This window comes from Paroedura picta, chromosome 1 (genome assembly GCF_049243985.1).
Source record: "Paroedura picta isolate Pp20150507F chromosome 1, Ppicta_v3.0, whole genome shotgun sequence".
NCBI classification, from domain to species: Eukaryota; Metazoa; Chordata; class Lepidosauria; order Squamata; family Gekkonidae; genus Paroedura; species Paroedura picta.
The window spans coordinates 183,057,167-183,489,666 of NC_135369.1; the positions used below are offsets into that span (position 1 = coordinate 183,057,167).

Consider the following 432,500-nt stretch of genomic DNA (forward strand, 5'->3'; position numbering starts at 1 on the left):
TACCCAGTGGGTCTTCATCAGTGGTCAGGGAATCATAACATGGGAAGCTCCCAACAATATGTAATAATAACTCCAGGTTTTCTTTTGGCCTCAGAATTGAACCTTGACCTTGGACACAGTGGTGGTTCTTGACTACTTTGATTTTTAATTGTGTTCTCCAGTCTCGAATTACTGTTGTATGAGCTTCACATTTTATTATCCTTATGCCCCCAACCACATTATAATATTGTATCGTTATATGTGTGCATATCTATTCTATTCTATTCTATTCTATTCTATTCTATTCTATTCTATTCTATTCTATTCTATTCTATTCTATTCTATTCTATTCTATTATTTGATCGATGATGAAGATCCTTCCATCTTCTGGTACCAAATGAACTTAGAGACTGTCGAGTAATTTGTTTAACCTAATTTAACAGCTGTGGTTGAGAAGTTCTGCAAAGATCAGGTCTCCAGAAATGGAAACAAAAGGAAGTCCAAGGCTTTCCTTCTTCAGATGTGGTGCCAAAAGATGTACGTTCCGCAAACTCACTACCAGGGTGACACGGACAGATGTTCATGAGGTCAAGAGTAATAAGAAATTTATAAGATGGGCAGATCATGTTTTTCTACTGTGTCTTGTGGGAGAATGCAAAGTTCTTGGACAGATTGCAGTCATACCTGGGGGGGAGATGCATGGATAGAAGATTTCAGGCTGTGGAAAAATGTAGAGTTTAGTTTTGCTTTTGATGACAACGGTAACTAACGGTGACCTGGTAGGGTTTCCATGGCCAGAGACATTCAGAGATGGTTTGCTATTGTCTGTATCTGTGTAATGACCCTCGTATTCCTTGCTGGTCTCCTGTCCAAATACTCAGCAGCACTGACCCTGCTTAGCTCTTCTAAGGTCTGATGGGATCAGGCAAGCCTGGGTCATCTAGGACGCCTGGGACATCTAGGACCGGTCAACATAATTTTACTGAAACTTGGGGGGGGGGGTAATCTTTTGCTGAGAGACGTCACCACCACCTGAGCCCTTGCTCCACTTGCTTTCCCCCTGGCGCCCCTGACTTCTCGCTGTCCGCTGGGGGGTGCTGCCAGCAGCAGCTGTGCAGTGCCATGCCGAGGGGAAGCCCCAGCCATGGTGGCCGCCAGAGAGAACCAAAGGTGAGCCGGCGGCAGAGTGGCAGGGCAGGCCCCCAGGCAGCAGCCAGGGAGGAGGACGAGGAGGAACTGTGGCCCGGTACCGACTAATCTACAGGCCGGTCCCGGTCTCCGGTCGGGGGGTTGGGGACCACTGATCTAGGACAGGGAAAAGGTGGTTGGCTGTTGCCTGAGCCTGTATAGCAACTCTGGACATGTTTGGTTGGTGACCTTCCAACATGAATACTATTAACACTAATAATTGTAACAATGGTAACAGTGCAAACCAGTCCGGGAGCAAAACGCATTGATGGGTTTCTGGGATTGGAGGGAGCAGAGTCCCTGCAGATGTTGGTTGTGCCTGGTCTCAACCAAATGCCTGGCGGAAGAGCTCCCTTTTGCAGGCTCTGAGGAACTGTTCTAGCTTCGTCAGGACCCTGATCACTTCCGGGAGCTCGTTCCACCAGGTGGGGGCCAGGATGGAGAAGGCTCTGGCCCTGGTTGAGGCCAGGTGGGTTTCTTTGGCTTCTGAATGCTGGCAAGACTTGGCTAGCCTGAAAATCCTTCTGATTCACTGTCTCTTTTCAAAGGAGGTACAGTATCCCAGTACCAATGTAAGGCTGGTATTTCTTCTGGAGAGCCTCCAAGGGAACAATGGCCAAACAGAGGACCATCTTCTGCTCCACTTAGATTTTTCTTGGCTGTCTCCCAGCTCAAGAGTGACCAGGCCCATTCTTGCCTAAGCAAAAGGAATGAGAAGAGGTCAGAGCTGAAAGGCCATTCTCCTTCGTCTCTGTAGGCCACCTTGGTATTCACCTGATTATCTGCCCAGTCCCCACCCTGTTGCCACAGTGGGTGTGAATTCCCCGCCGCTGCATTTTTCTCCTGCTTGCTTTCTGTCAGGGTGTCGCCCTCATCTGTCTCCTCCTGTGTGAAAAAGGTCACTGGAGCTTGAGAGAATGCCACGGAACAAGTTTTCTTAATAGCCTAACGAAAACTCCAGGGTGGTATAGACACACCTGCACATTTCTGAAACAGGCTACTTTTATAAGGGTTTTCAGGGTGGGGAAGAAAAAAATGCTGTGGGAATGTGTGGTGGGATTTGGTGGGCTTTGAAAACTGCCATGAGAAACAGAAGGGGGGAAAAATGCAGAGATGTCCGTGTTGATGAAAACCAGCCGAGGTTGTCGTTCAGTTCCACGGCCATTTTGAATCTGCAAGCACCTTTGAGATTCTGAGGCACTGATGGAAGCAGCCACAAAATGGCTGCCATAAAACAGCTGCTGCAGGAGGTGGAGCCAGACAGAAAATGGCTGCTGCAGCTGACCTTGAGTCGTCCCTCATGCTGCAGCCAAAGCAACGTCTGCATGGCCTGTCAAATCTTCAATGACCAATCAAGAGCCTGCTGGGCAAAAGTCCCACCCACTGTCCAAAAACTCTTGGTGGGATTCAGGGATTCACATCAAAATCACAAGATGTCATAGTCCCATTGTATACGGCACTGGTCAGACCACACCTGGAGTACTGTGTGCAGTTCTGGAGGCCTCACTTCAAGAAGGACGTAGATAAAATTGAAAGGGTACAGAGGAGAGCGACGAAGATTATCTGGGGCCAAGGGACCAAGCCCTATGAAGATAGGTTGAGGGACTTGGGAATGTTCAGCCTGGAGAAAAGGAGGTTGAGAGGGGACATGATAGCCCTCTTTAAGTATTTGAAAGGTTGTCACTTGGAGGAGAGCAGGATGCTGTTTCTGTTGGCTGCAGAGGAAAGGACACGCAGTAATGGGTTTAAACTTTAAACTACAAGTACAACGATATAGGCTAGATATCAGGAAATATTTTCACTGTCAGAGTAGTTCAGCAGTGGAATAGGCTGCTAAGGAGGTAGTGAGCTCCCCCTCACTGGCAGTCTTCAAGCAAAGTTTGGATACACACTTTTCTTGGATGCTTTAGGATGCTTTGGGCTGATCCTGCATTGAGCAGGGGGTTGGACTAGATGGCCTGTATGGGCCCTTCCAACTCTGTGATTCTATGAAAGGTCATGGCCCTCTCAAGCACCATGTTGGGGGTCACCTGATGTAGCTTCTTAAAAGGTCGCTAGTAGAACTGAATGCAAATAGTCTGGAGGAGAATCCACATGGTCATGCAAAGAAGAGTCCGTGTGTATACCCGAAGAAGTCTCAAAGCAACTTACAATCTCCCTCCCTTCCTCTCCCCACAACAGACACCCTGTGAGGTAGGTGAGGCTGACAGAGTTCTGACAGAACCGCTCTGTGAGAACAGCTCTAAGAGAACTGTGACGAGCCCGAGGTTACCCAGCTGGCTGCATGTGGAGGAGAAGGGTGAAATCAAACCTGCTTCTCCAAATTAGAGACCACTGCTCTTAATCACAACACTATACTGGCAGCTGCCTTGTATGTGCCATTGCCTTATATTAATCCAAACAAATGACCTCTGTAGCGAAAGTCTTTCATTCTGCCTACCAGTGGCTCCCTCAGGTCTCAGGCAGAGGGTCTGGACCCTGAGAGCCATTGAAATAGGAGATGCCAGAACTTGGGACTTTCTTGGCCTTTATAGATGCATTGACTAATTCTTGTATTATGTCCAATGTATGCCCAGCTAAAGGGAATATTTAGCCCCACATTTCTCCAGGAATGAATACCTGGGGTTGTGTGTGAAGTGAATGTGCTAGATACACACGTGATCACCATAACAAGGGAACTGGGCTTGTGTGAGTTTGGGTTTCAGGCGTAGGGGGCTTTCATGTGACAGACAGGGTTGCCAACTCTGGATCAGGACATTCTTGCAGATTTCAGGGGTGGGTGAGATGGAGTCAGGAAAAGGGGTTGGGGAGGAGGATTTCAATGGGGTATGATGCCACAGAGCTCATCCCCTCTCCAAAGCAATCATTTTCTCCAGCGGAACGGATCTCTGTCACCTGGCGATCAGTAGGAATCCCAGGAAATCTCCAGCCACCGCCTGCTGTTGGGAACTGCAATGACAGAGCCCCACTGGGTGGGTCGCTCCCATGCAGCTCTGCATCTGTTTATATGGTCAGGCAGGTGAAGAGGATTTTTCGGGGGGGGGGGGACTCCTGGAAAATTGGAGCACTGGAATGTGAGGAAGGCAGGGCAGAGTAAGGGGGGAGATCTCAGCAGAATATAAACCAGGGCAGCTTCTTCATGCTTGTTTGTTAAAAGCCTCACCTGGCCACGCCCACTTTCTAAACAGAATTCAGAAGGCACCAGGAAAAGTATCAGTGGGCTCCATACTGGGGGCCAGTGGAGCCAACCCATTAGATTGATCTTGTCCCCTACAGAAAGGACTGTCTGTTAACAGGAATTCACATTCCTTTTATATACTGAAAAAGAATTAACAGAAGTCACACAGGATTACAAAAGCAGTCCCAAGTCTCGGAATTATTAGGTTGGTTAGCTTTGCCATAAGTGCAAGTTCTGTAATTATCCCAGTCCATAAGTCCATGTTAGGCCGACACCCTGTGGGGTGGGTGAGGCTGAGAGAGCTCTGATATCACTGCTCGGTCAGAACAGCTTTATCAGTGCTGTGGCGAGCCCAAGGTCACCCAGCTGGCTGCATGTGGGGGAGTGCGGAATCAAACCATTATACAAAGACTATTATACAAAGAATACCAAAAAGAGATCTAAGGAAATGTTTTTATTGTTGCGGCAATGCAGAAGTGTAATCTTTTTAAATGTTTTATTGTTGTGGTGTGTCCATGTAGCCATGTGGAAATGTTTTTTTTTTTAATTAGTTTTGGGACTCAGGAGGAGGGGGAGAGACACAGAAGTTTGAGTCCTCAAAACAACCACTGTGAAGGGATTGGTGACTTGCATTGATTGACAACCCGAGGAGCGGGGGGGGGGAGGAGCGGGGGGGGGAGACCTGCAGCTTGTCCATGATTCCATCTTCTCTGCACCTCATCAAGAAGGGAAAAGCCTCAGCTAGACAGTGGGATAACACAGGTGAGGTCTCTTGTCAGGAAGTGTGCAAATGCACAGTTTAAAATCACACGTTTGCAAGCAGGAGGCAGTGAGCATTGTCCGCCTCCATGCGAAAATGGTCTGTATCTCAAAATGACTGCCCAGGGGGTGGAGTCACCCATACAATGGCTGCCTAAGGAGGAGGAGCCAGCTGCACAATGGCTTCCAAAGCTTATTTTCAGTCACACAGTGAACATCTTTGTGCTAGGTTCGGTATGCACATCCCATCCAGTCTCCAATAGCCAATCAGGGGCCCGGTTGGGCCAAAGCTTGACCTGGTTAGTGGGTGTCATGCTGCCCGTGGGCACCCCAATTCAGACTGAAGGCCAACAGGGAAAGGAGCTGGAAATGGTAGCAGTATCCAGATGTTTGGAGTAAGTAGACAGCCTGATTCTACAGCACAGTTTTGTTTTGTTTTTATAGCACAACTTGTTCTTGAGAGCCGGCTTCGTGTTGTGGTTAAGAGCTGCAGCCTCTGGAGAACTGGGTTTGACTCTCCCCACACCACATGCAGCCAGCTGGCTTACCTTGGGCTCTTCACAGTCCTGTTAGAGCTGCTCTCACAGAGCACTTCTGTCAGAGCTCTCAAGGCCCCATCTACCTCACAGGGCGTCTGTGGTGGGGAGAGGTGAAGAAGGCAATTGTAAGCCCTTTTTTGAGACTTCTTTGAGTAGTGAAAATGGGGGGAAAAGCGGCCGCAGCTCAGTGCGGCCGCCGTTGACGCCGCGGGGGCACCCAGCGATGACGCGCCTCCAAGGGCGTGATCAGGCCGCGCCATTGCATGGCCGGAGGGGGGCGGGGGCGCCCAGCTATATAAAGGCCGGGCGCACGCTCCAAGGCCCTCTTCGTTCCCACCCTACCGGGTTTTGTTGTTGTTAATTTTGTCGCAGCGCGGTCATGCTTGGTGGGGAGCCTGTTGGCAGGGAGGCCCGTTTGCGTACGGGACTCCCTGAGGTGGGGGTCTCATAAAGAGCGCGGCCTACTCAGCTGGGAGTCCAGGGGCCCGGGGGCCACGCGGCAAGGGGGCACCAATGGAGGCGGACGCCCTTTGGGTCCCTTGCTGCCGCTTCCCAGGAGAATCCGGGGTGAAAGGCGTCCCATCCTCCCGGCTGGGAGTGAGGCGTGGAGCCTTAGCCCCGGTTCTGTTTGTGGCAGCTGGACGGCTGAAGGGGTCAGGCTCCCTCACCAGCAGAGGGCCAACCCTCCGTTGGGGTTTGGGTGTTAATAAACGGCTGCGGCCAATTTATTCGCCAAACACGGAGTCGTGTCTTCGCTGGGTCAGTCGCCTCCTGAAAGTCAATAAAAACCAACTCTTCTGTCTTCTTCAAAACCAGCCATTTGTGTCCCCTGTCTTTTGAGAGGCAGGCATGAGAAACTGGACCCGGTTTTCAACCTCCCATTGGTCCTTATGGTTTGCAGTCCTTCCTCCAGCCACCCCCCCAAGCCCCTAACATTATCCAAGTCAAACAAGTGGATTAGGCTCATTTGCCGGCCCAACTCCTGAAATGACTAAAAATAACAAACGCCACCCTCCTCCGACGTGCAGCTTTCATTCTCATTCTAGATTAGTAGTTTTGTGAGATGATGTGGAAATGTTCCTTATTATCACAGCTTTATTGCCTAACCTCCATACATCTGTTCGAAAGTTTCTTATTGCAAGGGCCAGGCATTTCAATAGGTCTGTGTGGCTTGGAATTTTCATATTGTATCTGGTACATTAAAATCTGGATGGGAAAGCTGGTACTCTTAAATTTACAATTGCACAGACCTTCTAACATCTGGGCAGCTTGGCGCTCCTGCCTTCCCTGTTCCTTTAAATTTAGATGAACGGTTATGAAATGCATGACAGGGTAAAAGGACCTTGTGTGTGTGGCACAGGTCATGGCAAGGTGATAAAAAAAGTAATATGTTCATTTCAGTTTTGATTCACTCTTTTTCATACCTACCTCCGTAACTAGGTTCCTCAAAACAGTTGAGTTTTAGGCAAAGTTTATTACCAGTCTGTTAAGACCAGATAATTTTTTGCCTCTGTATATAAAACTGCATGTTTCTACAGAACATACCCTTTATGCCCTCTCTGTTTGCACACTAAAATGAACTTCTCTCCCGCCTTATGTTCATTTTGCTTGTCTCTGCCGACTAAAATAGCTAGTATAACAAAGGCAGAAGAATAAAGGGAATGCTTTCTATACCTACAATAATAATGTTGTGATATCTGAGACATTTAAGGGACATGGGTTTTGCAAACCGATTCCCCCAACCATACTAGTCTACTCTAAAACTTGGTGCAGTATGCCCTCTGCCACTGAGAGAGAAAAAAAATGAATATGCACACTCAAACTTCTAAAGGATTTTCAGGTTTGCCACTCTAATCTTGAAAGTGACCATTTTTTAATTCAAATGCACATCTTAAATCTCACTTCCTGTGCATCTCTTTTCTTGGGCACTGAGTCTTGTATTATAGTATACCAGGGGCAAAGCCCGTTACACCTCAGAATACAATGGGCGCTAGGATTTCCGGGGTGGTGGGGAAGGAAGGAAGGAAGGAAGGAAGGAAGGAAGGAAGGAAGGAAGGAAGGAAGGAAGGAAGGAAGGAAGGAAGGAAAAGGGGATAAGGAGAGGGGAAGGATGGAAGGAAAGGGGGTAAAAGAGGGAGAAGGAAGGAAGGTAGATAGTCAGGGGGAGGGAAAGAAGGAAAAAAGGGAGTAAAAGAGGTAGGGAACGAAGGAAAGGAGGTAAAGAAGAGAGAAGGACAGGTAGAAAGGCATGGAAAGCTCTAAGGTGGCACAAGTGAGGCCAGAGCTGTTTCCCATTTGCCAGCTGGCCAGCCTCTGCATGGCAGGTCAACAGCTGTCTGGGCTGCACAGACAGCTGAGCACATGGCATGAAGGCCAGTAGGCAGGCAGGCAGCGGGGATGGCTGGTTTCACTGCCACCCCAAGCACCCCGCCCTGTGTCTCCATGGCAGCTAAGCTACTGCATGGAGCTGAGGCTGGGGATTGGCTACCCCGAGCCACTGGCCACCACCTGGCCACCTTCCACTTGGCAGGCCACCGCCCACCCTCTCAGAGGCAGTTGCAGTGGGTGGGCAGGTTGGGGATGGGGAGGGCTGGCATTGCCGCTCCCCACAGGTCCCCCTCTCCAACTGGCTGCTCCAGCAGCCTCCTGCTCAGCCTCTGCCTATCAGGCCGCTCCCCACAGGTCCCCCTCTCCAACTGGCTGCTCCAGCAGCCTCCTGCTCAGCCTCTGCCTATCAGGCCAGGACTCTCCACAGTTGTGCAACCAGCTGAACATGGAGCTGGGAGGCAAGGTGGGGCCATGTGCTGGTGGGCGATGGTTGGTTTTGCAGCTAACCCAGACCCCCTCCCCACCTTCCCATGGCAGTGCCAAAGCTAGGGCTTGCCTCCCCTCTGTCCCCATTTGCCAGTTGGCCAGCCTCCATGCAACATGCCAGCACCTGCCTGGGGCATGCAGCCAGGCAAGCATGGGGCTTGGAGGCGGGCTGGGCCCATGGGTGGGCAGGTGGCAGTGAGCGCCCACATCACAGCCGCCCCATGCCCTCCTCCCTGGCTCTCAGCGGCGGGCGACCCCCCCCCCCCACAGAGCCAAGGCTAGGGGAGGGACATCAGCTTATCCATCGTGCAGAAGAGGCCTAGGAATCAGCTGGAGGCCAGGATCCAGCAGCCTCCGCAGACTACCACATGTTGCTTCAAGGCAAGGGCCACATCTGCTGGGACACACTGACTCCTCCATTTTCAGGCAGCTTTTCCAGTAGCCAAATGATTTTAAATGTTTTTAATTGTGTGACTGTTCTAGTGTATTTTTGTGTGTTTGTCATCTTGGGGACCCTGATTGGGTAGAAAGGTGGCATAAATATGTTTTAAATAATGGGGCTGATTTCCACTGTCAAGATTCAAAGACTGTGTATCTTCTCTTCTAGAAAAAAAGGAAAAACTTTTTTCACCCAAACCGTAGTTAACAGGTAGAATTCACTGCTGCACAAAGCAGTGGTCGCTACAAGCACGTAAAACTTCAGGAGGGGATTGAATAAACATATGGAACAGAGGTTCACCAGTTGCTATTAGCTTCAAAGTCTAGATGGACCACTCTGTTTAGGGCAGGGATGCTCTGTCTTCTTGGTGCTTGGGGAACAAGAACGGGGAGCCTTCTGGAGTTCTGGCCCTGCTGGCAGAACTCCTGGTGTCAAGGAACCCAAAATTATGCCTGGAGCAGTAATGCTCTGCCTTCCTAATATTTGGGGAGCAACGGTGGGAGGGCTCCTGGAATCCTAGCCCTGCTGGCCTTTGGCCACTATAGGAGTTTTGGACTGGGTGGGCCATAGGCCTGTTCCAACATGGCTTCTCTTATGTCCTTATGTCTAGGGTTTTAATGCTCTGTCTAGTCTTGGGGAGCAACAGTGGGAAGGCTCCTATAATCCTAGCTCTCCTGGGATCCTAGCTCTGCTGGCAGAGATCCTGGAGGTTTTTTGCCTTCCTCTGGGCATAGAGCAGGGGTCACTGGGAGAGGCAGGGGAAAATACCTGTAAATCCCCCAAGTTGTGCAGGAGGTTGGACTAAATGACTCTTGAGGTCGCTGGCAGCTCTATGTTTGAGGAAGAGGTACTTTTAAAAATCCACATGATCATGCCAGGGAAACGATATGCATTCTAAGAGCAGCTACCTCATTCCTGCAAATTTCTTTCTTTTCAGCTGCCAGTGGCTAGTCAACAAGCCCCCCTGAAGTGAGATCTGAGCAGCCCTGATATTTTTTTTTCTTTTCCGCTTCAGTTTAAGGGCTGGTCCAGTGATGGTTCACGGGGGATAGGCTGGTGCAGGCTGCATTTTCGACCTGACCTTGTAGCGACCCCTAATAACTTCCTGGTTCCTTGGTCAGAGAAGGATTTATGAACAAGAACAAAGAATAATGTGTCTACCCAAGCAGTGAGAAGGAAAGAGAGGGGGGGGGTGGAGCGGAGAGATGGGCACCGTAGTTTTTAGAGCAAAGTACTTCAGAGCCCGCTGTACTGTAATTACCTAGTCATTGAAAGAAATAAAACCTTGGGAAAATCAATTTTATAAAAAATCAATGTTTTAAACAATTTGAAGGGCTCTCGTAATTTTCAATCTCTCGACAAACATATACATTCTGAGCCCTGATCACCTTCAAAGTGGAGTGTTCCAATAATTTTAAATTGTTCGAGCCTGAAGAAGCACAAAGAAGAGGCCAGACAAGCCTTCCAAACGGAAGCGGCCTTATAAAAAAAAAAAATGATGTGAAGCACGCCAATAATTTTAAATATCGCTCTCTCCGTCTAGCTTCCTCCCCTCTTTTGCATTTTGTCCTTTTCTCCTACGCCCAGGACTAGAAAGATTTCAAACCCCCCCCCTTTTAATTAAAAACATTTTTCACTGCCAGTAAAGAATGGCTGCACAATTTTAATTCTCGGCCACAAATAACAGTTTGTTTTAAGGGCTGCAGTTTTTAAAGGAAGGAAAACCTTCGCTCTTCGGAAATGCCGGCTTTTCTACCCTTTTAGAAGCCAACCGAAGCAATTCAAATAAAGAAGAGACAACCCTGCAAACGAAGGAATATGGGCTTTGATTTTCAAAAGCTGCGTCAACGGTATGGTTTGTGTGAATCTCAGGAATGTTCACCAGTGGATTCCCAGGTTATCGGGAAGGGTTTTGAGACCTCATGTAATTAAAACGGGATGATCCTCTTTCAAATTAGAAAAGCAAATGGTTACATATCGTAAGTAGGTGCTTTGCACGCTAATGACACTCACCGCGATGACGGATGACATGTGTCATTTTATATCAAAGGACGAAGAAGCCGGCATTACCAAAGGTAATCTCCGTAATGTCTGGGAAAGGATCTAAAGCCGCGGTGTGACAAAGAAGCTGGTATTTAAAATGCAAAACCAAAAGCCATTACGATGGTTTTGATTTCTTATGCCGCTCTCTCTCTCCTGATCTCTTATATTCCTGTGGCAGCACAAAGGGTATTTGGGGGTGTATTTGGTTAAGATAACAGATGGAGGGGGGGGGCTGGAGGGATGAAAAATAAAAAGTCAGGAGTTTGATTGTTCCTTCGGTGGTAACTTCTGCCCGAAAACGGATCCTCTCAGGGTGTGCCAAAGGGAAATGTGTGGAAATCTTGGAATGTGCTTATTTCTAGCGTGTAAAAGCCTCACAGTACACAGTATATATTGTGTATATATACGACCGACCCCAAAAGACCCACTGCTCCCCCCACCCACAGACACCCTCCTTCCATGAACGGAGAATCCAACCTACCCAAGGCTGTGTCAATTTTCCTGTTACTGTTAAAATATTATTCTATTTATTTATTTGTTTGTTTGTTTGTTTGTTTGTTTATTCATTCATTCATTCATTTATTCATTTATTTATTTTTCGGTTTGTATACCTCTGGTCCTCCAATGGTCTCATGGCGGTTCACAAGAATAAAACATTAAAATACAATACAAACCCTATAAAATCCTCCCTTACAACAATATCCTCCCTTACAACAAAGGGATCAGATACCCTTCCAATTACTCTCGATCCTACCCCACCTCGTTCAGCTGGAGGCCAAGTCTTCCATTGGGATTGGGTGCCGGGTCTAATTGGACGTTGGTGGTGGATAGGTGAAATGCATGATTGTTATACTTGTTATATTTGTTACAATGTCCTATGTAGTTACCCCGTGATGTTCTATGTAAACCTGCGTTGAGCAGGGGGTTGGACTAGATGGCCTGTATGGCCTCTTCCAGCTCTATGATTCTATGATTCTATGATTCTATGATTCTATGATTCTATGATTCTATGATTCTATGATTCTATGATTCTATGATTCTATAACTGCCCAGAGCCATATGGAAGGGTGGTATAAAAAACTAAATCGACAAATGAAATATGCAATAAGATAAAATGCAAAGGTAGCCTATGAACTAATCAAAGAGTGTTTCAAGAGCCAATTATTCTTCCCCTGTCCATGTTGTGCTGGCAAGTCCGAATATCCAGACCGACCACCCCCTTTTTGCAAACCTAAGGCCACCATGCAAATTCCTAACTAACCCTCTTGGGGTTGTAAACTCCAGGTTGTGATATTCCTGGAGATTTGGGGGCATAGAGACTGGGGAGGGGAGTTGACTGTCCAAAGCCACCATTTTCTGTTTAGGAATTGACCTCTTGAGTCTGGAGGTCAAATGATACACCAGGAGACATCTAGGTCCCACCTGGAGACTGGCAACTTCACCTTCCAGCATCATACAGAAACCTGTCTATCTAGAACAGTCTTCCTCGACGTTTTTACCATTGAGAAACTCCTGAAACGTTCTTCAGGCTTTGAGAAACCCCAGCAGTGGAGCAACCTTGGAGAATATGGTTGGGAAGCATAGCTGTGGAAATGCCCACTTGGGACCCCTCACGTTTCCAGCCCATCCAGGTCCACCATTGGCCATTTTGGAAAGGGAGGTGGGTCAACATAACCATATGTGGTCATAGCACCCAATGTTTAACAAATTAATTCCCACCCATTCAGGAAACCCTTCCAGAGTAGTCAAGAAGCCCCAGGGTTTCACAATACCGAAGTTGAGAATCCTGATCTAGATAAAATACAGCGATTGCATATATCCGGTGACAGATTTGCTTCAACAGCATTCACGCATGCAAGCACTGGGAAATGGCTGGGATTGAGCATGGTATAACCCAGGGGTAGTCAAACTGCGGCCCTCCAGATGTCCATGGACTACAATTCCCATGAACCCCTGCCAGCGAACATCTGGAGGGCTGCACTTTGACTACCCCTGGTATAACCTGTGATTGGCATGCACCCTGAATCATGACTTAATGTCCATGTGTCCTATTGGCCAAGGGCTGCCACCTTTCATTGCAGCAAAACTGAACAATGCCTTGTTCTGAATGTCTTGTTTGGCATGCAGGAGGCCCCAAACATTGCTTCCTGAGCTGCAAACCAGCTCACGTTCAGCCAAATGTTGGCTCATAAGCTGGTTCGTGCCCATCTGTAGGCAAAAAACTCTATGGTGAAAAAGACAGATACCCCAGAGCTTTTGCTCAAGTACCAGGGCATGCCATGTGGCTGGCAATGCAATGCCATCACTTCTGGTGCACACCAGAAATGATGCTGCCACTTCTTTCATTCATTCATTCATTCATTCATTCATTTGCCGCCCTACACTATGATGTCTTGGGGCGATGTACATAGAATCAATAAAGTTGGAAATAGACATCCAACTGTTTTCTAACAGTGTAAAAACAGATAAAATCAAACCGTCGTAACAAATTTAGAGTCCAGCAGGGGCACCTTTATGAACAACAAAGTTTTATTCAAGGGATGAGCTTTTGGGCACCCCTACACTTCTTCAGATACAATGTCATGGAATGGCAGTAATCAGTTCATACTTATAGGCAAAGTGAGAGCGGAAATTAACATACAGCATAATGAAAATGGTTAACAGATTCCAGAGATAAGTAGCAAAAAAAGCAATTTGGATTTATTTGTATTCCCTTGAGATTGAATTGCATGGGAAACATCTTGGGTTCAATAAAAGTGTCACCATTAAGAGACTAATGGGCCACTAGAGAATCAGTTGCTGACAGCAGTTAGCTGAGACTTGGCCCTTCTGCCCCCTTCCTGTCATCTCAAATATGGAAGCATCTTGGGGCATCAACTTCTTTGAAGTAGAGCATTTGGCTGTTTCTGTTCACAGACCAGAGAAAAACATATATATATATAGTATTCCAAACTACATTGCATTATCCTAGTCAGAGTTACATACAATCTACTTGTTCAAATCAATTATTCCAATTAAGAGATGAATTAAAATACAGAGGACATTTGGCCTTTCTGAGGAATTGTTGAGAATGTAGGTTAGGATTCGTAGTGAAGTTAATAAACCAATATTTTTCTTAAGCTACAGTACAATCTACCTGTTCATATCAATTATTCCAAATAAGAGAAGTTAAAATACAGAGGCCATTAGGTCTTTCTGAGGGCCAGTTAAGAATGCAGGTTAGTATATATAGTGAGCTAAGAAACCAATGTCCCTGTTGAGTCCTGGGGATTCCATTGTTCTGAGTGTTGCAATAACTTGGATTTCAGCAATTTCCCTTTCCATTCTGTTCTTGAAGTTAGTCTGATCTCATCAGATCTCAGAAGTAGAGCAGGGTCAATGCTGCCTAGTCTTTGGATGCGGGCCCTCCAAGGAATACCAAGGTTGTGATGCAGCAGTGGTGAACCACCTCTGAACACATAAGGTGTTATGAACACATGAAACTGAATCAGACCCTCAGGCCATCAAGGTCAGTCTTGTCAATTCAGATGGGCAGTGGATCTACAGGTTTTTCACATCTCCTACTGCCAGGTGTTTTAGTGGGAGTTGCCAGGGATTGAACCTGGGATCTTCTGCATGCCAAGAAGATACTCTGCTACTGAGCCACAGACCATCCCTCTCTTGTCTTGAAAGCCCTATGTAGGTCAACTGCAACAAACATACAAAACAGGTCAATACACCATAACCTACATCAGTTCTAAATATAGCTAGATTCTGTACACTTGGATTCCACCTCCTACCCCCAGATTAAGTCTTCCTACATGCTTGAATATTCCGAGGCAATAAAAAGCATCATCAAATAAGTTAACACGTTTTCTACATCTCTGCCCTGTGTCTAAGATGGTCTCAGTGTTCCCTTGATAGGAGCTCTTCATTTTCTTTGCTCTGTTCAGAGAGTTCCAGTTTTCGCTCCTTTCCAAGGAAGGCTCATTTGGTCCAATCCACTAAGAAAGCCAAACTGCCCTCCCAGACAGTCTTCTCCATGTGCTATTTCTCCCTGAAGCTACGTATTAATCATTCTGCTAACAATTTGCAATGCTGATGTCATTCCATAGTCTGTAAACTAACATATGAAATGAAGCATGGCCAGCCCATTCACTGTGATGTGTCTCCGGTTTTAGATTTCTTTGCCTGTCCATTTCTCATTGCATGAGGCACAAGCAGGCCAGCTGTTACATACTAAATTATATTACACGTCAGCTGCAGTCAAACACCAACTGGTAACTTCACTGTTTAATATTACTGGATTTCAATGGCAATGCCCTTGACCGATCAACTTTCCACCATGCATTAAAAATTTCACCACCTTACCATATTATGTGTTATGCACCATTTGTCACTTCCAACTTAGATCCTAATGAGAGCCCTGCTGGATCAGACCATTGGTCCATCTAATCCAGCATCCCATCTCACACAGTGGCCAACCAGTTCCTTTGGAGGGCCAACAACAGGACAGAGAGGCTGAGGCCCTCATAAGAACACAAGAGCCCTGCTGGGTCAGGTCAACCTCTATGACATGTTGCAGTTGACTTATGTAGGGCTGACGAGGCAAGAGTGGGAGGGTCTGTGGCTCAGTGATGGAGTACCTACTTGCCATACAGAAAGTCCCAGTTTCAGTCCTGGGTATCTCCTCTTAAAAGATCCGGCAGTAGGAGATGTGAGGGCCAGTGACAAGGCATAGAGGCCAAGGCTTATTAAGAACATCAGAAGAATCTGACTGGATCAGACCAGTGGTCCATCTAGTCCAGCATCCTGAGGTCCAACAACGGGATAGAGAGGCCAAGGTGTTCCCTTGATGCTGCTTTCCAGCACTGGGATTCAAAGGTTGACTGCTTTGAGGCATATAGAGGTTCCCTCTAGTCACCATGGCTAGTGGTCACTGATAGACCTCCCCTCCATGAATCTGTCTAATTGCCTTTTAAAGCTTATGCCTGTGGCCACTGCTATGTCCTCTGCCCATGAATTCTACATTTTAGTCACTCACTGTGTAAAGAAGTAGTTCATTTTTAATCTACTGCCCATCACCTTCACTGAATTTCTAGTGTTTTGGTGATCCTATGAGTCAATGACCTTCAAAACTTCTCAAGGTCAAAACCTTGCTCAGGTCTTCTGCATGCAGAACAAGATGCTGGGGTCTGAACCTGGGACCTTCTATGTGCAAAGATCTAGAATGCCCCTGCATTTTCACTATTTCCACTGCCTGGTGGTTATAACCCTCCATGGAGATTAAAATCCCAAATTAGAGCTGAAATGTAAGCATTGATGACTCATGTATAATATGTGGATTACATGTATGTTTGGAGCTATAACCCCTCTAGTACGTGTAAACAGAATCAATGACCACCATGTAGACCTTAATATTCAGTCTTTATCAAATATGGATGTAGATGGTAATAATAGGATGCAATATCAGGGGGATGAGAAAATTAGGGCTGAGCCAAGGACTGAATTAATGATATTTATTTATTTTTATTTTTATTTTTCAATTTATTGCCCGCCATTCCCAGTTGCTCACTGGCTCATGGCAGGTTACAGTGCTTAAAACCCCCACAACAAAATACATAAACATCTCAATCCTTGAAAACCCCAGCAGCAGTCACTCTAAGGCCACCACCCTCCCACTTCCCATGGCTTAAGCAACCTATCCATCCCAGGCCTCAGGGGCCAAGAAAATATGGAAGGTTCAGCATGTTCTCCCAGATCAAGCAAGGAGGCAAGGATCCCATAGATCTTAGGTGATAGTCTATGTTATAGTTATTACCTCTGAACAGACCAAGAATATGGATATGGTAGCTACACATTCCAATGTTCCTCCTTAAGTAATTGACCTGAATAATATTTTGATCCAAAACCCAGTCTTCTTCAGCTGCATGCAGAGATGATGGGGATTGAAAGAGAGAGCACTGGGGGTTTGTACCTCATTTTTTACTACCTAAAGGAGTTTCAAAGCAGCTTACAATCAATCTTTCCACTCCCCACAACAGACACCCTGTGAGGGAGGTGGGTTGAGAGAGCCTTGAGAGAAAAGCTGTGCAAGGACATTCCAGAGAGAACTATGACTGGCTGAAGATCACCCAGATGCCTGCATGTGGAGGAGGAATGGGGAATCAAATCCAGGTCTCCAGATTAGAGGCCACCACTCTTAACCATGACACCAAGCTGAACCTGGGACCATCTACAGGCCAAGCAGATGCTCTTCCACTGAGCCATGACTCCTCCCTGGCCAACTTGCTGAAGAGCTCACTGCAGCTTCCAAGCTGAAGACTGATCTTGGCTGCCCACTTTTCGCCTAGCTTTCCAGGTGGAGAACAGGACAGCCCTTAAGAACTGAGGGATCTTCTCTTTGCTCTTTCGCATTGCATTCGGCATCCGGTATTAGGCATCCGGATGCTTAACATGACATAAAAATGTCTCTCCGCTTGCAACTGTCTGTTTTATTGGGTTTGCGTCGTATTAGTGTCATATAAGTACTTGATTTCAATATAATAATACAAAAGTGCACATGTAATTTCACTTCTATATCGCATTAGTACTAAACTGCTGAACATGAAAGCGATATAAAACGAATGTGACAGAGTAATACAAGGATGGGAGGATGTAAAACTTTTAGTATTCTAGAAAGTTATTCGGAGGAAAGGGAGAACACTTGGAGGCTTTGGAAACTCCTTCTTTACTTTGACTGGACTCAGGATGGCTGATCAGAGAGCAACAAATCTGGTGCATAATTGTTCCATTTGCTGGTTGACATCAACTGGTCCAGCTGCCAGGGTCCTCACAGCAACACCTAGGAGGTTCCACATCCAGCCCATCCTCCAGCAGCGGTCCTGGCTTCCAGTTGAGTTCCGGATCAGGCTTAAGGTTTTGGTTGTCACCTTTAAGGTTATCACCCAGTGTACCTAAGGAATTGCCTCTCTGCCTACCCCCCTCAAAGAACTTTATGCTCCACTAGTTCCAACTTCCTGGTGATCCCTGGCCCCGCTTGACCTCAACCAGGGTCAGAGCTTTCTCCATCCTGTCCCCCACCTGGTGGAACAAGCTCCCACAGGACCTGCAAAAGGGAGCTCCTCCACCAGGCATTTGGTTGAGGTTGACCAGTACCGCCACTTTCAATCAGCCCCCCTCAGTCTCCCACCTATAACAATCACTGCAGATTCGCCCACCCACCGGGCCATCAGTAAGTGTTGATTTATCGTTCTCCTCAATGTTCTGTTGTTCATAATGTTAAGGTTTTTATTGTATTATTAGAAACTGAGTTATGAGTTATTTGTATCATTCCTGTTTGATGTGAGCCACCCTGAGCATTCGGGGTGAGTGGCAGATAGATAGATAGATAGATAGATAGATAGATAGATAGATAGATAGATAGATAGATAGATAGACAGACAGACAGACAGACAGACAGACAGACAGACAGACAGACAGACAGACAGACAGACAGACAAGCACATTCTGCCCTGTCCAAGGTGGCCCAGACTAGCCTGCTCTTGTATCTCAGAAGCTAAGCAAGTCCAGCCCCAATTAATACTGTGATGGGAAGCCACCAAGAAAGACCATGGTTATTGCACAGAGGTAGGCAGTGGCAAACCACCTCTATTCCTCTCTTGCCCTGGCCCAGGCTAACCCAATCTTGCCAGATCTCAGAAGCTAAGCAGGACTGGTTAGTACTTGGGTGGAAGACAACCAAGGAGGCAGGCAGGGGTAAGCCATCTCTGAATGTCTCTTGCCTTGACAACTCTATGAGGTCACCATCAGTTGGCTATGACTTCATGGTGCTTTATGCCATCACCAGTTGCACGGAGCAGGCAACCTCTGCCATTTGTGACCCACTGAACTGAATGCTGTCCTCAAGTCATCCCAGGCACCTGCCGAGCACTTGGGTAACTTCCTTGTTTTTGTAGTTCCAGGTCAGGCAGACAAATCAAAAAGGCAATTATGGATAATAAATATATGCGGCTGATGGGTTGCATTCCCCATAATGCAGTGGTTCTCAACCTTCCTAATGCCACGACCCTTTAATATAGTTCCTCATGTTGTGGTGACCCCCAACCATAAAATTATGCATGAGTTCTTTCACAGAAATTAAACTGAAACTGACCAATGGCGTGAAGATCCATTGTTCATGATTGTATATAAATTGTTTTTTTCTGAGGTTTCTCAGTTCAGTTCTGCCTCTTGTCCCACCGTGCCGATCTCACTCTTTTCCGCTGCTCCAGACAGATGAACGCAATAAGCAAAGAGTTGGTTGGGGTGCAGGAGTAAAAATAATTAGTCAGATAACTTTTTCGGCACAAGGGATGGTGGATTTGGACCCAGTTCAGCTAACAGACTCAGAACCAGAGGCAGGATCTGACTTGGGAATTTGCTAAGATAGGGATCCATTTGTCACTCGGATTCCCAGGGGCAAAAGTTGTTGACATTATTGTTGGTTGGGAGGAGTTTGTCACAAACCAGTTCACAAGGTGCAGCATATGGTTCCTAAATGGAGTTTTTTTTTTTTCAGGGAGCTGCTGGCCTTAGTAAAACCATCCCTCTTCAGTCTTTGTTTTAGTCACTGCTCAAGATTTGGCTGGTAAGGTCGACCTTAAATGATTTTGAGAAGCTGAGTTGGCAGAATTATGAAGTGGTCTTTGTAGTGGCTACAGTTTTGACTAGGAAGTCCTCAGAATTGGGGACCTTATCCGTATATAAGGAACTCTGCACCTTCAATAAGGTTATGGTAGTAGTTAGCATTGACTCCAAAGGTAAATACTGTTTTGCAATTAAACCAACAGTTAGATCTTCCAGTTTTCTACCCCAGTTCCCTCTCGGCAAAGAGAAGGGTCAAGTCTGCACTTTGCTTTTTATCCTCTCCCTGTCTGAATAAACCCCTCCCCTCTGCACTGTATTCTATTTCCATTTTGATTTGGGGCACTTTAAATTTTCCCTCAATCTATGATTGATCCACAGTGACCCTACCTATCACCAGCGATATCCAGGAACAGATATAAGTTGCTATATTTGAAGACCCGGCTTTTAAAGCCCCCAGTATAAGTGTAGATGATCTGAGTTTTGTGGATTAACTTCCTGCCCGTGCCTGCAACACTAATGTAACAAAGCACTCTTCCCTGATTGGCCAGGGTGTTAGTTCAAAGACTTCCTGGTTCCCAGTTGCAAGGCATCCCTCCCAAGACTTATTTTTGCCCTGTTTTAAAGTGACTGTACTCTAGAAGCCCACACTTCTCTCAGCAGAGAATTGCCTCTTGGATTTATTTCCCCATCCTTGTTCTCTATGAGGCTGCTGTCTCCAAGCCTCTCCCCCCCCCCTTTCAGGAAAAGATAGAAAGAATGTCCTGCTGCACTTGGCTCCCCTCCCCGCTCTGAGCTTCCCCAATCAAGTGCAGAACACTTCCTGTTCCAATTTGGATGGGGGGAGGAAGGAGGAAGACCCAGATTCAAATCAATCTGAATTCAGCAGGATCACCAATGGAAAAAACAAAGTAAGTGCAGAATCAGCCAAGGAACAGATTATGTTGGTTGTTCAGAAAGTTCTCTCTATATTCATAACAGTGACTAAACATTTGGTGTAGTGGTTAGGAGTGCAGACTTCTAATCTGGCAAGCCGGGTTCGATTCTGCACTCCCTCACATGCAGCCAGCTGGGTGACCTTGAGCTCACCACAGCACTGATAAAGCTATTCTGACCGAGCAGTAATATCAAGGCTCTCTCAGCCTCACCCACCTCACAGGGTGTCTGTTGTGGGGAGAGCAAAGGGAAGGTGAATGTAAGACCCCTTTGGGTAGAGAAAAGCGGCATAGAAGAACCAACTCTTATTCTTCTTCTTCATTTAAACATCCACATTCGTTATTTGTACCACAGGGTACATTTTACTAGAGGGGTAAAGTCTCAAAGGTGACAATGGCTAGCTGGATCAGATTTTGCAGCAAGAAGGTGTATGACACTCATGTTTGTGACAACCTGTGATTGTTATAGCCCATCTTACCTGGGCAGTGACAACTTCAGCGGCATTCTGAACAAGGGAACCTGCCCTGGATATGGGTAGAGTAGCAACTTGGCAACCCTAAAGGGAAATTACTATTCTATTTTTCTTTTCTTTTTCACACCACTGCACAATAACAGTCAACTTTGGACAATCTGGTTTTCTGTTAAGCTATCACAAAGGGAGAGATGCCTCCTCTTGACTCTTGTAGCCTGTATGAAGGTTTCATCACAAGATGTCACAAGATGTCATAGTCCCATTGTATACGGCAGTGGTCAGACCACACCTGGAGTACTGTGTGCAGTTCTGGAGGCCTCACTTCAAGAAGGACATAGATAAAATTGAAAGGGTACAGAGGAGAGCGACGAAGATGATCTGGGGCCAAGGGAACAAGCCCTATGAAGATAGGTTGAGGGACTTGGGAATGTTCAGCCTGGAGAAAAGGAGGTTGAGAGGGGACATGATAGCCCTCTTTAAGTATTTGAAAGGTTGTCACTTGGAGGAGGGCAGGATGCTGTTTCTGCTGGCTGCAGAGGAGAGGACACACAGTAATGGGTTTAAACTTCAAGTACAACGATATAGGCTAGATATCAGGAAAAAGTTTTTCACTGTCAGAGTAGTTCAGCAGTGGAATAGGCTGCCTAAGGAGGTAGTGAGCTCCCCCTCACTGGCAGTCTTCAAGCAAAGGTTGGATACACACTTTTCTTGGATGCTTTAGGATGCTTAGGGCTAATCCTGCGTTGAGCAGGAGGTTGGACTAGATGGCCTGTATGGCCCCTTCCAACTCTATGATTCTAGGATTCTTTGATTCTTCTCAGGATGAAAATGCCCTGATTCTCCAAGAACAGGGGAAGAGAAGCAGAACCAGAAAGGCGTAGCCCCTTCCTCTCCAAGCATTCTCCTGTACAGTAGCGCATGTACAGAAGCTCTGGTTAACTGACTGGTAAGTAATCCTGCCTTGAATCATGTTCAGTCTCAGGAACCGAGGAAAGGAGAGAGCCTCTTAAAACTAACTAGGGAGAATATGCACAGCTTTGTTGGGGTCCTTAACGTGCCGGTGTCCTTAAAGTGTATGAAAAACTTTTGTGAATTCGGTGGTGAATGTTTAATAGTGCCCTGCTTACATACGAGAGCACAGCAAGCCTCAAACACTAGCTAAACAACCCGGCTGTGTGCCGAGTGTGAAATCACGTCCCTGTCTATCTCAGCGGTAACTGGAAGCGCCTTTCCAGTGCGTCTTCATTTGATGCTTCTGGCTCAGCGCATTTGAGAGAAGCCCGCATTGTATCGAAAAGCATCACCCTTGTTTAATCAAATCACACCCAGGCATCAACCGCGTGAGTTAGGTTGAGCTTAATGCAAAATTAATTTTTTTAAAGGCTATTAAGAGATGCTTCCATTTGGGCTTTCAGCATAACACCCCCCCCCCACCCCCCCACCCCGCGATGGCTTGATAGGGTGTAATATTATTTGCACAATTTGCAGAGAAGAAGATGATTGCTTTAAGAGAGGCAAAAATTTAAACCCTTAGAAATTACTCTCAGTCTAACGAGTTCTTTTCCACTGACTACAGACATCATTAGGGGATGGCTGTAGCCCGAGGCGGTGCATGAACTGTTTCTTCTAACTGTACACTTTATGTATAATTTAGCTTTCTTGCCTAAATTATTCAGGCAAATAGTGAGGGGAAAATAATGGAGTTCACTGAAACCTTCCTGAGTATTAGAATAAAACAGTTGGGGGGGGGGCGGAGTTGATTTGAGTCTTTAAGCTTTTTAATCATGGGTTTCAAATGGAATATGAATGGGTTTCACTCTTCATAGTTTGCTCTTCTGTGTTCTCTCTCTCTCTCTCTGTCTCTCTGTCTCCCTCCCTCCCTCCTTCCTACTAAAGACACTGAGACAGGAAACTGTCCTTAGCAAATATTTCATCAATTAACAAAAGCTGCTTAGAATTATCCAAGGTAGAAGAAGTTAAGAGGAGAGGGGCAAAGTGGAGAAACCCAAGAAGCACGCATTGGATGCTAAGGCACTATGCTCTCGGGGATTCTTAACAGTCACATAGAGTAGGGGTCGGCATTAATGGAAAAATTCTGGTTCCGTTTGGGGCGGCCCTGAACTGAACCCAACAAAAATGCCCCAGACCAAACTAGCTAGTTCACAGATTCACGTTTCTCCCAGCTGCGGATTGCCGTGGCCAGGAGAAGGGGGGGTCACTTGGCGCAGTGGTTAGGAGTGCAGATCTTGCGAGCCGGCTGTGATTCCGCACACCCCCACATGAAGCCAGCCTGGGAGGTTAATTAAGCTAGGAAAGTGTGACTGGCTCAAGATCACCCAGTGATCACCCAGCTGGCAGGGGCTCATGGGAATCGTAGTCCATGAACATCTGGAGGACCACAGGTTGACGACCCCTGATGTAACCCTTGGGGAGTTCCCACATAACTCCAGGGTTCCCCAGGAACCCTAGTTGCGAACCCCTGGGTTAGAGAGTGAGACTAAGGTGTGGGAGATCCTGATTAAAAGCCCTTCTTCAGCTCTGGGTGAGCTTGGGGCTGTCATTGTCTTTCCATTTAGACTGGTGAGTAAGATTGCAAGCTCTGGGTTGGGAAAGACCTGGAGATTTTGGGGGCGGAGTCAGGAGTGGGCAGTGTTTGGGGCAGGGAAGGACTTCCATGGAGTATAATGCTATGGAATCCAGCCTCCCAAGCAGCCATTCTCTCCAGAGAAACAGGTCTCTTTGGTCTGTAGATGAGCCATAAATCCAGGGGATCGCCAGATCCCACCTGAGTGAGGACTGGCCACCCTATGACCGTTTACGCACTGGGGGTTTCATGCTGGGCTGCAGGCTGGAGATTTCATCGTGGCAGGTTGCCCCACCTCTTCCTGCACCCACATGGGAGGGTATTTGGCTTGGTGCAACTCATCTGCCCCCGATTTGTGCTCCTGTACAGGAGCTGGGGCAGTGAAGTTCCCAGTGCATAAACGGTCTATGAGAATAAAAGGTGAAGCACAAACCCCCTCAGTTGCTTGGAATACAGGCGGGATGAAAATATACTAGATGATGCAGGGAAAAATAAGCATATTTAAATTCTGTTGAAATTAATACATTGAAATGGTTTATAGAAATTAAGGTTGCCAACTCTGGACTTGTTCCAACTCTGGACTTGGAAATTCCTGGAGATTTGGAGGGCGAAGCCTGAGGAGGGAACTGAGGTATAATGTCATAGTGTCCTCCCTTTCGAGCAGCCATTTTGTCCAGGGGAACTGATCCCTATAAACTGGAAATCAACTGTCATTCCCAAAGATCTCCAGGCCCTGCCTGGAGATTGGCAAGCCTTCTTGCCACTTGCTACGGCATTGAAACCAACCTAGGTATGCTGAACGTGTGAATCTGCTGGATGGAGTTAATTCTGCATATGCAAAATATGAGATTAGTAATCACAAAGGTGCAGAATTCAGAACACAACCCAAAACTTCCTCGTTTCCATTGATTCTGCCTCAAGACTCGGGGAGTGTTGATGGCACATAATATTGATTTCTGTTATGGGGGATTAGCAATCTGGTGTCACAAAGTCACACTCCCACAAGTAGAGGGACACTTGAAATTCTGCTGGAGGTCAGAAGAGTTTAATGGGAAGCCTAGATAGAAGATTAGATAGAGAAGAGCCAATCGTTGTGGTTTGCGAAGCACAGATGAGAAATGCTTCATGTGCATCCATGCTTAGTGCCGGGGTCTGATCCAGTACCTAGGGATGTCATGAAGAGTCTGAGTGAGTTACTGCAAGCACTGGAACCAGTCCCGTATCATTTATGCTGCTCAGACTTCCAGCTCTGACTACTAGACCTTGATGCTCTATGTCTGAACGTCAGAACTTTTCAGGGTTCCACAACAGCAGTCATCCAGACGTATGAATATTTATCTGCCGTTTGTCCATCCAAACCTTTTCAAAGTCCAGTCTTCAAGATACTGGGAAGGTGAGATTTGCTTGAAATATTTTCCCAAGTTGGATGACAGGAGCTCCTAGTTTGATAGGATGAGAAACAGCTTTGCAAGTAGACTTTTGATATATTTGGTAATAATAATATATATAAGTAAGTTTATAATATAAATAGCATGTACTATATAATATTATAATGCTATTAATATAAGCAATATAAAAGAATATATTGTCATAATATAGAATATTACATTAAATATATATTATATATAGAGATGATTTCTGTATTTATTTTTATATATTGTTAGATTTTCTGAACTTCTCAAATGAATTCTCCCCCATTAATTTCCGTTTTTGATTTGCTTCTTCCTAAATGATTTGCTTCTTCTTGTTCATTGCTGGTTGTATATGATAAATAAACCTCAGGGGGAGGCTGTAGCCATTAAAATACGTTTGTGGCACGCATATCTCCCAAGACCTTTTTTCCCCTTCCCATTTTCTTCAACCTCTTTTTCTTTTTCTTTTTTGCACTTCTCAAAGCAAAGGAAGTTAGAAAGCTTGACACCAGCAGAGCGCATGCTCTAGTGTAAATCTTCCCCCTATTAGATATTGATTAATTGCTACTCTGCCTCTCTCCTACTCCATTTGCATTTCCATCAGATTTGTATTATTGAGCAATTAATCTCACATAAGATCGGCCCAAAAGAAGATTGATGGTCTGAATCTGACTTATATGGGCCAGCCAGACAGGACTGCTACCCTTTTACAAGGACTAAACTGATCTCAGCTGCTAAGGGTGTTCTGTGTATGCCACATATTCTGGAGGAAATCGAAGCATTTGTTCTTTGCGAACTGAAGGTCAGCTTTATCAGTTGCGGGATGGAATACCTTTTTTGTTTTGTCCCCCTCTAGGAAGCCTCTACGTGGGTTTGAAATGGATTTCTTGGGGGACTGGTCAACTTTTGCCTTCTCCATACCTCTCCCCCAATTACAACTGATCTCCATTCAACAAGAGATTAGTTCCCTGGGAAAGAATTTTTGCTTTGGAAGGCGAACTCTGTTACCATTTCTGCATACAGGGTCAAATCGCGCAATGCCTCCTACCTGCAATAGTGGGATATTAAATCACACTATTTCTCCCCTCCACACTTTAAAGCCTTCGTCCCATGGCATCTCATCTTTTCCCCTTCTCACGTGCTGCGCAAAACGCAGGACAGCAATGCGCTCTTTCACTCACCACTCCTCAGTTTGTCAATCAAGCAGGTCTGCCGATGCCTCAGGGGTGGGCATGGAGGGAGTGAGCTCTGCCAGTGCTCCCCCATCCCAAGCAGGTCTGCCATGGCCTTGCCAGGCCTCAGCAGGGCTGTCCAGGTCATGGAGGGAGCCCCCGCCAGCACTCCTTCCACCCTTAGCAGCCCTGTCATGGCCTTGCCATGCCTCAGCGAGCCTACCCGGGTGTATTTTTTCTAAAACGGGCTTTTCTGCTAGTATATCATATAATATATAAAAAGCTGGGAAAGAGACAAAATTATGCAGGAATGAGGTTTATATTTAATCAAGTGAAATTTAAATCTTAATGCATTCTTGGTATTCAGTTCTAATGTTAATGCATCCAGAATGGAACAGCAGAAGGGATTCCCCAATACTTAGCATGGCAGAATGTTCTGTATTCTACCCTTCTCCCGAAGGTGACATAGATGGCTCCTTTCCTTCTCTGTGATAGCCTCGGCAGTGTCCCTGACATTGTAAATTAATCTTTTCCCATAGATAATTATGAATTCCTTCTTCGATGTCCATTGTCTCTAATTAAAATTACTTTCTTGAGGGGTGATAATCTATGCTGTTATCCCGACCAATTCTGCTGCCTTTTTATATAAAAAATATATTTGGGACTGCAAGACCTCCACATTATTTTTCATCTTGTAACATCTTGAATTTTATCCTTGGTCTTTTCACTCTTTGTCAATTTTTAATAATTGTGTCTCCAATACGTATCAGTAGCATTTGAAACAAAAAGTTCACTTTAGATAATATAATCATTTTAACTGTTGATATCCATTCTAACCAGAATATTTTTGATGTTTCCCATCTCTGTATATCTTCAGTTATATTTATCCATGTTTTCTTATAATTTTCTTTATAGTGTATCACTTTTGATAAGTTAAATTCACTTATCAAATATTTAATTGTTTTTTATTATTACACATCCTGTTGATTTTTCTATTCATTTCCCCACTTATTTTGTCATATTTAATGACAGTATCTTAGTCTTATAATGACAGTATCTTAGTCTTATAATTCTTTCCTACAAATCATTTCTAAATATGTTGAACAACACTGAATATGTTGAACAACACTGGGCACAGTTCAGATCTCTGAGACATTCCACTTGTCACTCCTCTCCAAGCAGATGATGAACCATTAACAAGTACTCCTGAGGTGTAATCTGCCAACCAGTTATCGATCCACCTAATATATCGGATCCATACTGTTTTTTACCAACTTGTCAACAGAAATATCATGTGGAATGTTATCAAAAACTTTAATGAAATCGAGATTAACCATATCCACAGCATTCCCCTGACCCAGCAAGATAGTAACTTTCTCAAAAAAAGAGATAAGGTTAACCTGACCTGACTTGTTCTTGAGAAAGCCATGCTGACTCTTTGTAATCACAGCCATCTGCTCTAGCTGCTCAAGGATTGACTGTTTGATTATTTTGCCAGCTATAGACATCAAGCTGACAGGCCAGCAGTTACCCAGATCCTCCTTTCTCCCCTTCTTTAAGATGGGGACAACATTTGCCCAACTCCAGTCTTCAGGCATTTCACAAGTTCTCCAAGAATTGTCAAAAATGATGGACAGAGGTTCAAAATTACTAAAAATGACTTAATTAATACCAAGCTACCAAATCAAGCCACAAAGAAATATAATTCAAGCTGATTCATCCAGAAACTGATCCCAAACAACAATGCAAGAATAAACCAAAGAAAAGACCAAAGACACCAACCTAGTAAAGTCTGAAAACTAAGCTTGAAACAAGAAGCAAATAAACCCACCAGCACTCTTCCCCTCAATATCGGGATCCCTGACTCCCTTGGTCCCTCATTGTGAACTCTTCCTCAGTTATACCTGATGTTGATAGGTATAACTCAACCCTTCAAAAATGAAGATCCTGTGACTGGGCAAGAAGGGTCCAAGCAAGGAAGCACACCTTCCCAACCTGGACAGATTACAGCTATAAGTGGCTCACTCCATCAGGAAACTGGGCGTGATTCTCAGTGCCTCCCTTTCAATGCAAGATCAGGTCCAAAAGTAGTGTGGCTGGCATTCTATCACCTTTGCCAAGCCAAACTACTAGCACCCTACCTGGCCCCAGATGATCTAGCCACAGTGATCCACATGATGGTCAACCCTAGACTGGACTTCTGTAACTTGCTCTACACAGGCCTCCTCTTAGCCTTGATTCAGAAACTACAGCAGGTCCAGAATGCAGTGGCTAGGGTCCTCACAGCAACACCTTGGAGGTCCCACATCTGTCCCATTCTCCAACAACTGTGCAGGCTTCCAGTTGAATTCTGGATCAAGCATAAGCTTCTGGTAATTTCCTTGCAGGTCATACATGGCCAGGGCCCAGTGTACCTGAGGAACTGCCTCCCTGCCTACACCCCTCAAATAGCTTTACGCTCTGCTGCCTCCAACTGCCTGGCAATCCCTGGCCTCAAGGAAGCTCATTTGATCTCGACCAGGGCCAGATCTTTCTTCATCCTGGCCTAACACCTGGTGGAACAAGCTTCCAGAGGAGATCAGCACCTAATGGATAGAGAACAATTCTGCGGAGCCTGCAAATGGGAGCTCTTCCACCAGGCATTCAGTTGAGGTCCATTAGCTCCAACTTCTTCCATTTGGTCTCTGAGCCTCCCTCCCATGAAACTGAAACTAATGCCTATACCGACCATTCATGGGCCCATCAACATGTTTTAGTTATAAATATTGTTCTACTGTTGAGCTTTAATTAACCCTCAATATTTTCAGAATCAGATTGAATCAGATGAGAAATCATGCAGATTGCTAGAGCTCTGTGGTAGAGAAGTCCTGATTGGCCAAAGCTGCCCAGGTGACAGGCTTGCTTTAAAAGGGAAGCCCCTAATTTCTCAGCAGAAGCCTTCTGTTGGTAGAGATTTGTGTCTTGGATTTTTTCTCCCTCCTTTGCTGTCTGCAACCCTCTTCCCCCAATCTCCCTTCAAAAAAGAAAGAAAGAGGCTTTGTCTGTGCTTGGCTCCTCCAATCCTCTCCCCCTCCCTTCAAGAAAACAAAGAAAGAAGCTCCAGCTGTGCTTGCCTCCCCTCTCCCCTTCTGAATCTCCCTAAGCATGTGCAGAACACTTTTCTGTTTCAATGGGGAGGCGGGGAAGAGGAAGACCCGAGTTCAAATCAATCTGAATTCAACAGGAATGACAATGGAATATAGTGCAGATTCAGCCCAGGTCAAGCCATCTCAAAGAAGCTTTTCCTGAAATCTCTAGAAATTTCCTTCTGACATCTCTCTAGTATTTAATTCATCCATGCCTCTGTTCCCTGATTGAGAGGGCAGGGGGAAGTTGGTCATCCTATTGTCTAAAACTATTAGTACTTATGTGAAGGTGGACTGAGGTAAGAAGGTGGAAAGAAACTGAACTGAATGTTCCCCCTTTTCTACCCAGAGAGAAAAAATATATATATTTAAAAATTGAGAGTGAAGGTCTTGCTCATTTTAAACTTCTAAAGGGAAAAAAAATGCATTTCTTCACACTTAACATAAAGTTTAAGCATTGTACTCTGTGTGTGTGTATATATAAATTCTGCATAAGTATCCAATAGTAATCATAATGAAATATTCTCAGTGTTACATCTTGTAAATGGAATTTTGATGTCACATGCACTTCCCAGTCACTTGTGCTTGGGAATGAATTAATGACAGAGCCGATGATGGACGTGCGCATTAGTAGCTCCATTTCTGGCCTATCGGATTATCATGTAGAGCCAGACAGTGGGCCTGTGCAAGAGGAGCGAGAAAGCTCTCTGGGTATGAGCACATAAAGGAACAAGTGTGCTTGTTCCATCTAGGAAGGAATGATGAAGATGTTAGCCATTCAGTGACTGACTCTTGGCAGTCCTATAGCTGAGCTTTCTCCTATCCAAATGTTTTTTGGGGGTGTCGGGGTTTCTCCGACTTCGCCGCTCCTACCCGGGGACTCACCAACAAGAGGCATATCACCTGGACCTTTATCCAACCGTGCAGAGCAGGGTCTAGGGGAGTCCTCGGCGGGGGGGAATCCCCAACGAGGAGCAGTGTTTACACTTGGGGGACCGGAGAGGAGTGAGGAGCGGTCTTGGCCGGGCAAGGAGCCGCCCAAGATTGAAACGACGGATGCAAGACGCCGGAGCTTCTCCTTTAAGGGTTCGGTGGGCGGGGGATGCGAGGGAGGAAAGCTACTTAATGGGAGAGGTCGGCATCAGTGGGGAGGTGGGGTTCGAGATAGTGCAAGAAACTATCACGAGCCCGGGAGTTTCAGCCCGGGTTTCCCGGTGGACTCCATTCTGAGACGTCAACTATCTGCCTCAAGTGCTATTCCGACCTGCCTTCCCGTCTGCCGACACCGTGGTGGAGCAAAGAAGAGGAGCGGATCCCTCGAACCCTGACAGGGGGCAATATTTGATTAGAAGACTGCAATGTTCAGCAAAGGTGTTGGAGAGAACATGCGCATGACAAAGGGTTGTCAGGCCCATCAGAACTGCTGGTGAGGGAATGGGGGAGCACTTGCCAGGAGTGGGCCCAGTGTACCCATGTGACATTGGCACTTTACATTAAAATATGGCATTCTTTTGGTTTGGAGTAAGTTGGGGGGGGTTGGGAGGCAAGTTGTGTCTGGAAAGTGTGGGGACCCCTACCCAGACCAGAAGACTCGCAACCCTAACTTGACAGCATGGCGCTGGGAGAAGAAAAATCTGCCAAATCCAAATTGGGAAGGCCCTGGGGAAGGTGAGGTTTGCAGAGAAGGGAGAGTGAGATGCAACACCATAAAGCCCACCCTATTGAGCTGTCCTCTTTGTTGGGATTTTTACTTAATATAGAAGAGTTTGCCCAATCATAAGCATGGCACTGAGTCCAGTACATAAATTGCCAAGAAGAACTCCCTGGGGAAGAGCCTAATGCTGGGAGCGATTGAAGGCAAAAGAAGAAGGGGACGACAGAGAATGAGGGGGCTGGATGGAATCACTGAAGCACTGGGTATGAGCTTAAATGGACTCTGGGGAATGGTAGAGGACAGGAAAGCCTGGAGGATGATTGTCCATGGGGTTGCGATGGGTCGGACACAACTTTGCACCTAACAACAACAACATTGCAGAACAATAAATTTCCAACATACCTTGATAAGGTGATAGCTTTTGCAACTAAATATCTGTCTCTCTGAAATATAATGGATACAGCGATAATAATTTTGGACATACAGCATGCTTGTCGCTGCAATTAGAAGATTCCAAAAATGCATAATAATAGCTCAGAGGAAAGCTCCCCAGTTAAGACAAAGAAGGGCACCCCATTCAGGGGGATAACACCTACTCACCCGTAGAATGATGTGGTGCCCGCCCCCCAATGTACAGGCATACTGCATTGTGCACTCCAACAGTTTGGTGTGTTCCTTTTTGTTCCTTGTCTACTGGGATTTCGCAGGCCAGAGACTGAACCAGTGACACCATACATGTCTGGACTGATGTGGGGGAACGTGGACGGGTGGCTGCTGGTAAATCTGGACAATATGACTGTACGGCATCTTTTGCCTCCTTTGCCTTCATCTTGTGCAGCTAATGGAGTGAAAGCAAATAAAAAGAACCAATGAGCCCTCTTAGCAGAACGAGGGTAGCAAAGGTTGGATGAAAACAATGACAACATGGTTAAGTGGCTTTTGAGGAGTCATGTTGCTTGGCGTTCCTGCTCAAAACCCTTTCATCCGCCCTGCCGTTCTGAAATTTTAAGTGCTGCCTCAGTTGACACGGTCTTGTTTGGACATTTCCTCTCCTGTTTTTTGTTTCAACAATCTTGACATTTGGGGACAGCTGTTTCAAAAGTGCAAATCGAGACTTCAAAATATTTGCTTTCGAATTTTCAAATGCAATTAGGGCCTCCCTCGGAGATGTTCCAAAGACCTTTTGGCCCTTTGGAGGCAGTGAAAGACCTTTTGTGTTTGGCCTGCCTTTTGATGGTCAAGGTTAAACGGCTGGGCAGCCACGGAGCTTCCCAGAGGTTTCCATCTGGTTTTAACTAAACACTTCAAGTACATGGTCTCCAAACAATGGGATCTATTTTTAACATTATTGACCTTAAACTCTGGAGGCTGGGCGGGTTACGAATGGAAGTCCAATAATAGCTATTAAACTGGAGCATGCAACCAAGGCATTTTCAGGGTTTCCAACTGTGTTCAAAAATAAATGGGGATCTGGGGGGTTGGGGTGGGGGGTAGGGTACAATACCATACATCTACAGTAGGCATTTTCTCCTGAAGAAGTGGAATACAATGCATTAATTAATGAATTAATCAATTAATAAACAATTTATCTAGAGAGCAGTTATGGTTCCAGGATTTATGCAGCCCCCATCTGGAGAATGGCTTCCAGGCAGTATGAGGAGGTGGGGGAGACTGAGACTCTGAAGGATTGGATGAAGAAAGATAAGAAGAAGAATAGCTGGATTTCTTGTAGCCCATTTTTCACCACCCAAGGCAATCTTAAAGTGGCTTACAGTCACCTCCCCTTCCTCTCCCCACAACAGATACCCTGTGAGGTAAATGGGCCTGAGAGAGATCAGAGAGAACTGTGACTGGCCCAAGGTCACCCAGGTGGCCACATGACAGCATGGGGGGAGTGGTGAATCCAGTTCAGCTCTCCAGATTAGGGCCATCACTCAATAAAGCATAGGTGGTGCTATTGCCTGTATTACCAGAATTCAGGGGTCCCCAGCATGGCCCCTGGGGGAACCAGGGCAATCATCCATACCATCCTTGGTGCCCTCAAGAGGTTTTAAAAAGTGGGAGGGGCCATGGGGGAATTCTGACTGCCCACTGTAGATCTGATTTGCTTTGCAAATCCAAAAGCAGAACCTGTTCAAGAAGAAGAAGAAGAAGAAGAAGAAGAAGAAGAAGAAGAAGAAGAAGAAGAAGAAGAAGAAGAAGAAGAAGAAGAAGAAGAAGAAGAAGAAGAAGAAGAAGAAGAAGAAGAAGAAGAAAGAAGAGTTGGTTCTTATATGCTGCTTTTCCCTAGCTGAAGGAGGCTCAAAGCAGCTTACAGTCGCCTTCCCTTTCCTTTCCCCACAACAGACACCCTGTGGGGTGGGTGAGGCTGAGAGAGCGCTGATATCACTGCCCGGTCAGAACAGCTATATCAGTGCTATGGCAAGCCCAAGGTCACCCAGCTGGTTGCATGTGGGGGGAGCGCAGAATCGAACCTGGCATGCCAGATTAGAAGTCCGCACTCCTAACCACTACACCAAACTGGCTTTCTCAAGGGTCTTTACCATGTGACTGAAGCTAAGAAAATATTTTGAAACAATCCGCTCAATGTCTAAAGAATCCAGTTAAACAGTTCCTGCCTGAACTCCTGAAGAATTACTATCAGAGTTATGCATGAGCTCACTCCCTGACATTGTGTGGCTGGCTCTACCTCTTCCGGCCACCATTTTGTAGTTGCACCCACCAAGCTTTGTCAGGATTCCAAAAAGATGTCTGCAGGCTCACAAAGTTTGAAGCCCTCTGGGATAAATGTTCACTTCCCAATTGTCTCTTCCACACCAGAAGATTCAAGAGGGGAATGACTAGGAGAGTTGAATGACCCGGCAACTTCCAACAATGCGTAAATCCAGCCTCCTCCCAAACCCACTCGCAGATAGATTTTTTTTAAAAGAGGAGCTTATTTTTAAGAGTCATTGTACCTCATGATAATTACAGCTAACATCCCATATTCAGCTAGGTTGTGCCCCTGTGGACAATGCTGTATAGAATCAATTGCACACGTTTTCTTCCATTGTCCATTTTATTCTTCGATCCGAGCTAAATTTCTTAACTCACTGCTGTGTAAAAGAGAACTGCATTCGGATGAACGTAAGATCCAGTTGACATCCCATGATATAATTGAACCGGTTGCAAAGTTTTTATATCTTGCCATGAGAAATCGTGAATGTATTATGTCTTACTCTAAAACATGATCTTTGCCTTTGTTCTCACTAGCAGTGGATCCTTTTGCACTTTCCCTTCTTATATTGTTCTTTTATATGCTATTAAAGGCTTGTTGTTGTTGTATGATGATTACAGCAGTATTGATAGATGTCAGCCACAAGTTCTGGAAGGCTTATCAGGACTATTTTGTAATGCAGTGTGCAGAGCCAGGGGGAAGGCTGCTTGGGAGCACCGACATGGGATAAAAAATCTGGAATGAGTGTTGCCTGTTCCCTCTCCCATGAATTAGGTGATTTCCACCCTCCTTCCTGTTGTACTGAACGTCTCAGGATGCCTAGACATTGGGGGGGGGGGATGCTACATCATTCAAGTGTGTACAGGTATCATTGACTTGAATGGGATACCTCTCTTTGACTGTTTCTGCACTGGAGGCTTCGCACCAAGCTGCAGGCTAGAATTTGAGTTGGAGCAGGTTGCCTCACCTCTTCTTTATTCCATTTTTAAAATATATATATATATTTTATACTGCCACTCTTCCAGTGGACTCACGGCGGTTTACAAGAGATAAAAACAGTAAAAATACAATAAAACCCCATAAAACACCCCTTATGGTGTTTTGGACAATATAATTCTTGGGATGTTTATTTACTGCACTAAATATCACACTTTTATGATGGAAGAAAGTGCTACTATAATAACCAAATATCCCAATAGACGTTTCTGACTCTAGGAAAGTTGATTCCTAGACACACATTAAGTAGCAGTCACATGCTGTGAGGAGGGAGAACAACTTTGTTCCTTCCTCTCTCTTCCATAAGCAAAAGTCCATTGATGGGTAAGCCAGCTGTGTGGGTGGAAGAGAGATTGCCCCTCCTTTCCCTCAGCCTTTCATGCAGTCCACTGATCCCATAATAATGTCCACACCAGTATTGCAATGCCAAGGGCCATTTCCCACGGCTTAAAAATAGCACAATGGTTGCTAATTGAAAACGCTACTAATTTGGCATTACCCACGACGTCGTAGACAATCTGCAACACTCCTGAAACCGATCAGCAATAAGCGCTTCGTTTTAGCGCTTTCAGGGGAATCCAGAAAAGTGGATTCACCCTCCGGATAGCGATACACTCCTGCAACCAATCTGCAACACTAGCGCTAAAGACCTGTGCGTTACCATTGTTGCTGGTTCTTCAAAGTCCCTCCCCCTGGCTCTCTCCTCCAAACTTCCGGCGAAGCGATCGCCATTTTTTTTTCTCAGAGCGAGCGGGGATAAACGCACCGGCGAGCCTCTTTCTGTTTAGAGGCTTCCCTGGCTTCAGTCCTTCACCTTTAGTCACTAAGCACAAACCACTTAAAAGCCCGTTTGCTGAAATAAAGTCCCTTTATTTTTTACACATAAATTCAGCCGAAAATCGAGCCCGTGAGAGGGGGGGGGGGAATTTTTTTTTATCACTCGAGGCAGCGTGCAAACGATCATACAATCAAATGACAGCTCACATTAGGCAGCTGGATGGGTCTCTCCGTAGCAACGAATCTACACAGATTCGTTGCTATGGGTCTGTTTTTTTTTTTAAAAAAACCTTTCTTAAAGGGAAAGCGGCTGTTTGGGAGCATGCTAACGGCTGCCCATTGGCTGCTTGACGGCCAGGGGCGGGACGAGCTTGGCAATAGCGCTTCCTTTCTAGCGATTTCTGCCGAGACCGGAAGCCTGTGGGAAACGCTAAAAAATGCAACTGATTCCACTACAAAGCCAGGTGTGCAAAACGACGAATTCCACTATTTTAAATGGCGATTTTTCATTCCGCAAACAATTTGCAACAAAGATCCCCGTGCGAAATGGCCCCAAGAATCTGCTTTAATGGCTGCTGCAGGGAGAAGAAAGTAGGGAAGGTCAGTGACCACCAGCACCGTCCACTGACCAATTGCTGGATTAGGCTCTGTCTCTGGACCAGCCCTGGGGAGAAAAGAGCAAATAGAAAAGCTGCTCCTGGGACTTTTTCCTTCAAGATGAGCCTAACCTGGCAATCCGAGGTGGGATGAAAGAACAGGGCAACAAAGTAATGCATAAATGCAGCCTCTACAACCACCACTATATTGATCCATTACATGAGAAGTACCCTGCTGGATCAGACCAGGGGTCCATCCAGTCTACCATCCTGTCTCATTTTGGTGCCAGTTTGGTGTAGTGGTTTGGAGTGCGGAAAGTTCTTTAATCCTGTGGCCACCACTACATCCTCTGAAAGCATGCCCCACATCTGAATCACTCTCTGGGTAAAGTAGCATTTCTTTTTTGTCCATCCACAAAATGGCGACCTCGGGCAGTGCAGCCAACTCTAAAATCTTGGGGAATTATGTAATGCTTAGAGTGCTTAAAGAATAAAACAGTTTTTAGTAACAAGAGAGAAAACAGCAGTGTATAGAAAGAAAGGGAAGAGAGAGTCCCACAGTCTAGCTGATCTGTTCTGCAGAATTCTGTCTGTTCATTATGGGGGCAAGCAGGGAGGAAGTGTCTTCACAGGAACAAGAAGTCTCCAGTGAGCCAGTCAGGACACTGGAAGAGATTATGTGACAAATTCCAGAAAGTTCTTAGTCTAACTATGCTAAATACGCATCTTCTCTGATGCCCTCTGTAGGACACTCTTCATATTCTGTTCAATCTGCAAGACACCCTGGTGGAGGTTAGAGTCCCCTGCCATCAGGCCCTGCTCCACAGCCCCTAATCAGCTGACTGGTGGTGGGGGGGACTTAGCTGGAGAAAGAGAAAGGCCCAGGCCTCCTCACTTGCATTTCACAGGAAATGACATCATCACACTGGTGATATCCAATAGATGTTCTGGTATTTAGGCAAAAACTCTGTGGTAGAAGCCAGTTTTACCACATAGGTTGTCTGGGCCTACTGTGTCCTACAGCCCTCCCAGGACTCCCGGCCAGGAGCCCAGACTGCAGCCCCCCTCTCCGCAACCAACAAGGGAGACCCCAGCCCCAACTCCAAGTCCCAGAGGCCCAACACAGCAGGACTCCTTCACCACCAGGACCAGCTCTGCTGCAGGACAGAGAAGAGATCTCCCGATGGTCTGATGAGGCTGTCAGGGAAGCAGACATCCCGGTGCAGGGGCCCCAGGAGCAGGAGGGACCGAGGTTTTGCCCAGATGCCAAAACATTGCCTGGACGTCACTGGTGTGATAGCATCACTTCCTGTGCAGCCTCAGTGAAGAGGCCTGGGCCCTTTTGTATCCAATACGTTTCCCGCATCCTCCCCCCACTGGTTGCCAAGATCAAGCCACCCTGACTACTGGGTAATGACTGAGTTTGTTCTTCTAGGGATGCCAGCCTCCAAGCAGGATCTGGGGATCTTCCAGAATTACAGCTCATCTCCAGACAACAGAGTGGATTCCCCATGGAGAAATGGATGCTCTAGAGCAGTGGTCCCCAACCTTTTTATCACTGGGGACCACTCAACGCTTGACAATTTTACTGAGGCCAGGTGAGGGGGGGTAGTTTACTCCTCTACTCTCAACGACTGCCCTAACGCTCTCTGATCGCTATGGTAATGTTTAAACATCCCTTCAAAATAAGATACAGACACACCACAACAATGAACATAAGGAACATTTTATTTTCATGGAAATTTTTAACTCATGACAATGACAAATCAATGGGAACCCTGAGCTTGTTTCTCTGCAACGAGATAGTCCCATCTGGGAGTGATGGGAGACAATGACACCCAAAGTGTGTTGTAAGGGGCCGGGGGGGGGATGAAGTAAAGGGCCGGGGGGGAGAGAAGGCGTCCTTCGCGGCCCACCTCCAATTAGTTGATGGACCACATGTGGTCCACCGCCCACAGGTTGGGGATTGCTACTCTAGAGAGTGGATTCTATGGCACTGGATCCCACTGGGGTACCTGTCCTTTCCAGGCTCCATCCTCAAATCTCCAGGAGCTTCCCAGTGACCTGAGTCAAGTTCCCCCACTCCTCAGTCTCCTGCCGGTGGTCAGTGGGGCTTTGGCAGCCCTATATTCACCAGCTTGACTCATGAAGCCTGGCATTTCAGCACCAAAGCGGTCTCCTGAGCAGGGTCACTGATGCAGTTCATTGACTGTTTATGCACTGGAGGTTTCATGCTGGGCTGCAGGCTGGAGTTTTAATCATGGCAGGTTGCCCTACCTCTTCTTGGACCCACACAGGGGACCATTTGGCCTGGTGCACCTCATCCGCCCCCGATTTGTGCTCTTGCACGGGAGCTGAGGCAGTGAAGTTCCCAGTGTATAAACGGTAATTGTGAGTCCTTGATTCAATAATCTCCCCCGAAAAAAACGGGAGCAACATAGTTAGTCGCGTGCCGCAGAAACGAATTACTAAATACACAAATCGGGGCCATGCCTGAATAGCCAATGTGCACAGCCATGACCAATTGTTCCCTTTTGTGAGCGTTCGTGAGCTGCCTCTCTTTCTTTGCCTTGATCCTATGCATTGAAATTTGCTCTTTGTTTCAGACTGATAACCCAGAGCAGTGGGGTGGGAGAGCCGACGCTTCACCGGATGACAGAACGCATTATAATTGGGGGACTGTGAAAATGGGTTGGAAATTGAAATGTGACGGCGGCACGGGCATCATCGCCCAGGTGTCATTGTCTTCTGGCACGGGGAAGGGGTGGGCAGAGGATGTTGTGAAAGCGGCAAAAGGAAACGAGCCTAGAAATGACGTTTGAATTATAATTATGAAATTCGCCTTTTGAGGTAAAGAAAGGCTCTCCTTTGTTCTCTCAACGTGTGCAGAGGTATTGGGAGAGAAGAGCCTCCTGTCTCTCAAAGCTTGAGTATCCCTTTCTCCTGCCATACTGAGGGAGGGGATCTTGACAACCGGGCAAAGACAGAGTTGCCTGTTCCCCCCTGGACAGAGGCAGAGGGGTCAGCTGGCCAGCGCCTAGAGCAGGGGTAGTCAAACTGCAGCCTCCAGATGTCCGTGGACTACAATTCCCATGAGCCCCTTCCAGAGTTTGCTGGCAGGGGCTCATGGGAATTGTAGTCTACGGACATCTGGAGGGCCGCAGTTTGACTACCCCTGGCCTAGAGTTTTGTGGTGGGGCCTGGAGAACAATGACTGCTATGGGGTACAAGGCCAAACAGTGCAACTTCTACTGTCCAGGGGAACGAAGCTCTATAGTATGGAAGATTTCACCAGGCCCAAAGTGTAAGCTGGCAACCATATTATTTATTTGATTTATTATATTTATATACTGCCCTCCTTGGGGCTTAGGGCGGCTCACATAGAGCATGGGAATCAGTATAGCACAAGTCAAGTCAAGTCTTTATTATTATGGTACTAGACCAGGAGTCAAATTACAAGATACATAAAAACATCTATCAGTATAGCACAACATGGCAACATCAAGTAAATATAACAATAGCAGTAGTGAGTGATCTTGCAACAGTTCCAACAGCATTTTCATGCAACAATTTCAACACCAAATTACGATAACGTTGACCTGTTGACTGCTGTCCCGTAGGTTGCTTGAGTCAGGTTCCATTCATGGGGAGAGGGTTTCTGGGGGGACCAGCAGAAGATGGCGGTTTGGTTGACCTCAGCCAAATGGCTGACGGAAGAGCCCCATTTTGCAGGCTTTGCAGCACTGCGATAGCTCAGGCTATTAGGGTGTACTTTACTATAGAATCATAGAATCATAGAATCATAGAGTTGGAAGGGGCCACACAGGCCATCTAGTCCAACCCCCTGCTCAACGCAGGATCAGCCCAAAGCATCCTAAAGCATCCAAGGGATCCATTACTTAAGGGAGAACGTTTGTTTGACCCTTTATTTGATCATCATTAGAATTTTCTGTGCTTGGAGGGGGCAGGTTCAGAACATAATGACAATCCTCCAACTTCAGAACCTTCCTTCCTTCCTAAGGAATCTTCTGTTGTGAGGAGGGCAAGCTGAGTGGGATGAAGGCTTCAAAACCAGCTCAGCAGAGTGGTAGGATATATACCCGTACCAAAAACAGCCAGATCCATCCATGCATACAACTCATTCAGTGTTCTGTCTTCTGGATAACCATTTAGGTTGCTGAAATATCTGGAGATCTTGGGGGTGGAGACTGGGGAGGGGAGGGAGCTGAGCAGAGTGCAGTGCCAGAAAGACTGCCCTTCAAAGCCACCATGCTCTCTAGGGGGGACCTGATCTGTCTAGTCTGGAGGTCAGCTGAAATTCCAGGAGACCTCCAGGTCCCAGATCTGCAAGCAGGCTGCCATCTTACTCCTGTGCAAGTCCATCAGAATCAGCACAATGCCTCTTTGGCTCTTCTGGGACTCATTGAAAAGAGATTGGAAACAGACAGGATTTCCTGGGGTGTCTGTCAAGCCACAGAGCCAAATGAGGATTTAATGCAGTGCTTCAGCGCTACACTGGAAACAGAAAGCCACAGAGCCAAACACAGATATATATTTAAGCAGCATTATATTTTCAAAGTGCTGCAGTGGATTTGTCTACATTGATTCTTTTTATGGGACCGTCACTATTAAGTGATAGTGTTTATTCTGTAGGTCCGCTATTTTTTTGATTTTCATTTTTGTATATTGTTCATTGTGGAGTTCATGTTTCTGATAATGTGGCAGGCCACGGGTGACCTTGGGCTAGTCACAACCTTGTTAGAGCTGTTCACACAGAGCACTTCTGTCAGAGCTCTCTCAGCCCCAACTACCTCACAGGGTGTCTGTTGTGGAGAGAGGAAGGGGGTTGCAAGCCATTTTGGGACTCCTTTGGGAACTCAAACAGTTCCGCAGGGCCTGCAAAAGGGAGCTCCTCTGCCAGGCATTTGATTGAGGTCAACCACCACCACTGCTTCCTCAGCCTCCCTCCTACAACCATCATTGTGGATGCGCCCACCCACTGGGCCATCAGTAGAAGAAGAAGAAGAAGAGTTGGTTCTTATATGCCACTTTTCCCTACCCGAAGGAGGCTCAAAGCGGCTTACAATTGCCTTCCCATTCCTCTCCCCACAACAGACACCCTGTGGGGTGGGTGAGGCTGAGAGAGCCCTGATATCACTGCCCGGTCAGAACAGTTTTATCAGTGCCATGGTGAGCCCAAGGTCACCCAGCTGGCTGCATGTGGGGGAGCACGGAATCGAACCCGGCATGCCAGATTAGAAGTCCGCACTCCTAACCACTACACCAAACTGGCTCCACACCAAACTGGCTCAGTAAGCATTGATTTATTGTTCTCCTCAATGTTCTACTGTTCATAATGTTATAGTTATTTTTGTATTATTATTTACTGAGTTTTGTATCATTTCTGTTTGATGTAAACCGCCCTGAGCCTTTGGGCAGGGCGGCATATAAATATAATAAATAAATAAATAAAAGTGGGGTATAAAACCAACTATTCTGCTGATGCTGCTTCCCTCTGTCTTGCCTTGTGTCCCACCTGGAAGCTGGCAACCCCAGCAAGCCTGCTTCTGCCCGTGGGCGCTTCCATTCCGCAGTAAGATAGGCTTCTCCTCCATATGCTTGCTTGAGAGCAGAGGCAAGGAACTCATGAATCACCCCTCCAAAAAAAGGACCTAATTTGTAGAATGTATCCCGCACAAATTCCGCAGGGAGAAAAACCTCACAAACGTCTGTTTGCAGTTCCACGTCCCTCTCCTCCTTTCGTTTCTAAAAGAGCTACAGCATTTATAGCGCAGCGCTCAACTCGCAACTTCTAGTTAAGAACCACGGCCTCTGAAATTAAAATGATATTTGAGACATAAATCGTGTGCGCTAACAACCATCATTAGCGGAGCCAGCCAGAATCAACAGACACGGCTTGTTTTCCGCGCGGTGCTTTCTTGGAGGCCGGTTTACCCGTTTTCCAGAGAACATCTGTGCAAATGCAGAAGGGGAGAGGGAAAAGGCTAGCAGGAACGCCAGCCGTCAGCGGCTCGGTGTGTTATAAATACATTATTACTTCATTGTAATGGCATTACAGGCCCTGGCTAGACTTCGCCATGACTTCACTTGCGGTGACCTGCTCTCCGTGAATGAGCATTCGAGATGTGTGCTACTTCGGCATGTGGGAAGCAAAGGGAAAGGGACAACGAGAGGAATCCGCTGTTCCATTCTGCCATCGTGTCTTCTGAAGAAGCGGGGCCAGCGTTCGGCCTACCGTGACCCCGTGAAGCTGCCTTAAACTGAATCAGACCCTCGATCCATCAAAGCCAGCCCTGCCTGTGCAAATCAGCAGCGGATCTCCAGGGACTTTTTGTCATCATCTTGGTTCTTCTAACTGAAGATGCCAGCAGAGGACTTGCTGGGGACTGAACCAGGGATCATCTGCATGTCAAGCAGATAGCCTGACAGGGGGCCCTAGCTCCTCTCAGGGAGGCAGGTCCACTGCTGAGACCCAGAGCTTCAGACCCTCCAACACCACGTATCTCTCCTGCCACCTGGTCATGTGATTTCCCCTTATTTATTTATTTTTATATTTATATACCGCCGCTCTCAAATGTCTCGCGGCGGTTTACAGAATTCATGAAAACAATAAAATCCCGTAAAAACCCATTAAAACATAATTAAAACTCAATATCACGATGGCGGATAATAAATATCTAACCCACTCCCCTCCACCCCATCCAGCAAAGGTCTATTACTCTCTATCTGGGAGCGAGGGGCGTAGTTGGTTTCCTGTCTGACCACTCATGCTTCCAGCTTCCCAGTACTGATGGGGGCCTTGGGCCAGTCACAATTGTTACTGTTACCTGCTACCATGTGTTAATTGTATCCTCCGTTTTCTGTAAACCGCCCTGAGCCCTCGGGGAGGGCGGTATATAAATTGAATGAATGAATGAATGAATGAATGAATGAATGAATGAATGAATGAATGAATGAATGAATGAATGAATGAATGAATGAATTCATTCATTCATTCATTCATTCATTCATTCATTCATTCATTCATTCTCCAAGACAGCTTGAAGTCTCGTCTGATGGCGTCAGCCAGGCCAACTGCTGTTATGCTGGTGAGGTCATTCTCCCCTATTTGCACTATTAAAAGGTTGGGGACCCCGGTGCAATGAATGGCCGTGTCCAAATCATTTAGCAGGGATGACCAACGCATTCCTCGATGGCCTGCCCAGGAGATGCGACAACGACCCTGCAGACCACGGTTATTGTTCCAACCGGATCTCACTGTGTAACGTGCAGCCCAATGGACAATACTGTGCCCGATAACCAGCACTTTCTGGGAACCCTGGTCCAGACCTGCAACGTGGAATACGGCACATCCGGCTTGTTGTACAACGGTACAACTCATCATAGCAGCAGATCTGGGCGCACATACTTCTTATATGCAACTGAACGCCACCGTCCCAGTGCCCTTATTTCATCCGGAGGCAAGCCTAAAGCAGCCGCTTCAGTTGCCGCCCCAAGGCGAAATGAATGGGTGCCAAATTGCTTTGCTGGTAAACCTAGCTGGTGGAGTGTGCACCTTAAGACCAAGGAAGGAAAGGAAGGAAATTGTAAACTGCTATGAGACAAATGAGGCCTGCTGGGTGACTTTGGAGCAGTCACCATTCTCTCAGAGCTCTCTCAGTCCCACTGATCTTATAAGGTGCTTGTTGTAGGGACAGGATGGGAAGGAGATTGTAAGCTACTTTGAGACTCCTTTGGGCGTTGTGGCCACCCCGGCTGTGATGCCCTGACACCAGAGGGTACTATGTAGGTGGCAGCTGACCCGTCTCTTCAGGGTCCAAACAACACAATCTCCTGGAGCACCCAGGAGACCCAGTCAGGGCTTTCCTGGATGGCAAGCAGACCAGCACCAGCCAGCCTGAGCAGACCAGCACACAGCCATATTATATGAAAACCGTGGACAGGACCCCCTCCAGCTCCTGACTCTGCTCCTGAATCTGGTCTGTGTTTTGACTCTCTCCCTGGCTTTCGACCTCAGCTCAACTTGACTCCGATCCCCTCCCCACTTGCTGTGAACTCTGTCCCCCTTGGATCCTGACCTCCCGGACTGGACTCTCAGCGTAGACCTCTGTCTCGGCACAATCACCCAGCCGAGTACATGCAGCCCAGTAGGGCAGCACAGTTTGTCCTTACCACACAACATGGAGCAGAGTCTTGCAGACTTGCTAGCTAGCAACCAAACACTGGTGGCACAGGTGCAACAGCTGAATGTGGCTGAAGCCGCCCTGCAGAAACAAGCCACCACGCCAGTCATTTCTCCAGTGGTACTGCCAGCTGCACCTCCACTGTGTCCTCTCCAAGGTCTGAAGAAGTTCGATGGGCAGAAAAAGGACTTTCTTACCTTCCTGGTTCAAGTGAAACTCTTTATCAGCAGCCAAGCCGGGAAGTTTCCAGATGACCAAGCCACGCTCAGTTTCCTGATAAGCCTCCTTAAAGAGCTGCTAGAGCCAGAGTTACCCAATTTCACAGGAATGTATGCTCCTTTCAGAGACGCCCAGAAGGTGACTCAAGCAGCACTCAGCATCTGACAGCTGTGGCAAGGGGATTGGTCAGTTTGGGACTACATGGCTGAGTTCCAGATCTTAGCCCAGGACCTAAATTGGAATGAGCCCACCCTGGTCAAACAATATGTGGCTGGGCTGGCAGATGAGTTCTGGATCATGTACAGGGGTCCCACAGGTTTACCAAGCTGCATTCAGAATGCGGTATGGATAGTTTGAATACCAAGTCATGCCGTTGGGCTTGTGCAATATGCCTATTATGTTCCAATGATTTTTTTTATCTATAACAAAAAGGAGATAAAATACTGACCTCAGTCAACACTTGACTGCCCCCCCAAAAGGGTCAAAATAAGGAAAATGTGTTCAAGCTTCTAAAGGGTAGAATGAGCATTAGTGCTCCCCCACATGCAGCCATCTGGGTGAACTTGGGCTCGCCACAGCACTGAGAAAGGTGTTCTGATTGAGCAGCAATATCAGGGCTCTCTCAGCCTCACCCACCTCACAGGGTGTCTGTTGTGGGGAGAGGAAGGAAATGCAATTGTAAGCCGCTTTGAGACTCCTTTGGGTAGAGAAAAGCAGCATGTAAGAACCAACCTTCTTCTTCTTCTACTGTATATTTTAGGCTCCTTTACATACATTGATATAAAATGTTTAATATTTAGGACACTACCTCTGAAAGGAAAGGAGAAGAAAAGCTATGTTATAATATAATATAAATCAATTGGGGAAAACTGTTTCAAGAAGCTTATAAGCTTATTTACTAACCAATTCTATGGACCAGAAGGCCAGATAAAATTCTGAGGCCTCTTATGTGTCTAAAGCAGGCCCTGGTCCAGATGAGTACCCAGCATATAAGCATGTGATTATTAGAAATTCCCCTGTGATATTTATAAAGTTACACAGCAATATAATGCCCAAGAATAACATCAGAGCCTGGTGAGTGTCCTACAGGAGCCAGCCCTTCTCCAAAGTATGCTGGGGAGGAATTCTCTTACTCTGAATCCAAGTTAACAGAGTGATGCAATCAGGCATTGTTCCCAATTGAGGGAGGAGAAAAATCTCAGTATGCAAGGAGGAGGGGGAAGGAAGATATATCCAGAAAGAATAAATAAATAGAATAAACAGAACACAGAAACTGTTAATAAAGTGAGAACATGTACACTATTGTACACTTTGCCAGTCTACATCTTCATTCAATCCGAATGGCTGAAGCATTTTCAATTTGTGGATCCAGAAGGCTTCTCTCATTTTTAGGCATCTGATCTGCTTGGACCTGTTCCAACACCCAGAAGTGTAGCTGGTTCTCTTGATGCCCAAGGTCAATCCAGTGTTTGACCAGAGGGGCGTTTTTTTCTTCGTAATCTGATGCAGCTGGGATGCTCACATATTCACGTTTTAATACTACTGCTAGTATAACTATCATAGAATTTTTCACATGGGCAGGAAATTCCATAAATTACTGATTTGGCGTTTCAATTTACATATGACTTGATATAAAATGTATTCTTACCCAAAGAATTCTGAAACCTATCAGTTTTAAGACTTAAAGCACAAACAGAACATCTCTGACATGCATAATTTCCAATAGGAAGGGCTGCATAATCTACTCCTCTATGTGTTAGAAGAGTTGGTTCTTATATGCTGCTTTTCTCTACCAGAGGAGTCTCAAAGCAGCTTACAATTGCCTTCCCTTCCCTCTCCCCACAACAGACACCCTGGGAGGGAGGTGGGGCTGACAGAGCCCTGATATTACTGAAGAAGAGGAGTTGGTTCTTATATGCCACTTTTCTCAAAGCAGCTTATATTTGCCTTCCCTTTCCTCTCCCCAGAACAGACACCCTGTGAAGGAGGTGAGGCTGAGAGAGAACTGATATCACTGCTCGGTCAGAACAGTTTTATCAGTGCCGTGGCGAGCCCAAGGTCACCCAGCTGGCTGCATGTGGGAGATTGCAGAATCAAACCTGGCTTGCCAGATTAGAAGTCCACATTCCTAACCACTACACCAAACTGGCTGAGAAGATGCTAGCGTTTGATTATTATATTCCTTACCTGCTTTTATCTCCCATCAAAGGCGAGTGGTACTATCTGTATTTTTTGTTTTGTTCTTGGGTATTAGCTGTGTTGATCTGTTGGTATTCCTAGCCTTATAAAATGCCTGTTTAATGATCTTATGAGAATAAACCTGTTTTAAAAACTGGATAGTGAAATCTGAAATCTGATTATAAATTACAGTTCCTTCTAATCCTCAACATTTGTAGGCATGGTAGATTTTTCTTTAGGTGTTGCGGGGTGAAAACTATCCCCCACTAAAAAGGAATTAACATCTGCAGGTTTTTTGTACAGACCTGTGTGTATGTTATTGCCAATCTTTTTAACCTCAATATCCAGAAAGTTAATTTTGTTGTTATTATATGACATCTCAAATTTAAAGGTCTCATGGATTGTATTGATATAGTTACCCAATTCCAAAAGAAGATAAATCTGGTTAATGTAGCTCAAAAAATCCATGGTGTCCTTTAAATAGGTGTCAATTTTACGGATAAAGGGTTTTCAGGAATTCATCCAAGTACATGGCCAAATGTTCTAGGATGCAGCCTTATCCTGAAATTATAGGTCTACCAATAACTGGGGTCACATTTTGTGAAATCTTAGGTAACAGATAAAACTGTAGTGTTCTATTCTCAGATGGTTGTAAGAACGCATAGGTGGATCTATTGAGAATACCCATCAGTCAATCTTCGTCTAAAAGCTAAAGGTAAAGGTATCCCCTGTGCAAGCACCAGGTCATATCAGACCCTTGGGGTGGCACCCTCTAGCGTTTTCTTAGCAGACTCAATACGGGGTGGTTTGCCAGTGCCTTCCCCAGTCATTACCCCCCTTTACCCCCCCCCCCCCCCCGCAAGCTGGGTACTCATTTTACCGACCTCGGAAGGACGGAAGGCTGAGTCAACCTTGAGCCGGCTGCTGGGATTGAACTCCCAGCCTCATGGGCAGAGCTTCAGACAACATGTCTGCTGCCTTACCACTCTGTGCCACAAAAGGCTCTCATCTAGGACAATAGTAATATCCTTGTTAATCTTGTTGATGGGGTCCTCAGTGATAGCACAGGAGTGATTCTTGTTATTCTGTTGCCTCTGTGCCTCAATTATATAATCACGTTTATCTCAAACAACCACTGTTCCCCCTTTGTCAGCAGGTTTAAAAACAAGGTTTTCCGTGGCTACCAGTGTTTTCAGGGTTTGTCTTTCATTAGTATTTAAATTGTGTCAGACAGACATATCAATCAGCTGCAATGTGTCAATATCCTCAAGCACCAATTCCTGAACTGCTAGAATCCTGGGATTCTGGGTAGGGGGATTAAAGGTTGGTTTGGGTTTGAATTTATTCTCAGCATCCTGAGTCGATTCCCCTTTGTCTATACAAAATTCAGCCAGCCTAATTTTACGAAAAAGATGTTGTATCTCTCCCATAAGCCTAAAAGAATCATGTTTTGGTGTAGGAACAAAAGAAAACCCTTTCTTCAGAACCGAAATTTCAATATCAGAAAGATGGCTGTTTGAAATATTAACTACTTGTGCGTTCTCATGAACTTGCTTATCTGATTCACCCTGAATTCTAGAATTCTGTGCCTCTCCCCTGTCCTGTCTAAGAAAGCTCTGTTATTCGAGCGGCCTGGCAAAGGACTGGTGGAGTGTTTGAAATTGTTTCGCCTAGATTCTTCAAAGGAAGTTTGCTCCCTTGAGCCATATTTATCAGTCTCTGAACTTGTGTTACACATGGTGTTAGAGGGAAGGTGGCTGTATGCCACTTTGAGCCTCCTTCGGGTAGAGAAAAGTGGCATATAAGAACCAACTCTTGTTCTTCTCTTCTAAAAGAGACTGGTTTCTTCTTAGGGGTAACCTTGGTGTGTCTGGACCATTCATACATCTTATTCTTCTCATAATCCTTTAAAACTCTCTGAAATTTTTTGAGTTTCATCTCCTTGAGTATATGAAACTCTTTCTATACTCTTATCTTGAGATGCCAACTTATCATTTAAGATTGGTTCTTTAATGGTTCTTTACATCTCACTTTTTAATATTTCCATATGTTGTTCCATTTCATTGATTTCTGTTTGTTGTTTCAATGAGGAGAGTCATTAAATCAATAGAGCACTTGTTTAAGATGGCATACTATTTGCCCTTACAATCCACATTTTGAGGAAACCTACCTGGGCTGAATCTGCACTTACTTTGTTTACTCCATTGTGGATCCTGCTGAATCCAAATTGATTTGAACTTGGGTCTTCCTCTTTCCCCCCCCTCCCCATTGAAACAGAGAAGTGTTCTGCACATGGTTAGGGGAGTTCAGAAGGAGAGGGGGGATCCAAGCACAGCCAGAGCCTCTTTCTTTGTTTTCTTGATGGGGGAGACAGCAGAGGAGGGAGAAAAAAAAAACACAAGGCCAAACTCTAACAACAGAAGTTAGGGCTTCTGGGGCTTCTGCAGAAAGAAATTAGGGGCTTCCCCTTTAAGGAAAGCTTACAGCCTTGGCCAATCAGGCCTTCTTTACCATGGAGCTCAGCAACAAACTCGAAACAGGCACTGGCTCTGCATGTTTTCTCATGCTTTCTCAATCTGATTCTTCAAATATTGAGGGTTATATCCACTCTAGGATATTGCAGGATAAGGTGGGGTTCCTCTGGATCAATCATGCTTGTTGCAGATGGAAAATTTAAATCAGACAAAATCAAAATGGAAATCGCATTCAGTGGAGATGGCAGGGACTGAATCAACCTGGGATTGGAATAAAAGCTCAGTCCAGACTCCACCCAGGTGTCTTCCTTATTCTAAGTCCCATAGGTATTATTTTGTTTCTTAAATAATCTCCTAAGGCCCCTGCATGAGTGCTAATTTTCATCTTTTTTAGATTCAGTTTTATTAACCACATATTCAGAAACTACATTGACCAGTTCATTGTCATTTTTTAGATGACATCTTGATATTCTCACAATTGCCTTCCCTTTCCTCTCCCCACAGCAGACGCCCTGTGAGGGAGGTGAGGCTGAGAGAGCCCTGATATTCCTGCTTGGTCAGAACAGCTTTATCAGTGCTGTGGCAAGCCCAAGGTCACCTAACAGGCTGCATGTGAGGGAGGAGTGGGGAATCAAACCCGGATCGCCAGATTAGAAGTCCACACTCCTAACCACTACACCAAGTTTGCTCTCATTAGCATGGCTGCATCCACAACAGCAATAGATGGTTAAAATGTTGTAGCACTACGGAGATGTTATAGCACTACAGTGATCTAGCATTTTTTTAAGTGATAAAAAGCCCTCCAGTATAGAGCTGCCAACTCTGCATTGGGCAATTCCTGCAGATTTGGGGGTGGAATCTTGGGAGGGCAGAGTTGGTGGAGGGAAGCAGCCTCAGAAGGGTATAACACTATAGAGTCCACCTATCAAAGGAGCCATTTCCTTCAGATGGACTGATTCATGTATTCTAGACATCAATTATAATACCAGTCCCCTCCCCCTGGGCCACATATATTTATTTGTTTTATATATGTACTTATCTCCCACCCCTCTCAGGGCAGTTTACACAATTTAAAACAATAAAACTAATAAATTAGTCACCGTACAACAAGGTAAAATTAAATTTAAAACAACTGCAGTGATTTCTATTGCACCAGACTTTGCTGATGACGATTCAACTGCCCTGGCCAACCTGTCTGTCTGTCTGTCTGTCTGTCTGTCTGTCTGTCTATCTATCTATCTATCTATCTATCTATCTATCTTATATTTATATACCACCGCTCTCCAAAGTCTCGTGGCGATTTATAGAAATTCATAAAAACAAAAAAAATCCCATAAAAACCCATTAAAACATAATTAAAACACAATATCATGATCGCGGATAATAACCCACTCCCCTCACCCCGGCCAGAAAGGTCTATTACTCTAATTGAGGGACTTGTTGGTTTCGGCTAGAGATCCACAGCTGACAACGCCGGGAGTCATCCTGGCCTCAACCATATGCTTGACGGAAGAGCTGCGTCTTGCAGGCTCTGCGGAAAGCTGACAAATCCTGCAGGGCCCGCAGCTCTTCGGGGAACTCGTTCCACCAGTTTGGGGCCAGGGCTGAAAAAGCCCTGGCCCTGGTCAAGGCCAGGCGTATGTCCCGGGGGTCCGGGACCACCAGTAAATTCATACCCGCAGAGCAAAGAGCCCTGCGGGGGGCATAAGCGGATTTAACCTGGGGTTAAATAGGAGAAATCAGGAGGGGACAGAGGACTGGGGGGGGGGGGCGGAGCGACCCTACATCCAGGTGGAGAAAGTGTCAGTGTAGGTGGGAACTTCAAAGTTGTTAATCTCCCCTGCCCAGTCAGCTTCCTAGTACTCCTGTGCTTTTTTCTGGAAAGATTGATCCACATTCAATTTGACAAAGCATCCTGAGTAGGGATGGGTACAAACCAGCTCTGGAACATACGTTTGTGATGAATTTTGCAGATCCCTTAAGGTTGGGCATCTGCCAGGGCCCAGAGCTTCTCTCAGGGTACACTGCCCCGGACCCCCAAGTCCCCTCTCTTACCTGCCTTGCAAGCCTTTCCCCCACTTACTGACTTGTAAAGCTCCACCTCCAGTGCTCCAGACTGCTCACCTCTGTCACAGAAGAGTGCAGTGGAGATGCAAGCAGTGCTGGTGAGGTCACAATAGGGCCACTCTCAGCTGCACATAACCCCCAGCACTGCTGAGGAAAAGGCACACAGGTGACTTGTGAGTGTGGGCTGGACTTGAGTTCAGGTGGCAGGTGGAGGAGGGGAAGGGGAAGGTACACCCCTGAAGCCCAGGGTCCTTCAACACCTGGAATCCACTGAGTTGCCCATCTCTAAGTGGCAGCAGGAGATCTGGAATTAACTGATCTCCAGACTAAAGAGATCATGTCCCCTGAAGACAATGGTTGCTTTGGAGGGTGGACTCAATGGCATTAAAACCTGCTGAGGTTCCTCCCTTCCCCTCCCAGAAGAAGAAGAAGAAGAAGAAGAGACTCCCTGAAGGAGTTTCAAAGCAGCTCATAGCCGCCTTCCCTTTCCTCTCCCCACCACAGACACCCTGTGAGGGAGGGGAGGCTGAGAGAGCCCTGATATTACTGAAAAAGAAGAAGTGTTGGTTCTTAAATGCCGCTTTTCTCTACTCGAAGGCTTAGTCCATGTTCACTGAGTCCCCCAGATACGTGGTGGTAAGAACTATTCTCTTGTTATTTGCTTCATTTAAGATTGAATCATACATTCTGCTTCAGAGAAAATGCCTTTTGGGATATGACATATGCCACAGCACTTTACAATGCTCAATTGAGCAGGTTTGTGCCACTGATGAAAAATATATTGAAAACATGCATCAACCGGTTCACATTTTGGCATCTCGAATGGACTAGAATGTCTGTAGCCCAGCTGTCAGCTTTTGCTACCTGAAAGTTGTCAGCCATACCCCAGGCAACTCATGGTTGCCAATCTTACATTCATGGACCCGTATGGGTGCCAGAGTGGGGTGGTGGATAATCTGGAGAGCCTGGTTTGATTCTCCACTCTTCCTCCCCAGGCAGCCAACCTTTGGCCAGTCACAGTTCTTTTAGAACTGTTCTTTTGGCAGTTCTGTTAGGGTTCTCTCAGCCCCACCTACAAGTTGCCTGTTCTGGGAGGGAAAGGGAAAGCTGTTTATAACCCACTTTGGGACTCCTTCAGGTAGTGAAAAGTGGGGCATAAAAATACACTTCCTCTCTTCTTCTCTTCTAATCCAGTTCACAAATCCCTTTGTGTAATAAAACCTACAAAACACAGAATAACCTGTCCATGTTAGTAATGTTCCTAGTCCTTCTTTAAAGGTGGATAAATAGAGAGGAAATCACGTCTATGTCCGTGCTTTCCCTTCGTCTCAGCATAGAGAAATCAGAACAAATGGAGTCTGCATAAGATTTTTTTTGTAAAGAGAGATTTCTGGCACTTTTCAGTGGATGGCTGTTCAAACAGGGACACTTGTAGCACTTCAGATAATTCTGCTATCAAATAACTCTCCCATGGTGAAAGCTTTGAGGTAAAAAAAATGAAATAAAAAAATTAGCACTTGTAATAACAAATTTGGGAGAGGATTATGCTGTCATAAACAGACCCAGCAGGGGTTTCAACTGCAGTCTGAAGAGAAAATTAGTCCTGAAATGTCCCTCTGGTTTCCCTTTGCCAGAGATTTGTGGCAGTTTGAGAATAGCCGTCTGGCTGATAATCCCATGCAAATTCTAGTTGTTCTGCTTGGAAAGCTTACTGATTCAGGTTACCCTATTTTGAAAAGCAAGTAATAGGACATATTTCTTGACCAACGACTTCAAACAAACGATCACTATAGCAAATCTCATTTTAAATACCCCTGCTATTATACCCCTACTGCCAGCAGACGCAAATGTGCATGTGCAACACTGCCCCGCATGTGCATTTGCGCCAGCAGGGGGCGCTAACTCGAATGTGCAGAGTTGCCACACATGCACGTTTGCACCAGCAGGGGGCGCAAACGCACGTGCTTGGCAGCTTTGTGCATGCACGTTTCCATCCGCTTCGCTCGCAGCCTGGCGAGCTTCTTGCTGCGGGGGGCGGGGAGAGGCAGGCACGGCCGCCGGCGGCCTGGTAGAGAGGCCTTTGTGGCTTGGTACCGGGCTGCAGACCAGGGGTTGATGACCCCCGGCGTAGAGGATTTGATGCTGTGCTTCCCCCTGGATTTGGCCTGGGGCTGGTTACCCCGATCCTTCCCACTACCGTACTTGGCCTGCTTCCCCCTGTCCACCCCAGATTTTTGCTCCCACATAAGTGGGAACTTCCTGATTCAAGTCATTGTCACATGGTAAAAATGCTTCTAACAGCATTTGTCACATTTGAGCAACCCCCCTTCCCACCCACTGCCCTTCCGAAGCTAAGATCGTTCTGGTTTTCCTTTTTTAAAAGTCGACTTGAATTGCGTTACAACACAATTCCACTATAATGAAATCCCGACCCAGTCCCCTTCCCCTCCTTTCCAGGGGACTTGAACGAGCCGCAGCAATGGCTTCATAGAATCATAGAATCATAGAGTTGGAAGTGGGATGCAGCTCACTGATCTTGTGCCCCTGGATGGGGCCGGTTGGCAGGGCAATCTCACAGCAGGTCAGTCCCATTTCCGACTGCCTTGGAGTCTTTAGCTTCCTTGTCACCTGAGTCTTCAGACAATGGAGATGCCAGGTGCTCTACTAAGGGGGTTAGGAGCACCCTGGCCAATTTGCAAGGGGGTTTCTTGGCTAATCTGTCAAAGTAGTTGCAGAGCTTCCACACCTCAGCGAGGACCCCCAGAGCAGGCGTAGGGGCTGCTGCTCCAACATTATCTCCACCACCCAAGGAGGCCACAGCAGCAGTTGCAGATGCTGATGCAGTCCCAGTGGCTGCAGTTGTGGCCAAAGATGTCACTGGCATTTCCCTTTCTGCCTGCTGGCCCACACCGGGCAAACTCCTTAGCCTTCTCCTCGTCATCCAGGAACATTGCTGCTAGTGCACCCAGCATGTCATCCATCTGGGACTCGAACTCCAGCCGCAGCTTGGAGATTTTCCAATGTACCATGGTCTCCTGCTCCCAGTGGCTACAATGTCCTGGCACTTCCCAATCAGCCAGATCTCGGTCATAGGTCATGGACATCCGAAGCTTTCTCTCCTCTTCTGCAGTCACAGCACTTTAAGCAAGAACACCAACCAGAATTCTTCACTGAGAGAGACCAGCTGGGATCCCAGCCTGCTTTGAGCCCATGTGGGGTCATAGCTAAGAGGGGCAGGATATAATCAGTCACAGATCTCTCAGAGCTCTTCTTACAGCACAGTACACTTACTGTTATTCTGAGCAGTCCTGCCAGAGCTTTCTCAGACCCATCTACCTCAAAGGGCGTCTGTTGTGAGGAGAGAAAGGGAAAGATGGTTGTCCGCTGCTTTGGGACTCCTTTGGGAAGTGAAAAGTGGGGTATAAAAACCAGCTTTTATCTTCTTCACTGCAGCCAGGATGCGCTGAGGAACAGAACAGGGTCAAGCAAAGATATCCATATTTGAGCCTCAGAAAAAAATAATATTTAGGTCAGTGAAGGACATTCCTTTGGCTAAGGATTCCAAAAAAAAAAAACCCTCCCTCCAAGAAGTGGTTCTTCCATTTGGGGGAGATCTGAGATTGTGGGAAGCTTTCAGGTTTCACTCAATGGAATTAGGAGTGCCACCCCCCACAGGGGAGCAGAGGATTCTCTGGAATTCTCCAGAATTACAGCTCATCTCAGGGATTCTTTGTAAAATGGTTGCTTTTGAGAGAGGACTGTATGGCATCGTACCCTGTGAAGGTCCCTGTCCACCCCAGGTTCCACCTCCAAATCCCCAGGTGTTTCCCAACCTGGAGCTGTGAGTCCATCCCCCTACCCATTCCCTGGTGACTGGGAGGAACCTGGCGACCCTGGATAGGATACAAGCCACTCTGTTTTATAGCCGGCTTCAAACATGGTTTCAGATCCTTGCTTGATGTACCCTAAATTATTATCACTAGGGATAGGGAAGTAGTCCATGTTGCCATAATCACACTAATCATGGCTTAAATTAAACCCTGATTGTACATCACTCTTGAACTGAACCCCTGGGTCCTGGATATAGCCATACGCATGGCTCCTATTTCCTGCTTATGGCCAGAGACCTCCAGCCAATCACAGCCTTTCTTCACACATAGGCAAGTGGAAAGTGGACCCAAAGGGGTGGCCTGATCATATTGAGGAGAAAAATTAAAAAGAAAAATAAGGTGCCAACTATTGACAGGAAGTTCTAACCATAGAGTTCCTGGGGATTCCTAGAGCTACCTGTAAGTGATATGGATAGCTCTAGTAATCACCAAATCTCTATGGCAAATTCGAGCTACCCTTACTAGAACTTATTCGCTTGAGCTACTCTAATTTCTGAGTAGCTCTAGGAATCCCCAGGAACTCTATGAAGCAGTCTCCCACTGGGGCCTGACAACTGTAGCCTACGTGTGCGCACACATTGTACATGATTTCCCGCACTGAAGCGCTCTGTTTGAATTGGCTGTTTCTTGGCTGTTTCAAGGAGCACAATGTTCTCTCTTCCCCACACCATTCTCCAAAGGCTGGATGGAAACCTTTTGATGGTGTACATCCATTTTTTAAAGGAGAAATACAAATAATAACTAACAGGAGGAAGTGAAACATTTTGAACTGATACAAATGTTGAACCAGCTATAAAGGACTCTGGCTTTGTTTGTGTGTTTGTTTTGATTTTAGGGCCAGTTCCCCAGCTGGTGAAATTTAGTATAACTCCTATGAACCGCATTGGAACCGGGCCAGTTGGAGCAAGCTGAAGATTGTAAAGATTGCCATGTAAAAGATTTCAAATGGAGATTTTTTTTCCTTGCAGCTGCATACATTCAGTTCATTTATCCATTACTAAAACTATAAAGTATGTATATAAAATCATGCCTGAACCTTGCAGCTTCCAGTCGTGCTAAGAGAAGGAATTCATTCCTGGTCCCGGGTGCCAGTTATTTTCTTTTCCTAGGCATTTCCGGGCTCCAGTAAAGCACAGACACATTCGATTACACAACCAATAGGGCAGGGGTCTCTGAATTTTTTGAGCCCGCAGACACATTTGGAATTTCAGACACAGAGTAGTGGGTGGACCCCCACAATGGCTGCCACAAAATGGCTGCTCAAGAAGGTTCAGCCAGTCACAAGATGGCCGCCATGGCTTACAAGATCCTTATGCTGTGACGGCAGCTGCAGCCAAAGCAGGGTTCTTAAAAAATATGCACAGCCAATCACATCTCCAAGGGCCAATCAGAAGTCCTGGTGGGCAAGAGCCCCATTTGACCCTGCCCACTCTCTAAAAACACTTGGTGTCAACAGCTGCCATGGCAGCCATGGGCACCATGCGGGGGACCCCTGCTATAGGTAATGGCTGTGAGGAAGCCTTGGGAAAGTTCTCCCCCTTCCCTGTGTAGGCAGTTCTCATGTGCTCACTCCAGAACCAATATGGGACTAGTTTTTATCTCCCCGAAATGTTTGTGCACTAGATTATTATCATGCTCATATTTTTATTCACTTGCTCCATACTTTTTCTGGACAAAAGGGCTGTCTGGCCTTTGTACTGGCTAGGCCACAGCTAGGATGGGCAGACAGAGGGTAGGTGGCTCAATGGAGAGATCCTGGAGTTCTTGTACCATGACAGGCTGTTCCTGAAGAGACCCCATCATTTATTGCATGGCAGGATGGGACAAGAGGGAATGGCCTTGGTGCTGAGCAGCAGCATTGGAACCCTTCATTGGCTGCCTGAAAAGCATGAAATTGCAAAAGCCAAGCAGTTTAAGCCCTGGGAAGAAGGAGGAGGAGGAGGAGGAGGAGGAATTGGATCTTATATGTCACTTTTCTCTACCCAAAGGAGTCTCAAGGCGGCTTACAGTCACCTTCCCTTCCTCTCCCCACAACAGACACCCTGTGAGGTGGGTGAGGCTGAGAGAGCCCTGATATAACAGAAGAAGAAGAAGAATTGGTTCTTATATGCCGCTTTTGTCTACCAGAAGGAGTCTCAAAGCGGCTTACATTTGCTGATATTCCTGCTCGGTCAGAACAGTTTTATCAGTGCCCTGGCGAGCCCAAGGTCACCCAGCTGGTTGCCTGTGGGGGAGTGCAGATTCAAACCCAACTCACCAGATTAGAAGTCTGCACTCCTAACCACTACACCAAGGTGGCTTTCTTAGGATTTGGATGGGAGATCACCATGGAAATCCAGGGCTAGCCACACAGAGGCAAGATATAGCAGACTGCCTCCTCCCTGATCTGGGTGACCCAGGCTAGCTAGATCTTGTCAGATTTTAGAAGCTAAGCAGGGCCAACCCTGGTTAGTGTATGGATGGAAGAACATCAAGAAACTCCAGGGTTGCTATGCAGAGGCAGGACATGGCAGACCACCCCTGCTCATCTCCTGCAGTTCTCCCATCACCAGTTCCATCCAAGAGTTTTGTGTTCATCTGGGGAGATACTGGGGACAATGTTGTCATATTTTTTAAAAATCATCCTGCAAAACAACCAAATTTAAAATTGATCCATGCATATCAATAGGCGACTGTTAAACTTTTCTATTTCTGATGAACAAATACTTCCCTTTAATAATCATTATTTTAAGACTAAAAGCATAACTTGCTCATTCATAAGATCAATGAACACACGGATTTCTCTTAATGTTCTGTCTCTGCCGAAACAGTGTTTACACAAATGCCATCAAAAATCGATATGCGTCTGTTATTTCAGTTGATGTTCCACTGCATGATATTCAGCAGTGAAAAGATTTGTTTCCTCCTGATTTGGTAGAATAGCTAGCATCATTAACTGTCCTCAAAATATCACCTGCATTAAAATGCTGTAATATAACTTTAATTGGGTGAATTCATAATGTATTAATCAGTTCCAAGAAAGACACTTAATTGAATGGCACCCTGGAAATGCAGATTTGCATCTGCATTTCTGCTGCAGGGTTGGATCAAGATCCAGGCAACTGGAGCCCTGCTTTGTAGCACTGCGGCAACTTTAGGATTTATTGAATTTCTTAATCTTTAGTACCCACTGACTCTTTCCCTGGTGCCTGCCAAGTGTCCCTGGGAAGTTGGCAAGGTCTAGGGCAGAGGTAGTCAAACTGCGGCCCTCCAGATGTCCGTGGACTACAATTCCCAGGAGCCCCTGCCAGCATTCGCATTCGCTGGCAGGAGCTCCTGGGAATTGTAGTCCACGGACATCTGGAGGGCCGCAGTTTGACTACCCCTGGTCTAGGGTTTCCAGAACCCTGCCAGGGATGGGGTTTCCCCCACTTTGGAGGCCCTCCCCCAGGAGCCATTCAGCCAGCTGCTGGGAGACTGAGTCTTAAACTTCTGTGGCTGGTGACACAGTGACATCACTTCTGGTGCGTACAGCAAGTGATGTCATCACATTACCGCTGATGTGTGGATTGCTCTGGTTTATGGGCAAAAACTCTATGGTAAAACCAGCTTCTGCAGTAGAGCTTCCCCTAGCATAACAGGGCTTATGTGACCTGCAATGTGATGATGAAACCTTCGGTGCACTCTGGAAGTGACATCAATACATCACTGGTGACAGAGGTCTCAGTTTGATGCTTGAAATTTTCACCCTACCCCCCTCCCAGATGGTAACTAGCAACCTTAGCAAACCAGACAGGGTTTTTTTTTTCCCTCAGGGTTTTGATTGGTCCTGGGAGATCTGATGGGGTGTGCAGATTTCAGCAGTTTCTACCACTGCACAAAGGTGGAAATGAAGGTATGCTGTGGCAACCATAAGATAACTGGCTCCACTTCCTGCACCAGCCATTTTCCTGGCAGCCATTTTATGGCTTCATCCAGCATACTATATCAGAATTCTGAGGTGCTTATGGGCTCAGAAAGGATGGGGACATACCACCCCACAGTAGCGATCCCAATTCCCTGGGTATGCAAGGAAGAGACACACGAGGCAAATACTGACACATCCCTTCCTGCCCACCCACTCACAATCTACCTGAGTTCATTAAAAAAAAAGACTTTCTGTCAGATGACTATCTAACCTCTGCTTAAAAACTTCCCAAGAAGGATAACCAACCACCTCCCGAGGAAGCATGTTTCACTGAGGAACCACTATAACTGTCAGGAACTTCTTCCGGATGTTTAGCCAAAAATTCTTGTGAATTAATTTCAACCAACTGGTTCTGGTCAGCCTTTCTGGGGTAACAGAAAACAACTCCCCTCTACCTTCAAGTATCTGAAGATGGTTATCATATCACTTCTTAGTTGTCCTCTCTCCAGGCTATAACCCAAGGCTTAAAATATAGCTTCATTAAAATCCAAGTGTACATTCATACTAATGCCACCATGGGCCAGACACTTCCTATTATGCACAACTGCTGAAACGGCGGCATGGAGAATGCGGAGGAGGAAGAAGCGAAGCAAACCACGGGACGGAATGCAACGGCGGCAAAACCGAGAGTATCCAACTATGCACGCAGCTACTCCGGAGCCGCTTCTGGTTGCGCCCTGGTCCCGGGAAGCTCCACTTTCTTCTGCATCTCACTAACGCGGCTTTTTTGGCGGCATACGTTGGCTCTGCGCCCGGTTGCCGCCTGCAGCGTGCATAATTGGTGCCATTCCACCCCAAATGCGGACCTTCCACTCCGTGCATAATGGGCCATTGAGAAAAGTGGCAACCAACTAAAAACCAACTCTTCTTGTGAGTTTCATCAGCAGCACATTTTAAATCACTTTTCAGGAGATGGTCTATCATTTTGTCTATGGCAAGGCGGTCTCTCACCTTTAAATTGTGATCACAGCCTTCATAGCTCTTAGGTAGAGAAGCAAGAATAATATTTATGATTAATTCTTAATAATTAATAATTGCTAATTATTAAGTCCATTTTCCTTAAGCTGCTCGGAATATTCCAAAAGCAGATTTCAATGCTCATGCAAATCCTGTCCTTCTAGTAGCCTCATGGTCAATAGCTTTAGATGGAGAATTCTCTGGGATGTTAAGGAATTGGTTTTATATCTTGCCTCTAGTTTTTCTCACAGTTAAGTACATTCTTGTTTCAGAATCTTTCAGGATCCCCACTATTATGTGAATAGTGCAGCATTATCAGTTTTAAACAGTTTATATCTTGGGGAATCCTCCCTTGGGAAATCATCCTTTAAGGCAGTGGTCCCCAACCTTTTTCCTGCTGGGGACCGGGGTGGAGAGGGAGACCCGGGGACTGGGATGGGGGAGAGGGAGACACAGGTACAAGTGTGCCAGCATCCGCAAACCAGCAGGCGCACCTCCCTCCCCCCCTGCGGTGCAGCACTTGCTGCGCTGGGAGTGATCAGCTGCCTCCCGGCGCATCGAGTGCTGGGCTGCGGCGGGGAGGTACCGGCGCCGACACGCCGGCGCCCACAAACACACAGGCTCGGCAGGTCTATTCCTGTGTGTATGCAGGCGCTAGCACCTGCAAAGACCCACTGGCTCATGGCACACACGCCTCCCCCCGCAGCGCGGCGCTCACTGTGCCAGGAGGCGGCGATTGCTCCTGGCACAGCAATCATGCCCCGCGGGGGGAGAGGAACGCCTGCCGGTGCACCGGCGCTCCGCCTCCCTCCCCCCTGCCGCAGCCCGGTACCAAGGCCTTCATGGCCCGGTATCGGGCCACAGCCCGGTGGTTGGGGAACACTGCTTTAAGGTATGGTCTAACTACTGCATTTCCAGTGCATTCTGGACTTTAAATTTCCAGCTTATGAAAATATCTTTACTCAGATTGGGAAGGGCATGCATTGCAGTAGGGGCTCTTCCCCTTTTTTGTCCCCTTCTAGCCACCCTAGCACAGGGAGGGGCTGGGCCTTCCAGGCTCGGCTCTTCCTGTGTACATGGGCTTGCCCTGCCCTGGCTGCTGTTGGTGGCTGCCGCAAAAAAGGGAATGCTGAAACATCAGTGTTTCCTATCTGTGGGCCATCAGAGACCCTACTGTAGGCCAGGGCCAGGAGGGGGCTGGGATGATGGCAACATCATGAGCAAGCGGGATTAGCCCCACTGCTATGCCACCGCCAGCCCTGCCTTTCCTCTGTGAGAGTCTAAAATGGATCTGCTCACAGCAGCTAAGAAACCAAGGGAGGAAGGAGAATTCCCTTCTCTTCCAGTAACAGTTGCTTACATAAGACAAGACCTGTACTCAATGGAGAAACAATAGTTTAACATACCAATAAACAAATTGCATGACCCGCTCTGCCTGTCCCAAGCAACACCAAATGTGAACAAACAGTTAACCCTTTCTTGACAGGCAGTGGCTCACGCTTGCTTTGACCAAGTCTAACAATAACCCTAGTCTTCAATTGAGTTGGGTGAAAAGGGCTAACTCTGGGACCTTTGGGAATCATTTGGCATTTTCGGGAAATCTGGAGTCGTGTGATTGTGTGATTCAAAGGCAAATCCGAGCCGTCAGCTGTGGATGGATACCTTTGAGTGTGGAGTTATTTTCATAATAACCTGGCCCTGTGTGTTTTTGAGCGCTCGCTGGCTGCTCTGAATAACAGTAATTGTCTGTTTCGCCCTTGCCTTTGTGTCGATTCCAGCTGGCAGCGCACGGAGGCTGTGACACATGACACCCCAGCTGGAGCCACATGCTAGAGGGTTCCAGTGTGCACTTAGATAATGTTCTCGTTTTTTTGATCAACGGTGGAACTATTCGAGCAAGTGGCATTTACAGCTTAGAGCACCTGGCAGCCCCTTTGCAGTCAATTCATCGGATTACAACAGGCCTCCGCGCAAGTTCCCCGGTCACTTATTTTGCCGTTTCACTTGTTTTCTTTTTTTCCCCTAAAGCGTTTTCCTTATTCCTTAGAACTGGCCATGAGCAAATAACTTCATTAAACTCAATACAGCCAAATTGAACATGCCTATCCTAATTGAACATGCCTATTGCGTTTTCTACTGAATACCCATCATTACAAGAGAATCATTGAGTATTGTAGAAGAAGAAGAAGAAGAAGAAGAAGAAGAAGAAGAAGAAGAAGAAGAAGAAGAAGAAGAAGAAGAAGAAGAAGAAGAAGAAGAAGAAAGTAAGAAGTAAGAAGAGGAAGAAGGAAGAAGGAAGAAGAAGAAGAAGAAGAAGAAGAAGAAGAAGAAGAAGAAGAAGAAGAAGAAGAAGAAGAAGAGTTGGTTCTTATATGCAACTTTTCTCTACCCGAAGGAGTCTCAAAGCGGCTTACAATGGAACATTTAAAAGGTAACTAACAGTGACCTCTGGAATAGCAATAGAATGTAGGATCATGGCTTCCATGTTACAATATCCGAGACATCAGTAGATGGCCGGGGCATTGCCAAGCAGATGTGCAGTCTCATTCTAGAGATTCTTTTGCTGTGTATGTGTGTGAAAAGAGGCACACTCAGTGCCCTGGGCTATGGTTGCCGAACCCCAGGTGGGGCACAGAGTTCTCTTTGGGATAGAACTGTTCTCCACACACTACTGCTATCATTTCTCATGGACAAAATGTCTGCTTTGGCAAGTGGGCTCTATGGAATCCAGTCCCCATCTTTCCCAGAATTCCGCCTTCTGCAAGCTCCATCCTCCCCCCCCCCAAATTCCCAGAGATTTCTCAAGCCATTGCTGGCACCCCTGCTTTGTGTAGGATTGTAACTTAATAGCTATTGAACTCAGACAGGCTTTATTGTCAAGAACATATGTTTAGGGTCCTTCGTAGAAGGGAAATATTGATGAATTTAGTCAGATTTCCCCAAACACAAGTGTAGGAACAGGCTGCAAAAAACTATGAACCTAGCCACTAAGGAAAAAGCCTTTGAAAATGAAATAAAATCTCAAGGTCAAGCTGGCTGGACTCCAAAGAAAGCACGCCTTGAGAGGGTTTTTTTTTTGCTGTTAATTAACTTGGTAGCCTCTTTACACAGGTGTTCCTTGCTTTTCAAGCAAAGGAAATAAGGGTTTGCAGTGTGACTACCAGAGCAGTTACTTAAGTGGTTTTAACATTTTTTGGTATGCTGCTTTTACTGTTTTACAGTTTGAAGGTTTTTATAAAGTACTAGCAGTAAAGCCCGTTGCACACTAAAACTGAAAATACTACAAGCTCTAGGCAGCCTGGGCTCCCTTTCATGACTCCCCCCTCCCAGCCCAGGGAAGTTAGAGGGAGAGCACGGAAAGAAAGAGAGGCTGTGCCAGGTACCTTTAAACCAGGGGTAGTCAAACTGCGGCCCTCCAGATGTCCATGGACTACAATTCCCAGGAGCCCCCTGCCAGCATTCGCTGGCATGGGGCTCTTGGGAATTGTAGTCCATGGACATCTGGAGGGCCGCAGTTTGACTACCCCTGCTTTAAACACTCCCTCCTAGCCTGGCAAGGTAGGGAGGGACTGTTTGAACAGAACGGGGGCAAAATGTCATTTGGCCAACCAAACTGGTGAAGAAGGGGAAGTGAGATGACCTTGAAGCTAACTATATTTTTGAGCCAGTGCCTGATTGACTTCCTCTTCCAATGAAATAAGGGGGGGGGGGATTCCATGAGCGAGAGAGCACAGCTGAGCTGAGATACAAGAGGAGCCTGACAGCAGAATATTGAATTCTCTTATTGGCGCTGGGTCTTGTAAGAATGTTTAGAGTTTAATCAGGAGCAAAACTTACACATCCTGGTTTTCTTTTTAGTTCTCGAGGCACTATTTGAACATTCTGTTTTTCAGTCAACAGTGATCTGACTGTCATCCAGGCCGAGAATGTAAATAATCGTGACAAATTTAACTTTAATAATGTCAAACAATAAAACAGGCAACGATTGTTCACTTGAAGAAACAGTTCTGTTTGATTGAAGTATTCCTATTAGAAACATGAAACCAAAAAAGAGCTGGCTACAGTTATTAAAATATGGGATCTGATATTTCATCCTTTGGGTTGCCAAGTTGGAAAACTCCTAGAGTTGTAGGGATAGAGACTGGGAGGGCCAAGACCTCAGTGGGGCATAATGCCATACTGTCCACCCTCCAAAGCATCCATTTTCTCCAGGGGAACTGATCTCCGTACTCTGGAGATCGGATGTAATTCCAGGTGTTCTCCAGGTCATACCTGGATGTTGGCATCCCTATCAATCGTTCATGTCTCAACAGATTTTGAAAGATTCACTTGCTGATTGAATTTTTGTTGGACTTTGTCTTTTAGCAAGAGCCAGCCACAGACGGTCAGTCAAAGGGTTAAACTGTTTGTTTACACTTGTTACTAGTGGGACAGGCAGAGTGGGTCAAATGGTCTGTTCTCCAATGTAAATTTCCTAGCTGCGGCCATGGCCTGACTCTGGTTTGTCATGTACACAAGATTAGCAGTAATAGAAAGAATTCTACTTCTTCCCATTGTTTGAGTCAGGGGTAGTCAAACTGCGGGGCTCCAGATGTCCATGGACTACAACTCCCATTGGCCCCTGCCAGCTGGCAGGGGCCAATGGGAATTGTAGTCCATGGACATCTGGAGCCCCGCAGTTTGACTACCCCTGGTTTGAGTGCTTTCTGCTTTAGGCAGAGAAGCAGATCCATCTTGAATCTCCACCGTGTAACAGCTAAGGTAGAGGGCTCCTGAATGAGCTGTAGGTAGCAATGTATTTTTCTTGTTTTTAAGTTCCAGTTCCCTTACCCTGTTTAGCTAGTAAAGTTTCTTTTTAATATATATACAGTAAATCTGCCTTGTCTGGCCTCATTATCTTTAACCGCTCCTAGCGGAGCAGATAAAGTAAAAGAGTAAGGGCTTCGCGCCTCCCGATCCGTCCACCTCCCGCTTCCCACCTCCCACCGCCCACCTCCCACCTCCCCTGGCCACCAGTCTCACCACCTCACTGGTCACCCCGTGCCCACCCTTCGGTCTGGCCCCTGGCCCCAGAGAGCTGCGCCGCTGAACTCCCCAGGCCCGCTAGGGCCCGCTGCATTTCGGGGGCAGTGGGCTTATTTACTAGTTTATACAATAACTCTGCTAACTTTTACTACAGTAACTCTGCTGAAGGAACAGATTTTCCCAACAATTATATCACAGTCAATCTCTGGAACCTTCAAAATAGGCTGGCAAACAAAAAGTGTACCTATCATCTGTTTGTTTCTTTGTTATGGTACTAACAGGCCACCTTTCTTGCTGGGACTCAGAATCAGAATCACACAGAGTTGGAAGAGACCGCAAAGGGCCAATGAGTCCAGCCCCATCTTAAGAATCGCTCACTCCTGACAGGGGTTCTTCTCCTCCTAAAAACTTCCAACAAATGCGGCACAAACTTGCCGATTCTGTCCCCTCTACACCCCATGCAATTCAGGCTGGGGAGTGATGCAGCAGTCTGCCAAGAGGAAGACTGGAACTCCTACCCTATTTCCCACACACACATACTCATTCCTGGTTTCCAGAGGTGGGATGGGGGGCAGTAGGATGCTACAGAAGCACCAGAAGGTGCAGTGGAGCCCCATGCTTCAGGGCTGAATCTGCACTTACTTTGTTTATTCCATTGTGGATCCTGCTGAATCCAGATCGATTTGAACTCGAGTCTTCCTCTCTCCCCCCCCCCATTGAAACAGGAAAGTGTTCTGCACGTGGTTAGGGAGGCTCAGAAGGGGAGGGCACAGCAGGAGCCTCTTTCTTTCTTTTCTTTTCTTTTCTTGAACAAGGGGGGGGAGGATCGGAGACAGCAGAGGAGGGGGGGAAACAGGTGGCAAACCTCTACCGACAAAAGTTAGGGCTTCTACTGAGAGAAAATTGGGGTTTCCTCTTTAAGAAAAGCTTGGCAGCCTTGGCCAATCAGGGCTTCTCTACCACAGAGTCAGCCCTGGCCAATCAGGGCCAATCTACCATGGAATCTGCTTCAAATGCATAACAGCTGGAGTTTCTCATGGCTTCTCAGTCCAATTCTTAAAATATTGGTGGTTAAAAGCACTCTAAGATATCTCAGGATAAAGGTAGGGTCACTTCGGATCAATCATGCTAGTTCCAGAAGGAAAATTTAAAACAGACAAAATCACAATGGAAATAAGATTAAGTGGAGATGGCAAGGACTGAATCGACCTGGGATTGGAATAAAAGCTCTGTGCAGCTTACACCCAGGAGAAGCTGGTCTAGACACCAGCTTCTAGTACCCCTAGGTTACCAATTCACCATAGTGCTGTGGCTCAGTGCCTAAGCCTCTGCTCTGCATGCAGGAGGTCCCAGGTTCAGTCTCCATCTTCAGTTAAAGGGATCAGGTAGCAGGCAAGGTGAAAGACCTCTGCCTGAGACAGTAAACAATTAAGGAGAAAGACCATGGCTGTGTGCCCTGCAGGGTCCGAAAGAAACATTTGCAGTCCTCAATGGCCAGGCTAGCTCAGTTGTAAGGTTTAGGAAGCTAGGCAGGATCAGCCTGGGTTAAAAGTTGGATGGGAGACCACCAAGGAATCTCAGGATCTCCATGTAGATCCAGTCATTGAGTTTTCCTCTAGTGATTCATGACATCACAAATGAGTACACATCATTGGCAGAGATTTTGCCCTGTTTGCCATGAGTACTGCATGGAAGGGCATTATTGGGATTTGATGGCACATAGAATGGTAGAGGGCAAGTCCGCTTTCTTTTCCTCCCCCATTTAATTGGCATTATATGATCACCAGCTAAGAATGTCTCCCCTTGCTTGTCCTCTGCTGCTTCCTCCCTCTCGCTCCCATTCAAATGTGAAGAGCCACTTGAGCTGATAGTGGGAGCGCATGGATGGGGCAGAATAATACTGTTTTGGATGCAGAGGTGTGACAATGAAACATAAAAAGAGAGAGAAGAAGTAGAAGGGGAAAGGTGACCGAAGCCAGGTATGCACGCCATCCATCCTCAAGGGACATGCAATATTTGGCTTAAACAAGTCAGAAAATTGGAGAGATGGCAAGCCAGGCCATTTGAACTTGTTGGAAGAGATGGGTTTAGCCATGTCAGTCTGAAGCAGCAGAACAAAGTTTGGGTCCAGTGATAGGTACAGTTGGGCCACTTCACCTTTGCCCATAAGGCAATAGAGATGGGAGAGGCTTCAGGGGCCAGGTGGGCCAAGTCCACAGCAGACAGTAGGCGCCCAGTCACTACATCAGGGTTATGAAGGCCACCAATGCTGATTTAGGGTACAGCAGGAGTTCCTGGTTCACCCTACTACTTTGTTGCTGCTGGGTCAGCTCTACTATGAGGTAAGTGCTTGGCAGCCTGGAACCTGTGGCTAAGGGCATGGGGGCAGGCTGGAATCCGCAGATGGGGCACGAAGGCAGACAACAACAAGCCTTTAATAGCATAAAAAAGTACAATAAAAGGAGGGAATGTGCAAAAGGATCCACTGCTAGAGAAAACAAAGGCAAAGATCATGCTTTAGACTAAGACATAATACATTCACGATTTCTCATGGCAAGATACAAAAACTTTGCAACCGGTTCAATTATATCAGGGTTCTGGGATGTCAACTGGATCTTACGTTCATCCGAATGCAGTTCTCTTTTACACAGCAGTGAGTTTAGAAATTTAGCTCGGATCGAGGAATAAAATGGACAATGGAAGAAAACGTGTGTAATTGATTCTATACAGCATTGTCCAAATGGGCACAACCTAGCTGAATGCGGGATCTGTTGAAATCTCCCATATAGAACAGCAGAAGGTAGAGCGTTAGTTCCAGCTAACATGAATGCTCTACGCTGTTGTGGGATGATTAGATGGTAGAAGTACGCAGCTAGGGGCTGAGAGCTTGGTGAGATCCCCAAGCTCAATGGCGAGCAAACGTTTCTAGCTTTACTGCTAAGTTCCTGCAGTTCTATGTCTAACAGTCTGCGTTTAATTGAATCAAATGCAGACTTTTCAGATACCAGATACAAGGAGTCTAAAGAGACTCCTATAGATTTGATTTTTCCCTCAATGTGTCTTAACCAAGTAGATGACTCATGTTCAGATAGCATGAGGGAAATTAGACTATTGGGGTCAGATCTAAAATGAATGCGAAGCCAGAACTTGATTGTTAACAACCATGCTCTGGTTTCCAATAGTCTTTGGCTGGTTTCTAGACATAGGACTGCGTAAGAGACACAGTTCGAATTTCTACCACATCGTTATCTATGCAATTTCAAAATGATGGAAGATGCCCTGAGGTAGGGCAGGGTGGATCCCAATATAAATAAATGATAAATCATGAGCTAGTTTGGTGCAGTGGTTAATTAAGACTTCTAATCTGGCATGCCAGGTTCGATTCTGCGCTCCCCCACATGCAACCAGCTGGGTGACCTTGGGCTCACCACGGCACTGATAAAACTGTTCTGACCGAGCAGTGATATCAGGGCTCTCTCAGCCTCACCCACCTCACAGGGTGTGTGTTGTGGGGAGAGGAAAGGGAAGGCGACTATAAGCCGCTTTGAGCCTCCTTCGGGTAGAGAAAAGCGGCATATAAGAACCAACTCTTCTTCTTCTTCTTCTTCTTCTTCTTCTTCTTCTTCTTCTTCTTCTTCTTCTTCTTCTTCTTCTAAACAAGCAAATCTGAAGTGAAGTGGAAGTTCTCTCCAGTGTTTTCACACACGGCCAATCCATTTTCAAGGTTCTGTGTGTGAAGTAAAGAAGTCACTAGTTCATGATTGCTGGAGCGGATTTAAATGGCATTCCTTAGAACAGGTGAAATTGTGACGTGTTAAATAAATGATGCAAAATTGGATTTCTTAGGTCTTCCCCTGTCGCATCTGGGCAGCCTGGACTTCCTCGCTTTTTTCGGTATTTCCACAACTTCCATTTGTATCAGGTGGTTTTCAGACGACCATGAAAAATCCATATATTATTTCTAGAAACAGAAGCTGGCGGGGGGGGCACAAAGGAGGGAGCGATGCCGGTCACGTAGCTGCCATCTGTTGTGATTGTAGTTCACATCTAGAGACATTTGTTTGCAAAACATTATGAAAAGAAAATAGATACTGCGTAACAGAAAACTGTGAGTAACTATGCCCACGGCCGTAACAGAGACTGTTCTCTTCCCGTATTTAAACTATCCTTTTCTCATTTCTTGTGTTTATCTTTCAAGGCCACAATAAGGATCATGTGTATAATGGATGGAGAACAGCATCTGGAAATCACAAGATGTCATAGTCCCATTGTATACGGCATTGGTCAGACCACTCCTGGAGTTCTGTGTGCAGTTCTGGAGGCCTCACTTCAAGAAGGACGTGGATAAAATTGAAAGGGTACAGAGGAGAGCGACGAGGATGATCTGGGGCCAAGGGACCAAGCCCTATGAAGATAGGTTGAGGGACTTGGGAATGTTCAGCCTGGAGAAAAGGAGGTTGAGAGGGGACATGATAGCCCTCTTTAAGTATTTGAAAGGTTGTCACTTGGAGGAGGGCAGGAGGCTGTTTCCATTGGCTGCAGAGGAGAGGACCAGGCCGGGAGAAGGCTCGAGAGAGCCCCGGGTGGGGGGTGGGCCGGGCAGCCTTCTCCCGCCCGGCGGAACGGCCTCCCTGGCCACGGAGCCAGCCAGAGGGGCAGGGTAGAGATCTTGGGCTTGCTTTCGAGCAGGGATCAAGGGCTGCTGAGAGATGTTGATGTTGTTGCACTAACTGGGAACAGAAAAGTAAAGCAAACCAGAAGGGAAAATCAAGACACAAATCCCTGCAGGATGCTTGGAAGCCATTTAAAATCACCTTACTTCAACCATCACTCCTATGTATTCCCCAGGTAAGAAAATGGCAGAACTCTGTCTAAAAGTCTCCCTTGCATGGTAAACAAATCAAGTTGAGGAAAGCATAAAGGACAAAAAGGCTCATTTAAGATGTTGGCGAATCTACCCCAATGAGATAAATGGAAGCAGAGAAATTGAGGAGGGGGTTATCAAAAGCAGGAGACAAACAAGGTATCTGGAGCAGCAACCTACATAGCTGGGTGATTATATTAGAAAGAATTACTGAGGGAACTGGGGGGGGGGGAGATGACAGAGAAGCCAAATGGATTATTTGCATTTGTGTTCAGTCTGGGAAGGGTGGAACACAGATCCAGCCTATTTTCACGAAGTAAGTTTGAAGACCTAAATCAAACAGGTGATATGATCACGCTCTAGGACTACAGGAGCAATTAAGTATCTAGGTCTTCCTGCCATTTACCTGACAATTCTTAGGGTAATCAAATGTGAAATTGTTGATCTCATCATCAATGAGACACTGTACCAGAAGCCTCAAGTTGCAAATATCACACCGAGGCAAAGCGGAAAATTACAGTTCCAGGCAAATAAGTAGACAAACTGTTATTAAGCACATAAAGAAACAAAGCCCCCTGAAGCAGAATCAGTAGGAAAGAGCAAAAGCCCGGTTGCACCTTACAGACCAACCAAATGCTTCTTGGTGTATGAACTTCCATGAGTCACTTCTTGAGGAAGAATCAGCAAGACTTCTGCAGAGGGCAACCCTGCACTTTTAAGTTCTTCTGTGGGCTGCGGCTGGGAGAAGGCTCCAGAGAGCCGCTGGTGGGGGGGGCGCACCACCTTCTCCCGGCCTGTCCTAGCGCCCATTTTATCCATGGGTAAAATGGGCTTTCTTTCTAGTACATATATAAAAGGTAAAGGTATCCCCTGTGCAAGCACTGAGTCATGTCTGACCCTTGGGGTGATGCCCTCTAGCGTTTTCATGGCAGACTCAATACAGGGTGGTTTGCCAGTGCCTTCCCCAGTCATTACCATTTATTTTATTATTTTATTTTATTTTATTTTATTTTATTTTATTTTATTTTATTTTATTTTATTTTATTTTATTTTATTTTATTTTATTTTATTTTATTTTATTTTATTTTATTTTATTTTATTTGGTTGTTTATTTATTTATTTACTGCCCTCCCCGAAGGTTCAGGGCAGTTTACATAAAACATCTGAACAATAAATGAAACAATACTTAGTTTACCGACCTTGGAAGGATGGAAGGCTGAATCAACCTTGAATCAGCTGCTGGGATCGAACTTCCAGCCTCATGGTCAGAGCTTCAGACAGCATGTCAGCTGCATTACCACAAGAGGCACTTATACATATATACATATATACATATATACATATATATATATATCTTTCCCCTCTGATCACGTGTCTTACTACAAACTGTTTCACAGTATTACCAAAAGCCACTTCAAATGAGCTTAAATGAAGATCCAAACTGCATATTCCTCATTTACACATTTTACAAAAAAGAACAAAAAGGAGGAAAGGGTTATAAATTTTTAGATTTTTCCCATGGTCTGTTCTCTTTTCCCGAGTCCTCTGAGATGTGGGCATTCTCGGATCATGTCATTTTGCATAGATTCACACCTGTTTCGTAGCCCTCCAAGTGGGACTAAGTTTTGGCTGAGATTCAACAGAATTCTGATCTCAAGGACTCCAATTTCCCTTCTCATATGAGGCGACGTACATGAGTCAAAAATATGAAATTATCTTGAAGCTTAAATCGTGTAATAAAAAAGAGAGCAAGCTGATGTCATGTTCGGATTCACAAAGCTATGTAAATATATGTTGGTTGAAAATATTTTACTGTCGATCTGAGCAACACCCAAGACTGAATCTCAGATGAGAGATTCAAGAGATTCAAGACTGAATCTCACATACGCTATGTTGGATCCATGGCTTCGGAGGAAGCCAGGAAACTGGGCATATGAGCAGCTCTTTATATTATGATCTCAACATGGTACACGTTTCTAATGATCTCAACAACAAGACTCCTGGACCGCCAGAAACCCCAACATATACAGAATGCACACAATGGATCTTCCCACCAATGTGCGCAATTGTTATTTACAAGTTGAAACTGATTGGATACAGCAGGTGGGTGACTTCAAATTCCCTCATACGTGCAGGGAAACAAACTGTGCCAAGTGTCATGAATCGTGCAACTTTCTGACCAACCTGGCAGACAATTTCATTCATCAAATGGTGGAAGAATCTACAAGAGACTTGGCCATCAACTTAGTACTGACCAGCAGGCAAGAGGTGATGGATGGGGTGAAGGTGGTGGGGACCCTGGGTGGGAGTGACCATGTCCTCCTAGAATTCCTTTTGAGATTTGGGGGGGGTGGTCAAGAAAGTTTGTAGCCAGATATGTATGTTAGACTTCCATAGGGCGGACTTTAATAAATTCAGAGACAAGATTAGAGTAATTCTGTGGACAACAATATTGGAAGAGAAAAGGAACAGTGACCGGTGGGCTCTCCTTACAAAAGAGCTATTGCATGCTCAAGCCATGACTATTCCAGCAAGATTGAAACTTGGTAGGAGATCCAAGAAACCTGTTTGGATGAACAGAGAACTTCAGGAGGAGCTAAGGAAGAAAAAGGAAATGTCTAAGTAATGGCAGGAAGAACAGACCTCTAAAGAAGAGTATCTGCAGGTTATTAGGGACTGTAGGGCAGCCATCAGAGAGGCCAAAGCTGGGAGTGAGGTCAGAATGGCCAGGGAAGCCCACTATAACAAGGAAAGCTTCTTCAGATAAGTGAGGAGAAAATGTAAAGTAAATGAGGCAATAGGCCTGCTGTTGGGTAAAGATGAAGAGATTCTGACAGGACAGAGAGAGAAATCAAAAAGGCTCAGTACCTATTTTGCCTCTGTTTTTTCCCCTTTTTCTGGAATAATATAATATAGACATCTCTAGGAATGGTAGTAGGCAAGGTATAATATCTGGGTGGCAGGTTTTCAGAGGGGTTGTTGAAAGGTACCTGGCTGCACTGGATGAGTTCAAATCCCCTGGGCCAGATAGAGTACAACCAACAGTATTCAAAAAAACTTTCTGGAGAGCTTGCAGAACCCTTGTCCATCATCTTTAGGACTTTTGAGAGGACTGGAGAGTTGCCAGAACACTGGAGGAGGGCAAATGCTATCCCAATCTTCAAAAAAGTGAGGAGAGATGACCTGGGAAAGTACAGGCCAGTAAGTCTGACCTCAACTGCAGGGAAGATAATGGAGCAGGTTTTAAAGAGGGTGATCTGGAATTATCTGGAGAACAGGGAAGTCAGCACGAATTTGTCTCCAGCAGAACCTGCCAGACCAACCTGGTTTCCTTCCTTGATCAAGTGATAGGTCATGAAAACTAAGTGGATGTTGTTTACCTGGATTTCAGTAAGGCTTTTGACAAGGTTTCCCATGAAGTTCTGATGAGTAAACCAGAGTACCCAGTAGCCCCATAGTAAACAACACTTGTGTGTCAACAACTCAATTTCCAAGACCACGAAACGGGCAAAGTCTGGGTTTTGCTTACCACTAGGCCACTCCCTCCACACCCACTTGAGGATGTGGGAGAGGAGGCAGTCCTTTGTGGAGTAGGCAGCAATGTCCACAGAGGGCAGCAGCATGTGTGGTAGCATAGCGAGGAGCAGGACGTCTGAGACGGGAGCAGGATCTGTGTCAACTTGGGGCAGTGGCAGGTAGCCGAGAATGTCAGCATGGCCAATGGACTTCCCTGGGCAGCGCTAGATGTGGAGGTCAGATAGACCAATGGAGCATTCAGAATGACAGGATCTTTAGTTTTTGCTGATCCATGGTGAAAAGGCCCAGCAGCAGCTTGTGGTCCATGATGACTCTAAACCAGCGGCCATAGAGGTAGTTGTGAGGGGTTTTTTTTTAATTCCAGCAAATATAGGAAGCACCTCCTTATTGATTTTCACGTAGTTGCACTTGGCTGAAGACAAAGTCCTATAACAGAAGGACACTGGAGCCTCCTGCCCATCCGCTAGGCAGTGACTCAGAACAGCACCAATTCCATGTTGAGACGTATCACAGGCAAGCACAATAGGTTGTGTCTCATCAAAGTGCACCAGCACACTGTCTGAGGTGATTCTATGACAGCCATGAAAGCAGAATACTGAGCGGGGCTCCAAAACCAGGGCATTTTCTTGTATAGGTGCCAATGCATGGACTCTGTGATGGTGACCTTGTTGGGCAGGAAAGAACAGTAGAAGTTCAAAAGGCCTCGGAAGGCTTGTAGATCATTCTTGGATGCAGGCAGAGGTATGTTCTGGATGGCCAACGTCTTGTCCTTGGTCAGGTGGACTCCAGCAGCATCTATGAGGAACCTGAGGAACTCCACTGAGGGGATGCTGAGACAACATGTCTCCCGCTTGACATTCAGGCCAACTACATTAAAATGGCATAAGCCATCATGTAAGCAGTCAGCAAGCTTGAGTACGGAGCTCTTGGCAAGCACAACATTGTCAAAGGAAAGGATGACCCCTAGGATCCCTTTAAGGAGATCTTCCATAAAGTTCTGGAAGATCCCCGGTGCCATGCTCATGCCAAATTGAGGCCATTTGACCCTGAACATACCACAGTGGGTTACAGTCACCTGGGCCTTGGCCAAGGCATTGTTGACCAGCACTTGCTGATAAGCTTGGGCAAGGTCAAGTTTGTCAAAGACCTGACCCCCTGTCAGAGACACCAAAAAGTGACGTTTATGGCACTAGATACTGTTGTAATACTTTATAGTAGTCTGTAGATGTGGACGTCCCCATTTGGCTTAATGGGAGTAACATTCGGGGTTTCCCAGAATGCATTGGGCACTGCCTTGAGGGTGCTCTGTGCCAACAGTTTGTCTAGCTCTGCATCAATACAGGACTTCAGCATGAAGACCTGGAGGTGGACAGGCTCCACCTAGGGTCAAATGTCAGGGAGACCGGCAAGCCGGTGTAGCAGCCTAGCAAGCTGTCAAAAACAGCTGGAAACTGACTGCACACATCCTCTAAAGATGGGGCCCAGAGCTGATGGATCTTGCTGATTGATCCCTAGCAGTTCTAACCTATCAAGGCCAAGGAGACTAGTGCAGTCGCCCTCAACCATGACCAATGGAAGGGTGCTAGAAAAGCTTTGAAACAACTGTGAAAACCTCCCACGCCTCATATGGGGATGAAGGCACCCTGGAAGTCCTTAACAAGACCCAGTTTGGTGTGGTGGTTAGGAGTGCGGACTTCTAATCTGGCGAGCCAGGTTCGATTCTGCATTCCCCCAAATGCAGCCAGCTTGGTGACCTTGGGCTCCCCACAGCACTGAGAAAGCTGTTCAGACCGAGCAGTGATATCAGGGCTCTCTCAGCCTCATTTCCCTCACAGGGTGTCTGTTGTGGGGAGAGGAAAGGGAAGGCGACTGTAAGCCACTTTGAGCCTCCTTCGGATAAAGAAAAACAGCATAGAAGGACCAACTCTTCTTCAATGAAGTTCAGGACCAGAACGAATGGGATGAAATTAATTCAAAAGAAATTCCCTCTAAACATCCAGAAGAAGTTCCTGATAGAGCGGTTTCTCAGTGGAACAGGCTTCCTCAGGAGGTGGTGGGTTCCCCATCCTTGGAGATTTTAAAACAGAGAATAGATAGCCGTCTGACAGAGGGACTTATTCTGTGAAGGCTCAAGGGGGTGGCAGGTTATAGTGGATGAGCGATAGGGATGTGAGTGTCCTGCATTGAGCAGGGGATTGGACTAGATGGCCCAGGAGGCAATCTATGATTCTAGGGGCCGAAGGGGAGCCTCGCCAACAGGGCGAAATTGCTTAAGGGTCATGCTAGAGATTATGGATAGTGAGGACCCCATATCTAACTCCATGGTGCAAGCCCCCCCCCCCCCCAATACTCATCGACAGACAGATCTTCTTCTTGTAACTGAACTGGGTAGAGATGACAGAGCCGGCATGGGTGTTGGGCGTCACACTATGTTGATGGCTGGAAGCGGCAGACTCATGCAGTGAAGTTGGAAGGTTTTCTTTTTCCTTGGCGAGATTTGTCCTCGCCAAGCTGGGGCCGGGCAGATGCAGCAGCTGGGTTGGAGTGGTACATTCACCCTATGTGTCCTTTCTTGTTTCAGGGCCAGCACATCACATTGTGAAGCAGGCAGAAGCTTTGGGTGGGTTGGGCCACAGCTGGCACAGGAAGCTGAACAAGATACAGATTTGCGGTGCTCTCCGGCAGTTGCGTGGCCCCCTTCAGCCTCGTCGTCCATGTTTGTCCGTAAAATTCCTTTCTCTTGTCATCATGGGACTCAGATCTCCTTTGTGATTTCTTTGAACATTTCCCCGTCCAGCAGGAAATGTGGAGGATCAGGGATACCACATAAAACTTCTTGGCTCAGATGAAGAAGAAGAGCTGGGTTTTTGCATCCCAAAGGTGTTTTAAAGAAGCTTACAGATACCTTTCCCTTTCTCAGATGAGGCTGAGAGAGTTCTGAGAGAAATCTCGAAGGTCACCCAGCTGGCTGCATATGGAAGAGAAATGGGGAATCAAACCTGGTTCTCCAGATCAGGGGCCACCGCTCTTAACCATTATACCAAGCTGGCTCCCTCTCCCTCTCTCCTCTCCCTCTCCCTCCCTCCCTCTCTGTATATATATATTATACCAAGCTGGCTCCCTCTCCCTCTCCCTCTCCCTCTCCCTCTCCCTCTCCCTCTCCCTCTCCCTCTCCCTCTCCCTCTCCCTCTCCCTCTCCCTCTCCCTCTCCCTCTCCCTCCCTCCCTCTCTCTCTCTCTCTCTCTCTCTCTCTCTCTCTCTCTCTCTGTGTGTGTGTGTGTGTGTGTATGTATATATATATATATATATATATATATATATATATATATATATATATATATATATATATATATATATATATATATATATATATATATATATCCTACCCAATAGTGTCTTCAAGAAAATACAGCACTTTAAATTCAAGCTCCTTTTAAAACAATGCCAGGGTTTTGTTGCTGAGAAACATTTGGGTACTTTTCACTGAGAAAAGAGGTTAAAAGGTTGTCTCTGCCTTCTCCAGGGGCTCGCTCTGACAGTGAACATATGTTTCCTCCCTTTAATCGGCTCGCCGGTAGCCAGAAAGCGGCTTGTTTTCCGCGGAGGTTGTCAAAAATGATTTCGGTCTGGAGACGCTGAATGATAAAAGAGGTTTTCAAGCACGGTTTTTGCACTGTAGCCTTTGTGGTCCCAGAGAGGGGAGGGATTGTATTACAGTCCTGGGGTAAAGGGCCATGTTTCTGCAACAAGGGGAACAGGGCCTCCTTCAACCTGTTTGATCATTCCACTTATCTCTCCCCCCCCCCCCCAAAAAAAAGAAAAACGGAGCAGAAAGCTGCCACTTGTGCAGCAGAAGAAAAAAGAGCTGGCTCCAAGAGATGTCCGTGAGGTCAAGCTGTTCTTGCAAGTGGCCGGCCCTTTTGGCTGGGGAAGGCGAGGCATTTTTTTGTCAGACCCAAAAACAACATTGGTGTGATACTCCAGAGCAGGGGTAGTCAAACTGTGGCCCTCCAGGTGTCCATTGACTACAATTCCCATGAGCCCCTGCTAGTGAATGCTGGCAGGGGCTCATGGTAATTGTAGTCCATGGACACCTGGAGGGCCGCAGTTTGACTACCCCTGCTCCAGAGCAATGGTTGAACTTCTAAGGAAGAGCCTGTGCGATTCTCCTAATCTCACCTTCGGTAGTAGGAATGCCCGCTTCTCTGTGGGCATTTCTCTGTAGGAATGCCCATCTCTCTGTGGGCAACGGGTTCCACTGGATTTACATCTCATCTTCCCACTACAGAGAAAATGGATGTTTAGAGGGTGGAGTCTCTGGCACTGTGCCCCATGGGGCTCCCTGTCCTCCCCAGGCTCCATCTCCTAATTTCCAGGTATTTCCCAACCTGGAGCTGACCACCCTACTCCCCCACCCCACCCACATTCCCTGACTGGTGGATATTCCTATGCTTGCAGGGTTCTCCAAGTCACCTTCTGGGGTGGGAGCAATTCGCCTTGATCCAATGTATATGAAGGCTGGTTAGGCCAGTGGACATGGTTTCCAGCCACCGTGAGATGGTAAGTGAATTTCCTCCAGGCCAGGTTGGATACTGGAGAATTTTTTTCTTGGGGGGGAGGATCAGTTGGGCATGAAATTGGGGTCCCTGTGGGTGGGCAGGTAGTTGTGAGTTCCTGTAGCCTTTCCTCATGGGGAAGGTGCTCCAACTTCCTAATTATCTTGACTACCCTGTTCTGTACATTCTTTCAGCTCTGAGATGTCAGAGCCAGCTTAGTGTAGTGGTTAGGAGTATGGATTTCTAATCTGGCGAGCCAGGTTTGATTCCCTGCTCCTCCTCCTCCACATGCAACCAGCAGGGTGACCTTGGACTCGCCACAGCACTGATAAAGTTGTTCTGACTGAGTAGTAATGTCAGGGCTCTCTCAGACTCACCTCCCTCACAGGGTGTCTGTTGTGGGGAGAGGAAAGGAAAGGCGATTGTAAGCCGCTTTGAGAATCCTTCAGGTAGAGAAAAGTGGCATATAAGAGCCAAGTTCTTCTTCTTCTTCTTCTTCTTCTTCTTCTTCTTCTTCTTCTTCTTTGTGAGCTGAAAAATTTCTGCTGAGATGCATGCCAAATTTCTCTCGGTTCCCAAATGCTCACTTCCTCCCCTCCTCTTCAGGGTTTTTCCCTATAAAAACATGGAATATGTTTTCCTTTTCATCGTATCTGATGAAGTATGATCTGACTGCTGGCAATGCATCTATGTGGCAGTCAGGACACTGAACTGATTGAACCATAACAAAAGCTTTAGTTGTGGAACTAACAAACCAGACGGGAAAGAGAAGAAATCAACGCAGCTGTCTTGCTAGCGGAGAAGTTCTAGACTGTTCTTGAGCAAAAGTCCAAGAATAGCATTCTGCTGCTATGAAGAGAAGCCATTTTAAAAAGAAGGTATTTCCCCTACTGTCCCATCCAGCTAGAGCTTACTGCCCCCTGCAGGACCTTCTCTGTATATAAGTAATTGCCATACTTCAACACCGCCAAAGTCCACAAGATTCATCTTGCATAGACATCCAATTTTTTCTTAAGGTATTGACATGGTGACTCCATGTGCCATCTTTTCTCCTGTCGCTCACCCAGCATCTCTTCTTATGTGTTTTGTGCTATGTGACACTTCCTCGTTGTTTCACAGCTACTTCTTGATTCAAGTTTTGATCCATTTCATTACTGGCCTTATCTTCATAGCATTCGATCAGATCATCCACATAAGCCAGAATACCACTTCCTTTGCTGTCTCTGTTCCTTGAATGTAAACAGAGGTCTTCCCTGCCTTGTTCAAATCTGTCCTTGATGAGCACTGAATCCAGTTTTCCTTTCCACACTCTAGTAACCTGCTTTAGCACATAGGTTCCTTTTTGAAGTTGACAAGCAAGTTGCTTGTCCTAGGATTTTTCAACTCCTGTTGCCTGTCCCATGTAGATATCATGTGTGTCATGCCTAAGTGGGTATCACGTGTCATGCCTAAATCTATGACTTTTACTTGCTGTATTTGATTTTTCTCTTTTGGTGTAGATCTTCTGGTGCTGGCTCAATCTATCTTGTTTGGTTTCTCCCTTTCATTAATGTAGACTATGTTGCTGATCTTGATTGTTTCTGTTTCTGGGTTGAGGATTCTGTATTGTTTACATTCCTGTGCACACTAAAGAGAACAAAATTGGACCACTTCAGATTTGGCACAAAGAGATTCGGACTGAATCGAATTTGTCCAAATCACCCATAGGTTTTTGGGATTTGGTTGAATCAATCTAACCGAATCTGAATTGATTTGGCACCGTTGGTTTCAATGGCACCATTGAAGCCTATGGGAATTTTGCCAGTCTCAGGAGAGTGGGGGTTTGAGGTAGAGGCACCAAACCTGCAGTGTGGCTGCAGGAGCCTCTTTTCAAAGGAACCCCCATGTTGCAAAAAGATTCGACCAAGAGGTCCAATTTTAGGGGCATTCAAAGAGGGTGCCCCATCTGGTTTCCATTATTTCCTGTAATGATGGGGGAGAGATTCTCTGTTCTGTTTGGAAATTTCCACCATAGGAAATAATGGCAATTGGATGGGGACACTCTCTTTGGGTGCCCCTAGAATTGGACCCCCTGGTCCAATCTTTTTGCAGTTTGGGAGTTCTTTTGAGGAGAGACTCCTGCTGCCATGCTGCAAGCTTGGGGTCTCTACCTTAACCCCCCCCCCAGCCTAGAAAGGACAGAAAGTGAAACTTTCCCCCCCCCCTTCTTCTTCCCCTTAACAATTTAAATGGCAGCTTGTTTGAATCACCAGGACTCAAGGTAGATTACACACAGTACAATCCCAAAAATGGGACATTCCATAACCAGAGCCTTAGTGCAGGGGTAGTCAAACTGCGGCCCTCCAGATGTCCATGGACTACAATTCCCATGAGCCCCTGCCAGCATTCACGAACGCTGGCAGGGGCTCATGGGAATTGTAGTCCATGGACATCTGGAGGGCCGCAGTTTGACTACCCCTGCTTTAGTGTGTTGGAAGTCTGGAATCACTAGAGAGCAGTTTTTTCCCTGGTCTTTTTCTGATCTACATTCATTTCCAAAAACTTTTCAAACCTTTCCAAACACCACTGTATCCATTGCTTCCCAGATATTGTCACCTCTCCATCCATAACATCCCGTCTTGTTCAGATGCAACCGAAAATGAAAGTATTTAACAGATCCCACCCCCACCCCTCGAAACAGGCAGAATTACATCAAAGGCACGGGAGGTTTTCACATCACCATTCTAAACCTGAAGTTATTTGTTCTTGGCCCAGTTTCAGGTAAAGCATGACCGGAATGGCAGTTTCACCAAGATAGTTTTCACACCTGCAAAAAATGGCGCCATGGCCATCTTAAAGCTCCGTGGAATTACAAGCATTTCACCCAAAACTCTTGTAATTCAGGTGCAGCTACAAAGGCATTCCCCGTTTACCCACAATTTGCAAATTCTGCTGAAACCAGATTCTTCCCTGTCCCCTCAGAGGGAATTCACAGTTACCCAAGATGGAAGTTCAAAAGAGTCAAGTTGGCTTTCTCCTCGGTTTCTCACCTCAAAGGATAATGTTTCAAGCCAGGGCAATGTTCTGTCTCTAATCCCACCCTCCCTTGCCCCTCCATGCTGGTTCTTTTTTTAAACATGATTATGGTACAACGTTAATCTGCAGGAGCACAAGCACCACACACACAGCCTCCCTGTCTCCCCCTCCAGCATCTAAACGCACCTTATGATGGAAGGCACAACAGGACACTTTGTAACAGCATCTGACATGCTTTGTGTGCCTGCATGCGCAGCGACTGAGCACACATCAAGGCAGGAAGGGGGGGGGAACCTTACTTGAGTGATTTGAGTGCCATGGGAATTGAGGGATCGGGTGTTGTGGTTTTTAATTCTTTTTTATTTTGACTGTGTTAAAGCATGAGCTCATTATGGAAACCGTGCTCCCTTTTCTCCCACACTTTTTGCTGCCATGGCTTGAGCCCCATGTGCCTGCCTGCTCAACATTCCCCACAGTGGTACCACCAGCAGCAGCTAGGAGATGTGAGAACAAGCTGGGGGGTGGAGGGGGCATTTTCTTGCTTTGATTGTGTTAAGACCCGATTGCGTTATTGTGAATGCTTAGTTCAAAAAAGGGTGGTAGGCAGGAGGGGGGGCAGGAATGCCCACTCTCCCAACAAAAGTCCAAAATTCAAGCTGCAAATAGACTCCCGGCTGGTGCCAGAGAAAATCACAAATGCAGAATGCCAGGTGCAAATGTGGGGTCCGCATCCAGAATTCAATGCAGTAAAAAAAAAAACTGCCAGCAAATTACACCTGCAGAAACGGTCACAGCGAATTTCCTTCCATTAATGAGTCATCCCTGAAATGCTATGGCCACTTCAAACAGAACTGCTTTCCCTCCCCCCACCCCACCCCCCACCTCCGGCTCCTTTTCCCCATGTGATCATCCTCCCAGGTTTTCATGTTTTAATGTTCTAAACTGAGCATTTGTGTGTTAGAGTGCTGGAGCAGTTCCATTGTGGGAACTCAGAAGTTGAGCTGTAGAATAAAATAATGCAAAAATGTTAATTATTTATTATAGTCCACAATTAAAAACGGAATAAAAACTACATAAAAATGATACAGAACTAACTGCACATAAGACCAAACGCGTTTTGACCCTACTGGGTCTTCCTCAGTGGTCAGAATTGTAACAATACACTCTATATAAAATGTCTAAACTCATTATAAAGTGTAGCTGAGTGGTTGAATGGGATCTGTGAATTATGGCTCCAACCAATATATGTAAATTGTATCCTATTTGGAGACCACCTCCTCTGACACATGCCCAGGCTCACCACTCTTTGCTATTATATAATTCTGTGTTGAGAGTGTATCTCATGTGTGTCAGCAAAAAAGGAAGACCCAGTAGGGTCGAAATGCATTTGGTCTTATGTGCAGTTAGTTCTGTATAACTTTTATGTAGTTTTTATTCCATTTTTAATTGTGCAATATAATAAATAATTACCATTTTTACATGACACCAAACGCGTTTCGACCAACAGGACCTACCCAGGCACAAGCCCACGGGGAGCTCCTTCCAAGCCCTGCTCCTCCCCCTCCTATGGCATCCCGGAGAGGACCGAAAATGTCCCACTAGCCCCCACGGCTCTTCACAGTGCCATGGGGACAACCTGGGCATTTTAAAAATTTTCATGAAGGTCATGCAACCCTACCTTTATTAATTATTTTTTAAACCCCTACCTCACCCACCCACCCCCGCCTCAAAGTGTGGCAGAACCTTCCTGCCCTGGCTGCCTCCGTGTGGAGGCAGGAATCTGGGATCAATCCGGTCTGTCAGGGCGAATCTTCCCCCATGACGACCCAGGAAGTGGCAGGGCTAATTCCTGTCTCATGGAACCAGCAGTAGCTCGGTGCAGCTACTGTGGTGTAAGTGAAGGCAAACCATGGCAGCCATTTTGTGGCTGGAGCTCCATCCTACAGCAGCTCTTTTGTTGCAGCCATTTTGCAGCTGCACCCACACATGCTAAATAATGCTGCTTCCACACATGCTAAATAATGCTGTTTCAGTCTACTTTGGCAGCCGTTTGCAAGTGGGTTTTTTCCATTTCACACAGTAAAGTCCAGTTGCAAAGTCCATTGAAAGTGGAAGGAAAGTGCATTATTTAGTTGGTGTGAACGTATGCCTGAATTTCAAAGGTGCCTGCAAGCTCAAAAATATCGAATCCCCCTGCCACAAGGTATCCGTCACCTTGCATGTCAATTGATTCAGAACCCAATAAGGGATATCCCAACAAGGAAAATGTTCCAGGGCATTTCCGCACATAAATAAAAATAGTTATGCCAGCTGAATGGCAAAGCACTAAAATTTATTGTCCTTCCAGGCCCCTCTTCACCTTTTTGCTGTCTTGCCTTTGCCTCCTTTTCGCACGTCTCACCCGCCACATCTGCTACTGGAAATGGCGGAAGTGAACAACGCGCCTTATATACATTGCATTTCCACCTGTCAATCAATTCAGGCAATCAATCCCCTTCCTCGATATTTTGATGCAGTTTAAAGGTCCCGCGATGCCCATTAAAAAATTCATACTTCTCTGTTGCAATACCCATGCATGGAATCATAGATGCATCATACTTTTTTAACGCCCTTTAAATCCCTTATGGGATCACGAGTCCTTTGATACATCTAAAAATTAATATCGTTCCTGATTTGGGGGAGGGAGAACTTTCAAGAGGCACGCTTTGTGTTACAACTTTGAAAAAATATTATTTTATTTCTGGCATTGCCTACACACGTGTCTGCCTATTCATTGCTCCAGGCACCTCGCCATTTCTTAAAAGAAATTTTTATCCCTGGGAACAAGGGAGTGGGAGGCAGGTGCAAGGGTAGGATGAAGCAGGCAACTCTAGCATGTTTGAGCCTTTGTACCTTCCTCTGCTGGTTGCCTGCTGGTTGCTCTCTGGTCGCTAGCACTGCTTAGGTTGGTGAATCCACTTTATGCGATTCCCCAACTCATGATTTAAAACAGAGGATGTAGCGAGCCGCTTACTGCCCAGATGCTGGACATGGGTGACATGTGGAACGGCTGGAATATAAAGCCTACACTAGGTAAGCATTTCACTATATTTATCGTGTGCGGAAAAGCCCCCAGTGTTCTAACTCTGATCCAGTATCTCCCCCCCCCACACACACACACATACAGAATTGTTTCAAAACCTTAAAAGATGACTGAACAATTCCATCGTGGGATATCTCACATGATGTTCAGTTTCCCTCTTTGCTTCATTTGTGCGTTCATTATCTTAACAAATAGGTCTGACGCTGTTGGCTTATTTTTCACGGATTTGTCTTGTCAGGCCTTGACATCTGTCAGATTTCCTCACTGCTGACTGCTGTCCCGTTGCAACTGCAAGGAGACTTTATTTCTCCTGCCAATATTTCAAAAGAGTCTGAGCGCTGCTTTCCAAAGCAAACGACGTCTGGGATCTAATAATCGAAGCCAAGGCAGAAGCGGGACACCACTTTTCCCACTCGTCTGAACATAATGACCGTTTCATCACCATACCGAGGTCCTGAGTGATCAAGGCAGGAAGGTCTTTTGGGGAGTGCCAAAAAAGGCTTTTTTTCTAAGAGGAGCAGAGAGAATGAATGAGCAGCCTTCCAACAGCTTTCCAAAGCCAATACATGGAATAAGGCATCCAGGACTTCCTCAGACTTAATAGCACTTTTCCTTAACAGTGCATTTTCATTCAAACAAATCCGCCTTCTGTAAGCTTTCTTCTCACCCACACATCGTAATTTGTAAGGAGAGATTTATTGATACCATGGAGCACTGGCAGTCTTCAAGCAAAGGTTGGATACACACTTTTCTTGGATGCTTTAGGATGCTTTGGGCTGATCCTGCGTTGAGCAGGGGGTTGGACTAGATGGCCTGCATGGCCCCTTCCAACTCTATGATTCTATGATTCTATGATTCTATGATTCTATGATTCTATGATTCTATGATTCTATGATTCTATGATTCTATGATTCTATGACCACCCCAAAAGACAGATCTATGGGTCCCAGATCAAATCAAGCTGAGATTCACCCCAGAAGCTAACCAAACTATCATACTTTGGTCACATTATTAGAACCCAAGAGTCAGTAGAAAAGACAATGATGCTAGGAAAAGTTGAAGGCAAACAGGAGAAGCAGAAGACCCAATGGGAGACAGACTGAATAACTGAGGGAGTCACCACCCTTAGTTTGTGAGGCCCGAGCTAGGCTGTTAACGACAGGACCTTTTGGAGGACTTTAAGTGATAAGGTTGCCATAAGTCAGAAGTTATTTAGTAGTATTTCACACATGCAGAGAGAGAGAGAGAGAGAGAGAGAGAGAGAGAGCAAACCAAGACTGAACTCTCCCTTAAAACTAAAATGACTGAACTGAGGCTTTCAAACTTTGATCACATCATGAGATGTATTTGAAAGGTCATCACTTGGAAGAGGGCGTGGAAATGTTCCTGTTGGCAGCAGAGGATAGGACCTACAGTAATAGCTTTCAACTCCATGTAGAACAGTGGCTAGATATCAGGAAAGCATGTTTCATAGAGTATTTCAGCAGTGGGTGAAATACTCAGGAGGTGAAGAGCTTTCCCCTCACTTCAAGCAGCTGGACAAATACTTATCCTGGGTGTTTTATGCCAGGCTTTCTCAACAGGTTTCCAGGTTTCCAGAGCCTTCTCTGTCCTGGCCCCCACCTGGTGGAATGAGCTCCCGGAGGAGATCAGGGCCCTGACGGGGCTAAAACAGTTCCGCAGGGCCTGCAACAGGGCATTTGGTTGAGACCAGGCATGACCAACAACATCAGCAGGGTCTTCGCTCACTCCCTCCCTCCCTCCCAGAAATCCATCAATGCGCTCTGCTCCTGGACCTGTTTGCACTGTTGCACTGTTTGCACTGTTACAATTATCAGTTATTAGTATTAATATTATGGTTATTTATACATTATGGATTGTTTCTTGTATTGTTTATAAGTTTTATGCAAGCCACCCTGAGCCTCCGGGAAGGGCGGTATATAAATACAATAAAATAAATAAATAAAATAAAATAAATTCCCTGCCTATCTACGTTTTCGACCTGCTGCCTGTTATCCTTCTCTTCCCTTCCTTTACGCCTCCGGCTGACACTTTAAAAGAAGAAGGAAGCCAACCCCTTTGAAATCGCGGAACTCTTGCCAGCCCCTCCCCCTCCCCCTCCTCCTCCCGCCTGACATATTTGGCGAGTGTCATAGAGATTTGGCTAAGTGGGTTCAATCAACTGTTTGCAGTCTATTATGGCTCCTAATCCCCATTCAAGAGGAAGCACGGCGCAGCCTAATGAATGTGGGTAATGGAATCTTTGTGTATGTCTCTCCTCCGCAGGGTGCAGATTAGAATAAGTGTCATGTTCGGCTGCAGTGCTGGCTACACTATCGGAGCCACCACATGATCTGGGAAATCCCCCCCCCCAAAAAAAAATCTGGATAATGTTCTAAGATGGATATGCTCCCCATGTGCCTATGGAAGGCATCCGTTTTCAGAAGCTCTCTTGAAAACCTAAGTAGGGCTCTGTGATAGATCTCACCTGGACAGGCATTAGGGTAGCCTAAAACTTCACTTGGGCTTTTAAAAGGCATTCTTGAAGGCGCACAGAGGCATAGGCAAGAACTGCCTTGCATTGCAGGCACTGTTTTAAATAACGTTGTGGCTGCAGATCGTAATGCAGAGTGACAAATAAGGACCCGTGGATCTTGGCTCTTTCGTGTATTCGTCCTTAAAACGGTTTCAGGCCCAGGTTCGGCGTTTACACTTTGTCAAAAAGACGATGGGATGCTGGCTCGGCAGGGCAACTCCTTTTTAAAGGGAATGTTTTCCAGCAGTGCAGCGTCATAGGTAAGGCTGTCCTTGGTTGCCAATGGGAAGGAGGAGGAGGAGGAGGAGGAGGAAGAAGAAGAAGAAGAGTTGGTTCTTATATACCACTTTTCTTTACCCGAAGGAGGCTCAAAGCGGCTTATAATCACCTTCCCTTTCCTCTCCCACAACAGACACCCTGTGAGGGAGGGGAGGCTGAGAGAGCCCTGATATTACTGAAGAAGAAGAGTTTATTCTCATATGCTGCTTTACTCTACCCGAAGGAGTCTCAAAGCGGCTTACAATCTTCTTCCTTTTCCTCTCCCCACAACAGACACCCTGTGAATTGGGTGAGGCTGAGAGAGCTCTGATATCACTGCTTGGTCAGAGCAGTTTTCTCAGTGCTGTGGCGAGCCCAAGGTCACCCAGCTGGCTGCATGTGGGGGAGTGCAGAATCGAACCCGGCATGCCAGATTAGAAGTCCGCACTCCTAACCACAAGTAAACCCCCCAGCCGATAATCATTCCCTTGTTATCAGAAATCACTTGGCACGAAGAGGACTCTACAAACAAGTGGAGGGAAAACTCCATTCAGATTTCCAAGTCCACATTGTGACCCAGGAATTGAGCTCCTATTGGGGTCAAAGGCATACATCTGTAATGGCCCGGGAGTTTTATTTTTAATAAGGTTGGCGCAAACACATGATGAATTCCTTTGCATGGGGCATGGGGAAGATTACACTTCTGATTATTCTTTGATTATAAAATAACGTGAGCCTGTGAAAAATGCAGACTGCTTAAGCACTGGGTTAGTGTGACTAATCAAAGAGGTTTTTCTGGCATGCGAGGAGGGAGGGCTATCTAGAGGTCTAGCCAGCGGGTGAATATCTGGAGTTTAAAAGCATGGGGGGTGGTGTAATGTCCCCAGAGTGTTAGTCAAGCTGAGGTAAGTGCTGCTTCTGAAACATAATTTTTTTCTTTCTGCTGTGTGTAGATATGTGTGTGTGCATGAATATACAGGGAGGTGCACCTGGCCTCGACCAGGGCCAGGGCCTTCTCGGTCCTGGCCCTGACCTGATGGAATGAGCTTCCTGTTGAGCTGTGGGCCCTGCAGGCTCTCTCGGTGTTCTGCAGGGCCTGCAAAATGGAGCTCTTCTGCCTGGTCTACGGTTGAAGAAGAAGAAGAGTTGGTTCTTATATGCCGCTTTTCCCTACCCGAAGGAGGCTTGAAGGGGCTTACAGTCGCCTTCCCATTCCTCTCCCCACAACAGACACCCTGTGAGGTGGGTGAGGCTGAGAGAGCCCTGATATCACTGCTCGGTCAGAACAGTTTTATCAGTGCCGTGGCGAGCCCAAGGTCACCCAGCTGGCTGCATGTGGGGGAGTGCAGAATCGAACCTGGCATGCCAGATTAGAGGTCCGTACTCTTAACCAAAACACCAAACTGGCTCTCTCTTGAGGCCAGGCGGCAAGGAAGATTGTGCCCCCCCCCTTTCAGGAGTGACGGTATCGAATTCCATCTGTGCCCTCTGTCACCCTTCCCCTCCAGGTTGTACTGTTGGGAGGTTTTGAGGACTGGAATGAGTTTTTGCCACAGCATCTTTAACCCTTCAGGGTTGATTGTATTTTGTATTTGTTCTGTTTTTATGTATGTTTTAAGGGTTTTTATTGGGGGTTTTATCCAGATTTTGTAACCAGCCTTGAGGCTTTGCAGCTATTTTAGTAGTGGGCAATAGAGGTGGGCAATAAATTGAAATAATTGTCACGGGCAAACTATAATAATAATGATCATCATCATCATGATCATCATCATGATCATCATCATGATCATCATCATGATCATTATCATGATAAGAGATAGATAGATAGATAGATAGATAGATAGATAGATAGATAGATAGATAGATAGATAGATAGATAGATAGATAGATAGATAGATAGATAGATAGATAGATAGATAGATAGATAGATAGATAGATAGATAGGCAGGCAGGCAGGCAGGCAGGCAGGCAGGCAGGCAGGCAGGCAGGCAGGCAGGGAGGCAGGGAGGGAGGCGGGCAGGCGGGCGGGCGGGCGGACAGACGGACGGACGGACGGACGGACGGACGGACGGACGGACGGACGGATGGATGGATGGATGGATGGATAGATTAAGCACTGATAAAACTGTTCTGACCAAGCAGGAGTATCAGGGCTCTCTCAGCCTCACCCACCCCACATGGTGTCTGTTGTGGGGAGAGGAATGGGAACGCGACTGTAAGCCGCTTTGAGCCTGCTTCAGGTAGGGAAAAGCGGCATATAAGAAACAACTCTTCTTCTTCTTCATCTTGCTGTCATAACTCAATTGTTTCATGTTCCCTGCGGAAGGATCTGGTAGTCCAATATCATGGAGGCTTGCTTTTGTCCCTTCAACAAGTCCAGTTCAAATGTAGGGGTCAACCACAGGGGTCCCTTTCCATCAGAGAAATTTACAGTGTGTAAGGGCTCCCATGTTGCTTGATGCAATTAGAAACCACATGGATGAAGGCCTTTTAAAATGTATTTATAACATATTTATAAATGATTTGGATCAAGGAATAGAGGAGGTCCTTATTAAATTTGCAGATGACGCTAAACTGGGATATGTAGCAAATGCACCAGAAGACAGGATCAGAATACAAGATGATCTTGACAGGCTAGAAAACTCAGGTAAAATGAATGAATTTCAATACTGATAAATGTAAGGTTCTTCCTTTAGGTAGGAAAAACCATATACATCACTATAGGATGGGTGAGACTTATTTTGGCATTAGTATATGTTAAAAGGATCTGGGGGTCTTAGTAGGCCAGACACTGAACATGAGTCAGCAGTGTGACTCAGTAGCTAAAAAGGCAAATGGGATTTGGGGGTGTATCAAAAGAAGTATAGTGTCTAGATCATGTGAGGTAATATTATCACTTTACTCTCCTCTTTTAAGACCTCACTTGGAGTATTGTGTTCAGTTTTGGGCACCACAGCTGAAGAAAGATGTAGAGAAATTGAAGCGTGTCCGGAGAAGGGCTACAAAGATGGTGAGGGGTTTAGAGACCAAGTCGTTGAGGGAGCTTGGTCAGTTTAACCTGGAGAGAATACAATAAAAAAAAAAGAAAAACCTATCCCAAAGCTACTCACAATGTTTGCAAACTTTATACAGAATAAGGAAAATAAGATTAAAAGGTCACTTTTTTCTGTGTGGCTTTATTGCGGGATCCAACCAAAACGGATTTCTAGATATCACCCGTTTTCAAGGTAAATTTTCCTCAGTGGTTGTTCCTCTTACTTGTAAATGAATTGGTACTTCAATACCTCTATGAATAGAAATTGTTTAAAGTATACCCCGACCTTTGGCTCTGCAGTGCTAGTAATCCAACTGCTCCCAAGTTATTTTTCTTTAATCTGTATAAAGTTTGCAAACATTGTTAGTAGCCTCGGATATGTTTTTTCTTTCTTTTTGGTTGTAGAGAAGACAACTAAGAGGTGATATGATAACTATCATTAAATGCTTGAAGGGCTGTCATACAGAAGATGGAGCAGGGCTATTTTCTGTTGCCCCAGAGGGTCAGACCAGAGCCGATGCGTTGAAATTAATTCAAGAGAATTTTCAGCTAAACATCAGGAAGAAGTTCCTGACAGAGTAGTGATGCTATATTGGATAGACAATAATAAAATCTAATTTTTCCATCCATCCATCCATGTCCATCTCAGATCTGATTATTTAGTAACTATTTCCATACAAAAACTTCAAATGACTTTTACCCATTTACGTATTCAAGCTATGCCATCAGCCCTACTCTCCGACCGTTTCTCTGTCGTACCTTTTGCCCTGTGCCTATGTCTTTGTGGAGAACCTGCTATTGAAGACCTCAATATTGATGTTTTAGATTGTCCACTGTACTTGGAGCCAAGAACCAAATATATTAAGAGATTTTTGTTGGGCCGGAATTTTTCTATGTAGTTAGACAAGATGGTCTTATTATCAGATACCAATCCCCTAATCAGTTATCATGTTTCATTATTTGCATTAGCAGCAAGGAAAGTTCGACCCAAATTTACCTCACCAGAGAATTAGAGAGCTGAATTCTTATTGTATTTTGTTACATATTGACTATTGCATATATTGTTTTGTTTCATTGTTCTATCTGATATCAACTGTTGTGATATTGCTGACATTGCAATGGCCTTTGGCTGGAAACAATAAAGTCTATTCATTCAACCACTATACCAAGCTGGGAGGTCATCCACCACTACCAGGAGACTCAAAAAGAGGCAAAAACCGTTTGAGGCACAAAAATATAAGAATGAATCTTTAATCCAGTTTCCAGAGAAGAAAAAAAATCTTTTTGAACATATAAGTCATGAAATATATAGCTTTCTCTTTAATTCGGAGGAAATTCTCTCATTGTTTGTAAGCACAAAAAAGCACATGATGAATAAATTTCTTTGTCGTGAGCAAGTAGATAAGGAAACAAGAAGCAGTAAATGAAGTCTCTCTAGCAACCTGCAGTCAAGTCATCTTCAACTTTAAAGTCTTCTTCTGGATTTGTATCTATGGAATAGATTATTATTTCCTTATCTACTTGCTCCTGGAATCAAACCTAACAGTTCTTAGTCATTTTATTCAGCCATAAACCACCCCAAAAATGAATGGCGCTGATGTGAATGACCTGATCTCATTGGATATTGTCATGGTGCTGGTGGTGGTGGTGGTGGTGGTGGTGGTGGTGGTGATGGTGGTTAATCGCCACTCCTAGGCCATCCAGCTCACAGCAGTGTACAAGTTATTAATAAAACACAGTAAAATGATAAAACAACCCCATTTCATCTTAGACTAATCCCCAATAAAGTGAGGGGGCCAGGCACATCTCCCTGGAGAGGGCATTCCCTAATTGTGAGGCCACCACTGAAACAGGCCTCTCCCATGTACTCACCAAACTAACTTAGTTGATAGATGGGAGAGCCAGGAGGGCCTCTCCCGGTGGTCTTAATTCCTGCTCAGGCTTAATTCCTGCCCCTCACTTTTGACATGTAGCTGGGTCAGCCCTGGTTTGTCCTTGGATGGGAGACCACCAAGGAATTCTAGGCTTGATATGCAGAGGCAGGAAATGGCAAACCACCTTGGAATGCCTCTTGTAATGAAAACCTCACAAGGAATCACCGTAATTCAGCTGTGACTTGACCACATTGTCTATCACTAGCACCATAAATGTGACCTGAAATGGGCAGGCCATATATGAGTATTTTATACTGATTTCTCTCATCTGGCTTTACAATTAACTACTGGCCTGCTCATGGGTTGTAGGATATAATCTTTCATTTCCCTGGCTTCCCTTTCAAGCAGCTCTGTAACACACAGGGAAAGTGGACGGGTCAAAATGGTGATGACGTTCTCGTGACATTTTGCAATCAGGAAAGAAAACCCTGGATTTCAGATTGACGTCGTAGGCCTTCCCACTGAAATAGCATTCGACGTATTTATTCAGAATGTTGTATCATCGTAATTCCACGGCATCAGTAGAATTTTCAAGGGGAAAAAATATATTTAAGAATCAAGTTACGGATCTTAGATCTTAGTGGAAGCAAGATTTCAAATCACTCTGTGTGGCTTGTTAAAACAATTCCACATCTCTGGAAAAAGAATGCATCGGGAGTCCCCCATCCCCGGCTTTTTTGGAATCCGGTGGGTGGCAAATATGCTTTAGACTCAGAGGAAAAGGTCTGTTAAGGCGACCTTGGTAACTTAACTGAAATAGTATATGTGTAAATCCATCACAAATCCCTGGCCTTTTACAGCCTTCGTCCCTCTGGAAATCAGATCACAAGACTGTTTACAAGAGACGGCGATTCATTTGGCTAAAAAGCCATGACAGAAGGGCCCTTGGCGTTATTGGGAAGGGCGGTAACCTGATCTTACCCAAATAGCCTGAAAGCAAAACAATAAGGATTACGTAATGATTGCTAACTAATCACTTTTGATAGTTCATGTTTCAAAAAGAGGACATAATTTCACTGTAAATGTCAAGATTTGGCACTTGGGCATTCTTTCTCATGTGCTCGTTCTCGTTGATTGAGAAAACGTTGACTTTTTTTTACGGTTCTTTGACCCTTTGTGTGATTCTGAATTGCAGTCTTCTATACTGTCAGAGCTAACAGTGTAAACATATTTTAACACGTGGTTTCATGGATGATGCTCTTATCATAAGTAAATTCAAGTTTGCATGTTATTTTTGAGCAGGGGGGGAGAGAGATCTGTTCCGGGATAAGTCAGCTTCTTCCATTTGTAGAGGATTCTTAAACATTCCTGTAATTAAAGCCACATTCTTGGCATTGGAAAGAAATCCGGCTTGATCAACAATTTGATTAATCTTCCCAGATAATCATTTATTACCATTTGCTTGGGAACAGCATTGACATGAGGCACATGATATATTTCTTTCTCTTTTTCCCCCCACCACAAGTCTTAGAAATATTTACTGCAAACAGATGGGACTCACAAAACGGCTTGAAGAATTGGTCTTAAAAAATTTTCTGGAAGGATCACAGCAGTTCTAGCGACTGGCCAATTTGTATGGGTTTGTGTGTGTATGTGTGTATAAAGGCAATCCCATCTTTGTGAAAATAAAACACTCCACCCCCACCTCACCGTGAAGCACAGTGGACCCTTCCTGCCTCAGCTGCCTCTGTGTGGAGGCAGAAATCCAGGGCAGACCGGGTCTGTCAGGGGAAATCCTCCCCCATGAGGGCCCAAGAAATGGTAGGGCTAATTTCCCTATTGCATGGAACCGGCGACAGCCCAGCACGGCCTCTGCAGTGCGGAAAAGCTCTTATAACTCCATGCCATCCAAATCCTATGTGTTTGAATTGTATTGGCTGGTAGTTTACTATTCTGATTTTCTTTCCATAGTGGGACTTGCATCTTGCTTCATCAGAGTGTATTGGCGTTATATGAACATTACACTGAGCTGGAGAATTTTTGGGGTAGATTTACTGGAAATTTTACCCACCTCCCATTCAAGCTTAAGATTTCTAACAGGATAAATCAAAGAGCAGACTAGCCTTATCTCTTTGTTTCAGGAAGTTACTACCTTGCTAGATCAGGGGAATCCTGTGGACATAGTTTACTTTGATTTCAGTAAGTCTTTTGATAAGGTTCCACATGGTATTCTCATTGACAATTTGGCAAAATGTGGCATGGATCCTATTACTATTGGGTGGATCAAGAACTGGTTGACAGACCGAACCCAAAGGATGTAAATGGCTTGTCATCTTCTTGGAGAGGAGTGGATACTGGTGGGCCTCACAGATCTGTCCTGGGCCCTGTGTTGTTCAACATATTTATAAATTATTTGGATGAAGGAATGGAGGGGGTCCTTATTAAATCTGCAGATGCCACTAAACTGGGAGGGGTAGCAAACACACCTGAAGACAGAATCAGAATACAAGATGATCTTGACAGGCTAGAAATCTGGACTAAAATGAATTTGAATAGTGATAAATGTATAGGTCTTAATTTAGGCAGGAAATATCATTTGCATCACTATTGGATGGGCAAGACTTGTCTTGCATACCCAGGGAATTGCATTGGGATAGTAGGTGATTTTCTTCTAGGCCAGACTGAATTCTGGAAATGTTTTTTTTTTTGGGGGGGGATCATTTGGGCATGAATTGTGAGTTCCTGCATAGCGCAGGGGGTTGGACTAGATGACCCTAGAGGTCCCTTCCAACTCTATGATTCTATGATTCTATTCTATGATATAAAGTGAAACATACATACATACATACATACATACATACATACATACATACATACATACATACATACATACATACATACATACATACATACATACATGATAAACTATTATATAGACAGGATATTTGGAAATGTAGAAAGGAAATAAATTTCTTTAGTGACAATTAGAATAAAGAAGTGGAAATGAATATATTTTGAGAAGCAAGGTAATAGTAATGAGACTACAGTCCTCACCTGGTTTTGTCTATGTACATCACATGCCCTCCAGATGTGTCTATGATCCCCAGCCTTGTTGGATGAGCAGAAGTGACCCCACCCCTTCACCTATTGTTACATATGGAAGTTCTGTGAAGTCACAACTGACATGTGACACCAGCAAGGGGCTTTCAAGGCAAATGAGAAACAGAGGAGGTTTTCCATTGTATTCCTCTATAGAGCCTTTCTTAGTGATCTCTCATCCAAATACAGGCATATGGAGACCCCAGCAAGGGGCGTTCAAGGCAAGCAGAGGTGGTTTTTCATCGTGTTCCTCTATAAAGTCTTCCTTAGTGGCCTCCCATCCAAATACAGACTTATGGAAACCCCAGCAAGGGGGCATTCAAGGCAACTGAGAAGGTGGTTTTCCATTGTGTTCTTCTGCAGAGCTTTCCTTGGTGGTCTCCCATATAAGAACAGACTTACAGAGACTGCCAGCAAGGGGCGTTCAAGGCAAGTGAGAAGCAGACATAATTTGCCATTGCTTTCCTCTGCAGAGCCTTCCTTGGTGGTCTCCCATCCAAGTACTGATCCTGCTTAGTTTCCTGGTGAGATCAGGTTATATACTGTGCTACCTTCTCTCCCAAGAGGATGGCACTATATGGATTCTCCAAAAGAAAGCATTCCAGTTTGGAGGAGGTAGTGGACAAAGTTCTGCAAGGATTGGGGTGTTGTGCAAGTCTGTGTGAACTGGCGTAGCTCTAGAGCAGGAGCTGGTGAAACACCATCCTGGGCAATAACAGGAGCTACTGGGACACTGGGTGCTGGCACCACCACCAGTGGAGCAGGCAGGTCCAGTGCTGTGACAGGCTGCAGAGGTGAACTGTCAGAGGTGGCTGTGGCTGCAGCAGCTGGTCTTAGTGGTTCCTTGGTTGTGCATGGATGGGTCTCTTTGTGGCATACCTTATTGATATGCTGGCAAAGTATGCAGCTATCTGAGGCCTGGACACTGTAGGACAAGGGTAGTCAACCAGTGGTCCTCCAGATGTCCATGGACTACAATTCCCATGAGCCCCTGCCAGTGTTTGCTGGCTGGGGCTCATGGGAGTTGTAGTCCATGGACATCTGGAGGACCACAGGTTGACTACCCCTGCTGTAGGAGACTGGACACACTGCCTGGGTAATTGTGGATAGGACCTAGTCTGGGCCATCACTGAAGTTCCGGATGAGGACAGGGTTGTCTAGGACAAAGGTATGGGGGGCAGTGGAGTCCTCTTGCCACAGTGACCAGGTTGCATTGTGGTCTGGGTGTAGGCAGTTGAGCAGAGTGTGGACTCTCTCCAACCCATTAACAATTCTGTTGGGATCTTCCCAGTTGCTGACAATCGTGTTGCATGTTGGCAAACCAAGAACTTAGTCAAGCATTGTTGCTAGTCTCCCTGGGTAAGCTTGGAGAGCACATCCTGGGTCATGTGGACCATGCACTCCACTTGCCCATAGGTAGAGGGATGAAAAGGCCAGATCAGACACACCTCCAGGAATGCCCTGAATTCTGCCAAAGTGAATTGAGCCCCATTGTCTGAGACAATTGTTTCCGGCAGAACATTGGTAGCGATGTTAAAGTGCCCTACTAACTATGGTGGATGGGTACCACCTCCAGCCATTTGGAAACTGAGTCAACAATGACCAGGAACATGTGTCCTTGGAAGGGGCCAGCAAAGTCAATGTGTAACCAAGACCAGGGATCCTTAGCTGATTCCCATAGTTGCACTGGTGCTTGCGGCATCTCTGGGGGACATTCTTGGCAGGTTGGACAGGATGCAATGACCCAGGACTCAATGTCCCTGTCAATCCCAGGCCACCAAAGTTAGCTGCGTGCCAGTGCTTTCATGTGCACAATGACAGGGTGGCCATTGTGCAGCGCTTCCAGGGTTGGCAGTCACAGCTTGAGGGGTATCACGACTTGGCCACCCCCTCAACACCACTATGCCACCCCCTCAACACCCAGTTGAGAACGCTGGAGAAGAGATGGTCCTTTGTGGAGTATATGGCAATGTCTGCGGTGCACAGCAGGGATTGCAGGAGCGAATTGAGCATCAGGACCAAGCTTCTCTTTACAGAACAATAAGTAAGAAAAAATTATTTCACCCCTTACTCCATCAAAAACACCATCAAAATTGGGAATCGCCCCTGGAATTCTCTTAAAGAGATCTTCCATTAAGTTTTGGAAGATTCTTGGTGCAATGATGATACCGAATTGTAAGCGCTTGACCCTGAATGCCTCCTGGTGGTTGACGATCCTTTGGGCTTCAGCCGAGGCATTGTCAACCAGCAGGGGCTGTTATGCTTGGGCAAGGTTGAGTCTGAAAAAGGCCAGAGACTTCAAAAGGTGGCTGATAACATGCACTGGATAGGAGTGCTGTTGCAGCACCTTCTGTAGCATGCGCTTGTAGTCCATGCAGATGCAGACATCCCTATTTGGCTTAATGGGGGTAGCAGTTGGTGTCTCCCAACACACATTAGGCACAGGCTTGAGGACACTCTTTGCGAGAAGCTTGTCTGGCTCCACAACAAAGCGGGGCTTTAGTGCAAAGGTGATGGAAAGTCCTCAGCCTGAGAGCAGCTGCCAGAATGAGATCATAGAATCATAGAATCATAGAATCATAGAGTTGGAAGGGACCTCCTGGGTCATCTAGTCCAACCCCCTGCACTATGCAGGACACTCATATTCCAATCGCTCATCCACTGTAACCTGCCTCCCCCTTGAGCCTTCACAGAATCAGCCTCTCTGTCAGATGCCTATCCAGCCTCTGTTTAAAAATCTCCAAAGATGGAGAACTACCACCTCCCGAGGAAGCCTGTTCCCCTGAGGAACTGCTCTAACTGTCAGGAACTTCTTCCGGATGTTTAGATGGAATTTCTTTTGAATTAATTTCATCCCATTCGTTTTGGTCTGTCCTTCTGGGGCAAGAGAGAACAATTCTGCTCCATCCTCCATATGGCGGCCTTTTAAATACTTGAAGATGGTTACCAGATCCCCTCTCAGTCGTCTCCTCTCCAGGCTAAACAGACCAAGCTCCCCCAACCTTTCTTCATACGTCTTGGTCTCCAAACCCCTCACCATCTTTGTAGTCCTCCTCTGGACACGCTCCAGTTGATCTACATCCCTCTGATTCAGACAGTCAGAGGCTCTGATTCAGTATAAGGCCACTTCGCATGTTCAGTGCATGTCCAGGAATGCATTTTTACTGACTGTCTAATGCCGTCCAGCTGCTGGACCAACCTTGAGTCTCTGCAGGGCAGCAAAGGAAGACAAGAATTCATCATCACTGTGTTATGGCTTCCCTCAAGCCTGCTTTGTTCAGCCAGCCAAGGGGCAGTTTATATCAGTGGCAACTGGATCGGCAAGGTCTTAACATGATCCGTGAAAAGATCTGGAGGATTAGTTTACAGGGCCGTATGTTGAACACATGTGAGCTGGTTTCCCTCCAGCCAGTGCTGTGCAATGAAAGGCCCGTTAACTAACTAGTCCATGTCAGAATTCCTCGCACCCGCCAGCTTTCATGTAAGACTCCTGGGTACCCAAATCCAGGACATTTATTTACCCTTTTTAACAGAGCTCTTTTATTCACCTTTGTTTCTGGCTGTCCCGGACTGCATTGCAATAATATTTCCGACGTAGTGTGAAATAAAAGTTGTACGCCAGTTTCTTGTTCTCAGCCAACGCTGATCTAGCCTCTAAGTCGTTTCGGAAATATTAGTACCACATTGGGCTGCTGATTCTGGATTGGGAAATTCGGGGAGATTTGGGAGGGGTGGAGCAGGGAGAGGGCTGGCTTTGGGAAGGGAAGTCATTTCAGTTGGGTAGACAGCCATAGAGTCTGCCCTAGAGTTGCCAGACTCCAGGTGGTGGCTGGGGGTCTTCTGTGATTTCTCCAGGTGATAGATATCTGTTCCCCTAGAGGAAATGGCCATTTTGGCCACTCTCTGATATTATACTCTATGATATGGCCTCTCTATGATATTATACCACACTGAAGTCCCTGCCTCCCCTATACCCCACCCTCCTCAGTCTTCTTTTTCAAAACCCAAAGCTGGCAACCCTAATCTATCTACCAAAACAACCAGTTTTCTCCAGGGAAATTGAACTTTGTTGTCTGGAGATCAGTAGTAAATCTGGGGGGTCTCCAGGCCCCACCTGGAGGTTGACAAGCCCCGTAACATGGAAGACCAACAACTGTTGTCACAATTCTATTGCTATTCTGTGTGACTGCTGTTCCCCTTTATTTTTGTGCAGGTGAACCTCCTGAAAAACAGAAGGGTAGGTTTTTATACCCTTTTTTCCTCTACTTTAAGGAGTCTTTAAAAAGGTTACAGTCTCCTTTCCCTTCCTCTCCCCACAACAGGCACCTTGTGAGGCAGGTGGGGCTGTGGGAGGTCTGAGAGAACTGGGATCACCCAGCATGTGGAGGAGTTGGAGTGGGGAATCAAACTCAGTTCTCCAGAGGAGAGGCTGCCACTCTTAGCCACGACACCTTGATGGTTCTGGGAGGATTCCATTGCTGATGGGAGGCAGGGAGGCATCAAAACTCAGGGCTCAGAAGTTAGTCGTCAGGGGAAGGCACAAGTCACTGGCGATGTGGGTGTTGTGACTGCACGCCTGCCGCACAGCACCCCCAGCTCAAAAGAGCTCTGCCCGAGATCATGGAGATCTGCTGTCAATCAAAGTTGACACAGATAGCACTGGGCAACACGGGCTGCAATCTGATTCAGGATAATGTATCTTTATACGTGCCTAGTCCAATCCATTGTCCTGACCTGATCCACCCAGCCTCAGAAGGTGAGCAAGGTCAGCTGTGCTCAGGACTTGGGTAGGAGACTACCACGGAAGTCACTCTGCAGGGGCAGGTGACAACACAACAAGCCTCTGATCAGATTGTGCCTTGACCTGGATGACACAGGCTGGCCTGATCTTGTCAGATCTCAGAAGCTAAATTGGGTCAGTGTTTGGATTGGAGACCCCCCCCCCCCCACACACACACACACACAAGGAAGTCCAGGGTCACTATGCAGAGGCAGGCCATGGCAAAGCCCCTGTGTTCATCTCTTGCCTTGAAAATCCTATTTTGGCTCTCCAGATCTCCATGGACTACAAGCCTGCTGGCAGGGGCTCATGGTAATTTTAGTCTATGGACATCACCATTTGGCCACCCCTGCCAACGGGGCTGCCAGAAGTCAGCTGTGGCTTGACCGTACTTTCTACCACCAGCCCAAGCCATGAGGGAAGGCTGATCTGAATTCTTCTCCATGTGCATCTGTGGCCAGCTGGCTTCGGGGGCAATCAAAACCAAATTCTTCTTTCACCGCTGAAAAGTACCTGTTTAATGAATATTTGTTTCAGCTTGAGGAGAATGCAGTGGGTTGACAAAGCCTTTTGGCGGAGTTCCTCTCCACCAGCCCTTGTCAAAATCTGTAACTGCATTATAGTTTACTATTGCATTGTATACAGTGGTGGGTTTACAGTGCCCTTCAGCAGGAGCAGGGGTGGCCAATGTTTTCAATTACGGCAACAGCGAAGGGCCATGCCTCTTTGTTCCAGGAACACACAAGCCCTTACCAATCAGGGACTTGGCCTTAAAATGGACCGCAGACCTGGGAATTGTAGTCCTTGGACATCTGGAGAACCACTGTTTGGCCACCCCTGGCCTAGAGCCAGCCATCTGACCTCTTCCTTTTTAAAGAGAGCACAGCAAGCCAGCTGAACTACTCTCCTGCTATTGGGACACTACACCTCAACTTGGACGAGGAGTCTTCTCAATACTCATTATAGTAATGGAAATTGGGAAGAACTCTGGGAGGGGAATCTGAGATCACTGCCCCGTGGGTCCTCGGATCAGGATTTAAGATACTCTTGAGAAATTCCTGATGGTCAGGAACGCCCTCCATGGCCCAAACAGCTCTCCATTTAGAAGCAGCAAGTGGGTCCTCACTGGGCGTGTTGTACCAAGACCTGCCATAAAGCTTTCTGGGTGACCTTGGACCAGTTGTCCACTCTCAGGCAAACCTACCTCCCAGGGCCGTTCTGGAAATAAACCATGGAAATGAGAACCATCTCCGCCATCTTGAGCTTCCCAGAAGAAGAGGGGAAAAGAACTCGCTTTCTCTGGTTTGACACAGGCTACTTAGAGCGTTCAAATGGTACCATTTCAGTAGGACAAGCTAAATGTAAGGGGCTTCTAGATCACATCAAACCGGAAGTGTTCCTAAATGCTAAAAGGACCAAACTGATGCCACCATATCAAGCAGACGAGACTCACTGGGAAAGATGATAATGCTAGGACAATTAGAAGGCAGGGAGAAAAGAAGAAGATCCAGCATGTGATGGATTCATTCAAGCTTCCTCCAAGAATGCCAGGAGCTGGTCCACCGCTACCCTTTCAAATATCTTACCCAGGAGCACAAGATGCGAAACTGGGCGGTAGCAGGCTGGGTGAACTTTTTTTTCCCCAAAGGGCAAACCACTGCCTCCTTCAGCACCTCCAGGACACACCCCAATAGTTAGGGAAAGATTAACAATCTCCCCTAGAGGGCCTCCTATCCACTGGCCCCTCCATTTGAGCAACCAAGATGGACAGGGATCAAGAGGACAGGTGGTCACCCTCACCAATCCCAGCAACTTGTCCATTTTGGTTTCAGAGAGCCGCCCGAAGCCATCAGATGAATCCCCCTGAGTTGGCCAATGGGTCTCCAGTTCCCTTTCTGTAGCAAGGGTGGCAGGAAGGTCATGGCAGAGCAATAGGACCTTACCCACAAGAAAGCTCACTAATGCCTCACAGCCAAGGGTCAATTGACTACTGTTTTGATGCCCCTTTTCGAGTCAAGGATTAAACTGCCCTAAATAATTGGGCCAGGCAAAAGCTTGTAGATAGAAGCAGCATAAAACTTAAAAGTGAGTGAGTGAGTGAGTGAGTGAGTGAGTGAGGGAGGGAGGGAGGGAGGGAGGGAGGGAGGGAGGGAGGGAGGGAGAGAATCACTGACCACTCACCTTTCAGATTTCTCTGATGCTGCCCCTTTAGGTGAAACTGACTCTTTTAGGGACAACTTCCTGTTTCCTCTTTTCTTCCATCTTGCCTGCCTACAGCATGGTGGCTTTCTAGATCACGGTCCACAATGAATGCGACATCACAAAAATTACCCTCCCTTTCTCTGCACAATATTGGGAGATTTCCATTCAGTAATATACTCCTAGATGCACAGAGGTTATAGAGGGGCTTTAAGCCGAGCGATTATGCAATACTAAGCTTAGCTCAGCTGTACTCTTTAGAAGTTGGAGGGGAGCTTGTGAAAGAACTCTCTTTTTTTTCACCAATAAAGCCAAGCCCTTTTACTACTCTGCCTTCTGCTTCTTTTTCAAGCCCAAACCAATTAGCCCAGTGGAGAACTTTATTTTCAGAGTTGATTAAGCCTTGAGCAGTAAATCCAGTTCTCACATCCCAGATGTTGTGGTTTCTTTTGGCCTTAGTTTATATTTCCCTTCAACGTGAATTGTTTCCTCTGGCCTTGGTCTTTTGGTTTTTTGGGGTTTTTTTCTGACAAGGACTAGTCCAGGGGTAGTCAAACTGCGGCCCTCCAGATGTCCATGGACTACAATTCCCATGAGCCCCTGCCAGCAGTTGCTGGCAGGGGCTCATGGGAATTGTAGTCCATGGACATCTGGAGGGCCGCAGTTTGACTACCCCTGGACTAGGCAAAACTAGACATTGCTCAACAACAAGGCATTATTTGGGCTCTGCAGCTTGAAACAAAGGGTTTTTTTAAAATAGAGCTGATAACATTCTCAATGCATGGCGTGGAGCATCTCCCTGTGTGTGGATATTGGGCGTGACATCACATCACACACCAGCTGTGCATGCCAACAACGACATTCATAGTCAGGAATCTTTTTCAGAGTGTTGGATGGAATTGGAAATTTCAGATATGACCCCCAAGCACATAAACTAGTCTTGTGCCCAGGTACACATGACATCATCTTTGCAAGGTAGACTCAAGGCCAGCCTCACCCATTACTTCCAAGTTCCCCTCCCACACAGTCCCGTCAACCATGGAGGAAATTGGCAATTTGACTACACAAGTGAGAAAACCAGACAAAGCCTTCCCAGGCCCACTCTCCACCGACAGGTGACCATCTACAGAATGACAAGGGGAAGTGACAGGTGATATTGACAGGTGACCTCTCATTGACAAATGACCATACCAAAAGATCCTGGCTGGAGGCTGGTAGCCGGGCAGATCTTGAGACCTTGTATGGTATTCGAAGTCATGAGATCATAGAATCATAGAATAACAGAGTTGGAAGGGACCTCCTGGGTCATGCAGGACACTCACAACCCTATCACTCATCCACTGTAACCTGCCACCCCCTTGAACCTTCACAATATCAGACTGTCCATCAGATGGCTGTCTAGCCTCTGTCTAAAAATTTCCAAAGATGAAGAACCCACCACCTAATGAGTTATCCAAGTTGGGCAGTTAGCTATGGTTAGGAGATGACTTGGAAATATTATAAGTAGGGGAAGTAGTATTGATCAAGAACCTTCTCAGAAGGGGCTCCTTGCCTGAGACTGGCTTACTTTTGGGGAGATAAATTCTTATGGACTCTCCTTTAATTATCTATGTTACCATCATGGATGGATGCTCTAATGCAGAGATAGTCAAACTGCGGCCCTCCAGATGTCCATGGACTACAATTCGAATGAGCCCCTGCCAGCAAACGCTGGCAGGGGCTCATGGGAATTGTAGTCCATGGACATCTGGAGGACCACAGTTGGAACAAGCCGAAAATGGAATAGCCCTGACCTGGATAGCCAAGGTCAGCCTCTTCTCACCAGATCTTGGGGGATAAGCAGGGTCAGCCTTGGATGGGAGACCGTCAAGGAATCCCAGGTTGATGACACCGAGGTAGGCAAGGGCAAGCCACATCTGAACATCTCTTGACTTATGAGGTTGCCATACTTCACTCTATTATCATTTATTTGTATGCTGTTGAGGAATGTTATACAAAACATGATAGTTACACTGTCGTGTGAGCCCGAAGTGGCCAGCACCGTGGTAGGAGGGGAGCGGCAGTGCCGGTGGTGCACGACCTGGCACCCACACAAAGGTGCAGAGCTCTGAACCTTCATGCATACGCTGACTGGCAGCTTGTAAGACATCAACAGTTTGACTGAGGGACTCTGATCTTTTTGTTCCCTTTTGCCTTCACTTCTTCCTCTTCTTAATCACGTCTTCCAAACTATTCTTTTGGTTTCTGTGGGTGAAAAGCAGGGTACAAAAACCAGCAGCTGTTCATCCTCTTGACTTCTCTGTATTTGTTGGGTGGAGGGAGGCTGGACGGTAGAGCCTGTGATGATGGAGCATTTCCCAGCCTCAGCTTATATGCAAGCCAATAAGTTTCCCAGATTTTTTTGGTAAAATTAGGTGCCTCAGTTTATATGCGGGTCGGCTTATATGCGAGTATATACGGTATAAAAGTTTTCCCCCTCCAACATTTCCAGTGGTTGGCAACAGTAGATATATGTGACCAAAGACGGTAGACAGGGAAGATGTAACTGAATAATGCTTAACTAAACGAAACCAGGACCCTGTGGCATCTTTAAGACGAACAAAGATTTATTCAAGGTGTGAGCTTTCGAGTGCAAGCACTTAGTCTGTGGAAGAGTGCTTGCCCTCGAAAGCTCACGCCTTGACTAAATCCTTGTTGGTTTTAAAGGTGCTACTAGACTCTGATTTTGTTTTATTGTGCTGCTTCAGACCAACACGGCTACCCATTTGAATAGATAATACTTAACTGATTAATACTTAATCTTTATATTTCAGGAAAAAGTGAGGAAAGTCTGGTTTCCTTACATCCCTCTTAGGAATGTAGGATGTATTCTAAACAGAGAGTAGAGTGGGTTATGTTTCAGAACAGAACTGAGGAACTCTCTTTGAACCCTGACTTCTTCATTTTGCCTTATCCTATAAGAGAAGAAGCAGGCATCTGTCCTTTACGCCAGTTTGCGTGTGAACCTTGGTCACTCTCCTGGGCTTGCATCAGAATGAGCCTTCTTAATAAAACTGCCTGCTTTGCTAGCAAGAAGCCATGAATGAATCTCGAGAAAGGGGGAATTATTCTAGAGTTTGGAAAACACCCCTGACATTTCCTATACACATTATGGACCTGTAGCATCACTGAGATATACCTCTGGCTACGAGTGAAACGATCTGGTATAGGGAAGCAAACTTCAGGCCTAGGGTTTCTTAAGTGCATGCCTATATCTGAATCAGGTCTGACCAAAGCAATCCAGAACACTGTTTTACTTATATATTTTTCATCCCCTTCTCATTTCTCCCGGAGTACTTAAAAGTCTCTCAGGTAGTGCTCTCCTCAGCGGCAGCATGTTTTAAATGTAGCCCTTGAATAAATAAAGCATGTTATTTAGAGAGTGTCTCCAAGTCTGCACAGTCCGTTGCTTTCCGGCGGTAACCCTAGATGTCCATGCACGGGTTTAACTTGATTCATGTGAGAAGTCATTTCAGAGGGCCCTTTCAGGATGCGTCCAGCTAGAGAGACTTGATGGGCATGGATCTACTATACTTAAACGCAACTGATCATTGCGACACAAAGACCATTTCCGCATGAGCGGAAAAGGCTGGGTTGGCATTCATCTGGCAACAGGGCTAGTCCCTGCTTCCAGATGATGTTGGCACCTGCCCAGCCATGGCTCAGGCCTTGCCCAAATCAGACCCTTGGTTGCCCTGTGGCAAGGGAACAAGGATTCTTCCAGCATTCCCTTCCCTGCTGTGAGCGCCTTCAGGGCCTGTGTTGGCCCAGGGAAGCAGGGTCAACACAGGCCCTGTTGTCTAGTAGGGAAGAGTTGGGCCTTCCATTCTGGGCTGATTACGGTATCCTTTTTTTTTTTTAATGTTTAGGATCACGGTATTGCTACTGCATTCCTAAACAGAAAAATAAATGACCTGCACCCCCAGCACCCTGCGTGGTGGAACCTTTCCACTCCAGCTGCCTTGTTGGAAGGCAGAAATCCAGGGGGGACAGGGTGCGCCGGCAAAAACAGCCCCCCATGGGGACACAGGAAGCAGAGGGACAAACAGTCCCATTACAAAGAACTGGAATAGCTGCTGCCATGTAGAATGGGTCAAACACACACACCCTTTGAGTGGTGGCACATGACCTTGTCACTAGAGAAGATGAGGACATTATCAGTTCCAGAGCAGTCATCTCTGTAAGGTTCATACTCCATACTCCATTAAAAGGAGAAGAAAAACATCACTCACAGTACAGCTGTTCTGGGATTCTACCACATCAGAAAGGGGGTCAGAGCAACTAGGCTTGGGAGTTCCCTCAGATCAAAAACTTCCACCCTGGAGAGCTGCCTTGCCTCTCGGAGCAAGCTGCCGTCTCTGAAGGACGGTTCGGCATGCCGAAAGTAAATAAAGCATGAAGTGATGTGGGGTCTCGGCAATGGGAAGTGGCAGGCTCAGGATATGTCTTCAATTAAGGAAGAAAGACAGCTGCAAACCAGCAGAGGCCTTGCCAACCCCCAAAGAGAACGGCATGCTTGGTCTTCCGTCAGCCACACCTGTCTCCAAGTCCCTTGCCCCATTTCCCGCCAGGACTCGACTTACCTATTGGGCTGCAGCCAAAATCCACTGGACTCAAGCAGTTCCGGCTGGGGAAAGCTCTTTATTCCGAAGCAAGCCAGGAATGCCCGCCTGCCCCCCACTGCCTGTGGGCACCCTGGACACTTGGGCTCCCTCTTGGTGTGGTTCCACCACCCTGTGTCAAGGTTCCAAAGTTGCCCAGAGTTTTAAAATATTTGGGAACTCCTAACAGAAGCATTTCTGTGAATGGCCTGCATTCCTCCCAGAATTTTTCCCCTTTGCTTCAGCTTTAGCATCAGGATAAGAGCAAGAGTCTGTATGGAGGTAAAGGTAAAGGTATCCCCCATGCAAGCACCAAGTCATGTCTGACCCTTGGGGTGACGCCCTCTAGCGTTTTCATGGCAGACTCAATACGGGGTGGTTTGCCAGTGCCTTCCCCAGTCATTACCGTTTACCCCCCAGCAAGCTGGGTACTCATTTTACCGACCTCAGAAGGATGGAAGGCTGAGTCAACCTTGAGCCGGCTGCTGGGATCGAACTCCCAGCCTCACGGGCAGAGCTTTCAGACTGCATGTCTGCTGCCTTACCACTCTGTGCCACAAGAGGCTCTTAATGGAGAGGAAGCCTGAAAGTATGGAGAGGAGGCCTGAAAGTATGCTGAGACCAGGGGGCAGGAATCAACGCACAGCATATTAGGCATTGTCTTTGAGCAGACACCTCTCCAGACTCTTCATTCCGCACCTCCGGCCTTTCTTGGTGCTCCTGAAGCACTTCCCTGTCTCTGAAATACCCTCTTCCTCTCTGGGCCTGGGTCCTTCCTAGAACATCTTTCAGCACCACAGTGGTTCTTTTTCCCACTTGATTTCAGTATCATGGTTAAGAGCGGTGGACTCTAAGCTGGAGAGCTGGGGTTGATTCCCCGCTCCTCCACATTCAGCCAGATGGGTGACTTTGGGCCAGCTACAATCCTGTCAGAGGTGTTCTCACAGAGCCGTTCTGTCAGAGCTCTCTGAGCCCCACCTACCTCACGGGGTGTCTGTTGTGGGGAGAGGACGGGAGGGCAATTGTAAGAGCCAGTTTGGTGTAGTGGTTAGGAGTGCGGACTTCTAATCTGGCATACCAGGTTCGATTCTGCGCTCCCCCACATGCAACCAGCTGGGTGACCTTGGAATATCAGCGCTCTCTCAGCCTCACCCACCCCACAGGGTGTCTGTTGTGGGGAGAGGAATGGGAAGGCGACTGTAAGCCGCTTTGAGCCTCCTTCGGTTAGGGAAAAGCGGCATATAAAAACCAACTCTTCTTCTTCTTCAAAGCAGGGCCGGATTTACATGAAAACAGGCCCTGAGCTATTCCACTTATGTGGCCCTTTCACCTCCCATCTTTAAGTTTGTAAATTACATGAGAGATAATAAAATACATCATGACTGGGATATATATCAATATGTTAAATGAAACATGTTGTGATTGGTACTAACCTTTATAAAAAAAATGTGGAATATAGGCCCCTCTTGATCTTGAGGCCCCAGGCTGAAGCCTAGTTAGCCTATAGGAAAATCTGGCCCTGATTGTAAGCTGCTTTAGGATTCCTTTGGGTAGTGAAAAGCAGGGCACTATAATTAGCTCTTATTTTTAATTTGCTTAGTTATTTTCACAAGATGGGTATCTCCATGAGGTCTTCTTTTCCCGGCTGCCTTCCGTTTTTCCTAGCATCGTTGTCTTTTCCTATGAGTCTTGTCTTCTAATAATGTGGCCAAATTACAATAGCCTCGGTTTACTCATTTGACCTTCTCAGAAGAAATCTTGCTTGGCTTGTTCTGGAATTCACTCCTTTATCTTTTTGGTGGCCCACAGCATCTGTAAGACTCTTCCAACTCCACGTCCCAGGGCACTGTGACCTAATGGGAATCACAGAAACTTGGTGGGATAATACTCACAATTGGAATATAGAATTGAGGGGTACAATCTATTCAAAAGGGACAGACAAGTAAAGAAGGAGGGAGGTGTAGCAATATATGTTAAGAATCTGTATACTTGTGAAGCAATACAGGTACCTGAGCATGAAAGTTCAGTGGAGTGTATTTGGGTACATATAAAAGGAGTAAGAAAGGAGAATGGTATTATGGGCGGAGTCTGCTATAGACCACCAAGCCAATCAGAGGACTTGAATGAGGTACTCCTAGACCAAATTACACAATTCTCAAAGTGACGGCAGTCATGGGTGACTTCAATTACCCGGATGTCTGTTGGAAGACCAGCTCTGCTAAAAATACAAGCTCCATTAATTTCTTAACTTGTCCTGCCGACAAGTGATACCAGCCCTGCTTAGCTCCTGAGATCTGATTAATCTGGGCTGTACGATTCTGCCTTCCTTACAGTAACAAAGTGCTCTCAAGTCACTTCTTTGCACTGCACTGCATTTCCCGCAGGGAGTCTGGAGAACAAACACTTGCCAGACCTTTTAACCCCTGTTGCTCTTTAATAATAGTACAAACAAATGTCCCTTTCCAAACTGTCTCGGGTCAGTGCTTACCTCACTGAAAAATAGCCTATTATTTGGATTTAGGGCTTGCTGCCCATCCGTGACCTTCCAAACGGCCAGTGATCCAGTCTGGCATTCATCATTAAGTTGTTCTTTGAGATTGCAATAAATATCAGATTGCTTATAAATATTGTGCAAACATTCACCCAAACTTGCACAAAGGCCACATGAGTCAAGGGTGCCGGTCCCTTAAGCTGCTTTTCTCCCTTATGAGCAGAAAGAGGCCACCCTCGCATGGGCTAAGACAGGGGTAGTCAAACTGCAGCCCTCCAGATGTCCGTGGACTACAATTCCCAGGAGCCCCTGCCAGCATTCGCTGGCAGGGGCTCCTGGGAATTGTAGTCCACGGACATCTGGAGGGCTGCAGTTTAACTACCCCTGGGCTAAGATATCGAGTTGGATCCAGCCGTCTTTCTCAGATAGCCGTGCCCGATTCTCCTGGCTGCAGTCCTTATCTCACTTGGATTTGTTAAATCCCTTGGTCCCCAACAGAGCTTGACTGAGACCGATTATGCACGGGGCAGGGAATCTGGGGTAGTGGCAGCAGGGCAGCCCTGACAGTGCACGGCGCTGCCACCTTTCCAGCCCTAGCCCGGCACAGAGTCCCGGAAGACCTTTGGCAGGGGAACAGAGAATCTTCTGCGTTCCCTGGGGTGCCAGCGGGGGTTAGGTTGGGCCGGCACTGTGCATAATTGGCACCTGCAGGGACACTTCACACCCCTGTTAGCTACGCAGAGCCACAAAGCTGGCCGGGGAGTCCCCCCACCCCCATCTTGGTCTGAGAGCTGCATGCTGCTCCCTGCCAAAGTGCTACGGGGTCCCCATGCCTCCTGCTCCCCCACACACACTGCTGCCACCTCCAGGCAGCATACTGGGCTTTCCAGCCCCGGTGATTTGCACGCACATGCACTACTCTGGGGCAGCTCGCATACACTGGGGTATTCCGTCCCCCATGCATATGCGGGAAGCCCCGACGCAATGCCTGGCAGTCGCCCAGCATGGCTGCTGATGTGCATAATGGGTCTGAGTGGTCACAGGAGATTCCCTCCACCTAATCTTACATCTGAGTGCCAACGTGGTGAGTGGTTAAGAGTGGCAGCCTCTAATCTGAAGAACCAGGTTTGATTCCCCATTCCTCCTCCACAGTGACCTTGGGCCACTCACAGTTCTCTCTCTCAGCCCCACCTACCCTACAATTTTGCCAATTGCTGCCCGGATCCAGTTCAAGGTTTTGGTTTTAACCTTCAAGGCTTTACGCGAGTTGGGACCCACATACCTGAGGGACCGCTTATCGCCCTATGCCCCCCATAGAGCTTTACGTTCTGCGGGAGAAAATCTATTGGTCGTCCCCGGCCCTAGGGAAGCACGCCTGGCCTCGACCAGGGCCAGGGCCTTCTCAGTCCTGGCCCCTGCCTGGTGGAATGAGCTCCCGGGAGAGCTGCGGGCCCTGCGGGACCTTCCATCGTTCCGCAGGGCCTGCAAGACGGAGCTCTTCCGCCAGGTTTACGGTTGAGACCAGGCTTAACATCTACGCCCCCCCGGGACCTGAGGATTGGGATTAGACACGAGTACCATCAGTATCCCCTCTCCACTTGCTAGGGGGGGAATGGGTAGTTGATTAGCCACTCTTGCCAGGTAGTCATTAACTATTGACATGTTAATTGGTTTTAATGTATTTTATGGGGTTTTATACTGTTGTAACCCACCACGAGCCGCAAGGGAGTGGCGGGAAATAAATTCAATAATAATAATAATAATAATAATAATAATAATAATAATAATAATAATAATATGCCTATCATGGGTGAGGATGGGGAAGGTTTTTGCAAGCCATTTGAGACTCCTTCAGGGAGTAGGAAGCAGGGAACAAAAAAAAAAGGCTCATCTAATTTGACATATATATGTACCATTCAGTTGTAACCCACTTATGGCAAACCTAGAAAAGAGACACGCTCCTCCTTTAAGGCCTTCCCAGAAATATTAAATGGAACAGATAAGTAGTCATTTATTAACTTCACTTATACTGCAGCTTTCTCCCTAATGGGGAACCAAACCTGTTTACACCATTCTCCATTTTATCTGCACAACAACCCTGTGAGGTGGGTTAGCCTGAGAGTGCAGGACTGGCTCCAGGTCACTCAGCGAGCTTCCAAGGCAGAACAGCTATTCCAAGCTGGGACTCTGAGGCTGGCTTCTGTAAGTAATGCAGGAATGACGCCACTCTCTCCAACCTAATCCGCATCGTCTTCCCAGTCCCCATTTCCCCACTACTAAACAGCTCAATCTACATGAATGTAACATGCTTAAGGAAGACCCTCTGGGTTCGGTGGTTGCTCGTTGACATGGCAAAGAGACCCCTGAGTGAAAAGTGCCAGAGAATCCAGCAATGGACAGATGTTAAGCATGGCCCTTGTGGCTCCCAGGAGGCAAATTTCCAAAGAAGAGACAGAGGGCAGATGTGTGGGGTATAAACAGAATTATGAGCTGTCCTGTTGGGAAGGAGTCAAATCAGAGGTCACGAGGGGACAGTGTCACATTTTGCTCAGAAGGAAATGTCTCCTGCGTTTCCAAGAACCAGCTCAGTTATCAACCCCTTAAACCTGATTCTGTTTCTGCCAGTCAAATAAACCTTTGCAGAAATGGGGCATTCCCTTCACCCTTTCTGCATCTCCCACCATTCTTCATCCCTAATCCGTAGCAGAGCCAGCCTATAGCTCAGGGGACAAAAGTGGGACTGAAGCACAGTCTTCCTAGCCCTCCCCCGACCCCCTTGGCAGCCATTCAAGGCATCTCATTGAGGTTCCTGGAGGTCAAGTTCCTAGTGCCCTGCGAGCAAGCTCACTGGGGACTCCGGAGAGATGGTCTCATGTTTCTCTGATGGGTTTTGCATCAGATTCACACCACTGAAGGGAACGTTCACAGGCAACTTCTAAACGTACGTTCCCAATAAGTGGATTATACATCCGCACTCCTGATAAGGGTGATGTACAGCGAGATGATCAGCTTCGTTTCATTTGGAAGCAGCCAGGAGATAATGTCACCACTGGGGCCTGCCCAGACCCTCTCTGGGGAGGCCACAGTGTCCGGTGGCGTGCCTGAGAACAAGTCTTGCGGTGGCAACTGGAGGAAGCAGTCAAACGTTCGTGGAGTGTCAGATAATCCATTGTGACATACGATCCCAAAACATACGGCTGACTAATATTCTTGGCACCAAATTCCCGGGCTGAGAACAGCTCATGCATTTGAGAAATGCTTGATCTCCTTTCAACAGTTAAAAAGCCACTGCAGATAGACCGGGGAGAATGAAGACAATGCACAGATTTATCACTTTCCCGGCTTGAGATCACTGTCCGGTGATTTATCACTTTCCCGGCTTGAGATCACTGTCCGGAGAGATCTGAGAGGGCCATGAATCATACTCATGAACTTGCAAGGGGCCATATTCTCATTTGATACTTCCAAGCAAGGTGTCCAGCTCTGGACTGGGAAATTCCTACCCACTTGCAATCTCCCTAAGTTCATAAAATCAGCCTTTCTGTCAGATGACTATCCAGCCTCTGCTTAAAAACTTCTAAAGAATAAGAACCCACCACCTCCCAAGGAAGCTTGTTCCACTGAGAAACCGCTCTATGGACAAATATGAGCAACAAAAGGAAGTTGATTTGCCTCTCAAGTGGAAAGGGGGCACTTTAAGAAGGACTGCAAAGCTTCCAAGCAAAAGGGTATCTTTTCTAAAGCAATAAGAACAGAAAATTTTAAACAGCCATACTTAAAGACGTACTTTGTATTAATCCAGTGTACAATCAAAAGTAAGGCATGGTATTTGAACAGTGTGTATATAAAACAGATGCATTCACACAAGGGCTTCTTTGAAACCCTCAATGCAGGTAGAAAGGTGATGCTGTGACAGATGGAAAATCTTGTGGTTACAGAAGGGGTAAGCTCAGGATTTGTATAATGCAAGCTTCCAAATGACCAACTCACAGAGTTCTGTTTAAAGACTGCTTATGTGTGCTACAACTTGCAAACAACCTGAATACAGTAAGAATACTTGCCAAAAGAGAGCTGGTAAAATCATTTGAAGAAAAATGTTTCATCAAGCCAAGAGAGGAATTGATTGCAACTGAGAGAGTGCAGGAGGATTTGTATGTTTTAGACACATGTATAGAAAATGCAAAGCTGACTAAATGTTGCAGTCATAAGAAATGTTCCTGGCTATGGCATAGATGTCTTGGACATAGAGATATTAATACTATTGCCCAGCTTGAGAGCCAGAAACTGATCCAGGGCATACAGATAACCAAATGAAAGAGTCTGTATGCAGCACATTCAAGCTAAAGGGATATGACCTAGCTTCACTAACAGCCTTGAGACAAGCCAGGCATGGTACCCTCTAGAGCTAATATATGTGGCCCAGTAAAGCCAGATACCCCTTGTGAGAACAAATATATTCTAACATTTATTGATGATTTTCTCAAAATATACTGTTACCTAATCAAGGAGAAAAACCAAGTAGCTTGAATCATATGTTGCAGGATTAAGCAATATGATTTAGAGAAAGCCACTGGCTATTCACACAGACAATGGAGGAGAATGTGAGTTATAACATGAAGGAGCTCTTCCGCCAGGCATATGGATGAGGCTACTACGCATGGAAGAGCTAGAACATCATACTTATTTATTCATTTATTTATCTATCTATCTATCATGCCATTTCAATCTGTCAGGATGACAGACTTGAAAAACAACAACTTCTTTCTAAAGCAAGTGTTTATTTCAAAGCACTTCTATCCAGGACGATTCAAAGCCAAATCCGGCTTGCCAAGTCAAAACGCAGTTCTTATCCCCTCGACTTTCCCACCCAAAGATGTTCACACACACACACACACACACAGACAAAATAGACTTTCATCTCTAGGTGCCGTCTGGGAAAGCGCCCAACAATGATAGCATGCCCAACATTAACCTTGGAACGTCCAGTGTTACTACTTACAATGATAACGGCGCCTGTTACACTACTGAACAGTTAGCAGACAGTTCAGGGCTAAAAAACAGACAGGCAAAATGGCTACACCGAGGCTAAGGCATCTTAAATCATGGCAGTAATCAGTGGATTCAGACACAACCCAACGATGATCCAGACTGGGTCTCTCATGAAGTGTCCTTGGCATTCATAGATTAAGGTGACCAGATTGTCCCACTTGGCAAATCGTACTTATGTTGAAATTTATATATATATATATATATATATATATATATATATATATATATATATATATATATATATATATATATATATATATATATATATATTACAATACTATTTTTGCGTTCTATGCATTCTATGAAACTTTTAAAAAATCTGGTCACCTTATCATAGACTGACTTTCTAGAAGGAGCAAAAGAACATCAATTGTGTAACTACTACCCATCTTATCTTCTGTTCAGTCCTAGCTATGGCATCAAACAAAGCTATTCAAACAAAGAGGAAAGAATGAAGACCTTATAGAATCATAGAATCATAGCGTTGGAAGGGGCCACACAGGCCATCTAGTCCAACCCCCTGCTCAACGCAGGATCAGCCCAAAGCATCCTAAAGCATCCAAGAAAAGTGTGTATCCAACCTTTGCTTGAAGACTGCAAGGGGATGGGGCTGCAGTTCCCTGGTATAGCCTTTTGCTTGGCATACAGAAGATCCCAGGTTCAATCCCCGGCATCAGGTGGTAGGTGATGGGAAAGACCTCTACCTGAGACCCTGGGGAGCCACTGGCAGTCTGACAATCCTGAACATGATAGACTGATGGTCTTATACAGTAGAAGGCAGCTTCAGGTGTGTAGAAAGTAGTTAGATAGGATCGGTAATGAGACCCATTCAGGGAAACCACCTGTCTTCTCCTTCGTTCCTCCTCCCCAATAAACTGCGGTTTCATTGTGTTCCCAGTAGGATTGCTAATCCGGGGTTGGGAGATTTGAGAGCAAATTCCATAAACTGTGGACTATATTATAATACATAATACATATATTATAATGTAATTATAATATAATTATAATTACATTATAATCCGGTCGCCTTCCGGAGCAGGTTCAAGGTTTTAGTTTTGACCTTCAAGGCCATCCGTGGTTTAGGCCCAGCATATATGAGGGACCGCCTTTTGCCCTATATCCCCCGCAGGGCTTTACGCTCTGCGGGGGCTAACCTATTGGTCGTTCCCGGCCCCAAGGAAGCCCGCCTGGCCTCGACCAGGGCCAGGGCCTTCTCGGTCCTGGCCCCAACCTGGTGGAATGAGCTCCCGGAAGAGCTGAGGCCCTGCGGGAATTACCAACATTCCGCAGGGCCTGTAAGACGGAGCTCTTCCGCCAGGCTTATAACTGAGGCCGGGCGGAAAGAAGATCAGCCCCCCCCCTCACAAACTAGCGTTAGAGAGTGTCACCCCCCCCCCTCCTGTAGTTGAGGATGCGGAGACTAAATGAGTAAGATTAAACCATTGTTGTTGCCACTATTGTAAATTTATTGGATCTTATTGTTATTTTATGGTTTTTAGGGGACAGGGTTATGTAAGCCGCCTCGAGGCTTCGGGGGGAGGCGAGGTATAAATACAATAATAATATAATAATAATAATAATAATAATAATAATAATAATAATAATAATAATAATAATAATAATAATGCCATAGAAACCCCACTCCAAAGCAGCTATTCTCTGCAGGGAGACAGATCTCGATTATCTGGAGCTCAAATTAATAACTTAGATGGAAACCCTATAATTCCTGTTTCTGTGGACGGAAAGCATTTGCAGAAATTTTAGCAGGGATTTGTGTGTGTGTGTGTGTGTGTGTGTGTGCATGCGTGCCCAAGTGCATGAAGGAAATACCCCAACTTCTTTGTGTGAATTCCATTCCTTCCTTCTATCGTTAGTGTAGAAGTGCTCACAAAGGCCGGTCAAAGAGACCCGGCGAGGGAACACAGAGTGCCACAGAGGCCTGGTGCCGGTTTCAGTTGTTGGTGTCTTGCAACGGCCTCTTTATCCTCATTGCTTTTGAAAGCCGTTTCCCTAAAGGAAGAGGCTTGGCAGAGGCTGTAGCAGAGAGGAGTCGAAGCAGTGAAGCATGCGGGCAAAATTTTTGAACAATGCACGAGCGTCACCTCGCCCGCCAGCGGCAGGGCTGCCTTGGACTTTGCAAGCGCCAAATTGTGAAGTCCTCTTCCTGTTTACAAAGAAATGCCATGGTTTCGATTTAGAGAGGAGGAGCCAGCTGTGCCGATTGGAGTCTGTTTGAAAAGTGAGCCCCTTCTTTGTGTTTTCGTTGGCAAGTCGGAGGGAATTTCACTCAGGCAAGTGATCTTGGCCTGGTCCAAAGGCAGGGAAGCACGACCAGAGCATAATGCTGGACATAATGTTTTATCTTTTCAGCTCATGCTCTGTTTGTTCTGCTATGGGATGGGGTTTTTTATGATGGTTTGTGGGGAGGGGGGGTGTATATTGTACCCCGTCACGAGTCTCTAGAGTGGCAGGCAAAAAATCTAATAAATAAATAAGTAAATAAAATAAAGAAATAAATAAAATCCAGCTGGATGTTCATTTCCCATCTGTAATAACTTTTTTGTGTGTGTGTCTTAGCAACCATAATGAAGGCAAAAAGAAGTAAAATTTTAACTGGCATCGTCATCCATTGGCGACCCTCTTCTCCACAAATCCCAGCCCCCAAATCTCCAGGTATTTTCCTACCCAAAGCTGGCAACACAACAATGTCAGTCATACTGTATGTGGACTACATCAGTCAGTCTGTATGTGGCTAGTGGATTCTTCTTCCCCTAGGCAGGGCCTGGCATTCTCCTGAATTACACATGATCAGTTTCCCTGGAGGAAATGGTGGCTTTGTTAGTGCTGGGACTCGTGGACTTGTCTTGATCCCAAGTCCGTCCAGAGAAATTGAGCTGTAGAGTAACAGAGTATTTGAAAGCATGCAGTTATCAGATCAAGACTCAGCGCTTTCAGGTTTAAAAGAGAGAAATCTTTACTGGGAAAGATTATTTACAAATATATATCATATCCATCTGCTTCGGTCTCGTTACTGAAGCAGAGTACAAAAGCTTAACGCAGGCTGTCCCAACCAGGGTTTTGGGAAACCCTGGGGTTTCTTGGTGGCCCTGGAAGGGTTTCTTGAATGGGCGGAGGTTAATTAACTTTATATATTTTAATTGGTTAAACATTTATTAGGTGATATGACCTTATATGGTCACCCTCCCAAAATGGCCAGTGATGGGCCTGGAGGGATGGGAAGGGAAGAGACCCCGAGTGGGTGTTCTTCCCAACCATATTCTGCTATCATGCCACTTCTTGGGTTTCTCAAAGCCTGGAAATGTTTTGGGGGTTTCTCAAGGGTAAAAAAGCTAAGAAAGCTTGGCTTAAAGCAGTGGTTCTCAACCTTGGTGTCCCGACCCCAAGTGGGGTCACCTGGCCCCTTTCCCAGCGTCACCAGGAGAGGTTGGTGGCAGCAGCAGCAGGTGGCAACAGGTGGCAGTGGGTGGCATCAGGTGGTGGCGGCAGCTGCTGATGGCAGACCCATGGCACTGGCCACCTCCGCACCACCTCCAGATTGTTGTGTGCTTGCGCACACACCTGCACACCTGTGCGAGCTGCCCCCATACTTGCCCGCATGCCGCCGCCACCACAGTGGGGGTCGTAGCGTTATGATGGTTGAGAACCACCGCTCTAGATAGACGGACACTCTATCTTGATCTACCCCGCAAGGCTGTTGTGTGAATGAAATGGGAGGGGAGCAATGTTGGCCACTTTGGGACCCCCTTGGAGAGAAAGGCAGGGTACAAACCGAGTAATGGAAACCAATGACTTGGAAGAACAAAAATTGAGTCCAGGGGCACCTTTAAGACCGACAAAGATTTATTCAAGGCATGAGCTTTCATGTTCAGGCACCGTCCCTCAGACAAAATTGATTTGGAGACATCAGTAAAGGGATGCGGAACATTTTGGGTCCCCCTTGGAGAGAAGAGTGGGGGAGGAGCCAAGAAAACCCATGATTCGGGGGAGGCAACATAGGCAGGCCCAAGAGCAGCTGTGTGGAGAGTGGGTGTGCCTGGAGAGGCTGGGTGCACAGCTGCAGGAGCTGTGCTGCTGCCACCTGGAGCCCAAGGCTGCTGAGCTGCGCCACCACCTGGAGCGCCTGGCCGGAGAATGTGCCACACTAGAAGCACTGCTGGAGCAGCTGGCAGCTGAGTGTGGTTGCCTGCAGGAGAAGTGGCAACAGAGCCAGTTTGGTGTAGTGGTTAGGAGTGCGGACTTCTAATCTGGCATGCTGGGTTCGATTCTGCACTCCCCCACATGCAGCCAGCTGGGTGACCTTGGGCTCGCCACAGCACTGATAAAGCTGTTCTGACCGGGCAGTAATATCAGGGCTCTCTCAGCCTCACCCACCCCACAGGGTGTCTGTTGTGGGGAGAGGAATGGGAAGGCGACTGTAAGCCGCTTTGAGCCTCCTTCGGGTAGGGAAAAGCATGATATAAGAACCAACTCTTCTTCTTCTTCTTCTTCTTCTTCTTCTTCTTCTTCTTCTTCTTCTTCTTCTTCTTCTTCTTCTTCTTCTTCAGTAGCGGCAGCACCCCAGCCAAGCCGCTCACCCTGCCGTGACCCCTGTGAAAGAGTCATTCGACCCCCCCCAAAGTGGTCCCAATCCCCAGGTTGAGAACCACTGGTCTAGGGCAGCGGAAAAGAGCAAAATCAGCATGGTGGGACAAGAGGCAGAACTGAACTGAGAAGCTCCAGGGGAAAAACAACAATTTATATACAATCATGAACAATAGATCTTCATGCCATTGGTCAGTTTTGCTTTATTTTCTTTGAAAGAACACTTGCATAATTTTATGGTTGGGGGTCCCCACCACATGAGGTACTGCATTAAAGGATTGCGGCATTAGGAATTTATTTATTTTTAAATTTATATTCTGCCGCTCTCAGATTTCTTGCCGGAGTTTACAAAAGCAGTAAAAATACAGTAAAATCCCCTAAAATATCCCTTAATACAAAAATATAATAAAGCATAACAAGATGGCGAACAATAAAATACCAAACCTCTCCCCCATTCAGCATATGGGTCAATAACTTTCTCTAACTGGGAGTGAGGAACCTAGTTGACCTCAATTTAGAGATCCTCATATGGTAATACCAAGGGCCTTTCCGCACAAGGACCAATGTTGCCAATAGGTTCCACAAAGCAGAAATGCTATTTTTAATAGTGGTATCTCGGCGTTACGCATACCTACATTTGTAGTGGAATCCAGTAGCGTTTCATTCGTTCCCCACAGGTTTCCAGTCTCGCAGGAATCGCTAGAAAGGAAGTGATTTTTTCTGTGCTTGTTCCCGCCCCTGGCCATCAATCAAACGAACAGCCAATGGGCAGTTGTTATCATGCTCTGGAAAAGCCCCTTTCCCTTTAAGCACAGGTTTTAAAAAAAAACATGTAGTAATGAATATGCATTGATTCGTTGCAACAGAGAGACCCATCTAGCTGGTGTGTGAGCTGGCAATTCATCGTTACCACGCTCGCTCGAGTGAAACCCCCCCCTCCGCACAGGTGAGATTTTTGGCCGAAAATAAAAGGAACTTGCAAACAAGGGGCTGTGTTGTGCTTGGGAACTTAGGGGAGCTTTAAAGCACTTCTGTGGAAGGACTGTAGCCGGAGAAGCCTCGCTGGGTGAATGAAGCCTCGCTGGTTCATTGCTTTCCCCGCTCGTTCCGAGGGGAAAAAAATGGTGATCGCTTTGCCGGAAGTTCAGAGGAGAGAGCCAGGGGGAGGGACTTTGTTGGAACCATAACAATGAGAACGAACATGTCTTTTTCGCTAGTGTTGCAGATTGTTTGCAAGAGTGTAGCTCTTTTCGAAGGGTGAATCCACTTTCCCCGATTTCCCAGAAGTGCTACAACAAATCGCTTTTTGCAGAACTGTTGCAAGAGTCTTGCAGATTGTGTGGGACGTCATGCGGAACTGTAAATTAGTAGCGTTTACCATATGTAAGCCTTCTGCTACATTAAACTTGTGCGGAATGGCCCAAGAACCGCCCTGGCCTCAACTATATGCCTGGTGGAAGAGCTCCGTTTTGCAGGCCCTGCGGAAAGCTGACAACTCCAACAGGGCCCTTAGATCTTCTGGGAGCTCATTCCACCAGGTTATATGAAATATAGTGGTTCTAAAAAAAAACCATAGGCCATAGACAATTGAGTAAAGAGTGAAAATTAGCCCCGTTACTAGTTAGATATATAATTAACCCCATTCCTAGTTGTAAATAAAATCTAATTCTTGCTGGTGGGCGGGAGGCAAAAACCATTTCCCGCTTTGATAGGCCGCAAACGGCCCCTGCTTTCCAGCTGCCCCTCAGTTCCCCATCTGCAAAAGTGGTCTGCCTTCTTCCCAGTGAAGAATTTAATAAGCTACCTCTCTTGTCTGTCTCGCTTGGCAGCAACAACAACAACAACAAAAATTCCAAATGTGAAAGGGCCTCCTTATAGTGAGAAAGATGGCACTTATGCAACAAGCTGGAAAGAGTGTACAACATGGTCGGATGGCCGTGTTCCCCTTCTAGGATTTGTTGGGGAAACCTTCCCTTAGCTGCCCTGACTTTGTTGCCTTTTGTCAGTCACAAAAAGCAGATTTTCCATTGTAAATCCCCAGTCATTAAAGGACTACTTCAGCGGCCTGCCCTCTTCAATAGGCCTGTCTCCTAGCTTTGGCTTTTAACGGCAATCATTCCCTCCCTCCCCCCAAAAAAGAGGCTGCTAAGATGGCTACGTACCTCACCCTCTTTAGCGCTAAACCAATTGATGCCCGGCGGACACCGCACGGCGGAGGAAAAGATTCATTAAAGGGCACTTCATTAAAGAGCTGCAAAAGGAAGCCGTAATGCGGCTGAAGCGGCCCGAAATCCAGAGCAAAGCTGTCTATTAGGGGGAAGCAACAAAGACGGTTTCGGAAACTGAACGGCCTGCTCCTCTGCAGCGGATTAGGGAGAGTGATGGGATTAGGGTTGAATGACTTGGGCAAGAGACAAAGGGAATTTTCGACAAAGAGGCTTAGATATGGACGAATTAACGCTCTCGGTGCCGACCAGGTCTCTGATGGGTTCCAGCCTTCTTTTGGGGGCCCCTGAGACTGAAGTTGAGAGAAAGAGAGAGACAAAGAGAGGAAAGCAGAGGTTTGCAACTTCTTTAACCTTTTCTTTCCCCTCGTGTTGTTGTTTGTTTAGAAAGACACCGAATGAAAAGAGTTTTGAGATTCTCACTGAGTTGCATTCTGCAAGAACAGAAAAAATCTGATGCAGACCGTCCAAGGAGGGTCGCCAAAGTCCCATATGTAGAACGGCCATCAGATTTGTATACCTTTGCTGGCAAGTGTGTCGTAAGGCTGCCACCTCTGGGTTGGGAAACACCTGGAGAATTTGGGGATGGAGTCCAAGAAGGGAACGGTGAAACTTCAGTGATAATGCCATAAAATTCACCTTCCAGGTGAACTGATATCTGTAGTAGGAGTAGTAGGAGTAGGAGTGTAGTAGTAGTAGTAGGAGTAGTAGTAGTAGGAGGAGGAGGAGGAGGAGGAGGAGGAGTTGGTTATATGCGGCTGTTCTCTACATGAAGGAGTCTTGAAGCGGCTTCCCTTTCCTCTCCCCGCAACAGACCCCCTTTGAGGGAGGTGAGGCTGAGAGAGCCCTGATATCACTGAAGAAGAAGAGTTGGTTCTTCTATGCTGCTTTTCTCTATCCGAAGGAGTCTCAAAGCGGCTTATGTTCGCCTTCCCTTTCCTCTCCGCACAACAGACAGCCTGTGAGGGAGGGGAGGCTGAGAGAGCCCTGATATTACTGAAGAAGAAGAAAAGTTGGCTCTTCTATGCTGCTTTTCTCTATCCGAAGGAGTCTCAAAGCGGCTTATGTTCGCCTTCCCTTTCCTCTCCGCACAACAGACAGCCTGTGAGGGAGGGGAGGCTGAGAGAGCCCTGATATCACTGCTCGGTCAGAACAGCTTTATCAATGCTGAGGCAAGCCCAAGGTCACCCAGCTGGCTGCATGTGGGGGAGGAGCAGGGAATCAAACCCGGCTCACCAGATTAGAAGTCCGCACTCCTAACCACTACACTAAGCCATGAGAAGTCCCACATGGAGCTGGCATGTTTGTTTGCTTGTTTGCATCCCGCCCCTCACAGAGTCTCATGGCAGCTAACAAAGTAGGGCTTACAATAAAACCAATAAATTAGACCAAAGACTTATACAATAAAGAATAAAAACACTCATACAACTCCTCCATAAAATCAACAATCGAAAGCCCACCTCATTGATCCCAGTGAAAGTATAATTGGGTAACCTGGAGGAAAATGGGAAGATTTCTACTTGGAGATATAGGAGGCAATACATATACATCCATATATAGAGTGTGTGGATTTATGTAGGGGAAGGCCTGATCATAACTGTGACATGCAGTAGGTGCGCACTGGTCTCAACCAAAGGCTTGGTGGAAGAGCTCCATTTGCAGGCCCTGTGGGACTGCTGGGGTTCAGCAGAGCCCTGACCTCACTTGGGAGTTCATTCCACCAAGCCAGGGCCAGAGCCAAGAAGGCCCTTACTTGAGTCAAGGCCAGGTGCACCTCTTTAGGGCCAGGGACCACCAGCCTCTTTGCATTGGCCAAGCGTAATGCTTGTCAGGGGTCCCTTAGATAGGTGGCCCCTTAGCTACACAGAATCTATCCAGAATTCCACTGGAAGTCAATGCAGCTGCCAAAGAGTAGGTATTGTATGGGTCCTCCAAGATCATAGAATCATAGAGTTGGAAGGGGCCATACAGGCCATCTAGTCCAACCCCCTGCTCAACGCAGGATTAGCCCTAAGCATCCTAAAGCATCCAAGAAGATTTTTGAATGAGGACCGGAGAAGCTGCATTTTGCACCAGTTGTAGTTTCTGGAGAAGATTTAAGGGAAGACCTGCATAGAGCGAGTTACAGTAATCCAGCCTAGAGGTGACCGTTGCATGGGTCACAATGGTCAGGCGGTTATGGGCCAAGTAGGGCGCTAGTAGCTTAGCTTGACAAAGATGGTAAAATGCCAACTTTGGAACTGGAAGATACTCCCAAATTTTTGACTGACTGGGCAGCTGAAAGCTGCACACCGTTCAGGGTGGGAAGGCGCACTTCCCAATCTGGTCCCATCTCTTCTGGCCAGAGGACCTCCGTCTTCAAGAGATTAAGCTTCAGGCAACTTCGTTGGAACCATCCCTCCACAGCCTCCAGCCTAAGCTTCCAGGGGGGCGTCGTACCTGGCCAGCGGTCCATCAGGAGGCAGAGCTGGGTGTCGTCAGCATATTAATGACACCCACCCATAAAACCTCTCAGCAGCTGGGCAAAGGGGCACATAAAATGTTAAATAGCGTTGGAGAGAGGAATGTGCACTGGAATTGGCATTGGCACGATTGACTTTCTCCAACAGCCACCCTCTGTCCTCAGTCTTGGAGGAAGGAGATCAATCACTGTAAGGCTGTCTCCTGTATCTCCGCATCAATGAGGCAATGATCAAGAAGCTCGTGGTCGACTACCTAGAACGCTGCTGTCAGTGGTCTCAGTAGCATTGATCCATCCCAGTCCAGCTGGCATCGGAGATTGCCTGTCAGAGCAACCAGCATGGTCTGTACTCTGTGGACAGGTCGGAAGCCAAATTGGAAAAGGTCCAAGACTGAAGCTTCACCCAGGAATGCTAGCAATTGAACCACATCCAACTGCTCCACCACCTTTCCCAGAAATGCTAAACAGGAGACTGGGCAGTAATTAGCGGGCTCTCGCAGATCAAGTATGGTTTTTTCAACCATCATTGAGCACCCCCCCTCCCAAAGGTCTTTGTACTCAGGGAGAGATTTATTCTCTCCTAGAGTTGGTGGCGCAGAGTGGTAAGACAGCAGACATGCAGTCTGAAAGCTCTGCCCATGAGGCTGGGAGTTCAATCCCAGCAGCCGGCTCAAGGTTGACTCAGCCTTCCATCCTTCCGAGATCGGTCAAATGAGTACCCAGCTTGCTGGGGGGTAAACAATAATGACTGGGGAAGGCACTGGCAAACCACCCCGTATTGAGTCTGCCATGAAAACGCTAGAGGGCGTGACCCCAAGGGTCAGACATGACCCAGTGCTTGCACGGGAGATATCTTTACCTTTATCTTTAGAGTTGGCCTCCTCCCTTCTCCTGGCTCGTTTTAAGGAGCCACAAGAGGCAGAGATCCAGAGGACAACTGGTGGGCCTCATTGATTCCAGCAACCTGCCCATCCTTATCTATAAAGCACCAAAGTATTTAGGTAAGATTATCTTGCAGTACTTTAGGTGTGTGTGGGGGGAGGGGGGGAACTTACCCTACTTACCCTTCATTTTCGTAGTTAGTGGAAGGCATGCACTTAAAATGGACCTTTAAAAGAGGGAAATTCAAAGGAAATCAGGATTTTATTCAAAGGGCAATGTTCAGCCACAATCCTGACAATGACGACGGCTCTGAATAATAGTATTGCCTAAAATAAATGTCATCTTTCATGAGTGCTCAAAGAGAGTTCCCTGATTATTAATCTTTTCAAGGGGCCTTATTTAAGGAGGCTGCCATATTAACGATGGAACTCTCTGATTAGGAAACAGAGATCACCTGTCTAGGAAGTTCATGGCGAAGATGGGACCCACCGCTTTCCCACTTTGGGTCAGTTTTCCCCAAAGGCCAACATTCTGGAAACATCAGCAGTGACACGTGCCTCACCTTGTGCTGGGAGACGTTCCTTCAGTCTCAGGGGCTTCCAGCCAACTGAAGTGACCCTTCCACTGGAGGAAGAACTGGAATTTGGCCCTGTTGTATTTGACCCTACAAAGTCACAGCCATCTTACGGTAACCCATGTAGGGTTTTCTAGGTAAGAGACAATCAGAGGTGGCTTGCCAAGGCTTGCCTCTGTGTAGTGAACCTGGATAACGTCCTTGATGATCTCCAGTCCAAATACTGATCATGGATGACCCAGCTTAGCTTCTGAGATCTGATGAGCTAACACTGGGTTATCAAGGTCACAGCAGAGGTACAGTGGTGGTTTGCCATTCCCCGTCTTTACGTAGGGACCCTAGACTTCCTTGGTGGTCTCACATACTAACCAGGACCCATCCTGCTAAGCTTCCAAGATCAGAAGGTAAGCAAGTTGGCCCTGGCCAGTATATGGATGGGCGACCACCAAGGAATACCAGGGGCATGACATGGAGGCAGCCAAAGGCATATCACCTCTGAACACCTCGAGCCTAGAAAGCCCCTCCTGCCGGGACTTAACAGCATTTTCTAATATGTATCCAAAGAGGCTGTGTTGCAGTGCTCCAAAAACTTCATTGGATGAGAGCTGAGTGCAACACAAAAGAAATGCTTATAAAAGAATACATAAAGAATTGTTAACAGTGAACTCTTTAAAGACTCCCTCCATCCCTGGCAAATCTGACTTATTCTACGATGCAGAGGGTGTATAGTCAGCCCACTTTCCCCTCCTCCACCTCCTCCTGCCTTCTGAGTTCTGCAAAATGGCAGGAGGTCAGTGGACACCAGGGAGTGCATGGAGGAAGGTGGGTATCTACAGTAGAAGGGAAATTGGTGGATCTCCCTCCCTCAATGGATATGCTCTTTCATCAATGGAATTACATGGCTACTATACGCCACTATATCGAGATTATACTGTTTCTGTAACAAGTCTCTTGTTTTGTTTAACATATCTCTAACAGTGGTTCTTCACGCTCCTTCCTGGTTCTGGCGTTCTTTGCTTATATGTTCTTCTTGAATGATTTTGCAACTTCAAATGTACCCTATATACTCGCGTATATGCCTAGTTTTTCAGCACCTTTTTCCACACTGAAAAAGCCCTCCTTGGCTTATACGTGGGTATATACGGTAACTGATATAAAAGGCTGCTCCAGCCAGCCAATCGTTGCACTGCCTTTTGCAAATGTGTACTGCAAGTTGAGCTTGCTCTGGCAGCTTGTAGGACATTGTTTGACTGAGGGACTCTGATCTTTTTTTGGCAATGCTGGATGGGAGAGCCTGTGATGGTGGAGCATTTCCCAGCCTCAGCTTATATGCGAGTCAATAGGTTTTCCCAGATTTTGTGGTAAAATTAGGTGACTCGGCTTATATGTGGGTCAGCTTATATTCTATATCCGGTAATTTTAATTTCCCTGATGTTTCCATGTGGGTTTTTTCTTCCTGTTCACCACCCTGGGAACTCTGATCAGAGGGGAAATGGCATAAGAATATTTTGGATTTTAAAAAATAAATATTTCCTTCCCTACACACACACACACGCCTTGAAACTAAATTATATCTTGAGAAAAGTTCTGAGACTTTTCTTCCCAACGGCAGATACTTTCACCACACCGAAACACATCTAAATACTACACTACCTACAATTTAAAAAAAACACTATTATCTGAGTATTTTGTGTGGGGGGGAACGACTGTTCATAGAAAATTGTGCCATCTCCTTGGCTCTGTGTAAAACTCTTCTTGCGTGCTGCACGTATCTGGGTGTTTGTAGAATCATTAGTCAACAACCATCATAACAGTGGAGATATAAGGCAAAAGTTAATTATGGTAAATTAGTAAATTGTGTCACAACATCCAAGTTCTTCCATATGATGGTTGTTCATTAGGCTGAGGAAGAGTGCCTGCACTCAAAAGCTCACGCCTTGAATAAATCTTTCTTGGTCTTAACGGTGCTATTGGAATCTAATTTTGCTATTCTTCATGGGAGCCAGAGTATTCAGGGGGAAACAATTCAAGAGATTGTTTTTTACGATCCGTTTTTTGTTTCAGGGAATATTTGTGGAAGGCTGAGTCATCCAGTCAAAGTTTGACCATACCATAATGAACAGGCTCTTGTCTGTATTAGCATCTTTAGAAATGTTGTACAAGAAAATTACTTCACAAAGAAGATTGATGTTTTCTTAACAGAGCTCTCTTTCCCCACAGGTGCAAATGCTTGTCTTTTCATCCATCACTGGAGAGGGGGCGGGAAATACAGTTTGGTTGTTTTCCACATTGCTATCGCAATTTGTAGGACTCGCTCTTCTCATGATCCCCAAATGAACTGGTAAAAAGGTTTCCGAACACAAATCAACTTATCTTTAAGTGAAGGCCGATTGCTGTGATTTTCCTTGAGAACAACCCACGCAGATGACAAATGGGGCAGAATCACGCGAGGGAGAAATGCAGAAATGCATGTAAGGAAATGAAACTGTTTCTCCAAATGGTTGTAATGCTTGAGGAAAATGCTGGGAAATTCACATTCCGCGACAAAACAGTTACGGGCGAGAGGGCAATATCGAGATTCAGCAGAACTGGAGGGAAAGCCAGAATATCTACAATAGCCACGAAACCTCTTCCAGCTGAGATGAAGCAAATGCAATCTCCTCTCTGACTAGTTACAAAGTGTGCAGGATTAAAGAAGAAAAGAATAATTACCCAAATCTTCCACTCTAACATTTCATTAAAACAGTCAGGGATACCAGAACATGCAAGCGGGAGCAAAGATTGCCTCAGGAAAATCTGAACCACTGGTCGCTTTTATCAGTGATAATCCTATAGGCCATCCATTATGTAAACTCAAAGCTTATTACTACTATGCCTAGGCAAATGCTAATAAGATTCAAAACGTCATGAAAGGCCTGCGTTCTAATACTCTTGTGAGTGGCCTTCCGTTGGTTTAATGGCCATTGTTCAACTGTCATGCTCATATCCCACCCTGATCGCACATGGGCGGTTCTGTAGGGCTCTGATCCAATTGGTATATTTCTGCTGTTCTTATTAGCACCCAAAATGGGCTTCCCGGGCCTTATGCTTGGGTTGTCTGAGCCTCTGAGTATGTATTTAAGGAACGTCATGGCTCAGAGCTGGGTCTTGGAAGCAGCAGCGGTCCCAGCCCCATCTTAAAGCCCTCTATGCCACGAAGACATCAGCGAGGTGGTTTGAGAAGCAGCATTTTTAAAAATATGTATTATTAGATTTGTATACCGCTGTTTCCAACAAGCTGGCTCGCGGCGGTTCACATCATCGAAAAACATCCCATAAGATTTCTATACATCTCAATATTCTTGTGGGTTGTGGGTTGTGCGATGACGCAGAACTATCCCTCTCTTCCTTTTAATTTATTTTATTTGGGACGACGTGCCTGTAATGTGATGTTAGTCATAGGTAATGTAATTTTGAATTTAACTCTCTGGTCTCAGGACAAGATAGCTCCCAGCACAAGGGTGTTTTAGCAAAGAATTATCATATGGCATCATATGGCTGAATTTGGATGTTGTGATACAGTTTGGTAATTGACCATAATTTGCTTTTGCCTTATATCTCCACTGTTATGATGGCTGTTCATTTAATGAGGAAGAGTGCCTGCATTCGGAAGCTCATGCCTTGAATAAATCTTGGTTAGTCTTAAAGGTGCCATTGGACTATTATGGTTGCTTCCCTGCAACTGCTATGAGCCTCTTGTGGCACAGAGTGGTAAGGCAGCCATCTGAAAGCTTTGCCCATGAGGCTGGGAGTTCAATCCCAGCAGCCGGCTCAAGGTTGACTCAGCCTTCCATCCTTCCGAGGTCGGTAAAATGAGTACCCAGCATGCTGGGGGGTAAACGGTAATGACTGGGGAAGGCACTGGCAAATCACCCCATATTGAGTCTGCCATGAAAACGCTAGAGGGCATCACCCCAAGGGTCAGACATGACTCGGTGCTTGCACAGGGGACACCTTTACCTTTACCTGCAACTGCTATTGGTAGGATTGTTCCCATCAAGGAATAATCCTAAAAGGGTGCCATGTAGAGGATGGAGCAGAGTTGTTCTCTCTTGCCATGGAGGGATGGACCAGAACCAATGGGATGAAATTCATTCCAAATAAATTCTGTCTAAACCTCTGGAAGAAGTTCCTGACAGTTAGAGCGGTTTCTCAGTGGAACAGGCTTCCTCGGGAGGTGGTGGGTTCTCCATCTTTGGAAATTTTTAAGCAGAGACTGGAGATCCATCTGATGGAGAGGCTGATTCTGTGAAGGCTCAAGGGGGTGGCAGGTTACAGTGGATGAGCAATAGGATTGTGAGTGTCCTGCATAATGCAGCGGGTTGGACTAGATGACCCAGGAAGTCCCTTCCAACTCTATGATTCTGTGATTCTAATCCTTGACTCTCAAAATGCTACTCAAAATCCAGATCTCCTTCCTCTTCTGATAAGAGGAAAGATACAGCATGGGGATAAATGACGAGTTTTCAAATCTGCTTTGGTTTCCAGGGACATGCTAGACCAATAAAAAGAGAGGGTATCAAATTTCATTAGAGAGAGCCGATGCAGATGGAATGGCGCACCTTCACCCGACATGTAAGAAGAATCCAGATGTTTCCCACATACCTTATAAGTTTGCTTTGGGCACCAAGGGCCTTCTACAGGCAAACAGCTCACATTTCCCAGGGAACAGAGTTCAAATGTACTTGAAATGAAGTGTGTCGCAAGGAACCAAAGAAGCAAATTGACCAACTTACCCATTGGAAGTCCTGAAGTGGCTCAACTTCAGTTGGCTGACCTCTTTGGCCTAGACGTTGAAGTGACTAAGCTCTGGTCACATGATGAGAAGATGAGAGTCACTAGAAAAGAGGGCAACACAACCGGAGATGGACTGACACCGTCAAGGAAGGAAGCCACATGGGCCCTCCACTGGCAAGGCCTCTGTAAGGCTGTGAACGATCAAAGGTTCTGTAGGTCATTTTAATTCATCAGGTTGGAAGTTACTTGACGGCACTTAGCACCATATCAATGGGCAGTGGTGGCAAACCATAGAGTTCAGTAGAACATCTGCTGCCTTCTTTTGAAATACACACAACTGTGATTCAGGTGGGTCACCATGTTGGTCTGAAGACACTTAGCAAAGTCTGAGCCCAGGGACACCTTTAAGGACTGACAAAGCTTAATTTGGGCATAAGCTTTTGTGTGCAAGGGTGCTTCTTCAGACGCATTGAAACAAGAATTCCTCAACTATTACACAAAAAAAGTGCAGGGGGGAAGGGGAGGACAGTTAGCAGCCAGGGAAGAGATAGTGCAAGTCAAGATGCGTGAGTAACTGAGCAATAAGCATAGCTAAAATTGGATTAACTCAGTTGCCAAGACCTGTGGATATCACCATAGAAGTACTAGTACTACTAGTACTACTAGAAGAAGAAGAAGAAGAAGAAGAGTTGGTTCTTATATGCCACTTTGCTCTTCCTGAAGGAGTCTCAAAGCGGCTTACAGTCACCTTCCCTTTCCTCTCCCCACAACAGACACCCTGTGAGGGAGGTGAGGCTGAGAGAGCCCTGATATTACTGAAGATGAAGAGTTGGTTCTTATATGCCACTTTGCTCTTCCTGAAGGAGTCTCAAAGCGGCTTACAGTCACCTTCCCTTTCCTCTCCCCACAACAGACATCCTGTGATGCAGGTGAGGTTGAGAGAGCCCTGATATTACTGAAGAAGAAGAGGTGGTTCCTATATGCCGCTTTTCTCTACCCAAAGGAGTCTCAATGTGGCTTACATTCCCCTTCCCTTTCCTCTCCCCACAAAAGACACCCTATGATGGAGGAGAGGCTGAGAGATCCCTGATGTTACTACTTGTCAGAACAGCTTTCTCAGTACTGTGATGAGCCCAAGGTCACCCAGCTGACTGCACGTGGAAGAGGAGCGGGGAATCAAACCAGGCTCGCCAGAGCTGGTTCTTATATACTGCTTTTCTCTACCAGAATGTGGCTTACAGTCGCCTTCCCTTTCCTCTCCCCACAACAGACCCCCTGTGAGGTGGGTGAGGCTGAGAGAGCCCTGATATTACTGAAGAAGAAGAAGAGTTGGTTCTTCTATGCCGCTTTTCTCTACCTGAAGGAGTCTCAAAAAGGCTTACATTCGCCTTCCCTTTCCTCTCCCCACAACAGACACCCTGTGAGGTGGGTGAGCCTAAGAGAGCCCTGATATTACTGCTCAGTCAGAACAGCTTTATCAGTGCTGTGGCGAGCCCAAGGTCACCCAGCTGGCTGCATGTGGGGGAAGAGCAGGGAATCAAACCTGGCTTGCCTGACTGGAAGTCGGCACTCTTAACCACTACACCAAACTGGCTCTTACAGACATAATAAAAGTGTTAACAACAGACTGGAGAATTAAGTTTGATTCCAGTGGCACCTTTTAAGACCAACAAAATTTAATTCTGGGTATAAGTGAGTACTTAGCACGTGTAGTGAAATAAGAAAGTGGTTTCTCGATTAAGCCCTGGGGGTTCTGAGAGTTGTATTAACTTGCAACTCAGTAGTCTCCTGTTGTGAAATTCTTTGCCATAAAACAGCTCGTTTGAGCTCCCCCGCCCAGATCACATAAACAGGTTGGAACAGGAGATTTATAAACCTCGTTCATAATTTAGTGTTACCCCTAGAAATTAAATGGGTGACTTTCCTTTTTTAAAAAAAAAAAAGAATTACCCTGAATCATGTGCCCTGTTGGTGAAATTCAGAAAGAAAAATCCTAAAATTATGCAATGATTACAATAAATCAATTTGGGGTGTCACTCCTGTTTTTTTTTTTTTTTTGCCCCCGTTAATAAATTAACCGTGTAACATTGTTCAAAATTATGTCAGTTACGCATATAATAATCTTTTAAATTAATGAAGTGATGAAGCAGTTTGATGACACCCGTGATTTACGGGGCGGCTTTTAGCTAATGTTAAAAGCCTTTCGTTTAATAAATGGTCCCCTTGAGAAATTACCAAAAATGAATATTTTTCTACGTCCAATGCTTCCAGGTTTACACTTTTTTCAATATATTAACAAATGACAAGGGAGAGGCATTTTTCAAAATAGATCTTCTTTTACATATATTTAATTGAAATTAATTAGTATATTACGTGAGAAGGAAGAGGCCAGTGGGAAAGGTGCATGATCATTTATAGAAGTTTCTCCTGGTAATAAAACACAATTTAAACAGTGGAATTAATCATGTCCTTTTAAACATTTTATGATGGATTAAGAATCACTCCAAGGAGTTTGATTAAATAGAGTACACACATGCACACGCACGCACGCACCAACAGAAAAGAGCAGGCGCCCAGGACCACCGCAAAGACTATAAAAATTTGTGGCAGGAGATGTGGTTTTGTGGGGCCCCGCTCACTTCTTCAGATATTCGTGACAGTTCCTCCCCTGCCGCAAATTTTAATCATCTTCAAAGTGCTATTGGATGCTTGCTCTTTTCTGTTTTTACAAACTAACATATACATATACGTGTGTGTGATCTATCTATCTATCTATCTAATCTATCTATCTATCTATAGATAGTGATAGAGGTAGAGGTAGAGGTAGAGGTAGAGGTAGAGGTAGAGGTAGAGATAGATGATCTCTATATATGAAAGAAGTCTGATTCTCTCGTAGGTCATATTTCCATCTTTTATTTGTGCTGGATTGTTTTTATGCTGAAATCTTTACAAAACTTCCGGCAAAATTCCTCATGAGGCTAATCGTTTTGTATAAGGTGCTATTTATCTCCATTTCATTTTTGCTCTTTTTCTGCAGGCAATTTTTTGTTGGGGTTAGCAGGTCCCTCCTGGCCACTGGCAGGGAACTGGGGGTGAGGTTGCCAGCCCCAGGTTGGGAAACCCCTGGAGATATGGAGGCGGAGCCTGGAGAGGGAAGAAGAAGAAGAAGAAGAAGAAGAAGAAGAAGAAGAAGAAGAAGAAGAAGAAGAAGAAGAAGAAGAAGAAGAAGAAGAAGAAGAAGAAGAAGAAGAAGAAGAAGAAGTCTGGTAACACCAAAAGACTAGAACTAACTATAATTGATGCTGACAATGGGTATCTAACCAGGGCCTTCTCAGCCCCGGTGCCAGCCTGGTGGAATAAGCTGCCTGCAGAGATCAGTGCCCTGGTGGAACTCTCCAAGTTCTGAAGCTCCTGCCAAAGTGGCCCTCCCTCCTCTCTGCTTCTGTACCATGGGAAATGAGGAAGTGACTGGACACTAGACAATGAATTGTTGGAGCTCTTACTCTTACCTTGTAACTACTTACTGGTCTTATGTACTGTTTTTATGACTTGTGATTGTAATCTTTGTTTGAATGGGTTTTAACCACACCAAGCCTGTCCGCAGGGAGGGCCAGTCTACCAATTAAACAAATAAAATAAAGTAAAATAAAGTAAAATAAAGTAAAATAAAGTAAAATGAAATGAAATGAAATGAAATGAAATGAAATGAAATGAAATGAAATAAAATAAAATAAAATAAAATAAAATAAAATAAAATAAAATAAAATAAAATAAAATAAAATAAAATAAAATAAAATAAAATAAAATAAAATAAAATAGGAAGAAGAAGAGGTGGCTTTTGGTGCCCCATCATTCACTACCTGAAGGAGTCTCAAAGTGGCTTACAATCACCTACCCCTTCTCTCTCCACAACAGACACCCTGTAAGGTAGGTCAGGTTGAGAGAACTCTGAGAGAATTGTGACTGGCCCAAAGTCACTCAGCTGGCTGCATATGGGGGAGGCATGGGGAATCAAACCCGCTTCGCAAGATTAGAGGCTGCCACTCTTTAACCCCGACACCAGGGGTGGCCAAACTGTGGCTCTCTAGATGTCCATGGTAGAGGACCTGTGATTGGCCACAGGTGGTCATGTGATAAACTTGCCTTAAAGGAGAAGCCCCTAATTTCTCTCAACTTCTGTCGGTCCTGGAATTTTTCTCCCTTCTCTGCCTTTTTCGATCCTCTCCCACCCACCCCCTCCAAGAAAACTCCGATTTCCATTTTGATTTGGGGTGATTTAAATTTTCCCTCTGGAACAAGCAGGATTGATCCAGAGTGACCCTACCTTTCCCCTACAATATCCTGGAGTGGATTTAACCCTCAATATTTGAAAAATTGGCCTGCGTAAAGGTGCAGCTCTCTGCTTTTCCTGAACTAACTTGCTACTGAGCCTCCAACGTTGTAGAAAAGCCCTGATTGGCCAGGGCATCAGTTCAAAGACTTCCTCATTCTCAGGTTGCAAGGCTTCTATTAAAGGGGAAGCCCTAACTTCTCTCAGCTGAGGCTCCAGAAGCCCTAACTTCTCTCCGTAGAGATTTTCCTCTTGGATTTAGTCCCCCTCCTCTGCTGTCTCCTCTGCCCCCCCCCCTTCAAGAAGAGAAAGAGGCTCCTGCTGTGCTTGGCTCCCCCTCTCCCCCCTTCTGAGCTTCCCTAATCACTTGCAGAACACATTTCTGTTTCAATGGGGAGGGAGGGGATAGAGGAAGAGCCGAGTTCAAATCAATCTGAATTCAGCAGGATCCACAACAGGATAAAGGAAGTGCAGATTCAGCCCAGGAAGGTCCAGATCTCAGAAGCTAAGCAGGCTAGGTCCTGGTTAGTACTTGTAGAGGAGACAACCAAGTAAACCCAGGATCACTTTGCAAAGGCAGGCAGTGGTAAACCACCTCTGAACCTCTCTCCGTTTCCATCATGATCTATCAAGATATGATCTGTTTGATAGGAAGACAGAAAAAAGGGAACCGGCCCAGGTCAGTTTTGGGGGGAAATGAAGCTTGACTAAACCTACATGGGTAGTCAACCTGTGGTCCTCCAGATGTCCATGGACTACAATTCCCATGAGCCCCTGCCAGCAAACGCTGGCAGGGGCTCATGGGAATTGTAGTCCATGGACATCTGGAGGACCACAGGTTGACTATCCCTGCCATAGAAAACTGTCTAAAAAGCAAGATCAAGACTGGGAAGGGGAGAGTAATGCAGGGATATATTTGTCTGTAGAACTCTTTTCCGAACCTGGGCACTTGACCGTTGCAAAACAGCTGTGAAAAGCCACCTGTGTGGCATTAAATATACACCTTACCCCAGGTCTAAGAGATGGGGAAGTATCTGACATTAGAAACACTCTGTGTGGATCTACATAAGCAATTATTCTCCCTCCCACCACTTTAGAACATGCCCAGTGTAATTAAGTGCACTTTAACTCAGGGCTCTTATTATTAATATTGCAGGCAGTGGCTTTTTGCCCCAACGATAAACCTTTTTAGCAGAAAGAACTGCAATGTATCAAAAGGGAGGGGCGGGTTATACCAGGAAATCCAGGCCTGTTGGCTGTAAAGCCCAAGAAATGAAGGAGCAAATGCTTCTGTAGGCTTGCAAATGCCTGGAAGATGAGCTTCAAGGACTAGAGCTGGGGAAAGTGACCAAGCAGGGTGTCACAGGGTCCCCCAACGTAGCGGGGAATCCTACACGGCTCTCCAGTTTAGAGGCTGCTGCTCGTGACCACCACACCAACCTGGCTCTCAGATGATATGTGTGTACAAATCAGTAGAAAAGCTAATAGGTCAACAAACTCTGGGATGCTGATAGAAAATTACCATAGTATGTCCAAAGCAATCTGTTCCACATAATATATTTCTGGTAAGGCCTTCAAGGAGGAGCGTGTCTCATGTCTTCAGTGCTACTCAGCGCTTAACACCCACTCAAGGCAGCTGTCCCGCCCCTGTGTGCCTCCTCCTCCAACCGGCATGCCGGTCTGTCCAGCAGCCAGCCAATCATCTTCTATTCCCCACCCCTGACCATCCCCTCCTCCTTCCACTTCCCTCTGAGGCTCGGAGGCTGCAGATCCCTGCTGCATGAGAGCTGCCCCTGCTGGTGAGTTTCCTAACTGTTGCCTGCAGCCTTCCAAGATCCTGGAGGGAGGGGAAGGCTGTCCCCAGAGTTCTTCCAGTCCACCACCACCCCCAATCTAACACCTGTTGTATTTAGGAACACAATGGGCTCGGCCCCCAGTGTAAATATAAAAGAACCATCCAGGGTTGCACCAATAACTGCTCAGGTTATCCGGCTGATTCTTTGTTTTCTTTTATTACATACATTTACAAATAATATAACTTACTTCTTTACACGTTGCTTACAAAGAATGTGATTCGTTTGTACGTTCCCATCCCCACCCCTGTTCCCTTTGTGATAGAACATCCGAATAGAAGTTCTGGGTTCAAATCCTGCACCCTCTGAGCTGTCCAGTTGCAGCTGACATACAGCGACCCCTGGTGGAGTTTCCAAGACAAGACATGTTCAGCAGAGCTTTGCCGTTGCCTGCCTCGCCTTGTGCATAGTCAGAATCTATTTATGTTGTTATGTTACACAACTCCAGGAAGCAAGTGGCATCGCCATGAGACTAGCATGGTCTCATCAAGTCCCGGAAGCTAAGCAGGATCAGCCCTGGCTGGTATAGACTCATAGAATCCTAGAGTTGGAAGGGAACTCCAGGGTCATCTAGTCCAACCCCCTGCACTATGCAGGACACTCACAACTAAATATGGAAGGGAGACCACCAAGGAAGTCCAGGACACACAGGTGGTCAACGACAGACCACCTCTGAACATCTCCAGCCTGCCTTGAAAACAGCTTGCTGTAAGTTGGCTGAGGCTGGCTGGGTTGGGAAATACACTGGAGATGTGTGGGTGGAGACTGGGAAGAGGAGGGGGGAACTGGGGGGGAGAACCTCCACGGGTCATAATGCCACCCTTCAAAGCTGCCACTTTTTCCCTCCAGGGGAACCGATTTCTGTCATCTGGTGCTCAGCTTTATTTTATGTGCTTGTTTGTTTGTTTGATTGATTTTTATCCCAGTCCCTCTCCTCCAAACCAGACTTGGGGTGGCTAACAGCATATACGAACTGGGGTCCCGCCCAATGCGGAGTGCTGTATATCTGGCCCGAGAGATCTGTGCCGGAGTGAGTTCGGTTTTTGAAGATGCAGCGGAAAATTGTAACAGCTGGCTGGAATAGAGGGCAATTGTCGATTTTTAACACCATCGGTGGAATTTGGTTATGATAAATGTTGTCGTATGGAATTGTGGGGTTTAATGTTCGCATTGTTATAGTTTGCACCTGTGCTACAGCTTAATGTTAATATTGTTACTGCTGTATGGAAGTTGTTACGTAAACTGAGTTCTATGTACGTTTTTTATGTAAACTGCCCTGAGCCTCGGGGGGGGGGGTAAAAAGGTAAAGGTAAAGGTATCCTCTGTGCAAGCACTGAGTCATGTCTGACCCTTGGGGTGACGCCCTCTAGCGTTTTCATGGCAGGCTCAATACGGGGTGGTTTGCCAGTGCCTTCCCCAGTCATTACCGTTTACCCCCCAGCAAGCTGGGTACTCATTTTACCGACCTCGGAAGGATGGAAGGCTGAGTCAACCTTGAGCCGGCTGCTGGGATCGAACTCCCAGCCTCATGGCCAGAGCTTCAGACTGCATGTCTGCTGCCTTACCACTCTGCACCACAAGAGGCTCTAGAGGGGGGGTATATATAAATATAAATAAATTTATTAACTTTTATTCAGTTTTATGGGGGGGGTGTTGCTTTTACTGCTTGCAAGCCTCCTCGAAGCGATCTAGTCAAGAGAGGCAGTCTATAAATCAATTTATCAATAAATAAAATAAAATCAAAACACTACAAAAGAGACAATAAATAAACTTTGAAAATACAAAAGGATTAAAAATCTACACCCCCCCCCATTAAAAGCTATCCACTATTAAGCAGGGAAGGCTGTGTAGCTGGTGAAGCCCCGGCAGAAGTGGGACAGCCGCCTGCAGGATCACAGCCACCTGAAGGCCGCCCTCCAACAGGGAGAGAGGGGAGCCTCACAGGGGATGCTCCTCTTGGGGCAGCTAGTTCCATGGGACAGGGTGGGAGGTACCACTGAGAAGTTGTATTTCCAGGGGACCTCCAGGATTCACCTGGAGGTTTGCAATAGGCATTTGCATTTGAATATATCTTAATAAAAAATTTATTTTTAAAAATAACTTTAGGTACTTTCTGGACATATTCAAATCTCTGGGTGGTATCTGTGATTTTCTGGGATATTGAGAAATGGATCCCAAAAGATCCTTGAAATATTACGCCTCCCAGGACTATTTCTTTCCTCTTGAATTTTACTCTGAGTTCAGTGTGTTCCTTCCAGGACTTGATCTTGGCTTGCTAACAAGATTGGTCTTAGATTGTGTTCTTTGAAACGAGTTCCAGGAGCCTGGCAACATTGTGTTCTTTGCATAAACGGGTTGGTGTGTTGAGCTTGTGGTTTGTGGTGGATTCTCTTGTTCATTGTTGCCTCGGATTCTCAGGTTATGCATAGGGCGGATTCTCTGGTTTTACATTTCTCAGGCTTGCAACAGTGTTCTGCTGAGATTCCGTGACACTGCACTGGTTCTTTGGGCTTGCTGGTTCTGTCTGCCTTGAGCAGCCTTTGGCCAGGGGCTGTGTTGCCTGCTCTTGTGTCTCTGGCTGGTCTTTGCCCTGGAGAAAGCACTGGATTCTCCCCCCCCCCCCCCCACCCCAGGAAATAAAGGACAGTGACTGAGAACAGCTTGTTCAAGGGCCCACTTGAAATGTGCCAGTCACGGCTCTGCCCCAAAAACAGGGCCTGCCCTTCAAAAATATTCCCTCTAGGGCAGCTTGCGGCCTGGGAAGTTTTTTACTGCGGGGGGGGGGGGCGAGGAGAGGGAACCGCGGCCCGGCGCCCTGGCCTTCGCGGGCTGCGGACCGCAGGTTGGGGACCACTGCTTTAATTCATTTGCCCAGAGGTGACCCAAAGCAACTTACACAATTCTCCCCTCCTCCATTTTTATCCTCACAACAACCCTGTGAGGAGGGTTAGGGTGAGAGAAATGGGCCTGGCCCAGGGTCACCTAGCCAGCTTCCATGGCAGAAGCCAGGATTGGAATCCTGGTCCCCTGCATGCTAGTTGGACACTCTAACCCAAGGGTGGGCAGACTGTGGCTCTCCAGATGCCCATGGACTACAATTCCCATGAGTCCCTGCACCAACCACTACCCTAGGCTGGCTGGAAATAAATATCTTCTGTCCGGTCGCCAGCTACATAATCCCAGTGATTCCTGCCTGCTAGCATGGCAGACATGTGTATGCACACACAGGGACACACACGCATGCAGGAACACCCCGGAAACATAGGCATTCTAAGGCTGCTAATGCCCCCCCCCCATTCTGCCTGCCTTTCCCCTCCCTAAGAGGAGTTAGAATCCCCCCCCCCCCCAGAGCATTCAAAGGGCTCAAAATACTTTGAAAGGAAAGAAAACCAGCTGGAGTCAAGGTGGAGGCAGGAAGACAGAGCATCGTGGCTCTTGCCCCGACTAAACACCCTTACCCATGAGTAAACCCCATGGAATAAACTGGGCTTTGCTTCTGGATAGGGATGCACTCCAGAGACACAGTTTCTGTTTACTTAGAAATCTGGACTTCTTTAAGGCCCCCATACACGTGTCAGGGTCCTCTACCCCCCTCCCTCGCTATCTCTAGTGAGATCTAGGGGTGCTGGCCTCCAGGTGAGGCCTGTAGGTCTCCCGGAATTACAACTCATCTACAGACGACAGAGGGAGCCGGTGTGATGAAACCCAGGGACTCAGGTTCGAATCCCACAATGGAGCCTGGGAAGTCCTCTGAGTGATCTTGAGCCTCACCAGTTTCTCGGCCTGACCCTACCTCTCAGGGGTGTTGTGAGGATCATCTAGAGCAGGGGTAGTCAACCTGTGGTTCTCCAGATGTTCGTAGACTACAATTCCCATGAGCCCCTGCCAGCAAATGCTGGCAGGGGCTCATGGGAATTGTAGTCCATGAACAACTGGAGGACTACAGGTTAACTACCCCTGATCTAGAGGAGAGAAGCAGGCTGAAATCCCATACAGAGGAGAGAACTGGAGTACATACATACATACATACATAATACATACATACATACATACATACATAATTTTAGAGGGTGGGCGATGGTATTATGAGGTCCCTCTCCAAATTTCAAGGAATTTCCGAACTGGGAGTTGGCAAGGCCAGGTGGAGACTGAATGAGTCGAAGCCTGGGAAGGAGGAAGGACTTGGGAGAGGGAGGGGTGCGGCGACTGCGCAGAGCACCCTCTCCTCTCCCCTGTCTCTCCCGCCCGTGAAATTGACAAGCTCTCCTGCTTTCCTCTCCCATGAAATTGACACGCGCCCGCTTTTTCCCCCCTCTGGTGAAATTGACAAAAGCCTCTGCTTCCCCCCCCCCCCCCCGGTGAAATTGGCAAGAGTTTCTGTTTACCCCGCCGGGGCCGGGCTGGTCGTTGTTTCCTGGGATCGCCCTCCTTCTCTGGCCCGCCTCGAATCCGGTTCGTGCACCTGCAGTCGCAGCCTCCTTCTGCGGAAGTGGGGGGAGGAGGAGACCGACGCAGCCTCTTTGGCCCTTGATTTTTGCCCCTGCTTCATGGAGCGTTGGGGGGGGGGGCTGTGTGCCCTGCGGAAAGAGAGGATCAAAAGAGCGGCCAGGATCAAAAGGCCGCCTCTCCGGGCCCTACTGAGACATGTGTGAATCGTGCCCCCTGTTTCGCTGGGGCGCGGGAGAAATCTGGAAGCGACTGTCCTTTGGCTGAGGGCAGATTTCAACCTGCAGTGGGTCTTAACGCGTGTCGGACCTGGCTGTAAAGTTACTTAGTTCTATTTAGCCGTGTCTATGCGTTTCAAGGCCTCACCCGCCTGAAATCCCGAGTGCGACCCGCCGTTCCCTCATTAAGTTTCTTGGGAAACTCTTTTCTAACTGAGCTTGTCAACTCCGGCTTGGAAATCCTGGGAATTCGGGGATGGAGCCTGCGAAGGGCGTGGCCTAGAGAGGGGGGAGGGGGTCTTCATCGGGGCTTCATGCCATAGCAGCCCTCCGCCCTCCAAAGCAGCCCAGACAAATCCATGGATCCCTTGTAATCCCAGGAGATCTCCCGGCCCAACCTGGCGAGTGACAACATTATTTAGGGGTGGATGAAGTTTGGGGAGGAAATCTCGGGAGGGAACCCAGTAGCGATGCGATGACACAGCGTTTTCCTTCCGCGCGACCTCCAGTGAGACAGATCCTTGCCACCTGGAGATCCGCTGTCATTCCAGATCTCCAGGCCGCACCTGGAGGCTGGCAAGCCGAGTCCCTCCCTTTCTCTCGCAGCCTTGCCCGTTCTTTCATCGGGCAAAGGGAGCCTCCTTTTGTGACTCCGTGGCGGATCCCGCGGATCCACTTCTGTCCCAGCGTTTAAACGAGGCTCTAGTCCTGGTTTGGGAATCCCCGAAAATCCTGCGGGCGGCTTGCGAATTCGAGCCGCGACGAGCAGGAAGGCGGCTGGTGATAGACTGGCAGGAAACTGAACCGAGAGCTGGTTTGCACTGGGCGCGGGAGAGAACGCTTTCAACTGGCTCCAGCAACGCGGCTTTGTTGAGCAGATCCCTAAATCAGAGGGAAAGTGCTACGAGGCAGGCCGTGCCCATCGGACTGCCTCTGACTTGATCTCCCTGGTGGAAGTCCCCAAGCGGGTGGCCCCACTGAATGGAAGGATCCCCGGAGCTGCTCCTAAGAACATCTGGGAATCCAGCCAGCGGCCCTTCCTGTCCAACACTTTGGCAAAAACCGAGGAGCTATCAGGGGGTCCATCAGCAGGGCTGGAAGCCCTCCAACTGTTGAGGAAGAGCCCTATCTCCACTACCACCTCCAGAAGAAGAAGAAGAAGAAGAAGAAGAAGAAGAAGAAGAAGAAGAAGAAGAAGAAGAAGAAGCAGCAGCAGCAGCGTTGGTTCTTATAGGCTGCTTTTCTCTACCAGGAGCCACAAAAGCGGTTTACAATCGCCTTCCCTTTCTTCCCCCCACCACAGAAACCCTGTGAGGGAAGTGAGGCTGAGAGAGCCCCGTTCTTTGAAAACAGCACTATCAGGACTGTGACTCACCCAAGTGGCTGCATGTGGAAGAGAGGGGGATCAAACCCAGCTTGCCACATTAGAAGCTGCCACTCTTAACCACTATGCAGTGCTGGCTCCATGTTGCCCCCCCCCCCCAAGCAGTAGGAATAGAGAGTATCCATGTTCTGAACATAAGAGGAATCATGTCAGATCAGTCCAAACCCAGGTGCCATCAGGTGGTCTGCCAGTGGGGCCAGAACTCCAGGAGCCCGCCCACTGTGCCCCCTCTAGCACCAAAAACCCACTGATGGACTTCTGCTCCAGATAAAATCAGAGCCCAGCGGCACCTTTAAGACCAGGGGTAGTCAAACTGCGGCCCTCCAGATGTCCATGGACTACAATTCCCAGGAGCCCTTGCCAGTGAATGCTGGAGGGCCGCAGTTTGACTACCCCTGTTTAAGATCAACAAGGCGTGAGTCAAGGCGTGAGCTTTCGAGTGCAAGCACCCTTTGTCAGACTAAGAACTGGCCATCATAACTATGTTATGTTTGGATGCTGTGACACAGTTTACTAATGTAACTTTTGCTTATATATTCCCACTTGGCCTCCTGTGGGGATGGGGCGCAAAGATTGCCCGGGATCCACAATTCTCCCGGGGCATGCGCAAGTGGGAACAGATGGACAGGGGTGTCCTAAGAGGATCACCAGCGCAAGATCTGTCGCTCGGCATGAGATGCCACTGGGGCGCTGCCTGCACAGAGCCGCAAGCCCGAGAACCCCACGGGAAGCAGAAGGGCGCCGCTGCGCGTAGGACTGCCCGCCTCTTACAGCCCGGAGGGTCTGCCCCTCCAAGTGACACCCGAGCCAGTTCCCTGGGGATCCCCCTTCAGTTCTGCAGTTTCGCTATTGGGGGGGGGGAGTTCTCTTACATAGGCTAGCAGCCAAACGTACCTGTCGGTCTCGAAGGCCTGTGAATTTTTTTTTTAATGAAATACTCCCATCTATAATATTGGAAGGAAGGAAGGAAAGAAGGAAGGAAGGAAGGAACTAGTTCTTATATGCCGCTTTGTTATCACTGCTCTGTAAGAATAGAAGAGTTGGTTCTTATATGCCGCTTTTCTCTACCCGAAGGAGTCTCAAAGCGACTTACAATCCCCTTCCCTTTCCTCTCCCCTCAAGAGACACCCTGTGAGGTGGGTGAGGCTGAGAGGGCCCTGATATTACTACTCGATCAGAACAGCTTTATGTAGTGAGCCGAAGGTCACCCAGCTGGCTGCATGTGGAGGAGTGGGGAATCAAGCCGGGCTCACCAGGTCAGAAGTCCTAACCTTCACCAAGCTGGAAGGAAGGAAGGAAGGAAGGAAGGAAGGAAGGAAGGAAGGAAGGAAGGAAGGAAGGAAGGAAGGAAGGAAGGAAGGAAGGAAGGAAGGAAGGTTACAAGCATAAACTAGCAGAATAAAATACACATTAACAGAGTTAATATACATTAACAGAATTATTGTATACACACACACACACTTCCATTTATACATAAGCAAATATGCGTCTGTCATTGTAAAAACACAGACATATCGAAAACTCACTAGAACTGGTTTGGAAGGATGCCCCATCGAGCAAAACTGGACCGCCTTCGGAGTAAACTCCCTTCGCCGCCAGGCACAAAAAGTCTCTCTGCAATGAGACCCGTCGAACGAAGCGGGCCGAGCCAGACAGGGTCCGGGGAGGGAGGTGGGACTCGCATACCTTATTCTGGGAACACGAACCTTGGCGAAGAAAGACCTGGCCAGGGGTCTGCCTCCCCCTCCTTTCCACCCACTACTCTAACGATACGGTGTGTTAAAGTAGCTGGTGAAGAAGAGTGCAGGATACGGGGTAAAGCAGGGGCAGTCAACCTGTGGTCCTCCAGATGTCCATGGACTACAATTCCCATGAATCCCTGCCAGTGTTTGCTGTCAGGGGCTCATGGGAAATGTAGTCCATTAACATCTGGAGGACCACAAGTTGACAGCTCCTGGTGTAAATCATGGGTGGTCAGACTGGCCCTCCAGATGTCCATGGACTACAATTCCCATGAGACCCTGCCAGCGAGCGCTGGCAGGGGCTCATGGGGATTGTAGTCAATGGACATCTGGAGGGCCACACTTTGACCACCCCTGGTGTAAAGGAATTGTACGGAGAGGGTGCTAATCATCTCTGTCATCCGTCGACCCGTCTGTCTGCATACACACGTGTGCACACATCCCTCGGTCTACAGCTACACACATACACAGGCGCACCTCTCTCCCTCCTGCCCTCCCTCTCTTCATTCACACACGTAGCCAGGCGGACGGGCGACGGTACAGATCAAGCCAGGGATTCCCTGCGGCATTTTCTGCCTCCGAAACCGGGCCTGTTGCTTCCCTGCTGCCTTCGAACAAAGCTAAGGACCCAAATAGACCGGAGCATTTCTAAGCAGAACATTTAGGGAAAGACCCTCCACCACCACCCCCGGAATCTATTCTCTTCTAGCGCGCCAGCAAATCTTCTCCCGTCCCCCCGAGACTCCCGCGGTACCTCGGCGACTCCTGTCTGACGGTTTCTCGGCTCGCTTCGCGGAGAGAGACTGACCCCGCGGGGGAGGGGGGGGGCGGGATGAGCTATTGGGGGGGGGGGGTCTGATGTCTTTAGGAAAGACGACACTTTCCCAGGTGCGAGGCTTGCCCTTGTAGCTCGTTGCTCGCCCACCCCGACCCCCTCGAACTATCCTCGGAAGGCGGAATCGTCCGCTCCCGGAGGCGATTAGGCAGTTGAGTCCCCGCGGCGGTGGCCCGGATCCGCGGGAAGTCACGGACTTTTGATCCGAAGACCTGTCGGCTTCCGAGGCAGCCGCGAGATTCCCGTCCAGGATCTCTTTTGGGGTTCCTTGCCCAGCTCGCTCACTCTACCCCACCCCACCCCCTCCGCGCCGCTGTCCCGGCAACAGTTTATCCGCTGGCTTCCTCGGGAGAAGAGACACCCGGGTTCGAGGTGTGCATCCCAAGTTGGGGTCTCCTCGCCACCCAAAGCGCCGATCCCGCCGCTTCCCGGACCTTTCCCCCCAATACTCTCTTTTCTGACACCAAAGGTCCCCCAGCCAAGCTCGGGTTTTTCATTGACGTTCTGGCTCGGGAGAACATTTCCAAAAATATCCCCTGGCCAAATGGGGCTCGGGGGAGGGGGAGGGCCGTGAGAATGCCCCTGTCCCTTTGCATGCACACGAAAGCTGCCTCCCCCCCCCCCCGGCAGGGCGCCGGGTCGGTGTTCCAGATGCGGCCAGCCTCAAAACTTCGTGCGATCGCTCCGGATCGACACCTCAAGCTTTTCCTGGCCGCTGCCGTCGCCGGTGCCCCTGAACGGAGTTGACGCCCTTCTCAAGCCCCTTGGAAATCAGCGGCTTCGAAGGCGGGAGGTCCGTTCAGGACGGTCTGGGGCGCAAAACTCGGGGGGGAAAAACCCACAGCTCTTCGCGGGCAGGCAGGCAGGCAGGCAGGCAGGCAGGCAGGCAGGCAGAAAGAAAGAAAGAAAGAAAGAAAGAAAGAAAGAAAGAAAGAAAGAAAGAAAGAAAGAAAGAAAGAAAGAAAGAAAGAAAGAAAGAAAACCCGGTGGTTTTGGTCCCCGACGCTTTGGCGAAGAGGATTTGTTGAAATCGGTTTGGACTCGGGTCACACGAGGGCGGCTTCTCCTCGCCTCCGGAGGACCACCTCATGGGCCGCGGCCAAGGCAGCTCCTCCGGCCCGCAAGTCCGACCCGTCTGTCCGGCGCCCGGCCTCCGCCACCCCAGCAAGGGGTTCTGTCGACGGCGGCTGTAGTTTCCCCGCCGTCCAGTAGACGGCACGAACGATCAAGGCTTGGCTTTCCCAGGTGCTCGGCCGCTTTTGGTTTCCAGAATTCAGCCGACTTTTTAAATTAAATTATTATCATCATCATCATCAACATCGTTCTTGTTGTTATTCAGTCAAGGTGTGTACGTGTGTTTGTGTGTGTGTGTGTGTGTGTTTTTTAATTCACCAAGAAAGGATACTCAGCAAAATCGCGAACTTTTGGGGAGAATTCGCTCGGCTCAGGGGTAGTCAACCTGTGGTCCTCCAGATGTCCATGGACTACAATTCCCATGAGCCCCTGCCAGCATTTGCTGGCAGGGGCTCATGGGACTTGTAGTCCATGGACAGCTGGAGGACCACAGGTTGACTCCCCCCTTCTTCAAGCGCCGGACTCTCCCAGCCTCGCTGGAATGACAAAGTCAACCGAACTGGGCCCGATTCCTTCCCGCTACCTGCTTCCGAGCAGCTGGCCACGGACACACCCCGGAGAGCTGCTCGGAATGCAGAAGGCGCGCAGGTGAAATCGCTCCTACGCTGGCGTCAAAAGACGCAAGGGCTGCTGCTGCTGCTGTCCCCGAAAGTGTCAACTCTGCTCTCCTTCCGTCCCTTCTGCTGATTCTAGATTTCTAAAGCCCTCGTGCCTGGCTTACTGACATTCCACCAAACGGTCTGCACGGACTTCCGCTGCGGAAGAAAGAAAGGCGGAAGAACGCCAAGAAATGAACCCATTTCCCAGGCCGCTCAATAGTCAAATAATTTTTCGCTGCGCTCCGAAAAGTCCACGGGAAGGGGAGGGGAGAGAAAGGCGTTGGGGTCATACTTGAACACCACGGAAAGGGTCTGCCTTAAGACTTCACCTTGGGACTCTGGACAAGTTCCGCTTAGGTTCTCGGGCTCTCTTATCCAGGTAGATATTTTAAAAACAAAGCAAAAACAGGTGCGACAAAAATCGAGGCTTTCTTTCCCAAGTTATTTTGAAAGAATTTTAAAGACCGGTGCTTTCAAAGGTTTAAGGCGGCATCAATGTTACGAGGAACGTTTCTTTATTAAACCGGCCGTTTAATTAATCAAAAAGACCTCTCTAAACTTCTGAATAATGTCAGAGATGGGAATTGCCTCTTCTTCCCCCCCCCCCCGTGAGATTCAGCCCTTTTAAAGAACTTACAGGAAAGCAAATTTGCTAAGCGCCTCTGCCCCCCCTAATCCCCCCCCCCTTCTTGCAAGACGCATCTTGCAAAACGTGGTTTGTGTCGGTCTCCAGACTGTTTACCGAATACAGTTCCCCGGACAGGTTGGTCTCCGCCTCGTCCCGGCGGGACAACCTGACCTCGGGGTGACTCCTGAACTGGACCGGGCGGCCTCTGTGTTGCCAGAAATCCGGGTCCAGCAAAACCCAGCCCGCCCCGTCCAGCGCCGCCTCGCACACGGCCCGTCCGGATTCGCCTTCCCTTAATCCCCCCTCCAGCCAACCTCCTTTTATTCTGTCGACTTCTCAGGTTTGGCCCTTTAATGGACCTTTAAATAGTTTTCTTTCTCTTCCCCCCCCCTCCAATTCTCACAGACGTTCATTAAAGGGCTGCCCCCCCTCCACAGACCCCTTTCCATGTCTTGCGGCTATCACCTCGAGTTCTTCCCGACGGCATTCCTCTGCTATCTCTACGCCGCGGTCTAAAAAATCTGTTTTCTTTCTTCTTTGTGTCTCTGCACCCCCCTCCCAGCCCCGACCATGCCCCTCGCCGCGGGATCCCGATGCAGAGGCTGGAGAGCGAGAGAGGCACCAGGCTGTTTGGGCTTCTCAGCTTCGACTTCTAGCCGAAGCTAGGCCGAGAGCCGGGAAGTGGGCGCGGGGACCGGGGAAGCCGGCGGGCCGCGTCCGTTCCAAGCCAAAGGGAAGAGCTTTCCCCCTGCCGGCTTGGGCCGGAGGGACCGATCCACGGGATTCCTCTCGAGGTAAACGGCTTCCTCCCTTCGCCTGCCGCGAGAGCAGCGGGCAAACCCAACCGCGAGCGCCCTCGCCGAAGCCTTCGCGCGTCAGGAGTCGCCAGCTCGGCTTCGGGATCGGCCTTTTCCTTCCACCGGGCCATTCGGGGCCCACTAAGGCCGCAGTCGCCACTTGGCCCTAGGCGCCTGCAAGGGGCTTGACACGCGAGTAAGTCTCGGGCCTCGCAACCCCGGCCCCGATTCGCTCACCCTTTTGAATTTGCTTTTAGGACCGCTTGCTCGCAAAGTTTCCCCGGCCGCCGAAGCCGTCCCCGCTGCTCTTAAGCGCCATTCGGCTCCCCGTTCCCGCGGCGAGGCCTGAGTCCAGCCGCAGGCGCCAAGGCGACGGCCAAACGGGCCCGGCCGGGGAGACAAACCCACCCCAGGTCCCGCAGCCAGCCAGGGCAGCCCAGGGCCCGCGTCCTTGGGCCGCAGAAAGCTCCGTGGAGCTGCCGCTTCGCCTCCGCCGAAGTCCTCCGCCGGCTTTCAGCGGTACTTGGGACGGAGAGGTCCGGCGAGCAGAAGGGGAGACCGTCGGGGCAAGGAAGGGCCCGCGCGGAAGGCGACGGCTTGCACCGCCGAAAAGGCCGTCCAGCCTGAAGATGGGGCAGGCCGGTCTCCCATCGCTGCCCGTCCGTGAGGATCTAGTGGGGGGCGGCCCTGCCGTTGCACCCCCCGCCCGCCCGCGGTCGTTGACCGGCCGCATTATTGCAGGCCCGGCTGAATTGGCTCCGGACGGCCCATCGGTCAGGCGCGAACTCTTGGCGAAGGGCTGCTGGAAGAGAGAGTTGCCAAGGTGCTTGGCGCCAACTTTTGGCCCCCAGAGCAAGGGGGACGCCCCCGACTCCCTTCCCGTGGGTCTTCCCCAGGCCCGGGAACCCTTCGGCGGAGGTGCCGCGCGCCCTCCTTCTCTCGCCCCGGCAGGGTCCCGCCGCTAGCCCATTACCCCGGGTCGTTGGGGGGCGCAGACGGCTCTGGGCAGGCTGGTCGAGGCTTCCAAAGGGCGGCAGCGCAACGCCCTTACCTGACGGAGTACGGCCTGAGTTGGCACGTGGGTCGAGGCCAGGCTGAGGCGTCCCACCGCTAACATATTATATATGTATAATGATGATATACACATATTATATGATATATTAAATTATGTAGGTATATATAGCCTCGCGACTGGCCCCGATTCTCCTGGTTCAACCAGTCAGCGATCCAGCCTTTCCTTCCGTCTGCGGCCGCCTTGAACTTGCCTCCGTCGGTCCAGCGCCCGGAATGGGATCCAGGAGCCGAGCTGCGGTGGCTTGCCTTAGCGGCGCATCCTCCCGCGCCCGATCCTAGCCTGCGCTTTCTTTCCTCCCAGAAGACGCCACGGAGATCCTAAGCGGTCCCAGAGGTGTGTGTATGGGAGGGAGGGGGGAACTGTCCTAGGAAGGGCAACGCTCTTAATATTCTGTATCTTGGACTACGCCCCCCCCCCCAGCCAAAAAACACACAGATTGTGCCACCCTCTGGGTCAGGTTTTCAATCGCCTCGTGGACGGAGCCTTCCGCGGGCAAAGTCCCTGAGCCCGATCCTAAGAGCCATGCAAATCCTTCCCGGTCTATTTGGGGGGGGGGAGAATTTGCAGAACAGCACAAAGCACACTCTAGTCGTGGGTAGGCCTCCTCAGAAGTCAGGCGTTCCTCAGTTCAAAGGACCCCCTCCAATAAACGTGCATTGAATGGCAGGCAGGAGCATGATTCCCATGGGGGAGTTGGATTGCAAATTGGCGCGTTTTACTTCTGAGTAGGCCGGCTTGGGAGTGCCCCCCGCAGTAGACGGTTTTAGGATCGCCTCTGCACGCGAACCAGGAAAAAGAGCTCCGCGCCAGAGGACTGTTTGAGGGCCCGCTGGAGATTAGGGGGGGAAAAGGCTCGCCTGGCCTCCTGTGCAGGGACACGATCCCCATCCCCACCCCGGATCCCTCTTTCCGTGCAATAGGAGAAAAGGTCCTCCTTGCAGCTAAGAAACAAGGGACAAGGCGAGCCAAGGAGCTCTGCAACCCAGCAGGGCTTCCCACGTTACGCTGCTGCGCAGGGAGAAAGAGGAGAAGCAGGGAAGAAAAGGGTTTCCCTTGAGCGAGGGGCAAAGGGGCTCTGTCTCCCTTTCGCATAGGGACTTCCGAGGTGCGAGGAAGCCGTCTCCTTCTGCCCCGCCGTGCCCCGCTTCTCCGCTCCGGGGCTGCGCGAGGGAGGGGGCGGGGCGCCGCTTGGGGGAGGGGCGGGGCCCCTCGCGCCCTCCCGGCGGATCGAAGCTCCCCCGCGGATCGATTCTTTGAGAATTGATTCCGCCCTCCGCCAATGCCCGCTCGGCTTTCGAACGGCCGCTCCTGATTGGACGGCCGCTCCTCCCCGGCTGGCGACTGAGATTTGGGTGAGCCCATTCTCCGGCGGAGCGCGGGGGGAGCCGTGGGGCTCGCCAAGTTCGGGCCGCGAGGAACGGGGACGGGGCGGAGGGGCGGCGCTCGGCGGCCCGAGAGCTTCCGACGGGAGGGGGCGGCCGACGCGGCGGCAGCGGGGGAAGGAAGCCCGCTCGCCCCGAGGTGCAAACGCTTCGAGGCGGAGCCGGGGGCGCCGTCCCGGAGGGCCAAGAGCAGCCCCGACCGACGGCGCCGGGCGTGCATTTCAACACAAGCCCCCCCCCCACACACCCCCAGACACACACACACACTGCTGCCCCCCACTTGCAGAGGCAGCGATGGGGCTGCGCAAGTTCCGCGCCGCGGAGAGACGGCGGCCCCGGCTCCTCTCCGCCCGGGCTCCGCACAAAGGCTGGCGGCCACGCAGACCATTCCCACCCCCGGGATCAAGCGGGGGGGGGGCGGGGGCGCGCTCTCCCCCTGGGGCAGGGAGGGCCGGTGGGAGGAGGGGGAAGCCCGCCGTGCGCGCGCCCGAGGAGGAGCCTTTGGAGAGGGGGGGGCGGCGGGACCGGCAAGGCCCCGAGGCCTCTCTCCGGGAGGGGGCGCTCAGTCCCGAAGAAGACCCCCCCCCCCCGCCACCTCCCTCCCTCCCTCCCGGCGGCCGCTCATTGTTCGCTCCCCGCGTTCGCGCGCGCGACGGAGCACCTCCCCGCCGTGCACGCGCGCCCGCCACTTGGGCGCGTGGGCGGCGGGGGGAGGGGAGGGGGCGTGGGCGGGGCGGCGCGCGGGCCCGTCCCCCGCCCCCTGCCCGCCTCCCTGCCTGCCTCCCTCCTCCCGCTGGCGCTGGGGCTGCTTGGTGGGGCTGGCCGGCCGGGGCGGGCGCGGGGGAGGGCGGGCGGGAGGGAGGGAGGGAGGGAGGGGGCGTCGGCGGCGGAGGCACCCCTGCGCGGCGAGGCGAGTCGGGCGGCCCGCCGCATTGTGTCAGGCGCGACCTGTTATGGCCACCACTGCTTCCGGGTTCCAGCAGTCTGGCCCGGGCGCAGCGCTCGCTTGGCAGGCGCGGGGGGCGGCGGCGGCGGCGATCCGGGCGCCCTTAAGCCGCTCTTCCCCGGCCAGGCGCGCGCAGAGGGCCGGCCAGCGCCGGCGAGCGAGCGGGAGCGGGGCCGCCTTTGCCAGCGCTTCTTCTGCTGCTGCTCCTGCTGCTGCCGCTGCTTCCTCCGGGCAGGGAGGCTGAGCGCCCGCGGAGCCGAGTCCCGCCAGCGGGAAGACTCTTCGCCGAGCGCCTGGTGGCCGAGCCCTCCTCACATTCTCCTTCGGCGGCGCCTGCGGGGAGATGTTGGCCGCGGAGGGGTCCTGAGCGCGCCCGGCGGAGCCCGAAAACCCCGCCGCCGCCGCCACCCCTCCCTCCCTCCCCGTCCATCCCGCAGCACCTTTGACAAGCTCGCCTTTTGATTGACAGCGCAGGAGCGGCAGGAGGAAAAGCGGCGGAGGAAAAGTCATGCAAGTTGGGTAGCGGGGCCGGAGAGGCGCTTCTCTCCCCCCACCCCGACCCCCCACCCCAGCCCGGGCAGCCTCGCTTCCCTCCCGCCCACCCCGCGGCGCTCGGACACAAACGGTCTTGTAGGGCGACCCACGAGGATCTGGCCCCGCGGCGGCCCCTGCCTTGGAAAGCCTAAGGACGCGAGGAAAAGCGGCGCGCCACGGACAGAGGAGCCGTCGCCTCCGCCGCGTCTTCGGCCGCTTCGTCCCCTTCTCCTCCGGCCCTGCCGTCGCCTTTGGCCGCGCCGAGGGATCGCCCGGCTCCCCGAGCCCCCTCCCGCGGAGGACTCTGCCGGCGCCTTGCAAGGATTCTTGCTTCGCCCCCCGTTTTTCTTTTTTGCGGGGCGGCCGGGGGGAGGGAGGGAGGGAGGGGGGACTGTTGGGGTTATTTGGGGGAGCTTTTTTTTGTTCGTTGGCTTGTTTGTTTGTTTTTTTGGTTGGGTCTCTTTCCACGCTGGCCTTAAGGAGGATATATAGCCGAAGTTGAGCCGGGCGGAAAAAGGAGCACGGGAGGCCGATGGCGCAAAGGGTACGTGCAGACCGCGACGGTTGCTCGGCCGCTTTCGGGATCGGGGAAAGGAGCGGGCGGAGGAGAGGCTGGGGGGGGGGGGGGATGGATCCTCGGAGAAGCGCGCCGGAGGCTGCGCCTCTCGGCTTCGGAGGGCGTCCGGGGTTAGGGGCAGGTAGGAGAGAAAGCCAGACGCCCGCGCTCTTCCTCTCCGCGCTCTCTCGCTCTCTGCTGCCGGGGAGACAGAGCCCGACCGAACTAGGGGTGCGTCCCCCACGAAAACGTCTTGCCCCCTTTGGGGGGGATGCTAAGACCACCTGGCCCGGTCGCCAGGACTCCCAGCTTTTTAAAAAGCACCAATATTTTTGCACATGACCAGGAATCAAAGTCAAACTTTTAGGGCAAAAGAGGGGAGCCCACGCCGTCCACCCGTTCGGGTTTCTTGGGGGCTCGATTGCCTTATTCCGCGTGGACTTTCCGGGCGGTAAAAGGCACCCGGTGGGTCTCGAAGGGGATAAAACCCTAAACGTGTCCGGACCTTCTTCAGCTCTGTTCCGTGGGGCTGCCTGCCCTCTTCGGAGGACGCTACCGTGGGCCTGTTTCTTTTGCATTAAATGGAAGTTTAAAACAAAACAAAAAAAATTTTTTTTTAACAAGTTCGGTATTGGAAGGCTCTGGGGAACGGCTGGCCGATTCCACACCGAGGGGGCTTTTTTTAAAAAAAGGAATCGCAGCCCCCCCTTGACATGCTTCCCGCCAATGTCCCCTCCGCACACGCGAAACAAAACAACAGTCGCCACGGAGAAAAAGTTTGGCCTTTCCCTTCTTTGCGGCCGACGGCTTGCAAAGTTTCCTTCCAGCCCCGATTCTCCAAAAGAATAGCGATCGATGATGATTCATTCCTGGTTCTTAATTTGGGGGGGGGGGGAGTACGGGATTGCACTTTTCTCAGTGCTTTGCAACCCCCCCCCCCCTGGACCAAGAGCTGGGTCAACAAGTCTTTTCATTTCAAGAACCCAAACTCGCCCCAATTTCGGTAGACTCTGCGGGCGGCGGTGCTGTAGGGGGAAACGGCCCTTTCCATCGCTGCGGAGAAGCTGCCGGGGAAAGCGGGAGGGATTTCTTCCCGAGAGGCGCTTGCCCGAGAGCAGCCCCGGCTGGGATGCCTGCAGGGAGGGGGGGGGGTTGAGAGAGCGAGCGAGAAAGACACGTGTTAGGAGCCAGGATGCAGGTTATCGCCGGCGCGGGTGGGGTGGGATGGGGGGAGGTTGGATCTCCCGGGAGACAGCTTCCAAACCGCCCCGAGAGGAGCACGGGGTCGGTGGGGGAGTTTAGTGGGACGCCCCCCCCCCTCTCCATTGCCCTCCACCCAGACGTCGCCCCTTCCCGACCGCCCCGTCGGAGCCCGCTTCGCTCTGCAGCCCAGGCCTTCCCGCTGACCCCCATTCCCCCCCCCACTTCTCCCCCTCTGTTCTGCAGTACGACGATTTGCCCCATTACGGCGGGATGGATGGCGTGGGGATCCCCAGCACCATGTACGGGGACCCCCACGCCGCCCGCACCATGCAGCCGGTGCACCACCTGAACCACGGGCCGCCGCTCCACTCGCACCAGTACCCGCACACGGCGCACACCAACGCCATGCCGCCCAGCATGGGCTCCTCCGTCAACGACGCGCTCAAGAGGGACAAGGATGCCATTTACGGGTAAGGTGCCGCCCGACGGACGACGCGGCCTGGCCCTGCAGGGCCTCGGCCGCCGGAGCTCGGGGGGACGGGAGGCGAAGCTCCGTCCGCCGCTTGCCGGGAAGGGAGAAGGCGGAACGGGCGGCGTTGCCGGGGCTTGGCTGGCGGGGAGGAGGGCAGGCGGGCATCCCTTTGCCCTTTAAGGCTTGGCTCTGTGCTGCTTTCTGTGCCCTCGCAGGGGCACGCCGTGGGCCTTGTCACGCGCGGGGGCCGAAGGAACAGGTCCACCCTTGCGACTTGCAAGCACCAAGTTTGCAAGAGTAGAAATGGAAAGTGACCGGGACTGGGGGGAGATCTGGACCAGACACTTTTTTTGGAGGGGGGGAGGCAACTTTCCAAAGCTTCCAAAGGGCGGGGAAGGGCCCAAAATTGCTCGGCGGATTTGCAAAAGTCTTGGCAAACAGAGAGGGGAGATTTGGCCAGGTCGAAATCTCGTCTGGGGGGAGCGGGTCGTTCGTGTGTCGCTTGGCTTTTCTCTGACCACCGCCCCCCCCCACACCGAACACGCCTTCTGGAAAAAGGCAAAATTCTTCTTGCAAAAAAAAGGGGGAGGGGGGAGAACTTCGCGGCAGCGTCCAGAGTGCTTCGTCCAGCTGAAGGAACTTTTTGCAAAAAAGAAAAAACTAGTTTCTCTCTTTGCCGGCTTCTATTTCCCCCCCCCCTCCGGTCTTCCCCCACACCTCGGCCCCTTTTGGGGAAGGGGGGCCGGAGGCTTCCCAAAGTTTTCAGAAGGAATAGATGGTGCCCCCCCCCCCCAGCCCCTTTATTTCGGCCCCGGGAGCAGGTTAGGGGGCGAGCCGGCCGCGGCTGCCTGGACGCCGGGGGCTCCTTTAGCACGTGGGGTTGTGCTTTTTTGGGGGGTGGGGGAACCCAATTTCGCCGGCAAAGCCTTGGCCGGAGTTCGGGTGTGGATTCGGGGGAGAAAGAGACGAAGGCTCCCGCGGCCTTGGGGCCGTCCCCTCTCGGCGTTTCGCTCCTCTCCCTTTCCTTGTACGGTGAGTCTTTCGGCTCCGGCTCAAGCTGCTGGGGGAAAGCGGCGCTCCCTCGGCCTGTATCCTGCTCCTCGGGGCAAATGAACCCGGGGCTCAGCTTCCCCCTCCCCCTCGGGGTCCCGACTCTGACTCCCAGACCTAAACTGGGGCCCGGGACGGCGGAATATAGGTCTTTCTTTAAAGTTCTTCTAAAATGGCTGCTGCAGCCAGGCTGGCTCCTATTTGAAATCACTCCTTTCCCCCCCCCAGCGCCCTTCTCCGAAGAAGGCCCAGCCCGCTTCAGTGTAGAGCCTCCAGCGGCAGGCCTCTCTATCTGAGGGGTGCAGGAAGTGCTGGAACTGGGCCGGTGGAGGGGGGCAAAGTCGGCCTGTGTCTCTGCGGGGGCTGCGGCCCCTTCCTGGGCGCGGGGAGACAGATGACCGCTCTCCTTTCTCTTGCAGCCACCCTCTCTTCCCGCTCTTAGCCCTGATTTTCGAGAAGTGCGAGCTGGCCACTTGCACGCCCCGGGAGCCGGGGGTGGCCGGGGGCGACGTCTGCTCCTCCGAGTCCTTCAACGAAGACATCGCCGTCTTCGCAAAACAGGTCGGCGCCTCTGCCAGCTTTTCTCTCCCCCCCCCCCACTCCTCTTCCTACTATGTTGAATTCGCCTGGCCACAGACAGGCCTGGCCTGGGGAGGGGGGGCATCCCCTCCAGCACTCTTCCCCCCCCCCCACCCACCCACCCAGGAAATTTACTTGTAGATGTTTCCATGCTCCTCCTCCCCCTCGCCCGCCCGGGGTCTTCCGAGAGAGCTTGGGGAGATTTTGTGACTTGGAAAGAGAGGCTGGGCCGCCGTGGGCAGGGCAGAAAGAGGGCAACGAAGCGGTTGGGTGGGGGTCCCTAAGAGAGAATCCAGCTCAGCTCTGCACATTTCAAAGTTGACTTGCAAATCAAATCAGTTCTTTAAAAAAAAAAAAACGCCTCTCTTTCTCTCCCCGTTTCGCTTCGGTTTAGATCAGAGCAGAGAAGCCCTTATTTTCTTCGAATCCCGAACTGGATAACTTGGTAAGCGTTCCCACCATCGCGTCTCTGGTTGTTTTCGTTGGTGGGTTGGATGGTGTTGTGGACGGGCCGTTCATTCTCTTCCCCCGCCGCCTCTTCTAACGCAACTGCGCGTGGAAGGAAAATGGGAGGGTTCTTGGCCTTATTTATTTTTAAATCGGTGTTCTGTGTAAACGGAAAGGCAAAGATCCCCATGCGATCCGGGGTGGGTGGGATTCGCCTGGCTTTCTCCGATTGCCCGTTTAAACCCGGAAACTGCAGCTGGGACTGGACCGCTTTGGTGACCCCCGTAGGAAAGGGACATTTGGAAGGGGAGCGGGAGTCATTCGCCTAAAGGGACCTCTTTCTTAAAAGTTATTTTTTTCTTTAGTTTTTGCTTTTAATGTCGAAAAGCGGCTCCTGGGGCATTCCCCACTGCCGTTTTTTAAAGCCAGAGAGTCGACTCAAGAGAGCACTGCCTTCTGCAGTGTGGTGAAATTTGGGCCGCTGGGTTGCAAGAGCGATCAAATGTTTTAAAAAAAACAAACAAACAAAACAGAACACCGTTTGGAGAGCTCTTATAGTCAAACAGCTGACAGGGCCATTGCTATTCAGTTTGAACTGGGTTGCGAGTAAATGAAAAGAACTTTTAAAAAAGAAAGTATTATTTGTGGGGGGGGGGAAGGGACAGTTCTGCTAAGAAATTCCCCCCTTTAAGTCAGAGAGAGAGAGGGAGAAAGAGAGAGAGAGGGGGAGAGAGAGATTTATGTTGTTCTTTTATATCTTTTGCAGATGATCCAAGCCATACAAGTATTAAGGTTTCATCTGCTGGAATTAGAGAAGGTAATCACCCCCTTTCCTTCGCTGCCTCTTCTCCACCTTCCCCCCTCCATCAGTTCATAAAGTTGAAGCTTTAGGAGAATTTGCATAAATGTCTTTCTTTTTGATAATTAGTGTCAAGACCAATCAGGGCGCCCATCTCTCTTTGCAGTTTAATTACAATTTCAGCCACCAAAAGGAAAAGGGGGGCGAGGGAGAAAGAAAGGGAAAAATGGAATCCCAAAGCCGGGCCTTGTATCCCCCCCCCAAAAAAAATGCCTACTTTATTTAAAGAGAAGGCACATCCCCTTCATGGGCTGCTGAATGTCCCCCTTCCCCTCGAATAGTTAAGTGGGTCTTTAGTTTGAGTTAGTTTTGGGGAAATCCATCGGCAAGGTCACCCACAGGGCACCGATCCTCTCCCTTACAGCTGTGCAAAAGCAAAGCAGAGTTGCTGCTGTGGAACTGGACACCCACCACAACACACACAAACACAAACATACGCACACAAACACACCCTAAATCCGGTTTTATTCCATCAAATGCCTTAGATTTTAATTAGAAGAATAAAATTTCAAAATCATCCCGGGAATGCAAGAATATCCCGAAAGCCCAGCAGGAATGGGAAATCTTTCCGAAAGGGGGCCTGTGGGATTGTATAGGTGCCAGTGGCCTATTAGAGAACAGCCTCTAGACCCACAAAGAACCATCTAGGTTTATAAATACATGGGGGGGGGGCAGGATGGACTCCAGGCAGCCTTATCTCCAAGTAGCAAGCAAACTGATATTGCTGTCGGAGGAGGGGGGAGTTTACATAGGCCCATGGATGGGGGGGGGGGGAGAAGATAGAGAAAGGCTGCACAAGTTTCGTTTCCAGCGCCTGAGAAATGTTAAGGTCAGCGTCACCTTGGCTGTATTATTTCCAGTGGGCTCCTCCTGAGAGAGGAAAGCCTTTTGTGTTTTTTTGGGAGGGAGAAGACCCAACGGACCCCCCCCCCCCTCTGCTCCCAATCTGACGATATAACCGGATGAACATTCAATAAGTTTACCTTAAGCGTCATCCATGCGGGTCACTCCACTCAGGGCCTCAGCTGGGGGGGGGGAGCAGATAAATTTAACACGGGCCTTGAATACCTCGTTGGCTCGGGATCATCTTGTCAACGTCAATTTTCTGGGATATCTCTATTTTGTGGAAGGGGGGGGGATGGAGAGAGTTATTCTTAATTCCGGTGCATCTGGAAGGGGATAATTGCCCCTCCTTTCCCCCTATGTCGAATTTGGGTTGTCTGCGGGGCAGAGGGGGAGAAAAGGGCATTCATTTGTTCTTGTCAATTTCCCTCCACGCTGCCCTTTGCTTTTTATCTATCTACCCATATCTATATCTACTTTGGGTTTGTGTGTGTGTGTGTATGTGTTACTTTCCGTCCCCACGCAGGTACACGAATTATGTGACAATTTCTGCCACCGGTATATCAGCTGTTTGAAAGGGAAAATGCCTATCGATTTGGTGATAGACGACCGAGAAGGCGGATCCAAGTCGGACAGTGAAGATATAACCAGATCGGCCAACCTCACCGACCAGGTAGATGTGGATTTCTCCTCCTCCTTGTCTTTGCCCAGCAGCCGCGTCCAATCTGTATGCAGAACGCCTCCGTCTGGGGGTCAAGCCGCCCCCTTTTTTTATTATTTGCATACGATTAAGCCCCTTTTAGATAAATTTCCATCGAAATGAATTTTTTTTTTCTTTTTGGTGAATAATGTGGCTATTATGGCTTCATTAAAGGGGCCGCGGCTGGATTCGACCTGGCGAAATGAGCTTGTAAAAGCGGCGGCAGAGGCCGACTTGACCTGTTCCTTGTCGCTTTTAATTTCTTCTCTCTTATTTTATTTACTTCTCCCGTTCTTTCTTTTTTTCACCCCCTTTGTGAAAAATTGATAATAGAAGTGTTTAGCTGTGAATTGCAGGCTTCCGGGTAATAGCGCGTTGGGGAGGGGGGCGTGGGGGGGGCGGGAGAGAAGAGAAGAATTAAAAAAAGGAGGGGGGAAAAACCCCGAGATAGGTGGTCCAGGGGAAGGAAGGCAGAGGTTTTGAAATCTACCAAATGCCAGCTATTTTCTTCCTGTCTGTACGGTTCATTAGCCTGCCTTGTCAGTTTCCCTTCGCCGAGCGCTTTTGAGACCTGGCCGCGCGGTGCTTTTTGTGCGAGGCCGGCCTCTGCAGGCCAGCGCGTTTTATTTGGCTTATGGCGGGGAGTTTTTTTTGGAGGGGGGAGAGGGGGCGGGCGGGAGAAGAAATAAGAGGGAGGGGTTGGGGTAAGAGAGAGGAGAAACCACCCTGCATTTAAAAAAAGTTTATATTTTAGTCTTCTTCTTGATGGATCAGTTAGCACGTCGGGTGTGATCTGAGGTTGTGTTCGAAGCCCCCCCCCCTCCGGTTGCATGCCAGCACACGGTGGGAGTGTGTGTGTTTGTGTGTATATGTGGGTTTTTTTTTTTGAGGGAGGGAGGTCAGATATTGCCTGCCCGGCTCCCCCTGGACCGCTGGCTTCCCTGGGAGACGTCCGTGCTTTCTTTGAGGGGAAGGGAGCGGAGGGCAAGCGCCCTTAAAGCAGGCCCTGCTTCTGTGGCCACCCCCAGTTGGGTCCCCCCTCCTGCGTCCCCCACCCCCACCCCGATTGGCGTTGCCGTGAATGTGGGAACTGGAGCAAGCCGGCCTGCGTTTTGTCCGCCCTCCCCGGAGCTGGCGTGACCAAGGAGAGATTCTCGGTTTCAAAGTTGTTTTCTTGCTCTCTGATCCGGCGGCGTTGAAGAGTCTTCAGGGCCGGGCCTGTTGTGAAGGAGCCAGGCGGAGCCAATTCTGGAGTGGGGGGGGGGGAGAGATCTCTCCTAGAGCAGCTTCGTCAATGGCCGAGATCATCTTGGGGGGGGGGGGCGACGACGACGGCGGCGGCGATGTGTTCTAACCTAGCGGTCGCTCCGGCTGCAAAAGAGCCATTGGCCATTTCGGGAGTCCCCTTTTCTTTCCCTGCACCCCCCAGAGACTCGCTCCCCGTTCTAGCGGGCTTCCTCGCGAGTAGACCCGCCTGGGGTTGGCTCTCCCCCCTCCCTTCCCCTTTTCTTTTTTCCTTTCCCCTTTTCTTTGTTTGGCGTTAGGCAGGAGCGAGCGAGCGAGAGCGCCAAATGTCACCGAGGCGTTCTGAAACTTGCAAGCGGGTTCATTGATAAAAAACGGCCATTGGGGCCAAGGGGAGAGGAGGGCGGCAAAACGGGAGCTGCCAGTCTTTCTGGGACTTTTTGTGTGTCCGTTATTTATTTATTTTTAAGCCCCGCGATTCTGGTCAGCCGGCCTCTAGTTTTCCTAGGCGTGGGGCCACGCTTCGGTGGGCGCGCCCCCCCCCCCACTTCAAGGGAGGCCAGGCAAACGTTGCGGAGAGACCCCTCAGTCGAGGATCCGTACCCTGAGCGTCTAAAGCTGACCTCGGGACTTACGGGGGGGGGGGATGGGGGGGCGAGGAAACCTGAACTCTCTGGATGAGGAAAGATTCCCCTTCTTCTCATTCTGTCGAATATTTTTTTTAAAAATAAAAATAAAAAAATAAATTGTAATCCAACAAGTCTAACTAGAAAATGGGTTTCTAAGAGCTCCGGAGTGCCGGGTACATAAAGCTATTTGAGCAAATTACAAGCATCGCTGCAGGGCAGGAATGGAATCAACACTTTAATTGCCTCCAAAATGAAGATTTATTCCGCGTCCATCCCTTCCCCCCCCCCCCCCAAGAACCCTTCTTGTCATTAAAGCCAGCGCTCCAGAAGGAAAAGTTCTGGAGTTGAGGGGGGGGTGGAGGCGGGCAGTGGGGATCTTATTCGGGGGAGGGAGCTGGTTTGCTCTCCGAAAGGCGCCTCTCTCCCAGCTCCCTTCTGCAGCTGCCAGAAGGCCGAAGGCAGACAGTGAGAAAACCTGCCGGCCGGACCCGCTGCCTCAGCCCAGAAGTTCCTCCTTCAAACTTGTGCATCGCTGTGGCGCTCCGGCAGGGAGGAGGGGGCATCCGTGGCTCGTCCCCAGGCTGCGGGGCTTGAGTTAGGGTCTCTTTCCCCCCCCCCCCCCCAGCAGAGGAGCGGGAAGGGAGAGAGAGGAGGGAACTGAGCAAGAGGAAGGAGGCCGGTTAATGTGTCCACTTTCCAAGCCATACCCACTTTTCCGAGGGGAGAAGCCCGCGTGGTTCTTTTGCGGCGGGAGGGGGGGAGTGGGCGAGCTTCTAGGGCGAGCCAACAAGCCACAGGTCTCCTAGAGATCCGCGCCTTGTTTGTAGCCAGACTCGCCAAAATTCATTCATTCATTCATTCATTCATTCATTCATTCATTCATTCATTCATTCATTCATTCATTCATATTAATTACAATGAAATGCCCCCCCCCCCCCCGGTGTTTGTCCCAGAGGCGCCACCTCCCGTCTTCCCCCAGAGTCTGATCCGAAACATGCTCCGGAGACACCGGCTCAGAAGCCAAAACGGAGCGGGCCTCTCGGGCTCCACCGCCGTCTAAACGCGGCACGACCACTTGGCCACCGCGTCGCCCACGGCAGAGCCCCCTTTCCCCATGATCAGCCTGGCTCGCGCTGAGCCCATTCGTTCTCCGTGCCGCGGCGTCAGCGCGGCCTGACGTCGGGATGTCCCGTTGGAACGGGTGGGGCCTAGAGCCAGAGTGACTCCGCATAGGGCCTGGTTTCAAAAGAGGGCGAGAACCAAGCGGCCCTCTCTCCCCTTCCTCCTCCCGGGGCTGACTTTGGGGAACTTTTTTAGGGTTGCCGGAGAAAAGAATCCTGCCGTCCCTTTTATTCGAGGCGGTCTCGGATGTTCTTTCCCCGGCGCGGCTGACGAGAAGCTTGAACTCACTGCCGTTATTTCCATACGAAGTTTCTATTAAAGGGCGGGGCGGGTTTTTGTGTGTTCTCCCGGCCAGTTGGCAACCCGAGCAAGACCGAGGCGCGGCTTCCACCGTCTTTGGGTTTGGGGGTATTCAGCGGCCTCCTCCGGGCTCGCCTTCCCCAGGGGTCCGCGGGGAAGCGACCCCCCCCCCCCGGGCTGCTTCTCCCGGCACGTTGGCCGCCAGTGCCGAGATGGCCCCGGCTTGGCGGCGCGTTTCCTCCTAATCCTTCTCCGCACGGCCCGTGGCTGCCGCGGCGCCCTCCGTGCGGAAAGCCTGGCCGCCCTTCGGCTCTGGGTCCGGAGGCGGCCGCCCGGCCAGGCCGTGGCTCCCAGGCTCCGCTGCAGAGACTGCCGCGCAGGCCCTTCCTTCCCCGCTTCCCGGGGAGACACGCGTGTCGCCGCCCGCCCCGCACACACGCGTCTTCCCTCCGGCCCCGTCTCCCCACGTCTTCTCGGCCGAACACGCGTATCCGGGGCGTGGGAAGCGCCGGTTGCTCTGGGGGAAGCGCGGGCCGCCCCCACGTCGGGTCCCGGAGTTGGCCGCCGCCTTCCAGAGCCCGGCCAGGGCCAGTCTCCCGGGCGAGCGCGGCCCGAGGGGCTCTCCTGCGCGCTCCCTCCGTGCCCCGATTGGGACTCTGCGCCGTGCACTTTTTCTTCCGAGCGGCCGACCAGGCCTTCCCCCTGGCCGGGCCCTGCGGCCGAGGCGAGCCTGGAATGCCCAACCGGGCGTGGAAGGGAGGAAGAAAAGACAGGGGGCGGCCGGAGGGTCTTCCGACGGCAGCGGCCGAGGCAGCCTAGTGGGGCCTCCTGGCTTGCGCCCTCAGTCCGGGCCTCCTCTTGGGAATATGGGGGGGGGGGCAGCAGCGGCCCCGGGGGTGGAATAGCCAGAGCTCCCCCCGTCTAGGAAAAGAAGGTCGAGGAGAGGTCGGGGGGGGGGGCTTGACCTCCAGGGTCCTCTCCAGAGTTGGGAAGAGCCGCGGACCTCCTTAGGCTGAGCCCAGCGCCGCTCCTGGCTCAATAAGGGCAGACTACCCTGGGGGGGGGGGGTGTCTGTATGCCAGGCAGGCCAGCTGGCCTGCAGCTGCAGCAATGCTGGACGAGGGAACAGACCAACCCTTCTAAAAAGCCCAACATTGTAGTTCCCTCGTCTCAGGGCCTGGTCGCCCGATGCCTGCCTCTAGCTTTTGGGGGCATGGATGCGTGTCCATTGGATGCCTGTGAGCTTGCCCCAGCATTTCGCCTCGGTTCTGGCTTGCTTCTTCAGCCCTCCCGGTTGCAAGTGGTTTTTTGGAGAAGTGTCTAATTCCGGAGTCTTAGGAAAGAGGGACATGGGAGTGAGTCCAGCTGCACACGGCGGACATCACTTTGTTTAGGCTTGTGAGGAGGCTGGGAAGTGCGCAAGGACGGTGTGGATTTGTATTTGTATTTCTGCCACTTTTACCTGCCGTTAGGCGTTCCAGCTTTGGGACGGCACAGAACAAAAGGGCCCATCTTCGACTTGAGTTGCTTAGCTGCTTTGGGAGTTTTCCTGTTCCTGAGAAGCGAGGTGGGTGGGGTTTGGATTCTACCCCCTTGTCGATTACAGGGCTGCCTTTCCCTCCCTCAAAAATCAATGCATTTTAGAAGCGTCCCATTGACTTTAGCCTCACTTACTCCCCAGTAAACGCGATTTTGCCAACTGCCTGTGTTAAAATTACATCCCAGTATTGCCTTCAACAGGAGACAGAACTTTGACTTGTAGCGTTTAACTCAGGGGTAGTCAAACTGCGGCCCTCCAGATGTCCATGGACTACAATTCCCACGAGCCCCTGCCAGCTGGCAGGGGCTCGTGGGAATTGTAGTCCATGGACATCTGGAGGGCCGCAGTTTGACTACCCCTGGTTTAACTGATCACCAGCAAATTCTGCAGGGCATGCACCAGAGGAGTGCATGGAGAGCCTTGTGGCTATGCTCATGTGGCTAGGCTTTTCGCATAAACCTTACATGCTGCTTGCTTTTTTCATTGTGGGGGGTTATAAATGTTTTTTTTTCCTATAATCGATTTCAAATATTATGGACCTTGCAGGAGAAATGATCTTCCGTTTTTACTGTGTATGCTTCCCCAGAAGTGTATGGTCTCTTGATTTTCAATAGAACTTACAAAGTACTTAGCTTTAAAGTGCCTTGAATCTAAACTAAAGTTGTTAGCATTAATGCCATTTACTTATCCAACATGTTTAGGATTTCGGAAGTCTTGTAAGCCTGTAATGCCTTTTGATGTCTCTCTTTACGTATATATAAAAATCTTTTTGTTGTTGTTGTTGTCAAGAACTGCTGTTTTAATTCCATTGTTCTGTTCACACAGTCTTGTTTATTGATATACCTGGCTGGTAATTATTTGGGGGTGATCATGAAGGAAGTTTGGTGTTGCAAGCCTAATGCCGTATATCACAGTTGAATCCAATGCATATTTAATCAGCAAACTAATAGGCAAAAAAAAAATTCTTTTCAATCCGGGGGACTTTTTTCCTAACAAAAAAATATTGAAAGATTCAAAAGGGTAGCCGTGTTGGTCTGAAGTAGCACAATAAAATCAGAGTCCAGTAGCACCTTTAAGACCAACAAAGATTTATTCAAGGCGTGAATAAATCGCAACTTGAATAAATCCTTGTGGGTCTTAAAGGCCTATTGGACTCTGATCTTATAAAAATATCGAAGACAGAGATAGATATAAGTGCTCTTATTTGGCCAAAAAACAACAACGTCATTACACTAAAGTGATAGGGAGGATGAAGCCGGACAACCATTTTAACAAGTGGTAACTTGCCCTCAATACATCTTGACAGACAGGTTATCTGTACCATCCCACCAGGTGATAGGGACCATGTTATCTGTTATAAATGTGTGGTAAGTCTCCCCCCCCCCATTTCTTTGTTGGCGTGGACGGATGCCTGGCTTCTACCAAGTGAGAATCTATCTCCTTGGTTTAATGACAACAACTTAATTTTAATAGCCCGCCCTTCCCGTGGTCTTTCTAACCTGCAGGGAATTGCATTTAGGATCAGGGTGGCAAAGAGCATCCATTTCTCCCAAGTTGACCACCTATCTTGCGGCTATGCAAGGTTTTAGCAGGCTAGCTGCCGACTAACATTCTTGGGGTCCTTTAGTTGACTGTGAGAATCGTAATGTTTTGGGAGATACATCGGATTGCGCTGAGAGGGGAATGCAGAGACACACACTCCCCTGCCTGGGCAGAGATAGGTTAAAAACGATTGCGTGGTATTGATCGTAGCCACCGAAGGTGCAGGGCCAGGGGTAGAACTAGGCCGTAAAGATGATAGTCTGAAAAGTTTTGTGCAGCCGTCACATTTAGCTGGGTCGTCTAGTTCTATGCGTTGAGAAAATAAGTTCCTTTCAGTTCCGGAGCTTATTTCGGCTTAAGCATACTTCAAGCTGATGCACCTCTTAAGGCAGGGGTAGTCAAACTGCGGCCCTCCAGATGTCCGTGGACTACAATTCCCAGGAGCCCCCTGCCAGCGTTCGCTGGCAGGGGGCTCCTGGGAATTGTAGTCCATGGACATCTGGAGGGCCGCAGTTTGACTACCCCTGTCTTAAGGCGTTGTGGCCTCCACAGTCTGTGACGATGCCATTGATCAATGCATGTAGCATTCGGGACTATAATGTTTCATATAATGGGAGAAAGCAATACTGGCATTAAAACTCGCTAACATGTATCATGTAAGAAAAGTCACTCGGTGTGTGTCAAGTGAGTTATCGCTTTACGCCGAAAGCCAAAATACATTAGGCAGAAATACCGTTCGTGGATTGCAGCGCCATTTCTTTCTGTACACCCATGCTTATCATATTTATAACTGCATGATTTCCAGATTGAATTCTTTTAATTACTCTTCAAATACTTGTATTTTTATTTTGAGTGCTCGTCATAACCGGTGGCACCTTTAAAACGGGGGTCATCCCTTCTTGTTGGTAGGAAAATTTATGTAATGCTATGCCAGGCATCCTAAAAATAACAAAGCAGGCCTGTAAATCACCGAATAGCCTATCAGTTTCTTACGTCTTCCAAATATATTCAACCGCTACCATGGGACTCTTTGCTGTAAAGTTACTTAATCTTGGCTCTCGGGTGCCATGGAGTGAACTGTAAAAGATTATGGCACCTTTCAATAATTTGTATGCCAGGTAGGCCTTATAGACCAACCTTTTAAAGAACACGCAGTATAAAAATATTACGCGTGTAAATCCAAATAAAGTATGTTAGCATGTATACAGTTTATGGAGGCAATGTTATTTTTCCTTAACCTCCACTTGAACAAATCTAAAAGAGTCAGATTTGACAGAATAATAATTTAATCTTCATATGCAAGCCAATTATGTATACAGGAACATAAATGGGAGACTGGCAAACAGCCAAATTCCTATAGGGGCTAGCGAGGGAAAACAATAAAAAAAAAAAAGAGAGAGAGAAGAAGAACATGAAATAAGACTTCCTGTTAAGAGGGTCTATAATTCAACATTATTTGATTCCACTGTCAGGGAAATCGTTGAAGGGATAGTAAACTGATACTGAAGCCGGAGTCCTTTTCTGTTACAGTCTTAAATATTTGCAACGTTGATCCAGCGGATGGCCGCGGATGGGCTTTAGCATCTGACGTTGCCACGGTAGAGCAAACAGGTCGTTTCCGGAAGCTGAGAAGCGGATCTTCTGCACCTCCACCAAACGTCCCTCTCTGTGAATAGCACAGGGTTTTCTTTCAGGTGATAGGAGACCGGGGGGAAAAAAACCACTAAGAAACTTCTGTCCTGATCGTAAACACATTTGCTGCGATGGGCGTCCCATTTGAAGTAAGCGGGAGGTTTGTCGGGATGGTGTGTTTCGGGTTAAGGCCCGAATGCCCGTGAGCTCTAAGCTGCGCTCCTGGGCATGCTTATTTGGAGGCGAGTTGAAATGGAGCCAAGGTCTGTCGAAAGCGTTTCAGTTCTGTACGTTGGTCGAATTGCTGGGGATGTCTGCTTAGGGATGAGGACGTTCAGTGTTACGTTGCTAACGCTTAGGAGAGTCCTAAGAACACTTCCCTGGCGGGAAGCTTCACGGAGTAGGCCTCGGTTAAGATTATGAGAAGGCCTGTTTTGGGTTGCTCTCTAAAGGTGTTTCGGATGCTGCGTGTGGCTTGAATAGCTTAGTCCAGGGGTAGTCAAACTGCGGCCCTCCAGATGTCCATGGACTACAATTCCCATGAGCCCCTGCCAGCGTTTGCTGGCAGGGGCTCATGGGAAATGTAGTCCATGGACATCTGGAGGGCCGCAGTTTGACTACCCCTGGCTTAGTCTCACGGTTCTTCCACGGTAAAGGAGCTAGATCCTGCTGGAGCCTGTAGGCTTCCTCCTCAATATGCAGATGGTCGGGCAGGGGTAGTCAAACTGCGGCCCTCCAGATGTCCATGGACTACAATTCCCATGAGCCCCTGCCAGCGTTCGCTCATGAGCCCCTCATTCCCACGAGCCCCTGCCAGCGTTGGCAGGGGCTCATGGGAATTGTTGTCCATGGACATCTGGAGGGCCGCAGTTTGACTACCCCTGGGGTAGGGTATCACCTTGTGCTAACAGCTGTATGGTGAACACCAGTTCTTGTGGCATTTGTTCCAGCGGGGAGCTGGTTGGCCTGTAGCAGAACAGCTGGTTTGAGCCCAGTAGTCCCCGAGAGACCAACAGGACTTATGGGATATCAGATTTGGAGCGTCAAAGCTCTTGTTGAGAGTCTGACGAAGGGAGCGTTGACTCCCGGAAGCTTATACACCCGTCCCCAATCTTGTTGGTCTCCAAGGGGTTACTGGACGGAGGTCTAGGAATCCCTATGGTGTTTCTGTTCTCGTCTGTGAAAGTAGGGTCGATCTTAATCAGGGGTAGTCAAACTGCGGCCCTCCAGATGTCCATGGACTACAATTCCCAGAAGCCCCTGCCAGCATTCGCTGGCAGGGGCTCCTGGGAATTGTAGTCCATGGACATCTGGAGGGCCGCAGTTTGATTACCCCTGATCTTAAGCATAGGTTAAGTGCAAGCTTGAAACCCCTACTGAAAAGCAAGCCAGTTCCTACCCTGAAGCCTAGAAATCACATACGCTTGCATCGGTATTCATTTTCAGGTAACAATTAGGCCAGTGTGAAACAGGTACGGGATTCTGGAATGGCAGACAAGGCCGGACTAAAATGTTCTAAGAAAGAGGCGGGCTTGTTGTGGAGCAGGAACGTGGAAAAAAACGGCATGATCTAACTTTTCAGAACGATGACCACACTTGTTTTGCTTCTTGCCATGTAAAACATTTGTGGGCATATTAAGGAGGTCTGTGGGGGCAGTTTTCTAACGCTTACGACACCAAAATATTTCTGTCACTTGGAAATCTCCTGAAACATTAAGACTGCTTTCTTTTCTTCTGGCATTGTACTTGTCGTAAGTTCTGACGGGCTACTCCAGAAGGACGGCATTCCTAAAATTAAGTTATGGAAGTGGATTTGGTGTCCAGTTGTGTGAGCGTGCGTGATCAGATGGGTCTGACAACTTTGTGGTCTGCGCATCGGAGTTCTTCGGGAATTCTTGTCTGGCAGGCTTTTAAAAAAAGATAAGGATTGCGCCGATATGTAAACACTAATGCTACAAACCTACCAGTGCGTCGCTGTATATATTTTACGGTCTTCTGCGCTTTTTCTTGCTTTCTCTCTTTTTAAACAGAGCATGGCTTGGCTTTTGAGGCCTTAAAAAAAGAATAAAGCAGTTTTCTTCCTGTTGTCTTCAAGGTATAATCCTGAACTGACCCCCAAATATGCAAGTCCCTCTGAAAACTACGGAGCCTACTTATGAATAAGAAATCATGCCTTGAGTGAGGCATTACTTTGCTGAAAGAGTAGATCTGACTTCCATGTGAACAGGGTATATTTCTTTCCAAGTTCAGGCTGGCGCACATGGGTTTCTTCCCTCTTCAAAGTGAATATGCATCTATCCAGTGCTAGTTTTATTAGTTACTGTACTTAATGAAAATGATGGCAGAAGCAACTTCTATCCAAGTGGAATTAAGTGCTTAGAAGTTTGCCTTGACAAGGTATCTATGCAATCGCTAGTACAGGGGTAGTCAAACTGCGGCCCTCCAGATGTCCATGGACTACAATTCCCATGAGCCCCTGCCAGCGAAAGCTGGTTGGGGGGGTTACTCTATTTATTTGGGTTGTGGAGGGAGAAGTTTATGGAGTCAAGATCCAGAAAGTGATTCATTACTGCATGTTTTTTGTATTATCCTAAAGAGGGCTTCGGGGCTGGACAGGGGCTCATGGGAATTGTAGTCCATGGACATCTGGAGGGCCACAGTTTGACTACCCCTGGGCTAGTAGAGTTGGCAAGATTCAATCGTCACCTCCGTATAGTTAATAAAAGCACTGGGTGCTAATATTCTCTGTGTGTGCACTTAAAAAAAAAGTTTACTCTTAGTTGGGCGTGCTACTCTCTGCTTTCAGGCGAGAATCTATATATATATTTTTTTATTAAACAGATGGTGTTTGTCGGTGAGCACTATCACCCAAAATTTTAGTTTTATGTATTTTCTTAGCCCGTTTGCTCTCAACGGAATGAAATTAACGCCTGCCCTTAGTTAAGTTTGTTAATTACATGACTCTTTGCAAGTGGCGGAAAGCTAGGCAGTTCCTTAATTCCCCCTGCTTTGAGGGGAGTGCCTCTGCTTCAGGCCCATGCACACCCAGGGAAGTTTCATAAGTCGGGCCCTTGCGTTGGTTGTCCTTCCAGTTCCCAGGGCTGCCACACGTACATGTCATAGCAAGTGTCCCCGAACCCAGGGGTAGTCAACCTGTGGTCCTCCAGATGTCCATGGACTACAATTCCCATGAGCCCCTGCCAGCATTTGCTGGCAGGGGCTCATGGGATTTGTAGTCCATGGACATCTGGAGGACCACAGGTTGACTACCCCTGCCCAAACCTGTTCGGATCAGGGACCCGACTTCTCGGTTCAGCAGGCCACATGCAGAAGACTATTTCACGGCAGCAATTCAGGCTTGTCACAACGTGCCTACATTTTACATATCTCTGTCCATGTTTAGAATCCTGGGGTTTGTTTGCCCTTCTGTGCTGGAGGAAATCGGGTAATGCAGAAAATTTAGTTGAAACTCAAACTCTTTTCAGGGCTTTCTTGGGCTGCTTTTCCTAATTTAGTTGAGATCACTGGAAAATCTCATTATGATCTATCGTGTCTCGTTAGGATCTGGCATTTGTTACTTTGTAGTGTGTGAATTCTTGACATGTTAGATCTCTATCAGCTTCTTTAGACTCAACATGTCAAGTCTTGTTGGTTGGGTGGTTGGGGGGGGCTTACTTTATTTATTTGGGTTGTGGAGGGAGAAGTTTATGGAGTCAAGATCCAGAAAGTGATTCATTACTGCATGTTTTTTGTATTATCCTAAAGAGGGCTTCGGGGCTGGACATTTGAGAGTAAATCCCCAAGAAATCAGCAAACGGGGAAAAATGCGCTGAAATGCCTGTTTGTTTTTCCTTTGGCATGCTACTTTCAAACATATATCGCCTGGCATGTTAATTCTAAATGTATTAATTGGAAGTAAGCCCTGCTAATTTGCCTGGAACCTCTTTGCACTACATGCTAAATTGATCCCCCCTTAACTGGGCTATAGATCTGTTCCCCCTAGTCCCGGAGAAAGGAATTGATCTAGTCAGTTTCAGTGGACTTGGTTGATTTGGAATTTGGGGTTTTGTTGTTGTTGTTGTTGTTGAGAAAAACTGTGAATAAAGTGGTTTGGAAGTGCCTTATGTGTACAACCCTATTCTGAGGGTTAATAGACACCAACACTTACCACATGGCCAAATGCCAGTGAATTCTTCTCTACTTAGTATCAAGATTCTGGTGAAATATCCCAAAGGAGTCGCATTTTCAAGGATGGGGCTGAACGTTGGGATAAATGATCAGAACTACACGGAGATCATTTATTTATTGAGTGTTGATTTGACTTTCTGGCAAGATATATTAGGGATGTAGCCACAGCGTTCGTTGCGGGCAGCGTTCGATCACCATTTTTTTGGGACTTGGCATGCCTTTTAGGTGTAGTGCCAGTTTGGTGTAGTGGTTAGGAGTGCGGACTTCTAATCTGGCACGCCGGGTTCGATTCTGCACTCCCCCACATGCAGCCAGCTGGGTGACCTTGGGCTCGCCACGGCACTGATAAAGCTATTCTGACCGAGCAGTGATATCAAGGCTCTCTCAGCCTCCCCTCCCTCACAGGGTGTCTGTTCTGGGGAGAGGAAAGGGAAGGCGACTTTAAGCCGCTTTGAGTCTCCTTCGGGTAGAGAAAAGTGGCAAATAAGAACCAACTCTTCTTCTTCTTCTTCTTTTGAGTGACGTGCTGTTTTGTGTGAGGGTTTTCCTGAATGAGTCTGGAGATATTGGTGTTGCCCAAACGTTCAGAGGACAAATGCAATGGAAGAGGGGAAGTTCTATCTTGACTCTGGCTGCGTCTTTCGACTCTGGGGCCAGTGGCTGCAAGACGGCCGTTACCCGAATATCACCGAACGTCGCCCAAGCAGATACGTCAGCACAAACTTTTAGAACTGGGGTCTATAAGATGTTTCTCTCTAGTTTTGCTCACCCGGTGCTTTCAAAATTAACATCGCGTTTAACAGTAGCTATAAAAATTGGTCTTTACTCCGTTGTATAATGATATAGCTTGAAGACAGAATTTTATTTCCTGGAGTTGTTCTACGATGGGGGGGGGGGGAGGAATCTTACTTATTGTACATTTTAATGTCTTACTGAGTAGGAGAACCAGGGTGAATACAGTTGACTAGAATGAAAGCCCTTAGGTTTGAAATGGATGCTGTCTTGTTCTTTTTAATTTGCCAGGAAAGTCCGACACCGAAAAACCAAACTCTTTAAAATACCACCAGTATGGAACATAAAAGGTATCCCCTGTGCAAGCACTGAGTCATGTCTGACCCTTGGGGTGACGCCCTCTAGCGTTTTCATGGCAGACTCAATACGGGGTGGTTTGCCAGTGCCTTCCCCAGTCATTACCGTTTACCCCCCAGCAAGCTGGGTACTCATTTTACCAACCTCGGAAGGATGGAAGGCTGAGTCAACCTTGAGCTGGCTGCTGGATTGAACTCCCAGCCTCATGGGCGGAGCTTCAGGCTGCATGTCTGCTGCCTTACCACTCTGCGGCACAAGAGGCTCAGTATGCAATATGTATACTTATAATTAGAACAGATTCAAATGAGTAGCCATGTTGGTCTGAAGTAGCACAATGAAATCAGAGTCCAGTGGTACCTTTAAGACCAACAATGATTTATTCAAGGTGTGAGCTTTTGAGTGCAAGCACTCTTCGTCAGACTAAGAACTACCATCATGACAGTGGGAATATAAAGCAAAAGTTAATTCTGTTGGATTAGTAAACTGTTTCACAACATCCCAATATAGCCATATGATAATTCTTTGCCAAAACAGCCAGTCGGCACCCTCGAATTCAGTTGTAGTTCACAAAAACATAGGAGAAATAAAACTGTTTTTGTGAACTGTCATGATGGACTCTGATTTTGTTATAATTAGAACGGTTAGATCTATATCCGGGGCACCATAGATACCGAGAGTTGTGGTCCTTACGATTAGGCCACCCCTCTCCCCCACCCTAAAAACGCAGCACTCCTTCCAATAAAGGCTTCCCTGCCTTCTGGAGAATGCATAGATTTCGGTAAATGCACTGTGACCCCGATATACCCTTTCCCTGCATCTCTTGTGGTGGAGGTTATCCATCCAATAAGGGTGGAAGTTGTCGGATCATGGCTGCTGGACACAAGCCCCTGAGGAATTTATTGGTGAAAACACCTTGATTTGTTCAGGACCAATTCACTGAAGAGGCTGCAGCATTGATCACAGTGTGTGGGGGGTGAATCACCCTGTCAGCACAAAGGCTAGGGATCAGAACCTCCAGGTGGCACCTGGAGATCTCCTGCAATTACAGTTTCTCTCCAGATGATCAAGATCATTTCCCCTGGAGACAAATTGGCTGCTGTGGAGGGGGGACTCGGTGGCCTTGTATGCCCTGCTGAGTTGTCACCCCAGGTTCTTTTCCGCCAGATCTCTCGGTGTTCCTATTAGAGAGCCATCCTTTGAACAGCATTTTAAGACAGCGGTGTTCCAATTGAACTATAGCAGCCAAGCATGTTATGACTGTGGTGTGATCCAAAAAGTCTGATCTTGACGGCTTCTTAATGATGGAGGTGCAGGTCACGAGAGTAGCCCACTTGGCCTTTCTCAATCTGCACCAGACGAGGCTTCTAGCACCCTACCTGTCCCTGGAACACCTAGCCATGGTGATTCGTACAACTGTCACCTCCAGGATTGACTTCTGTAGCTTGCTCTATGTGGCCTTCCCTGGTCCTTGGCCCATAAATTGCAGCTGGTGCAAAATGCGGCCGCTAGGGTCCTCACTGGAACACCTTGGAGGGCCCATATCCAGCTGGTTGCCAGTTCCATCCCGGATCAAGTTCAAGGTTTTGGTGTTAACCTTCAAAGCCATCCAAGGTCTGTGCCCCACATATCTGAGAGATTCCCTATAGCCTTATGCCCCCCTCAGGTCTCTATGGGTGCTAATCTGCTCATAGTCCCCGGCCCAAGAGAAGTACATCTGGCCTCGAGCAGGGCCAGGGCCTTTTCAGTCCTGGCCCTACCTGGCGGAATGATCTCCCGGGAGAGCTGAGGGCTCTGCTGGAACTTCCTCAGTTCCACAGCGCTTGCGAGATGGAGCTCTTCCGCCCAGCCAGGCCGGGGTTGTTGAGATCAGGGACCCCTCCTTGGATTAGCCATGACAGCAGGCTCCCCCAAGAACATAATAATAATAATAATAATAATAATAATAATAATAATAATAATAATAATAATAATAATAATAATAATAGACATCTCCTCTGAGGCGCTAGGTGGGAAGCTGCTTAGCAGGGTGGGGTAGGGAATGAAGTTTAGTGTTTTGTGGCTCGGGAGGGTGGGGAACTCTTTGATTATTTTATTGTGAGGTTTCTATTATTGTAACTCACTTCGAGCCTGCTTGCTGGGAGCAGAAGCTTGAAGTCCAATCATCAATACAATACAATACAATACAATAAAATCTCAAGCGTGTCTACTTGGAAGCAAGCCCCATTTCCTTGCTTACCCAGGACTAGATAAAAGCACGGCAGAGTAAGCTACGGCATGACGTGAAATCCGAGGGTTCTCTTTCTCTTGCAGGGGGATTTAAAGACATTCCAGTGCCTCGGCCTCTTTATTTCCTCGCAGCCTTTCAGCAAGTGGGGAGAGGGCGCTGAGAGTCATTTGCGTTAGCAGGGACTAAATTAAAATTCCAAAAGTGCTAAGTGCAGCGTCCTTTGATTTACATGTCTGCAGTGAGGGGAATGAGGTTGATTTCCAGCCGTATTTTTGCTATGTCTATTAACCGCTGCTGGCGTGTATGCATGGAGGGGTTGTCATTGATTACAGACGCCGAACAGCTGCGTCCTTCAGTCCCTAAGTGAAATTCCTCCGACTAAGGTGGAAAGAGCCGAGTGATTAGCTGATACCAAATAGTATCCTTTTGTACGGTCTCAAGCCACCGTGCCGTCATGGGGGAGACGATGTGGAAACCTTAACCTTCCGCGGCGTTAGGGGCTGTGCTGTGCTGCCCCTGGATTAAAAGTACATTTGCGAGGGAGGAAGTGTGTCAAGGTGGTGTCAGCGGAACTTGAGACTGACGTGTTTACGTGTTGTTATTTAAAATATGCAAACACAGGGAATAATGGGGAACACATTTCCCACATACCTTCCGAAAGAGATCCTGGCAAATGGTTTGTTTTACTTTGCCGTTTCTCCGGAGAGCTCGGAATGGCCCCCCGGCTATGCTCAGAGACGCTAAAGGATTAGGCCAGGGGTCCCCAACAGGTTAGAGCCCATGGCCACCGTCGGGAGCTTGAACACAGCACGGCCAGCAGAGCCACAAAATGGCTGCCACAGAACAGCTGCGGCAGAAGGTGGCGCTGGCCTCAAATGCACCGGCCTCAAGATGGCTGCCACAGCTTCCCTTCAGCCACACAGCAAGGATCCTTGTGGCAGCGTGAACCCTCAGAAGCCTTGCTGGGACGAGCCCCACCCAGCCTGGCCCACTTCCTAAAAAAGCTAGAGGGGCGTCGGCGAAAGGACTGGGGGGGCAGCACCTTGGGGACCCCTGCATGAGGCATCTCTCTCTATGACGGCTGCTGTAGGCGCACACAGTGTCTCTCAGGGCGGTTAAATAGTCCAAGATGGAAAGCAGCGACGACCGGCTTAGAGCGTTCAGGCTTTTGAAGTCTAAACAGCGCGGCGACTTTTCCCGCCCGTCCTCAGGGTTAAGAGCTCAAGGTTGCCCCCAGTTCCCGTGAGCACGGCAGAGCTCATTGCCAAGAAACGAGGCAGCCTCGAGTAATCATCGCCGTTGCCGAACGCAGCCCTCAACCCATGTGTTTGTCGATGATCGTAACCATCTGTGAGGCCTGCAGTTGCTTTCCCCCCCCACCGCAGGTTGGTCTGTTGTGAGAGCCGTGACCCAGAAGTAGGACAGTGTCCTAATTGGTCTTTCCCCGTTGCGCTTGGCACGTAACGAAGGGAGAGTGGGGCTGATAAATAATGGATCCCTTTGCGTTCTGTTAGTGGCCAATACTCTCTTTCGGCCTGACTTGAGTGAGGGGATCATTTCCCGGCCTGCCTCTCAGGCTTCGCAAATCGTGCTGACTCGGTAGTTTGAGGACAGCATCCAGACGGGCACAGAGCCTCGGTGTGTTTCCAGGGTGGCCAGCCGGCCTTCTGGCATCGTGAATGAGGAATGGGGTGTGGTGGCTAAACCCGCCCCTCTTGGCATACCTTGGCATGTGTTTATGTGGGAATGAGCGTTGTCACTCTGTCCTCTAGGCCTGCTGCTCTGGTTTTAAGAGAGGTCAGTTGTGGAAGACCTGACCTGGTGAAGCTGGTCTCCTTGAAGACACTTCAGGTGGCCACCTGGGCGAGAGCATCTGCTGTGGGCCCAGTTCAGTGCAGCTAATGGTCAACCTGGCAGGCCTGGGCTCTTGTGATCGGGTGTCTGGCCGGCATGGCATTTTCCTACTTGCAAGTGCCCAGAGTTCTCCGTGGGCAAGCTTCCATGTAGGCATTAGGGTGGCCAGGTCCCTGCTTTTTTCTCTAGCAAGGAGTGGGAGGACGAGTTGGAGGAGGAATGTGTCTCATGGTTTAAGTGCCACTCAGCGCTTAACACCCACTCAGGATGGCTGTCCCGCCCCTGAGTGCCTCCTCCTCCAACCGGCTTGCCTGTCTGTCCAGCAGCCAGCCAATCGCCTTCTGTCCCCAACCCCTGACCACCCCCTCCTCCTTCCACTTCCCTCCGAGGCTCGGAGGCTGCAGATCCCTGCCGGCTGAGAGCTGCCCCTGCCAGTGAGTTCCCAGCCTGGGGGCCTCCAGCCTTTCCAAGTCCTGGGGGAGGGAGAAGCTATATGCAGACTTCTTCCACCACCCCCTCCCTCCAATCTAGCACTCGTATTCCTGAATGCAATGGGCTTTGTCACTAGTATATATATATATATATATAAAATATTTTGAGTGCCCGTATGTCCAGTCTGAGGAGGACACTCCTCTTTCTCCAAAGCAAGTAAGAAAAGCAGTTTGCATCATTCCATGCAAAGAGCACACAGGCAGGCTATGCGCCTGCCCAGACCCTGTTTGTTCCACGTGTGAGACTCTGTTCATTGCTTGTGAACCCTCTGGAAAAAAAGTTTTTATGATTTATGTAGGTGCTTGTGTCAGGCCTGCAGCACACAAAGTGTGAGTGTCTTGCCGGCTGGCCACGGAGCTTTTTCGAAGGGTTCATGTCGAAGCAATTGTGGGGTGTTAAAGCACCACAGCTGTGGGGTGGGGGAATGAAGGCTGGCTTTTGTGTTTGTGCTGGTGTTTGCTTTTTCTTTCTTTCTTAGAAGCGAAAAAGGAAAAGACAAATTGCATGTGTGCCTGGAGAAGGCTTTCTAAGGCCCAGTTATACTAGGTCAGAGGTGGGCAAACTGTAGCCCTCCAGATGTCCATATACTACATTTCCCATGAGCCCCTGCCAGCATTTGCTGGCAGGGGCTCATGGGAATTGTAGTCCATGGGCATCTGGAGGGCCACAGTTTGCCCACCCGTGTACTAGGTGATAGCCAAAGGCACTTTCGCACGCCCTGTATAAATGCACTTTCCATCCACTTTGAAGGCACTTTAGAGGTGGTTTGCTGGCGGATTTTGCCATTTCACATAGGAGAACTCAGCTGTAAAGTGCATTGGGAGTGAACTGGAAATGCATCATTCAGCACGGGTGACAGCCCTAATTTAAAATGGGAGATGTAAATGTAACGCAAGCGGATCTATTCCGTTCTAGGAATCCCATCTTGAAACTCAGGAACCTGCTGTTTTATTGCAGGGGTGGCCAAACTGGCTGGCAAGGGGCTTATGGGAATCGTAGTCCACGGACATCTGGAGAGCCACCGTTTGGCCACCCCTGCTTGATGGGAATCAGCACAAACATCTTGTTCAGAGACGAACGGAGCTGTGAAGCGCATCTGCCTGGCTTATCACCCAGCTCGAAAACCACCTAGGCAGGAAGGGTATGCAGTGGCTCGTTGCCGTTGCTATTCCGCACAAACTTGTACTAACTGTATGTTTTCTTGGGCGGTGGCCAGGAATTGTCGGGAGGGGTCCCTTGTGTTAGATTGGAGCGTCGTGCCTGCTCTGGGGTCCCAGCTCTCAAACGAGGTGCACCGCCCCCCCCTCCGTTCAGAAGGTTCTGAGAATTAGACACTTAAGCCTGTTGTTCGGATTATTAATAGGCACTTGGCTTTGACGGAATTGAATATAAAACCCCTTTTTACGAGTGGGAAAGGTGATCCTCAGCCTCCAGAAGTGGCACAGTTGGGAATGGTTAATAAGGGTTTCCTAATCGCTTCCATTATCTTAATACTGGTATTGTGTGCTTGATCTGTGCATTATCTCCCCCCCTCCTTCCCCTCTCTCCCCCCCTCCCCCGTTTTGCTGACTCAAATGTTTTAATTATTTTAATAGCAGTTATTGTCAGCCTTCTCTGACTGCAGTTGCTTCAGTGCCTGGGTATGAGGAAGAGGAGGAGAAGAGGGACATAAAATGAATAAGAAAATAACAGTGGGACTTCTCTGTACTCTGCACGGCCGTTTTCAGTTTTGCTGAGAACAGGCTGGTTTCGGAACAACGGCTGGCAGCAGCTCTGTATGAAATCAGCAGTGACGCATTCTCTCAAACTTAAAGAGTTCCTAAGAGCACTGGATCTCACTGCAGAACTGGCAGGATCACTGCCTGGAGCAGGGGTAGTCAAAGTGCGGCCCTCCAGATGTCCATGGACTACAATTCCCATGAGCCCCTGCCAACGATCTTGGTAAAGAAAGCGCAAATTAGTAGCTGTAATGTATTTTAAGTTTAGTCTGAAATCGTATTGCCTCTCAAAGTCCGGAATATATATATTTTTTCCTTCCTAATTTACAGTGTGCCTATTTGGACTGTAATCTTATTTCTGGTCCGGTCCTACATTAATAAACTCTTGTTACGATACGATAACATTTATTGTATTTAGCCAAAGGCCATTACAAAACATAATTTAAAACAATATGGTACAAATATGGATAGAACAATATTTCTCCAATATTGCGTACAGAAAATTGTAGACGAGGGCTACTGAGTTACAATTTAGAAGAAACACGGTGTATCAAGGTGGGGACACCTGTAAAACAGCTTTGGCTCTGATCTTCCTGGCGGCCAGAGTGAAAAGTGCCACCCTATATGAAATATAGAGGTCGACATCTGATAACAGATAGGCGACTTTATCAAATCAGAAGTGGGGTGTGAGTTTGGTAGTAACTTGGCAAGGAATTTGGCCCCTGGGTTCAGAGTACAGGGGACAAGCCAAAACATAGTGGGGCAGGTCCTCCACAGATGAAGTTCCACATATACACAGGCGTTGGGCTGTGGGTATTTGGAGATATCATCCAAAGAGCATGGCTGCCAGATCTCCCTTCCTCCCTTTGCTTTTAACAAGAGGCCCCGTTGAGCTTCCTCACTTCAACGGAAGAGAGTCCCTTTGGTGCTGCGATGGGGCGGCCTTCAAAAGAAGCATCCGTCTCCTTCCCAACGCAGCCAGGGCCCTGTTCTTCTGCCTGTCAGACTGCGCTTGACTTTCTCTCTGTGGCTCTTACAGATGGCCAGCAAGGGGCATGGAAGGGTGGGGACCGAGGACCCTCAAAAGGCCACATCGGTTTCAGGATGTCAAAGCTGCCTAGCTATTAGGGTCAGGTTGGCATGTGAGGAGATACTTTCTCCTATGGTTCTTTTGGAGAGTGGAACGGATGAGGAGAGTCTGCCATGATTTCAGTTAGCCTTCGGCAAACACATGCTGCAGGTCTTTTGGGGGGTTTCCGCACCCATTAAATGTAGTGAAATGCTTACCTTACGTAGTTCAGAGTCGTTATATTCCGGCCTCTCCATATGACATTGCCAACATCCAGCGTCTGGGCAGTAACCGGGTGGCTACATCCTCCATTTTAAAGTGATAGTTGGGGAATCTCATAAAGTGGATTCACCAACCTATTTAGTGCTTAGGCAACCAGCAGAGGGAAGGTAAAGGTACCCCCTGTGCAAGCACCGAGTCATGTCTGACCCTTGGGGTGACGCCCTCTAGCGTTTTCTTGGCAGACTCAATACGGGGTGGTTTGCCAGTGCCTTCCCCAGTCATTACCGTTTACCCCCAGCAAGCTGGGTACTCATTTTACCAACCTTGGAGCTGGCTGCTGGGATCGAACTCCCGGCCTTATGGTCAGAGCTTCAGACAGCATGTTGGCTGCTTTACCACCCTACGCCACAAGAGGCTCAATGTATGGAGGCTCAAATGCGCTAAAGGAACCTGCCTTGTCCCGTCCTCACACCCACATCCTTCTCCCTTGTTCCTGGGGTTGGGAATGTCTTTTTAAAAATGTCTAACACCCTGGAGCAACAAATAAGCGGACAAGCATGCAGGCAATACCAGAAATAAAAAGAATGCCACCCTGTCTGCATGGAGCCTTTCCAGAAAGTGGTGAGGCATCAGCTGTAAAGTGGGTTTGCCAGCTGCCAGGTGTCCCTGGAAGATCTTCCACAGTTACCATTGATCTTCAAGATCAGTTCCCCTGGAGGAAACCGCTGCTCTGGAGGGCAGACCCCAGGACATTCTGCCCTGATGAGGTCCCTCCCCTCCCTAGGCTCCATCCCCAAAATCTCCAGGTATTTCCTGTCTCACCAGTCCTCGGGGTAGGATTGCCAAGTCCCCCCTTGTCCCCCCGGAGGTAGTAGTGGTTAGGGGCACCAACTTCTAATCTGGCAAGTTGGGTTTGATTCCCTGCTCCTCCACATGCAGCCAGTTGGGTGACCTTGGGCTCATCACAGCACTGATAAAGCTGTTCTGACTGAGCAGGAATATCAGGGCTCTCTCAGCCTCACCTCCCTCACAGGGTGTCTGTTGTGGGGAGAGGAAAGAGAAGGTGATTGTAAGCCGCTTTGAGACTCCTTTGGGTTGAGAAAAGTGGCATATAAGAACACTTCTTCTTCTTCTTCTTCTTCTTCTTCTTCTTCTTCTTCTTCTTCTTCTTCTTCTTCTTCTTCTTCTTCTATGGGGGGGTAGGGTTGCCAATTCCAAATCAGGAAATTCCTGGAGGTTTGGGGATGGAGCCTGGAGAGAACAGAATCCTCAGAGGGGTACAGTGTCAGAGAGTCCCTCTACAAGGCACCCATTTTCTCTCAGGGAACTGATTTCTATTGTCTGGAGAGGAACTGCAATCCTGGGGGAGCAGGGCAGGCCTCACCTGGAAGCTGCCATCCCTCTTTGGGGCTGCTCGCAAGGTGCTGGCAGTGGGGTGGGATTTGGTTGCAGGGCAAAGCAATTAACTTGATCAATCAGCAACCCTCTCCCGCAATGAGCACTGAACAGCAACGTTTTTGCTCAGTGTGTTTGTTCAGGCATCACTTGCAAATTCATATGACACTAAAGGAAGAGAGAGAGAGAGAGAGAACGGCAGACAGCTGTACCATGTTCTCCCTTCGCAAATGTAATGGAGTACTAAGAGGACTTAATATCTGTTTAGGTAATGGCTACCAGGGCCCATTCTGCACACGTTGGATAATGCACTTTCAATGCACTTTAGAAGTAGATTATGCTGTTCTGCACAGGAAAATCCAGCTGCAGAAGCACTTTGAAAGTGAATTATCCAATGTGTGCAGAATAGGCCCAGGGCCTATTCCAAGGGGGTCCAGCCACACATCAGAACTGACACTTACGCTTCCAATTATTGATTTCTTTCATTAGAAAATGTTTGTGCTGCCACTCCAGCTTACAAAGGAAAATTTAAAAACCCAAAACATTATAAGGTGTGAATTGAAAATTTACCGTTTACAAACCCAATCCTCAATAGCTACCTGGATTGTAAAAACAGACTGCTGATACTTTGTAGACACACGGAACGGACTGTGACTGTCATCCAGGAGACCTAGAAGGTTGTTGGGTTTTTGGAATTGTGGTTCTTCGACAGAACTGTTCAGTCTACACGGCAGATTTCTCTTGAGTCCCACGACTCTTTCAGAAATAATCTGACACGCGCCACGTGGGTTTCCTGCTGAAAGAAAGAAAGAATCCTGGACTTTGCCCAAACTTTTTGGCTGTACTTAAAGTAATTCTTGTAGTTCTAGCTTGTATATGAAGGGTTTCTGAATTTTTTTTTTCAGTTGCAGGTCCTTCCATTCTGTATTTGTTTTAAAAAGCCATAATGTGAAGGTGTGTGCAATTTGTTATTTTTTTTCAGAACCAGCTTTAAATATTGAGGGAAACTGTGCTGAGATTAAAATGGATCCCATGACTCCGTACTGTTTGGCATCCTGAAAAGGGGCTACGTGGACAGACAGACAAGCCGGTTGGAGGAGGAGGCACTCAGGGGCGGGACAGCCGCCCTGATTGGGTGTTAAGCATTGAGTGGCACTTAAGCCATGAGGCCACGCTCCTCCTCCGAGGCTTTGCTAGAAATATCAAGTGGAACAGATTGTTTAGCGATGGAACAGTAAAACCAATTGACCTTAGCAGCACTTATACCTGTGAAATCAGAGTCAGAATAGCCGTTATCCCAACAGCAATTAGAAAAGTTTGTCATTTCACAGTATACAGCATTTCCCATATTGTGCTTCCATTAAGGGATTATCACAGCCATCAACCTGCTTTCATGTTATGAATACTGAACTCATGATCTATTGAGTATTTCGGTATTAAATGATACCCACAACATGAGCATAATTCCTGTCCTGTCAGCATTCTGATGTGCTAATTCAGGGGTAGTCATACTGCAGCCCTCCAGATGTCCTGCTGGCAGGGGCTCATGGGATTTGTAGTCCATGGAGATCTGGAGGGCCGCAGTTTGACTACCCCTGTGCTAATTGATGCACAACTGCTGTTTTTACTCAGTAACTACTTTTCGGAGGTTGGCTTTCTACTTTGTGGTTAATTGTGACCATATGCAGTACGATAACAGAACAATTTCAGTGTTAAAGTAATCGTTGTGACATCCGCTGGTATGTATCCTTTTGAACATTTCCATGAATTTTAATGGAACAAAGTTTGAGTCCAGGGGCACCTTTAGCAAACAAAGGTTTGCTCAAGATACCCTATATATTAGTGTATAAGCCTAGTTTTTCAGCACCTTTTTTCACACTAAAAAAACCCTCGTCGGCTTATATGTGGGTATATACTGTGATTGAAATAAAAGCCTGCCCCAGCCAGCCAATCATTGCTCTGGCAGCTTGTAGGACATCAATGGTTTGACTGAGGGACTCGGATCTTTTTTTCCTTTTGCCTTCACTTCTTCCTCTTCTAAATCACTTCTTCCAAACTATTGTTTTGCTTTCTGTGGGTGCAAAGCGGGGTCCAAAAACCAGCAGTTGTTCATCCTCTTGACTTTTCTGTATTTGTTGCGGGGGGGGGGGAGGCTGGATGGGAGAGCCTGTGATGATGGAGCATTTCCCACCCTCGGCTTATATGTGAGTCAATAAGTTTCCCAGATTTTTTTGGTAAAATTAGGTGCCTCAGCTTATATGCGAGTCGGCTTATATGCGAGTATATACGGTAAACCTTGCCCCATGAAAGCTCATCCCTTGAATAAAACTTTGAAAGGTGCCCCTGGACTCAAACTTGGTCCTGTTCCTTCAGGCCAACATGGCTGCCCACCTGAATCTCTGTTTTTTAAAACAGGCTTTTAAAGGATAGAACTTTTTACAAAGCATTTCTGTGCATTGGCACAATTCCATGGCGAATCATTACACTGTCCAACAGCAGTCCCCTTTGCCGTAACCTGTGTGGAAGAAAGCCGATTGTCTTCCACAAGATAGATAGGTGGTTTGGGGGTGTGAGAGGGGCGTATGCCGGAAGGAATTTTGCATTCTTTAAATGTTCAGCATTCTAGATAGCCATCTGACAGAGAGGCTGATTCTGTGAAGGCTCAAGGGAGTGGCAGGTTACAGTAGATGAGCGATTGGGATGTGAGTGTCCTGCATAGTGCAGGGGGTTGGACTAGATGACCCATGAGGTCCCTTTCAACCCTATGATTCTATCTTAGAAAAAGTGCTGAGCATTTTCGAATACTGTAATGTACATTTTCCCCCTATAGGCTGTACTTATTGTACTGGTTAAGTCTGTGTGTCTAGTGAAAGATTAGGACCGGTAATTAGTTTGGAGGGCCCTAGGCAGATAATTCTCAGCTCCCCCAATATCCAGCTGCAACAAGGACCCTGTTAACAGCTCCTCCTTCTTACTTACACTCACAGGCTGCCTGTGGGCCCTTTCCTCAGCAGCACTGGGGGTGGGGGTGGCTATTATGACCTCACAAATACCTCTTGCATCACCTGCACACTCTCACCTTGATCAAGTCCCTCCATTTCTGCCGGGTCTTCCTCTTTCCCTGCTGCTTTCCACTTTTCCCAGCATCGTTGTCTTTTCCAGGGAGGTCTTGTCTCAATGTGACCAAAGTACGACAACCTCAGGTTAGTCATTTAAGTTTCTAGGAAGAATTGAGGCTTGACTTGATCTAGGAGCCAGGCATTTGTCTTTTTGGCAGCCCATGGGATCTGTAAAACTCTCCTTCGACATGATATTCCAAAGGAATCAATTGTCTTCATGTCTACTATGGTCATCGGTTCAATTTTCACAGCCATTTATAGTAAAGGAGGCAACATTGTGGCATGAGTTAACTTGATCTTGGATCGTAGCAAGAAGAAGAAGAAGAAAAAGAGTTGGTTCTTATATGCCTCATTTCCCTACCCGGAGGAGGCTCAAAGTGGCTTATAGTCGCCTTCCCATTCCTCTCCCCACAACAGACACCCTGTGGGGTGGGTGAGGCTGAGAGAGCCCTGATATCACTGCTTGGTCAGAACAGTTTTTTCAGTGCCATGGCGAGCCCAAGGTCACCCAGCTAGTTGCATGTGGGGGAGTGCAGAATCGAACCCGGCATGCCAGATTAGAAGTCCGCACTCCTAACCACTACACCAAACTGGCAACACACCCGTGTACCTAAGGATCTTTAATAGTGACTTCCTGACTGTCCTCCCCAATCTCCATTGCCTTCCGATTTCTTGTTGTAGATTCTCCCTTTGAGTTGGAGATGGAGCCACGGAACAGGAAATCCTGAGCAATTTCAGTCTCTTCCTCATCAACCCTAAAGTTGTGCAATTCCCCCGAGGTCATTAATTTTGTCTTCAGCTGTAATCCTGCTTGGGCACTTTCTGCTTTAACCTTCAGCAGGAGTCGTTTCAAGTCAATCACATGGTATCATCGGCACATCTCAAACTGTTAATGTTCCAACAGTTTTCATTCCCCCTTCAATAGAATCCAGCTATCTTTATGGTATGTTCTGCATATAGATGGAAGAGATTGGGAGATCAAATACATCCTTGTCTTGTCTTTTTAATAAATGTTTATTGTTTTCAAGAATAGAAAGAAAAATAGGGGGAAAAAAGAATCTTACGGACAATATTACAAAACAATTATTGCAATCTTCAGTTATTTCTCCCGTCTAATACACTTACAAAGTCAATGACTCATATAGTCTAAATAAGGGCGTCAATGATCTTGGAATTCCTCAGAGGGTCTCCTTCTTTATGAGGCTTGTTAACTTGGACATCTTCACCAACCTTGTCACGTCAGTCTGTCACTTTCGGTAGTTCGTCTGGCTTCCAGTACTGAGCAATAAGCAGTCTCGCTGCCATTGTGGCGTGAAAATAGAGTTCTTTGGCGTTAGGAGGTAGTATTTCTGGGATAAAACTTAATAACATGTATTCAGAATACAAAGGGGAATTGAATAGTTAACATTTTTCCTAATATGAACATGAATCTTAATCCAAAATTTCTTAACCTTCTTACAATTCCACCACTTATGCTAAAAGGAACCCAGCTTGTCATAATGCCTCCAACATTTAAAATGATATTTCGATATTTTGCTTATAACGTTTGAAGTTAAATAGCATCTGTAAAACATTTTTAAACAATTTTCCCTCAGGGTTCGACATTTTGCAAGTTTGGCATTTTACATTCTTTCCCCAAAACGGTTCCCGTTCTTCTAAGGAAACATTATGACCAAAATTCTGCATCCATTTAATCATACTACTTTTTTATCTGTTCTTAACAAAAGCTTTTATAATTGCCCTTGCATATGAGGTTTTGCCTGATCTAGTATAATTTCAGATTCTGTAATTTCCCAGTAGGGATTGCCAGATCTTTTGATTCCAACTTAAACTTCACTGTTATATGTTGATAACAGACCTGATGGAATGAGTTCCTGGAAGAGCTGAGGGCCCTGCAGGAGGTTCCGCAGGGCCTGTAAAACGGAGCTCTTCCACCAGGTCTTTAGTTGGGGCCAGGGTGTGGGAGTTGGAGGGGGCCCTCCACAGCTAAAAATAGCATCAAGAATCATGGGAAGTTCAGTTGGCACCCCTGGGGATTTGAGCCCTGAGGCGCTGGACAAAGGGGGGGAGGGGACATGGGAAGATCTGAGGAGGTGGGTTTTTTTACTTTATGTTGCTGGAGCATGTTGATAACTATTTTTATGGTTTAATGTTATGTGTTGGGATTTTACTTTTTAATTGTAATCCGCCGTGAGATGTAGGTAGGTAGATAGGTAGATAGGTAGATAGGTAGATAGGTAGGTAGATAGATAGATAGATAGATAGATAGATAGATAGATAGATAGATAGATAGATAGATAGATAGATAGATAGATAGATAGATAGATAGATAGATAGATAGATAGAAGCTAGTCAGTGTTCTTCCCTACTTTTTATTTGGCCCGTGGTAGTTATTAAGTCTTCATATCTTAGCATATCAGTTCTCGTTTGTTGAAGTTTGTTCAAGTATGCTTCCACTGGGGACTTAAAAAAACAAGTCTTCTGCCAGGTCTATGGTTGAGGCCGGGTTGCCTGGAAAGAACAATGGACCCCCCTCCTGGAACATCTAGTTCAGGGGTGGCCAACCTGTGGTCCTCCAGATGTTCATGGACTACAATTCCCATGAGCCCCTGCCAGCGTTTGCTGGCAGGGGCTCATGGGAATTGTAGTCCATGAACATCTGGAGGACCACAGGTTGGCCACCCCTGATCTAGTTGACGGACGGGTACTATCGACCCTCCTCTTTGGCCTCCCCTGGGAGCAGGAACTGGGTTTAGTCCCCACGGTTCTTGTTCTTGTTTTATTTTTATTGCCTATTGTTATTGTATTGTGCTTTTAGGGGTTGATTTTATGGGATTTTAGCACGCACTGTACCCCGCCGCAAGCCTAGAGGTTCCTATGGGCCAGAGTAAGCTGTGCAAACCTTCTAAGTCATATTTTTCAGAGGTCAACTCTCTTGATGTAGGATTCGTAATCCAGTCAGCTATCCACGTCAAAATAGCCGCATGGTAATATAATCTGATAATCCTTGTCCTCCTCTCATCTTGGAGAACTTTGAAAGCTATTCTTGGTCTTTTGTAGTTCCAGATAAATTTGTTCAAACAGCTTTGCCAATTTTGGAGGGTTTAATCTTTTATATATCTATGGGCAATACTTGTAACAAAAAATTAAGTTTCGTCAACACATTCCTCTTTATAGTCACAGAACACGCTGCCTACGAAAAGTTCATTTTTGGTCCATCTTTGTAAGTCCTCTTGAATTTTTTCCCCATGTCATTTCATAATTATTTTCAAAATATATCCTTTTCTGACACCTTTGCCTATTGGAAACCATTCTCTTTCTCCATATTCCACCCTATTTCTTTTGAAGTGTGCATTCATATGGAAATTTCTCCCCAGAATAAAATTTTGTGGGTCTTAAAGGTGTCAGTGGATGCAAACTTTATTCTGCCAATATATATGTTCATTATACCTTTACTAGGGGCCAAGCCCGTTGCAATAGGGTGCTAAATTGGGAGGGTCGGGTGAAAGACCTCTACGGATGGCCTCCCACTCCCCCCAGGACCTAGAAAGGCTGCAGGCAGCTGTTAGGGAACTTACCAGCAGGGGCAGCTCTCAGGTGGCAGGGATCTGCAGCCTCCAAGCCTCAGGGGGAAGTGGAAGGAGGAGGGGGTGGTCAGGGGATGGTGGGGGATGGAAGGTGATTGGCTGGCTGCTGGACAGACAGGCAAGCCGGTTGGAGGAGGAGGCAGCAGGGGCGGGACAGCCACCCTGAGTGGCTGTTAAGCGCTGTGGCACTTAAGCCATGAGACACGCTCCTTCTCCAAGGCCTTAGCACAGTGGTCCCCAACCTGCGGGCCACGGCCCAGCGCGAAGGCCATGGCGCCGGGCCGCAGCTCCCTCTCCCCACCCCCCCCCGCAGTAAAAAACTTCCCAGGCCGCAAGCTTGCGGCCCGGGAAGCTACTTACTGCGGGAGGGCGGGAAGAGGGAATCAGGGTGTGCCCGTCCAGGCCGCGCCCGCGCGGCCCGATCCGCGGGCGCGGCTCGCGGGCGCGGCCGGGCGCGGCTCGATGCGCGGGCATGGCCCGCGGGCGCGGCCGGGCGCGGCCGGGCGCGGCCCGAAGCGTGGGCGTGGCCCGCGCGGGCGCGGTCCCCGCGGGCGCGGCCCGATGCCCTGCCGGTCCCCAGCCTAATAAAGGTTGGGGACCACTGCCTTAGCAGAAATATTAAGTAGAACAGATGTTTTAAGATGAAAGTTCTAGTTCTTTGCTGGGGGAGCGGAATGAGAGACTTGGGTTTTTACAAAGCCTTTCCTAAAGTTTGTTTCATCCCCATATATAACTTTTACTGAAGCGTTTGAGCATGGTTGTCTTGGAACATGTGTCCCTCCCTTTGTCATATTGCAGTTTTTATATTTACAAGAATCCTAGGCATCGTCAGGGTCTGTACAAGGGGCATAAACCCGAATTCATGTTGAGAATGTGGAACTCATTCATTCATCCATCCATCCATCCATCCATCCATCCATCCATCCATCCATCCATCCATCCATTCATTCATTCATTCATTCGCCACCCACCCTTGAGGTTCAGGGCAGTTTACATAAAATGCAGAAAAGAGTACATGGAACTCAGCTTTTCACAGCAACAATGGCATTAACATTAAACTATAACAGAAGGTGACAGAGTATAACTATGCAAACAAACTAGATCCTTGGCCTTTTGCAGAAATCTATCAAATGCAGGGTGGAGTGATGTGATAAAAGTTGGGACCATTTTATACATATAGCATCCTGGGTGAGATGAGTGGCACAACCCTATGTGAATTTATTTCAGGTCGGTTTAGGCTGGAAGAACGCTGCATAGGGTTGCCCAGGACACTTGTTTGCTGTGTTAGGTAGTCTGGGAATGGAAGACATACGGATTATCAGGCATGCTGAAGCCACTGAACCAATGGTTTGCTGCTTGTTTCCATTTTCAGGGCATTTTTTTTAAATGTCTGACATCCTGGAGCAACGAATAGGTGGACAAGCGTGCAGGCGATGCCAGAAGTAAAAGAATTTCCCCCCGAAGTTGTAACACAAAGCATGCCTCTCTAAAGTCCTCCCCCCCACCTAAAAAATGAGATTAATATTTAAAAGTACCAAAAGACTCGTGATTCCATAAGGGGTGGTGTTCAAAAAGCGCTGTGCATCTATCATTCTATGCATAGGTGTTTAAACGGAGAACTGTGAATTTTTAAAAAATCACAGGAGAAAAGGGATTGGTTGCCTGGATTGATTGACAGGCGGAAGAGAGTCACATGTAAAGAGCATTGCTCTATTCCGCCATTTGCAGCAGCCAGTGTGGAGGGTGAGCAGTGCAAAAAGGTGGCAGACGAAAACGACACAGCAGAAAGGCGAGGAGGGGCTTGGAGGTGCAATAATATTTAGCGCTACGCCATTCAACTGGAGTAACACTGTTTTTAGCGCTGTGCGGAAATGCCCTCATAGTTAGCTTCAGCATCTTCACTCAACTCACTCTCTCCTCCCAGATCCATAACCTTTCTGTTCCTTCCCCATCCCTTTTCATCCTATGCTCTCCTGCCAAGTGCGTCAGTCTCAGTCCGTTCCTGAATTTGTCCCCCTTTCAGTAATTTAGAGCAGTGGTAGTCAACCTGTGGTCCTCCAGATGTTCATGGACTACAATTCCCACGAGCCCCTGCCAGCGTTTGCTGGCAGGGGCTCATGGGAATTGTAGTCCATGAACATCTGGAGGACCACAGGTTGCCTACCCCTGCTTTAAAACATCGCTTCTTCTCTTCTATCGATAGCACTGAGGTTCTCCTCTCACCCAATGGCTGAATTTTCATCCTCTCCCCCCCCCCCGCCATAGCAGCTGCCTTGATTGCTAGCGTTCTGTGACCAGCCCCACTCCGCCAGAACATTCCTTGAAATCTTTGCCACTCAGCCAGGGGTTATGGCCCTGCTGGGACCGGCCTGAGAGCAGGGAACGGCCAACGCTGAACCTGCTAATATATCCGCTTACATTTGTATCCATTGCTGCCCACTGTCGTCTGTATTATTTCCCCCCTTGTGCTCCATGTTATTTTGTAATGACAAACAGTGTGGTTTTCTTGCTGTGAAAATTCAACATTATGGCAACATCCCTGTGCTACATGTAAGCTATGGCTTCCAGGCACGTACCTTTTAAGGAGGAGAGAACGAGAGGCTTGATTGCTTTACTAGTCTGGCACAGCAGCACCGGCTCCACTGGGAACGGGACAGCCATTCCCTTTCTCACCTCTGGCTGGGAAATGAGGGAAGGGTGGTGGCTCAATGAGAGAACCTCTTGCTTGGCATGCAGAAGGTCCCAGGTTCAATCCCTGGATTCTCCAGCAAAAAGGATCAGGTGGTTGGTAATCTCAAAGACTCAGATCTGAGATCCTAGTGAGCCACTGCCAGCCTGAGCGGACAATACTGGCTTTGAACGGCTGCCAGCCTGAGCAGACCGTACTGACTGTGATGTATCTGTAGCGTAAGGCAACTTTATATGTATTTCTTGTGCCTCTCTGTCTTTGTCCTTGGTCATCATTTAGTAAACAGCCACAGCATTTAGTGCCTACTGCCTGTTTCTTAAAGTGAGGTTCAAGAAAGGAGAACTAAGGCACTCTATACCATTGTACAAATTGTCTTAAGAGCAAGCCCATATACTGTGATTAGAGCTTGGCGCTAGAGGTGGGCATGAACCTGGAAAATGGAAGTTTGTTGGATTTGTGGGTGGTCACGGGTCCATTGGGAATGTTGAGTAGGGAAGGATACTCTTCCCATCAAAAGCTTTCTGTGGGGCATCCTGGAGTCCATGGGAGGGAGCACTGCCCCTTAACAGGGCCATGGTTCTATTCCCCATGCAAAAACAGAAGACCAAGGTACCCTGAAGGCCAGAGAACATGAGAGGCAGTCAATGGTGATGTGGGGTAGATCAGGGGTAGTCAACCTGTGGTCCTCCAGATGTTCATGGACTACAATTTGTAGTTACTGGACATCTGGAGGACCACAGGTTGACTACCCATGGGGTAGATCATGGGACAGTGTGAGAACAGACCTGTAAGGACACTCTTTGGCAGATAGCAACCAAAGACTTAATTCTAAGGAATTTATGTGTAGAGGAAGACATTGGACTTCAGCATAGAGTGGCATGGAGAAAGCCAGACATTCAGAAGTATTTGGCATGGGGCCCCGGAGAGAGGGGAAGTATGCCTGGAGAAAGGATGTAAACTTGACCCTTGGAGTGCGAGTTGTTGGGGGCCCATCTCACTAGATGGGAAATTATGGGCTAGTTGTCATCATAGTAGGGTGGATACGCTGCAGGTGCCAGTGGAGAGTGGAGGAAGAAAGATCTGTCCCATGGTGCATGTTGGCCTTGTAGATCCTGCACTCCACAACACAGGGGTCACTAGGAATTTTTTGGAAGTGGTCATAAAACTCTGGCTGAAACCTGGGACCCAATCTGGGACTGCAAGCCAGTCTAAGAGGCTGTGAATGAGGTCCACCACTAGTCCTCGAGGATATGCCCAAGGGTGTGTTTAAAAATAGAAAAATTCGACTGGTTGGCTATCAAAAAAGTAATCTGTTTTTGTTTATAATTGTTCCAAGGTATTGCAAAAAATGAATAACTTCAATAATTAATATTCAATAAATATTATCTTCATATCTGTGATGTCATGGTTCTAGGCATGAAAACATAAATCAAACCAAAATGGGCTCCAGATGAACATAACTTTTTCTCCATAGCCTGTTTTCAATGTTTCCTTCTTCCTCAGTGGTTTTATTTTTAATGAGTCGTGTCTCAATATCACCAAGTATTTCATATAAACAGTCCCTCAGGCCCAGCATTTCATGGCGGTCTCTTAACTGCTCTATGGCTATGGAAACCCCCGGTTGAATTTTTCTATTTTGGAAACTTCCATTTGATCAGCCTCTTTTGCAAGGGTCTGTTTGAGGGAGATGCTGGCACAGTGCCTTGTGATGTGGAGGGGCTAGATGTTCTCCCATCCTCATTCCCCAGTTCTGCAGACTCGGGTTCCTCCTTGAGAAAGAGCGTAATCGACTGCTGCTCTTTGGGCAACGCGTGGAATTGCTCCTCTTTGGATAAAGACGGTGAGTCTGCGATGAGGAGCACCTCTCTGCTACCTCGCCTGCCACACTTCCAAAATTGGAACTTGTTGGACTGTTGGGGGGAATATTCAACAGTGGGCGCCTCCTCTTCTGGTGGCAGGCAGGCCTCCACTTGGATGGTCTCTGCTTCACAATAGACATAGGTGATCCCTGGCCCCAAAGAAATTATGTTGGTCCTCAATGAGGGCCAGAGCTTTTTCTGTCCTGGCTCCCACCTGGTGGAACGAGCTCCCTGAAGAGATCAGGGCTCTGCCTGAACTCCCACAATTCTGCAGGGCCTGCGAAAGGGAGCTCCTCCACCAGGCATTCCCCTGAGAATGACCAACCCAATAACATCTACAGGTCCCCCCTCAGATACCTCCTCCATGGGCTATAGCAGTCTGACCTCTCTGGGGGTTTATCTAAGTTGTTGTTTGTGTCATATTATTGTTGACTTAATTCTTTGCTATTATGTTAATTTAAACCACTGTTGGATTATTGTTCATGTTATTTTGACTATGTTCCATGTAATCCCCTCAACGTTGTGTGGAAACCACCCTGAGCTGTATGGGAGGGCGGTATAAAAGTCTAATAAACAAATAAACAAAGGGATGGGCCTCCCCATTCCGCAACACCCACCCCTCATGTGTACCCTACCCCTCATTTGAGCTGGACCTTGTATTTGCGCCCTGAACCCTGCATTTGCGCCGTGAAGATTTGACCTTTTGAACTGTTTTTTGCCCTGTGGCATTGCCACAAAGGCGTGGCTCAGTGGATTTTGTGGCGTATGCTGTGGCTATTGATAGAATAGATCAGGGGTAGTCAAACTGCGGCCCTCCAGATGTCCATGGACTACAATTCCCAGAAGCCCCTGCCAGCAAATGCTGGCAGGGGCTTCTGGGAATTGTAGTTCATGGACTTCTGGAGGGCCGCAGTTTGACTACCCTTGGAATAGATGATCTTATGGTGAATTTTGGGTGACTGGATACAAAAACCCTGAGGATCTGTGAGGATCTGTGCTTTGGAACCATGTTTTTGCCCCGAGCTGTGACCAAAAAGGCACTGACATGTGATTTTTCTGGTGTATGTTGTGGCTATTGATAGAATAGACGATCTTACGTTGAGTTTGGGGTGACTGGATACAAAAACCCTGAAGATCCGTGGGGATCCAACCCTTGGAACTATATTTTTGCCCCGTGGCACCGCCACGAAGGCGTGGATCTGTGATTTTTTTTGTCATGAATACTGTGGCTATCTATAGAAGAAGTGACCTTATGGTGAGTTTGGGATGGCCCAGTGCAAAAATCATGAGGATCCATGAGGATCTGTGTACTTTAACCACGTTTCCCCCCCATTGTGACACCGCAGTGCTCTGGATGCATGACTTTTGTGGTCTAAGCCCCGGTCTACAGAATGAAGGTGGTTTTATTTCATTTCAGTATAAAAAAATCATATGAATTCACGAGGATCTGCTTGAAATCATCTAGTTCCGGCTTTTGCCCACACCCTCCCAAAGGCCCTTTGTAGAAAAGTAAAGGAGAAACCAGGATTCATTTGTGATCCTCCACTCCACTTTCAGAAAGAAAAATAGGACAGTGAACCCAGATAAGGTTTCCAGGAAATCCCCCACCCCCCGAAAGAACAATACATGTCTCTTCAAAGACAAAAAATAAGACATCTGCCTGCATAAAGCAAGGCTCTGATTGACAGGCCAGCAGCCGGGGGGGGGGGGGGGTTGAATGCCAGCCAGAAATCAGCAGCTGAAGACCCACAGGTAATGCTGAAGGTGCTCCTTCTCTCTAAACGCCACACCTGTCCTTTCCCTCCAAATAGCTATGCGTGTCTCCCTCTCTCCAAATAGCTATGTGTGACTTCCTTTCACCTTCTCCCACAGAGAGCAAAACAATGCAATGGCCTCTCACATGGGCAAGGCATCCCCACTGAGACCCAAGGAAGCACTTCTCTTGGCTAACGAGGTTGCCAATCAGGCTAAACGGGGTAGCCATGGAAACCAAAAGACAACCCTCCCAAGCTCCATCTATGCCACAAGAGAGATTTTCATGCGCTTCATATGCACACTCAAGGGAGGAAACTCTGCCACCGAAAAAGCCCACGAATGCGCACAGAGGGGTAAGACCCATATGTGGTCGTGCATGGTCATCGGGGGCATGGCCATACGAACCTGGTTCACGTCCCATGAACTAACCCATTTTGTGGGTTCGCGAGACCCATGGGTTGGCTCAGGCCCACCTCTAATTGAAGAAGAAGAAGAACAACAAGAAGAACAAGAAGAAGAGGAAGAGTTGGTTCTTATATGCCACTTTTCTCTACCCGAAGGAGGCTCAAAGCAGCTTACAGTTGTCTTCCCTTTCCCTACCCCACAACAGACACCCTGTGAGGGAGGTGAGGCTGAGAGATCCCTGATATTACTGCTCAGTGAGAACAGCTTACCAGTGCTGTGGCGAGCCCAAGGTCACCCAGCTGGCTGCATGTGGGGGAGTGCAGAATCAAACCCGGCATGCCAGATTAGAAGTCGGCACTCCTAACCACTACACCAAGCTGGAGTCTTGGAGCAAGGAGTCCTTGTGATTTCTTTCCTAACCTCTTCATCCGTCATCCGACCTTAGCTTGTCTCTGACCTGCTATTCTTTGCAGCAGTGCTAGAACTGCAGCTTAGCTGTGGAGGTGCCTCTGTGGGCCACCTCAGTTGGAGAGCTGTCATTCATTTTCGTCTCAGTGACTTGCATTCCACGCTAGCTTTGTTCGCCCCGGTGCTTTCATAGTGCTGGAAATCGGTTGTGCGGCAAATAAAATAACGTGACGGCAAATCTTCACATGAAATGGGAGGCGGGAGAACTCTCATGTCTCGTGTCATTTCTTGCATAAATAGTTTTGGACTCTCCATATTTGGGGGCCTTTTCTTCAGCTAGCCAACTGGCAGTCCTGGGTACACCTGCATGCTCCTTTGTAGTTGGTTGTCGGTGGCCCTGAAATGTCAGAATTAGAGACCTGGCCCAGGGTGGCCCAATCTTGGGGAACTGGCCGGGGTCTGCCTTGCGTAGGATTTGGATGGGAGACCATCAAGAAAAGTAAGGCTTGCTGTGTAGAAGCAGGCTTGTGTCTTCATAAATCCACTGCAACTTGATGGCACTTTCCCTCCCCGACACAAAGCAAGGGTCAGCAGTTGACTGCCTCATTGGTGCTTGGGTCCTGTGGTTCTCAACTGGTAGTACGTGAATCACCACTAGGATGCAGGGTTTTCACAACAGCTACTAAGAAACCACTTTCCATCGACCCTCGTGTCTACCCACAAGTGTGTCATGCCATCTCCTGCTAACCCAACCTGCCACGGGTTATCGCACTGTGACCTTTTGGCACGTTTGTCATAATGTAAAGCCAACATGAAGGGAAAAGTTCCTCCAAGAGAAGGCTACAGTAGAATCATAGAATCATAGAATTGGAAGAGAAATTCACCTACCATCCCACAGCAGCACTTAGGAAGGGCCACAAGAGGCAAACACTGGCATATTCCCTCCTGCCCACCCACTCAAAAACTGCCTAAATTCATCAAATCAACATTTCTGTCAGATGGCTATCTAGCCTCTGCTTAAAAACTTCCAAAGAAGGAGAACCCACCACCTCCCGAGGAAGCCTGTTCCACTGAGGAACCGCTCTAACTGTCAGGAGCTTCTTCTGGATGTTTAGCATTCTTTTGAATTAATTTCATCCCATTGGTTCTTGTTCGACCTTCTGGGACAACAGAAAATAGCTCTCTTGAAGACGGTCATCATATCACCTCTGAGTCGTCTTCTCTCCAGGTTAAACAGACCAACCGTTCCTCATACGACTTGGTCTCCAAACCCCCCACCATATTGGTAGACCTCTCTGGACACGCTCCAGTTTCTCTACGTCTTTCTTCAGTTGTAGCACCCAAAACTGAACACAGCACTCCAAGAGAGGTCTTACCAGAGTGGAGCAAAGCGGTAACATCACGGTGCAAGATCTGGACACTATCCTTCTTTTGGGCTGGTGAAGCCAATGCTTTCTGGGTGAGATAAGGGTTCTGTATTGTGAGCAGAGACAGGAAAAGGGTTCTCATCATACCTTTCCTCAAACAAGAGTCGGTTCACAGTTGGAAGAAGTAACCTCTGTGGATATTAATTACTGGCATCTACAGCGGCACTTTTGGACTTGCTGTGAAGGTTTAGTCCTGTCTTACCCAGCGCTGCCATGACTTTTGCTGCAATTATCTCTGCCTTCGTGAATTAATGAGGCGACGGAGTTTTTCAGTCTAGCAATAGGTGAATGTAGCCTGTCCTACGTCTTCTCTACATCTCTCTCCCTCATAAAAGCCCTCTTGCGGCTCTGACGATGCGCTCCTTAAAACAAGAGGCGATTGGCCCTGAGTGAGGGGGAGTCCCACCAATAGGAAAAGGGTAGTTTGTGGAAGGACTTTTCCTTGCTGGTGGAACAGCCCCCCACTGAGAGCCAGTAGTGGCTCGCCACAGCACTGATAAAGATATTCTGACCAAGCAGTGATATTAGGGCTCTCTCAGCCTCACCCACCTCACGGGGCGTCTGTTGTGGGGAGAGGAAAGGGAAGGCGAATGTAAGCTGCTTTGAGCCTCCTTTGGATAGAGAAAAGCGGCACATAAGAACCAACTTTTCTTCTTCTTCTTCTTCTTCTTCTTCTTCTTCTTCTTCTTCTTCTTCTTCTTCTTCTTCTTCTTCTTCTTCTTCTTCTTCTTGTCATGGCTTCCTGCTCAGGGCTCCAGCTTTTCTCTGTAGCCAGAGAACCTTTGGGGGCTGGAGGTTCTTATCTGGATCCTCCCCAGAGGCCAACTGAGCCACAGAACTGACAGTAAGGAAGGAAGAGGAGGATTGGTCCTGGGACTTGGAGTCTGTGATGGAATCTGTACCCAATCTTCCCTTCAGGCCTGGTATCTGTGGTGGGGTGGGATGGGGTGGGAGGTGGTACAAAGCCAACAACCCAAGCAGATGAGACCGTTCATGCAGGAAAGACTGCTTTAGGGGGGGAGGGTTGCCAGCTCTGGTTTGGGAAATGCCTGGAGACTTTGGCGGTGGAACTGGAAGTCGGTGGGTTTTGGGGTGGGGGGAGCGACCCCGGTGGAGTATAATGATATGCAGTCCCCCCCTCCCAGCAGGCAATTTTCCCCCAGAGGTCTGATCTCTGTCTCATCAAGATGAGCTGTAAAACCAGGGATCCCCAGGTCTCACCTGGAGGCTGGTGTCTGCCAAGAAGTCCCTCCCCTCCAAAGCAGCCATGTTCTCCCGGGGGATTGACCTCTTTAGGCTAGGGATGACCTGTAATATCAGGGGACCCCCAGGTCCCACCTGGGATCTGCCATTCTGACGGCACTGCCCATTCCAAGCTCCAGTCCTCCCTCCACAAAATTTGCACCAGCTCGTGACCTAGCGCCCATGGCCTTTTAGGGTGCAACGGGCTTTGTCTCTAGTAATCCAAATATGATGATGTGAGAATATAGTAGATATGAATGTGCCAGTGCTCCACTTCTCGTGAGATGCAATTTCTATAGTTCTGACTGTATTTTGTTACTTTTTTATTTCACAGTGTTCACTTTGCGTGTGAATGTGTGCGTGTATAAAGTTACCATATATACTAGAGCAGGGGTGGACAAACTGTGGCCCTCCAGATGTCCACGGACTGCAATTCCCATGAGCCCCTGCCGACAAATGTCAGCTGGGTGTCTTTTATAGCTGCATTTCTTTTATAGCTGTTCTTATAGAGCAGTTATCTTAGAGCTCTGTCCGTCCCATCTACCCCACAGGGGGTCTGTTGTGGGGAGAGGAAGGGAAGTTGATTCTAGGGTGCTTTGGGTCAAGCTGGGAATAAAAATGGCTGTTCCTCTTTTTCCTTCTCTTCTTTGGTGGTCTCCCATCTCCCCTGTCATTTGTCTTTATGATTCCAAGGTGTTATCCAGGTAATGTGCGTTTTCGGTGAAAGTATTTCCTCAGTGACAAGTCCTGAATGTTAAGTAAAAAAAATATCATTACAATATCAAAGAAATTAGTACAATGAGTCTAATGTTAAGAAAGCCCACTTCCTCTGATTCTTCAATATTTGTATCAGTTTTACAAGTAACAGAAATTTAAACCTGCAAACATAATCTAAATGGTATATTAGTCATCAGCATCCTAAATCATAAAATATTTTATCAAATTAATCCCTGTAATACTTTACCTCTTACATAGTGATAGTATAACAATTTTAACACAGACTAAATAAAGCTGTAAAGGCTTAGTGGGAGGAGTTAGGGCGGGCTCGGTCCGGGATGAGGAAGGGTGCCGATTGGCCCGCAAAGCGCCTGCCAATTGGCCCGGCCAATTCCCGCCCTGCCGACAAGGAAGCAACTGTGAGCCGTGCTCTGCGCGGCTCGCAGTTGCTCCCTTGCCGGCGGCCTGATGCGGTGAGAGGCGCTTTGCGCCTCTCGCCGCGTCAGGCCACCGCCCAAGGGAGCCGACTGCCGGGGGCTCCCTTGCCTAGCGCCCGCTGTATTTTAAGTACAGCGGGCTTGATTACTAGTAACATAATATTACCTGAATGCTGTTTTGTCAGAACTTTAGAATGCTTTGGGCTGATGCTGCATTGAGCAGGGGGCTGGACTACATGGCCTGTATGGACCCTTCCAACTCTATGATTCTAAGTTCCACAGAATAAAAAGTTAAGGAAAACAACAAAAAAGGACACTTTTTATTTTGATAATATTTTATCGTGTTGCCATTGGATGGGCCTTTTTCTCTCTGTTTTGCTAGCTGAACGTTGCCAAGCGTGGATTTATTGTGTCTGTCATAGTGGAGGCCAGGCGGTTTAACAGAACGATTGGTGTTGTGCAAGATATGGCTGCCTTGTTCTGCATGGCCCTGGCTAGCCTGGCCTCATTAGGTTTCAGGTGCTACATTGGGCCAGCCATGGTTAATACTTACGTGGGAGTCCAGGGCTGATGCTGCACTTACTTTGTTTATTCCACTTTACAGAGTGAACGACTAAACATTGGACTTTGCTGCCAGAGGAAGTAGAGATGGCCCAGGCGTAGATGGCTTTAAGAAGGGATTAGACAGAGTCACTGAGGAGAGGTTTAGTAGCCCTGTTGACTAAAGGGAATTGCCCCATTTAGAGGCAGCCAACCTCTGTATACCAGGGCCAGGAGGCAATGTCAGAAGAAGGCCCCAGCATGTGTGGCCTGCTCCTGGCCACAGACTGGCCACTGTGTGAGACAGGAGGCTGGACTAGATGGACCCATACTGGTCTGACCAAGCAGGGCTCTTCTGACATTCTTATGGTGGCCTTGGCCTCTATGCCCTCTGGAGGGACTTGGTTGGCCACGGTGTGAGATGGGATGCTGGCCTAGAATGGACCATTGGTCTGATCCAGCAGGGTTCCTCTCATGTTGCTATGAAGGCCTCGGCCTCTCTGCCCTGTCGTTGGCCCTGTTGCAAAATGGCCCACAGTTTCAGCAGGGCTCTTCTTTGTATGAAGGCCTCAGCTTCTGTGCCCTCCAGAGGAACTGGCTGGCCACTGTGGGATGCTGGACTAGGTGAACCCCTGGTCTGATCCAGCACGCTTGTTCTGATCTTCTCGTGTGGAAGAATCCAGACACACGGTCATCTTCATCTTTTGTAAGCTACCATGAAAGAAGCATACTCAAATTGTCGTGCGCTTCCCTATTGAAAACCTCATTGTGCATAACAGTTACGAGACTGTGTTGTGGTTTGAGAGGGACTTGAGTTGTCGTTTGAAATTTACCTCTGCCCCAGACTTACCGGATGATTTTGGGAAAGTCAGCTTCCTTCATTGGCAAATGGCTAAAATTTAACTAGGAGACTACCTGGATGATAATTTCACATGAAGTGTGTGTCTTTTTTGAAGGAGGGGTGGGAGTGCATATGTCACTGGGGCACCGTTTAAATGATTTTATAGGTTGTAGCAGCTTTCCAGAGTTTTATCCTGTCGAGGCCCTTCACAAACCCGCCTCCCAATACCTCCAGTTAGTGGCTGATGTCTTTGGACAGAAATATCTCGAGCAGAGTCTGGGTATTTCTTTGCTGCAGCCGTGCTGCTGTGGTTCTGCTGCATTGTCAACAGCATTAATTACCTTGTGTGATATATTCCAAAGGTACTTTTCAGCCATATAACATGGCTCCGCAATAAGCTTTGTTGGGAGAGGGAGGGAAATCTGGGATGGAAGGCCTCCAAGAGGCCTCCCTAGGCCTGGCTGCACCAGTGCGCCCTGCATGCATTGTGAAAACATAATCTGAAGCAGGAAGGCCTTGCGTGGCTTTGCAAACACAAGACTCCCTCTGGTAGTCATATTAGCAGAAAAGGGTACTGAAGAAATCTATCCTCCGGTTGTTATCGTCTGCAGACCTGCTGTGGGGAAATAAAAGTTTTTTAAATTTTAAAAAGCCTGTATTTTTCCGCAGCAGGTATGCAGTCACTGAAATTGTATTTACTTCACCTGTAAGTAAACGGCGGCTCCGCGGTCGTAAAATCTAACCCGCATCAAATGTGATGGAGGGAATAAATGTAACTGAGAATCTTTCCCCCTTTGCTCCCTTTCAATATTTGATCCCATTTTGAGCCCCTGTTCCAGAAGCTAGGAGCTTGCAAAGTATATTTGGAACTAGGGGCCAAGCCTGTTGCATTCAGGAATACAGCGGGCGCTAGAATAGGGGTGTGGGATGTAAGAACTCTGTGGACAACCTCCCCCTCCCATCAAGACCTGGAAAGGCTGCAGGCAGGGAATTCACCAGCAGGGGCAGCTCTCATGCAGCAGGGATCTGCAGCCTCCGAGCCTCGGAGGGAAGGAGGAGGAGGAGGGAGTGGTCAGGGGTGGGGGACAGAAGGCGATTGGCTGGCCGCTGGACAGACAGGCAAGCCAGTTGGAGGAGGCACTCAGGGGCGGGACAGCCACCCTGAGTGGGTGTTAAGTGCTGAGTGGCACTTAAACTATGAGACCAGCTCCTCCTCCAAGCCCTTACCAGAAATATATAGTGGAGCAGAAGATGTTACTGCCATTGCAATCACAAAGCTTGAAAAAGGGGAAGATGCACTTTCCTTATGATTGTTTAAGGATGGTGTCCAGGACTATGGCTTTTACTTGAGTGTGCATAAAGGTACTGTCAAGTCATCCATGACTTATGGCGACCCTGTAGGCTTTTCAAGGAAACGATGCAGGGCTTCACTATCATAGGGGCTTTCCCGCTGCCTTCTTCTGCATCGTGGCCTGAGACTTCCTTCGTGGTCTCCCATCCAAATACTCACCAGGGCCAGCCCTGCATAGTCCCTGAGACCTGACAAGGGGGGTGGATTTCATCTCCCCTGCCCATGTCCAATTTTCCTGAACACCTAGTTTTCCTGAACACCCCATAGTTTGCAGAAACACCTGTTTTGGGTCAGCGTGGTCCTCATCTGCAGCTTTAGGTATCTGCAGTTTTGCTGCTTGAGAAATAGCTATTTAGATATCTTGCTTAAAATTCAGGAAACAATCAGCACAGGCCCTGGATATTAAAATGAATTTGCCATAGTTGGCTAAACGAAACCTGGCTTTTCTATGTAGGACAGAGCAACTGCAGAAACCGGCCTGTTCTCATGGGCCGCAGGAGCCAGGATGATAAGCCTGATCTCAAATGGACGCTTCTTCCATTTCTTCTGCAGATGCTCTAATGTCAATTCAGTGTTGCTATCAGCTACTGAGCATGGGTCTTTTACGAGGCCCTGTCCCCAGCATTTTTTTATTGAGCCTGGGGCACCTTTGGAATTTCGGCACAAGGGGGTGAGTGCAATCAGGAAGTGGTTACCAGTGGAGGTACTCCGCCCCCGACTAGCTGATGTGCAGGGGACAAGAGTAACTTTTAAAACACAGCAGGAGAGAAAGAGTGAGGATATAAAAGCAGCCCTGTAGTGGCAGATGCCACCAAAACAACAGCATTTCAACCTGCACAGCCGGTGGCCCATCAATAGCCTTTGGGGGCAGGAGCCCCACTTTCTAAAAACACTGCCTAGGATCCAGAAGAGATATAGGTGGGCAGCAAGATGGGGGACGCTTTTGGAAGTCATTTGTGTGTCACTCGGGAGCAAGGAATCCCTTCCTACAAAATAGCGTCCCTTTACAAGACTGGCGTTGCTGTTCAACTGGTGCGCTCTTCAACTTGTAACTGATTTAAAACAAGCAGCTCTTTCCAGCGGGTGAATCACAGGTAGCATCCCTTGTTTTGTTCTTGAAAAGCACTGCTCAAACCAGTACTCCTCCAAGCACGGCCGGTTGCGAGGAATCAAAAGCGACAAGATGGGGAGGCTATTTAATTTTCCCCAGGTCATAAAAATAACCGGCCCATAAGAGCGAGGAGAGGCATAAATAGGAGCCGTCGCCTCTGAAGGCAGAGCTGGAAGCACAGGGGACGGCCCGAAACGCTCATCAACGGAGGCAGAGAGGCCGACATTCCTTGCCTGAGCGGCTGTATAATGTGAGAAAAAGGCAAGCCGGCATCGGAGGCCCAGCACAATGGAAAGGCACCGCATTGGAATGCCTCACAGATCATAGCAGAATCAGAATTTCCAGCCAGGAAAATCTTTTCATGGTGAATTAAGTGGCGGAGGAAGAAAAATGGTGATTGAAAAAAAAAAAAAGAAGAAAAGAAAGAAAGAAGGTAGGCACAGATCAAGAAAACACCGGGCTTCTCAGGGCTGAAGATTTAAGAACCTCAGCGAAAGCTGTGCGGAATAGAATGTGGAAAATTGAATTTACTAAACAATTAACCATTGAATTAATCTACATCCCGCGCAGTGGAAAAGGGGGGGGTGCTGGAGGGAGGGGGGGGGGAAGCAAACCGAATGGAGTGGAATAAATCAGTGGAGCTCATTAAAAGATGGTGAATATTTCAGAGCTGTTGTCACATCGAGGAGGGGAAGCTGCCCACTGCGTGGAGCACGGCCTGTAATTCTTTTCCTTCTCGGGCCTCCCTTTCCTTTTCCAGCACAGCCCTTCCTTCTTCCAATCAGATTAATGAACGTTTTTCTGCTGAGGTTACGGTGGTGGCGGTTCAATATTCCACCTTGTTATCTGTGGCTTTTCTATTAATTACAAGTCAGATCAGTAGTCAACAATAGTAGTCGGGAGTGACATAAAGAGCCTGAGTGGACTCTGGAGACGCCGCTGCAAGGAACGGACGCCTCCCGGAACTCCCCTGGGCCCCTCCCGCCTCCCACCCGTCTTGCTCGTCTTCTCTTCAATTACAGTTAATGCAATAGTTTGCCATTTTCTCGTTCTAATTATATTTTCAAGTGGGATTTGTAGTGCACGGGACTGGAAGAAAAGAAAAAAAAAGGAACCCCTTTAGCGTGTGTCGAGCCATCAGGGCTCCGTGCCTGGCATTGTCTGTCCCCTGAGTTGCCCTGTGCCATTCTTCCTTGCAGAGCTCTGAATAAACAAGTGTGTGTGTGTGTGTGTGTGTGTGTGTGTCCCCTCACCTTTCAAAGCTGCGTTTATACAAACTGAAAATTTATGCATAGACGGTTTGCATTCTGAGCATGTGTTCCAGATTACCTCTGACAGCATTCCTTTGGTATGCTGCAAGAAAGAAAGAAAGAAAGAAAGAAAGAAAGAAAGAAAGAAAGAAAGAAAGAAAGAAAGAAAGAAAGAAAGAAAGAAAGAAAGAAAGAAAGAGGGGGGAGGGAGGGAGGGAGGGAGGGAAGGAAGGAAGGAAGGAAGGAAGGCACATATTTGTAAGAAAGAAAGAAAGAGGGAGGGAGGGAGGGAGGGAGGGAAGGAAGGAAGGCACATATTTGAAGAAGAAAGAAAGAAAGAAAGAAAGAAAGAAAGAAAGAAAGAAAGAAAGAAAGAAAGAAAGAAAGAAAGAAAGAAAGAGGCACATATTTGTAAAAGCACATTTCTTTTTCGCAGTGGCTGCTTCAGTCTTCCAATCACAAAGTCTACCTGATCCTGGCATTACAGTAGTCATGTGCATTCTCTCCCCTACCTGCCCCCTCCCCCTGTGTCACACCTGTATTTAACTGTGGGGCTGTATACAGGAGTTTAAAAGTAGAGGGGAAACTGTGGTTAGTGGGCAGGGAAGCCCCACAGTTGAGCTGCTGGCTGTCTAGGGCTTGTAAAAATAAATAAATAAAAACTCTGAAAAGTTGTGACCTGTAGCATTTCAAGAGCTCTATAACTTTTGATCATCCCCTCGAGAGGGTCTGAGCTTCCCTATTCTTCCCCCCTCCTAGTGTTGTTGAAAATAGACTCCCCCCTCCCCATTCTTTTGTGAATGGCACAGATGGGATTAGACAAGGGGTTGGCAAACTGTGGCCCTCCAGATGTCCATGGACTACAATTCCCATAAGCCCCTGCCAGCAAATCCACTGGCAAGGGCTCATGGGAATTATAGTTTATGGACATCTGGAGGGCCACAGTTTGCCTACCCCTGGATTAGACCAACATGGCTTCCCTGTCATATCGAGTTTCGGGTTCCCAACCTTTTGGGTATGGTGACTCATGCATTAACATGGCATGGTGACCCATCTGGGGCCTACCCCAGGTTTTTTGGCTCTCCAGGTGAGCAATGACCTTGTTGCCTGTTGAATTCAGCCAGGTGTTCCCTGCAGTGGCAAGCCAGATGTTGTTGAGGACCCCACATAGAATCATAGAGTTGGAAGGGCCCATACAGGCCATTTAGTCCAACCCCCTGCTCTACGCAGGATCAGCCCTAAGCATCCAAGAAAAGTGTGTATCCAACCTTTGCTTGAAGACTGCCATCACCTGAAGACATGCATCACCTGAAGGGCACAGCTGCCCCCAAGCAAGTGGCATTGCATGTCGTCCTCTCTCCAGCTACTGCCAGGAAGTGATGAATTGCCAGACAATTTTTCCTCCTAATGGACACAAAGAGAGGTGGAAGGGGAGACTGCACAACATGAACCATGAGGATGTGAAGGAATGATGCAGAGGGCAGGAGCAGCCATTAGAGAGGGCTGGCTAGTGGTATACTTACAGACCCTTTGCAACCCCCTTTTGGGTCCTGACCCACAGGTTAGGAAACACTGGTCTTATTGACCATTTAAGATTTCACAGGACCAAGATTACTCAGGCCCAACCCATAACAAGATGGAGTGACTTTGACCGTTTCTGCACTGGGAACTTTGCTGCCCGGGCTCCCGTGTGGGAGCACAAATCCGGGGTGGACAAGGTGCACCGGGCTAAATGCTCTCCTGTTGCAGAAGCAGGAAGAGGCGGGGCAACCTGCCTCAGCTCAAACTCCAGCCTGCAGCCAAGCGTGGAACCTCCAGTGCAGAAATGATCTATTAAGACTTTGCGCCTTGAATCTCATCCAAGAATTGTTGGCTGTTATCTGTTTCGGTGTGCTTTGGACAGCTTCACCGTGGTTGGTCGGAATGTTGCTTGACATCGCCTCCCCCCCATTCCCCCTCCCACAACAATTCTCCTCAGGCCATTCCACAAGCTCTTCCGCCGGGGATGCACGCATACACATACAAGGCTGTGTAGGATGACCCGAGAGTCTCTTGTGATGTTTTTAAAAAGCTTAGTGCTAAAAGCTAATTAAAATGGCTTCTGGTGATAAAGGGAGAACATGGGAGGATTGTTGCCCTGATTTGTTTTTCGGTGGAATTTAATTTGCAGCCGGTTTTTTCTTCTTCCGCTATCTCAATGTTACTTTCAAACATATCCAGTGATAAGAAGCAACATCTGTTTTCCGTTCTGTAGTACAAGAGCTGCCCAGCATGGGGCTGAGTGTACATAGCCATGGCTGCTCTAATTTCCTTTAGAAAATGTGAAAGATTGGTCCCTTTTGCCCAGAGATGGTCCAGCTGACACCGACTGGACCCCCGAGCAAATTGTTCAGCATCCCTATAAGCGTTTTCAGGGTTCTCCTCTATAATTGCAGGGCCTTATTCCAGAGAGCTACTTGTGGTGCAGGGTGGTAAGGCAGCCAACATGCTGTCTGAAGCTCTGACCATGAGGCTGGGAGTTCAATCCCAGCAGGCGGCTCAAGGTTGACTCAGCCTTCCATCCTTCCGAGGTCGGTAAAATGAGTACCCAGCTTGCTGGGGGGTAAACAGTAATGACTGGGGAAGGCACTGGCAAACCACCCCGTATTGAGTCTGCCAAGAAAACGCTAGAGGGCTTCACCCCAAGGGTCAGACATGACTCGGTGCTTGCACAGGGGATACCTTTATCTTTACCTATTCCAGGGCAGTCTCCACCTTGGCTTCCTTACAGTGCCAGCCTAAGCGGATTTACATCCTTTTAAACCCGCTCGTTTCTGCTAGGACACTGCCAGTAGAGGAGCACGTTGGGCAGAGGGCAACTCTGAGGAATGGTTTCAAAGGAGGATGATCACGGGATGGTTTCAGAGGGTGGCCGTTTGTCCCATAGAAGAGTGACTAGATTGGAATCCAGGAGCACCAATAAGAATCTTGAGATACGAGCTTTGGAGAGTCCTGGGATAAAAGATCTCAGAGATATCCAACTTGTATCTGAGGAAGGGAGCTTTGGCTCTCCAGAGCTCATCCTGCCATAACCTTGTTGGTCTCTGCAGTTCTCCTGGACTCCAGTCTAGCTGAATTAAAGGATAGTGATTCTTTCCTCTCCTGTTTATGAATGTTCAGGCAGCATGTTCAGGATGTGCAAACCTGACCTCACTATTCTGAGGCCATCATGCATCTCTTTACCCAGAGAGTGATTAACATGTGGCGCTCACTGTCAGAAGATGCATGATGGCCACAGAGACAATCAGCTTCAAAGGAGGATGAGCTAGATTCAAGGAGGACTAGTCCATCAATGGCTACTAGTCATGGTAACTCGGGGGAACCTCCGCTTTCAGAGGCACTAATCTTCAGAATTCCAAAGGAACTGGCCAGCCACTGTGTGAGGCAGGAGGCTGAACGAGATGGACCACTGGTCTGATCTAGCGGGGCTCTTCTGATGTTATATATAAATATTGATAAATATTGATGCTTTCTACCCGTAGACTTAAAAAAGAATAGTCTTTTTAAAAATTGAGCCCATATTGTTGTTGTTAGTTGCAAAGTCATGTCCGACCCATTGCGACCCCATAGACAATGATCCTCCAGGACAATGATCCTCCAGGCCTTCCTGTCCTGTACCATTCCCTGGAGTCCACTCAATTTTGCACTGACTGCTTCAGGGACTCCATCCAGCCACCTCATCCTCCGTCGTCCCCTTCTTCTTTTGCCCTCAATCGCTCCCAGCATTAGGCTCTTCTCCAGGGAGTCCTTCCTTCTCATAAGGTGGCCAAAGTATTTGAGTTTCATCTTCAGGATCTGGCCTTTTAAGGAGCAGTCAGGGCTGAGCTCCTCTAGGACTGACCGGTTTGTTTGCCTTGCAGTCCAAGGGACTCACAAGAGTCTTCTCCAGCACCAGAGTTCAAAAGCCTCAATTCTTTGACTCTCAGCTTTCCTTATGGTCCAACTTTCACAGCCATACATTGCAACTGGGAAGACCATTACCTTGACTAGATGCACTTTTGTCGGCAGGGTGATGTCTCTGTTTTTTAGGATTGAGCCCATATAATCTTGCAATTTAACCAGCACTCAAATGTTTCTCTTTTTAAAGTGATAGTGGGTTTTGGCCATCACCCAATAATTTACAGTATCGTGTTTTGTCCTCAAGACTGTATTGGAGGTGTTTTTCTCTTGACACCTTGCTTAATTCCTATCCCTACAGCCTTCCTGGAACAGAGACCATGATGACACGGCGTCGACACGTTCAGGGGGAACGCCGGGGCCCTCCAGTGGGGGACACACATCACACAGCGGAGACAACAGCAGCGAACAAGGTAGGGCCCCTGACTTTGAATTCTGGTTTTGATCTGGATTTAAGCACCTGCCATATGGTAATTAAAAATCTCCGTAGCTTTCCTGTTGAACCCTCATAGGACGGCATGTTGTTCTCCCTGGGTTCTAGGACTCCATCCATGATGGATGGTACTGACCGCTGTTGCTAGGGAGGCAGGACCAACAGACAAAACTACTTCCTCTTCCTGTCTCCCTGGTGGAAACGCCCATCTTCTCCAGGTTTTCTCCTGCCTCACAGGGAGTGCGGTCGAGTGAGCTTTGCTCTTCACAATTATATGTGTAGCTTCTGTGTTCGCTACCATTAAACCCATGAGTTTGGCTAAGGTCATGAGTGGTGATTGCTTTGCTTTGATTGACTAGACACACCATCTCCCTGGTTTTCTTTATCTTTTTCTCTGGCAAAAAATTAACTTCTGGAAACTGAACGGACAGCCTTCTTGAAAGAGGGTTTAAGTGATTAGGTGGCTAGGACTATTCTGGCTTCTATGGGGCCCTTTACGGTTAGAATTTATAATGCTTCATTATAAATGAATGAAGCACCTTTCACGGTAAGTGCCAATGGGCATTTCTGGACACCAAGATACAGGGAAAGCCCCCTGATTTATGTCTAGTGAGTATTGACTTTCACAAGATTTCTGGAGAGTGGTTCTGTTAAGTCCTCATGACTGGAGAGGGCCATGGAACTATACACTATCGATGCTTTTTCGTCCTGCCTGTCCTCCCAGGAGCACTGATCATGCCTTCTTGCGGAGAAGGGTTACGTAAATCCTAGAACTCGGGCAGTGAAGTTGATGGGCAATAGATTCGTGAGGGACAAAGGAATTACAGTCAACACGCATGGAGTTGTGGAATTCACTGCCAGTGGATTTAGTGAGGGTGACCACTAGCACAGATGGTCTTTAAAAGGGGATGAGACTGATCATGAAGGAGATGTCCATCAGTGGCTTACTGACCATGTTGAATGAAGGGAACCTCCCCATCCAGAGGCAGTAAACCTCTGAATACCAGTACTTGGAGGGAATATTGGGGGAAAGGTTACTGACTTCTAGGTGGGGACAGGGAATTTCCTGGAATTACAACTGAACGAAACTCCAGGCTACAGAAAGATCAGTTCCCTTGGAGAAAACGGCAGCTTTGTAGGGTTGGACTGTATGAATTATACCCTGTTCAAATCCCCACCTCTCACCAGACTTCACCCCTTAATCTCCAGGAATTTCTCTGCCTGAAGCGGGCAACTCTAGGCTTCGATCTCCATGTGCTGTTTATTGCCTCTCCCGGACAACTGGTCTGCTTTTACCCTCACTGCCCTTCAGAGCACAGTGGGAAGTAGAACCAGGACCACTCCACTGATCCCACTCCCCTTTCCACTCTTCCAGATGGACTTTTATCTTATATAAGTGGAGAAACCCAAGGATCTGTCCTGGGGCCTGTGTTGTTCAACATATTTATAAATGATTTGGATGAGGGATTAGAAGGGATACTAATTAAATTTGCAGATGAGACTAAACTGGGATACACAACTAAAGACAGCAACAGAATACAGGATGAACTCGATAGGCTTGAGAAGTGGACTGAACTGAATACAATGAAGTTCAATAGGGACAAATGTAAAGTTCTGCATTTAGTCAGGAAAAACCAAATTTACCAATATAGGATGGGGGAAACTTGTCTTGGCAGTAGCATGTGTGGAAAGGATCGAGGAGTCTTAGTAGACCATACATTGAACAGGAGTCAGCAGTGTGACTCGGTGGCTAAAAAGGCAAATGGGATTTTGGGCTGTATCAAATGGAGTGTCGTGTCCAGATCATGGGAGGTGATAGTACACGATGGTAAATTCATCTGTTTGTTTGTATAATCCACTTTCTCCCCTAATATGGAACTAAAACAGTGATCAACATTGCTCTCTCCTCCATTCTCTCCTTCCAACAGCAACCTTAGAATCATAGAATCATAGAGTTGGAAGAGACCTCTAAGGTCATCTAGTCCAACCCCCTGCAGAATGCAGGAAATTCACAACTACCTTCCCACCCACAGTGACCCCAGTTTCATGCTCAGATGATGCCCCGCCCCTGAGAAACCAGAATCCCTGGCCAGTTTGGTGAGGTGGGTTTCAGTGACAGTCCAAGAGATACCTGGCAAGCTTCTGTGGCAAAATGAGGATCTGAATTTGGATGTTCCAGCTCCTAGATAAATGCCCTAAGAACAAACCCCAGCCTTTTTGAACCTGCAAGCTCATTTGGAATTCTGATATTGCATGGCGGGCATCACAAAATGGCTGTCACAGGAGGTGGAGTCACACTGTGTAATACTGCCCCAACACATTTTTTTAAAATCTCCACAACTGATCAAATATCCTTGCTGGTCAAAAGTCCCACCTGGCTCCACCCACTTTCTAAAACCATTTGGTGGGTGCCAGAAAAAGTCCCAGGAGGTGCCGTGGTATCTATAGGCACCAGGACCCCTGCTCTAAAGTAATGTGTGGCTCAAATTTCAGGGTATTAAAAACAGCTCTTCCTCGCTTCCAATTTTCACTTGGACAGGAGGGGCAACTAGATTATCTGCTATCCAAGTATTTGCTAGAGATTTACAAGAATGCTAAAGCACTTTGAGCCATACCAGTTTTGGGCACCAAAGTTGAAGAGGGATGTAGACAAACTGGAGCATGTCCAGAGGAGGGCAACAAAGATGGTGAGGGGTTTGGAGGCCAAGGCGTATGAAGAAAAGTTGGGGGAGCTTGGTCTGTTGAGCCTGGAGAGGAGACGACTGAGTGGGGATCTGATAACCATCTTTAAGTATTTAAAAGGGTGCCATATAAAGGATGGAGCAGAGTTCTCTCTGGCCCAGGAGGAACGGACCAGAACCAATGGGATGAAATTAATTCAAAATAAATTCTGTCTAAACCTCCGGAAGAAGTTCCTGACGGTTAGAGCAGTTTCTCAGTGGAACAGGCTTCCTTGGGAGGTGGCGGGTTCTCCATCTTTAGGAATTTTTAAACAGAGGCTAGATAGCCATCTGATGGAGAGGCTGAGTCTGTGAAGGCTCAAGGGGGTGGCAGGTTACAGTGGATGAGCGATATGGTTATGAGTGTCCTGCATAGTGCAGGGGGTTGGACTAGATGACCCATGAGATCCCTTCCAACTCTATGATTCTATGATTCTATGAAATGTATCACGTTCAGTACTGGAGAAAAAGCAGAGGCACAGGTTGTTGGTGGTTCATGTTTCTGTTGCATATCTTATAATGTAATTAGTATCGCTTTAAAAAAAAGAGCAGCAGCGTTTGTGGGGGGAAAAAGTAGATATTTTTTTGGTAACTTCTGAAAGAGCCAACTGCCACGGATTTCGGTTAATTAAAGACAATTAAAAATGTAAAAAGGGCCTTTAATCGAAATTTTAAAAGGACTTCTTTCATTGAACTAGGCTCTGAACTTCCAATAGGTATATACTTTTAAATGTAGTTTTATGATCCTGTTTCATTCAAGCACACTTAGACAACAAAGGAATTGTGTTTTCTAAAAAGAAAGCAAAGACAGGAAAAGGTTGAACGGGACTCATTAGAATTGCAAAGTTCTACGTTTTAACTAGATGAGTTTTTTAAACTAAAGTTGATATGCTACCTGTTCCCATACAGCAGGGGTAGTCAAACTGCGGCCCTCCAGATGTCCATGGACTACAATTCCCAGGAGCCCCTGCCAGCGAACGCTGGCAGGGGCTCCTGGGAATTGTAGTCCATGGACATCTGGAGGGCCGCAGTTTGACTACCCCTGCCATACAGAGAATCAGGCGCAAATTGCGATTAACATCTCTGCATGGAATGTTAAGTATTTGAACCGCTTTACTGTTTAAAGAAAAGTTGCTGACCTCATCACAAGTTAAGCCTAGTAAAAAAAAAATGGGCCTGCAACGGTGAACCGTTGAAGAGCCGAAGCAGGAACTGGTAGCCTTCTGACTTCCAACGTTTACCGGGGAATAATATGCAACATAAATTTAAGAGGCCCCTTTTCTTTTGCAATTCGCACTACTTAAGGTGAAGTCAACACATTTGTAGCATTCTACTGGTTTTTAACATTATTAATGAATATATATCTGTTGCATTTAATATTTCTGGTAAGGCCTAGGAGGAGGAGCGTGGTCTCATGACTTAAGTGCCACTAAGTGCTTAACAGTCACTCAGGGCGGCTGTCCCACCCCTTAGTGTCTCCAACTGGCTTGCCTGTCTATCCAGCGGCTAGCTAATCGCCTTCCATCCCCTATCCCGGACCACTCTCTCCTCCTTCCACATGCCTCCGAGGCTTAGAGGCTGCAGATCCTTGCTTTCCAGGTCCTGGGGGATGGAGAAGCCATATGCAGAGTTCTTCCCCCTCTCCCTCCAATCTAGCACCCATTGTGTTCCTGAATGCAACGGGCTTTGTCCCTAGTTTAAAATAAACCACAACAGAAACAATACAATCTGAAGGCATAAGACATTGGGAATGCCCTCTCTTTTCCTCTAAAACATTTCAAATCCCAGCGGTTGCCAGCTCTGCACTGGGAAATACCTGAGATTGTGAGGGGTCGAGCCTGAGGAGGGCGGGGTTTGGGGAGTGGAGGGGCTTCAGTGGGGTATAACACCATAAAGTCCACCTCCCACAGTAGCCCTTTTCTCCAGGGGAACTGATCTTTGTTGACTCTAGATGAGTGATAATCCCAGGAGATCTCCTGAGACCACCTGGAGGTTGGCAGCTCTAAGCATTTTTCTTTGAAGTTAACAGTGATGTATTCTAACATGGAAATTTTCCAGCCAGCAGAGCTTAAGCCTTCCGTTGGGGAAACCATGTTGGACTTTGAAACGTTAATGAAACTTTGTTGGTCTGGAAGGTGCAACTGGGCTGAAGCTTGGTTCTCACATCTTTTATTAAGTCTTTTATTATCTGTATACTAATTGGCTGCCATCCACAGGTCTTCCCAACTGCTTTAATCAAACGTTAGCTATACTTATTGCTCGGTTCTGTATCTGGGCTCTCATTAGCCCTTCCTGGGAACTAACCTTCCGCTTATATGGTTAAGGAAGTCTTTTAATGTTGCATTGTATTTATGGGGGTTTTATTGCTCTATCTGTGAGCCTCCCCGAGCCGACACTAGTTGGGAGGGGCGGGATATAAATTAAAAATAAATCAATAATTAAATAATAATAAATGTATCTGCAGGAATTCAGTTCCTCCTTTGTCTTCTTGTGTAGCCCCAATTGAGAGGCTGCACTCGTGCAGGCTGGCCATGGAGTGTTTTTCTGCTAGCTATAGCTGTAAAGGGGATGTCCCCGGGCTGAAAGAACCATGCATGTGCCAGCTTTCCCGCCAGCAAGATCCTGTTTTCTTCAGCCAAGAGGCCCCTGTCCTCAGTTCCTTTTTTCACCGCTGTGGGAGGAGCACGCTGTTGCTAGTTGCTCATTAGATTTGGTGTCCTTTACCCTTCTCGACCTGTATTCCCTTTCTGGGATCATTCAGGTTCCTTCAGGTTCCTGACAGTGTGGTGGATCCATCCTTGACGGGCTCCCTTTCAGAGGGAATTAGAGAGGTTTGCTTGCAAGCATGGAAACCTTTGGCCAGGTATTCCTGTGGTCTTAAATGGGCCTGGCTTGATGCTTGGGTCTAGAGCAGTGGTTCTCAACCTTCCTAATGCCGCAACCCTTTAATACATTTCCTCATGTTGTGGTGACCCCCAACCGTAACATTATGCAAGTGACTTCCACAGAAATTAAACCGAAACTGACCAATGGCGTGAAGATCCATTGTTCATGATTGTATATAAATTGTTGTTGTTTTTTCCGGGGTTGCTCAGTTCAGTTCTGCCTTTTGTCGCACCATGCCGATTTTGCTCTTTTCCGTTGATCCAGACAGACGAACGCTCTCTCTTGATCTACACCACAAGGCTGTTGTGTGGACGGCGGCCCCCCAGCCCAGCTGTTTGCCCTGCCGCGACTCCTGTAAAAGGGTTGTTCGACCCCCAAAGGGGTTCCAACCCCCAGGTTGAGAACCACTGGTCTAGAGGTCTGCATCCTTTTTCATGCTGTTTTCTTGCTGTGTTGGAGTACTGGCTGAGTTTAGCTACAAAGGGTTTAGTGGTGTCCTCTGTTCACACACAACTTACTGCCATTGCAGTTTCCCATTCTTAGGTTCAGGGGGGTTTTGCACACAAGCTTTTGAGGCAGTTCCTGAAATTATCTTTCCACTGAGACCCTGTCTTATTCCTCAGGGGTCTCAATCTGTGATCCTGCCAGTTTTACTAAAAAAAACCATTTGAACCATTGTCTTTCTAGAGTTTGACTTTTCTTACCATGAAAGTTGCCTTTTTTGGTAGATATTACATCTGCTAGACCAGGCTTTCTCAACAGGGTTTTCATGAAACTCTGGGGTTTCTTGATGGCTGTGAAAGGGCTTCACTGATTGGGTGGGAGTTAATTAATTTATATATATTGCTTACTTTTTAAAAAAAATCAGGTGATATGACCATATATGGTCATGTCAACCTGCCCCTCCCCCCAAAATGGCCAATGATGGGATTGGATGGCATGGAAAGAGGAGTGGCTCCAATCATAAAAATCTTTGCTAGCCATTGCTCATGGTATCAGTTGGAATCCAGAGAGGTAACTGTGTTGACAGAATGTGACAAAGTGGTGCTTTTTCCCGCTCAGCGAAGTAGGCTGCTTGGATGTTTCTGGCATTGCTTCGGGGGGCGGGGGGCAATAGAATGTGATGTCACATCCTGTGGGAGAGTCTGGGTGATGCTGTTTCTGGTGACATGTGACTTCCAGGGACATGGTGGGGAGTTTGGCCTACTGACATCACTTCCAGGGTTTCTAGAAGCCTGATGAATGTTTCAGGGGGTTCTAATAGTAAAAAGGTTGAGAAAAGTTGTGCTAGACTTATGGGAGTGTTGGTAGCCCTCAGAGTGGATCTGCCTTTTATTCAATTTTTTTCCCAAGGGAAAGTAATATTGTATCCCTGTTTGTATTTTCTTGCCCAGGGTTTTGTCTAAGATCCATTTGGCACGACAGGTTGTCTTGCTTTCAGCCACCTTGCATTGAAGAATTCTCTATAAGGGATTTGCATAGTAGCCTGGGTAACAGATGACACTTTCATTAAGCCTTATGCCAGTGATCTCCAAGCTCGAAAGGAGGCAGAGTTCAGGAAGGTTGTTCTGCATTCTCTGTTCCAGTGAGGAGCTCTTCTCACTTTCCTAGTATGCAGCTTGGAAAAGTCCCAATGTGGGACAGCACAAGAAAACAGTTACCGGTATCTGTTGTTACTGTTGTTCATTGATGCCTTCTGTGCAGACACACATTCCCTCCCTCCGACTCTACTACAAACTCTGGTGGTTGGAACGGAGCTAAGGCAACTGTTCTGTTCTGCTCTGAGGGAGGTTACAACAGCTGGTTGAGGCTGAGGGGAAGGAGAAGAATAATAATCCTGCTGGCAGGAAGGCTGGTGCATGAATGGTTCTTATGGCCTGGGCTTTCCCCTTCAAAGCTTTCGCTAGTAGAAAAACAATCTGTGGTTGGCCTGTGCAAGTGCAGTCCCCCTATGTCTGCACAGAAGACATCAATGAACAACAGTTACAGGTCAGTGCTACTCTGTTTTCTCACTTATACCCAGAATTAAACTTGGTTGCTCTTAAAAGTGCTACTGGACTGACCTTCGAATGGTTTTTATTCTACAAAGGTATAAGAATGACCTTTCTGTAGGAAGAAACAGTTATGGCAAAGCCTATTCTGATACGTTTAGCTAATTCTGTAGGTTGTTTATGCAGACATTTTCCTTGTTCTCCACTGAACAGATCAATCACATCACGAAGAACTAAAACTTTCTGCTCCCTTACAAAATCAAAAAACATGTCTTGATGAAGTTGTAGTTGGGCAACGAACAAGTCAGCTTTGAAAAGTTTAGAATGTACGTACCAAATACATCAATATAGGATGGGGGAGACTTGTCGGCAGTAGTAAGTGTGAAAAGGATCTAGGAGTCTTAGTAGACCATACATTGAACATGAGTCAACAGTGTGACTCAGTAGCTTAAAAGGCAAATGGGATTTTGGGCTGTATCAAATGGAGTATCGTGTCCAGATCACGGGAGGTGAGGGTACCACTTTACTCTGCTCTGGTTCGGCCTCACTTGGAGTACTGTGTTCAGTTTTGGATACCCCAGTTGAAGAGGGATGTAGACAAACTGGAGTGTGTCCAGAGGAGGGCAACAAAGATGGTGAGGGGTTTGGAGACCAAGACATATGAAGAAAGGTTGGGGGAGCTTGGTCTGTTTAGCTTGGAGAGGAGATGACTGAGAGGGGATTCGATAACCATCTAAGTATTTAAAAGGATGCCATATAGAGGATGGAGCAGAGTTGTTCTCTCTTGCCCCGGAGGGTCGGACCAGAACCAATGGGATGAAATTAATTCGGCACTGGTCAGACCACACCTGGAGTACTGTGTGCAGTTCTGGAAGCCTCACTTCAAGAAGGACATAGATAAAATTGAAAGGGTACAGAGGAGAGCGACGAAGATTATCTGGGGCCAAGGGACGAAGCCCTATGAAGATAGGTTGAGGGACTTGGGAATGTTCAGCCTAGAGAAAAGGAGGTTGAGAGGAGACATGATAGCCCTCTTTAAGTATTTGAAAGGTTGTCACTTGGAGGAGGGCAGGATGCTGTTTCTGTTGGCTGCAGAGGAGAGGACACTCAGTAATGGGTTTAAACTTCAAGTACAACGATATAGGCTAGATATCAGGAAAAAAATTTTCACAGTCAGAGTAATTCAGCAGTGGAATAGGCTGCCTAAGGAGGTGGTGAGCTCCCCCTCACTGGCAGTCTTCAAGCAAAGGTTGGATACACACTTTTCTTGGATGCTTTAGGATGCTTAGGGCTGATACTGCGTAGAGCAGGGGGTTGGACTAGATGGCCTGTATGGCCCCTTCCAATTCTATGATTCTATGATTCTATGATTCAAAAGAAATTCCGTCTCAACATCTGGAAGAAGTTCCTGACAGAGCTGTTTCTCAGTGGAACAGGCTTCCTCGGGAGGTGGTGGATTCTCCATCTTTGGAAAATTTTAAACAGAGGCTGGATAGCCATCTGACAGAGAGGCTGATTCTGTGACGGCTCAAGGGGGTGGCAGGTTACAGTGGATGAGCGATAGGGTTGTAAGTGTCCTGCATATTGCAGGGTTGGACTAGATGACCCATGAGATCCCTTCCAACTCTATTATTCTATGATACTATGATTCTATGATCTTCTCCTATAGCAAACTTTTCAATTCTGCACCTGTGTAGGGACACATCTGAGGAAAAGTGATTGTGAAACTGCTAGAGACATTATCAATAATTTCATAAAAGATTTTCCTGTAGAAATCCTTAGGAGATGGAAACTGATGAGGATCACACCCAGCCAGCATCAATGTGCTCTGCAGACTTTCTGCACCTAGGAAAAGCAGGACTCTCTAAAATAAATCTAATTTTTTTTTTTTTTGCTGCCATGACTATCTGGAACCAGAACTGTTCAAAGTTGTTCTGCAGTTGCTTTTTTACTCTCCTTTGCAGAAGCGAGAAGTTTTGCTTGATGGAACTGTAGATTTCTTTTTTTGTAAAGAGCTATGTGTCTGTGCTTAATGTGTCCAAATGGCCAAACAGAAGCATCAGTCACTGTAGCATGAAGTAAGAAGCAAATCTCAACAAGCTTTGTGCATATCCATCTGCTTTCGCCCCAGGATCCCCTCTCTCTTCAGAAGATACATTCTGAAAGAACTGAATCAATTCCCAATAATCTGAAACCACAAACTATAAGGAAGCTACTCTAACATTCGAGTTAATAGGCGGCAGCAACACCCAATGGGTGTGTGAGCAAGTATTAGGCCTTTCCAGGTATTAAGAAAACGCTAGAGGGCGTCACCCCAAGGGTCAGACATGACTCGGTGCTTGCACAGGGGATACCTTTAACTTTACCTTTAGGTATTAAGAACCGTGAACTCCCCCCCACCCTCCGGTCACTTTGCAGTGGCAGGTACCCTACGTCAGTGGTCCCCAACCTTTTTTTGGCTGGGGACCGGCCGCGCGCGCGCGCGCGGCCGGGCCGTGCATGCGCACATGCGTGCTGCGCAGCCGAAACCGCGCATGTGCGGCACTTTCGCGCATGCGTGATTTTGACCACGCAGCACACATGTGCGCATGTGCGATGCGCGGCACGGCCCTTATTCCCTCTCCCCCCCTCCTGCAGTAAGAAGCTTCCCGGGCCGCAGGCTTGCGGCTTGGGAAGTTTTTTACTGCGGTGGGGGGTGGGGAAAGGGAACTGCGGCCCGGCGCCCTGGCCTTCGCGGCCCGTCACCGGGCCGCGGACCGCAGGTTGGGGACCGCTGCCCTACGTGATCAGGATCCAGGTGGAAATAGAAGTTGTTGGAACTGATGCTGTGTTGTCTCAACATGGCAGCCATGCCAGTCTAAAGGCTGTAGCTGAGGAGCTCCCCAAATGACCCTTATCCACGTGGAACTTCCAGCTGGGGAAGTAAGGCCGGAATCTCTTTCAGGAATGGAGGAACAGCCTGCACAGCGCTGAGGGACTCGTCTGGGATGCATCCTTAGCTGGCGTCAACTTGCATATCGATACAGAATAGGCACTTCCCCCCCCCCCCGAAACAGAAGCCAATGCCCAGGTGCCACTGATCTGTGGTTGTTTTATACTTTTCTAAATTCAGACCCTCGTGGCAGGGCAATACCTTCAAGTTGCAGGCAGCTTGTGGTGCGTAGCCACCCTGGGCTTCCCGGCACTCTCCCCCACCAGCTGTTCTCACGTCACCTTTGACGCTCTTCTGAAAAACGAGACAGTCAAAGCTGCTCTTCCTTCAGGCCAGGGATCCACACCTGCCAGGTGTTGATCTGCAGGGCTTCCAGGCCACCGGAGATTCAGCGACCGATGCAGAGCCCGTCGTGTGCATGGAACTGATCATAAAACAAGAGCGGCGGCCTCTAATCAGGGGGAATTGGGTTTGATTCCCCACCCCTCCTCCAGATGCAGCCAACAGGGTGACCTTGGTCCAGTCACAGTTCTGCCAGAGCTCTCTCGGCCCCACCTCCCTCACAGGGGGTCTGTTGTGGGGAGAGGAAAAGGAAGGTGTTTCTAAGCCCCTTTGAGACTCCCCCTGCTTCATCCTCCTCTTCTTGCTGCTGTCGCTGCTTGGAGGTCAGGTGTAATTCTGGGAGATTTCTAGGTTCTGCCTTGAGGGGGGCAACCCTATTTGTGGGGGAAAGCTTTCCAGACTGAATTTGGAGGACTAGAGCCCTTGGCTTTGGAAAGGTCTCCCTGGAATCAGGAGTTGTGGCTGGGGATGGAGAAGAATGGGGAGGGGCTGGGGCTCAGTGGCAGAGCATTTGCTTTGGCCCCCGGAAGGTCCCAGGTTCCGTTCCCGGCATCTCCAGTTGAAACAAACAGAGGCAGGAGGTGATATGAAAGATGTCAGTTTTCACAACCTGGATGGCCACAGCCAGGCCGTGGAGGCAGAAGTGACTTGGAAGGGCCAAAGATCACCCAAAGGCAGCCTCACTTGTCCAATACAGGGAAGAAAAACAGAAAAGGATGTTGCCTTGTCCTTTCACCCCCCCCCCACGTTTCCAGAATTGTGGTGTGTCATCAAACAGTTCTGCAAAAGTGCCCCTTGTCATTTCAGCGGGATGCATGTAGCTTCTTGGACTCTGGTAGGACTTGTCTTTAACTAGCTGGATCATGCAGTTTGTTTGGACACTGTGGTTCTTTAAAAAAAAAAATATATATATATATATATATATTTGCACCCGGACAGTTTGAGTTTTTGCAACGCCTGTGCTCCCGCCGGATTGCTCCTGTTTTAAGGCAGGATGCAAAAGGGGCCAGGGTTTTCTCCCCGCAGAAACGGTATTCGGGCCCTGCCGAGCCTTCTGTCTAGCTTTTGTGTAGAAGAGTTCAGATTATTGAGGAGAATCTCAAGGCAGCTGTTACCAGCCTGCTAAAGCTAGCTGGCCAGAGCTAGAAGGGGAGGGGGGCAGTGTGTGTGTGTGTGTGTGTGTGTGTGTGTGGTGAGGTCACATTATGTTCCAGATGACCGAGCAACGATTCCTATGCAGGCTGGGCTTTTTTTACATGGCCAAGAAAAGTAATAACGCCCCCCAGACCCCGGGCTTTGCGAGGGTTGATGAGAAATGGGAGGGAGGCGGGACGGAGCGCTCCGATTGGCCGCCTTAATGAGCCCATTTTGCACTCAGTTTGGGCCACAGTTCCCCTTGACCTTTGCCCTTTATTGACCGAACTGACACTTCATTTTTCACATACTTCCAATTATGGCTTGGCTTAAGTGTCACCCTTCCCTCCTTCATTTCTTTTCCTGTGGACAACCTGAGAGTGGCGGAGGCTGCAGAAGATATTTTAATTTGAGAAACTACCGTAGCCCATTCCTCTCCCCCCACCCCACCCCTTCTTTAAAAATGTAATCTGAAACTGCTGTCATGTTGTAGGCTTTGCTGGAGAAAACAACAGTTTTCTTCTTTGCTGAAACACACCCAGATTTGGTTAGGACTCAAGTACAAAGAAGTGAAAACGTGGATTTAATGCGGTACATATCATGTCTGTGCCATCTCTCTCTCTGTCTCTCTCTGTCTCTCTTTCTCTGTCTCTGTCCCTCTGTCTCTCTCTGTCTCTGTCTCTCTTTCTCTCTGTCTCTGTCTCTTTCTCTCTGTCTCTTTCTCTCTGTCTCTCTTTCTCTCTGTCTCTGTCTCTTTCTCTCTGTCTCTCTTTCTCTTTCTCTCTGTCTCTGTCTCTGTCTCTGTCTCTGTCTCTGTCTCTCTGTCTCTCTCTCGTGCGTGTTTTTTTTCAAGTTTATGTAGCTTGAAGGATGCACATTGCTTCACACTCAGCTGTTTCTCCACAGGCTTTTTCTAGTGTGACGTCCTGTAATGGATTAAGACGAAATGCTCTTCAGAAACCAGAGAAAAGTGCAATGTCCTTGTGGGCTCCAGCCCTTATAAAGTAACAAAAGCGGCATTTTGGGGGTTGTTGTGGAAATACTTAATGTGTCCGTGGAAAATGGCAAGTGTGCCTCTGTTTAGGAGAGGGAGCCAAACAGTGGCTGAAACATGACGTCACTTCCGGGAGCGAAACTTGCCAGAACAATGTGGAGAAGGCTTCCATAGCCAGTAGGGTTGCCAGCCTCCAGGTGGTGCCCTGAGATTTCCTGCGATTATCACTGATCTCCAGCTGAGATCAGTTTGCCTGGAGAAAATGGCCTCTGAGGAAGGTGGGCTGTGAGGCATTCTGCCCCAACCAAGTTTCTCCCTTCCACAAACCCTGCCCTCTCCAGACTCTACCCTTAAACTGTCTAGGATAGGGATAGTCAAACTGCGGCCCTCCAGATGTCCATGGACTACAACAACCATGAGCCCCTGCCAGCATTTTGTTACTTTTTAATTTCACACTGTTCACGTTGCGTGTGAATGTGTGTGTGTGTAAAGTTACCATACATACTAGAGCATGGGTGGGCAAACTGTAGCCCTCCAGATGTCCATGGACTACAATTACCATGAGCCCCTGCCAGCATTTTGTTACTTTTTAATTTCACACTGCTCACGTTGCGTGTGAATGTGTACGTGTGTAAAGTTACCATATACACTAGAGCACGAGTGGGCAAACTGTGGCCCTCCAGATGTCCATGGACTACAATATCCATGAGCCCCCGCCAGCATTTTGTTACTTTTTTATTTCACACTGTTCATGTTGCGTGTGAATGTATGCGTGTGTAAAGTTACCATACATACTAGAGCATGGGTGGGCAAACTGTGGCCCTCCAGATGTCCATGGACTACAATAACCATGAGCTCCCGCCAGCATTTTGTTACTTTTTTATTTCACACTGTTCATGTTGCGTGTGAATGTTTGCGTGTGTAAAGTTACCATACATACTAGAGCATGGGTGGGCAAACTGTGGCCCTCCAGATGTCCATGGACTCCAATTCCCATGGCTCGTGGGAATTGTGGTCCATGGACATCTGGAGGGCCGCAGTTTGACCACCCCTGGTCTAGGAGCTGGCAGCCCTATTTAGGAGCAGTCATGTCACGAAGCCCCAGAGCCTGAGGAAGATCACACCCAATGGGTGGTTTTAGAGCATGGCTTTCTTTGGCAGCCTTTTAAAATGTGAATTTGCATTTCGTAATACCCAGATAACAATTAAGGCGAGTGAGTGGACCTTTAAAGACAGAATGAAACAACAAGGCCCTTACAGCTTAGCCCCCTGCCCCAATGGCTTCTTTCTAGAGGTCGCCAACGGAAGTCTACCTTTATAATAGCCGGACGTTCCTGTTTATTTGATAAAAGGGTTGCTCAATATTGCGCTGCCGGAAAATAGATAACCAATTACTTACATCCAAACAGAGGTCCTTGAGAAATAGAAGTATTTATTTCAAAATGTATGAAGTGTTGCCTCCTCCATTATGCCGCCCTCTGGCACCGTAATAGCGTGGCATATTTTTTACTATAATATGGTAATAAAAAAAAATAGATATGTAAAAGGCAGACAAAGGTACTGTCTTTTCAATAAGGTGACCCCTGTTACCAAGTAACTGCTTTACTTATGAGCTTATTAAAAACTCAAAAAGAGAGAGAGAGAGAGAGAGAGCGCTTTTCATACTTCATAGGCATTGATGTGAAAATGAGCTGTCCTACGAATAGTAGTCTTGATCATTTCTAGAACAATTGATTAGCCAAAGCGCTTCTGTCGTTAGTTGACATTGACTGATAGCAATTTGTCACAAGCTCCGAAGGTCAGCCGGGGAGGGGAAGCACTGGCTTGTCTTTGATTGACCTTTAGCAACGCCATTATCATACGACCGGCTTAGCTGGATGTGACCCACGACTGAGAGAGACAGGACATCAGTCAGGGGTGGATCGGGCTGTTCTCCTGGCGGGTTTCTACACTGCGCATCTCCAGCCGCCCCTAGGAACCTTGTTTCCGGTTTCTAAATAAATGTAGGCCCTGTCGGTCTGTAAACCCACCCTTTACAAGTAAAAAAGAGGGAGAGATTCCTGTGGATCGACACACCACAGCATATTCTCACATTGATTGGCACTAGGCACTTTAAAAAGTTTTTTTCTACGGCCAAAGTATGGTGCGGTTTCCTAATCTCTTATGTTTCGTACGCACAATTATTTTTCAAAATCACGTTTCAGGGGTATATCTAAAGCGGTTAAAGTTATCTCGGCTGCTTATCGTGTTATGGCACTCTGTGGCTGAACTTCACATTTTAAAAAATGTTTATCAGATTTGCAGATCTCTTGTCATGCGTGGCACTGTATAGACCAGGGGTAGTCAAACTGCGGCCCTCCAGATGTCCATGGACTACAATTCCCATGAGCCCCCTGCCAGCATTCGCTGGCAGGGGGCTCCTGGGAATTGTAGTCCATGGACATCTGGAGGGCCGCAGTTTGACTACCCCTGGTATAGACGATCCCCATTCTTGTCCCAGCGTCAAGACCAAGTTCTAAAACCCTTTTTTTTGTGTTTCTCAGGTTTTGCTTGCTGCAGGTACTGTTGACTTGCCATTCAGACCCAGCACTCTGAAATGACTCTGTTTGCTTTTCGAAAAGCACCTAGCAACACTAAACACTTTCGAAGTTTATTTCTTTCACTTCAGTTGTGGCTAGCCTAGTCATAAACTAATTAGTCTCCCTATAAAACCTCCCCTTTCTCCCGCCGCCCTTTTACGGCTTAACTGGATTTCAAAAATGTCGCTAATAACTTGTTTTTCAGGTCAGCCCCTGAAAGCTCCGAAGCCACCGCAGTAGTACTGTGCTCAAACCCCCCTCAAACTCAGTGGAGAATTAATTACCTTTTAGGGATAATTTCTTCTGGTTAAAATCTAGCTGTAGAGGAAGAAAACATTTGCTCAGGGAATGTGGGAATGAGGTGTACGTTTTGAATGTTGCTGCTTACATTCAACACAATCTGTGTGGGGGGGAAATGATTTCGTTTTCTTTTTAAGCAATCTAAAAGTCAAATCCTTGTGTAGATCACTGATCCCAAATCACCATTTAGGCATAATCAGTGAACAAATCCTGGATTTTAAAGCATGCATTTATATCTGTATTTTGGGGCTTTAAGCGGGAAAAATACAGTATTTGCTGACGTATAAGACTACTTTTCCCCCCTGAAAAACATGCCTCCAAGTGGGGGGGTCGTCCTATACGCCGGGTGCACATCAGTTAGGATAGACATAGTTGCCCATAGTGGCCCATAATACTGTAATGTAAAGTAACAAACTCTATATTCTGAGTGGAAATGTTGGGGGGTCGTCTTATACGCCCAGTCGTCTTATACGCCGGCAAATACAGTACTTTGAAAGCAGACTGATAAAGAGGGTTGCCGATTCTGGGCTGGGGAATACCTGGAGATGTTGTGGCCAAGAAGTGTGAGGTGTCCACCTTCCAAAGCAGTCATTTTCTCCAGGTGAACTGATCTCTGTCTCCTGGAGAGCAATTCCAGGCAGCTCTTCCCATCACTTACTATCTGGTTCTTTGAACTGAAGATGCCGGGGATTGAACCCGGGTCCTTTGGCACACAAAGCAGAGGCTCTTCCCCTAAGAAGCTAAGAAATTCACCCCAGCAACCCTCAGGACACGGTTTACTTGCCCAACATGGATATGCAGTGAAGAAAAAAATACCAGCCAATGCATGACTTGGAAGAAACTGTTTCCAGGGTCAGATCTTTTGGTTTCCAAAATGCAAAAGAGAAAACTGGAAAGGGAAGAGGTGGCCAGTAAGGAAGGCTGGCCCACGGCCCACATTCAGAAGCTTTGTGACCCACGAGCTCGGAAATATGGCCCCAGACCTGTGCTTGAGATACAAAAGATCTAGTTCTTTCTGCTTGCTTCATTTATTAGAACCACAAGATGCATTCCACGCCTAGTTTAGGTTGAGGTGTCATGAATACATAAGGAGCACTTAACTCGTTCTCCTTGTCTTCTGATCTACCATGAACCTTCTGAACAGGCCTCTGGAGTAGATAACAGGGTGAATGAAGACTCATAAACTTAAACTGGATCAACTGGACTGGGGCAATGTTGGCAGCTATTTCCACTGACCAAGGAGTTGGTGTTCAGCTTGAGAGTGCTGTTGAATATGTGTCTCCGGTGACCAAGATCAAGGCAATTCATGGCATGGTATTCCCCATTACTATGTATCTGGGAAACCTGGGCAGTGAAGAAAGCAGACAGGAAGAAAGTTTGTTTGAATGGTGGTTCTGGACACCATGGACTGCCAAAAAGATAAACAAATGGGCTCTAGATTAAATCAAACCTTTATTTCTCCCAAGGAGCTAAAATGACTACACTGAAACTATTGCACTTTGGGTCATGCAATGAGAAGACAAGTATAGTGGAGCACCCAGCTCCAGAAGAACTAAATGATGCAGAGGGCTCCTCCGAGGAAGAGGCAGCCATCCATCCATCCATCCATCCATCTATCCTGTATCTATCCATCCATCCATCCATCCATCCATCCATCCATCCATCCATCCATTTATTTTTGTATACGCCGCCTCTCTTGATAATTTCACTTCAAGGCGGCTTACAGAATAAAACAGTAAAAACAGCACAACCCCTAAAATCCCATTAAAACATTAATAACATTAACTCTAATATCAAAACCAGTTATGAAGATGGAGGTGCAAATCAGCAATATTCCCCCAAACCAACTCAGCCGATCCCAACCAAGGACCAATACTGTGATCCAAATGTAACTCTGGGTATATCTTCCGCAGACAGTATGGAATGCTTAAGAGAGGGATTGAGGGGCTGCTGGGATATAAGGCCCATTGGCTCACATCTGTGACTTGACAGCACTGTCCACCCCCTGTCATACTTTAAACTTCCAGTGATGACTTTGAAGTTTGAGTATATTGGTTGCATTTTTATTGGTTGCATTTTTGCTGGTGATTTTTTAAAACAGATTTTGTAATCTGGTATCTAAGGGCATCCTCCGTGTTCAGAGGCAATAAGCCCCTGAAAACCAGTGCCAGGAGGAAACATCAGGTCAATAATGCTCTGTTTTTGGAACTCAAGAAGCACTGGCTGACCACTCTATGATCCAGGATGCTGGATTAGACGGACCACTGGTCTGATCCAATGGTGCTTTGGTTGTATAAATAATATCAGGGGATGATCTCAGTCTCTCTGCCCCGTTGTTCTACCTCCAGAGGAACTAGTTGTCCATTGTGTGTGGCAGGATGCTTGACGAGAGGGACCACAGCTCTTATCTTATGTTCTTGTATCCTGAAAGCCATGCTTGGTGGAAGAACAGGGTTGACAGTTTTGGAAGAGAAGTGCCCTCCTTTGATTTTTTGTTATTCGTATGTGTTTTGGATTTGTATGGAAGAACAGATGTTGTTTAAGAGGTGGCCCTTGGGTTCTCTCTTATTATATGCAAAAACTCTCAAGGTGTCTTTTTTCTTATGGTTTTATTGATTTAGATTTTTATACCACTCCTCTCGGACTAGACATCTCATGTCCCACACGTTCTTGAAAGAGCTCATGATCCACTTCAATCACTCTTTAGGTAGCTTAGTTTGGGGGCCATGATTACTGGCCAAGTTCATCCACAGTGACTGTGATTGGAGTTTGTGTCTCTCTTGCTAAGAGGAGGAGCTGAAGGTCCCTGGTTCAATCCCTGACATCTTCAGTTAAAGGAGCTGTGAGTGGGTGATGTGAAAGACCTCTGTCAGACCCTGGAGACAACACTAACTATGGAACAAGGATTCAAGATAAGGCAGATTCATGATCCCCCCCCCTCCAAAAAAAGGTGACTGTTTAATTCCTGCTCCATGCTGACGCTCTTGACTTGAGTCCGATTTTCTGCCTTTTCCAAGGCAAAAATTGAAACCCTTTGGGAAGACCTTTGCCCTGTTGTCTGACCATTAACAGCAAGGTAGCCATGAAAAGTGTAGGGCTGCACTCTGGGACGCCCAGATGTGAATTCCTGTTTGTGTCCTGGGAGCTCACCTTGGGCCCGTCTCACGCCCTCAGCCTAATCTACCTCACAGGGTTGTGAGATTAAGAGGTGAGGAGAAGAACATGGACCGCTTGGAGTTGCCATTGAGGGGAGGGATAAAAGTTAAGTGGGGAAAAAAACAGCTTTGCTGTACTAATTCTTTGGGAATGCTTCCGTTCTTGTTCTAATTTAGATATAAGGCCCAGTGGCCCACTTCTGCCTTCCCTTGACAACAAGGGAATAAGGCCCCAGCGTCCCATCGCCCAAGCAGCTTTTTCTGCCAACAATCTGGAGAACTGAACTGTCACCTGGAGATCAGCTGTAATCCCTGGAATCTTCAGCTCCCACCTTGAATGGTGCCAGGATGATCTGGGAGGAAAACACAATAAGTTACCAACATGTTTGTAGCAGCAGCACTTAAATCCCAGCCCCTCCACTATATCACCTTGTTTCTAGTGTAGTCTCCATGGGGCTTTTTACCTGCTCCCAGTTAGAATGAATCCCTCCCATCTACACTACATTTGATTTCCATTTTTGATGTTGGGAGCGTTTAAATTTTCCCTCTGCAACATGCATGGTTGATCTGGAGTGATCCTACCTTCCCACCGCGATATCCAGAAGTGGATATAAGCCTTGATATTTGAAAAATCACCATCAGGAAGTGTGCAGATCTCTGCTTTTTGCTAATTAACTTGCTTCTCCATGCCTTGGAGCAAAGCAGGCCAGGGTGTCAGTTCAAAGACTTCTGGGTTCCCGGTAGCAAGGCTTGTCTTAAAGTGATTACTCTCCAGAAGCCCTACCTTCTCTCAGCAGAGATTTGCCTCTTGGTTTATTTCCCCCTCCTCTGCTGTCCCCAATCCCCCCCCCCCGTTCAAGAAAAGAGAGTGAGTCCTGCTGCACTTGGTTCCCCTCCCCACTCTGAGCTTCTCCAATCAAGTGCAGAACACTTTCTGTTTCACTTGGGGGGGGGGAATAGAGGAAGACCCGGATTCAAATCGATCTGAATTCAGCAGGATCCACAACGGAAGCACAAAGTAAGTGCAGAATCAGCCCTGCACTCCCCCATAAGTATTAACCATGGCTGGTGCCCCCGCAGAGTTTCCAAGGGAAGAGGTGCTCAGAGGTGGTTTGCTGTCACCTGCCTCTGCAGAGTGAGGCTGGACTTGGGAAGATGACTTTCCTTGTAGCTTGCAGTTTGATTCCAGTCCAGGAGCACCTTAAAGAGACTCACGGGAGTTTCAGGGTGGGTGCTTTCATGGGCCAAAGCTCCCTTCAGCAGACATGAACAGGAAATGTCAAAACCACAATCCTGCGTCCGTATTCCAGTAAGCCAGCTGGGCGTAGAGGCGAGAGCGTCCGCCTCCAGGTTTACGCTCACCGCCTTACCTCCACCACAGAGCTGGGGAGAGGAGAAAATGGAGGAGAGAAGAACAAGATTGCCCCAGGGGAGAGAAATGGGAGTATAATTGAAGCAACTAAATAACTAAAAATGCACACATTGTACAGAATCCACTAGGGCACCCATGTTTGCAGCTAGAGATGCCAGCCTCCTGGTGGGGCCTGGCGATCCCGTGAAATTGCAGCTCATCTCTGGACTGCAGAGATCAGCTCCCCTGGAGAAAAGAGGTGCTTTGGAGGCTTTAAGGGGCACTGGACCCCACTTGAAGGCCCTTTCCTCCCCAGGCTCCATTCCCTACCCTCCTGGCGTTTCCCAGCCTAGAGCTGACCCCGCCCCTCTCCCCCCCCCCTCCGCCCTTCAGTGATGTCCAGTGACCGACGCAACTTCCCTGTTCCTGCCCGCATTTTCCCAGCAGTGGGAAAGGGTTGCCGGTCCTCATTCAGATGTGACAGGTGATTTCCCCCCCCATAAACGAATGTGCCCCAGTCCTAATCGTCGCAACAGAATTGTTTGATTACCTGGCGGGCGCTTCTCTTTCTCCCGATAGCTATTTGGATCCCGTTGGCTGAGAGCATTTGACAGTTTCCATGTTTATGACCAGATTGAATGTCAGTAGCAATTGCGGCCCAAGATAAACAAAAAAAATGCAAGTTCTTGTTGACCTTGACTCTCCCGCCCCCCCCCCCCCCCCCACACACACCAATATTGAACTTGATGGTTCTATTGCTGTTGAGCTGATAAGGGTTATAAATGGTCGTTTTAAGGGAAATGTTTCATTCCCAGAGGGGGAGAAAATGCCACGTCGCTGTGGGAAACAGCAGCTGGTCGATGTCGGGAGCCTCGATTTACATAGTTTGCCTTCGTGGAGGCTGTGGGAAAATAAAATAAAGAGGGTTTCTCTTTTACGACTCCGAGATCTGCGCAAACAATGAATCCCTGCGCCCCTTTTGCAGAGTTGCCCTGGCAGGTTATATGTCATCCAAAATAAAAAAAACGGGAAGTGGGCTTTCTTTTTTTATGGGGCGCCATAATACCTTCTTGTTTTTGTTTTAAATCTTCCTCATTTCGGATTGGTTTCAATGGTGGGTTCAAAAGATGAACGCGTTTGCTTTACTTTGGGATTTACAAGGAAATAAACTACAGGATTACATTGCATGATAGTTGTTGGGTGGGTGGGTGTTTGTTTTTTGAGCTGTAGGGATGCTAGCAGCAAAAGCAGTGGTATGGGCTGGAAATCAGGCTGGACAATGATTTAGTTGTGGATAAACAGGTAAAGCAGAGGAAAATCAGTGGCTCTTGGCCCCAAGGTGGTACGCTCTGCCTGGGCTGGTGAAGTTCTGTCTTCTTGGTGCTTGGGTGGCAACAGTGGAAGGGCATCAGGCGTTCTGGCCCTGCTAGTGGACCTACCTGAGTTTTGGCCACTGCATGAAACAGAGTGATGGACTGGAGGGGCCACTGGCCTGATCTAACATGGCTTCTCTTATGTTCTCATGTCAGGGGTAGGGATGCTCTGTATCCTTGATGCCTGGGGGACAACAGTGTGTGTGGGGGGCTTCTGGAGCTCTGTCCCCACTGGTTAACTAGTGGACTGTAATATGGTAAGCTGTGATTCCCCACTCCTCCACATACAGCCAGCTGGGTGGCCTTGGGCTAGTCATGTTCTCTTAAGAGCTGTTATGTTAGAGCTTTGTCAGCCCCCCCCCCCTGCCCCAGCTCATAGGGTGCCTGTTATGGGGAGAAGAAGGGAATGGTGATTGTAAGCTGCTTTGGGACTCCTTTAGGTAGTGAAAAGTGAGATATTAAAAAATCCAGCTCTTCTCCTGATGGCCTCAGAGTTTTGGCCACTGTGTCACACAGATCGTTGGACTGGATGGACCATTGGCCTCATCCATCATGGCTTCTCTTAAGTTCTTATACTGAAATGCCTCCTTAATTGCTAACATCTCTTCCCAATCCCAAAGCGGTGATTGGTGTTACCCTGATGGCATACAAGGCGCTTTAAATAGGCTACCTAGGAAGTCTACCATCTGGATCCGTGCCTTGTTATCTTCAACCATAACTAGTGTCTTCTCCTGGGAATACATGACAGGAACTTCCAGGATAGGGTTCTTCCTGATATCCTCATGGTGAGAGGGGCCTCTCAGTGAGGAGATGAGATTTGCAAGCCTTATTGGATTGGAGAGCTTACAGAATGACTCCAAGGACGGGCTATTGCCCCAGAGGGTCGGACCAGAACAAACATCTAAGGCAAAGGCTATTGACATTTCTGGTGACAGTGAGTTCCACAAGTAAACTACCTATTATGTGAAGAAGCACTTTCCTCTGCTTTGAATCTACTGCCAACCAGTTTTGCAGACGGGCCCGAAGTTTATCATAAATTTGTGCTCATGCGAAGCAGATCTTTTAAAGTGCCCTTGCTTTGTCATTTCCTGCTAAAATGTTTTCCTGAATCCTGCCTAAACTTCGATAAATCAGTCCGGTAGGTCTGCAGATTTGATTTCAGGTAGTGCTTTTAAGACGGAAGCTGATCATATTTTTAGAACAAATTCTGCTGCGCTTTTGTTCTGGGCACAATTAAATTAAGGGGTTTCCTCTGAAAGCAGAATTGGGTCTCTCTCCTCCCCTGGCACTCATGCCCTGTGTCACGCTTGCATTCGGTGCTGAAAAATTGTATTTTGTTAAGGATAATCTATAGCTGCTGTAATGCGGCCTCTCAATAAATACCAGGCATTCTGCCATCATTGGATTCCTCTTTTGGTGGTGGATGTGGGATGAGGTATATTGTACTGTGATTAAACATCTACTTCCTTTTTCTATCGGCTCACCTTTGACAGGGAACATTGATCGAGGTGCTGAAAAGGTGGCAATGCAGAAAAGTGTCTCTTCGGATGCCCATGTTGCCTGCATGCTCCATGTACATTTTTTTCCTCCCCAAGGACCATCTTGACATGTGTGTTTGTGCACAGCTCATTTTGCTGGCACTTCAGTCCCACTTCAGAGCACAAATAGAGACCAGCAGCACCTCCAAGCCCAACTAGGACGTTCTTCACATGATAGATAATGCACTTTAGAACTATATTTTCCTGTTCTGCACAGGAACATCCAGCTGCCGAAGCACATTGAAAGTGCATTATCCTACGTGTGCGGAATGGGCCTAGGTTTCCAGAGTCAAAGCTCCCTTCCTCAGCTTTGACTCCTTGAGCTTTGACTCCTAAAAGCATATACATCTACCAAGTCTCGGTCACTAAGGGGCTGCTGGATTCGAGTCTGGCTCTTCCGTTGCAGACTGACATGGCTATCTTCTGAACGTATCTTGAGTCCCAGCGATGCCGGTTGTAGACCAAGACCTGAATCCTTGACTGTAATAGCACTTTAATACAATTATCTAGGCTAACGTATCCTCATCATTACGCAACCAGAACAGTCTGAGCATAGATTACACTGACGTCTGAATTGATCCACAATGGGCATCAAACCCCCCCCCCCTTCCTCAGGGACTGAGAAGTTTCATCAAGCCACAGAGTGACCCAAGAAGGGTTTCAAGGGAAGAGACTGAACAAATTCTGAGTCCAGCAGGGGCACCTTTAAGGCCAACAAAGTTTTATTCAAGGGATGAGCTTTCACGGCCACGCCCACTTCCTCAGATATATAGTTTCCATTGCCTGCCTCGGCCTCATGCGCCTGGATCTCCTTGGTGGTCTCCCATCCAAATACTACTAACCTGGGCTGAGCTTCTAAGATCTGATGAGCCTGGACCATCTTGGTCAGGTTTCCTAGTTAATTACTGGCTGTGAAATCTGCCAGAGGAAAAGTGACCTCTATGGCTGTGGGGCAGAAAGAGAGAGCATAAAGGCACCTGCCTGCCACCCCCCACCCCCCAGAAGCTCAGAACTGCATCCGTCCACCTTCCTTTTCCTTGTCTTCCCCTCCTGGTGATGAGGACATCAGTACACAATGGCCAATGTTAGATACGTAGAGTATCCCATTCGTTTCTCGGTGGAAAGGGCCGGACAGAGCCACACCAGTTATTAACCAACTAAGCGTTAACGGCATGCCGGTGTAGGGGCAAATAATGCCGTTCTGCTTGCACACGGTTAAATAAAAGATTACCTAAAGACTTGTGAAAAAGACTTATTCAAGGTGCATGGTTCTAGCTGGGAACCAGCATCAGACGGGGCTAGTTAAGTTTGCAGCGAAATCTTCAGCTTCCTGGGCGCAACATGTGGAAAGGGACAGAGTTATCGCGCATGACCCCTTGGGATTAAACAAGCCCGTTAACGAACATGAGAAGCCCAGTGGAATCAGGCCAACAGCCCATCCTCGTGGGTGTTTGTGCATGCACCAAAAGTGGCTGAGATCTTTTCACTTGTCTCTGGGGGGTGTAAGCTGATACCTGGAGATTCGGTTTGCTGTGGCAAGCCAGAGTTCAGGGACAGATGTTGATCAAAGCCATGCAGGGGACATTTCTAGGAGAGGTGCTGATGAATGCTTCCCACGGATCCACACATGTCCCCCACAAATGTGTTTCGTCCTCAGGACCTGAGTTTCCATCCAGCTGCTGGGAGGAAACCAGTTAGATGAAAGCAGCTGGAAACGGAAGCTGAGTGTCCTAGATAAGTCAGGCCAACCTCTCGGTGAGGACTGGTGTCCTGGAATTTCTGCTGCTCTTCAGGCAACAGAGACCAGCTCCCCTGGGGGAAATGGCCATTTTGTGGCTTTCCTGATGCAGCCCATGCATTGTCTTTTTCCCACTGTCTTCAACTTTTCCTAGCATTTCAGTCCTTTTCAGTCCTGGCCCCGACCTCGTGGAATGAGCTCCCAGAAGAGCTGAGGATTTTGTCGTATGTTTCACGGTTCCGGAGGGCCTGCAACCAGATCTTTGGGTGAGACCAGAGTTTGAGATCAGCTGGGAGCAGGTCCCCACACTTACACTAAGCAGCCCGCTTGGGGTGGCTGTGGGAGGGGTGTGTGTGAGATAATTGTTTTACACCAGGGGTTGGCAAACTGTAGCCCTCCAGATATCCATGGTGGACTACAATTCCCAGGAGCCCCTGCCAGTATTTGCTGGCAGGGGCTCATGGGAATTGTAGTTCACGGACATCTGGAGGGCCACAGTTTGCCTACCCCTGTCTTGCACCAATCTTGCTGCTGCTCTTAGGGGGTGTGTGGCTTTTAAGGAGTCAGGGGGCTTTATCATTTTATCTTGTAACCTGCTATGAGTCTTTTGGGAAGTGGTGGGATAGAAGTCCAATCATAAATAAAAATAACAATCAAATAACTTTCTGCCAGATGTTTTGGTTTTCCCGGTTTCAGAATAGCAACTAGCTCTGCTTTCTTGAGCTCTCTCGGGAGTCTTCCTGTTTTCATGATGTCAGTGAGAAATTTTGTGAGCCACCTCTTAGTGAACGTGGCGCCGTAGATCAGCAACTCATCAGGGATGCAATCAAAGCCTGGTGCGTTTCCGCTACTGATGTCCTTCAGTGCCTTGTAAATCTCATCAGCACTGAAATCCCCTGGTAGTTCACACTCTTCAGGGCAGGTGTGTTGCAAAATCTGCAGTGCTTTAGTTGCTCTGATTGTAAAATTGGTCCGTTGGGATGCTTTAGGATGCTTAGGGCTGATCCTGCGTTGAGCAGGGGGTTGGACTAGATGGCCTGTATGGCCCCTTCCCACTCTGTGATTCTATGATTCTATGATTCTATGAACAGAGGAACCAGTTGGGTAGCTAGCTGGTTTGATGTTACCTCTGGATTTCCTAGGAGCCCAGGTGGACTTGCACCTATTTGTTTTAAAACAGGATTTTGGCTTTCAGACTGGAATGCCTGAAATCCAAATTTTGTAGTTGCTTCGGTCCATTTTTGTCTGTATGCAGCATCTAGTTCGGGGGTAGTCAAACCGCGGCCCTCCAGATGTCCATGGACTACAATTCCTATGAGCCCCCGCCAGCATTTGCTGGCGGGGGCTCATGGGAATTGTAGTCCATGGACATCTGGAGGGCCGCAGTTTGACTACCCCTGACTCTAGTTCATGGAGTAGTTCATCTACTACTTTGAGGTTTTGTATTGATTATGGGAGGGAGCTTGTCGCAATATGGGAGAAATCCCTCCTCCAAATTCTCAGGGGAGCTTTTGTTCTGTTCAGGGAGCTTGAATGGGAGGGTGGGAGTGGAGCCGATTTTAACCAACTCTTTTTCCTGCTGCATTGCACATCACACGGCATGTTGTTCTGGAAGGTTCTCTGACCAAGGGTGGCTGAGAGAAGGAAAGGCATCTCCGACAGTTTCCACAAATTTACTCCATTTTTAGAAGCCTGGGTCCAAGCCAGTATGGGCCAGGTTCACGTTAAGTATGATTCGGATTTTGGAGGGATTTTGTGCCCTTTTTCTTTTTGATGTAGTGGTGAACATGGATGCAGTTGGAATTTCTCGATTTCCTTTGTTGTTTGCGCCGGAAGAGTTGCACAGCAACCTTAGGTAGGTTCATTCCGGCCATAGACCAGAGGAACCAATGGAATCACTCTGTGTAGGTGCCGAAAGTTCTTGGGGAGGGGTCACGGAGAGCAGGGGGGAAACCTGATCGGATCCAAACCAAAGTGTGAATCTTGAACTACCAGCATGAGTAGTAAACTGAGCATGTTTTATGTGCTCCTGTATTCTTGACCTTCTGCAAAAACTTCTGGCTTGTAAAGCTTGTCTTTCCCTGATAAATACTCCTTTGTGTGTCACATGCTTCTGTGTGGTAGTTCTGTCTATGGCAGATTTGTATGCCTGCACTGCCAAATTATTTAGTACTGCTTGAATGCCAGGGTTGAGTAGAAGGGAATGTCTGCAGCCAATGCTGTTTCTCAACTTTGGTGTCTGCCAGGTACTTTTCACAATGGAAAGGGCATGCAGGAATGCAGAGCACTAAGAATAGAACAATAGTACAATGCTGATATTGCGTGTCAAGTGCGGCCAAGTCACAGCTAGCTTAAGGGACTTTCAAGGCAAGTGAGAAGCAGAGGTGGTTTGATAGAGCTTGCCTCTGCAGAGCCTCCCTTGTTGGTCTCCCAACCAAATCCTTATCCATGCATCCATGGTTTATATATTTGTGAAACAGCCTGGGCGGTGGAACGTGTCTGGCTGTCCAAGTTGGAATAGGGCCAATGAGGCAAAGCTGGCTGCATCCTGATTGGCGCTGCCCCTGCAGCTCCCGCCCTCTGTCCCTGGACTCTAGCCTTTTTGCTCTCAGACATGCCTCAGTGCCTGGAGCCAGCAGCAGGTAAGGGGAGAGGGCCCTGGGCAAAGGGTCGTGGTGGAGGGCCTGCTAACGAGGGCTTCTTGGCCTGCTATTCTGGGCCTGCTAACGAGGGCCTCCCGGCCTGCTGACTGCCTGCTAAGGAGCTCTGTCCCAGCCCTGCTAATGAGCTGGCCAGCCCCCGCCCACCCCACTTGATCTGGCTGCAAGCTGCAGCCCAAAGCCACCTTATGCTGCCTGGCCGGGGTCCAGGGGAGGGGACCCTTTCAAGACCCGTTCTTACGAACCGGCTTAGAAGCTGGTACTGATATAAAGGCAATCCCAGCAAGGAGCAAGAGATAAGCAGAGGTGGTAGGATTTTGCCTTCCTCTGCAGAGTCTCCTTGGTGGTCTCCCCTTCCAAGCACCTGCCTTGCTTAGCTTCTAAAATCTGATGAGGTTGAGCTATACCATGCTGCCCACTCTCTGGTATTCACATTAGGTTCACTTTAATTTTCAGACAGTAGATGAAATCAGAATCGCGCTAAGCATGTTGTGGTGGTCCTGTTGTGGGATATGCTCTCACAACAACGCACGCTAATTTTAGTTTGTAAAGAGGGTGGAAGATAAACGTGCTATTGAAAAGTTTGCCGTATATGGTGATCATATAGGTAAAGGTAAAGGTATCCCCTGTGCAAGCACCGAGTCATGTCTGACCCTTGGGGTGACGCCCTCCAGCGTTTTCATGGCAGACTCAATACGGGGTGGTTTGCCAGTGCCTTCCCCAGTCATTACCGTTTACCCCCCCCCCCCGGCAAGCTGGGTACTCATTTTCCGACCTCGGAAGGATGAAAGGCTGAGTCAACCTTGAGCCGGCTGCTGGGATTGAACTCCCAGCCTCATGGGCAGAGCTTTCAGACTGCATGTCTGCTGCCTTACCACTCTGCGCCACAAGAGGCTCTATGATCATATACAAGTGTCTAATACTCTACAGAGTGTTGCGGTTTCAATAAGAGAAGATGGGGAAAGAGTTAACACTCTACTTGGGGCCGCTTGTGTTGAATACCGAATTGAAAAGAATGCTCCAAAGTGAGCCGATGAAATCGGCTAAATTTTATTTGGATTTCATTGAGTTCCAAGGGAGACAGCAATTGGGTTTGGTCCACAGGCGTGACCCAGTTTTATCTCTTTCTTGTATTTAAATCTCTTCAAATCCATTTGAATAGCAGCTCATCTCGCCCAGGGAGACCAGAAATATACCCCCTGCTTAAGGAGAGGCCTACAAGAACCTTTCAAGCCGGGCGGCAGCATGATGTATTGACCGTCGAAAGGTTTTAAGAGTTCACTTAAAAGGCGTTTGTGTTGAGAATTTTAAAGTGCAATCTTGAAAGAGAAACCCTCCTCCCCAAATTCTTATTCGTTGAGAACCTCTTCTCCCTTTCCTCCATTCTGTTTTTTTAAACCCTAGGGTGTGTTTGTCCGTTTGTCACTAATGCCACTTCACAGCAAAGAGGACTATGGATCTTCCCAGTCTGGGCCGAATTGTTTGAGGATGCCCCAAGCTGTGTTGCAGAGCCTTGGGGGCTGGGGCTGGTCGGGGGGGGGGGGGGATGTTGGTAGTTTTGTGTTAACAACTGGCGAAAAGCTTAGCCTTCAAGGGACTGAGGTCAAACAAACCCCCAACTGAAGAGTGCTGTTTTTGACATGGATACCTGCTTGGCAGGGGCAGCTGAGATGAAAGCAGGGAAGAAAACAAAGCAGGCCCTGTTGATCTCCAGGATGGTTTGTCTTTAGTTATTGAATTTCTTTCAAATGGCAAAGTCTACCCACAGGGTGGCAAGGTGTACATCTGTACAATGATGTTTTCCAAAACCTGGTTGTGGCACATTTCCTTAAAAGCATCCTGTTGGTTTTTCAGTCCCGGCTTGGAGGGTTTCTCTTAAAGACAGTTTGTCCTTTGGTCGTGTTACATGACACCCCTCCCAGCAGGGAAGGGGGTTGAGCAAAGGCGAAAAGGGGGCAAGAGGTGGTGAGCGAGCTCTCAGTTCTTTCCTAGGTTTGCTTCTTTGGGAGGGATTTTTTTGTTGCTTTTTTTGCACGAACAAATGCATCTAAGAAAACAGGAGCTCGGCGGCCTGTTTGGGTTGCTATCACAGGATCGCATATGCCCTCCGGAGTCATTTTCGGCAGGAAATCCACAGCCCCCCTTATCCATAGGCCTTCCATTGCCCCGTTATCTCTCCAGTTCACTGCTTGCCACCGAGAGCCTAAACTTCAGCTTTCCAAGTTGAAAGTTTCCTGTTTGCAGGCGGCTAAATTTAGCTTGGACTCTCCATTGAAACACCCGCGGTCAGATACCTACTGACAATTTAAAATGGGGAGGAAAGCTACGCGTTGGATTCCCTTCTGATACTGGTGGGATGTTCCAGAGGAGCGGGCAGCTGTGTCAGTCTGCAGTAGAAGAGCTGGATTGGAGTCCAGGAGCACCTCAGAGTCCAATAAGAGTTTCTGAGCTTTCAAAGGTCAAAGCTCCCCACGTATCCCAGCTTCCAGCCCCCCCCTCCCCCCAGCTTTGAGCCACCCAAGGCTCAGGCAATTCTCCCATTGAGAGATGAACTGTAGAAGTAGGTTTGTTCATGACGTTTATGATATTTTTGTAAATGGCAAATTATTAAATGCCTCCTTCCAGGGGGTGTGTTGCATTCCATGTGTAAGGAACACATTTCCTTGAGGGGAAGGGCAGGGGTACAAGCGCATAGAAATGTGTGTGACTTCATTGACAACCCCAGCAAGGGTTTTCAAGGCAAGTGAGAAGCAGAGGGGGTTAGCCACTGCTTTCTTTTGTAGGTTGGTCTCCCATCAAAGTTTTGCCCCTGCTTAACCTCTTGTGGCGCAGAGTGGTAAGGCAGCAGACACGCTGTCTGAAGCTCTGCCCGTGAGGCTGGGAGTTGGATCCCAGCAGCCGGCTCAAGGTTGACACAGCCTTCCATCCTTCTGAGGTCGGTAAAATGAGTACCCAGCTTGCTGGGGGTGGGGTAAACAGTAATGACTGGGGAAGGGAATGGCAAACCACCCTGTATTGAGTCTGCCATGAAAATGCTAGAGGGCGTCACCCCAAGGGTCAGACATGACTCGGTGCTTGCACAGGGGATACCTTTACCTTTTAGCTGCTGAGATCTGATCAGATCAGGGAGTACCTTGCCACCTTGCCTCCTATATGCTCCTTAGATACCTGCGGATAAATCATGCACCGCCTTACGAATAATGCCAGTATTTAATTCTGTACTTTTCTGCTAATATTTATGCAGAAACAAATGTTGGCAGGACAGGTGAGAGGCAAAATCTCACATTCACTTGGAATGTGGGTCAGAGGTAAAGTCTTGGTTCCACTCGTTTAATCTCTGCTACCTGGCAGAAAGATTTTAATTAACTCGTGTTTTTTAGAAGATGAGCCAACGTTAAAGGCATCACATCATCAAATGCCTGGAGATGCTGTTGTAAAATCTGTTTCAGTTCATTGCACTCCACAGCTTTACTTTCCTCACCACCTAGTGGTGCCCAGTTGATTTTTCTTTGAATGTTGCCGGTCATCTCTGGTTGGCTGGCCCAATCCTGCCATTTTAAGCTCTAATGACTGGGGAAGGCACTGGCAAACCACCCCGGATTGAGTCTGCCACGAAAACGCTGGAGGGCGTCACCCCAAGAGTCAGACATGACCCGGTGCTTGCACAGGATACCTTTACAGGGGATACCTTTACCTTTAAGCTCCACTTGATTCAGTGGCCTTTCAAGGATCCCAGTAACCTCTTGCCCATTTTGAATGACAGACAAATAATTTTCTATTTGATGCTTAAAACAAAACAACAAAAAAATTACATGTAAAATAATGTTTAAAACCACTCCTTTCTTTACATTTGAGTTCATGATCCATTGCATTTCAGCATCCTTCTGTGCACCAAGAAAGGGAGCCCTGGATTCTTTGTCTACGGCTGAAAGTGGAAATGCAGCTAGCAGGGATCTATCGGTCTTACTGATGACCCTAAAAGTGCTAGTGATGAAGAAACCCAAGTGTCATGTGTAGCTTTCAGACATAAGCCCCAAACCAAAACACCTGCTTTATTGCTAAGATGGAATCAATGTATTTGCATTTGGACTGACAATGAGCAGATAGATAGCACGGCTCTAGTGTGTAGGGTGTATACATACACACATACACAGCTCCTTCATGTTATAAACAAAGACCTCCTTATGTATTTTACAATCATTTAAATTCAGGACATGCCTCTCTGAGAAGCCGTGAATGTAGAATGCTTGGGAATGTGAGCCATGTACATGAGCACAGGCACCAATGCGCTCTAGCCACAAACTAGTCATTGACAGCAGGTGCAGAGTCAAGTTTGCTTATTTTTATTTAAGTACTAGCAGAAATGGACTCCGGGGAATGGTGGAGGACAGGAAGGCCTGGAGGATCATTGTCCATGAGGTTGCGATGGGTCGGACATGACTTCGCAACTAACGACGACAACAACTAGCAGAAAAGCCTGTTGTAGAAAAAATGCAATGGGCACTAGCCTTCGCCCCACCCTTCCCCGGATGCTGCTTGGGGTGGGGGTGAACACTGTCAGGAGTGGGGCTGAGCACTGGAAGGGGCTTCCGCCCTCCCGTCCTAACCGGGCCCACAGACCCACTTCCTCCCCCCTCCCTCCCAGCTCCCGCTCGCTGGCTGGCTTGTCTTTAGCAGCCAGTCCAGGGGAGCAGGCTGGCACATCTTCCATGTGGAAGAAGTTGGAGGGGGATGCAGCCAGGGGCAGGACAGCCGACCTGATTGCCTGCTTGTTGGACAGACAGCCAATCAGGTAGGCAATGAGACCCAACTCCTCCCACCACCCCAGTCGGGCTTTATTTATGTTGCAGATTTCTACCCCACCATCACCCCCCCTCCCACAGGGGACCAAAAGCAATTAACAACGAAACCTAAAGATATAATTTAGGCCAAGATATACAATACAAGTTGGCAGTGTCCTTCCTCTCTCTCTCTCTCTCTCTCTCTCTCTGAACTTCCTTTTGAAGCAACACATAGTGGGAATGACTGTTGAAGCTATGGGGGGGTGGAATTGGGGCAGAAAATTGAAATGTGTATATTTTCTTAAACCCACATTTACTGTTTGAAGATTCTGAAACGCAATGTGCATATATATGCTTATAAGCTCATAAAACAGGATTGATTGGTGATATTGCGAAACAGAAAACTGTAAATGCCTTTGGTTCAAACCTAATTGCAAATATATCCAGTATCAGAGATGGAGCGGTGACTTCACGGTCTCGTTTCCTAATGAGGAAAACAGAGTGCAAATAGAAAGCACCCCATATTGTACTAAACAAAAGGAAAACTTCATTGGATAGAGTTCAAATGGCCTTCCCTCCATAATAGAAGAAGAAGAAGAGTTGGTACTTATGTGCCACTTTTCTCTACCCGAAGGAGTCTCAAAGCGGATTACAGTTGCCTTCCCTTTCCTCTCCCCACAACAGACACCCTGTGAGGGAGGTAAGGCTGAGAGAGCCCTGATCTGACTGAAGAAGAAGAAGAGTTGGTTCTTATATGCCACTTTTTAATACCAGGAATCTGAAAGCAGCTTACAATTGCCTTCCCTTTCCTCTCCTCTCCCCACAACAGACACCCTGTGGGGTAGGTGAGGCTGAGAGAGCCCTGATATCACTGCTCGGTCAGAGCAGTTTTATCAGTGCTGTGGTAAGTCCAAGGTCACCCAGCTGGCTGCATCTGGGGGAGTGAGGAATCAAACCTTGATTGCTAGATTAGAAGTCAGAACCACTACACCAAGCGGCTTCATCCAGGGAGAGAATGCAGAATTCGACACCACCTGGTTATCCAAAGAGCTAGCAGGGAGAATGTATAAGTACAACGAATTAAATCACTTTTGAACTGCTTCTGCAAAAATAACCCAATATCTGTCTTTACCTCAGTAGATGACCGTATGAAAGACAATCAGTAAGTCTTACCTCATTAATTTTTATAACAACATTGTTGCTATCATCTCAAACATCAAATGTCACAGTCATGATGGATAAAGTTAACCACAGGAAATCCCTATTTTGTCACTTAAACAAAACATAACAGATCCTTGAGAAGACGAACCCCTTGCCTTGAGTGTGTTCCTTCTCATCAAAATCCAGGCCAGATCAGTCATTTCTGATTCTGAAATTTCATTTTTACTTCCATGAGAACTGAAGGTTTGCAAGCTTCCAATCCCCTCTCTCTTATACATCAACACTGATGGTTCTTTTGGATATTGTATTTCCAAACTTAGATCAGTTTCTTCCATAAACAGCAGAGGAGGGAGAAGGGGGATGAAGCAGAAGATATACATGGTAACAGAATGTGGGAAATGAGATTATGGAAAGGGTTGTCTTGGGCAGTTTTTAGAAGACATTTTGAGTCAGAAGGCAGCTAAAACAGCACTTTAAAGGCTTAAGGGGGTGGCAGGTGACAGTGGATGAGCGATAGGGTTGTGAGTGTCCTGCATAGTGCAGGGGGTTGGACTAGATGACCCAGGAGGTCCCTTCCAACTCTAATGTTCTATGATTCTATGATCCTTTGTGAGAGAAGATGTTTCTCAGAGATAGGGTGGAGGAATTCCCCCCCCCCACCCCCACTTCTCAGGGTCCTTCCCTCCCCCTTGAACTTGCTTATTGTTATGAAGATCCTGGTGAACTGGATTTTAACATAGAGTCTCTCTAGTACAGTATTCTGTTTTAAGATTTCCTGAGCACAAAGTTTGCACAAATCCTATTTTTACTGTCATGCCCTGGGAACAAATGTAGTATCCCCCCAATGTTTCTCTGTAGCTTTTTTCTTTGTCGTGTGCCCCTCTTGGTGCAACAGGCACACAGGGAGAAACCGGCCAATGTGGTGAACACAGTCTCCACAAGCCCACCTTCTGCATGCTTCCATAAAGGCTTGTCTCCCCACTGCCCCTGGTGTGAAGCAAGGCTCCCATCCCCTCCTCCCTGCCGTGCTCTGGTTGGAAGGCTGTAGTCAGGTGGGGGGAAGTGACGTCATCAGTACTGCCTCTCTGCCCAGAAGCTGGAGCAACGCTAGCCTGGCAAGAACTGAGATGCTTTTTCTTCCCATGTTCCTGCAATTTTTGCACATTGGGGAGCATTTCAGGAAGGAGCCAAGCTGCAGTCACCCTGGTGCTGCTAAGTGTAGCATGAACAGTGTCCTTCCATTTGTCGGCATGAAGAAGGCCTCAGGTTCAGGCTGTAGCAGCTCCAGTTAAAAGGACCAGTTGACAGGGGCCAGATCTGATAGGCATTGAAGAGGGATCCTCTGATGGAAACATCGGGACTCCATCCTGGCCTCAACCATACACCTGGCGGAAGAACTCTGACTTGCAGGCCTTGCGAAAAGTTGACAACTCCAGCTGAGCCCTTAGCTCCTCTGGGAGCTCATTCCACCAGGTTGAGGCCAGGACCAAAAAAGCCCTGGCCCGGGTTGAAGCCAGGCGGACATCCTGGGGGCCTGGGACAATCAGTAAATTCATACCCGCAGAGCAAAGAGCTTTGTGGGAGGCATAAGAAACCAAGCATTCCCGCAGGTATGTAGGACCTAGGCCGTGTGTAGCATGGAGTACCCCTGAGGACATGTGTCCTCTTCCTTTTGGAGGAGTTGTGGCTCAGAGGTGGATCCTCTACTTGGCATGCAGCAGGTCCCAGGTTCAATCTCATGCCTCTTCAGCCAATCTCCGATGATTATGTGGGGATGCCTAAAGTGCTGTCAAGGCATAGCCAATCTACTGCAGCCCCATAGGGCTGGGGTAGTCAACTTGTGGTCCTCCAGAAGTTCATGGACTACAATTCCCATGAGCCCCTGCCAGAGTTTGGTGCCAGGGGCTCATGGGAATTGTAGTCCATGTACATCTGGAGGACCACAGGTTGACTACCCTTGCCATAGGGTTTTCGAGGTGAGAGACTAACCCAGGTGGTTTGCCATGGTTACCCAGGGCTGGCCCTATTTAGCTTCTGAGATGTGATGAGGCCAGGCTCGCCTGGGGCCATGCAGGTGAGGGCCACTGATGACGGACCACCATTAGGTCATTTTCTCTCCCAGAATCCTGGTCAGCTGTAATCACATGTGGAGGAAGGACAGAAGGGGGCATAGATGATCACAACAGGCCACACTGTCTTATCCGTTTTTTGTTTTGTACGCATTGAAAGCATGGAAATTTTTTGTTAATCTGTGCTGCAAAATAAATAAATAAAAACGTGTCTGAGTTCTGAAGAGTACAGCAAATCAGCTGCCAAAGTGTAGTCCTCCCCCCCCCTCTCTTGGCATGCTTCAAGCCCAGCTTTCTGAATCCAAACTCAGTCCTTGAGAATGTGGTCTCAGGCTAGGCGGGACTGCTCACAGCAGCTGGTGCTGGTTTGGCTAGGCAGGGGAAGAGCAGAGCTGTGCCACATGACTTGAAGTGTTCATGTGTTACTGAGCAGATGTGGAGCTGGCGCATGTGAAAAAATGGCTGCTTTTCTGGTGTTCTTGTGTGGCTCTCCCTCTGCTGCTTTTACTCCTGTTTCTCCTTTTTGCCGTATAAGTTTCTTTGGCCACCTCATTTGCAAGAGAAGGGGAAGAGGTAAATTGCAGTCCTGGGCCTCCAAACTTCTCAAACCTGTGGGCACAGTTGAAATTCCAACCATTCTGACATGGTAGACACAGCAACAAAATGGCTGCCCCCAAGTGGTTGCCTCCGGGGGCAGAGGCAGAGACGTAAAATGGCTGCCATCGCTTAACTACAGCCACACGTTGTGGATCTTCGGGCTGTGGTGGCAGCCCTCTTGCGCTGCTGCCGTGGCCACTGCCGTCGCCCTTCTTCTGTGGCTGGGCCTGCACTCCTTATGGTGGGGTCAGCCATAGAAGAAGGGTGGCAGAGGTGGCTACAGTGCAGTGAGCAGGACTCAACACTGGCCCACCACCACCTCTAGTGTCCATCTTCCACAGGAGGCCCCGCCATCTGGAGTGTGGGTTCAGGCAGAATGGGCATGGCGGTGGCTGGGCAGGGCCGGTGCTGAGCCTCCTCGATCTGCAGCTGCCACCATCTCCGCCGCCCTGTTCCTCAGCTGGCCCTGCCATCAGGAGTCTTATCAGGAGGAATGGGCTTCCATCAAAGCAGCAGGTGAGAGAAATGCTTGGTCTCCGTTGCCTGTGTACCTCCCCTCACCATCAGGCCTACAGGCTTGCCACGCTCATTTTCGTCATCATTGCCTGCCTGCCTGCCTCCCCTCACCTTCTGCTGTGCTCTTTCGGGGGGGGGGGCACGCGTGGGTGGTCAGATGGATGGACATCATGTCCGTATTCATTTCCGTTTTTCTGACCGCACCAGTAGATGCATTTCCACATCAAAAAAAACCTGCACAACTGGTCACATCTCCAGTAGTCAATTAAAAGTTTTCCTGGGCTCAGCCACTTCCTAAAAACATTTAGTGGGTGTCAGAAAAGGTGTCCATGGGTTCCCGAGCACCCTCAGGCTCTGTGTTAGGGACCCCTGCCTTGGACACTATACTGTTACCTAGCAAATTAACCCTGCAGTGGTGTCTCTGTGTCCTGCAGTTCAGAAGAAATCCCTACATTGTTCATTTTAACTTTATAGGACATGAAATCTCATTAAAGAGGTTGGAGAGAACTGACCCCCCACCCCCCAATTTTTACAGCTGAAACTGGGGACAAGTCGATATTGTATTGCCCCATGGTTTTGCTTTCCTATCCCACCCCGAAACATAAATTATCGTGGCCACAAGCTCGTCATATCAATTACTGCAAATAGAAACAAACAACCTCTACATGGCACTTTGACCCCAGCTGGTGGAAGGTGATGCCTAATAAAAACAAACCAAGGCCAATGTAGAACAGCCCTGTTCTATACCCCTAGCCTAACAAAATGAGGAAAGGGGACCGATGTCGGTGGAGAGGGTGCATGTGTGGGTATTCCCTGACCCCTTCCCTTCCAAAAAACCTGTGTTTTCTGTTGGGAAGAGGTATAAGCGCCAGTCATGCATCCTTGATGTTGAATAAAAGTCTGTTTTGTGCTGAATACATTGGAGAAATTGTTTGAGATCCGTTCATCCATGTGAAAACGTGACCCCTGTGTTACCGGCAAGGTCAACCCGACGTTCAGTGTTTTGTAGGAGGAGGGCAGGTCTCTCAAGTTAAAGCTGCCTGGGGGCAGATTGGGTTTGCACACCTAATTTTGTGAGATTTAGAAAAACAAACACGCACAGCGGAGAATGTGTTAAAACTTGTTCCTTTGGAGCCAGTGTGCTTCTCTGCTTCCTACCTTCTTTTCTTCTCTCGGGCATGTTTTAAGTATCTGATCCCTAATTGTTGTACAAACCTATTTAAATACCAAGGGTGTTCTAATATATCCGTTGTCCTCCGTACCCTGTTTACGTACGTTGTGGCGATGGGAGCCTCGAGAAGAGCTATTTATATTGCCATCATTCTAATTTTCCCCCCTGGTTCCTTTTTAAAAAAAATATTGTTGCTTTGTCATGAGCACATCTTAATCTCTTATTATGTGCCTCCTTGCGATGTCTCCCACAGCGTGCCGGCTATAGCAGGGGTCCCTGCCATTGTGCCAGAAGATGCCAGGGTGCCAGCCTATACTTTCCTTGGTGCCCACCAAATGTTTCTGGGTGGGGCCAAAGGGGGCTGATTGGCTAATGAAGATCGGATCATGTATGCAAATTAAAAGAACGGCTTCAGTAGCAGCTGTCGTGAGAATGTTTTTTTTCCCCTTCTCTCCCTCATCCCTCTTTTCCCAGGGTATTTTTAAATCACCCCTCTTCCCGGCCGTGCTTGGGCTTCCTTTGTGTGTGCGTATAACTCCGCCTCCTGCATCAGCCATTTTGTGGTTCTGCCCTGGGTCAGCATTCCGAAGGGACTTTGGCTATAGTACAGTACCGGCATTGACTGAGGAAGGAGTGCAGAGTCTCACTTGCCATTACAAATTCACAAGGAAGCCTTGGGCAAGCCATTGTTGCTTGAGGTTCGGTCCCCAATCTACAGAATGAGGACAAGGCCGATGGCTGATAAATAGCTGTACGGACTGAAGCATGTCAGGGATACAAGGAGTGCTTTTGAACACTAGAATAGGCTGTACAAATGGAAAATGCGTAGTGTAATGACGATGTGGTGGAGATGCAGTGGAAGAGTATCTTTTTGGCACGCAGAAAGTTCCAGGTTCAATCTCTGGCATCTCCAGCCAAAAGGACTTGGCGGGAGGTGATGGGAAAGACCTTTCTCTGCCTGAGACTCTAAATCAGTGGTTCTCAACCTTCCTAATGCCGTGACCCTTTAATACAGTCCCTCATGTTGTGGTGACCCCCAAACAATAACATTATGCAAGGGTTTTTTCACAGAAAGAAATTAAACCGAAACTGACCAATGGTGTGAAGATCCATTGTTCATGATTGTGTATAAATTGGTTTTCTTCCGGGGTTTCTCAGTTCAGTTCTGCCTCTTGTCCCACCATGCTGATCTCGCTCTTTTCCACTGCACCAGGCAGATGGCTCTCTCTCAATCTACCCTGCAAGGCTGTGGTGTGGATGAAATGGAAGAGGTCAGCCACTTTGGGACCCCCTTGGAGAGAAGGGCGGGGTACAAACCGAGTAACGAAAACCAATGATTTGGAAGAACAAAAATTGAGCCCGGGGGCATCTTTAAGACTGACAAAGATTTATTCAGCTTTCATGTACAGGCAACCTCCCTGAGACAAAATTGATTCGGAGACATCAGTAAAGGGATGTGGGCCACTTTGGGTCCCCCTTGGAGAGAAGGGTGGGGGAGAAGCCAAGAAAACCCATGATTTTGGGGAGGCAACAGTGGAGGCGCCCCCCCCCCCACCAGCCAAGCTGCTCACCCTGTTGTGACCCCTGTGAAAGGGTCATTTGACCCATAAAGGGGTCCCGACCCCCAGGTTGACAACCACTGCTCTAGAGGGGCAGTGTTGACTTTGGTGGACCAAGAGTCTGGTTCAATATAAGGCAGCTTCATGGGATCCAGATGGCCAGAAAAGGGGGCCAACTCAGTGATGAGAGTCCTGCTTGGCATGTGGAAGGCCCCAGGTTCAATCCCCAACATCTCCCCTTGAAAGTGCCCTTCAGACACTGATACAAAATACCTCTGCCTAAGACTTTGAAGCGCTGTTGCTAGTCCAAGTAGAGCAGACTATACTTGGTAGACCAGTGGTCTCTCCTTATATGTTGTGCTCCAAGAACCCAGCTCTGTATAGTTCACAGAAATCCCCAGAGTGGTGTGATGTTGGGCACCCTTGTCCAGGGATCTGGAAGGATCTCTCTGCTGTTGAGTGGATTTGTGGAGGCTTGCTCTTGCGTGGCGAGGACCTCTGTCATGGTGGTGATCTGTATGAAGGTCAGCCTGGAGATATTCCAAGCGTTCCTGTGAAAAGGTGGTGGCAGCCCACAGCTTTTCCGACCCAGCAGCCTCTTGAGAAAACAGCTTATGGACTGGGCAAAGCTATGTGCAGAACAGTCACACCAGTGTTTTTATCCCTCCCGATGATGGAGAGCGGTTGACAATTCTGTAATGACTTCATTAGATTCCGGCAGCACCTCGGAGACCAACGAGGGGGAGGAGGAAATAAGCCTTCAAGAATCAAAGCTCTCTTTGGCAGATACATGTGGGAAGGAGCCTTTGCTCTGAAATCTTTTTTGGTCTCAGTGGTGCTACTGGACTCTAAAGCAGTTGTTTGAAAAATCAGAATACAGAAAGAGATCGTCTGGATGAGACCAGTGGTCCATCTGGTCCAGTATTAGGGTTGCACGCTCTGGCGCACTCCGGCTGCTTTGGCACGCTCTGGCTGCTTCGGCGAGCACCGAAGCCCAAGGTGGTGGCCAGTGCACCATGGCACTGTCTGCCTTGGGCTTTGGTGCTTGCCAAAGCAGCCGAAGCACACTGGAGCATGCAACCCTAGTATCCCGTCTCACACAGGGGCCAACCAGTTCCTCCGGAGGGCCAACAACAAGCCAGAGAGACCGAGGCCTTCCTGGGAACACCAGAAGGGCCCTGCTGGGTCAGAGCACTGCGGGCCCATCTAGTCCAGCATCTCGTCCCACACAGTGGCCAACCAGTTCCTCTGGACAGCCGACAAGAGGGCGGGGAGGCTGAGCCTTTCCCTGATGCTGCCTCTTGGCCCTGGGATTCTGAGGCTTAGTGCCTCTGAATGTGGAGGTTCCCCTCAGTCACCGGGGATAGTAACCATAGGTAGTCTTCTCCTCCATGAATCTGTCTGGTCCTCTTGTCAAGCTGTTTATTCCTGTGGCCATCACTACATCTTCTGGCAATGAATTCTGCATTTGAGTCACTCTCTGTGTAAAGTAGTATTCCCTTGTGTCCACCCTGAACCTCCTGCCCATCAGCGGACCAACACAGCTGCCCTTGGCAACCTGGAATTGAGAGGCACTGGATTCAGAATTTCCCCAAAGGTTCTGCTACCTGACCTAGAAACCTGTCATCTCAGAAGTGTACAGACTGGCAGGTGTTGCTGAGTGGTCAGGAATGCTGCTCTAACATGCTGTGTTTGTTTCCATTACGGTCTGCATCCAGGCTGAATGTGGGAAAGGAATGGAATCGCCCGAGGCCTTGGGGAGCCCAGGTCCACTAAACTCCAGGGCTTTAGAAGCAAGTCCTGTACAGGAAGGAAGTTCTCGGCTTGTATTTCAGAGGAGCTCCTTGGACGATAAGGACCCTCCGTGTGGTGCCTGTGGGTGCCATGGTGCTTGCCAACTCCTTTCTTGGTGCCCTGTGTGTGAGAGCCAATTTGGTGTACTGCAGTGGTTAGGAGTGCGGACTTCTAATCTGGCGTGCTGGGTTCGATTATGCACTCCCCCACATGCAGCCAGTTCGGTGACCTTGGGCTCTCCACGACACTGATGAAACTGTTGTGACCAAGCAGTGATATCAAGGCTCTCTCAGCCTCACCCACCCCACAGGGTGTTTGTTGTGGGGAGAGGAATGGGAATGAGACTGTAAGCCGCTTTGAGACTCCTTCGGGTAGAGAAAAGCGGCATATAAGAACCAACTCTTCTTCTTCAGTAATATCAGGGCTCTCTCAGCCTCACCTCCCTCACAGGGTGTCTGTTGTGGGGAGAGGAAAGGAAAGGCGAATGTAAACTGCTTTGAGCCTCCTTCGGGTAGAGAAAAGTGGCATATTAGAACCAATTCTTCTTCGTCTTCTTCTTCTTCGTAACTGGGTGGAGCCTTGGTCCAGCAAGGCTTCTGATTGGCCACTGGAAATGTGATTGACTGTACTGACTGTACTGTGATTGACTGTACTGATGTTTAAAAACGTTCCCTTGTGTGGCTGGCTCCTTCTCCTGTGACAGCCATTTTGTTGCCGTGCCTGCAACCCTTAGGCCAAAATCCCACAGTGCTCTCATAGGGCTTGGCCCCCTGTCATAGAAGCCATGTTCAGTCTGGGTCCTCCCGGGTTCTGTGACCCACAGGCATGTGCCATGGAACGGCTGGTACTTGGCGCCGTGGACGACTTCGGCGGGATGCCAGCTTTGTAGAGCACATGTGCCGCTGAGGGCTCAGCGCCCAGCCGTGCTGGATTTCAACAGGGGGAAAGCTTAATTTAGCTCATCTCCAGCCTCGTTGTGCTTTGCGGCAGCCCTCCAGCGCCGTTTTTCACATTTGTTTGCTCCGGTTTTAATTACTTCCCTGGCTCTAATTGAACCAGAGGTGGGCAGGGTTTTGCAGCCCTCCCAGTCTCCGTCACCCCTTGGCCTGATGCATGCGTGGGCTGTGCCATTTACCTGTGCGCGCTGCCGGCTGCCTGCCCTCGCGCGTCGTTTTCCGTTTGCTAAGGTGACGGCGGGCCTTTCCGCGCACTGTTCTCTCATGTCTTTAATTGAGAGGAAAGGATCGGTGTCGGCATAAAATATGGAAAGGCTTGTTTAAAAAAAAAAAAACACCCAATGAGAGTAGGTTGACATTTTGTCCTGGGAAAGGCTGGATGCTGACAACTGGCATTTTTATTGAGGTCCTTTACACCTGCCTGTACAGCCGTAGTGGGGACCCAAAGTGGCTCACGACCTTCTTGTCTCCTCCGTTTTCTCCTCACAACTAGGGTTACCAGCTGCAGGTTGGGAAATGCCTGGAGATTCAGGGGACGGAGCTTGAGGAGACCGGGTTTGATGAGGGCCTTTCTTCCATCATGAAGGAATCTTCCCTTGAGACAAGGGGCTTCCACCTTTGCCCTGCACTAGGGCAAAATGTTTTAGGGTGGCTTCCTTTTTATGAAATTAGTCACATTACTTATCTTTAATTATGTGTGGAGGGGAGGGGGCATGGCTACATGTAAGAACTTCTGCTTTGTATAGGTTGTTGTTAGTTGCAAAGTCGTGTCCGACCCATCACAACCCCATGGACAATGATCCTCCAGGCTTTCCTGTCCTCTACCATTCCCCGGAGTCCATTTAGCTTCAGTGACTCCATCCAGCCACCTCATTCTCTGTCGTCCCCTTCTTCTTTTGCCCTCAATCGCTCCCAGCATTAGGCTCTTCTCCAGGGAGTCCTTCCATCTCATGAGGTGACCAAAGTATTTGAGTTTCATCTTCAGGATCTGGCCTTCTAAAGAGCAGTCAGGGCTGATCTCCTCTAGGAATGACTGTTTTTGTATATAGAAGTTCCAAATTTCAATCCCTGGCACTTTCAGCTAAGAAGATCAGGTAGTACTAGGTGATGTGGAAGTCCTCCCCTGGACAGCCTGGAGAGAGGCTGCCGGTCTGAGCAGGCAACACGAACCTTGACGGGCCAAGGGTTTGATTCAGTCTAAAACAGCTTCCTGTATTGTGTGTGTTCACAATGCCTCTGAAATGAAGGAGGAGAATCTTATCCTGGTAGAGAGACAAAGGACGGAGAAGCTTTTCCTGCTCTATTTGTATGCCTGACTGTTGTTACAATAACAGGATCATAGCAAGGAAGACACTGGCACCCCTAACATTTCCCATGGTGACAATCCCTTCCCCCACCCCCCACCTTTGAGGAGTATTCGATGGAGACAATTATGCTTTGGGGATGTGGTGGTAGCACACTAGTTTCATATCAAGCGAAAGTGGTCTTTTATTCTGGGAGTTATGCTAGATTATGCTAGAGTAAAGATAGATGCACAACTGGAGGGCCTCACATATTTGCCCCTGCTTTGGCGTATGATTGGTCAGCCAGCTGTCTCATGACTAACAAAACGGTTGTGATGTCACAGTCTGAAGACCGCCTTAGTTCCGACCTGCTGTGCTTCTATTCTCAAGCGCATTTCGAAGGGTGGTTGACCTCCGGGAGTCCTCTCTTTAATGCCAGTTCAGGCCTAGGTAGAGTTATGCCCAGTTGACGTCAATTGGCTTGGAAGGGCCTTAGACCTGAGGCCCTGAGACCTGATGGCCCTTTGACCTCCGTAGGAGAGGAAAGCAGTGGTTTCTCCCACCATCTGATATACAACGGTCTCTTTCACTTCATTGTATGGCCTTTCGAAACGTACCTTGGCAAGCGTAAGTCTGAGATTGTCTTTTCAGAAGGAAAAAAGCTGTTGGAAGGAACAAGCTGTAAATAATAACATTTAAATTGTTATTATCATTGGATAGTGGGTTATTGTGGTATCTTCTGGCTTTTCGACGGTTGCCTTGGTTTAATGACCTCCGTTACAGGTTGTGCTGTTTGCAAAGGTGTGTGGTGGCAAAATACGGTGTTGAGTTTTAAATCTTCAGGAGTGGTGAAAATGAGTAACGTTGTGCATCATCTCGTAATAATTGTTTTAATTTTTTTGTGTGTGCAGGCAGCAGGTCTGCAGGGATCCTTCACCTGGGAAACATTAGTCAAGCTACCAGCAAGGTGGCTTTTGTCTTAAAACAGTAGTGAGGGGAGAAGGAAGAGAAAGGATACCTTTGAGATTTGTACGGATGTGATTTAGACTGAAAAGTATTTCACCTTTGTAAACGTGGGGATGGCTTAAGCACCTGCGTACTGATCTTTGCCACTGTGGGGATCCTTTACATTGAAAAGGCAGCACAAATGTAAGTAGGCATGGGATTCTAATCATCCACAAGCCCACCACTAGTCAAAACTTTCTAATAGCAGACTTGTCTCCGTGTACGTCTCTGTGTTAAGTACTATCCAGTTCCTTCCAACTTACTTCAACCCTAAAAATTCACAACCTCCAAATTGTCCAGCCTGGCTCAGATCTTGCAAACCGAGGGACGTGGCTTCCTCAGTTGAGCCCATCCATCTCCTGCTGGGTCTTCCTTTTCTCCTCCTGCCTTAATTTTTTCCTAGCATTATTGTTCCCCCCCCCCCCAGTGACTCTTGTCTGCAGCTTCTTGGGAGAGTTCAGGTTTGATTGGATCTAGAACCCGCTTGTTTGTCTTTTTGGCAGTCGGTCCTTGGTAAATAAATTTGTGCTTGTGTAAGTTAAGGATTCCTCGATTCATAATTTATCAGTCGACATGAAACGTCGCTGTAAGAAAAGGTTTCAGAGCTGTCTGAAAGCCATGTGAATCCCAGCGAGGTGATATGCTGGAGCTGGGAAGGCTCTTCCTCCAGCAATGTTTCTATTACTCTTGTCCTATTATTTCTCCTTCCTTTAAAAACCAAATTGTACTTGTACTGTGAAGACAAGTGATAGGCAACCAGGTTTGGAAGATATTTCAAAGCATTTCAAAGCTTTCAGAGACAGGAGGGCTATGACCTTAGGCTTGCATAGATGCAGATGCAGAAGAAGTCATTGTACATGTCAACTGCTTCTGTCAAACTTCTTGGAAAGGGCTGTGGGTCAGTGGAAGAGGCCCTACATTGTATGCAGAAGGTCCCAGGTTTATCCCCTGCCACCTCCAGTTAAAAGGACCAGATAGGAGGTGATGGGAACGAGCCTTACCCCAGACCCTGGAGAGATGCTGCCAGTCTGATGAGACTATACCACACTTGATGGGGAAATGGCCTAATTCAATATAAGTCAGCTTCATGTATTCAGGCTGGTCAAGGAGGGGGCTGTGTCTCAGTGGTAGAGTATCTTCTTGGCATGCAGGAGGAGAGCTGGAAACAGGGTGTGTGAAAGACCTTCACCTGATATCTTGGAGAACCACTGTCAGCTGAGTTGGCGATACTGGCTGAGATGGACCAGGGGTCTAATTTGGTATAAGGCAGCTTCATACGTAGGTACATACAAGAGATCAGGGGTAGTCAACCTGTGGTCCTCCAGATGTCCATGGACTACAGTTCCCATGAGCCCCTGCCAGCAAATGCTGGCAGGGGCTCATGGGAATTGTAGTCAATGGACATCTGGAGGACCACAGGTTGACTACCTCTGCTAGAGATTTGCAGTTGAGGTATATGTCAGTTGCATGTATGTTCATATATTCTACTATGCCTCTCTGTTTTTTGATGGTCGGTGATACCTTACGGGTACCTCCACGGGTCCCATCCAAGAAGAGATTGTTATTTCCTTGAGTTCCTTTGCTGAATACATCCTGTGGTTGATCTTCCTTTCTTTCTGGAGTCAGAAGGGTGTGGCTCAGGGCTGCCAGCTTTGGATTGGGAAATTCCAAGAGGCTGGGACAAGGAGGGGAGTGCTTGGGAGAGGGGAAGGAGCTCATCAGGGTATAATGCCAGAGAGTCCACCTGCAAAGCAGCCATTTACTCCAGGGGAACTGCCCTTGGTCCTCTGAAGATCAACCGTAATAACAGGAAGAATGCCAGGTGCCACCTGGAGGTTGGCAGCCTCACTCCTTCCAGTTGCACTGTTAACATTCTATTTAGAATCATAGAATAATAGAGCTGGAAGGGACCTCCTGGGTCATCTAGTCCAACTTCCCGCACCATCACAACCCTATCACTCATCCACTGTAACCTGCCATCCCCTTAAGCCTTTACAGAATCAGCCTCTCTGTCAAGTGGCTATCCAGCCTCTGTTTAGAAATTTCCAAAGATGGAGAACCCACCACTCTCGAGGAAGCCTGTTCCACTGAGAAACCGCTCTAACTGTCAGGAACTTCTTCCGGATGTTTAGAGGGAATTTCTTTTGAATGAATTTAATCCCTTTGGTTCTGTTCCGTCCCTCTGGGGCAAGAGAGAACAACTCTGCTCCATCCTCGATATGGCAGCCTTTTAAATACTTAAAGATGGTTATCAAATCCCCTCTCAGTCATCTCCTCTCCAGGCTAAACAGACCAAGCTCCCCCAACCTTTCTTCATATGTCTTGGTCTCCAAACCCCTCACCATCTTCGTTGCCCTCCTCTGGACACACTCCAGTTTGTCTACATCCCTCTTCAACTGGGGTGCCCAAAATTGAACACAGTACTCCAAGTGATGTCTTACCAGAGCAGTGTCCTTGGGAGCAGGAAAACTTCTGCTAGAGCAGTTTCTCAGTGGAACAGGCTTCCTCAGGAGGTGGTAGGTTCTCCTTCTTTGGAGATTTTTATACAGAGGCTGGATGACAATCTGATGGAGAGGCCGATTCTGTGAAGATTCAAGGGGGTGGCAGGTTACAGTGGATGAGCGATTGGGATGTGAGTATCCTGCATAGTGCAGGTGGTTGGACTAGATTACCCAGGTGGTCCCTTCCAACTCTATGATTCTATGATTCCATGGTATTTTGGCTCTGCTTGTGGACCTTCTGATGGTATCTGGGTTGTGGCCATAGATTGTTGGACTGGATGGGCCATTGGCCTGATCCACCATGGTTTCTCTTATGTTCTTATGAATGCCTCAGCTTCTCTGCCCTGTTGTTGGACATTCAAAGTAACTGGTTGGTCACTGTGTGAGACAACATGCTAGATGAGATAGACTAGCGATCCCCAACCTGTGGGCCGCTGACCACATGTGGTCCTTCGACTAATTGGAGGTGGGCCCTGAAGGACGCCTCCCCCCCGGCCCTTTACAACACACTTCGGGTGTCACTGTCTCCCATCACTCCCAGATGGGACTATCTCGTTGCAGAGAAACAAGCTCAGGGTTCCCATTGATTTGTTGTTGTCATGAGTTAAAATTTCCATGAAAATAAAATGTTCCTTATGTTCATTGTTATGACGTGTCTGTATCTTATTTTGAAGGGATGTTTAAACATTACCATAGCGATCAGAGAGCATTAGGGCAGTGGTTGAAAGTAGAGGAGTAAACTACCCCCCCCCCACCGGGCCTCAGTAAAAGGCGTTGAGTGGTCCCCGGAGAGTGGTCCCCGGCGTTGAGTGGTCCCCGGTGATAAAAAGGTTGGGGACCACTGAGATAGACCACCGATCTGATCCAGTAGGGATTTTCTTATGTTCTTACATTCTCTCCAACAGTAGCACTTGTTTGGAATTTCTAAGTACCAGCTTGTTGGCAATTTCTAAGTACCAGTGGGAGAGGTGACTTTCTTTAGTCAAGGAACAGGGGCTGCTATCAAACATTTCTGTGACTCTGTGGAAGTATATTTCACATCTGTAAGAGATGGAATGGCCAGGAAGAGCTGTTGAGGAGAATGGCATCAGGTCACACATTTTTATAGGGAGCCGTGCTTCTTTAACCATGTTGATCTCAGGTCATAAAGGGGTTTTAGTTGGAAACATGGTGGCCATCCATGAAGACTGCTTGACCAAAGGTGTTACATGTCTGCATTGGAGCCGTCTCCCCTTTGTGTGATTTGAAGTTTTTGATGAGCTGTTTTTAATCTATGAATCATATAGAGTTTATCAAAGTTGCTCCTCTGACACGTCGTGTCAATGCTTGTGCTCTGTTCGCTTCAACACGTGCGGTAACTTAGCCGATAATTAATTTAGCAAATTGCTGAATAATGAACAAGAGACCAGAAAAGGAAACTTGCTTTCTGCATTATAAATCTTTTAATTGGCACAACAAAGATGCATCCAACATTTTGGATATAGCGATTGTTAAATTATAAATTTCAATCCGTTATCCGTTGCTTACAATAATTAAAAAAAAAATCCTGCCCGTCCTCTAAGATTCCCCCTAAGTGGCCTTTTCCTGTTTGATTGTCCCAAGATAACCGTGAGGCAGGTGAGCCAAGAGATAGTGACTGTGGCAAAATCTCGCCATAGGCAGGGATTTGAATGTGGATCGGTCTTCTTGCCCAAAGATCCCCAACCTTTTTGAACTCATGGTCATCTTGGGAGTTGTGAGTGGGGGTGCTGAGCGCCACCCAAAATGGTTTCCACTCTAGCCGGAGCCACATGCAAAATAGTTGCCTGAGAAGGTGGGGATACTTCTGAGACCTTTTTGAAGGGAGAATGGAAAACACCCTGAGACCGTTTACGCACAGGAGGTTTCATGCCAGGCTGCAGGCTGGAGTTTTAGTCGCGGCAGGTTGCCCCACCTCTTCCTGCACCCACACGGGGGAGCATTTGGCCTGGTGCACCTCATCCGCCCCTGATTTGTGCTCCTGCACGGGAGCTGGGGCAGTGAAGTTCCCAGTCCGTAAACGGTCTGACTGAGGAAAACCCTGTTGCTTCTCAGACCTCCTCATCCTCCCCCCCACCCCGTCTGCCTCAAACCCTTTCATTTGAATGAGGTCAGCCAATAACAAGCGTTGCTTGACAATGGCCCCACCCACTTTCTCAAAAACATGACAGGTGCTTTGGGAAGGACGATTGATCACCATGGGGGACCCTCCTCTAGCCATGATGATACAATGGCTCCAAGAGGAGGACCACTCATCTTTCATAAACCAAGAGAGTTATTAAAGAGCTGAAAGTGAGGAAGGGGAACTGGACAAGAGTCGAGGGGGAGAGGAAAAGTCTGGATCTGAGCTGAGGGGCAGATAATTCAAGGTATCTGTGTTAATTAAATGTCTAGCTTGCATTGACCTGTAGGCACTTAAGTGGTCCCATGGATTTCCGGGGTGGTGGTGGCGGTGGTGGCGGTGGCGGAATTATTTCTGAGCAGCCAAAGCCGTAATTCAAAAAGGTTTTCTGCTTAGAAGGGAATATGATGCTTCTCATATATAAAGCACCGGAGGGAACACGTGCCTATACATTTTTAAAACTTTTGCTGTTTATTGAATGCAAAAAGAAATAAATGAAATAAAATAAAAAAAATGCATTACCTTAAAGGACCATAAACTGCGGGGCTGCATGTGGTTTTTTATTGTTTCCCTGAAACTGGGAGCCACGCTGTAATCTAAAATCCAATAGTCTCTCTGGCCAGAACAGATACTTTTATTGTATTAGATTCTTGAGCACAAGAATGTGCTACTGAAATGTCTTCTTCTAAGCGGCTAAAATGACCTTTAGTGTGAAAAATTGGGAGAAGCAGAGGGGAGGGAGAAGGGAGGGTGGGGGGGGGGGGGCAGAGATGGGGCTTAAATGGAACGGGGCTTAAAAGACTTTGGCAGGCTCCCATGACAATGGGGCATTCCAGTCCAGGATGCATTTTTAAAGTTTCTGTAGGTATTTCCCCCCCCCCCCCTTCTCCCTAATGCCGCTGAGTCCATTTCTTCACATTTTTCTCCGGCGAAAGGCTTAAAGTGGTGGATATAGATCCTTATCTAAAAATGGATCCTTACAAGCTGGCATTTGGAATGCAGCCTTCTGTGCCTTCTATTCCTTGGCTCCATAAATTCCAACCCCTTTGTCATTTTTTTCCCGGGGGAGGGGGCTGATTCCCTCTCCCTTCAATGGCTTCTAATTGAATGTATCTCCTATAATCTAGCAAAAAAACGGCACATCTTTCTAATGGGCTCGATGGCCAGGTTTTGCAAGGGAAGCCTGGTTGGGCTTGGAGACTTTGGGAGAAAAAAACAACAAACCACCCAAAACGTTGCAGGTTTTGTGGCTTTGTATTTGAGTGAGGTAGAAACTAATTCGGTATTGTGGCAGCTAGTTCGATGAGAGGATATTTCTGGTTTGAAAACACCTCCAGGGTTGGAACAGTGTCATTCTTTTCAAGTCAAGTCTTTATTATTAGGGTACTAGACCAGTAGTCAAATTACAAGGTACATAAAAACATCTGGCATTAACAAGATAAAAGAATCATTGATAACTTAAATATTATTTTAAAAAGATAAAAACATTCCAGCTATAAGAATCATTCTGGTTTTAAAATGTACAAGCATTATCTCGAGCAATTGAGACTATCTCTACCTAAGTATGCTCCGAATCCAACCAGCTCTTCCTTGTTTTGATTGCTCTCCAAGCAAATCTGGCCACAACAGAAGTTATTTCTGTGCTTTTGTCTGACAACATGTCTGTGATTGCCTCTGAGTTGGGCTTATTCTGTAGGGAAGATACAAGTTCTCCCCTGAATTGAAATTCTTCTGTCATTCTTTAGTTTGGGGTTTTTTTTAGCAGTTGATATTTTTTAGGAATTTCCCCCCCTTCAAGCACTCTTTTCATTGGCTGCCCTTTCCTTTGCAGGAAACAAAAATTATGCAAAACTGTAGCTGCCTTCCCGACTGGAAGTGGCCAGACTTTGGCTTACCAGACATCCATGAACTACAATTCCCATGAGTCCCTGCCACCCCTGTTCCATACCCCCCCTGTTCTTCTACAGTAGAAGTCCCCAAAGTGATGCCTGTGGACGACACTGACACCTTTCCTAGTGTCTACCAAGAGTCTTTAGAAAGTAGGTGAGGCTTTAGGCCACCAAGGCCATTGGCCATTTGATTGGCTGTGCAGGTTTTTAAGAAGGTGCAGGTTTCGGTAGCAGCTCAAGGATCTTAACTGTGTGAGTGAAGGGAAGCTGAGTCAGCGACTGTATGGTTGTGTCCACCCATGCTGTACCTGGATTCCAATGGTATCCAGAGCCCCTCCAAAGCACCAGGACTCCAATCTAGCATGTTGCTCTTTTTGGTGTAGTGGTTAGGAGTGTGGACTTCTAATCTGGCAAGCCGGGTTTGATTCCATGTTCCCCCACATGCAGCCAGCTGGGTGGCCTTGGGCTCACCACAGCACTGAGAAAGCTGTTCTGACCGAGCAGTGAAATTAGGGCTCTCTCAGCCTCACCTCTCTCACAGGGTGTCTGTTGTGGGGAGAGGAAAGGGAAGGTGATTAGAAGCTGCTTTGAGCTTCCTTCAGGTAGAGAAAAGCGGCATATAAGAATCAACTCTTCTTCAGTAATATCAGGGCTCTCTCAGCCTCATCTCCCTCACAGAACCAACTCTTCTTCTTCTTCTTCTTCTTCTTCTTCTTCTTCTTCTTCTTCTTCTTCTTCTTCTTCTTCTTCTTCTTCTTCTTCTTCTTCTTCTTCTTCATGGCTTGTGCAGCCAACATAGTGCCTCTCTGGGGTGAGCACAGGAGGATCCTCCTCCCCCCCCCCCAAGCTATTTGTCACTTACAACTCTAGCTCGGTCTCTGATGACTTCCCTTTTAAAGATCTTCTGTTGCTTATTTTAGAGGCCAGGAAATGAAAAGCATAACAGTGAGATGTTTTTAGCTTTCCATTAACTAAGCATAAGCATAGTGGATCGATTTGTCAATACATTATAAGGGAGGGGATCCTAAGCCTGCCTTGCGGTTCCACGGAGCATCGGTGGAAAGTCTGGTCCAGCTTGGGCACAACTTGGACTTTGGAGGTTAGAAGAAGGCTGCTCAGACCGGAGGGTCCACTGCCATGGGGGGGGATAGGACCCTAGGTTAGGACTCCCCCAAAGCCTTTTGCACCTGTGAGTGCCTTTGGAATTCTGATCCAGGGCAGTTGTGTTTGTGTGTAAGAGGAACCCCTTTGTCTTTCAGATGAGCAGTGTTTAACAGTGTTTTTAAACGAACGTGCAGTTTTAATTTTTTTGTTTTTGGCAAATACATGCAGCCTACCTGCAATCACGCCATGAAGATCCCTTCTGCTGTGATGGCTCCCAAAACAACATGTTTAGAAATTTGCTCAGCCAGTCAGATCTCCAGCGGCCAATCAGGAGCCCTCCTGGGCAGAAGGTCCATCTGGCCTCACCCACAATCGAAAAACACTTGTCAAGTGTGAACCATGACACCCACAGGCACCCCAGCAGGGACCCCTACCGTCGGTCTTCTTCTCACATCCTGTGGATAGTCTACCCTTGGCCACCCGCGGCCAGGTTCTTAACAGTTTGGTGTAGTGGTTAGGAGTGCGGACTTCTAATCTGGCGAGCCGGGTTCGAATCCCTGCTCCCCCACATGCAGCCAGCTCACCTTGGGCTCGCCACGGCACTGATAAAACTGTTCTGACCGAGCAGTAATATTAGGGCTCTCTCAGCCTCACCCACCTGACAGGGTGTCTGTTGTGGGGAGAGGAAGGGAATGCGACTGAAAGCCGCTTTGAGCCTCCTTCTGGTAGAGAAAAGAGGCATATAAGAACCAACTCTTCTTCTTCTTCTTCTTCTTCTTCTTCTTCTTCTTCTTCTTCTTCTTCTTCTTCTTCTTCTTCATCTTCTTCTTCTTCTTCTTCTTCTTCTTCTTCTTCTTCTTCTTCTTCTTCTTCTTCTTCATGGTGCATTGCCCCCAATGGGGCCACCTGAGATGAAACCAAGGGTGTCTGCGAGATCTGCCCATCCAACGATTGCTGTCAGAGCAGCAGTGAGGCTCAGATTTTGAATCTCCGACCTCACTGCAAATATATGAAGTCTTTATCTGCGTGGTCTAGCACCATCTTGAAATATGATATTCCACAGGCAGGAATGGGAGTCTGAACCCATGCCATCTGGAGTCTGAACCCATGCCATCTTGCTCTTCCAGGGAGAACTGGGCCGTTTCTGTCCTTCAGCAGCAGCTGGTTTCCTGCGGAAAATGGTTCATAGTATATATTTTCAGATGCTGTTCATATGGACAGCAATAATGGAAGCAGACTATGGTGAAATAAAAGGGCGTAACTTTGGCATTATGTTTTAAACATGTTGCTTCTGTCAAAAAGACATTTTAGTGGCCTTGTAGTGTGCAAATGTTGATTTCTGTCTAAATTTTTACAAAGAACCTACAACAAAGATTTTGCTTACTGAATCTGATTAGAGTTGGGTTCCTTATGAGATGAGACACACCAAACAACTCCCTTTGTTTTCAGTGGATTCCAAATATTCAGGTGTTTTCAGTGTCGCAAGAGGTATTTCGCCTCAATGTTGTTAGTGCGAATGACGAAAACATGACAGTCACTTTTAGAATGAATATCTAAACCACAAATGCCTCCATTTGGGGCACCAAATGTGTGAAAAAATACCCGATTTTCGAAGTGCCGCTGGGGGAAAGTTGCCGTTTTCCCAGAAACCTGTGAACTCCCTCAAGCTTCCCTGGTTAGTTTGTCAACAAATCATTAAGGCTAATAAACAGGAGATGTGTGGCGAAGGCCTGGAATCGCAACAGACCTTTCGCTTTCCCTTTGTGCCGCTGGTTGTCTTTTATCATTTCTCTGTGTGCCGTTTTAAGGGGAAGGTTAGGAAGGGGGTGAGCCATAGGAGGCCAAGGGGAAGTTGTCGGAAAGAAGGGGGCGAAGATTTGACCCGAATGAGAGGGACTCCCGCTGACATGGCCAGTTTGACTCATTGAATGACCTGAATACGATAAATGCCGCTTTATCCTTTCTTGAAAGGAACAAGATAGCGCAGCCTAAATGCCCGGCTGTGCTTAAATAGGCAATGCTGAGTTGTTTGAGGTAGGCAGTGTTTGAAATCTGAGACAGCCAGCAAGTCCGGGACTTGCCACAGGTCACCTGCCGTTCTCAATGGGGACCGGCCCGGGATCGGGGTGAACCTTAGCCCAAAATGCCTCCATGAGCAGGCCACCTCGGCCGGACAAAAACCCTGCAAGAATACATTCTGAGGTTGTTATTGGAAAGAGTGAGACTGGGGAACCACGGGAAGGCTTGCCAGCTTGATGCACAGTACATGGGTTTGACAGCTGGGAAAGTGAAGCGTGGGCAAGTAGACTCCCATTTTGCTTTTTCTCCCACCCATGGCTTGTCGTGTGTACGTGCCATTTTTTTTTTAAACCCAGTGTCCGGTTGCTGTGTGCAGTTCCTGTGCTCCTAGCCATCTGACAGGCGACGAGTCTGCTCCAGTGAACTCAAATCCTTTTAGACAAATTTGTGAAAGAGCAGAAGATCAGCCAGCAACTTTTGGGGGAGGTCTAGTTAAAAAAACAAAACAAAACAAAACCCAAGAGATTTAAGGTGTAATTTGTCCCAGCCTTCCTATGAGCACAGGTTTCTTTCTGGATGACTCTAGCCTTTTCCAAATAAGAAAACTCATCTTGAGTTCCTTTTTGGACAAAGGCGGCTGGGGGAGGGGGGAGGAGATTGTGTTGGCCCAAGCCCCTCAATGACCCCGGTGGAGACACCCCCGAGAGCCCACACGGCACATTAGAATGTTGCATATGCGCAGCTCCCATTCCAGCAATGCCCCCCAAATAGCCAAAGGGCATTTTTAAGAGGCCCTGCCTCCCCCACTTGCTGGCCTGCCAGTTAATTGCCACACGGATTCCTGACACACGGACAGATAAGATGACATTTTCGGTTTCCGTCACTAGCAAACGCCACGGCGTCGTTTGCACCAGTAGCTAAGAAGCTGTCAGGAAGCATTAGCGGTTGGCGCAAGCTGCCCTGTGGCACTTCCCCCTGGCATCAGCAAAAACGAGCATAAATCACCCAGCGCAGCAGCCTCCCCCGTGCGACTAATGAGGCTGTACGCTGGTTTATGGACTAGCATCATTTTTATGATTATTTCCACCTTTTCAGCTCGCCTTCATTGGCGGCAGGAGAAGTCAACTTTGGGAGAGAAGTCGCGGCTGACATTTCCCCAAATGTGGCGCATAGTTCCTGCCATGTGGGCTGGTCACTGGACCTTCAAGTTTTGCTTCGTGACCCTTAAAAAAAAAAAAAAAGGAAGGGGGGGCAGCTGGAGAGAGGGGGAAGCATTCTCCCGAGACCTTCCAGAGGTGACTGTATCAAATTGCAGAGTGAATGGAAAGGCCATTTAGACTGAGGCTGAGATTTTTGTTTTGTTTTGTTTTGCTCCCCTCCCCAGATAGCATAGAGTTTCAGTTTTTTTTTTTTTAAACAGAAGAAGGGGGAAGTGATTAAACAATGTCTCGAAATCTAGGGAAGCAAATTTCTTCCAAAGGACCTGCCCGCCGTTTCATTCATTTGCTTTATCCCTCGCCCTTATCTTCCCTTGGATAGGACCCTCGGTTTATTGTTTTAACTTCCTCTGAACACGCACCCAGTATTTACTCGGGATTGAAAAGCATTTGCTTCCAATGAAAACCGGGTCTTAGGTTACAGCCCAGCCAGCGTAATTTCCCTCCCAGATGGGAGCCAAAGTAGCTTTATATTTGCCTAAAAACAGTAGGAAGAACAAACTGGTGCATTAAAGCCCTGGCTGTTTTTGGCTCGAGCTAATGATGTAACAGAAACCTTTTATTTGGGATAGGTCACTGGCTGGGATTGCAGGCAGTTGATCTGGCTCTGCCTTGAAAGGTTTTTCTCCATTGTATCTCTGTAAGTCTTCCCTTAAAAGAGAGAGAGAGAGAGAGAGAGAGAGAGAGAGAGAGAAGAGGAGGGAGGCAGGAGGGAGGGAGATGGGGGGGAAGAAAGATTCTGTTCCTAATGTCTCTGCTTTCATACAGCAGAAATAAACAGGAAAGGTTCTGGGGAGTGTTATACATGGAATGCAGAAAGCTTTTCCCCTCCTAATGGAGTATATAATTCAGGTGCCCTGAAGGCACGGCTTTCAGGAATTCTTTTGCCTGAGGTAATGGGGAGCTGAGCTTGCTTGAAGGCCTTGATTATCTATTGATGCACAAAACCCTGGAAGAAGAAGGGGGGGGGGGAAGAGAGAAGAACTCATCTCCGATGGATTATAGTAGATATTTCCATAAATTATCAATGAATTCTCTTTCTTAGCCCTGCATAAAACCATTGCTTTCTAAAATAATTTGCAGGGAGCTCCAAATGGGTAAAGAGAATCTATCTCCCCCCCCCTCACAACAACAACAAAAAAATACAGTCGTAGGAGAGTGGTAATGAAAGACCGTGTCATTAGGTTAGAAGCCTTTACTTTTAATCAATGATGGCCTAATATATTTCTCCCCTCTCTCTCCCCCCCTCCCCTGCTTTGCTGCTCAAACTACGGAAAGTGAATTAGTTCATGGAAATTTTAAATACCGTCGAGTTGTTTGCTCATGTTTATTTTATGAATCATTATTTTATATGGCGCATTGCTCCTCTGAATAAAAGCCTTTCAAAGACTTTTTTTTTTTTTTTATCAGGCCAAGACATCTAAACTCTTTCTGGAAAAGGGTTGTTTTTAGACGTGCAAACGCTTCAAGATGGGCCTTGCATTAAATATAGGACTGTATGTAAAACGGCAGCCATAAACACACTTTTAAACCAAATCTGTTTAGGGCTTTTTTTGTGTGTGTGTGCTGTTTTTGAAGTTTGTGTTTTGGGTCCTTATTTTGGAGAAAGATTAACGGCACCAGATTGAGGAGGTCTGCTCAGAATCCTGCTCGGCTCTCTTCAATAGGGAGTGAACGTTAAATTGACTATTTTGGAAAAAAAACCCGGAAAAGCACCTTTCTTTGAGGGAGATTATTTACTTAACTTTTGTTTTTGTTTGTTGCCTTGGGAGGGGGTGGGGGTGGTGTTTAACTCATTACTTCTATGCCATGCCATGCCCTCATCAAAATTCGGACTGTGGAAATCTCTGTGGGATTGTTTGTATGCAGAAGATGAAAGGCCCAAACAAACTATTATGCGAGGTCGCTCCCTAACCTGCTTTCTGAGCCCCACCCCCCTGTTCTGCAATATTTTGTTGCAGAATGAACAATGGAGAATCAGGAGCATACTATAAACTTGCCATTTTTGTTTTATTTTTGTGTGAAGAATCTACTTAAATTGACATAGTGTTAAAGGCCATCACCAAATGAGTATTATTCAACCTGCGCTACCGGGGTTCCAATAGGTTTGCCAGCCCCCCACCCCCTGTCCCTTTTGGGGGATGGGGGGGGTTGAGTTGCCAGATCCAGGCTTGGCAACTCCTTGAGGATGGAGCCTGGAGAGTTCAGGGAGCTCAGTGGGGTACAAGACAATGGAGTCCCACCCTCCAAAGCAGGAGAACTGGTCTCTGTAGTCTGCAGATGGATTGCAATTCTGGGGGCTCCCCAGCTCACCTGAAAGGTGGCATACCTACCCAAGAAGAATGTTGGCAAAAAGTGGGCATTGGATGTGGGGGAAGCTGCCCTCCCCCACAATGCTTGACTATTGTAAACCTCATTGGACTCTTTGGGGAAGTTAGGAAGGTTACATATATGCAGAGGAACATGCATTTGCACCTAAGGCCAGAAGCTAAACAGCCTTTAGCAGCAACCAGAATACTTTGATACAGTTGAATTAGCCGGAATGTGGTTTTCGGTTATCCGGGAATATTGATAAAAGATCTCCCTGGGGGAGTGGCCAGGGAGGGGGAGAAGATCACACTGGGGATCCAGATAAAGCTGAACACACCCGTGGTTTGTGTACAGAAGCAGTGGTGGTTGGACTGCACATTGAAGAAACAAGCCCTTCCTTGCTTTTATGCCTGGGGAAGGGTGGGGGAAGCAGGTTGAACTCGATGGACCAATTTAAAGTTGGAGATATGGCTGATACAGTCATAGGGCATTTCTCCCCTCTCCCCCACCCACCCACCCAAACAAACACCCCTTAAGCAGAACTGAACTGACACTATTATTCCCATCCATCAAGTACAGCGTAAAATAATTTTGAAATAATCATATATTAACATGTTCATTACACACTGATATATATATATATATTAAGAGTTGCCCCTTAAGTTAGGTTTTCGTTATTAGTAAAAGATAGCACAAAAGTCAAAAATTTGATTCCCTATATTTACAGGTGACGGCTTGGACAACAGTGTAGCTTCTCCCAGCACAGGGGATGATGATGATCCAGATAAGGACAAAAAGCGGCATAAAAAGCGTGGCATCTTTCCCAAAGTAGCCACCAATATCATGAGGGCATGGCTGTTCCAGCATCTAACAGTAAGTGGACTCTAGAAATCCCGTACACGCAATGAAGCCTATTGCGATTGATTGTCTGCCATGGGAGCAAAACATCTCATGCGCACAGAATCGGAAGGCGCTCCTGGCAGTTGCTTGCATTTTTTTGTATCTCTTGCTAGGGAGTGAGGGGCACAATTATTTAAAACGATATCACGGTGGTGCTTTGTTTGTGCTTTTTAAGAGGAAACGCGCAATTGTAATGGCTGTTGCATTAACAACATTGGAGATTTGTTGGTTTTGAAAGTGCCTGCTAAGTCTCACGGCAGGCATCTCATTTTAAATGTCTGGAGAAAAAAAAAAACAACAAAGCACACCAGAATTATTTTTAGTCCCCCGTGGGTTCATCTGCGCAGTCAGATGCCGGTATCTTTACGGGAGATGGCCTTGATGGTATTTGTTTCCCTACTCGTTGTGTAAATACTGTAGAACAGGAATCTCCTGGTTCTAACAGGGGCAGTGGAGGCAGCCACTCTAGGGTTTGGAGAATTTAATCACCCCAGGAGACCCACATAGACAGCCAAACAATATGGCGCTTGGTGCTCCATTAACATGCATTGTTTTTGAGGACTTTTGTTTAGGGAAGTTCTAATCATTTGTGAGAGCTGTTAGTCATTGTGGTGTTGGGCCACACCCATTCAAATTGTGCAGGCACATGCGTTTCAATGCAGCCCCATATGCATGTGTATGAGATCCAAGGATTGTGGCTCTGATTCTAAATGTTTTTTTCACTTGCACTCTCCTTCCACTTCAGATACCACAGAGGTGGGTTCTTTGAGTGCTAGGCTCTTCCTACTCCTTGAAAGTCACTGGTCTTGCATGTGTGGCGCCACCTAGTGCTGGAGGAATACTATGTAGGGCAGCTAGAAGCAAGAAAGAGCGTTCAAGCCCGTAACTGTAGTATTTAAATACTGGATTATCATTTTGTAAAGTCATACATGTCAACCAGGGAGGGAGGTCTTGGAAATATAAGAATTATTCTCCCACTGCTGAGAACTGCTGAGTCTAAATGCTTTTGTTTAGCCACCACTGACCGAGATTCTTAAGCCACGATCTAGGGTTTTTTGTACATCTAGTAAGACTTCTTTGTCTTTTCCCCATCTTGGACAACCCACAAATATGTCCTGGCTACTACAGGCAGAGTCCCATCAGAACACTGTTGAAGATGACTCCTCAAATCTCAATGACATCACCAATAAGGGTAAAGGTGTAAGAAATACTGGGGGGGGGGATCAGTTAGAGCAGTGGTCCTCAACCCCCGGTCTGAGGACCGGGACCGGTCCGTGGATCAGTTGGTACTGGGCTGCGGCTCCTCTTCGTCCTCTTCCCCGGCTGCTGCCTTGGGGGCTGCCCTGCCACTCTGCCGCCAGCTCACCTTTGGTGCTCTCTGGCGGCCGCCATGGCTGGGGCTCCCCCTCGGCATGGCACTGCACAGCTGCTACTGGCAGCGCCTCCCAGTGGGCGGTGGGAAGTCAGGGGCGCCGGCAGGAAAGCAAGCAGAGCAGGGGCTCAGGCGGCGACATCCCTTGGCAAAAGACTACCCCCCCCCCCCGGGCCTCAGTAAAATTGTCAAGCGTTGACTGGTCCCCGGTGTTAAAAAGGTTTAGGACCACTGAGTTAGAGCTAATTGTAAGTTCCCTGGACTTTGTGTTTCTTTATAATCCAATGAGTGTGTTTGTGGCAGCTTTAATTGCAAAGGATGTATCTGAGAACTTCACATGGCATTCTTAGTTGCCTATCTACAGCACATTCATTTATACTAGTTTGTTATGGGCTGGCCTAATGATTTTTTCAAATGGCCTCTCTGAAGACAAGTTCAACCAAGTAATGGGAAATAAAACACAACTCTAGACAAGAAAGGTAACCAAAACGGTTGAGACAAAGAAAAAGAAACAAAAATATTGCTGCGCGCATATGTACAAAAAAATCATATATAATGAATTGCATATCCAAAAGTACTACAATATTGTTTTAAAACCACAATACTGTGGTTACCAATCCTAATGTCCAATCCTAAAAAAATACAAATTAAAAGCTACAAATTATATTCATGTACAAGAACCTATCACAAACACAGTTCTGCTAAGAGCCTTCCTGAGTGGTAAAATTCAAGCTGATCCTCCATAAATGTAACAAAAAAATGTACATAAAACTCATCATACACAGAATGGAGCTAAAATGAAAGGCAGGGGTAAAGGTGAAGAATAATTACATGTCTCTTAGGTGACAATTTTTTAAGAATTTAAATATTTTGAAATGTATGGAACTGGGATAACTACCTTCCTCACACGGATATGTTCCCCTGAGGTCTCAGTGCAACTTGGGCGGCTTGAGAGGTCCAATCTCTCATCTTCTCATGGATCTGAAATATACATCGAGAATATTGACTAAACAACTGCAAATCAGAAAGTTTCCTAAATTTTAGAGGGGAAACATCTGTAGCTAACGAGGGGGGGGAGCCTAAATGGTGCAATGTTTTCCTACTTAGGCCAATGCTCAGAGCTTCATTGGAGTGCTCCGATGCAAATAGAAAAGAATCAGCACTGTGGTAGTTCCCTCCCCCCAACCCCTGCTGAATATATGTAAAAGAGAAATAGTGACACAAAGGGGAGAGAAAAACGGCATCAGCCTGATTGAACTCCTGTCCAGAAAGCAGCCAAGTCCACCAGGCACACAACCAATCAGTTTCTTGGAGCCAGCGTGGTGTAGTCGTTAGGAGCATGGACTTCTAATCTGGTTTGATTCCTGGCTCCTCCTCCACATGCAGCCAGCTGGGTGACCTTGGGCTCACCACAGCACTGAGAAAGCTGAGCAATAATATCAAGGCTCTCTCAGCCTCACCTCCCTCACAGGGTGTCTGTTGTGGGGAGAGGAAAGGGAAGGTGACTGTAAGCCGCTTTGAGTCTCCTTCAGGTAGAGAAAAGCAGCATATAAGAACCAACTCTTCTTCTTTAGTAATCTCAGGGCTCTCTCAGCCTCATCTCCCTCACAGAACCAACTCATAAGAACCAACTCTTCTTCTTCTTCTTCTTCTTCTTCTTCTTCTTCTTCTTCTTCTTCTTCTTCTTCTTCTTCTTCTTCTTCACCTCTTGGCACCAGAGTACCTAACGTGAAGATCCAGGACTCCCTTTTCTTGAAAAGCGGCATTTGTTGTGAAGAGTGCACTTGATCTAGAACAAGGTCCTTACCTGTGTGCATGAAGTGCTTCACTAGCGGACCGTTGCTGTCTGAAGCACCTTGCGTGTTCAGATATTCTCACTTCAGCCCGCCGCTTTGTTGTTTCTCCTTACAACTAATTGTACAGGCACTGTATACAATAAATGACCCTTCTAGAGTTACAATTAATTCTATCGCAACATCTGGTCATTGAAGAATTTTGGAACAGACTGGCTTTCAGGGCAAAGGCCACCAGCAGAACAAACTGCATATGGAAAGTAACCTTTTTTACTGCCAGGGTATAGACTGAAGTATGCTCTTTAAGTGTACTCATGAACAATGTATCTGGAAGATTTTTAGCCCTCTTGGAAATATCTAGCGGTTTTGATCTATATCTAGGGTTGTCAGACAAAAGGTGTTTTTTAATTATATTCTTCACACCAGTGTAAGTACCTTCGTAAGTTAACGGGATAATCATCCTGTCCATGTTGTCTGGGAATCTTAGGTGTTAATAAGGATTCCCTTGGTGTGTTCCTGGGCTTATAAAAGTCTTGTTTGAGAATTTTGGAAGAATAGCCTCTATCCTTTAATTGTTCTGTAAGAATATTGGCTTTTCTAGAAACCTCTATATAATGGCAGCAATTTCCTCTAATTCTTAGCATCTGTTCATCTGTTCAGATAATAAGGATGGAAACTATCACTTGCTAAAAAAAGAGTTAGGATCCACTAACATGAAAACATTAATGTGAAATTAAATGCCTTCGTTTTAAATCAAATAATCTAAAAAGAGAACCAGCCTGGTGCTGTGGTTAAGAGCAGTGGCTTCTAATCTGGTGAGCCGGGTTTGATTCTCTGCTTCTCCCCATAAAGCCAGCTGGGTGACCTTGGGCTAGTCCCAGTCCTGTTCGAGGTATTCTCACAGAGCAGTTCTGTCAGAGTTTTCTCAGCCTCACCTATCTCACAGGGTATCTGTTGTGGGGAAAGGAATGGAAGGAAATTGTAAGCTGCTTTAGGACTCCTAGTAGGGAAAAAGGGGCGTATAAAGAGCAACTCTTCTTAATCCTAGACTTGTTACATACCATTAGAAATTTCATACTGTGATGTATAGTGTTAATATATTGCCAAATATGGAGCTCCTCTGAACCTTTCCATATGATCAAAATATCATCTAGATATCTTCCATATAGGGTGATGCTGTTCCTATAGATATTTTTATTACTCTAGAGGATGAAGGTGTTTTCTAATCTGTCCATGAATAAGTTTATAAATTTTGTGGCAGATTTATACCCCATAGCTGCATCTGAGATTTGCCAAAATAATTATCCATGAAACTGGGAAAATTCTTTGTCAAATATAACTCATCCATAAAAAAGATTGGGGGGGGGGCCTGGAAAAGCATTCCCTCTTATCCAAAACATCCTGCAAGAGGTCCAGAGCCTCATCTTGTGGGATGTATTTGTATATAAAGAAGCAACATCCCTAGTGATAAAGATAACTTCCTGCAATACCTTTTAAATGTTGTTAATATGATTAAGGAAAGCTGTTGTGTCTCTCAGATAAGATGCAGTGCAGGGGAGGAAGAAATAATCTAGATACATTACCAGAGGTTCCAAAATCGAGCTATAGCCTGAGACAGCAGATCTATCATGAGTTGGGAAGGTGCCTTTAGGGATTTTATACAGGTGGTAGAACTGTGGCATTCTACCAATAAGAAGTTGTATGTGGGTCCTCCAGTAGTGTTCTCTCTGAAGCAGGAACTCTGTTTTCCCTGTGATTGTTTTCTGTGTGATTGTTTTTTTGGTGTTGTTCAGCTGTCTGAAATGCCTCCATAAGATAATCATTTCTGCCCCATATCACCCCCCCCCTGCAGATTTTAAAATAACTTCATTGCAGGTGCAGGAGCTTTTTATATGGATATGGGAGATGGGAGATTATTTGAATATTTTAACATGTATTTACATGATTAATTGACATTTGTCTTTATATTAGGGTTAGGTGTTCAGATGAAGAACTATGACTGTGTTTTAAAAATGTTTTAGCACTTTATAATTTATAAAAGATACTCTAAATTCTAGTTTCTTTTTCTTTGTTACCTTTCTCATTTAGGGTTGTGTTTTTCTCCCCTTTTTTGGTCGCACTGATCTTTTTTGGGGTACCTGGGCTTTCAGGAGATCATGCAATGCAAAACCAAAAAGGGAATGAAAACCCAACCTTGACAAAGTCAGGAGCTTAAAAGTTGAGCTATACAACAATAAAAAGTTTTAACAATTATTTATTAAAGTGTACCAATATTAGGTTAAAAACAAATGACCACTTCTATGCAGAGTAAAACAATAGCTGAGAGTGGTTTTCCTGGATATTACATATCTTAGAAGGTGGTGCTCCAAAAAGAAACACTATACCTGTATTTGTTGGGGCTCCACCTAACAGATTTCCCTTGACCACCCAGATATACTTCAGATAAGAGGGCATTATTTAATATTATTGACCACCAAGGAAGACCCAGTAGGTTCGAAACGCGTTTGGTCTGTTCATGTGCAGTTAGATCTATATAGCTTTTAAATATAGTTTTTACTTTGTTTTTAACCTAATATTGGTGCACTTTAATAAATAATTGTTAAAATTTTATATCATTTTATAGCTCAACTTTCAGGAGATCATGTCATATTAAAACATTGGTGTTCCCAGCTACTCGGACGAACAGCATCCTAGATTAATCCACTTTCTTTTTTCAATTCCCCTGTACCATCGATCTAATAAATCAGACCTTTGGGACAAATTTACCAAATCCAACTATAGAAAAATGAAGATTGACACACTTGCAGGGCTTTAAGGGATTATTGGAGAAAACAGATTACTCCCAGGGATCTTAGAATGAAGAAGCAACCTGGAACATTTCCCTGTGGTGATACTTTTAAAGACAGGTGGTTTGCCATTCGGAAGAAATGCGCTTTGGATCTGCTGGCCCTGCTGGTAGACATAGCAGCATCAGAGAGCTCTAAATTGGAGCAAACAATGCAACAGCTCACGGATAAGACCCAAAAAACCATGGGAGAGAAGATCACCATTTTGGATAACGTGATAGATTAAAACAGTGGTCCCCAACCTTTTTATCACCAGGGACCGGTCAACGCTTGACAATTTTACTGAGGCCCGGGGGGGGGGTAGTCTTTTGCTGAGGGACGTCGCCACCGCTGCCTGTTGCTTTCCCACTGGCACCCCTGTTGCTCCAGTTGCTTTCCCACTGGCACCCTGACTTCCTGCCGCCCACTGGGGGGCACTGCCAGCAGCAGCTAAACATTGCCACACTGAGGGGGAGCCCCAGCCATGGCGGCCGCTGGAGAGCACCAAAGGTGAGCTGGTGGTAGAGTGGCAGGGCAGCGCCCAAAGAAGTGGCCGGGGAGGAGGATGAGGAGGAGCCGCGGCCCAGTGCTGATTGATTAATGGACCGGTTCCGGTCTCCGGACCAGGGGTTGGGGACCACAGGATTAAAAGACCAATTTTTCCAATGGAAGGGGGAAAAAAACCATTTAAAAACTTTAAAGACGTTTTAAGGATTATGAAGAAAACTAGTAGGAAAGCCCATTTATGAAAATCATAGAATCCTAGAATCATAGAGTTGGAAGGGGCCATACAGGCCATCTAGTCCAACCCCCTGCTCAACGCAGGATCAGCCCTAAACATCCTAAAGCATCCACGAAAAGTGTGCATCCGACCTTTGCTTGAAGACTGCCAGTCTGTTCCAGGGCCCGGCAGAAGGTTGTGGCCAGCAGTGGCCATGCAGCCCCCCCTCCACTCCCCAGGGAAGGTGGCTGCCTCTGTGGTGGCAAAAGAGCTCCTGGGGCTCCCTCGCCGCCAGCCCCCTCCCCGGGCAAGGTCCCTGGCTCGGCGGCGGGAAAGGAACAGGGCGACACAGTGGCCCTGCTCCTTTCCCGTGGCGTGGTTCTTCGCCACCTCCCCCTCCCCGGCCAAGGTCCCGCTGGTGAAGCCTGTTCCAGCGGGCAACTTACTGGTCCCGGAACGCAGAGGCAAGGACGGCTGACTCGCAGGAGCACACAGCCAAGGACGGGCCAAGTAGACAATTGGGAACTGCATGCAGCGCGGCTCCCCATTGGCCACTTGGCCCTGGAGTGACACTCAGAGGGGCCCGCACCTTTCTCCTCCCAGTTTGCCCTTACTGTTTTATTTATACCGCTCCACAGGAGTGGTTTAAAGATTAGGTATATGACTGGGTATATATCTTTTGACGTTAGGTATATGTTAGGAAAATTAGCTATATGTCTTTTGACATTACAATTAATACTAGTCCATATGCTAGTCCAGATAACCATAGAAACACCACAACAAAGAACTTTATTCACTTCTTCATCCATAGGTTTAGACATTATTCTTATGGGAGGACTACTTGTACTATTTTAAGGAAACCAGGCAAGAGACAAAGATTGGGGGATGGGACAGAAACAGAACTAAAATTCAGAACTAGGCTTGTGCGATTCGGCTGCTTTGGCAGCCGTTCCCTCCGGATGCAGCCAGCGCCGCGCCGCGCGGGGGGAGGGCGGTGCCGTCAGCGGTGTGACAGCGGGCCCAACCACGCAGGCGCAGAATTCCGCGCCTACGTGGTTGCGCCCGCTGTCACGCCGCTGCCGGCACCACCTCCCCCCCCTGCGGTGCGGTGCTGGCTGCGCACGGAGGGAACGGCCGCTTCGGTGGCCGAATCGCACAAGCCTATTCAGAACCCACAAGTAGAGTCAATCTTTCAAACGTTGGCTTCCATGAAACAGAACTATTGGTTGTGAGGATGGTTTTCCTTTTGCTCCCACACCTCACCATGTTCCTTTCAGCAGATTTCTTGACCGACCAGACTGGCTGATTTTTTTCTAGGACTGAAATGTAGTTGATGATGCCTCACTTAATACATTTAGACCCAAATCTATTAACCTCCCTAGAGCACTTGGTCGTTCAACAGCTTTTGGAGGAAGAAATTATAGAACTTGAATGTTCAAGGTGGCCCCTCTGGGTTAACTTAAAGGGACTGGAACAGAGCATAGGAATAATTTAAGGTATATTTTTTTCTGGAGTGCTCAGTTTGCATTTTATTTATTTATTTGGATTTTTATACCGCCCTTCCATACAGCTCTAGGCGATTTACATAGAACGTTGTAAAAATAGTTACATAGAACACTATAACAATCTGTCAGATAACAATTCATAACATAACATAGCATGTCATACCGCTGAGGATGGCTTTTAGCCAAAGTACCAGTTTGGCACTGGTATGGATATAATGTGTAGCTTTTAACCTGTATTGATATGACTGGACCTGCAGAACCATAAAACTGGAGATGCAGAACCATAAAATGACATTTTAGTACTTTTGAATGTATATTTAATTATATATATTTCTGTGCACAACGATATAGGTGTGTATATGTGTGCGTGAGCATAACTATATTTCGCTTTCCCCCCCCCCCTTGTCTCAACATCTTTGATTGCCTCTCTTGGAAGACAAAATGGAAGGTTGATGTACACCTAGGCTGGCCAGGTGCCCCCTAGCCACTGATGGGGGGCTACCATTGTCTGATCCAGCTTGGGAAACTCCTGGAGATTTGTGGATGGTTCCTGGAGGGATCAGAGACCACAGTGGTGTGAAAGGTCATACAAGCCGCCCTCCAAAGCATCCCTTTTCACCAGGGAAACAGATCTTTGCAGCCTGGACTTGAGCTGTAATTCTGGAAGATCCCCATGTCCCACCTGGAGGCTAAAATAATGAACTGGGAGGGGTGGCATTTTTATGCCAATGGTACATATAACACTCCCTGTGCTGGATTGGCTTGAACACAGATTTACATCGAAGTCCGCAGAAGTGGCTTACGTTGACAACCATGCTTGCTTGAGGGGTTTTTTTTTTTAGATAGGCGGTGCTTGGTCCTCCTTTTCCATGCTGCCATGGTGGATGGCAGAAGCCAGCTTGGTGTAAAGAATTCAGAGCCAGTTTGGTATCGTGGTTAGGAGTGCTGACTTCTAATCTGGCATGCCAGGTTCGATTCCCCGCTCCCCCACATGCAGCCAGCTGGGTGACCTTGGGCTCACCACAGCACTGATAAAGCTGTTCTGACTGAGCAGGAATACCAGGGCTCCCTCAGCCTCACTTCCCTCACAGGGTGTCTGTTGTGGGGAGAGGAAAGGGAAGGTGATTGTAAGCCGCTTTGAGACACCTTCGGGTAGAGAAAAGCGGCATATAAGAATCAACTCTTCTTCTTTTTCTACTTCTCCTCCCCCTCCTCCTCAGAATGGGAGCACTGCTGAAAACGGGTTGATTGCCGACTAGTTAATATGCACCACCAAACACAGCAGCTGCTGTGGGGGAGGGAAGAGCATCCCAACTCATCCCTGCCATTTTGAAAACATTTGAGTGCATCTGAACATCCTCCAAGTACCTTTCTTCCAACTTAATTTGGACTGGGGGGAAGGCTTCAGATTTGAGCTAAAAGGAAAGTGTGCGTTTGCGTGTGTGCATGTGTGTGTAAATATTTCAAGAAACAAATGCATAAACTTTGGTCAGTGGAGTGAGTATAACCCACCCCATTCTCAAACCTGCAGAGTGCTCCTTTTTCTTTCCATTAACATTGTTTTTGGTAGCCTCTGAATTTTAGACTAGCATATCAGTCCACAGATTTGGGAGGTGGGGAGCATCAGGCAATGGGAAATGTCGCTGTCAGGGAACTTGCAAGTGTGCATGACACTCATTTTGGTGTCTTTTGTTCAGTTTGTTTGGGATCTAGCCTGGAACAACTCACTTGTTGGAAGGAATCTTGTCATTGTTTACTCTTTCAGTAGTGCTTTGCCTTGAGCAGTGGTCCACCCAATGACTTGCTTACAATGTCTGCATAAGCAGCGTTCGCAGCCTTCTGAAGCTACTGAAGTCAGTAACCTTCGAAGAGTGTAGCTGTGATTTGTCTAGCACTGCTAGACTTGGATTGGACGGAGCGTTTGTCCTTTTTGCAAGCCAATGTTTTGATCGGGTTAATGCTGCCGTGAAATGCTCCAGGCTGCACTAGGTCTTGCCCAATGCCTTTGCGCTGGTAGAGTCATGCTACACGCGTATTTTTGCTCGTGCTGCTGGATCACTGGCGGTCTTCAAGCAAAGGTTGGATGCACACTTTTCTTGGATGCTTTAGGATGCTTAGGGCTGATCCTGCGTTGAGCAGGGGGTTGGACTAGATGGCCGGTATGGCCCCTTCCAACTCTATGATTCTAGGATTCTAGCCAACCCAGAATGCCTAAGGTTTCAAACACAGACCCCCCCCCCCTGCCCTTTTTCCTTTGTTTTAACTGAAATCTCTCCAGACCTGGAGTCACGCAGTAGCCAGTAGTAGCTGAGCTAGGCAGGGGTAGTCAAACTGCGGCCCTCCAGATGTCCATGGACTACAATTCCCAGGAGCCCCTGCCAGCATTCGCTGGCAGGGGCTTCTGGGAATTGTAGTCCATGGCCATCTGGAGGGCCGCAATTTGACTACCCCTGAGCGCTGTAGCTGGACGGCTGGAATGCTGGATCCAGTAACCTTCACACCCATTGGGCACAGTCTGTGTAGGAAGGGGAACTGAACTTCTCAAAGGTCATCACAGAGGTAGCGCAGTGTAAGAGAAGTGGATTTGTCAAAGCTAATTGACAGGTAAGAGGATATTTCCCCTCTCTTGGGGGTTGTAAAGCTAGAGTCCACAGCTCTGCTTGGGACATCACTTGCCCTACGTGAAACTGCCATGTTCACCACCTGTCTTTCAAAGAGAGAAAACCTTGGCCGACGGAGATGCTGTGCTCCGTACCCAGGGCGAAGCCTCACCTTTAACAAATTTCTGGGGCTAATCCATCATTTCTCAGACTGATCCGATTAAAATGTGGACTCTCTGACTTTAATTTAGGGAGAAGAAAGGGAGATGGTTTGTCGTCTGTCCCATGCCCCTCTGCCCCCCCCCCCCACTTCCCCACAAATACAGCATGCTGGTCACATAAGTTTTTTTTTAATTCTCTCGTTCTCTCTCCCCCCCCCCCCCCTTACACACACACAAGAAAAGTTGTGACCAGCATACTGGTACATTCATCAAGAATACAAAGAGACATAAAACCTAATCTTCTTTTTCATGGTCCCTGTGAAGTTGCACAGTTTGTGCGCATAAGGAGCTTATTTTGAAACACTCCTCCCTCCCCCCCCACTCAGATAATAAAATAAAGGCTACAGATTTCAGTCTTCCAGCGGTAGCTTCTAGAATAGCCTGTTAAAGAATGTTCCACTGGCACGTGACAGACGAACAAAACATAAGCAAAGGGAAGCCATATTAGCATGTTCAGGATTCCCTGGGAGTTGAGGAATTAAAAGGTAGGCATTTCAAGTCTGCTGTTCTCTGTAGTAGCAATCCCCTACCTGTGGGCTGCGGACCACATGTGGTCTGTCGACTAATTGGAGGTGGGCCGCGAAGGACGCCTTCTCTCTCCCCCGGCCCTTCACTTCATCCCCCCCCCCCCCCGGCCCTTTACAACACACTTCGGGTGTCATTGTCTCCCATCACTCCCAGATGGGACTATCTCGTTGCAGAGAAACAAGCTCAGGGTTCCCATTGATTTGTCATTGTCATGAGTTAAAATTTCCATGAAAATAAAATGTTCCTGATGTACATTGTTGTGGCGTGTCTGCATCTTATTTTGAAGGGATGCTTAAACATTATCATAGCGACCAGAGTCAGAGAGCATTAGGGCAGCGGTTGAGAGTAGAGGAGTAAACTAACCCCCCCCCCCCCACCGGACCTCAGTAAAATTGTCAAGCGTTGAGTGGTCCCCGGTGATAAAAAGGTAGGGGACCACTGGTCTGTAGGATATGGCCCTTAATGTCTTCACCTGAACGATGCAGGTGAGGAAGCTCACCTTTCTGTTTGGTGTCTAGTCGTTTGCCGGTGAAAACGGAGCGGCAGTGTTAGGAATCATTGCCTTCGCTTCTGGAACCCAGTTTTCTGTTTGGCTAGTGGTAGTTCTTAATTGGGCTATTACCTCAAAGGAATGCTTCTGGAGATTTTTTTAAAAAAATACTTGCTCATAATTATAATATTAATACCCATCGGCGGCATGGAATTAAATGACACGGACAGTAATTGCTGTATCTGTCATACTAATGACGAGTGGTTGAAATGATTTGAAATAAATGGAGGAAACGGGGTGTGTTTAAAAATAGGGTTTTTTTTTTTTTTAACCACCTTGGTTCATAATGACTGAGACCTTCTTTCAGGCGCCGATTTTGGCCCCGCCGCAGAGTCTCGTTTGCAAGCCGGCACACTGGAGAAAGTTCAGCCCCGTGAATTCCCCAGTGATGTGAGGCAGCTCACTCCTGGTGTGATTAGCAGCGGTGCTGTTAGAATCATAGAGTCGGCAGGGAACCCCAGGGTCATCTAGTCCAATCCTGGCACAATGCAGGAAATTCACAACTACCTGCCCCACCCACAAGGGACCCCCAATTCCATGCCTAAGTGATCCCCCTCACCAAGAAAAAAGCCAGAATCCCTGGTCAGTCTGGTCGGGAGGAAATTTGCCTTCTGGCCCCAAAATAGCAATCAGCATTTCCCTGGGCATGCAAGAAAGAGCCACAAGAGCTCAGACACAATCCCTTCTGCCCACCCACTCACGATCTGCCTAAATTCACAGAATTAGCATTTCTGTCAGATGACTATCTAGCCTCTGCTTAAAAACTTCCAAGGAAGGAGAACCCATCACCTCCCGAGGAAGCCTGTTCCACTGAGGAACCACTCTAACTGTCAAAACTTCTTCCGGGTGTTTAGCTGTAAATGCTTTTGAATTAATTTCAACCCATTGGTTCTGGTAGGACTCTCTGGAGCAACAGTAAATAACTTAGCTCCGTATGGGACAGCCGTTGTAATACATTCCAGCCGTTGTAATACATTTGCTTTCGGTTTCCTTCACGCTGTTTGCACGGAAATGTACAATCCTGTTTTGACATGGCCACGGAGGCCACCTTGTCCTCAGCATGATTCGCACAGGAGGCTTATGGGCAGAACCCGTTCCCCACCTCCTTTTTATTTGAGTCCAGCGCAATGATTTAGCTTCCTGGTTAGCTGGTTGGTCGTTGGGCTCCATTGACTGGCTACCACCTTCCAAGAGATAAAACTTTCTCTGTATGGGGCCAACATGGTGTAGCAGTTAAGAGGGTCAAGTTAAGCTCTAGAACACCCAAGTTCAAATCCCCACAGTTTGCTGGGTGTCTTTGGCCCAGCCTCATCCTCTCAGCCAAGGCTCCCTCATTGGGTTGCCATGGGGATAAAATGGAGGCCAGGAGAGTGACGTGAGTCCCTTTGGGTCCCAACGGAAGTAAAGAAGTAATTCCACAACCTTCAGTACATTGAGAGAGAAGATTTGGCTCATCTGAATGTGGTCTCCTATCTTCAGAGGTCCCAAGGGTGTGTGTATTAATGCCGCCAGTGTCTTATGGTCACAGAAGCCATTGGCAAAGTTATTTTGGATGGCGGTGCTTGAATCTGCAGGAGGCAAGGCAGAGAAGAGAACATGGTCCGTGCTACATGTACGCTTACTCCCTGAGTTAAGGGCACCTCTTCCATGTTCTGCAAGCCCTAATGCTATTGGACTCATCTGGCTGGAGAGGGCATGGAGCAGACCCATAAACAGTGCAACATACAAGGTCCTTGGCTTGACTTGTGGGCTGTTGTGAACACAAAGTGGATGAGAGGGAAGAATTCTCTATGTTGCCCAGAGTTCCTTAGAAGGGAAGGCACGACAGAAATGCGTAGATGCCAGGCATATGTGGTAGATGCCAAGCAGCCACAGGTACATACACATCCACGGCTGGCGGCCTGTGTAATGCTCGTACGGGCACAGGTGCTTTTTAAAAAAAAGTTCAAGTTACCTTTTCCAGACACAGCTGGCACCAACTTCTTCATTATGTTTGCCATCTCTGAGTTGGGAAATTTCTGGAGATTTGTGGTGGGGCCTGAAGAAGGAGGGCTTTTGGGGGAACCTCAGTTGGATACAGTGCCCTCCCAAGCAGCCACTTTCTCCAGGGGAACTGATTTTGGCCGTCCGGAGATCTGTGAAATTCCGGGAGATCACCAGGCCCCGCCTGGAGGTTGGCAACCCTATTCTCAGCCCAATAGCCCCCCCCAACCCCTCCTAAATTGCCTAATTAGAAGAACAACTTTGTTTCATAGAACTCAGTTTGGTATTAGCAAACTCACTTCCTCACCACCACCTGCTTTGGATTTTATTAGTTGTTTTGTTTTTGATACGGGGGGGGGGGGGGATTAAGTCGCAGTCAACTTTGTAGGGTTTTCAAGAGACGTTCAGATGAGCTTCGCCCTGGCCTCCCTCTACGTCACCTCCCTGCACTTCCTCAGCGGTCTCCCATTCCAGCGCTAACCAGGGTGTAAAATGTTCTGAGCTTTTATTCCAATCCCAGGTCGATAAAGTCCCTGCCATCTACACAGAATGCGATTTCTGTTTTGATTCTGCAATAAGATCCGGAGTGACCCTACCTTTATTGTGCGATATCTTAGAGTGCTTTTAATGCTCAATATTTTAAGAATCGAATTGAGAAAGCAGGCTGTTTTGAAGCTGGGCTTTGCTCCGTGGTAGAGAACCCCTGATTGGCCAAATCTGCTCATGTGACAAGCTTGCCTTAATGGAGAAGCCCCTAATTTCTCTCAACCTGTTGGATTTTTTTTTCTCTCCTCTGCCTTCTTCGATCCTCTCCCCCCCCCCCTCCAAGAAAAGAAAGAGGCTCCCTGCTTGGCTCCTCTCCCCCCCCCTTCAAGAAAAGAAAGTGGCTTGTCTCCCCCCCCCCCACCTTCTGAACTACCCTAACCACGTGCAGAACACTTTTCTGTTTCAGTGGTGGGGGGGAGAGGAAGACCCGAATTCAAATCGATCTGAAATCAACAGGATTGACAGTGGAATAAACAAAGTAAGTGCAGACTCTGCCCAGGTCTGACCCTGTCATATTTATTTCCCTCGACTGTTAAGAAAACATGATGCGTGCTCAGCCCAGAAGGTCCAATCATTTGGCTGACATGACGTTGGTTTAAGCGCTGGAGGTTTATCTGGCTTCAAAAAGACAGTGGCCTTTGGAGTGTTTGTTGTTGTTGTTGTTGTTGTTGTTGTTTATTTGGTGCCCTTCTGCTTTTCAGAAGCGCAGGCAGCAGTCTCATAAATTTATTGCGGCATAAACGGGTAACAGGGATATAACGCCGCTATTAAAAATCCGTCTTCCCAGCCCCTTTTTTACGTGTGTTTTTGTGCCAGCGAGCGAGCGAGCCGTATAAATAAGAGATCCGCTCGCCTACCTCATGGGCAGCCCCCCCTTTTATTTATTTTTATTTGTTTAAACTTCTTTCACACAACTGGTGTTTGTGTGTTTAATTTAACAAAAATGAGTAGTAAATGAAAGCCGCTGCCCGAAATCCCACTGTGAGCGTGTTTTGCACTTGGCTCCCCAGCGAAAAGGCAATTTGTGAAATGATGTGATAGAGTAATTAGATGAAGCCCGGGCTTTTGATGGTTGCCATGCTTATCCGGCAAAGGGTTTTTTTGTGAGGGCAGCCGGGAGGGGGGGAGAGGAGGAGGGGAAAAAAAAATAACTGATTATTATCCTGGCAAAGTTCGCTGGAGGCGTCCTAATTTATTTGTAAACAGAATATTTAGTGACCGCATAGGAAGTAGCAGTAATCACCAGCTCGTAAAGAAACCACAGCAGAGGTTTGGGCGATTTTGTTTTATTTTTATAACGGGGTAAAATTTAAGCTGGGAGGCAGAATTCCCGGGAATATAATTAGGGCCTCATTGACCACTGTTTGCCCGGATAGGGCTGTGATGCTACTTCCCCTACCTTTCACGGGGCAATCCTAGGCAGGATTACTCCGGTCGAAGGCCACAGAAATCAGTGAGTTTAGACCCAAGTAACTCTGCATTCTTCAGAGAAACGTAAGAAATGTGCCTGCACTTGAAAGCTTCTGCCCAGAATTGAACTGTGTAGGGACGGCGTCATCCGGAAGTGTAAATTGTAGGACTTCAAGGTGTCCCTGGACTCAAACGTCATTCTGTTGCTTCAGACCGATACGGCGACCCAACTGGACTGAATCTACACAGGATTGTATCGAGTCCTTTATATATTTATCTCCGTTGCAGCGTGGCCCTGAATAGGAACAGGATTGAGCACCCCCCCCACCCCCCTTCTCCCCTTTCACTCCCCACCTTCCTTTTATTTGCCCTATAAATGCACAGCCCTTTTTAGCTGTGGGGTGCGGCAAGGTGGAGCATGAATAGAAAAGCAGGCCTGCAAATGAGGCAGTAATGGACAGTTGCCCTTTATGTACTGATGGATTTCTCAATGGTTAAGTAAATTAAAGCAAATGCTAGAAAAATCAATAGGCTTGCAGAGGCTTGGTTGTGCCTCATAGACTTCAGGACAGAATGACAAATGGGGTGCCTCTGACCCATTTAAGTATTAATGCCTGGGAAATTGCTTCTGCGCGCAAGGTTATAGCGGCCTAGAAATATTGTGATATTAAATTACAGACAATAATATTTTTTAAGTATATGTGCAATTGATACGTTTCAGTTTAGTTGTTCTTAACGCGTTACATCGGTCCTGGAAGATTAGTTGCTCAGCTGGGCCAGCGGGACAGTAAATCAAGTCCTCAAAAATGTCCTGGCGGCAGCCAATTGTCTTCGCATCAAGCTCTCCTTGGAAGGCGAGGGCGTTCGGAGCAGGGAATGTGCTAAGACAACATTGACTCTGTGATTGTAGTTCCACCACAATAAATGTACCGTGCACAAAAAAAAAAAAAGGCTTCAGGGTGAGTCACAGGTCCCTCTTGGATGCCCTAGGCCAAAATCAGGGGAAGGCGGGACAGCAGGTTCTTCTACACGGGGTTCCAGGGAAACCAGAAAACATGCAGTGGAAAACAAGGCCTGAAAAAAATCTGAAAGACCTGTCTAGGTTTATCTACCCAAGGCGTAGTTGTAATACACAAATAACCTCAGATGGTTGGGTGTGTTCCATACCAGCTGTCCCCAACCCCCGGGCCAGGGACCGGTACTGGTCTGTGAATCAGTCGGTACTGGGCCGCAGCTCCTCCTTGTCCTCCTCCCCGGCTGCTGCCTCGGGGGCTGCCCTGCCACTCTGCCACCGGCTCATCTTTGGTGCTCTCCGGCGGCCGCCATGGCTGGGGCTCCCCCTCGGCGTGGCACTGCGCAGCTGCTGCTGGTAGCGCCCCCCGGTGGGTGGCAGGAAGTCAGGGGCACCAACGGGAAAGCAAGCTCAGACGTTGGCGGCAACGTCTCTTGGCTAAAGGGAATCCCCCCCACCCCAGGCCTCAGTAAAATTGCCAAGCGTTGACCAGTCCCTGGTGATAAAAAGGTCGGGGACCACTGTTCCACACAGCATACTTCCCCATAACAGCCCCCCCAAAATAATGGGTTGCTGTTAGAAATCTAGCATATTAAGGACAGAACCCTGGAAAGACATTTTCTAGGTGAAAGGAGATCTTTTTTGGAGGGAGGTATGGAAGAGCTGGATTCTTGGAGCTTCCGCCTCCAGTCTGAAAGCGAACAATCCAGACACAGCTGTACCATCTCGTCTGCAAGGACTAGGCCCAAGAACCTAGTATGTCACTGCTAATAACTATAGTGATTAAAGGGAACCTCCATGTTCCGAGGCGATAAACCTCTGTAGACCTGTGTCAGGAGGCAACACGGCCCTCCAGAGGAACTGGCTGGCCACTGAGTGAGACAGGATGTTGGATTGAATGGACCATTGGCTCAATCTAACAGGGTTCTTCTAATGTTCTTATAAACCTCTGAATCTCGATGGCAGGAGGCAACATCAGAGGAAGGCCTCGGCCTCCCTGCCCCATTGCTGGCCCTCCAGAGGAACTGGCTGGCCACTGAGTGAGACAGGATGCTGGACTAGATGGGCCCTCTCTGGTCTGATCCAGCAGGGCTCTTTGGATGCCCTCAATCAAGAGAGCCAATGTCGTGTGGTACAGAGGTAGGAGCATTGGAAGAGAATCCAGGAATCCCAGGTTCGAATCCCCTCCCCGTCATGAAGGTGACCTTGGGCCAGGGCTGTTCTTTCAGTCTGACTTACCTCCCAGGGCGGTTGTGAGGCTAAAATGGGTGGAGGGCAACATATGCTGCCCCCAGAACTCCTTGGAGTGCAGGCAAAATGAAACGACACTAAATAAATGCGTAAAGCTTTGCCCCGTAGTGGAGAGGGTGAGAGCAGGTTTTAATCCCCTGCACATGTGGACGGTTTTGATGCGGCGTTACCATGGTGCTAACAGTCACCGAATTACGGACTTGGTCACGCATACGCCTCCTTTCTCCTGCTGTTGGTATTAATCAAGCCTGCCCAAAAAACAGCAGTGGCTGTGGCATTAAAAAAAAAAAAAGAAGACAAATTACTATACTCACCAGAATCACTGCTGCCTTTATTTTAAGCTCTGCCCAGCTCACACAAATGTTTCCTTCTATAATGCCATATCCAGCTCTGCTGATGGCAGGACGATCATGCAGGAAGGTGGGAAGGGCCGTTGGCTTGTATTAACTTGTTCCTTCTGCAAGAAACGTCTTCCGCTTTATCCTCACTACAACCCTCCGAGGTAGAATGGAGGCTGAGTGAATGCCCCCAAGGCACTCCATGACATAATGGTGATTTGAACTCGGGTCGCTCAAATTCCAGATCTGTATTCTTCAAGAAGGCAGCAGGCTGGTGACACGAGAAGGAGCAAGGGCCCATTCTAGAGGAGCCAGCGTGATATAAAGGGGGTGGGGGTGGCGGAAGTGCCACCACAGTGTCATCACCACTGACTTTATTGGGATATTTGGTAGCTGTAGCTAAGTTTTGCCCATTTATAGAAGCATAATCCTGAGTGCAGTAAATAAATCTCCCAAGAGGTATACTGCAAAAAGAGAGGGGGAGAGAGAGAGAGACGCTTTCCACACCAGGAATCTAGCCTGCTTGTTTGGTGGTGGGGCTAATTTCCGTTTCCAGACGGCGCCATCCAGAAGTGGAAATTAGCCCCGCGACGGAACTAGCACTGCACAGTGCTGGGTACTTGGTGCGGAAAAAGTGAGAGAGAGAGGCAAACTTACCTTTAATCCAGTTCGCATCCAGGTTGCAGTCAAAGGAAAGCCAGGGGCCCAATCTAAAGGGTACTGGATCGCAAGTGGCCAGTGCAGCCAGCATCCTGTGAGTGGGGGTGGGAGGGCATTGTCTGCACAGGAGACCTGCAGAGAGATATGTCTCCATGGAAGGCCATGTGCAGGGAGTGAGACAAAGGGGAGAAGTCAGAGGGCAACTCCCAAGTTAAGCCAAAGAGAGGCATCCCGTTCGGGGATGGGAGTGGTGTAGCACCCATACACACACACACACACACACACCCTGATTATGACCGGGCATGCTGAGTCACTCATGGCAACAGATTTATGGCCAGCCGTGATGGGTATTCAAGGGAAGAGATGTTCAGAGCCTTTGCATAACTTCCTTGTCTCCCATCCAAGCACTACCAAAGACAACCCAAATTAGCTTTTGAGAATTGATGTGATTGGACTCAAGGCAGGGGTGCTTTTTCATTGCCTGCTGCTCTGTTGCAAACCTGGACTTCCTTGGTGGTCTCCCACCGAAATCCCACCCAGATCCAGCCACCCTTGGCTTCTGCTATCTAACAAGCTTTGGCCAGCCTCAGCCATCCAGGTCTGGGTGTTATAAATCTTAGAGATTTTAAATCCCATGTTGCTGATCTCTGTTTAGCCTTGGTGACTCAGGCCAGCCCATTTGTCTCAGGCCAACCCACCTCACAGGGTTGTTGTGAAGACAATATATGGGAGAGAGCAGTATCAGCACAGCCCTGCCCCCGAATTCTTTCCAGGAAAGGCAAAATTTTAAAAATCTAAGAGCACAAATCCAGCTAACAAACTGCCTGGGTTGTTTGTGTGTGTGTGTGTGTGTGTGTGTTTAATCCTTTAAGTGTTATTTTGACTCTTTTAAAATTACTATTCTTTTGTTGTTGCTGTGTTTGGCTGCAGCAGGTAGAAAATATCAGAAATATCATGGGAATAAGACACATTTCATTAATGATGGTTGCCTAAAGTTTAGATACATTGACTGCTTGTGGTTTGAACCAAGGGTGCCCAGTTGTGTGCAGGATATGAACCCAGCTCCCAGTCTAGTTCTCCAGCCTGTCATGCCGTCTGGGCTCTTGTGCATTGATGATGTCTTTTATATAAGCCAACTGGCACATCCTGGCCATAGATTCCCCCAGATACACAAGGAGGCCATCAATGGTGGACTGGACTTTGTTAATCTTGGATCGGTTCTGTCCCGACTTATTTCCCTTGAGCGGGGATTTCTGGATTCGGTGGCAATGTCATCCTTTCAAGGGTGAACGGTGATCATAGGTACAATCACGCATTGCGGGGAGGGGCTGCCTAAAAAAGAAAAGCAAAATTGACTTGGGAGTGGCAGCCTAATTGGTTTACCACACTTGGGTGGAGATGGATGGGGCCAGCAACAACTGGGAAAGTGTCTGCCATTAATTACTACCATGGACAGTTTTATTTCTCCAATGTTTTTGTGAACTGCGGCTGAACTCAAAAGGACTGGTGGGCGGGTTTGGCAAAGAATTATCATAGGGCATCATATGGCTTAATTTGGATATTGTGACACAGTTTACTAATTTGCCATGATTTGCTTTTGCCGTTTATCTCCACAGTTATGATGGTTGTTCATTTAGTCTGAGTAAGAGTGCTTGCACTCAAAAGCTCATGCTTTGAATAAATCTTTGTTGGTCTTAAAGGTGTTACTGGGCTCTATTTTTGTTAGTTTACCACCTGTCATCACCAAGCGTTTTAAACAGACAAGCATCAACCACAATCTGTGTTTAGTTTGCAATCAGTTTTTTTTAATTTACTTTATTTTATTGACGTTATGTATATCCCCCTCTCTTCCCAGTAGGGCAGGGGTAGTCAACCTGTGGTCAGATGTTCATGGACTACAATTCCCACGAGCCCCTGCCAGCATGGGAATTGTAGTCCATGAACGTCTGGAGGACCACAGGTTGACTACCCCTGCAGTAGGGGACTCAAAGCAGCTCACATCACTGTGAAGAAATGTAGTTCTCCTGTGGAGGGTTTGAAATGAGTGCTTTCGTGGTTGTGTTCCCCTGGACAGGGGAGGAGGGAGCTGGGCTGTGTCTTTCCAGGCTTACAACAGCTCACCTCTGTACAAATGCAAATAAACCTAGCTAAAGGCAATGGAATGTAGTTGTGACTTTCCTGCATTCTGCAGGGGGTTGGACTAGATGACCCTGAGGGTCCCTTCCAACTCTATGATGCTATTAATGGCTACCCCTCTTCTCCAAACAGGGATCAGAGATTTGTAGGTTTTGAGATACTCTAGGACAGGGGTAGTCAAACTGCGGCCCTCCAGATGTCCATGGACTACAATTCCCAGAAGCCCCTGCCAGCGAATGCTGGCAGGGGTTTCTGGGAATTGTAGTCCATGGACATCTGGAGGGCCGCAGTTTGACTACCCCTGCTCTAGGATATGCTTCTTTGACCCAGCTTGACCTAATCAGGGAGTGGGGAAGAGGAGATGTGATAAAACTCAGGGAAACCAGGAGGAAGGCCCCTTTTGTTCTGGGTCTGTCAGGGGAGACAGATCTCTTGCCTGAGATCTGAGACAGACAGCCATTGGCCATGCAGCCACATAAAAAGTTGTAATTTATCAAGCTAAGGAGCCTGTCCTGTATTTTGACATCTGATAGGGCATGTTTAGCAAAAGGATTCGTGTTTCTACCCAGTTTCTTTTGAGATCTCTTGCTCAATCTGATGCTGTGCTAAAACGTGTTCTTTTTTTCTAAATACTTTAGAACTTTGGGTGCTGGCAGTGGTTCACTAGGGTGATAGGGTGTGGTTGGGAACAGTTGGTATTACTAGTTGGTATTGAAGAGCCAAAGGCTGATATATATGCTATATTATTCAATAGAGGTTGAATTTCACAATTTGGATATTCATGATATTTACATTTGAAGGACAACCATTGAGGAAAATTTCCATTTGAAAACAGGACATATCTAGAAACCCTTCTGGTTGGATCCTATACGAGAATAAACAAAAAAAGAACAAAGAACCTTTTACTTTATTTATTTTGTAATAATTTTAGTAACATTCATAGTAGCCGTGGGATAGGTTTTTTCTTTCTCTCTTTGAGATCTGAGACAGACAGCCATTGGCCATGCAGCCACAGTGGTAATTTATCAAGCTAAGGAGCCTGTCCTGTATTTTAACATCTGATAGGACATATTTAGCAAAAGGATTCATGTTTCCATCCAGTTTCTTTTGGGATCTCTTGCTCAATCTGGTGCTGTGCTAAAACTATACTTGTAAACATGTTCTTTTTTCTAAATTCTTTAGAACTTTGAGTGCTGGCAGTGGTTCTCTGTAACACATAGTCCTCCACTGTCTTAGAAATGCTATTGTAAAGGAGAGTCTCAGGAAAGGGGGAAAGCTGGTAAGCAGATATTCCTTTAAGGGAGTACCTGGTGGTATATTGTCCCCTTGGTGACTAGGAAGTTGGCAGCAGGAGATACAGGGGCAAAGCCTCAATGCTTGGAAGGGAAGCTTGGAAAGGAAGTCCTGACCTTCTCAGCAGGCAGTGTGGTGGTGATGCTACCAGAGAGAGAGAGAGAGAGGGGCTTCTTCAGGAGTGGGGAACCTCTTGGAGTGAACACAGTGGATTAAGATCTGCAGGTTGAAGCAGGCCTGTTCTGTCACAGAACAGCAACTCTATGAGGTAGGATAAGGTATGGGAGAGACTGACTAGCCCAGGGCCATCCAATGAGCTGTGAAGGTACTTGCTGGCACCTCCAGTTTCCCATGTGGCCACATCAGAATGGGCCCAACGCCAAGAAGGACACACTAAATGCAAGGTGCTCTTTGCTTCCAGCTCCCACCATTATAGTTGATCTGCAAGTGATCGAGTTCAGGTCCCCTGAAGAACGTGGCTGCCTTGGAGGGCGGACCTGGTGGCATTGGGCCCTTCTGAGCTCCTTGCCCTCGCCAAGCTCCATCCCCAACATCTGCAGTATCCTCCCCTCCCCAGAGCTGGTGACCTAATTCTTCACCTGGGCAGCTCTGGAATCTGTCACAAAATTACCCTTAGAAAGCAACAAGATTTTCAGGCTAGAAAATTCTGAGAACCTGAGGAGGGGAGCTGTGACTGTCAAAAGCTCCTCCTGCAAAGAGCTTGTGGCTCCCTCAGGTGCAGCTGAAGTCGAGTCAAGCTCTTCTGCTGCCAACCAAGATGGCTGCACTCTCAAACCACCCCGTACCTCTTTGGCTTTTTCTCAACTTGGGTTGCCTTTATTTTCCGAAAACAAACACGGTTTGAAGTTACCCTCTGCAGTGTCTGTTTTTGTTGCTGCGAGGACCCACGCAAGATTTTTTTTTTTAAGTTATTGAAATAACAGGTTAGTGCTTTTGATAATGAAAGACATGCAAAAAATAATTTTCACCGTAGGGCTATTTTCCTTCTTGCTGAGTTAATTTTTTTTCCCTTTTCTTTTTGGCATCCTATCAAAGACTTTGCCTGTGTGTACTATAAAAGCAAGTATTTCTCTTCTGTGGGAATGTCCTCATGCGTGCGTTTATCTGATTGGTAAAGACCTATCCTGTCGTCCCCCCCACCCCCTTTTCTTTTTAAGATAGGGCAAATGAGCAAACACCATTAATCAGCGTTTAATTGACAACCTGGGGCTCTTAAAATGCACATGGTTGCAGGAGACTCTGAGGCTGGGTCATTTGGGGGTTTTTTTGTCCAGACCATTAAGGATCAAAGGTCATCGGGTTTCCAGAAGCCATTAGGCGGCCTTCCCATCCCCCACGTCCTCCTCGGTCCCCCATGTTGTCAGCCGCCAGAGTCATCCATGGCAACCTAGACAAGACATTCTGTCAGTGGCCATGCAGGGAGTCTCTTTTAACTTTCGGTTTGTGGGTAGAGCCTGTCGATCTTTAAGAACTGCAACGCAGGGGCAGGCGGTGGGGGGGGGAGAGTGGTGCAAAATCTATGTTAGGTTTACAAAAGAATGCCTTTCGAAATCCATCTGGGGCATCCCAAATTGTAAGACCTGAAAGGGCATTTCTTTTTAAAAATGCAGCTTTGGGTTAGCAATCGCTTTTACAATTAGGGTTGCCAGCCTCTGGAGAATCCCCTCTGTCCCACGATTTCCAGATGACCGAAGTCAGTTTCTTTGGAGAAAGTGACCGCTTTGGAGGGTAGGCACTGTGGCATCGTACCTGGTGGAAGTCCCTCTCCATCCCAAACTCCACCCTCTCCATGTTTCCATGTTCTACCCCCACCTTTGCGAGGAGACAGATGGAGCCTAATAGGGTTTCGGTTAAATTCTCTCAGCTTCCCACAATTAAGAAGCCTACATCTGCTCCTCAGTCTCAATTTTTTAAAAATCATATTTATTTCCGTTCTGCCAGAATTGAACCCAAGCAAACGGTGACCGTGTAAACTGAACTTGTTATTCCAGTATGATCCTCGCATCTGTTAAAACACCTTTTAGTATCCGGTATGCTGATGTGTCTCTCACTGCCTCCACATACGGACTGGCAACTTCCATTTCAACGCATCTGAGGAAGTGTGCTTGCCCACGAAAGCTCCTACCTTGAATGGCCTCCTACCTCGTTGGCCTTAAAGGTGCCTCTACTGTGCCCGAACTTCGTTCCGATTTTTCAGACCAACCTGCGGCTGCCCACCTGAGTCCTCCTTGCTTTTGCGGTTGGAACTTTTGTCATTTTCATGCCTTTTGATTTATTTTTTCCAGAGAGGCAAAAATGGTACTTCAAGTGGAATAGCTTAAAATGCTCTCGTTTTTCTCCCCCCCCTTCTTTTTCTGTTTTGTTGGGGGTTATTTGTTCTCCCTTGCTTTTGGCCCGTTGTTTTCTTTCCACCCCTTGGAAACCGTTTGAGAGGATCTCCCTTGCACCGTTGACCGTAATGAGCTTATGAGAAAGAGAGGATAAATGGGCGGAGCTGTTAGGTTTCCCTCCCCCTCCCCGTCCAATCCCTCATCATGAAAGCATCATCAATTACTTGCCTGACAGGAGTCAGAGGCACCATGTAGGTTGCTCCGTCAGGGTCTTGATGCTGGACCCAAATCCACTGGTACTCAACAGCAGTTCTCACTTCCATGGGAGGGTAAATTATCAAAGGAAAAAAAGGGTGGTGGTGGAATGATTTGGAAGACATGCCAGTGAATTACTCTGGCCTCGAATGAAAGTGGGGGAAGAGGCACCAAGTCATTCACAAAGTGGCTATTTGGAAGCATTCAGTATATACAGTATTTTAATCGAAAGTAGCCTCGTAACATTCCTCAGCCTTTTTCTCCTTGACCGAAAGTGTAAGGTAATTGCACTGATCTCGTACATATCGTGTTCCTCCTCATGAGAAGTATGAATTCAAGTGGGAAGGTAGGATCGATGCTTCTACGATGACACGTGCTCAAACTCTAGAAGAGGGGACCCGCTGACGCTTTTGCTGGTGCCTGCCAGGTATTTTCAGAAAGTGGGCAGGGCCAGGTGGAGGTTTGTCCAGCAAGACTTCTCCTTGGCCATTGCAGATTTGGTTGGTTGTGCGGCTCTTGAGAAGTGTTGCTCGGGGAGCGGCTGGTGGCACGGCACATGGATCTTCCATATGTGTCACACCGTTTGAAGCCCATGAGTTTATAACAGAGGCCCCAACCTTTCTGAGCCAGTGGCACCTTGGGAATTCTGGCCCAGGGTGGTGGGAGCAACCACAAAATGGCTGTGCCTGAAGGCAGAACAGTTGCAAAATGGCCGCCAAGGAGGCCGAGCTTACCTTCAATGCCATCCTGGAGATCCTTGTACTGTGGTGGCAGCTGCTGCTGAAGCAGCATTTTAAAAAATCTTCACGCCAATCAAATCTCTCATGGCCAATCAGAAGCCTAGCTGGGCAAAAGTCCTACCTGGCCCTGCCCATTTTCTAAAGACACTAGGCATGCTGGGGATTCCTAGTTTAGAAGCACAAGGATTGCACTGCACCTCACGCCAATCTTCCACTTGCATAGCTCTTTGCATGTAAATGCGGTGTGCCCAAATGCTTCCTAGCATGGCAAGAAATCCCATCACAAATCAGTGGGACTCAACTTCCAAATGAACATGCTCTGGGTTGAAGTGGAAGTGGAATTCTCCGTCATGGCAGGAAACATCTTCCGGATGTTACCGTTTGTTTGTTATGAAGATTTTAGTTTCTATAGAAACAGAGTGAGGAAGGAAGGTGAAGGAATGCTTGTTGTGTCCCCGCACCTAGGTCCTCCAGGTATGTACAGTGGCTGGGTAATTGTCTAAACAAGCCATTACGGAGAAGGGTTTTACTGGCAGCTGTTATCACACCATAACCCGTTCTCCATCCTCCTCCTCATTGCTGACTTATATGTGAAGATGTGTGGTTGATGACCTCTGAAATGTCAGCTCCAAGCAGGAGAACCACAGCAACAAAAAATAAGACTGTGGCGGGAGTCGTGGCCTCTCTGCATCAAAGCTGTTCTTTGGGAGACCTTGGTGTAGCCTGCATGGGGCTTTTTACCCACTCTCAGATTGATAAATCCCTGCAGTCTACACTGCATTTGATTTCCATTTTGATTTAGGGCACTTTAAAATTTCCCTCTGCAACATGCATGATTGATTCGTGGTGACCCTACCTTTCCCCCGTGATATCTTGGAGTGAATATAAACATCGATATTTCAAAACCCACCATGAGTGAATGTGTAGATGTCTCCTTTTTGCGAATTAACTCACTGCTCTGTCCCTGGTAGCAAAGCAGTCTTCCCTGATTGGCCAGGACGTCAGTTCAAAGACTTCCTGTTTCCCGTTTGCAAGGCTTCCCTTAAAGTGACTGTGCTCCAGAAGCCCTAACTTCTCTCAGCAGAGATTAGCCTCTTGGATTTATTTCACCCTCCTCTGCTCTCTCCAATCCTCTCCCCACTCCCCACCCCTGTTCAAGAAAAGAAAAAAGAGACTCCTGCTGCAATTGGCACCCCTCCCCTTTGAGCTTTCCCAATCTAGAGCAGAACATTTTCAGTTTCAATTGGGGGTGGGGAGGGAATAGAGGGAGACCCAAGTTCAAATCAATCTGAATTCAGCAGGATCCTCAACGGAAAAAACAGGAAGTGTAGAATCAGCCCTTGAGTCTCTGCGTTTGTCCATGTGGCCAAGTCTTTTGCTACGGGAATTAAATGCGCACCAGGCCGAGAGTTATAGCAACCCATGATTTCAGTATCTTAAAGAGGAGTAAAAGATGATGATGATGATGATGATGATGATGATGATGATGATGATGATGATTATATACCGCCCTCCCCGAGGGCTCAGGGCGGTTTACAGAAAACAGGAAAAGATACAATTAACATATGGTAACAGGTAACAGTAACAGTAATAACATTATAACAATAATAACAAGATCATAACAATAACATTATAAAATGGAAATTGCGAGAGCCTCAGCTCAACTCTTACTGGACCCAGTGGGTAAAACCGATTAGTGTTGGTCGTAGGGGGGGGGGAGCTTGGGGGCCAACTGGAAGCGGTGTCTGATGTAAAGAACTGTGTCGCCCTCAAATAATTGCTTCTCCAAAGACCACTTTTTAAAATAAATGCTCACAATAAAAGTTACAATCCCTGATTCCCCAGTCTTTTAGAGCCTATAGCTATCTTCGAAATTTTCACACAGCATGGGTGGGTGTAGCTACAAAATGGCTTCTGCAGGGGGAGGCGTGAACCACGGAATCCCAGGTTACGCGTAACCCGAATTTGTAACTCTTTAACACTTCAGGCGGAAACTCTGCTGAACAGGGTGCCTTTCATTCTGCACAGGCGCTCAAAAGAGGACATGATAGCCCTCTTTAAGTATTTGAAAGGTTGTCACTTGGAGGAGGGCAGGATGCTGGTTCCGTTGGCTGCAGAGGAGAGGACACACAGTAATGGGTTTAAACTACAAGCACAACGATATAGGATAGATATCAGGGGGAAAAATTCACAGTCAGAGTAGTTCAGCAGTGGAATAGGCTGTCTAAGGAGGTGGTGAGCTCCCCCTCACTGGCAGTCTTCAAGCAAAGGTTGGATGCACACTTTTCTTGGATGCTTTAGGATGCTTTGGGCTGATCCTGCATAGAGCAGGGGGTTGGAGTAGATGGCCTGTATGGCCCCTTCCAACTCTATGATTCTATGATTCTATGATAAAAGCCCTGCTGGGTGAAAGCCCCACCTAGCCCTGCCCACTGCGGAAACCACTTGGCGGATAATAGTTGGGGACCCTTGCAGAAATGCTTTACTTGGACAGTTTGCTTTACCATCTGGAGCTGAGTTGATCTTGACGTAAGAAAAGACTGCTGTTGTGTAAATCTGAAGGCAAATCTTATATATTTGGACGCAGATTAAAAAAAACACACACACAAAATAATAGGCAGTTGAAGAGCATATTTTAAAACTTGGCCTGCATAATTGTGAAGCCAAAGCAAAGCTCTCTTCCAGTCGTGGTTCCTGAGCTTTGCAAAGCTCAGTGACAGACCGGAACACGAAGGGGAGGCAATGTCTTTGAGGTCCTTCAAACATCCATTTTTTAAAAATAAATAAAAAAAGCTTTGTTCTGTACAGCGAGGCAGTGTCATCGCAATGTTGGGAAGCCATCTCACAGCAGCTGGATCATCGCAGGCACCGCTGCCCTTGTCGTTTCGGGTTACCGCCGGGCCACGTGCTCCGCTCCCCAACACATAAAGGCGAGGGTTATTTCTAGGACAGATAATTGAACATTAATACTCGTTGACATTGTCGTAGGAATGATATGTCAACCTGACAGGGCCCGGGTGCTTGCATCTTCTGACTGGCTGCAGACGGGGGGGGGGGGGAGAGAGATGTTTGCCACATCAGACCTGAAGCCTTCCTGCAGAGAAGCCAAAACTGATACAGCATTAATCATCCGCTGCCATCTTAGAGACGAGATCCCCGTCTCTGGACTGTTTTTTTTTTCATGTCCAGCCTTTTCAAAACAGGAGGGGGTAGGGGGTTCCAGATATGTTTGCACTCTGCTATGATTAAAAAAACAACAACAACCACCACAAGTGGGGAAAATAATGCAATGCAATGAAGTGCAATGTTACACTTCATTGTTTGGTACCACAAGCTGAATAGAGGGTCCAAAGCATAGGTAGATGTTTACCATAAGTGTACGCTCCAGAGATTCCATTTTGATAAGGACTTGCTGATGGATGATATTAAATCCTAAAGCAGGAGTTGAATTGTGCTCCGCCACCACCAACCGGCTGATGATTCCTGGCCCTAAAGAAGCCTGCCTGGCCTCGACCAGGGCCAGAGCCTTCTCTGTCCTGGCCCCTACCTGGTGGAATGAGCTCCTGGAGGAGATCAGGACCCGGACGGAGCTAAAACAGTTCCGCAGAGCCTGCAAAAGGGAGCTCTTCCACCAGGTATTTGGTTGAGACCAGACATAACCAAAAACATCTACAGTGCCCGTGTTCCCTCCCTCCCAGAAATCCACCCATGTGTTCTGCTCTAAACCTGTTCGCATTGTTATACTCTGTTACCTCTGTTATAGTTTAATATTATTGTTATTGTTATTGTGAAACGCTGAGTTCTATGTACTGTTTTCTGTGTTTTATGTAAACTGCCCTGAGCCTCAGGGGAGGGTGGTATATTGAATGAATGAGTGAATGAATGAATGAATGAATCAATCAATCAATCAATGAATCAATGAATCAATCAATCAATCACTCAATCAATGAATTGATCAGTGGCCATTTAGCTAGACAAGGGCAGGTGGTTGGTGGCCTGTAGAGGACTCCTATCTACCTTTCATAATTTTCCTCAGCTGGATTACTCTGAGTCATTTTTAGCATAATTTACAACATCCCTCTAGAAAATAGGGTGAGTTCTTAGCACATTTCCAGCACCATGTTTTGTGTGAAGCTGTACCCCGTTCAAGAGAAGCAAGAAGCAGACCAGGAACAATTGCTTTCTCCATTGAGTTGGCTTCCATGATATTGCCAAAGTAAGTGAGCCAGAGTTTTGTGATTTTGCCTACCAGTGATAGATCAGACTTTATTCACTGTAGTATTTCGTTGTTGGTGACTTTGGCTGTCCACGGAAGCCTTCTCCAACACCAGAGTTCAAACAAATCTTGTCTGATTTTTTTCATCATCCAACTGTCACAGCCATAAGTGGCTCTTGGAAATGCGATAGATCTCACTAATCTACATTTGGTAGTCAGGCTTCTGTCCTTGCTTTTCCATGTTCGGTTCAAGCTTGTCATTGCTGAGCAAGTGAAAGTTTGATTTCCATACTGCAATCGCTACTCTCGTCAATTTGTGGTCCAAGAAAAATGCATTCTTGAACGTTCCTGACAGAGTGGTTCCTTTGTGGAACAGCCTTCCTCGGGAGGAGGTGGGCTTTCCTTCTATGGATGTTTTTAAGGAGAGACTAGGTGGCCGTCTGACAGCACTGCGGAGTCTCTGATTCACTATGAATTTAGACAAATTGTGAAAGGTTGAATAGGAAGAAATGAGCCAGCACTTGTCAGTGTTCTGTGAGTGTGTCTGGGCTCAATACATGCTGTAACACGGTGTTCACACAAGGTGTGGCAAAGTTCACTGTTAGGTTACAAATCTGGATCGTCTTGATTTTGCAGATCACAGCTTGATGGTGGATTGAACTGAGACATTCTGAAATCCTCCCAGCATCCTTTGCATTCTGCACATTAGGAACAAGGGGACAAAAATTAAAAAAAACACCCTTATTTTTATTTAAACTATTTTTGCGCCACCTTTTCACCCAATCAGGGACTCCAAGACAGACAGACACACACACACACTCACACACACGTTGTGGGGCAATCCCACAATTTCCCAGTCTGGTCTAATATAACCCACTGGGTTCCTTACCTACAAGAAGAGGTGCAATTATTTCATTTATCAGTATGTTACTAACACCAGCCACAAAGTTCCCTCTTGCAGACCGGCGTCTGAAGTGTGCAAAATCAATGAGATTTCACACTGCGAATTTGCATACATAAAAGCATTTTCTAGTGAGAAAGCAGAATTCCTTAAGTTTTTCAGAAGAAACTGCTTTATTATTCATATATGCAAGCGTAGTGGATTTAGACTTTCCAGCGGAAGGAAAGATTGGAACTTGAACGAAAAAGTATCACTTTGTAGAGAATAAAAAATGATTTTATAAGGCTATAGGACAAAAACCATGCACAGCCGTGCTTTTGGTGACTATTGTGGAATGTGCTTTCCCTGAAAGGTTGCCAAATTCAACCAGGGTTATGTCCCTTCAGGTTTTTGTTTTGATAACTGGTCTTGGCTTTCTCAGAGATGGGGAGACATTTAGGGGAGAAGCTGGAGACGGGGGTCTCTTGGGGCTTATTTTCCTGTTGGCATACATGTGGGTTTTGTCTGCTATTTGATGTATATCTGGCTCCCCAATGTGGTGCCAGTGGGCACCATGGCTTCTGCCAGCACCTCCCCCCATGCCTGCCAAGTGTCATTAGAGAGTGGATATGGGCAGGTGGGGCCTTTCCCCAGCCAGGGTTCTGACAGACTACTAGAAAATCTATCTATCTATCTATCTATCTATCTATCTATCTATCTATCTATCTATCTATCTATCTATCTATCTATCTATCCATCTATCCATCTATCCATCTATCCATCTATCCATCTATCCATCTATCCATCCATCCATCCATCCATCCATCCATCCATCCATCCATCTATCCATCTATCCATCTATCCATCCATCTATCCATCCCTCCCTCCCTCCCTCCCTCCCTCCCTCCATCCATCCATCCATCCATCCATCCATCCATCCATCCAGTTTACATCAAACAAGCTCGGCCCATTCTGCACACGCTTGATAATGTGCTTTCAATGCACTTTCAAAGTAGATTTTCCTGGTCCGCACACCAGGAGAAGCACACTGAAAGTGCATTATCCAGTGTGTGTGGAATGGTCCAAAAACGATACGAGTAACTCAGTTTATAATGATACAATAATAACAATAACATGATGAACAGTAGAACTTTGGGGAGAACAATAAATCAGTGCTTACTGATGGCCTAGTGAGTGGGTGATCCTGAAGTGATGGTTGTAGGAGGGAGGGCTCGGGGGGGGGACGATTGGAAGCAGCGGTATTGGTCGACCTCAACCTCAGTGTTTTCAAAAACATTGCTTTGGCAGCAGCCATGTTTACAACGCTGAGCAGTCTTTCCTAAATGTTGCAAGGAGGCCAAGCTTAGCCCAGGGCACTCTGTGCTAGGCCTTCTGGAAACTGCCTGCTTTCTTTTCTCTGAACTGCCTACAGACAGGGCTGGTTTATCTATGTAGCACGTGTAGCATACCCTATGGGTTCCGTGCTTCCAGGGGCCCCACACGGTGCTTTCCCCCATGGATCAGGGATGTAGTCTCTCACCTTCCTGTCTTTCCGTCTCCAAGGACACTAAGAGTGACATCCCTTTCCACTGTGGGGGGGGGGCTCTCCACCCCCAGTCTGGTTGCTCCCACTGCAGTTGTATTCTGCTAGGGCCCCACAGATTGCTAGGGCCCCACAAAGCAGGGTTCCAGATTCACAGTGATGTAGCCACTGCCAGCATAAAAGTGATGCTTAGAACTTCCATAGTTCTATAATAGATCTAGATTAGTTGCACATTAATTCATTTTTTCTTTCTGCCAACTTTTAAAGAGTAATATTTCTGTTCCTGCCAAGTTCTCTGAGTTCTCTATTGATACGATGGGCCTCCTGTCAAACATTGCTACCCGACCACTGTGGTCATCTTCCAAGACCCCACTATGGGTATGCCCATCTTCTGAGATTGGGCAGGAGGTGACCTTCCCAGTTGTGATGCCAGGTCTCTGGAGCTCTCTTCCCGGGCAGACTCGTCTGTGCCCTTCTGTTGCCGAAGTCTGGTGCTTGATGAAGACTTTCTTCTTGTGCCATTTGATGTCCCGTCAGGGATCCCTCCTTCCTGCCTAGTGTTTTAATTGTTGCTCCTGTGTTTATGGATTTGGTTTTAATTGCTTGAGTGGTGATTTTGTAGCTATTGACTTCGAGTTTTTTAATGCGTGATTTTATTATGTACATTTTTGTTAGCTGCGATCATTGCCCTAATGAAGGGCAGAAAGGCTGGGAGTAAACTTTTAAAGTATGAATGGAAAACTGCTATTCCTCAAAATGTAGCAGACACATAGTGACCAGCTCCCCAATGCATGTTCCTGCCCTGCCATGTGTTCAGGGTAGGCTTGCCAATATCCAGATAAGGCCAGATAATCTCCCAGAATTAGGGATCCCAGGCCCCTGGTGGAGATGGGGGTCCCTTGCTGACAGGCCCTGACCCTCCCCAGCCGCCAGTCAGTTGGCTAGTGGGTGCAGGAACGTACCAGTAGAAAGAAGGCCTAGATCACATTACCAACAGTGTACAGGAAGTGATGTCATCACAACAGTGACTTCCAGGCAACTCTGGTATTTAGGCAAAACCTCTATGATAGAAGCCAGGTTTACCATGGAGTTCTTGCCCAAATAACAGAGTGTCATCCAGAAGTTGCTAGCATGATGACATCACTTCCTGTGCAACGCCTGGTAAATCCCCCGCCATCCTCTGGTGGTTGCCAGAGGTTACTTGGCAAACTTAACTGGAATTAACACTGATCTCGAATCTACAGAGATTGGTCCCCTGGGGGGAAAGGGTGATTTTAGAGGGTGGATTCTATGGTATTATATACCTCCCCAGATTTCACCCCCAAACTTGCAGGATCTTCCCAACCGAAAATTGGCAACCGTAGCTGAGGAATACATTCCTGTGATCCCCCCCCCCCTTGTTCAGTGCAGGAACATAACTCCAGTCTAGCAGGACCCAGTACCCTTGTGCCATGAGACTGGCTTCTACTGAGTCGGCCCTTCGTTCCGTCTAAGTCAGCATTGCCTACTCAGACAGGCAGCCGCTCTCCAGGGTCTCAGTCAGACAAGGGTCTTCCATACCACTGTACTGTCCGACCTCCTAACCGGAGATTTAGCCTGAGACTTTCTCTACCGCCTGGTAGTCCAGGCAAAGAGCTGACCCACGTGAGCCCCTGTGCATCGAAAGCAAGGCCGGCTCTCTAGGCAAAAAAATCAGTTTGCCCATAAGAAATCCCCCATTATCTCCGCAAAGGATTTTAAAAAAAAAAAAAACCCAGCCACCTTGGCTTGATAGCAAAGCTGTCTTCCCCCTTTCTGCAGGCTGCCATAAGAAGGGAAGGGAGGGGGGATCATTAAAATGCAGTTACTTCCATTACACCCCATTATCCCCCACCTTTATTGCTTCTCTGCAGTTTCCATGGCACTTCTAATGGCACCCTGGGTCAGAAAAGGTGAGGGGGGAATGGGAGCGCGTTGGGCTGCCGCCAGCCGAGCTCGCAGCCCCATCCCCGCAGACGTTGGCGTCCCCGCAGACCGCCGGCAGCCTGCTTCCAGCTGTGGCAGGCATGGCGGCAGTGAATTGCTTTTGAATGTTCTTTACTCAAATAGGCAGTAATTACAAGCTTAAAGAGGTTTAGTGGTCCAGTAAACTACATAATCACCCCGGAATTAGCCCGGGCTCATCAGTCGCAGGCCAGCAAGCGCGGGGGGGGGGGGGGGCTGGGGGGCACCGCTGTTTGCAGCGCTGTCTTTTTATCGCATGGCAAACCTGAGCAGCAGGTGTGGAACCGCCAGAATTCCCCCATAAACACGGCCGTCTTCTGGGGACAATGATCTCTAATGAGATGAGGAGACACCATCGCTGTAATTTAAGCGGGGACATAAATGCCCGGGAAGGCGTTCCAGCTCCCAAGATTCTCCAAGGAGCCTCGGGAAGCAGCACTGCGCTCCGTCTCTCCCTGGGAGCTTTTCCGCCCCTTGCCTGGATCCGTCGCTGCTTTTTACAGGAATCTGCTTCTCCGCTCTTGTTCCTGCCTTTTCCCCCTTTCCCTTCCCAGACTTGTAGTATGCTTTAGGCAGTATTGAATGCCTTTCTTTCTTTGCTTGAGGATTTATATCTTGCTTTGCAAGGTCAGTTAGGCTGAGAGTATTCTGTGGCAGAACTTGGGCCTTCCACAGGGTAGGCAAATTGTGGCCCTCCAGATGTCCATGGACTACAATTCCCATGAGCCCCTGCCAGCGTTCGCTGGCAGGGGCTCATGGGAAATGTAGTCCATGGACATCTGGAGGGCCGCGGTTTGACTACCCCTCCTTTAACCCCTATCCCACGCTGGCTGTTCTATGAAGGAAACACGGTGGCTATTTAAGGGCAGCTGCCCTGTGGGAGGGCTTTTTGGTGACGCCAGCGAGAAAACTTTCTGAAGAGCCCCTGGAGCAATTCGAATGCCTAATTCTCACTATCTTCTGCACATACGGAGCTGCCTCCCGCCGAATCAGACCCTCAGTCCATCACAGTTGGTATTGTCTGCTCAGGCTGGCAGCTGCTCCCCAGGGTCTCAGGCACAGGACGTTCCCATCCCCGCCTGCCTGATCCTTTTAACTGGAGAAACCAGGGCTTGGACCCGGGACCAGTGTGGTGTGGTTGTTAAGAGTGGTGGCTTCTGATCTGGGTTGATTCTCTGCTCCCCCACATGCAGCCAGCTGGGTGACTTTGGGCTTGTCGCAGGACTGATGGCACTGCTCTCGCTTAGCTGTCCTGTCAGAGCTCTCTCAGCCTCCCCTCCCTCACAGGGTGTCTGTTGTGGGGAGAGGAAAGGGAAGGTGACTGTAAGCCGCTTTGAGACTCCTTCGGGTAGAGAAAAGCGGCATAGAAGAACCAACTCTTCTTCTTCAGTAATCTCAGGGTTCTCTCAGCCTCACCTCCCTCACAGGGTGTCTGTTGTGGGGAGAGGAAGGGAAGGTGACTGTAAGCCACTTAGAGACTCCTTCGGGCAGTGAAAAGTGGGGTATAAAAACCGACTCTTCTTCTGCATACCAATGAGCTTGTCTGCCATAGCCTCTTCGGTGGCTTGCTCTTTTAATTTGTTGTCCTTTTTGTTTTCACGTAAAGCTCTGATGCCTTAGGAAGGGTGAGAGGAATGGTAGGGATCCCAGTTCCAAGTTGCTGGAAGCTTGGTTGCTGAAGCCTGAGGAGGGCAGGTTTTGGGAAGGGCCTCAGCATGGTGCAATGCCACAGTGCCCACTTTCCAGGGGGACTGATCTCTGTGGTCTGGAGATTCGCTGTCATCCCAGGAGATTCCCAGGCTCCACCAGGAGGCTGACATCCCTAGAACTTCTTTGAGACATTCCCTCCCCAGCCCAGAGAGAAAGCGTGTGAGAAAGTGGGTATTATGTCAATATTTAAATAGCAGCAGAGTTCAAAAAATAAATGTTTGGTAGCATTTATATCAGGAAACTGGTCACCGTTCCTCTGTCTCTTCCCCACCGGCTTTCTCACTGCCAATCACACATTTAAGAGCAAAAACCTGCTTTTCCCAGCGCCTGATTTCTCTGTTCAGGCAAGGCAGACAGCTAATGAACTGAAGAATTCATCCGCCTTGGATTTGCCGCATCCTTCTTTCTTCTCTTTTTTTAAAAAAAGTCTGTGATTGTATTTTTCGGCACAGAAACCCGTGCCTAAGGAAACCTGCTGGATTGAGCACAGACCATTAGCCCCGGTCTACTGTAATCTCGTGGCCCAAGGAGGCATGTCCTGGATTTTGTTAGCCAAATGTACAGGAGGGGACGTTGGAACTCCTTGGAAGGAATAAGAGAGCAAGGGAGAGCCATGGAAATGGACAGGGGCTTTGGAGAGAGGCAGATTGCGGTCTGCCCTATCATTTACCACAGATGGCCACGAATTTCTAAGCCCACTCACTTTAAACATATTTAAATAGGATAAAAACATGGAAACAGAAGCACAAAGCTGGGCTCCTGGTCGTAATCTAGCTGCCAGGCGTAATCTTTTTCCGACTTTTGCCTACGAGCAGTTGAGCTGTTTTCATTGAATGGCTCTCTATTTTTACATCAATTAAGGGACTGGTTATTTTTAGGTTGGGAGAGGGAGGGAGGTGTCTCGTGTGTTAGATAGGAGGGTTTTTTTTATTATTATTATTTAACGTCTTTCAAGGTCTCTAGGTAATTGTCTGATGGAAAACTGGATTAATTAAAAAGCTCGCTTTAAACTCATGTGAATTGAACGTAATTGGACTGGAAGTTTGTAATGCCTTTACTAATCATTATCTCAATGTCAGTTGTATGCAGTAATTCACCTCTCTTTGTACTATTACAACTTTTAAGATAATTTCTTACCTCCTTTAGGTATACTTTTTAAATTAATAAACCCAGCTAACAGCACAGTGCTGTGGAGAGTTACATCCTATAGTCTGCTGAAATCAGAAGGATGCGAGTCTCTTTTTGGATGGCACTGCAAAGCATTTTCGACAGCAACTATTAATCCAGCAATGCTAGGATGTGTAATATCGGTAAAATGTAATAAATCGTAGAATCATAGATCATAGACTCATAGAGTTGGAAGGAACCTCCAGGGCCGTTGAGTCCTACCTCCTGCACTATGCAGGAACTTACAACTACCTGCCCACCCACAGTGACCCCAGGATAGAGAACGCTCTGGCCCTGGTTGAGGTCAAGTGGGCTTCCTTGGGGCCAAGGATCACCAGGAAGTCGGAAGTGCAGGAGCGTAAGGCTCTAGGGGAGGTGTACGGCCAAGAAGGCCCTATTCCTACGATGATAGATTTTATATTATAGTGTCATTCTAAAGTGTTATGTTAACAAGTGCTATCCATGTGCTTCATGCCACACAAATACATGGTGGAAATGGAACATTTCCCCAGTATCTCCAGTAAAAGGACAAGGCAGGAAGTGACGTGAAAGACCTCTTCCCAAGAGTGACGGTGATGGTGGTGATAGTGATAATAGCATGCACATGCTTCAGTGCCTGGGATGGACCTGGAGATTTCAGAGGTGGAGCTTGAGAAGGGCAGGATTTGCAGAGGGGAGAGGCTTCAGTGGGGTATAAATGCGCTCGAGTCCACTATCCCAAGGGGCCGTTTTCTCCAGGGACTTGTTACAGATGATGATGATGATGAAGATGATGATGATGATGATGATGATGGTTGGTTAGTTGGTTGGCTGGCTGGCTGGCTGGCGGATTGATTGATTTGATTTATTACCCGCCACTCCCATATGGCTTATGGCAGGTTAAAGGTAAAGGTAAAGGTATCCCCTGTGCAAGCACCGAGTCATGTCTGACCCTTGGGGTGATGCCCTCTAGCGTTTTCATGGCAGACTCAACACGGGGTGGTTTGCCAGTGCCTTCCCCAGTCACTACCGTTTACCCCCCAGCAGCAAGCTGGGTACTCATTTTACCGACCTCGGAAGGATGGAAGGCTGAGTCAACCTTGAGCCGGCCGCTGGGATAGAACTCCCAGCCTCATGGGCATAGCTTAAGACTGCATGTCTGCTGCCTTACCACTCTGCGCCACAAGAGGCTCTATGGCAGGTTACATGTGTCTTAATAAAAACCCCATAAAAACCCTAAACATAAAAACAGCACAATGCATTAATCAAAAGAAAGGAGATACAGTGGAAAAAACTCTTTCACTATTCTCATCCCCCCCCCCCCCTCTATAAGCATCTTCTAGAGGCGTGGATGGGAGGACTCCATTGTCTGGAGGCCAGTTGTAAACCCAGGAGAACTTCAGCCACCAGCTGGAGGCTGGCCACCCTACATTTTCCTCTTTGTGGATTTGTATTCCTGACTTGGGTATGGGCTGTAATCATTAGCATAAATGGATGAAACTTTATGACCAATGTATAAAGCCAATGCATAAAGAATCACTGGCAGCTTGCATATGGAGACTGGGGATGCACAGTCATGACCAATTTGGTCCTGACTGTTTTTTCTCCCTCCTGTCCTGATTACCCAGAACCAGTTGTTGCCTCCCCGATGAATATTTTAGAATTTGGAAGGTAGCATATTTTAAAAGAAAAAAAAATTAGGTGACAGAAGCTGGGTGTAGTTTGCATGGGGCTTTTTACACACTCCTTGTTTGAATAAATCCCTCCCGTCTACACTGAATTTGATTTCAATTTTGATTTTGGGTGCTTGAAATTTTCCCTCTGCAACATGCATGATTTATCTGGAGTGACCCTACCGTTCCCAGAAGTGGATATAAGCCTTGATATTTGAAAAACTGCCATCAGTAAGTGTGCAGATTTCTGCTTTTTGTGAATTAGCTTCCTTCTCCATGCCTCCTACCAAAGCAGTCTTCCCTGATTGGCCAGGGCGTCAGTTCAAAGACTTCCTGGTACCCTGCTGCAAGGCTCGTCTTAAAATGATTGCGCTCCAGAAGCCCTAACTTCTCTCAGCAGAGATTTGCCTCTTGTTATTTCCCTCTTCTCTGCTGTCTCCAATCCTCTCCCCCCACATTCAAGAAAAGAAAGAGACTCCCGCTGCACTTGGCACCCCTCCCGCTCTGAGCTTCCCCAATCAAGTGCAGAACCCTTTCTGTTTCAGTTGGGGGGAGGGATAGAGGAAGTCCCGAGTTTGAATCGATCTGAAGTCAACAGGATCCACAACAGAAAAAACAAAGTAAGTGCAGAATCAAGCCCCTGTCTTTTTGAGATCAGGGAAGCTAATTCTCATGAGTTGTGGTAGCAGGCAACAAAGTTATGTGTTGCAGCCTGGATATTTTCTGGTCACTGAACTATGGATAAGTCCGAACTCGTGAAATGTAAGCCCAAGGCAGCTTTGACTCCTGAAATCTCAGAGCCCGAATATCCTGTTGGTTTCTCAGGCGTGACTGGGCTCAATTCAAGGTGTTCTACCCCAGACTAATATGGCTACACTAGAACCAAACTTGAGTCTAGGGACGCCTTTAAATCGAACAAGCTTTAATTCTGGGCATAAGCTTTCACACTCTTTCAGGTACATGCACATGGAAACTTATATCCAGAATTAATCTTTGCTGGCCTTAAAGGTGTCCCAGGACTTGGTTCTGCTGCTTCAGACCAGCATGGCGACCCACCTGAATTTATCTACACTACTTTACCCTTTGCTATGGACAAGAGTTTGGGAGTCCTCCCATGGGCATGTCCTTCTCTTCCCTCCTAACAAAGGTCTAAAGTTCACCACTGACAAGAGAAAGGAAAGGGAAATCTCCCTTGCAGGGACTAGGAGGGAAAGGAAAAGAGGGCCAAAGCACACCTAATCTCTTAGCCGTGATTGAAAGATAAGGAGTCTTGAAAGCATCCATCTGCTCGGACCAGATCAAACAGTCCAGGCCTCCTATGTGGATTCCGGTGGGTTCCTGTCCTCCCTTTTACACGGCGGGGTGCGTTTCTGCTCGGCCAGGCCATCTGCAAAAGCACTCTCCTTGGGGGTGACACTGCCGAGTTCTTTTCTGTCTTTTATTGCCCACAAGACACAGCTGACTTAGGGCGACCCCACAAAGTTGTCAAGGCAGGAGACATTCAGAGGTAGCTTCCTGTTGTGTGCCCCTGTGTCGAACCCTGGACTTCCTTGGTGGTCACCCACACAAATAACAACCAGGACTGACCCTGCTTAACTCTGGAGATCTGATGAGATCAGGGTTGCCTGAGCCATCCAGGCCACTGAGTTCTTAGAATTGCAGCCTCTTGCACCAGAGCAGTTGGTCAGGACTCTCTGGGGTTTGTTACATGGCTTCAGAAGGGCCTCTCACTTGTCTGTAGATAAACACAGGGCAATAAAACGTGGCCGGTTGAAGCCGTTAGTTGTTAACAAAAGGATTTTTAAAAAATCCAGAGGGATATTTGCGCATTCTGCCCTTTATCAGGCTTGTCCACACAGGAATGCCCCTTTTTTTGAATCTCCCTGCCCCCAGTCCCTGGCAAACCAACTTCTCATGTGGGATATTCCCTGTGTTATAGGGCTAAGGCCATGATGGGAAGAAGTTAGGCACTGCATTTTGGGACCCTTCTGGACCAAGGAGACTGGAGTAGGAACTAGGTTGGAACAGTGGAACCCTTCTTAGTGGAGGGATGGATGCTGATAGTGGTAGCAGGAGTAGTAGAATCATAGAATCATAGAGTTGGAAGGGACCTCCTAGGTCATCTAGTCCAACCCGGTGTACTATGCAGGACACTCACAACCCTATTGCTCATTCATTGTAACCTGCAACCCCCTTGAACCTTCACAGAATCAGCCTCTCCGTCAGATGGCTATCCAGCCTCTGTTTAAAAATTTCCAAAGATGGAGAACCCACCACCTCCCGAGGAAGCCTGCTCCACTGAGGAAACTGCTCTAACTGTCAGGAACTTCTTCCGGATGTTGAGATGGAATTTCTTTTGAATTAATTTCATCCCATTGGTTCTGGTCTGTCCCTCCGGGGCAAGAGAGAACAACTCTGCTCCATCTTCTATATCAGGGGTAGTCAACCTGTGGTCCTCCAGATGTCCATGGACTACAATTCCCATGAGCCCATGCCAGCATTTGCTGGCAGGGGGTCATGGGAATTGTAGTCCATGGACATCTGGAGGACCACAGGTTGACTACCCCTGTTCTATATGGCATCGTCTATATAGTAGAAGGCTTTTTATACCCCGTTTTCCACACTCTGAAGGAGTCACAGTGGCTTACAATTGCCTTCCCTTCCTCTTCCCACTACAGACACCCTATGAGGGAGGTGGGGCTGAGAGAGCTCCGAGATAAACTGTTCTGTGAGAACAACCCTAAGAGTCTGGTGCAAGGTCACCCAGCTGACTGCATGTGGAGGAGGAGTGGGGAATCAAACCCGGCTCTCCAGATTAGCGTTGGCTGCTCTTAAGCATGACCCCACGCTGGCTACACCACCATACCAAGACATCTGCCCCAAGGTGTTTCATTGCTTGTCCAACACACGCCTGATGAGTGACAAAGCAATGGACCAAACAAGCTCAAATTCAGGCTCATACTTGGAAGCACCTTCTGAAGCTCATCAATTAGCTCCAGAACTCTTAGAATCATAGAATCAAAGAGTTGGAAGGCCATCTAGTCCAACCCCCTGCTCAACGCAGGATCAGCCCTAAGCATCCTAAAGCATCCAAGAAAAGTGTGTATCCAACCTTTGCTTGAAGACTGCCAGTGAGGGGGAGCTCACCACCTCCTTAGGCAGCCTATTCCACTGCTGAACTACTCTGACTGTGAAAAATGTTTTCCTGATATCTAGCCTATATCGTTGTACTTGAAGTTTAAACCCATTACTGCGTGTCCTCTCCTCTGCAGCCAACAGAAACAGCATCCTGCCCTCCTCCAAGTGACAACCTTTCAAATACTTAAAGAGGGCTATCATGTCCCCTCTCAACCTCCTTTTCACCAGGATGAACATTCCCAAGTCCCTCAACCTATCTTCATAGGGCTTGGTCCCTTGGCCCCAGATCATCTTCGTCGCTCTCCTCTGTACCCTTTCAATTTTCAAAGGGACTAAAGGAGACAAGATGAAGAGGATGTGTCTAAAGGTGCACAGACTGAGGCTTGGCGGGAAGACAGGGCAGTGAGAGGGGGAAAACCCTGGAGGAGTCCTTGAGATGTGCAGCAGACATGTGGAAGAGGCAAAGAGAGGGGACCAAACAATCCCAAACTGATGCTCATGCTCCTTTTTCCTAGCTTATCACATTCCCCACACCCACCATTTTCCAATGAGGGCTGCATGTGTGGCACTGGGAAGGAACTGGTCACGGTTTTGTTGGCTTCTCATGTGTTCCTTGAGGCGTGTTCTAAGATCAAGAGATGAAAGGCCACCAGGCCAGTGGGCCTTAGCGCAACACGTTCTCCATAGAGGATGACCCCAGCTGGACATATTGAAACACAATTTCATAGGTCACTCCTGAAGTTTATAAATTGAGCCGGAGAAGAGAAAGAATCTTCAAGGAAGCTTCGCCAAGGGGCTTATTCAACAGATAGCATTGCAGGATATGATGACGGCTTTCCCCCAGCCTTCCTCTGCCTGCCTTGAGGTGATAAGGTTTTTGTGGCTATATATTTGGGCTCGCCATTTTTGAGAAACTCTTCTTCAACTGATCATTCTATATGCAGAGTCAAGAGTGGCAAAGACAGTTATTGGATTGCCCCCCCCCATGGAAAAAGGGTATGGGGCAGTCATGAAATAAGGTTCAGCTCAAAATGGCTTCCGGGTTTCAAGCACTGGCTTTAGGACATGTTATGATGTAGCTGTTTTCCGATTGGCAACCCCATAAACGCCAGATTTGTTTTTTATTTATTTGGAAAGATGGAGTGAGACGGCAAATATGGAGATGAATAAATTGACAAATGAGGTATTTTCCGTGGCTTCTAGCCCAGGGGTGTAAAATGTCTAGCCGGCAGGCCCAACTGGGGTGGCAGGAGGGGGGGAGGGCATCAGGGAGATGATGTGAGGAAGTGCTGTAGCCACGCTACTGTTTTAAGCATGTTTGTATTTTGAGTAAAAAATAGTGTCGTCAATTGGGGTTGCATGTGTCCTTTACGTCAGTGGTCCCCAACCTTTTTTCGGCTGGGGACAGGCAGGGCGACGGCCACGCCAGCGCACCGCGCATGCGTGCCCGTGCCCGCGCATTGCGCATGCGCGGCCGAAATCACGCATGCGAGAAAGCGCCACGCATGCGAGAAAGTGTCGCGCATGTGCGATTTCGGCCGCACATGCGCGATGCGCGGCACGGCCCTTATTCCCTCTCCCCTCCCTCCCACAGTAAGAAGCTTCCCGGGCCGCAAGCCCAGCCGCGCATGTGCGGCGCGGCCCTTATTCCCTCTCCCCCCCCCCCACAGTAAGAAGCTTCCCGGGCCGCAAGCTTGCGGCCTGGGAAGTTTTTTACTGCGGGGGTGGGCGGGGAGAGGGAACCGCGGCCCGGCGCTCTGGCCTTCGCGGCACGGCACTGGGCCGCGGACCGCAGGTTGGGGACCACTGCTTTACGTGGCTGGCCCAACAAAGTGGCAATTATGTCCAGTCTGGCCCTCACAACAAATCAGTTTGATAGCTCTGTTTCTTAACTGTCATTTTTAAAGCTACGGCAAGTAATTGGGCTTTCATACAAGGACTCCATCCCCTGTTCTCCTCATGACCCTGCCACTTGCCCCAAGCCCACCTCAGTCCCTCTCAAGCCCCTCCCACCTAGGAGTGCCAACTGTGGGGTGGGAGCAGATAGTGTGGTTTGAGAAAGGGAAGGAGGGACCTCAGTGGGGTATAACGCCACGGGTTCTGCCCCCCAAAGCAGCCGTTTTCTCCAGGGGAACCGATCTTAGTCCTCTGGAGATTATAATACTGGGAGATCTCCATCTGGAGGTGGGCCTCCCTCCTCCTACCTACCCAATTCTGACACGGTGTGTCGTTCTCCACAAAGACATGTTCCGAGAACATGAGTTGCTGCCTTCCATGTGCTGCACAAGGGAGCGGCATGCACAGAAATTGTGCTTGAACCCTGAATCTTTCCATATTATAAACGGAGCCATTAACGTAGCTCTGGGAAATGATAAAGAGAAGTAAAAAAGCAGGTAAGGGAAAGTACATGGCAGGGGGGCAGAGAGAGAAATGTCGGGCAAGAGAAGCTAGTAGGGAGCAGTGGAGAGTAGAAGTAAAGGGATTCCAAATATGGTAGCAGAGAGTGAGAGAGAAAGATCCCAGACACGGGAGCAGATAATTGGCTATGCGGAAAACAAGAAATGTTTTCTGGTTTCAAAGGGGAGGAAGGTGTCCAGTGTCCTGCATAGATTCGCCAGCCTCCTAGTAGGGGCTGGATATAATTACAACTGATCTCCAAGCTTTAAAGATTATTTCCCCTGGAGAGAAGGGTAGCCTTGGAGGACAAGCTGTATGGTATTACATCAAGCTGTGTTCCCTCCCCTTGTAGAACTGTGCCCTCCCTCAGTCTGTCCCCACAAATATCCAGGAAATTCCCACCCTGGACTTAGCAACGTTACCCTTGCATCAGAAATTCATGTGTATGGAGGACATGCATGTAGCTAGGAAGCACCTTCTGAAGCTTATCAATACCTCCAGAGTTCTCAAGGAGATGAGAAGAAGAGGATGTGGCTAAAGGTGCACAGACTGATGCTTGGCAGGTGGGGGACCCAAAATTGGGAAGACAGGGCAGGGAGGGGGGAAACCCTGGAGAGATGCAGCAGAGGCAGCATCAGGGCAATGGTTTCCCTCCTCCATGACATTTGCCGATAACCCCTGTGGTTCCTAGAGATCCCAGTTCCTTAGTCTTCACTCTGCCCCTAACTCCCCTTTGGAGAAGGCTGCGCATGACAGATTCTGTCCTTCTGACTGGAAGGTAGTGAGGGAGTTCCCGGTGAGGGAGTTCCTGGCTTGCATTGCCAGCGCTGGGTCGGGAAACACCTGGAGATTTTGGAGCCTAGGTAGGGGGGATTGGGGAGGGGAGGGTCCAATGCTGTAGAATCCATCCTCAACAGGGGTAGTCAAACTGCGGCCCTCCAGAGGTCCATGGACTACAATTCCCATGAGCCCTGCCAGCATTCGCTGGCAGAGGCTCATGGGAATTGTAGTCCATGGACCTCTGGAGGGCCGCAGTTTGACTACCCGTGCTCTAAAACAACCATGCTCTACCCCTGCTCTAAAACAACCACAGGTTGACTACCCCTGCTCAAAACCACCACAGGTTGACTACCTCTGCTCAAAACAACCACAGGTTGACTACCCCTGCTCAAAACAACCACAGGTTGACTACCCCTGCTCAAAACAACCACAGGTTGACTACCCCTGCTCTAGGTGAACTGATCTCTGTTGCCCGGAGGTCAGTCAGCCAGTCTGGTCACCCTGTTTCTTGACCCGAGCCAGCTGGGCACTCCCTGGTCTAGAGCAGGGGTAGTCAAACTGCGGCCCTCCAGATGTCCATGGACTACAATTCCCATGAGCCCCTGCCAGCGTTAGATGATCACTAAGAGTACCTAGTGGGGCGAATGGAAGAAGGACAAGAGTCACAAGAGGCATGACTAAAGCAGTCGGCAAGGCTCCTGAATGAGGAGGAGCATAAAAGCCCTTGTAGGAACAGAATGTTGGTGCCCAATTGCTTTTTTGTTTTAGGGGGGGGTGTTGATGTGCAACCCCCCCCACCACCACCACAGAAGGCCTCTATTTGATACCTTAAAATAGAATTGCTGGGAGCTCATTTCATAGGTGGGATTTTCCCCTGGATGTGCAAATTATTCTACATACAGGAGCCCAATTACTCTTGCGTCTTCTTAATTGATTTTCTTTGCTGTACACAGCAACTGTCAGGATCACAGCGGAATGCAAAACAGATCACGCAGGCCCTTCCTACCAACTGGTTTGTGTGCCAGTCCAGGAGAATATCCCCTCCCCCCCCAAAAAAAAAGAGCAGCAAACTGTGTGGCTTTGCCCACCTTTCCTCGATTATTTCCATCCCCTCTCCAAATAAGCCTAATTGAGAATTAAGAAAGCATACTGAAATCTTGTGACTCTGCTTACAGCATCATCCCCCCCCCCCAACATTTTGGCTCCTTTCCAGCGGCAGACACCCTGGTTGTTCTTTTTGATTCCAGCATGTGCGGGGTGGGGTGGGGGACGACAACTACTATAAATTCAAGCTATGTTCTTAGACTACACTCTGCCCTGCTTTTGTAATGCAAATGGACAGCACAAAGTGTCCCTTTGATAATATGTAGCCAGGAGACAGAAAAGGTTTCGCTCAAACAGGCAAACTAATTCATAAAGTTGGAAAAGGCCGTAAGAAACTCTTGCTTGCGCATGTGTGCGTGCATGGGGTACATGGCTGTATCCAAAAGGTATCCTAGATCGGCATACTCTTCGCAGTCTGTAAGGTCGGAGAAGTGAAACTGGTGAGCCAACTGGGCCATTGTAAGAGAGGGAGGGCGTTGTGACTGAGCAGAATGAAAAGGGAAATCAATTTGTAAGATGGCCGCGCTTCAAATTTACACCCGTATTAACAGCTAGTTAATTAGAGTTAAGCTGGATAATGCTGCTGATAAAGCAGCATTAAAAGTTAGAAAGTTTTCCCCTAAAATGTTCAGTACAACTCCCCCCCCCCTAATAAAATGCATAATTGCTACCCTGGGCATAATTGCTACCCTGGGCATCTTACTCTTATCGGGAGGGGGCGGTTAAGGAAAACAAAATAGATCTAATGGATCACATCTCTTGATTATACCAGGGTTTACCTTGGGGCCATCTCCTACGACTGCATTAATTTCATTGTGAGCAAGACAGTAGTACTAAGTGTCATTCCCCCCCCCCTCCACCCTCCTCCATGCTGTTGATTTTATTCATCTCCCAGTGTATTCACTCAAGGAGCAGGACTGGCTTGAGAAAGCCTTTGCTGGCCCTGTTGCTCCTGGTGTCCCGGTGCCGTCTCCCCGCGATTGCTGGAAAAAGTGGGGCAGTTTAGGGAAACGGTTCATTTGAAGCAAAATATTCGTGTTGGAGAGAGAAAAAAGTATTTTGCAGCGTTGGTAGAGAAAAAGGCAGCCGGAGCATGCCTCTTAACCCTTTGTGCTTTTTGATGCCCTTTACGTTCTCCCCGAAGTTCAAAGCTGGGGGAACGACCAGGAGGGACTGCTCGGATCTGTTTAAAGGACGTTTTATACGTATAGACGGAGCTGCGTCCAAATGACTGCTCCTGAAATCGTGGTATTAAATTGCGAAAGAGGGCATGCTGAGAAAAGGCACTTAGGTTTTATTTAGTGCCAGAATCACTTGGGCGGCTCGGAATTTATTGAGTTCCTTGCTTCATTCATGCTCCTTCCTCCTGAATGGGAACCCCCCGCCCCCCTGGGCAGCAATCCGCCAGCCGTTTATTACGATCACAGACCAGCCAGCCCAAAGTCACGCTTCCTGCATTGGATCCTCCGAATACTTCTAGGGTGATGTAATGGGCCCAGGGCTCTTGGGTTCAAATCCCTCCGTACACTGCAGAAGTTTGCCAAGTGACCCTTGGATCTGTTGCGATCTCTCACAAGAACTTATGGACAAAGTTTGAGTCCAGGGGTGCCTTTAGGACCAACAGTGGTGGAGTAGGGGGTGAAATAATATTTTCTTAATTATTGTTCTGTAAAGAGAAGCTTAGAGCCTCTTGTGGCGCAGAGTGGTAAGGCAGCAGACATGCAGTCTGAAAGCTCTGCCCATGAGGCTGGGAGTTCGATCCCAGCAGCTGGCTCAAGGTTGACTCAGCCTTCCATCCTTCCGAGGTCGGTAAAATGAGTACCCAGCTTGCTGGGGGGTCAACGGTAATGACTGGGGAAGGCACTGGCAAACCACCCCGTATTGAGTCTGCCGTCAAAACGCTAGAGGGCGTCACCCCAAAGGTCAGACATGACTCGGTGCTTGCACAGGGGACACCTTTACCTTTTAAAAAAGAAGCTTGGCCTACCAGTCTGTTTCGTAACAGAAGGCCCAGAAACTTGTTCTTGACCATATTTTGAAATGTTATCAAGGCTGATATGTTCTGTTCTCAAGGCCCGATGCAATTGTTTATATTAACAAGAGAACTTTTGTAACCTTTTCCCGGTGACTTAGCATAATGGCAACGGGGGGTTCTGTGGGATGTGCAAGGGGTGGAGACCCCAGGTTATTGGTTTGCATCATCATCATCATCTTTCCCCGCCTTCAATGGAACATTATAAAGTCTCATGCAATCCTTTGTTCTGCACACAGACTCTTTTGGGACCAACCCACCTGTGTCATTTTGTTCATCTGCAGTTGAATAAAATCATAAAAGGTTTTCTAGCCTAGTGGTCATTCTATTTGGGTATGGCACATTAGGCAAACGATCCAAAAAGACCAGACCAGGCCCTGGGCCATCAACAGAAGTTTAATTCTGGGTAGAAACAGAAGAAGTCTGCAGGCATCCCGGAGCCCAGAATGTTGCTCTTAAAGCTGCTGCCGGACTCTAACTTTGCTCTGTGGCTTCAGACCCACCTGAATCTACTTCACATGGTGGTTTTCGTGAGGATTCAGTTGTGACAAGCTGCTTGGGTCTCCGGTCAGTGAGAAAAAGAGGTATATCATAAAAAGCAAGGCAGAGGAGGCGGCCTTGCAATTAATTAATTCTACAATGCTCCTGCTCGTGGGCATTGTAGTCCATGGACATCTGGAGGGCCGCAGTTTGACTACCCCTGGTGTAGGGGAAGAAGCTCTGGGAGGAGATTACAAGCAACACACTGGGCTGCATTTGCTGGCAGGGGCTCATGGGCATTGTAGTCCAGGGACATCTGGAGGGCCGCAGTTTGACTACCCCTGGTGTAGGGGAAGAAGCTCTGGGAGGAGATTACAAGCAACACACTGGGCTGCATTTGCTGGCAGGGGCTCATGGGCATTGTAGTCCATGGACATCTGGAGGGCCGCTGTTTGACTACCCCTGCCCTACACGCTTTTGTTCCTAGCCTTGCCCCGTAAAGGGCAGTTTTCCCCATGCAGGGGGTTGTATCTGGGAAGGGAGCCTTAAGCCCTCTCCATACATACATAATCACTCTTTTATGGCCTTCCCTCCTTCCAAGGTGTTAACGCAGATCAAATGGAAAACACTCCAGAAAGAATCACTCCGGCTTCTGGTTTGCCCTATTTGCAGCCCCAGTTGTTAATTCTTATTGTAAAATCTCAGGGTAATTTTGTTTGCCCTCCTCATGGGTCTCCTGCTCCCCACCTCCCCCCCTTAAGCCATATCCGTTCTCAAATTTTCCTCTTGATCAATTGTTTGCAAATAATTAAGCCCTTAAGAGATAACAGTAGGAGGCCAAGTGTACATGGGCGAAAAAGAAAAAGAAAAAGGTAAAGGGCTCTCCTAGCTGTTGATCGGACTGTGACCCAGTCAGCCTTGGATATTCCAAAGAGCTTGCGATTATAAAATAGACGTCATTTTGCTGGAATCGGGTCTGTGTAAATAAGAGACCGACTTCTAAAGTTTGTGTCTTTTAAAAAAAAAAAGTAAGATGGTTTCGTGGAACAGTGTTGGTGCCCACTAGAGCAGGGGTAGTCAACCTGTGGTCTTCCAGATGTTCGTGGACTACAATTCCCATGAGCCCCTGCCAGCGTTTGCTGGCAGGGGCTCGTGGGAATTGTAGTCCACGAACATCTGCAGGACCACAGGTTGGCTACCCCTGCTGCACTAGAGCGACGAAAAGAGAGTTGTCCCATGACACAGCAGAATGAGTTCCCAATTAAAATGGCAGGGATCACTGTGATTGCCAACCTCAAGGCGCAGCCTGGAGATCTGGAAAGACAGCTGATCTCCACGCCTACAGAGAAATGACTCTTTTTGAGGGAGGTCTCCATGGTGTAGTGATTAGGAGTGCGGACTTCTAATCTGGTGTGCCGGGTTTGATTCCACGCTCCCCCACATGCAGCCAGTTGGGTGACCTTGGGCTTGCTACAGCACTGATAAAGCTGTTCTGACTGAGTAGTGATATCAGGGCTCTCTCAGCCGCTTTGGGTCTCCTTCAGAGAGTGGAAAACGGGGTATAAGAACCAACTCTTCTTCTTCTTCTTCTCCCTCCTCCTCCTCCTCTTAAGGTCCTTTCCTTCCCCAGACCCAGCCTCCCCAGGCTCCACCTTCCAAATCTCCAGGTATTTCCCAACCTTAGTGGTCCCTCCTGTGCAGTGCAGGGTCCACTGCTGCCTGAAGGAGGTTCCTTACTAGTCCTGGGGATGGGAAGTAGGGCTGCCAGATCTCCCCTGGCTACCAGCAGGAGATGGGGGATTGAGGGTTGTCAGAGCCAGGTTGGGAAAGCCCTGGAGATGTGGGGATGGAGCCAGGGGAGGACAGGGGACCTTCCTTGGGCACGATGCCAAAGAGTCCACTCTTCAAAGCATCCATTTTCCCCAGAGGAACTGATCTCTGTAGTCTGGAGATGAGCAGCAATGCCTGGAGAATGGCATCTCTAATGGAAGGCAACTAGGCTTTGATTGTTTTTGTAGCAACCTACAGTATTTGCTGACGTATAAGACTACTTTTCCCCCCTGAAAAACCTGCCTCCAAGTGGGGAGGATTGTCCTATACGCCTGGTGCACGTCAGTTGGGATAGACATAGCTGCCCATAGTACTGTAATGTAATGTAACAAACTCTATATTCTGAGTGGAAATGTTGGGGGGTCGTCTTATACACCCAGTCGTCTTATACGCCGGCAAATACGGTACGTTTATGTTATGTTGATTCTCTCTCTTTTTTAAAGAAGCTGATTAAAATCATGGACTTTATTACCTGCAAAAACTTGGAATAAATATGCACAGTACTCCAAGTAGTAGAACTGTACTGTGGAGGGGGAGTGTGTGTGTGTGTGTGTGAATGCTTTGAACCTACTCCTTCTGAACTTTTGCTCAGGGAGATTAGCTATATGAAGTCACGGCTTTCATGTGATTATAGCAATTATAGGGTCCCCCACCCCGCCCTCCCAAAACAGAACATTTACACTACACTAAGCCAATAACTAGACCGTGGGAGGGGGAGGGGAGGATCAGATGACCATAAATACTCCGAGGCATTAAGGAATTTTGTTCTGATACTTTTAAAGGGCTCCTCCCCACCCCCTTCAACAGTAGCAGTATTATCCGGGTGGCTAATTTTGGCTGGTCACATCTATTTGTTTAAAAAAAAGTCCAGAACAATCGAAAATGGCTCCCTGGCGACGGAAAGCTCACTCCCGATAGCTCGAGGCCGTCTCAGAAATATTTTCTTCCCGCACGGAATTAGGCACAGCTTACTCTGTTACGTAAAAAAAACCTGATCACATGGCAAGTGGCAACCCCAAGCTAGAAAGACCCAACAGTGTTCTTGCTGACATCAGAGTAATGAAAAGTTAAGCCTCAGTCAATAAAGCACAGTTAATCTGCACTGTAAAGCTTTTGAAAACATCATCAGGAGTTTGCTAAGTTTATTGCAGAAGATTATAGGCTCACTTCTCTTAACTCATTGCGCCTGCAAAGAAGTGATCGGAGTAGGGTGAGCGAGCCAGCACAACAGTGCTAGAATGCCCGTCTAGTCTCAAGGAAGGGGGTAGGCCATTGATAGAGCCTCTGCTTGGCAGGCAGAAGGGCCCAAGTTCAATCCCCAGCATTTCCAGTTCAGGTATGGAAGCCATTCATTCATTCATTCATTCATTCATTCATTCATTCATTCATTCATTCATTCATCTATCCATCCATCCATCCATCCATTCATTCATTCATTCATTCATATTCCGACTTATAGACCGCCGTTCCCCAAAAGGGCTCGCGGCGGTTTGCAACCTTACAATAAAACATAATGGATAAAAACATAGCCCCATAAAACCCCCAAATAATCAAATAAACAATAATCAAATAATCAATAATCAAATGCCAGACAGCAATAGGTGCTCATCTCCTCCCATCTTGTTCAGCCTAGGGGGGTAAGTTGTTTTCCAATGAGAGAGGTAGCTGAACCATTAGCCAGTAAACTTTTGAGCTTTTGGGGGGATCAGATCATATGGCATTGTTGATGGCAACTTCATGTGTTCCTGTGACCCCACTTTGAGTCCCTACTTGTGCCGTGGAAGCTCACTGGGTGACCTTGGCTCCTTCACACTTAACAGTGGTCCAACATGCATGGAGATCTCTACAAATATGACTCATTCCTATATCAAAAGTAGGTGGGTGTACGGGTGTAAATTTCATTACTATAAACACAGAAGGGTTGGGTTCTGTTTAGGTGCAAGACACTGTGCAAGTAATACTATTTACTTAAAACCGTATCCTTTCCAAAGAATGGTTTAATGCTCTCAAAAAGCAGCAAGTAGCTCAAGAGCGCCTAACTTTCAAGGCGGTCTACGAAACGGATGAGCTCCAGTTTCATGAGTGCGCAATCTAATGCATTCTGTTAATCATCCTAGAACTGAAGAGACATGACTTTTATTCATTAAGTTACATCATTAGCACTGCCACCTTTTAGGAAGTAGCCTTGTTCCTGAGGGACTTATGTTCATTGCAAAGCATGCCTCAAATTCAGTTTCCAGCTGACTACTTACATGTTGCTTGTAAGTCTCAGAGGATAGCCATGTTGGTTTTCAGGAGAACAACTGGATCCAAGTCCGGAAACACCACGGAGACCAACAAGATTTCCGGGGTGTGAGATCCCAAGCACCAAAGCTCCTCTTGTCAGATACCCCCTACCCCCCCCCCCCACATACCATGGGTTGGCCTCTAAGGTGCTACTGGACTGGAAACTAAATGTTAAGCACAAATGATAACAGAGCATTTTCTGAATGGAAAATGTACAGGGTCATGGCAACGACAAAAGATTTAATCTGTGTATTTACTCTTGATGGCATTACAACTCTGGTCTTGGAGAAGGGCTGCCAGTCCTCACGTAGTATAACACGAAAGACAGGCAGTTCTGAATGAATAGACCAACAGAAAAAAAGAACCTATTCCAAGGCTATCCACATCCGTGTACAGGATAATATTTATACAATACACATCAATAAAAATTGGTCTTACCTTCACTTCAATAATTAATGACGCCACCAAAACAGACTCTAGATTTCCAAAAGAAGCATGTCTCCTATAATTGTCAAAATTCTCCTTGTAAGTTTCCAATATCCCAATGCTTTTTCCTATAATTCAAAGTATAAGTATTAGCTCTAAACTTAATTAGTGCCCATATGAATATAATTCATGTAAGGTAAATGTTTACCTATCCTATATTGTTGACAATCAATATTGGAAACTTACAAGGATAATTTTGACAATTCTAGCAGGTATGCTCCTTTGGGAAATCGAGTTCATTTATTGGTGTCCTATGCTGGAATTTACACTGATTGTATCTTTATTGTGATTTTGGGCAGTTAAGAAACAACCACTGAGGAACATTCAGCATTGAAAACGGCGCAGATCTAGAGTCCGTTTTGGTCGCTTCATCAATGATTAAAATAGGGATCAGACACATTTTGATATTTGATTCAATATTTTCTCGATAGCCCGGGATAAGTTCTTTTTTTCCTTTCAGTCCTCATGTGGTACCTGGGGCTCTCCCAGAACGGCCACTGGTCTCCATTTTACGGGGATCAATCCTGCTGGAGAAAATGGCTGCTTTGAAGGGTAGACATGGCATTACACCCTGCTAAGGATCCTGCCCCCTCCCCGGCTCCACTCCTCAAATCTCCATGAATTTCCTACCCTGGAACTACGGCAACCCTATCGTGAAGGTCTGATACTCCTACCATGGCCTTAGCCAGCTGGTGCTGCATTGGAATTCATAGATCTCGTAAACGTTGGGTACAAAAAATGCCATAAAACTAGACACTAAGGATCTGCTGAGGTTCAGAAGAGGCTTTCCATTCAAAACAGGCAAGGGGCAATAAAACGGGGGCATGGTGCCTGAGTCCCTCGGAGAAGAATTCTAAACATTGCGATCGCCAACCTCCCTCTGTATTGAGCTACTTTCTCGCTTGTATCCTAAGTGAGTTTTTTCTTTTTTGTCTCCACTTCACTAATCTTTATAATTGGCTTGTCTTTTACTGCCATTAATTATATGATGTAGTAGCCCATTAATAATTACGAGAGCGACACACCTCAGCATTTTCCTAGTTAATTACAGCTACTGCACTTTTATGATTCAACAAAACGGCTGGTTAAAAACGTATCGTTTTGAAACCTCCTGTAGCCGTGTATCCCCTTACCCTGTGCATTCAGGTTACCCTTTGCTTTTGCTGTCTTTCAGCATCCTTACCCTTCAGAAGAACAGAAAAAGCAGTTGGCACAAGACACGGGACTCACAATACTTCAAGTGAACAATTGGTAAGTTGTTGCTGTTTTGTTTTGTTTTTCATTCCTGACTTTTTGGCGTCGAGGCGGGAATCGGGATTCCGGCCTCCGGCGATTGGCTGCGAACGATTTGCATGAAGGTGACGCGCCCTTCAGGCAGCCCGTGTTCTTCCCTCATTTATGGATGCCAAGCCAGCATAGCCTAGAGAATGTTTTCTCTTGTGGGAATGAGTTACTTGTGTGCTGCAGGAGCTTTGCTGCTTACTGGTAAACAGCGGGGGTTCAGCACAGAAGGGCTTGCACCAGGCCTGGATGGAACGGATCTGTTTGAGGCCACCTTTCAAGGAAGCAAACGCCTCCCCAGCAAGCAAATGACAAATAGATTGCAGTGTTTATGATTCCCTTTGCTAACTTTCTCACCGTCCAGCTTAGTTTTGCTTATGAAAACTGCTGTTTCGGCGTCTTGCTATAGGGCCAGTATCAGGTTGTGGGGAGGCCTGGGCGGAGAGTGCCCAAGGACCCTCCCCTCCTCTGCACACCCCCAAATGCTTGTGCTCTTCCAGCCCCCTGCCCGTGACAACTTCCCCCGCCCGGTCATGAGCCTTCCCACTATCCATACTCTCAGCTGCCTACAGACCTGTCCCCAGTGGCTCTGGGCAGGACACGCAGCAGGAGGGAGTGGTACTGGCAGCGACGGGGCCTTCTGTAATCCCTGGACCCCAGCATCTGCCCCCTCCCCGAGAGTCTGTAGATGTCAACCCCCATCATGCACTATTTAAATCCCAGCTCCATCCCAGGAAGCCAAGGAGCCTAACTGGGCATGGGTGCATAGTTCAAAGCTGCTCTTTACAGGTTACCCGGAGGAAAAGCGATCTGCACAAAATCTCGCTTAAGAAGAAATCGGTCCTGGTACTTGCACGATTGCTCCTCCCCTGATGGGGCTACACAAAAATCGGTCGACAAAAATCATAAAGAACCTCTTGACGTATCTGTTGACTTGTGTCTTAGGTTGGCAAAAAGCCCCCCACCCTTTTTGACTTCTAATGATTCATGTATTGCTGTTTGTTCTCGCACCGAAGTGCAGGTTTCACATGGCATGCAAGGCTTCTGTCTGTAGCAGAAGGAAATCCAATGCTGTAGAGCAGGGGTAGTCAACCTGTGGTCCTCCAGATGTTCATGGACTACAATTCCCACAAGCCCCTGCCAGCAAACGCTGGCAGGGGCTCATGGGAATTGTAGTCCATGAACATCTGGAGGACCACAGGTTGACTACCCCTGCTCTACAGAATTAAGTGCATCTAATTAATTGTCCTAATATTTTTAGATTAGTGTTTACAACGCGGAAACACGATCCTCTTTGAAGCAATGTCCCGAAAAAGGTCCCGGCAGCCTAGGTTTCGGGACAGCGGAGGGTTTGGGAAATGAAAGAGGGCCAGTCTCAAGACAAAAAAAAAAAAAAAAGTATTTCTTTCTGTTTTTTTATTCAGTTAAGTGTCAGAGATTAATATTGTCGAGGCTTTGATGACATGGCCTAATCCATTTTAGTGAATAAATCTGGTCCTGAAGCACCCAAATTAACCAGACTCCTTTCTCTGTTGAGAAGGACTCTGGGAAAGGTTTCAGATATATTAAACCCCATTACCGAAAATGTAATTTCTGTCAATATAATCCTGTGTATTCTTCAATTTAGTACTTTGGCGATAACATGCTACTTACAATATATTTGCCTTTGGAGGATTAATCCACAAAGTGTGCTATCTGCAAGACACAGGCAGACTCCCATAATCATAGCTTGTAAGGGTTATCAATTCTCGTGACCTTACAGCTGACGCAGGAGACCGAGCGAACCTTGCCTTTTAAAGGCGCGGCGTAATGAAAATCTCAGAAGGCTTTTGTCTGCCGAATTGTGTCTCCACATATTTATTTTTGAATACTGCATTTAAAGCCCGAATAATAATATAAAAACATTACATGTTAATTGCTAATAGGGACATCAGAAGACTTGAGCACTCTGCGTATAGGTTTATTCTTGTAACCCAACCATGCCTTTCATCTTCAGCCTACCTGGACCCCAAGACTAGCAATGCAGTTCTGATGGTAGAAAATAACGTCAAGTCCCAGCCAATTTTGGGTGACCCCATGTGGCTTTAAAGGCAAGAGATGTTCAGAGGTGGGGACTGTTGCCTGTTTCTATGGAGCAGCCCTGGATTTCTTTGGTGACTCTCCTATATGAGTACTGATCGGGGGCCAACCCTACTTAGGTTTGAGATCTGCTGAGACCAGATTAACCTGGGCCATCCAGGACAGAGGTGGTTTTGCCATTGCCTGCCTTGGCACAGCTGTTGTGGACTTCCTTGCTGGTCTCCCTTCCATGTACTGACCAGTGCTGACCCTACTTAGCTTCCCAGGTCTTATGAGCTCAGCCTAGCTTAGGCCATCCAGGTCAGGACAGATATCTAGTAGGGCTTGCTTGAAAAGCACATACGTTTGGAAGATATTTAGGTTCGGCTATCTAGCCAGATCTTTTGCTAAATCTCACCAAATTCGCCTCCTTAAGATTGTCCCACATGGCTTTGTCCATGCAGGACCCAGCAGGGCTGTTTTGAGTGGTCAAAGCAGACCCCTCCCTCTGTTTCCACCAGCAGAAAACCTCTTCGGACCCATGCCATTGCTTTGGTAACGGTGCCATACTTGGAACCCTTTCCCGGGAGGAATCCTCAAGGATAGACCTGTGTAAGACCTGCTGAGGATAATTCCCTCGGGGTTCTATCTTGAACGGAAGAGTACGTTCTGCATGTTGTTCCTGCCATAGTGAGAGTTTTGATTAGTTTGCTTTACTGGCTGCCAAAAAACTAGGGCATGAATCAGAGAAGGTTCAGCAGCTTTTGAGTCCCATTTCTTTTCATGGGAAATGCTAATCATGGGCTTAAATCTTTCATTTAAATCAATGAGACTTGAAAGTGTTTAATGTTGGCTGGATCTAGCCCATAAAGGAACAAATGCAGCCACATGGAGAGTGGCACAGGGACCGGCAAACTTAGCCGGTTAAATTGTACCAATAAATTGGCTATCTGGGTGGTTTACCATCTGCCCAATGCTCCCCCAGCTAGGCTGTTGAGCCTCCTAGAGGTGGTGGTGACCTGGGCACTGCAGTATCCCAGGCTTTTAATCCTGGGGAGCTTCAATGTCCACACTGATTGGCCTGCCTCTGGGTTAGGTTCTGACCTAGTGTCGACCATGGCTGCACTAAGTTCTCCCGATTTGTTACTGGACCCACCCATCAAGCTGGCTATCATGCTCGATCTGGTCTTGAGCACTGTCGTAGAGTTGGATCTGATGGTGGTTGACCTTATCTCATGATCAGACCACTATGCCCTGAAGGCCTGGCTCAGGATACCACTTCCTTCCTGGGTGGGGACTTGGGTGTATTTTAGCCCGCCCACATAGACTTATGGATCTGATTGGGTTCCTGAATGCTCTGTGGGACCCGATGCCTCCCGGTAACTCGTTGACGGCACTGGTGGAGGACTGGAAGTCCCACCTGACTGCCACCATTGATGAGATCTCTCTCAAGTGCCCTTAAACTGGCTCCCTGGTACACCAAGGAGCTAAGGGAGAGGAAGAGGGAATTGAGATGGCTAGAGCGAGTGTAGAAGACTCATGACAAAGCAGCATGAACATATTATCACATACTTATGAGGGCATATGAGATGGCGGTTTGGGTGGCTAAATGAGAGTTTTATGCCACCTCTATCACATCTGCAAGCTCTTGCCCGGCCCAATTGGTTAGGGTAGTTTGACTGCCGTTGAGGAAGGACGTCAAAATAGTAGCCAATTGGCACTTGGCTGTGAAGCATTAGTGAGCTTTTTTGGGGGATAAGGCCTTGTCGCTTCACCGGGACTTCCCTGCCACCTTTAATACAGAAATGGAACTAGGGGCGCGTTGGCCACTGTAGGGGGATGTGTTTGATGGCTACAGGCAGCTCTCTGAAACCAAAGTGGACATCTTGCTGGTGTCAGTGAGGGTGACTACTTGTCTCCTTGATCCTTGTCCATCGTGGCTACTCAAAACTTATGACCAGCATAGGAGACCTCCTGGGAAAGATTGTCAACATCTCTCTGTCTACAGGCGAGTTCCCGGAGGTGCTGAAGGAGGTGGTGGCCTGCCCTTAGCTGAAAAAAATACTGCTGGATCCACAGGACCCGGCCAGCTACCTCCTGGTCTCGCATCTCGCGTTTCTGGGAAAGGGCTGTGGCGAACCAGCTCCTGGCATTCTTGGAGGAAGCTTCAGGCCTTGATCCATACCATTCAGGCTTCCATCCTGGTCATGGGGTGGAGACAGTGTTGGTCGCCATGGTGGATGATCATGGTAGCTTGATCAGGGTGGTTCAGTCATACTCATGATGCTTTATATGTTGACTGCATTTGACATGGTTGGTCATGAATTGTTGGCGCATTGCCTCACTGGGGCTGGAATTTGGGGGATAGCCCTTCAGTGGCTGACCTTGATGTATAGGAGAGTGAAATAATATTTTTTTTGTTATAGAACTGTTTTGTTATAGAAGGCCCAAGAATTTGCTTTTGACTGTATCAGATATGTTCTATTCTCAAGGCCAGATACAATAGTTTATATCATGCCATTGTTTATGTTACCAGAGGACTGAGAAAGAATGGGAAATTGCCTTTTGTAAGCTTTTCCCCATGACCTAGCATAACGGCAATGGGTGGTCCTGTGGGATGTGCAAGGGGGTGAAGACCCCCAGTTATTGGTTTGACCTGAAAAGCATCATCTTTCCCTGCTTTCAATTTAATATTATGAAATCTCATGTAATCCTTTGTTGGACACACAGGCTTTTCTGGGACAACCCCCCCCCCCCCCCGTGTCATTTAGTTCTTCTGCAGTTGAATAAAATTTGGAAAAGGTTTTCCAGTCTAGTTGTTTGGGTGCTGCACACTAAACAAACGATTCCAAAACCAGACCAGGCCCTGGGCTATCAACCTCCTTTCTCCAGTACCACAGACTGAGGGTGGCTGTGGGAAAGACTTATCCCATACCTATCGACTCCCTTGTGGGGTCCAATAGGGAGCAATACTCTTCCCCACGTTATTTAACAGATTTGGTTGGAGACCAAATGTGGAGGGAGAGGGCTCCAGCCTCCCCCCCACATGCTATTTCCCGGAGTTTAAACAGGCGGGGGGGGGGGCGCTTGGACAGGTTTAATGGGTCCCCCCTTGCCATCAGAAGGGGAGGGAGGAAATTTGCCTAGATCCGGTGGGGAAATTCATGGAGATTTGGAGACTGGGGAAGACAGAGACCTCAGGGGGAGTATGATGCTAGGTTCCCCCCACCTCCAGGTCATTCATTTTCTTCAGGGGAGCTGATCTCTGTAGTCTGGAGAAAAGCTGTTATTCCAGGGGATCCCCGGGCCCCACCTGCAGGCAAGCTCCCCTACCTTGAGACCTTATTTTTGGCTAAGAAAAACAGCTAAATCAGTCCCTGCAGTGCTTCAGGAAGCAAGTTCCCTATTGGAGGGAATTAGAGGAATCCAGTCAGATTCGTTTTTTTTTTATAAGGGGTTTTTGCGTAGTTTGGGCCTTACTCTTCCTCCCCCCACCCAGTTCCTTGTGTATTTGCTCTCTTTTTGTGGTGAGGGTCCCTCTCATTTCCTTCTTCTCTGTGGCACAGCTGTTGGGATGGTGAAGCAAGTTTTGAACAGGCACACACCCGTAGTAAACAGAGGTATCGCCTCCCCCTCTTAAGAAAAAACTTGGGAGAAATTGGGTGAAGAAGTGAGATGTAGTTTCATTCCCCGAAAACCAAACACAAAAACCTCCAATGAAATATTTTCTCATTTGGTGTTAAAATATTTTAGTGAGACAAAAATTTTTAGTGAGACAAAAAATTTACAATTTGAAGGTTTTAAAAACAAGAACCTGCTGATTCACTATGTTGGAACAATTGTGTTGTGATAATGATGTTTGGTATGAACGTGGTAGACATAAAACGTATCTGCGGCGTTGTAAAAACGTTAAAAATTAATTTGTTCACAATTAATTTGCTATAATACATGTGACATCAATACTCTGCGGAATGGCTGAAGGCTGTAAAGTCTAAAGTCCAAATATTCATCTACTCCTGTTGTGATTGTAAGTTTTTTTTAATGTATTACAAACGTAGAGTCCAGTGGCTCCTTTAAGACCAACAAACCTTTATTCAAGGTATGAGCTTTCGTGTGCACCCACACTTCTTCAGGTAAAATACAGCTTCGTTGGTTGTAAAGGTGCCTGATTGGACCCTAAATTTGTTTTGCTGCTTTGGACCAACACAGCTGCCCACTTGAATCTATTTTATATATACTCTGTCTTTCTCACTGAAACTCAAAGGGGATTACAACTTTTAACAATGCAACAGGAACATTTTAAGACAGCCAATAACTATTGTCATAAGAGCAGATTACGAAGTGAAAAAAAACCTACACAATAAAAACAGTATAAGAAATGGCATGGAAATGCAAAAACCGTACTACAGAAATCAGAAACCAACATCAGATTGCTTCTATCCAAATACATTTTTTTAAATTCAAAATTTGCATTACCAGTTTCTGGTTTAATTTTTCCCCCTTATCAGTCAGGTGGCAAAAAATCTATCAGTGGGATTCTAAACAGAAATACAGCCTAAGCCAATACTGTCAGAGGGTAGACCCAGTACAATGCAGCAGAACAGGGAAATTGTAGTCCTGGAGCATCTGAGGGCTCAACAAGATTTCTGGGGGGGATGCAGACAAAGCCTGTTTCCACACTAGGGCTATTGAAACAAATAGATTTGCATTTTAAGAGAGTTGAGTTTTTTATCCAGTTCTGCACTCAAATTTGCCTCTTCAGGCACAGGCCCGAATTGCACCAGCACTTGCCCCACAATAGCGGTATCCCCAGAAAAACGGCTTCCATTTTTTAAAGCGGGGAGTGACGGGTCTAATTTGGAGCTGACAGATGTGGAAATTGCGTGCAATCAGGTTTGAGTTGTTTGGGAACGCCCCTTTCCTTGTCACCGTCCTCCCTCCCCTCTTCCTTCCCTCTGCTCCATAAAATGTGCCTTTAAAAAAGATAAAGGGTGTCATCCTTCTGCAATGCTGTTTCTAAGGTTTTTTTTTAAGCAGTCTTGCAGTCTTACACAGCAGTAGTATGATGTTATAACATTATAACATTGTAACTTGGTTTTTAAAATATATATATATTTGGGACACTTGGATGGGAAGAGGAGAGGCAATCAATGGCACAGAATGGTGGGATTAAGGGGTGCAACGAAATCAAATTTTTGGAAAAGGGGAAGGGAGCAAAGCATGATGGGAGCCTGCCTCCGTTGGACTCAGTGCAGAAAGCATGTCACGAATTTCAGCCTGGGAAATGGAGGAAGGAAAGCCCAAAGGCTGGAGTTGACTTACAGCATCCAAAGGCAATCCAAAGTGAGGCTAGAACAAGGTATGTCTCCCGATGTGGAAATGGCCAAAGGAAGCTTGGATTCTTGAGAGCTCCTACCTGAGAAATTGTTTTGAGCTCTCAGGTGCTCCTGGGCTAGAATTTGGCCACCTCAAGGGGGTAGGGGTGAAACACAGAGAGAGAAAGAAGGGCAGGAGGAGGAAGGAAGGAGGGTGAGCTGTGACCACGGGGAAAAAATAGGTAAAAGGGTGCGTCAGGAAACAGCACAAGGGAGCAAGCGGGTGCCAAGAAATACAGCAGCCGGTAACACGGGTGCCCCTGGGTACCAATAAACGCCGATGATCCATCTCTGGATTGAGAAGCTGGCAAGACAGAGCCTGTGAATGATTCTGGGATAGATTTTAAAAATAGATAGCACTTTATCAACAGTTATGAACGGCAGGGATGATTAATGGGTAAGATATCCTAAGGGAAGAGATAGAGTTTTAAGAGGGCCTCTCGAATGATCCTGCTGTGTTTTAATTAACAGAAGATGTTTCTGAACATGAATGAGCCCACTGCCGCCCTGCATAACGCAGCTGGCCCGGCAGAATGTTTTTACGAGCTCCAGAGAGCCCTGCAGGGTCTGCGCTCCGCTTCGGAATGGAGCAACTGTGGGACGGGCGTTGGGGAGCCTCTTTGCTCCCTGCAAGCACAGCCTCTTTCTCAAATTTTGGGTGGCTAACTCCCAGGCAGGACTCGGAGATCTCCTGGAACTACAACTGTTTCCAGGCGACAGAGATCAGTTTACCTGGAGAAAACAGCTGCGTTGGAGGGTGGATTTCCTAGCATCACAACCTTGCTGAGTCCCCGTCCTTGCGCAAACCCTACCCTGCCCTATCCTAGGGCCAGCAACCCTGTTTTTCCCACCCAGAGTCCTCAATGTGCTTGCCTGGGGATGCCATGGTACCCTCCAGCACCATTTCCTGGCACCCACGCAGTGTTGGGGAAGAAGTGGGCAGGACCGGACAGGGATCATGCTCAGCAAGGCTTCTGATTGGCCACTAGAGATTTGCTCGACTGGGCAGATTTCTGCAAAGGTGGTTTTTTGCTGCAGCTGCCATCACAAGCACAGGACTTTCTCTGCGTTACCGCAGTTAAGCTGTGGCAATCGTTTTGTGGCTGGCCCCGCCCCCTGCTGCAGCCATTTTGTGGCAGCGCCCACCATGCTGTGTCACAACTCCAAAGGTTCAAAACAATTGGGGATCCCTTCTTTTCTCAGGGAGGCCTGGACATTTCAGGAGGGAGCGTGTGGCACCAGGCTCCCAGTGGGTACAGCTGGCAGAGGCTCATGGGTATTGTAGTCCACGGACATCTGGAGGGCCGCAGTTTGACTACCCCTGTGTTAAAGCCTTCTAAGTGTTTGCTTTGGCATGGAGTGTCTTTGGCATGTCTTGATAATTCCTTGTGCGCACATGGGTGAGAGGTCAAAATCAGGGCATATTGAACATTCCTGATACATGTCAGCTTTACTACTTGTTTTGACTATTCTTCCGTCCCCCCGTCCCCCCATTGGCATTGCAAGGGAAGTTCTCATGTGTGTTGTTTACTTTTCGCAATTGTTTTTTTTTTTAAATTATAACATCTTTAATTACGGACTCCGTGCAGTTCTACTTGCATTCGAGCGGCGCTTTGTGAGCCTGCTGGCATAGTTGGAACCCTGGTGCAACGTGGCAGGTGCAGCCACAAAATGGCTGCCACAAAATGGCCGCCGAGGGAGGTGAAGCCAGCCACAAAATGGCTGCCACAGCTTGCTCTCAGTCACACAGCGAAGCTCTTTGTACTGAGGTGGCAGCTGCTGCCAAAACAGTGTTTTTAGAAACCTGCACAGCCAATCAAATGTCCAGAAACCTTGCTGGGTAAAAGCTCCACCTGCCTTGCCCACTTTCTGAAAACACTTGGCAGCCAGCAGGAAAGGTATTGGTGGGCTCCATGCACTCTGAGGAGCCCTGCATTCAAGCTTTGGGTGCAAAACTTTGCTTGCACCAGAGTTTTGGGGTACGTGGGAATACAGGGAAAAGATCAGGGCACCCACTTGCACAAAGTCAAACTTACTTAACCCCACTCATGTTCCCACTTGCATAAGAGCCTGTGCAACATTTAGCACTATCCTCCCTCTTTATTACAGTGCCCAGAAACGGACTGCCCGAAATCTTGTGCAAGCAGAAACCAACAGAGGGTACATTTTGCGGCTGCACCCACCGTGTTGCCTTCACTTTTAGACCTTTGAAACTTATTATCACGCATGTACATTTTTGTATTACCAGTGAGTCATTCTAAATTAATGCTGTTGGGATTAGTTTAAATGCTGAAGGGGGGGAGGGGTTGCCAGGGTAAAGGCCTGGCATGAATCACTGGCAACATCAAAGCACAGAGATGTACATGGCGTAATCATGTAAGAATGCAAATTCATGTTTTGGTCGTATGGTATGTGGATTCTATCGGGAACACCGTCGTTTTTGCTTATCTGTAGGAAAGTGAGGAGTTTTCAAAATGTTTCTAGGAAATGCAGGAGCGAGTGCATACTCTGTACTTTGTTGCTGTTGTTGTTGTCAAGTCGCAACAGGTTTGGAGAGGGGCAGCACATAAATCAAAATATCTGTTCTACATAATATTTCTGGTAAGGGCTTGGAGGAGGAGTATGTTTCATGGCTTAAGTGCCAATCAGTGCTTAACGCCCACTCAGGGAGGCTGTCCTGCCCCTGAGTGCCTCCTGCTCCAACTGGCTTTCCTGCCTGTTCAGTGACCAGCCAATCACCTTCCACTCCTGACTACCCCCTCCTCCTTCCAATTTCCTCTGAGGCTCGGAGGCTGCAGATCCCTGCCGCGTGAGAGCTGCCCCTGCCGTCGAGTTCCCTAACAGCTGCCTGCAGCCTTTCCAGGTCCTGGAGGGAGGGGAAGGCCATCCACAGAGTTCTTCCACTCCACCCTACTAATCTAGTGCCTGTAGTAATCCTGAATGTCCTGGTAAATAAATAAATAAATTGATGGTGACCCCTGGAGGCTTTTCAGGGCAAGAGCCATTCACATGTGGTTTGCCAGTGCTTCACATGTTGTAAAATCATGAAGACAGTCATTAGGATATGAATGTTATCTAGAGACCTCTTGTCACTCGTGCTGTAAATCTTTAAGTCGGGGTCCACTAAGGAAGCAGTCCCAAGCAGAATGCAGCTATTACTGGTTCCGCGTTTGGATTTGGAGTTTCCAGTGGCGTTCCTACGCTTACACACCCTTTGAGCATTACGACTTTGTGCTGGCGCTTTTAAAGCATTGGATAAACTTTCTCCATGTTGTATAAACTCTTACTTAGTTGTGTCGTTGCCGCACAGCGGGTTTCCTCCTTTCGCACAACTGCAATACACCCTTTTTATATTTTTGGCTCTTTCTAAGAATCAAGGCAGCGGGCAAAATAATAATCGTAGTAACAATAACCCTTCTAAAACCGGTAATAACATCAAGAAATGCTCAAATGAGGATCTGTGTGAGCCTTTGTCGCTACAACTTATTGATATGAGCTTCCTTGGAAACATTGATGCAGGAGGGGAAAATATGGACACATCAACACCTTATGGCAGCGGTTCTCAACCTACCTGATGGCACGACCCCCTTTGGGTCGCTGAGGCCTCTGCGGCCTGGGCAACCCAAAGAGGGTCATAGGGCTGCATACTCCGGCACACAGGCTATCATGGAAGGGGTAGCGCACCAGCTGGCGCCAGTGTGCAGGCGCCGGCTGGCACACCACCGACACCCTTCCACGCCACAGCTCTGGCCACTTTTGTCTTCCATTATTGCTGAAGTGGCCGGAGTGCGCCAGAGCACGCAACCCTCATGCCATTAGGAAGGTGGCTGTGGCGTGATGGTGGTGGCGACTTCGGCAACCCTTGGGAAAAGGGTCAATTAACCCCCAAAGGGGTTATGGACAGGAGGCTTTCACTCTTCCTGAGATTGCCCAACGTTCCTGATCATTCCTGAGCAGCTTTCAGAAGCGTAAAAGTTCTGAAAAGATGCTCTACATACAAATCCTCCCCATTCCTTGAAGCATCACCCGTTGAGTGACTGAAATGTCAAGGCTGGAAGCCCTTCAAGATATTTTGCTAGCCCAAGTGGGGTCTGTTTCAACGGGAGTAGAAACTAGGGAGCATAACCCTTCCAGAAGCAGCGTTGTCTTATCGGTAACCAAGTCAAAACAATAATAAAAGACAGCAGAGAGCAAACGCCGAGTAAGTAAAGCGAGCAGCAGCGTTCTTTAAGGCCAGGTTGTTTTCACTTAAAGTTCACCAAAAACATCCGATAAAAAGGAACATCAAAACAATTAAAACGGAGGAGCTTTAGGGAGCTGCTGCCGCTTCCCCTGCAACACCAGAAGCCTACCCCAAGTGGATACTGTCATTGCTACAGGTGCCTCTAGAGCTCATTTTTCTCTTGCTGCCCGGTGACGTGAGGCCATAGGTCTCTGGAAGCACATCTCTTGGTTTCTCTCATGTGGCCAGGCCTAGAGGCACATTGATGTCCTCACTCCCTTGGGCCAGACAAGTGGCCACTGGGGTAAGATGACCAGATTGTCCCACTTTTGGAGGGACATCTGGGCGTACCTGGCAAATTGTACTTATGTTGAAATTAATTATATATATTGCAATACTATTTTTGTGTTCTAGGCCAGTGGTCCGCAACCTTCTTCAGGCTGTGGACCGGCGGCGGCGGGGAGGGCGATTGCCCAGCCGCGCATGCTGCGAACGCGCAGCCGGGTTGTGTGTGCGTGTTTGCGCCGTGCACAGTAGCAAACGAGCATTCATGGCACTCCTGTACATGCGCGCATGCATGGGAGTATCTCACGTGCACATTGTGGTTGCGCATGGCGCAAACGTGCATGCGTGATCCGGCCGCGCATGCACGCATGCACGGGAGTGCCGCACGTGCCCGTTTGCGGCTGTGCATGGTGTAAATGCGCATGCGCGGCCCTGCGGAGGCAGGGAGCCGTGGCCCAGTGCCAGGGCCTTCGCGGCCCGGCACCAGGCCACAGCCCCGTGGTTGGGGACCAGTTCAGTCTCTGGCTATTTCTGCATGAGGAGGCATCCCTTGTTTTAGCCACGCTTTGGATTTCTTTTGGATGCTGCGAGTCGACTCTAGCACTGAGCCCAATGGAGGCAGCCTCCCATCATGCTTTGCTCCCTCCCCTTTTTTTTAAAAAATGTGTTTTTTGCAAAATGGTTCTTGCTTGCCCCTTTGTTTTCATTGCATTTCTTTTGGACTGCATTTTGATTGATTTCGCTTTTATTACTAGCAGTCCTGGTAGAAATTTTTGGTGACTTTTTATGGGTGTTACAATTGTTTGTTTTTATTGAGCTTTTAATACTGTTTTATCCTGCAGGCCCAATTGAGTCCTGCAGGCCCAAAAGAGAGACAGGCAGCTAATGAAAATGTTAAACAAACAAAGCTAAACACAAGCTGCTAAAGTGGAAATTCACCAGCTCAAAGGCTTTGTGGATCCCAGCGGGAGCCATGTTTCTGAAAATATGACTTGCAGCCTGCTGCTGATTATGCTTACTTAGAAGCAAATCCCACTGGTCCCAGAGGGACTTATCTCCTAATCCATGAGTTTAGCGCTGCAGCCCTTTAATGACCCTGGTCTCTAGAGTTCCAGCTTCAGAAAACACTTGCTCAGCATTGGTCATCATGACAAATGTGGCATTGATGCACACACTGGCATCATGCAAGCATTACATGCAGCTGGCACCACTGCAGTCCTTGGAATTGGAGCATTTGGGGGGGGTACTGGAATATGGTAAGGGGGAAATGAATCAATTAGTGGTGCTGCTCACAACAACCACAACAACAAAAATAATGTCAATCAAGTTGCAACTGATTCATGGTGACCTCTCATGGGTTTTTCATGGTTAGAGATGATTGGAGGTAGTTTGCTATTGCCCACCTCTGCTTAGCAATGCTGGACTTCCTTGGTGGTCTCCCATCCAGGTACTCACCAGGCTGACCCTTCTTGTCTTCCAAGACCTGATGAGGTCACGTGAGGCTAAGCCACCCACGCCAAAGCCACATGCTATATGGTGGTGGAAAGAATGATCAAGTCATGGCAATTCTCCAGGTATGAATCTGCTGGTTGTCCCAGTCCCCCAGGACATTCGTCTGGCCTCAACCCAACCTGGTGGAATGAGCTCCCGGAAGAGCTAAGGGCCTTGACAGAGCTATTAAGGTTCTGCAGGACCTATAAGACGGAATTCTTCCACCAGGCATTTGGTTGACAACTCAGTCAAGAGAGATGGGATATAAATCAAATTATGAATGAATGGATGGATGGATGGATGGATGGATGGATGGATGGATGGATGGATGGATGGATGGATGGATGGATGGATGAATGAATGAATGAATGAATGAATGAATGAATGAATGAATACCTTACGATTTTCAAGGCAAGACACATTCAGAGGCAGTTGACCATTGCCTGCCTTTGCATGGCTGTCCTAGACTTCTAGGGGGGGGGGGGCTTCCATCCAATGACTGTCCAGGGCTGACCCTGCTTAGCTTCCAAGTTCTGATGAAATCAGACAAAATCTGGACTGTTCGAGCTCCTACCACTAATAAATACCGTGACATGTAACAGTGGTTGTGTCCAAAACTCAAGTTTTAGGAATGGGTGTTTGGCTTAGATGTAGGGCAACTGGGTTTGGACCCCCCCCCCCCTTCCAAACATGGTCTCCAGGCTTGCCTTGGGGAAATCACGGTATCTGCCACAATTGTCGAATAGCAAAATTGTTTTTTCCGGGGTGGATGCCAGGACACCAAAGTCTTGACTGACTGAATGAGAGAGAAGCAAGCAGTAATTACAACGTATCACTCTTCTGTAGCGGAAGTGTATTAATGCCATAAAAATGCCTCATTTATTAGGTGATTACCGCTTGGTCCTGTGGCTAGTTCCCCCCGTAGCACAATTCCGTATGATGCTGAACATCGTCTGAATATAGTTGTCTGCAACCGCTCACCCTCCGTTTCATGCATGACAGCATGAACAATCGGGCATTTCCATTCTTTCGTATTATGTGCATGAGCATAGAAAAGGTCCTGACAGGGGAGAGAGGAATAATGGTGCTTTTCCTATGTCAGGAAAACCTCCCTGACTGAGAGATCCAGGAAGAGCGATAAAATTACTTGGACTGCAAGGCTGTTTTGTATTTCAGAGATCCCCTCCCCAAAAAAATCACATTGCTATTGCTTCCTTGTAATGCGGAACCTTTTCTCCACAGTTAAGACGAGTAATTGGTGATTTTGCTTTGGGGGAAGCCACAGTTCTTGAATTCACTGCTAGCAAAATGTCTGGTCTCTCAGTGCGTCTGATATGCATGGGTTGCATTTCAGGCGCGTTTGAATACCTTGTGCCACGGCCTGCTTCTTTAGGCTGCGCGCATCTGTAGAAGAAGAAGAAGAAGAAGAAGAAGAAGAAGAAGAAGAAGAAGAAGAAGAAGAGGAAGGAAGGAAGGAAGGAAGGAAGGAAGGAAGGAAGGAAGGAAGGAAGGAAGGAAGGAAGGAAGAAAGAAAGAAAGAAAGAAAGAAAGAAAGAAAGAAAGAAAGAAAGAAAGAAAGAAAGAAAGAAAGAAAGAAAGAAAGAAAGAAAGAAAGAAGAGTTGGTTCTTATATGCTGCTTTTCTCTACCCAAAGGAGCCTCAAAGCAGCTAACATTCACCTTCCCTTTCCTCTCCCCCCAACAGACACCCTGTGAGGTAGGTGAGGCTGAGAGAGCCCTGATATCACTGCTCGGTCTGAACAGTCTTATTGGTGCCATGGCGAGCCCAAGGTCACCCAGCTGGCTGCATGTGGGGGAGTGGGGAATCGAACCTGGCATCCCAGATTACAGTCCGCATTCCTAACCACTACACCAAACTGCAGGGGAAGCTCCTTTGAGCAGAATCAGGCCAAACACTGAAGCAGCAGCGAGTCTTCAGAGTCATGGTCCGCTCTGCTCCAGGGGGTGCAAAATGCCACAGCCTGGGGTGGGTCTTAGGGGCCGTATCACACCAGTCTTATTCCACCTATACTGATTCCATTTTGCTCAATGTGCTCGTATTGGACTTCAAAGCCCTGTAGGCCTGGGGCCAGTGTACCTTAAGGGCCAATTAGCACCCAGCCAATGACCACCCAGTATTGAACCTTCCATTTTGCGGAGAAGTGACTGAGTGAGCATTGGCGGAATAGCTCCAGGGTTTCCTGGCTGAGACATCTGCCCTCAGCCCCTTCCAGTTCGACTTCCGGTCAGGGTTTGGGACCGAGACACCTCAAGTCATTCTGGTTGCACCTTGATGCAGGTAGGAAGGGAGTGCTGATCCTGTAGACCAGGGGTAGTCAACCTGTGGTCCTCCAGATGTTCATGGACTGCAATTCCCATGAGCTCATGGGAATTGTAGTCCATGGACATCTGGAGGACCACAGGTTGACCACCCCTGCTGTGGACCATCTGGTCCTGGTCAGATGCCTGGTCTCTCTGAACACAAGAGATGCAGCTTTGGGCTGGTTCTCCTCATGCCTTCCAAGCTCCTCTCAGAGGGTAACTGCAGGTAGAGAGAGGTCGTCCCCATAGGCCGTAACCCATGGAATTCCACAGGAGTCGATTCTCTCCCCAGTGCTGATTGACACCTATATGTGCCCTCTATTGGAGATTGTAGATCCAGGGGATCTCCAGTCCCCACCTGAAGGCTGGCAGCCCCCCCCCTTTAGACGGCTGCACATTCTTGTGTGTCTGCGTAAGAAACATAAATACTTTTATGAGCAATCACAAGTGCAATAAAAAAGACAAGTACTTGGCTGTCAGTGTTAAAACCTTTACAAATTACCCTCTCTCCAACTTGAGGAATCTAAAATCAGTCAAGGGAACCTCATGTTTTGAGGGATTGTCGCGCTCCCCACCCCACCCCCAACCAGCTCAAGCATAATTTAATACTGGCTTTAACGATGTTGCTTAAACGTGTAGGGATGCCTTGCTTGTGGAGTGTACCGAAAAGAAGGGAGTGAAAGGGAAAAAAGCAAATAGATGGTTTATAGTTAGGGTTGCCAATCTCCAGATGGGAGCAAGGAATGAAAAGAAACTGGTGTACAGGCAGAAAATAAATTTATTTTCTAATGCCTCTCCGTGTGATTTCTCATATAGTCAAACGTACAAGTTCCAAATGATGAAAGCACTTCTTCCAAATTCTGTATATATATTCAAATGGCTTGAATTGCAAATAAAAAAAAAGTTAAACATAGAAGGGAGCTAATGCTTAGGAATATATAGATCCTCCATAAAAAATATAAGCCACTGGGCCCATTTATTTTAAGAGGTGATTACCTATATCAGGGGTAGTCAAACTGCAGCCCTCCAGATGTCCATGGACTACAATTCCCATGAACCCTGCCAGCATTCGCTGGCAGGGTTCATGGGAATTGTAGTCCATGGACATCTGGAGGGCCGCAGTTTGACTACCCTTGACCTATACAAAGGGCCTCTTGTGGCGCAGAGTGGTAAGGCAGCAGACATGCAGTCTGAAAGCTCTGCCCATGAGGCTGGGAGTTCAATCCCAGCAGCCGGCTCAAGGTTGACTCAGCCTTCCATCCTTCCGAGGTCGGTAAAATGAGTACCCAGCTTGCTGATGGAGGGTAAACGGTAATGACTGGGGAAGGCACTGGCAAACCACCCCGTATTGAGTCTGCCATGAAAACGCTAGAGGACGTCACCCCAAGGGTCAGACATGACTCGGTGCTTGCACAGGGGATACCTTTACCTTTACCTTACCTATACAAGAAAAATCATTGTTGATATATTGAAAAGAGAGGGAATAGCCCCTGAAGAAAAGGTCTCGACTTTGAAAACGGGGTGATCTTAATCCGGACCCCGTTTTGTCTCCCTTGTATGTTTGACTGCATAAGAAATCACACTGAGAGACATTAGAAAATAAATTTATTTTTCACCTGTACACCACTTTCTTTTCGTTTCTTGCTGGTTGCTGTGGAAAGTGGCTAGCCTCCAGGTGTGGCCTGGGATCTCCCACCATTACAGCCGATCTCCAGACAACACTGGTCAGTGCCCCTGGAGAAAAGGGCTGCTTTGGAGGGGTGAACTCTGGGGCATTGCATCCTGGTGTGGACCTTCCCCTCCCCAGGCTCCGCCCCCTGGTATTTCCCCACCTGGATTGTAATGCAGCATCAGGTTTGTTCTGCCAAACACATATCCTCGAGAAACCCGGAAAAAGAATCCCCGGAGGGGAGCCGCTGTTCCACTTGGCTGGAGAGAGCCCAATCTTGAAACCAGCGGGGCTTCCAGGTGCTCAACGCTGGCAGAATCATGCCCTTTCAGTGCCCTGCACTGCCTCAATTAGGCCTGGTAAATGCAGGATGGGGCAAAGCTCCCAAACAGATTTCCGCCTTTATGTTTTCCGTAAGTCTTCGCTAATTGTTTCGCTTTTCACCTTAACTGCCAGACGTTTCACATCTGCGAGTCTGTTTCTCTGTTGTTAAACAGAGGCAATTGCAGGGGCTCAGTAGGTAACCACTCCAGAAAGAAGCCCTTGAAATCAGCCACAACTCTTTAGCTTGAGAATTATTCTGGGGAATCCTGGAGAGATGCCAGAGAGTCGGGTTATTATTAGCAGCAAATACGTAGCGTGCAGTTAAGTTTGGAAGCCATCAGGTACCACACGGTGTACGGCGTTTGCACGTCGCCGTATTTCTCCAGGGCTCTTCGTTCTTTGTAGGGGGAAAGCGATGAACGAACACCGAATCCATTGAGCGATGCGGGCAAGTGATTGGAGAGCATGGCGGAACACATGCGGACCTCTCACGCTTCAATGTGCAGGGTGTATTTATTGTTTCCCCTACCTAGAAAATGGGCACGGGAGGAAATGAAGGTACTTAACAGTGTATTGATTTTGCTTTTGGTGTGTCTTTTAAAAATGTGATTTTGTTTAAGGCTGTGTCCCTTTTTGTCCGGACCTGAATGGCCTAGGGTAGCCAGGCCTCATTAGGTCTTGGAAACTTAACTAGGTCAACCTTGGCTAGTATTTGGATGGGAGACCACCAAGGAGGTCAGATGCTGACTGACAGCAGTTCAAATGCCATAGAGCAGGGGTAGTCAACCTGTGGTCCTCCAGATGTCAATGGTCTACAATTCCCATGAGCCGGCAAATGCTGGCAGGGGCTCATGGGAATTGTAGTCCATTGACATCTCATGGACCACAGGTTGACTACCCCTGCCATAGAGGCTAGCTGTTGAAGTCTCTTGTGGGAGAGTCCTGGAATGTGTGAGGCTTCGGTGGTGCTCAAGCTGTAGGGTTGCCAGCTCTGGGTGGGGAATGTCCTGGGGAGGGTGGCGGAGAACCCCAATGGGGATGTAATGTCACAGATTCCACTTTCCAAGGCTGCCATTTTCTTCAGGGGAATTGGTCTCTGTAAGTGTGGTGAGCAGTTATAATCCCAAGAGCTCTCCAGGCCACCCCTGGAAGTTGGCAACCTTCTCAAGCAAGGGCTGCTTGGCTTTTATCTGTCAGTACCCAATTCTTGAATTGGGGAGAGGGGGGGGAGAGACAAGAGAAAGAGAGAGAGAAACCTCCGATGAAAATAAATCAGCTGAAGTTGAGCAAGAGAAAGATCCATGGAAAGTTAAGGCCTTCCTAACTGGCTCTGCTTTAATCTGCAGTTATAGAATCCTAGAATCATAGAATCATAGAGTTGGAAGGGGCCATACAGGCCATCTAGTCCAACCCCCTGCTGAATGCAGGATCAGCCCAAAGCATCCTAAAGCACCCAAGAAAAGTGTGTATCCAACCTTTGCTTGAAGACTGCCAGTGAGGGGGAGCTCACCACCTCCTTAGGGAGCCTATTCCACTGCTGCAGTACTCTGACTGTAGCATTGGTTATTTATAGCATTGGAGGGTAGAATCAGCCCTCACCCTCACCTATGCACCCAATGAAAATATTCTCACTTTTGAGATCTGGCTTCTTTTGGGGAGGAGAGGGTATGGTCCTTAGAGTGTTCTAAATTTGGAGAGAATAAAGCGATGTAAGGATCTTGACCACATGGATTTATACAGACCGATGGTCTTGCACTGACTCAGACCACCGGTCGGTCAAGCTCATTACTACCTCCTCTGACTAGCAGCAATTCTTCAGAGTCACCGATGGAAGTCTTTCACATGACCCTTAAACTCAGCCTTTCCCAACTTTTTTTTTTTACCATTGACACATTCTTCAGGCCTTGAGAAACCCCAGAAGTGGCTCGATTGTGCAGAATATGTTTGGGAAGCAGAGCTGTGGATATACCCACCTGGGGCCCCTCCCCTTTCCACCCCCTCCAGGCACATCATTGGCCATTTCGGGATGCGGGATGGGTGGGTCAACATCACCATGTATGGTCACACCACCTGATAAATGGTTAGCACATTTTAAAAATATATTTAAATTAATTAACTCTCATCCATTTGGGAAACTCTTCCAGGGCCCTCAAGACACCTAAGTGGTTCACAAAACCCTGGCTGAGAAAGCCGACTTTAACCGGATACTCTGGGGAACACACCTGGGACTTTCTGCATCCTTTCTGCTACGATTGAGCCCTGCGTCTCCCACCTTGGGCAAATTGTGCAAATTGTCTTTTCATTGCTGCTGTTACTATTATTGTTATTACTAGTTGTCAAAGCCAGAGTACTGGTAGGCAGTACTCTGCAGTTCAAGATCGAGCCAAGTTCTTGGGGATTGCAGATGCTTCTTGAAGAGCAAGATTCCTGCAAAAATATATCTACAAGCAACACAGTCTTCTGTTAAATAAAATTGGTGATGTTTCCTTAGTGCAGTGGTCCCCAACCTTTTTATCATCGGGGACCGTTCAATGCTTGACAATTTTACTGAGGCCCAAGGGGGTAGTCTTTTGTTGAGGGATGTCACTGCCGCCTTAGCCCCTGCTCCACTTGCTTTCCTGCCAGCACCCCTGACTTCCTGCTGCCTGCTGGGGGGTGCTGCCAGCAGCAGCTGTGCAGGGCCACACCGAGGGGGAGCCCCAGCCATGGTGGCCGCTGGAGAGCACCAAAGGTGAGCTGGCGGCAAAGTGGCAGGGCAGCCCCCGAGGCAGCAGTCGGGGAGGAGGATGAGGAGAAGCCGCTGCCCGGTACCGACTAATCCACGAATTGGTCCCGGTCCCACAGCTGTTTCTTGAGACTTAGGCTACAGTGACAATTGTCACGGTCACCTTCTTCTCACAGAGGCTCTCTTAAGTCGATCAGTTGGTCCTGGCATGTTGCGATCTTCTCCTGTCCTGTTCTGGGATTGCAGTGGCAGTGATCCAAACCCTATTTCTCATTTTTTTTTCTACAGCTGTGATATTTAGGGTGTTATGCCCCAGGTTCTTCCATCTGTGACCCTGGAAGTCCCAAAGAATCTTTATTTCATCATTCTCCATGATCTTGTCTGGTAGGGGTTCCCGTGAATTTCTGGCTGACAGTATGCCATACTTCTTGCAAAGTTCCCAGTACAACATAGCTGCAACTCTGTGGTGACGTTCTTTGTAGTCAGTTTGAGGCACTTTATTTATGGCAGGCACTGACCATGTGGTCTACATTTGCGGTCCCCCCTGGTCTTCCGATTCTTGGCTCTCATCCTCTGGCTCTCAGCCAGTTTGGTGTACTGGTTAGGATTGCGGACTTCTAATCTGGCATGCCGGGTTCGATTCCGCACTCCCCCACATGCAACCAGCTGGGTGACCTTGGGCTCGCCACGGCACTGATAAAACTGTTCTGACCGGGCAGTGATATCAGCACTCTCAGCCTCACCTCCCTCACAGGGTGTCTGTTGTGGGGAGAGGAAAGGGAAGGCGACTGTAAGCCGCTTTGAGCCTCCTTCGGGTAGGGAAAAGCGGCATATAAGAACCAACTTTTCTTCTTCTTCAGTAATATCAGGGCTCTCTCAGGCTCACCCACCTCACAGGGTGTCTGTTGTGGGGAGAGGAATGGGAAGGCGACTGTAAGCCGCTTTGAGCCTCCTTCGGGTAGGGAAAAGTGGCATATAAGAACCACCTCTTCTTCTACAGTAATACCAGGGCTCTCTCAGCCTCACCTACCTCACAGGGTGTCTGTTGTGGGGAGAGGAATGGGAAGGCAACTGTAAGCCACTATGAGCCTCCTTCGGGTAGAGAAAAGTGACATATAAGAACCAACTCTTCTTCTTCTTCTTCTTCTTCTTCTTCTTCTTCTTCTTCTTCTTCTTCTTCTTCTTCTTCTTCTTTTTCTTCTTCTTCTTCTTCTTCTTCTTCTTCTTCTTCTTCTTCTTCTTCTTCTCCTCCTCCTCCTTTCCCGTGCCTGCTCTTCTGCAAGCATCCATTTTGGAGCCATGTCCTGGTGTTTTCATGAACAACTTTGTTCTCTACTACGTCTCTCAAACATTGCCCGGGCAAGTGCTTTGGCTTCCAACTGTCCAAATGCGTTTTGATTTCAAGCTTTCTGTCGTCTTCTTTGGTTTCCGTAACCTTAAATAAGTCTGCCTTGCATGCTTTGACTAGAAGCGTCTCTGCTTTTCTTGAATGACATGGGTCAGTGGGAAAAAGAAGGCATTCCAAATGAATTTCTGCTTGCGGACAAAATTAATTTTTAAAAGCATCGGAAAAGGCCTCGAAAGTACAAAATTTGTTTCCGTACACACGTTGCGAGGATGGGAAGCGCCGGTTTGCCTTTCTTTGTAATTGTTTCTTTTGTCGACTGCTACATGCCTGGAGAAAATACATGTCGCTGTAGTGAGAGGAGCAAAAATCCTGGGGGGGGGGGTTGACATTTCTTTGTTGCAGAACTCCAACTTCTTCCATTCTTTCCCCCCTTTTTTTTGTCTAAATCTAACAGGCATACTGTTGGACAAGCGATCTAGTACTTCTCCTTCCCAGGCATGCAATATTCAACGAATTCTATTACCCATCACCTATCTGTGCTGCAAACATGCTTCAAACAAGATGTTTCCACCCAAGCCAGTGCTAAACAAAAGGCACGATGCGTTACTGCAGGGCCGACCATTTGGGTTGCTTTAGAAGTCCTGCTAGTGGTCTATTCTGGTGCAATCTAGATGTGTTTACATATCGCCCGGCCTTTTTTGCGATTGCACAGACCTGATATCCGCCTATTTTGCATTGACGGGGATCGAGAGAGCGGCGTGTAGCGATGACCCACAGAGAATTGAAATGCTGGCAAACTGAGAGCCATGCCCTCCAAGCCCCCCCCCCATACACACACATACACATCATAACATTGCTTCAGGCTGAACAAGCATGAAAGAGGCTGCATTTTAGCGTGGTTAAGCAGTCCACCTGAAATATTAAAAATGGGGGAAGTGTTGCCTCTTTACTGGAAGAAACATTTTTTTTTTTAATTTTGCTTTGCAGGAAGGAAATGGAGCCCATAGTGTGTACGAAAGAAGTGTTTTTGGCAGGTTGTGCAATTTTCCCGGTTGACTTAAGGGGACCTATGATCCATTACTTACAAAATTATGCATACTCGTTTTGTGTTTTACTATATGCAAAAACAAACACGTCTCCCATAACTGAAATGCGTTTTTGTACTAATAGTGAGCTCTCTTGTCTCCGTTTGGGGTAGGGTGGTTGGCTGGAGTCCCCTGAGATTATAACTGGTCCCCAAGTGACAAAAATCAGTCCTCCAGGTGAAAATGACTTCTTCAAAAGGAGGACTCATTGGAGCACCTTCCCTCTCCAAGCCCTGCCTTTCTCAGGCTCCGCCCCCAGAATTTCCACATATTTCCCTACCCAGAACTGGCAAGTGGGCAGGCTGTTTAGAGAGCGCTGGAAAGAACAGTCAGGCCACAGCTGACTTACCAGGACACTGGAGAGGGTTTCCACCAGGCAAGAGACGGTCCAAGGTGGTTTGCCATGGCCTGCCTCTGCGTAGTGACCTCCGCAGTGATCTCCTTCCAAAGACTGACCAGGGCCAGCCCTGCTTCTGAGCTCTGACGAGATATGGCTAGGGGGCATTCATTTCAGCCCGTCTAACTGTAAAAGGTCGAGGACCTGTTTTTATTCTTCTGGTGAGTATGCCCAATGTTCTGATGGCACCGTAGCATCTGGCCACTCAAGGGCATCTCACAGGGACGCCCTGCAGAACATGACTCAAGCAGGGCAGAAGAGGCAGGCTCCTAACGGGTGGCAGTCCAGTGTCTCCTTACCACTTGTTTATTAAGCAGAGCCTCAAAAGCCTATTGCTTAGGAACTGTGTAGATGGTCATCTCCTCTACAGCCCTGTTTACAGAAGGTGGGTCTGACAAAATCATGATTCGATTTGAATCTTGTAAATATGGCTTCTTTTGTCCTGAGCAGCTTCCTTGGATGCCCTCAAGTTCTAATCTTTGGGGAGAGGGAGAAAAAGTTCTCTTTGTCAACTCTCTCCATCCCAATGCATCATTTTAGACTTAGGGCATTTCCGCACCCTTTAAATGTAGTGAAATGCTTACTTTATATAGTTGTTATATTCCAGCCACTCCATATGACGTCACCAGCATCCAGTGTCTGGGCAGTAACTGGCCGGCTACATCCTCCTTTTTAAAGTGCAAGTTGGGGAATCACATAAAGTGGATTCACCATCTTATTTAGCACGAGCTACAGGAGAGCAGCCAGCAGGCAGCCAGCAGAGGGAAGGAATGGAGGCTCAAATGCACTAAAGGCACCTTTCTCATCCCAGCCTCGCACCTGCCTCCCTCTCCCTTGTTCCCGGGAATGGGAATTTCTTTTTTAAAAGGTCTAACATCCTGGAGCAATGAATAGGTGGACAAGCGTGCGGGCAATGCCAGAAATAGTTTCCCCCCAAAAGTTGTAACACAAAGCATGCCTCTCTAAAGCCCACCCCCCAAATCAGGAACGAGATTAATGTTTAACAGTTATATGCATATAGGCATTTAAATGGAGAACTATGAATTAAAAAAAAAACAGCAGGCATCGCGGGGCCTTTAAAACATGGAGAATGGGGATTGGTTTCCTGGATTGATTGACAGGTGGAAGAGAGTCACATATAAAGCATGTTGCTCTCTTCCGCCATTTCCAGCAGCACTTCTGGAGGGGAAGAAGTATAAAAGACGGCAGATGAAAGCAAGACAACAAAAAGATGAGGAGGGGCTGGGAGGCACAATAATATTTAGCGCTATGCTGTTCAGCTGGCGTAATGCTATTTTTACTGATGTGCGGAAATGCCCTTAGTCTCTTTTCCAAACTAAAAGTCCCAGTCTCTTCTGCCTTTGCTGGTGGGGAAGGGGTTCCAGCCCCCCTAACCTTCTTGATTGCCTTCCTCTGTCCTTATTCTAGCCTTGCGATATCCTTTCTGAGATACATTCAGCGTCCAGATCTGTACACCATTACAGTTAATTGCAAGTGGTTTTGTTATCACTGCTGACTTTCATTTCCGGAGTAAGCAGAAGGTCTTCATAAAAGGAGATTCTGCTTTGCACGCTAAAATGCAGGAAGGTTTCTGCCGTGGAAACGTCTTGTACTTTAAAGCTGTTCTCCTTGCCGGCTTTGAGCTCACATGACAGTCCCGTTGCTATTTTGATAGTCGTAATCTTTTGCCTTGTCAAAAGGATTTAGTAAACTCGGACTGCTTTCTGTCTGCGATTAAAAGTCGGGCCAGAAAAGATGGCCGTGGTCAGCTCCATGTGAAAATTCAAGCAGGCATCTGAAATTGAGCCTGGAAAGGTGAAAGTCTTGGGAGGGGACAGGAAAACCGTCCCCTGGCCTCCCTCCGCCCCCCAAATGCAATTTTAGTGTGCAGGCGTGTACGCCAAACCAGTTGGCACATGCTTCTTTGTAAATGCGCTTTGGCTGCTTTAGAACTTGTTTTAACTTACCAAGAATCGTCGGATATGTGGTTGCCAACCTGCAGAGATCAGTTTGCCCTGAGGAAAATGGGGGGGGGGGTTAGAGTTTAGGGGTCCATGGCGAGGCCCCTCCGCATTCTCCTCCCTCAAAAACTTTGGGTATTTCCAAACCCAAGGCTGGCAGCCCTCATTTCGGCAGGAGGTGTTGTCGATTGTGTGTGTGTGTCTATTCCACTGATTGTGGGGGCTGCCTCTCTTTATTGCCATGGCTACTGCCGGGGGCCGTCTGGGAGACAGAGCTGTGTGTTCCTTCACACAGGTTCTCGGAGATTCCTGAAACCCTCTCCCAATCCTTTCCCCTTTGTCGGAGCAGCACATGGCCCAGGGGATGACCTGCCTGGCACGAATATGTTCCGATTGGATCTAGGATGAGAAATCACGTGACTTGTTTTATCAGCTCCTTCCAGTTTGGGATAAAAGAGCTCATCGTCGTCTTATCGGGCAGCACTCCTTGTCTGCAAGCCCGTCCTCTCAGGGAAGAGTACTGGGTTCAAATCGAGAGATGGGGGCTGGAACTTGACTCTTTGATAGGGTGGCCAGTCTTAGGTTGGGAAATACCTGGCGATTGGGGGTGGGCAGAGCCTGGGAAGGAGAGGGGAGGGAGCTCAGCAGGATGTAATGCCCCAGAATCCCCCCTCTGAAGCAGCCCTTTTCTGCGGGGGAGCTGATCTCTGTCATCTGAAGATCAGCTGTCATAGCGAGAGATCTCCAGGTCCCACCTGGAGGTTGGCAGCCCTCCTCTTTGGACGACCTGTCAGAGGCAAGGGCCACCACCTGTCCCATCATGGAGCTTGGAATGGAGCAGTTTGCCAAGAGGGCCTGGCCTCTTAAGCCTGCCAGAAGGGGCCGGCTCATTGGGTGACTCGTTGAGAGAAGGGATTACCACCCCCTGACTTTCAAAGGAGCTCTGGCAAGGCCATTATTGAAGATGCCCTCCTTAGAGCAAGTTGATCTGACTGTTGAGCAGTCTCAAAGTTGACGTTCTTGGGCTCGGTTTCTATGTGTGTAGCAACAGCCCAGTTCCAGATACTTTCTGGACGATGTGAACAGGATCTCCTTCAGCCTGGCTTGGAGGCTCCTTTTAGGATGGAGACAGGCTTGGTCACCTACGACAGGAGCGCCATGCTTCGTCAACCTCTCCATGAAAGAGGCTGTCCACAGGTTTGGACTGTGATGCCATCAATATGGAAGTTAGATCCTGCTTTATCCCTCCCCTCCCGCACTCCCTACGTCTGAGGGAAAGTGATATCCAAGCCATGGGGACGGTATTCAGTGGTAGCAAGTTTGTGAATGCCAGGATAACGTTAGCTGCTGTGTGAAAACGGCTGCTGGACCAGATGGACCCTCACTGGTCTAGCAGGGCTCTTCTGAAGTTTTTGGACCCTGGACTAAATGAGGATTGGTCAATTAAATGTCTCTTCCCCTGAGCCACAGGCCTTCCTCCATGAAAACCAGGATCTGCGGTTGGGACACCCACAGTGGTGGCTTTCCCCTCACAAGTGAGAATCCTAGCTATGCAATTTTGTGGAGGGAGTCACTTGAACTATGGCCAGGCCTGTCCTGAGTAGATAATGCAATGGCTGAGAAGTGGGCAGGGCTACAATAATGTCTGTCCCATAATGGTTGTTTCAGGAGGCGTGGCCAGCCGCCAAACAGCTGCCCCATCTTCCCTTTAGCAGGATCTTCGTGCTGGGGTGGCAGCTGCTGGCAAAAGGCCAGCTCCACTCACTTTTTTGTGAATCCTGAAGGCTCCCGGTAGGAGTCTTATCTCGGCCAGCCATCGGCCGGCCGCCACCCACTTCTGAAACGATGGGAGGGGCCTGTCTCACAGGGCCTCTGTAATCCTTACGAGGGGGGCGGGCGGAGAGAGATGCCTGGGAAATGCACCAGCGCTAGAGATTACACATGCGGAGTGTTGGCATGATCATTCTATTTTGGGGCTCCTGTGCCAGCAGAACCATTGTGAATAGTGTCGACACAGGGTGGAAACGACAGCTTTGCAGCTGGATTTAATTGTGGCACGAGCCAGTAACACCGAAAGGCCGTCCCATCGGAAACGGGCGGGAAACTCAGTCTCCAGCGTCCTCTGCCTTCTCAACTCCTGGCACTCCAGGGGAACAGCCTCGGGCTCTGTGCAATACTTGGACCGAATCCGAAAGGTTGCGACGAAACGTCTTCAGGGCGTAAAAACTGGAATTCCAGATTCAGGCGCCTCCCGATTATTAATCCAGGCCTCCAGGCCAGATCTTCCACTTCCTGTCTCTGGGAGTGCCTAGCAACAACTGTGCAAAGCATAACAAGAGGGTGGTTTTCCCTTTTCTTTCTGAGCGTTTGTGATCCCTTTGGTCCCCTTTGCTGCATTTGGTGCCTTTGAAATTGTCCGTTGCCTCATCAGGAGGGCTAAGAAAATGTCCTTAATATTTATTATCCTCCAGTGCCTTGGAGATGCGCTCTGTTGTTATATCCTGGCAGTATCTAGGGGCGTGGTCCGTAAATGTGTTCTTTCCCCCACCTCCCAAGATTTTTTAAAAAAATGACAATTTAGTTTAACGTCAGGTGTCCGATACCAGAATAGCAGCATCAACAATTCCAGTAGCCTTAGCACATGGTCAGGGGTGTGTGTGAGTTTTCTTTCTAGGGAGGGTCCAGTGGAAGTTACCGCTTCAACTGGCCTCAACCAAAAACCTGGCAGAAGAGCTCTATCCTGCAGGCCTAGGTCTGCTCTGGAAGCTCATTCCACGAGGTAAGGGCCAGGACCGAAAACATGCTGGCCCTGGTTGAGGCTAGATGCACCTCCTTGGGGTTAGGGACCACCAGCTGGTTAGTGTTTGCAGAGCGGTTGTTTCTTTTTGGGGGGGGAGGGGGGTGTAGATAGAAAGGTGGTCTCTCAGGCAGTTTTTCTATCACTGAGCCATATCTCCTTTCCCTCCCTTTCTTGGAGAATCCCAGGGGACCTCTGAGATCCAACACTTAGGACGAATACAGCTACAGAAATGGGATGTGACTGTGATTGGTACTTATTTAGTTCAGCAGTGGAATAGGCTGCCTAAGGAGGTGGTGAGCGCCCCCTCACTGGCAGTCTTCAAGCAAAGGTTGGATATACACTTTTCTTGGGTGCTTTAGGATGCTTAGGGCTGATCCTGCGTTGAGCAGGGGGTTGGACTAGATGGCCTGTATGGCCCCTTCCAACTCTATGATTCTATGATTCTATTTCAGAGGCCTCCTGCATGGTTCCTCTGGGGGCCATGGCATCCCCCACTGGTGCCCAACAAGTGCTCTTTGGAAGTGGGTGAACCTGGGAAAGCTTTTGCCCAGCAAGGCTTGTGCTTGACTATTAAAGAGATTATTGGCTGTGGAGTGGGGGGGGGGGGAGGGTCCTCTCCTTGATATTTTCAGGGGGTTGTAAAGTTGGCCTGATTGCCAGGAATCGGGCAGGTGTTCAATGGCAGGCAAGAGGAGAGAGATTTGGGGTTTACTGTTCAATATTTTTGGTTTTTAAGCCAAAAATATTTTTTTAACTATGATTGTAAGCCAGCTTGAACGACAAGGAAAGGTGGCATATAAATGTTACAATAAATATATAAATAACCTCCTGGGTCATCTAGTCCAACCCGCTGCACTGTGCAGGACACTCACAACCTATTGCTCATCCACTGTAACCGGCCACCCCCTTGAGCCTTCACAGAATCAGCCTCTCCATCAGATGGCTATCCAGCCTCTGTTTAAAAATTTCCAAAGATGCAGAACCCACCACCTCCCCAGGAGGCCTGTTCCACTGAAAAACTGCTCTGTCAGAAATCTCCTGGGATTATAACTCATCTTCAGGTGACAGAGATCAGTCCCCCTGGAGAAAAGAGCCATTTTGGAAGGTGGACTTGAATGGCATTCGGTCCCACTTAAGTCCTTCCCCTCCCCAAACCCCACCTTCCTCAGGCCTCCTCACCCCTGAAATCTCCAGGTATTTCCCCACCTGGAGATGGCGACTCTACGTCCAGATAAGGGCATTCAGAGTGTAGCAGCCAAGCTTTAAGTTCACCAGGGGTCCCGAACCTCATTGAGTCTGCGAGCAGCTCTGGAACTCTCAGCATGGGGTAAACGCAGCTACAAAATGGCCGCCACAGGAGGCGGAGCCACAGGAAGCCCAGGAGCAGGGGAGAAGATGGCTGATTTTTAAAATCCCCTGGGAAAGAGGGGTGGGAGAGACTAAAAACAACCCTATGGTGGCAACTTCCATTGAAAGGTTATTTTAAACTCCAGTGGCCAGTCGGAAGCCCTGCAGGGAAGAGCTCCACATGGCCACACACACTTTGTTGTTGTTAGGAAAGGTGTTGCCTGGTATCCCAGTGCCCACGGCACCCTATTGGGAGCCCCTGGGAGCCCCTGGCATACAGCTGGATAAAGCTGCAGCTGCCCTAGCAGCCGTCTTTCCCACCACCATCCTGCTGCGGCTGCCCTTGACCCTCCTTCACAGCTCCCCCGAGAGCTGGAGCCTCTTGCAGTTGGGGGAGCGTCTGCTGGGGACTCTTGAGAAGTTTTCTGAAGGCTTCAAAAGGGAGATCAAGGAGGACGGCGGCAAACAGCTCCTCGGGAAGCCAGGATTCTTCAGGCATACATATTGGGTGCCACACACCAGATCTCATCTCCGTCCTTTCCACCCGCGCACTTGATATGCTCAGTGCGTTACCAGGTGGCGTCTGGGAGAATATCAACAGCGTTCTCCACTTGAAGGAAACTTCCTTTCTGAATGCACAGCATCCCTCTGCCGGGAGGGTCACCCCGTGAATGCTCACGATCTCCCTTTTCATTAGCTCTTGACATCACTTTTGTCTAATTAATGGGTGGCTTTGCGTGGCTTTGCGTCACTACTCCGGCACAGAGATTTATTTGTGGCTCTCCTGCACAACTCTTACGGACTGTCTGTACCGAGTCATTTGACAAATATGCCTCTTGCGCCGGCCAAAAAGGGAAGAGGGGGAGTTTTACTGAGAGTCCTGATGGATGGGCGTGCTGTGATCTGAGCAAATTCCTATATTATGTTTCCAAAGTAGGTAGTGAGCATAGAGCAAAGTAGCTTCTGAGCCCAGCCTGAGCTACTTTGGCTTTTTTTTTAAGTGCAGAAACCAAGGGGAAAAAATTTCCAAACATTGATCTACATTGAATAGATCAAAACCTAATTTTAGGAGTTAAGAAATTAAGGCATGTTGCACAAGCATGAATTATTGATGGGCGTTGTGGGTAATCAGCTGAGTGGTCACACTGGAGATTTCCACCCCCCCCCAAAAAAAAATAACTTTAATGGTTCTTGGAATTCTTTTTTACTCTCATTTAGAGGAGAAGAACAATATATTTCATTTTATAATGAACATTTTCACGAGGGCTCGTTCCTTTTCCAGATCTGAGAACATCTATTGCGTGATTCTGCAAAGTACGTATTTGTTCCCTTAAAGAGGGAACTGCTTTAAAAAAAACGACAACACTAAAGATGAAATTAAACCTAGCCAATCTAGCAACTGGGCATTATTACCCTTTCGTTTAAAAAAAAAATGATAGCATCTAATTAATATCGTAGAACTGCAGTGATGAACCAAAAATGCCCACAAGATACTGCAAGCCCTGAGATCAGTTTAGTAGTCCAATAAGTAACGCACAGGAAACAAATCAGTTTCAAAAATTATTTAATTTGGATTTTAGAGGGTATGCAGAATGAAAAGGCCAGCGGAGTTCCACTTCTAGAAGTGCCTCATCCAAGAAATTATTATGGGCCATCAGTGCAAGCACGGTATCTTGCGTTAACTATATTTCAGTCCGCGTGTGCTTTTCATCACGTTTCAATTGCTGCGTTGCTTTCAATAGCTCCAAAATGCTTCAGCACAGAATGCAAAACGATACTAAAGGTGAGGAGGTTTTGAGGAGAATCATGGTCTCGTTTAAACTTGTGTTTCTCTGTGCCCCAAATGGTCCCCGAGAGAGGCCGTTGGCCACTTAGGTCAACCCACTCTCGACACGCAAGCCCTTCCCATGCACTTCCCCCCAAACAGCATGGGACTCCAGGCTCAGACGGTGGGGTGCAATTCTTGGCAGATGCGTTTGGAAACCCTGGAGGGACAGATTAGCCTTTCAGAATCTGAGAGCCCTGTTTCTTCCCAGAAACCTCCTTTGAGCCTGCCTGCTTGCCTCTGTCTGCCTGCCTGTCTCTTTGGAGATTGCGATCCAACCTTTTCAGGGTTCCTGAACACAAGACGGCCTTAGCAGGCTCTGCCGGCGAGAGGGAGGGCCTTGTTTTAGTCCCAGTGCAAAATGCGTGTGCTCCAGGAGAGAGAAGGGAGAGGATTTTTCACTTCAGCCTGCAAGGCAAAGGGATACCAGCCTGCAAGGCAAAGGGATACCGTGCGTAGGGGGCGGAGTGGGGGCGGAGTGCAGCAAGGTAGGGGGAAAGGGGCCGATCTGTATCGAAAATGTCATTGGCTACAAAATGGTGTCTGCCAGGACAGATGCTGTGGCCCTGCGAAAATCCTCTTTTCCCTAGCTCTTTTGCAAAGCGGGAGAACAGTGATCCCTCTCCTTTGTCATCCCCCGGAAGGCTGCCTCTCGTTTAGAGGAAACAAAACTTGTACATCTCGGTGGAGGCAGCGGAGCTGAAGGTCAAAGTTCAAAGGCAGGTTGCTGCTTCACTGAGTCTGGAGCCGCATCTTCTCCACGTGACCAGAGATGCGTTGTGTGACAATGTGGAGGAAGGACTCCGGGGTCAGGGGGAGGGAGGGAGACCTTGGGAGCCTGAGAGACGACACTAAACACATGTGTGGCCATGGAGATGCAAGGGCTGGCTCCTCTTGTTCTTTATTTTAAATATATATATATGGAAAATGGCTTTATGGGTCTCCCCTCTTTTCAAAGAAAGAGACCATTAGCTTTATCTCAGCATCTCCACTTCTCTCCATTTGTCTTTGGTTCTTTCTGGGCAACTAACTCTGCCTGGAAGAACTGAACACAAAACGTTACTGCTATTTCCAATCTTACGGTGTTTTCAGAAGTCCAAATTTGATCTTTGACACTACAGCACGGGCTGAAAAGGGGAGCACAGTTCTGCCCAGGGATTGTTCTGTGGGCTGTTGGAGAAAGCATTCTACAGTCTCTGTAGGGGGTTTTCTGCAGGTTTCCTGCCTTCCTACAGAGGGACTAGTTAATATTTGGAAAGCAGCCCTTATTTTCACGATAGATAGATAGATAGATAGATAGATAGATAGATAGATAGATAGATAGATAGATAGATAGATAGATAGATAGATAGATAGATAGATAGATAGATAGATAGATAGATAGATAGATAGATAGATAGATAGATAGATAGATATTTTTATGGGGAACTGAATTTCAAGAAACAGTACAGAAATCGGTTTTTTACTTGCTCACGTTCCAGCTTGGAGGTGCCTGGTTGCCTTTAGGCCAGGGAGAAAAACTTATAATCTAAACTCAGAAAAAGTTATTGAGGATGAAAAAAATCTCGCCTGCTTCCCCCGGCCCACGTGTGTGCACATCATTTCGGAATCAGACGGCTTGCCCTTCCAACTGACCAATGGCTTTTTAAATATAAATTTGTGTCAAATGCATTTTTCCATATTAAGAGGAAAGTTTTGCTTTTGTGTTGTTGTTGTTTTTTTTTTAAATGAAAACCCCCGAAAACTGATAAAGATGCCGAAAGTGAGATGGGGCTTCCTTCACAGCAGTAAGACTTTAAAAAAAAAGGTAATAGGATCGTTTCAATTGTAAAGAAAAGCGGGAGGGGGATATCTTCCACGATTGTATCCTCTCCCCCCCCCCTTAATGTACAGGGGCATGGAGTTTACTCTGATGCAAAGTATTCTGTTACAAAGGCAGTGAGGATGGGACAGAAGGTTAAAGGGTATTTGGGAAACAAACAGCTGGACCAGTTTATTTAAACAGATACAAGAATTGGGAGCTGACCTCGAGTTGACTTCTGCAGGGGGGGGGGAGGAGCAAGAATGTCGTTTTTACTACTTTGCCCAGAAGGAAAATGTTCTTTTCCTCTGAAATCCCCCTGAAGGCAGCTGGCCACATGGCTTCTGCCCAACCCCCTCCCCCAGATTAGCTACTAAACACAAAAATACATATGAGAATACTTAGGGAAAAGATAACGGTTAGGTTAAGCATTTGTGTGCGACGTGTCCAAAAGGAATCGAGGTGCATGCGGAAGAGGGCTAGATCTCGTAGGACAATAAAATCAGAGTCCACTAGCACCTTTAAGATAAGGTGACCAGATTTTAACATTGGTAAAGTGGGACACCATTGACCGGGGGGGGGGGGTTCTTGATTAAAATTTTGGTCTATATAGAGCAACAAAAAGTTTCATAGAACACATAGAACGCAAAAATAGTATTGTAATATATATCTTTTTAATTTCAACATAAGTACAATTTGCCAGGTACCCCCAGATGTCCCTCCAAAAGTGGGACAATCTGATCACCTTATGACCAACAAAGATTTATTCAAGGCGTGAGCTTTCGAGTGCTTGCTCGAATAAATCTTTGTTGGTCTTAAAGGTGCTGCTGGGCTCTGATTTTATTGTGTTACTTCAGACCAACACGGCTACTCATTTGAATAGATCTCATAGGGTAAATTCTAAGTCGACACCAGCCTAAAGAGTTTGTTGTGAAATGAAACGTGTGCGGAGAATAGAAGCCGAAAGGGAGTTTTCTGTGGTTAACCCGTCGGTAAAATGGAACATTTCATGAAGGCATTGGGGGGTGGGGAGAGCTGGTTTTAAATGTTTCAGATTTTCCTGATAGAGCACTCTGGGTGATGCTTAGAAGATGCTCATCAGGGACGTTTTTCTTCTAAAAAGCATAGCTTGTGGGTAAATATTCCTCACACTTGGGCAGCGATCTCCAATCAGCCCCTCGGAGACGGCTTCTTTTAATTTCATACCAAGAAATCTGTGGCTTGTGGTTTCCACAATGCAGAACTGAAATAGGCCAGACGCGTATTTTAAGAACGGATTTTGAGTTTTAATCAACATTATCACTCCGTACTAGTCCTTTTTTGCAATCATCACTGGGAAGAGGTCCGCGGGGGAAGGTGTTGCCTTTGGAAATCCACTGGGGAAGAACAGTCTTCCAGACCTTTCCAGATTGTTCTGCCCAGGAATTTCGGGGTTGCCAGCTCCGATGTTCGGGGTTCCTCAGATAATACATCCGTGGTGGGAGGGGAGTCCCATCGCCTATAAATAGTTCAGAAGGCAGCCAGTAACTGTCCCCCAAGGACTCACCCCTGGAAATCTGGCCCAGCGGCAGTGTGCCAACACACCATGCCTCGTCAGCTCTTCAGGACGTGGCTGTCATCCGTGCACATGTAGTGCAACCAAGGGCCAGTAGCAGCTCAGGCAGGCTCCAGAGCAAAACTGGTTTCTGAGGGCAGCCTTGCAGAAGCACCTGAGAGACCATCCAGATTTTTACGGGGCATCGCATGCATACAGGACGAAAGGAGCTTTGATTCTCAGAAGCTCCTACCACAAAAGTCTTATGGGCCTCTGAGGTGCTGCCAGACTCGGTTGCAAGCACTTCCGTCTTGAGGGGGGAGGAACAAGGTGCACCGCACCAGCCCCTCCCTCCGTGGCTGTCTCCAGCTGATCGGTGATTGGTGCCCTGACAGTCTTCTCATGAGTCCAGCGCTATCCATGGAAGCTTCTAGCCAGAATCAAACTCGGTGGGTCTTCCGGATGCCCCTGCAGGACTCAGACTTTGTCCTGCTGCTTCAAACCAGCATGGCTCCCTCCTGAATCTGCTTTCCCGCAGGTTTCTGCTGGCTTATTAAGAGGCGGAGAGGAAAGCGTGTTTGCTGGTAGGGGCTGGCGGTCACTGTACTCCATGGGCCCCTGGAGAGCCACAGTGTGGCCCCTCCTGCTCACAGCTCTTCTTTAACCAACTGCGTTTCCCATGCCACTGGTCAGAGGACAGTTCTCCACTTCTGTGCCTCTGGACCTCCAACACCTCCTGAGCCTCCAGGGAGGGCAGTATATAAATATAATAAAATAAATAAATAAACACAGGGCAGGCCCAGAGTCACATGAAGCGCGGCCTGCAGGCGACCGTTGACTGGGTGACCTTGGACTGGAACTACCTGTATGGCCCAGCCTACCTCACCGACTCATGTGGATACAATGGAGGAGCAAGGCACTTTGGGTCCATTTTAGAGAGAAAGATGGGGGATGTAAATTTATTTCTTTGTAATCTGCCTTTCTTCCAAGCTGGGACCTAAAGGAACTCACCTTGGGTCTCCTCTCCATTTTATTCTCTAAACTGGCCTGTGAGGTAGGCAAGGATGGGAGTGTCGTACTGGCCTAAGGTCACCCGAAGGGCTTCCATGGTAGAATGATGAATCAAATCTAGGCCTCACAGATCCTAGGCCAACGCTTAGAAGAAGAAGAAGAAGAAGAAGAAGAAGAAGAAGAAGAAGAAGAAGAAGAAGAAGAAGAAGAGTTGGTTCTTATATGCTGCTTTTCCCTACCCGAAGGAGGCTCAAAGTGGCTTACAGTCGCCTTCTCATTCCTCTCCCCACAACAGACACCCTGTGGGTGAGGCTGAGAGAGCGCTGATATCACTGCTCGGTCAGAACAGTTTTATCAGTGCTGTGGTGAGCCCAAGGTCACCCAGCTGGTTGCATGTGGGGGAGTGCAGAATCGAACCTGGCATGCCAGATTGGAAGTCCGCACTCCTAACCACTACACCAAACTGGCTTAGACCACCATGTTGGCTGTGACCCCACCCTGGGTAGGAGGATCCTCTCCACAGGCTGTGGTCTTCCTTTATGGAGTGAGGATAGCACACAGGCAGGCCCACAGATCTCTTCAGCAACAGACTTTTACCAATTACACAGCTAATTAAGACAGGAAAATTGGTCTGTGCGCAGAGGTTTCTCCAACTGTTGAAGCCAACTAACTGGTAAGAGTAAATGGAATATATTAATACAAATAAAATATTCCAGTTGGCTTTCGTGGTGCTCTTCTTTTTTGAAAGAAGCTTATGTTTTTGTTGTTTTCCTTTGAAAGCATGTATGAAAACCACTTTCTGAAAATCCAAGCTGTTTTCTATTTGGTCATGGTGCAAGCTAACTAATGGGCAGAAAGGTAGATTTTTTAATTGCCTATTTTACATGGTGTTTTATAATGAGAGATGAGGATTGCCGTAACCTTTTGCTCACGCGTCTGAAATGTGTCTTTAATACAACATAATTATCAAGATGATGATTTTAATGTAAGAGTTTATACTTTCATAACTGGAACCCAGAATAAAAAGTGAATGAAGAGTGGGTAGAAATCTGTAAATATCCCTTACATTTATGTAAAAACCCCTCCCCATTTTTTTCTGTTATTCTCAGTACGTTTCCTTCAATATTACTGAAGTGATGGTCTTGTCGGATCTTAGAAATTAAGCAATTTCGATGGGAGACCACCCAAGAAACCAGGGCTCATCTCTTGCCTTGAGACATTCAAAGGTGACTTTTCATGGTCTGCCTCTGCGTAGCAACCTTTCCTGTTGGTCTCCCATCCAAGTATTTGTCAGCAGGGCGGATAAGTCATGGATATGCACATGCTATATTTTAGGTTAAGGGAGGAAAAGGTTTATTTATGAAAGGGCGCTGTGTGATAGTGCAGAGAGATATAGGATAACATCTGCTCTCTGCATGGCTACCTAAAGGAGAGACAGGTAAGCTTCCAAGAAGAAGGAGGAAATTACCCTGAGATTATCAGTCTAAGGACAAGAAAGCACACTTAAAAGGGTAGAAAGGTCCTGAACTCTCTGACCCCCTTCAGGGTCTTCTTCTCTTCTTTGTACACCAGACATTGCCTACTCCAACGGGACTCACCAGGGCCGATCCGACTCCATTCCCAAGACGGGGCAAAATTGGGCTAGGTAGTACCATCCAGGGCAGGGTGATGGCACTTTACCCTCAAGTGCCCACATTTCTTTAAGCTCCAGATCCCATTTTGTTTGACACTGGGTACCAAAAGGAGAAGCAGTCCTTGGGATGCTGACTGCAGGGCTGGAGGCAGCTGCATCAGATTCTGTCTCCCGGAACCTCAGAGCCTCCAACCCTGCCAAAGCCACGGAGGTACCACAAGAGTTCAGCTTGCTCCCAGTGTGTCAGGTGGAGCACACCACTACTCTCTTTTCCCTTTGAGGTTGTCAACTCACCATCCTCTTTCTAAGCAGAGCACCAGTCTTGTGCTTGAAAGACCCAGCCGTGGAACGCAATGGGTTACTTTGGACCAGTTTACACTGTCTCCAGGTTGTGAGGGGTTAAGTGGAGTCACTCTCCTCCTCCCTCTGGGAGAGGGAACTGTGATAGGGCATGCAAGCTTTTCAACACATGGGCCAAAGAGTTTTCCTCCCCTGATGGCGAATATCTATTCTGCTTGAAGAATATGGAAATGTGCTGTGTCCTTTCTTCCGCACAGACATCGGTAATATTTAACAATAATGGGGGAGTTGGGAACAAGAGTAACAATCGTATTTGCAAATGGGAACATATTTGAAACAAATTTGGCATTAGAGAATAACATCTTTCATTAATGCTAATAACATTAGTTAGAAACATACACTTGATTGCCAAGAAATTACTTGTATGGTGGTGGTGGAATGTGGTCTCAAGTCACAGCCAACTGAGCAGACCTTGTAGGGCTTTTCAAGGCAAGAGATGTCCAGAGGTGGTTTGCCATTGGCTTCCTCCAGGACTTCCTTGGTGTGGTCTCCCATCCAAATGGTAACCACGGCTGATCCTGCTTAGCTTCTGAGATCTGATGAGATCAGGCTAGCCTGAGCCATCCATGACATGGCAAGAGATGTTCTTGGGTGCTTTACCATTCACTGCCTGGGCACAGCAACCCCAGACTTCTTTGGTGGACTGCCATCAGCCTGCATAGTTTTAAGATCCAATGGGATTCAGGTGTCCATTTAATGCAAAACTGCGTGTGTACAAGGAACTATCTGTCTGAAAACTGAAAACCCATTGTCTAAATCAGTGGTCCCCAACCTGCGGGCCGCGGCCCGTTGCCGGGCCGCAAAGGCCATGGCGCCGGGCCGCAGCTCCCTCTCCCCGCCCCCCCCACCCCCGCAGTAAAAAACTTCCCAGGCCGCAAGCTTGCGGCCCGGGAAGCTTCTTACTGCGGGAGGCGGGGAGAGGGAATCAGGGCCGGGCCGCGCCCGTGCAGGCCGCGCCCTCTCGGCCCGATCCACGGGCGCGGCCCGCGGGTGTGGCCCGATCCGCGGGCGCGACCGGGCGCGGCTCGCGGGTGCGGCCGGCGGGCGCGGCCGGGCGCGGCCCGATCCGCGGGCGTGGCCGCGGGCGCGGCCCGACGTGTGGGCGTGGCCCGCGCGGGCGCGGTCCCTGCGGGCGCGGCCCAATGCCCTGCCGGTCCCCAGCCTAAAAAAGGTTGGGGACCACTGGTCTAAATAACCTCTTTGATGGATTTGTGGAAGGGGTTGCACTTGAAGGTGAAGATATACCAAGCCCAACCCTATTTGAAGGAGGAGACCAAAAAGATAGGCCTAACTCTTCTAAACCCCACTGCGAGCTGACAGTAGCAAGGCTGTATGGAGGGAGGGAAGGGGATTGTTGCCGCTGTTCTTTTGATTTGACTTGGAACTGTCTACAGCAGAGGTAGTCAAACTGGGGCCCTCCAGATGTCCATGGACTACAATTCCCATGAGCCCCTGCCAGCATTCGCTGGCAGAGGCTTATGGGAATTGTAGTCCATGGACATCTGGATGGACCCAGTTTGACTCCCCCTGGTCTACAGCAAAATCTCTCTGCTGGGGTTCATGTCCATTTTGAATGCCTGGATGTTGTTTTCTCTCATTGCATTGGGAAGGGGAGCTAGTTGGGACGGGAAACAGGATACCCCGAGAACGCTCTGCCGCACACGGACATTTTTTGCCAAAAGCCAGAAGGACAGCAGTATTTGATGGTGTCCTCAGCAAACAAAGCAGAGTGTGGGGCATTTCTAGCATGACTCCGATTACTTGTAGGCTCTTTCCCCTTGTCTAAGATCTGGCCGTTTGCATTACCCGATTAACTATCTCCACTTTGCATCTTAATCAACTATCGTCTCCCGTACAACAGTCCGGAGCTAATTAACTCGAGAGAAAACGTTCACGATGCTTAAGTTTGGATGACAATGTTTCCGTTATCTCCTTCGCATCCGAGTCAGATTTTGTTCCCCTTATCGCTCATCCCGTAATTACAGCGTAACACAATGTTTACTGTAATACCTTCAGACCCAACAGCGGAAAGCAAAACCGATAAGTTCCATTACTTGATTGCAGCGGCCTCACCTTGACCTCAGATTTCACATAAAGAGCGAGGAAAAGCGGGTGGCAGTAGGGGTGGGGAGTGGGTGGGTGGGCAGGAGACGTACCACAAAAATCTCCCAGGACTGCTTTGCTCTGGACTCTCCAGCAAAGTGAGGCGGGGCGGCGATAAAACTCCAGCCGTGTTCTCATTTGATGGGGAGTGGCCAACACAGTTCATAATCTTAACGGTAGACATTAAAACGGAATTATGTTTGAAGGAGGATGGGGAGGTTTTTATTATTTTTTTTAATGGGGCAGGGCAAAAAAGAAGAAAAAAAAACAGAGGCGTGATCCAGAAGTATCACAAATAGGGTGAGTAATTCAAATGAGTAGCCGTGTTGAAGTAGCACAATAAAATCAGAATCCAGTAGCACCCTTAAGACCGACAAAGATTTATTCAGGGCGTGAGCTTTCGAGTGCAAGCACTCGAAAGCTCACGCCCTGAATAAATCTTTGTTGGTCTACTAGGGTGAGTGGAAAGCAAGAACAGAGGCCTTTGCGGGACACGCATCTCTTTCCCTACCTTTTCATCCTTGCCACCCACCCAAGATGCATCCGAAAGATGCAGCTATTGTTTTCCCCAAACTCCACCAATTCCCTTATGAAAAGATGTAATGGAAGGGTCCGGCTGCGGTAAAAGCAGCCCGACATTAATCAGCCCCGAAACCCGAGGTTTGTATTTGCGAAAGGTCGTTGGAGGTTACAGATTTTGCTGCACTTGAGTCTTCTTGCCTAGACAAGACCCTCCCCCATGTTTTGGAGTAAAGACCAGTTATGCTGCTGCTGCTTCTTTTATTTGTTTTAACTAATGCACTCTTTCTTTCTTTCTTTCTCTCTCTTTCTCGTTCTTTCTTTCTTTCTATTTCTTTCTTTCCCCCCTCTCTCCCTTCCTTCCTTCCTTCCTTTTTCTCTCTCTTTCTTTCTCTTTCTCTCTTTCTTTCTTTCTCTCTTCCCCTCTCTCTCCTTTTCTTTCTTTCTTTCTTTCTTTCTTTCTTTCTTTCTTTCTTTCTTTCTTTCTTTCTTTCTTTCTTTCTTTCTCTCTTCCCCCTCTCTCTCCTTTTCTTTCTTTCTTTCTCTCTTCCCCCCTCTCTCTCCTTTTCTTTCTTTCTTTCTTTTCCCCCTCTCTCTCCTTTTCTTTCTTTCTTTCTTTCTTTCTTCCCCCCTCCCTCCTCTTTCTTTCTTTCTTTCTTTCTTTCTTTCTCTCTTTCCCCCCTCCCTCCCTCCCTCCCTCCCTCCCTCCCTCCCTTCTTTCTTTCTTTCTTTCTTTCTTTCTTTCTTTCTTTCTTTCTTTCTTTCTTTCTTTCTTTCTTTCTTTCTTCTCTCTCTCTCTCTCTCTCTCTCTCTCTCTCTCTCTTTCCTTTCTTTCTTTCTTTCTTTCTTTCTTTCTTTCTTTCTTTCTTTCTTTCTCTCTTGCAGGTTTATTAATGCTAGAAGAAGAATAGTTCAGCCCATGATAGACCAGTCGAATCGAGCAGGTAAGTTCCGACTCAGTAACTATCGTTCTATCATAGTGGCAAAAAGCACTCACAAGCTGTTCACCAGGATGTCCATTGCCTGGTATATAAGTTAAAAGGGAATGCCAGGAACGACCTGCTATTCCAAACAAGGCCAGTCTTGCCTCGATTACAAATTTGCAACTGTTAAGTCGACTCAAACGCAACCGAAAAAAATAAACGCATTTCGGCAGATGTTAATTGATGCTGGCTACGTGAAGCGAGGGGCATATTGACATGCAGTTTAGCATCCCTGTTACAAAACAGATTATTTTTGTTTAGATTTTTTTCCCCCTCCAGTTCTTTCTGCTCCTGTGACCACTCTCTGGTGCACGGCTTGGTGTGGAATTGCTGTAAACTTTATTACCTGTCAAAAGGGCAAAGGGGTCACAATCGCTTGTGGGACTCAGTAAAGTTCAAAGACATTCAATGAGGGAGAGCTTTATGTGCTTTAATAACCCAAGGCAGCTTTCTTCTGAAGCTGGCTTTTAATGTTCTGTTAAAAATCCAGAATAGGAGCAATAGTGAAAACGCTCGATTGTTCGTATTTCATCTTTATCTGTCTCTGGTTAACGCTCCAGCCCCCTCCACCTTTGGGTATCTCACATTGTTTTGGGATAGAACAGCTCTTGCGCTCCCATTCTTTGAGATTTGGGGCTTGCATCTAGAATCTAAAAATAAAAGCATTGAGATGATTGCTTATGGGTGTTCTCAGCTTGTCAGCTGGGGGTGGGAGTGGCCTTATTTGTTTTTCTTGCATGATGTCAAACACGCAGTTGACTGATTTTCAAGATGGAGGCTGTGAATTGCTATAGGTAGGCAAGGCTATCGGACCCCCGGTCTCACAGCTTCAGTAGGAGTACGTGGGTATAGGATCACGAGGGTATAGTACAGTACCCCCTACAGAAATTATCAAATCGGTCAATTTCCCCGTCTTTTCAGAGGGTAGCCATGTTGGTCTACAGGACAACAGCTAAAGTTTGCACCAGTAGCATCTTAAAGGGCCAATGAGATTTTCGGGATATCAGCTTTTGAGAGTCAAACCTCTCTTCCTCAGATACCAGAGACGTTTCATCTTGAAAGCTTATAAACCAAAAATCTAAGGTGTTCTCGGTGCTACGGCTGTCTCACAAATGCCATTGAATTTTCAGGGGGCAACCACACGGAGCTGCAGGAGAACAGTTAGACTCAATTCCAGGAGCACTATATAGACCACGAAGATTTTCAGGGTATGATCTTTTGAGAGTCAAAGCTTCCATGGTTGGATATCTGTCTGAATCCTGAAAATCTTGTCGGTCTCTCAAGTGCGACTGGCCTTGGATCTAACCGATTTCCCCCTATTGGGCCATGTGTATTTTGCAGTGGCAGATCTTTCCTAGATTTCTTGGCTCTAGCAGAACCAGGTCCATATGTAAACTTAATTACACAGAGATGGGGTCTCACCTTGACCAGTCAGCTTGTAGACAGACATGGGAAATGTAAGCGAAATGGCAGGCTCTAGACTTCCTGCAGGCGGAGGACTGCAAGAAGCACATGGCTTCTGTACTTATTAGGCTAGGGCCCTCAATGAGGTGCCCATGGGCACTGTGTCACCCACCCCGTTTTTTAGAAAGTGGATAGGGCCAGATGGGGCTTTGCCAAGCGAGGTTTCTGATTAGCTATTGAAGGTTTGATTGGCAGTGCAGATTTAAAAAAAAAACATTTAATTGACAGCCACGGTCCCTACAATCCAAGAGTCTTCACTGTGTGGCTGAAGATAAGCCATGGCGGCCATTTTGTGGCCGCCATTTTGTGGAGGTGCCCATGGGTTCACTATGTTGGGGATCCATGCTGTATCGTATAGCCACAGCCACGTGAGGGAAGTAGAGTCACTCAATGCGAGACCGGGAAACTGTCCGAATCTGTTTGCCCGCCTCTGAAAACAAGAAATCAGGGAAGAAGAGATGACAATAATAGCTGGTTCCTGTTTTAAGAGTTCTGTAGTCGTGACTTTTGATCTCAAGCATGTCTGGAAATGAACTGCTTAGTTTTCTTCGTCCAAGACGACTGGTGGGTTCTTCTTTTTGCTTCCAAAGCGATATTAAGCCCTTTCCTGCCCCTTTTTAGTCAGCCAAGGAACACCTTATAATCCAGACGGACAGCCAATGGGAGGTTTTGTGATGGATGGGCAGCAGCACATGGGAATCCGAGCGCCAGGTGAGTGCCGCAAACGCAATGTGCTCCCCTCCCGAGTCGTAATGTCAGTCGTGCCGCACTCGACCACAGGTGATCTCCGCCTTGCCCTCCTGCTCCACCTCACCTGCTTAGCCTGGCTTCTTCGCCTGTCTCCTCCACGCCAAAAATAAATAAGTAAATAAAAGGCCACGGACAATGTAGGGCTCTTTTTCTCCTCTCTCTCTCTCTCTCTGAACCTTGCTCCGACCCCCTTTGGGATCTGTGTGTGTTTTTTTTTTAAGGGTCTTTTGGCACTATCTGTTGACTTTGCTCATTCTTTGGCGTCTTCTTGGATTTTTTTTCTCTCCCTTCTAGGACCTATGAGTGGAATGGGCATGAATATGGGCATGGAGGGTCAGTGGCACTACATGTAACCTTCATCTAGTTAACCAATCGCAAAGCCAGGGGGAAGTAAGTACACGCGGGGTCTTGTCTTCACTTTGTTCCAGCAGTGGTTTTATATCCCCCCCCCCCCCAACATTCGCCTTGCCCATATCTTCATGCTTGTTCGTGTCTTTCCATGAGATCCGTGGTTCTTGTTCTTCTCCTTCCTCTCCCTCTCCCTTCCTCTGTTTGGATCGTGCTTTCCAGGCCTAGAAAAGCAACTGTATGTGATGTACATTTATCCCCGCGTGTTCCTATTATACAGTACTGACCACATGACAAAAACAAGAAACAGCCAAGAGGAGGGGGGGGAGAGAGAGAGGGGGGGAGGAGTTGTCATAGTAACAGACTGATTTGCAAAATGTAAGCAGGCTGCAGCGGTGCACAGAGAGGAAAGAGCACGTCCCCAAAGTGTCATAAATCTGTCTAACCACAGTTGATGCATGAGTTACATTTCTACACTAACCTGCAAGACACCAAAAACACACACACACACACACACACACACACGCAACACACACAACCAACCCAGAGACTTCATTTGGGGGATTTTCTTTTTTTTTTTTAAGTGAAAGCTTCGCGTACAATAGAGATTTTGTTTTCAAGTTCCTTAATTTTTTTTTTTTTAAAGAAAAAGTTTATTCCTCTCTTTGTCCGTCAGTCATAATGGGATTACGCAGGGCAAAGGGAAAAAGGAGAATACCAAATAAGAGGTGATCGCAGCAGGCTAGAGAGCTTAGCCCAGGCTAATTGACTATATCCAAATTAAGTATGCCATCACTTGCGGTGTGACAAATGGATTTGACTTGTTCGGTATACAAAAATAGAGATCATTAATGCAATCTGCAAGTAGCAGGCCGAGAGAAATCAGCAACAAAACCCTGCCCCAGTTTCTGGCTCTTGTCTATTTAACGGACACACACACACACACACACACACACACAATCTGCATCATACAAAGTCTTGATTGATGGGCAGTGGGGGGAAAAATAAATAAAAGTTCGTCTAGGTGGAAACAGAACCTTTTTGAATGCTTCCTTAGTTATGTTCCTGAAGCATCGTTTCTGAACTTAAAGCCAGGGATTTTTTTTTAAAGCTGTTTGGTGCCCCTGCCCCCCCTCCCCCAACACACACACACACACATTAACATACCATTTGAAGCGGCCAGAGCTGTGCGTCTCCTCTGCCATGTGGCTCAAATATAAGTTTTTTTGGCTTTAAAAAAAAAGTCTCTCCATTGTGAAACCATTCCTTCCCAGCTTGGGGGAAACACAACTGGCTTATTCGTTCGTTGCCCAGTGTGTGTGTGTGTGTCCCCCGCCCCTCCCCAGCCAGTTAATTTCAATATTGTTTCTTAACTTCCTAGGTCGATTAAATTTTAAATGATGTATTTTATGCTTCATGACCAATTAAAGTAATAGGGTTATTACCCCCCCCCCCAAAAAAAACCATCCTTTTTTATTTTTGATTAAACCACTGTGCGTACAGTACATTTTATAACCAATTTTCATTAAGTTCAGAAATGTTCCTTTAGGCTAGATTAAACAGCTCTTCGTTGCCCCAGCCTGAAGACCTGGTTCCAAGGTGTTCCTACGCATTGGTGGCGCACCGTTAGTTAGAACTGAAGCCAATTGAACCTACTTAGCGGTCGCGTTCTGCCTTTCACCCTGGCCGATTATGGAAACAATACACCTCTCCAGAAACAATACACCTGTCAGTTCCCATCAACGCCAGCAATCCATGCAGAAGGCAGAGGCCCACGGAAAGCGGGAGGTTTATTGTCCTAGGCCCAATTTTTTCTTATTGTTCTCAAAAACATCACTGAAAGGTTGAGTGAGTTCTGTATCTCTCTCCCTCCCCCACCCCACCCCTTCTCTCTTTCTTTCTCACTCACTCACTCACTCCACCCCCCACCCCCACAGACACGAACGGTCACAGGGAAGGAATTAATTGATAACTGTTATTGATTGTTATGCATTTCTTTTTAAAAAAGAAGAAAGAACAGGTTTGATTCAGCTGTCATCCTTTGTAATATCATCAGTCTGTGAGCTTCATATGAAGCCTATCTTGAATAAGGCGTATATATTTTGCCGTTTGGTCAGTTAAGAAGAGCTGCGTGGCAGGTACACACACACACATACATACAAATACATATATACAATATATATATACACACACACACACACATATATATATACACACACACAAACATATGTGTATGTGTATACATTGTATACACACACACAGATACACGCACACACACACACACACATAACAAAACAGGGCTCTTTCCCTTTGGGATTCCCAGTTGTTATTTTTCTTGTCTAAGTGGAGGAAACCGTGACTCCTCTTCTGAACCCTTTGCTAAACACATTGCATCTGTGCAGCCAATCCCATCTGCCTGCGTTCCCAGGCACAGGGAGAGAGGATGGGCCTGAGGGCACTGGCCCCACCCCCATGATGTCACCCGGGGGTCCACACAGGCAGACATGTGGAAGAGGCGCCTGTGTGCATATGCTCAGCAGCATTCCCAAACCAGCCTCGCCAATCACGGGAGCGGATGTACAGGGGGAGCACATAAAACACACACCTGCCCTAAGCAGAGCCCTCTGCAATCACTCCGAACGGGGCTGGCACGCACAAGACCCCGCTCCCTTCCCACGTGGACAAGGGCATTTGTAGAGGTCAATTGCAGTTCTCCCCTGCAAACCCATTACGTGCTCTCTGTGCCTGGCACACTAGAAAAACACAGCTCTGAAAACAAGAGGAGAGGGCAGAGCACACAAAGAGATTGAACCAAGGACACCGCAAGCTGTCATTGTCACACACCCTCTGTGGCCTATATGCACATATCCTATCCGCTGTTTTCAGCCCACCCACTAGAATCACATCCCTGCATCGTTCCTCCAGGGGAGACTGAGGACATCTCTTCAGTGGGTGCAGTTTGGCACACAGAATGCCATCGATTACCATGGTACAATGGTAGGCTTATACCACATCCGTGCTGTAAACTGCGTTTTCTGCTTTCCAAATGTTCTGGGGGTGGAGGAACAAGTCACTTCCGCGTTTATTTTATTTGATGGAAACTGTAAACAAACCTTTGTGCCCGGTACGCGCCAAACGTTGTGTGCATATTCCCAAGGACCTCATGCGCTCGTTTCTGTGCGGAACTCCTAGAAAGAAAAGACTCGAGTCTTTTGAGAAAGCCGTGTTGCCTGTAATGTAAATCGGGGTTAATATTGACAAGTCTTTCTCTCTCTCTTTCTTGTCTTCCTTCCTCTCTCCCCACCCACAGGACTGCAAAGTATGCCTGGGGATTATGTGTCTCGGGGTGGTCCGATGGGCATGAATATGGGACAGCCAAGTTATACGCCACCCCAGATGCCCCCACATCCAGCTCAGCTGCGCCACGGCCCCCCGATGCATACCTACATTCCTGGACACCCCCACCACCCAGCAATGTTGATGCATGGAGGGCCCCCCCACCCCGGAATGCCGATGTCAGCAACTAGCCCCACCATGCTCAACGCAGGAGATCCGGCAATGAGTGGACAAGCCATGGACATTCATGCTCAGTAGTCTAAGGGAATCTACTTTTTATCTTCAGCAATGGCGGAAGTTGAGTGTCGTCGCCTCGGCAGTGGCCGGATGGAGTTCCGATCTTGGCCTCTAGTTTGGACCAAGGAGCTCCCCCAATTCATCTTTGACAGGGACCCTGAGAAAGGAGGACAAGACACAACCGCAAACTGGTTCAACGTCTGGGGTGGGGGGGGGGACATGCAAAAAAAAATAACTATATAAGGCAACAGAGTGGAATATTGTAAAATGGTATTATTCTATTATCCATATTACGTTGTTTCTTATAGATTTTTTAAGAAAAAAATGTGAATTTTTTTCCACACTATGTGTGTTGTTTCCATAGCTCTTCAATTCCTTCAGAAGCCTCCTTACATTAAAAAAAAAACAAAATGAAAAGGCCTTACAGTTACCCTGCAAATGACAGACAACAACCCCCCCACCCCACGAATTTGCAGTTTTTTTAAAGCATTAAAAAAAAAAACTATGTCAGGCAGAAGAACATTTCTTCTTTCCTAGGATTTCAGCCATGCACTCTGTATTTCTCTTTTTCTTGTTCTTTCTTCTTAGCTCTTCTTCTTTCCCCCCCTCCCCCTTCTATCTAGCCTGGGGCGTGAATTTGCATGTCTAATTCATTTACTCACCATATTTGAATTGGCCTGAACAGATGTAAATCGGGAAGGATGGGAAAAACCGGCCGTCCTCAGCAATGATTAATCAGCTGTTGCAAGCCCTGTGTGTGTCTCAAGGAGCCTGGGAGGAGAAGGAAGAGGCATGGAAGCCGAAAGGACCCAAAATCGCCACATCGGGAGAGTCGTCCTCATCATGTCCCCATGAAACAGCAGATAACACCAACAACATCACTTCCTGTTCTCCACCGCTCAAACACAAAAAACACCCATCACGAAGAGTTATTTTTTACGACGTCAACTTTTATTTTTATGGGGGGGGGGGGAAGCATCATTCATGCATTTTTCCATAGTCCCATCATGGAGCATATTATGTATACATTGTAAATAAATTTTGTGCAAAAAAGAAAAAAACCCAACAAAACCCACAAAAAAAAACACAAAAAAGGACTGGAAAAATGAACTGTATTATTACGTTTTTTTTTTTTTGTAAATGTAGCAGTTTGGTATGAGTTGGCATGCATACAGATTTTACTAAGTGGGATAAGCTAATTTTACTTTTGTTGTGGTTAAACAAAACGCTTGTCGATAGCCTTTTTCTATCAAGAAACCAAGGAGCGAATTATTATTAATAATAATCATTGCACATTGAGTCTTAGCGTTTCTGATCGAAACCGTTTGGATTGTACAATAACGCAAAGCCCGGTTGTAGTAGTTTGAGTGCAGTAACGAAATCTGAAATCTAAAATAAAAGCAAATTATTTTTTGTCACGCCCGGCCGCACCGCTTGTGACATTTATTTACCTGCCCTTGAGCCCTCCAAATCCTGAGTGGCTTTTATACAAGGATGCCCGTCTCTCTCTCAGAATAACTCCAAGTTGAGCACAGGGTGACTTCATAACATGCCTTTATTTTAAAGTAAATCACGTTACCAAGTGCTAGCATGTTGCAGCGTTATATATATATAGCGCATCTCGTTAAATGACTGGCGGGTGACATTTGCATTAACAAACCACATTAAACTTTTGTTTAAACTAGAGGATTAGAAACTGCAGCACTTAAAAAAATAGTCCCTAAATCCGCACGCATATTTGTATTAATTTAGGGTTATCAAATGTCTGCCTTTCCCCCCTCCCTCCCCCCATTTGGTGTCCCTCCTCTTTTGAGTCCTTCTTTAAAACCTGAGAGAGATGTCCTCTCTTTGGTTGGGAAGGTTAAGAATATTCCTAATTAGTAGCAATTACGTAAGATCTGTCCTAGTCCCTTGTTTGCAGTCGTAAGTTGGAAACATGTGTCCTTTTTTCCCCCCGCCTTTCAAAACAGGGTAACCCTGCATGTGAACTATTTGTAGTTAAAGGGGGTGGAAAGTCGTTTAAAAATACCTACTGTTTGTAAATAAATCCTGTGCTGTGATCCGCTGCTAGCTGGGCCATTAACCTATTTCTGAGCACAGTGGTGCTCTCCCTGTGCTGTCGCCAAACTGGTTAAACAGAATCAAATAACAAAATTTAGGATACAATGCCTCATAATCTTCCTCAAAATAAAATCGCGGTTATTCAAAGCGTTTCCTAAGGGGTTTTGGAACGCACATACAAATATTTTAGTTAAAGCCTGCTTATTTTAAGAGAATAAACACCGGGGTGGTCTCTTGCCATACAGATCAGTGTGTCCCGTAAACCCAACTGGAACCGTTCTTGGATATGAAAGAGAAGCCCAGGTTGCATGCTGTGGATGCATTTGATGGATGGGCTGTTGATGCGTCATGCGCCTCCCTTTTGGTTTACTCAGGTGGGGTTGGCTGCCTGGTTTCACCAAGAAGAGGTGCACCGGGACTGATTTCTATTCCGCTCCTAATCCTAAAATGGTTAATGGATCACTTAGGGCCACTCAGGGATCAACCCGGTTGGTATTTACCTGTTGGCTCTCTGCCCAAAGGAGTCCTGCTATTGAAATCTCTAAGGCAGGGGTAGTCAAACTGCGGCCCTCCAGATGTCCATGGACTGCGATTCCCATGAGCCCCCGCCAGCAGTCACTGGCGGGGGCTCATGGGAATTGTAGTCCATGGACATCTGGAGGGCCACAGTTTGACTACCCCTGCCCTAAGGCGTTCAGGTCGTGAATTTCCGATTTAAACGATCAAACTCTTGGTCCTGAATTGTCAAAAGAAACACTTTTTACAAATGGTGTGCTTTTCTGTTCTTGGAAGCATCCAAAGGAGTGAGCAGCGGCTTATAAATGTTCCTGCCCAGCCACAGCTGGTGTCAGTCAAGAAGATGCTAGATAGATGCTGGTGCGCTTCTGCTAGAATTCATGTTTACTCTCTCCTTTTCCCTTAAATCCTAAATTTCTGCCCATAGATCTCATTGGACCAAAAGTGCTACTTATGTAGCTGTGGTTTTTGAGAACTCCCCCCCCCCAAATAAAAGATACCCCCGAACTGGGAAAGAGGTCCGGGGTGTCAGGCAGCTGCTGGCCACCCCTGACACCCCCCCCCCCCCATCTTTCTCATGCTATCCTTGACTATAGGGATTCTTCTAGACTTGCGGTGAGTAGAGATTTCCCGGGATTACAACTGATTGTAATCCCAATTACAACTGAAAATGGCTGTTTTGGGAGGGTAACTCTATGGTGTTCCACCCCCCACCCCACACCCTGTCTTTCCCAAACGGTGCCTTCCTCAGCCCCCCCCCCCCCAAAAAAAAAACAAGACCCCAAATCTTTCCCAACCTGGAAATGGCAAACCTCCTTCCCCCCCTTTGAAAGGCCAGGGGAGTGAAAGGGCCCCAGTTTCTGTCCACATAAAAAGGTGTTTATTGCCAGCGCTTTTGTTTTAAATGGCTCCTTGGAAAAAAAAAAACAAACCCAGCCCCAAAGAAACCACTCCCTTTTTATTTTTGAAACTCCCCAAACCCACCAGCTTTCTTCAAGGCTGGAGAAGCCCTTCTCTCCACAACCCCCCCCCCCCAATCCCACACTGGACTTTGTTCATTTTAATGTCTTGTGGGGGGAGGGAGGGATCCCATCACCCCCCCCCCCCCCGCAACCCCAACCCCTCTCCTCCTCCTATCCCCAAGCCACTTAATCAGCTGCAATCAGGACACATTCAGGAATCCCCGCGCCTGGAGTGCTCTTTGGAGAGGGGAGGGGAGCAACCCCCCCCCTTTTAGACGGCTTCTCTCCCTCCCCCCCCTCCCCCTCTCTTTTAAACAGGCCGAGGAAAGTGAGAAGTAAACGGGCTACAAATAGGGAATTATCCCTCGTTTAGCATTAAAATTCATTTAGGTAACATTGCCCCAAACACGGCAATGGGGAGATTAGTTCCCCCTCACGCTTTGCTGCCCCCGCTCAATGGGCGCGCTGAGAAGGCGCCCCCGCAGGCCGCCGCCCGTCTCCTAGCGACGGCCCAACTTTTCAAAAGAGCCCCCCCCGGGGGTGGGGGAGGGGGGGAGGAAAGTTGTGGGGGGGGGAGGCTCGGCCAGTGCAGCCTGCTGGTCGCCCGCCGTGGTCTGCTGCAGACACTGGGGGAAGACGGGGCTCGTTGCATCGCTTCTCCGTCGGTTGCCAACTCTGACTCGGGGGAAGGCCTGGAGGTCGGTGTGGGGGGGATGAAGGGCAGCGAGGCGACCTTGCCCAGAATCCCTCTCCGGAGTCTGGAAATGGGGGGCCATTGCGAGGGATCCTCAGCCACCACCGGGAGGTTGGCAGCCCGGTCAGCTGAGTTGGGCAATTTGGGGATGCAGGGACTTCAGGACCGGAGAATCCCCCCCCCTGCCGCCCGCAGCAGCCATTTCTCTTCCGGGGTGAGCTGGGATTCCGGGAGACTCCCGACCCCACCTGGGGGTTGGCAGCCGTCCGAGGTGCCTCGCTTTGTGCACAGCCCCGCCGCTTCCCTTGGCAGCGGACGGTGCAGCATCGGCGGCCTCGGCTGCCCCCTGGCGGCGATGCGGGGAAGCGTCCCTCTCGGCCGGGCAAGGGAGGGGGGCGGGAGGCTGCGCACCCCGTCCGTTGCCCGGAGACCTCCCGTGGGATGCGCCGCCGCAGGATCGGCGCCGAGGCCATGCTAGGCACCCGGGGAAGTTGGCCGAGGCCGCATGCGCGTGGGGCCTTCCAGGCGAGCGGCTCTCTCCGGCTGCCGGCCACAGTACCGTAGTGCGCAGAGTGGAAGGGCCTCACGGAAATCCAGCGGCCCCCGCAGAAACCACGCGCGGGGAGGGGGCGACTTTGCGGATGGTCACGACTGAGGGGCGGAACCCGGACGCCAAGCTTTAGCACATGGCCTTGCAAATGTTTCGTGGGAATGCTTGCCGCCCTGAGTTTCAGACGCGGGTTTGCAAAAGTTCTGTGACAATGTTTATGTGCCGTTTCAGACGCCCCCGTGGGAATGCTTGTGCGCTGGCTTCAGACGCGGGTTTGCAAGTGTGTCCATGGAAATGCTTGCGCGCCACTTTCAGGATGCTGGCCTTCAAAAGTTCCATGGAAATGCTTGCATCCCGAGTTTCACACGCGGGTTTGCAAAAGTTCGGCGGGAATTGTTACGCGCCGGATTCAGATGTGGGTTTGGAGAAGCGCCCGTGGGAAGGCTTGCGCCCGTTTCAGACGCGGGTTCAAGCCACTGTGTCTGGTGCTGTCCAAATGACCGCGGGGTCCGTCGGGGCGCGAAGCGCACCCCACTGCCGCTACGGCCAGGGGGGCCGGCCCACTTCCGCGGCTTGTGGTCCCCCCTCCCCCAGGCTTCCGCCCTCGTTTCCTTCTTGTGACCCACAAACCGCCTACGTCGGAAGGAGGCCGGCGGACCATCTCCGTCTCTAGCCCCGCTGACTGCACGGCGCCCCTGCCTCCGCGTCCGTCTCCCTGGCACCCAGCAGAGCCCGGGGGCTGGGCTGGGGTTGAGAAAAAGAGTCGCCTTGCCTGGGCTCGACCCCGCCGTCGGGGCCAGGCCAGCCGCAGCCTCGAAGGACGCACGCCACCCTCCGCGGGTCAGGAAGGGAAGCGTAGGACGGGCCGGAGCCCCTTCGGGCGTGGGACGAGGGGGCGCGCCTTGGTAGCCCCCTGTCTGCAAGGGTGGATGACCGTCGAAGACCGATGGAGCCCCCCACCATTGCTCTCCCAAAAGGCTTAAGCACGGGGGGAGGCGGCAAAATGGGGTGAGGAGAGGGCGGCACCCCTCCAAACCGGGACGCCGTCCAGAAGAAGCGCGCGATCCTGAAGAGTGCCACACACCGACTCTCGTTAGGGCCTGTAGGATTACAATTCAGTTGACACCCCCCCCCATCAAACAATCCCCTCTCCCACGGACTGCGAGGCCTGGCGGGAGAGGCTCTGCTCCTCGAGGCCTTCCAGACCAGGGGGAGGCCTGGCCGCCTTCCCTGCGGCCTTTGCCCTGGCCTCCGGCGGGGAAAGGGAGCGGAGAGAGCAGCTCCCGCTTTCTGGCCTGCCTTCGTGTTCCCCTTCGGGCGCCCTTCCCGGCGGGGACAGATGCGCCTCGACGCCTTGTTCGACGGCTTCCGGCTGGAACCCCGCGGACCCCGAGAAGGCGAGTGGCGAGGGGAGGCCCTGAGGGTCGGCGGGGGTCTTTCCAATCTGGGGACCCTCCAGCCGAAGCCTGGAAGGTCCCTAAAGAGACCCGGCAAGCCGAGAAGGGCAGCGAGGCCCGTCTCAGAGCTAAGGCCAGGGCGCTGGGCGCAGGGCTCCCCCCCCCCCCTAACACCCTGCAACGCTTCAAAGGGAGATTGTAATTCTTCTTGGAAAAACAAATAGCAGATTAAGAAGTTTGCTTTTCTTTCTTTCTTTCTTCCCCTTCCCTTCCTCTTAAGTGTCCTTTACTGAGGAGTAAGGGAAGCCGCCTCCCCCGCCTGGATCTCCTCGGTGTCGCCAAAGCCCTTTTTCCCGGGCGACCAAGGCAAGGCACGTATCCCCCCCCCCCGGGCCATCATCCCGTTTCTGAGAGCCCCCCCCCTCCCGGATTCCCCGCCGGTTTGACGCAGCGTGCTTTCTTGGACGGCCTTTTGCCTTCAGTGGCTTGAGATCTGTTTAGGATCGCGCAGTCAGGCCCCGCGGGATGGCGCCTGCAGAAGTTGCGGCGCGGCCGAGGGTCGCCTGGAACCAGTCCCCGGTTTCGCCGGGAGGGCGAATAAGAGAGCGGGGTGGAAGAGCCAAGAATCGCTTTCTTGGCCCCGGGGAAAGGAAGGTGCTGCAAGGAACCTGGAACCGTCCTCACTCCCCCCCCCCCCTGCTCAAGGCCGGCGCTGAGGCCCCGATCCTTGACTCGCCTGGGACGCCTGCAGGATAGCCGGGAACGTTGGGCGTTTGCCGCGTCTCCAGGCCGGCTCTGGCCCCCGGTTTCCCAGGGCCGTGCCAGGCAGAGCTCCCCCGGACCGTAGTGCTGGAAATGCACAGGCCTGGAGGGGAGCAAACTCGGTGTAGGATCGCACGGAGGAAAGGCGATCCTGAAGAACTGGGAGGGGGGGTATTTGTGCCTGCAAATGTTGCGCACCTGAGATCCTGCCCCCCCCCCTTGCAGGTTTCTGCTTCACCCGGGGGCCATCGAGGGTCCCTTGCAGAAAGGCCACCGGGATGGGGGGGGGGGTGCGGGGAATTCAAAGATCGCGATCCACTGGCCCAATAAGCCTCGCCTGCCCCCGAGTCCCACCCCAGCCGGAAGGAGAGTCCAGACCCTCCAGCGCTCCACCAATTTGGGTGTTACGTGGCGGGCAGAGAAGAAGGGGGTGGAGGGGCGGAGGGTGTGTGTGTGTGTGGGGGGGGGGGGGTTTGCTTTAGTGTGCGAAAGAGCGCCCTGCTCGCGCGACCATAGTTTTCAATGCCCAAACTTAACTCTTTGGAATAAGGCAAAGTGGGGGGGGGGGGGGGGTTGAGAGAAAGAAAAAGAAAGGCGGCCAATGAAAGACAAAAATAAAAGGAATGCTTATCCCCCCCCCCTCTTTGGTGCCATTTTGGATGTCATCTGTTTCCTTGGTGACTGTGCACAGCCCCCCCTTCCCCAAAGCCCCTGGGCTCCTAGATTGTTCGGAGGAGAAGGAGGGGGGGCACCCAGGCTATTTTTGCTCCGTCATTTATCACTGTCACCGCATAATGACTCCCTTTGCAGCTCCTTATTGATGTTTGTAATTGCATTATCTCATAAAGGGGGAGGGGGATTGGGGGGGGAGGGAGAGATGATCAATGAACGCCAGGCCCGCCTGGTGGGGTCAGGAGAAGCCCAAGCGCTTGTTTTGTCCCTTCTCTCTTGGAAAAGGAGCAGCAGAAAAAGAACAGCGCGAGAAACGCGCATCTTTGGGGGCTGGGGTGGGGGACTGTCGCTTTCGCGGGACGAGCTGTGCGGCAGATGCCAAGCGCGAACATGGCTGGGGGGGGGGGATGCAGAAAGAAGCAGGCCCACGATACCCCCCCCCTTGCAATTCAATTCCCCCCGACGTGCACTCCCTTGATCCCGCGTGTCGCCCCCCCCCCCCCAGGGGAAAGGACCCAGCCCCTCCCGCCAGAAGGCGGCCTGCGCTCTCCAAACGCCCGGCCGTCCAGTCCTCTGCCCCCCTGGGCCTTCCGGGAGCCGGATCCGCGGGCTTCGTTGCAGGGCGAAGACGCGGAGAAACCGCCCCGCGGCGGGGCCGCCGTCGAGGCCGAAGCCGCTGCTCCCTGCCTGGGGACAGCTGGCTGCGCTCGAAGGGAGCTCTTCTGCTGCAGGCCCGCCGGGAAACCGACCAGATCGCCCGCCCGTCCCCAGACCCCTTTCCCGGCCAGCACCCAGCGACAACCCGCCTTGTCGGGGGGCTGGGGGGGGGGAGATCGCTCGTTTAACAGGTTCAAGGTGACCTCCAGTCATTGGCTGGGAGGTAAAATCCACCCGGAGAGCTAAGCCCGCTTTAGGTGGCGCCTGCAGAGGCGCGCGCACGGGTCTCCTTTTGGGTCTGTGCCTTTGAACCTCGGGGCCCATTTTGTTTTGGGAAACCAGCGTATCGATTCCCTCCTAACAACTTCCACGGGAGGGAGGGAAGGAAGAAAGGAAGAAGCGGAGGAAGGATCTCGCCTAGGTTTCTCTGCCCTGCCCGAAGGGTGTGCGCTGGTTCTCCCGTGGTGGTGTTTGTTTGTTTTTTTACCCACCCCTTATATTATTTATATATCATTAATTCTATGTTGATGCATCTTCGTGAACCGTCCCGGAAGACTATCCGGCGCAGCCAGGGGATAAGGCGACGGAGGCAACTACCCGCCCCGTTTGAGGCAGAGCTTTGGAAAAGACGACCTTTTCTGCACTCGCTCGTTCTCTCTTTGAATCCTGTTCGTAGCTTGGCTACGTGGGAAACGTGGACCGGTTGGTGCTCCCAGAACCGACGCCGATCCTGATAGGGAAAGGCTTCCCCGGCACTTTCCCCAACGCCCCTGGTCCTGGGGAGGGAGGAGGGAGGTGGAAAGGGACAGAAGTGGCCGAAAACAAAAGGAAACCGCAGGCCATACTCGCGTCCGCCTTTCTTGGCATCTCTCTGGGATGAGGCGCGGGAATGTTCCGTGGACGCAAAGTCTTTAAAAATACCCGGAAAGCTGCGATTCTTAAACCTGCTGAGCTAGAAGCTCTTGGCGATCTAATTTAGGACTCCTTTCCCGCACATGTGCTTTTCGACTGGGGGGCGAGAGAGGGGGGGGAGGGAAAACCACCTCATTTAGGTGTCCTCTGGCGCCCGGGATCCCAATCCCACGGAAAACCCGTCCCACTGAAATAAAGGTTCCACAGAAGGGCAACGATTACTCCGGCTCAAACGCGGGTCGTAAAATCGTCTGTGACGGCCCCTCGTTGGAACTATTTTTAATTTGGTGTATGTGGGGGAGAGATTTTTAAAAGGAGCTTTTGCAAAGGTTCTGCCGAGAGCTCGAGACCCGTCCTGGTCTCTGCAGGGCGACCCAGACGAGGCGGGCTTGGAAAGCGGCGATCGCCCGCCTTTGAAATTGACAAGCTCGACTAATAAAACCGTCTGGCGGGAACGCCGCCCGCCCCCCGAGAGCCCGGCGGCTCCTGCGCCCCTCTGTCATCCTGACACCCCCTCCCCCTAAATCTAGACCAATCTTAGAGGCAGGTAAACCTGGGGGGGGGGGGGAAGGCGGGGACGGCGCCCGGCCAGGAGGATCCTGCAAAATAATCCTTAGTTGATTTTGGGTGTGTGTGTGAAGTTGTCTCTCGGGGGGAGGGGGGAAATGTATTTCTCCTCCCCAAACGAATCAAAACGGGGATCATCGTAGAGAAGAGAAAGCTGTTCGACGCAGAGCTCGGCCTTTGAGAAAACCGGTTTGTTTGTTTTTAGTTCCGGATCGGAGACGTTTCTGTATTTACAAAACGAAGTCTTTTTAAAAGCAGATCTCCTGCAGCTGGAAACACACGCGCCCCCCTCCCACCTTGATTTACGATTATTAAATCTTTGATTGCGGTGTTAATGTTTCTTTTACTCTATTTTTCATTTGCATTTTAATCTATGAAATCTTTATAATTTCCCTGCCCTCCTACGCGGGTGATGGATTACAGATCTTGGAGGGGGGGGGGGAAGGAAGAAGCGGTGTGGGAAGAGAAACCACACCATTCTTGAGCTAGAAAGAACAGAGGGTATGCCCCCCTCCCTCGCCGTTTTTCTGCTCTACTTGCAAATGTTGAAAAGTCGAAAGGATCTCCCTCCTTCCTCCTAAATATTGGCTAGCCTCCCCCCCCCCAACAGTCCAAATGGTAGAGAAACGGGGAGATTTAAAACACAAAAAAAACAAAACAAGACCAAGTTAGGTTTCTTCGTCCTTTAAGAAATCCAGGAGGGGGAGGGAAGGGAGCGAAGAAGGCAAGAAAGAATGCGAGTAGGACTGTAAATATTTCTTGCATCCTTGCTTGCTTTTCCTTCTTTGTCTTTCTCCTTCCTTCCTTTTTCTTTATTCCTTTCCTCTTGTTCCTCTTTTCTTCCTTCCGGCCTTTCCTTTTTGTCTTCCTGTCTTCCAGCCATTCTTCCTGTTTGTCCTCCCTCCCTTCCCTCCTTATTGTCTTGCTTCCTTTCTTCCACCCTTTCTTCCTGTTTGTCCTCCTTTCCCTCCTTATTTTCTTCCTTCCTTCTTGTTTGTCCGCCGTCGCTCCTTCTGTCCTTATTTTCGTTCTTTCTTTCTTACATCTTTCCTTCCTGTTTGTGCCCCCTTCCTCCGCTTTTATTTCTTTCCTTATGTTCCTTTTTCTTGCTTCCTCTTTAATTTTCCTTCCTCTTTGTCCTTCCTTCCTTCCTTCCTTTTTCTTTATTTCTTCCCTTTTGTTCCTTTCTTCTCTTCCTTCCTTGTTCTTCTTTCTTTTCCCTCCTCTTTGTCTTTCCTCCCTCCCCTCAGCGGTTCCGTCCACCCCGATTCGGAAGCCGCTCCACGCTGGGCCACCAGGTTGCCTCCTCGTGCGGCCCAGGCGGGAGTCTGCCGGTCCCGATTCCTGAGCGCCAAGGAAAGGGCCGGCCTTGGAGCCGCGGCCTCCGGGGCCCCGGCTGAGGGGAGCGGAGGGTCAGCGGGAGGAGGGGACGTCTGGTGGGAAGGGGCCGCGGAGCACGGCGGAGGCCGGGGCTCTTTTTGCATGCCTGGCACCTCCAGGCGCCCAGACGGCTCGAGGGAGACGGCCACAGCCAGCTCTGGCTGGGATGTCCACCTCGACGTGGGGCCTGGTCATCTCCCGGAAGGACACTAGGTCGCCAGATTGCAGAAAGCACTTCCCTGGAGACAATGGCTGCTCTGGAGGGCGGACCCCTCCCCCCCAACAGGGCTCTGCCTCCCAATCGACCAGGAAGAAGTTGGTTCTTATATGGCGCTTTTCTCTATCCGAAGGTGTCTCAAAGCGGCTTACAGTCGCCTTCCCTTTCCTCTGCCCACAACAGACACCCTGTGAGGTGGGTGAGGCTGAGAGAGCCCTGATATCACTGCTCGGTCAGAACAGCTTTATCAGTGCTGTGGCGAGCCCAAGGTCACCCAGCTGGCTGCATGTGGGGGAGTGGGGAATCAAATGTGGCTCGCCAGATTAGAAGTCCGCACTCCTAAACACTACAAAAAACTGGCTTCCCCCAATCCGGAGTTGGCAGCTCAAAGGAAGGGGGACGATCTGGAGGGTCAGCCTAGGTTTCCTGGGGGAGGGGAGGGATAGAAAGGCAGAGGGGATCTGGGTCGGGGGCTGTCGAAGAGGCAGCTGCGAGTCCCCCTCCTGGAAGAGCCTCTGACCCGCCTGTTTCCTCCGCCTCGGGCTGGAGAGGGGGCGGGCGTGGGCCGAGTGGAGAGAGGCCTGGCTTGCGCCACAGCCAGAGGGCGCCCCCTGGAGGGAAGCTCACCAGACGGCTGCCTGGGTTACCAACTCCGGCCTGGGGCCTTCCTGGATATTTGGGTGGGGCGAGGGTGGGGAGCTGCGCGGCGGGGGAAGGGATCCGAACGCCAGGCAGCCCCCCTCCCGCCCTCGAGGCTGCCCTCCGGGGAACTGTCGACATGGGGTAACTGCAGTAGATCTCGGCCACACCGGGAGGCTGGCACCCAAGTGGCCAGAAAGCGAGGAGGTGGGCCGCTGGGCTCGACCTGGGAAGCGGGAGCCAGCTGGGCTTTTGGGTGGACTGCCGCGGGACAGGAGGGGGCGGCGACCTCTGAGGCCGCAGCAGAAATGGGGGCGGGAGGAGAGTAGCCATCGAGAGCGGGCGGGAGGTGGCAAAGCCGCCGGATCGGTGCCTTAAGGCGCAGGAAAACCCGCGGCCTTGGAAACGAGACGGATTTGGCGGCGAGGGGGGGCGGGATCTCTGTAGCCCGCTCTTCCTGCCTACGGAAAATCAAGCCGGCGCCTGCTCTTGCTTGCGTGACGCCCACTCCGGACTTGGAAACGCCCGGAGATTTGGAGATGGGGCTGAGGAGGACGCGGACCACAGAGGACACCCTCCTGGGCAACGGGCCTCTCTAGTCTGGAGAGATGCTGCCATTCCGGGAGATCTCCAGGCCCCACCGGGAGGCTGGCAACCCCACCACGACCTTGCTGCTGCCCTCCGAGGCCAGAGTCCTGGAGGCTGACAGCGGGTGGGTGGGATCTCTGCACCACCCCCTTTCTAAACGGGAAGAGTCACGCCCTTGTGAGCATTGGGGAGGCAGACGCCCCCTTGGCCAGCCAATCCCCAGCGCCCCCCCCAGGAAATTTGACTGCACCCCCCCTGCCCCCCACCCATTCCCCCCCCCAATTTTGCCAGCTGTGCCTGCAGATGCACCCCTCTGGGAGTTGGAGGGGAAGACGCCTGGGAGATGCGTTGGGCTCCCCTGGCCAAGAATAAGACACCTGGTTGTTTCCAGAGTTTGCCAGAAATTCAGGGACAGTCACCCCAGGAGAGGGCTTTCCCCTCCTCTGCTCCACACACTGGCCAGGCGCATCTCTTGTTAAGGTGTCCAGATTTCAACATTGGTAAAGCGGGAGAGGGGGGGGGGAGGAGGTCTTGATTAAAAATTTGGTCTATATGGAGCAACAAAAAGTTTCATAGAATGCATAGAACGCAAAAATAGTATAGAACGCAAAAATATACAATAGTATATTGTATGTATATTTGTATATCTATATGTATATCTATTGTGTATCTATATGCATAGAACGCAAAAATATACAATAGTATATTGTATATATATTTAATTTCAACATAAGAACAAATTGCCAGGTGCCCCCTCCAAAAGTGGGACAATCTGGTCACCTTACTCTTGCTCCCTCCAATGCATTTTCAGTGAGGTCCACATCCCATTCCCCTTAGTGCTCGCTTGGAAGCAGACCTGACCGTCAAATCCAGCCCAGGTGCATGGAAAGTGCATTCAGCGTTGCTGCAAAGTGCCTCTCAAAATGAATGGGGATTCCTCCTAAGAACAAGGATATGATGCTTTCAGAATGGACGCCCAAGTTTCCTGCAGTACTTTGCGTGCCTAGGAATATTTCTTCCAATAGACATTAGTAAGATAACTTCAAAAATAACAAATATTTCACTGGTAAATGACACGAGTTCATGTTTGCCCTTTCTTTTAGGCTTTCTCTGTTTCTGGTGACTTTGACAAAACATGGAATCATAGAATGATAGAGTTGGAAGGGACCTCATGGGTCATCTAGTCCAACCCCCTGCACTATGCAGGACACTCACAACTCTTATCCACTGTAACCTGCCACCCCTTGAACCTTCACAGAATCAGCCTCTCCGTCAGAGGGCTATCCAGCCTCTGTTTAAAAATTTCCAAAGATGGAGAACCCACCACCTCCCGAGGAAGCCTGTTCCCCTGAGGAACTGCTCTGTCAGGAACTTCTTCCGGAGGTTGAGATGGAATTTCTTTTGAATTAATTTCATTCCATTGGTTCTGGTCCGTCCTTCCGGGGCCAGAGAGAACAACTCTGCCCCATCCTTTACATGGCAGCCTTTTAAATACTTGAAGATGGTTATCAGATCCCCTCTCAGTCGTCTCCTCTCCAGCCTAAACAGACCAAGCTCCCCCAACCTTTCTTCATACGTCTTGGTCCCCAAACCTCTCACCATCTTTGTTGCCCTCCTCTGGACACAGACACCATCTTAGTTAAAACAACAACAACACAGAAAGCTGCTTTTGGAATCTCTGGCTGGAATCCAAGAGAGAGCTTAAATAAAAAAATAGTGCTGTGTTATCTGAAGAACTGTGCATGAACACAAAAACACATACCTCGATTACAGCTTTGTCGTTTGGAACGTTGCCACGGCACTTAAGCTCCGTTCAGGAAAAATAACTTCAACTCAAATAAATGGTATTTTATTTCTCTGAGTTCTTTGAGCTCACGGTCCAAAATCTGCTCACAATGAGGAAAATGACATTTGGAGAATATGATCTGGAATTTCCCCTGCCCTGTTTTTTTTTTTAAATGCCTCCATTAAAAAAAGAAAAGATTAGCAAAACAGGAGTAATTTTGTATTTAGGCCAAATCTACCCGTTCCCCATAGTTCAATAAATAGGGGAGGGAAAAAAAAATAATAATAAGGGAAATATGGGTAAAATGAATGGCCACCCCCTTATTTGTGTGAGATAGAACTCAGCGTCTCTTTAGTTTAAAGCACAGGTAGTCAACCTGAGGTCCTCCAGCAAACGCTGGCAGCCTTATAGCCACACTGTGGTTTGCCAGATATCCATAGATGGCAGCTGCCATGAGCTCATATGAATTACTATTTGGACACCCCAAGGTTTGGATCCCAATTTGGACACGCCAGGTCTACAATGTTCACATCTGTCCAGTCAAGATGGCCAAAGTGATGCCCGTTTTCCAGGGTTTTCCATGAGGCACATTACTTCATTTCCATGCGTCATTGTCAAAAGTATTTCTAAAGCCCGGATCAGGAGAATTTAAAATGATCCAAATGATCTCATTTGAATACCTTTGCCTTCTCAGTTCGGATCTGAAGGCGCGTAACACATGGATTTCCTCTCCTTCGTTTTACACAAATGACCACACCCCTGCGAGGTAGGCTAGGGCAAAATAGAGAATGACGGGGCCGGATTCACCGGGCAAGCTTCCTCGGCAGAACCAGGGCTCCCCGCTGATCCTCAGCTGATTATGTCACTCAGAGGTGTCAAACTTATTTGTTATGAGTGCCGAATCTGACACAAATGCCACTTTGTTGGGCCAGGCCGAGCTGGGTTTGGCAGAAATGTATTACGGCAGGGATAGTCAACCTATGGTCCTCCAGATGTCCATGGACTACAATTCCCAGGAGCCCCTGCCAGCGTTTGCTGGCAGGGGCTCATGGGAATTGTAGTCCATGGACATCTGGAGGACCACAGGTTGATTACCCCTGTATTATGGGACTCAGATACAGATATATATTAACTTTATAAAAGACACAGGAAAAGCCAAATGATGATACCAAATTGTTGCTCACAAGACAAACCTGCACAAAACACTAATGCTCTGATACTCTTTCCTTGCAGTATCCTCTCTTTGATACCCTCTCTCCCTCTCCTCTTCCACTGACTGAGACTCATTTGCCCTGGGACGATGTCATTGGTTCTCAACATGGGTGTCGGGACCCCTTTGGGGGTCGAATGACCCTTTCACAGGTGTTGCGGCAGGGCAAGCAACTTGGCTGAGGGAGGGCGCCATCCACACAACAGCCTTGCGGGGTAGATCGAGATAGAGCGTTTGTCTGTCTGGAGCAGCGGGAAAAAAGTGAAATCGGCATGGTGGGACAAGAGGCAGAACTGAACTGAGAAACCCTGGAAAAACAACAATTTATATACAATCATGAACTATAGATCGTCATGCCATGGGTCAGTTTTGGTTTAATTTCTGTGAAAGAACCCTTGCCTAATTTTATGGTTGAGGGTCACCACAACATGAGGAACTGTATTAAAGGGTTGCAGCATTAGGAAGGTTGAGAACCACTGGCGTAAGGGGACAGAAAGCCCGGACTCTGTCATCCAGGCAAGAGCCCTGCTTTTCGCTTGGGCCGTACGTACGTGAGGAGAAAAGGCCCTAGAGAAAAGCAGCGCTCTTGCCTAGGTGATACGTATTACTGGCTCATATTCATGATGAAGAGCCTCTTGTGGCGCAGAGTGGTAAGGCAGCTGACATGCAGTCTGAAAGCTCTGGCCATGAGGCTGGGAGTTCAATCCCAGCAGCCAGCTCAAGGTTGACTCAGCCTTCCGAGGTCAGTAAAATGAGTGCCCAGCTTGCTGGGGGGTAAACGGTCATGACTGGGGAAGGCACTGGCAAACCACCCCATACTGAGTCTGCCATGAAAACGCTGGAGGGCGTCACCCCAAGGGTGCTTGCACAGGGGATACCTTTACCTTTACCTATTCATGATCAAATGTGATAACTGTGATATTTTGCTCAGATATTGACAGGCAATCACTGAAGAAGACATGGAAAGTGGGCTAAGCACACTCGGGACCCTGTTCCTGGTTGCTCATATCTGGAATTTATCGATACGGATAAGTTGAAAATTAGAAATATATTCATTTAATAAGAAAAAAGACTTTATGACATTGGTGCTGTTTCGACTTCGATTTTTGACGGTCAAAGAGAAATCTACGGTGTTCGTCTGTTCTTCAGACTCTGTCATCCTGCAGTAAAGTCCGTCAGTTCTGAATACATTCCCTCTGACATTGCCAAACCCTAAACAACCACAAGGATTAGAGATGGGGAGTCTGGGTTCCACGTTTTAGCTCTGCCCCTTTCCACAAGCTGCGTCAGGATCCAGTGGTCCATGGGCTCAAGAAGGCTTTCTGTGGGGCTGATCCTGCCACAGACCCTCTCTTTGCCCACGCGCTGTTCCCGAAGAGCCCTTAAACCACAAGCATGCCCTGGCTAGGGTTCCTAACTCCGGCTGGGAAAACGTCTGAAGCGTTGGGGGTGGAGCCTGGAGGGGGCGGAGCTCAGCAAGGATGTGATGTCATAGAACTCGCCGTCTGAAGCAGCCATTTCTTCCAGGGCAGCTGACCTCCGCAATCTGGAGATCAATGGTAAGTCTGGGAGGACTTCAGGCCCCGCAAGTGAACATTTGCCATCCCAGAGGGGTCTTGCAGGGCTCTATTAACTTGAGTATCCTGTTAGTATTGGGGGAGTTGGTTACTATAGCAGAGTGTTGCCCAGGCACAGAAGAATGATCCTGAGTGCAGGAAGTAAATCTCCCATGTAAAGGAAAGTGACATTTTTTCTAAGTATAGCCAGTTCCAGTCAGGTTGCCGTCGCCCAACCAGAGCATAAATAGAGGACCTTTGCTCACTCCTCAGTTCTTGCTGAGCTTTTAAACAGCTCTCTTCCTCCTTCCCTCCTTCCCTTTGGGGAAGGAGCACGTCTTTTTGATTCAGATCTTTGATTACAGCCAGGTCAGAAAATGATGCGGGTGGTACGGATCCCAACCATCAAAACTGACACCTGTAGTTTTCCGGTCAAGTGCTCAGGGGCAAATTCGCATCCTTGTTGGAAGCCCTCTCAGAATCTGCTCCAAGCCCCCCACCCCCCACAAGACACGACTAGATGCTAATTTTGGGAGGGAGCTTCTGCAGGTCAGCTGCTTGTTAAATCCATTTCAGCTTTGCATTGATCTACAGACCAGCCCCAATCCAGTCACACTCAGAGTAGTTCAGTAGTGGAATAGGCTGCCTAAGGAGGTGGCGAGCTCCCCCTCACTGGCAGTCTTCCAGCAAAGGTTGGATGCACACTTTTCTTGGATGCTTTAGGATGCTTTGGGCTGATCCTGCACTGAGCAGGGGGTGGGACTAGATGGCCTGTATGGCCCCTTCCAGAGCCTCTTGTGGCGCAGAGTGGTAAGACAGCAGACATGCTGTCTGAAGCTCTGCCCATGAGGCTGGGAGTTCAATCCCAGCAGCCGGCTCAAGGTTGACTCAGCCTTCCATCCTTCCGAGGTTGGTAAAATGAGTACCCAGCTTGCTGGGGGGTAAACGGTAATGACTGGGGAAGGCACTGGCAAACCACCCTGTATTGAGTCTGCCAAGAGAACGCTGGAGGGCGTCACCACAAGGGTCACCACAAGGGTCAGACATGCACAGGGGATACCTTTACCTTTACCTTATGGCCTCTTCGAACTCTATGATTCTGTGGTTTTTGAGAGACGCAACCGCATAGTCAATAGTTGCTTTGAAGAAGAACTCACTTTCCACTTCCTGATGGAGTCTCAAAGCGGCTTACAATCCCCTTCCCTTCCTCTCCCCACAACAGATACCCTGTGAGGGAGGTGAGGCTGAGAGAGCCCTGATATTACTGAAGAAGAAGAGTTGGTTCTTATATGCCACTTTTCTCTACCCGAAGGAGTCTCAAAGTGGCTCACAATCCCCTTCCCTTCCCTCTCCCCACAACAGGCACCCTGTGAGATAGGTGAAGCTGAAAGAGCCCTGATATTACTGCTCAGTCAGAACCGAAGAAGAAGAGTTGGTTCTTATATGCTGCTTTTCTCTACCCAATGGAGTCTCCAAGTGGCTTACCATCCCCTTTCCTTCCTCTCCCCGCAACAGACACCCTGTAAGGAAGTTGGGGCTGAGAGAGCTCTGACAGAACTGCTCTGAGAACCGTTCTAACAGGACTCTGCTTGGCCCAAGGTCACCCAGCTGGCTTCATGTGGAAGAGGAGTGGGCAATCAAACTTGGCTCTCCAAATTAGAAACTGCTGCTCTTAGCCACGACGCAACGCTGGCTCTGTGAAGAAGGCTAGAAGTGTACGTCTGGAAGAAGGAATGTTGGAAGAGAGAGGGGAGGACAAAACAGTCGTCAAATTTGGCAAGAGCGAATGGTTCACACACTTCCACAAAAGGCATTCCACGTGCACCAGGAGTCCCCAACCTTTTGAGCCAGAGGACATATTTGGAATTTTAAGAGCAGGTGGCCAACGTCATCTCGGAGGCAGAGGTGAATGGAAGACCCCCTGAATCCCGCCTCCTGGTAAGAAGGAATGGATGCAGGGGAAAAAGAACAAGCCACTGACTAAGGACAGCCTGGGTGCTTACCAATTCTTCCGATCCTCCAGTGCAGTGGTTCTCAACCTTCCTAATGGCGCGACCCTTTAATCCAGTTCCTCCTGTTGTGGTGACCCCCAACCATAAAATTATGCATGTGTTTTCACAGAAATTAAACCGAAACTGACCAATGGCGTGAAGATCCATTGTTCGTGATTGTATATAAATTGTTTTTTCCCCCGGGGTTTCTTAGTTCAGTTCTGCCTCTTGGCCCGCCATGCCGATCTCGCTCTTTTCCACTGTTCCCAACAGGCACCTTCAGGAGGAGCAGCAACAGTGGTGCCCCCCCCAGCCAAGCTGCTTGCCCTGCCACGACCCCTGTGAAAGGGTCATTCAACCCCCAAAGGGCTCCCGACCCCCAGGTTGAGAACCACCTTCTGCATAGGAACAGGACAGCCAACAGCACATCCTACCTTACAATGGGCCCACCCAGTTTGGTGTAGTGGTTAGGAGTGCGGACTTCTAATCTGGCATGCCAGGTTCGATTCTGCGCTCCCCCACATGCAGCCAGCTGGGTGACCTTGGGCTCGCCACAGCACTGAGAAAACTGCTCTGACCGAGCAGTGATATCAGGGCTCTCTCAGCCTGACCTCCCTCACAGGGTGTCTGTTGTGGGGAGAGGAAAGGGAGGGCGACTGTAAGCCGCTTTGAGCCTCCTTCGGGTAGGGAAAAGCGGCATATAAGAACCAACTCTTCTTCTTCTTCTTCTTCTTCTTCTTCTTCTTCTTCTTCTTCTTCTTCTTCTTCTTCTTCTTCTTCTTCTTCTTCTTCTTCTTCTTCTTCTTCTTCTTCTTGAAAAGCTTGGCAGGAGCCAAGAGACGTTCTGGCAGACACTGTGACACCCACATGTACCACGTTTGCTATCCCTTAAAGTTGATCACCTACCACTGAATGAGCTTCCCTGTTTCTCCTCCACCGTAGGGTGGTGGTGGAATCCAGTGTTACATTTCAGCATTGGAGAACTGAATACCACCCCACTCCCAGCCCTCTCGACCCTCTGATGCTTCTGAACAAGCCAGGACTGAGTTTTGATACCAAAGCGGCCTAAAACCACCGGTTCATTACAGTCTGACATTGAGGAATTCAGGTTCCTGTGAAATAACGGTGTTACTGCTAGAGAGCATGAAATCGGCATCTCCCGGCTTCCAAATGCTGCTTTAATTTCATTCCGAAGGCTCCGATCGCCTGTGATATGATTTCCGCCCGCCCGCCTTGGCCCAAGCTGTGCCACTACCTAAAGGGGGGAAAATATATTAAAGGATCAGGTCGACGTGGGTAGTCAAGAACAATGAGCCTTAGTCTGCTCTGGATGCCGTTTCTGCCTTTTGGAGAATGGTCATGGTCTCAGCCGACAAAGAGCCAACATCATCAGCTTGATAAAAACTGGACTCTAAAACTTTGTCCCACGCTGGTCACTTTCCCACCTGTGTGTTTCAGCCTCGTACAGACTGGGTTTAAGAGCGGCGGCCCGGCTGTGCCCCCTCGTCCTATCTGCAATCGCTAACAGAAGAGGAAGGCCAGAGAGATAACCACGGAAAGTGTTTGTTATTAATTCACCTTTTGCAAGTTAATGAATTAATCGGGTGAGAGCAGCCGATGTTTTGTAAGCCTGTTTTTTTTTTAATTGTTGGGGGAGGCTTAAAATGGGGTCTTGCTGATGCTCTAGGTGGGATCTTGCACTGTGGTGTGAGGCTGTAATGCACGTGACTGATACGCACAGATCTTGTGCTCTCTCCCTTCTGGCTGCAACGTGGCGGACCTTGGTAGCTTCCCATTTCCTAAGCCCATGTAACTGTAAAATATGTGGGTCTGTAGGAAGAACGCCAGGCTGCTGGGCAAACAATTAGAGAGCCAGTTTGGTGTAGTGGTTAGGAGTGCGGACTTCTAATCTGGCGAGCCGGGTTTGATTCCGCGCTCCCCCACACGCAACCAGCTGGGTGACCTAGGGCTCGCCACGGCACTGATAAAAACTGTTCTGACCGAGCAGGAATATCAGGGCTCTCTCAGCCTCACCCACCCCACAGGGTGTCTGTTGTGGGGAGAGGAATGGGAAGGCGACTGTAAGCCGCTTTGAGCCTCCTTCGGGTAGGGAAAAGCGGCATATAAGAACCAACTCTTCTTCTTCTTCTTCTTCTTCTTCTTCTTCTTCTTCTTCTTCTTCTTCTTCTTCTTCTTTTTATTAGTGATCTTAGCAGTAAGTACAAGTTGTAGCAGGCGACAGCAATACTGAACCCCCCTCCCCCCGAGAAAACCCCAACTTATATACCTAATACAGACAAAAGAAACTCCTGCAACTGCATGCGATTGGCTAGATCAATCATGATCCTGCAGATGGGGATCCTTGCAGCATGTTGGCTGGTTTTGCATCTGCCTAGATCTTGCCTCATACCTCAAGCTCAGTCCTCGGCAGATCCACATACACAACATCCCTCACCCTCTTGGACAGTCACTTAAGAGATGGTGGACAAAGTCCCGCAAATAGTGGGATGCCATGTGAGTCCATGAAGACTTGTGTAGCTCTGGAGCTGGCTGGGCAATGTCCTGGGGCTTGACCCAGGTTGCTGAAACACTGGGTGCAGACTCGGCTCGCATCGGCACAGTCAAGTGGTGCTATGACAGGTTGAAGGAGCTGTCTGTCAGTGGCAGCTGCACTTGCAGTTGCTGGGCCTCAATGGTGCCTCTGGTGCGGCTTATGCAGCTTCCCGGTGGTATACCTGGTCCACATACTGGCAGAGGTTGTGGCTGTTGGAGGCTTGAACACTGTAGGAAAGGGGTCCTGTTGCTTGTGTGACAGTGGCTGAGATCCAGTTGGGGTCATCGCTGTAGTTCCAGATGCAGACCGGGTTGTCTAAGATGGAGGTGTGGGGTGCAGTGGAGACCTCGTGGCACACTGATCTTATTGCATCGTGATCCTTGTGCAAACAGCATGGAGTCTCTGGCCCATTAACGGTTCTGCTGGGCTTTTACCCATGGCTGATGATGGAGTCGTGTGTTGGTGAGCTAGGAAGTGGGTCAGACACTGCTGCCAGTCTACCTGCATCAGCTTAGAAAGTGTGTCTTTGGTTGTGTGAACCATGCTCTGCTCGTTGAAGGGTGGAATGGAGCGGATGTGATCTGGCATATCAGGCATGCCTCCAGGAACACCTTTAACTTTGCTAATGTGAATTGTGCCCCATTGTCAGAGACTATCATTTCTAGCAGACCTTGGGTCGCAAACACATGCTGTAAGGCCCTGATGATCATGGTGGATGTCAAGGCTGACATGGGAATGACCTCCAGCCACTTGGAGAATGAGTCCACAAAGACCAGGAACATTGACTTTGCTGGAAGGGGCCAGCAAAGTCAATGTGATTCCCATGGTTGCATTGGTGGTTGTGGCATCTCAGGGCAACATTCTTGGCAGGTCAAGCAGCGGTGGACCCGGACTCCATATTTTTGTCAATCCCGGGCCAACAGACATAGCTCTATGCCAGCGCTTTCATGTACACGATGCCTGGATGGGCATTGTACAGTGCTTCCATGCTGGGCTGTCACACTTTGAGTGGCACCATGACCCGGTGACCCCACAGCAAGCAACCCTTATGGGACGACTGTTCAGTTTGCTGGGCAATGAAGGGTGTGAAGTCGGAGTCTTGTTTGCCATTAGGCCACCTCCTCAACTGGATCCAAAGTTGGGAAGGATTATACTGCCATCTTTGTGATATTGTTTTTTTCTGTAAATTGGGTAATTGGGATTTTATTGCTTTTAGAATTTTATATTGTGAACCGCCGCGAGACCTATCGTGCAGCGGCGGTACACAAGTCCAAAAATAAATAAATAAATAAACACCTAGCTGAGAATGGAGGCTATGAGGTGGTCCTTGGCAGAGTAAGCAGCAATGTCTGTGGAGTGCAACACCGATTGTGGACGGGAGTTGAGCAACAGGGCGTCTGTAACGGGGGCAGGAGCCATGTCGACTTGGGGCAGTAGCAGGTGGGTGAGTGCATTGGCGTGGCTGATGGGCTTCCCGGAGCAGTGCTCAAGGCTGAAGTCATAGCGATGGAGGAAATGGACCAACACAGCATCCGTGGAGGGAGGATCTGTGGCATTCGATGGTCCATAGTGAAGAGGCCAAGCAGAGGTTTGTTAACCGTGACCACCATAAACCAGGGGCCGAAGAGTTGTGGAATTTCTGATTCCAGTGACTATGGTGAGTTCCTCCTTGTCAATTTGTGTGTAGTTGTGCTCAGCAGAAGACAAGGTCCAGGAATAGAAGGCCACCAGAGCCTCTTGCCCATCTAGAAAGTGGTGGCTCAGGATGGTGCTGATTCCATATTGGGAGGCGTTGCATGCAAGGACAACTGGCTGAGTCTGATGAAAGTGCACCAGCATGCTGTCCAAGATGATGAGGCATTTGATAGCCCTGAAAGCAGACTATTGCGCGGGCCCCCATGCCCAGGGTGTCTTCTTATCCAGGAGCCGATGCAAGGGCTCTGCGACGGTGGCCTTGATGGGCAAGAAGGAATGATAGATGTTCAAAAGGACCAACAAGCCTGGCAGATCATGCTTGGACATTGCCAGTGGTGCATTCTGGATGGCTGTCTTCTTGTCCATGGTTGGGTGGCCTCCAGTGATGTTGATAAGGGACCCAAAGAACTCCACTGATGGAACGCCGAGATAACATTTCTCTCACTTCACCAGGCCAGTTGCGTTGAAGTGGTGCAAGACCTCTCAGAGAAGGTCAGTGAATTTGAAGTCTGTGCTCCCTGCAAGCAAAACATCATCCAATAGGGAATCACCCCCAGAACTGCCTTGATAAGGTCTTCCATCAGGTTCTGGAAGATTCCTGGTGCCACGCTGACACTTGTCCCTGAATTCTCCCCCTGTGGGTGATAATTATTTGGGCCTTAGCTGATGCATCGTCGACTGGAGCTTGGTCTAGGTCGAGTTTGGCACACAATCCAGATGTGGATGCAGGAAAATGGCATGGATGCATGGCAGTGTAGTCCACTTTGGCATCATCTTCCTCTGGGTCCTCAATGTTCTCATGGTGGACTGTGCTGAATGAGCGTGTTGCTCGGGATCGCTGAGGCAACACACAACAGCGGACAGCATGGGTGCTGCGGATGGCGGATTTGGCAGAGGCAGCTTCCTCCAGAGTGTCCTTGAACATCAGTCCTCATCTCGCAAAGAGCCAGTTCTGTGTCTGCTTGTCCCGGAAGCTGCAGACAAGGTGATCCCATAGAACAGAACTACAATTCCCATGAGCCCTTGCCAGCATTCGCAAATGCTGGCAGGGGCTCATGGGAATTGTAGTCCATGGACATCTGGAGGGCCACAGTTTGCCTACGCCTGCCATAGAACCTCCTTGAGATTGGTAAACTGGCAGTCCTGAGCGAGCTTGTGGAGGGTGGCCATGAAGTCGGCAATGGACTCGCCCTCGTGGTGGTAGAACCCATGGTGGCAGGTGTTCTCTCCTGGCTGGGGGTTGCAGTACTCCCGAAGGCACCAGAGAATCTTTTCCGGGTCCATGGCATCTACCTCGTCCAGAGAGAAGAGGTCCTGTGGGAGGTCATAGGTGGCAGGCCCACACAAACACCGCCCGTTTTCTCATGCCATTGGTGATGCTATTGGCCATGGGTAATGGCGGAAGTGCCTCTCGTAAGAAGACCAGTGGGCAGGGTGGCTGAGATCAAAGGATTTGGCTCAATCTGGCCCAAGGTAGCCATTGTGTTCAGTTTGCTGGGCCCGCTCACCGGGCAGCGAGTTCAGCAGTCGAACAGTCCCTTCCCTGGGGGTTGGGCACTGAATGAACAATGGTCTCTTTGAGTGATTCAGAGGCTGCATGTCCCTCCTTGGTGACAGGGCTCCGCTCCGGTGATTCAGCAGCTGTAGGTGATTGCTTACCAGGGTTCCGTACCTAGCATTGTGATCCCATCCTCGTCACCAGTGATAAATATGTGGGTTCATAGGAAGAATGCCAGGCTACTGGGCAAAGGAACAACTCTTTATTGGTGATCTCATCTGTGAGTACATGTTGTAGCAGGCCACAGCAAGCCTGGAAACACCCCCCCCCTAAGAAAAGCACAGTTTTTATATATTAGACTATCAAAAGAAACTCCTGCAGCTCTGCATGATTGGCTAGATCAAACATGATTCATTTAAACCAATTGGATCCTTGCAGCACATTGGCTGGTTTTGCGTCTGGATTCTGCCTCAAACCTCAAGCTCAGTCCTCAGTAGATCCACATACACAACAGTAACTTTCAGGCCTTTCCCACAATGGAACATTAACAGGTGAACTGTACTCAGCATTGGCTTGCAGAAGGATCTCCAGTGTTGTGTCCAGGAGACACATGGTCCTGGTCTATGGTTAGAGGAGGGATTTACATATGGTAAAATGGTGTGGGGAGGAGAGAAAATGTTTGCCAATTCTTCTCCCCAGGCCAAAGGCTTCCAGTCTCCACCCAGTGTTCCCCAGGGCTGCCTTTCCCCCAGAAGGAGCATTTTGGGGGTGCATTTCAGGAGGAGGAAAGTGGGATGTCCCAGAAATCTCATCTGTATACATATACAGAAATCACCAAAAGATCTAAGCCAGTATGTCTCCCAGTATCTGCTTGCTTCATGGGTGTTGGTGAGAGGAAAGATGAACCGGGTCCTGACTGGAACTGAAAAAAAGCTGAACTGAATAAAAGCTGAACTGAATAATCAAGTGCGGAATACATCCTTCATCCCCACTCGGTGGGTCACAATTGTGTACCTTTTGCTGGCTACTACAGAGATGCTCATATGTTGTTGTCTTTTGAAACCTTTTTGCCAAGGAATTCTAGGAAGGCAGCTTTCCATTTGGGAAAACTATCACCAAGCAGGCCTTCTTTCCGCAGAGAGGAGCCGATCTGGAGGCTAGGCTAGGCTAGGAAATCAATATGGTCATATCGCCAGCCTCCTGGAGGGGCCTGAAGATCTCACAGAATCATGACTGACCTCCAGACTCCAGAGTTCAATTCTGCCTGGAGAAAATGGCACGTGTGGAAGACCAACTCCATGGCATCACATCCCTGCTCAGGTCCTTTCCCCTCCCCAGGCTCTACCCCCAAATCTCCAAACATTTCCCAACCAAATGTTGGCAACCCTATCACGAGACAATTTGCATTGCCCTTGAGCTGACCATCGGAACAAGCGTGTTCCAAAATGGGAGAAAAGGACTGCCAGTTTACCAATCTCAAGGAGGTTCTATGGCAAGCATAGGCAAACTGTGGCCCTCCAGATGTCCATGGACTACAGCTGGGGAAGCCTCACTGGGTGAATGAAGGCTCGCCGGTTTGTTGCTCTCCGCTCGCTCCGAGAAAAAAAAAGGAGATCGCTTTGTCGGAAGATCAGAGGAGAGAGCCAAGGGGAGGGACTTTGCTGAAACCGCAACAATGGGAACGCACAGAACTTTTCTGCTAGTGTTGCAGATTGGTTGCAAGAGTGTAGCGCTTTCCAGAGGGTGAATCCACTTTTTGGGATTTCCCTGGAAGCGCTACAATGAAGCGCTTTTTGCAGATCGGTTTCAGGAGTGTGGCAGATTGTCTACGACATTGTGCTTAACTGCATTTTAGTAGCAATTACAATTTGCCACACTCCTGCTACAATAAATCTGTGCGGAATGGCCCAAGGAATTAGTTTTATTTTTGTGTGCGCAGTACCTTGCACACACCTTATCCGTCATATAAGACCCAGCCTTTGATAATTATTTGGATCCTGGCTGCTGGTTTAAATTCTGCTTGCAGGCCAGTTTTCTCATCCTTCCCTCTTTACACAATTCCAGCTATGACCTTGGATTTAGGACTGCATAAGTGAAATGCTTAGGAGGCCATCTTGAGCAGCATTTAACCCTGCAATGCCGACTGACTTTAATGGATTCAAAAAAGGGTAGCTTTTCTTCGGAATGACCTGTAAGTCAAGCTGGTCACATACTTTGACCTGAAAATGTTCTATACAAGATACTTCAGGAAAAAGGGCAAATAACTGGATGGCATTAGATTACAGGAGTGTAATCGAAGGGTCTCCCAGACTCTCATTAGGTAGTTGTTGGCTTTTGACCCGAAGCACAAAGGTTTATGCCTCTCCTCTAAAAGATTTTTTTCTCATTTAAAAGGTTCCTCCCCTCTTTGTCTCATATTCTCCCCAACCTTAGAAACACCTATAATCTGTTTCCCCCCCACCTCCCCCAATCCTAAACTCTCCAACTGAGGCCGTCCCACAATCCAGCAGCAGAAGCCAGCCGTTTCCCTTATAAATAAAGGCAACGAGTAATGATTAACAGAGCTGCTAAATAGCAAAGGCCGATAAATAATTGGCCCCAAATTCTGTTCAGACATGACACTTTACAAAGGCTGTCTCCTTCTTTTTATGTTAAAAAGAAGGTGAATGTTGGCTCCGTAGAAGCTCTGCAAAAAATTGATCTGAGCATGCAGCATCCCTACGAATAACCCCAAAATGTCCATATAATCCCTATGGTATGGGCAGGCTAAGGGTCGATTTGGGGGAAAGAAGAGCTGTGTTTTTGCACCCTGCTTTTCACTAAACAAAGGAGTCTCAAAGCCATTTGCAAACACTTTCCCCTACCCCCCCCCCCCCTGCAACGGACACCCTGTGACGTAGGTGGGGCTGAGAACTCTTTTGAGAACGGACTGGCTCAAGGTCACCCATCTGGCTGCGTGTGGGAAAGGAGTGAGGAATCAAACCCATTTCTCCAGATTGGAGGCCACGGCTCTTAACAACTCCCCCCGCTGTGCAGAGAGGTGTATGGGGAGATGACATTTCCTCCTTTTGCCGATGGTTCTGATCACAACTAGGGTTAGCAGCTGTGCTTTGGGAAAATGCTGGATATGGGGGGAGGCAGCCTGGGGAGGGACCTCAGCAGAATATAATGCCATGGAGTTGACTCTCCAAAGCAGCAATTTGCTCCAGGGCAACTGGAGATCAGTTGTCATTCCAGGAGCTCTCCAGATCCTACCTGGAGCTTGGCAACCCTAAGTCAGGACACATGAGATAATGGGGGGTGGGGCAGACACGTTGTGGATACCTTGTGAGGCCCATGTTTGAGCCTTAGTAGAGCAGCAGTCTCCAACCTGGTACCCATAAGCGGCATGATGTCTACTGATACCTTTTCAGAACATGGGCAGGGCCTGGTGGAGCGTCTGGTTGAGCACTGCTGATCTGATCGGCTTGGCAGCTTTTTAATATGCTTCTGTTGGACAACCGCTTCCAAACGATCTTCACTATGTGACTGAAGGTCAGCTGTGGCAGCCATTTTGGGACTCCACTTCCTCCAGCTGCCATTTTGTGGCTGCCCCCTGCACGCCATGTCGGGATTCTGAAGGGGCCCATAGACTCAAAAGTGTTGAGGTCCTTACACTAGATGTTGGAGTGAGCAATTCGGCATACCTGGGCATTGAGGGGCGCTCTGTCGCTCTACCAGTGTGTAGGTGATATCACCTTGAATGGGATGACTCTCTGGGTCTTGACCTGAGAGCTGCCCTCTGATCCCTCCTCTCTTTCTCTCCGTCCTCTCACTCGCTTTGCATGGCCTTCCATGGAGACAGATGCCTCTGCCGGTTCAACAGTGCCCTCAAATACCCACACACCCTGATGCCTGACAAGTTGGCCCTTTGGGACAGGGAAAATACTCTTTAGAGTAGGCCTCTTTCTCTTCTTTTGACGGCCACCTGAACTGGCTCTGCTTGTATAAAAGCACGTTTTTACCTATTGCTGTACATTTCCCAGGAGATTTGTTTATTGCGCTTCTATGATTGGGCCAATTTCTGTGACATTAACCAAAGACAGAATGATTAGAGACTTGATTTCTACAGCTGAGTGTTAGAAATGCCCTTGATGTTTTTAAACTTCCTCTTCTTCAAGCTAGGACTGACTCTCTTGGGTGACGTTGCAAGTCCCCAAACCTCTTGGACCTGGTATGTGCCTGTTCCTATGGTCTGTCCGTGGGGTCACTGAGCAACTCCATCCTTGTTCGCTGCTTCCAGAAAAACGAAAGTGAGAAGGAACATCGAATAACCTAATATGCCGTTGATGCTATTATCTGCTTTCCTAATTCAATAGCAGATCTCCAAAATGCAATTAGCTGTAGCTTAGGCAAATTCCTGTTTTTAAAATTAATTATCACAAAACAAGCTTTGACTATTCCTGTTCCTTAGTCTGTTCAAATTGAATTAGAAGGTACTTCTCCTCCCCGAAAGTCAGCAAAGAGAGATCTTCCCATCCAGAACAGAGGGGGTTTTCGGAGCGCGAGAGGTAAGTCAGGAGCCTAAATCTAATTGCTTTCAATGAGTCTGCGTGGGGGAAGGGAATTATACATGCACAGACTTTATCCCTGAAGGATTTATCTTCCGACATATGTGGGTTGGTTGTATAGGCTGAAACATATCAGCCAGAGGTTGGATTTTTGGTTCCACTTAATCCAGTCATTCCCCGTCAGGGTTACTAGTAAACCCAGGGTTAATCCAGAGTCCCGGAGGGTTACTCCTGTTGGGGAGGATTTAATTTTTATATATATACTAGCTTCAAAGCCTGTTCCTAAGAACGGGCCTTGAAAGGGTCCCCTCCCCTGGCCCCCAGCAAGGCAGCTTAAGGTGGCTTTGGGACGCAGCTCGCAGCCAGATCAAGTGGGGCAGGTGGGGGCTGGCCAATTTGTTAGCAGGCCTGGGACAGAGCTCTTTAGCAGGCAGTCAGCAGGCCAGGAGGCCCTCGTTACCAGGCTCTCCACCAGAACCCTTTGCCCAGGGCCCTCTCCCCTTACCTGCTGCTGGCTCCAGGCACTAAGGTGCATCTGAGAGCAAAGTCAAGGGACGGAGGGCGGGAGCTGCAGGGGCAGGGCCAATCATATTTGCTGGCTGCACCCTGATTGGCCCTATTCCAACTTGGACAGCTGGACACGTTCCACCCCCCAGATTGTTTCACAAATATATATAGAGTAACCATGGATGTGTGTTTATGTATGTATGTATGTATGTATGTATGTATGTATGTATGTATGTATGTATGTATGTATGTATGTATGCATGCATGCATGCATGCATGTATGTATGTATACACACACACAAAATAATTAACTAACCTGAGGAGGAATCAGGAGGACAAAGTGGCTTTCTGCTCATCTGTCTGGTCTGCGGTGGCCTTGTTTAAGTCATATGCAATGGAAAAGGAATGGGAATGGGAGGGAAGAGCTGAATCTGCTGCACTCCCCCCATTGGCTCCTCCCATTTTCCCCCTTTCAGAATTTCTTCTTCAAAACCTCCTGGCACAAAATGGCTGGAAGAAGGCTCTTGTAAGCAAAGGGATTCAGGTGTTCAAGGAGAAGAGAGCTGGGTCCAATGCCACAGACTCTACCCTCCAACGCAGCCATTTTCTCCAGGGATTCCTTTATTTCCAGGTTTCCCCTTGCCCTGGCAGCCATTTCTGACCTGAGCGAAATATATTCTAAGGCCTTGCTACAATTGCCACCCTCCTGGTGGTGCCTGGAGATCTCACAAAGTTACAAGTGATCTCCAAATCAAACAGATTATTCCCCCTAAGGAGAATTTCTGCTTTATGATAGCTGAGATGCATACTTTGTTATGTTGAGACAAGGTACTGAGCATACAAAAATAAAACTAATTTCTTGTTTAACCAGTATTTTATTTTATGAGTGATGCTACACATACTCTAAACACGAGACTTCCAGCAGTGTGGCAGGGAGGCATGGCTAACTAGCATCACTTCCAGGATTACATGAAGCCTGAAGAATATTTCAGGGATTACTCCACAGTCAAAAGGTTGAGAAAGGCTGACTTAATGCTGGTGTGGCCTGTAGATTTTCTAGGGTAGAATATTCATCAGAACAAGTCATAGAGGGGATCAAGCCCCAGTGCATATGGGGCCCCCCCCTCATTTCCTTAGCTGCTACTTTCCTCTGATCTCACCTTGATCTCAATGTTCAATTGATCTCTTTGGTACTGCTAGAGCACTAGGCCTCTCTAGCGCTATAACACTCAACTCTGAACTTTTCTTTTAAAAACCCTCTGAGTAAGATTGTTCATCGATAAAGGATGGGAAAAAATGGCACTGTTTGAAATGGCCATAGTGCTTCAGAGATGACTCATTAACAGAAGGAAAGTTGATGTGTATTGCCAACAACAAACAACATCTAGCTTATAGTGGCAATGTGAAACCCACTACTGTGTGAGTCAGGACTTGGAACTGGATTGACCACTGGTCTGGCTCTTCTGTTCTCATGAAGGCCTCAGCCTCTGTGCCTTGTTGCTGTCCTTAATTTCTTGAGTGAGACAGGATGCTGGACTCGATGAACTGCATGGGCTATTGGTAAGTCAGTAAATCTGTTCTCATGAAAGTTTTGGCCTCTCTGTCCTGTTTTTGGCCCTCCATCTCTTGAGTGAGGCAGGTTGCTGCCTGGATGGGTCACTGCTCTGATCCAGCAAGACTCTTCTGATGTTCTTATAAAGACCAGGGCCTCCCTGTCCTGTTGTTGGCACTCCACAGGAATTGGTTGGCCACTGCATGAGACAGAATGCTGAACTATATATATAGTTCAGCATATAGACCCTTACTGGTCTGATCCAGCAGGGCTCTTCTGATCAGGGCTCTTGTTTATGGCCTTCCAGAGGAACTAATTGTCCCCATGTGAGACAGGATGCTGGACTAGATAGACCGTTGTTCTGATCCAGCAAAGCTCTTCTGATGTTCCCATGAAGGTTTGGCCTCTCTGCCCTATTGTTGTCCAACCTGAGGAACTGGTTGGTCACTGTGTGAGCTGGGATGCTGAACTAGGTGGACCATTTGTCTCATCTGTCAGGGCTCTTCTGATGTTCTTACGAAGGCCTCAGCCTCTCTGTCCTGTTGGAATCATAGTTAGCAAGTTAATGCTATCACTGGAATCGTTACATGGAAACGTTAAAGGAAACGTTACAGAAACCATAGATTCCAATGAGTAGCCGTGTTGGTCTGAAGTAGCACAATAAAACCAGAGTCCAGTAGCACCTTTAAGACCAACAAAGATTTATTCAAGGCGTGAGCTTTCGAGGGCAAGCGCTCTTCCTCAGACTGTTATCAGTTGAAACAACTGTGACTATTGTTTTTACTCAATGTCATGAATTATGCAAGGGGTAGTCAAACCGCGGCCCTCCAGATGTCCACGGACTACAATTCCCATGAGCCCCTGCCAGCAAATGCTGGCAGGGGCTCATGGGAATTGTAGTCCATGGACATCTGGAGGGCCGCAGTTTGACTACCCCTGAATTATGCTGTACCTCCTCTATGTTCTACGAGGTAAACCGCCATGAGCCGGAAGGGAGGGCAGCATAGAAATGTAATTACCTACCTACCTGCCTGCCTGCCTCTTTTGTCAAGAATTTCCTGCAGTTTTCAGGCTGACAGCTCTATTATAATTCCTCCCCCTTCTCCTAATGAACTCTGGCTTTACAAACCATAGATTACACAAGCGGGTGTCAAGCTTAAAACGGGGCCTAAAGAAAATTGTAAATGTTTTTTGAATTAATACAGCCAACCAATATATTTTTTTTTTATTAAAACAGAGAGAGGCCTCCTCTGCTATCCCATCGCAGAGGATTTATGCATTAGTGGTAATGGGAGATAATCGCATAAATCCTCCTCGCACCAATCAGAGAATAAACCATTAAATCATTAAAGGGTTTAATGGCATTGAGCACCTGAATTCTACTCGGGTCTTCTTTAAAAGTTGTTGGCAGGAACTGTAGAGGATTTGCTCAGAATCACCCAGACTTTAAGATTTATTTATTTATTATTTATTTATTTATATTTATATGCCTAGGAGCCTCTTGTGGCGCAGAGTGGTAAGGCAGCAGACATGCAGTCTGAAAGCTCTGCCCATGAGGCTGGGAGTTCAATCCCAGCAGCCGGCTCAAGGTTGACTCAGCCTTCCATCCTTCCGAGGTCGGTAAAATGAATACCCAGCTTGCTGGGGGGTAAACAGTAATGACTGGGGAAGGCACTGGCAAACCACCCCATATTGAGTCTGCCATGAAAATGCTAGAGGGCATCACCCCAAGGGTCAGACATGACCCGGTGCTTGCACAGGGGATACCTTTACCTTTGCCATATTTATATACCACCCTCCCCGGAGGGTCAGATCATCTTGAACGGAACAAAATTTGAGTCCAGGAACACCTTGAAGACCCAACAAAATATTATCCTGGGTAGAAGCTTTTCTGTGCATGTTCCCTTCTTCAGATATCTTCTTCAGCTGTCTGAAGAAGTGTGGCTGCATGCCAAAGCTTATATCCAGAATTCAGAACTCTGTTGGCTTTGAAAGTTCCCCTGGGTGTAAACTGCACTGAGCTTTTATTCCAACCCCAGATCGATTCAGTCCCTGCCCTCTACACAGAATGCGATTTCCGTTTGGATTTGGGGCGATTTAAAATTTCCTTCTGCAGCAAGAAGGATTGATCCGGTGTGACCCTACCTTTATTGTGCGATATCTCAGACTGCTTTTAATCTTGAATATCCATTTGGGAAAGAAAGCTCCGTGGTAGAGAATCTCTGATAGGCTACACCTGGTCATGTGACACGCTTGCCTTAAAGGAGAAGCCCCTAATTTCTCTCAACTTCTGTCGGTCCTGGATTTTTCCTCCCTTCTTTGCCTTTTTCGATCCTCTCCCTCACCCCTCCAAGAAAAGAAAGAGGCTCCCTGCCTGGATCCTCCTCCCCTTCAAGAAAAGAATGAAAGAGGCTTGGCTTCCTCCCCCCTTCTGAGCCTCCCTAACCACATGCAGAAGACTTTCCTGTTTCAATGGGGGGGGGACGGACAGGAAGACCCGAGTTCAAAGCGATCTGAATTCAACAGAATTGACAATGGAATAAAGAAAGTAAGTGCAGACTCTGCCCTGGACTCAAACTTTGAAGCAGACAAATGCCTGTATTGGCACCAAAGAAACCATGATAGATAACTGGGGGTAGGAACAGAGCTGGTCACCTCTGTATGGCACTTGGTCAGTTGCTTTCTGGAATGTGGGAAGCAGTGATGGCTCAGTGGAAGAGGAGCCCTTTGAGGAGTCCACTACAGTTAGGGTTGCCAAATCTAGGTTGAACAATTCATGTATGGAGGGGGATGGGAGTTAGGGGAGTGCAGGGTTTGGGGCAAGAAGGGATTCCAGCGGGCTATAAAGCTCCGGAGTCCGCCTTCCAGAGCAGCCATTTTCTCCGGGGGAACTGTTCTCCGATGTCCAGAAGTCAGTTTTAAACCGCGAGAAAACTCCAGGCCAGTGTTCCTTCTGTGCACGCGAGTGGCCGCTCATTCCGCACACATCGGATAATGCACTTTCAGTGTGCTTTTGCAGCTGGATTTTCCAGTGCAGAACAGGATAATCCACTTCTAAAGTGCATTGAAAAGTGCCTTATCCAATATAGGAAGGTTCACTCAGCAGCAAATTACTCATTTTATGTCTACAACAGTTGTATTCTGCTTAGGTTGTGGAGCGCTCCACTCAGTAGGGGAAAGAAAAAAACTTGGAGCTGTGTCCCCAATATGTAACATTATCACTGAGTGTTCCCCAAGCAGCATGTAAAAAAAAAAATCGAGATTTTTTTTTGTGAAGAATACTCCAGACAAGACCAGTTTATTTATACAGGCGTATTTGGGACACATACATGTGTTACACAAATCTCAACCATACATTCAATCAGCCCCTTGCGCCTGATGGCCATCTGCCAACTCTTTAATGTTGGATGTTTATTTTCTGTGCACCACTTTTTAAAAAAGATGTCGGAAATCTGGGATTTTACCCTCAGGGTGGCGTGAACAGTACAAAACAGTTCTCTTCGGCTGGCAGGTCAAAGCTTTTGCGAGTGGGGATAAACTAAACTCAAATGTTCCCCCATTCGTCAACCAGAAGTTTTGAATGCCTCTGAAGATTTAAAGAACTTCTCCTGCATTAGCAGGCAGACCTTTCTTTTGTTGAGGGGTAGTTCATAGATAGGAGAACCATAAGCACCCTTCCCAAAACATTCATTTCAGGGACTGAATGTGATATAATGTTGGAGAACAGGTAAAGTGCCAGAAATTGGAGGTGGGCATCTTCAAGAAGGGGAAAAAGGAGGATCCGGGTAACCACCGAACCATCAGCTTGACGTCTATAGTTGGCAAAATTTTAGAACCAGTCATCAAAAAGTTGGTCCTTGAGCAGCTAGACCAGATGGCTGTAAGTACTAAGAGTCAGCATGGTTTTCTCAAGAACAAGTCATGTCAGAGGAATGCTGTGGACATAGTTTACCTTGATTTCAGCAAGGCTTTTGATAAGGTTCCACATGCACAAGCACGAGAAGCTGGGCAGGGAGAAGGAGAAAGTGCTAGCTCAGGAGCTACTGGTGAGTGTTGCTTTCTTTCTTACAGTATGTGAGGGTATATAGGTTGCAGGAGAGTGTTCCTTTTTTTTTTGTCTGTTCCTTGCCTAGGTGGTGGGGATTGCAGCTCATTGCATTGATTGATTTGAGTAGGTTCTGCATGATAGTCTTATTGGCAAGTTGGTGTGGAGGGATAGGAATCCAAGTAGTAAATAAATAAATAGATATGCACAGTGAAAGTGAAGGAAAACACCTGTGGATAATAGGCCAATGCTGACTGATGGATTCAGTATAAGGTAGCTTCATATGTTGGTGTGTAGCTGGTCTCATAATGATGTCTGAACAGAGAGGATTCTATGGAGCTGATGAGAGGACAGGCCAAACTTGACCTTGGAAGATGAACTTTCATTCTTCAGTTTTCTCAAATGTCTTGGTAGAGGGTAGTTGGCTGGCAAGATGACTTTTCAAATCTTTCAGATAAATTAGAGAGCCAGTTTGGTGTAGTGGTTAGGAGTGTGGACTTCTAATCTGGCATGCCGGGTTCGATTCTGCACTCCCCACATGCAACCAGCTGGGTGACCTTGGGCTCACCACAGCACTGATAAAACTGTTCTGACCTGGCAGTGATATCAGGGCTCTCTCAGCCTCACCCACCCCACAGGGTGTCTGTTGTGGGGAGAGGAAAGGGAAGGCGACTGTAAGCCATTTTGAGCCTCCTTCGGGTAGGGAAAAGCGGCATATAAGAACCAACTCTTCTTCTTCTTCTTCTTCTTCTTCTTCTTCTTCTTCTTCTTCTTCTTCTTCTTCTTCTTCTTCTTCTTCTTCTTCTTCTTCTTCTTCTTCTTCTTCTTCTTCTTCTTCTTCTTCTTCTGAGACCCAAAAACAAAGGAAATAGGATATAGCCGGTTTGGGATCCTCCCTGAAAGACAGGGAAGAAAGATATTAGATGGTTTGGTTTGCTTTCAACTCTATATTTCATCATCATATTCAAGAGGGGAGGTTGGCCAGGGAATTTGGATGGAACCACAACCAACTGCATGCGAACACAAGAAAAACAGAAGGGCACAGAATTCCAATGGTATGTTGGAGAAACATAGAAGCCTGTCATATTGTGTGTGTGTGTGTATGTGTCGGGGGGGGGGGGGGGGCTCAGCGGTCATGGTAAAGAAATAAGCCTAGAACAGGTTTCCAGCTGTGGTGAACCGTGCCCAAGCCCTTGCTAGAACCTTAGGGGAAGGCGGTATATAAGTGTATGGATAGATGGATAGATGGGGCATAGATCTGACATAAATGTGATTCACATACTTATGAAAAGGAGCTGAATTTGATAGTCACGGAAGGGTGACACCTTCTGTATTTCATGTTCAAAAGCCAAAGCAGTCAAAGCTCACATCTCTCCTGCATCCTCCGAGTCCTTCTGTCTGTTTTGTTATCGAAGGGGGAACTCTGATGTTCCTGTAGTCATCTCTACATCTGAATGTTAATGACCAAATGCGTGACATATGTAACAGAGGTCAATCAGGGGCTATAGCCACAAGGTACAAATAGAACTGGGGCAGTGATGTTCTGTCTTCTCGGTCCCTGGGGGGGGCACACACTGGGAGGGCTTCTTGAATTCTGGTTCTGCTGTAGAACCTCCTGAAGGCACCTGGTTTTTGGCCACTGTGAGCCACAGTGTTGGGTTGGATGGGCTGATCCAACTTAGCTTCTTTACTTTAGTTATGTTCTTAAGGAGAATAAGTCTATCAGTGGTTGCTAGCCATTGTGACTGGGGTGAACCTCCACATTCAGTGGAGGCACTACATCTCTGAACCCCAGAGCCAGGAGTCAACATCACAGGAAGGCCTCAGCCTCTGTGTCCTGTTGCTGGCCCTTTGGAGGAACTGGCTGGTCACTGTGTGAACCAGGAGGCTGGACTAGATGGACCACTGGTCTGATCCAGCAGGCCTCTTCTGATGTTCTTATGACTGCACGAGTGCTTCATGCTCTCCTCCTTGGTGGAATCATAGAGTTGGAAGGGACTTCCAGGTCATCTAGTCCAACCCCCTGCACAATGTGGGGAATTTACAACTACCTGCCCACCCACAGTGACCCCAATTCCATGACCCCACAAAGCATCCCAGCTTCTGAACCAAGGACCTTCTGCATGCTAATTGGATGCTCTGTCTGCAAGCCATGGCTTTTTCTTCATGAGCAAAAGGTATTTGTGCATATAAAAAGTTGTATGGACCATCTTTAAGCAACAGAGAGCGCATGAATATGCCCTCCACTGAATCAGACCCTGGGTCTTAAATCAGTATAGTCTACTCAAAAGTTCTCAGTGGGAGGTCCTTCACTTCATCTCCTGCCAGGTCCTTTTAATTGGAAATGCCAGGGATTGAACCTGGGACCTTTCACATGCAAAACAGAGACTCTTCTGCTGAGTCACAGCCCCTCTCCTAAAGAAGGAGAACTCCCCCCCCCCCCCGAAATACACAGAAATGTTCTGGTGACGTCGTAAACCATTTGATCTTTGCTCTCTGGGTTTATGGTGATGTCACCCGGGTTCCTCGATTGAGGGCACTTTTAACTCTCCGTCATCACGCTCCACTGTAATTTATTTGATAATGTGTCCGCATGCTTTTTGAGAAACAGTTAATCAGTACATAAGTAAAGTCCGGAGTCGGGCTTTTTCCTAGCTCTGCAATCCACAATCAAATGGGACATTTTTCAAAGCTGATGTGGGTGACAAGCAAGAGGAGAGACGGAACAACAGACACTGCAGACGAGATTCATCAACTGGAAGCCATCTGAGTGGGTTCTCTGAACACTCTGCAACCTTTTAATTGAAAGGTACAAGAGCTAATGCATCAGCTGAAGGCTGTACAGTTTCATATCAGGAGTAACCATGTTTGACATTTTGATTTTCTTCCCCTGGATTTACATAATGGAGAAGATTGTACTATAAAAATCCTGCTGCTGCAAGTTCATTTGGCTGTTGTCTTTTGCTGGCACCTTTTCTTTTGAGACCAAGTCAAATGCTTGTTTGAAATCCACAGAATTCTGCACTGTACCAAAGAGACAGGCACTGTGAAACATCTTTCTTTCTTCTCAGCTGCTTTCTGGAAAAATCCATGAAGCTACCTTAGATCAAAGGAGGCCATTGGTCTGTCAAGGTCAGCCTTGTGTATTTTGTGGGTTAGCACCAAACAGAAAGGGAATAAGAAGAAGAATTGCATCAGATTGGGTGGAAAATGTGGCTGGAACCAACCCTGTGTATGGCAGTCATTCTCCAGAGTTTCAGGTAAAGGTAAAGGTAAAGTTATCCCCTGTGCAAGGACCGGGTCATGTCTGACCCTTGGGGTGACGCCCTCTAGCGTTTTCATGGCAAATACGGGGTGGTTTGCCAGTGCCTTCCCCAGTCATTACCGTTTACCCCCCAGCAAGCTGGGTACTCATTTCACCGACCTTGGAAGGATGGAAGGCTGAGTCAACCTTGAGCCGGCTGCTGGGATTGAACTCCCAACCTCATGGGAAAAGCTTTCAGACGGCTGCCTTACAGGTAGAAGTCATCTTTTTATTAGCCTCTTAAGTGGGGATCTCTGACTCTTAGATCTAAAAGTTAAGAGTACTGTATGTGTGTGTAATGTACTGTATGTGCTTCCTGTGCTTGTATAATCTCTGCCTATGTAGATTCTATGGGGCTAGCTCAGGAACAGAACTTGCAAAATAACATTTACTCCAAAACCCTCCAACATACAGGGTAACACAACAAAGATGTATAAAGCTAAGCACATGCGGGTTTAACAGCAAGTAGAAGCTGGCAATATATGTTTTCGGTGAACTCAAGTAAGCCATGGATTCTTGCTTTCTACATTTTTGTGGGGAGCCAAGTGGCAACTCTTGAGAGTCCAGGGGAGTGGGGACATGGAGGTACTTTCAGGTAGGTGAGAGCCAGCTTGGTGTAGTGGTTCAGAGTGCCGGATACTAATCTGGCGAGCCGTTTGTGATTTTGCACTCCCCCACAGGCAACCAGCTGGGTGACCTTGGGCTCACCACAGCATTGATAAAGCTGTTCTAACTGAGCAGTAATATCAGGGCTCCCTCACAGGGTGTCTGTTGTGGGGAAAGGGAAGGCAATTGTAAGCCGCTTTGAGATTCCTTTGAGTAGAGAAAAGTGGCATATAAGGACCAACTTCTAGTTCACTTCCAGGGAATACCTGGCTGTGATGTCATACCACTCTAGGGGCAGCTAGGCACTCACAGTTTTTCATCGACGTCAGATCACTGAAGCTGTTAAATCACCCCATTTTTAAATTGCCCCCCCGCCCCTTTAAAATGTGCAGGACCTTTTTGCATACCACAGAAGAGCGAAGCAAACGATTATGCATTTGAGAGAGTCTTCCTCAAGTGGGAGAGTACTTCATCCACTGTTCTAGGAGCTCATTGGTAGGCTGTGGTCAGCAGCAATATCACCTGACTATCACATGCTGCTGGCAGAGCCTAGTGGGAATCGTAGTTCATGGGGTTTCTATCCAGCCCTTGGTATAAGCCAGCTCAGGGGAGGAGATAGAAAACCCCATAATGTTTATGCATGATATAAAAAACATTCCTGGAACCAGCTTACGGAGGGGGGGGGGGGGGAATCTACCGACAAGGATTCTCGCCCCTTATGTGGGACATCTACATAAGGGGCGAGAATCTTTCCCCCCTGCCCACTCTCCCCTATCAGACCAACCACCCAGTCTCCCCGCCCCCAACTCCACACTCCCATTCCCTCGTTAGCTGTGGGTCTCTGAAGACTGGCATCCGTGGCACCTGGGCAATGAGCCCCAGGACTGTGGCCCACTCATTGCTGTGGTGCTGCTGCTGCCGCTGAGTGTCTTCCGAGGCTGCTCCTGCTCTCCTGAGGGCGGGGACGGCACTGGAAGACTGGTGGCAGCAGTTCCTGAGCAGGGAGCCCCAGGACTGAGGCCCTCTTATCACTCTGGCACCACTGCTGCCCCCAAGCATCTTCCAAGGCTGCTCCTGCTCTCCCAAGGGCGGGGCCAGCCTTGGAACACTGGCAGCCGTGGTACCTGAGCAGTGAGCCTCAGCACTGAGACCCGTTCATTGCTCTGGCACGGCTGCCACTGCTGTGGGCCATCTACTGGCATGCTCCCTAGGCGGGACAACAGATGTTATCTGTTATCATTTCCGTTATAGGTGCCACGCCAGTAGATGTTTCACATCAAAAACCGTAGCAAAGCAAGTTTACAATATTGTGAGGAGACAACACAGATAATGCCATGAGGGGTGAGTGCCACGCATAATAAAAAATATTCCGATGGGTTTTCCGTGGCAAAACCACTGCCACATGTAGAATCAAAAAAGCATACAGGTCTTTTTGCAGACTTTTTTGTCAGTTTTCCTGTTGTACATAACTGACCTACGATTCATTGGAGACTTGATGGTAAAACCAGAGTTTCTGTTGCATGATGTTCCCCCCGGAAAGCAGCCACCCGAATGGCAATTTTATTTTCTTCCACTTCTGCTGACTGCCAGATTGCCAGCAAGCAACAGGGACTGACTGCAGGAGGTCGCCCATGCCCAGGGAACATATGGAGAGCCTAACCAAATCCAACTTCTCCAATCTAGATTCAAATTATTAGCCATGTTGGTCTGAAGCAGCACAATAAAATCAGAGTCCAGTGGCACCTTTAAGACCAACAAAGGTTTATTCAAGGTGTGAGCTTTCGAGTGCAAGCACTCTTTGTTAGACTAAGAACTGACCATCATAATAGTAGGAATATATAAGCAAAAGTTATTCCTGTTACATTAGTAAACTGTGTCACGGCATCCAAACACAGCCACATGATAACTCCCTGCCAAACCAGCCAATCAGACCCCTCGAACCCATTTGTAGTTCACAAAGTCATATCAGAAATAAAACTGCATTATATCAAATGACCATATTCTTTTGGTCTTTTATGTATTAACTTCATACAACTTGGTCTGAACGACTGTAATAAAGTTTGAACTAAAATGTCAAAGCCAGTGATCCACGGCTCATGCCCTACTATTTACTGCCGGCCCCATCTGTCTCCATACCAGTGTGAAACTTTCTTACAAGTGGAAGCTAAGCTGGCAGCTATCTTGTCCTGGAACCAGAAAGTAGAATTCAAAATTACATTACATATTACTAAGTCACATAATCCCCATCTACCAAGTGCTGGAATCTTGCAAAGCCATCTTCTGAGGAAAAAAAGGTCAAAACTGGATATCATAGAAATGAGACTTCAGTCTTCAGATTGAGAAATCCAGATATTATACAAGATAAAATAAGCCCAGGAAACCTCTCCAGCTCCAAAGCAAAGAAAGGGACTTTCTCTTCTGTTCACCGACTCTACTCTGCTTGGGTGAAACCAACTATGATCTAGGGCAGGGGTAGTCAACCTGTGGTCCTCCAGATGTCCATGCTGGCAGGGGCTCATGGGAATTGTAGTCCATGAACATCTGGAGGACCACAGGTTGACTACCCCTGATCTAGGGGTTATATTGGCACAACTATTTAACCCAACTGGATCACCATGGTTTGTGAATTCACCCTTGTGCTGATGATGAATGATCACAGAGACATTTGAGTGGTCGTTGGTGTCCTGCAATTTGAGATCTAGCCAAGTGCTTGTAGAGGTATCTTCACAAGATTCTTCCTGTTCCAGGCAACAGTGTCTTCTGAAGCTGAGCTGGTGTTAGTTATTCAATTCCAAGAGTGTCCAGGGACTTTCTTGAGACTCCCAGGTACAGCTTCAAGGGCTCCAATGACAACTGACACAATGAGCACCTTCTTCTTCAAGATATGTTCTATTCATAGGTCTTGGTAATGGTGATATTCTCCTGTCCTTCCTTTTATATTCTGCCATCTCTTGGGTTTGTGGTGTCAATGATCCAAAGACTATTTCTAATTCTTCTACAACTGCAATATCAGGGGTGTTTGTGATCAGAAGTCCCAACGAATCTTTGTTCCATTATTCTCCATGATCTTGTGTAGTTTGTCTTCCCATGAATTTCTGGCTGATGGCGAGCGATATTTCTTGCAAAGATTCCAGTGCAACATAGCTGCTCCTCTTTATTATGGTGTTCCTTATAGTCAGTTTGAGCTATTTTACAGCAGGCACTAACCACGTAGTTGACTATATCATCCTTTGTCTTACAAAGTTGACATTTGATGTTATCACTGGGCAATAATAACAACAATAAGTTACACAATTTTATATCCTGCCCTTTTGCCCTTACAAGGTTTGCCAAGTTGGCTAAGAATTTTAACTATACAAAATATAATTAAATGATGAAGCTATTAAAATCAGTCTCCCCCATATCCCTAACATGCATTATTAAAACTATTTTTAAAGTTAAAAGCAGAATTAAAATACATGCAAAACTTTAAAAGATTGGTTGGAAAGGATGGATCATTGAGGGAGTGCCAAAGGAAACAAAAAAATCATCACTTGTTGGACGGTGTTGCAGAAATTCATTTTGTATCTTAAAGACTTTTCATGGCAAATACTTAGGCTGGGTTTCGTGACTACACATTATTCTTATCCAAATTCATATCAAGTCCACATATTGACTGTTTCAAATTCCAAGGAATGAAAGTTTCTGCATGGGTTTTTATTTCATTGGTTCTGGTTTCAGACTGCTTTGGTATGTTTGGTTTTCACACACATTTTTGAGCCTTTAATTTTTCACTTTGGTTCCCCCATCCCCCCCCCCCCCCCGGTTCTTTTGAGACCACTTTCACCCTGATGTCTTTTTCTCAAAGCTGAGTTTGAGTCGGCTTTTTCCTCCTGCATAATGTTTCCGTTGATTTTCCTTGTCAATCAGAGAATCGATCAATTTTTATTGTGGCGATTGACCAAATTATTTTTAAAAACCCACATTACTTAAAAACTCAGTCATACAATACAATCCGGGTTACAACATTAAAACTAGGACAAAATATTAGTGATTTGATAAACTTACATAAAACATATGCTTAAGATGAATTAACTTAGGTCAAACCCAGACTGGGTTCCCTAAACTCTTTCCGAATTCAAGGTCAGCCATCCATACTTTGCAACCTTCCATGTCAGCTTCTGATTGCTGCCAGCTAACATGATTGAAAGAAGGTTCCTTTTACTTCGACCAGGATAAGAAGCAAGGATGAGGTTATTGAGACCTTCTCTGATCTTATGATAGACCCTGCAACCAAAGCAAACATGTTCCACAAAACCAAAGAAAACCAAAGAAAACATGTTCCACATAAACAGCTTTTCAGATACCGTCCGTTTCTGCATAAGGGATTTGCCATGGCTCAGCACTTGTTTGTTCACCCCACAATGTCCCATTTCCTCATGACGTTGATGCCAGTCCATGTGGGTTCCAGGGCTGTCGTGACTCTGGCTGTCAGTTGCCCCATGACATGGAAAACCAGAAAAATACATTGTCCATTTTTGCTACGGTGAACATCACGCTGTAAGTCACAGTAGGGGCATCTAGAATTGGAAAATCTAGTATGTTCATGGTTGCGCTTTCCCCACCCCGCCTCCACCTCCCCAACCCCTGATTGTCACTTCCTTTCCCTGACTTTTTTCTTTAAAAAAAATAGTCCATTTGCATTGCAACACAATTCCAAAGGCACAAAATGACCCCCCCCACACACACACACCGCCACCACCATTTCAGCAGGCACCACACACTTTATGTTCTTGGTTCTGTGGAGAATGGGCACAGTCCTCACGCTACATCGACTACCCCTTTGGGGAGGATATCTTTAATGTTGTTTCTCATATTTGTCTTTCTCAGGTGGAGGTGGGGTAGCTGAGAATGGGTTTAGTGTGTATCATTAAGCAGCCACCCCTCTCTTCAGAAACCTAAACTCCAGAGACCTAAACCCCTGATCCAGGGTTTTGTGTGTGTTTGAAACGTCTGCATATTGAGAATTCGACTGGGCACTGAAAACGACATGTGTCTGATTGGTGCAGGTACTTCGTTCTCCAGACTGCTTCCGGTATCCCAAGTGGGTCATACTGGTGGAAGGCAAACAGTTTGCTGAGAGGAAATAGGATTCTGAGTGCCAGTAGAAGAGCAGAGGCCTCTGCCTTCCCTCCAAAGTGTCAGCTTCTTCAGTAAGAGTTTTAGCTATTGTTTCCTGACAGGGCTGCTCCACCACACAAGTACGGAAAACAAGAATGCGCAGGAGCCCTAGCTCTGCCACCTCTGCAACACGGCAAGGATTGGTTGTTGTTCCAACTCAGACAGTTGCCAAACTTCAGGTGGATTGCAGTTGATCTCCAGGTGACAGAGAACAGTCCCCCTGGAAGAAAATGGCCGCTTTGGCCACCACAGCACAAAGATTGTCACCGAGGGACTGAAGGTCAACGGTGGCATCCATTTTGTGGCTGGCTCCACCTCCTGAGGCAGCCATTTTATCACTGCACGCACCACACTATTTCAGAATTCCAAAGGTGCCTGCTGGCTCGAAAACATTGGAAATCCTCAATGTAAACATATGATAATGCTGCTTCGTAGCAGAAATACTACTGATAATAGTTCTAATTGCAATGTTTTACAATTTCCCCCCGCCGTTTTTTTCTTTCCCGTAGACCTGAGAAGGAGATGAATGGCCCTCCCATTTTTTTTATAGGCAGTGTAAACAAAATTAAAACCTCCCCAAACCGGCAAGCGAAATGATAAAAAGAATATTTAAATGCAGGACAATTTAGAAGAAACCGATTCCTTTCCCTCAGTTTTCCTTTCTCGCCAGAATTTGCTAACCACATTTTTGTCTAAATACCTGACACAACAAAAACAATTATTTACGCCCTACTACAATGGCTCCTGGGATGTGAAAATGCTATTAAACCGGTGTCAGGGAGTTGCAGAACTAGAAATATCACACTGGTTGCTTAATGAGCAAAAAAAGAGGGAAGTGTGAAGGCGAAAAGACAGATTCTGGGTTAGTGTGACAAGGCGAGATGGCATCTTTATCACACTTGTAATGGAAAAAAGAATTCTAGAAACATCACTATAAAATCAGCAAAGAAGACAGCCAGGAGTATTGAGGCTGGCTTCCTTAACCTAACACCACAAATGCGTCGAAATCCCCATGCCCGTTTGGTGGGAACCATACATTTCCCTCAGAAATTTGTAATTGGCTCGTGAGTGACACAAAACTCAAGTTCTGGGAACATCTGTTTTTGCTTTACTCCCTTCCCAAATATCAAATGTTCTCTGCTATCTTGACGTTGCCCAGTTCTTTCCAAGTCAAACTTCTTGGGACAGCATCAACTAAATTAAGCGTAATGAAGTTAGTGCCGGGCCGTCAAGAAGTCTCCTGGATGAAGACATCCACAGCCATTCACTTCTCCCTTTTCACACACAAGCACTTGATGCTCACGGTATGAAGCCAAAACGGAATGAAAGATTACCCTGTGACTTCTGCTTTTCCCCTCTCGCACTGGAGTGCTTCTGGTCTCCCTACTTCTCAAGCCACTGTCTTCTCCTTCCTTCTCCATGCTGATTCTCAGCTAGTTCTACTGGTCCCAAGATTCTTATCCCCTCTCAGCCAATCAAAATATATTGCTTCCTTTTTTCCTTGGGCTGTGTGGGAACATTGGCCTAGTCTGCACACAATAGATAATGCACTTTCAATGCACTTTAGAAGTAGATTTTCCTGTTCTGCACAGGAAAATCCAGCTGCCAAAGCACATTATCCTATGTGTGTGGAATGGGCCCTTCAGTCTGCAACTTCTTATGGATGGTTTCATAAAGAGGCCATTTGTGGCCACTAGCCATGGTGAAGAAGAGTGGGTTTTTTTTACACCCTGCTTTTCACTACCTGAAGGAGTCTCAAGGTGGTTTACAATAGCTTTCCCTTCCTCTCCTCACAAGACACCCTGTGAGGTAGGTGGTGCTGAGAGAGCTCTGACAGAACTGCTCTGTGAGAACAGAACTATCAGGATTGTGGCTAGCCCAAAGTCAACTAGCTGGTTACATGTAGAAGACCATGAAATCAAACCTGGCATTCTCTCTACCACTATGCCAAGGAAACCTCCACATTCAGAGGCAGGGAAGCCTCTGGAATCCAGTGCTATGAGGCAACGTCAGGGAAAGGCCTTAGTCTCTGTGCCCTGCTGTTGGCCCTCCAGAGGAACTGGTTGGCTATTGTGTGAGAGAGGATGCTGGACTCAATGGACCATAGGTTTGATCCAGAAAGGCTCTTCTTATGTTCTTACAAACCTCTAAATCTCATTGACAGGAGGCACCACCAAGAGAAGGCCTCAGCTTCTCTGCTCTGTTGTTGGCCCTCTAGAGGAAGAAGTTGGCCATTGCGTGAGACACAATGCTGGACTAGATGGTCCACTGATCATTTCAAATAAATTTTGAATGGCTGTTTCAGTTTAGAAACGAGGCAACTAAGGTGGGTCATGAGAGAGACTTATAAAATGGTGTCCGGGGTGGAGAGAGTTGACCAGGGGAACTTTGTCTCCCTCTCCCAAAACACTAGAACTTGGGGGCATCTAAGGAAGCTGATGGGAAGGAGGTTCAGGACAGACACAAAGAAATACTGTTTTATATAGAAAGTGATTAAATTATGGAATTCACCTCCAGAGAATGTTGTGATGGCTGCAGGAATAAACAGCTCTAAAAGAAGATAAGATTAAAGAGGATGGGTCTCTGTGGTTACCAGTCCTGGTGACTGAGGAGAACCTTCACATTCAGAGGCACTAAGCCTCTGAATCCCAGATCCAGGAGGCAACATCAGAACAAGGTCTCGGCTTCTCTGGCCTGTTGTTGGCCCACCAGAAGGACTGGTTGACCCCTCTGTGAGACAGGATGCTGGACTACCTGGGCCCTCTCTGGTCTGACCCAGCAGGGCTCTTCTTATGTTCTTAAAGAACCCTTAGATAGGATGTCCTGATATAAGTGAACAAATTTAGACTCCAGTGGTACTTTTAACACCAACAAACTTTTATTCAAGGTATGAGCTTTTGTGTGCATCTGAGGAATCCGTGTATCTGAGAAAGTGTGTGGGCACATGAAAGTTCATACCTTGAATGAAACCTTGTAGGTCTTAAAGGTACCCCTGGACCCTAAATTTGTTCTGCTACTTCAGGACAACATGGCTACCCACTGGAATCTGATATGAATGAAGTCATCTTGAGATTGACTCTCTAATGTCACTGTGCACACCTCCCCACTAGTGTAAAAGATGATGTTTTTTTCATCTGCTAATTCTGGTTCACTCGTGAACGCTCACTGACTGAAACATTCTGGGTAGGGCGAATGCATATAGCTGGAGGTGGGAACTGAGCTCTGTTGCCAACAAATGGAAAAGGAATGCAAGACAAAACTTGATGAAGAAAGATTCTTTTGGATGCTTCCTGAAGACCTCAAACACCTCCTCGAGACAGTTAAGAAAACACCCCGACAAGGCAGACCTATTATGACATTAGTTGCTCATAAAGACATCTTCTCTTGCCTTTCTCTCTTCTATGTGCACTTTTTGACAATTCTTGTTCTAATGGACACACTGGGCATTGCTACAGTTCACAAAACACCTGCCACAATTATGTCTCTGTCAAAAGGGTTTGTATTTGGCCCAGAGATCTCTTTCAGGGAGGGGGTCAGGGAGAGAGACAGAATCGAGAAAACAGGTGAAAGAAAGGCAGGATCAGATACAGCCCAGAAGTCAGGGGCTTGCATTGCCCAAACCCCTCAGCACAATCCTAACAGCAGTTTAAAAAATAACTGCCATGAATTCATCTGACAGATAAAAAGAGGCTGAAAAACAAAGCATAAAAGAGCAAAAACGTATTTCCCCAAAGCAGGGCAAAAAGACTTTTTTGAGGGGGTGGGGGAAGAAGAATCTCTCGATCCAGCTGATTTGCAATCCAACAAAACCCAAGTGTGTGAGGAGGGGTTAAAAAAGGAAATCCCCAGCAGATTCGTGCTGCACAGCAATTGCCTCTATGCTCGGAAATTTATGAGCCATGGACAGTTTATAAGAAACGATGTAGTTCATCGGAGAGTCAAACTGATGGAGCACAGGGGAGCATTCCACACAGGAAGTCAAGTTTTGGAATAATACTTACTCGGACAGAGTTGTTTTGTTAGCTAAGTAAAACAGCAGGGAAGCCAATGGCCACTTAGGCTTTGAACATAAATATATATTTGCAAGTCACCCAGCTGCTTAATTGAGATCCCTAATGTTTTTGCAAAGTATATCTTATCCCAAAAACAATACCATCAGGGAGCGGCAGCTGAGGGCAGCCGAGGCCTTTGCCAGGCCAAAGTGTGATTAATCAAGTTGGTGGCAGTCAGAAAGTCCTGGAATGCTACCAGAAGACCAGATTACAGGGGCTATGGTCGACACCACTTTTGTGAGACTGTTGACAAGGAGGCTGTGTGGACTCAATAAGTTAAAATGTTTACTAAATACAAATGAATAAGCTTGATCTAATCCCATACTGATGCCCCCATGTTCGTACCTAAGGGTGCCGGCCTCCAGATGGGACCTGGGATCGCCCTGAAATTATAGGTAATCTCCAAACTACAGAGATCAGTTCCCTTGGAGAAAATGGATGCTGGTGTCATCTGGTGGTTCCTTATATGTTGCTTTTATTGATCTACAGGCAGTCTTTGATTAAGTGCCAAGGAAACAGCTATGGAGTAAGCTGAGTAGTACCACCATTGATTGGAGATTGGCTAACAGAAATTATATGAACCCTCCTATGCATGTGTGTGATGCATAGGAGGTCACCGTGGTCACCTCTCTAAATTCTTTCCTTTTCCCCACTAAATAAAGGAGTTCACCAGGGCTGTGTATTGGCCCTATTACTAATTTGTATGCGGAGGATCTTTCTGCCAATTTGAAATCATCATAATTTCACTCTCTTACTTTAGCAAATATCGGTGTATATACTGGTGATATTTTTCTACTATCTTACACTCCATTGGGCCTCCGGCATCTTTTAGAAGCTTTCTCCCAGTATTGTAAAAAGGGGAAATTGGACATTAATAATAGCAAATCTAAAATTATATGCTTTATGAAACGTTTACAACCTCCTATATACAAGTGGGAAATAAATGGACAAAAATTAGAGCAAACCAAACTGTTTTGATACTTAGGAATACTTTTTTGTTATAATCAGTCGTGGAAAGAATATATTAAATAGGCACCAAAGATAGCCACTGGTGCATCTAATTCAATTGTTAGATTTTAATTTTGCTAAAGGAGGCTAGTATATACCAGTGGCACTTGCAGCTTATACATCCAAGGTATGAGCTCAATTACTGTATGGAGCTCCAATCTGGATCTTTGACTGTCACTAGCTCCACATGCAGAAATAAAGAAGACAATGTTTTTTTTGGGCAGACTTTTTGTGAGGTTTCCTGCCATGCATAATACGCCCGGGACTAAATAAAGGATTCCTTAGAAGCACATTTGGCATTGGATTGCTTGGTCTGCCAAGTCCCTCTTGCCTTGTTTCAATTCTGCATGCTTATTGTTTTACTCAAGAAGAACTTTAATTTAATTCTTCCTCTAAATAAAATTATGAATGCCTTTACCAATCAACAAGTAACATTTTGGGGGGTTGGTTCCAAATCTTAGCTTTGTTTACAAAGGGTGTGTGTGTGTGTGTGTGGGAAATCCAATTTCTCTTGACGCTTCCAAATCTTCTCATGTGGAGGTTAACCAGGAGGCGCCTCATTAAAACTGAGCAGAGAACTGGAAAATGAGATTTCACACTCTTGGGATGGGAGGGAGAGCAGCATGTTTGGGGTGTCACAAAAGTCTTGCAAAGAAATTTGGCAAGAGGCATGCGTGGTGCATGAAATATTGTGGCACTAGAACAAAAATATTATTCCAGCTCTTCTCCAACAGGATTTAATTGGGTTTATCTATTCAATCAAAGGGTAGATATTGTGATAGGGAACGCTCGGGCTTTTAATTCTGCAAAAGCACAGATTTTGCTGTTAAACTGCGCTCCAGATTGGTGGACAGGAACAGACACTCTACAGCTTGTTGCCAGCAGAGCTAAAGTGCATGATGGATTTAAGTATCTGCGAGGGGGCTTCCGCACGTGCTACATAACACAGTCGCAATCCGCTTCAGAGACTGCTTGCAAGTGGGTTGTCCAATTTCACACAGTGAGAGCCAGCTTGGTGTAGTGGTTAGGAGTACGGACTAATCTGGCTGGTGAGGCGGGTTTGATTCCCCGCTCCCCCACATGCAACTAGCTGGGTGACCTTGGGCTGGCCACAGCACTGAGAAAGCTGTTCAGCCTCACCTCCCTCACAGTGTGTCTGTTGAGAGGAGAAGAAAGGGAAGGCATTTGTAAACTACTTTGAGATTCCTTCGGGTAGAGAAAAGCGGCATATAAGAACCAACTCTTCTTCTTCTTCAGTAATATCAAGGCTCTCTCAGCCTCACCTACCTCACAGGGTGTCTGTTGTGGGGAGAGGAAAGGGGAGGTGATTAAAAGCCACTTTGAGATTCCTTCGGGTAGAGAAAAGCATCATATAAGAACCAACTCTTCGTCTTCGTCTTCGTCTTCATCTTCATCTTCTTCTACTGTTACAAAGGGCACAGGAAGCGAATTGAAAGTGTGTCATTTACTGGGTGTGAAAGTGCTATGAACAGCAATTTCTTGAAAAACCAGGGGGGAAAGACAGGTAGACCAGGGTGTAAACTGCACGGGGCTTTTATTCCAACCCCAGATTGATTCAGTCCCTGCCCTCTACACAGAATGCGATTTCTGTTTGGATTTGGGGCAATTTTAATTTTCCTTCTGCAGCAAGAAGGATTGATCCGGAGTCACCCTACCTTTATTGTGCCATATCTCAGACTGCTTTTAATCCTGAATATATTCAGAAAATTGTATTGTTTTGAATCTGGGCTCCCCTCCCTGGTAGAGGACCCGTTATTGGCTAAAGGTGGTCATATGACAAGCCTACCTTAAAGGAGAAGCCCCTAATTTCTCTCAACTTCTGTCGGCCTTGGATTTTTTTGTGTGCCTTCTTCGTCCCCCCTTCCTCTTTAAGAAAATAAAAGATTTTTTCCCTTCCTCCTCTGATTTCTTGGATCCTCTCCCCCCCCTTCAAGAAAACAAAGAAAGAGTCTCCATTTGCCCCACCCCCTCTTCTGAGCTTCCCTAACCACGTGCAGAAGACTTTCCTATTTCAATGGGGAGGGGGAGAAGAGGAAGACTCGAGTTCAAAGCGATCTGAATTCAACAGGATTGACAATGGAATAAGAAAAGTAAGTGCAGACTCTGCCCCGGGGAGGCAACTGAGGTGAGAACCAGGAGATATGAACAACTTCTCATACTTGGAAAACTGTGTGGCAAGGGTGTGTGGAATCGCTTGTTTCTGACTTTGGGGACTTCCAGTGCAACTCTCAGAATCCTCTCCTAGGAGTAAGCCCCAATGAATTACCCACAGTAGGATCCTGAGCTGGCCCTGACATGGATAGCCCCGGCTAGCCCAATCTTGTCAGATCTCAGAAGCTAAGCCGAGTTGGCCATGACTAGCATTTGGGAGACCACCGAGGAGGCCTAGGGCTGTGATGCAGAGGCAGGCCATAGCAAATTACCTCTGAACATCTCTTGCCTGGAAACCCCAATGGGGGTCACCCTACCTCAGCTGTGAGATAGGATCCTGAGGAAGTTTGCTCCTCAGGATTGCTCTCTTTGGTCAGTAGGGCAGATGCTCTCATAGACTATTTATGAACTCCCTGATTTAGAAGATGGATTGCCCGGATTCTAACAATTTTTTTGACACAATCCAAGCAAGACGTAGGTACCTTCATAGCTTTGGGTGCGAGCATGGCCTTTGTTTAGCCTTCATACAGACACTTCCCCTCAAGGGTGAGAGAAATCCTTGAAAGTTGGCATAGAGGTGGGAACTATTAAGAGTGGAACTGAAACTCCATATGTTCTTTATAGAACAAAAATGAGGAGGAAGCTCTCATTCTGTTTGTATACTTTGTCCTGGGGAAAAAGCAACCCAGTGTTTAAACTCCAAGGTGATATTTTCCACATGTTGGTCAGGCATGCCAAATGAGAATAATTTCGCTGGCTTTTGGAAAAGAAGGAATAGCAGGCAATGGAGGCTACTCCTGAAGGGAACAAGAGTGAAATATGTAGAGCAGGGATCCCTGGCCTTTTTGAGCCTGTGGACGCCTTCATCTGAACCAGCATGGTGGATGCAACCACAGCATGGATGCCACAAAATGGCTACTGTAGGAGGTGGATCCAGACACAAAAAGGACGCAAAAGCTGCCTCCAGTAACATAATGAAGATTCGTGTCCTTTGGCGACAACTACTGCCAAAGCAACATTCTAAAAATCTTGCACAGCCAATCCAATCTCCAGTGGCCGATCAGAATACTTGTTGGGGAAATGTCCCACCAGCCCATGCTAACCTTCTGAAAATACTTGGTGGGCACCAGGAAAGGTGTGGATGGGTACCATGGCAACCATGGGCACCACGTTGGGGACCACTGATATAAAGACACATTTTCATTATCTTTCTTAATGTTTGAATTCACTTCCACATAACTGACTGTTCTTCTCTCCTAGAGAATCGTCTTTTTGTTTGCTAGACAAATGTCTAGCCGGAATACGATGCCGGAATATGAGGGACAGCCCTTCAATGGCTGATCTCCTTCTTCTGGGATCGTGGACAGAGGGTTGCAATAGGAGAGAAAACATCAGACCACCGGCAACTTACTTGTGGAGTCCCACAAGGAGCGCCCTCTCTCCTATCCTATTCAACATCTTCATGCACCCTCTTGCACAACTGGTACGGAAGTTTGGACTGGGTTGCCATCAGTATGCAGATGACACCCAGCTCCTCCTCCTGATGGATGGCCGCCCTGACTCTCCCCCAGAAGCATTAGCCAGCTGCCTGGAAGCAGTGACGAGATGGCTCAAGCAGAGTCGTCTGAAGCTCAATCCTTCAAAGACGGAGGTCCTGTGGCTAGGTAGGAAGGGCCCATGCGAGGAAGCGCGCCTGCCTACCCTGGATGGCGTGCAGCTCTCTACGGCTCACTCCACCAGGAACCTAGGCGTGATTCTGGACGCCTCCCTCACAATGGAGGCCCAGATCACAAAGGTAGCATGGCTGGCATTCTACCATCTCCTCCAAGCCAAGCTACTAGTGCCCTACCTGGCCCCAGAACACCTAGCCACCGTGATCCATGTGACAATCACCTCTAGACTGGACTTTGGTAACTGGCTCTATGCAGGCCTGCCCTTAGCCTTGACCCGGAAACTACAGCTGGTTCAAAATGCAGCGGCCAGGATCCTCACTGCAACACCATGGAGGTCCCACATCTGGCCCATTCTCCACCAACTGGCAGTTGAATTCCAGATCAGACTAAAGGTTCTGGTAATTACCTTCAAGGTCATATGTGGTCAGGGCCCAGTGTACCTGAGGGATCGCCTCCCCGCCTATGCCCCCAAAAGAGCTCTGCACTCCACCGCTACCAACCAGCTAAGGATCCCTGGCCCTAAAGAAGTCCGCCTGGTCTCGACCAGGGCCAGAGCATTCTCTGTCCTGGCCCCCACCTGGTGGAACGAGCTCCTGGAGGAGATCAGTGCCCTGACGGGGCTAAAACAGTTCTGCATGGCCTGCAAAAAGGAGTTCTTCCACCAGGCATTTGGTTGAGACCAGATGTAATCAACAGCGACTGAAGGGCCCCTGCTCCCCCCTGCCCCCCTACCCCCCTCAGGATCCCACCAATATGCTCTGGACCTGTTTGCATGTTGCACTGTTGTATTGTTTATATTGTTTATCTTTAACCGCTTCTAGCGGAGTGGATTAAATAATTCGTTAAGGGCCCCCAAGGTGGGCCCTGTCTGTGATGAGGAAGGGCGCCGATAGGCCCCTTCCCCCGGACTGACAATTGGAGGGCCCAATCGGCAGATGCTTCTCCGATTGTCAGTCTGCCGGCAAAGGACCCTTGCCGCTGGACTGACTAATTGGGAGGCACAAAAACGCCTTTTGACCCGCCCCTTCTCACTCGCCCGCAGCCGCCCGCCTGCCTGCTGCCATTACCTGCCTCCCCTGCGAGAGGGCAGGTTGCCACCTCGCCACGCCACCAGGATGGACCACTGCCTCCGGCCCTGGCCCCGCCACCGCCTCCAGTCGCTGCCGCCTCCTCAAGAACTCGCCCCCCGGCCCTCACAGCCGCGAGCGGCCCGCCCTGCTCACTCCCTCACTGAACCCCTCAGCCGCTGCGCCACGTTGACCAGCAGCCCGCTCGCTGGACAACCATCGCCAACTGTCTGCGGGGCTGCAGCCCGCGCCGCTCAACTACTGCCGCGCCGGCAGCGGCCTCACCTCCAGCTCCACCGCTGACATTCAGACCAAGGTAGGCCACGCCACGGATGGGGGGGGGCCAGGACGAGCCGGATCCGGCTCGCATACCGCCCCACAACCGCCCTCGGGTACGGCCCCTGGCCCAGCACACCTGCAGAGCCAGCCCCTGATGCTCCCCCGCTAGTGCCCGCTGCATTCAGACTGCAGCGGGCTTATTTACTAGTACTATTATATTGTTATATGGTTACAACTATTAGTTATTATTATTGTAAGGTTATTCACATGTTTATAGACTGTTTTATGTATTGTTCTTTGTTCTTATGTAAACCGCCCTGAGCCTCCGGGGAGGGCGGTATATAAATATAATAAATAAATAAATGTTTACAATGCTGGAAACTCCATTGTCAGGTAACTAATAAATGCAGGTTGGTAACCTTCAAAATTCTCAGGCATGATTCAAAATTCTGGTTGCCTATCTTTAAAGTCCCACATGGCCTGCCTCCTCCTGTCCTATTGAGATCTTCATCTCAGCCACTGGTTGGGGGCCACTGACCACGGAGGTGAGACAGCGGGTAACTGAAGGCAGGGTTTACTCAGTGACGCCATTTTGCCTGCCCCCATTAGGTTCTCTGGGCAACTCTGGGTCACTTTTGGTATTCACCAAAACATTCTTTTCTCCAGAGTCTTTGAGTCATATCTAGTCTCTAACCTAGCCTTTCTCAACTTATTTACTATTGAGAAACCCCCCTGAAACAATCCTCAGGCTTTGAGAAACCCCACAAGTGGCAGATCATACAGAATACGGTTGGGAAGCATCGCTGAGTACACGCCCACCCAATTGTGGTGCCCAAAACTGAACAAAGGACTCCACATGAGGATGGGGGACAACATTTGCTCATTTTCAATCTTCTCGCACTTATCTGTTCTCGAAGAATTGTCAAAAATAATGGACAGAAGTTCAGAAATTATCTGCAGATTCTTTTAGTACCCTTGGATGGTTTGTCACAAATAATGTTTTCATGTGTTTGTTGACCATTGCACTGGGCACTGGGCACCTTTTGCCTCACTTGCAGCGTATTGGATGCACACTGGTATCATTGCATTGGCACAGTATTAAAAAAAAATACAAAATAGGGATAATCACATTAGATAATTTGTCACATTTTGTAGCGGCCCTTAGAAGTGAATCAACTGAGCAGATCCGTTTGATCAGCCCTCTCCCGCCCGTTATGTATACTGGCATTGGACATTAAAGCTTTTAACCGTTAGGTACACAGCAGAGCTTGAAGGTATTGTTTGCCAAGGTGATGGATTACAATTGAGAATGTTAACGTTATCTAAAGGAACACTTTTAATGTATGCTGCCTGGGTATAAACAAGGTCATCAGAATGAAATGGGATGTCAATGACCCTCGGAGATCATAAAGTAAACAAAAGACCTTAAAGTAAGCACGTAACCTGAATACCCCTGGGATGGCCGCATATCAAAGGCATTTGTTTATATGAAGGAAAGAGAAAATGACTTTCTGGTAATGTTGTTTGTCATAAGGCTACACAGAGGCCCAACTGAACATCGGAATCCATCATGATGAACAATGATCAGTCTATTCCTGAGGAAAGGCAAGGAGAACAGGAATCTGATTCGAGGCATCAGATATATCACTGTCCAATCCTTACCAGACATATTCGTGAAGGTTATTGAGCTTAACGATCAGTGGGAACACCAATCCCCACTCTTCCATTCCGGATTGTTGGGTGATGCCCTATAGGTAAAGGTATCCCCTGTGCAAGCACCGAGTCATGTCTGACCCTTGGGGTGACGCCCTCTAGCGTTTTCATGGCAGACTCAATACGGTGTGGTTTGCCATTCCCTTCCCCAGTCATTACCGTTTACCCCCTAGCAGCAAGCTGGGTACTCATTTTACCGACCTCGGAAGGATGGAAGGCTGAGTCGACCTTGAGCCGGCTGCTGGGATCGAACTCCCAGCCTCATGGGCAGAGCTTCAGACAGCACGTTGGCTGCCTTGCCACTTTGCGCCACAAGAGGCCTAAGGATGGGGTACAACCATGCAAAATACACTGTCATCTACTTAAAGGAATTAGCAAACAGCCATTTCCAAAAATATCTTTATTATGTATGTTCCATCATGTTGCAGACTATCTATGGTGGTCCCAGCAAGGGGCTTTCAAGGCAAGTGAGAAGCAGAGGTGGTTGGCCATTGCCATCCTCTGCAGAGCCTCTGTTGGTAGGATCAGGATCCATCAACATGAGGCTACACCATGCTACTTTCTCTTCCTTAGTTTGTATATATGTACATATGTAAATGCCATCAGCCCAAACCTGGATAGCACAAGCAGTTCTTACCCTATTGAATCTCAGAAGCTAAGAAGGGTCAGCCTTGGCTAGTATTTGGATGGGAGACCACCAAGGAAGTCCAGGGTTGCGATGCAGAGGCAGGCAATGGCAACTGTCCTCTGAGTGTTTCTTGTTTTGAAAGTCTACGGGGGTCACCATAGGTCTGCTGTGACTTGATGGCGCATTTCACCTCCACAACTGTTGCCAAGTCTGACCACTTATGGTGCCCCCAGCAAGAAGTTCTCAAGGCAAGTGAGAAGCAGAGGTGGGTTGCCTGTCCCTGCAGAGCCTCCTTTGCACCGAGTCAAGTCTGACCCTTGGGGCGACGCCCTCTAGCGTTTTCATGGCAGACTCAATACAGGGTGGTTTGCCAGTGCCTTCCCCAGTCATTACCGTTTTACCCCCAGCAAGCTGGATACTCATTTTACTGACCTTGCAAGGATGGAAGGCTGAGTCAACCTTGAGCCGGCTGCTGGGGTGGCAGACCTTCTGTCCGTGTGTGACTCTAATCCAAAACGTGGTAGCAAAAGTTGGGAAAAGGTCAATAAAGCAAGTTCCTTTCCTCTGCATTGAGATCTTTTCCATGCGGTCACTTATGACAAGGGCAACAGGCCGCGAGGGCGGAGGGAAGTGATGAACTCGACCCTTGGGACGGCAGGGCATTTAATCTCGTTCCGCTGATAGGTTAAGTGCATCTCGGAGGTGGATGAGGAGCCAACCTCGAAGGGAGGTTTTCCCTTCAAGATGAATGAGTTCCTGTCCTCCGTGGGCCCGTTCCCTTGGCTACCTGATTTCTTTATAGCCTCCTGGCAGCTCCTTCTGTTCCCCTCTCGCTGTGAGACGGTTAACGCCACGCTGCAAGCGCAGTCGGAAAAACAAACCCCTCCCTTGGAAAAACACGGGCCCTGAATTGTGGTCTGCTTGAAAGGGAGGCAGGAAGACTCTGCTTGCTTTCTGTGGTGGGGAAGGCCAGCTGTGGAGAGACAAGCACTCCTTATTCAAGCTCCTTTGAGCGTCTTCGGGGGAAGCTGGCTGGGAAACGGTACGCAAAGTTGGGGATGAACTGACTGGAAGGCTCCATCCTGCCTGGGGAAAGGCCTTGAATTTTCCGTCACTGGGCTGCCTTACAGCTTTTAGACAATAAGAGTTGTCCATTTAGAAGGGTGCTGCTGGTGGAAAACAAGGTCAAGTCAGAGTACTGAGAGCCAGTTTGGTGTAGTGGTTAGGAGTGCGGACTTCTAATCTGGCATGCCAGGTTCGATTCTGCACTCCCCCACATACAGCCAGCTGGGTGACCTTGGGTTCGCCACGGCACTGATAAAACTGTTCTGACCAAGCACTGATATTCAGGGCTCTCTCAGCCTCACCTCCCTCACAGGGTGTCTGTTCTGGGGACAGGAAAGGGAAGGTGAATGGAAGCTGCTTTGAGCCTCCTTCGGGTAGAGAAAATGGGCATATAAGAACCAAATCTTCTTCTTCTTCAGTAATCTCAGGGCTCTCTCAGCCTCACCCACCCCACAGGGTGTCTGTTGTGGGGAGAGGAAAGGGAAGGCGATTGTAAGCCGCTTTGAGCCTCCTTCAGGTAGGGAAAAGCGGCATATAAGAACCAACTCTTCTAATTTGCTCTACAGAAAAGTGGATATTTTGGTGGGTGGATTCTATGGCAGTGTACCCCACTGAGGTCTTGGTCCTCCACAGGCTTCATCCCCAAATCTCCAGAGGTTTCCCAACCTTGATCTGCCATCCTGAACCACTCAGCCCCTGCCGACTGCAGTGGGGGACCTGGCAACCCTAATTCTGACTCCTATCTAATGGAAGGGACTTTGACTTTCCACGGCTCGTACCTCCAAAAACTTGTCGGTCTTTAAGGGGAGTTGGTTTTTTATACCCCACTTTTCACTACCTGAAGGCAGCTTACAAACACCTTTCCCTTCCTTTCCCCTCTGAGGTAGGTGGGGCTGAGAGAGCTAAGAGAACTGCTCTGCAAGGAAAGCTCTGAGAAGACTGTGATTGGCCCCAGGTTGCTCAGCTGGCTGCAAGCAAAGGCGGTGTGACGAATCAAACCTGGCTCTCCTGGGCCTAGTCTGCACACAATAGATAATGCACTTTCAATGCACGTTAGAAGTAGATTTTCCTCTTCAGCACAGGAAAAGCCAGCTGCCAACGGACATTGAAAGTGCTTTATCCTATGTGTGCGGAATGGGCCCAGTAGAGTCTGCCACTCTTGACGCTGCTGCTGCTGGCCTCATATCTATTCATGGATGAATAGTAGGAATTGTTGTTGTTGTTGTTGTTAGGTGCTAAGTCATGTCCGACCCATCATGACCCCATGGACAATGATCCTCCAGGCCTTCCTGTCCTCTACCATTCCTCGAAGTCTATTTAAGTTTGCACCGACTGCTTCAGTGACTCCATCCAGCCACCTCATTCTCTGTCGTCCCCTTCTTCTTTTGCCCTCGATCGCTCCCAGCATTAGGCTCTTCTCCAGGGAGTCCTTCCTTTTCATGTGGTGGCCAAAGTATTTCAGTTTCATCTTCAGGATCTGGCCTTCTAAGGAGCAGTCAGGGCTGATCTCCTCTAGGACTGACCGGTTTGTTCGCCTTGCAGTCCAAGGGACTCGCAAGAGTCTTCTCCAGCACCAGAGTTCAAAAGCCTCAATTCTTTGACGCTCGGCCTTCCTTATGGTCCAACTTTCACAGGCATACATTGCAACTGGGAAGACCATAGCCTTGACTAAACGCACTTTCGTTGGCAGGGTGATGTCTCTGCTTTTTAGGATGCTGTCTAGATTTGCCATAGCTTTCCTCCCCAGGAGCAAGCGTCTTTTAATTTCTTTATAGACATACAACCCCCCAACACACAAGAGGCTGCAGATTTTGGGAACGGTCTGTAGCCCGAGATTCATAACAGCCTAGATGTGATTCACGCTGCCTGCTGTCGGCTCTCCTTCGTTGCCTCACTCCTGCCGCTTCTGCTTGCCACAGAGAAGGCGGGCTGTGTGTCTCCGGGAGGGAAGTGTGTGGTGCTAATTAATGCCACTCGGAGCAGAGGTGTGAAGAGGCAGGCCAGGCCTCTCATTAACCCTTCCGGGATCTGTCTGGCCAGGGATCTGCGTTTCTACTTAGGAATTTCAGTTCAGAGATCATTCATACAATCTCCACAGTTTTGTGCCAAAGAGAATTTTCTACACGGTGGAAGTTTAACCTTCCCGCCTCCCCCCCCCCCCAAAAAAAAACATTTCAAGGCTTAAAGTACAATCTCACACAAAATCTTTTTGATACGTATTATTTTCCATCTTACTGCTTGAGGAAAAACAAGTCAGGCTGTATGATGTTTAAGTCATGAAGCTTGATCTGATGCATGTTTAATTTTCATCTATGGATTTAGAGCTCTGTACTCCAGGTTGGGAGATTCCTAGAGTTTTTTTTTTGGGGGGGGGGCTGACTGTGAGACATTTAGGTTTGAGGAAGGGAGAAGCTTCAGTGAGGTGAACGGCCACAGAGTCCAGTTGGCAAAGCAGGCATTTTCTTACAGGGATCTGATGTCCGTTTTCTGGAGATCAGTTGTAACCTCAGCCACAAGCTGGAGGCTGGGCAACCTTAATTGTCTCAAAAGAGCCTCAAAGGCTGTTGCACATGACTAACAAGAACCCACAGGAGGTGGTTTACAGTTTCACAAGTTCCACAGGATATATTTCTGGTAAGGCCTTGCAGGAGGAGCTGGTCTCATGGCTTAAGTGCCACTCAGCGCTTAACACCCACTCAGGGTGGCTGTCCCGCCCCTGAGTGCCTTCTCCACCAACCAGTTTGCCTGTCTGTCCAGCAGTCAGCCAATCACCCCTGACCACCCACCCCTGACCACCCCCTCTTCCTTCCACTTCCCTCTGAGGCTCGGAGGCTGCAGATCCCTCACGCCTGAGAGCTGCCCCTGCTGGCGAGTTTCCTAACAGCTGCCTGCAGCCTTTCCAGGTCCTGGGGGGAGGCCATCTGCAGAGTTCTTCCACCACTACCCCAGTCAGGAATACAATGGGCTTGTCCCCTAGTGTACATATAAAGCAGTCTTCTACTGAATCAGATCATTGGTCCATTAAGGTTGGTATTGTCTACTCAGACTGGCAGAAGCTCTCCATGGCCTTAGGCTGATGTCTTTCCTATCACTTCCTGCCTGGTCCTTTTAATTGGAGATGGCAGGGATTGAACCAGGGACCTTCTGTATGCTAAGCAGAAGCTCTACCATTGAGCTGTGCCCCCTTTTGGACTCCCTTCTGGATTTCATTGCAGTAGCCTGGGAATGCGAATGCATAGCCTTTTCTTGGTCCCCAAGTTATTCTGCGCAGGCAGAGGTGAACTGGGTGGTGATCATATGTCAACTTTTTAAATTAAGGATTTTTTTAAGTGTAGGGAAGAGCTTTTAAACCCATTTTTACAATCTGCTTCTAGTGTTTTATAGGACTTGTGTTGCCATGATGAATTGTTTATAGTAAGTACATTTATTTGTATATAGCCATGGGCCTTTACAAAATATAAAATACAAATTTATAAACAGTAAAATAGAATAAAAGAACTGTATAAAAATATAACATTTAAGACCAAAGAACTGAAGCAGCATACATGAGTACAAAGTGCAAGAGTATTAAGAGCTCGCCTTGACAGTGTCGGCCCTTATTTTCCTTGCAGCCAAAGCAAAAAGAGCGGTTTTATATGATACTTTATCAACCTGGGTAGATCAAAGATAGATTGTCTTTTCAGCAACAGAGGGCAGGTTTAAGCCCCTTAAAATCTCGTTGAGGAATTTGGCCCTGGGTTGAGTGTCAAGTAGGCACTCAAATATATAATGGGGTAAATCCTCCAGAGCTTGTGCACCACAGATACAAAAACGCTGTTTTTTTGGCGTACGGTTAAAACGGCCAGCTAAAACCTCTGTGGGCATCATTTCAAATCGGGGTGATGTGAAAGCTGCTCTGAGTTTGTGGTTAGTGATCTTAATTAGGTGAGAGGATCTACGGTGGTCATATTTAAACCGCTTGAACCATGTTGCTGAGTTGATTTTCAAAATTTGCATTCTGTCTAGCTGGGCATCACTTTTGAAAATCCAGTCTCTAAGGCAGGAGTGGTCAAACTGCGGCCCTCCAGATGTCCATGGACTACAATTCCCAGGAGCCCCCTGCCAGCATTCGCTGGCAGGGGGCTCCTGGGAATTGTAGTCCATGGACATCTGGAGGGCCGCAGTTTGACTACCCCTGCTCTAAGGTGAGAGTTATTAGCTGATGGATTTAGGAGGTCATCGGGGATGGAGTAACGTGCACGAAGGCTATTAATAAGGCTATGCCGTGCTGGGTCCTTTGATAACATTATATTAAAGGACTGATGACTAAATTTGTTTGAGTTGGCTAACCTAAGGTTTTTCCACAATTTTAGAATTGCAAAATGTACTCGGGCGCTAAGAGAGGGCAGGCCCATTTCTGCCCTCATCAAAACGGCTGGAGTTCCCCTGGGTAGGGCTAGAATTTGCCTTAAGAATGTGTTTTGAACAGATTCTAGCCTAAGTATGATGTTTTCCTTTCATCCCCAGATCTCTACTCCAGCGGTCCACAAGCTTTCGCCCGCTGCGGACTGCTGCGGCGTAGTGGGGGGAGAGGGCGGGCCGGGGGCCCGTGCACGCGTGGCACCCCCAGCGCAAACGCGCCTGCGCGGACTGCCGCGCACGCGCATTTGTGCCCGGCAGGGGCGCAAACGCGCGTGCGCGGCAGTCCGCGCACGCACGTTTGCACCGCTGCCATGCCGGCGACCACGGCTCCCCCTCCCGGCCCCTCCGGGCCGCCAGCAAATCGTCCGCTAAAGCGCCCGATTAGCTTGTGGCTCGGCAAGCTTCTCTTCCCTCCCCTCCCGAAATAAGAAGCTTGCCGGGCCGCGAGCTAATCGGCTGCTTTGGCGGCCGATTTGCTTGCGGCCTGGCGAGCTTCTCGCTTCGGGGGGGGGAGGGAAGAAGGAGCCGCGGCCCGGCGCCAAGGGCCTTTGCGGCCCGGCACCAGGCCGCGGCCCGGCACCAGGCCGCGGCCCAGCACCAGGCCGCGGCCCGCGGGCTGGGGACCACTGCTCTACTCCATAAAATAGATGGGGGATAACCTTACACTTGTATAATTTGAGGGCTGGATCAGTGAGGAAGCCTCCTTTTGTACAGTAAAACTTCAGAATAGTGCCCACTAAGCGTGCTGCAGAGGCTCTAATGGTGTCCAGATGAAGTTTCCAATTCAGACTCTCACTAAATGTGATACCCAGATATTTAAATGAATTGCACTGGCTAACAGAATTTCTAAATATGTTCCAAGATAATGTTTTGGCCCTTTTTTTTTTAAAGACCATTACTTTTGTCTTATCTTGGTTTATTTTAAGACCTTCTTCATTACAATAAGCACCGTTGTTGTAATAGTCTTTGCATCCAAATCTTTGTGAGGGAAATTAGGGCCATGTCGTCCACATACAGTAAAATAGATATTTTTTGGGAGAAACAAATCGTGAACCAGAGAGTCTTTCTACAATGTTGTTTATGTATAAATTAAACAACAGGAGAACTAACAAGCATCCCTGCTTGACACCCTTGCATGCTGGAATTTTGTTGTTTAGGGAGCCTTTAAACCCATTTTTACAATCTGCTCCTAGTGTTTTATGGGACGTGTTGCCATGATGAATTGTTTATGTTCTCTCTTGGTTTTCTAATTGTTTATTATTGCAACTTCAATGGCCTTGTGTTCTTATTGTAGTTTACTTAACAAACCACCCCCAGCAAGTCCTCTGGAGAAGCAGCATAGATATTGTATAAATAAGCAAA

General features: G+C 47.9%; 1 protein-coding gene and 2 long non-coding RNA genes across 7 annotated transcripts; 2 read left to right on the forward strand and 1 right to left on the reverse strand.

Moving 5' to 3' along the window:
* Positions 1 to 20,305: 20,305 nt before the first annotated feature.
* LOC143826177 (uncharacterized) lies at positions 20,306 to 55,894 on the forward strand. 2 transcript variants are annotated; one of them, XR_013227028.1, is made up of 3 exons: positions 20,306 to 20,454; positions 21,773 to 21,897; positions 55,851 to 55,894. It is a non-coding gene; the product is annotated as an uncharacterized LOC143826177 (long non-coding RNA). The 2 variants fall into 2 exon arrangements; XR_013227027.1 differs by lacking the exon at positions 55,851 to 55,894 and adding an exon at positions 22,848 to 22,943.
* Positions 55,895 to 103,736: 47,842 nt separating this feature from the next.
* On the reverse strand, positions 103,737 to 144,239 carry LOC143826172 (uncharacterized). Of its 2 annotated transcripts, none has more exons than XR_013227026.1 (3): positions 144,205 to 144,239; positions 129,477 to 129,578; positions 103,737 to 108,270 (listed from the first exon to the last, which is right to left on the reverse strand). It is a non-coding gene; the product is annotated as an uncharacterized LOC143826172 (long non-coding RNA). The 2 variants fall into 2 exon arrangements; XR_013227025.1 differs by lacking the exon at positions 144,205 to 144,239 and adding an exon at positions 143,235 to 144,193.
* Positions 144,240 to 151,759: 7,520 nt separating this feature from the next.
* Positions 151,760 to 369,910, forward strand: MEIS1 (Meis homeobox 1). 3 transcript variants are annotated; one of them, XM_077314857.1, is made up of 13 exons: positions 151,760 to 151,924; positions 153,383 to 153,609; positions 155,081 to 155,222; positions 155,635 to 155,685; positions 156,454 to 156,504; positions 157,916 to 158,062; positions 207,329 to 207,440; positions 265,953 to 266,098; positions 321,074 to 321,150; positions 362,260 to 362,318; positions 364,443 to 364,532; positions 364,866 to 364,961; positions 368,230 to 368,468. In XM_077314857.1, the coding sequence occupies exons 1-12, from the start codon at positions 151,913 to 151,915 to the stop codon at positions 364,922 to 364,924; spliced, it is 1,173 nt and encodes a 390-aa protein (XP_077170972.1). In that variant the 5' UTR covers positions 151,760 to 151,912; the 3' UTR covers positions 364,925 to 364,961; positions 368,230 to 368,468. The 3 variants fall into 3 exon arrangements, with proteins under 3 accessions (XP_077170972.1, XP_077170965.1, XP_077170981.1); XM_077314850.1 differs by lacking the exon at positions 364,866 to 364,961 and having other exon boundaries at positions 368,230 to 369,910; XM_077314866.1 differs by lacking the exon at positions 364,443 to 364,532.
* Positions 369,911 to 432,500: the final 62,590 nt, after the last annotated feature.

Coding starts and splice junctions, on each gene's coding strand:
- MEIS1 (XM_077314850.1), top strand. Junction 156,505..157,915: donor ATCTGCTGGAATTAGAGAAG/GTAATCACCCCC, acceptor GTCCCCACGCAG/GTACACGAATTATGTGACAA. Junction 321,151..362,259: donor ATACTTCAAGTGAACAATTG/GTAAGTTGTTGC, acceptor TCTCTCTTGCAG/GTTTATTAATGCTAGAAGAA.